We start from the raw sequence: 519,833 nt of genomic DNA on the forward strand, positions 1-519,833 counted from the left end.
ACGCGGTACTGCATTGCTACACAGCAGCAGTTTATTTCCTTTTGGCAGCAGACAGTGCAGTATGACTGGTAGCCGTCATCGACGTAGTCCTGGGTGCTCTTTTAACCGACCTCGATGAGGTCAGGGGCGCCTGGGCAAACATGGGAGTGATTCAGCCAAGTCATTTCCCTTTTAAGTTTCGTTTCATGGCAATTCAGTCCTACCAGCAGTGCACTGTCTTTTAATCTGCAGCCAGCAGAAGACGATGGCCAGCGGTCATACTGCACCGTCTTCTGCCAAGCACCCAGGAGATGCCGATGGCTAGCGGTCGTACTGCACAGTCTGCTGCCAGCAAGATGTATAAAGACAGATGAAGTGGATCAAAACAAGAAATAGACCAGATTTGTTTTGTATTCATTTTCTCCTCCCTCCCTCTGTGAAATCAGCGGCCTGCTAAACCCAGTTTTCAGTTCTATCCTTGAGGTTTTGAGTTCTGTCCTTGAGGGGGCCATTCTGTTTCTCGCAAAGCCACCCCCTTTGTTGATTTTAATTCCCTGTAAGCCATGTCGTCAGTTACCCCTCCCTCTGTCAGAGCAACAGCAGACAGTCGTTCCACGCCTTTTTTCTGTGCAGACGCCATACCACGGCAAGCATGGAGCCCGCTCAGATCACTTTGGCAAGTAGGAGCACATTAAACACCACACGCATTATCCAGCAGTATATGCAGCACCAGAACCTGGCAAGGCGAAACCGGTGAGTAGGCGACGTCAGCGCGGTGACGAGAGTGATGAGGACATGGACACAGACTTCTCTCAAAGCACGGGCCCTGGCAAAGTGGGCATCATGGTGCTAATGGGGCAGGTTCATGCGGTGGAATGCCGATTCTGGGCTTCGGAAACAAGCACAGACTGGTGGGACTGCATAGTGTTGCAGGTCTGGGACGATTCCCAGTGGCTGTGAAACTTTCGCATGCGTAAGGGCACTTTCATGGAACTTTGTGACTTGCTTTCCCCTGCCCTGAGGCGCAAGAATACCAAGATGAGAGCAGCCCTCACAGTTGAGAAGCGAGTGGCAATAGCCCTGTGGAAGATTGCAACGCCAGACAGCTACCAGTCTGTCGGGAATCACTTTGGAGTAGGCAAATCTACTGTGGGGGCTGCTGTGATGCAAGTAGCCAGCGCAGTCAAAGATCTGCTGATATCAAGGGTAGTGACTCTGGGAAATGTGCAGGTCACAGTAGATGGCTTTGCTGCAATGGGATTCCCTAACTGTGGTGGGGCCACAGATGGAACCCATATCCCTATCTTGGCACCAGAGCACCAAGCTGGCGAGTACATAAACCGCAATGGGTACTTTTCAATAGTGCTGCAAGCACTGGTGGATCACAAGGAACGTTTCACCAACATCAATGAGGGATGGCCAGGAAAGATACATGACACTCGCATCTTCAGGAACTCTGGTCTGTTCCAAAAGCTGCAGGAAGGGACTTTATTCCCAGACCAGAAAATAACCGTTGGGGATGATGAAATGCCCATAGTTATCCTTGGGGACCCAGCCTATCCCTTAATTCCATGGCTCATGAAGCCATACACAGGCAGCCTGGACAGTAGTCAGGAGCTGTTCAACTACAGGCTGAGCAAGTGCGGAATGGTGGTAGAATGTGCATTTGGATGTTTAAAAGCATGCTGGCGCAGTTTACTGACTCGGTTAGACCTCAGCGAAACCAATATTCCCACTGTTATAACTGCTTGCTGTGTGCTCCACAATATCTGTGAGAGTAAGGGGGAGACGTTTATGGCGGGGTGGGAGGTTGAGGCAAATCGCCGGGCCACTGGTTACACACAGCCAGACACCAGGGTGGTTAGAAGAGCACAGGAGGGTGCGGTGCACATCAGAGAAGCTTTGAAAACCAGTTTCATGACTGGCCAGGCTACGGTGTGAAAGTTCTGTTTGTTTCTCCTTGATGAAACCCCCCGCGCCTTGGTTCACTCTACTTCCCTGTAAGCTAACCACCCTCCCCACCTCCCTTCGATCACAGCTTGCAGAGGCAATAAAGTCATTGTTGCTTCACATTCATGCATTCTTTATTAATTCATCACACAAATAGGGGGATAACTACCAAGGTAGACCAGGAGGGGTGCTGGAGGTGAGAAGCACCAGGAGGGGTGGTGGAGGAGGGAAGGACAAGACCACACAGCACTTTAAAAATTTAAAACTTTAAAACTTATTGAATGCCAGCCTTCTGTTTTTTGGGCAATCCTCTGAGGTGGAGTGGCTGGATGGCCGGAGGCCCCCCACTGCATTCGTGGGTGTCTGGGTGAGGAGGCTATGGAACTTGGGGAGGAGGGTGGTTGGTTACACAGGGGCTGTAGCAGCGGTCTGTGCTCCAGCTGCCTTTCCTGCAGCTCAACCATATGCTGGAGCATATTAGTTTGATCCTCCAGCAGCCTCAGCATTGAATCCTGCCTCCTCTCATCACGCTGCCGCCACCTTTCAGCTTCAGCCCTCTCTTCAGCCTGCCACCTCTCCTCCCGGTCATTTTGTGCTTTCCTGCACTCTGACATTGTCTGCCTCCATGCATTCGTCTGTGCTCTGTCAGTGTGGGAGGACAGCATGAGCTCAGAGAACATTTCATCGTGAGTGCGTTTTTTTTGCCTTCTAATCTTCGCTAGGATTCTGGGAAGGAGAAGATCCTGTGATCCTTGAATGCAGCTGGTGGAGAAAAAAGGGACAGTGGTATTTATAAAGACACATTTTGTAGAACAACGGGTACATTCTTTCACAGTAAACCGTGCTGTTAACATTACATACATAGCACATATGCTTTTGTTCCAAGGTCGCATTTTGCCTCCTCCCACTGCGTGGCTAGCCCCTCATCCCTCCCACCTCCCCGTGACTAACATCGGGGAACATTTCTGTTCAGTTAGAGGCAAACAGCCCAGCAGGAATGGGCACCTCTGAATGTCCCCTTAAGAAAACCAACCTATTACAACCAGGTGATCATGAATGATATCACTCTCCTGAGGATAACACAGAGAGATAAAGATCGGATGTTGTTTTAACACCAGCAAATGTACACTGCAATGCTTTGTTGTACAATGATTCCCGAGTACGTGTTACTGGCCTGGAGTGGTAAAGTGTCCTACTATGGTGGACGGAATAAGGCTGCCCTCCCCAGAAACCTTTTGCAAAGGCTTTGGGAGTACATCCAGGAGAGCCGTGAATGCCAGGGCAAATTAATGATTAAACATGCTTGCTTTTAAACCATGTATACTATTTTAAAAGGTACACTCACCAGAAGTCCCTTCTCCGCCTGGCAGGTCTGGGAGGCAGCCTTGGGTGGGTTCGGGGGGTACTGGCTCCAGGTCCAGGGTGAGAAACAGTTCCTGGCTGTCGGGAAAACCGGTTTCTCTGCTTGCTTGCTGTGAGCTATCTACAACCTCATCATCATCATCTTCCTCCTCCCCAAAACCTGCTTCTGTGGTGCCTCCATCTCCATTGAAGGAGTCAAACAACACGGCTGGGGTAGTGGTGGCTGAACCCCCTAAAATGGCATGCAGCTCATCATAGAAGTGGCATGTTTGGGGCTCTGAGCCGGAGCGGCTGTTTGCCTCTCTGTTTTTCTGGTAGGCTTGCCTCAGCTCCTTAAGTTTCACGTGGCACTGCTTCGGGTCCCTGTTATGGCCTCTGTCCTTCATGCTCTGGGAGATTTTGACAAATGTTTTGGCATTTCGAAAACTGGAATGGAGTTCTGATAGCACAGATTCCTCTCCCCATACAGCGATCAGATCCCATACCTCCCGTTCGGTCCATGCTGGAGCTCTTTTGTGATTCTGGGACTCCATCATGGTCACCTCTGCTGATGAGCTCTGCACTCACCTGCAGCGTGCCATGCTGGCCAAACAGGAAATTGAAATTCAAAACTTCGCGGGCCTTTTCCTGTCTATCTGGCCAGTGCATCTGAGTTGAGAGTGCTGTCCAGAGTGGTCACAATGGAGCACTCTGGGATAGCTCCCGGAGGCCAATACCATCTAATTGTGTCCAAATTCAACCTGGTAAGGCCGATTTCAGCACTAATCCCCTTGTCGGGGGTGGAGTAAGGAAATCGATTTTAAGAGCCCTTTAAGTAGGAAAAAAGGGCTTCGTCATGTGGACGGGTGCAGGGTTAAATCGATTTAATGCTGCTAAATTCGACCTCAACTCCTAGTGTAGACCAAGGCTAAGGTGCCACAAGAGCTCCTCATTGTTTTTGCTTTATAAAAATGTAACTGATTTCTGCCATAATGCTCCACAAATACTACAGATTGAAAGCCAGAGATTTCTGAGTGCTTTGAACTGTTACTGTAAAACACAATAGTATTATTTTAGAAGAGTAATAAAAAAGACTCCAGCATCAAGACGTGGTTTCTTAAGCAAGAGCTTAACAATTGCTAATGTTAGGAGACACAGAACCTTGCCTTCTTCAAGAGGGAGGTATTGACAATCTCAGCAAACATTGAGCCCATTAGATTTAATTAGGCTTCACCTTGCAGGCCACCTGGTGAATATCCATTGTCTATTCATTCCATGCCATCTTGGCTGAAGCTGCCAGCGAACACAGCAGTTAGAGCCAGTTAGGTTGGTGGTTTTGTGATGTGAATGCTTGACCACATGCTACTACATGAAGTTCTACCAAACAGCTCATTTCACATATGGCACTGACTAACCATCTTAGATGGTAACTCTAAGTTATGGCAATTTCTTGCAATATCTTTGGGAGATATTATTGAATTAAGTTTAAGTATCTTGGGAGTCCATAGTACTAAATGCAAAGGCTATGTATTATTATGGGCCTAGAAGATCAATGGACTATATTGAACAATGTGACAGACAAGGATGAACTTTTGAGGCAATGTGCGTGATGTGAATTTCCTGGGAAATATCGAGGGGCAGGTGAATGCAAGTTCCCTACCCCTACCTCTTTGAAGCTATGCTCTGACAAGAGGGTGACTGTCAGCTGATTACCTCTTCTCAGGGTCCCAAGATTAAACGTCCAACTGTTTATATGAGTGACTCACAGATTCCTCGGGGTGCTTGTTCTAACAGTTGTTATGAATTTGATACCACAGAAAAACACCTTGGTGGGGACTGAAGGACTGATCACCTGCCAGTGCCCATGTCGGAGTCGGGGTGATCTCTGGTAAACTTATTAGCATGTGTGTAGGTTCTTTTAAGAACATAGGAATGGCCATACTGGGTCAGACCAATGGCTCATCCAGCTGACTGGCAGAGGGTCCATCAGGGGAAATCTTCTGAAGAACATAGCAAGAGGCCAGAATATTTTGATTTTGTGAAGTCCTTTGCATCGCTAAACCAAATTACTAAAGAAATTCTCCTGCATTACCAATGATGAAGCCAAATCAATGACAGAAAGAAATCTTGCCATTTTAGGGTCATGCAAAATACAGAGAACTTTAGATTTTTTGCAGCAAGTTTTACACACAGTGACATGTAAACTTGCACGAAAGCTCTGTTTTTTACTTCCAACAAACATCCCAGCTTTCATAAGGGTGCTCATGTACAAATCATTCCAGGTGAGAGTCCATGCCTCTAGAAGGCACAGCACAGAATTCGGAGCCCAGGCAGAGGAGGGGCTCAGGTGGCTTTAAGCCTTTTTTTTGGCCATTGCAACCATGGGCTGCTTCAGGGGTTGGATTGGCCCCTGGTGTAATTGAGAGAGTCTTGAGGGGCCTAAAGCACAGCAGCCTCACCAGGCTTCCCTATGGATGCCGTGGTCCTGCCCCCAATACACCCCTCCTGCCCCAGCTCAACCCTGGCACATCCTCAACAGTAGGGCTTGCGTGGAGTCATTGGAAAGCAGCCTTATGACTGTCTTCCATAGTTCATGCACTAGGGGAATCCTCACCCAGATGGACATGGGGCTTTTGGGGGCCATTTTACCCAACATAAAGGGGCTGCAATGGGCATGAGGATCTCAGCCTGCATCTCTTCCTCACTCCCTTTAAGTCTCCATGAAAACAGAAAAATTCTCTTCTTAAACGTTGTGATGGTTTCATGTGATGTTGTCGTTCCATGTAAAATGAAGACTGCCCTGGGTCTGAGTGAGTTATCTAACGTGGTTCCCCAGTATATCCTGTATTTTGGATGTGCAAATCTAATCCCTCTGAGGCATTTGCGATATACTGTAGAATTGAGAGACCCAATGTGATATTAACAACTGCAATGAAATTGCTCCTAAAGGTGTAAAGCTGTGGAATGTGCTGTTTACATTCTTGTTTCTATTAACGTTAACAAGGGCATTAAAAGATTAAACTGTTTACAAACGTGTATTATGCACACTACTGTAGCACCTGGAAGCCCCGGTCAAGGATCAGGCCCCATTATGCTAGATGCCCTAAACATAATAAATTAACTGCTCCAAAAAGCTAAAAATACACAGTGCTTACAAATAAACTAGACTCGTCTCACATTCAAGCAGTGTAGTGTCCACTAAGCTGTTCATTAAGAAAGTCCTTCATGATGCCATATGGCAGGTTCAAGAGATCCAGCAAACAGACAAAAAGAAAAGGAGTACTTGTGGCACCTTAGAGACTAACCAATTTATTGAGCATAAGCTTTCGTGAGCTACAGCTGTAGCTCACGAAAGCTTATGCTCAAATAAATTGGTTAGTCTCTAAGGTGCCACAAGTACTCCTTTTCTTTTTGCGAATACAGACTAACACGTCTGAAGCAAACAGACAGTTAATAAACTCCCCAGTCACTTCTCCTCTAGCCCACATGCACCAAAGTGAGAAGGATCAGGGTAATGAGGCAGGGCTTCTGGCAGAGCACTCAAGAGCTAAGGATTTGTATTGCTGAGCCTTAAAAAAGGGGGATCGCTGGGAAACGGAAGGGAGAAGAAGTGAGGTTACAAGGGAATGCACCACCCTGGGCTTTTAAGGCTACACAGCTGCCTCTATGCAAGGCTAGGAGGGATTCTGTTCTCTTCCTTGCCAAAGCAGAACCATTTTGTTTGCCATTGATTAAAAGCCCTAAGGTGGTTTGGTTTGAGTTTTGTTTTTTTAGAACCTCTTTAACAAACTCCTGGTCCCAGGAGTTGGCTGACTCTCAGCTTTCAGACCCTCCACATTTCAAGGATGTCTCTTAGGGCCACTCTCTAGTGATCTGTTCCTGTGACTCTTCCTGTGACGGGGAGCCCTACCCATAGGAACTCTAACCCTAGCTCCAAGTACCCTAACAATTGCAACTCTAGCCCTAGGGCAGGGAGCAGTGTTCCTTCTCATTTTTTATGTCCATGTGCGGAATGAATTTTGTTATGTGCACCAATATGGAGGTGATGTGTGACACAGGTCCATGCTGGGGCCAGCAGGGAGGGGCGCCTATCCCCGCCGTGGCAGGTCTGTGCTGGGGAGAGGCATCTCTCCCCGCTGTGGGGCTTAATAGGCAGCCATGCAGCTTAGAGGGAACTTAGGCAGGGAGCCCTACACATAGGAACCCTAGCCCTAGATCCAAGGAGCCTACTCATGGGAACCCTAACCACAGCTCCAGGTACCCTATCCATAGAAACCCTAACTCTAGTTCCAAGTTGTGACCCAAGGTGCCTAGGGTAGGCATACTGAAAATGCCAAGATCAGGGCAGACTGGAAAAAGGAGAGCAGATTCCCCCAAAACTGGTGGTTAACACTGAAGTTAGATTCACCAACCAGTCACAAACTGTGCTCCTGATCCCCTACACTGGTTTTCAAGAGGCCAAAAAAAGAAAGAAATCACACAGCCCCCTTTATTGCATTCCAGTTCTCTGGCTCCCAATCAACCCCTAGGTCCAGTACAGTGAGAAGTTATTTCAAAAACTCTACTCACTATACAAAATGTTCTTCTGAACCCAAAGGGCCAGCCACATTGGCTTCTCTCAATGGGTTCATTGTACAGCCAATTGCCCTTGCTGGGCCATCCAACTGGCTAGATAGTGCTGGTGCCAATCTGTCTGGGGGTGTCACCCAGAAACACAGCACAAGTTTGAGATATCAATATACCATACATATTTATAACTCAAGATACAAAGATGATAAATACATATAAACAAGATCATCATACTTAGCAAATCATATCTTTTCCACTGATACCTTAACATGGCGTATCTCGTAAGATTCACTGCAATTTTGTAATATTGGTACCAATAATATAAATGGTCACCCATATTCCATACAGCGTCACACAAGTACCCTGCCCATGGGAGCCCTAACCACAAGAACCTAACCCTAGCTCCAAGTATTGTAACCAAAAGGAATCCTAATCCTGGGGCTTACCTCACCTGTGGGCTATTTGAGCTCTGCCTGCTATTCTAAAAGCCTCTTTCTTGGGAATCAGACCTGAAGAGAGAGAGAGTTAAGCAGGGACAGACTCTTTCCTTGTTGAAAACGTTAAAATCCACTTAATTACCCAGCTAGGCATCCGAGTCTCAGGGTTAGGAGTGCAGCTGAAATGCATTCTTTTGGAACTTTACTTCCCCACATTATACATCCTAAATAAATCTTTGCAGAGATGGTCACTCAGTGCTCCTCTCCCCCAGGTCCTCCTGTCCCTTTTCACTCTTTGATCTCTACCCATAGGAACAATAATCGTAACTCCAAGTAACCTACCCATAGGAACCCTATCCCTCGCTCGAAGTACAATTATAAGTCTCAAGTGAGTAGCAGGACCTGGAAGCAGCTGCTTTGTTAGTCTAGTACAGGGGTTTTCAAACTTCATTGCATCACAACCCCCTTCTGACAACAAAAATTACTACATGACCCCAGGAGTGGGGACTGAAGCCTGAGCCTGCTTGAGCCTCGCTGCCCCTGGCGGGAGAGCCAAAGCTCAAGACCTACTGCCCTGGGTGGGGGACCTGTAACCTGAATCCTGCCGCCCAGGGCTGAAGCCCTCAGGCTTCAGCTTCAGCCCTGGGTAGTGGGGCTCAGGCTTGGGCTTCAGCCTTGGGCCCCAGCAAGTCTAACGCCAGCCCTGGCAACCCCATTAAAACAGGGTTGTGACCCACTTTGGGGTTCCGACCCACAGTCTGAGAACATTATACCAGAGAGACAAGGTGGGTGAGGAAATATCTTTTATTGAACCAGCTTCTATTGGAGAGTGTTAACGTATAAGCCCTTTGCCTGAATCATATTAACAGAGTAAAATTGGCTTCTCTTTTTCAATATGTATGAAGAAAGCCTGAAAGATTGCTTTGGCACATCTCAGTTATCAAGCAGCTATTCAGTATTTATTTGGACAGATATAATTGAAACCTGGGGATCTCTAGGAATAGCTGAATAAAAACCATGGAGTTCACTGATTGCATTTTACTGGTTGTTTACAAGTGCAACTAGACTGTTGTGTTTATAGACCACATAACTCTCTGATTTTCATGCACTAGGAGAAATAGTAAGATATCTGCATTCTGAATGATACAGGAGAATGTTTAAATTTTGATGTGGACAGATTTCTTTGCTGGAAATAAAATCCAGAGGTTTTAAAAAAAGTATTTATTTATTTTAGTCTAAATTTTTGGCCAAATTTTGCCTCTTTAAATAAATCACAATTACTTTCATATGCAAATACACTGACTATTTTTAAATATCTAAGTAGGCACCAGTACTAGTTATACTGAATATGCACTTGCATGCTTAGAGGCCCACACCTTGCGGCCAGCCTGCTTATTTTTATTCTCCAAAGCCGATGTGCTTAGTTGACTTTAGTAGAGCTGAAGTTGGTGAATTTTTTTCCAAATAGGTTTTCCCCCCCAAAATGTTCAATATTTCATGTTGTTTTGTGCCCTGAAATATCTTTATTCCAAATTTTGGAGTCTTTTCACTTTGAAACCTGGAAAGCACACACACACAACTACTGAGCACTGGAAAAGTCACATCCACCAAACCAAGTCTGGAAGTGCTAGAGTGGCATTTTTCTTTGGTCCATTGTAGATGAGGCAAAAAAAAACCCCCCAAAAACTTGAGTCATTAATCCCTTCTCCCTGTCCCAGCTTTCCTCCTCCATAGGTGACCCTAGGGGATAAGAGAGTGTATCCACATGCACAGAGCCGTCTGATCAACGATCCACTTCTCTATCATAAGGTGAAGTGTCTTCTTCACAGGGCCCTAGCACCTCTCCCACACAAAAATGGTACACACAAAAAGCGCAATAAACAGAGGCAAGAGGAACAGCAGGGACAGACAGATTTTTTCAGCCTGGTTTCCAACCAGGATCCCTTTCATTGCTGAGTTTACGCACAATGTATTTAATCTTACCTGCTGCCTTAGTGACATACCGACCAGAAAGCATGGTCTGAGCAACAGTGCTGGGGCAGAACAGCCCCCAGTAAGCCAGAGGGAGTGAGAAGGAGCTGAAGCCAGTTGTAGAAGGGATCCCATTAGACCTAGTTTGGGTGAAGAGTACGACGATGGCTTAGCTCACCTGTGGGCTATTTGGGCTCTGCCTGCTATTCTAAAAGCCTCTTTTTTGGGAATCAGACCTGAAGAGAGAGAGTTAAGCAGGGACAGACTCTCCGCTCCCCGGGGCCTTCTGTCCCTTTTCATTCTGCACCTACCATTGTGTAATAATTGCAGTAGCGAGCTTCTTACTGAGGTGTCACAAGCGTAGGAACAAACCAGTCTAATTCTGCGTTTTTTCTGAGTTTAATTAGTGCTCCTTTCTCTACTGGTCCTTCCAGATTGGTTTATGTTGTCCCTCGTACAAAAAGGCTGGAGACTCCTGTGTAAGGATATAGACATGTAGCATAACTAGTGTGTACATATACCACAATAGGTGATTTCATTCTGAAAAGGATCTGCCACCTATGTACAATCCCTTCTGATGCCCCATAGCCCAACCTGCCATCCCGCTCACTGTTCTGACGTCCCTCTCGAGCATGGCTTGTTTAGCGGATGGCTTGCATGCTGTGGTTTATGACGGGTCCAAAATAGGAACTAGCAGGGAGCAACTCTCCTTTTCATTTCTGGTGCCAAACACCGTCCTATTGTGCTCCAAACATTTGGCAATGAGTTCTCCAGAAGGGATTTCTACAAATTCCCCCTCACATGTCTCCCAGTGAGAAACAAAACCAAAACCCCACTGATCTGCAGAGAACAGCAGCAAAGTCACCACCACTCATTTGTTTTTTAGGGCCTGCTCTTGAGGGATGCTGCATATCTCCCACTCCTAGCCATGTAAGGTGACCAGACAGCAAATATGAAAAATCAGGACAGGAAGTGGAGGGTATTAGGCACCTATATAAGAAAAAGACCTAAAAATCGGGACTGTCCCCATAAAAATCGGGACATCGGGTCACCCTACAGCCACTGCAGGGTGAGCTCTGGCACTTCTCAGGATCAAGCTATAAATTACCTCGTTAGGGGGTTCCTTGTGTTCCCAGGCCCCCACCACAGGGCCAGCTGCTCTGCCTGTAGTGTGCGAAGAGCAGAGTGCTTATCAAAGGAGAATCCCTAGTGACATCAAACCCAGTGCTGCAGGCAGGATCTCGACAGCATAAGGTAGCCTTGAACGGTCAATTTCTTGGGGAACGGGAAATATGAAAGAAGAGCAGGAGCCAGAGAGAGAGAGCATGAAAGAATAGAGAATTGGCGGCTGTGATTGCAGAGCCCTTGGCCATTATCTTTGAAAACTCGTGGCGAACGGGGGAAGTCCCGGATGACTGGAAAAAGGCTAATGTAGTGCCCATCTTTAAAAAAGGGAAGAAGGAGGATCCTGGGAACTACAGGCCAGTCAGCCTCACCTCAGTCCCTGGAAAAATCATGGAGCAGGTCCTCAAAGAATCAATCCTGAAGCACTTAGAGGAGAGGAAAGTGATCAGGAACAGTCAGCATGGATTCACCAAGGGAAGGTCATGCCTGACTAATCTAATCGCCTTTTATGATGAGATTACTGGTTCTGTGGATGAAGGGAAAGCAGTGGATGTATTGTTTCTCGACTTTAGCAAAGCTTTTGACACGGTCTCCCACAGCATTCTTGTCAGCAAGTTAAGGAAGTATGGGCTGGATGAATGCACTATAAGGTGGGTAGAAAGCTGGCTAGATTGTCGGGCTCAACGGGTAGTGATCAATGGCTCCATGTCTAGTTGGCAGCCGGTGTCAAGTGGAGTGCCCCAGGGGTCGGTCCTGAGGCCGGTTTTGTTCAATATCTTCGTAAATGATCTGGAGGATGGTGTGGATTGCACTCTCAGCAAATTTGCGGATGATACTAAACTGGGAGGAGTGGTAGATACGCTGGAGGGGAGGGATAGGATACAGAAGGACCTAGACAAATTGGAGGATTGGGCCAAAAGAAATCTGATGAGGTTCAATAAGGATAAGTGCAGGGTCCTGCACTTAGGATGGAAGAATCCAATGCACCGCTACAGACTAGGGACCGAATGGCTAGGCAGCAGTTCTGCGGAAAAGGACCTAGGGGTGACAGTAGACGAGAAGCTGGATATGAGTCAGCAGTGTGCCCTTGTTGCCAAGAAGGCCAATGGCATTTTGGGATGTATAAGTAGGGGCATAGCGAGCAGATCGAGGGACGTGATCGTTCCCCTCTATTCGACACTGGTGAGGCCTCATCTGGAGTACTGTGTCCAGTTTTGGGCCCCACACTACAAGAAGGATGTGGATAAATTGGAAAGAGTCCAGCGAAGGGCAACAAAAATGATTAGGGGTCTAGAGCACATGACTTATGAGGAGAGGCTGAGGGAGCTGGGATTGTTTAGTCTGCAGAAGAGAAGAACGAGGGGGGATTTGATAGCTGCTTTCAACTACCTGAAAGGGGGTTCCAAAGAGGATGGCTCTAGACTGTTCTCAATGGTAGCAGATGACAGAACGAGGAGTAATGGTCTCAAGTTGCAATGGGGGAGGTTTAGATTGGATATTAGGAAAAACTTTTTCACTAAGAGGGTGGTGAAACACTGGAATGCGTTACCTAGGGAGGTGGTAGAATCTCCTTCCTTACAGGTTTTTAAGGTCAGGCTTGACAAAGCCCTGGCTGGGATGATTTAACTGGGACTTGGTCCTGCTTTGAGCAGGGGGTTGGACTAGATGACCTTCTGGGGTCCCTTCCAACCCTGATATTCTATTCTATCTAGGTGGAGAAGTTTCTCATATTCTCTTAATCCTCACATGTGCCTCACCCCCATCAGATTGGGGCCTGCATCATTCCCCCCGACCAGCATTTCAAATGCCTCCTAGGCACTGAATTTACCTTTTCATGGCTATCCTATTTTTATCCTTTTCTTCTTCTGCTTTGTCCAGGTTGGAAAGCAGCACAGCCAGTTGCTTTGGGGCCTGTAAACCAGAAACACGAGAGAGAGAGAGACGCTGGTCAGTTTAGAAGCAGATCTACAGAAAGAACTTCACATTACCGACAGTCTAGTTTGGCTGCAGCCAGTACAATGTGTGCTTTCTCATAGGTTCATGCTTTTCAGTTCCATTGCATTGCTTCTGACGAGTTCAAAATGCAGCAGATATTTATTAATGCATGCTTCACATCATCTGGGGGAGGTAAAGAAGTATTATTCCCATTTTACTAGGATTCTCAACCCCAAAAGTTCAAAAATTGTAAGTTACACCCCCAAAATCACAAGATCGACCAAAAAATCATGAGAATTTTTAAACAAGATTAAATCATGCTTTTTTGGTCTGTCCTCTGAAGTTTGAACTCCCCTGACCAGCCCCAATAGGTGTGTGATAGTTACAGTGTTGCTAACACTGTATGGCAGCATGACAAAGTGGATGCTACTTGGCTTTGTTTTATTAGAGACCTGGGTTCTATTCCCAGCTCTGCCTGAAGTGATCCTGTGCAAGCTCTCAGGCTGGATCTTCATGGTGGAGTTAACACAAGTCATCTCCATTCAAGACACTCCTCCCAAATTAGCCTCACTCAAGTGAGAGCGGCCACGCTGCAAAGCAACGCTCGAGTTGCTGTAACCACACGGGTACTGCACTCGCTCACTCCGGTGTGGCATTCAGGCTTCTGGGGGCCTATCCCATGGTTCTCAGCACCGGAGCAAGCTGAGCTGCTTTTTCAATTCTTTCCCAGTGAATTGTGGGAAAACTTGCTTGTCCTTTCTGGGAACAAAGGGGAAATTGTGGGAAGGCATTGTAGTACTAGCAGCACGCAAAGGGAGCTAGCCTGCATCCAGTCCGCAGAGGGACCATGTTAGCCGCTTCTCGGGTCAGCCAGCTCCCGTTAAAAGCGCCAGCACACTCATGGAAAGGGATTTTGTATGTGGACAGGACAAGGACAAGCCCGCAGTTATCTATCAATGGCTGAATTATAGTTATCTCCCCTAAGGTAGCAGTGTGAGGCCCTGGTTAATAATAAAGTTTGAGAAAGCCACAAAAGATTCATAATTTCAGTGGAACATACGGGACTAGAATTTATTTCTTCAGACTACAGGGCATTGTGTGGGGAGTCCCACTCTATCTTTTCCAAAATCACATGAAGACAGGAGCTTGTCCTATTTTCATGAGTGCTTTGCAAGGAAGGCCCAAATCACGATACTTGAAATAAATTTGCGAGAGCTCGGAACACCATTTTACAGACTCCAGCCCCCTGGCAAAAGGGAGCACAGAACCAATGTTTAGAACAATACACAGTCTGAGGTGCAGCTCAAACTTCTGAAATATTTGCCTCACACTGTAATCGGTGCATACATTTAAATACTTACTAGGCCCTGCAAAGTGAACAGTAGATTTTAGGTCACTTGTATTTTCATAGCACAAGTGATGCTACTTGAAAATTAACATTCTCCAGATTTCATTCAATTTAACATTCTCTAAACAACAAGAGGTTTGTCTTGCTACCGTTAGAAATGAGGTAGTGCCCATGAGTTGTATCACACAGCCCTGCATATACAAGTATTGCAGAGAAGGACCTGCAAGTGCTCAGAGAACAAGGCCAGCACATACTAAGAGCACCACCTAGTGCCCAAATCGAGTATAAAGGGAAGGAGGTACAAAGGAAAGCAGGACTTGTAGGAAAATGACAGCTGCAGAATGACAGACTGATGAAGTGAGCTGTAGCTTACGAAAGCTTATGCTCAAATAAATTGGCCACAAGTCCTCCTTTTCTTTTTGCGGATACAAACTAACACGGCTGCTACTCTGAAGACTGAATAAAGTGACTCTCAGTGCAGCAGAGCTGAAGAGCATCTCTATATAAGCTCAAAAGCTTGTCTCTCACAACAGAAGTTAGTCCAATAAAAGATATTACCTCCCCCACCTTGTCCCTCTAATATCCTGGGACCACCACAGCTACAACACTGCATACTTTAAGCAAGTTATTTTCCAACCGTTCAGTTCTTAACCGTGTAACTCTAATTCCAATGTAGATTTTTTTAATGACATTTCTGAGGATTTTTTTTAAATAATGGGAAAAGATGGAGACAAAAACATAGAAAAGGGAAGCCTCACTCTCCAGGGTATTGAAGCTCTGTTGATTTGCAACGAATTAGCAATAGAGCATGTAAATATGGAACTCTTTGGCTTGACATCACCAGTATACCTTGGCCATCCCACTTTAACTGGGGTGTGGGGGGGGGGGAGGGGTGTCTCTTGCAGACCAAGTAATGTTGTGAGCTTCATTGCTCCTAAGGTGCATCAGAGGGGGACTTCTCCTGCAAACTTTACAAAGTCTGTAGCCCTCCCTCTACACCTTCAGTACACGGGTCAATACACAGCTAAATCAGCAACAGCTGTACGTGCTGCACATGAAAGCGACCTATAGGTCACATCAAAAACAGTTTCCACCAGTGTTTCAATGAAGGCTAAGGCCACATAAAATGCTAAATTTCTGTTCACAGTTAGTTTGTTTAAAGACAGAGGTGACGTGGGAGGAGGGCACACGAGGTCACATGACCCCCTCAGAGTTGCTGCTTGGCTTGTACTGAGCATGCTCACACAGACTGAGCATGCTCAGTAACATCTTCTGAAGCCACTGTCCTCACTCTGCGCCACCTCCCCTCCCCCATCCCATTGACAGGTATGGGTCATCTCTGGCTAAAGAACAATTCAAAAACTGATCACAACACTTCATGGTGGGGAAGGGTACTCCCCTGACCCCCATACTCAAAAATAACTGACTCATGCTTGTTCAAACTCCCTCTTACCTCCCCCACAACCACACATAAATTCAGCTTCAGGTAAAGACCAACCCTGAAAAATTTCACCCTCGAAGGTGAAAGTATCCAGAAGTTATGTGAGACTGAAAACAAGGCTAGAATGGGAACTCCTTGTCTTATGCAACTTTCGTGTGTGCTGTTGCTCCCACTAGAATACGCTTATTTATTAGTCTTAAAAGTCGGTTAAATAAGTACAGGGAAAATAAAATAGTTAAAGAATGAACCCAATCTTTCAAAATTCAAAAATATGCCAAAGAAATAACACCCCAGCAATGGCTAACTACATGCAAAGTAAAAACAACTCTTGTCAGACTTGCAGGCTGAGACTTCTACTGGGTTAGGATGACTGGATCTTCCACCCTTAGATCCCTCTATTCAGCCCATAGCCTATGAGCCAGGGCAATTCACCTCTACCGCAGCCAGATTCTAGCCTAGCCCCAGTCTTGCTCTCCTAGTCGACAATCCCAACCAAAAGATGCATTCTGTGCCTGAATCCCTGGCTCCCAGGAAGAGGCTGAGCAAGGAGCCAGACATTTCATTGCATCTTCCAGAGTAAACACTGCAGGTTTCTACCTCATTCGAGGTTGGGAGAGTTGCAGGGAAATGATAACATATGGAGGAGTTGCAAGCCAGGTTTAAGATCAGTAAGGGCTGGTCTGGCAACCAAGGTTCCAGAACTGTGCTCCTGTGTGAAAACATAGCTATAGTTATTGGCACTAAAAGAGGAAGGCAGAGGTGGGGGAGGGATTATTTGGGGAATAAAAAATGCCTGTGATACTGTGATACGGTCTTCATGACTTATGTCCCTTTGCAACTCCACCAGCTTGTGATTTGTCCTATATTCATGATAAAACAAGCCCAACAAGAACACACCTCATCATCATTTTACATTAGCCTTTCTAATGTTTTGCATGAAGGTTAAAATGTTTTCCATACTCGAGTTCAGCTGGTTCTTCCTCTTCTTCCGGTTGTTTCTCCTCTGTCAAGAAGTGTTCAGTTATCTGAACCACAAAAAATGTTTACAGACAGGAATTTCTTGACTAAATACTTCCATCTAACAACAACATACAGCAAATCTTAAAAGTGCAGCTCTACTCCACAAAGTACTATGAAAATGGTATCTTTCAGTTAACAAGTCTGCTCCCTGTGTTACTTTTACTTCCTTTCCTGACGAGGCTCCAGTCCAGAAAAGCACTTAAGCATGCGTAACTTTAAGCCGTGAATAATTCCCATTGAACGCCCTCTAGTTCTGAATATCCTTTTGGGATGGGGTGACCCATAGTGCACGCAGTGTTCCAGGTGAGGCTGTACCATTGATTTAGGGAAAGGCATTATAAAGGCATTTTTTATGGTTTTTATTCTCCATTGCATTCTTTATGCATCCTAACACCTTGTAAGTTTTCTTTGACCACAGCTGCGCACTGAGCAGAGGTTTTCATTGGGATATCTACAATGATCCCCAGGTTCCTTTCCTGAAGTGATCATTTAGACCTCCATAAGGCGCACAAGTAGCTTAAATTTTTCCTTCCAACATGCATTACTTTGGATGTAATGACACTGAATTTCATTTGCCGGAGTGTTGCCCATTCACCTAGCATATTTAGAGCTCTCTGAACTTCCTCACAGTTCTCTCTGGTCATGACTAACCTAGATAACTTTGCGTCATCTGCAAATTTTGCTGTGTCACTACTCATCCTACTTTCCAATCAGTAATAAATATATTGAACACCACAGGATCTAGTAGAGAACATTGAAGCACCCTGCTGCTAATCTGTTGCAAGGAGGAAAATTGCCCTTTAATCTTACTCTTTGTTTTCTGCCTCTTAGCCAGTCATTGATCCATGACAGTACTTTGCCTCTTTCCCCATGACTACTTAGCTTCATTAGGAGCCTCTTGTGCGGGACCTTGTTGAAGGTCTTTTTGAAATGTAAATAAATTGTCAACTGGTTCTCCTTTTGTGACCCTAATAACACCTCAGTGCCAGAGGGCAAGGGATTCCCCATCATGGAGCAATGAGCCTCAGCTGACCTGATCAGCTTAGTATACCCCAACTCACTGTTGGCATGATATGTATCTAAAGAGTGTCATGTAAGAATCTCAGTAGAATCAGTAGAATCTCAGAGTTACGAACTGACCAGTCAACCTCACACCTCATTTGGAACCTGAAGTGCACAATCAGGCAGCAGCAGAGACAAGAAATAAAATTAAAAAAGCAAATACAGTACAGCACTGTGTTAAACATAAATTAGTAAAAAAACAAAGGTTAAGTTTAAAAAAGATTTGACAAGGTAAGGAAAGATAAGGTAGCATTTTTCTTTTGCATAGTAAAGTTTCAAAGGTGTAGTAAATCAATGTTCAGTTGTAAACTTTTAAAAGAACACCCATAACGTTTTGTTCAGAGTTACACACATTTCAGAGTTATGAACAAATTTCATTCCTGAGGTGTCTGTAACTCTGAGGTTCTACTGTGTCATATGTTAAGTGGTAACACACTGGTCATCAATATTATAAGGTGGTCATGGGTGGCCAGTGATCCAGCCGCCCGGGGAGGCTAACTCCCAGCTCCTCCCCTTCTGCCCCCCCCCCTTCTACTTCCCCTTTCCCCGCAGGAGCCCAAAGCACCCTCACCATGGCCCTCCAGCCCCAGCGCTCGACGGCCAAGTGGCGAGGCCCCAGCCCTGGTGCGCTGCAGCCTCAGTGCCCACTTTCCCTGGGCCACACGACCACAGCACCCCCAGCCCTGGTGCTGCAGGTGGCTGGGCAGTGCAGTTGCCATGCCCCCAGCCCCGGGCGGCCCCTAGTCCCGGTGCTTGGGTGTCTGGGCAGCACGATAGCCGCGTCCCCAGCCCCAGTGCTTCAGGCGGCCCCCAGTCCTGGTGCTCGGGTGGCCAGCCCCAGAGCGCCAGGCAGGCAGCACAGTGCAGCACCAGCTGCCCCGAGACCCTGCAGGAGGCATGTCGGCCTAGGGGCAGGGCCACAGTAGGCTGTTGGGGGAGGCACAGCGTCCCCTTGCCTACGATACCCGCCACCCATGTATGTGGTGTACGTATGGGTGTTATATAAAAAGTTATAAAGGTGTGCTGGAAATATATTCTTAAAAGGTCTTTGGCAGGCAAGGCTGAGGTCACCTCTTCCTAGACAAAGGAATGTGGTTCTGCCTGCTTGAATCCGTCTCCAATGTAAATTGAGCAAGGAGGGACAATGAAATTACATTTACATGAAAGGTAGAACAAAACCATCAGGAAAACCAGAGTGGAGGAATTTTTTAGTATCTAGCAAAGTTCCCAAACTTATCTTTTCAAAGTGTTGTGCAGGTTTCCTTTGGGGATGAGGACTGTTAGGTCAGATACAGAGTGATCATATTGTGAAAAGACAAGCCTTGGAGCTTAAATTCATAACTTTGCTAGATGCTAAAAATCATGGTCTGAATAAAGATGCTGTATTTATGGTTTATTACAACAATCTGCAACCCACTAACCCGCCTTGTTTTCCTGTGACTACTGGAGTATTAAGGGGCCCCTTCACCTTGAATGGTCCGTTGGAATATGTGCTAGCTACTTATGCTAAACTATCTGTTCCATCTTGTATTTAGCTGTGGCACTCTGAGTACTTTTCCCAGACCTGAAGAAGAGCTCTAAAAGCGTGTCTCTCTCACCAACAGATGTTAGTCCAATAAAAGATACTACCTCACCCACCTTGTCTCTCTAATATCCTGGGACTGACACGGCAACACCACCACTTGCTCTTGTTTTGTTACACAACCGTCTCAGTTCAGCATTGCAAATGGAAGAGTGAAATCATCAGCCAAACTAACAGGCTGGTGGTGTGTACTGTCTCTTTAAAGGAGCAACAAACTTGAAAGGGTTTTGTGAGTGTTCCAGGGAGAGGGACTGGACACTGCAGGGCAGACGGTTTGGGGGAGACTCGGGTCTGGAAGGGCTGTTGGGGTCACCCTGCAAGGAGTAACCAGGCTGGTGGAAGCTGGGGTGAAGCCACTATGCTGTGAGCCGACTATTGGTGGCAGGGCTCTGAGCTAAGGCTACACAGCACAGAAGCACCCAAGGTTACAGGGCAGGTGGTGACACTGACCCGGGCTGGCCTCCAAAGCATCACACCTTTATCCACTACTTTACTGATGTATTCAAAGAATTCTAAGAGATTAGTGAGACGTGATTTTCCTTTGCTGCATTTGTGCTGGTTAGACCTATCAGATCACAATCTTCCAAATATTTTGTTATTCTCTTTTAATTATCGATTCAACCAATTTGCCAGGTACAGCTGTAAGATTTACAGGTCTATCATTCTCTGGATCACCTTATTGTATTTCTATAATAAAAGAAGGAACTGCACATGGCCTCTTTGGATAATACACATGCTTTATCTTGTTAATAACAGTAAACACCTTATATTTTTATAAGGCCTTCCATTCAAAGGATTTCAGTGCACTTTAAAATCCTCAGTATTAAACCATACAACACCTGTCTGAGGTAAGGATGTATTAAGGCCATCGCACTTATGAGGAAATTGAAACACAGAGAGGTAGCAGGCAGCTTATAGCTGATCTGGAAACAGAAGGAGAACTGTATATTCCATACTGCTTTTCACTCTCAGACTCCCCCTTCTGGGGAAATGATGCTTTAAATAAGATAAAATCCTGTGCGTTCAGGGCTGGTGGTTTTATTTTCTTACCTCCTCAGCTTCGTCTCTTAGGTCAATTTCCACAAAAGCAGACAGGTCTTTCTATGAGAGAGAAGTGAGAAGACAATGAAGCATTAAGTGAATTGAAAATCTTTAAAAAAATGAAAATGAGGAAAAAAAGAAAGAAAACAAGAATTAACATATGGTAAAACCTAGTAAGTGACTACCAAGGCACCGGCCAAAATTGGGAGTCTAGCAGAGGTTTCCTGGTTTTTTATACCACACTCATTACTGTGGTATCTGAACATCTAAATTAAGATTCAACACTATTGTATTCACAAAAAGAAAAGGAGTACTAGTGGCACCTTAGAGACTAACCAATTTATTTGAGCATAAGCTTTCGTGAGCTACAGCTCACTTCATTGGATGCATTCAGTGGAAAATACAGTGAGGAGATTTATATACACACAGAACATGAAAAAATGGGTGTTATCATACACACTGTAAGGAGAGTGATCACTTAAGATGAGCTATTACCAGCAGGAGAGCGGGGGGAGGGGGAAGCGGGGGGGAGGAAGAAAACATTTTGCAGTGATAATCAAGGTGGGCCATTTTCAGAAGTTAACAGGAACATCTGAGGAGCAGTGGGGGGTGGGGGAAATAAACATGGGGAAATAGTTTTACTTTGTGTAATGACACATCCACTCCCAGTCTCTATTCAAGCCTAAGTGAATTGTATCCGGTTTGCAAATTAATTCCAATTCAGCAGTCTCTCGTTGGAGTCTGTTTTTGAAGTCTTTTTGTTGTAATCTTGTGATCTTTAGGTCTGTAATCGAGTGACCAGAGAGATTGAAGTGTTCTCCGACTGGTTTATGAATAATTCTTGACATCTGATTTGTGTCCATTTATTCTTTTACGTAGAGATTGTCCAGTTTGACCAATGCACATGGCAGAGGGGCATTGCCAGCACATGATGGCATATATCACATTGGTAGATGTGCAGGTGAATGAGCCTCTGATAGTGTGGCTGATGTTATTAGACCCTATGATGGTGTCCCATACATATGTGGCCACAGTTGGCAATGGGCTTTGTTGCAAGGATAGGTTCCTGGGTTAGTGGTTCTGTTGTGTGGTGTGTGGTTGCTGGTGAGTATTTGCTTCAGGTTGGGGGGCTGTCTGTAGGCAAGGACTGGCCTGTCTTCCAAGATTTGTGAGAGTGATGGGTCATCCTTCAGGGTAGGTTGTAGATCCTTGATGATGCGTTGGAGAGGTTTTAGTTGGGGGCTGAAGGTGATGGCTAGTGGCATTCTGTTATTATCTTTGTTGGGCCTGTCCTGTAGTAGGTGACTTTTTGTACTCTTCTGTCTCTGTCAGTTTGTTTCTTCACTTCAGCAGGTGGGTATTGTAGTTGTAAGAATGCTTGATAGAGATCTTGTAGGTGTTTGTCTCTGTCTGAGGGGTTGGAGCAAATTCAGGGGACATCATCATAGGGCCTAATCACATCAGCCACACTATCAGAGGCTCGTTCACCTGCACATCTACCAATGTGATATATGCCATCATGTGCCAGCAATGCCCCTCTGCCATGTACATTGGCCACACTGGACAGTCTCTACGTAAAAAAATAAATGGACACAAATCAGATGTCAAGAACTATAACATTCAAAAACCAGTTGGAGAACACTTCAATCTCTTTGGTCACTCGATTACAGAGCTAAAAGTGGCAATTCTTCAACAAAAAAACTTCAAAAACAGACTCCAACGAGAGACTGCTGAATTGGAATTAATTTGCAAACCGGATACAATTCACTTAGGCTTGAATAGAGACTGGGAGTGGATGTGTCATTACACAAAGTAAAACTATTTCCCCATGTTTATTTCCCCCACACCGCCCCCGCCACTGCTCCTCAGACGTTCCTGTTAACTGCTGGAAATGGCCCACCTTGATTATCACTGAAAAAGGTTTTCTTCCTCCCCCAGCCCCGCTCTCCTGCTGATAATAGCTCATCTTAAGTGATCACTCTTCTTACAGTGTGTATGATAACACCCATTTTTTCATGTTCTGTGTGTATATAAATCTCCTCACTGTATTTTCAAGTGAATGCATCCGATGAAGTGAGCTGTAGCTCACGAAAGCTTATGCTCAAATAAATTGGTTAGTCTCTAAGGTGCCACTAGTACTCCTTTTCTTTTTGCGAATACAGACTAACACGGCTGCTACTCTGAAACCTGTCAGTATTGTATTGGGAGCCTTCTGAATACTTTAACATGGTTTCTACAGCCAGGGCCCACCTACTGGAGGTGATTCTCAGTGAAGATTTCATTGTAAATATATTTTAAATTACATTTAATTTCTTCTTTACATACTTGCCTAGACTTGAGTTCAGAGATCGCTGCTTCCCTGTTGGGGTTGGTGACATTACTAATACCTAATAAGCCACACAGGGAGCATTCAGAAAGGACAACTCCTTATCCCATTGTACATAACTGTTGTTATGTCTTCAGCTATTTCTTTTGCAGTAGAGAACCTTGAACTCAGGTCTTATCAGGGAGAGAGTCTTTCACAGGTCACTCAACATGTTCTCAAGTCACCTGAATTGGGCCATCCTGAGGATATACCAACTCTCTACAGCCATGTGGGAAAACAGATTTTAGAAAATAGCAAAAGATGCTCCTGTCGAGTCTGCTGTTGCTTTAAGGCCATCATGAAGAAAGAAGAGGGCATGAAGAGGTGCCACAGCCCTTCAAATAGGCTCCATTTATAGACTACAGTAGGACTGAGTCCTATGTCTGGCCTTCAGGGTAGATGAGCAGCTGAGCTCTCCTTTGAGCAGAGCAATGGGAAAGGGTCTGGCACTAATCCAAAGCTCTGCACTAAAGTTTAATGAAAACAACAGGTAATGATCATCAGACTGAAACTGAATGCTCCATAGAATGGGTCACACATATTCCTCTGAAAGTAACTTCATTCCATTCTAGCTTCCTCCCACCCTCTTCTCCCTGGAGTCTTACATCTTACAGTCACCTCCACATTTGCTTGGTTTTCTGATGAATGACGAGCAGTTAGTTGCATTAGAGTTACTTGCCTGTACCTCCAGGAGAACTTCTTCCACTTTTAAATCTTCTGTCTCTGCTTCCTATAGGTTTAAAAGGAGATGGGACAGTTTGCAAGTGAAAGTAGAACAATTAGAAAGACTGTTTTGTGCTTATTAAATTCATGTTTCCTGACCAGTTGCTCAGCCGTGTCTATTCTAGTGCCATATTCTTCTTGACTGTAGTCTCCATCCTTATCTTCCTCTTTGTCATCATCCCCTTTCTTATTCAGCTCCACCTGGCTGCACAGAAAGACATGTGTGCACATGAACAACCCACTGGAGTTGGACTAAACTATTCAACTCACCAACATTTCGTGTAGTTTTGCTATCTAGCACAATGGCCTGATTTCCAGAAATGGTGAGCACATGCAGCTCCCATTGATTTCAATGGCTTTACACGTTTTTAAATGAACTGTACACTGGGACTTTCAAGTAATTTCTCACGGGCTGTAAGCTGGCCAGGCAGGTGCCCCATAGCCTGACTCCAGCTTGGGGACAGAGTTCCATCCGCCACACTGGCCCCTGTACAATGTCTGTGTGGTCTTGCTTTACCTGGGCTATGAGATTTTTCATCCTTAGAGCAGAGCAGGCTGTCCATGGTTTTAAAGCCAAGTGCCTGTTTCCAATTCATACCTACAAAGCCTGGGTTCTACTAGCACCCAGGAGTGGCAAACCTACTTCCATCTTATTTTGATGTTTAGTGGTTGCTTACCAGTCCTCTACTTCACGTTTTGTCCTCTCTTCTGAATTCCCAGCTTCTAAAAAGGAAAGAGCCCTTTAGCAGTTTCCTTAGACATCAAATAACATCTTAACCATGTCTAACTTCCCTCTACCAAAGGACATTTTTGATTTCCCACCTTTTGCTAGTCTTGTAAGAATTGCTGCATGCTTCCCCCGCTCCCCACCTTTAACTACACTAAGCGCCCTCCTATTTTCTCACTTGCTGCCCTATTCCATGAATTTTCAGGATGGCAGCAGCCTCTGCTGTTATTCATGGATTGTGCTGCTCTAGCTTGGGGCGGGGTTTGGATACCTGAGCACAAGTTTTCCCTGGTGTCACAGCATTTCAGCTCTGCTCAGTCCTTGGATGGAGCTGGTAAGGATAGCGATGCCAGACCAGCCCTTTTGACTCACACAATACTGCCCCTTGTTCTAAGCCTTTTGGGCCAACCTCTGCACTCCTGCTGGCTTGCACCTAGCATCAGAGATGGGGAGGTCCCAAAGTGCAACCTGTAGAAGGCTGGTGCCAGGTGAACTTGTTTCATTTCAGGCCTTCCCTGTGAAGTAATCAGCAGGATGACAATGACACTGGGGAAAACCTGTGGTCAGGTATCCACTACCTAAGCTAAAGCAGCAGTGTGAAGACATCACCTGAAAACATGAACAGCAGCAGAGGCTGCCATCCTGAAAAGTCCTGGAATGGAGCAGCAAGTAAGCAAATAGAAAGTGGGTGGAGGTATTTAAAAGACAGGAAGAAAGAAAATATTATGGAGAGAAAGAAAAGTAAAACCAGAGCAAAGCCACAGTACATAATGTTAAGGTTAGCAAATTCCTTCCTCTGTTCCTACGGCACTTCTCTGGCAGAAAAAATAAGTGTTAAAGAAGGGTAAGGTCCCAATTATAGTTCTTCTGGAAAGAATAGAGAGCAATGTCTCCTCTGACACTGCATTGCATTTTATCCATTTCATTTGGACCAGTTAACCAGGAGGGCGGGAGTGCATGGATTTAAGGTCAGGCAGTTCTCATTACTTCTGCAGAAGACTGTCAGGAACTCCTCTTGACATGAAAAAAATAAAGACAACAAAGCTCTTCAGATATTGAATTCCAGAATGGCTGCACCCTGGGCAAAGCCACACTCCTAGCTTCTCTCTGTCCCTGCAGGTTTCTGGTAGTTTTTTCTTCCTTTCTCTTTTGTTTTTTCAAGGACACATTTTGTGCTCTTGCAAATAATTGCAGACACAGAAGGGCGCCTGCAATTTTTTTGAGGGCAAGCTGTGCTCCCAGGTGAGAAGCCAGGTTTATGAAGTTGTAGGACTTTGCTATATTCCATCTCCCTGATGAAGAACTTGGAGGGAGCTATTTGCGGGAGTTACTAATTTTTTGTTTTAAAGGTATGAGCGCTCTGAGAAGAAGTACAGTGGCTGAGAGGCCATACAGCAGCTAGGCTGCATGAATAATGCCACGTTCCCGAACAGACAAAAATATTGCACAACAGTGTCATTAAGGCTGGTCTCTTCTGAGAGGTTTACATGCATCTGTTTAAAATTAGCAGGGTTCATCTGAAGTTGCTCACCAGTGGCTTCATGGCACGGTTGTCTCAACAGGCCCCCTTGCAAGCACAATATTTGATAGGAACAGACAGAGATTTTCCAGTAAATGTCAACTTTAGAAGGCCTGGCTGGTACAAAAGCTGGGTTATTCATTAAGAGGAGGCTATGCTTTGTTGGGAATATCCCCAATTTCCCTAGTGCTTGGCTAGTGAGAACATCCAGATCTCAAGGCTAATTTCTCTTTACTTTGGGCGATTTCACGTGACAGGAGAATTGCAGATGCTTTTGTCAGCTAGACGAGCTGTGCTGAATGTGGCAAGTATATGGAAATTGGGTAAGAATGATGAAACCATAGTGATGAGCCCACCAAAGTGACTAGTATATTGCTCGATATAGATAAATAATTAGTGGATACTGTCGCTGTAGAGGTTGAACTTTATTTGTAAAATGATGGTTTTCAATAAGGTCACCCTACAGAGCAATGTGTGTATAAGAGGGTCTTTGCCCTGAGAAGGGCAGCTGCTGACACTAGCAGCATTTAACTAGCATGAGATTAGATGCTGCTGGCATCACGTGAGTCTCAGTGCTTGGTCAGGGCAAAATGAACCATATTCAGACCCGCTGTAAGCAAGGAACAACTCAGCTGAAGTCGATGGAGTTGCATTTGCTTACAGCAGGGATAATTCCAGTCCATTGTGTTTAAAGGGCTTGTTTCTCATATCCTCTCTCGTCTAATCAGGGAAATCGCAAGTCATTTCCTGATGTCATGGCTACAGGAATATGACTTTTGGGTAGGTTTGAAAGGAGTAATAGTCGCTGGGTTGCAACAAAGAAAACAAAACACACTCAATCCCTTCAATTTGCAAGGAGGCTTTGTCATTTTGGGATTTGCCTTGATAATGATGATGAAGACCAACACAGAAAACGTTGTTAAAAGGAAGTACAAATTCTTTTATTGTGTTTCTTTTGTGCACAATTCTCATTTTTAAACCAATGTAACTGTCACATTTCCTTCCACCATCATTCATAAAATTCTTTTCCTCCTTTACTCTCTTCAGCAAAATTCTCTGCAAGTATAAAATCATCACATTTTTAGCATTGTGGAAATCCTTCCACCTGCAGAGGAATGCTCTATATACTTCAAAATCAGTGCACCAGTAAGAGAGAGACAAGGTGGGTGAGGTAATATCTTTTATTGGACCAGCTACTGGTGGGGAAAGAGAGAAGCTTTCAAGCTCCACAGAGCTTTTCTTCAGGTCAGTATCCTGGGACCAACACAGTTACATCAATACTGCCTTGTTAACAGAAATTCAAATGCCTAAGATCAATTTATGCTTGTTTGTAACACTGTGCATCTAAGACTCTAGTGTGACCAGTGCAAAGAGTTACATTTTTATTATAACGAGCGATGGGGGCCAAATATGCAAATTTCCAGGCCAACGTCACCAGGGTTTCCCAAAGGCTTACTGCTAATTGGGTAAGTTGAGTTGTGAAAAAGCTTTTTGCTAAACACAGGAATAATCCAAAAATATTTTATCACACTTATCATAGTTCTTTAAAACTTAGGTGTGCTCATAACCTCAGGTAAATTAATGCAAAATCTATTTTCTATCATCTGCCTGAGGTCAGGAGAAGAGCGAAGTGAATGATTGAGCTTTCCGTAGCCAAAATGAAAAATTGATAAAATTTTATTTTGGGTTTGATGAAGTTTCTCAACCCTCCTCCCCCGTTTTTTCATTGCTTAATTCTCAGGTGTGGGGGTTTGGTTTTGTTCATTTACACCCTTTTTTGTTTTGCAAAACAAAATATTTTGACTTTTTTTTTTGTATTCACTGAATTCACAAATAGTTTCAGTAAACCCAAACCTACATTTTTCAGCAAATAAACTATTTGAAAAATGTCACCCCACTCTACTCAAGAGAGTGTAAAACAGTGGCAATGGTGACTGAATTTTAAGATGCTGAGCGTCGTCAGAAAGGTGAGGAGACTGCCTCCATCCAGGGTCCAGATCTCTGGGATGCTGCATCGGTGCTGGAACTAGGAGTCCTGGGAGAGCAGCAGCACCCCTGGCTTGAAGTGGTTTCCCTCAGATCCAGGGTTTACAGTTTGGTTCAATGGCTCTCAGCACCCCCACTATACAAACTGTTCCAGCCCCCCTGGAATGCTGTTGCCCATAACATTCACCAGATGTGTGTGGTACCCATCCTTCTAAATGAGACTCATAACTGCTTGAAGTTGTTGTGAGGTTATTTCTTTATAGTTCATATATTTGTTACATTTAGCCTAGGCTGTTGGTGGATCTTTACATTTTGTCTCATATTTATTTGGTTAACTGACCTATTTATGTTAACTCTGTTGGTAATTCTGTTAAGGGCAGACAACTTTGGGCATAATAATCAATACATAATGATAATATTTAACACTGCAAATCTTTGGAGCTCTGTACAAATATTTGATAAATCCTATAAGATGGGTAAGTATTATCCTCATTTAATGAATAGAGAGAGAAGCTGACAATTCAGTTCTCGCACTCACCAGCGTAAATCAGGAGTAACTCCATTGACTTCATTGGAGTTACTCCTAATTTACACTGGTAAGTGCATGAACTCACTAAAACTGGTGTGAAAGGTGAATATGCAATTTGCCTAGATACACATCAACTGTATGTCAGAGCTGAGAAGAGAATACATGAGTGCTTGGCTTTCTGTCCTGTGATTATGCTACTAGACCATGATGCATCTATGCCATTGATAAAGAGTGTATAATTATTATTCATTCAGCCACTGGTAATTACAGCAAAGGAATGTAGGCATCAGGTAGAGATGCCTTGCACGCAGCCCTCTCTTCCCCAAATAAGTCTCTAAGCGAAGAGCTCTGTTTTTCAGATGGACACAATTTCTTACCAACTTCTTGCAGGGTCTTCTCAATCAGGTTGGTGAGCTCAGACTTCAATGGGAGGCCACTGACACTTTTACTTCTGTAAAGATCAGATGTGTCTGTGAGGACTCTATGGACGCCAGGTGCTATTTTTGATAGTAGGACCCCCTGCATATATCTCTTGTGTGATGGGCTTACATCCTTTTCCATTTTGGGATTTTATGTGGCGGAGAGTCACAAGACCTTAAAAGTTACCAGGCAAGACCCATGGTTTCCTGACTCTCACTTGATGTATTTACTGAGTGAAAAATCTTGTTGTGTGTGTGGCATTTAGTACTCCTGATGTTGGATATCTTTGTGACATCATAAACACCACCAGTATGTCATAGCAGTGACATTTAAAGGCCCCAACACGGTTTATTTAATCACTGAAGCAGCTGTGCCCCACACATACTCCACAAATGCAGTGTATACATTTTCAAAAGAAGTGCCAGGATTTTAAACATCAGCTAAAACCTGGAAAGTCCTATAAGAAGGCCTGTTTCTCTGGTGTGAAGTTTTACAGACAAATGTGCCAGATAAATCCATTTCAAACTCTCCTTTTTGGAATGTGCAGCGATGTGTTCCCTCCTGCAGGTTTGGCGTGGAAGGGATCCAGAAGGGGGCCTTTTAAATTCCTCTACCAAAACAGATTTTTCTAGTGCACTGAACATTGCCACTAGAAATGAGTTGCAATGTTCTTGACTCCAATAATCCAATGAGTTAACAGCCTGGATTGTGAATATTACTTTGTTTTCTACTTAAAATTATTTGCATCTTTGAGCTGGCATATTGGACCCAGGAGAGGAAAGAGGACAAGATCATCCACATCCATAGACTGTTCTAGAGTTTATTTTTAATCCCAGGCAATTAGGAATGAAAGGAACCCACAGACTTTTCCCATTCATGATGCATTTCTGTCTGAGAATCAGGTTAGTCAAGTGAGTATCTGGGGCCTATACTAAAATCACTACAAGGAGTAGCCAAAAGCTAATTGCTAGTGTTACCAAATTTCTGTGAAGGTTTTGGAAGCTTGGTTTTAATGTGCACCTCTCATCATAATTGGTGCTCTTGCGTAGTTGTTTTGCCGGGAAAATGCAGGTTTGAAGGTTAATATTAGTTCAACACTTAAGCGGTAGTGAGAATCTAGAATAACTTGAGTTCTTTGTTTCCAGGTGTGTCCAACAAGTATACAGTAAGATATGGAGGGCATTATTTGAGGCGAGGGGACCAGAGGAGAAATGCATTTAAAGGACTAGAAAGAACCAAAGTCAAAATCACTGGCTGACATTGTCTCATTTGCATTTGGTTAGAACGCATCCATTGTTTGGCCTAACAGAGTGTTCTAAAATTCAAGGACTCTAGACACTGTCCAGTCTAAGAATTTGTGAGTTGGAAAGGGATGTGAGAAAATTCAAACTTGGAAACTGGAACAAAGGTTTAAATTGCATCCTAAGTTAGCTCTAGGAAAGCAAGAGCTGATCCTTAACTAAAATGTAGATTAGAGCTGGATCTCTGTGGGTCAGGATCAAGGCCTCCTGGAGAGTGTGTTCTACCTGTACAAAACCTGGTGTCTTTCAAGGTGAGGAGATTTTAGAATACCTTAAATATGGAGCTGTATCAGCAACTCTTCAATCTTATTTCAAACTGTTTTACAGCTACTGGCTCTCAGGACACGGGTAGCCCTTGATGGTTTTAATGTTTCAGGACTGGCTGTTTTCCTGGAGCATGAGGTCATTGTGGAGGGAAAGAGAAGGACTCAGAGGAGGGTCTGGGTTAGCTTTGGCCGGCAGAACGAGTTGCATCCTGCCCTTCTGCTCCCTGACCAACCCTTCTACTCTGCATCTTTGTACTAGCAATGTCAGAATGGGCCAGAGGCAGTGCAGGGAGCGCACAGTGGCAGGGACAGCTAGGTGTAGGCATCCTGGCATGGAATAAAGCAACTGAAGCAGGCCAGGAAAGCCAACAGAGAACAGGAAACTATTGGGGACAGGAAGGCCATCTCAGAACAGCATCAAGGGCTACCAGTGTCCGGAGAGGGGGTTTCAGTAGAAGAAAGGCATAGCAAGCTGGGAGTTAACTCTGCACTTGTTCCTCAGTGTACAACCATAAACCAATTCTAAGGGTTATAGTTCGGGGTTAGAGTTCTGCATGCTTGCTGTAAATGTTTGGCTTGTTAATTAAAGAGGATCTGTGAAACAACAGCAATTCCACACTGAAATCAGCTTTGGTTATTGTGGTAAAAATCGCTAGCCAACTTCTCCCTCCACCACAATGGTCCTCTTTCCTGCTTCAGCAACACGGATTGCGGTCTACCTGTTAAACCACAACTCCACCACTCAGCTAGGGAGCGGTTGTTTAAAACTGCTCTTCTTCCAGAAACGGGTTGGGTCCCCATGACAGCCGCTCAGATCTGTTGCAGTGAGGAGTGGTTTCTTGATTATTAGCTGGACTATTGTATGCTTCCAGGCATTATGGCAGATTGTCTTCTACAAAAGCGATGGTTACCAGCTCCTAGTATTCCTACAAAGGCCCACTAGTAGAACTGTGGCGAATGGAGCTCAGCACAGAAAATCGTGCAGTTTATGCTGAATTCATAGAAGCCCTTGAGCGGGTGAACTAACTGCCACTTGGAGAAACTGAACATTCGAAAAAACAATTACTTAACAGACTGAGTAGTTACATTTTTTTTTTTAACATTCACACAGTAATTGGCACAGAATATGTATTATTCACTAAATGCGCTGCTCAGCCCTGTACGCAGATGCTATACTAGCTGACGTGATAGTTACAACCATTATCTCGTCTTTTCATTACATTTGGACTATATTTAGATTAGAAGGACACACTTTTCAGAAATAAAACACTTTTTTTAATTGGCAAGTAGAACACACATTACAGATCATTAGTATTTTATAAACAGAATATTAAGTTATAAATACGGTTAAAATTGCAATTAAATGGCAGCTAACAGCTTGGAGTCCAAAATTCATGTTTTGCAACACTTTTCTATTTCCCCTCCCCCACTCTTCCTGGTGACAATGAGTAATATGACGATCATTTATTGGGATTCTGGTCTACAGCATGTTCACACAGAACAAAGAAATCCCATTCCTAACAACATCACGAATAAACAGAGACTTTCAAACTAGGTCAGCCATGCTCCAAATGCAATGAGGAAACTGTTGAAGATTTATTTGGTAACACTTTAGGAAAAGATACAAATATCTTCACATTAAAAAGCTGAAAGTTTAATATTTTCTGATCCAATTCAACTGAAAAACAATACCCAGTTCTGCTGCACAGAAGCTTATGACCCACAACTTCCATGACATTGCATGGACGTCTGAGCAATCTCAGCCAGATGCTTATTGAAGGAGAGTTATGGCATACAACTAACCAGCACACACACACACGCACACTTTATAGTTAGCAGATTTTTAATTCCCCTCCACATTTGTTGATATTAGTGAGATACATAGTTCATTCTACTTCCTCTACACTCACAACACATTAATACACGTAACAAACTAATGTACTGAAGCTTAAATTACTTTTAGCAAACTTTTATTTACATATTTTTAAAAAGATTTACAAAACTTTCCTGGAAAAGTATAAATCTATATTCCAAAAAACCAAGTGGTGCCAGGATCGCATAGATCTCAGTTTTTAAGCAATATTCAGTAGCAAACCATCTCCAAAGACTATTTGGGACTTGGTATATTTCAGCTGTCAGGCACAGGGCTCTAAGCACTCTCCCGGCTGCAGTGGAAAAGCAGTGCCATTTTTCAAAATCAGAACAAGTTGTTTAACCTCCCCTTAAATTATCAAGTGTTGTTGTAGCCATGTTGGTCCCAGGATATTAGAGAGACAAGGTGGGTGAGGTAATGTCTTTTATTGGACCAACTTCTGTTGGTGAGAGAGCCGACCTTACACAAAGCATTTTTTCAGGTGTGGGAAATGTAAGCTTGAAAAGCTTCTCTCTCTCACCAACAGAATTTGGTCCAATAAAATATATCACCTTCCCCACCTTGTCTCTCTAATCTCCTTAAAATGGCACTTCCAAAATAGCCATTCAAATCCTACGGTGACTAGACTGTACAGCAAACTAATGTCAAGGCTAGACATTTCCTTTCACCTACTCTAATTCATGTTAGTTAATTTCATTACAGAACCAAGATTTCATATTGAAAACAGAAGTCCACTGAAGGTTTTGTAGAAACAACTTTGTATCTCAAAAATATCAAGAGTACCACTCAGATCTGGAGTTCAATTAAAACCTATGCATCTTTTAACAGAAATTATGCTACTATAAAAACAAAAGGCCTGCTCCTCGACCAGCTCTCGATAATACGGGCTACAACGTGGGAGACGACGCTGAAAAAAGAAGGGCTTTTTTACCACTTCCTTTTTTAATGTCGGCATTAACAGCAAAGTGTCGCTAAGCTTTTCCTAAGATAGCATGCGGATGTGTGACATAACATACAGTAACCAGGAACAACCCCCCCCGCAAAAAAAAACAACAGTACAAACAATTCTAGAAAATGCTGCCTTTCAACGGCTCGCTCGGTTTCAGCAATGTAAGGAATTGCCAGAGTGTCAAGATGAAGTCCACACACCTTGATCATTGAACTGATCACTAGATTCCAAGAAACCAAAGCAAATATAAAAACATAAACACACACACACACACAACAGCAGCTGCCTAGAAGGCAGAGTTCAATCATCTGTTGAAAACCAGATGAATAAAGTGCATAGCAACTATCGTAACAGTTCTTGGAGAAAGAACAACACGCTTAGCAAGTCCCAAAGCCTGGAAGCTTGACACTTGTTATCTACATTTTGCTACATGTGGCTTCCCTTGTATTTTAGATTTTAAGCTTGTCGCTTCATTGATTTGACCTGTCAGCACCATCCTGTGATCTCCTTCACACTTTAAATGGAATGTGCTGAGATTTCAGATTGCTGCCGGATGTAACTCTGGAAACTCTTGTCCCCAATAGGATGTTCCCTAAAGAAGGAGGGAAAAAGATGGGAGAACTGTTATATTTATATTGTGTTGCTTGTTGGAATAAAATGTTCTGACACTAGTTATACTGCAACAAAAAAACATAAAAGCAAATATTTACTAGAAGTGAGGTCAGTTAATTTCAGTTATATTCATGTTATAGCTGTGTATTTGAGTTGAACTGGGGGAATTCCTGGGTCTGTTTCAGTGTTTGTTTTTTAATGTCAAGTATACCCAGAGCTTCGAATGGGCACTTTTTTTTTTTGACACTCAGTATAAATCTAAATAAATGGATGTAGCAGACTGACCTAATATTTTCAACTAGCTCTGTACAATATTCAGGGCTAAATAGAGGCATCTTCTGATATTTAGCTGACATTTTATGGGCATGTATTCCTTTTTTTTTTTTTCATAATAATCTTGCTACAGTTTCCACTTTTCATACATTTTTGTCTTCAAATACTTTTTACCACTGTCTCTATCTTGTCAAAAGAAAGCATTTTACAAATTATTTATAAACCGTTCAAAGTACAGTCAAACTAAGCCTACGTTAACATCTTACACCAGCTGCATTTGTAGGGTTTTTCCTACTCTATTGTTTTGAAAACCAGAACGTAACCCGATCAAATTCTGTTTTACGGAGCTATTGAACAAACGATACTTACTGGCTTCCATATTTTGTCTTCTTGAATTTGTCCCTCTTATACTGAGCATGTTCCTGTTCTAAAGTTCCAACACCTTCTATGATCTGCTTTAGTGTTTTATAAGTCTCCTTTGGGTCATCAATGATAAATGTTGAGTACTCTTCTTGTTCTGGCCCATCATATACAGATTTGCTGCCACAGGCCTCTATGAAAGCAAATTAAAAAAAAGTAGGACAGGCACACTGTAAAAAATAGTTTAATTGGGGTCACACACACCACCCAGCGTCACTTTGCTGATAATCAGAAACTAAAGCTGGTCTTGCATTAGAAGTAAGTACTATTGATTAAGAAGCAAGATGCATTCATCTAGGTTCCCAAGAGGCAATTAGAAGTCTGAGTGTGAACGTTCAAGAGAAGCTTAACTATAACAATTACAAATCGTATCGCCATCAATGACATTCTACAGAAGTGCTGCCAAAAGGATCAAGCTGAAGTAAAGCAGAGCCTCAATAACATCTGCCCAAAATGAGAACGTTGTACAAATGTGAGCTGTTACAACACTCACTACACTTTCTGTGCTACAAGTAGTTGTTTTGGCCAAGTGACTACGACACTGGAAAATATCTGTTTCTTGCTTATATTAACGTATCAAATGCCTCATAGCATGGTCTACTTTCGTGTTACAATGGGGCATACCAGAGGTGGGGGAGAGGGAATATTTTAATCTCTTTCTGTATTTCACTGGTTTTCTAGGTTTTCTTCTGTTTCCATCTCAGTTTCCCAGTTACCGCTCCTTGCTGAGCTGCCTAGGCCAGAAGCAGGGTCTTCTCTCAAATGCTGAAACAAGATGCTGCTTCTGGAAGTGATGATTCAAAAATGGAGGGGAGATAGGCAGAGATCGGCAGCTCAGAAGTGGTAGGAAATCTTAAGGTTATAAGTGCATGGTGGCCAGAAATGGATTAAAGTACTTTGCAAGTTGCATGTCTGACACCTCTGGCTTACATCATGTTATAAAATAAAGTACTATTTAAAGTTGAGCACTGTAGTTAAGGCTTCTCTGCTACTCCATCTACTGAATTATGATCGAAAGTTTGGCACATTGTAATGCAGAATATTTTTCTGGCTTGCCCAGCAGCACTAGCTCTTTAGGCTTTTCCTTTCATTACTTTTATCCCTCACTGTACATCCCCTCCTAGACACTTGAAAAGCAAAACTGGGCTGGAAAATACTCATTACTTATATATACATGGAGTCAGATATATCCAAAACAGCCAGTGTGGTAAACTGTTTGGATTCAGCATGCTCCGGGGAATCGAGTCAGAGAAATATGCACATGGCTTCTGGTAACACAAAATCATATTCCACTGAAAACTCAACTTGGCTGCTTCTTCCTTACAAGATCAATAAAATTCTAGTTAGTGCACACTCTAATTTGCCAATTCAGAGCATGCAAACTATGCTCTATGCCTAAACTATATTAGGGTTCTGGGGCTAAGACTATATTTCAAACAACTGTTTCACATGCAAAGAATTTTTTGTGTATCTTCCACTGTGTACCAAAAATAAGTCACAAAACCTTTCAATGCAGCAGTAAAAAGTTAAATGATGATCACAGTGTTGTGCAAATGTGTATCTGCACAGTTGGTCTCGAGCAGGGGTTCTCAAAACTGGGGATTGGGGCCCCTCAGGGGGTCGCGAGGTTATTACATGGAAGGTCGCGAGCTGTCAGCCTCCACCCTAAACCCTGCTTTGCATCCAGCATTTATAATGGTTTTAAATATAAAAAAAGCGTTTTTAATTTATAAGGGGGGGTCGCACTCAGAGGCTTGCTATGTGAAAGGGGTCGCCAGGACAAATGTGTGAGAACCACTGTGCTAGAGGTATCGGGAGCATAAAATTAAGTTATTTTCTCATTTCTAGAAGTGGTGAAAAGACACTTCTTCATACACACCTTGCATTTTCTCCAATTTAGGCATATACAAGTTGAAAAGGGAGTAGATGCGTTCAGTTTCTCTATCTCCATCTATGTCTAGTTGTATATTTGCAGGGAGGCCTCTGTAAAACATAAAAAAGGGAAGCAGTGATAGTACCATGCTATATCAGACTGGTTTAAAAAAAAATCTCTTTTACAGCACGAGAGCAACACTGCAGACCTAATATCATGAATATGGGAGTGTGAATCGTTTTCATATTTATATGCAGGCATTAAAAGCAAGGTGTTGCTAAGCTTTTCTTAATCCTGCAGGTGTGTGGCATACTGCACAGTAACACTACAAACCTAACATACTGGGGGCAGAAGTTTGTATCGTTTTCTTCTTTAAAAGTGAGTATTCAAGAAAGGGTGCTAGACTGAATGTCCTGGATCCTGAAGCTGTCTGTTTTTCCACAGATCAGGTCAGGGTGATGACAGTTCAAACTACCCCCCACACTGACTATCCAACATGTCTAAACTTTAACTCAGAAAAGAAGATTCTTTACAAATACTTAGACACTTTGGGGATTAATGAATGTGGTCTAGGCAGACAGATACAGTGAGAAGATAGCTAAGTCTCTGGCTATTCAATTCTTGACCTCGGAAGGTATGTCTACACTGCACACTAAGTTTGGGCTCCGGCTCACATGTGAATCCAAGCCCCCATTCCGTCCACACAGGGTACATCTACACTCTAACAAAAGACCTGTGGCAAGGCTGGCCCAAGTCAGCTGATTCAGGCATGCAAGGCTAAAAATGGCAGTTTAGACGTTCAGGCTGGAGCCCCGGCTCTGAAATGCTGCGAAGGGGATGGGGCTCAGAGTCTGGGCCCCAGCCCGAGTCCGAACGTTTATGCTGCAATTTTTAGCCCCACAGCCTGAACCATGTGAGCCAAAGTCAATTGACCAAGGCTCTGAGACCTGGTGCTGATGGTTTTTATTGTAGTGTAGACGTACCCACAGAAACAGTCTGAGTCAGGTCACCAAGCACTCAGGACCCAGGCCCGAGGTCTCTGCTAGCTGCCTGGATTCAAGCCCTGTCATTTTGCTGTGTGGAGACAGCTCGAGCCACAGACCCGACTCAGAAAGTCTGCATAATGCAGCGTGGACACAATAGCATGGTTGAGACACCTGGGTCCAGCAGTTATAAGCCCAGGTTTACAATGCAGTTTGAACACTCAAGCAGGGGCTTCAAAATACTGAGTCCCCCGGCCCAGGTCCCACAGATCTGGATTTACAATGCAGGTTTACAATGCAGGTTACCAACAACCTGGCTATTGGTTTTTGTGAGGACAACAGCTGTTCTCCAGGGACTGGAGTGAGACCAACAACTCATTTCACGCAGGGTGCTAAAGACCCTACAAATAATACGCCACTGTTTTTTGTTAGTCTAGATGTAGAAAGCTGTTGTCTACAGTTTAACATACAAGCAAGGAACGGAAAGCCGTCCTTGTGAGCTGTAGGCAGTTTTAGGAGCTTAAGATTTTGCTCTCACGTACTATGGTTTTGAATTTTATCCTGTACTAGACTTACTAATGTAGGGGTGGGCAAACTACGGCCCACGGGCTGGATCTGGCCCCTCAGGGCTTTGGATCTGGCGGGTGGGATTGCCCCCCGTGGTGCTGCAGGCCCTACGCCGCTCTCAGAAGTGGCTGGCACCACGTCCCTGTGGGCGTGGGGTGGGGGGGGAGGGCTCCATGCATTGCCCTTGGCTCTAGGCACCGCTCCCTGCAGCTTCCAATGGCTGGGAATGGGGAACTGCGGCCACTGGGAGCTTAGGAGGAGGTACCTGGAGGTGTGGCAAGGGCAGCGCGTGGAGTCCTGTGTCCCTCCTCCCCCAGGGGCCACGCAGAGACATGGTTCCGGCCACTTCCCAGAGTGGTGCAGTGTGGGGCCAGGGCAGGCAGGCAGAGAGCCTGCCCTGGCCCCGGTGCGCTCCGCTGCCACCCTGGAGCCGCTTTAGGTAAGCAGCGCCAGGCTGGAGCCCAAACCCTTCCTGCACCCCGTAGCGTGGCGAGACTCACTCCTGCATGGCGCCTCCTGCTGGCTGTCCTGGGAATTAGCTTGCCGAGCCCGGAACATCCTCTGCAGGCCAATGACTCGCCTTCCGCTGGCCCCTGTGTCCCTCCCGGACCCCAGTGCCCCTCTACGCCAGGGTTCTGCCCTCCATAGTAACCCCGCGGTTCTGGGTCTCCCCACCCTGGGGAACCCTCAACCCTCTATCCCCACCTCGCCTCAGTCTATGGCTACTGCCAGTCACCATCTAACCCCCGCTCACTGGGGCAGACTGCAGTGTACAAGGCGGGGGATTTAAACTGGCTGTCTTTGCCTACCCTTGGGCTGCCCCTTTGCAACCCTAGTACCTGCTTGGCCTTTAGCAAGGCCGCAGCCTGGGGCTTTTCCAGGCGGGCACTTCCCAGCTCCCTTGCCCTACTCCCCAGCACTGCTCCACTCAGGAACCTTGCTCAGTACCCAGGCAGCCAGGCCCTTCCCCATCTATAGCTAGAGAGAGGCTCTCTCCTAGCTTCTGCCTAGCAGTCCCTTTACAGGGCCAGCTGTGGCCTGACTGGGGCATGGCCCCAGCTGAGGCTGTTTCCCCAATCAGCCTAGCAATTGGCTCCCCCGGGGCAGCCTTTTTCCTAGGCTGCTTTAAGCCCTTTCAGGGCTGGAGTGGGTAACCACCCTGCTACAACCCCGCCCCCAACTCCCTGCCCGCACCTCGCACCCCTCCTGCAGCCCAACTCCCTGCCCTGAGCCCCCTGCTGCACCCTGCACCCCTCCTAAACCCCAACCCCCTGCCCTGAGCTCCCTCCTGCAGTCCACACCCCTCCTGCACCCCTGCCCTGAGCCCCTTCCTGTACTCCACACCCCTCCTCTACCCCAACCCCCTTCCCTGAGCCCCCTCATACACCCCGGATGCCTCCTCTGCCCCAACCCCTTGCCCTGAGCCCGTTCCTGCACACCGCACCCCCTCCCACACCCCACACTCCAATCCCCTGCCCCGGTCCTGCGTACAATTTCCCCACCCAGATGTGGCCCTTGGCCCAAAAAATTTGCAAACCCCTGTACTAGTGTCTCATGTACTAAGAAGAGAGAGCAGTTTAACCAGGGTCTGAAGATGCCAGTTGCGCTAGGTATGAGAAGAAGATTGGGATGACAACACGACGGACCTAAGATGACAGTTTGTTGTCTAGAACCAGAGGTGCCCAGGCAGCTTGCACCTCTTCACAAATACTACCTATTGGGAGGCCACACTGCACATACTTAACATGCCCCTGGCAGAATTTAAAACAAGCAGTGTCCTACCGACCCTTACCCAGTGCAGGGCGTACAGCCAGGAGTATTATCTGCGGTGGCCTTGCAGCACAGCCAGTGTCCATTAAGGTATGCGGAAGGGTGGTAGACTGTGAGGCGTTTCTTGTTGCACTGGCTAACTTTAGTAAGTATGTCAATCCAGTCCTTGGCCTCGACACAGTTATTTGCCTGGATATACAGGACTCTCTCAGGCTGAATCACTTGGAACATCTGAAAACAAGGAAATAATCCACAGACTGAACCACCAATTTAATTAACACTGGAGTCAATTGAAAAGAATACAAAGTAAAGGAGGGAGTCTTAATAGCATAAACCTCTACATTAGAAGGTACAGTCTGATCAGTGGATTATTAAAGGAAACAGGACAATGTGTCAGACCAAAAGATGCATCTAAAAGCAGCAAGAAATCCTATTAAACACAAACGGATCTGTAAACTGAAACAATCACTATTTCTTTAAAAATAAAACCTAACGCTTTGTGCAACATGTTAATCCTGCTCCTACAGAATACAATTTATAAACAACTGAGATTAATATGCTTACTGAGGAACACACCCTTACAGGGATCACTCAGCGTCAGAGATACAATTTTAGTAATGTTGCAGCTTCAAGTTTTGGAAGCTGACAGAGAAAGCAAATGCTGGGCTGAAAGGAAACGCTATCTGTAGGGGGAAGGGGAAGAATCGAGTTTGCAATCAGCCGCCATGCCTATTTTGCTTTAACTGACACACAATTAACCTCTTAGCACTTATTTTGTTTTGATTTTCTTTCCCTTTTATAACCACCTGCACACACTAAATATAACCACTTATACCACTAATAAAGTAACAGAAGCGCAGGCTTCCTTGTGAATATACAGGGGTGTGTTAGTGGCTCAAATTATTAAAATGTTTGTGTCATGTTAATGCTTAGGCACTCCAAATCACGATTGGGATTCCATTTTGTAGATGCTGTCTGAACATTTATGAACACACAGTCCCTACCCCAAATAGCTTGCAATCAAAGAAATCACAACCACTATCAATCGTTTTCCATGCTCTTCCTTCCTCTTGAAAAGGTAACATTTCAAACATAATTCCTTTGCCAGATAAACTGATATCTGAAAATCTGTTGGGGATTACTGAGGTTAAAGTTAATGAGATAACAGCAAATACTGGAAAAGCAAAATCAAGTACTTGAAGTTCATATAACTTTTCTAAATATTTAGCATTCACTGGTTTTCTTTCCCCTTTCATGTTTAAATAAGTCCCCCCAAAATTAAAATCTGCACATTACTGTTTGTATATGGCTTTGGATATGGCTAAATATTATTTCCCATAAGACTGTGTCCTCAGGGTTCTCAATTTTTTTGGTATAAACTCACCTTTCTGAATTACAAACACAGAGATCATTGTCCCAGATTGTATACTGACTGGAGAAGGGATAGGAAACAGTATTTTAAAGATTTCAGAGTAGCAGCCGTGTTAGTCTGTATTCGCAAAAAGTAAAGGAGTACTTGTGGCACTTTAGAGACTAACAAATTTATTTGAGCATAAGCTTTCGTGAGCTACAGCTCACTTCATCGGATGCATGCAGTGGAAAATACAGTGAGGAGATTTATATACATAGAGAACATGAAACAATGGGTGTTACCATACACACTGTAACGAGAGGAAGCTCACTTCAATACATGGTATCAGTTCAGTCTCTGCTCCCTTTACTATACTTTAAGGTTTGTATTCTTGGAAACGGGGAATATCCCCTTCTATTTCACAAGCGAACTTCTTGATTTAAATGGAATTTTCACCGAAAGAAAAAGGGAAAGGAAGGCTGCAGTTGGCATTTTTTCTTGTGTTCAGTATTTTTTTTTATTGATACCAGACACCAAATAAGAAGGTCTGAACTTCACCACAATACTGCTGTAGCAATTATTAGTGTGATCAGCTGGGCAAGGGCAAGTGTGGACAAAATACAGTATCCTGTTTAAAAACTTCCCAGGAGAAAAAGGGCTAATTTGAGGTGAGATGGGAATTGCAAAGTCTAGAGCATACAGTTCAGCCCCTGTTTAACACAGAGCTGTAGGAAAGTGCATTTTAACACGCTGCTTAGTGTAGTGGAGCTCCGTATGTTACAACAAAGGAACAGATTTATAAGGGATATGTGGTTGTGTAATGGGATACCATTATAAGTGACCTAATGTATGGAAACTGTTACTGAGAAGCCAACAGTTAAGCCAAGAATTTCAAGTAGTTGCAAGACCTGTTCAGGCTCAAAAAACACCAGACAACAGCATTTGTTCTTAAAGCAATGTTCTGCAAAAGACCAGAACGTTACTTGTAAAACAACTCTCTGCCTAAGGATCCGGAGGACTTCTTGAAAGAAGAGACAGACAGACTGGCTGGGCGTACTGTGCCCCTACGTGGTGCTGGCATCTACCACACATTATGACACTCATTAGGAATGATGAAAATGGGATTTGGTGCAAGATGACAAGATGATGAACACAGATGCCAAGAAAATATTTATAATAGACGTCTTTAAATATACTTTGCATGAGTATGGAGAATTCACATCAGCTGCATCGGCAGCAAGGTTTTAGAATTCTGCCCATATCATTGTATTCTATTTCTAATTCTAAGAGGAACAGAAATTCTCTGATATTGAAAATAATCCAGCAGAAAGCCTTATTGGCTGGTGAGGTGGGCAGTAGCATATTCTACCATTTCCGAAGAGACCTGGGGAAATTTTATCTTGAAATATGTTCAGAGATCTGCATTTCCCATGCAAAAAGGAATGCTTGACTTCAAAGCACGGTTCTATTCTGTAAACTACGTAAATGTTGCATCTTTTGTTTTTTATTCAACAAATACTTAAGTTAACTATGCAGTGAGGAGGTATCCTAAGAAACAGCGAGCTACAGCCTACTGCATCTTGTTACAGACAAACAGAGCAGTGCCACAGTTATCACATTACAGACAAACAGAGAAATGCCACTGAGTTGAGCATAGGGTCTCACTTTGCTCAGCCAATCAGTAAAAACACTATCACAAGTCTGGTATCTAGTCTAAGCCTGAACATTACCCACCCTGGTCCTCAGAGCCCATGTAATTTAGGAAGTGGAAGGATCACATGATATAGAAGCTGGAAGTCACAACAATTTATGAATAAATACCTATTTTAGATAATGTTTAGAGACAGAGAAAAACACACAATTCATTTTATAAGACCTCTCAGATCTGTACAGTTGGAATCGTACCACCTATGGTAGCTGATTTTAGATTTAAATTCATACATTTCTAAAAACAGTTTCTGTATAATAGATAGTATATACCAAATACATAAAAACATGCTCTGGTACTCCACTCTTGAGAAATGCAGCCATCCTGCACACATGCCCACAGAACTATTATACCACACTATCAAGCTCATATGGTATAAAGGTTATATTGGCAAATATCTGGGACCACATCTCTCATTCCCATATATTCTATACTAGATATATACAAGCTATGTCATTATTCTATGAAGATATGCTAGCTGATAGAGTATTGCAAGAGAATGTGCTCCGTTGTAAATGTAAGGAGTTAATTCATTCCCGAGGGTCAGACCTAGAGCTGATGGGAAGGGCAGAGACTCGGTTGTCTTACCTGTGTCCAGCTATCTAGGTCCCAGACAGCTGATCAGCAGTGAGCGGGCAGTACTAAGTGTGTGCTGCAGGTAACTAAATCCGGATACCGCTGACAAGGCCACATGAAAAATCTCAATGGACTTCACTTTCGGACACCCATGCTACTAGATACAGAACAAGCAGCTGTGGCTGTAAGTCTTCCAGTGGAAATCCAACACGAGTTACAAAAAGGAAAGAGGAGATTTGGTGGGGGTGGGGACCAAGACACATCCAACTAACAGTTGAAGATGACCTACTTACATTTTTCATTTTAAAGGACTCCTCCTCCAATTTCTCCACTGCCAGAATGTTTTCTATCGGAATGCTACACAGTGGGTGATCACCTGCAATAAACAATTGCAAGCTAAAGCTGCATAACTGTTCAAGTGTCACTTCGCCCTCTGCTCTTATTAAAAGCCATGCTCTGATTTCTGTGAAGGAAGAGTTCAATGTGACTGCAAGAACGCTTGTGTTACTGACATGCTGTCAAAGTCTCAATATTACCTTAATTTCATTTCTGCCTTGAGCTGCAAAATGTGCCACCACCAAACCGCTTCAAAAATCACCTATTCAGGCAGTGACTGGAAAATTGCAGACAGAATATTTTCCCTCAAGAGGCAGGTGAAAAAAAAAAAGGGGGGAATCCTTCCTGTCGGCGCAGGCGATTAAGGATGGTGGGCATGATTTAGTGGAATCTCCTTCCTTAGAAGATTTTAAGGTTAGGCTTGACAAAGCCCTGGCTGGGATGATTTAGTTGGGGATTGGTCCTGCTTTGAGCAGGGGATTGGACTAGATGACCTCCTGAGGTCCCTTCCAACCCTGATAGTCTATGACTCTATGATGCAGACTTCATGGTTGAGAGAGTTAAGTGATCTAATAGTGAATGGAATCTGCAAGCGCTCCCTCAGCAAAAGCACACAACAGAAGGAATAGTTGTTATTCTCTACTGAATAAAAAAATCCAATCTAGTTGGAAACTCCTGAAATAATCTTTATAATCTTAATCTAATATTAAGGATTTTACTTATGAACAAATGTTTGAAAGTTCAAAGCATGTACTCAAACCCCAGTGTGCTTCTGTTAATAGTGCAAATGCTACAAAATTAATGAAAACCACTAGAGAGAGAGTCTATTTCTGGAATCCAATTGATAAGTGATAACAAATGCAAGAATAAGAAAATTAATTAATTCAATAAAAGATGGGCATGTATGTGCCTGAGAATAATGAGACAATTAATAAAAATCAGCAATACTTCAGCAGTTCCATGTAAGTGGTAATTTTGATATTAATTACTTTAAAACAGTTAATTTTACCCACCTGATGTAACCACACAGTGAAATATCAAGCACTGAAAAGTGAGGCAATTCCAGAAGTTGCAGACGGATTTCCTCTACAAGACTAACTCGGCACGATGCCCACAGGAAGTATTTTCTCTGTTTTTCATTTGAAATGTGGGCGCTAATGTGTTATTTATTGTTGTTAATGTGTACCATAAAATGGGCAGTTACAACTTCATCTCCCTGGAACTGCCTCACTTTTGAGTGCTTAATACAGTATTCCAAACCTTAACAATAAATTAACGCTAGGATATCAATTTGTGGGATTTGGCATTGTCCCATTCAAACCCAAACTCCAGCTTAAGGTTATTACAGCCGTGTTCTGCCTTCTCAGCCCGTATGATAAACAAGTGTGAATGCACACACAGTGTATGTTAATTACTGATAGGGTACTGTAGAGATTTAGTCCATAAACACACTCCAATAAGCATGTGGTTTAATTCATATCAAAGCATTCCAATTCCACCCAAACGCTCTGAAATGATTAGTACAAAGAATACACAGAAAGAAAAAGAAAAAAATCCATGTGCTTTTAAAAAACATCCCTCTCTCCTCTCAGATACTTTTTCTATGTATTGTATTTTCTGCAGTTATAGATTTACAGAAATTAGGTTTTTATTGTAAAGTACATTACCAAGGAGCTCCCTCTGTTCTCTTACACAGTTCTGTATGCTTAACCCATTGTTTTATTAGTGAAAAGTTAGAAAACAGAAAGGCAAACCTTTGTTACCTTTGCTTTTCTGATAGGTAAATTCATGGTTAGTCAGGCGAAACCATCTCTTCTTGAAGTTTTTCATACCAAATCGTTTTCTTCCTTGTGCTCTTTTGATCATAAACCTATTGTAAACGGGAAAGCATTGTTACATTAATGCACTCAATAACAATCGCGAATTGTCAAACTCCAAACGAACACACTGAATACTTTATAATCCTAGGTTCCTGCCTAGACTACAACTTAACCAGTTGAAAGTCTAGCGAGAGATGTTACCCTGCAACTATACTAGGAAAACAGAGGAACTTAGCTAGTATGTATTTGCTACGCTTAACCTAACTCTACCACTTTTCCCAATCAAGACAGAGTCTAAGAGGCTTAGATGATTTTCAACACCTAAAAGAGATGTACAAAACCTCTTTAGTACAAGAACTGTCTTATGTGATTTAATCACTCATACACTATAAATAATATAAAATGTTGAATGTTGTGGAACTCCATTTTCAACTAACAAAGTAATGCTGCAGTTAGAAAATACAGATTTTTATCCCAACATAAACTAGCCTGTTAAAAGCTAGTAATTTTGAGTTTTTCATTTACTGATTTGTTGTTTGTATGCTCAGGTAGCAATCAATTTACTAAGAACTATATTATATCTACTATATGTCTAAGCACTAAATTAACCCACAATTTCAAGGTAACATAGGAAAATATGATACTGATTTCATTATGCTCTGTACAACCTTTAATGAAGAAATTATATATATATATATATAGAGAGAGAGAGAGAGAGAGAGAAAGTATGCATGCCAGAGATGGAAAGCTATTTTACACAGTGTACGAGTGGATTCATATGTACAGTATACTGTACTGGATAATATAACAAAATCATTAAAAACTACTTGCTATCAAAGCTATATTTATCAGACACAAAGGTAGTATACAGCACAATGAACACACACAACATAGAGAAGTAACAGGGAGTGGCTTAATGCAAGGAAGGACTTCACTACATGTGTTTTCACTAGCAGGGGAGCCAGAATACTTTGAATAACAAACACCATAGTTCCAATTTCTGATAGAACATCCTTAGTCACAAACAATTAGAATGTGTTAGACAGACTAGGAACCTAATAAAAGCCTCCTTCTCCAAAGCATTCCAACCTGAATGCACTCATGCCACTCTGTTTAGTATTGTGCTGTATTGTTCCCGCAGTGCATTTAGACTGTAAATGTCTTGGAGCAGAGGCTTGTTTTATGCTTGGCACACCCCATTCACTGTACTGTAGGCACTTACAGAATTATATAACTATTATGGTGGTTAAAATCTGTCCATTCCCAGAAGGTTTGGATAGTAACAGTCACTTCTCAGTCTTTGTTCCTAGAGCATTTGAGAAAGACAATGGAGCTGTCTGTCTGACAGTGGGTCAAGCCCTCCTAATGTCAACCAAGCTGATGGATCCCTTCAGGTTTTGAAGTTAGGCAAATCTCAGAACGAGAGTGGCTGCCTAAGAAAACAGGGCTCGGCAGTCTGAGGAACACACTCTCCATTAAGTCCTTCTTTTTGCCAGGCAGACATCCTTAAAGGTGACCTGCACATACCCAGGGTGTTTTGAAAATAAACTCCCTTTTAGATGTGTGCACTCAGTACCCCGGAGTTAAAAGCACATTTCTGATTACATTCCCTCCTGTTATTTAAAAACTACGCATTGAATCAGACACTGTCTCTCTCTCTTTTTATGGAAGATCCTGCCTTTGATATTAGAATAGGAGAAGTGTGGAAGCCCGTAAGCTACCTACAGTAATTTAAAACAAAAACAGTATGTCATGCTTTCATTACCTGGGTAGGCAGGCAGAAAGTATTTCAAGGCCAGTTTAAAGTATTTCCTTGTTTCTAAAATCCATGTAACATTTGAGGAATTGGCTGAACAAATGCTCAAGACACATGAAGGAAAAACATTATCAAAGTTAATTGGCTGACGAGACTTTTTATTCCTCCTCTTTGTGGTTTAAATGAGGATCTATTTCAGTTTTGCTTGGCCACGTCAGTGTGAATGCCCTTCGAGCACGAGTATGCAAGGAGAAATTACTTTCAGTTCTCTTCCTTTTGGAAAGAGCCCAACAGCTATTGGTTGAGCAGCGATGGCATGCTTGGTGCCGGCAAAGCACAGGCCAGCAGCTAACCCACTCATCTCGGGAACTAGATGGTCAATCAAAAGTGCACACTCTGCAGGGTGAGTTACAGATGCTCTTTATACAGAAAGAAAAAAGATTAAAATTAAATTAAATTAAAAAAGCAGAGCAAAGGCGTATAGAAAACCCACTCAACAGCCAGACAATTGCTCTGGAAAAATAATCAGATTGATGGTTGTGAGATAATTTGCCTTTTTTAATGATAAGGCATGACAATTACGAGATAAGGCGGGGGACCTAGCCATCTGCAGCCCACTCTTTAACCTTGAAAACAATTTATTTGTATGTTGCTGAAACAGTGCATAGAAGATGTATGCTGACATCTTAATCACTCGCAATGAGGTTTATTTAAACATTAAATAAACTTCAGCAGGCTTGAAGCCTCTGCCTACAGATAAAAAGTACTTTACCATTTTCAGCATCTTTTTAAAAAAAAATAGGCACCGTTGAGATGTATGTGACAAATTCTCTCTGTTGGTTTTACATTGGCATTTCAGCGTTATTAAACAGAGAAAACATCCTTCCCAAATTTAAGTCAGAAATGTCTGTTGCTATGAAGGAAGGACACACTGTCAGCAGGTAGCTTCGGCAAAGCACCAGCTGTCCCTACCATCTTACCTGCACGAACTATTACCATCAACTTTCTTTACTGTTAGTTTAAGAGTCCTTATAACAGCAGCCAGCAGGCCGAGCAAGAAAAGACAGAAAAAAATCAGACAAGAGCAAAAGAAAGACAGAGGCAGAAAAGTCATGTTTAAGAGTCAGAGAGGAAAAGTTACAAATTATACATTTATTTTCAAAAAGCAAAAGAATGATAATGCACAGAATTAAAACAGACATGCCTACTTCTGGGGACTCTATCACAGAAGTTAGGTGAACTGTACCAGCTAAATAGAGGGGATGTTCATACTTTCACAGGTAAAAGTTGTCAGCATTTTCAATGTAAACCTAATATTATTTAGTGATTTATAAAATCTGTTGTGAAAATTTACTCTAGGCTGCAACTTAGCATACTAAGCTCAGGAGAAATTCTCAAAAAGGTTTTATTTTCAGAAGAAACTCTCTAGCTGCCTATACACTGTACTTAGGTGCTTTTACAGAATCATTTTTAAAGTGAAAAATGCCAGCAATTAGTCCATATGACAACTAGTGTGTGGAAAGTGTCTTAAGAAGCAGAGATACTGAGATTTGAAGTTGTTCCACTGTACATGCATATTAAACATTTTTCTACAAAAATTAGTTAAGATTATCAGCACCTGGATTTTACAGCACAACAGCAATGGCAAAACCCATCAGAAGGCTTTGCCCACTCCCCAGTGTCATGATTAAAGTATTGAGTGTCTGTCTACGGAATAGAATTTTGCAGCTGTTGTTAGTTTGAGTCACAACCTTAACCTTCTTTTAACAAAGGGGCAGTTTAACTTAACTTTGCATTAATTGTGGTAATTAAATTCTATAGGCTTTTTTTTTAAACAAAAATTCGAGAACACATGTGAAATTAAAGCGTTTAGATCAAATGAAAGGATGTTAAAATAAGCTAGCAGCCACAGTGGATAAAGACAGCAATGCAACATTTTTCTACCTTTATATTTTTCCTCGTAACATATGAATATAGTGGGGAGGAAGGATAGCTGCCTTACAATGGTACTAAAACACACAGAGATACAAGAAATTCTACTATGAACACATTCTTACCCTTCTTTAAGCAGTATGGGTTGCTCTATACTCTTGTGATCTCTCCTTCCAGAGGATGAAATCAAATCTAAGAACTTAAGAGGGACAAAGCATACGGATAAAATATGGGTACAACAGAAGCCAAATTAAAATGTTTATATTTACATATTACTGTAGTACAAGACAATGCTCTAACAATATTTGAAAAAAGAATACAGCAAACAATTAGGGAATTTGGGAAGGTTTTCTGGATGGTACATTAAGAACAGCTCAAATGTAACAGTGCCCCTAAGTACAAAAGGTAGACATCCCCACTTTTCATCTCCTCTTCATGCTCCTTTTCCTTTATTACTCAACCTCCTTCATTTAGTCTTGGACCAGACTGTTCTCAGTGAAGGCTTGCAGGATAACATGGAATGTGTATATGCATTAAAATCTGACCCAATGTTCCGTAAGTGTTATTTAAGAAGTGTGGTTTCCAACAAATGCTATGGAATTTTATGTGCACTGTATTCACTGCATATTTCTTGAGTACTACTGATACTGAATCTGTTTTTTCTTGAGAGTGTTTGGTGTTGTGTAAATATTACACAACTTATATGACTCTAAACATCAGCTTCAATAAGTATAATATGTATTTGATGCATTGCCTTGTTACTTACATTTTTTACTGCATCTGCATATTTCTGCTCATTAAAATAGTCATAAAAAGTGGCCATGTAAGATTCCTTGAAGTTGGCCTGAAATGCAAACAACCAACCAATATTTGTGTGTCTTCCAATACAACTTATACATAAAATCTTAACATCAACAGACTCAGAAAATAAGTTTCCCTGCTCAAACCACCACTACTTTCCCTATTTGCAAAAAAGAGAAAGAAATCAAAGCTACTTTCAGGTTGTTTGGCTGTAATACGGAATATATCAAGAAAGCTCTCAGACTAAAATAATTTCTAAAATAAATGTGGGTTAGCAGAATGCATTCCAAATCTTCAATTCAATAGAATTACTATAACATTCTGTAAAAGTTTCAAGCTATTTTTTAAAAGTCATGCTCCCAAAACAATCTGACAAAAATAATAAGAGACAAGGAACTGAATGGGCTCAAGAGATTTGTAAATGGGATACAGGCTCACTCACAGGTTGCTGGTGTGAATCCAGACCAGGTCAGCAGTGGCCTCATGTTATCATCTGATAACTGTTTGGTGGCCTACTGGCTCAAATTATTCTCATTTCAAATTTCTAGCAGACATCAAAAAGCCACAATCAGCTATCATCACTAATTGGCTGAAAGCTCAAATGGCATGAGAAGCGTACTATCCCTCACCATTAGAGGTGGTTCCTCCAGATCTAGATCAGGCTTTAAATACTTTGCTGAGGCAGCATAGAAAATACCACAAGGCTGCTACCATGTGTATAAGGTCAGTACTTCCTTCTCCAGGTGCTGGCACCTTTCAATGTGGCATTTTTTCAAAAAGACTTCACTAAAAGCCCCAGAGCCCCAAGACCATGTCACACTTTACTAAAAATGTAGTTCAAATAAGAAAACATTTGCCATCAATTAGCAAGCAGGTTATAAATTCAGTTACTCTAGCATTGCTTACCACTGACTGATTTGCATATGGTACTACATAGCCATGCCAAACATTTAATCACAATAATAAAGCGACAATCGGCTTTTAAAAAGGAAATAAAGAGCAACATTTTGCCAACATAACCCACAAAATAAGACATAAAACAAAACACTTACAGATTTAGATTTTGATAAGCTGCCCAATGTTTGTATGGTCTTAGAGATAAGTGTCAAAGTTCTAGAGGTCTGAGGATCCTATGAAGGGGGAGAACAATGGTGTTACATATTCCTGATGTTTAAATCACAGGACAGAGCACTACACACATTTGCTGTCTCTATTTCACTCAGACCAACAATCAATGTAAAATTTTAAAAACTCACAAACTTTATAGAAAGAAAGCTACTGCCTTAAGAAGCATGACAGACTTTGTAATGAGTACCTTCCTGCCTTTGCTTCTAAAGAGCAAACAAGAAAGAATCCTTGCTTCATTTTTTAAGTGAATGCTTGAAGACTATTTTCTATACTAATATTTAAAGGTTTAGGTTTTGGGCAACACATTTACTATTCAAAGGATCTCAAAGGGTTTTGAAGTAATGAATCCAATTAAAATGGAGCAGCTACCACAGTTGCTAGAATAGTTTGCAGTTCCTTTGACTTACTGTAGAACCTGTTTACTTAAGAGAGGAAATTTGACCAAGAGGCCACAGTAATATTCAACCCATTAAAAAATTATGCTGTACCCTTTTTAGTGGAATCTTTAACAACTTATTCCTCAAAGTCACCTCTGACCACCAGAAGGCACTTTTTATCCCAGGGAAGAGTATCTGGACCATTTTTTAAAATTCACTTATTTAGAAATGGGAGAACATTTTAACATGTAAACAAAATCTGTTTAATTTTTAAGGCAATTAATATGTTTTTAACAAAGTTATTGCAGCTGAAATCCCTGTTACTGCATATAACTTTGTACAAGAAAAGAATGAGGCGATACAATTCCGGTTTATGTAACACTTCACAGCATGCTGGGCCCCATATGTAGAGTTCTTACAGTAGGTAATTCCACAACCAATCTTCTCTTTGATAGCACTGAGCACTAGCAAAGAACACAAGCTTGTATGAAACTGTTGACCAGTAGGGGGGAGGCTCATGAGTGTTTGAGACAGAACTTTCATAGGAGCTGGACCTAGATTACAGAACTCCCTCCCTGAGAGAGAGGAATGAGAATTACCACTGGGCTCAATTTCAAAACTAAATGTAAAATTCACTTCAGCTTATCGAGGGGGGAAGTCTAAGTTCTTCACAAACACAGCCACCTAACACATCTGCTTGCTAACACAAAAAGCAGACAAGAACTATCAAGCTATTTCTCCTCTGTGTTGAGAAAATAGATTTAAAAAAAAACACTTGGTAGGCACTCATACTATGGTGATGGGGCCACATATGAACCTAGATAGATCAATACTGTACTTACTGGGTGGTGTGGTGTAAGTTGAAAGAGATTTGGAGAAAGAATTGCAGGAGCAAAGAATCTCAGGAAAATGAAACTGCTTACAGCTGTATACCGTACATCTGGGTCACCTGTAACAAGAGAAACCATTCTACTCATTATCCCAACAAACAATACTTTAAAGAGCATCTTCAGTACTAGTAAAACTGTCAGAATACCTTCTGATAGTTAATTCAGCCCTGTGCTGGAGGTTCACATATTCCCGAGTTATGGGCAAATGAGATAATGGAGGTCATTTGGAGCCAAATATTAGCTATTGATAAAGTAATGAAAATATCCAGGTGAGAGCTAGCCCCATTAAAACAGAACACAACTGTGTAGAGAGCTCCACAAAGTCTCATTGTGCAGGAAATGCTTAGTTTGTATATCAGATTTTGGTACTCAACTGGAACATATGACTCATTTACACGGATTATAAAAAGGAGACTGATTCTCACCATTTATCTCGAGCATCTAGCACAAAGGGGCCCTGATTTGTTAGGGCCCCCAGGCGCTATTGTAAAAGAAGTAACGAATAGTAATTATAACAATAATTATTATAAATTGAATGGATAAGGAACACAATATGGCGATCAATGGCATTTCATTTTGAGATTTTCTGTTCTCAAAGTGACTATAAAATGGCACCCTCTTACTCAACTGATCTGCTCCTTGTGTGTATGAAGAGTCAGATCTGCTTACTTTAGTGACAAAAAATTGATTTTTGATTGGTTGGGGCTTTTTTAAATTGCTTTTTACTCTGGCAGAGGCAACGCAGCTAAGAAGTGAGACAGATTCTACGTACTCTTGTGTATCTGCAACAAATTTTACTAAGTTCTACTCAGTGGTAGCTACGCAAAGCCACTGAAGGCAATGGCCTTGCATAGGTGTCAATAATTTATAATTTGGTTTTTATTACAGGCTAATGCCTGGGTTGAAAAAACCTGAGATTTGATAATGAGTTTGCAGGCCAGCTGTGTTAAAAAAAAAATCTCTATACTTGTAAACTGAGCATATTTGATCTGAAATCATCGATACATAAATTTGAACCCCCTCAATGCCATTTCTATCATGTCACTTTCAGAGTAGAGTAGAACAAATTTTAAGGAAGAGCTGAGGTAAACACAGTATAGATAAACACTTCACAGATAGCTTCGAATCTGAAATATACTTTTAACCTCTACACCTGTAACTCTGATAATGTAAACTGGTAGATAATAAAACTTATATACTTCAAAATGATTTAACATACAAGAAGTTACATACAGCAACTCACCTTGAAAACGTTTGGCAGCTGACTCTCTCAGTGAAAAGAAAATATCGCACATCACTGTGGGACAGCTCACCCCAGATTTCGTTATGACAGTAAAAATGCGGTCAACAAACTGCCTCAGATTTTCCTGAAACATTTAGCAATATGTTAAAATTTATTTTTGTTTTGTTTTAAATGCACCATTTCTCTTCGATGGAAAACAGGGCTACTACACTTTCTACAATGTACATCTACAGTAGATTATATTTGCAATAAATTGTAAGATATAAAAAAGCCACAGTTCCAGATTCAATGGATACCCTACTCTGCGGTGAGGTGTATTTCTAAGCACAAAGCTGAAAGCACAGTGTCTTTTTCCACTCTCACACACACACAAAATTGGACCTCATTCCGAAAAGCACATTATTTCTTCTACAAAACCATTTTCTACGCCCTCTTTGGAAAAATTGGCTAAGGAGTCCTCATTTCTATTATACTGGATATTTACGCAGTCGATTGAAAACAAGTCCTATTCTTCCTTGCCTATTTTACATTTAATAGACAACATCACATTTCAGTACTATGCTATATAACTAAACATGAAGCTGATGTAAAAAAAAAAAAAAAATCACACACATTTCTACGAGGTTAAGGCTTCCAGTGGCTACTAACATATGAAAGCTTAATTTACACCACCAAATGAGGTTCAGGAACCTCAGTAAGGGAAACAAAATACTCAATATAATTAGAGATTTTGTTTTCAGTTGCAAATCTGATTGCATACCCTGTTATTTTCCAGGTTTTCACCATCTTTTAACTTCACAGGATCAATTTCACAAGGTTTATGGAGCTGGCAGATCTAGAAAGAACATGTTGAAGAATTAGTACACTGGCATATCTTCAGGTGGAAGAAGTCTTAAAATAAAGGATTTAGGCTGCTAGCTTTCTTGGGTAACGTATTTTGTCTTCTGGCAAGACATCACGCATCAGCTCGTCAAGATTTTGAATTTTGCCAAAATGTTACATTCTATTTTTCGGCAATATCCTGCATCTACAAGGATGAAGTTTTCACCAGGTTCTCCCAAACAAGATCATCATTTCAGAAAACTTTTCTTGTTCCAAAGAGATAGTATTGTAAAACTATTCTTAGGGAAAATAGTATTTCCTGATGAGACATCATAGTAATTGTTTTGGTACAATAGTGCTGAATCACTTAAAGGAAATCTGTGGTCTGAAATTGTTGCTCAATTATAGTTCTGGAAGGGGGAAAAAAAAAAAGAAGAGCCATACTGGACTGGAGAGATAATAAAGCATCATCACATTGCTCGCTGTCACATATGCAGTTATTTAGGAATAATCATATTCATTTAAAGCGACAGGATGAAATGTGTAATTTATGGCCAATGTTTTCTGCTGTACACAGTTTTTATTTTCTTAGGCTTTTATTTTGTTTTTTAACCATTTTCCAGAACCTAAATGACTTATTTTAAAAGACAAGAGGATTATTTTAGACACAGTTCACATGGACACTTTTTATTTTTCTTTAATGAAAGTCCACTGTTCATGAATTGGTGACTCAATGGGTAATGAGTACCACATGGCTTTTCTTGTAAAAACAAGCTCTTGACATTAGTCCTGCAAAGCAATCTTAAGGGGCAAGACATCAGCAATATCTGCTCCTAGAAGGCTCGTTAGGTTGAACTTTTACCAAAACAAGTGCTCTGAATCTGCTCTTACCTCATCTATAATTGGCTTTAGTGTAACCTGAAGATAATGCATCCCTGCCAGTTTCATGGTCTCATCAATGCACTTGGAAGTTAATGAATTTCCTCTGAAAATGGTGTTGGGGTCTCTGGAAGGGAACAATTTTCTATAATTTAGTCTTTTGTAATAAATCACTAACATGTGGAAATGAAAGCAGCAAGTGAAAGCGATGAAAAGCTGTTTTTGAATGCACACACGAATATTCCCCTTGATCCCTGCCTAAGGGCTGCCATGAAATGCATTGTATAAGGTTTGGTGCATTTCCAGCTTATCACAGAAAAAATAGTCATCAACATAAGGTTGTTAGAAGGTCTGAGAATTTTCAGGGGTTCTTCATAATTTTTATTACAGTAGTGCACAGGAGTTCCACTACACTGAGCACTGCACAAACACATGCTGAGACATAGACCCTGCCGCAAGGAGCTTACAACCTAATGGAAAAACTGTGAAAAATGTCTGTGCTTTCATGCACTACTGCCCAGCATGAACTTGGGAGGCAGCCATTTCAGTCTCATGACTATATTGGGCACTGGATTCCATCTGCTAACTACTCTTACAAAAGGCATATTTGGGGTGATTAATAAGATTGTATGACCCAAGTGACCTTTTGTGGCTGAACTACAGTACCATGCCTGATGGAATACTGTATGTTATGCAATACACAGGTCCCAATCCTGCAAACAGAACCGTGCGAGTGGACCCTTGAGCCTACACAGCCCCACATTTGCTTCAGTGGGGAGCCGCCTGCACAATTCTCTTTGCAGGACTGGGGACATAAAAAGCTGCAGATGAGTAGCTGTAGCATTTATTAACCTTATATTTGCATGATTACAGCCTGTAGGTTTGTGAATGACCTCCAGAAATGTGCATTTTTACATATTTTCAAATCAATCTTACTCAGAAACATGCCACATTATTATGGCACACTTCCTAGGTGTGGCATAGCATTGCTCTCTTAAGACAATATTAATGAAGATAAAAATAACTATCTTTAGAATGTCATTCTCACTCCTTCTCCTGTGTGGCTTTCTCACATGTCTCCTGCTTTTGCATCATCCACTGATATGCTGTTTTTAATGATGATATACAGCTTGGCCAGCAAGAGTTAAATCATGTATGAAGGAAACCCACAAAGGCCACTCCCAAACCGGAGTACAACTTGCAGGGCCCTTTTGCTCAACTGTTTTTTCAATGTTGGTATGCTGGCCCTATAAAAGGAAGCATGCACACAGAAACTGAAATAGTCTTTTTAAAAAAAAAAAAAATAGACCAGTTAACAAGTGTATGCACACATACTGGTTCTTAATTTTGCAAACAGCCATTAACTTCTACATCAGATTTGCAATCTGTTGTTCACTGGGCTCCTTTTTTGCACCCACAAGTTAAAGTATACAAATAATTTCAGGTTCATTTTGCATCCACAATTATTTGCAGGGACAATTTAAGCCATTTACAAATCTGACTGTCCCTTCTACATGCACATTACCTAAGCTGCACCTGCACAACTGGGCCTTCAGTTATTTGCTCTCGCACACAATGAAGCATCTATTCAATAGTTTATATTTTTTTACGATTGCATCCGTTTACAAGAGAGGGAGTTTACGGTGAGTTCTTCTGCTGAGTTCATTGTTCTGTTTTTAAAAAGTAAACCTACTGCCTGTGAAAGGTGCTGGTCCGAAAGCCCTGAAGACTAATGCCCCGTATGTCTCATGAACAGGTACATGGCAGGCTGGGGGAAGAACACATTTCCTCACATTATCCTAACCAAAGTGCCTCAACCTGCACAGAGGGACTATCCCTACAGGTGGGAGAGTACTTCAGTCCTTGCTCTGTCTGAAAAGACTCCCCACAAAGGGTTCTGTCTGTGGCAATTGATACCTTAATGGCAGTAACTGTCCTCCAGGCAATGGGCTGAGACCCTGAGGTCTATAGACATAAGTCATTAACCCCATAAATGGCAACAAATTTCAGACACTATCTACTTGGTGTGGATACTAGACGCTATATTGATGGGAACTACACAAAATCCTCTGACAGTTCTTTATGCCAGGAATTTGTGACTGGTAAGGAAGAGCCTATTTGCTGTCTCACCACGGCCACGTCCTACCCCACTGTTTGTGGTAAAGCCTTCCATATGGTAAAATTAGATGCTCAGACAAGACTTGCCCTAAGCATCATTTTTCATATGATTCCATGGAGAAACTTGCCTTTTCCTTATATAAATAAGATTAATCAAATTATTTTATGATGAAATAGATGATTTATCAATACATGCTGTGAAGCTGAAATGATCTGTTGTGAACTGCTAAAACTATTGCAGGATTTGATTAGTATAATTATTATTTTTTACTTGTATTTATCATAGCACCTAGGAACTCCACTCATGGACCAGGAACTGACTGAGGTAGGCACTGTGTACACAGAACAAAAAGATGGCCCCAAAGGGCTTACAATCCAAGCATGAAACAAGAGATGACAGATGGATACAGACAGGCAGGGGAGAAGAAGGAAACAACAAGACTATTGGTCAGTATGAGGGGCTGTGGTCTGAGCATACCAGTGGCCTAACTGGTGTCAGTTTTTTTGTAGGCATCATAAAAAAGGAAAGTTCTAAGGAGAGTTTTGAAGGGGGATAATGAGGTAGCTGTGTGACGTTTATGGGGGGCTTCTCTGAAGCCTTAACTCACCTATTTCCCATGGCAGGGATAGTCTTTTGTTATGTGTTTGTGCAGTGCCCTGATTCCTGACTGGAGCCCCTGGGTGCTATCACAGTACAAGTACTAAATAATAATAATGATTACTTTTAAAAAAAGCCATTGTGATTGTATAAATTGAGCATGACATTATAACAACATCTGAAATTTTATTTAAAAAATGAGTGGTTTCTTGGTACTTACTGAGTTCTCTTCACTTCAGCATTTGCAATTGCACTGATGAAAGGCACAATTTTGCCATAGTGTAAAAAAAGCCTAACCAGAGGAATGGCTGCTTCCTGTTTTTCTCTGCAAACTTCACCCAACACATGTGCAGCAGATGCCGAAACAGGCTGAACGATAGAGAGAAGCAAAAACTTTGAGACGTGTATCTACAGTAATCACCACTTATTAACACTAGTTTCTTTTTCTTCACATTGACTCCTCACACAGTACCACACATACTATCTGCAATGCCCCGTCACACAGACCTGTGAGATGGCTGGGTCTCAATTTCCACTTTGTCTGCTGGTTGTAAGTTTTGATCACAAGAGGGCAGCAATTTAAAAACAATGACAATGCAGTGTCTGTTTTCCTATTGTTAATATCTGGTTTCAATGAATATCGCAGCTGCTTGCGAAATACTGGACATAAAAACCTGAACTTTTTGCTGTATTTTTTAAGCTACAATCAAAGAAGTTAAATACAGTTCTCTTTAGGGAAACAAATGGTCTAGTACAACAGTGAATTTTTTTTGGATGATTTGATCTCAAACTTAGCCCATCCCATTTCACATTTTAGGATTAGTACGCACAAAAAAACAAAAAACATTTTTTCTACATAATTGCAGGTAAATCATTTCTTTTCTAGTAAAAGAAAGCCAACTGATCAAACCCAACCAGTTTATTTTGCATACAAATGTAGGATTAGACAGTTGAGGAGTACATGTGGGTTCTCATAACCACTGTTGTAGCTGGGTGTGTCTGCACTTACCATCAGTGCGTGCAGATACAGATCTTTTCTGCACGGACCAAAAACAAGCACAAGGGATATACTGCTTCATAAAAGTCTCAAGTGCAAAAAAAAAAAAAAAAAGGATTAGCTGAGATCTCTGGCAACTTCAGTTATATAACCTCACTTGTAAAATGACAAATATTTATGGGGGCTTTGAGGATAATCAGCAGGTACACAACAAGCAGCAGCAAATAAATTACCTCAACATCTGCAGATTTTAACAGGAGGTCTCTAAGTGGGCTGTAATAGTCTGAGGAAAAAACATGGTCCTCAGTGTAAACCACATTTAACCTTAAGGAACCAAGGTCATCTGGCTTCAATGACTTGTTGCCATTATCTCTGGGCTGCAGGAAATACCTGGCAGGCAAAAAAATAGTTGGTCTTGAAACAGAAAAAAAGCTCTTAAGCCATACATGAACATATATAATATGTAGGTACACACATAACATTTGTAAACCTATTGACTTTTTGATGTTCTGAATTAGGTTTCCAAAGATGCACACCAGTTCCTTTTGCATCAACTTTACTAGGGAAAGTTCTGATCATAAAAGTATTGTGTACTTAAGACAATATAAAATCCCATATAGTAATAAAACTATGGCATTACTGCAGAATTGCAGTGCATAACATCAAAGATAAATGTATTAGAATTCCCACCTAATTTGCACGCACATTAAAAAAAAAGCCAAATTTTCAACAACTATGCCATCAAAACAATGCTTCACATATTTCAATATCCTTGTTTTGATAGTTTGGTAATTGAAGATTTTGGCTTAGGTTTTTCGTGTGGGAAACTAGATGGAAGTTAAATACGTTTACACTTTGTTACACAACAGTAGTTACTGTTATGGTTTTGTAGTAAAAATATAATATGTGCAGTACTGAAAACAGTACCTTTTCTTTTATGACAAAGAAAAACAAATAGCAAGTACCATGCTTCATAAGAGCTGGATTGTCGGAGAAATTTTAATGGAAGTCTTAGTTCTCCTAGAAACTCATCTCCAAACTTCAAGTTGCTGGCATTCCAAAGGTCTACTCTGTAATAAAACAAAACCAAAAATCAAAAGAAATTCATATTGAAAATATAAGAAAAAAACAAAACAGTAATTTTTCTCTTTTTTTTAAATTTCATTTTTCATCCATTATGTATGAGCCAGAAAAGTATGTTCCAAAAATACTATATTGGTTTCCAAGGAGTTAAAGAGGATCTTACAATGTTGGAATCTGCTAATTCATAACTGCACAAGTCAGTGGACAGAAACCTAGGATACCCTTTCCTCATCCGTTTTGTTCACAAGCATTTACAGTTTCAAAAGCAGCAGAAATGTTTCCAATTCACAGGTGCAAGTCCACTGCTGGGATGTCAAAACTCACAGTTCTGGGAATAAAGTACTATAATTAAAACCGCTTACTTCTCTGTTCCCAAGCCACACTATTTCCAATTTTGTTTTTTCTAACTCAGATATTGTAACCCCTTTATTTTTGGCCTGTTACTCACATAGGACGTGCCAAGGAGTCTGGGCCTAAACAAAAAAGGATCAATTCAAAACACCAATGAGAATGCTCCCCCCGCATCTGGATATAGTCATTCTCCTGCTAAACACAGGGGCTTAGCATTACATAGTGTTCATCCCAGATACCCAAACACCTCACTATAAATCACTAGCTAACTATCTGTCAGTAATTACCATGCATTTGTTGTTTTAGAATTTAAGTTATTGGTTCCCTGTCATGGTTTTCAAGTTTAAACCTTCTGCTGGTAGTTTCAAGACAGATATTTATTCTCTATGACATTGGCTCTCAACCTTTCCAAACTACTGTACCCCTTTCAAGAGTCTGATTTGTCTTGTGTACCCCCAAGTTTCACTTCGCTTAAAAACTTACAAAATAAGACATAAAAATACAAAGTGTCACAGCACACGATTACTTACAAATTGCTGACTGTCTCATTTTTACCATATAACTATAAAATAAATCAATTGGAATATAATCTACGTACATTTCAGTGTATAGTATACAGGAGCAGTATAAACAAATGATTGCCTATCAAATTTTAGTTTGTACGGACTTCGCTAGTGCTTTTTACATACCCTATTGTAAAACTAGACAAATATCTTGATGAGTTGATGTACCCCCGGGAAGACCTCTGAGTACCCCCAGGGGTACACATACACATGGTTGAGAACCACTGCTCTGTATTTACCTCTTCAGTGACAATACACTGCTATTTCGACAAAATGAGAAGATGATCATCCTATATATGTGAGCGTACAGTAATCTTGGTGCTGTTGGAAAGCATCCCCATCATTGATATGAGTGTTTACTAGCAGTAATCAACTATTGGCCTGTGGGGTGATGTTCTAGTCAAAGAGGGAGAGACTGTATATTGCAGCGATTCCCAAACTTGAAGCCAAGCCTTCCTTCAGGAAAATGAAACCTATCATACTTCCTGCTGTCCCACTCTGTAAAGTCAAAGGCTTATACATCTTCCATGTACACTTCCCTCATTTTTGGGAAATTCCGGTATAAATCCCTGTCTTATACTTTCTCTCTCTTCATACATGCTTTCATATACTGTGAAAGGGTTAACGATATTGAAATTTAGAGTATAACTTCTGGCATTTGAGCTAGGAGCAAGTGAGATGAATGAGACAGTATTGCTCCAGGCTCTCTACAAACGCAGGCAGCTGTCTCTGCACAAGTTCCTTTACACTTTGAAGGTTTTCTTTGCAACAGAGACTTACTTTTTATTTTTAAAATGGAAGGTGATATGCTGAAGAAAAACAGAGTTTTGCTGGGGGTGGGGGAGAGGAGAGAGAGTGTCTCTTGCTTTGGGAAACACTGGTATAAGGTAGAGCCCTACTTGGGACTGGAATCCTGCAGGCCCCACTGACATTATAGTGGGAGCGGGATTAAAAATAGTCCCACGCAGGACTCTAGTGTAAGGGAAGAACAGTAAGACTTGTAATATAAATATATGGAAAAAACAGGTTTTAAAATAAATAAGGAACCAGAGAGTTTTAAATGTCCATTGCATGTTCCACAGACAGAGAAATTATCATACTGGATATACAATACAACATCTAGCCTGGTATTCTATCTTCAACAGGAACCAGTACCACATGATAAAGCAGGTGGTGTAAAGTCACCCATTGTGGACAATTTTGCAATGACGTGCCCTTGTGGAAAGTTTCTTCCTAGTTCCACACATTAGGTGGTTGGCATGCTTTGAAGCCTGGGGTTTGATATTCCTTATAAAAGTTTATTCTAACTAGTGTAACAGAAGATGATATCATAAATCTCTAATGCATTTTTAACCCTCTCAATTTTATCCCTCAATAATATTTTGTGGCACTAAGTTGCATGCATTATTTGTAGCAATTTGTTCCATCTCATCTCAATTTAGATTCAAATTTTTTGGGCAGGCACTGGCTTGTACAGTGAGTCGGCCCAAGGTAGTTGACATTTTTTGAAAAATTTTTGGTGGGGGGGAAAAGGAAAAAAGTTTTCAACTCCGGTTGTTGTTTTTTTTTGCCCTCTCTCACCCGGTTCTGTTCCTGGCACAATGGAACTCTGATCTGGCAGGAGCCTGAGCACTGCTGCTGCACTAACACTAATAGGGCAATACAGATTGCCAAAACCAAGTTAAGGAAGGGATGGATTTTCAGGAGGACGAATCACTATTTACACATGGCCAAACCTTGATTTAACAAACCATGTACTGGAAATGACGTGTCCTCTGGTTCCTGATATAATTGGATTCTGAGAAGATGCCCACCATAAATGCAACATCCTGATATGACACATACACAAACACAAAGTTTTAAGAGAGGAAAACTGGCACCAAATACATTTGTTATGGATTGTAATTCATTGCAGTTTTGCTTCAGACTTCAGGGAAAGGAAGGGAGGAGGTGGCTAGAAGCACAATTCAGGTTCCATTTGCTACATTCTAGACAAGGCCTTGTGTTTATTGCATGCGAAGTTTTTAAATTCTGAAAATTTGTGTACCTAGAGTATGAAAGATGTCATAAGGATGTGAATTAGTAAATATACACCACCACCCCCAGTTTCCAAAGCTTAGTTGTGCTGTTTAAAAAAGCAAAATACGGAAGGTGCATTTTTAGAAGTGGTCAATCTGTTATCCAGTATGACTACAATAACCAATCTGAGGGCCCCACAGCTAAGAAAATGTTCCTCTATTCACAGGGAAAAAAGAAGAAAAAAACCCCTGCATGTAAAAGGAACATCTGGTACTAATGTAATGATATACCCTGGCCACTTCCTACAACCACTGAAAATGAGAACTTTTTTTGTTGTTAGAAAAATATGTACAGGGGACTTAATCTCATGTATAGTCCATGGAAGGAAAATGTTCAGAGAAGAAATGGCTGTAGGTTAATGTAAGATACATGATCGGGGGGGGGGAGAGGGGGGGAGGAGGAGGAGATGGAAATAAATACTCTCAGTCCTATACGGGAGCGGGGGAACTCTCAATGAACAGTTTGCCCAACCAGAACTAACCCTTTATCTGCTCTCTTTTATTTATTAAAGTACTTAATCTTTTACAAACTCTTTCATAGACTTCGCCAACAAAGTATTTCTTCCCCCTCACCAGGACTTAAGAACTGTCTTACATTGGTCTTAGGAACAACAAAGTCTTTTCAGACAGCCATACACACATTATTAAAGCAGCCACACATTAGTAAAGGGCTAAACTTAATTACAATCACACACTGATAGATCTAGAGCAGTAGTCCCTGAAGTTTTGAGGGTCACAGCCCCCTTACCCCTGTCTGGGCCCCCCGCCCCCATGAGCTGGCATCTGGAGCGGGGCTGCGGCTTGAGGGGGGGCAATGCGGAGGGGTAAGGGGGCCGCAGCTGGGGGTCGATCTGGGGCTGGGAGAAGGACCAAGGCTGGGGGCGGAGTCGCAGTTGGGCTGCGGTGGGGGCCAGCAGCTGGGCCCGGGTCCAGGTGCGGCTCCGCTCCTGGCGTTGCCCCCACCCTCAGTCCCAGGCCGGGAATGGAGTTGCGGCCAGTGACTGAGGGCTGCTGCAGGGCCGGGAGTGGAGCTGCGCTGGGGATGGGGCCAGGTGTGGGGCCAGGAGACAGGGATGCAGCTGGGGGTGAGACTGAAGCAGAGCTGGTGGCAGGGAGGGACTGGATGGTGCTCCCTCCCCATCCCCATCTGGGCTGGCCCAGACCCCACCACACCCCCTCAGATGATCCTCCACACCCCCTTAGCGGGGGCGCGTCTCACACTTTGATGACCTCTGATCTAAAGTCTTAATTGAGGGGTACTGGGGAAAAGGGTACTAGGCCGAAACTGAATTTAATGCAAAATTGTACAATGGAAGAAAAACAAGTTTATGTTACTATGGAATTTTTTATATTACCTAATCTCCATTTTGTCCACCTCATCAGCATCTTCAATATCAAAATGGGATTTTTTGTTGTAGCTGCAAGGTCTGGTTACCTGGTGTGAAAAAGAAATAAATAAAAAAGATAAAAATAGTTAAAATGGAGATCTCACTATGCTTTCACCACATACTGATAGTCTGCTTTCCTCTGACTATAAATTGTAGTTTAGACTTCGATTCTGCCAATGTTTATGCACGGGAATAATCCTGTTGACCTCAGTGGGACTACTCATTAGGCAGAAGTGCCTGCAGGATAACCAAGACACTATACTCCAAACTCTCTTTAGTATAGAGTAGATAAGAATATATCGCGGGTTTTCACATCAGTGTTTAAAGGTTAAACAGACATAGAAAATCATGCAAGAGGTATTGTCAACATCTAAAGTCTAGCTGAAAAAAACCAAACATAACAATTAACCAATCTGGTTTTAAATATAGATTCCTTACAATGATTTCCTGCTGCACTTTGAAAAGAAAGGCAACTGAAGTAATCCAACACTTAATATTGACACACACAAACCCTTTTAATACAGGAGCACTTAAAAGTAGCAAAGGAAAGTGCTGTCTATTCAGACATCTTTGAAAGTCAGCTAAATGTGCCCACTCAAGCATGCAAAACAGCTAATTTTTCAAGAGATGTGGAGCAGGGGTCTTGTGTAGCATAATATAGGGATAAGCACAGAAATTTCTTAGCACCACAGTGCAGCTTCTCTTCCTTCCACCCGTATTTGCAACATCAGAAAGCAAAAAGCAAAGCCTAGGCAATAAACAGACTACAAAGGTACCGCATGTGCGACGCACAGGAGGAAACAAAGTTTTTAAACGGGATATCTAAAAATCTGTTTTTGTTAACACAACAGAAGAAATAAGGCTTTGAGGTTTACATTTTTGACCAATGTAGGACAGAAACTCACCCCACCCAGAAGCAAAAGGTACCCCACCCAGGAGTAACCACAGCACAAACTGATCAAAGGAAAAAAAAGTATACTGAATGTGCAACCAGGAGCTGGCTCAGCAACTCATCTTCATGGTAGCTTTAAAATGTTCCTGTCGAGTAATACTTGCCAGCCACAAAAAGTAGCTTTTATTATAAGCTTAACTTCTTATTTTTCTTTTGTATGTCAGTAGGTACATACAGGGTAAGTAAAGATATAACTGAACAAAGAGAGAACCAGAAAATACTCTTCAGCACATGAAGTCAAACAAATACTGTAGTATTTCTTTTTGCCATTTTAAAGGTAATTCATGAAAGCTAAAGGTACCTAGAAGCACTGGAGACCACAGCCCTCATTACATAATTGACTCAAATGCACCTGGGAGCCTGTAATTTAATACCCCACATCATTTCAGCAGCTCAGCACGAATTTCTCCACGCACCCCACACTGCAAACCTCCTCAACAGTGACTTTAAGGGCTTGTCTACACTTGAAATGCTACAACGGCACAGCTGCGCTGCTGAAGCACTTCAGTGTAGACACTACCTACACCGCCTACGGGAGGGATTCTCCCATCGACGTAGGTAATCCACCTTCCTGGGAGGCGGTAGCTAGGTCAACCTAGCGCGGTCTACACAGGGATGCATAGGTCATCTTAACTACGTTGCCAGGGGTGTGGATATTTCACACCCTCCTCAGCAATGCAGTTAAGCTGACTTAATTTTCTAGAGTGGACCAGCCCTAAGAAGTGATCGTGTCCCCAGGCCCATGACCAAAAACGACATTTTTACAAAATGTTTTCTGCTACCACTGTTTATAGGTAGCACATGTGTTGGGATAGTCTGCCATCGTGGGCAGTAGTGTCTAGTGGTCAGCCCAAACCACCACCAGGTATGGACTTTTAAGGCTTCGGAAGGGTCCCATAGATAGACGTAGAGATCTAAGGGTCCTGGGAATGAATGGTGCTTGGGGAAGGAATCTTTAAGGACCTGAAACCTTGCAGAGAAGGCGGGACAAGGCTCCCCCCTCACCCAACCCCCTGGGACTGAGTTGGGAGAAGGGGAGCAGAATAAAGGCTGCCTCCTCCTACCTAGCAGACAGGCACTGGGAGGAGAAGGCTGGCCTGGTGAGCCCCTTAGAGGGGAAAGCTAACTGGGAAGGGAGTTCAGCTCAAGGGAACTAATGAAAGCCTTGCAGCTGACTTAAGTCTAGGGCCCTACCAAATTCACAGTTACAACACTGTGAAATTCAGATTTAAATATCTGAAATCATGAAATTTATTATTTTTAAAATCCTACGACCGTGAAATTGACCAACATGGACTGTGAATTTGGTAGGGCCCTACTTAAGTCACAACCCCTGCTCCAGGAAAAGGGATGGGGAAGGAACTCCTGCCTGAGGGCGGGAAAGACGGACTAGTCTAGGCAAGAGAGGAGTTTACTCATAACGGCCCAGCTGCTGTGAGTAACTGGGAGCAGCGTTGAGGGGATACCGCTGGGGCTGCAAAAGAAGAAGCAATGAGGAACTACAGATTCCCAGATGGGACAGCAGAATCCAGAGACCAGAGAAAAGATGCTGACAAGCTGGGAAAAAGGTAGGAGCAGCCCAGGGAAAATTGCAGACAGACTGATGGACCAGATCTTGGCCTCCTAAACAGGGTTCCTGGGTTGGAACGTAGAGAAGAGTGTGGGCCTGGGTTTCCCTACCACTCCCCAGACCAAGAGGGCAGGCACAGCATCAGAAGGAGAAGAGTACAAGCATTGTGGGCGGAGACAGACGTTGAAGACCAGGCTCAAAAGCCATTAGACTTTGGGATTTCCTATAATGGGACATGTCTGTTAACCCTCGAAGGGGCATGAACTGAGCAGGGACTTGGCCAGAGGGCTAGGCCATGTAAAAGGACAGACTGTTGTGGCACCAGAATGACTAAAGGGGTCGTTAAACTGAAAAAAGCCCTGCAACTCCTGGACCTGGGGAGGTGCTCTGGAGGTGACAGGCATGGCAAGAGGGCACAGCTATGCTAACATGATTTTCAATAACTGTGACACTTGGCTGATCATGAGACTTTTTCCACCAAAAATTATAGGTTAGTTCTATTCTAAGCCTATGGCACAACGTCGCTAGTGCACACTTACTGAAATCATTGGCTGAAGCTGTGTGAACAGGTCTAAGGGTTCAGCTGTATGACTGCTTACTGTTCAGTTTCATTCAAACACACACAGAGCTGTATACTTAAAGGGCAGTTGTGTGGGATGCATTAATTCAGAGGATGGAATTAGGAGTCTGGGATTCCCAGTCCAGAGGGAGGACGGGGCTAAACTGGCTTTTAACTACCATTGTTCCCTCCTTATTCTCAACTGCTCTGATATCAGAGGCTATCTAAATAATGGCAGCCAGCTTCCCAGAAATCTCCACAGCACACAGTCCACCCTCTCCGCTTCCCAATATGACCCTCCCTGCCTCTGGTACACTACTTTATGCCAGGGTTTGCGAAGGGGTTCTTAGAAGACAGCCTGAAGTTGTCTTCCTCAGTTTCTGCACCGGGGAATTCTCGCCTAGTCATATCTGGGCCTTTTAGAGCCCCTTTATGCTGCTCTGGCCCCTTTACTCAGCATGTAGCCTCTACAAACCAACTAAAGGGCTATTTACAATGAGTTTCCACTCATACAAATCATTACACAAGAGTATTGAATTTTTTCACATTGATGACTGACTGCACAACACTTAAGCTTAACTTGTGCAATGGATATCTTAAAAAATTATTGTGGGGAGAAAAGTATTCATTCCTTGACATTTACATATTTTCCTCCTTCTTGAGCCAGTGGGGATCAACGCATTGTTGGGTGACAGCAGCAATTCCAGGGAAGCCAGCCTGGTGTGCCAAACTATGGGACAGACTGTCTGCTGCTTTAAACTGCTGCCTTGCCACTGAATTCAATGTACTATGCCAATTTACACCAGCTGTGGATCTGACCCTACGATGTCACCACTTGAGTGCAATTTCCAAGTCATGGAATTGGCTCCTATACTGGAAAGTGGAAGCCAGTGTAAAACAGCCTTCCTGTTAAGAACGGGCAGCACTATGGACAAGACATCATAAACAGTGTAGTATGGACTCAGCTATTCTGCTTGGATCCTAGCTGTCCACATGAGCATTTGGAGGAACTTGAGATTCCATCACTAAAAGCACCTGTATTAGCCAACGCTGAACACTTGCCTCTGTCTGCAGTTAGGGGTTCTCACAACAAAAGTTTCGGTGGCCTTAGAGTACGGCCACCAACTCTTGCTGGTGGCCACTCTGACAATTTTTTCTAAAATACTTAATTAACTTTAGGAAAAACAAACAAATATGCACATATACATGTCCAAATCATTGTAATTTATTTACGTAGAGGGTTTTTTTCGCAGACTCAATAATAAAAATAAGGTACAGTTGTTTCTTTTCTTTACTGGACCTAAACAGAATGGAAACAGAAATAAGATGCTTTGCAAATTCTTGTCTTTTGTTGTGGTTGTTTCTTTTGCTTTTCGGTTGCTATTCTTTTTTAAGACTTGCTAGCTAGTAAGTCTGCTGCTGCAAAACATAATATTTGTATGTTTGTTAATATCACTTTTCACAGCAAACTTACTCAGCTCTGGCAAGCCAGGGGACAAATTAAACACTAGATGGGGAGGTGGGTAGGGAGATAGTGGGGGCCAGAGATGATGTGGGGATGGATGGGAAGCTATGGAGGCAGCGGGAGCCAGAGGCGATGTGGGGTGGTGGTGGTCCAAGGGTTGGCACCAATGGCCAGGGTCCAGGGCCAGAGTCCGAAACCCCACGACCTGTGCCTGCCACTCGCCACCCCAGGACTGAAGCTCAAAGCCCAAGCCTCAGCACCCACGGGAAGGTGGGACACTCACTGGCTGCCTGCTCCTCTGGTGTTTGTGGCTCTGAAGGGGGGCAGAGTGCAACCCCTGCTGGTGGCCCTGGGGGAGGGGCCACTGCTTGACTCCCCACCCCAGTCACTGCCCAGGAGGCTGTGGCCACAAGAAAAGCCCCGGCATCTGCATGTGGCCATGGTGGCCACATTTGAGAAACGCTGCAAATAAGCCCCTTTTAATAAAGCAACAGCTAGGTTCAGAGATACTAACATATAGTGGTTTAGCTCCCTTTAAGCTTTCACTAGATTTTTAAAATGACCCCCCACACGTTCCGGGATGAGAAGTTCCTATTTATTGACACTACTGCTCACATTGACCCCTTAGAAGTGAGCCTTAGGGCAAGCCTCTAAGGCCAGGCCTACACACAGAATTCGCACTGGTTTAACACACCTGTGTGGATACATACTGATTTACAACTGGCGTATACTCGTTTCACTTGCATCACTAAATGTGAGCAGATTCTAATTAAATTGGTGCAACTCTTGCCGGTAGATAAGGCCTCCCTAGTTTTGTTGCTAGGGGCACAGACACCACAGTGAGGAGGGCGCTCGAGAGAGACAACTGAGAATTCATAGCTACTTTGGCTCTCAGCAGCTGCGGACGGTATTAGTCCCTCTCAATTAGCTGGTGTGTGCTAATAATGCTTGAGGTTAAAGGGATTTACTCAGGCCTTGTTGAGACTAGGAAAGGTTTGCTGGTATAGCTGTCCCCTCCTACACAGACACACTTGATACTTGCTTTTGCCGGGATAACTGCGTCTGCACTAGGGCTTTTAACAGTATAAAAACGTCAAAAATCACATCCGTAACTCCTATTACTATACCGGCAAAGGTTTCTAGTAGACCAGGCCTCTGAACAAAATAAGCTATACCAGCAAAAGGACTTTGTTTGGCCAACATAACTCCTAACTGACATAGCTAAACTGGCAAAAATTTTAAGTGTAGACCAGGACCAAGTTATCCATGATAAACTCTCCCATAAAATAAAGATACAAGCCTTTTAAGTGTACAAGACATAGAATGAAAAACATCTGAAGATCTGTTCCGGGGTAGGGATGAGAATCTATATAATCTATATATATACCTATTACTCCTGCTAAGTAAAAGAAAAAAACCAGCAGGGTTACATTTTGCCTTATCTAGAGACTCATTTAAAAATGTTACGTTACATAGGATCTAAGGATTTTATGCAGTTGAACTGACGGTGTTACAGAACACTAGCCTGCATCTGAAACATTCAGTCTTGAATGGATTTCCTCCATTGCTTTTAAATTTCTTTATCTTCCCTGCGAGACAACCCTCCCACCACTGACCAGGGAAGACAGGGTGGAGCAGCTTTAAAACCACAGTCTGGAAAACACTCACTTAGCAGAACTAATTCAAAAATTGTCTGTGCTGGGAGGGACAGAAAACCCTGTTGAGGAGGAGAGACTACCTAGAGAACTTGACTCCAGTCACCTGGAAAACTGACACACTGCTGTCTCAGCAGACATCTAGTCTGATTCTGGATACTGCTGGCTCTGCCCTGTGCTTTGAAACAGTTTTCAAAGAAGACAGCTGGCACAACATGGAGCAGGATGCTGTGCCAACTATCTACAGTGTAGTATTTCAGCTTATCGCTCATTCCTTTGAAATACCAACCTCAAAATAAAACACTTCATCAAACTGTGGATTGTTCGTCTTCTTTTTAACTTTAGTCTTTTTGGCTTCAGATCTGCATGGATGTAAAGAAAAAAGTGAACATTAGCAGAAGTGTCTGATCCTAATGAGCAATTACAGAATGCAGAAGTAGCCTATCTGCTTTGATTTGTTTTATAAACTCCACACAGCATGCAACAAGGCACACCTCTTTATCGCATGCACACGAATTTCACAAATCAATTAAGTATTCACAGTTGTTATCCACCCACTGAAATGTGAGCTCTTGGGCCCCAATCCTGTAAGTTGCTCCATCCAACGATAATTATTGGGCAATTACTAGACAATGGAAAGGACTAAGCTGCATGCTTCTGAAGACAGGAAGCTAAAGAAAACTGATGGGTGATAGACAGCGTTGTTTGCCTTCAGTTCCCTCACAAGTGGAATCATAACAATTCAGTTATACAGTTCAACGTGATTTTTTTTCGGAGGGGCGGGGAAAGAGGCATATTTAAGACAGTCAAGACTGATGAGCCAGCCAAAAACTCATTCCAACTGTAATTTCAGTAATACTCACCTGGTGTCATTTAAAAAGATTTCACCTATCAAATACAGTAGTTAAAAACAACTACTGAATAATATAACCCAAATACAGTACCACCTGTGATGGGCACAATAAGATACTGGGTCAGAGAGTAAGATGGACCAATCAACCTTCAAAGACTGCTCTGCATCTGAGGCAATGATTTGTCAAAAATGTCTCTCATTCATAGCACTTCCCCACCCCCTTCAAGTTCCATTGTAAAATACTATGAAGTATCTGTGTCACGAGTTTCTGAGGTCACAGAACAGCTCAACTTTGCTTCTTCCAGAATAAGGACTCATGAGATGACTCCCCTGATAAGCAGGAGCACAAATTGCCACTGACATGTCCAATAATATAAAAAATCGAATGGTGGGAATGTGCAAATTTAACCTAAAATTTAACATGACTATGTTTACAGTTAGGCTGAACAAGACTGTTGCAGAATAAATAATTCAACAGATGATATTATGCAAGACCCATTCTGCAGTTTTATCCGTTCTGGCGGATCGTTACAACCACACAGATTAAATTACAGGATCGAGCTGTGTACAGCACTTTCCACAGGTAGTAAGGAGCTGAACTACATAACTGAGAAGACCTCAAATGTTCAAAGTCATATTGGAATAGAGCACAAGTAAAAAGCTGTTATATATTAATTTTCCCTCTCTTCCCCTCCCCACTGCTGCAAAATGGACAAGCAAGCAATATGGCTGAACATTGACCTCCAACTGCCAAGTGAGAAGCTACTCAAGTTAAGCTTGACCACAAATTACATACTTTGTAATGTTCAAAGTTTTAAAAGAAGCAAAACTGCAATAAGCCTCAAGCTACTTGTAGTTAATTATATTATATTATATAAATAAAGCAGCAATGGCCAAATAAATCCTCTATCGATTTTAGAATGTGGATTTCTAAAAAATAAAACCCAAACCATCTGTTATGAAGCCTTACAAAATGGAAGCTCTTCAGTTTTCAATACTTGCCTGTATGGTCCTGCTAAGGTAACTGTGGCATAGGGATCGCATTGCCCATTCACTATTGGGAGGCCTTTGCATTCTAGAACTCTGAAAGGAGAACAAAAAAGAACCAGACAAAATAAGAGGAGCTTGAAGGAACAACAAAAGTTAGTGTCTTCTCATTTTCAGAATGCTCCTTATTAAGGGATACAAATGGTGCTAGCATGATCCTGTATACTTTTTTTTGTCTTCGACGAAAAAATTGTTTCCCAGTTTAAAGTAATACCATCATTAAGGTCAGAAACCAACATTAAACTACAGAGGAGTCTTAATTTGAAGGTCTCTTACAACACCCAAAATATCAGTAACAATCAGCGGTTCATGAAAGAAGCTACTATAGGTATGGAGGACACAGCGACATTCATATTAGAGTTCATATCAATCAATGTTTACTTGTAGATGGAAAAAAAACTGTTGAAGATGAGAAAAGACTGCAGAAAGATCCTGGTATCAGACAAATAGTTTCACAGTGTTACATGCACAAAGGCCTATGTGCTGTAACAAAATTTAAAATGCCGGAATACATAGCAAATCATGACAGACACATCTTTTCCCAAACCAGTAAAACATCCGAACAATGAAACTCAGAAAGAATGAACAAACATGTTTTTCAGTTCTGCTTTCAAGAAGTTAGTGATGTGATACCAGAGGGACAGAATGCAACTAGAATGGTTGAGTCACCCTGCTGTGACTTCCTCCAAGCAAGGAATCTTCAAAGTTGAAATATCTACAGCTCTAGCTTCCATGTTCCCACCCCTCCCAAAGAGTGAACTAATATAAGTTAGTGTAGTTTCAGGTTTCACAATTTAAAAAGCTCTCAAGGAATGTAGCACTTATTGGTAAAAAAGGCAGAACAGCCTCTAGGATTCTCCCTTCTGAAACAAGTTCCTTTTTGAATAGGTGAGTTTGTTGATTATGGGGGAGGAAGACTGCTAGGAATGAATCTTCTAAAAAGTGAAGTGATGAGAGATGGGTGTGCTGAGGCAGCTCATGTTTGAAATGCATACAGAAGAGAGAGGCAAAAAGCAGGAGTTTGATCCATTTAAAAGTACTCCCTTCCCTTTGTAACTGTGTCAAATTACACCGTACCATGTGTCAATGCATAATCCTGGGTTTACTACAGTTTTGGAATTCAAATTTATCTAGGTGTTTTTGTTTACAGTGTGACTGTTGTTTATATTTATGTATAACTTTTGTTTATATTTATACATAACAGTTATGTATAACTGTTGTTTATATTTATGTATAACTTTTGTTTGTAACATGAGTTTATAGATTATATTCTCTAGTCATCTGTGCAACGGAGAATCTTGTGTATGAGCGCATGTGCATACACACGTGACTCTCCATCGCACAGATGATTATAGCAGCATAATCTACAGTAGTTGGTGAAGTGGAGAGGGAAGATGGTAGGTCAAATAGATGTCATTTCCAGTTGAGGGAAGATGCAATTTTTATAAATGAAAATGTGTTTTCACACTGCAACTTGGCAAACATTGTATCAGTTCTAATGAAACTGTGTAGTACACCGACGCTGCTTTAATCAATGAAAATCTCTAGGGACTGGTCTACACGGGAAAGTTATATGGTATAAGATAAGATATCAATGTAAACTTGTATGGTTATACTGATAAAATCCCCATGTTGACACACACTTATTCCGGAATAACAGTGTAAGAACATAAGAACGGTCATACTGGGTCAGGCCAAAAGGTCTTGAAGAAATTTCCTAAAGAAATACTTCCTTTTGTTTGTTTTTAACCTGCTACCTATTAATTTCAATTGGTGACCCCTAGTTCTTGTGTTTTGAGAAGGAGTAAATAACACTTCCTTATTCACTTTCTCCACACCAGTCATGATTTTATAGACCTCTATCATATCCCTCCTTAGTCGTCTCTTTTCCAAACTGAAAAGTCCCAGTCTTATTAATCTCTCCTCATATGGAAGCCGTTCCATACCCTTAATAATTTTTGTTGCCCTTTTCTGAACCTTTTCCTATTCCAGTATATCTTTTTTGAGATGGGGTAACCACATCTGCATGCAATATTCAAGATGTGGGCATACCATGGAATTATATAGAGGCAATATGATATTTTCTGTCTTATCCATCTCTTTCTTAATGATTCCCAACATTCTGTTTGCTTTTTGGACTTCCTCTGCACATTGAGTGGATGTTTTCAGAGAACTATCTATAATGACTCCAAGATCTCTTTCTTGAGTGGTAACAACTAATTCAGACTCCATCATTTTATATGTATAGTTGGGATTACGTTTTCCAATGTGCATTACTTTGCATTTATCAACATTGAATTTCATCTGCCATTTTGTTGCCCAGTCACCCAATTTTGAGAGATCCCTTTGTAACTCTTTGCAGTGTGTTTTGGACTTAACTATCTTGAGTAGTTTTGTATCATCTGCAAATTTTGCCACCTTACTATTTACCCTTTTTTTGAGATAATTTATGAATATGTTGCATTTAAACTAAACACAGAAAGGGCCATTTACTGCAAAATAAAAATGTCCACACATGGAGTTATACCAGTATAACAGAAAACTTTCCCATGTAGACAAACCCTAAATACAGGCCCGGCTTCTAATTTTCCCCGGGGATGCTCAACCCCCTGCTCACCTCCAGGCCTCGCCCCCACTTTAACCCTCCCCGTAAACCCCCACCGCCACCCTGCCTCTTTCCGCCCTCTCCCCTCTCCTTCACAGTGCCTCCAGCATGCCACGGAACAGCTGTTCTGCAGCTTTCAGGAGGCGCTGGGAGGGTGTGGGGAGGAGTTGATCAGTGGGGCTGCCGGAGGGCGGAAGTGGGGGGTGGGAGGAGGTTGGCTGCTGGTGGATGCTAAGCACCCACTAATTTTGGAGCACCCACGGAGTTGCGCCTATGACTGGGCAGGACTGTCTTTTTATTTGCATTTTAAGTAACCTAACATACTTTATTCTTAGTATTTTTCCAACATCTCAATGTACAGTTTACTATTGTACAAAAATAATGCTAAGTTTGTGACAATTAAAGAAAATTCAAAGTTACAGCTAATGTTCTTTAACTTTATCCACAGGCATAGGAATTTGGAACATATGGTATGTAATGTCACATGCTGTTTTACTGCAGAATTCCTGCAAAAGTGTAATATAAAGATATAGCGAGAGAGTTGGCCTTAATTTAAACAACCCAGCAAAAGTGAGGAAATTTTTCAAATCTTAATGTTATTAAATAACAATTCCCATGGAATGACAAATTTCATATTTTGAACCAAAGCCAGACACAGTACAGTTTTTAAAAAACCAAGCCAAACCTTAAAATATTTACTCCTAGGCAAAATCTTTATATGGTTCTGAACTCTGGCGAAATCAAAGTTCAAGATCAACAGAAACAGACACCTTGTCTAGAAGGAGACATATTGGATATTCACCTGCTGGTTTTATTTCTGCTCTGTGCTATGACCCTTTTATGTATGCACCTTCTGTATAGACAAGAGGCTTAAGAAGTCCTCTCCAGGTCTGGCTTAGCAGCCTGCTGACACTGCAGAGTGCTGCCATATAGGAGCTGAATTTGAGCAACAAATTCTGCCCTGAGCAAGTTGGAACTGGAAGACTCTTCTTACCCCCACAAATCAGAGAGCATGCAGAGTGGTTCCCTCAGTCCAGAGGAAGTAGAAATAGGGGCACATGTTTGGTTTTAGCGTGCTTAAAATAATTCCAATCACCTACAGCAAGTTCTACTTTTTAAATTCACGTAGCACAGATATTACTAAAAGTGTGACCAAACCACATTCCTAACTGAACTGAATAATTATTAAGGGGAGAAAAGCCTACACCCACTCAAAACTATGTACCAATGTCAAACACATGCCCGCTCTGCTTTTCCTTAAGGATGGTCAAGAAAATGAAACGCCATCTTAAGAGGTTTATCTCACGGAGCAGATTTTCCACTGTTCATGAATGGATCATTTCCAATCCAGCTCTCCTGCAATACAGGATGAAATATCAGAAGTCTAAGATGAAAGCACACCTGTGGGCGTATAGAATATTCTGCCCCTTTTAGTAAGAGTACTTCTTCTAAAAACCATGAAGGCAGAGCACTGAGAGGTACTTGAACAGTCAAGATGAGTTTGAGTTCAAGTGTAAATGTTCTGTTTCTTTTGTGTGTGCAGAGGGAATGAGAAAAGAAAAAACAACCTTGAAAGAAACAATATGTAGAAAAACAGGAAACAGATGCTGACATAAGCTGCTCCAATGCCTCTCAGGTAATTTAAAAGCAGTTAACATCTAAGGACAGAGAAAGTATGCAACAGACTTGAGTTTCTGATTTGAGGGAAGGGAAAGGAAGCTTGAAGCGAGGCTAATTGTTACTCCCACATTTTGTTGAGCACCAGTGAGAGATGCAATAAAATTCAGCAATGCACAAGAGGGTTTAATTCACAGCTTTAGTGCACGCTCACCAGCTGTGAAAAAATGTTGTAACTGCAGAACTGCTTTGAATTATGGGCCTCTTTTTTTTGTCACAGGGAAGCTGTCAGGTAAACGAACAATCCCACCTCTTGTAATCCACAAGCAGCAAAGGTGTTAGAATGAATAGCTGCAACTTTGTTCTAACAATCACATTAAGATCAGATTCTGCTGGATAAAACATACCTTTCTAAAAACTACACAGAACACCCCTTCGCTTCTTCTATAAGGGAATGGTGGTGGCTAGGCACCAACTTAAAAAAAAATCAGTTAAAAATGACTTGCGGTTATTTGCAAAATTAACTTTAACATTACTTAGGAGTGCTAGATTAATGAATGGAAGTGACAAGTTAAGCAAGCTTTGTACCTAACCCAAGTTGTGTGACTAGAGAGCCCCAAACACAAAACGTCTGGCTGCCGCTGCTAGAACCTTTCCAGTCCAGCTGATAGTTACTGATCATTGTTAGAGTCTATAGCTCAGCTGACAATGACTAAGCTACCGCCTTGCAACTACAGAAGTTGGGCTGGAGTGGAGTTACTGGTGGGCCATGTGAGAAAACTCCCAATGCAGCTGCCTCACTATTTTTTGCTTGTGGTTTACAAAATTAGCAGGTTTCAAAGAACAAGAACAAAATGACTTCAGCTTTCAATGTGGTTCACAACCTAAATCTTTGCAAGGGCAAATTCCCTAAAGAAAAACGTACACACACTTTAGAAATATTCCCTGTTCTTTACCCTGATTGACACTAAAATGCATGGGGACGGGAAGGTAAAGGAAGGATAAACATTTCTGAACAGAAGACAAAATAGTTCACATTTGACAACGTTAATATTTCTGCTGCGTGTGGGCTTCCAACCATGAGCTGTAATCATTGTACCAATTGACTACATAATAGCAATAGTGAATGGTGCTGCCTATGTAGAGTTTCCCTATGCAGTGAATCATTCAGCAGAGCTACAGAAGGCAGGGTTATCCAAGCATGTAGACTCCCCATCCCTTCCTTAAAGGAGAATCAATTATTTGAAAATGACATGAGCGCAAGAGGGGAGGACTCCTGCCTCATACTGAGAAAACGGGACGATCAGTGAGTTATCTCAAGTGCCTATACACAAATGCAAGAAGCCTGGGAAACAAGCAGGGAGAACTGGAAGTCCTGGCACAGTCAAGGAATTATGATGTGACTGGAATAACAGAGACTTGGTGGGGTAACTCATATGACTGGAGTACTGTCATGGATGGATATAAACTGTTCAGGAAGGACAGGCAGGGCAGAAAAGGTAGGGGAGTTGCATTGTATGTAAGAGAGCAGTATGACTGCTCAGAGCTCCGGTATGAAACTGCAGAAAAACCTGAGAGTCTCTGGATTAAGTTTAGAAGTGTGAGCAACAAGGGTGATATCGTGGTGGGAGTCTACTATAGACCACCAGACCAGGGGGATGAGGTGGACGAGGCTTTCTTCAGGCAACTAACAGAAGTTACTAGATCACAGGCCCTGGTTCTCATGGGGGACTTCAATCACCTCAATATCTGCTGGGAGAGCAATACAGCAGTGCACGGACAATCCAGGAAGTTTTTGGAAAGTGTAGGGGACAATTTCCTGGTGCGAGTGCTGGAAGAACCAACTAGGGGCAGAGCTCTTCTTGACCTGCTACTCACAAACAGGGAAGAATTAGTAGGGGAAGCAAAAGTGGATGGGAACCTGGAAGGCAGTGACCATGAGATGGTCGAGTTCAGGATCCTGATACAAGGAAGAAAGGAGACCAGCAGAATACGTTTGCAGGAACCATCCCGATGTGTAGAAAGAATAGTAAATATGGCAGGTGACCAGCTTGGCTTAACAGTGAAATCCATGCTGATCTTAAACACAAAAAAGAAGCTTACAAGAAGTGGAAGATTGGACAAATGACCAGGGAGGAGTATAAAAATATTGCTCAGGCATGCAGGAGTGAAATCAGGAAGGCCAAATCACACCTGGAGTTGCAGCTAGCAAGGGATGTTAAGCGTAACAAGAAGGGTTTCTTCAGATATGTTAGCAACAAGGTGGTAGTCAAGGAAAGTGTGGGCCCCTTACTGAATGGGGGAGGCAACCTAGTGACAGAGGATGTGGAAAAAGCTAATGTACTCAGTGCTTTTTTTGCCTCTGTCTTCATGAACAAGGTCAGCTCTCAGACTACTGCACAGGGCAGCACAGCATGGGGAGAAGGTGACCAACTCTCTGTGGAGAAAGAAGTGGTTCAGGACTATTTAGAAAAGCTGGACGAGCACAAGTTCATGGGGCCAGATGCACTGCATCCAAGGGTGCTAAAGGAGTTGGCTGATGTGATTGCAGAGCCATTGTCCATTATCTCTGAAAACTCATGGTGATTGGGGGAGGTCCCAGATGAATGGAAAAAGGCTAATGTAGCGCCCATCTTTAAAAAAAGGAAGGAGGAGGATCTGGAGAACTACAGGCCAGTCAGCCTCACCTCAGTCCCTGGAAAAAACATGGAGCAGGTCTCAAGAAATCAATTTTGAAACACTTAGAGGAGAGGAAAGTGATCAGGAACAGTCAGCATGGATTCACCAAGGGCAAGTCATGCCTGACTAATCTAATTGCTTTCTGTGATGAGATAACTGGCTCTGTGGATGAGGGGAAAGCAGTGGACGTGTTATTCCTTGTCTTTAGCAAAGCTTTTGATACAGTCTCGTACAGTATTCTTGCCAGCAAGTTAAAGAAGTATGGGCTGGATGAATAGATATAAGGTGGACAGAAAGCTGGCTAGATCATCGGGCTCAGCGGGTAGTGATCAATGGCTCCATGTCTAGTTGGCAGCCAGTATCAAGCGGAGTGCCCCAAGGGTCGGTCCTGAGTCTGGTTTTGTTCAATATCTTCATTAATGATCTGGAGGATGGTGTGGATTGCACCCTCAGCAAGTTTGCAGATGACACTAAACTGGGAGGAGTGGTAGATACGCTGGAGGATAGGGATAGGTTACAGAGGGACCTAGACAAATGAGAGGATTGGACCAAAAGATATCTGATGTGGTTCAACAAGGACAAGTGCAGAGTCCTGCACTTAGGAGGGAAGAATCCGATGCACTGCTACAGACTAGGGACCGAGTGGCTAGGCAGCAGTTCTGCAGAAAAGGACCTAGGGGTTACAGTGGACGAGAAGCTGGATATGAGTCAACAGTGTGCCCTTGTTGCCAAAAAGGCTAACGGCATTTTGGGCTGTATACGTAGGAGCATTGCCAGCAGATCGAGGGACATGATCATTCCCCTCTATTCGGCATTGATGAGGCCTCATCTGGAGTACTGTGTCCAGTTTTGGGCCCCACACTACAAGAAGGATGTGGAAAAATTGGAAAGAGTCCAGCAGAGGGCAACAAAAATGATTAGGGGGCTGGAACACATGACTTATGAGGAGAGACTGAGGGAACTGGGATTATTTAGTCTGCAGAAGAGAAGAATGAGGGGGAATTTGATAGCTGCTTTCAACTACCTGAAAGGGGGTTCCAAAGAGGATGGATCTAGACTGTTCTCAGTGGTAGCAGATGACAGAACAAGGAGTAATGGTCTCAAGTTGCAGTGGGGGAGGTTTAGGTTGGATATTAGGAAAAACTTTTTCACTAGGAGGGTGGTGAAGCACTGGTATGCGTTACCTAGGGAGGTGGTGGAATCTCCTTCCTTAGAGGTTTTTAAGGCCCGGCTTGACAAAGCCCTGGCTGGCTGGAATGATTTAGTTGGGGATTGGTCCTGCTTTGAGCAGGGGGTTGGACTAGATGACCTCCTGAGGTCCCTTCCAACCCTGATATTCTATGATTCTATGACATACCTTTCGTATTATTCAAGGGTGCATGTTGTGTGGGTACATGTGTGTTGAAGGAAAAGAAACAGCAATATTCACAAAGTAGTTCCAGTTTGAGACATTGGGTGAAATCCTTGCTCCATTCAAATCAATAGCAAAACTTCCCTTGACTTGAGTGGGGACAAAATTTCACCCACTATTTTAAATATCAGAGAAGGGGCTGCACAGTATTCCTTGTTTCCTTCACAAAGTTTTCCATATGAACCTCTGGGAGCCTCAGGACACAGAGATTTTTACACACAGAATGCAAAATATTTTCAATGGCATGGCATGTCAACCTGGTTTCAACTTTTGGCTTACTTGTGGCATTTAGCCAGATGATCTAGGCAAATACTAAAGGCAATTATTCTGATTTTTCTCCTAAAAAACCTAAAAATTCCATATAAAAAAACCAGGAGGGAAATCGGGAAATGCCAATGCTAACATTACAAGCCAGCTTTAACTTTGCCCTTCTTGTTTGTGTGCATTATGACCTCAATTCAGCAAAGTCCTTTACCATGTGCCTAACTTTAAGTGAAATTTTACAGTGCTACAGGGACAATATAATCATTGGAAATCATTAAGAAAGGGATAGATAATAAGACAGAAAATATCATATTGCCTCTATATAAATCCATGGTATGCCCACATCTTGAATATTGCTTGCGGATGTGGTCGCCCCATCTCAAAAAAGATGTATTGGAATAGGAAAAGGTTCAGAAAAGGGCAATGAAAATGATTAGGGGTATGGAACGGCTTCCATATGAGGAGAGATTAATAAGACTGGGACTTTCCAGCTTGGAAAAGAGACGATTAAGGGGGGATATGACAGAGGTCTATAAAATCATGACTGGTGTGGACAAAGTAAATAAGGAAGTGTTATTTACTCCTTCTCATAACACAAGAACTAGGGGCCAAAAAATGAAATTAATAGGCAGCAGGTTTAAAACAAATGAAAGGAAGTATTTTTTCACACAGTCAGTCTGTGGAACTCTTTGCCAGAGGATGTTGTGAAGGTCAAGACTATAACAGGGTTCAAAAGAGAACTAAATAAGTTCATGGAGGATCGGTCCATCAATGGCTATTAGCCAGGATGGGCAGGGATGGTGTCCCTAGCCTCTGTTTGCCAGAAGCTAGGAATGGCGACGGGATGGATCACTTGATGATTCCCTGTTCTGTTCATTTCCTCTGGGGCACCTGGCATTGGCCACTGTCGGAAGACAGGATACTGGGCTAGATGGACCTTTGTTGTGACCCACTATGGCCATTCTTATGTTTTCTTAATATACAAAGACAATGCATAAAGTATAATGACTAAATAAAGGGCTAATGTAAGAGAAAAATGAGTTAAGACAAAGTTATTAGGAAAGAAGGATCAATATTACATTAAAACCACAATAACAAAATCTGAAGAGAAGTTTAATTAAATTAAATGCAAAAGCAAAATAACACCAACACTTGTATAAGTCTAACCTGACCCTATTCCACTAAAGAGGACTTTTTCCAGAGTTTCATTTTGTAAAATAAGAGTCTCAGAATTTTTGTACAGTATAACTCACATGGATTTTTTTTTTCATTTTTCTGCTGCTAATAATATGAAAACCAATTAGAGAGGTCTCCACATTGTGGCTCAAAATACCAAGGCTGGCTCCTAATAACAGCTTTAGGAAGATATTTAAAAAACCGCACATATACACAAGACCCATCTGGCACGCTACAGAAAGGAAGCAGAATAAAAACTGTGTGTCAACCATACTGTTCTCGCAGGACAGGAAGTTAATTCATTAGCAGTTTAATCATTTTATGAATAACTTATAAAAGAGCTGCAAGCTCCCTTAAAGACAAATAAGAATAAAAAGATGTTCTGTAGTGTTAATATTAAAAAAATCGAGTTAAATTCTCTTAGCTGAAGACACCTCAAGGCCCTTAATGAGGACACATGCAGTAACACACAGATGCTCAGTGGAATTTTAAAAATGTGCACTTAATGACCATTACATCTGCCTTGGCATCAGTACTGCATTTTATTACATGGAATAACAGTTCAGGCATGAGAGAACAAAGAGAAATTACTGGTAAGGAGAAGGAAAGATTTTTAGAAGAAGCAGCTTTTCAGAGGAGACAGAGACCCAAATGCAGGTAGCAGCGTCACAGAAAGTGCAAAGCAGAGTGTGTGAAAAGAAACAAAGGGAGTAGTAAGGCAAGAGGAACAGAAGCAGCATACTGAATGAGTAGGGGAGTAGTAAGGAACAGATCCGAGATGTGAGGAGAGATGAAGTTATGTAGGGCCTTGTACGTGAAGTGAAGTATTTCCAGTTGGATGCAGGAAGAAAGGAAACCAGGTATTCAAGGACTGGGTGACCTGAAAAGAGCCACTGTAGTGGCATTTGGGATAAAATGGTGTGGTTAGTGGGGAATGTGAGAAGAGAGGAGGACAGAATGGAGGTGGTTATGACAAACAAGGTGAGAGACGATCAGCGCCCAGACAAAGGTTTGAGCTGTGGGGATAATGGATTTGGGCAATATTAAATTGAAGGAATGAGGGACTCTATATATGGGAACAGAATGAAAGGAAGAATCAAAATTAAATAGAGGTTGAGAGTCTGGGAGATGGAAAAGACTGTCATGACAAGTGTCACCAGCTGGCACTGCTACACAGACGTCTTCTATAATCTTTTTCTTAGCTTGAGAAGAAATGACCAGTCTTTGGAAGATATGCTGTGTGGTATTAGTTTGGATATAATAAAAGGTTCAAGGTAGAAGGAGCTGTGAGAGCCGCATGAGAGTTTGTGGTCTGGCTTGGTCTCCAGCTGGAGTCAGTGCTTGAAGCAGAGTTGTTCCCTGGTATTGGGTTGTTATTCCTGAAGAAAATGATTGCCTGCCGGATGTCTGACCCTGTCATGTCAGGACTGGTGCATGTGCACACATAAAATAAGTTACACTTAGAATATACCCAGATTCCAGGTAACTGGTTTCTCTTTCCACTGGGAAGCTGATCTGGAAGGTCCTGGACATCCTCTACAGTTCAACAGATGGGTAACCATATCAGTATTAAAAGATGGAAGGTGAAGAGGGGTCAGGAGAAAAAAATATAAGAAGCCAGTTCTGGAAAGACTGAAATTCAGTGGTGTGGGGACATCAAAGAGGAGATGCAAGGAGCAGGAGAATTTCAGGAACATGGACAGATTTGGGAATCACTCACAGAGGTGGCAGGTGAAGCCATGGGAATGGATCAGGTTGCCAAGAGAGTAGTGAGAAAAGAAGAAGAGATGAATCTTTGAGATAGATGGAGAGGAGAGAATAAAGGAGCCACTTAAGATGACAAGAAGCAAGGCAGAACAACAAAGAACACAACGGAGGTAAGCAAAAATGAGAAAAGTGTTCTAAAGAGACAAGAGGGTTCAACTGCGAGAAAAGAACAGTAAGACAAAAGAAGCACCTTCTAGCCTTAGCTAAGAGTTCTCAAATTCTGACACGATGGGCCAAATAGGGGGCAGAATTACTCCATTCTGGTCACAGACTGGGTGTTTTAAATAAAGATCTTGACAAGTAAATAAATAATGTGTATCTACAGACATTCCTAACTCTGGCTACAACTGTCACAGGAAAGAGTACAGAAGATAAAGTCATCTCATCTCAGAACACATTTCTTCCAAAAGGCCGACAAACCTCCAAACTCCCTGCAAATAAATGTTAGTCAGTTGGCTGAAAGTTTAAAATACAAACTTCAGCTTTAAAACAAAATGAACAAAAGTTGCAGAACTACCAGGATGGAAGCTCAGCTAATTTATTTTTTCATCTCTACCTACTCCCCAAAAATCTGCACTTTCTGTGCCTATACAAGTATAAAAACAAAGTTCTTTTTAACTCCTTCTTAGGTGTATAGATATCTTACATATTTTGTAAATCTTTCTTGATTTTTTCATGTAGATTCCCACTTCACATAATTTGCAAACGTAATTAGAGATACTGCAGCAAATACATCTATTTTAATAAATAAAAGTAAATAATTCACATTTAAGAATATAAATAAATCAATGATTATTTACATACACAAAAAACAAGCAACGGTGCTTCTGAAGTGCTACATAAAGTCCTCAGTCTTCTGGAGACCACATCTGGTATGTCCTGGCTCAAGTGAAGCACATGTAACTGCTAACAGTACAGAAGTGAAATACTGTGTCTTCAAAAACATAAACTGAAATACATAAAACTCAAACAACTTTGGCTGCATGCATATGAGTAATCAGTAGGGCTGTCAAGCAATTAAAAAAATTCATTGTGATTAAAAAAATTAATCGTGATTAATCGCACTGTTAAAAAATAATAGAATACCATTTATTTAAATATTTGTGGAGTTTTCTACATTTTCAAATATATAGATTTCAATTACAACACAGAATACAAAGTGTACAATGCTCACTTTATATTTATTTTTGATTACAAGTATTTGCACTGTAAAAAAAATAGTATTTTTCAACTCACCTAATACAAGTACTGTAGTGCAATCTCTTTATCATGAAAGTTGAATTTACAAATGTAGAATTATGTACAAAAAACCTTGAATTCCAAAATAAAACAATGTAAAATTTTAGAGCCTGCAAGTCCACTCAGTCATACTTCTTGTTCAGCCAATCACTGAGACAAACAAGTTTGTTTACATTTGCAGAAGATAATGCTGCCTGCCTCTTGTTTACAATGTCACCTGAAAGTGAGAACAGGCGCTCGCATGGCACTGTTGTAGCCAGCATCGCAAGATATTTATGTGCCAAATGCACTAAAGATTCATATGTCCCTTCATGCTTCAACCATGCTCACTTTCATTATCTGAGCCAGATGCCACCAGCAGAAGGTTGATTTTCTTTTTTGGTGGTTTGGGTTCTGTAGTTTCTGCATTGGAGTGTTGCTCTTTTAAGACTTCTGAAAGCTTGCTCCACACCTCATCCCTCTCAGATTTTGGAAGGTACTTCAGATTCTTAAACCTTGGGTTGGGTGCTGTAGCTATCTTTAGAAATCTGATATTGGTACCATCTTTGCGTTTTGTGAAATCTGCAGTGAAAGTGTTCTTAAAATGAACAACATATGCTGGGTCATCATCCAAGATGGCTATAACATGAAATGTATGGCAGAATGTGGGGAAAAGGGAGCAGGGGAAATACAATTCTCTGCCAAGGAGTTCAGTCACAAATTTAATTAACACATTTTTTAAACGAGTGTCATCAGCATGGAAGCATGTCCTCTGGAATGGTGGCAGAAGCATGAAGGGGCATATGAATGTTTAGCATATCTGGCATGTAAATACCTTGCAATGCCAGCTACAAAATGCCATGCAAATGCCTGTTCTCACTTTCAGGAGACATTGTAAAGAAGAAGAGGGCAACATTATCTCCTGTAAATGCGAACAAACTTGTTCCTCTTAGCAATTGGCTGAACAAGAAGTAGGACAGAGTGGACTTGTAGGCGCTGAAGTTTGACATTGTTTTGTTTTTGAGTGCAGTTATGTAACAAAAAAAATCTACATTTGTAAATTGCACTTTCACAACAAAGACTGCACTACAGTACTTGTATGAGGTGAACTGAAAAATGCTATTTCTTTTGTTCACCATTTTTACAGTGCAAATATCTGTAATAAAAATATACAATTTGATTTCAATTACAACACAGAACACAATATATGTGAAAATGCAGAAAAAACATCCAAAATATTTAATAAGTTTCAATTGGTATTCTATTGTTTAACGGTGCAATTAAAACTGCGATGAATCCTGATTGATTTTTTTAAATCGCGATTAATTTTTTTTGAGTTAACTGTGATTAATTGACAGCCCTACTAACTAGAGAGATACTGATTTTGATTAACAACTTTGTATTATTAAAGGGCAGTGATCTCTAGTTAGATGCAATACTTTCATTAATTAATGCAAACTGAACTGATTCACCAGCAATACTTAAATACTTAAATAAAGCAATACTTATTATGTTTTATGACTTCTCAGAGTAATGCAGGCAAACTATATAACACTTTCCGATTCTCTTCTCAAAACTAATACGTGTGTCAAAGGTGACACCAAAAAAGGGATTTTATGCCTTATTAATCAGAGAGTAACCAAAACCCCCCCAGAAACACACCTCCTTGTTATAAAATAATATGCTGCAACTCCGCAAGTAATTAGTGAGAGAATTTCAGGATGACTCAACCCTACATTATAGACTGGGATTGTTAGAAACTTTAAAAAAAAAAACAAAAAAAACCCACCACCATCCAAAATGCAGCGAATCAGGAAAATACCATTGTAATTGACATTCAACAGTATAATCCCAGGTACTCATTCTCTTGAAAGTAGATAGCAGATCTGTAATAACATTAGGAAAGTAAACCAAAAATAAAATAAATGTAACCCATCATTTAGTGGGACTGAGTTAATGCACAAAAACCAGAAAGTGAAATTGTGCCATCTTCTTTCACTGCTCTGACAGTTCAAAGTGAATCAGGTTTGTAAAGTTCTGTTTAATTCACAGTATTCACAGGACCACAAGAAAGATGTTCCTTCCAAACAAGAACACCACACAGACAAAACCTGCACAGTTTTAATACATTTTCCCATGAAATTAACTCTAAAAAAATATGCTTGGCTTTACAGAAATACAGGCTAATCAGGATTCATGAACCATTAAATTTAGGAAATTTTCACCAGTCACAGAATGCTGAATTACATATTTTGTTCCCCTCTCCCAGCACTTTCCACAGCTCCTATTAGCCCACTTTCTAGATCAGGTAAATGACAGTGAGCTGCATGTTTCTGAACATTCTCAGTTGCACTGCTGGTCTAGAATACAGAGCTAAGCTCCACACTTATAGTTCTGTCCATTTATAAGGGCACTTGAGAAGAGCCAGGTCTCCTGGAGATTATTTTATACCTTCTACTGCTCTATGACTGGAAGATTCACATTGTACATACGTACAAGACGGCACTACTAGCTGACATCAGAAAAGGACATATCAAGTCATGTCACACCGTGGAAAAGCTAAAAGGAATGGCTCAAAACACAAAAAACTTCCACTAGAAGTAAAGCTTTCCTATTCTTGCATCTTCCTGCATTACAACTGGACAAACACGTATTTAAATATTAAAAATAAAATAATTGTTAAGGTACTGCAAAAATGTACACATGGGCTGACCTTGCCTGATGTCCCTTATTTTTCAAATGCTCTCAACCTGGGTGCTGCAGGGAATAGTGTTCATGATTTGCTAAGTGGCTCTTCTCACCTCTAAGCGGCTACTGAAGCACTGCCCTAGCACAGTGCCACGGTGCAGTCTGCAGTTGGATATTCAGTCTTTCAAATCAGACATTAAATGTCTTGACCAGTTGGGGTTGTTAGACATTCCATGGCATTTCCCCCACCACAAAGGTAAGGGTATTAGCCCTGGTGTCCTGGCTAACCTGAAGTGTTAACATTCTATTTAACAAGTTTCCAGTTGGATACAATATTCTATTTTGCTTCTACCCTAAAAGGGCATTGACTTCTTCTGAGCCCACTTAAAAGCTATCATGTTCCAACCCAGAGGAGGATGTACTTCATTTGTGAATGAAGTGATTTTTGCATATTCCCTGTTCTGTGCAGCTTTGTAAAGCACTTTGGGATCTTTTGGAGTGAAAGACAATGTAAATAAAAGACTTTTTTGGATTATTTATGTTCTTTGGTTATTTAAATCTTTTAAGAAAACATTTCAAAACCACCATTCAAATTAGGGCATGGTCAAGTAGCTATTCTGGTATAACCAGCCCTAATTAATATCCTATATTTGCTGCATAATTTCAGTTATTATACAAGCAGCTCAGATCCATGTTCATATTAATGCAATTTTTAAAGCTTCAGATACATTATGCACTTTATAACTAACTTACTAGTTTTCTCCATAGATTTTAAGGCCAGAAGGGACTATGTTTTCATCTAGTCTGACCTCCTACATTACATGAGCCAAAACCCTCACCCGATAATTTCTGCATCAAACTCATAACTTCTGTTTGAGATAGAGCATATCTTTTAAAAAGATATCCAAGCTTTTCTCTCTGATCTCTTTTATTTATAGTAATTTTAGGTGTTACTTCTAACAAGAGTAGATAAGAACATAAGAATGGCCATACTGGGTCGGACCAATGGTCCATCTAGCCCAGTATCCGGTCTTCTAACAATGGCCAGTGCCGAATGCTTCGGCGGGAATGAACAGAACAGCAAAATTATTGAGTGATCCATTTGCTGTCGTCCAGTCCCAGCATCTGGCAGTCAGAGGCCTAGGGACACCCAGAGCAAGGGATTGCTTCTCTGACCATCGTGGATAATAGCCATTCAGTGACCTATCCTCCAAAAATTTATCTAATTCTTATTTGAACCCAGTTATACTTTTGGCTTTTACACCATCCTCTGGCAATGAGTTGGACACGCTGACTGTGCACTCTGTGAAGAAGTACTTCTTTATGTTAGTTTTAAATTTGCTGCCCATTAATTTCATTGGGTGACTCCTGGTCCTGTGAAGTAGTAAATAACACTTTCTTATTCACTTTCTCCATACCATTCATGGTTTTATAGAACTGCCTTAGTCGTCTCTTTTCTAAACTGAACAGTTCCAGTCTTTTTAATCTCTCCTCATACGGACACTGTTCCGTACCCCTAATCATTTCTCTTGCCCTTCTCTGAACTTTTTCCAATTTGAATACATCTTTTTCGATATAGGGTGACCAGAACTGCCCAAGGTATGGGCATACCATAGATTTATATAGTAGCATAACGATAATTGTTATCTTATCCCTTTTCCTACTGGTTCCTAGCATTCTGTTAAGCATTTTTGACGGCCACTGAACATTGAGTAGATGTTTTCAAAGAACTATCCACGACTCCAAGATCCTTTTATTGAGTGGTAGGACCTCATCATTTTGTATGTACAGTTGGGATTATGTTTTCTAATGTGCATTACTCTGCACTCATCAACACTGAATTTCATCTGCTGTTTTGTTATCCAGTCACCCAGTTTTCTGAGATCCCTTTGTAACTCTTCACAGTCAGCTTTGGTCTTACCTATCTAGAGTAGTTTCGTATCATCTGCAAACTTTGCCACCATACTGTTTACCCCCTTTTTCAGATCATTTATGAACAGCACTGGTCCCAGTACAGACTTTGGGGGACTCTACTATTTACCTCTCTGCACTGTGAAAACCGACCATTTATTCCTACCCTTTGTTTTCCTAACTTTTAACAAGTTACCGATCCATGACCTTCCTTCTTATCCTTTGCTTGCTTAAGAACCTTTAGTGTGGGACCTTGTAAAAAGCCCAATTACACTAGATCAACTGTATCACTGTTGTCCAAATGCTTGTTGACTCCCGCAAAGAATTTGAATAGATTGGTGAGGCATGATTTCCCTTTACAGAAGCCATGTTGATTCTTCCCGAACAAATTATGCTCATCTAAGTGTCTGATAATTCTGTTATTTTACTATAGCTTCAGCCAGTTTGCCTTGTACTGAAATTAGGCTTAGACTGTAATTGCCAAGACTGCTTCTGGGAACCTTTTTACAGAAAAAAAAAAAAAACCTGCGTTACATTAGCTATCATCTGGTACAGAGGCTGATTTAAGCAGCAGGTTACATATCATAGTTAGTAGTTCTGCAATTTCATATTTCAGCTCCTTCAGAACTCTTGGGTGAATACCATCTGGTCCCGATGACTTACAACTGTTTAATTTATCAATTTGTTCCAAAACCACCTCTACTGACACCTCAGTCTGGGACAGTTCATCAGGTCTGTCACCTAAAAAGGATGGCTCAGATTTGGGAATTTCCCTCACATCCTCCACAGCAAAGAGTGATGCAAAGAATTCATTTACCTTCTCCGCAACAGCCTTATCTTCCTCGAGTGTTCCTGTAGTCCCTTGATTATCCAGTGGCATCACTAACAGGCAGGCTTCCTGCTTCTGATGGCCTTTAAAAAATTGTCTGTGTCTTTAGATAGTTGCTCTTGAAATTCTTTTTTGGCCTGCCTAATTATACTTTTACACTTGACTTCACTAAAGATAAAAGATTTTCAGGGAAAAGTTTGTTTTTTAAGTTGGATCATATCCCATAACATTGCTCCTTTGAGAGTTCCATTAAAACAATAAATATGGTCCATGCTGGTGAAGCTGTGAAAATAGCCACATCACAATTTTTCCAGGATTAAATTGCCTAGTTGCATTATGTTACATACTGCACTCGTTAAAGAACTGTTTGATGCAGGTCTGCTCTTTAAATGGGTTCACAACACATTTCTACCTACCTACACTCAAAAGGAATTCAAAAGCTCCCTTTGCTTGCCATTAGTTATGACACAGAAGCGGCAGGTAAAGGATACAGCAACTCAGTATACTGTCAATAATGAGTGGCAAAAGAAAACTGCACACGACTCCATTTGTAAAGTAGCGGTCTTTTCACTTACACACTGTAAAACACAGAAACACCGAATGACACTAAAAAACTGATTTTCAGTGATGGCATCCTAATTTCCCCTTGGTTTCTATTGAAGTTTTCTATAGGATTTTTAGAAGTGGCCACATTCTAGACCACAGTGTGCTTAGTATTGCATAAGTGTACAATGGGTAGGGTGCAAGTAGCTTAACTTGCAGTCTGTGAATAAGGGCCAAGCAGGCCTGACATGCAGGAGGGAGTCTGCTCTTCACAGCAAGGGCTCTGGCTAGCATTCTGCCTCTCAGTGCTTCTCAAAGCATGGTGTTGCTCTACACTGCTCTCAACACAGAGCTATCTTAAAGGCATCACAGAGCTCTCTGGCATAGGTAGAATATTCAGACTTCCTTTCCCATGACACACACAGCATCTTGAGAATGGTATTGCTGAAAACCAATTGGTCTATCTCCAACTTTCATGGGGAGGTGGAGGGTTGGAAGAAGGAGGGGAAAACATGGCTGAAATCCCCCACCCTCAAATAAGTTAACATGTAAAATTTAATGGCAAAACAACACAACTCTTTTGTACAAACATTAACATTAACAGGATTTCTGATTCTACACAGTTAATTGTACTTTTCTGCTTTTACATACCGAACTGCGCATTAATACACAAAAATGCAATATTCTGCGCTTACATAATATTTTGATTTTGTCTGATTTGCATCATTTCTGTTGATAAGCTGCAAACTGGAAATGTGAAATAAAGTGATTTCTTTTGCATAACTTTCCCTTTCCTACAGTGGAATTGTCTGAGAGTGAAAGGATGCTGTACAATTATTGACCCATAACTGCACATGTACTTATGCAGTTCCCTCCATTCTGACTGGCACTGAGAGTCATGTATGACTACTTCTCAGTAACTGTATGTATGGAAACTCCTTAATTCTAGACAGCCAAAGAAGTGTGTAATCCTAATAGAGCTATTTCTCAGCAAAACCTATAAAGATTATGCAAGCTACTGCAAGCCACTGTCCTCAGAACTCTCCGGTCCATGTATCTATAGCAAACATTGCTGCCTTAGCATCTGAACTATTAACCCTCCTACACTCCCAATAAACTTTTCCTATCACCCTGAATAACTTCAGAGATTACATTTAATTTATTCTTAAAAGGATTTATGCATGAGTTATTCAACTTTCACTTATTAACTCTGAATATGTTTACTACTGCATAAAACAGGAAGCACCCTCAAGTTATTTAAATAACATTGGCACTTAGTGTTGAAATAGACTGACTTAGAATAGACCAGTTCCTGTCTCGCACTTCAAATGCAGCCTTACACATAATGCACAGGCTGTTCAGATGATGGCTTGATCTCACCATGGTGCAGGCTTTAAAATAGTCTCTGCTTGGGGTGGATTATTGCTGAAAGGCCTCACAGAAGCAGTGTAGTTTTAATTACGGTTATGAAGAAAAGGATGTTTGCCTGGAATGTTAGGAAAAGGAACGAGTTTCAAGCATAAGGGAGTGGCACTGAAGGAAGATTTTATACAAAACTGGGGAAAAGGAAGATTGACACTAGGTTTGGGAAGAGCACAGCATCAGGAGGAAATGAGAGATGAGATAAAAGTAGGGGTGGGGAGCCTGGAGGGAGAGGATGAGGATCTTGAACTTAATTCAACCTGCAGAATGAGCAAGATGGTGGAGATTTCAGGGATGATAGAGAAGGGAAGGAGAGGGCTTGGCTGGGTGGCAGGGAAGAAAACTCTTATCTTACTATGGATGTGCATTTCTCCTCCAGCCCATATTCTATCCTGCATACCTTGGACTGGGAAGGACTTCTTTCACAGTACTTCAATTCTGCACTGTCAGATACCAGATGCTATCTGGTTTAATCTCAGATCAAATGTTTTTTCAATTGGTTATGAAACACACAAGATTAAAAACAAGCCCAAGATGCAGTTCTGCAGCAAAATGAAAGGAAAAGGCATATTTTGATGTAGGGCAGTAGTTTTCAACCTTTTTTCATTTGCAGACCCCTACAAAATTTTGAACGGAGGTGTGGATCTCTTTGGAAAGTCAAACTGTGGTCTGCGGACCCCCACCATAGAAGTCTTAAACTGAAAGCTGACTGAACAGAATTCAACTATAATGTTACACATGCTTGGCATAGCATTTGACGCAATGTGAGAAAGAGCAATAAACTGTGGGCTTCTATGGTAATGACAACACTTTTGGGTTTTGACTTGTAGGTGGGGTATGGACATACTTTTGATTAATCAGAAATTCTAACGGAATGCCTGTTCTGGGATCTGAAACTTTACTTTCCATAGTCATCTTTCACAGACCCCTTAGACATAGTCTGTGGGCCCCCAGAGGTCAATGGACCACTGATGTAGGGCATGCTCTCGAGAAAGGGAAGGTTGTGACACATTTTAATGGATGCTTACATTTATTGAAAGTGAAACCCTGAGATTGCATTATGTTAGTAGTAGTTTTTAGTGGATGCAGACAAAAGACAAAATCCTTGCAAATGCGGCTAGGAGCGCTGAGTCATGCACACATTAAACTGGCTAAGTCCCATTCAGCATCACCATTATTTTTGTACTGATTCAGCTCAAATCTTATGCAGGAAAATATACTTATTTGACCCTGAGAAAGTGAGCTCAGAATGGATTTGCTGTGCACTGTACGCCTGCATGACTCATAGTGGCAATTTACTTGAGAGGAAAAAAAGCGTATGTATCGATATACCCTAAAGTACTAACCATCTACTTCCCACATTCCCAAGTAACTGCAGTCTGGCATTGTTTTTAAACTAATGTTCATGTTCTAGCAATGACACTTAAAAACAACTTTATCAAATGGAAAACTAGAAAGATAATATTGTTATTTCCTGTGCTAGAGAATCATATATAAAGCATATAAAGTTTTGTTATACCAAATTTTGAGTAGCTGTTCTCCCTGAAGGCTGGGCTCCCTGTTTTTACACCTGTCAATGTGCAAATAAAGCCTCTAGAGGAAACAGTCACATTTGGGCCTGCAGTGTCATCGATACACAGATGACATTCAGCTCCAAGTCTTCTTTTTAATCAAACCCAGATATTACAGTCACATTATTTGTCCTGACAAATAATATTTGTCCTGACACATTATTTGTATCTGACAAAGTTATGTACTTGTATGAAAGCAAATTAGTCATGCCACAAACCATAAAAGGAGGAAGTAATGCTTGTGAGTAAAAGGAAGCATTTGGATGAATGGGAGGTGTTTTAATTTTACTTGAAAGCACTAAAATATCATGTGTCACAGTTACCGAGCTAGCTGAACTGCAGTCCCCTCTCTGGGTCTCATCCCCACAAGTGAGGAGTCTCAAGCTGTCACATCTCTCATGGTAGAATCATGCAATTCTGCCAGTCAGACCAGGACTTGTGTGCTAACTGTGATTGCCTCCGCTGGTCTGTCTTAGCTTCTGTACCCGCAGTTTTGGCCTTGGGAGCTGTGACCAGTGGTACAGCGACCATACAACTTTTTCAGAATAAAGCATCATTCCTTCTTAACAGTAGGAACACTAAAGAGCACAAGAGCACAAGAATTTTAAACCAGAACAGTCTATGTGCAGAGATATCTATCTGCAGCTTACCTTCCCCCCGCTCCATGATCGCCAGGTAGCCCAACTTCTTTAGACTCCCTCCTGAAGCCTCTCTGTGTCTCAGCCTGTTTCCCCAAACTGTGCCTGATAACTGATCCCACCTCGATGTTGCTCTCTAGAGAGGGACTTTATGACTGGTTAGTATCCTTTTGATCATAGACTCCCCAGCCCTGGCAAAATAAGCCTTTTAACTTTGGTTAATTGGCCCTTCCCAATTAATAGCCCAGCCATAAGTCTCTCAATGACCTTTGAAGTGTTTGCCCCAGAGGGGTCTTATCTCTAGTCACTGTCTCATTTCCTGCTTGTTTTTCCTAACAGACTTTTTTAGGGTACGTCTACACTACAGCAGCACAGCTACAGTGCTGCAGTGGTGGAGACGCTTCCTACCTTGGCGGAAGGGGTTAATCCACCTGTCCAACAGGTGGGAGCTAAGTAGATGGAAGAATTTTTCTATCGACCTAGCCGTCTCTACACGGTGGGTTAGGTTGACCTAACTTCATACTTCAGGGTGCAAAATTTTTCACAACCTAGGCAACGTAGCTAGGTTGATCTAATTTTTAAGTGTAAACCAGGCCTTAGCTCCATATAGTCAGACAGAATCCATCCCCTAAAGCGCTCGGACAACCACAGAGCACATATAGCATTCATAAATTAATGCAGAGCAGCCCCTACATCCTCCACACCATGGTTATAAATGCTTAATTTACCAACCAAACTTGAGCATTACTAATGCATTTGCAGATCTGTGAGTCAGTCATTGGAAGACTATGTTATTGCTATATACAAAAAGCAGCCGTGGCTGCTAATGCCACACAAGTTAAGTCTGTTAGCATTGTCATTTATAAACACGCTTCATGAGCTACAACTCAGCTGTACAAATTTGTTGTTGGAAAAGAACAAAAGAAGCAGAAGAAAAAGCTTTCCAAGAACAGATGTTTTCAAGCTTTTTTAACTTAAGAGACAAGGCATGATGAATGTTAACACTGGAAGGAGCAACCTGGGGACACTGAATAAATACAGACATTTAAATAAATAATTACAGACATGGACTGGGATTTTCAAAGGAGCCAAAGGGAGCTGGGAGACTAGCTCCCATGCAGCTTTAATGAGACTTAAATGCCTTCTTCCCATAGGAACCTTTGAAGTCAGAAGTATTACTTTTGAATGTCTCTACTGGTGTGGCCAAAGTGAGGCTCATGGATTTCTACAATGGAACCTACTGCCCCCCTACACTATTAAGATGCAGATGGACATAACTCCAGGTCCCAGCATGTGACATTGAACTGTTTGATCAAGAAGAAGGCCACTTGGACCATACTGGAGTATCACTTACTGAGTCCTAAAGCCTCTGTATTTCCTGGAGCAAACAGGAGGTGTTGACATATGGGATTTTCAAAGAGGCTCTGCATGCAGCCAGCCACCTGTGCACACTAAGTGGTGGTGAAGAGGCATAGCCTCAGGGTCAGGTGTACACCATCTTTTTCCAGAACTGAATGGGACGTGCTTATGGGACTTGGTTGCCCACATGCGCCTCAAAGTTCTGGACCAGCAGACAAAAAGAAGTTCTCCAATCCTCCTTTTGATGGCCAATGGGTCAGCCACGGCCAACAGGGGACAAAAAGGCAACTAAATGTGTGCTGAGGAACAGGGTGTGTGTGTGTGTGTGTGTGTGTGTGTGTGTGTGTGTGTGTGTGTGTGTGTGTGTGTGTGTGTGTGTGTGTGTGTGTGTGTGTGTGTGTGTGTGTAGGGGGTGGGGGGGGGGAAAGATTTTTGAAGGGGAGGGGAAGGGAGTGAGGAATGCCAGGATCTACTGCGCGCGCACACACTTTTTGCCAGGCATACAGTGCTGTGCAATAGGTGCACAACAGTAGTTAGTCTATATTAATGTGATATGTAGGGAGCCAGCCACACAGCCTTATGCATATTTTCTTTTTCATTGTGGGAGTGAGTCTGCACTATGCATTCAGGCCAGAGTCATCACTGAATGGGCTGCAGCCTCACACTCTCTTTATAGGATGAGCCTATAGCTTAAGTCCTCCCCTGTGTTTCAATCTAGAGACTCACAAGACTGACATTCTGAGGGTTGGGGCTAGGAGAGAGCAAGATGCCGGTTGAAAACTCCCTCAAACAAAGCCAGTTCCTTCAGGGCCCACTGCAAGTCCTCAGTGGGGTGATGAACAGCATAAGATAGAGTTCGTTTTCATTGATAGGGGGAGCGCCTGGGGACACTGCCAGCCTAGCACAGTGCCTGAATCTCTTCTTTTCTAATCCACTAATGCTTCTCCTTCTAATCTCGGTGACAGAGCTCCAGCCTGGGAGACTGTGTGGTGGCAGTTGCCAGAGCCACTACAGAACGCTGAGAAACCACAACAGCTTAGTGGGTTAGGGCTAAATGACAGCATTGACTGCTTCCAGGGGAGAAGTTACACGTTTTCTTTTTCCCTTTGCAGCAGCTAAGAAAGCCTAAAGTGCTTTATGGGTTTTATTTTCTTTCCCGTCTGTTTAAGTGTTCAGTGCACAGCACTTCTAATGATCCATTTCACTGATGTTTTATTTAGATAAAATGCACCTGTCCAGCTTGATGCTCATGGTGTGTTCCAGCAGACCAAGGAGCCAGCTGCTTTCAGGCCCGGCGAAACTAGAGGAGGTGGTGGCGGCGGCAGTGTGCACAAAGGTAGAAGGCAAGTGTAACAAGGGTCTGACAGGAGGTGTGTTGACAAGAGACTGATCTTTATTTACTCGTGCCAGTGGGTATGTCTCAATGGGTAAAAAGGGTGCATTGGGTCTCTGGCCAAGCCTAATTTTCAGTCTGCTGGCACAAACATGTATTTGTCTTTTGACAACCGGCACTGTTGGGGGCACAAAAAGTTTGCTCACATCACAAGTTTTTTTGAAAATTTGGCCCACTGGATGCAGCCTTCGATCTCCTGGGAAACTGCAAATCTGCATTGTTCTGGTCTATGTAGTATATAAGAGTATTTATAGAATAGCTCCAAACCAGTTATCTCAGGACAGTTTCTATTTTCTAAATACTATTGTTAAAAATAATAAACTACAAACAATCCTGTTGAACAACATTGACATTTAAATTAAATCCACAAAAGCCAGGAAATGAAGAGTTAAATGAGAAAGCCTGGAGTGTCAACCTGATCTCACAGAGTCTGGCTATTGCAGAATACTGTATGGCATGTGTAGGGATAATACAAAATGATTAGCACTGCAGAAAAAGCTGAAATAAAAGAAATAAAAAGCATGAGAAAAGCCTTAAAATGTGATTTGCTGAAAAATGCCAGATGTAATCATTTTAGGTTCTCTTTCACATATGAGAGCTTTATCTTATTTGCTCACTAAAAGTACAATCTCAACCTTGCTTTAAGCACTTCCATGTCCTATTCACAACAAAGCCAAGAGCCTTGACATATCTATAATGGTTGTTCCATCCCTCTATTTCATTGAGTCTCTACTTTTCATTCATAAACTATTTCATAAAAGGAAGGTTCCACCCTCCCTTCCCTCTCCATCGTCCTTCCTCTGGCATTTTCCATCTACACAGATCATGGGAGGAGATTTCTTTGTTAAGCAATTACTGTGTTCTCTCCTTATATGGCTAGAATCAAATCATGCCTGAGTGAGCGAGGAGTCAGCTGGTGGAAAAGTCACATAGCAGGAATCTGCAAGGGCTTTATATATCCAGCTAAAACAATAATTTAAAAAGATACTGCATGAAAAATTCCAGACTATTTTGCAGTGTTGTTTCCGATCTAATCACCTCTCCTTTCCTTCTGCACTTGCTTTCTTTCCCTCCTCTAATGATATGTACGGCCATCATAAACTGTACCAAAGGATTTTAAGTGTTTTATCCACATGCTCTATAAATGCTTATCTTCTCTGCCTCCCCTTCTAAACTCCAAACCTTCCTGCCCACTCACAGTAGTGAACAACATACAGGGGCACTTCCAAGGCCAGGCACAGCAGGAACGGTGTGCTCAGATCAGTTACAGAGCAAATAGCAGGAGAGTGGGAAGGACCGTCAGTAGGATAAAAGTTTTCTTAGATTCCTATTTACAGGTTTTGTTTTGAGGGCCAGTGGGTTTTAAAATTGTAACATGGGTCATGGGAGCTGTGATCTGTTACCAAGGGCTCAGAGGTTAGAAACTAAGGATTTCTGAATATTGAGCTAATACACACTATTTATTGAACAATACCTTGTGAGTCAAGGTTACAGTATGCATCCGATGAAGTGAGCTGTAGCTCACGAAAGCTCATGCTCAAATAAATTGGTTAGTCTCTAAGGTGCCACAAGTCCTCCTTTTCTTTTTGAGGTTACAGAATGCTTCACAAACCAATTTAAAATATTTTCAGTGTCCAATAAAAGCAATAGTCTTAAATCCAAGGTCACATAAACAAAGATTCGAATAGGGATTTAAAACTTGTCCACTCGGATGAATATTAGAAAGCGTTAGAAAGGAAATTCCATACCACTCTTGGTATGTAAGATGCTGCTGTTTCCACATCACATATATGCAGCTTCTTGGTAGTACAAGACCTGAACAATAAGTAGAAAGACAATGACCAATTTCCCATTGTTATCATCATCTAGCACTTCAGGAATTTAATTAAAAAAAAACATTGTTACATGTTACAGGTCCGATTTCACTGATGATGTAAAGCACCTAGCTGTGTCAGTCAGTTTACACATTGCTGCCTCATCATGTTTGTACCCATGTATTGGGGGGGAAGGGGGATCTGGGCAGCTATCCCATAGTCCCTCAGCAGATATCTGATTGCCAGAAGACATGCACTCAAAGGCAATAGCAGCACGTGGGGCAGCGTACTCTGGGATGTCCTATTACCGACAGCGCTGGGAAGGACAAGGATCAACCAATCTGGTCACTCAGGCATGAGTAACAGGTCCTGTCTATGTTGCAAAGAACAGTGTTACAGCATGTTTACGGGATGATAGTCATGTGCTAGCCCTAGGCTCCTGGCAAGGGCAAAACACACAGCTGCCATGATTACTAACATTTCGAGCCAGCCATATCACTACTCGGTAATAAGTTTGGTTGACAGCTAAAGTGTAAATGGGGCCTTTTAAATCAAATCATTAGGTTAATTAATATTGAATCTATGATTATAGCTCCAAGTGAAAAAAGTAAAGAATGGGTGAATGAGGAAACAAGACAAGGGTGCCTGGAAGAGAACAAGTGGATGAAAGCAGGCTGCATGTTGGACTGAAAAGTGAGAAAAGGAGGGAGCAAATGAAGAAAAAAACATTGAACCAGGATAAAAATATTCTGCTAAATACACATTCAAGCCAGCTAATTTTGTTAAGAGCTTTTCCTCCTTGGGAAAAAGACTTGTTATGGAGCCAGCCCTTTAAAAATCCATCCTCCCACACTTCACTACCGCCTCAGGAAAAGCAAGCTTTGAAACGCATTTGAGAGGTTTAAAGAGGAGTGAGGAGACTCTCCTTTCTCATGTCAATAAAATGAATCATTTACTTGGGCCATTAACCCAACAAGATTGGCTTCAGCAAAGTTATTAAAAAAAGATATCCAGGCTTAAGTGGAAGCAGGGAGTTGGCGTTTCTTTCGTCGTCTGTGTTTGTCCTAACATAACGACAGTTAAGACCTCTGAAGCTATCACTAAAAAGTTCTCACAGCACCAACAGCATAAATGGTTTGGGCCCCGACTATTTGAAAGATTGCTTCTCTCTGAGTGATACTGCAGCAGTTGCAGTCAGGAGAGGCTTTCAAGCCAGAAGTCCCCTGGTTTAAAACATAGGGAATTACTCACAAGGGCTCTCTGTGGATGTTCTAGGGAGCTGGAGGTATAATTTCCACCCTCAATCAGAGCTAGTGCACTAAACACAGAAATGTAGCCAAAGTGGCCTGAGCGACAGGACGTGCTAGCTGCCCAAGTTCATAGCTAGGGTTTCAGATGGGATCATACATGGGGCAGCTAGCCCCACCCACTGTAGCTACACTTTTATTTTAGTGCACTAGCTTTGATTGAGCTATTGAAGGTATATCTACCAAAGTTGGAAACTACACCTTCAGGTCCAGTGTAAACATAATCTAAGAGGGATTTTGGAACTCACTCCACTTGCTTGCTTTGGGGTCTGACAGAACTCAAACTTATTAGCCTCAGAGTATTTATTGAGAATCTCATTTCTTCTGCATTTTTCAGTGAGGAGTTGGTGAGATAACTGGGGTAGCTGATTGTGAGTTTGCTGTTATAATTGCTGGTGGACTTTTGATCATTATACATGCTATGTAACGTTCTGTCACTATGCAGGTTACGTTGTGAAGGCACTTGGCTGATATAATCCTATTAAAAGTACAAGGACATTTATGATATCCCTTGCTGTGTTTCTAATATTTATACTGCACCTAGAGGTGGGATAAGATATTGTTTAAATTTTAAAGTAATAGAGACAACCACCTAGCATATATTTGTTTTTTTTCATGAAAAAAAATAATGTAACCTATAAATTGATGAGCAGATCTCAAATAAAAAAGTAGGTGATTTAAAGTTTAGAGCTCAAAAATATTCAATTGTAATAAGTGATTTGGTTCATTAAAGTAATTTTTAAAAATGCTGTATTATAAACTGGTTTCAGAGTAGCAGCCGTGTTAGTCTGTATTCGCAAAAAGAAAAGGAGTACTTGTGGCACCTTAGAGACTAACCAATTTATTTGAGCATAAGCTTTCATGAGCTACAGCTTATGCTCAGATAAATTGGTTAGTCTCTAAGGTGCCACAAGTACTCCTTTTCTTTTTGTGTATTATAAACTGTTTGCATTTGACATATTCCTTCATAACACAGTATTTTCACTAATTTTTAAAAAGGGCAAATCATTGTCAAGTTACCATTATCGTTCTATAGTTACATTTCAGATCTTACCGCGTTGCAAGCTTATGGCACACGACACCAGTGTCTGTTATGACTTCACTCAGTCTCAGCTCTAGGTGTACCTTTCCCTGAAATACAGAATGACATAATGCCACATGAAAATTACAGCATTATATAGCCAACCACAACATTCCACTTAAAAACAAAGCAAGTCTGTCACCATCTGCAATTTCAAAAATAGTTTAATTATTAGTTAACTAAATAGCTATACAGTCTCCGCAGTTTTTTTTACTAGTCAAATGAAATCAGCGGGCTAACCTCCTAATTCAACTTCAGTCCATAAAAATCTGTCCCTTACCTTACCTCTGTATATTACAGTAATTGAGCAATACAGGTTTGAGTGACTAACCTGAGACTAAAAATATTTTATTTCAGTTTTATCTAATTTTAATGTTTTAAAGTTTAAGCACAGATTCTGCACCTCACCAGTCAAGAATAATATCACATTTGTGTATGATAACTGGATACGTCTAAACCCTATGTTTTCAAAATTATGAACCTGCATGCGCTAAAATTTATAATCTATTATAAATTGCAAAAGAAGAAGAGGTACTAGGCAGGGCAACTAAACAAAAATACAAAGGCCAAGTACATTAGTAGTTTTTAAATCATCTATCACCACAAAGTTTTCCAGTCATTACAGTTACAATGTTAGTTATACAGCACCCTAACGCAGGTCAAAAATGTACTTTCCCATAATATATAATCATATAAGCAAGCACTCATCTCAGTAACCTTTACTATGTCTTTAAACATGAGCCTATGGTTTTATTGAAGAAAATTCAGCGGCTGTCTTTACTGTGTGTACAATAAAGTGGAAAATGTTGGATGATTTGGCCTGTCTTGCTGACATCACGTAACTGGCCAGTCATTAATTTGAATTCAACCCGGCCAAAGCTGAGCACTTGATCTTTCACCTCCAAAGACCTTCCTTTCACTCCATTCTTCGTTATCATGGAGACTACCACCATCCTTCCTCTTAGTACCTCAGGCCTGTAAACTGGGAGTCATCTTTGACTCAGACCTCTCTCTTGATTCACACATCCAGGCTGTATCGAAATCTTGTTGCTTCGTCCTTCATGAGACCTCCAAGATTTGACCTTTTTTCTCTGTCCACACCACTAAAAATTGTGCTCAGGACCTCACCTGCCATTATGACTACTGTAACCTTCCACTCTTTGACCCTGATGCCTACAAACATGCCCCTCCCTCAAGAAGCTTCTGCGGCTGCTAAAATCTTCATGGATTGTCATTCTGACACTCATCCCCCTTCTTGCTTCCTCACCCACTGGCTCCTCTTACTCCACAAATAGAAGCTTCTTGTCTTTGTCTTTAAGGCCCTTCACACGTTAGCCCCATTTTACCTACTTGATCTATTGTTTTATTGTGACTGTGGATCCCGCCTTCACTCTGTCAAGTACCCAACCTTCAACATCAACATCCTCCAATCAGTTTCTCCATCAGAAAGTACAGAAGAGTCTCCGAACCCCAAGCCAACCCTTATTAGCAGGAAAAAATTCCTGCAAAAATCTGCAAAGTCATTACTTTAACCTCCTTTAAAATCCTTCCTTAAGACTCAATTGTGCCACAGTGCCCATAAAACACATAGATGACAATGGCTATACAAGTAATGAGCTTCTTGTATGACAGTTTTCTTGCTTTACTGTTACCTTGTTCTCCATTCCCCATTTGTTTCATTTATATGTTGTGGTTTGTCACAATTTAGATTGTGAGCTCTCTGCCTCTTTACCAGGTGCTTGTACAGTGAGTAGCACAGTCAGGCCACAATCCTTTGTTGGTGCTTTATGTGCTACCTCAGTACAAAATTAATAGCAACAATAAACAGCAATAAGTTATCTTTAAAGGAATTAAGAGTACGAGAGAACATGACCCTTCCACAGAAAATCTCAATATGTTTAATTTATGTTTTTACAGAAATATTTCTTGTTTCAGAGTAGCAGCCGTGTTAGTCGGTATCCGCAAAAAGAAAAGGAGTACTTGTGGCATCTTAGAGACTAACAAATTCATTTGAGCATAAGCTTTCGTGAGCTACAGCTCACATTCATCAGATACATGTAGTGGAAAATACAGTGGGGAGATTTTATATACACTGAGAACATGAAACAATGGGTGTTACCATACACACTGTAACGAGAGTGATCAGGTAAGGTGAGCTATTACCAGCAGGAGAGCGGCGGGGGGTGGGAATTCTCCAACACATCATCAAGGATCTACAACCTACCCTGAAGGACGACCCATCACTCTCACAGATCTTGGGAGACAGGCCAGTCCTTGCTTAAAGACAGCCCCCCAACCTGAAGCAAATACTCACCAGCAACCACACACCACACAACAAAAACACTAACCCAGGAACCTATCCTTGCAACAAAGCCCGTTGCCAGCTGTGTCCACATATCTATTCAGGGGACATCATCATAGGGCCTAATCACATCAGCCACACTATCAGAGGCTCGTTCACCTGCACATCTACCAATGTGATATATGCCATCATGTGCCAACAATGCCCCTCTGCCATGTACATTGGTGAAACTGGACAGTCTCTACGTAAAAGAATAAATGGACACAAATCAGAGGTCAAGAATTATAACATTCAAAAACCAGTCGGAGAACACTTCAATCCCTTTGGTCACTCGATTACAGACCTAAAAGTGGCAATTCTTCAACAAAAAAACTTCAAAAACAGACTCCAACGAGAGACTGCTGAATTGGAATTAATTTGCAAACTGGATACAATTCACTTAGGCTTGAATAAAGACTGGGAGTGGATGTGTCATTACACAAAGTAAAACTATTTCCCCATGTTTATTCCCCCCTCCCATCCCCCACTGTTCCTCACATGTTCTTGTCAACTGCTGGAAATGGCCCACCTTGATTATCACTACAAAAGCTACCCCCCCACCCCCCGCTCTCCTGCTGGTAATAGTTCACCTTACCTGATCACTCTCGTTACAGTGTGTATGGTAACACCCATTGTTTCATGTTCTCTGTGTATATAAAATCTCCCCATTGTATTTTCCACTACATGCAGCAGATGAAGTGAGCTGTAGCTCATGAGAGCTTATGCTCAAATAAATTTGTTAGTTTCTAAGGTGCCACAAGTACTCCTTTTCTTTTTGAGAAATATTTCTGGTAACCTCAGGCACTGCTGAGACTGGTCTCTGAACAGAAAGAACAGAATTCTTCAAAATGTGCAAGTGAACATGAACGGGATGAGAGGTTTATTTACTGTGGTGTTTCAAAACGTCAAAAAGTCTGAATTCCACAAGTAAGATGGCAGCTTTCTATTTTAGAAATTTTTAACTTTTAATAGTTGACTCAAAGTTAATAGCAATTTACATATTTCCCCCACTTCTATGAAATTTTAATAAACTAAACTACAGTCTCTTTAAGAAGAAAAGACCCCAAAAGTTGTATTAGCTCTTCCTTGTTTTTCTTTTCTAAAGAATTAGAAAAAATCAGACATTTGAAGAGTGACAAGCCTTTGGAAAGCAGCTCAAAGGTCATGGCATCACTGAAGCTGGCAGCCCTGTGATTATTGCCAGAATACCTCATTACTTCCAGTTACCAAGCTCAGGTGTGGGTGTGTACCTTAATGTGAAGCTGTGCTAATATGCTTGGCTGTTTAATTCATAGAAATACAGCTCCTGTGTAAACAGCATGCTTTCCCCCATGTCAATTATGCCCTTAAGCAAAACACAAGGACCCATCTGAATTAATTGACTCATGAGCACTGCCATTTAGCCGGCCTGCAGAGTATTGGATAATGCATTTCTCTTAAAGAGAAGACACAATTTTTGCTGCAAATTCATGTTATAATCCAGCCATATTATAATCCATAATAGTTAAAAAGGGGTGTAAATCACCAGTTAAAAAATATATTTAAGCCACTGAAGAATCAGAAAATTGCCATCTTGCTTGTCTCCTGACAATTTATAGACAAAGGAAGTGCTATTATTAGGATGGTAGTATCGAGAGGCCCAGTTGTACTAGGTGGACAAACAAACAAAGACAGCCCTTACAGTCAATATAGACCAGGCAGAAAGCATGGAAGAAAAGAGGCATTTATTCTCCTTTTACAGAGTAGGAATTAAGGCTCCGAGAAATTAACTGTCTTGCTCAAGTTGACACAGAATATTTAAGGCAGAGCCAGGAACCAAATTCAGATATTCCACATCCCTGTCCAGTGACGTCACCACAAGTCTACCCTTCCTCTCAAGTTCTATTCAGTGAACAATTATACATGGAAATTTAGAGGCTTGGACAGTTCTGAAGTTGATTATATTAGTCACTGAATACATTTGTACAGAAAATATTCCAGGCCACTCTGTTCCTGGAAACCAGTACATTTACTAATATACCCTTTACCAGCCCTTAGAAATACTGTTTTGCTGAACAGGTGGAAATGGAACACATGTTCATTTAGCTGCTGATCAGCACTTCATTTTTCACAAACAATGGAATGGTCTGGAATGCCATAATGAGACCAACTGGGTCTCATGTCTCAATTCTTCATTCAAAAAAACTGTCAGCAGATTGAGCTTCTTGTAGGGAAGCAGCAGCAGCGATGACAGGACTCAAATAGAAATCAGTAATATTCAGAGTTGTGGAAGTAAAAAATAGTGGTATCGCTAAAAGAGCACAAAATATTACATTGTATAACCACTCTTTGTAAAGATCCATTACATTATTTAAAGATCAAATTCTGCTCTTGTTTACATGTGCACAGCTCTCGCTGGATAACACAACAGGAGTTGTGTGTACTTATTCAAAGGCAGAATTTTACTTTACGTTATTAGAACTAATCACTTCAGTTTTTCCTCTATGGGACAGCCTAAATTCCATAAACTTGTAAAGCAAAAAATAGAACAAGGTACTGTTTTTAAATGACTCTGGTAAAACCTTTCATTGACCATTTTAATTCAGCTGGAAATGTAACTGTTAGTTACTACAGACTGAGAAATATCAAAAGACAGATGTAAAGCAACCAAAATTATATACTTATGCATCTTATGTTTCCAGCAGTTGTAAATTTGTGGTTTAATTTTAAATACAGTATGTAAAAAGGAAAAAAAAAACACATAAACCACAGTTTATCCTATAAATAATCTTCTACTGCAAAGCTGAGCCCTACTAGCTTGGGCTTCTTCTACCAGCTGAAATGAAATGGTGAGACCCCATAATAAACATCCCCAGAACCATCATTCATTTTTCAGAGCTAAATATCATAGGGACAATTACCAGTGGATTTTCCTAGGTTAGATTATGTGCTATCAGAATTTGGCTCCTAACATACAATGGTCAAGCACAGACTATAAAACGTCTAAGCTAACTCAAACATGGAACTGCGTTTTGCTTTTACTTACTGTGATTGTTAAGGCAAGAGTTAAAAATCATTGATGAACAAGAAAAACCTCTGGGCCACACCTGGACTCTTGTGAACAAAGGACTCGGACATATGCCTAATTGAAAAATGGGAGCCAACCTACTGAAGCCTGAAAAGCACCAGTCTAAAGAAAGTCATTGTCTAGTGCTTCACCAATAGTGTTTGTGTTGCTGTGGCCTACTTTAAAAGTATATTTTGGAAAAAAAAATTAGACCGAAAGAATGAATGTTCAGATGATCACTGTTAATTTTAAACAAAAATATTGGATAACATTTTCAAACATGGGTGCCCAAAGTTAAATATGGATTTAAACGCCTAACACTGAACACTCATGTTTGAAAATTTTCTCATTATCTATCCATATATAGAAGGCGAAGAGGAGCAGCTAAGGGGAGTTTTGTGAGAGAGTTCTCCAGGTCAAGGAGGAGCGACTATGTGGCCCTTCGTATGAGTTTGTCACATGCTTGCTGCTTGACTGAAGTATATAATGTGGTCTGTTTGTTTGGGGGCTGTGTGCTAAGCCTAGCAGCCTGCTAAGCAAGGCTGAGAATTTCTTAACAAGGCTTTGATCCCCTTAACCAGGGAGCGGGAGCTACACAGGGAGAAGAGGAGTTTAAAAAGCCAGCTCCTAAGTGACCAGAGGAGTTTTGCGAGGGAGTTTAGAGAGGGAGTGGGAGAGAGCTAGATACACTTGATTAACATTCTCTAAACTTAGAGCAATAAATTACACCCCCCCCCCCCGCTCAAAAGTAATACAGAGGGAAAAAACCCAACAAACAAACCTGCAGGAGTAAAAAGACTGCAGGCAGAAGTCCAGCAGCAGAGTGGGGCTATCTAGTTTATTGCACTGAATGCAACATGCATGATTTCCAGCCTTGTGAGCAGGTGGTATATGTGTGCATTTGGTGCAAGGAGCTCATGGCCCTCATAGACTGAGTGTGGGCTCTGGAGACCTGAATGGCTGCACTGGAGGAGCTCTGGGAGACTGATCAATGTACATAGAGGAGACTTTCCAGGATACAGTAGAGTGGTCTCACCCTGAGTCTGGGAGCCTCTGTGCTGTTGAGGAGGATAGAAGTCTCAGGGAAGAAGAACATCAAAGTGGAGTGGAGGGAAATGATTCCATAGTTGGATCCCTCCCTACAGATGATATCATGGTATCCTCTCACACTTAGGATACTTCTCCATGGGAGGGAACCCCAGTTATTAGGAAGAGACAAGTAATAGTAATGGGGGATTCGATCATTAGAAATATAGATAGCTGGGTTTGTGATGACCGGAAGAACTGCATGGTGAATTGCCTACTGGCAGCGAAGGTTGTGGATCTCTTCAGACACCTAGATAGGCTTATGGGTAGTGCTGGGGAAGAGCCAGTGCCCGTGGTACATATACCAGTGACACAGGGAAAGGTAGGACAGAGATCCTAGAGGCCAAATTTAGGCTGCTAGGTAAGAGATTGAAGTCCAGGACCTCCATGGTAACATTCTCTGAAATGTTTCCAGTTCCAAGTGCCGGGGCAGTTAGACAGACAGAACCGCAGGGTCTCAATGTATGGATGAGATGATGGTGGAGGGAGAAGGGGTTTAGATTTATTAGGAACTAGGGAACCTTTTGGGAAAGGAGGAGCCTATACAGAAATAATGGGCTCCACCTAAACCAAAATGGAACCAGATTGCTGGCATGTAAAATTACAAAGGTTGTAGAGCAGTTTTTAAACTAAGGGCTGGGGGAAAGCCGACAGGTGCAGGTGAGCAAACGGTTTAGACAGAGAGATCCCGTAGGGAAGGCTCTATTAACGGAGATTCTCTATATCCTTTCCTGCTTACTAGGATGGAAGTTGACAAAGTACAGGTAGGAACTGAAAAGAGAACAGTCGAATGAAAAAGTCCCATGTGATTACCTCACATAATGGCAGACAGCTAAAAAGTGACAAATTTTATAAGTGCTTATATACAAATGCAAGAAGTCTAAATACTAAAATGGGTGAACTTGAGTGCCTGGTATTAAATGAGGCTATTGGTATAACAGGCACCACAGAAACTTGATGGAACTATGATAATCAGTGGAACACAGCAGTACTGAACCAGGGTACAAAATATATAGGAATGACAGAATAGGCTGTGCTCGTGGGGGAATGGCACTACACATGAAAGAAAGCATAGCATCAAATAAGGTAAATATCTTAAATGAATCAAACCGTACCACAGAATCTCTATGGATAGAAATTACATGCTTGAATAATAAGAATATAGTAGTAGGGATATATTACTTATAATCTGACCAGGATGTCTGTTAGTCTATAAGGTGCCACAGGACTCTTTGCCGCTTTTACAGATCCAGACTAACAGGACTACCCCTCTGATACCTGACCAGGATGGTGGTGGTGTTTGTGAAATACTGCAGGAGATTAAAGTCGCTATACAAATAGAAAACTTAATAATAATGGGGCTTTTCAACTATCCAAACACAAGGAGAGAGAGAGACTCAGAACAAGTTATTCCACACTTGACTTTCCAAATGTGGATTTTAGGATCTGCTATGTGCTATTGTTTGGATCCTACTACTTTGAAACCTGGTGTGCATCTTTCTGGGATGTGCCTGTCTCCAGAAACTGCTGGAATTAAAGAACAAATGGCTAAGGACTCATGTAAGTAGCAGTTTTGAAAAAGTTTCTAAATCTCTCTCTCTCTTTATGTACTTATATGACTTCCATTATCACGGTAACCGCACTGCACAATCTTTAATAGATTTAATCCTCCAACACCTCTGTGTGGTAGGGGAGTACTATTATCCCGATTTGTAAAACTGAGGTGCAGGGAGACTAAGCAATTTGTCTAAAGTCACACAAGAAATCTGCGCTGGAGTGGGGAACTGAACTTCGGTCTCCCGATTCCCTGGCTAGCACACTAAATACTGAACTCATCCTGCCTCCCTAAATAGATAATATAAAGGCATGCACAGTCTAACCTCTTGGAATATAAAATATTGACAGGTTTTCAGAATCTTGCAATATACCTTTAAACCACCACTTAATACCCCTATTATGGGCCAGACCACTGGTAGAGAGAAATTTCTGGTACTTTTGATATCCCAGAGTACCAAATTCTGTGCTGTCACAGCAATTACAACCTAAAGAATTTTTAGAAAAGCACATTTAGAATTTATCAATTGAATGCCTCATTACAGATGCTATTTGGGAGATTGAGCTGTAACTGTACAATTTAATTAATTTTCCAAAAGCCTTCATACTTCATTTTTAGGCAAGGGAGATATTTGGGGCTAGACTGCACTGACAAGTTGCCCCTTTAATTTCTTGTGTTCTTACTTCTCTATATGCAGAAATTTCCACTTCATAAAATATAATGGAAGGCACTTTATAAATATCATTGGCCACAGAAACTTGGCTCACTATAGGGATCTAAACTATTTTTGTCTGCATGTCTTCTTTCCCAAACTTCGGTGCCTGGCAGTGGAAACAAACTAGTTAAGCAGAGAGTTGCTCAGGGGTCAACCACATGCAGTTCCCTCTTCTGAGAAAAAAAAGTTAAATCAGTTCAGCTGTGCGAGTGAGAGAAAACAAGGGAAGAGCCAAAGGGGACAAACTCCTCCCTGACTTTCAGAATATCAGAAGAGAGCCACTGATACAGTGTTTTGTCCAGAACTCAGCCGAGAGCTCCACAAAGAAACAAAAAGAGTATCTCTGGTATGGACAGAAGAATGACCGAATATCAAACATTCCATTTTGTTTTCAGAATTCCCATAATTAGCACGGCCACTGCCACCAGAGGCTTTGAAACTGGACTCCAGTTTACCACAACCAGGCGTGCAACCATAGCCAAACATTTTCTCCTGTTGGAGCTCACCAGCCTGAGCTAATAGTCTGTCTTGGGCGGGTCATTTGATTAGATGAGGACTCCACTTCCAGTCCCTAGCTATTTCATAACTGAACTTATGGTTGAACTGCACCCACAAAATAAAATATTGGGACATAATTTGGGATGCAAAGGAGATCTTACTATATGGCCTACATCATATACAGCAGGTCTGTAACAAAACAAATCCAGCCTGTTGAGGGTGCAGGCACACACGCTGTAGCACACTTCATTATGGAATTAGAGATGCTGGGCATCTTGCGGAGATCTGGTTGGTCTCCAAATGTACAATTTAATAGATAAGAATAAGATATTTCCCAATTGCAAAGAAACTGCAAAACATCTTCAAATAGCACAATGTTAGCTTTCCTGTTTCCTGTTTTTCTTAAGGAAGAGGAATAGCATCTCAATACATTCAGATCCTGCCAATAGATGTGTTTTCCTTTTAGTTAAATATTTGTACATGGTACCGTGATGAACTGGGCATATGTCTATAGAATTTATGGAATCTGCGCAAGATTATGAACCTTTGCGCCTGTCAGGCTGCAAACTCCATTTGGAACGTGCAGCCTTTTGCCTTCTCTCTCTCGCTGGTCTGTATGGTATCCATGGCTGGTGGCAAAAGAACAATAATAGAGGGCAGATGACTCTTGAACACCCAATCGTTGGAAATCTACTCACTGTAGACAAAAGATTGGTCCTTGCCCAGAAAAACAGGGTATGCAGGGGAAAGTCGTCTTGGCAACAAACTCAACTGACAGAGTTTCTGCTCATATGGAGAAAATGGCAAGGGTGCCACCTGACACATGGGGGCTAAAGGTTTTAAAAGGGCAGAGGCTAGTCTGCTTTGGGGTCCATTTTCTCATGAGGGAGAGACCACGTGACAGCCTGCCTGAGGCAGGAGACACCCTGCCTCCCTACATTTCTGGGCTCAAGATGGTTCGTCAAGAGTTCACAAGGAAAGAGTGAGATAGAAAATGAGGGATGTTGCAGTTTCAGATAGTTATTGTTTTGTATGATCTGTACTTAAGAGCATAAAGATGTTAAGACTGGGCAAAGTGTGCGTTTTGACTACATCACAACTTCTGTGTGCCCCAGAGAGACTTAAACTGTAACCAGAAGCTTCACATCGGGTGGCGCTCTGGGAGAGGGGCATGTTTAAGTACCAGGAAATCTGAAGGATCAAGTGCTGCGTCCAGACAGGCTAGCGTCTGGACAGGAGGTTCTGACACTTGGAGGGAGTGCCAGATAGGTCTGCACTATGCAAGTGTGCCTAGAGACCCCAAGATTAGGGCAGTGGCTGGACTCCAGGAGCTTGAAACGCCCCTCACAGCAGCACTGGTAGGAAGTTAGGAAGGGGCTCTCCCTAGGATAATGGACAGGTACGTAATGAGGACTTTAGCGCCTGGTTTTCATTTCCAAGACAGACCATTCTTCAGACATAAAATTCAAGTATTCTATTTTGAAACAATGGAAATTTCTTATCAAGAACAGGTGCTTCTCATTACACACCATGCTTCAGTCTATCTTGTAAAAAGTAAAAAACAGACCAGAAAAATAAAATTGCTGTTCAGTGCTTAGAAGTTTGAGTGCAAATCTGGACAGACAGAAGTCTTGTCACAATGAAGGATCTAGTCACTAACTGGTTCCATTTCCCTGGTTCTCTTACACAATCTAGTTCTGTGAAATTTACTCTTGGTGAGCATATAACTCAGAGTCATCCTGCAACTGCATCAAAACATATTTCTTATCTCTTCAAAACAACTAAAAGAGAGAAACCTGAAAGCCACTTCTGAGAGATGAAAGGGTCACACCCATTTATTTCCGGTGCGGTGGAAAGAAAGTTAATATAAAACTGGAAACAGCTTCTTCTTTTTCTAATTTTTGAATAGCCTGTGGTTATAATATATTGCACATGCAGGCATTTTGAAACTTGCCCATGATTAACTTTGCTGAACTTATTTACATGCACCTAGCAAAGAGGGGAGTTGAGCATAATGAATGCAGATGCTGCACAATGGGCTCGTTATTTTTTAAACTAGTAATGTCTAACACAGCAGATAATTCTATATATCTTCTGAACAACACTATCATACACAATCTTTTTTAAATCAGTTTACTAGCCTTTGCTATCCTCAACTTCCACCCCAGAAGCCTAAAGAACCTTATCTCATAAATCAGAGCCATAAAACCTTAATCCAAGCAATCTAATTTGCACATGTAAGAGAAGGTTACTTACTGTAACTGGAGGTTCTTCGATATGTGTAGTCCCTATCTGGATTTCAAATGTGGGTACACAAGTTCACCATGCGTCGGAGCCGGAACTGTTCATAGTAATGTCCATTGACCTGCATGTGTGTTGTGTGTTGACCATGTGGTGCGTCTGAGGCTCTAAGAGTCTGTGCAGATCTACGCCGCGCCAGTTTCCTCTTATCAGGAAGCAGAGGAGCCTGGAGCAGAGGGGATAGAGGGCGAGATTGGAATCCAGATAGGGACCACACATCTCGAAGAACCTCCAATTATGGAAAGTAACCTTCTCTTCTTTGAGTGACGGTCACTATGTGGATTCCAAACGTGGGAGAGTAGCGAGCAGCGGTCAGGATGGAGGCGGGCGTGAAGTCTCACCAGAAGACACAGTCTGAAGGACGGCCTGACTGACAGCAGCATCTGACGCTGAGGCAGGGGTGATGGCGTATTCGGTGGAAAAGGTGTGAACAGAAGCCCAAGGGGCTGCCTTACAAATATTACTCCAGGGAACATCTGCCAGGAAGGCGAATATTGCAGCATATGCCTGGGTAGAGTGGGCCGTGACTCTGGGAGAGAAGGTGACTCAGGAGACAGTATAGCAGTCCATGATGCAATGGGTGATCCACTTGGAGAGTCACTGTAAAGAGAGGGCATGACCCTGGCAGCACTCCGCGATGGCGATGAAGAGGAGATGTTTGGAAGGTGCAGGTGCGTTGGAGATAAAAAGCCAAAGCCGGCAAACACAGAGAGCATGGAACGCATGCTCACCGGGAGAGGTGTACAGTTTAGTGTAAAAGATCAGGAGGTGCATGCACTGGTTGAGGTGAAACAGGGAGGCCACCTTGGGGAGGAACGTGGGATAGAGGTGGAGGGAGACCTTGTCTTTGTGGAAGATGGTGAATCCACCATCGTGGCTGCGAGTTCTCTAACTCACTGTGCTGAGGTACTTGCCACAAGAAAGATCAATTTCATGGAGAGGTGGGCAAGGGAGCAGATTGCCAGGTGTTCAAAGGGTGGCTTAGTGAGGGGAGAGAGAACAAGGTTGTGGTCCCAGGAGGGGATAGGTTTATGCACGATGGGGAAAGTGTTGAGAAAGCCACGAAGGATGTGGGAGGTGGTTCGGTGCGTGAAGACACAGAAGCCATCCACAGGGGAAAGAAAGACACTCATAGTCATCAGGTGCACATGGACGGAGGAGTGGGAGAGGCCTGACTGGTGGAGGTGGAAGAGGAAGTCTAGGAGAACAGGAATAGAAGTGGAGTTGATGGAGTGATGTTGATGGCACGCCCACATAGTGAAACAATGCCACTTGGCCTGAAAACAGGCCTGAGAGGATGGGCGTCTGCTACACATAAGGATGTCACGGACTGGGGCAGAGCAGGAGTCATCTATGCGTGAACTCCATCCAAATAGTAAGCCATGAGATAGAGAGGGCCTGGGCTGGGGTGACGCAGGCAGCTGTGTGCTTACATGAGGAGATCTGGGAGGACCGGAAGAAGGACTGGCGGGTGAGCAAAGAGGTGAAGGAGATCTGTGTACCAATACTAGAGAGGCCAGGAGAGGACAATTAGAATGAGCACTGGCTGGTCACAGCAGACCTTATGCAGAACTTGGGGAAGCAAAGGGACAGATGGAAAGGCATAACAGAGGTCAGTGATCCATGGGAAGAAAAGGGCCTCGCTGAGAGCACCCCTGGAGCAAAAGAGAGGAAGTTTGTAGTTATCCAGGGTCGAAAAGAGGTCCCAGTGTGGTGTTCCCCAGAAGAGATAGCAGAGAGTGGGGTCATGGAGTTCCCACTCTTGGGTGACACGGAAGGAACAGCCGAGCATGTCCACCAGGGAGTTGCTGGTGCCTGGGAGGTGAACGGCATGCAATGTGATCCTATCCCAGAGGCACCAAGTCTCCTTGCATAGAGAGGAGAATCTGGCTCCACCCTGCTTGTTGATATAGAAAACCACAGTCATGTTGTCAGACAGTAACTGAACATGCTGCGAGTGGGGGCAGAGTAGGAGGTCTTGGCAGGGAAGACAGACAGCGCAGAGTTCTAGGATGCTGATGTGCATCCGTGCCTCCCTAAGCGACCAGAGGCCCTGAGCCATGTGACCGTCCAGATGAGCACCAATGAGTGAAGTGGTGATATGGGATAGCGGTGTATGTGAAAGGGACACTGGCTAAGACCGCTGACTGGTTGCACAACCAGGTGAGAGGTGATGGCAGAGGAAGGGATCAAGATTGGTTTGCCGAGGCTGTCTGACTGAGGATCGTAGACAGAGTGGAGCCACAGTTGAAGGCAACGCATATAGAGGCAGGCATATGGCATGATGGAAGTGCAGGCCACCATATGGCTAAGGAAGAGGAGGCACTGAAGGACTTAGGTGCAAGGACGACGATGAAGCCACGCAACGAGAGTGGTGAGAGCAGCAAAAGGGTCTGAGGGAAGAAAGGCTTGGGCTGCGACAGAGTCCAGGTGAGCCTCTATGAAAGCAAGCATGCGGGTAGGGGTGAGGACTGATTTTTCTTCCTGGATACAGATCCCCAAGGTGTCAAGGAGGGTGCGCAGGGTCCACATGGTGGTGAGGAGGTGAGCTCAGGAAGGTGACACAAGGAGCCAGTTGTCCAGGTAGGGAAACACAGAGCGACCCAGGTGATGCATGTGGGCTGCCACAACAGTGAAAACCTTCGTAAAGACACAGGGGACAGTGGTAATCCCAAAAGAGAGGACCCAGAATTGGTAGTGGGATGAGCCCATCATGAAGCTGAGGAAATTTCCTTGAGCAGGGTGGATGTCCACATGGAAATAAGGATATGAAGGATATCCTTCATATCAAGAGCCGCGAACCAGGCCCCAGGGGGAAGTGACTGGGTGCTGATGGGGAGTGTGACCATCCGGAAGCAGAATCTGTGGATGTATTAGTTCAGCAACTGAAGATCCAAAATGGGACGGACACCACCTCCCTTCTTCGGTACAAGGAAGTAAGGGGAGTAGAAACCATGGCCGTGGTAGTGCAGTGGAACAGATTCTATGGCACCCTTGTGGAGGAGGGCACATGCTTCCTCTTGAAGAAGATGGTATTGGGAGGAATCTCCTGAAAGCTCCACAGGAGGATGACAGGGCGAGAAGGAGAGGAATTCTGTGAGGTAGCCCTGATGAACAATGTCCAGCACCCAGTGATCTGAGGTAATCAGATGTGCGAAAAGGGCGAGAGGACATCTGAAAACAATCGGGTTGGGAGGAGGGTTCATGAGTCTCGGGGAAGCAGTCAAAAGGACTGTTTAGAGGATGGTTGTGGGATGGCAGAAGCGGCAGAGGCAGCAGGCTGGTGATACTGAGAAGGTTCTGGGGGACGCTGAGGATATGGCTGATAGGTGGCACAAGGGCAGGATCTGAAGGATGACCTCTGTTGCCTGCAGGTTGGGGCTGGGGCTATATACCCAATGATCGGAGGATGGCATGAGAGTAAATAAGGGAACATGGGGACTCATCAGTCTTGTCTCTACACAGTTTGTTGTTATGGAAGAGGAAGTTCTCAAGCGTAGTCTGAACCGCCTTCAGAAATCTGCTAGATTGTAGCCAGGAATCACAGCAGAGGACAACTCCTGATGCCAGAGAGCAGGACACAGTATCAGCAGCATCAACCACCACCTGGAGAGTCACCTGGGCAACCAACTTGCCTTCATCCAGAAACTGGTGGAAGTCCTGCTGCTTCTCCAGAAGGAGGAAGGCTTTGAAGTCTGCGAACCTCGAGTACAAGAGAAAGTCACACGTGGCAAGGATAGCCTGGTAGTTTGCAATTCGGAATTGGAGGCCCGGAGAAGAGTAGGCCTTGTGGTCCAGCAGGTCTAACTTCTTGGTGGCACAATTCGGGGGGAAGTAGATTTAAAATGCTGCTGTCTGGTGTGTTCAATTGTCATGTGGCCTACAAGAGAGTTAGGCGGCGGTGAGTAAAAAGAAAGTGAGTCGCTTTGGAGGGGATGAAATAATGATGTTCTGCCCACTTGGGAGTAGGAGCACAAGAAGCCAGGGGTGCCAGACTGTCTGGGCTGGCTGTAAAATGGCCTCACGAATAGGCAGGGTGCTGCAGAAAGGTCAGGGGGGCAGCAATTTGTCCAGGAACTGGTTCTGGGGGTCCTGTATGTCCTCCACAGTCAGGTTGAGGGCCGTAGCCACACGGCGAAGGAGATGGTTGATTGACAGGGTATAGATATGGATGGCGCCATAGTTCAGGACTATACGACCATGTGTGCAAGAAGGTAGAATCTAGTTTGGAGGACCACTCAAAAGCAGAAAAGGGGTCCCGGAGGGCAGAGCTGTTGGGACAGCCGGAGCTGGCGGTGTGGGGTAAACTGAAGGTAGACAGTCCAGGAGCAAGAGAGGTTCCTCCATGGAAGGGCCCGGCGAAGAGAGGCAGAGCGGAAGAGGAGGCTGAAGGAGAAGCGGTTCATCCGTGGGAGATGGCAGTCTGGGAGCAAGCGGAGGCCCGGAGCGTGGAGGGGAGCCATCATACGGTAACAATAGTTCAGCTGTCGGCGTGAGAGGGGACTGGTGTCCCAGTGTATGCAGGACCGGATGTGCAAGTTCAATCAGTCCCAGAGGAGTGGACGGAGCCAGAGTGGACGGTGGTGGACCAGTCACTGCAGCTGATGGCAGGACTGATGGAGCACGGCGTTTCGACTTATGGTCTGAGTGGGATTTCTTCGATGCCGGAGCATGCAGATCAACGTGCGACTTCTAATGAGACCAAGCACAGCTCAGGGAGGCAATGCTGCCTTTAGAGGCAGTCTTAGTTGGGGAGCCACCTTTATGCCCATGGTTGTGCGTCTTATGAGCACAATGGGTCTTGGTCAGTTGTGGTGGTGCTGTCAGTGCCGGCTGGGAAGGACCAAGATAGGTGCGCACCACTGGTGCGGAGCATCGGGCCGTTGGATCCACGGGCTCCGGATCCCGTTGTGCATGTGGGCACATTGCCTCCTCCATAAGGAACTTGCGGAGGCAAAGTTCCCTGGCTTCACTAGTTCAAGCTGGAAAGGAGCGGCAGATGGAGCAGCGGGAGGCAATATGGGCTTTACCCAAGCAGTAGAGACAACACTGGTGCTCATCACTCACAGAGAAGGAGCATGGGCATAAGGGATAGTATTTGAAGCCAGCTTGCCTGGGCATAGTCCTCGGGCTGGGGAAGGAATCCCTGCAAGGGGAGAAGTCCGACAAAGATAACCTATCTAACTAAGAACTAACGGACAACTATAAACAACTAGAGAAAAAACTATGTACAGACAATGAGTGAAGAACAGTTCTCTCAGCAAGCTAAGAGCACCGAGGAACCAAGGTTCCAACTCTGGCCACATGGTGGCAAGAAGGAACTGGAGTGGTGTTGACCCACACAGCCTCTTAAAGCCTTGGACACACCACACGGTTGATGCATAATGCACATGTGGGTCAACAGACATTACTATGAACAGTTCTGGCTCCGGTGCATGGCACGCTTGCGTACCCGCTTTTGGAATCCACACAGGGACCATCATGCAAAGCAGAAATTATTTGCACATGCAAATTTCAAAAACATTGTTTTACACAGAATAGCAGCTTCCTTGAGAGACGGTCATTGGACAGGCTGTCACATGTGCAATATTGTGAAGACACGGACAAAAAATAATACAGAATAGCACAATGCCAGCTCCAATTTGGGATGTGCTTCTGTTCAATGATAAAACACAGCTGAGGTAATTGGAGCTATTTCAGAAACAGTGGAAGAAAATCGGCTCACTGGATTAGCACTACTAGCAGTGCATCGCAGTCAGCCTCTCTCAGTAGAGAATGTGATCGACATCCTTGCACTCGCGCCCTGACACCTAGATTTTGTACTTTAATATTCTGTGTAACATGTACTAATATAGACTTTTAACCCCATACACCTTTTGTAGAGACCTCTGATATCTGGTAGGTAACATGGGCCCCTCCTTAGGAAAATTCTGGTTGCGCCTGCTGTGATTTTTGGAAGGAAGCAATTCCACTGTGAAAGACATGCTAAATGTCTGGCTCATGCATGCTACACCCTATGCATTGCCAGCTCCACAATCCCCAGCTATTGTAACAGGTTGCGAAGAAACAGTTTTTCAGAGAATGATGGCCCAGCTTTTTCATCCAGAAGACAGAACCAGTGCATGAAGCAGAGCAGCAGTGATATGCTAATCGGACAGTGGTTGTTTATTAGATGGACTGCTGTATTTTGCATCAGCTATTGCTTCTTGGTGGACATAACTTTCAATCCCAAACTCAGTGAATTGCAAAAGCCTCTGGAGACAATGAATGCATGGAGCACCATCACAAAATACAGATTCAACAGGAAGCAGCATGGCCTCCCTGCCACAGTCATTATCTGGATATTCAGGCACAACAAAGAGCCCAGCAGAACCCCACAACTGCGTGTCACCATGACAAATGGAATTCAGCAACCCTCAATTGAGGGCATTGGTATAGCTTTGGAAAATTCTTCAGAATGTTTCCTTCTTACTAACTTTAATACAGTCTTGCCTATGTTCACATAACTTTTCTTCATCCTGTTGCTCCTCTCAGGCACGGAGATATGGGGATTATCACATTGTCTACACTAGATGTGAAGCTAGATATTTCCCACACTGGAGTTCATAATGTCCCACATATTCCCCCTAAAGGTAAGGATTAGGAATAGATGTTTAATAGAAAAAGAGAAGATTGGGTCCTGAAGGACTCCGTAATTGAGCTTTCTCAAGGAAGAGCAACTGCCTACCATCATGGGTCTGAGAGAAGTGAGCTAAGTTATCTCAGTGCAATTCTGCTCACCCCGCCAGATCACTCAACAGGTCCTCATAATCATCTGGATTAGAAGATGCAGTACTAGCATGATTAGATGTCCATTGCCAGGGACAAAGACAACTCTGGAGTTTATTTCCATTGGTTCACTTTAGTACTCTGAACTTACAGAGAACCACTTTAGAAACAGAAGTTAGGACCCAGCTCCACCATGAATTTATTAGGTAATTATTTCCACAAGTTTTAAACCTAATCTATTAGGTAACAGGGCTCCCTAGGCAAGTCATGTAGACCAAACTCTTAAGAAGCATCCACTAACTTTGCTATATAAAACTGGAAAGACATGTTAAGGCCACTGACTGACAGAGGTGGGACTAGGACTCAGGAGTTCTTGATACCCAGCCCTGTGCTTAATCCACTAGATATTATGGCTCTGGGGACCATCGCCAGAATATTTAAGTGCTAGTTCACACACTAAAGGGACTTCTTGTTTGCACACTACAGGGGCTTTTTTGCATGCTTCAGTGTGAATAATTGTCCGCTGATTTCTACAACAGTTTTGAGGAGAGAGAGAAACAAAGGAAAATGAATTGCTTAAACATTTTACACATATTTTTCACCAGTTTTGTTAAACATATTCCGTACTTCATCTTCTCCCCTAACAAACGGATAAAATTAATTTTCCAAAAAGAGATACAGCTGAGACACCTACCACAAGTACAAATCAGCCTTTATTTTACTCCTTTTGTTGGACTACCTTCTCCTTACATAGTACTCACAGAGTATTTCCAAATCTGCCCACCATTGTAGTGGGGAACATAAAAATCTCTTGTAATATATTCTAACAAACCTTACATGAGACGTTTAAGCAACAGGGTAAAATTGTCCAAATGCTCATCATATTTCTGCTAGTTGTAATAACTGCTTATCACAGAAGCCAGAAACAGCTTTTAACACTTTTTTTTATAAGATACAAACAGAGGAAGTGATAAGCAGTACAAAAAAAATCACAAACAGTACATGCTTTCCAGCTAATATTATGCTCTCACTATCCTCAAACTAGAATATTTCACAACCCTTTGCTTTATTAGCTCACAACTTCAGTAACAAATTATCAGTGTTCTCCTAGAGAGTCTCCTTGGTCTAATATAGCTCCCACAGGCAAACTGCTGTCAATATTAGAGCAAAATCAACATGGCTGAGTACTATGCAAATATTGGCTCACTTCATCTGATAAATGATAAAGGAAAGTTTTCATATCCTGCAGGAAATAAACACTAATACAATCTATTGTTTTAAAACTACTGCAACAAGAGCCTTCTAGGTGAGAAGAAGAAGAAAGAAGCAAGAGTAAACAAAAGATTTCAATGCCCTTAAAAGCCTTTCTGTGATGTAGACACACAAAGGATCAATATTTTACCAGAGAATGTTACAGACTGAACTGGAACAGCAATTACGACAATGCCTTCACATCATGCTCATAACTGTAGGTTACCCAACTTTGTTTTTTTGGAATAAGCAAAACTACATATATTTTAAAGTATAGTATAAGTATGCTTCACTGCAAAGTACATACACTTAAAACACATGGCTACACAGTATACACATTCATTTTCCTGTACACAGTGTGCACACATACACGCACATGGAGATCAAAAAGCCAATATATGCCAAAAGCTATACCACACTGTGGTGTCTGAGTAGCATTTCCCCATTCCATGCATAGGAAAACACTGCAGTGTACTCAGACCGCAGTGTCTGTGGGCTCCTATGCTCATATTCATTGTTCAAAGGTAACCTACAATATTAAATTCTTATTTAAGGACAATATCTGTTATTTTAAAAATGGAATCTGGTTCAAAAGAGGTCTAGTAGACACAAAAAGGAGCCATTAGAAAGGTGTGCCTGAAATCTACAGCTGCCTGGATATCAAAGAAGTTAGAGGGATAACTTGATTTTTGCTTCTTTTTTAAAATTTTCTAAGATTCCAGCTTCTGATAGAGCACTCTCTAAATAGCATGCTTCCCCCCTCCCCACACAAACTTCTCAATACATTTTATAATGCATTTTCTGCTCCTTGTTGACCTTAACAGTTTTCCCAGGCAACAGAGAGTATGCCTAAATAGGAAATCAGTGTAACTGACAACATGTGGAAAGCTGTCAAATGCACAAAGTAAGCTGAAAATAGACAATTTTTTTTTCTTGATAACTTTCCATTTATTAAAATGGACAGCACCACCTATTATTAAGGTTGCCACCTTTCTAAGACCCAGCACAGGCAGTCTTAATTCTGGTACTTCCTAACTTTTGAGAGTTTGAATTTGCAAGCTTAATAATGTTCTTTTCACACAGTTTTTTTGTGTAATAATAATAATACTAATAATTTTAGGTGGCACTTGTAACCCTGATTTTCAAGTTGACAATGTCCCTTTAAGACTGAACAGTTATCTGTAAAACCTTCAGGATCTTTAGTATTTTGTAGCTAGCCATCCTATTTTACACTATCCCTATAGTTTATGTAGCTTTAATCATATGGTAAATTACAAAAGTCAGGGTTGAAATCAATTAAATCAATACAAAACTATATGGGTGAAATTGACTTCAATGGACCAAAATTTCACCTTATATCACCAGTTCAAAAAAAAAAAAATCCACACACACATACTTTAATTACAAATACCAATGTAACCTCAACTGAAGTCATTAATGACACTTCCATATCTGTGCCAGCTTATTTTCTGTAATTAGATGGCTCTAGAAGTTGCAATGGTGGCATTATAAAATACCTTGACAAGGGAGAAATCTCACCTGTACTTCTGAATCAGCATCAACATGCTGTAGCTGAAACCAGGTGTCTCTGTTATGGTATTTCTGGAGATCTTCCTTCTGTATAGCTACTTTTCCTGGAAACGGAATAAATCAAGAAGCATTGTTTAAAGGTATTATTTTTACACACAGATTTATTTCAATAGGACTTCAATGTAAACAGTTTTTTCAAACCAGTGATCTAATGACTATTCCCCACAATCAGAGCTATAGGGCTATGAAAGACTAGCAAGACAATGCATTACCTTTCTTTATGGCAAGAAACTTTTTCTACTTTGCATCATGAAAAACTTTGAAATTCCTTACAGCATACTCATTTAACAAGTTGAAGTATTGTACAGCATCAATCTGTTTATGACTGGGTTTACAGTAAAATACCATGATGCTACAATAAACATCTGTCAGAACCTTGAAAACCTACTGGCATTGTCCTGCCATTTTAATTTTAAAGGCAGAACTCCCCAATAATCCCAATGGAAAGTTCCAGGCATTGTAGTAGGTTTGGACTCACAACTAGATGAGTGGACATGGCATTTTACTTTATTTTTTAACAGAAAGCACTGTTGAAGCAGGGGACACCAAGTTATGACCCCTGGATTTTAATTCCAATTCTGCACTAGCTGGCTGTGTGACTCTGAACTTTACACATAGACTCTGCCATTTTACAACCTAAAAATTGGTTAAGATACAACTACCTTACTCACAAGAAGTTTGGAGGCTTAAAGTTTGCAGAGACCTAGCATTCTACTAATAGTGCGCCATCCACTTGAGGACAAGAATCATTATTCGCATGTACAGGTACACACTACTTCTAAATTTAAATCAAGGAAAATACACGCTAGCGCTACCCTTACATTTTAACTCCCACTAAAGCATATGTGACCTAACTAAAATAACAGGCTCTAATTCCATGTGTGTTATGAATTGACGTATGAGCACTAAGGTCCAGATTTTTAAAGGTTTTTGGGATTGCTGCACATGCTTAAATCTTGTTAGGCACTGAAACACTGAGTGCAGCAATGCCAAAACACCTTTAAAAATCTGGGTTTACGGCTGAAACTTTCACTTCATCCAGATGGTCATAAAGGGAGTTGTGTCAAGTACTCTCTGATAGGCAGTAAAACCTTTTTGGAGGAGGTTTATTTTGTTGTGTTTACAGAGCAGTTGTACAAAAGGAGGATTGATGGTCAGTCCCAGAAGACCATGTGATTCTCAGAGAGCAGCTTCAGGCTAGATGGTTTCCCAAGGACTGACTGATGAAGGCACAGTGAAGTGTTTTAAGTTGAGAGAAACAGATGCAAGACAGCTGCCTCTTGGTAAAAGGGCAGTGGTGTTGTACCTGAAGTTTCTGCAAAAGGGAGTTGCCTGTGTGCAGTTCATTCAAGGAATCAGGACTTGTGTACAGTTTGTAAATAAAAAAAATACACTTAGAAAAATGCCCTAATTAACTCTTTATTTTTATTTATAATTAAATCACTAATTTACCTTCCAATGGGAAACCTACCTGCAAGGCCTCTAAATCTACCATGCGTGGCAAAGGGTCAGTGATATTCCTATTGCATACAAACTAAAGCCCAAGTATCTACAGATAATATTTCCAAAGCAGGGAATAAACAAACTAATAAACTCAAGTCACTTACCTTGTTGGCACACTCTAGCTTGATTTCTTACAAGAAAACTTGAATGAGCATTTAAGTAAGTTTTATAATTCATGTTTTGAAGTATCCCCTGACCAGCATTCAGCCCTTTTCTCAGTTGCATTCAGACCCTTCCACACAGTGTTCCCTTGTTTTCTAGCTGCTCCCAAGTAGCTATGAGTTACAGCTACCACTGGCCCTCTTGTCACCAACAAGCTGCTTCCCGTGCCAGCTCCCACCCTTTTAGCCCCAATGCCTAAAGTGCCTTGCATAGGTGGCGGGTATAAGAGGCCAGGGGAGGCGACGCCGCCCCAGACAGCCAGCATGCTGCCCTTGGAGCATGCCACCACTGAAAGGGAGGGTGTCCCAGCTGGGGTCCTGCCTGCGATTCACTGCCAGGCCCCGTTACCGCTCTTCTCCTGAGGCTCTGCCTCTTCCTGTCCCAACTCCTCCTACATGGGGCCTCATGGGAGGGGGTGAAGAGGCACACATGAGTGGTGAGCAGCCTGCCAGCTGGTGGGCAGGGGAGGGGGTGAAGAGGTGCGAACAGCAGGGACGGGGGTGGAGCGTGGGCAGGGCTTCAGGGGAGGAGGCTGAGTGGGGGCGGGCCCATGGTCTGGGTGCCATCCATCTCCCCAAACAGAGGAGTCATGTGCTGCCCATGGTGCCTTGCCCTCTCTCCACAGCCAGGCTCCCCCAGATTCCTGCCTCTGGCTTTCTGCTCCTAACTAATTCTGTGCAGCCTCTGACTCATTCGTGAACTCCTCTGACCTCAGCTCAACACTTCCCCTTCCTGTCCTTAGATCAGTGTTTATCAAACTTTTGTATTGGTGACCTCTTTCACACAGCAAACCTATGAGTGCAACCCCCCTTCTAAATTAAAAACACTTTTTTTTGTATTTAACACTATTCTAAAATGCTGGAGGCAAAGCAGGGTTTGGGGGTGGAGGCTGACAGCTCGCAACCTCCCATGTAATAATCTTGTGATCCCCTGAGGGGTCCCAACCCCCCAGTCTGAGAACCCCTGTCTTAGACCCCTCTACTGGCTGGATGTTATATTGGGGATTAACACAGTGCCAAATAATGAGCCACCAAGTTCATTACAGTATTTTTATTGGATGTGCAGTGTTAATGACTCTCACTTCTCAGGACGCCAATCATGAAATTACACAAACCTACAGTGTAAGATAGCAGATATTTGAATTATTTATGGGGAATACATAGCTGGTGAAGTTACGTTATTGAGAGTGTATTTGTACAGGAATTATGGATATGTATTTTCTAGGCTTCAATTGTTATGGTCAAACAGGCAGCACCTTGGCAAACTGGCTTCTCTAATGACCATGTGAATACAGTAAATCCACAGGTGACCTCCCAAAAATGTCTTTGGCTTTTCATTTGAAATTGTTTGTTCACTTTCGCTTATGATACTCTTCTAATCCAGTGCACAAATTCTCTAGCCAGACTCTGCATGTAACAATTACCTCACAAGTAATGTCCTTGGCACGCTTTCATCAGCCAATTCCACTCATAGTCACCTTCATGTCATGGAACTTTCCCATAGAAAGCTCTCAGGCAATTTAGTTTATATCAGAATATTAACAGCACATATGCTGACACATTATACAGGCCCTAATTCTCCAACTGGATCTGTGCAGAGTTTGGACAACTTCTTTTGAGCTCCAGAAGGGCAAGCCTGCACAGATCCGATTGCAGGATCAAGGCTATAGTATGTAACTACAGTATAAATATTTTTGGACCATGGATTCATTCATCCAGCACCAAGTGGATTAATATGGAGGTACAACTGTTTTGATCAGTAAACTGAACAGTGCTACTTTGCAGCGCGCACAAATGCAATTCAAACACTGTGCTTATGTTTTTCCAGAAGTGAGGTTGAAAGGGACAGTTAGCAACAAACACAGAAGCTACATTTTCTGTCTTCTTTATTCTTTTCTCTCCCCTCTTGTGTGTATTTGTCTTGTTTGGTCTTTTAGGAAACAGGAACAGACTTCAGCAACAGCTCCAGCCCATCCTAACTAACTTTTTCTCTCCCCCACCCTCAAAAGTACATTTATTACCATCTTTAATACCATCTAAGAGCCAGTCAAGCAGGGTTCTTTCCTTCTAAACGTTCTCTACAGCTAAAGGGATACTGTTAACATGAAAGTTTTACTTCATACTTTACAGTTCAAACGCTTTAATTGTTTTCCTTTCTTTTTCTGTATCTTTAATAAAAGCTTAAAAGGATTTGTAATGGTGTTTGCCATCTCCTAAGCAAGCTGAGGTCTCTGTACGTGGAACCCTGTGCCTTGTTTAAAACAGGAAAGGTTGTTAATGTTAACATCTTTGATTCCTTTGGGCCCATTTATTCCATTTAAAGTAATACAACACACCTCAGACCACACACCACAATCTTATCTTTTCCCTCACTAGGGGTTCCAGACTTTCAGCACTTCCTTTGCCAAATACAAGAAACGAACAACTATTAGTGTTGGGTACTTTGGTAAAAAGGCATGCGAAATATGAGAAGTTGAAGGGACAGCGTTAAGGCTGTGGGAATGGGTAAGTTGTGGGCCTGAGAGTGGAGAAGTAGAGCGTAGGTATTGTTAGGTAGCATAAATTTTCATTTCCTTGTTCTTGTGGTTGTGTCAGTTATGTAAACTCTGTTTCACAAAAATTTTTGTGTATTAATAGATTTTGTATATAATTCAAACTATACCTGTTTTCCTTCTCGTAAGTATAAATTTCTAAGTGTATATGTAATTGAATAGACTGTACAGCAATTTATATCTCAGGCTAATTCTAATTTGTGAGCTGATTTCTTAAAGACTGTTTTTGTGTAACTGAGTTATTGATTTTCTTTATTTGTATGGTTTTTATTTTTATTTATATTTGTTCACTATTTTATTACTCCCTTATGGGTCTAGTGGATGACAGTCACAGCTTCCTACTTCCCATAAGCTACTTCTGTCCAGGGCATGATAAAAGGCAGAATTAGTTCTCTCCTCCTATAATCTTGATTTCTCCTAGTAGGGATTTATTGCTCTAGATAAAACTTCCCACTGCTTACCTAATAATATGTTTGGTTTAGTATAGGATTCTTTTTTTGTCTTCTTTCAAGTCAAGAGCAAACGTCACAATGAGGACTTCGAAAGGAGGGCTTTGTGTGTTTCCTCAGTACCAAACTGTAACAATTCTAAAGATTTGCATCTCCTCAGCTTTGAAAGTATTCATCTGAGAAAAGCACAGCTGTTCAGTAAACATGTCAGCATAGATAAAGGCGAAAGAAACTCCGCCTCCATTCCACTGGATTGGACAGAACTCTTCAGGAGTTATGGGGCCTGCCCAAAGCAGAGGATTCATATTAGGATACACCAAAATTAGAGTTAAAAAAACAAATTTGCCTTTAATTGGCTTCACTTTGCCACAGCTCCTCCACCAGACTAAGCAGTGGGGAGTGGGGTGGAGGGAAGGACGCAACCTGCCAGAATTCTCTGAGTCACAAATGGTATGTTTCACACCCACCGAAGGCAGCTTTACAGAGGCCACGAAGGCCCAAAGTAGCAGCAATCAATGTCAGGGCTGCACAGCAGAGAGGAAGGATCCTCACAGAACCACGTTAGGTCTATCTGCACGAGTTCCTTGCCCCTCCAGGTAACAGCTTAGTGGGCCTGAACACAACATCTAAGCACCACCTCCTTGCCCCCTACCACACCAGCCTAACCCACAAGTCAATCAGATAGCACAGAGACGTTCTATTTGGGAGTAAGAGCTCCTTTCTCATGGAGGAGAGGGCCAGGATTTGGCCCATAGTGAAGTCATCTCCCCACCTCAAAAAGCACTTCATTACACACAAGATTTTATTATTTCTAGGTTACAGCATGTATATGTGCAAACACTTAGCAAAAAACAAAAACAAACTTGCTTCAAATAAGAGTCCTCATGTTAGACTTAGGGGTATAAGTTTTCAGAATAAATAGAATCTTGTCATCATTTTCCCTACACTTTTGATTGAAGTAGAGGATAAATAATTGTGTATCGGTCACACGAAGGGTATACAGGATTAACTATTCTCTTAGTGTTGTGCTAAATGATCTGATGAGGTGGCATGTTTCCTGTTTTTAACTGATCTGTACACTCAAGGTCACGGGTCTGCATCCTGAGCTACTCATTACACGCCCATGAGAATACCAGCTGGGGGCTTAAAGTGGAGCTGTTTTTCTTCAGTCATTCTTTTCAGGATTTGGCTAGGTTAAGGAAGAAGCTTTCTGCTACAATGTACTGCCATTAACTGCCTTTTTTGCATTCGTTATTTTCTCTCATTTAATATTTCCACCAAAGTGAAAGGGAATACCCAACATACTCAAAACTAACTGTGAATTAAATGAAGGTTACTTATCTGTAACTGAGTTTCTTTGAGATGGACTTTGCATATTCACACTCATGGGATGCTCTGATTGGTACAGCCTAAATGGGAGAATTCTAGCCGCTGGAGTGCTCACACGCCTCTCTCGCCTGTCCCTTCAGTGAACATTGAGTGTCCCAGAGCGAGGATTTTCAGTTCCTTCCCCTACAACCCCAAGCCCTTTTAGTGAGTAGGAGTCTGAAGTAGCAGGGAGAGGTAGGCGTGAAGTGTGAATTTGTGGAGTCTGTCTCTAAGAGCCTCAGTTACAGGTAATGACAGGTTTCAGAGTAGCAGCCGTGTTAGTCTGTATTCGCAAAAAGAAAAGGAGTACTTGTAGCACCTTAGAGACTAACCAATTTATTTGAGCATAAGCTTTCGTGAGCTACAGCTCACTTCAACCGATGCTGTAGCTCACGAAAGCTTATGCTCAAATAAATTGGTTAGTCTCTAAGGTGCCACAAGCACTCCTTTTCTAGTTACAGGTAAGTAACCTTCCGTTCTCTTTCAAGTGTCCTCTGTGTATTCCCACTCAGGAGATAGATTAGTAAAGCAGTATCTGACCCAGGATGGTGGGACCACAAAGTCCTAATTAAATAGAGACTGCAGGACTGCTTTGCCAAATCTTGCATCAGAGCTAGATTCTAAGCAGTAGAATTTAGTGGAAGTGTGAACAGAACAGCTCTAAATATTTTTATTAGAGGAAAAGTGTCTAGAAAAAGCCATAGAGGCTGCCTTCGATCTAGTAGAAAGTGTTCTAACTCCCTGAGGAAGGGACAACCCTTTCAATTCATAAGATACTTTAACACATAATCTAACCTATCTTGAAATCATTTATACAGAAATAGCTTTTCCCTCATTCTCTCTTTCATAAGCAATAAATTTTGGTGCTGTCTAAATTGTTTAGTCCTATCTAAATAAAGGGCTAGATCATCTAGAGTATGTAACATAGCCTCTCCATCATATGTATATGGTTTGGGGGGAAAAACAGTAAAATTATAAACTGCTTTATATGAAAAATCGGACACCACTTTTGGTAAAAACTTTGGGCATGTATGAAAACCAATAAAGGGCAGATCAGTGAATATTGCATGTAGTTCACTTATAAGACTTATAAGCATTGCAGAGGTGAAGGGTATTAAAAACACTGCCTTAACAGACAAATAAAATAAATTATAGCTTCCTAAATGCTCAAAGAGAGGTCTCATCAAATGTGAAAGCACTAAGTTTAAATCCCAAAATGGCATAGAGCGCCTTATTGGAGGGTATAAATTATTTAGGCCCTTTAAGAACCTTTTAACTACATCATTAGTAAAAATTTGTTTCCTCCCCACAGGTACGTGATACGCTAATATGGCTGGGAGATTAACCTTTACTGAAGATAGTGAAAGACCTGCTTTTTTTAAGGTATAATAAACATTGTAAAACATAACTAACTGGTGCTGTATATGGATATATATCATACATGGAAATCCATAATAAAAATCTACAACTATAACACTTCTGTGTGGGCTATTTCCTGGAATGCAACAATACATTTTGCACTTGTAATAAACAACTGTTTTCTGACATTCCCAGAGTCCTACTCCCTACTCTTTAAGAGGAAGAGACTGAAGATCAGGGTGATAAACCATTCTGTGGTGTTGTGACAACTCCAGTGCCAGAGGCTCCATTAGCCCTCCTGACTAGTGAATTAAGTCTAGATACCATTGTCATCTGGGGCACACTAGCATTATTAAAATTACCTTATCCTTGCCCATCTGACCTTGTTTATCACTTTCTGCATGAGGGAAAATAAGGGGGAAGCATACATTAAGCCTTGACCCCAACGTATTAGAAAGACATCCAGTATTGATTCCCTGTCTCCACCTGCGCTTGAGCAAAATTTCTGACACTTCCTGTTGCTGCTGGATGCAAAGAGGTCTATTGTGGGAATCCCCCCCCAAAACTGAAAGGATGTTTTACTATTTAGTCCTTCAAAGACTACTCGTGAATCTGACATGTTGACCTGCTTAGATAATCTGCGAGCGTGTTTTGCTTCCCTGCTTCATGGATTGCTATTGGATGATGATACTCTATATACCAGTTCCAAAGTTTCTTTGACTCCATGCATAACAGTAGGGAATAAGTCTCCCCACCCCTTCTTGCTTGTTCAGATAATATAATGCCATCATATTGTCCGTTACCACCTGAACTACCTTGTGTTTGACCTGAGGTAGAAATGACTTTAAATCAATCTTGTTGCTCTCAGATCTAACCCACTGATGTGAAGATACTTTTCATTTGGTGACCAATGAGGCTCTGATTAACAGCCTGTTGTTCAAATGTGCCCCCCAGCCCAGTGTGGATGCATCAGAGACAAGTATTTCCAGTGGAGGACGGGAACTGAAAGGCATATCTTCATTACACTTTGAACATTTGCTAACCATGTTAGTGGTGCTAAAAGCTGGGGTGGAGTTACTAGTTTGCATTACATGTCCCTAGTCTGTAATTTACTGGTCATCACTTCTGAAGCTCCCTCATCTGAAGATGAACAGATAGCATCATTGGCACGGTTGACACCAATAGACCCAGCAACCACTGAAAAAAAGGTAGTGGTTGTTGTGGGGATTGATAAAGGAGATTTATAGACATTTTTACTTTTATAAATTTCTCCTCTGGAAGGAAAGCTTTTGCCATAGTTGAATCTAGTATTCCCCCAATAAAGAGTTTCCTTCAGGATGGGATTAAAATGGATTTTTCCCAATTTATTTATAATCCCAGACTGGCAAAGAGGAAAACATTTGTTTTACATGCAGTAGGGTGTCTTCCTTGGATGACACTTTTATTAACCAATCGTCCAGGTACAGATACACAAACATCCCCCGCCTGCTTAGGAACGCTTCTACTACACATAGGCATTTTGTAAATACTCTGGGCGCTGCAGACAACCCAAAAAGGAGGACCTTGTTCTGAAAATGGTCCTCTCCAGCTATAAAAAAAACAGGTATTTCTGATTATAAGGTCTTACGGTCGTATGGAAATATAGGTCTTTTAAATCCATAGCTGCAAACCAATCCTGAAGGGAAACAGAAAGGATTATAGAAGGTAGAGATAACATGTTGAAACAAAATTTCTTTATATAGGTGTTTAATTTTCTTAACTCCAAAATAGGGCAAAGGCCCCCCACCTTTTTTGAAATTAGGAAAACATAAGTAAACAATCTCTTCCTCTCTGATCTGGTAATACCACTTCTACTGCACCTAACTCCACTAGAGATTAGACCTCTGCTCTTACCAAATCAAGGTGAGCATGATCCTTGACCAAGGATGACAGAAGTCAGTTGTTGGAGGGGTAGAGAACTGACACACTCCATACCTCGGGGGAGGGCCCTGTAGCCCCCATATTCCTCATCTATATATAACTGTGATATTTCATATAAAGCATACCATGTGAGGTATCACGGGAAAGATTATGATCTGTTGGAACACACTGTTCCATCTAAATATGTATATCATTAATGCATATGAAGTTATGAGAATGTGTTGTATGGTTGTCACTAAAATATGCTGTGAGTTGGGGAATCACCCAGATATTCGATCCCCTGAGACAAGGGCAAAGGAAATAACCAACGCCCGGGCGGGTGTCAAACAACCATCAACAGCCACTGTCCTGCAAAGGAATTACAATTCAATGACTCACGTGTGCAAGGCCACACTAGAGGAATTGCTCAACCTTCCCTGGTGACTCAGCAAGGCCCATCAGACATGCTTGGACTTGTATTCTCCAAGCATATAAACTAAGGGTTTGGCTACACTTGCGAGTTAGAGGCCTAGCTCACTACCCATCCACAATGGCAAGGCACGTAGAGCTCTCTGACTCCACGCCTACAGAGCTCCTGGTAGTTCACCTCGGCGAGAAGATTAACACTTGTTGTGCCTTGGCTGAAACGCCTCGGTGTCAGTGTGACGAGGTGTTGCATTACTGCGCTCTGATCAGCCTCCAGAAACGTCCCATAATCCCCTTAAGTCAAGCGGCCACTCTTCTCATTGTTCTGAACTCGCTGCAGGAATGCGGAAATGCCCTTTGAAAGCTCCGTTTCTGACAGCTGGCTGCTTATTTGCTCCGGGACAAAGCAACCATTACTGTGGAATGGGGTGGGGGTGGGGGGGTGCGTGTGTGTGTGTAAGAGAGAGGCGGGGGAGGGGGGTCTGCTGCTGTCTGAATTTACAAGACAGCATGCAGACATGCTCTCAGCCCCCCAAAAACCCACTCTCCCCCCACATACACAACACACTCCCTGTCACTCCACCCCACCCCCATTTGAAAAGCACGTTGCACTCACTTGCATGCTGGGATAGCTGCCCATAATGCACCCCTCCCAATGCCGCTGCAGGTGCCGCAAATGTGGCCACGCCAGTGGGCTTGAAGCTGTCAGTGTGGACAGACTGCAGCGCGTTCCCTATGGCGCTCTCCGAAGGCTGGTTTAACTCAAAGCGCTCTACATCTGCAAGTGTAGCCATGCCCTCAGAGTATAAAACAGAACAGAGTGGCCCCATGCTTTTCCTTTTCTCCTTCCTCCCACCCCCACCCAGACTGCAAGCAACAGGAATGCTCAGAAGACTGAAGACTCCAACAGAGGAAACTGGCCCAGGTTTATGAGACAAACCTGTATATTAAGGACTGTAAGATCCAGTGGGGGTGAAAACATTGCTTGATCTAAATACTGTCCAGTGTGATAATGGTTAAGGTTTAGACTGTGTGTTTATATTTTCTTTTCTTTTGGTAACCACTCTGACATTTTGCTTATCACTTATAATCACTTAAAAAACTCTCTTTTGTAATCAATAAACTTGCTTTAGTGTTTATCTTTACCAGTAAATTTTCCTGAACTGTTTGGCAAATCTGCTCAGGTTTACAAAGGCTTGTGTATATCCACTTTCCATTGATGAAGCGGTGAACCAATTAATAAACTTGCATTGCTCAAAAAAGGTCTTGAGCAGTGCAAGACAGTATATTCTTGAGGTACAGTGCTGTGAGCTGGGGGGATTCGGCTGGTGTCTTTCTCTGTGTGATTCATGAGTAGCTCTGGAAGCATTCGTGCAGTCTAGCTGGGTGTGGGGCTCCACATGCTGTTGTGCTAAGTGATAACAGCACCTGAGGGGTTTGCTGCTTGTCACTAGCAGAGCATTGTGAGAGACAGCCTAGGCTGGAGATATAAGGGGGCACAGTGGTCTCACAGGCCCAGGCTGCACCCCCAGGGATGCCGTCACAGGAACATCTTGAACTGAATAGTATACCTGCATGCAATAACTTCCAGGATCCACCTAGCTGATGTTATTAATTCCCATTTGTGGTAAAATTCGCACAAGTGATTCCCAAACTGAGGGTAAACAATGTCCAACTGGGCTGGTTTGTAACTCTAAAGCCTTATGTTACATCTGAGGCCTTGTAGGAATCACAGATGATGAAGTTGTGGCATTCTTCCCCTTATTATGAGGCTTACAAGACTTCTTCCTCTGCTGTTGATGTTGAGAAGCATGAGACTGAGGCTGAGGATAATAATTCCTCCTCCATTATCCGTGAGGAATCAACATAGAAGACATATATGGTCTTTGATATCTAAAATTAGAAGCTAGAGATGATCTCTTATTCATTGTAAAGAAGCCCACAGATCTAGTTGTAGATATCACATTTTTCATCTTTTCTAGCATTTCATCTATCTGTACACTAAATAGGACCTTTCAAAAGGAAGGTCTTCAATCCTCATTTTCATCTCATGAGGCAGGCCTACTGATTTGAGCCATGCATGCCTTCTTAAAATGATAGCTGAAGCTACTGCTCTAGTCAAAGCATCTGAAGAGTCAAATACTGCTCTCCATTTGTATTTAGCAACATTCTAGCCTTCCGTGAGTAGAGCATTTGCTAATTTCTTAAACTCCTCATGTAAAGTATAATGAACAACATTTTCCCCCACAGAGGGTACTGGTACCTTGCCATGACAGACTCATAATTTGAAATATGCATGGCTACAGTGGTAGAAGAACTTTTCCTGACAATGACATCTAGTCTTTTCCCTTCATCAGATGGAGTGGATTGTAGTTGAGCACTGTTAGATCTCCGCAAAGCCACTTCTACACCCAATGAATTGGAAGTGTGGAACATGGCCAAACTGTCCTAAGGTAATTGGGACAACCTGTCAGCCTTCTTTGATAAAGGTGGAAGATGGAGGATTGTTTCAGATGGTCTTTGCTGGTGGGCACAGCCCTTCCAATAAGGAAAGTGTAACTTTGGTCTAGTACAGATGTCCCCTAACTGGGGTGAGCCCCCCTATACAGGTGCAGAGGAACATTCAAGGGGGGCCTGGCGGGGCCCAGGCCAGTCCCGACAGGGGGCGGAGAGGGAGCACCGGCCAGCCCCACTCCACACCCAACTCTGCTCTGGCCCTGCCCCCAGCCTCAGCCCCTGACCATGGCACTGTGCCCAGCCCCATCCCCAGCCTCTGCTCCCTCACCATGGCCTGGCTATGGCTCCAAACCCAGGCCTGGCCCCACACCCGGCCTCAGCTCCTGGATGTGGCTCTGGTTTCCAGCCCCAGCCTTGGCCCCCTTACCCAGTCTGCATCCCCCAATGCCCCAGCAGTTGCAGCTCCAGTTCCAGGGGGGTGGGGGTGGGCATGGGCACAGACAGAGGTAAGGGGGTGTGTGACCCTGAAAATTTTGGGGACCACTGGTCTAGTAGCTGCTCCCAGTATATCAAAAATGGGATGGCGTGATTCCTCAATTGAAAATTAGGGAATATCCAATGTGTTCGCCATAGACTCCACTAACTCATGGAATGGCATCACATCTTCTCAAGACGACAAGGCTAACTTGTCCCCTACATTCTGGGGATGTCATTCCTCCAGAGTCTGGATCTGACTCCCTGAACTCCATTAATTCTTCCTCTTCTGATAAAAATTCCCCCCCTGCTGTAGGAGATTTAGCAGGACTTCTAGGTTCTTTTGTATCCAGTAATTGTACATCCTGTCTGAACTGAATCAGAGAAAACCTATTCCCATACATAGGGAATAAGAAGGTAAGGTGCCGGAAAAAAAAACAGCGTAGCCATCAAACCCAAGGTGTTATTTGCCAGTCAGGCCAGAAACCCATATTTGGATCTGATTTATTTTTATATATATATATATATATATATATATATATATAAAAATCTATATATAAATCTTTTATATATATATATATATATATATATATATATATATATATATATATATATATATATATATATATATATATATATATATATATATATATATAAATCCTTTTCCCAAACAGATCTGAGGTATAAGGGTATCTTTGTTCATAATACCTCTAATCAGAGGAAGAATATGGATCGCAAAACGGTTCTGCAAAAGGTAATTCTTGGTTCAGACAGAACTGGAGACAGTAATACCCTTTGCTGAACAAAGGAAATTGGAGAAAAATTCCTCCCCAGAGAATTCAAAGACGTTTTACGTGGTGGTAGGAGAGGAGAAATTCTGAATTCCTCTACATGCTCTTTCCTTGCTGGAGAAAAACATACCTGAGTCTGCTGTCATACAAGCTCTTCTTGTTCCATCAATATAGCTGACTTGATCTCTGCCTGAACAGAGGATGGAGCCAATCTGGTGTGGTGCCACACTATTACCAGCCTTTGGTGCCTCAGTACTCCCTCATTTCACCAGTTTCTCAAGCCTAAATTTTGGAATCGGCTCAAATGGATCTGAGTGTGTCATGTCTAAGAAAGAATGTCTCCTCACCTTTCTATGAAGGTAGATATCACTTCTCAGCTCCTTAAACATATATTGTTTAGAAGGGCTTTCTCCTGCAGATTGGCTCTTCTAAAAGAGGCGAACACCACTGAGGACTGAAAACTCATACGTGTCTTGCCAGTCAAGTCTTTATTAAAAGGACTGGCGCTAAACATAGAAGGCTGACACCTTCAAATGGTTTCTTTTTCTGATCTTTAACTCTGGGTTTTTCAGCATTAGTGGTTGAGTGGCAGACTCATCCAGTGCCGGTGCAGATCTGTGGGCTCTTCTGGAACCATATCCTTTCCTGGTTCCAGATGGTTTTGACGACAGTGGTCCTTGTAACAGAATTGCTTGAAGCCTATTCTGTCCGTCTTTGCTCTTGTTGTAAAAGTAGAGCTTATTGAACACTTGGAGGGCAAGGGTCCTTCCCCTAAACGTGCCAGGCATCTAGCATGCGTATCCAACGCAGGGAATGCACTGGACAAGAAACGTCTTTTGGAAAAGGGTTTCTTCTTTAGTTCCATCCAAGTAACTAACTATATTACCAATCACTAAAATATTAACTAACAACATTTAAATACTTACCATCTAAGATCTAAATCTAATCACGCACCCAGAAGCTTCACACAAACTGTTCACCTGGTTCCAGTTAGAAGGAACTGAGGCAGCTGGAGCACCATGCCCCTTTTATATCCTCACCTTGGAACTCTTCACTTTCATTGCAGGGAGGGGTGAGGGAGGAGCATGAGTGCTCCAACAGCTACTGCTAGCTAGAATTCTACCTTTCAGGCTGCACCAGTTGGAGCATCCCATGAGTGGGAATATGCAGAGGACACTCAAAGGAGAATGGGTATTTACAATTTCCTTACACAGGTATTAAGACAGTGATACTGCTCTCTTTCTGCCACTGTGCCCAGACATATCTGGTTTGCTTATTACTGCTGAGATGCACTGGTCTCAATGGTTTTTCCAATTGTAACCCCCCCAAATCCTTTCCCTATTTGAAGAGTTGGATGACAATTGTTTCATATATTACATACACCCTGATTTGTCGTCTTTGCTTTACCACTCTCACCCAAATTCCTTGAGGAGTGTATGTGTGACTGAAGTAGGAGAGAAAAAAGCTTATTTTATTTTAAAGGGAAGAAAAGCTATTCTGGTTTCTCTTACACAAAAAATAAACCCTAATGAGAACAGAATCAGTTTCATTTGCAGTAGTATCTTTCCTACTCAAAGTATCTCAACATGCTTTAAAAACAATAGGTTATACCAGGGTAACATCCCTCAAGCCAAAGCAGGGATACAGTGTCCAAGGACAGTTCGACATAACCAGCTTAAACTGTTTGCATTTACACACACATTACATATATGTAAAAATAGAAACATTTCATGTTTCAGACCAATCAAGCCTTGCATTTCTGTCTTTATTACATGTTGCATTCCACCTGGCATCCAAGATACATCCAAGGCACAGCTGTTCACAGCTTTATCATCAATTTAGCTAAGAAGATCCTGAATGACTTAGCAAGTTAGCGTCAGGAAAATGCAGACGTAATAATGAAACATGAAAACCCACAAATGTGTTTATCATTATGACCCTTTCATCCGCCAGTGCCAAAAATGTACTGCATTGTTGCTCTAAAATTTATCTACTGCATAAGTGTTTACCTTCTGGGTTTGTTTTTGTTCACAGATGTCTTATAAATAGGAAGAAAACATCTGACTTGTTTTGTTTTTGCTGGCTCAAGACTTCATCTCTGCTACACAATGTGTAAGTTACACTTCTACCTTTGATGCTGGAGAATTCACTGTCACAACAGGCCAAGGTAGAAATATAAATATTTCAAATTTGAATTAAAAAAAAAAAAGACACCTAGTCAAAGCTCTAGAACCTTGACAACCTAGGCATTTATACCCTGTGTGATTAGGTGCCTCCTGGGCAGGGTTGTTCTACATAGAGACTTCTCTCTGGACCACGCCGAGGTCCCAAATACAGCCTTTTGGTCTCCCTTCTCTTGCTCATGGCTCGACAGCCTCAGCTTCTTCTCACTGCTGTCAGTGCACACACACTCTCACCACTATTCCAGCCTTTACCTCTCCTTTTAGTCCGTGCTTTCTCATGCCTCAGTGTTACCACTCCCGCCCATCTGGCTCCACAAGCTTCCCTTTGCTCAGTATCTGGTCCCAACTTCTTCCAGGCCTTTGCTCATGCCACCAATGACACTCAATCCTCTGTCCTTCCCATGTCGGGGTCTCCACATGTGCAGGTCTCACTTCATCTGGACTCTTAGTCCCTACTGCCCCATTCACTTATTGAGAGAGAAATAAGGGGTGTCCTCTTCCACTCAGTGAAACCGATGGGTATATTTCAGGCCAACAATGAAAATCACATTTTTGTTAGGAAACTTTGGACACTAAAATATAGTTCAAATATTGCTTACAGAGGTTGTGAACTTGACTGTCTGTTTCCTGTCTGATAGGATAGATTTGACATCTTTTTGATTTGGGATTTTGGAGAGGGCTAAGTGCGTGCATCCCAGAATGCTGAGAGGGTAGGGGTTTTTAGGTAGTATGCTGTCAGAGTTCCTTCTGAATAATTAATATTTGATGGGGCTTTTATTTACTGTAATATTAATTGTCAAGGTTCTAGAGCTTTGACTAGGTGTCTTTTTTTTTTTAATTCAAATTTGAAATATTTATATTTCTACCTTGGCCTGTTGTGACAGTGAATTCTCCGGCATCAAAGGTAGAAGTGTAACTTACACATTGTGTAGCAGAGATGAAGTCTTGAGCCAGCAAAAACAAAACAAGTCAGATATTTTCTTCCTATTTATAAGACATCTCTGAACAAAAACAAACCCAGAAGGATAAATACTTATGCAGTAGATAAATTTTAGAGCAACAATGCAGTACATTTTTGGCACTGGCAGATGAAAGGGTCACCCCCTCCTGCACCCCAACCCCAATTCCTTGAGCATTCATGGCCCGCCATACAATTTCCATACCCAGATGTGGCCCTCGGGCCAAAAAGTTTGCCCACCCCTGCTTTAAATTGACTTCAATAGACTTTGGATCAAGCCCATAAAGTAACAGCTGCATTTCTGTGAACAAATCCTATTCCCAAGAAAATTACTGCCTATTTATTTAGTGACTCCAGCTCCTCCCTCTTCTACTCTCCAGCCCTTGTCATAGCTTTGCCAGTTAGTCTGACCAGGATAACTCTCCTTTCCATGACCCTCAAGATTGTAGTCCTTATTAGGAAGAATTCCTTTCTTCAGATGAAGAATCAGCAAGATCAGATTAGAAAGGGAAGGAGCACCTCCTTACTACCACACAAGAGAGTCTCTCCATCAGAGGAGCATGGGTTTTCCTCCAATTTCTAAAAGAAGGCTCCAAAGCTTAAAGAAGTTTCAAAAATTTTAAATTTCAGTTTCATAATTTCTTTTTTATTCAAATCAAGAGATTTCCCTACTTTCTGTCCTAAATCCTGACATTTGAGAAGTGGCAGAGTGTACAGCAATTAAGATTTTACACTAATGAGTCTTTTAAGTTGAAATGCCTTCTATTAGAGGTTCCATAAATGGAGTTGTATATGTCCAAAACCACCTTGATGGATTAAAAAATTAGTTCAGGGAGCTTTGAGAATATTATTTGTATTGCAGTAAGTGCCTGGAGACTCCAGCCAACAGCATGGTCCCACTATGGTAGGTGCTGTACACAAAAATAGGAAGAGCTAGTTCTTGCTCCAAAGAGCTTAAAATCTGAGATGATGAGAAAAAGAGTTGGAGAAATGATGTATTATCCCCATTTTATAGATTGGAAACTGAGGTAGAGAGAGATTGAATGACTTGCCCAAGGTCACATAAGTCTGTCAGAGTTGGGTACTGAAATCAGATCTCCTGAGTTCTACCTCAGTGCCTTAACCAACAAATTTATCCTTCCTCCTTTACAAGATTTCCAATATCCCAGTGCAAATATGTACTCCTCTTGAGAAACAGCCATCTCGCCGGAAGAGAAAGCTGAAGTTGCCACCAGAGAGCTCTGCAGGACAGTAGTGTGGTCTTCCTTACACTCTTTCATGAAGCACTGTAGATTGATTCTTTGTTCTACTCATGTTGCTTTAGGTATCAGAGTGCTGAGGCAATTGTAGCAGTTTCAGTCATACAGTTCATTGTGTCTCCCATCCATTCGATATGTTATTTATCTAACCTTCTGTGACTGCTGTTCAGATTTTATCCATTTTGAGCAGGAGTACAAGGGTGCAGAAACATGAACTTTACCTGATTGGATGTCTGCACGCTTTCACTCCAGTTTGGAAGGAAACACACAAAGATAATGCTGCCCTTCGCCTTAAAAAAAGAGATAGCAGGAGAAACCCTAAAGTGAAGAATAGTAGGCATCCTGATTTGTCTACAGCTCTCAACCTATTTACCATTGTGGGCCACATATGCAGCTCTCTCTGTGTTATGTGGACCCATTCACACAATATATATGCTACCTGTTTGGCCCTAAGGATGTCACATGGGCCGCAGCTGTGTGCTGATTGGGCCACAAGCGGCCTCTGGGACCACTGGTCTAGAGAGGAAAGCTCTCTAATCTTTACTAGCTAAATGTTAGAGTTCAGTTTACTAACTGAAAAGTTTCTTAACTCTGAACATATATTAAAAGTTTTTAAAAGTATATCGGAACAAGTAGCACAGTAAAGCTTTGGAAATCTGACAGAAGTTCAAGGAAGGACAGAAGACTCCAAACAATCCTTCAAATGGTTTGACTTCTAATGCCAACAATCAGTGGCTCAGGGGAACATATGCCCCTCTGTTTTAGATTGTAGTATCTGTACAAAGATTTACCCTTACCAGATAAAAAATCCCTATTTTAAGCAAACCTGCCTTTGTATCTCAATGCAGTGGAGTCACTAAATAAATAGGCAGTAATTTTCTTGGGAATAGGATTTGTTCATAGAAATGCAGCTATTACTTTATGGGCTTGATCCAAAGTCTACTGAAGTCAATTTAAGGAAGGGGTGGGCAAACTTTTTGGCCCGAGGGCCACATCTGGGTATAGAAATTGTATGGCGGGCCATGAATGCTCAAGGAATTGGGGTTGGGGTACAGGAGGGGGTGAGGCTCTGGCTGGAGGTGTGGGCTCTGGGGTGGGGCAGGGGATGGGGATGTGGGATTTGGGGTGTAGGAAGGTGCTCCAGGCTGGGACTGAGGGGTTCGGAGGGTGGGAGGGGGATCAGGGTTGGGTGCTGCGGGCTCTGTGGGGAGCCAGAAATGAGGAGTTCAGGGTGCAGGTGGGGGCTTCGGACTGGGGCAGGATGGGTGAGGGCTTCGGATGGGAGTGCAGGTGGGTGCTCCGGCCTGGGACTGAGGTGTTCGGAGGGTGGGAGGGGGATCAGGGCGCAGTCTCTGGGTGGTGCTTACCTTAAGCAGCTCCCGGAAGCAGCCCCCCTCCGGCTCCTACATGGCAGTGTGGCCAGGTGGCTCCGCACGCTGCCTTGTCCACAGGTGTCGCAGTTCCCTGCCAATGGGAGCTGCGGGGGCAGTGCCTGTGGACGGGGAAGTGCGTGGAGCCCCGTGGCTGCCCCTAAACGTAGGAGTTGGAGGTGGGACACGCTGCTGCTTCTGGAAGCTGCGGCACGCGTGAGCAGAGCGGACCCAACCCCGCTCCCTGCCAGGAGCACGGGAGCAGGGCAAGCCCCAGACCCCGCTCCCCAGCGAGAGCTCGAGGGCCGGATTAAATCAGCTGATGGGCCGGATGTGGCCCGCGGGCCAGAGTTTGCCCACCTCTGATTTAAAGACTTCACCTGGTTTCAGCAGACTCTGGATCAGGCCCTAGAAGAATTAACATAGTATAAAGTACCCAAGAGGAAACTAAATACAGGTTTAGTCAAAATTTCACACCCACAGAACAGACTTCCAAGTTATGGTTCCCACATCCTTCACCCAAGTATGTTCTTTCATAGTTAGTACTTTCTATTAATATGTGGTTAAAAAAAAAAAAAAAAAAAAAAGCTGCATGCTGCACCTACAATACAGCTTTGAGCTATAAAGGGAACCATAACTCAGATCCCTGGCTTGTTTGTATGTAAAAATCAGTGGATAAAAGTGATTTTTTCAAAAATTTAAAATAAATAAATTTTTCTTTTTAAAAATAAACCTATTTAAAATTTAATTTAAATTATAACTATGTTAAGGCATAAATAAATATTTCATAGATTATATTAAGTTTAATTTCAACAATTTAAGTGGTACACGTTTTCTGCTAAAGTTTTCAAAGAAGTCAAACCACTGAATGGTGGACGTCACTAACTAAGCACCTAGACCAGAGTTTGTTGAAGTGCTAAACCAGCTTTTGACATCAGTAGCCTCTTCTGCAGGTGTAGTGACAACATTTTCTTCATTTCAGTTTACTCAACTAATTCTGTTCAATGACTAATTCATTCAAAGTTAAGAAACTGATTGGCAGTTGAAAAAGCAGGGAAGCTTGAATATAAACTAGCTGTGAAAGATAATCCCTACAGCTCTAAAATCTTGAGGGACATGGTGACCAGAAACAATCAGTTCGGTTCATATTAATTCAACTATCTAAAAAACTTCAGTTAGCTTATGAAAATATGTTTTTCATTTAAAACTATTTCTCTTAAGTAGCCAGCCTATTTAAGCTAGTTTTATGTAATTAATAAAAAAAATCTGTTGTGTATTTTTATTGCATTTCCATCCAAACAGAGCTTGACACCAAGTCATGAGTAAATAAGAAATGCATCATTTACCATTTATTAACAAATAAAAAATGTAAAGATTAAGAATCTGAATAAATGTATGTTAAGCTATGTAAGCACTTAAATAAATACATATATAGTGTGTCCTATTAGCAAAAAATACCAAATTTAGTGTAAAGGCTATATTTAGTTACAAGTCAACATATTTTAATAGTTACTAATCAATGAGAATCAACCTTTTCTTTATGAAAGTACAACTGCAAAACAAGGTTCAAATCAATTATTTAAATCCATGTTTCCTGCTTGCTGATTTAAATCATGATTAAACGCAGTGATTTAATTTGCTTTGATTTAAAAATCAATGCACCTTGTGTAAAATATCAAACAACAACTGCATAGTTTTGAGGTCTTTTTCCCTTTTTTTTTAATATAAGAATTCAGTGACTGTATGCTGAAATAATTATACTGAGAAGAAGTGTGTTGATCGCTAGACAGATTCACTCTATATGCACTAAACATGACTGCATACTGCATTTGTACAGCATATATTCACTTTTTTTTGTAACTATTTCTCCACACTCCCCTTCAGCCCCCACAAACTTAGCAAAGCACGTATTCCTCATTGTGAACTACAGATTTACTAAGCTGGAACATTGTTGTTTACAATAAAGATAATGTATGATTTTGTCAAACTGTTGAAAAAAGAATCCATCTAAAACTTTAAAATAAAAAATAACATTGCAAGGATAATGAAAAATGTCTGTGCTCCTAAAAGAGTGGTTTTCAACCAGAGGCCCACAGACTGTCGAAGGGATCTGTGAAAGGTTGTCGTTACAGTGGTTTTCAGCCTGTGGTCTGCAGACCCCTGGGAGTCCAAAGCCTATGTTTAAGATTTCCAAAGGGGTCTGCACTTCCATTTGAAATTTTTAGGCATCCACAAATAAAAAAGTTTGGAAAAAAAACCCTGTCCTAAAACAAATACATTTTGACATTTATATGACTGATTAAAAGGGTTTTAAATCTCCTCCCCGCTCCTCAACATCATCATGAAGGCTTGAGGAATCTCCTTATCCTTCTAACTGATTGTCTAGATGGTCAGTTAGCACTCAGCCAGCCAGGCTGTAAACCTACAGCACACTAACCTCCAGGGTTGCCAACTGTCTAATCACACAAACCTAAACACACTTGCTGCCCTGCCCCTTCCCTAAGGCCCAGCCCCGCTCACTCCATTCCCCCCTCCCTCCATCACTCACTCTCCCCCACCCTCACTCACTTTCACGGGGCTGGGGCAGGTGGTTGTGTTGTGTGTGTGGGGGCGGGGGGGGAGAGGTGCAGGCTCTGGGCTGGGGTTGAGGGGCTCGGAGTATGGGAGGGGGCTCCGTGCTGAGCCTGGGGCAGAGGGTTTGGGTGCAGGAGGGGGCTCTGGGCTGGGGTAGAGGTTGGGGTGCTGGAGGGGGCGCAGGCTCTGGGAAGGAGTTTGAGTGCAGAAAGGGGCTCAGGGCTTGGGCAGGGGGTTGGGGCAAGGGAGGGGGGTAAGGGGTTTGGGCTCCAGCTGGGCAGTGTTTACCGCAGGCAGCTCCCGGTCGGTGGTGCAGCGGGGCTAAGGCAGGCTCCCTGCCTGCCCTGGCCCCACTCCACTCCCAGAAGTGGCCGGCATGTCCCTGCGGGCCAGGGGTGGTGGAGCTCCGTGTACGGCCCCTGTCTGCAGGCACTGCTACCGCAGCTCCCATTGGCTGCAGTTCCCGGCCAATAGGAGCTGTGGAGTCAGTGTTTGGAGTGTTGGCAGAGTGCAGAGTCCCTTGCCCCCCAGGGACGTGCCAGGCACTTCTGGGAGCAGCACAGAACCAGGGCAGGTAGGGAGCCTGCCTTAGCCCCACTGCACTGCCAGACTTTTAGCTGCCTAAAATCTCCCGGTTTGGCTTCAGTAGCCTCCATGAAATAGAGCCCGATTCCAGGAGACTCCGGAACCCTACTAACCTCCGAAGCACTCATTTGTCATGTGGATCCTGCTGCCGCACAGTAACACAGTGCACTTTGACCTATACTTGTTTGAAACAGGAGAAAATCAAAGAACTCTATGGAACTGTTAGTGAATGGCAGCAGGGTCCATGCAGCCACTTAGTGCATGGCAGACTAAATCAGGTGCAGAACGTCCCAGTTTGCTTTGCACTAAGTGACCATATAGACAAGCCCTGAAGCAGATAAATTAAGTGCTACGGAGTTTACTGCATGTCGGGCTTTCAAACAGGATCCTACAAGCAGAGGTCTTGTCTACTTTGCATGGACACTGAAAAATCTCATGGGACTTTGCACAAGTAAGGGTTTGCCCTGATATTCTGGGTGAAATTTCTCCTTCCCCTACCACTCTTATACTAGATGACCCATTAGCTATTGCCCCCTACTCCAAAGGTGATAGTATTTTAGTGATGCTACATGCAGATAGTTTTTAAAGTATTTGGGGATCTTTTTGAGATTACAGGCCTGTGATGGCAGCACTCACCTTGAGTGCCTCCTTGAGGCTGGGTGTGGTACTGTAATCTTTTCCCTCCTCCTGCCCCCCACATAATGCATCCGATGAAGTGAGCTGTAGCTCACGAAAGCTTATGCTCAAATAAATTTGTTAGTCTCTAAGGTGCCACAAGTACTCCTTTTCTTTTCATGAATACAGACTAACACGGCTGCTACTCTGAAACTTGACCTCACTAGGTGGGTCTTCAGTGGCTCAGTCGTCTGGCCAAGAGGCACAGTCAAAATGGATGAACCCCTTCCAGGGCAGGGAAAGTCAAACAAACTGTCCATCTTCACCAGGGTCTTCAGCCCCATCGCTAGCCCTTTAAATCCCACCCTTCATTCTGGCTTCTAAAGAATCCTGTCCCCTTCTTGGAACTTAGACCACTTTGCTAGTGGCCAGTGGCGGAACCCAGAGTCACCCGTTCCAACTTCCTTGCATACAGCAGCCATGTACTGCTTCCTTTAATTAGTTACTGCTGCATTCCCTGGGCCTCTTCCCTCCTGCTCCCTTTACCTTCACCTGTTACCTTAGGGTTAAACTTGTCATGTCCTCTCACTCCCAGGTCTAGTAAATGCAGCCAGTTGAGCTCCTTTGGCCAGAGAAGAGCACCCTTTCTTGACCCTCTGGTCCCAGCCAGGAACTGACCAGCTAAAGCCCTGCAGCTGCTTTTATCTGAGCCTGCTGGGCTCTGATTGGCTGCTTCTACAAGGCCTCTCTAGGCAGGCTGCGAGGACTCATCTCTGCTGCTCCTTCCTGTGGTGGGGTGTAGCAAGAACCAGCCCCTCCAGCAGGGATCCACAAAAGGCCACGTACATCCCATCACAAAGTCCTACATAAAATCAAGTGATTATAAATTATGTTGCTAACATTAATATAATGCTGTAATACTTACTGTATATTTTGATTAAACTAATAATCTGCATTCCCCATCAACTTATTTGTATTTCCTAGCATATAACATATAGGAGACAACTTTTTTCTTTTGTGGTGTGTTTTTTTTAAATCACAATCACTATCATTAATGCCCATTCTAAGACCTGAATTCATATAGCTGCTTATAGTTTGATGAACATGGAAAATCCTGAAAGATTACAACTACAATGAAAATAGGCATTTTATAAACACATACCTATGATGGAATCCCTTCGGAAAACATCTCTATCAAAAATGTAAAATGACAGGTGACGAAAACTCCGAGGAATTTCACAGTAAAAGTCTTCTCCATAGAAGGGGCTGGGGAAATAAGAAGAGTTAATATTGGTATCTCAAAGTAGCAAGTTTGTTTTTACTTCATACCCTGAATGTTGACTACACTTGCCTTTGTTAGGCTGCAACTGTGTGTATGCACTAAGCTACATCTCCAGGCACTATCTCACTTTGATTTATTCCATTATATATTAAATGCCCATGAAACAAAATTTTCCAGTGCATGACAAGGAACAGATATTTATTATTTGTACTGCAATAGCACCTAATGGCTGTAATCAAGGACCAGTGCCCCATTGCAGTAGGTACACAATGACAAGATGGTCCCTGCCACAAAGAGTTCGCAATCTAAGTACAGTAAAAGCTGTTTTATCTGGCATGTTGGAGGAATGGGGGGTGCCGATAATTGAAAAATGCCAGTTAACTAAGTGGGAGAGAGTTTGGGTGTGGGAGGGGGCTTGGGGCGCAGGAGGGGGTGCAGGTTCCGGGGGGTGCTCACCTTGGGCGGCGCCCCACAAGCCGTGACCTGTCCCAGCTGCTCCTAGGTGAAGGCGTGGCAGGTGGCTCTGCACGCTGCCTCCACAAATTCCATTGGCCAGGAAAAATAGCCAATGGAAGCTGCAGGGGTGGCACCTGTGGGCAGAGGCAGTGCGTAGAGCCGCCTGCCATGCTTCGGCCTAGAAGTGGCCAGGACAGGTTGCCGCTTGTGGGGAGCCGCCAGAGATGAGCAGCCCCCAGATCCAGCACCCCGCACCCTTTCCTGTGCCCTAAGCCCCCTCCTGCACCCAAACTCCCTCCCTAAGCCAGCACTCCACACCCCTCCCACGCCCCAACCCCCTGCCAGCCCCACACCAAACAGACTATAAACCGGACTTCTTTCAATGAAGATCAGAAATGCTGGTTTATAGAGCTTTCTGGTTGGTGAAGTGCCAGATAAAACAGCTTTTACTGTATAAAACAAGAGGCAGACAGAAAAGTGAGCAAAAGTAACTGTGAGGAAGTTATAGACTATGTATTCTCCAATGCACATTAAATCAACTCTTTGAACTAATTAATTAATTTAAAATGAAAACCTCACATCCAACTCCTCCATTTTCTCCAAACAAAAATCTCAAATCCAAAACTGATTAAGACAATTGGTAGTAACTAAGCCTTTGAGGTGGATTTGTGATGTTTATTATCTGTTAATACTGAATATCCATTTCCACCTGATTATGATATACAGAAGAATGAACTAGCTAGATCAACAGAAAAACAAATGATCTTTCCTACAGTTAGGTCAAATTCAACAATGGATAAAAATATCATTTTTAACATACAAATCTGTTTAGGGATGTAAATAGCTTCCCTTGAATCCTACTAGTTTAAACAGAGAAACACCTCAGACTTAATAGCAAACCTTTCGGTTTTTTTCTATCCAATTATATGGTTAAGGAATTGTGTATAAGAACTACAAGCATCTATCAACATTATTTGTGCCGTGACAGGTCTATCGTACTAACACAGATTTTTCACTCCGAGTCACTTAAACTCCATCCGCCCATTCAAATCTATCGAAGCATGAGTCATACTGACAGATGCAGCAAGCACTGCAGATGTAGACTTAAAAATAAATCACTAATTCTAATTAATAGGCTGAAAGCCAGTAGTTTTTCTGTTTAAACAGACCTCCCTTTTGTCCTGGCTGGGCACAAGACTGGGAGACGGATTCATTAAAGCTACAATATAAAAAAAACCCTTCAACGGTATTCTGTTAAAAGATTTAATACTCATCTGAGTTATTAATAGTTCCTTACATTAACTTTCCATTTTTCCTGCATTTTATCAGCATATGTCATTCCCTTGGCTCTGTCAGGACACACATACATTGCTCCTACTATACACAGCAAAAGCATTTTATGTCACTGCACACCTCTTTTGTTCACACTGCTGCCTAGAATGAAATAAATTTTTAATGGATTTCTATACTCTTTTAATAGACTTTTGGAGCTAGCCAGCAAGCCTCATTCATTATACAGCAAAACATGGTACTAAATGTCATTTTTAGTGAGAACATGACACAATGTATTAATTGTTAAAGTTATGCATTATTATTCAGAAAAAACAATTGTTAAAAATCTATTTATAATAATATATGCTACAATGTTGAGAAATATGTCCAAGATTAACGAATGAAGCCCATAGTACAGACTCGTAGAGCACTACTATCGTTAAACATGGATCCCAAAGGCAGATTTCAGAAAACAAAAAATTACAGTACATCATTTGGTCCCTCTCCTGTCCAGTCTCCTCTGGACGTCAGCATCTGCTCCCATTTATTGTGTCTCAGCCCCTGAGTATTTAAGAATTGTACTTGCATACACAGCTTCTAACTGCAAAAGGTGTTGCACACAATTCTTGGTGGCTCTACTCTTGAGTTGGACAATATTTACTTGGTAATGCCTTAGTTTAAGCAACTTTATAGATGTTATATATTTACTTTACTCACAGATCTGGTACCTTCCAACAAAGTTTACAACATGTACTTGCTGCATTGGCACTTTTCCGTGTTAACTATGACAGCATGCCTCGTCACCTTTGCCTGTTTTCCCTCTATGAAGAAACCTTATTTGATCTTCAGGAGTGTGATATTGTTTTTACAGATACAAAGCTTGAAATTTTGCACTAGCACAAACTTTTCTACCAAACTGAGCATTATGAACAGCTCTCCTAGCAGAATGGTTCCTAAGGGGGACCATAAGGCCCTATACCTGTAAACACTTATGCAGTTGACTTCAGCAGGACTACTCATGTGCACAAAGTTAATTATGTATGACAGAGTTCAATGCCTAAGCATTAAAGTATCTAAGTTTCTCTGTAGAAATTCTGCTTGCTTTTTCTAGATGTGCTAGTGAATCTATCCATAAAGTCTGTCCTTTCCTTCCCATAAAATACTGATACACATAATGGGCTGCGCCACAAAAAAAAAAAAGACACTGAAGAGATGATGCTTATTAACCTGTTGATTATATATCCATTTCGCCATTATAATTCCTAGATTACTGTGCCACCTGAAAGCCTGAAAGGTACAAATATGTCTTTTCCCATATTTATTGCACAGTCCTTAAACTCAGATTAGCATTTGATACTTATAAAAATGTATTCAGGGACAGTAATTAGCCGCCCCGCCCCGCCCCCCACCAAACAGACCTCCAATTGGACCAGCCAAACCACCATCATTTGAAGCAGTCAAGAATAGAAAAGACAACAGAGGAAACAACATATGGATGTGCACTGAACATTTCTGGAGAGTGGCCTTGAGAAAAAAGTCTTTAAAAACCTGTTTACAATACATGATGTTGGAAAAGAGCATAATGAAAGGGAGAAATGTGAAGGAAATGCAGTTAGCTATATTATAACTGAATCCTGAATCCACTACTGGACACGAGACTTACTTGCAGGAGTAGTCCCATTGAACTCATTTGTGTGCCTCACAGTAAGCATTATTCTCATTAGTGTTTGCAGAATAGGGCTCTTATTTTATATTTTAGAAAACTCTGTTCAGTGCTTTCCTGGTTGTGGATTTTGAAGACAGTGTTTTACAATATCCTACTCCAACTCATTCAGATAGTGTATTTTTCCTATATTGTGCTTACTTTTAGAAATTAAAAGTGCATTTCTTAAACACTGCACGTATTTCCCAACTGATAATTAAGCAGCAAAACTTTAACTGCAAGAAAATGCACATTAAATCTAATCTGATTTTCCCCCTTCCCCTTGAGTGGTAGGGTGGCTTTGCAAAAACAATATCTTCTTTCTGAAGGAATGAAAAGGAACTATACAACTGCTGTGTGCTTCCACTTAAATTGCAAGCTTATCCTTAACGTATCTCTTCAAACAGTGCCCACTTTGTCTCAAGCCTGGACCTGAGGAGCAAGAGGTCACAGCAGTCAAACCCCATGATTTATTTCTCAAGCCAAACTGTCTTGAGCATCAGCCTCAGGGCTCGAGAAACCTCGTTCCAAAAAAACAAATTGCCTCCCCAAAACAAAAAAAGGCAATCCACCCTGTTTGCTGCACTAAATGCTTTTATTTGACAGAGAAATTAATAAAAGTCAGCAGCATCAAGTTACATAGCCCACCAAGAGACTGACAAAGACTTCAAGAACAAATACCAGAATTATCCCAGCTAAAGATTCAGAGATCTGTCAGAATTTAATGAGTTCAACTTGAACTTCCAATTTTAAAAAAAAATTCCCTGGTAGACTAGACCTACTCTCTCATTAGAAGATTTAATTTGGTGAAGAAAAGGGGGGGAAGGGTGTAGTTTTTGAACATCGGAATAAGCATCAATATTTGCAAAAGGAAGTGTTTAAAGTATCAAAATAGCTTCTGATTCTTTTAAGTTTTGCAATGACAGCCAAGGAGATGGGGCTATTGTAAACAGATTTGCGGCGACAGAAGCCATTGCATGCCCTCCTTTTTACCTGGCAGTCAGCATGAAATTAGCCTTCCTTAAAGTAGGTTTGAAAATGTTTACATTTCAGAAATCCTTTGGCACAGGATATTGATTTTAAAGTCCTTTAAATTGTTATTAATTTAACCTGCCTTGGGTTTTATTGTAAGGTGTCCCAGATACTTTGATAGACTGGTGTTCTATACATAGAAGAATAGAGCTTTTGAGTCCCTAGCCTCACAACTGCCACATCCAGCTGTTGACAGTAATTACTCCATAACTAAGGGTGAAGCGAATATCTCATAAGCAGATTCATTTTGAATACACCTCAGTTGTCGTCCCCCCACCCCCATCTGATCTTCCTGATGTTTCATATGCCAATCTCAACTGTTGGAGAAATGTGGTGGAGCAGGAATCTTCACTGCATGATCTGGGCATGGAATGGGAGTCTGTGGGGAGGAGGAAGGGTAATTTTGAGGCAGGCAGGAGACTGGGGCAGGGGATGAAAGGGGGGAAATGACAGGAGACTGGAGGGCATGGAGAAAGACAAGGAAAGGCAGAGGCTGTAAACACTTAACTTTAAAAATGGGTAACATATTGTAGCTTTTAAATCCCAAGGTTTTTAATCATGAGAAAAGCTTCCCCTGTCCGCCATCTTTTACTCCATATTCCACCCAGGTTTCATCATCTTCCCTTTCCCTCCCTCTCATAGACTTGCTAAAGCCCATGGGAGCGAAGCCCTTTGCTAGGCCTCATCAAGGCACAGCAGCACTCCTTTTCTGAAGCCGTTTTATGGCAACCTGATTCAGCAAGGTACTTACGCACGTGCTTGGGCACTTTCCTCAGTTGGAGACTTAAACCTCTTTCCTCCAATGAGCAACAGCAAAGTCAAATAAAAACTTAAAAAAAAAAAGTGCAGCGTGATTTTCCTTAAAAATTAACAGTTAACAATGGAGAAATATTATTTTCCTCAAAAAACATCTGTTTTAGTGCCCAAATGTGAATTAGTCTGGAAATAGTAAAAGAATCCTTCCTGTCCTCTTCCAAATACTACTTCACTCACCCACATCCAACTCAATTTACAGAAAGGTTTCCTATTCAAGATCCTATTTCTGATTATTGCCTACTCATTTTTTATTTTGGCCTATCAGAGTAGCCAAGTGCCCAGTTTTTGACCGGAATGCCTGCTCGAGAAACGGCTGGCTCTGCACAGCTCCTGGAAGCGGCCGGCATGTCCCTTTGGCTCCTAGGCGCAGGGGTGGCCAGGGGGGCTTCGTGCGCTGCCCCTGCCCATGGTGCCAGCTCCACAGCTCCCATTGGCCTGGAACCATGGCCAATGGGAGCTGCGGGGGCAGCGCCTGCGGACAGGGCAGTGTGTAGAGCCTTCTGGCTGTCCCTGCACTTAGGAGCCAGAGGGACATGTCACCACTTCCTGGGAGCTGCCTAAGGTAAGTGCTGCTTAGAGTCTGCACCCCCCCCCGTACCCCAACTGTGTCTCAGCCCTGAGCCCCCTCCTGCACCCAGACTCCCTCCCAGAGCCCGCACCCTTTCTGCACCTCCACCCCCTGGGCCTCAGGCCAGAGCCCCCTTCCGCACCCTCCAACCAGAGCCCTCAACCCCCCTGCACCCCAACCCCAGCCCCAGCCCGGAGCTTCTTCCTACACTCCAGCCCCTTGGCTCCACCCTCCAGCCCAGAGCCCCGTCCTGCACCCCAAACCCCTCATCCCCAGCCCCATCCCAGAGCCCGCACCCCCAGCCAGAGCCCTCCCCCTCCCACACCCCAATCCCCTACCCCAGCAAGTGAGTGAGGGTGGGGGAGAACGAGTGACAGAGGGAGAGGAGAGGGAGTGAGCAGCGGGCGGGGCAAGGGTATTAGGATTTCTACAATCAGAAAGTTGGCAACCCTACCTAGCACATGTTTTTGCAAATTCCAGGGGAAAGATGTTAAGGAGCTGGACTGGGGTGGGGGCAAGGGGCAGTCAGGTGGAGTGAGTTTAAGCAATGAAAAATTATATAGGAGTAGATCCCATAACAATTTTCAAACATTCTGGTGATTTGGGTTTTTTAAAAGATGCAGGATTTTGTAATTACTTTTCAGTGTTAGCTAGACAGAACCATGTTCAACTTTAACTGTAAAAAAAAGTTTTGTTTGAAAAATACCTATTAAAAATCATCACAATCAATGTAAATTGAAGGAACAAGAGTATACAGACTGAATCACATAGACTAGAACCACTTCTTCAGTTTCAGATAATGTTGCAAAACCCAGCATTTATTTCTCAACACTTGGGTTTGCAAAAGCAGTCTTGTTCTCATTTTGGCACTGATAGTTCAGTGGATGAAGAGAGAGGGTTGCAACATGAATAATAATGTAACTGCCCAAACCAAACCTCTTTGTATATAGGTTTTTCTTCTCCTTTTAAACCTGCCTTTGTACTTGAAGTAAGGACCATTAACATGCTACAAAGAACTCTGCATCCTCTGACTATTCCAACTTGTTTAGAAAGACTGGATTCATCCTGCTGCATGAACTGAAGACCAGAGTTCACATCACAGTGTGAGTTGGAAGAAAAATAAATAGACTGAAGGAGTCTACGAAAGGGTACTTGCCTGTTTCTGAACAATTCAGCATTTGGCTTATAAAATGTGCACACATACTCTGCAACATTTCGTTAAGAGAGTGACGAGAGGAAAAAAGGATTCTTCAGAATACTTACATAAGACAATCAACAAGGGAATTGAAAGAACTCAAATTCTGATAAAGTTTGTGGTTGCTGCTACTGTAGAACTATAAGATGAGGATAGATAAGATGAGATTCTGTAGGAGTAGCCAAAAGAGGCAGACAAAGGGTGCAGGGAATCTAAAACATTTGCTAAATACACCCATACTAGATCTGAAACTCAGAGTTCTGGCAGAATATATACAACTGGAAGCATATGGTTACATAAGAAATACAACTAAAACAAACCCACACAACTTAAGCCATTGTGAAAGTACAGATCCTCTTCTAATATCCATCCACTGTACATAAGCCACTTTTCCTCATAAGTAATTGGGCTGAAGGACCTGATAGGGAGTGCTGTGTCATGAGTTCAAGCACATATATCCATCAACAGAATCAGAACATTATGACTGTGTTAACTACATTAGATCCAGGGTGGAGGGTGGGGAGATTTTAGCTACAGATATAGTCTCATTTGGTGTAAACTATTTTCTACCACCCCCCTCATTTTTTTCCTAAACCTTCCTCTGCCTGTTCTTTTACTGCTTTTATTGTGTGCGTATATCTGGTGCCGTTACAGTCTCACCCTGCCAGCTCTGAACCCTATCCACTGACTGACATGCCTACCAAACACCAAAAATTCTCCCTTACCCATTTCTAGGGACCTTGTGACTCTTTCATCCATCAAATTTCCTCCCCTCCCACAAATAGAAATACCCTTGTCTCGTGGCATTTTCAGCCTTTATCTGTACCCCCCTGACAAAGTGGAACTCAAGTTATAGATGTGTTTACTTCGTAGGAATTTCTCAGGTTCTTAAAATAGTTACTCACATGGATAGCTTTCAATACTGATACGTATTCTCATTCATAAACCCCTCAGAGCCCTAATGTCCACCAGGCCTCCTCCCACTTCTGGCACTCTGTCCAGCTGTGTTACACGTCTTCCCCACAAAGTCTTGTGCACTCCCTGCCCCAATAATCTCTCATGAGCAGCCTGATTTTTCCCAAGCTCCACTCCCTGCAAGCTCCCTTACCACATTAAGCCTTTAAATGTTGATACACATCAATGATTAGATCCATCAATGTTGATACATATCAGTGTTTAAAAGCAAAATGTGGTAACTGAGTACAGGGCACGGTGGGGCCAGGCAGTGTGTCTAGAGGAGAGTACATTGAGGAGTGAGGCTGTTATGGGAATTGCAGTGGAGCAAACAGATAGGAGAGAAGCCGCTCTTAATGTGCTGCTTATGCCATTCAGTTCAAAGCCTCCTTCCCCGTGGCCTTTATGCTGGGCAGAGCTCCGTGTTTCACAAAGGCAGGTGGACAGCACTGGAACATCTAAGGTGCTGATGTATCCAAGTAATTCCATCAGCTAATCTTGGCATATCCCCAAAGTAAGTGGAACAACTATGTATTTAAAATTTGAGAAGTGGCTTGTGTCCAACACATCCGAATGCGAGAGAGAAGTATGGAGTTTGTGGTTGCTTAGTTAGAGGAACACAAATAAATGTGAGGAAAACAAAGCAAAGTAAGTATTTTAAGACGATATCAGCAAACATTAAATATTTTATTAAAAATTAGGGCATCTATATAGTTGGTTAGCGCACAGCATGCCAGAGTCTAAACCTACCATGCATTAGCCTGTCACATGTTATCTGGCTGTGTGGATACTGCTACCGTATACTACAAGTTCCATACTGTGCTTTGACATACTGCTGCTCCAAACAGTGTGGACAAGCTTTCATACAGAACAATAACTCTTTGCAAGACTGAATTTATCAAATTTAGTAACTAAGTTCAGTTGGCAAAGTGTGAAACAATGGAACTTTATTCTTGCGTTAAATTCAAGTACCCTTAAACTATGGAGTTGCTACAGACTTCTCCTTAATATTGTGGTCTTGCTACTGTGAGGCTGTATCAGTATTTTCTGTTTTACAGGGTCAGTACCTCGGTGTATCTCAGATTTTTCCAGAAGGGAGTTAAATTAAGATTGCAAGGGCAATGTCCACTCCAGTATTTTTGAACTTGAGTGTGCTTGACTTTGTAGCCTTTTAATCCTTTATGTATTTTCCTAATTTTGATTTTTTTTAATAGTTTAGTTTATTGATGACAGCAACCTTAATTAACATTAAACAAAGTCTATTGTTTGTGAATATGTATTATACATTCACACAAATGCAAGTATTATGTGGTTGGCACTTTCCCTCCTCGCCAAAGTTTAGAGACAGTAGATTCAAGGCCCAGGTGGTTTATTTTCCCTTACATTCAGTTTTTGATCACTCTGTCCAAGGTGTGAAAAATTCCTGTCAAGTAGTAAAGAGCACTAAAGGATCATGGAGCCAAGATACCTGATCCATCTTACTGAAGCACACCAACCATTTAACTCTTCTTCACACTGCTCTACTTTTACTGGTACCATTGAAACACACTTAGAAATGTCACATTCCCTTTACCTAAGATTTGAGAAGCTGTCTTGATTTTTCTGTTGCAGCTGATACTGTCCTTTAAGCGAATGGAAACATCTGATGCAAGCAAAGGCAACATCAATCTTAAGGACAACAAAATTAAAAGTGCAGTCTCTATCCTGGCTCGGTGTGGAGGGGAGACCTAAGGGGGAGGGCGATGTTAGAGAGAGAGCCCAGCCTGCACTGGCTGCTACCCTGGAGCTTGACTCTCAGAAGTGGGGTCTCTGCCTTTGATGTTGCCCTGCTCCACTTGTTTAGAATTCACTTCCAAAATGCACCATTTCTGCATTCTCTACGGACAGAATCCCTCCTCCCAGCACCTGCAGGGAACCAGCTACTGGGCAGGGTTGCAACCTGCTACCTTGTGAAAAAGAGGGCAGCTAGATGCAGGAAGAAAATGAGACAGGGGTGAAGGCAATGGGGTCTGAGGCCCCCAACCCCAGCTTGCTGCCTTTAGGTGACCCCCACCCACGAGCTTAATGCTCCTTTGGGGCTAGATCTAGCTCCTGCCACTGATGTGAGGGCCCTCGGCTGCCACGCTGGGAGCAGCTCTGTGTGCTGAGGGTCTGGTGGTATTGGACAATTCCGGAGCAGGTGCCCGCAGCCTGAAGGCCTTGTGCATAGGGAGCTCTAGGAGGACAGGGCCCACCAGCTAGGTTTGGACCAGTCCTCTCCCCAGAGTTTCCCTGGGAAGCTTGAATCCCCCCAGACCCTTACCCCCACCTTCTTGTTTAGTGACAAGGGGCGCATGCTAGGAAGGGGAGACCCAGTGGGAGCTGCAACTTGCATGATGCAGAGACTCTCCTTGAGCCCCCTATCCTGCTCTGTTGATACGCAGCACCATCCCAAGCCCTCCGATCAGTCCCTTTTGGGGCTGGGCTGGGCCTCCAGCTCTGTGATCCCGCCTGGGAGCTGGATCAGGGCTGGCCATGATTGCATGGGAGCATTACAACAGCAGCCTTGGCCAGCCTGCACCCTCAAGCCCCCGGGCCAGTGGGGAGTGTAGGCAGACCCCCACACTGTGTACCCTAACACCTCCACTCTGGCCTGAGGTCCTTCCCCAGTTGGTTGGCTCCAGGGAACTGGTCTAACAGAGCAGGTGTGCTGTTGCTGAAAGATCCAGCACACTTGTTCAGGTCAATGTGAAGATTGTGGACAGCCCCATAACCTCAGGGCACCAGACCTCCTCAGCCCCAGATGTGGCAGGGGGTCTGATCTGGGGAAGAGGTGCATCCTTGACTCAGTGCCTGCGTGGCTCTGACTGCCAAGGGGGCATAGGTGGGGGGTGCCTGCAGGAAGGAGGCAGGCAGGGAGTGACAGCTCTGGTGCATGGGGCTGGTCCTGGCTGGCTCCCCACTCTGGCCCACTGGCTATCATGGCATTCCACCAGTGTCACATGACATGACTATGTGTAGGCAGGGTCATCCTGCCATGACATCCTGCCCCACCCCCTTCCTGGCCCTGTCAGATGTAGGGCTTCACCAGTCAAGCTGGGCTGAGAGCTTTGGGGGTTGGGGGGGGAGAAAGAGGGGCTGAGCCTCCTCTAGCCCTAGCCACCCTCTACCTAGGAGGTATCTCCACTCCTTCTGCTTCTTCCAGTCAGGCACTGGAAAGCTGTCCTAGTAGGAACTTTAAATCTTTGATTCACTATAATACACCAGCACAACAGTCCTGTTTTGATGCCAAGAGAGGTTGGCTGGTGGAAAAGATGTAAAATTCTTGACAATGATTTACTGGTCCCACCTGACTTACAGAAATAAGTGTTAGATATCCCCAGTGCCCACTAACCTGGCTGCTCAAGTTTTTGAGGGGAATTTAGTGCTATTGAAAGGTGTAGTAAATATTGTTACTGGCCTTGTGATTAAGGCACTGGCCTGGGAAGCAAGAGGTCTAGATTGTGTGTGACACTGGGTAAATCACAACCTCTGTGCCTCAACTCCCCATCTGGGAAATGGGGATAACAAGGTTTCCTTTCCCGACCCCGTTAGCTGTTCAGACTGTACGCTCTTCAAGGCAGGGACTCTCTTGCTATGTACAATGGGGTTTATTGGTTGGGGCTTCTAAGTGCTACTGTACTACATGTAATAAACCAGTGTCTCTCCAACTTTCCAAACTATTGTAGCCCTTTCAGGAGTCTGATTTGTCTTGCGTACCCCAATTTTCACCTCATTTAAAAATTACTTGCTTACAAAATCAGACACAGAAATACAAGTGTCACAGCACACTTTTACTGACAAATTGCTTACTTTCTCATATTTACCATATACACCTCTACCCCGATAGAACGCGGTCCTCGGGAGCCAAAAAAATCTTACCACGTTATAGGTGAAACCACAGTATATCAAACTTGCTTTGGCCTCGAGCATTTCCGTTATTAATAGTCACTTCCTGCCCCCGACTTACCCCTCAGAACCCCCAACCCATCCAACCCCCCCCCCCGCTCCTTGTCCTGACTACCCCCTCCAGAGACCCTCTGCACCTAATCACCCCTCCCAAGACCCCACCCCCTATTTAAGCCCCCCTGCTCCTTGTCTCCTGACCGCCCCCTCCAGAGACCGCCCCTAATCACCCCCAGGACACCACCCCCTACCCAACCCCCCTGCTCCCTGTCCCCTGACTGCCCTGACCCCTATCCACACCACCGCCCCCTAACAGGCCCCCGGGACTCCCACACCCTATCCAATGCCCCTGCTCCTCGTCCCCTGACCGCTCCGTCCCCAGAACCTCCGAACCATCCAACCCCTCCCCCCCCGCTCCCTGTCCCCTGACCACCCCCCGAGACCCTCTGCCCCTTATCCAACCCCTTGGCCCCGGCCCGGCACCCTTAACATGCTGCTCAGAGCAGCATGTCGGAGCCAGACACGCTGATTCGCCGGAGTGCACAGACCCACCCCCCAGAGCACTGCTTTACCGTGTTATATGCGAATTCATGTTATGTTGGGTCACGTTATATCGGGGTAGAGGTGTAATTATAAAATAAATCAACTGGAATGTAAATATTGTACTTACATTTCAATGTATAGTATATAGAGCAGTATATATAATTGTATGAAATTCTAGTTTGTACTGACTTTGCTAGAGCTTTTTATGTAGTTTGTTGTAAAACTAGGCAAATATCTAGATAAACTGATGTACGCCCTGGAAAACCTCTGCGTACCCCTAGGGGTACATGTACCCCTGGTTGAGAACCACTGTGATAAACCACCTCCACATCAGTGAAGTTACCATTCAAGTAATTAGCTAAAAAAAGACACATGCAAAGTTCCTCACTATACAAAATGAAATGTTTCATCCATGTTTCAATTTTAAACCCTTTCATGTATATACAGAGTATATGAAAACACAGCTGGAAAAAATACAGGTTCCCTCAGTGCAAGGAAACCTGAATTAGAAGACATTGGTGTAGATATGGCATTTTCCTGTGATATCCTTGGCAGACTTTATTGAATTAAGATTTAGTATTTTACGGATCCATTGTATTAAATGAATGGTTTATGTATTATTGTGGGCTGGGATTGTATATAACCTTTCAAAGGGAGAAATGTGACAGATGTGGAACCTGGGGGTTCAAAAGATTATACTGAACAATGTACCAGACAAGAATGCACTGAATGCATCCGATGAAGTGAGCTGTAGCTCACGAAAGCTTATACTCAAATAAATTGGTTGGTCTCTAAGGTGCCACAAGTACTCCTTTTCTTTTTGCGAATACAGACTAACACGGCTGCTACTCTGAAACCAGGCAAGAATGGTGTTTTGGAACAAAAAGTGTTAAGTCATTTTCCTGGAGAATATCTAGGGGGAAGCGAATGCAAATTCTCCACCTCCAATTATGCAAAACCCCAGCCTTTTGAAGCTTCGCCCTGAGGAGTGGCCCATTGTCTGCTGATCACCTGTTACCTGACGCCAAGGTCAAAGGCCCAACCTGAAAAAAGGAAAGACTGAACTATTCATAGCTGGTCTGGTTCTGAATCTGAGACAGCCATGAAATTGTAACTGTGTGTGTGTTGAGGGGAGAACAGTTATGGGTTTTGAAAGTCTGACACCTACCAGAGTCCAAAGCTGGAGTTCAGGGTGAGGTCTGGTAAGCTTTTTAACATACGTGTAAACAAAATGTTTAATATCTTTTTTCTGTAACGCGTTCAACTTAAGAATAAACATGCTTACTTATGAAGAGCTGTATGGTAACTTATAATTGCAGGCAATTACACTGATCATAACTTCTGCAGAGAAAACAAAGAGCAGGTGCTGGCCCTTTAGGTGTTTTGGCTTGCTAGGCATATCACAGTGTAGGCAGAGAACTGTGCAGCCTGGAAAACCCCTGGTCTCAAGGGAGAGACACTTGGACTTTGCCCAAAGGAGGTGACGGCTAAGGAGCTGGGAGCCTAGAGAGGACGCCTTCAAAGGAGCAATACAGGTGCAATTGCTCTGAACTGTGACAATTGTTTCAGGGTGACAGGTGTATTCAACTTTATGCATACGCACCCCTCCTCCAACTGTTCTAATATTTCACAGATAATTGTAAAAAAAACCATAGGTCACAAACAGGAAACAGTTTGTCATTTAACAGTCACAGTTCAATAAAAATTTTAAAACAGAGGTTTTCACTTCTTTGCTAAATTGAAAAAACTGCATTCAAAGGTTTAAATTGTCAATAAAAGGTGAGGAGAGATGTAATTTTTGTGATTTGCTTTCATGGGTTGCAACACCCAAGACCCTGTTACTCAGAGACTGTCCAAGTTTTGACAAGGAGCCCAACCAAAACATTAGAAATTGAGAATGGGAGCCAGAGTTGAAGCACTGATTTAATATTTAAATGTTAAGCCTCATCATAGGCTTACAGGAAATAGTTTGCAACAAATCTAGTGGAGAGGTAAGCATATGCATCTTATTTATTCGGAACTGAACACAACCACCCATATCATTAGTGGTTGCCTTAGCCACACATTAACATCTAATTTATATGCGTTGGATCCCATAGCTCCCTCAAAACTTTGACAAGATGCCATTAACCTTCAAACTGCATGAAGGGCTATGACAGATGAAAACAACCTGCTGCACACAAGGCTGACAATGGTTCCAATAGGTGTAAGTAAGCAGTGCACACTTCCTAGAAGATGATCTGCCCACCTCCAGAAAAAGAACTAGACCTTCAACTCCTGCTGACTTTGACACACCCTTTTGTGGCAGCCATTAATCCATTCCTGTCCAGTGCTGCTGGCCCAGTGCCAATCTTGGATGAACAACAGCGTATCAAGACCAACAGCTATGTCCTTGCAGAGCGGCAGCAACTCTGGGATAGAGAGACAGGCATGCTGATGAATTTCAGAAGCCCTAATTTACATCCACCTGTTTGTAACCTGGAAAGCAAATCCTAACTAGGCTTAACAGGCTACTCACTGGACCGGTCAGAGTGACTGCCACAATGCAGAAATTTGGCTTAGCTCCATCTTACCCAGGGTGATTACGGGGCAGCAATGCACACGAGCAAACATGTGGTGGAGGAATGCATAGTTAAAAGACTGGAGGGTGGACTGCAACCCCTCCCCCAGTGATGCAGCAGTTAGATAGCTGAACAATCTAGATACTGACTTGTGACATATATGAAAGAAGCAGCAATTTGTACAAACAGAGGCACTGTAAAGACATTGTTAAAAACAGTTTCTTTCTTGAATTTATTTTATTTATTCACTTATTGGGAGAATGTTCAAGGATGAAGGACAAATCCAACTGGCAGCAGAGCTTAGAGGTAGGTGGGTGTTGCGATAGTCAGGAGGGATGCTCTTACGAAACAGACAAACAAAAGCAGTAACATGCCTCTACCCACCCTCAAAAAGAGATGGAGCTAAAGGTAGATGCTAGCTGACATGGTCAAGGGGGAAGAAAGGCTATTCCGGGACACAGGAGGAAAGCAAGAAAAGCCAAGAGCTGACTTGGAAGTAGATGTTCCTTGGTCAACACTTCAGGATGAAAGGATTGTAGTTTCCCATGAGCACACTAACCTGCTGATTTCAGACTGGCTTCAGCCTACCACTTTAATTTAAATATGTCTAAAGACAGATGGAAAGTTGTTATTGCTATAACATAAAGGCTTATTTTCTCAATGGAAAATAATTATTGGATTAATCCAGTGAAATGACGTCAACTAAAACAGTAAGCCCTCCTGTGAAGTGGTTTAATGATCATCCAAGAGAAAAAAAAACCCACCACCACCTGTGTAATTCCTAGTTCTGAGTAACAAGGTTACACTTGCTTGAATCAGGACAGAAATTAAGTGACAACTGCAAAATTACTTTCGTAAAACTATTTCAAGCTTTAGACGTGGCAAATTCTTAATTACAGCAAGAACTTTAGACAGCAACTTTATGTCATTCATTACTAACCAAATCCATTAAACTGGAAGGTGCTAACAGCTTCATGATAAAACACGACTGTCCTAACTATATGTGGCCATCAATCTACAATCTGTGAGGGTCAAAATCTACACTATACATTTTGCATCTCTCTTGCCCCAATGCAGAACACAAAGATCCAAAATAAAGGTCACAAGAAAAATATTAAGTGCAGAAATCTTAAAATTATGTGGGCTAGTATTAAGTAATTTGAGAGGACAAATTCTAGGAAAATCAATAGGCCTTGTGCTCCTAAATCAGTTAGGCACTTTTGAAAGTCACACCTATTATCTATAATCTCAAGAGCTAAACGACTGAATATTTCCAATGTAAATGTTTCACATTTAAAATCAAGACTGAATGTTTTTCTAAAAGCTATACTGCAGGAATTTTGAAGTTTGATGGCATATGTTATACAAGGGGTCAGACTAGACGATCATAATGATCCCTTCTGGCCTTAGAATCTATGAATATAATAACAGGACAAGTTTACTTTAGAATTCACTACCTAACTCTGATTCCATCACTGACTTACACGTTAAATATACTTATGCAGCCCCCTCCACCCAGTTTTCTTTTTTTTAACTATAAGGTGACCAGAAATTTATTTTGCGGGGAAGGAAATCCCTTTTTCCCCAGAGTAAACACATGCCTCAGTTTGAGTGATCATGGGTTAATTTGGTGTAAACTAAATGGAAGGATAAGCAAAAATATGTCTGCCACAAAGGTCCTTGATTTCAAAAAGAAACTTTAAAAAAAATTCATGGAATTAGTTAGGGAGTTGAACTGGACTGAAGAATTCAAGGATCTGAATGGAGAGGAGGCTTGGAATTACTTTAATTCAAAAGTTTTAAAAACTGTCTGAAGCCTGCATCTCAAGGAAAAGGAAAAAAATTGTAGAGAAGGGTTGTAGACTAATCTGGATGAACAAGAGTCTCAAATGTTATTAAAAGAAAGCAGAAGGCCTATAAGGAATGGAAGAAGGGCTGGACGAGCAAGGAAAGAGGTCAGAAAACATAGGGAAAAAAAGCCAAAAAGCCATTAAAACCATTAGTAAAAGGTTTTTTAGACAAATAAAAAGGAAACATGGAAAGAAGAAGTGAGACTGCTAAATGCTGAGCATGGGGTAGAAATTAAAGATAATCTAGGTATGATCCAACACCTAAACAAATACTTTACCTCAGTTTTTAATATGGATAATGAGGAGGCTTGGAGAGAGTAGCAGGATGGCTAATGTGAACAAAGATATGAAAGAAGAAATTACCACATCCAGGGTGGAAGCTAAACTCAATTATCTTACTGGTACCTAAATTGGGAGGACTGGATAATGTCTGCCCTAAAATATTAAAGGAACTAGCACATGAAATTGCAAGCCCAATAGCAAGGATTTTTAATGAATCTGTAAACTTGAGGGTCATACTTATGACTGGAGAACTGCAAATACAGTATCTATATTTAAGAAGATTAAAAAGTGATCCAGGAAACTACAGGCCCATTAGTTGACCTCAGTTGTATGCAAGGTCTTAAAAAATATTTTGAAAGAGAGAGTAAAGGACATAGAAGTAAATGGTAATTGTGATTAAAACAAAACAAAACAAAACATGGTTTTACAAAAGGTAGATCATGCAAGACCAATATGATCTCTTTCTTTGAGAAGATAACATTTTCTAGGAAATGCAGTAGATCTAATCTACCTAGATTTCAGTAAAGCATTTGATACAGTTCCAGATGGGAAATTATTTGCTGAATTGGAGAAGATGAGAATTCATACAAGAATCAAAAAGTAGGTAAAGAACTGGTTACAGGGGAGACTATAACAGGTCATACTGAAAGGTGAACTGTCAGACCGGAGGGAGGTTACTAGTGGAGTTCCTCAAGGACTGGTCTTGGGACCAATCTTATTTAACATTTTCTTTAATGACCTTGTCACAAAAAGTAGGATTGTGTTAATAAAATTTGAAGATGACAAAGTTGGGAGGTATTGGGGAGGACTGGAATATCATACTAGAAGATGTGGAGGACTTTGAAAACTGGCATAATAGGAACATGATGAAATTTAAGAGGGTAAAGGTCAAGATCATGCACTGAGGGACTAACAACAAGAATTTTTGCTACAAGCAAAAGCGACAGAAACGACAGAAGAGGAGAAAGACCTAGGTGTATTGGTTGATCACAGGATGACTGCGAGCCACCAATGTGATGCAGCTATGAAAAAGGCTAATGCAGTCCTAATGTGCATAAGCAAGGTATTTCCAGTAGAGATAGGAAGTGTTATTACCAAATACAAGGCACTGGTGAGACCTCATCTGGAATACTGTGTGCAATTCTGGTCTGTCATGTTCTAGAAAAATCAATTCAAACAGAAACAGGTGCAGAGAAGGGCTATGACTATGATCAGAGGAATGGAAAACCTACTTACATGAACAGACTTAAGGAGCTTGGCTTGTTTAACCTATCAAAATGAAGGCTCAAGGCATATATAATTGGTCTCTGTGAATATATCAGAAGGATAAACACCATGGAGGAGAGGAGTTATTTAAGTTAGGGGCCAATGTTGGCACAAGAACAAGTGGATATAAACTGGCCATCCATAAGTTTAGGCTTGAAATTAGACCAAGGTTTCTAATGATCAGAGGAGTGAAGTTCTGGAACAGCCTTCCAAGGGGAAGGGCTAAAAACCTAACTTGCTTCAAGACTGAGCTTCATAAATTTATGGAGGACCAGGTATGATAAGATTGCCTACAATGGCATATGGCCCATCCATGAATGTGATCAGCAAATATCTCCAATAGGTGGATAAGGGATAACAGATAGGGAATGCTCTGAGTTATTACAGAGAATTCTTTCTTAAGTTTTTGGCTGGTGGGTTTCGCCCACATGCTCAGGGTCTAACTCATTGCCATATGTGGGGTCAGAAGGACTTTTCCCCCAGGTCAGAATGGCAGAGACCCTGGAGGGGGCGGGAGGGGTCTCCTTCCTCTGCAGTATGAGGCACAGGTTACTTGTTGGTTTGAACTAGAGTAAATTGTGGATTCTACATAATTTTAAGTTTTTAAATCATTATTTGAGGACTTGAGTAACTCAGCCAGAGGTTATGGGCCTATTACTGGAATGGGTGGGTATAGCCTATGATGTGCAGGAGGTCAAACTAGATGATCGTGATGGTCCCTTCTGGCCTTAAAGGCTGAGAGTCTGTGCCCTTAACTTGTTCTCTCTATATTTTAGACATTTTTGGGCCCCAACAGAAGTTCCACTCCTTGCTGTGAATCTGTACCTATTTCATTTCAATCTACTATTTTACTCCTGCCTAATTTAGTCATATACTACACCAGTGGTTCTCAAACTTTTGTACTAGTGACCCCTTCCACATAGCAAGCCTCTGAATGCAACCTTCCTTAAAAATTAAAATCATTTTTTTATATATTTAACACCATCATAAATTCTGGAGGCAAAGCAGGGTTTGGGTTGGAGGCTGACAGCTCACGACCCCCATGTAATAAACTCGTGGCCCCCTAAGGGGTCCTGACTCCCAGTTTGAGAACCCCTGTACTACACCTATCACACGGTACAGGAGCACCTTAGAAGCCATTTCTCCCAGCTTCCAAGCCTGTGTTTTAGGCATTGCCTATGTTGGGGATTTGTCCCAAAGTTAGCCATCACTGTAGCTGCACTGATGCAAATTCCTAGTGTTGACAGCCTATTGGCACTGGTCTCTCAAACTGGTGGTGAATTAAACCATGGCAAACTGCCCCAGTGCAAATAGCTGTTTTGTCTGTCTACACTACAGGCAAGCACCAGTGCAGCTATAATCTGATAGCTACAGTTGATTCAGATGTTGAAGGTAGACAAGACGTTAGCCACAAGATCATAGGTCATTAACAGTGGGCATAATAAGGAGCACTATCACCAAGGAGGCCAGTAAAGCGCCTGGAGAAAGAGGACAACTAGATTCTAATAAGGGGTCAGCATCCTAGGATGTGCCACTGGGGGAAAGATTCCACACCTTCCCCCCAGGAGAAAGCGAACAAGCAAGTAGGGAAGGCAGAGAAAAAAGCTGACTTCTGAAACCCCTTTTCGCTCATGCTTTGCCTGAATACCCAAGAGATCTGGTAGTTTCAGAGTGGCTTGAGGAGAAGGAAACGCTCCCATTCACCACCAACTGCCTCTCAAAAGAGCAAAGCTGGCCAGCTGCAGGAGAGAGGGATCTCGGAAAACTTAGCACAGTACCTGCCATCTCAGGATTTCACTGAAACTGCTTTTCCCTTTCTTGTAATCTAGTTTCCCTCTCCCTCACTTTTGCACCTCCAAGAATGTGCAGAACAAAACCCCACTGTGGTTTTCAGCTCTGATATAGCAGCAGTTATGATAACAGTATAAAAGGAAAAATCCCTGACAGTTGGATTAAATGGCACAGTTAAACTGACAGCTAAAAAGCATAAAGGAAGTTCAAAAGCAAGTATCCCAGGGAGCTGCATTAACTGTAACCTCCTTGGAAATGAATTATGTACTTTCTCTCAGGACAAGAGCCTCTTCACACATAAATGATAAAAACATATAGTTAGATGCCAATCCACGATGTCCATAATAATGCTATTATTATAGTCCTACAATTTTAAAAAAATCAGCTATGTTCTTCTCCATCCCACCAAAGAATCTATTTGGAATACTATGGAAATATAATATAAATAGAAATGTTCTAGGGTGCTAAAAGAACTGACTGAATATATCTGCACACAAGAAATATTTGTTACCATAGTGATTTCTCCACTATTTTGGTCCTGAAAACCTCCTCCTGGTCCAGGTTTACAGTACAGTAGCAATCTCTCATCTTGTTTGGCCCCGGATACGTAGGAAGATTTTTGGCTTCTCCTAAAGAAAAAAAAATTCAAAAGCAAACTTTAAATATGAGCAGATATTGATGGTATATCAACAGTTATATTAAAAATTATACACAACTTTTTTATTTGGCTGTACAATGCTTCCTACCAGGTCTTTATTTAGAAGACTATTTTCAGTCCTCTGACAGGAGCAATGCTCATGTAGAATGGCAGGCAGTGTGCTGCAATATGGCAATAGTAAGGGAAAAAAATTCAAAAGAACCTGTCACTTATGAAAATACAACTTTGCACCTTAAATCCCATTGACTTTCAATGAAGCTTAGACACCTAAGTCATTTTTGATAAAATAGAGTTTGGGATAAAATTTTCAAACCGCAAGAGACTGCAAATAAGGATTTTATCTACAGCTCTGCTACTCTCCAAGGTGTTAGCATGAAAAGTCACTTAAATGAGGCACCGGAACATGGAGTGTAATAACACTTATCTCATAAGGTGCTTTGAAGTTTAATTAATGCTTGTAAACCCCCTAAGATCTTTGGACAGAGGCACTGTTTAAGTGCCAGGCATTAAAATTAATTTGTTAGACAATATGCATTTGCTTATTTCAAAACTGCAACAAGAAACAATTACATATCATGCATCTAAAAGAATAGGGCTGGAGAATGGAGGATAGACAAAGACAAAGCAGTATAAAATTCAGATTATTTTTTTTTTAAACCCCAGGAAATGAGACTGGAATAGCAGTCTCTCCCTCCACTGGTCCATCAACAAGCAAAATTGCAAACTAAGATTGCTTGGCACAGTGACAGTCCAAACAAAAGCCTAGGAAAAGAAATCAGATAACTCTCCCCACAGCTTCATTGAAACACCTTAGCACCACTTGGCAAGTGTTTTGACTTCAAGGCCAAGCCCTAACTCCTCTGAGAATTTAAGGAAGCCTTCACTCTGCATGTGCTCTTGTTTGCACTTCACTTCTATGGTACCTACAGATTGTTATCAGATGTCACATTCACTAACTAGAGCTTGCTCTACTGATAAGATATAAGGGAAAAAGCAAGATCAGAGAGCAAAGCTTATTTTTGAACATAGATAGAAGAGAGGAGTGAAATTAAGCGACAGGAACAAGTGTAGCCTGTTTATCAGACATCTGCAGTTCAGTGTAAGCCAGTTTCAGTCCCCAATTCCTGCATAGCTTCACTAACAGGACCAATTTCATTTCATCCCAATCTCATCTTGAGTGTCACAATCTCTACAGGCTTTGGGCCACATTCAGAGGTGACCTAAATGGTCGTGTAAATGAATCAGCAAATGGATGCAACTTCCATGCTGATGTTGGAATAGATGAGTTGTAGCAGTAAAAGCAATTCACGGGAAAAGAAGATTAAGGAGGCTCCCATCTTCTACTTTAACAGGAAGGCAAAAGGTGGTTCAGGATGTAACATCTTTCTTGACCACAGCACAACCTGTGTCCCCCCCTTGGGATGTAATTTACGCTCATTTACCATTTAACTTGAATCACAGCATCTCTGCATTTGACCATTAGAGTAAAAAAGCCACACAAAATTATATGCATTTGATCACCAAGAACAACACCTGAAGACTAAAATTTGTGCTGTTAAATAATTTTCTACACTTAAAAGCTAGAATGTACAAAGTATGGAGTTTGACAGACTTTTAACCCGTTATTTTTATAGCTGAAAGATGATAAACACAATTTGAAGTGTTACAATGTGGCCAATAAAGCTATATTTCAAGTTTGTTTTATTTTATTTTTCTTTTTTTAAATTAAAAAAACGTTAACTTCTCTAAGACCGAGCTGATGCCGCAAGGTAATGCCTCAGTGCGCTCTTCCACTTAGAGAAAAAAGTCAGGAGACAAGTTGCATTGGGTCTGTACAATTTACTACATCACAGACTATGTTCAAGGAAACTTTTTTTCTCTCTGCCTTAGCCTCGCCTCCTCCGAGTCCCAGAGAGGACTTTCCTTTCTAGTTTCACCTTTAATCGTACGCTGGGCCAACGCCTGTCTGGCTGAAGCTCCCTCCAGAGGGCGTCAACAGGAAGCATCGTAGCAGGGTAATGAGGAAACCTCCCTTGTGGGGGCTGAGCATATTATGAGGAAACTTTTCAAATTTCAAGTTAGAAACATTTTTTTAAAAGGAAAAAAATGTAGACTAAGTTTGTGAATTTTCTGCTCCCCTAAAATGACCTCTTTTCAGAAACTCTTGATTTTTGAATAGTTTTCTGAGACAGAAATGTCCTCTCTAGTACTGTAACCCACTGAAATTCTAAAATAGCTAACTTTAATTTGAAGCCCATTTTGTTGCTTTTTAATACAAGAATTACAGTATAAAGATAAGGAGAATGCAGAAGTAGTGATGTATTTGGATTCTAATAAAAACAGGGGTTACTGGGTCTCTGAAAGTTTTACTTGAGAAGGAAGACTCATCGGGACTGAAAAGTGCCGTTTATCATTGCCCTTCAGGGAAAGCATCCGAGTTAGAGGCACAGAGGAAGAAAAGAGGGAACTTGTGATTTTTCTTCTTCCACTTCGAAGACCTTGACAAACCATGGAGGCTATAAACAAGGGACTAACTGATCATTCCCACTTACCAATTATGTTACTGACTTAACTAAAGAGAGTCAACACAGAAATAGTGTGGTGTAGGGTTTAACTGAGACATATACCAATGACTATTTAGGGTCTTATATAAGAACAATAGTCTGAATTGTTTAGTGAGCAGTCAGAAAAATCAAGCATCCAAGGAACACCTAAGGACTCTTAGCCCTCAAGCCAGACATTCAATGTCAACAAAACAAGCCCCCATAGAATTTCAGCTGGTGTATAGTGTCATTTAAACAAAATGTTCCTTCTTTGGGGTTATTTCACTATTGTCACAGGAGCTGACCAATTCTGTTTGCATTTGTTGGTCTGAAACAAAAGCACTGATTAACTCACTATGTTAGAGAAACAAAGTGGGGGAGATGACATCTTTTATTGGACCAACTTCTGTTGATGAGAGAGAAGTTTCTGAGCTACACAGAGCTCTTCCTCAGGTCTGGGAAAGTGACACTCAATACTTTCCCCAGTTTCTTCTATTCCAGCTGCTGTAGACCCATTGCATTATGTATAGGTCTGGTCTAAAGGCCACTGAAGTCAATGAGAGTCAGTACTAGCAAAGCAAACTAATTATTCACATCCAAAATTAAGACATTTTGGACTGGCTCTGACACAGAGCAGACTGCAGTATTTGTGATGCTGACTTCCCCTGCTGGTATGGAGTGTAATTACAGCTTAAGCAAGAACTGCCCTCTCCAGGCAGCATAGAGAAAGTGGTGGTGTACGAAGAGATATCAGAACAGAGAAACACAATAACCTAGAATGAAGAGGGAGGAATGTGTCTTCCCAACTCTCACTCAGCTTCCCTCCTCACTCCAAAATTCATGAGTCCCTTCCTTGCTTAGGAAGAGGGATGAAGCAAGGCGAGGGATAAGGGCTCCATGGCAGATGGTGCATGAGGTGAAAGAGAATACTGCTTAGGTGCCTAGGGAGATGCAGCTGCTAAAACAGAACGAGAAGCAAAATAAGATTTTAATTTTTCTTTTTGTAGGTGTGGGAAGAGACTCCTAAACAAACATCCAAAAAGATGGTCCCAAAAGAAAAAAAAAGCTTAAAAATAATTTTCGATGTTTTGAGTTATCTAACATTTATCTGTTGAACAAAAACATATTTTGCACTATTTCCTTCCCTCCCTCCCCCCTTTGCAATATTACCTATGTTGTCAGAGACCAATGCATTCACATTTTAACCTTCAAGATTACACACACATACACACCACATTGCACGGGTCTGGAATTCACATGGAGGGAAGGGAGGGAGATTGTGAAAATAATACAGCTACCAACCTGCCCAGTGCCTCCCGGGAGGCTCTGGGGAGCAACTATCGCTCCCCAAGAGGCCGTGATACTGCTGCTGAAATGGAGTAATGCTAACAAGGATCCTGGAGAGCTGGAGGGATCTGGTCCTATGTGGCTCTGCCAGGTTTGGGTGTAGATATTATGGACACTTCCATTGGGATGGGGGGGGGGGGGGGAGGCGCGTTACATGTAAACCAGGCCTCTGAAATCTGGCATATTTCATTCCACAAGGCCAGAAAAGTACAATCTTTGCACAACTAAATAGCATATGAGTGTGTAATGGGTATCTTATATTAAGGGCAATAGCACTTATAACACTACACTCATTAAGGTAAATTTAGTTATGTATCCCACCAGATTTATGTTGTGAGATCATCCAGCACTAAGAAATAACTTATATTGGATACATTTGATTTATTGAGTGGGTGAAGGGGAAATCAGTCCCCTTAGAGAAACAAAATCAGTGAAAAAACAACAGCTGAGCTTTCTACACCCTGGCATTCAATTTCATGCAGTGGGCAGAGAAACTCAAGGACAGAAACAAAAACTCTGAAAAGGGCAATATATACAAGCTATCATCAACAATGATTCACTTCGCTTCTATTGTACTCAGTACATATCCTCTGAACAATCTCACTTGCAAGCATGTCAAGAATTAAACAAAATGATGGTGTAAGCTAAACCCCCTCAAACATACAGTTCTATCATTACCATAAATTCTAACTTCTACTTTGAAGTTTCGAACAAAACACCTTTCAAGCTTTTATTTTCACTCCCCATAAAATGTGCATAAATCAGCAACGAGTCCAAAATGTAATGGCAGATTGATATATTTTCATCATCATTTATGCTGAAAGTATTCTTCATGTTTAGAACCCCTTGCCTGAGTAACTCAGGATGAGATGATCAGACGCTAACAAATCTGCAAATAGGACACAACGTAAGGCTAAACACCACGAAGATGTAAACCATTTTTTCCTTATTTTAGTATTCCATGTAGCCAGGCCTGCAATAATGTAGAAAAATGCTCAGGTGTGCAATGATATTTCTGAAATGTGCTGACTTAGGAATATATGAATATTGATCACCGGAGGCTGATGGTGCACATCATCCCTTTATTGTACATGGCAACTTCTTTTGCTATTTTAGGCATTGGAAAAGATTAGTAAATCAATATGCATTGATGAAATATATACTTCTCTGGACTATTAAAACGGACAATCAACTCACATCTGTCTGAATTTTAACCATCTTTAGTTACAAAGCAATATCCAAAACTAATGTAACAAATTTTGGAAAAAAAAGTCTGTTTTTAAAATTTATTTACTTTGTGCATTTAACAGCGCTTTGTCCAACTGACTTTGTATAAGGCATATGGTGTAGCTGACCATGCACGGATGCATTGTGTAGGTCTTTCACAAAGATGAAATGAAGAGAGAAACATTTTAAAATAGGAAATTGATTAAAACCACAAAATGGGTAGGCGTACTCAAGGACAATTATACTATTGCACCTCATTTATAATATCCTAAATGCAAGGTATTATTGTTTTTCCTACCTTCTTCCTTTATGTAACAATGCCTTTAGGGTCACTGCAATTTTCTTTTATGTTGAAGGTAAATCACAAATCCAATGTTATCTAATCAAGCAATATGTAAAAATGAAATCTATTTAAAAAGCCAGTTGTGATTATAAATATTCAATTTCCTTGAATAGGTTTATCTTTGTTGCTTTAATGCTTTAGCTGGATATTAAAGAGAGCAAAAATCCATAGCATGCACGCACGCACCCACACACACATGCTCACCGGTTCAACAACAAAAAAGGCAGACTATTAGATTTCTAAATCAGGTCACAAATAGCCATCTGTGAAGTGATTCCACAGTCTGGAGAACCAGATTTTTAGCTGATCTGCTCTTAATGTATGTCATTGCCTGCCAGCATGTTATATGATAGAATAAATTATTTGTTTCATTATGAGGATCAGGTTAAAAATATAATTTGTCACATCAAAACAAATTTGTTTCAACCACCACATTTATGTGCGCAATTCCCCAAACTCCCCATACTTCTCCCATTCTGTCTTGTCAGCTCCAACGGTGTCTCAGACAAACATCTCCTCTTGAATATTCCTTTGCCTTCACAAACTCCATCTCTTCAAAACTGGAATGCTTCTTCAATTATTTGTCTGTATTGGTCACCATGTGCCTTGTGCACACAAGATCAGAATCTCTGAACTGCTGCGCCCATCTGGCTGCGGCTACATTCTGTATGTCCTTCTGGCCCCAACCCAGAGGGCATAAAAGGTAGACCTGTCATAACCGTCCCTCAGTTCCCTCCTACCGCATATGGCAGGAGAATGGAACCATACATAGCCTTAGCTTAGGTAAGTCAGGGCTTGATTTCTACTAACAATTCTCTCCTTTCCCTTTTGTTTTTATTTCCACAAACCCCCAAAGACTTTATGAATTCCATTTGGTGCCTCATGACACTACCATCCATAATGGCAGATCCAAAACCATCATGCTTTAAGCCCTGCCTATATTCTAACAGTTTAATTCTCCTCGACAGCTGCTGTCTATTTTACCCTGTTGAGAGCCATGTGCCTAATCATTGCTCGATCTGCCAATCGTTTTCCACAAAGACAAGAAAATACAGGGACACCAGTCTGAAACAGTATCTTCCGGAGCAATCCATGAAGAGCACATTAGATCCTTGGGACTGAAGACTGTGCTACAAGATGGGATTTTTCCACAAAGAAAATCAGTCTATCAGCACTCTAACCAGCAGGCAGATCAGTGGTGAGCTGCAGCCAGTTCTCACCGGTTCGCTAGAACCGGCTGTTAAATTTAGAAGCCCTTTTAGAACTGATTGTTCCGCGCGGGGCCCAGGGAGGCGGAGGTGAGCTGGGGGCGGGGGGGCGAGGAGGGCCACCCGCGCCACAGCAGGTAAGCCGGGGGGGGGGGGGAGAGAACGTGCAGGGGAACCGCTCCCCACCCCAGCTCACCTCCGCCACCCTCGGCCTGCTTCTCAGCCCTACAGCTGAACCACGGGAAGCCAGGGGAGGGGGCGGAGAAGCAGAGCAGGGCGGCGCGTTCAGGGGAGGAGGCGGAGCAGAGGTGAGCTGGGGCCAGGGGCGGGGCAGGGAGCTGCCAAATTCTCCCTGTGGGTGCTCCAGCCCTGGAGCACCCAGGGAGTCAGCACCTAAGGCGCCACTTTTGATGTGATCAGTGGGGGAGCGGCTGCTCCCCCCCAGCTATGCTCCCCCATCCCTAGGAGCCAGAGGGACCTGCCAGATGCTTCCTGGGAGCTGCCCCAGGTAAGCACCTCCGGGACTCCCCACCTCGCCCCCCGGCAGGTGCCTCTGGCTCTTAAGGGTTGGGTAGGCACCCATTACGGTGGCCCACAAGACCCTCCTTTCCGGTTCTGGGGGCAGACAGGGGAGGGGGTGGATGGGGCTGGGGGGGGGGGGGGGGGGGCGGCAACGACCCCCTCATGGGGTGAGGAAGGAACCTGTTAAGATTTTGGCAGCTCATCACTGAGGCAGATGATGCCCAAGCCAGTAAGAGTATGGCCCTGGCCCTGACAAAGCCAGGGCCAAAGCAATCAAAGACCAATTTGGTACCAAGAGCTCCTCTGGGACCAAAGGCTGGTACCACAACAGCAACTCAGATCAGTGCATTGCACTCAACATAACTCTTAACATCAATATTCTCCCAAGACAAGAGAAGTAGAAAACTGAAAAAACACACTTGCTTTCCCTCTCCCCCCAGGGGCATAACACAATGCACGCTCACAGTATATGGGCAAATGTCACATGTCAACCTCTGGTTTGGCACCAAAGGATTGAGACAACTGTGGTATCTACATCCAGCACAGACATCTCAATGCCAAAACCACCAGAGCTAGCACCAGAAGTGGAAGCGCTAATGGTCCCGGTTGATCTACTGCTGATGGAAGGAACCATACCTGCAGTACTGAAATAATCCTTTTGGCACCATCCACTACATCACAGCTCATGTTACCAATGTCTCCCCAAATATCAGCAACACCAATGGAGGAGATATTTCCTTCTCCACCTTTTCTGACCACAAATACCTCTGCACCTCCCAGCCAGGAACACTTCCCATGATCGGGAGAGTGTCCACCCTCTGAGGCATATACACTAATCGCAAGATATCAGCCACTTAGCCAAGTCAATATATTACTCAGATCTTACTCAATGATCACATTGATGCCAATCCTTTAGTTACTAAAAACTAAAGTTTTAATAATAAAAGGAAAGAAGAGGAGTTAATAATGGTTAATAGGTTATATATATATATATATATATATATATATACATACACATACACACACACATATATACACACACACACACAAATAATTGCAAAGTCTTTATATCATGTTTGTAGCAGTGATGGAATAGACTGCTGGCTTGTGAAGTCTCTCTGGAAGATCCTCAGTCCATAGTTTTAAATTGTAAATCCACAGTCAAGAGAACCAGGGCAGGAAAGAGGCAAAACGAAGATCTTAGGAGTCTTTCTTTCCTCTGCCATGTGCCTGGAAATTTACTGTCTCTCTATGGAAAAGTTACTGACCTAAGTAGGAGTCCACTGTCACATGAGCATATTCTTAATGCCCTGATGACTCACAGGGGCAGCCATATCCTTGCTGTGCTGTCCACAGGAAGAGCAATTTGGGTGAAATGAGTTTCTTCTATGGCCCATTGTGAGAGCTAAGTATTCTTGATGGGCCATCAATATACAGTTGTCTGGCTTTAATGTAAATTTCACCTTGCGGATATGACCCAGGAATAGAACATATGTATGTGACCCAACATATGTATGTTGCTAGTATATAGCCAATATTCCTAACTTCAGATACAAAATCATACATGCATATAAACAGAATAATCATACTTAGCAAATCATAACGTTTCCATTAACACCTTACATGACATACTTCATAAAAGATTTGTTGCAATTGTATAACAGTGGCAATATCAAGGATATAAATGGCCATTCAATCATACAGCATTACAACAACTCCAGAGGCCAAAAAAATCACTGAATATGGAGACAGATGCTACTAAACTCTGGATTTTTGTACAACAGATGTTCTAGCACTCTCTGTGAGACTCTACCCAAGATTACTGTAAGACTGTTTTTGTGCTAGCTGCTGGGTAACAGAATCACTGTCTACCCCTCAGAGATGAGTTCCTATCATTTGGACCATTAAAAGCCATTGCACTGCCAGGCTTCTACACTCTTTCAGGCTGTGACAACTGGAAAGTTGGTTGGAAAGACCAAATTATCTTACTGGAAGGCATTTGATTCAACCTGTGAAGACTCTCTCCTTGTTCTGAAAGTGCTCGGAATGGCTGAGAGAGAGAGAGAGAGACAGACAGACACACACACAGATAAGGTCATAAATGCACTGGAGATGCTCATACACAGAGTATACCATTTGAAGACCAACATTATGACACTTGCAGAGCTACGTTGGTGAATGTTTCCCAAGAAGCAGAAAAACATAGGAGAAATTGCCATCAACAAGGGATGCATTAATACCTGGTATCAAGAGGGCAAATTATGAAGCAATGGAATGCCTCTGGGATGATCGAATGCATCCAAAACTACCCTCCTCTATTGGGCCTGGATAGGTCTTGAAGGATGGCTAATCATACCAGTTATGCACTCTCAAATCAATCCTTCAGCTAATCAAATGCTCATGTGCAAAGATCAGATGCTCACCACCCTTCAAATGTTTGGCTAATAGTCTGCCTTGTATGGAGATGTGCAAGTGTGACAGAGACAAGGATTAGTGTGACAATGTGTCTAGTGATGCCCTAGAGACAGACTACATTGGTGATGACTGATGAATAAATGTTTTCAGTCCTACATGTCAAGGCTAACTTCCCTAGGATTACCAAAGATCAATGTCTTTTTTATGTAAACAATGCATCCCTGTGTTAAAGTATAATGAAAAAAATGTTGATTTTTAAACATTTTCTTGCATATAACTACATAACTGTTCTAGGTTTGTTGTGTTTGCTACCACTGCATTCCTAGGAGAAAGGGCCTTCAAGTGATACTGAATTATCAAAATTTCCATTAATGGATCACCTAGTGATGGGAGGTGGGGGAGGGAGGAGGTCATCGAGTGCCCCCTGCCTGCCACACAACAGAGGGTGAGGCCATTGGAATTATGATTCTGTAGATTTTGTGGACTCAGATGACACCTCCCTTACCATTCCATCACTAACTTGCCCTCAGAATGAGATTTTACTTTATTCTTCTCCCAGACCATATGGTACGTTACATTCTTGCAATGATTCAAAATGATCATCAGCTGGACACACTTCAGTCACATCAAGTAATTTCCTCTCAAGAGCCAGGCTAAAACATATAAGGACTCTTTTCCCTGAGACATTCTAGCCAACCATAAGAAAAACAACAGGGGTTGGGAAGTAATTTTACCTTGTACAGTTTGTTTTGATACATACACTAACATATGAACATTATGTTCATGAGATGTCTTCTATGCGCTCTACTGTAATCTGTATAGTGGCAGACATTCTCTTCTTTTTCCACACAAATTTAAATGCATTTGACTATTCATGTTGATCTCAATATGCACAGTATCTTCCAGACTGTGATATCATTTGCTATTACAATTAGATGTTCTTGTTAAAAGTCTCTGGAACACATTTCTGGCAACACTATTTAAGTAGAATGTGTTAATCAATTGTATTGCGTGATGTCTTGGTACATTCATTTCTATCTTAGGGTTTTATAGAATGTGCATCACCATGATAAACACTTCACAGGTAAATTAAATCTGCATAGTCCACAGTGTACTTAATAGAATTTTCTGTTCTTCTCCCTTCTTTCTTGGGCAGCGTGGGTATGTGTGTTAGGGGACTTCCTTGTTTGAAGGTGTGACAACCAAAGCCTTACATCCATTGTCAGTTTGTCTTGGGTACTTATAGGGCTCCTATCACCATAATATCTGAGCACCTCGCAGTCTTTAATAAATTTATCCTCGCAACCCCTCTGTGAGGTAGGGAAGTGCTATTCCCCCAGTATGACAGATGGAGAACTGTAGCACAGAGAAACTAAGAGACTTGACAAGGTTACACAGGACATCTACATCAGAGCTGGAAAATGAACCCTGGTCTCCTAAGTCTCAGGTTAGTGCCCTCCTCCTTTGTATTGAAATTCTGGAGTGATGTACTCATGGCAGCCCATCCCGTTGAAGTGGACATTCAATTCCAGGTGCAGTGAATTACAGTACTTCCATCCGGAAGTGGCAACATATGGACAACCATGGCCAGAGCCTCATCTGAAAGGAAGGATTACAGATTCCTAGCAAGATATGGGAGGAACAAGGCTGTCTACCAATGATACCTAATTATCTAGGGTTAGTGATGGGTCAGACAGGACCCCCAAACTTTGCACCAGTCTGATGAACGAATGAGTACAGAGGGTAGGCAGAGGCCTTTGATGGAAGAGAATGTAAACCTTTCTAGTTCTTCAAAGAATTTCCCTTCCAACTAGCATCAACTTAGTTTGAACGAGTTTTTAAATAGTCTATTTCTTCCTCTGTTTGCTTTACAACAATTGTGTGGTCTGAAGAAAATAATTTACATTAACAAGTCTATGTAACATCTGAAGTCACTGGATTTGACTACTGAGTGAAATTGAATTTCAAAACCACTTGGGGGGAGGAGGGGTTAAAAAAAGTGGCTTTCTAATAAAAGTGAAGCCATTTTGTATGCAAAGGCACTTTGCAGTGATCTTTTAAAACCAGAGACTGCCTAGTAAGGGTGATGTCTTAAGCAGGTTTCACTACAGTTAGCCAGTTTCCCAGTTGCATTCTGAGACAGTAAGCTTTCTGGGTTCCTTTGATCTGATTTTTATTTCTGATTAGTGGAAGACTTCTTAACAAGTAATAGCACAGTTTGGCTAACTAGTTAGCTTTTAAATTACTTTTCAGCTGGACTTGTATTTGAAGAATGTTTTTTTGAATTGAGATGTCTCTCGTGACTTTCAAGCTGCATGCGCAAGAGATCTTGAGACTTTTTTTCCCTAATGTTTTTAGCAGTGCAGACTGGCTGTAGGTTTTTTTGCACTCCTTAAAACTGATAAATTGTGACCTTGTTTAAAGCATTTGGTTTGTGCAGTTCCTTTCCTTTTTAAATATTTTTGTAAGTGAATTAAGGCCACTTAGAGTCTGAAAGAAAGTGTCGACACAGGATTTAATGTAGTTTAACTAATCCACTTTAAATTCACACATTTACTTAGTTCAGATTAGCTTTCCTGAGTATCCCCATATAAACATGCTCTCAGAAAATATTTTCTCCCAACACAAACTGAAAGTTTTGAAATCACTAAACATCTGTAGAGGGAGGGAGAGTATTAAAGCTGAAGGATGAGTAAAGCGGCCAAGAGGAAGTAACTTTAAGATGTTTTTCCATGTGCTGGGCAAACAGTTAATGATTTAACCTATTTTTGAGGAATCATATAAAACAGAAAATACAAGTAATTAATTTTAAGTGTCCATAAATGTGACCAAAATCCTATATTGAGTCAGCTGCTGTCTTTTAAGTGTTTCTGAATACCATCATATTTCAAACAGCTCCTCACATGACTGTGGTGTTCGGAAATCTGGTCAGCATCCATGGCCAACATGTGTAATGTCCTTGTACATATCTGTAGCATGACCAGGAATAGTTGTCTGAACAGGAAGCAATCTCTGTAAATATTCTATATAAATGAAATTAAATTTACAAATCACAAAGTATTCACCAAGCAGCCTGATACTCATTTAGTTAATTTGTTTCCAGACTATTTCATTGTGTTCAAGGTGCCACAACTGTGTGGAAACAAGACAAAAAGGGTAAAGGAATAATGCTATTGTCACTTTCCTGTTTTAGGGCATTAATCATCCAAATCACCATAAAAAACACTGAGACCACTTACTTTAATAGGAAAAGTTAGAATCTCAAAACATTTGTAAGGTTTCATTTGCAGAATAAAACCAAATGTGTGATTACAAATGTCATAATTGCCTAGGAGTTGAAGCATTGCCAGCGGAAGAAGAAACTAACTATAACTAGTCTTCAATAATTCAGTTGCCCAGAAATATCAATGTTAACCAAAAGCTAACCACTCCATTAGTCAAGTTTTAGTCCAAGTTCAGACAGAACCAAGTTTTCAATTGCCTGGCCTTACTCAAAAAGGCAGCCTAAACACTTAAACAGGACCAATGGTGTTATTCATATTCAAGGTAACCTTCAAAGCCAAGCTAACTGATGAACATTTCTCCTTCCAAAAACAAGACCTCCCACAACAGCTTCACTATTCTGTTCTCAGGTTTAAGACTCATGAGGGCTGGAAGTTTTTCTTGGCACCTCTTTCCTGTCCCTATGCAAGACTCATCTCTTTGCCTTAGGTTACCCTGAACAATGCAAAGTTTTTTGAAAGCCAAAATCTAACACACATTCCGCTCTATCTTGGGGGTTGGAAGAGGTAAAAGTAGGGAGACATCAAGCTACCCAGCAGTGAAGCTATGGTACTCTTGTGCGAGGCAATCTAGACTGCTGATCATCTTACATACTAGTGTTCTATTGGTATATTTATTCCTTAGGGGTTTAGCTGGTAAACATTTGCCTGTTAAAGGAAATGAAGGAATGTTAAAACCTAGACTTGGGCCTGTCTGAAATGAAGTCCTTTCTTAAGGAGAGATCCTTGCTCATGAATTATGCTTTCTTCATTATATCGATTGTTTACCACAGGAGATTTCTCTTCAAGGAACTCAGCATGGAACAAGGAACCAGAATGTCATTTCCCTGACAATGATTGGCTTGAATTTAAGTTATTCAGCAAAACACAGGCTACACAGAGATTTACCCTTCAGAGTTCAGATAGCTCTCAAGCCTTACAGAAGACCAGTAAGGAACCCTGCTCATAAACTGCTTTGTATGTAATAGCTCAATCAGCTTCCTCTACCTTCTGGGAGCACTTACCAATGTATACATTTTAGCTGGATCAAAAACTAGATGTATGCTTGACATCTCCCTCCCTATTTACTCTGCTTTTGTCTTGCTAAGTGAACAAGATCCTTACATCCATGAGCTCTGATGTGGATGTGCATGGGTAGGCGTGGGAGCCTTTTGCATCACTGACTAGAATGCCAATTTTCCATGGGACACTTTCAGGCCGAGCTCAAACTACTATCGAAACCCTTACCTTGAGCTTCAGGACAATACAAAAATGAGTCAAGAAATCTGGGTTTGTTTGTTTTAAAAGTCTCCCGTATAGCTTTCTCTGAGCAGGGCATTTATAAAACTTGAATTTATAAAACTTTGCTTTTGAAATGAAAAGGCAAATACAGACTTAAAGCCAGGGCTGTATATACACACACACACGTTTTCTGAGGGCTTTTCAATTATTTGCATTATCATAGTGCCTAGGATCCCCAGTCGTGGACCAGGGCCTCATTAATTTCATTCTGTTTGAAAAAAGAAAAGGAGGACTTGTGGCACCTTAGAGACTAACCAATTTATTTGAGCATGAGCTTTACGTGAGCTACAGCTCACTTCATCGGATGCATACTGTGGCTCACAGTATGCATCCGATGAAGTGAGCTGTAGCTCACGAAAGCTCATGCTCAAATAAATTGGTTAGTCTCTAAGGTGCCACAAGTCCTCCTTTTCTTTTTGCGAATACAGACTAACACGGCTGTTACTCTGAATTCTGTTTGAACAGAGCCAAAGTACCTGAGAGCGCCTAAAATCCAAGCATAAGAAAAGACTCAACTGATCGATACAGACAGACCAATATGGAGTACAAGGAAACTAAGAGACAATATTGGTCAGCATGATCAGTGCTTTGAGCATACCAGCAGCCTAACCATTGTCAACATTTTTGTACGCATTCTGGCAGAGAAGCCTTTAAAGAGGGATTTGAAGGAGAATAATAAGTTAGTTTTACAGATATTTATGGGGAGGTCCTCCCAAGTCTCAGGGGCAGCATGGCAGAAAGCACAAAAGTGCCCATTAGAAGTTTTAACATGTGAGTGGATGGAAGATGACATCAAGGGCTGATCAGAGGCAGGAGTCAACCTTTCAATACAGAATGAGGGATGATAGCGGATGGGGATAGTCTGTGAAGTGAAGTGAAGGCAAACAGCTTATGTTTGATATGACAGAAAAGGGGGAGCCAGTGGAGGGATGAAAAGAAGGGTGACATGGTCAAAACAATGGGCAATGAAAATGATCTTTGGCAGGAAAACCTTTCATCCAACAGTACCGCCTACTGGGGAAAACAGACTGTTAGATTTATTTCACTTAAAATAAAAATCCAATGACTGTAGATTCATTTATTTTTTTACACTATACATGTAATTTCCTGTCATATGTTCCAACAAACTATTTGTATCCCCCCCCCCCCATTATATTAAACACACACTATGCATCCTACTTGAGCATTCTCATGGTTGTCACACGATACATTGTATAAGAGACTTTACAAGTGACTTTACTCCAACTTGGAGTGTTTTTAAATGTTGTTGTAAATTCAATAAAAGATTCACTTCATTGTTTAGCAGATTATACTGTGCAAACACATGTACGTTAAAAGCATACAGAAAGACGACTTGTTATTACTAATTAATGCTTGCTAGCCTGCAGTGCCATAAAACCACACAGACAGTAGTAGTTTCTCCACTTTGCAGCAAAGATATTTCAAGATCTAACAAGTTCTATAGTGAGGTCTAATTACTATAGCATGAAGTATTTAAAATGCACTTGCTTTTTAAAAAGTTTGCTCATTTGCCATATTCTGTGATTTATGTATCTTGTAGTCACAAGCATAAATTACTGCGGCTCTACTGCAAATCATTTGTCTGCAGACCAATCAACTGTTCGGTGAAGAAAAAACAGTATGATGTACCTCTAGAGTAGGGGTTCCTAAACTGTCGGCCTCTGGCGCAACCACGGGCAGAGTTTGGGGAGTAGATCTGACAACCCTCCAGGATTGTCCTGGAGTCTCCAGGAATTTCAAGATTAATCTTTAATTAAAGATTGTCATGTGATAAAACCTCCATGAATACATCCAGCCAAAATTGGCAACCCTACTAGGGAGTGGGCAACTTGGTGGTGATGCCCCCCAAATTGTATACATTGAAAGGGGGGGGGGGCGCAGTTTAAAGGTTCAGCCACTCCCCGAACAGCTTGAGTCACGCCCCCCCAGGCCCGCCCCCCAGCAAGGCCCCCTCCCACCGGCAGGGCACCCAGTGACAAGGAATCCTGTGCCAGAAGCTGGTTGCCAGGGCCCCACCCCAGCTAGCAGAGTGGCAGCCAGCGATGGCCCCTGTCCAGGCCTGAGGGAGCCCAGCACCCACAGCAGAGGGCAAAGCGGAGCTGCCAGGCGGTGAGTGAGGAGAAGGGGCAGGCCCCACGAGGCAGCAGTTGCCAGGACTGCTGGAGGAGGTTGGAGGGTTCATGGCTGTTCTCACTCCAAGCCATCCACGGCTGTTGAGCCCCCTGGTGTATCGGCCCTGCAACCCCCCAGGACCAGAGCTCAGTGGTGCCTCTCTGTTTCCACCTGGACAACGCAGTGATTGGAACGGTCATAGGTAACGGCCAGGAGACCCTGAGCCCTTTCTTCATGCCCAGGCTGGGGGTGCCTGTGAGGTGCATCATGCTGCTGGGTGTGCAACTGGGGCAGGGATGCCAGGTGACGAGCTCAAGGCACTCAGAAGGCTGCTGGGGTGGAGGGTGTTGGCAGGGGCTGGCGGTGGCACCTGCCTGGCCCTTCACCTTCTTGCTGGCCCTGGTCCCTGCTCAGGCAAGGGGCTGCATACGCCTCATGGTGCCCCTCAACCTAAATATAATTCTAATTTAGAAAATTAACAACAATTTGGAGACAGACCCAAAAATGCCGGGGGGAGGGGGGAGAAAGAGGGTTCGGCCTCCACTTATATATCCACAACCTATCAGGACCAGATACTACATGGAGATCCACTAGCACAGACTTGTAGAGTTCCACTGAATTTGACAGGACTCAGCAGGGGTCTCTGGATAGTGAATCCTGATGCAGGATTGTTGGCACAGGTTAAAAAAAATGCACCAGAACAAGAGCTCATCTAATGGCCAATGGAACATAATTTACTCCTTGAATCTGCAATGGCCCCACATAACCATACCTAGCAGTTTTGAGTTTGCTTTGTCTTATTTACAGAAAAATACAGGATGTTACAAAAGCCAGATAAAGTATAATCTACACTGATTTTAAACAACTGACATACTTCCGTGCTGATTTAATTTTTTATCTTCCTTTTCCTCATAAAATGAAATATAGCTCCATATCTAGGGAAACTCTGCCATCCAACCAAAAAACAAAGAATACAACATACACAACTAAACTTAACATTTTTAAGGTTTATTTTCTAATTCCAATTCAGCACTTTAAGGGGGCTTTATTCAAAGTGTAACTGGAAATATTTTATTCCCAACATTATCTACAGATAACAGAAAATCATTATTTTTAACCTCTTATCAGCTTAAATATTCATCATCTTAATGCTAATCCTCAGTACCAATGGGTGAGGGACAGCTGTGATGTTAAAGAAAAGAAAAAAATACAGAATACTCAGTGTTCACACATAACACATATTAAACAAACCATTAATGGTAACAACTGAATAAAAAGAATGAATATTAAGTTATTCATATTTAGCTCTTAGATATCTGAGATCTTTAAGAATCAATCATCATCATCTTCTCCTTTCCATACATGGGAGAAAAGTACAAAGTGGAATTCCAGTGGTTAGGGTGTTAGTCTGGGACACGGGCATAAATGCTGGAATGCACCCCCTGGCTTGAAGTGGTTTCCATCATATACAAGGTTTACAGTTTGATTCAATGGCTCTCAGCACCGCCACTATACAAATTGTTCCAGCACCTCTTGATATGTGAGACCTAGGGTCAATTCCCCAGTCAGTCACTGATTTTAAATGACTGGCCAGACAGGGTGTGTCTGCCTCCATTCCCCATCTGCAAAATGGGGATAGCACTTCCCTACTTCAGAGGTGTTGTGAGGACAAATACATTAAGACTGTAAGAAGCTCAGAAACTACAGTAACAGGGGCCCTGTAACTAAGTTAGACTGGTGAAGTGATTTGCCCAAGCTCACACAACAGGGCAGTGGCTCAGACAAGAACAGAAGCCAGATTTCCTGACTTCCAGTTCAGTGGCCTATCCATTGGACCAGCAGTTCTCAATGGGGGCTGCAGGAAGGGCGGCAAGCACATCTCTCAGCCCGCGCCACTTCCCGCAGCCCCCATTGGCCTGGAGCGGCGAACCGTGGCCAACGGGAGCCGCGATCAGCCAAAGCCACGCACGCAGCAGGTAAACAAACCAGCCCGGCCCCCATGGGCTTTCCCTGAACAAGCGGCAGCCTTAGTTTGAGAACCACTGCAATGGACTACACTGAATGTCTTGTGAAGAAAAGATATGCTCTGTGCACTGAAGTTGTTTTTACCTCTCAATGTTTTATTTTTCATACAAACATTTTGTCTTTTAAGTAGTTTGCACAAAAGTTACAAGAATTCATCTTTCAATGAAGCCCAAACAATAAATTTGTTTGCTAAGAGACTTATACTTTCACACAAGTTCAGTAACTCTTCACAGTATCAGTTTCATAAAAAAATCCCTCCTCCCTTCATGTGTATCAGTAGTCATTATAATCATTAGGCACTTGGATTAAGGGACTACCATCCAAATATAAAAACAGACTTTTTCAAACTACAGAATCAAATCCAAGTTATGATCCTGGATACTAAGGGTATGAGATGTTTTAAATAAATAGTATATGTTCATGATATTACCTTTCTAAAGTAGACAAAATTTGGGCCCTAAAAATATTGAATGTCTCTTTAAACAACATCCAGGGTACACACATCCAAAAAAGAAACCAACTAGTTTTCAGTACAAATGATGGGCTGTCTTACCAGAATTACAAATATGCACATGAGTCCTGTTTGGGGACTGTGGAAACTCTGATACTGCTTGTGGCAAAAATGCAGATCGCATAAGCAAAAGAGGATCCCCATATTTGCCATGCTAATCAGCATGTTGGCCAAAATTCTTTCAGATCACAGTTATTTCACACCTGGGCTAAGTAATTTGAAGTTTTCAACTTGGGGGCCTACAAGGGATTGGTAGTATAATTTTAAAAAAAATAAAAATCTTATTCAAATACAGTACCAAAGAGGCAATATATTAGTTGCTAAATGACCCAATTGTTTCCAGCTCAGCGGCAGTCTGAGCCTGTTGATTCAAACTTGTGAGCAGTCTTATGATTGCAACAGAGCACAGCAATTTCAAAATCATGATTAAGAGGAATAGAATTGTTCTGCCTTACACAGCCATAGGGCTCAGTTTTGGAATTTTCTTCCCAAAATACATAACTGAACATCAAGCAAGTGATAGAATTAAAAAGCAAATGAGCCTTTCCCTAGGCTTATAGATCAGCCACAAAAAAAGTCTATTTTGTCTTGTACGTGGTACCCATCTATCTTGAAGTGTGTTAATGAGATTTCCTCTTCAAAGTTTCCAGTTTTGCCACTGGCATAATAGTTTGACTGATATGAGAAACCAAAGCCAATGTAATATCTCTGATCATGAACTCCTGATTTGGTGAATGACACTTGGCAAGAATTTGATTTAAGAGAAATGTTTCTGATGCACAGCAGGGAAAACACCACCAGGAGAACAGTCATCATTAAATAAGATATTGTAGTATTGTGATAGTCTCCTATTATATGGTCTCATATTCTACCAAGAACCCTGCCTTATGGGATGGGTTGTGCTCAAGGTATCCAGGCCCAGGATGTAGCCAATGTCTCCACTTCCTCTCCAAACTTCCAGTGCTGTTTTTCCCCCCGTATCAGTTAGTATCAAGAGGTCACCAATCCTGCAGTCATCTCCTTCCATATTAAAGAAAATGATTTACAGAGCTCATCATGACATCATTCTCAATCGACATCAAAAGCCCTCCCACCTAACCCTGTCTGCCTTCATCTGGCCCTCGCTCCAAAGATCACATCACTTCAAGCGAGTAGCCTCTTGGCTGGGATACTTTATTGGCTATGGCTACATTACAGCATATGTGAATTAGCCACCCCCGAGTGACAGAATTTATGCCACTTTAAGCACCAGTATGGACAGTGCTACGTTGGCGGGAAAGCTTCTCCCACTGACATAGCTACCACAATTTGCGGGGGGTGGAGTAATTAAGCCAATGGGAGAGCTCTCTCCTGTCGGTTTAGAGTAGCTACACTAGAGAGTTAGCAGCACAGCTGCGCCGCTGCAAGCTCTCTAGTGTAATCATATAGCGTATGCAACAAGACTATCGCAATTCCTTCCTCTCCTCTTCGTATCTGGCTCAAGTATCATCAAAAGAAAGGGAGATACACGCTACTACTACGGATTCTACCACTAGTAGCATTTACCTGTCCCTTTTTGTAACAAAGCACTGCCCAAAAATGATCACTATTTTCTCTTCCTTGGTACAGGGGACACCTGTTTAAAAATAATCACATTCAGAGTTACCATGTGTTAATTGTTACACTGACACATTGCTTCACTTTAAAAAAACACTCACAAAATAAAAATACTAATCATCACTACAATGATTGTTTTCAGACTGTGTTACTTTTAAATATTTTGATAATAAACTCAATGTTAAAGCTAGTAATGGAACCACAGGGTTTGGTACCAGACAAGACATCTAATTTAAACTATAAAAATTGGGTAAAATGTCTTGACAGTACAAAAAAAACCCAAAAAACCCAATTTTGTCCACCCTTCATTTTAACGGGACTACATGCATGGGTAATAATTAGCAGGATTAGGTTCCAATTTTTTTTTTCATAAATGGATGCTATGGAACTGAAACAGTTGGCAGAAGAGAGAATCAAAATAAATGGTAAGTAAAGCATCAGTAACCTGCGGTGTGATTTCTTTCTTAAATAAGGTTTCAAACAGTGACTAATTTGATCTCCCTGAGAGAGAGAACATCACATGAATCCTGGCCTAAGGAACAAGCTTAACCAAGGAAGAATGACTCATCTTATTGTGCATGCAACGTGACAAGAGCCAAATGTTACACTATCCTACTTCACAACCGTTCTACCAATTATCTAAAAGAAAAAAAATGTTTACTCTCCCCTCCTCAACCTCTAATGTAGATTACATAAACCAGGGCACATCAGTCTAGAAAGAACCAAAAAGATAGAGTCCTCTGATCGCAAGCATTTCATATAAATGCAAATATTAAGGTTTCAATTAGTGCAAATAGCACAGGATTGGTAATTGGTTAATCTGGAATAATGTGTTTAAGTATTTTTTTTAAAGTATCACTGATATAACAGTAAGGCTAAGATTTCAGTAAGACTGTGTGATTTTAGTCCAAAATTTAAGTTTTTAATTACTTCTAGAAACACATCCTTGTCTCTTTCCATGAGAAAAAATATTCAGACATTTCCTTGTCGTGTTTGCAATCCACCTGTCGCAGCACTGTTTTTTGTGCACAAAAACCTAAAGTGTAAAAAAGCATAAACAAACGTGAATCTGCCCAATTTGGAATAAGAAAAGATTTAAGTGTTTATGTAGAAAAGCTATGTAAATGTTAAAGTTATTAAAACTAAAATTTTTAAAAAATCTAACTTTTTTCATTTTATTAGTAACATGTATGGAACATTATTTAATTAATGGTTATACAGCTCTTTGGAGATGTAAAACTGTACATATGCTTATATTACCAGTGACATGTCAGGGAATTCAAAGATATTCATGAGAGGAGCAATTTGCAATTGCTGTGAAAGCCATATTTAGCGTTTTCAAATTAATGCATTTATTTTGTATGTACATATATACCTCAGTAGAGAACTTGATACAATAGGGGTCTTTGGTTTATATTGCAATAGCAGCAGGCCTACTGCATAAGAAGAATCCCTGCATAGAAAAGGTTATGCCTGCACAAAAGTCCATATGCATGCAGCTGACTGCAGGATTAGGGCCTAAAAGGCAAGGCAAATGATGGGTGTTTGATGGGAACAAACATACAAGCACAGAGGTCAGAATGATGATGGGGGGATTAAAATGACAAGCCTTTTTAAAAGAAGTGAACTTTAATTTTAGTGAGTTTTAATGTTAGACCTTTACTATTGAAATATATTTTAGCATGCCTATTTCCATTAACAAACATTTTCCTTTTAGTACTGTTTGTTTATATTTAACCCAGTCCTTCCTCCCCTTACTGATTCAAGACAGTCTACAATCCACAACTCTTATAGCTGTAGCGTGTCAAGTGTGCAAGTTAAAAGTGATGCAAGTAGCCCAGACACAATGTGAAAGGTTGTTTAACTATGAAAAGACTGATTTTTTTTTAAACAAAGGACAACATGAGTCATGTTTTTCCTCTCAGATTTCCATATCAAGTGTGCTCAGGTTTACAACAATTTTATTAATATTATTTTACAATAGTCAACCCTGCAAATTGACTCTGGGATTAGAAAGACAAGCTGGATGCTGCCACCGCATGCACCTCAGTAGCAAAAGTTATTTAGGCTAAAAGAGGCCCTTAATTACACTTGTGCATCCCCCAATTGCCTTCAAATTATTTCCTGAGACACTGGTGTGAATTCACTGTTTGCAGAGGATTTGCACAGATGTAGCAGACTGGGAAACAATTCTGTCAAATCACACAAGTTGCAACAGAATCACACAGCTCATAGACTCTTAGCTGTTCTTCCTCTGATGTATCAGAGTAAGAAGCAGTAAAACCTGACACCAGTAAATGGGACTTTGAATATACACGGAGAAAAAATTTGAGTAAGAAGGTGCCGTTTTTACAGTAGATTCCATTAAGTTTTAAACACCAGATTCAAATAAATCTGCATGTTTTAGTTAGTTAAAAAGTACCTGTGGGAAAAACAGCTGTGGGACTGGCAGAAAAGGCTATATAATGTCTTTGTTGGAAGATAATCAGGATGGCTGGCCATTCAGCCTCATCATCAATTAGCTCCTAGCTACTCCATTCTACGCACTATGGAGTTTTTAAAAAAAGGTCATCAAAAAGGATTTTTTTTTTATTAAACTATGTACTTAAGCTCTAGGGTGACCAGACAGCAAATGTGAAAAATCGGGACGGGGGTGGACACCAATAGGAGCCTATATAAGAAAAAGACCCAAAAATCGGGACTGTTCCTATAAAATCGGGACACCAAGTCACCCTATTAAGCTCTTACATTTAAAAGAACTGCTTTGGCTTCTTGTCTCCTTATGCCAGATGGCGGCTCTTTTAGTTAAAAGTCTAGGTTCCATTCCCAGCTCTGGCACCGATTTCAGCTGTCATTGCACATAAGACACTTAATTTCTGTGCCTCAGTTTCCCAAAGGAATGCTGTGAGAATGTTTGGAAAGTGTTTTCAATTCTTTCAATGACAAGCATGATTGACGTATTGTCATTATGTGCTCGAGTTTCTAATACCACTGCTCCATCAGGTGCAGCAGGCTTGATGGGGCAAAGCTTGCAACTGAAGTGTAGCTGCAGGGAGTCTCCCATAGGTGCAGTCATTCTGACCCATACTGTGTGACTGGATCCACTGCCATGAAGACCATGCAGATCAGCACTCCCTTTGCTTGGTCTTGGGGTTGGGGATGGAACAGTAATCAGAGCAACACCTAACTGCACTGGAGGCTAGAGGAAGAAAGAACTGAAGAAAATAAGCCATCCAGGATCCATACAGACACCATGGAATAAAAGAAGATGGGAAATCCCCAACACTTGTAACAAAGAGGGGTAGGGAAGAGGGCCCATTCTCCTCAGCAAGTAGGAGGGAGGGGCTCAAAGCTAAGTATAAATAGTGCCATAAACATATACCGCTATTACTTAACATATTTTAGAAAAAAGCCAGGATTGCTACCCCCAAAGCACATCACTTCACTGACTGTCACTGCACTTTCTTGTGCCCAAAGAAGTCAGCATAAGGTGGCTTCATGAAGGGTGTTCATTTTAAGGACGAAAGTAAGGGCATTGTGAATGGGAAGTAGGAGGCTGCCTCAAGCACATGGCAGCAAGCTACATGGAGAGAGGACAAGCCAAGGAGAAAACTGAGCGAACAGCTGGGGGGAAAATATGGAGGCACCTAGGACTGGAGGTGCAGGATGAAATGAGAGCAGAGAAGCTGATGGCATTTTCCTGCTCCATCTGGTGCTCTCATCAGCAGAAGCGGGGGATTTAAAACATGAAACAGCTGATCCCACTTCTATCAGCCACGGTGGGGCTACTTTCTTTGGCAGATTAATATTTAATAGATTACATTTTAGAAGTTTTAGAATTTGGGAGAGTTCAATAAGCTACAGATTTAAGATGCTGTCCAGCACGTGTGTGTCAGCCAGCCAGCATACCATAAGCTCACCTCTGATGTGCCAAGGCACTGCTTGCTACACTCCATGCCTCACTGTACACTGTCTGCACATACCGGTCAATAAGAATTCTACGGCAAAGTGTATTTTATTAGATCAGAATTCAGACATTAGATCCAAAACAACGAGCTATTTGGGATTCAAATATTAAATGTTCAGCTAGGGAAACTTCTTCCCTTCTGACTTCTTTTTATATGTACAGTATCTCATTACTAAACTTTTATTGGTTTAAGCAAAAAAGGGCTTTGTTTCTTCTTAGTCCCTTCTTTTTAAATTCCAGGGCTACTCAATCCTGTAGCGAATATACTTCTGTCTTGAATTTAGAAGTGGAACATAGGATATTTGATTTAATGTGGGGAAACAGAACTCAGAGGCCTCTGTTTAGCTGAAGGGATCTTCTAGAAGGCAGGCAAAAATAGCTTTCAGAAAAAGGGACATCAACTTACAAGCCAAATGTGTTTTTGTTTTTTTTCAACCCACTATTATAGTTATCTCAGGAGTTTCTTCTCTCTACATTTAGCAGTAATTTGTGCATAGTCTAACTCTCTTAACACATGGAACAATTTGCAAAATTGGGTTCTTGGTGGGTGTGGGCTTTTGCTGACACAAAGAAGAAATATTCTTTTAAATAGGAAAATGTGATTGTGAAATCACAAACATTGGCAGGGGTCTCAGGGCAGGTACTGGACAAGAAACTAGTTTGTTTTTTAAAAAATTGACTAGATTTCAAGTTGATGTCTTAAAATAATTCAAAAATGTAACACCCACCCCATTCCAGACTACATAAATCAGAAAGGGAGGGTTTTTAGTAAGCAACAGTGAACTCCTTGCTATTTTCTAGTAAGATGTATAATTCAAACTGTAAATTAGTAACAAATTTATGACATGCACACCCAAAGAGATTGCAATTTAGCTTCTTTAAAGAGGCTCACTAAATATGGGTTCAGACAGCAAAGTCTCTGATCTATATATGTTACACAGAAATGAAAAGCCACTTTAGTCACCACAAATTTCACCCTGGTAGCATCTGATCATATGAAATATCCTGGAAAACGAAGTCCACAATCAACCCTTTGTCATTCCAGAGCACTAAAAATGGAAAATGAATTCCAAATATGTCTTCATAGATGTGGCAATGCATGCTAAACATGAAATTACCAACATAGTGTCTGTGATGTGATGCCATTGTTGAATTTATTCTACGGGCATGAATATACTGTAGTTTCTATACATTCACTAGAAACATAGGCATCTCTCAAGGGAGGATTCACTCACTAACACATATGTGAGCTCAAGATACACTAACCTGTTCGGCTTTATTAAAATACTAGATTGGGATTATTTACAACAGCTGTCGACAGTCTTCAGACTAGAAGGAAACAGATGGTAGCGTAATAAGAGATAGCCAAATTTAAAAAACCTGAAACCCAGAATACAAAGCTAGCACCACCAGACTTATACAATGTCTTTCTTGTCATGCATCTCAAAATGGGGTACTATATAGCGTTTTTACAACATACTTTGCCAGAAGAGTATGCAACAATTCAATATGATAACTCCTAAAGAGAGAAAGCACCACCTGTAGAAAAAAAAGCATGCATATCAAAGTTGCATTGTATACGTAAAGAATCCTCAACTATAGCAATCTGTGCAGAACCCTAAATAAAAAAAAAAAAAAAAAAAATCACAGTGAAGGTGTTACAATAGAGGCAATCCTGGATGTACTTAGAACATAGATCATCACCTCTGTGTCATACAGGTAATAGGAGTGAAATCTGGGAGTGTTTTCAGAAGTGGCAGGAAGATCATTTAGCCACAGATGTTAAGAACTTTGGTGCAATTTTGACTCATCAGCATCTTCAAAAGATACAAACTGTGTACTCTTTGCTACTTCAGTAATCAAGATTACAGACATATGACACAGCAGCAGGAAACCAATTTTTAATTATACCCCAAAATAGTGACTCCTAAATTATGGATTCATTCCCCTTGCCATAGCTATGGTGTTACATACCAACAACAAAATCCTTTTAATTAGGGAAATGTTTTATGCACATTCTATTCTTAAAAACAAACTTTATAAAGAAAAATATTTAAGTTCACTAATTGTCTCCTTTAAATATTATTAAAAACAAACACTGCCTGTTGAAATTCTTAAATTAAACAACACACAATGTTACACAAACTTCTCGGCAAGATGACAATATGCCTATAGAAGAAACAGCCTAAATTAGAGTAAGCAGAAATTTTAGAACAAGAATGCAAGCCATGTGTACAACCACACACTTCAAAGATAGAAAGGAAACCACTGATTTGTCCTAAATTTCAGTCTGCCATTTGCACATAGTGCTTATAGGAGTATGCCACACACTGACCCTCTGCTAATCCAGAGTTCAGGTCTCACCAATGCATCTCATAGTACTGTATCAAGTTTAGACTGGAAAGGAAATTGAGTTTTTGCCATTTTCCCAGACTCTTTATGTATAGTCAGTGTACATTACAATGTAACTGTCCCAAATCCTAGTGAGTTCGCTGTGCTGGCCACTCACCAGGGCTGCTATGAGGGGAATCCAAGCCTCTGTGCTCTGGATCCACAGTGCATTTCAAGCTCCTGAAGCCTGAACAGAGCCCAGCTACCACCCCAATCTCTGGATTCCTAGAAAGTCTATGCCCTGTGAGTACACCTATCTGGCACCCTCGTCCAAACGTTGGAACCTGCTGTCCAGCCACCTTGCCTCTCTGGGCACAGCATTGACCCTTCAGACTCCCTCTTCCAGAACTGCACCCCAGAGATGGGAAGCTTCTGGTTACAGTTTACCTCTCTCAGGGGTACACAGCAGTTGTGAAGCAGTCAACTCACAAATACTTTGTACAATCTAACACCTTTATGCTCTTTTATAGTTAATAACATCGAGTACAGGAGAGTACAGATCACACACAACAATTCCCAAACATAACTCCCTCACTAGCTCACCTTCCTTTGTGAGTCCTTATGGGATCATATGTTCTGGCAGGCAGACAGGCAGGCAAGGTCCTCTGTCCCCTGGCCTACTCTGCCCCTGCAGTAGCCCCCCTCTTCTTAATCTGATGCAAAGCGGCTCTCTCCCCAGTTCCCCACCATGTGTCCCTTTATAGACTCCTGGCCTAGTCGCCTTCTCCTTTTCTTCTCCTCCTAGTAACTTTCTGTACTCTCAAACCTCACTCCTTTCAGATGGGAGGAGTAAGTCTTCTCCCTGCTAGAGCAAACCCATTGCCCTCAGATGATCCTTGAGTGCTGATCACTCACCATTGTTTCTGGCCTGCATGACACAACACTGCTAACTCACTCATGGTGGATCCACATACATACAGGCTCTCTCTGACAGTAATTTCATGATACAATTTCATAATTATCCACAATTCAGAAATGGTACAGAGGGAACACCCAATTTGTCATAGTACCTACTGACTTTTCAAGTGAATTCTTGTAAGCATGAGGACAGAAAGGGGCACAAATAAAGAGTTAACATCTTTTGAAATTGCATGCTACCTCAGTTTTTACATTGGCCGTTGTACCATTTAAAAAAAAAAAATCTAAATTGTATAATCAGAAAGGCTAGAGGCCAGTTTTATTTATCAGGCACAGAAAAAAAACGCAAAACCAAAAGAAAGAACTATGCATTTGTGCCAATTCATTCTTTATACTCCCCAACACACACACCAGCCATGCCAAATGATCGTACTCCGTCACATTTAGAGATATACCAGAGGCAACCTCCTGAAATCATTTTCTTGATGGTACCTAGATATGTAGTTTTGAGGGCTCTATCACTTAAGTAATTTAAAGTGAAAGCTAAAATTATTATTTCCTGCTATTTCCCTAGAGGCAAAAATATATGTTTGTGCTGTGGGGAGAGGGAGGATGCAGAGGTGAAAGTGTTCACTCCAGAACTTTTCCTGCTTGAAATCCATTTATGATCTTGCTCCCCACAACCAAAACAAAAAACTTTCATAAATGTGAGAGCAGGAGGATCTCGGTCTTTTAATTGATCACAGCAGTGTGCAGCCATTCAAATAATATACACTGAAACACACATCATTCTCTTGCAGCTGTAACTAATTAAAAATTGTAAAGGGGGCCACAACTGAGGATGGACCATTTACACACACAGTCTCTCTCTTCCCCCTCCCCCACAAAAAAGGAAATTAAATCATTTAACTTAAGAAAAACAAAGTCATACAACAAAAACACAACTGAAAATTACATTCATCAGGTTTGTAAAAGCCAAAAACCACTCACAGCTCCATGTCATCTCTTATGACATCTAATGCTTCATCCACTATAATTACATATTCTCCTCCTGAGAGTAGAGTAACAGTGTATTAATCTAAATACATGCTTAGTAGATCACAAAAAAGCTGTTTTATCAGTTGCCCAATACTGAAATGTTCGTTCCCCAATTAATAAGCAAAACTGCATATCTCTACAGTACGTTGAAAAAACATCCAGGTTTTTCTCTATACAAAAATACTAATTGTTAAATAATTGTCTCCTCTATTATGCAACTCAATATATAAATTATAAATGTCTGCCACCAAACAATGTATATGTCCTGCCATATTAAGCACTTGGCCCAATCCAATCCATGGATTAATAGCTGTACTGAACTCAGAGTAGTTAAAATTCCCATCTGGAATTTTCTGTCAGTACAGTTACCTTTAAATAGCATGCTCTCAGCTTATTTTAAAATTCCTCTAAAAAGCCTTTATAAAGAGAGATTCCCTGCTGCCCAGTTAATGTTTAAAAGGACACCAGAGAAAAATTATAATAGGTACCAAATTTTCAGACACGTGATTTCCAATTTGACAGGGCACCCAAAGGGATAGTATCTCTCTGCTGTTTATATTGCTGGTTATCTTTAGAATTCAGGTGCAGATAAAAAGATTGTTATCCTTTTCAATAGTGCACTCAACAAATTTGTTTCAGTGCTAATCCTTCAAAGTATAATACAAAAATAAAGTAAAATTTAAAGAGTCTGGAATAGCATCCATGTTTTATTCATAGTAAATTATCTGCTTCACAACAGTTTAAATTTTGATCTTTGAATAGTTTGTTCAACAATTACTAACCCATTTCTAGGATTAATAAATGGTGAAAAAATGTACAGATAGTGAAGAAAAAAAATACCACAGAACCAAAATATTCTCCCCCAGCCGGCCCTATCATATCATTCAGATCTCCATTCCAGTAGCAGAGTGCTATTGGATTGTGTGACCTAGCAGTCACTTTGTGCAATGCACTCACAACCTCAAGCAAGCCAACAGAGTGTCAGAGATACTCATGCCTTTCTGGCTGTGCGTCAAGGAGGACTACATGAATCACCACTTCCTCTGTTTATGGCAAGTGAACATTAAAGTAACTCAAGTATTCCAATACATCATCCACAGGCTTCACTCCCAAATACAAGAAATATCTTCTGCTCTTGCCACACGTCTGCCATTGTGGCCAAGTTGCCTAACTCTTGCTGTGGTGATAACTATAGTGCAGACATGAGGGCACATGACAGAAAAATATACCATGAAGATAACCACAGCTATCTTGCTAACCACAGTAAAACCAAGTAGACAATTGTGCTTTTCTGCTGATCAAAAATGTTTTAAGCCAATTCTTCAAAGAAGAGCTCTGTACAAGTGTGACAGCTTGTCTCTTTCACCAACAGAAGTTGATCCAATCAGAGATATTACCTCACCCACCTGGTCTCTCCTAGGGCACCTCTCACATTAGTACTAGTTCAGAGGTTCTCAAACTTCATTGAACCGCAAGCCCCTTCTGACAACAAAAATTACTACACAACCCCAAGACAGGGGACCAAAGCCTGAGCCCACCCCCCTGAGCTCTACCGCCTCAGTTGCGGCGCGGGCAGGTGGGGGTGGGGGGCACAAAGCTCAAGGGCTTCAGCCTGTAACCTGAGTCCTGTCACCCAGGGCTGAAGCCCTCAGGCTTGGTCCCGGACCCCAACAAGTCTAACGCCAGTCTTGGCAACTCCATTAAAACAGGATCACAACCCACTTTGGGGTCCTGACCCACAGTTTGAGAACTGCTGCACTAGTTTAACAGTGCCTTTCGTTTTAGTTTATACAGTCAATAGGAGTACTAATTTATATATTGAGAAAAGGGATAAACCTGTCTCCTTTTCATTTAGTGAGTTTACTTTCCCCGATGCCCAGAGGAAATCACATTAATAGCTGTCAGGTTTAAATTAACCATCTACAGAAAATGACCCTTACAAAATAATTAGCTAAAAAATAATCTGATTCTTGTATTCATTGACAGATGTGTGTGCGTTATTTTTACGCAAACAGATGTTTGCGGAAAGGATAAGGATGGGTAGGAAGTAGTAGAATGCAAAAGTCGCCTCTTCCCCAACTCCCATACACCTCTTGTCAAATAATTCCATTCTTTTGTAAAGCTTTTTTCTTGACCACAATGATATATCTAATGTATCTAAAATGAAGCTGTTTGTTAGCACCAGAAGGCATAAACTATAAGCAGCACACATAAAAGATTTATATTGAATAAATATTACAACATAACAAAATAGGAGATATTGGGAAGGAAAGAGCCACTTTGCCAGATAAACGTGTCCTTTAAGCTCTCTCCACTTCCTCCTTGTTGCAGTATCTTTCAGTCCAAACAAAGGTTTTTAATCTAATTCATTTATGCTGCAGTGCTGTGTCTCTAGCAGTATCTGAAGTGGTTAGTAGAAGAAACCTTTCCGAACAACAGAAATGTTTTCTGGGATTGATATTCAGAATCTTAGTTTGCACCTCTAAGTAGCCCAGTTTCATGTCAGGTTCTCTGCCACCTTCTTGAAGTGTTTTAGGGTAATTGCTTTTATTCCTTATGTCCCTACTTAATCTCACTGCTTATTAGCCTGTGATCTCAGAGAAGCAAGCACATTCACATCACCAATATCCTGCAACACTTGCTGCTGTGCAATAGGGATCTACAGCACACATGCTACAGATTTTTTTCTTTTAAATGCACATAATCGATTGTGGTAGAAGCTTTCATCAGAATGTAGCCATTATTCAGAACAAACTACAGATCCTTCAGTATTTCCCATTTTTCTGGGGCTGGATCTTCCAAGTTACTCAATTCAGACCAGAATTTTTAAAACAGTTTGTACTATTAAGTTACATGTCACCCTACCCAAACCACAAATATTATATTGTTAACAACTGTTTCCTCTAGCTTTTTCCCTAATGAGGATTTAAGGATATAACATTATGATGAGTAAATTCTAGCTGTGTTCCCTCAAATTAAATCCCATTTGCCATGCTTCATTAACTTTTTAGGCTTAAACATCTGTTTTGTCTATTCAGATCTCTCTACAATTCTTTCATTTTAAAATGACATATTACCAGTCATTTTTATAAATTTCATGCATGCACTATTGTACATATGGAGAGAAGGAGAGGGAGTGCTTTCAAATTTGGGAGTGGTAGATTATTTTGGAGCATTTTCTTCTTCAAATTCTGAACTACCATTAATTACATTAATAGCTTGGAGGCAGTATGGTCCATGTAAAAGGATACAAGTCAGGAGCTCTGGTTCCCAGCTCTGTCCAAGATTGTGTACCTGCTACAGGTCACTTCTCCATGCCTCCACTCTCCCATCTGAACAAAGATCATTATACCTACCTTCCTCTGGGGAAGAAGTAATGGTGCTCAGAACTGTTATGTGAGCGTGTCCTTGCTTTTCAAAGAGGCAAGAAACCCAAAAATGATCAGGTTTCTTTCACCCCTCTTCTGGGTCTTAAGACCCACTGGTTGCACACGGGGGTTAATCTCTAGCATAAGATCATGGACATTCTATGCATCCTCCCCTCCTGTGCTGCTCCCATAGAGACAACAGAGAGAAACTTGTGCAATCTTACCAGTTTCACTCTGCTGAGAAAGAGAGAGAGAGACCTTGCATTACTCTAACAACTTCCTCTTCCCGGCCAGAGCAGCAGTACTGGCATACTGGGGAGAGAGGACAGCTGAGAGGGGAAGAAGAATATGGGCATCATATACACCAAAAAACGAAGATTTGCAAATCACAAAAAGGAGGTAATAAAATAATTCATTAAAATATGTTGCTGCATGAAAACTAGACACTAGAAGAACTAAGTGGAGGGGGTGAAAGAAAACCACACAGAATGCAAGAAGAAGAAAAAAAGAGATGGAGAAAAACAAAACAGCAGAAAGGGTTAAATGCTTATATTTAAGGGAGAGTTTTCTTCTAATTCTCTCAACAGCCCAGTTAACCATCACTATAAAATTAGGTAACTGAAAGCAAATCACAAGTGCTATCTATTGCCCCACTCCCTCCCGCTCCACAATAAAAAAAAAAATTCTGAAATTGCGCATCCTCTCAACTAAGAGTAACTACAGAAGATGAAATAAATCACTCCCCACAAAAAAGTGAAATTTAGCTGCTGTAACATACCACAGGATGTCTTTTATTGCCACAGTTACTGTGTTACACAACACTGTAGCAATATTCCCCACGACTGTAACTACACTTCCCTTTTCCATAGAATCATAGAAATGTAGGGCTGGGAGGGACCTAGGGAGGCCATCAAGTACAGCCCCCTGCACTGAGGAAGGACAAAGTAAACTTAGACCATTCCTGACAGGGGAGCTGGAACAATTTTTATAATGGGGGTGCTCAGAGCTATTTTTGGTCAAAAATCCCCTGGGTCCCCTTTTTAAAGATCGATACTATGATTGCCCTTCTCCAGTCCTCCTGGACCTTACCCATCCTCCCTGAAGTCTTGAAGATAATTGCTAACCGTTCTGAGATTGAGGAACTACCTGAAGCAAGTACGCTAGGATGAATTTCATCAGGCCCTGAAGATTTGAATACATACAACTTACTGAAATATTCTTTAACCTGTTCTTTCCCTATTTTGGCTTGTATTCCTCCCAACTTCTTGCTAATATTAATTGTGTTGAGTATCTAGTCACCACTAACCTTTTCAGTGAAGACCAAAGCAAAATAGGCATTAAACCCCTCAACCTTATTGATGTCATCAGTTATGATCTCTCCTTCTCTGCTAAGTAGAGGACCTACACTTTCCTTCATCTTTCCCTTGCTCCTAATGTATTTAAAGAACCTCTTCTTATTGCCTTTCATATCCCTTGCTAAACATAATTCATTTTGTACCTTATCCTTTCTGATTTTGTCCCTACACTCTAGTGCTGTTCTTTTATATGCCTCCTTAGTGATTCATCCACGTTTGCATTTTTTGTAGGATTCTTTTTACATGTTCAGTTCATTAAAGAGCTCCTGGACAGAAAGAATAGTAAGAGGCCCATATGGTGTGCGCTCTCCTTCACAGGAGGATAATTTGCAGTTATGCCTTTAGACTGTCTCCTTGCGAAACTGCCTGCTCTGCCAAACTCCTTTTCTCCCTTAGATTTTCTTCCCACAGGACTGTACTATCAGTTCTGAGTTTTTATAGTCTCCTTTTTTGAAGTCCATTCTCCTGATTCTGCTTCTCTCACTCCTTCCTTAGAATCATAACATTTATCATTCATGATCACATTCATCCAAATTGCCTCCCACTTTCAGATTTGCTACCTATTCCTCCCTGTTGGTCAGAATCAAGTCTAAAATGGCCATCCTCTGGTTACTTCCTCTATCTTCGGAAAGATTTCTACCATTGCTGCCAGCAGCGGAGATGCGTCAGCACAAAGTTTTAGGAGAGAAAAGCTACTGTAAACAAGAGGTTAATGAAGAGACAGTGAGAAGCATGCTCTTGGAGCTCCAGCTATATTCAATTCCTAGCTCCATCATAGGCTTCTCACAAGACCTGGAGAAGATGACATTTAATCTCTGTGCCTCAGTTCCACTATAAAACTAGGATAATACCTCCTTAAACAACATTACTGTGGGGAGGTACTCAAATACTATTTGGTCCTTGTGATCATAATTATCTAGATCTAGTGGAGCAAAGGATCAGGTCCAAGAGGTGAATATAGCTGGACCACTTGGTAATAGTGACCATAATATAATTAAATTTAACATCACTGTGGTGGGGAAAACACCACAGTGGTCCAACACAGTAGCATTCAATTTCAGAAAGGGGAACTACACAAACATGAGGAGGTTAGTTAAAACAGAAATTAAAAGGTACAGTGCAAAAAGTAAAATCCCTGCAAACTGCATGGAAACTTTTTAAAGACACCATAATAGAGGCTCAACTTAAATATATACCTCAAATTTTAAAACATGGTAAGAGAACCATAAAAGAGCCACCACGGGGCTCTGATAAATGAAGGGGGGTGGGGTAGCTCTCTTATGGACAGCCAGCTAGCTATAAAGTTCCTCTTGCTAGTTGTTCTCTACTTGCTTTACCTGTAAAGGGTTAAAAAGTCTCCCTGCATAGGTAAAAGGAATGGAGTGGGCACCTGACCAAAAGAGACAATGGGAAGGCTAGAACTTTTAAAAATTTGGAAAAAAAACTTCCCCTTTTTCTGTCTGTCAGTTGTTCTCCTGGAGAGCAGAGACAGGGCTGGAACTATGCTGTAAGAGCTTGGACCAGGTATGAAAAATCATCAGATCATACCTAGAAACTATTCATTTGGAACCCCAGATATGTAAGTAGATCAGGAAATGTCTAGGAAGACACGATTGGGTTTACGTCTTATTTCTTTATGGCTTGTGGACTCCTCTGTGCTAACTCCAGGTGCTTTTGTTTTGCTTGTAACCTTTAAACTGGACCTCAAGGAAGCTATTTTTGCTTCTTAACTTTTGTATTTGCTCTTTTTAAATCTAGCAATAGCCTGAGGTTTGTGCCCATGTTGTTTAATTAGCTGGTGGCAACAGCTGATTTCCTTGGTTTTCTTTCTCAACTCTTCCCTGGGGTATGGGGGGTGAAAGGGCTTGAGGGTATCCCAGAGGAAGGGATTCTCAAGTGAACCTTCCTGGGTTCTCAGAGGGGTTTTTTGCATTTGGGTGGTGGCAGCATGTACCCATCCAAGGTCAGAGAAAAGCTGTAACCTTGGAAGTTTAATACAAGCCTGGAGTGGCCAGTATTAATTTTTAGAATCCTTGCGGGCCCCTACCTTCTACACTTGAAGTGCCAGAGTGGGGAATCAGCCCTGACAGTGGCTAACCAAACAAAGTAAAAGAAGCAGTGAGAGGCAAAAAGGCATCCTTTAAAAATCAGAAGTTAAATCCTAATGACCGAAATAGAAAGGAGCATAAACTCTAGCAAACGAATTGTAAAAATATAATTGGGAAGGCCAAAAAAGAATTTGAAGAATAGCTAGCCAAAGACTCAAAAAGTAATACCAAAAAATGTTTTAAGTACATCAGAAGCAGGAAGCCTGGTAAACAACCAGTGGGGCCACTGGATGATTGAGATGATAAAAGAGCACTCCAGGATGATAAAGCCATCGCGGAGATACTAAATGAATTATTTGCATTGGTCTTCACGGCTGAGTATGTGAGGGAGATTTCCAAACCTGAGCCATTCTTTTTAGGTGACAAATCTGAGGAACTGTCCCAGATTCAGGTGTCATTAGAGAAGGTTTTGGAACAAATAGATAAACTAAACAGTAATAAGTCACCAGGACCAGATGGTATTCACTCAAGAGTTCTGAAGGAACTCAAATATAAAATTGCAGGACTACTAACTGTCATCTGTAACCTATCATTTAAATCAGCTTCTGTACCAAATGACTGGAGAATAGCTAATGTGATGCCAACTTTTACAAAGAGCTCCAGAGGAGACCCTGGCAATTACAGGCTGGTAAGCCTGACTTCAGTACTGGGCCAACTGCTTGAAACTATAGCAAAGACCAAAATTGTCAGACCCAGATGTACATAATTTGTTGGGGAAATAGTCAACATGTTTTTTGTAAAGGGAAATCATGCCTCACCAATCTACTAGAATTCTTTGAGGGGGTCAAAAATCATGTGGACAAGGGGGAAACCAGTGGATAAAGTGCACTTAGATTTTCAGAAAGCTTCTGACAAGGTCCCTCACCAACGACTCTTAAGCAAAGTAAGCAGTCATGGGATAAGAAGGAAGGTTCTCTCATGGATCAGTAACTGGTTAAAAGATAGGAAACAAAGGGTAGGAATACAGGGCCAGTTTTCAGAATGGAGAGAGGTAAATAGTGGTGTCCCCCAGGGGTCTGTATTGGGCCAAGTCCTATTCAACAAATGATCTGGAAAAAGGGGTAAACAGTGAGGTGGCAAAATTTGCAGATGATACAAAACTACTCAAGATAGTTAAGTCCCAGGCAGACTGCGAAGAGCTACAAAAGGATCTCTCGAAACTGGGTGACTGGGCAACAAAATGGCAAATGAAATTCAATGTTGATAAATGTAAAGTAATACACATTGGAAAACATAATCCCAACTATATATATAAAATGAGGGGATCTAAATTAGCTGTTACCACTCAAGAAAGAGATCTTGGGGAGTCATTGTGGATAGTTTTCTGAAAACATCCACTGCAAGTGCAGTGGCGGTCAAAAAAGTGAACAGAATGTTGGGTATTATTAAGAACGGGTTAGACAATAAGACAGAAAATATATTGCCTCTATATAAATCCATGGTACACCCACATCTTGAATACTGCGTGTGGATGTGGTCGCCCCATCTCAAAAAAGATATATTGGAATTGGAAAAGGTTCAGAAAAGGACAACAAAAATGATTAGGGGTATGGAACGTCTGCTGTATGAGGAGAGATTAAAAAGACTGGGACTTTTCAGCTTGGAAAAGAGACGACTGGGGGTAGGGGAGAAGAATATGATAGAGGTCTATCAAATCATGACTGGCGTGGAGAAAGTAAATAAAGAAGTGTTATTTACTCCTTCTCATAACACAAGAACTAGGAGCCACCAAATGAAATTAATAGGTAGCAGGTTTAAAACAAACAAAAGGAAGTATTTTTTCACACAATGCACAGTCAACCTGTGGAACTCCTTGACAGAGGCTGTTGTGAAGGCCAAGACTACAACAGGATTCAAAAAAGAACTAGATAAATTCATGGAGGATAGGTCCATCAATGGCTATTAGACAGGATGGCAGGGATGGTGTGTCTAGCCTCTGTTTGCTAGAAGCTTGGAATGGGCAACAGGGGATGGATCACTTGATGACTCCTGTTCTGTTCATTCCCTCTGGGGAAACTGGCATTGGCCACTGTCGGAAGACAGGCTACTGGGCTAGATGGATCTTTGGTCTGACCCGCTATGGCCATTCTTATGTAGACAGACACGGAGAAAATATTTCAAAAGAGTTGCATGTACCAAGGCTAAGCAAAAGCTTACATTTCAAATATAATGACCCAGAACTCTTTGGTAAGGTGACTGGCTGAGCCTGTAATGTTATTACATTTATGAAACCTAGAATGCTGCTTCACTACATTGGTAGATTGGAAAGTGAGACAGGACTGTCCTTATTATGTGTGCTTACTTCACCAAGCACAATAAACCTGATCTCTAACTGGGGTCTGTAGGTGTTACTGCAATACTAAAAGGACCAAATATTGTCAGTTTGAAGAAGTGAGGGAATGGATGTTGCAACGTGCAGCGATGCGAGAACACTCCATAAAAAAGTAAGTCAGAGCAGAGAACTGAAATTTGGTAGAGTGGCCTTTTTGTTGAAGATCTGTCTTTCAGCATCCTCATGAAAATATGCCCAAATCTGGCCAAGTTATAAGCCTTTGGGGGGACAAAAATTAGTTTGTACATACTCAGCAGACACTTGTTAGAGCTTTGCATCTTAATTTCCCAAAGAGCTTGTCCATGGTTCTCCAGCCTGGGAGTAAGCAGGACTTTCCTTGCAATTGCAGTTCCTGGTTGCTCTGAGTCAGGAGCATTGGATGAAGATGCTGCCTGAACCGAATGGAGGACAAGAAGCCAGGAAAGTGGGGGAGAGAAGAGAGAGAGAGAGAGAGAGAGACTGGTCCAGGAAACATCATCAAATGCTATTTTATTCCCTTCATCACTCAGGGCACCGAATGGATGCGCTTTGGGGATTAATCAGGGTTGTGTACTACAGGAGACTTGTCTGTAGGACCTCTGCCTAATTTGTTGTGAAGGTGTGTAGTGAATGAGGCAGGGGGATGGTAGGAAGAGAAAACTGTCTCCTGGTTAAAGCAGTTGAATGCTATCCTGGAGAACTGGATTTTATCCTTTCCCCTGGTACAGAGTTCTGTGTGACACTGGGCAAGTCACTTAACTTTTTACAGGTAGTCACTAATGGGGTGTTCCTCATTTTCTAAATTCCTGACTTGAGACCCTGGAACCTGATTTGCAGAAGAACTAACCAATCGCAGGTATAGCTGAAGTCAATGGGAGCTGTGCTTTGAACATATGAAGTGCTATGTACTCTGACAAATCAGGTCCTAGATACATCAAGTTGGGGACACAAAATTAGTGGATTTTTTTTTAAAATCAATCCCTGTGGCTCATCCTTGTTTTATAATGGGGAACTAACACTCCCTCATCTCACAGGGATATTCTGAAAATAAAGTAATGTTTATGAACACTTAGATAGCATAGAGATAAACACCATGGAAAATCCCCAGAAAAAGTTATAATTCTGTGTCCAGAACAGGGTTTGGACAGTGTACAGTAAATAAGGCCTGGGGCTACACACTGAACACTGAGGAGAAAACAAAATATTGAATAGGTTCTCATTAAATGAGCACTGCCCATGCTGTGCACTGATTGAGGTAGAGGTCCTGTTGGGGGCGGGAATAAGTACATTTAATTACACAATCCCATACTATCATAATGCATAAAAAGAAAGGGACCAAATTAAGGCTGCACAGGCAACCTTAATTTTGGCATTCCTGGCTTTTGAGTGCTTGACTTTGCAATCTTAATGATGGTCTTTTAACAGGTTTTTTGTTTGTTTGTTTGTTTTAAGAGGGTGTGTGTATACACATTTATAATTTCTAAATATCCGTTCTAGGTTTGCCAGTAAACTTAGGAATGTAGGCTGAAAATGATCATGAATATAAATAAGATACATTAGAGGAAAGATTTAATACAAATATTCAAGGGGTCATTAGGCAGACTAATGCCATAATGTCCAGTCATATTTCTCAATCTGGAAAAACTCATTTAGCACTGAAATTAGATAATTAATGAATTGAGAAAAGCGACACCTGAAAAGCATGACCTGGCCCACTTAGTTCATTTTACAAACTATTATTATTTAATACCTTGCAATGGTACGAGACTGCACCATCCCATCTGGATTATCTAAAGAGTACAGACTGAGAGCAATAAGATTAAGCTGTCTATGGCTAAGTCTATAAACCCCCGATCAGTTCCTGGAGCCCACAATAAAGCTGAGTAAAAGGTTGTTTTGGCACCTAGATCAATGTGGAAGACCTAGAGTAGCCCCCAAAGTATCAGCATCTTCCTTTCCAGAAAGCAGTTTACACCTCCAGCAATAGTCCTTTAACTAAATACCTTCTTCCTGCACAAAAAGAACTATAGCACAGAGCCCACCCCAGGGACTTGAACTGGGGTCTCCAACATCCAAGGTGAGTGCTCTGGGCTATTATTTATTCTGGGGTGAAGGACTGTGGCTTCCTCTTCCCCTTGGTTGGTCTGAAACCTCAATCTTTTGCAATATTTTTTATGCAATGTTCCACTATTAGACACTGGACAGTTGAGAGACAATATTATCCACTAGAAAGCAGTGCACATATACATGTACAATAGAGCCATGTATCCATCCTTATCATATTGGCATGGCAGTCAGCTTCTTCTCACAGTCTCCCCACAGGATCAGCTGCATCACATCAGCTGATAGTCAAGCAGCATTAATATATTTTCAGCTTTGAGCTGTTTGTGATTATAGGCAATTACCGAAGCAAGTGCCATCTCCACACCATACCCAGTTCACATGATCATTGTCCCTATGTCATTTTGATCAGGGCTTTTATTGTTGTTTAAGTGAAAGAATAGTGTACCAACAGTAACCTTTACCCATACACCCCCACCACCACCCAATAACCGAAGAATGTCACTTACCTACTTAAGATTCTGATATTGCATAGCTAAATAACTTCTTTTGCATACGTTGCAAAAGAAAATACTTTCTATACCTCAAAGGATTGCATACTGTAGCAGGGTAGTCACCCTGCTCCAGCCCTGAAAGGGTTAAAGCTCGCCCTAGGAGAGGGCTGAGGCTGCAAGAAAAGGTTAGGCTGATTGGGAAGTCAGCCACAGCTGGCCCTATAAGAGGCCAGCGAGCCAGGAGCCGGCAGAGTTTCTCTCTAGCTATAGGGAGAGAAGGACCTGGCTGCCTGGGAGCTGAGCAGGACACCTAGAGTGGAGCAGGGCTGGGGGAAGGCCAGAGGAGCTGGGGAGCTCCAGCCTGGAAAACCCCCCAGGCTGCAGGCCTTGCTAAAGGCCAGGAAGGGTACTGGGGCTACAGAGGGGTAGCCTGGGAATAGGCAGAGGCAGCTGGACCAACCCCTCTTGCCGATGAGTGGTTTACAGGCTGTAGTTTGCCCCAGTGAGCGGGGGCTAGATGGTGACTGGCTGTAGCCACTGTGGCAAGGTGGGGATAGAGGGTTGGGGGTTCCCTGGGGAGGGGGAGACCCAGAGTGTGGGGGCACTGCCAGGGGGCAACACCCCAAGGTAAAGTGGCACCGGGAGGGACACAAGGGCCAGTGGCAGGCCAGACACCAGCCTGCAGAGGGCGCGCCGGGCTGGAAGAGCTAATTCCCAGGATGACCAGCAAGAGGTGCCGCACCGGTGAATCACCACATTGCTAAAATACATTAACACTAAGTATAATGTGACTGGTGTATTTGCCTTTTAATGTAACCAATCAGTGACATACGATTGCTGTTAAAATACATTAAAATTCATAGAGAGAGATATAAAGTTAAAAAGTCAGCTGGAGTCAGCAGTTCTCCAAATGTGGTTTGTGGAGAGCTGGCAGTACTGGCTCCCATCCTCATTTCTATTTGCTAAATTGCATTAAAAGGGACTTCTAAAAATAAAAGAAATACTTCCCTAATATTGAGTTCTCTGTGCAAGCACTGGATGTAGTTCTCACAGAGATATTACACAATTTGAAACGGAAGAGAAGGAGCTCTACTCTGTGCAGAAATGAATAGGCAGGGAACTGTTCACAAGGCACCTGCTATTAAGATGTAGACCACACTGTGAAACAGTGTGTGACCCTGTTACCAATCAATATTCAGAGTCAGAATCTGAGAATGTAAGTATTCATAAGGGAAGCATATTGTTCTTTATTAGATGTTTTGCCAGCAAAACCTAAAAGTATTACTAAAAATAAAGACTACATTCTGTCAATCAAAACAATTGCAGTCCCAAGGCTCTTTTGTGGGTGTTAGTTCTGTAACAATATAATTTACACCTTTGCATTCACTTTTCTAAACTGAACATTGTTTTTGGATCACTCAGACTCACACAACTTAAGCCTTCAGTCATGCTCTCAAAAGAACAGTTAATTTTTAAACACACTCAAGGCTGTACTCATGTTATTCTATGGCAGTTACAGTCTTTCCAAATTAGAACCCAAAAAAGCAACAGTAATAAGTAACACTCCATACTTCCTACACAATAGGTTGAATTTTATCACACACACACACACAGGTGATTGTTCTATGGTTAGAGAGACATTTAGAAAGGCAGCGTTCATGACATGTAGCAGATTCTGTTCTTTCCCTTTTCTGCCTCCCTCCTCCAACACTCTGTAGTAGGCTGAACTAGTGCCAGAGACTCAGGGAGGCCAACTTTGACTGGAATTCTCAAACAGCACATTTTAGAAGTTTAGCAGTACAGTCAATCTATACTGTAAAATACACAAAAAACTTGACCATCACTAAAAAGTCAGTAAATGCTAGAAGAGTACACCTTATAAGCCTAGAGAAATAGATTTTCAGAACCCCACACTACAGCACTGAATGAAGCAGGAAATGATGAACAAAGAAAGGAATTTCATAGATTCCAGATGTACTTCAACACCAGCTGGGAAATACAAGCAAGAAATCTAACTAAAGCCTTGTGAAGGCCACCACTCTGTTTTCTTCTGGGAGTTTTTGATTAAAAGTAAAATAAGCTATAAGTCACTTGTAAATATAAATGTTTTCAGAAATACTGTTATGTAGTAGTATATCAGTCTTCCCATCCTATGCCAAAGAGTTACTTTAACACCCATAAGTCAGAGTCATTGCACCAGGGGCGGAATTAAGGTTGCAAAAGAAACCATGACTTTGGCATTTCCTAATTTTCTACTGTTTGACATTGCAACCAAAGCAGCATTTTTAATATTCGTTTTTGTATGTAAATGTTATATAAAATTGTCATAGCAAGATGCACATTTGAGAACATAGTATTGCAAACTGCCAACTTTTCTAAATTTGGAAAATTAAAACTAAAATTACTTCCTACTAATGCAAATTACAAACATATGAGTACAAAAATATACTGAAGATGATGGTTACCATTATTTTCTTTAAAGACTAATGGAGAAAAATTGAGTTTAATGAGAGCTTGAGAAGTAACAACTTGCTAATATACACAAAACCAGTCCCTCATGAACTGTCACTGACAGAATAACCCACTTGTGTGTAGTACTCAAAAGGAGGTTAGGAAGAGAACTCTTTCATGAGTTCCTGAAGCTCTGCCTGCTATTTATATAACCTAATGCCTTGACTTTTGCAAGTTCACTTTTTGAAACAGGAACACACAAATATGCTATCAGCCCTTCGAAGGCAGACTGTCCTTCCAGACGGATTTTGAAATCTTCTTGAGTAGCAGTACAGTGACAGAAGCCCAAGTATAGCCTTGACTTCAGGAGGAAATAAATCCATGCTAAAACATGACAGAAGAAGCTTATGTTCCATAAGAGGTGGTGTTGATACAAGAAGATTTAGAAATTGGTCTATTCTGCCTTTAAAAAAAATAAAATAAAAAACATAGGATATTTTTGGAATACGAAGTTATTTTCTCCCCAGTTGTTTAGCTCAAGTGAACATCAAAAGTTAAGAAAAAAAAAATCAAGAAATTTTGCCAAACTTCAGGTTTCAGAGTAACAGCCGTGTTAGTCTGTATTCGCAAAAAGAAAAGGAGTACTTGTGGCACCTTAGAGACTAACCAATTTATTTGAGCATGAGCTTTCGTGAGCTACAGGCTCACTTCATCAGATGCATGAAGTGAGCCTGTAGCTCACGAAAGCTCATGCTCAAATAAATTGGTTAGTCTCTAAGGTGCCACAAGTACTCCTTTTCTTTTTGCCAAACTTCAGATATTTAAAAAAATGCTATAATGAACTTTCTAGTATGTATGAAAGGAGTTACATATAAATTCTACATATTTTAAGCAAAGTAGGATTTCACTACACCATGACTGCTTAAATCCATCAGTAACACCCCCACCCTGCCCAGGAATATATTCTTAACAACAGCTTCCTCCCAGTCCACTCATTCGCCTCCATCCACCAAAAGACTCCTCCGTCTTGCTACAATCCTTGGCTGCTCTTCTCCTCCTCCTCTCCTGCTGCTTAGCTCTCCTCCTCTCAGCAAATGGGTTTCAAGGAACTGCTGCTTCTGGTCCTATGCAGAGACCTTCCCCTTCTCTTCCCTCTGTCCACATCTGATTTGGGAAGATGAGAAAAGGGAGAAAGCTGGCAGACGAGGTCTCAAATTCAGCCTAATTAGCCTGATATGAAAACAAGAGACACTTAAGGTTTGAAAACTGGAACCTCCACCCAACAGTTGGAGGTTAGATAAGTCTAGTATAGAATATCTTTTTAACATCCCCACTCCCTAAAGCAGCACAGGAACAAATATACACTGACACACCCCTAGAGCTCCGACCACGGGTATTCTATCTGCTACCCAAAATCCATAAACCTGGGAATCCTGGGTGCCCCATCATCTCAAGCATTAACACCCTGACAGCATGATTATCTGGCTATGTAGACTCTCTCCTCAGGCCTTACGCTACAAGCGCTCCCAGCTATCTTCGAGACACCAGTGACTTCCTGAGGAAGCTACAATCCTTTGGTGATCTTCCAGAAAACATCATCCTAGCCGCTATGGATGTAAAAGCTCTCTACTCGAACATTCCACACAAAGATGGACTACAAGCCGTCAGGAATAGCATCCCCGATACCATCACAGCAAACCTGGTGGCTGAACTTTGTGACTTTGTCCTCACCCACAACTATTTCAGATTTGGAGACAATTTATACTTTCAAGTCCACGGGTCCACTATGGGTACCCACATGGCCCCACAGCATGCCAACATTTTTATGGCTGACTTAGGACAACGCTTCCTCAGCTCTCGTCCCCTTACAGCCCTACTCTACTTCAACTACATTGATGACAATCATCTGGACCCACAGGAAGGAGGCCCTTGAGGAATTCCACCAAGATTTCAATAAATTTCCCCACCATCAACCTCAGCCTGGACCAGTCCACACAAGAAGTCCACTTCCAAGACACTATAGTGCTAATAAGCAATGGTCACATAACCACCACCCTATACTGGAAACCTAATGACCGCTATACTTACCTACATGCTTCCAGCTTTCATCCAGACCACATCAACACAATCCATTGTCTACAGCCAAGCTCTAAGATACAACCGCATTTGCTCCAATCCCTCAGACAGAGGCAAATACCTACAGGATCTCTATCAACCGTTCTTAAAACTACAGTACCTACCTGGTGAAGTGAAGAAACAGATTGACAGAGCCAGAAGGGTACCCAGAAGTCACCTACTACAAGACAGGCTGAACAAAGAAAGTAACAGAACACCACTAGCAGTCATCTACAGCCCCCAACTAAAACCTCTCCAGTACATTATCAAGGATCTAAACGTATCGCGAAGGACTATCCCTCACTCTCACAGACCTTGGGGGACAAGCCAATCCTCGCTTACAGACAGCCCCCCAGTCTGAAGCAAATACTCACCAGCAACTACACACCACACAACAAAAACACCAACCCAGGAACCAAACCCTGCAACAAACCCCATTGCCAACTCTGTCCACATATTTATCTATTCAAGGGACACAATCATAGGACCTAACCACATTAGCCACACCATCAGGGGCTCGTTCACCTGCACATCTACCAATGTGATATATGCCATCATGTGCCAGCAATGCCCCTCTGCCATGTACAGAGGCCAAACCGGACAGTGTCTATGAAAAAGAATAAATGGACACAAATCTGACATCAGGAATCATAACATTCAAAAACCAGTAGGAGAACACTTCAATCTCCCTTGTCACTCAATAACAGACCTAAAAGTGGCAATTCTTCAACAAAAAAACTTCAGAAACCGACTCCAACGTCAAACTGCAGAACTGGAATTAATTTGGAAACTGGACACCATCAGATAAGGCCTGAATAAAGACTGGGAGTGGTTGGGTCATTATAAAACCTAATTTCCCCCGACTGTTACTCTCACCTTCTTGTCAACGGTCTGAAATGGGCCACTCTCATTACCACTTCAAAAGTTATTTTTCCTCCCTTGGTATCCTGCTGTCAATTGAATTGTCTCATTAGACTAACCTCACACTTATTAATGCAATGCACATCTTTTCATGTATTTATACCTGCTCCTGTATCTTCCACTCCATGCATCTGATGTAGTGGGTTCTAGCCCATGAAAGCTTATGCCCAAATAAGTGTGTTAGTCTCTAAGGTGCCACAAGGACTCCTCGTTGTTTTTATTAACCACGCTATCTTCTTCCAAAAACTGCATAAATACTAAACGACATTTTTCTTTGAAGAAAAAACACTTTAGGGACCTCAAGTTCCTAGGCCAAGCCATTTTGAAGATCAGATGAACCACAAACAAATATCCAAGACTGAACGACAGCAATTACCAGACCACCATAACTTTAGAAGTCTTAGGCTCTTCCAAAATTCCCCAAAAAACTTGGCGTTGGAAGATGTGGCATATAAAATTTCAGGGATATTATTTGGGGGGGAGGGGGGGGGGCGGTGGGAAGGGGAATTAGGTGTGGGCTGAAAATAAATCACGCTTATAACTGGAGCCTAAAATCAATCCCCACTCCATAATGTTAAATTAAAGGCATTATTAAAGAACTGATGACGAAGTTGTTTTTTAAAATGCACTAAGGTCACGTAAATTGCTAGTATTGTACAAAGCAGAAAAAGTTAAGAAAACTATTCAGAATGTACAAGTTTCTCATCAACTTCAGTCACACAAAATACAGCCTACTGTCATAATGAAAGCACATATTAAGCCAGTGATTCTCAAACTGTGGGTCAGGACCCCAAAGTCGGTTGCAACTCCATTTTAATGGGATCACCAGGGCTGGTGTTAGACTTGCTGGGGTGTGGGGCCGAAGCCCCACTGCCTTGGGCTTCAGCCCTGGGTGGTGGGGCTCAGGTTACAGGCCCCTCACCAGAGGCTGAAGCCCTCGGGCTTCAGCTTTGGCCCACCTGCACAAGATGATGGGACTTGGGCTTTGTGTCCTGGGCAGGACAAAAGTTTTGGTCCACCCTCCTGGGATCGTGTAGTAATTTTTGTTGTCAGAAGGGGATCGTGGTGCAATGAAGTTTGAAAACCACTGTAAGCTTCTCCTTGATTACCAGCACAAAATGGATGAAAGCAGATTTAAAATATAGCATTAAGACATAATACCACATGGTATAGTGATTTGTTAACATATGTCTGGAATGTCTTACCTCCCTGAGACATTAAACAGATCACTAATACATACCCTATCATGTCTTAATACCGTAATATTGCCATTTGAGTTTTAGGAGTCCGAAGTCATTATCATAGAATCATAGGGCTGGAAGGGACCTTGAGAGGTCATCTAGTCCGATCCCCTGCACTCATGGCAGGGTTAAATATTATTTAGGTCAGTAGTTGTCAAACATTTTTTTCTTCTCCCCTCAGACCACTTGAAAATTGCTGAGGGTCTTGGCAGATCACTTAATGATCTTTCTAAATGTTGTTTGTACTGTTAGCGAACTATTGTAAAGCGCTTTGGATTTGCGCATCCCAAATTCCCACCACCCCCTCCCACCTATCCCCTATTCCCCCCCTCCCCCCCAAGGCAAGCACCTCACCTTACATGTGGGTCTTCTCCAGGGTGCAGGCACCTAATTAGCAGAGCCACGCCTGCGCGGCTCGGCTAATTAGGTGGGTGCCCCTTCATTCTCTCGTGTGCGGCTGCCGTGGCACACTCCTTAGAGGGAACTATCCGCAGATCACCTGAATGGAGCTCGTGGACCACTGGTGGTCCATGGACTACAGTTTGAGAACCTCTGATCTTGGTCATCCCTGACAGGTGTTTGTCTAACCTGCTCTTAAAAATCTCCAATGATGGAAATTCCACAAGCTCCCCTAGGCAATTTATTCAAGTGCTTAACCACTCTGACAGGAAGTTTTTCCTAATGTCCAACATAAATCTCCCTTGCTGCAATTTAAGCCCATTGCTTCTTAACCTCTGAGGATAGGACAAGAAGAACAATTCTTCTCCCTCCTCTCTGTAACAACCTTTTATGTACTTGAAAACTGTTGTGTGTGTGTCCCCCCAATCTTCTCTTTTCCAGACTAAACAAACCCAATTTTTTTTTTTTCAATCTTCCCTCATAGGTCATGTTTTTTAGACTTTTAATCATTTTCTTTGTTCTTCTCTGGACTTTCTCCAATTTGTCCACATCTTTCCTGAAACGTGGCGCCCAGAACTGGACACAATACTCCAGCTGAAGCCTAATCAGCACGGAGTGGAGCGGAAGAATTACTTCACATGTCTTGCTTAAAACACTCCTGCTAATATATCCCAGAATGATGTTTGCCTTTTTTGCAACAGTGTTACACTGTTGACTCATATTTAGCTTGTGATCCACTATGATCCCCAGATCCCTTTGAACAATGTAAGTGTTTGATATCTGGATTTCCCCTCCCTTCCCCAAGAGCTCTCCTAGAATTTGAGCACGGGTAACATGCCTCTCCCTTCATTCCAGGACTTCTACTTCCACCACCTCTGCTACTTCCCCTCATGTTGGGAAATATCACCTTCTTGCAGCTAGAGTGTCATACAGCATGTGGGAAGCTTTCCACGAGGGAATGGAAGATAGAGTAAGGGTGTCATATTAAGCACCAATCTTCTTCCTTCCTTTTAAGACAGTGATGCTCAAACCTCAGTGGTTCAGCAGACAAATTAGCGATCAACATTATCCAGGAGAGCCACAAAAGTGTGAATTCATTATTTTATTTACTGTAGTACTATATTTTCATATTTCAACAATATGATGGGGAAATATTTATTTAGTCACACACACCCCAAAATGACTGACCAAGTATTATTTTATCAACTACAATTGGTTAACATAATAAAAGCTGCCTGATTGGTTGATACTTAAATCACACCGTGTTTAATATCATGTGCTGCAAAGAGCTGTAGGAGATGTATTAAAGAGCCTCAGTCTGAATATCACTGGTTTGAGAGAGCAAATGCTGTAATCATCAATTCACCAAAGACCATTCAGATTTCACACCAGTGTTAACTATTGACTTGTACTGGTTTATTCCCAACTTACAATAGTAAATGAGATCAGAGTGAGACCTCCAATCCTTCATTTACCTGAGAATTAGAGGGGAGGGAGAAGTCTTAAGGCCCCTTCAGGATTCTATAATGCCATTTTGTTTTCATTTGTAACATCTAGGACAGGGGTAGGCAACCTATGGCATGCGAGCTGATTTTCAGTGGCACTCATACTGCCTGGGTTCTGGCCATCAGTCCAGGGGGCTCTGCATTTTAATTTAATTTTAAATGAAGCTTTTTAAACATTTTTAAAACCTTATTTACTTTACATACAACAATAGTTTAGTTATATATTATAGACTTATAGAAAGAGACCTTCTAAAAATGTTAAAATGTATTACTGGCACGCGAAACCTTAAATCAGAGTGAATAAATGAAGACTCGGCACACCACTTCTGAAAGGCTGCTGACCCCTGGTCTAGGAGATTTGCCTGTTTATGCTGCTGTTAGCAATATAGCACATCAATAGGTATTTTTAGGGTTGTTTTTTTTTTTAATTGTATTTCTATTTTTGCTGTAGGGTCAGGACTAAGTCAAAAGATGACAGTTTTTAGTAATATTTTTTAAAAGTTTTGGCTCTCTCTCCATTCCTTGTTATTGTGATAAGTACTTTGCTGTTGCTTGTAAAATGCCAACCATATCTGAAAACCCCTTAAAAATGTTTATTTCCCTGTTTCAGACTTCTGCCCAGATCTCTCTCTCAGGCATTTAAATGGGATGGGGAGGAGTGTACATCAACAAATTGCTGTATCCACCATCATCATCATGAAATATCTAATTAGGAGAAGGCAGTTAACAGAGAAACATCGTTTATATAGCCTAGTGGGCAATGCTGGGCCAGAGTGAGGAAGAAAAAAGCCCCATGACCCCACCATTGAATAATAAAAGTTAATTTAATGTACCTACCTCACACCATACAATCATTTATTTTCGCCAAAGGAATTTATCTTCTAATGTGGCATAGTTGCAGCCTTAACTATGAAGTTGCTTTTACATGAGAAACATCACTTAACATGTGAAGTCTGAGAATGCAAATTCTTTTATTAGCGTGACAAAGTTATAACCAAAGTTATACCATTTACTTCTGGGGTTTTTTGCACTTGGTAATAGTAATCAACCAACCATTTGGGAACAGTAATCCAACAGACAGTTGTCATAGGTCCTATATCTCAGCATGATATATAAGGAATTATCTAATACAAATATGGCCCTAGAGACTATGTCCTGCCTGCGCTGTTTGCAGGATTTTTAATCCTCTTGTGTAGCCTCAGAATAATGTTAATACGTATGTTACACAGCAGCTGATTTCAAGTCCTTATTTGTCCATCCTTAGCTGTCACACAGGAAATGTAAACTTCCAAGAGGATGTGGCCAGGATGGATAGTCTATTAATCTGGGTGCAGCAGCTAGGAGAGAAGCCCCCATGTTAGCACATGAAACTTGAGGGAGATTTGCATTACTATGTCCGATACTAAAACAGACCATTGTAGGTACACAGTAAGTAGTAACAGGAGCTAATATTGTGGCTGAATATAACCCCAGCTATCCTAAAAAGTTATTTCAGTACAGTGATAAAATTGACAAATGCATTTTCTGGAATATGATCACGGATTAGGATATCAAGTACCATATCATGGAGCTCTTGCCATCAGAGGTGCTCTGACCTCCAGATGAAGTCACCTAGCTATATTTCTGAAGACTCAAGGAGAATCACTATTAGTTAACCATGACCATGGGATCAAAGGATAGCATGTCTGCTAATTCCAGAAGAAAAAAAACTGGCAAGTTATGTTCAGACTCCCTACTGTCCTGAATTAATCTGTTTTCTTGACCTAGTAGCCTTGGCTATTAGGAATTCACCCTCCAGAAACCGAACCATATTTGGTTTTGTTCCCATGTGCAGGATCTGTATAATTTTACAAAATGTGATTAAGTTAATTTAGAAATCATGAAAGGTACAAGACGGACAGCCTCGAAGACTATCATCCTCTGTTATTCTTATAGCAAGGACAAAAACCCACAGGAGTAAAGTCTTTACCATGCTGCCTGAATAATTTACTTCGATCCTCAGGTGCTGAGGCCATCCTTAAGGGTCAGATGGTAGTTTGTTCTCCATATCCATTCAACCCTTGTACCATCTTATGGATCTGTCAGAACAGCCTATTGTATGTAGTGCTGTCTTCACATGGGAGAGGGCTGACCACCATTCCTTTCACACAGCACGCTGAATAACAAGTTAGCAACCAAATGTGGTGGCTACCAAGCTGAACAAGGTTTGAATCAGTGAGTTAGAGATGGAAAAAGTCTGTCTACTATGAATCCCCTTAAATTATCCAGTCTCATCTTAAATAAACTACTAACATACCAAACAACAAGCAATGCTGTTTAAATTACCACTCCACCCCCCCCTTCCCAACACACCATCAGTAGTACTTAACATTTTAGTGTGGTTCTGATCTTGTGAATTCTTAATATCTGGGGACAGGCAATTAACTTCACCTAGTTTCATCATTTGCTGCTCTACTGATTTTGAAACAGCTTATCAATAAATCATTCTTCTCCCCCACCCCATGACATATTTTACAGTATGTATTTCTCACAGTAATCATTTTTAAAGCATAGATTAAGGAAAAAAGTGACTCGCTGATAAAATGTTTAATCCAATGTTTCTGCACTCATTGTATCACTGCTCTGTTTACAGATTTAGTTGATTTCCACAATTACCCATTTCATACATAAAGTACTACATAATGCATAATTTCTAAAATGCTACTTCCCTTCTCCATTTCTACAGTATGAGTGCATTACAGTATTCCTGACAATTGCTAATATAAAGTCAGGCATGGTATGAGCACTATGACATTCTTTGGTTTCAGTTCTAACTCCCTACCGAGCTGGATATATCATCTATACCAAGTTACACAATGAAATCACCCACGTGAGTTATGTTCTGAAACCAGTCTTATTTCACTCATGACTTCCAAATGACTCCCAATCCATCCGCCCTCTCACAAGAGATTGATATCTGTGGGGCTGTTTCTAGAAGTACTGCAGAACTAATCTCAACATCTGAACCTACAGATAAAAGGGTAGTCAACTAAGAACTCCATTTTATTACGCATGATTTTTGAACACTCACTCAAAAGCACTAAGTTTTATGCTATCAAGAGAATAGCATACATTTTACATTCCTGGATACAACAGTGCAAGATTTAAGGTATTTTACTAGATCCAAAGTTAATAGATTTTAAGGCCAAAAGGGTCCACTATGATTGTGTAATCTAACTTCCATCATAACACAGCTCTGTAATTCCTGCAGTGTAGGATTTGTTCTTTCCCATTACCCAGGTTATAGCTTTCCATTGTAGAAATGCTGAATATGCTAAATATGTACTTTGCTTTTATTTCTGTAATTGAAAGTTTAAACTCGTTAAGTAGTAAAATGACACGAGTCAAAGGAGAGAAAAGGGTAGCAATTAAGTAGAGCATAAGTATTATTAACAGTAACCATGTTGCCAAGCAGAAGCACTCTCTTTGTAGTTTTTCCAGCCAATCGTCTGCCACAAGTCTTATGTTGTTTCCTTTCAGGTTCTGAAACCCTGACTCATGGAAATATCAGAGCAGCACACTTCCTCAAAGTAGCAATCTTACAGGAAGCATTTGTTTAGTCTTACAAGACACATTGTTTTGTTTATGTATGAGAGATTCCTGTAAAAAAAAAATAATTTTCAATGAAGAAAGATGGACAATGTGAAAATACAGTTTCTGTAAAAAGTAGCCAAATAACTCCAAACACAATCTGACCTTGAAGGGAAATATTTAGCAAAGGCGATGAATGCCCTTTTATTTCTGTCCATACGCTGCTTTCTTGTAAAAATGATTTTATTCTAATCATGGGGGAACCATGAGCAAAAGCAGACAGGCACTGAGTTCTTCCAATGGAGAGGACCACAAAAAGGAGAGTTAGTGCAGTGATAGCTTCTCTTTCCCAAAAGCTCTCACCCACAGTTTCACAAAGGAATCCACCTCATTGTATCTCCTCTTCAATATCTACAGGATATCATCTGTAGAATCAGCTGCACTGCTCATGATATGCCAGCCATGGAAACAGAAGAAAATCATTCTCAACAGATGCAAACAATGCAATCACAAGAATGTCACAAAGTCCACACAAGATTAAGTCCTAAAGAGAGAGGAACTGGCTCAAGCTGAATCAAGACAAGACCAGCATGATCCTCTTCAGAATAGGAAAACATTGTAAAGAACTACGACATCACACCCCACTCGGCTTGAAGTGGTCCTGTTCATTAAACTCAATCATTGATCCTGGACAATCAGCTGACATTTTGTGCCACTAATGCTTTCTTCCATCTGCAGCTTCCTAGGGAACGCGACTTCTTCCTCCCGGACAAGATCTGCCCATGGTGATTCACAAGCACCCAACCTCGAGTCCATCTCACAATCCACTTCCATTGCTACTTCAAGGCATTCAGTGTCCTCAGCAGGTCAGGACCCTGCTGTATGTGACCATTTCTCCATCCATGACATGACAGGACAGAAGTGCTCCTCTGGGACAATACAACTCACCAAACCAAGTACCAAGTGATTTGGTCAAAGAAATTTGGCTTAGGAATGAATTTCCAAAGAAGATTAAAAGTGATCAGACTCTGGATCGGTTCTAGAGCATGACGACAGAGCTTTTCTCACCATGAATTATTTTTTTATATATATCCAAAAAAATGTAAACAAATCCAACCAGGGAAAGGCAAACAGAAGTCCACTTGGATACTAGTGATGAGCACAAAAACCTCATGATGGATAGATATGAAGAGATTTCACTCCTAAAAGCTGACAGAAGTGGATTGTGGCTACTTGCCTCTCATTTCCTCTTTCATGTCTACCTCTAGCTTGTAGATATCTGAAAAAAATTCCAAGCCTTCATGAAGACTGAGTGCAATGCAGGTACTACTTATTGTTTCTTCTGGGTGCACTTAAGGACTATTTGTTCCACGTTTGAGATGGAAAGTAGGAACTCTGAAGCATCTAGGCAAAATTATGCAGGTCACAACCACTTCACAAGACCTACTGAACAGAACTGAGACAACATCAACATGCCAATTTTTTTTAGTCAGTTCAGAAACTGCAATTATCCTGCCACCTCTGTTTTGCTGACATGACTTTCACCTCTGTGAGAACATACTTAAGTCCCAGAAGTGTTTAACATTTAAACAAAACCTGTTATACAAGCATTTCTTTAGAAACTCTTGCCATGAAAGTTGATTAATATGATTTCAAATACATTACTACTACTACTAAATGACAGAAGGAACAAATTGGCTCCTGCATACATTTACCATTGCCCTCTACTGGATTAAAAAGTCAAATCTCATGTGCATACCAATCCGCTCTGCTACCTGAACTATTGGAGTTACTCTTACCACATCAGATAAAAGAACTTTATTTTAGGAACAAAAGGTTAGGCATTCTAGTGTCAATGACACAGATACAGTTTTCTCACTGTAGTATGACTGTACATAAGTGGCCACAAATCACTACTCTAGTATTGAGTATCAATCAAAAATTACTCTAATAAGGGTTTGGATATTAAATTCTGAAAGGGGATTAATTTTAGCAGATGTTTTGGTCAGATTAATCTCAAACCTTTTTCTGTTGTTGCTAAATTATATCTTCTCTGTCACTCAGACATATTTCAATTATGTCAGTCAATTACTTATGACACCATCACATTACTCCCTTCAGTGAATGCCAGTCAATGCTATACTACTTGCAATGGTTTTTATTACATGCAAAATGGTAGATAGAAATTCTTCTGTTACTACTACTACTTTAGTTACAACAAATTGCTATTCCATGAATTCCTCCTTTAATACACCTACCACAACATGACATTAAACAGCTGATTTTTTCTCTCTCTCCTTCAAGGGAACTTGAAAGCCAGTCTGACCCTGCCATACTATATAGACCCATTGATAAGCTTTTCTGGATGGAGTCACATACATAATGTAAATAACTTCTAATTCATGTTACCGTAACATTTTATTTCAGTGGTGCCAATTTTTTTTATTTTCTAAGCTACTGCGTAAATGGATTAATGAGGGAAGGATCCTAACAGCACATTAACATGTTGCCATCTCCTTGAAATACCACTGTGTTACCTGAGTAATGAGATTTACTCTCTAACTTGTTTTACTTTATCCTGCATTACAGTTGGTAGGCACGAAGTTGCTTTTAGGAGTATCAACATGTCAGTGATTTTCAAAAGCACAAAAAGGAGCTAAGCATCCAACTCTCTTAGCCCTCAGTGGGAGTTAGGCACCTTAGCTTCCTTTCAAACTCCCAACTGCCCCAAATAGCAGGGGGGAAAAGCAAAACAAAGTGTTCCCCTTCAAAATGAAGTGGGTTTATTCTGTTAAGGAAACAAGGGATTTCCCAACAGCCATGCACACTCAAAACACTACCAGAGAGAGTTTTAATCTACAACACAGTGACATCTGTCGCTTACTTTCTAATAATGTGGTCTGGAAATCACTCAGCAGCTAAAATAGTAATGCATCTCTAAAACAAAGTGAGCTACCTTCTGCAACAACCATATAGCAATAGCTTAGTTTCCAGTACATGAGACTGTAGCAATATTAGATGCATGAAAATCTTATTAAAATTAAACCTACTGCTAATAATTTTATGCCCTTCTATTTTTCCACATCGGTTTTAGCAAACGATGCACAAAACTGATGAGTGGCTTTGTTAGTCTTCAAATCTCTTCAGTGTAATTTAGCAAAAATCAAGTCCTGGGGCTCACGCAAATAATGACCCAGGTTGTTCTTCCATCCTATTACATAATCTGTCACCAATACTAATGGGACTATGAATCTAAAAGAAACAGAGATTTGCATCCTCCATGCCCAATGCGTTCACACGCGAGGGGTGGGGAAGAGCGCATTTGAAAGACAAGTCCAAGGATAGGCTATTTAGTTTCTAACTGTAACTGGCAAAGATGCTACTGCAGCTGGTCAGTTTCTAGTCGGGATGTTTTTGCATGATCTTAAGGAACAACCCAACCCATTTCAGGCAGGACAGACCCCTAGCGTCCTCCTCAGCATCCATCGCCCCTCTGAGGCAGAGACTTTGCGAAGAAACTTCAGGAGGGACAAGCAGCAGTCAGGGCAGCTGGTGGGCAGGCTGAGCAGCGCTCTACGTGCAGAGCTGTCCCGGCTAGGAGGGATGAGGCAGCGCAGCTGCTGTAAAAGGCAACGGGACCCCACAGTGCCTAGCTAGGCGGCTGCTGCCTCCTCAGCAGTCGCTTTAGAGGGAGAGAGGGAGGGAGGCGGGCGGCCGGGCAACGGGGCTGGGGTGAGGGCAGACGAGCCCCACTGCACTGTCGCTCCCAGGGCAAGGAGGTACCTGCACTTCGGCTGCAGACGCGCCGGGCTGCAGCCCCGCGGCCCCAGAGCCCACGCCAAGGCTGCAGGGAGCCCCCCTCGCGCCCTTTGTTGGCGGCCGGGGACGCTCCCGTCTCCTGCTCTTACCTATTTTAATCCTGACGCTCTGGAACACCCGGAGCCCCTCTTCCTCCACGGCCATGGTGCCGCCGAGCCTGGCTCCTAGCAGCGCTCAAGCTCCTCCACCGCGGAGAAGGCACAGACGGGAGGAGGGCGGGCAGCGCCTGCCGCGGTGGGTCGGAGGCTGGCTGTGCGGCTCCGGCGGGCGAGCACACTGCGCAGCCCCCGCCCGCGGCCGCTGCTGCTGCTGCTGGCTCGGCTCGCGGACACCAGCACCGCCCCCGCAGCCGCCGCCCCATTGGTTAGCGGAGCGCCCGGCCGCGCCGCTCATTGGGCCTCCTCGGGCGGGCCGCTCCCTATTGGGCGAGAACGAGAGACAGCGAGAGTGTTACAGCCCCGAACAGCTGGCGAGCGGGGCCGGGCCGGGGCCGCCTGGGCTAGGAGAAGGGCGCCGCTACCAGCCGGGAGACCCTACCCCAGCCCCCCGGGGCACTGCCGCCACGATCTCGGCCCTAAGCAAGGTGAGCGTAGTACCCCAGTTGTGAAAAGGAGCCACCGATGTGAGGGGGGACTGGACAGCTCGGGAGGGCACCCGAAGTTTGTTACTCTTCCCAAATGCACGCCAGGTAGGAATCTCCCCACTGGGTCTGACCAGCGGTCCATCTAACACAGGATCCTCCCTCCCATAGTGCCCAGTACTACATAATACAGAGCAGTTGTTCTCAATCTTCATCCCCCGCTACAATAGAAAAAAAAGCATTCAGGATCTCTCGCCCATCTAGCCATAAAGAAAGGCAGGGTGACCTGACTGTGAAACCCCTCCACGGCCTGTTCACAGATCCCAGGTTAAAACCCAGCCTTCAAACAAAGGCGGAGGAACCCCCATCCTATCTCATTAACCAGATCACAGTCACGCCCACCTGCAAGCTACCACACATTGTTTCTTTGCTCAGTTTGGTCCTCAGCAAATCCCACTCTGCCTGACCGCATGGGTACAGCAGGAAGCTCAAGCTTCAATGCTCGCATGATCATGTGTGAAACGAGACCAAGAAACACAACCCACATCAGTGCTTGAAGCTAAGCGTTGGGCTTCATAAAGCCAACAGCTGCAGCATCTCTCCCGGATTTAGAGATAGAACTATAAAAGATTTAATAGAAAAGTTTCTAGTCCTTTTCAGTGCAAATGTTGCCTTTCAAAGTATAATCTAATTGCCAGAGCTGAAGGGAACAACTCAACCAGCTGGGTAGCCGCCTGGAGCAACCTAAAGATTACACACACACACACTTTTAAATGTAAAATGAATGAGTTCAATTTATTGCAATTGTATTGCAAAAAAAATCCTCACTAACCTTCCAAGAGCCTTAGGCAGAGTGGTGTGATCTTGGTGGATAGGAGTCAGCTACATTTGCGAAGGGCAGCAAAATGCTGTTGTGTAGGCCTTCCCCCAAAATGCCAAAGCTGGCTCTGTTGATGCTAAGCTCCTCATTCTAGCCATACGCTTCAGAAGTGAGGGAAAAAAAAGAGAGGTAGGGAACAAAAAACTGGTGAAGGAGGAGAGCCTGAGCACACATAAAGAAGCTAGTGGATAGGTGGGAGACTACAGAAGGATAGCAGGAAGAAAGCAAGAGAAAAATCCCAAAGGCAGTCACTCTCACTTGAGGCAAGAAGCTTGTGGAGGAGGAACAACAATAGTTCAAACAGGCTGTGAAGAACATGGTGAGTCAGTCCCATCAAGTACTTGAGGTCTTATTGGAAAAATATATTCATTTTCTTGTTTTTTAAAAATATGTATTAGAGGTCAGTATTTTTAAACGGCAAGTAGAAACAGTCAGGAGCTGTAATAGGAGTAGAGGGGCAGGTAAGAGGAAAAATCTCTCAGACTTTTCAATTTTGCACTTTAAGCAGGTATGATGCAGATTCCAAGAGGAAACTGACAAGTTCAGAGACTGAAAAAAAGAGGTAAAAATTATTTTAGGGAATTGTTGGCTGACTGATTCAGCTCTTGTTGTCTGTGCAGCCAAGTGACACCTGTCACTTAGTGATATAATCATTTACATTTATCTAGCACCTTTTGTCCTTAAGAATCCCAACGGTGCTTTACAAAATCCTCCCTTTAGAACTTAAAAAGTCTTAAACTGGCAATGCATTAATCATTTTAGTCCCATGGACTCAAAGGGGAACACACAGTTTGGAGCAGCTGTTTGCCTAACTCCCTTCTCTCTCTACTTCAAGCATATTATAGCACAAAATACTTTTAGCAACACTGAAATGCAGCCACTTCTCCAATCAATAATGGCAACCAATTGGTACACAGCATTCTGTGAAAGAGAGACATATAGAAATTTTGACCACAAGCAAATAGACAAACTTCTCCTCTTATCCAAAGTGCTATGAGATTTTTAACATTCACACCAAGCAGAAAGGACCTTGGGTTTTTACATCTCATACAAAAGACACTCTTGTTACCTTTGCATGGTTATTTATTAGCAATAGGGGAAATTCCCTCTATATCCCAGTAAAAGGTACTATAGAAAACACCAAGTTAAAGAACCCTGTTTCCTTGCTGTATCCATTAAATAATATTCCAGCCTCAAAGAATGTATTATACCTCTCCCTCTCTCTTTCGTTCTGTGGTTGGCATACTACTACTTGAAAATAGTGTCATCATATATTTAGCCTCACTTCATCGTTTTGATACATCTCCCACATCTAGGAATTTCACAAAATAAATAATCGCCTTTGCAGGCCTAGGCCTTAAGTCTGGTTTAGAATGCTAATTCTTGTGATGGAAAAATGAGTTGTTTTGGATTCACTCCTCTAGTATTTCCTGTGTTTCTCTGTTGTGCCAGAAAGGGCCAGAGGTGTCAGTAGTGCCACTACAGTTCAGTTCATATATGCTTTGTTTTGCTTAGCATTACTCTGTTCTTACATAGAGTTATGGGGCCAAATTCTGCTGTCATTTTCATCCATGCAACCCCATTGAAGTGAAATGAGTTACACAGGATAACTGAGGGAATGACTTGGCCCCGAGCTTTTGTGCCACAACAAGTTTGTACCCACCTGTGGTCTTCTGTGAAATACAGAGAAAAGAAAAGCTACTGGCAGTTATTAGTAGTTAAAATACTCAACACCATCATCTATTTGCCAGTTTATACTAGCTCCCACTAGAGCTGGAATGCTTAAAATAAAGCTCTACTGCACAGTCAGCAAACTATTAAAAACTGGAGGGAGCAAACAGGCCTCCTTTATCCTCTGCCACACCACAGGAGTTTTGGGGCTGCTTGAGCCTTACATGGAACAGTCTGCTTGGTATATTGCAAAGACATTTTCCCTTCCAAAGTGCTATCAATGCTTGATGTTCTGTAGTCAGAACATAAACATTACAAACATGCATGCAGAAAACGCACTTTTTGCCATAAAAATATTTTAAAACATTAATATTCTGAATGCTAACTATACTACTCCACCCCTATTTAAGATTATGATCTAACTGTGATGAGTGTCTATACTTCTGCTAGGGCCTTCTCTATCCCAAAGAATCCATGAGTTTCCAAACCACACAGCCAGCTAAAGGCCATGGACGTTGGCTCTACAGCAGGCAGAGCTGTTCATGAAAATAATCAGCCTGTTGCAGAGAATGCAATATAATCAACTAACCCCTGTATAATCAGCCATATCCCCCAGCCTTCTCAAACATTAAGAGTCCAAAGCCACCCTCTTCCTGGATTTGATTTTGTTACCATATACATTAACAATAAGATAACTAAGTTCAGCTCAAATCTTCTCAAACATTGGCTATCCCTAGGGTCCCACTCCCCAGACAGCTCACCCTGTAGCTACCTTTTATTATTTTTGTAGACAGTCACTACTACTCCTACCTCCTTCATTTCCAGGTGGAGTAAGAAGCTACCTGCCAACAACGGCTGTGACTTTTCTGTAAAAGCATACCTTTTTTACATCAGCCCCACTAGGAGTGTAGGGTGACCTCCGCTAACTGCACTGAGTCTGGTTTCCACTAGGATTTTACATCAGAAGAGCCATCTCAAGCTATCTGAGACTTCACAGCAAAAAAAACCCCAAAACACAAAAAAACCCTGTTTTGTTTTGTTTTTTTTTTACACTGAGATAGTGAGTCATCAGAACTCACTTAACATTTCCAAGAGGATCAGTGTAACTGCTAACAGGGTGGGTGTTTTGGGCAAATACTGCCAGCCTGTTACACCGTGCCAAAAATTAATCCCTAGCCACAACAACGGAACAAAAAATAATGCTCAGGAGATGAAGTTACTGCTTAGAGGGAGGGACAACACATGCAGTCCCTCTACAGCAAATTTATCCTCAGTGCTCTTGTGAGGTAGGGAAGTATTTGTCCCCGTGTTTATAACGTTAAAAGGAGATTATTCAGACACCTTAAGGCCAATATCCACAGAGGGGCTTTTGCGTGGCAACACTGTCACAATGCCTAACTTTAGAAAAATCACAAAACAACACTGCGATCCACAAAGTCTGAGTTAGGTGCCTTGGCTTCCTGTGGGGGGGAAGATAGGCACCTGGGAATGGGATTGACAAGAGCCAGGACACCAGGTAGCTGCCCACCTAAACTAGTCAATGGGAGATGCCAACAAGAGGGGTGTGTCCTAAACCTCACTGCCTCAGGGAGTTGGGCTTCTAAGTCTGGTCTGCAGGCAAGTACCTATCTCAGCCAGTGATCCCCAAACAGGAACCAGTCTCGTGGAGTCACATGGCCTATGTTGTTTCTCATGAGAATGAGTTAGACACCTGCCTGACTGTACACAAAATGAGAGAAGGTGGTGCTGGTGCCACCTTAGAATTTTTTAGCTAGGCTTGGCGGGATTTGCTTTTCATCAGTAACTGCTGATATGTGTTGATTTTGGTGTGTCTGCTGAAACTGATGGGGAAAAAAGGGATCAGTTGCTAACAGTCAGCTTGGACTGGGATCAGGGATCAGGTATCACTAGCTCTGAGGCAGCATAGGGAGACCTCTGCAGACCACTTTCATGGGAGTGAGGCAGCAGGTCCGTGACAGCGAAGCTGCAGAAGGCTCTCTGCACTGCCTCAGGGCTGGTGCCACCTCATCCCTGCAGGCACAAGATGCAGGGAAAGCTGTGGTCCTGGCCCAGCAGAGCAGAAACCCCTGTTCAGGCTGCAAAGAGGAGGGGAAGTAGTGCAGCAGCGGCAGGAGCCATTCAGCTTCAAGGTGGCCTCCCCTTCAGTCAGGCTTCTCCTCCTCCTAGCCCTGGCCAGGAGTCTGTGCTCTGCTGGGCCAGGACCACAGCCTTCCCCACACCTTGTGCCCGCAGGGATCAGGAGTCATTGACCCTGCAGTTGTGCAGGGAGCCCTCTGCAGCTCACTGTAACAACCCTGCTTGCTCACTCACCAGCCAGGAGCATGGGCGCTGTCCCCAGGCAGAAACTGTTAAGGCAGCAAGGTCCCGTTCTTTGTGATGAATATCCATGTCACACAAAATAACTCAACAACTGGAACAAACAGCCTCCCTTCTTGATGGTCTCAGCTGATTGTCCAGGGTCTGGATGGATACAGGGACTGAACTTTGCACAAAATACACCTGATTGTGACAGACCTCAATTGTTTTTTCTTCTAAGAATCAAGGAGAATTGGGGGATAGTGCGTCCATCTAGTACTGAGCAGTACTTTCAGCAGCTGGTCACGGAGAGGGATGTTAGTGAAGGCTATAAATAAATATCATACATGGACATTCTGGGAATGGGATAGAGATAAGATGGAGAGGAAAGTCCTCTGGTCCCACCTGATCTCGCTGATTTTCTTCTATATTGTTGTCTTCATTCAGATTATAACAGCTTCCCAAACTAGGAAGGTGGGTGAGAATTTAAGTAAAGATTTCTAAAGCCTTCCTTTCCTCCTCTCAGTGCCCAAACTCAAATATAATTTAAATAGGTTATAAATACATTGTAAAAAAAAACACCCAAAGTACGTAAGATGCTCTTTTAAGGTCACTGGGAGAAGAAGACCAAAGCCCTGACCAAAGCCCTGAGGTAAGTGGGATACCGGGAGGAAGCACGAGCAGGAGAGCGCAAGAGGGGAGGACTCCTGCCTCATACTGAGAAAGTGGGACGATCAGCGAGTTATCTTAAGTGCCTATACACAAATGCGAGAAGCCTGGGAAACGAGGGAGAACTGGAAGTCCTGGCACAGTCAAGGAATTATGATGTGATTGGAATAACAGAGACTTGGTGGGATAACTCACATGACTGGAGTACTGTCATGGATAGATATAAACTGTTCAGGAAGGACAGGGAGGCCAGAAAAGGTGGGGGAGTTGCACTGTATGTAAGAGAGCAGTATGACTGCTCTGAGCTCCAGTATGAAACTGCAGAAAAATCTGAGAGTCTCTGGATTAAGTTTAGAAGTGTGAGCAACAAGGGTGATGTCGTGGTGGGAGTCTGCTATAGACCACCGGACCAGGGGGATGAGGTGGACGAGGCTTTCTTTAACTCACGGAAGTTACTAGATCGCAGGCCATGGTTCTCATGGGAGACTTCAATCACCCTGATATTGAAGGCTGGGAGAGCAATACAGCGGTGCACAGAGAATCCAGGAAGTTTTTGGAAAGTGTAGGGGACAATTTCCTGGTGCAAGTCTTGGAGAAACCAACTGGGGCAGAGCTCTTCTTGACCTGCTGCTCACAAATAGGGAAGAATTAGTAGGGGAAGCAAAAGTGGATGGAAACCTGGGAGGCAGTGACCATGAGATGGTCGAGTTCAGGATCCTGACACAAGGAAGAAAGGAGAGCAGCAGAATACGGTCCCTGGACTTCAGAAAAGCAGACTTTGACTCCCTCAGGGAGCTGATGGGCAGGATCCCCTGGGAGAACAACATGAGAGGGAAAGGAGTCCAGGAGAGCTGGCTGTATTTTAAAGAATCCTTATTGAGGTTACAGGAACAAACCATCCCAATGTGTAGAAAGAATAGTAAATATGGCAGGCGACCAGCTTGGCTTAACGATGAAATCCTTGCTGATCTTAAACACAAAAAAGAAGCTTACAAGAAATGGAAGATTGGACAAACGACCGGGGAGTATAAAAATATTGCTCAGGCATGCAGGAGTGAAATCAGGAAGGCCAAATCACACCTGGAGTTGCAGCTAGCAAGAGATGTTAAGAGTAATAAGAAGGGTTTCTTCAGGTATGTTAGCAACAAGAAGAAAGTCAAGGGAAGTGTGGGCCCCTTACTGAATGAGGGAGGCAACCTAGTGACAGAGGACGTGGAAAAAGCTGAAGTGCTCAATGCTTTTTTTGCCTCAGTCTTCAAGAACAAGGTCAGCCCCCAGACTACTTCACTGGGCAGCACAGCATGGGAAGAAGGCGACCAGCCCTCTGTGGAGAAAGAAGTGGTTTGGGACTATTTAGAAAAACTGGACGAGCACAAGTCAATGGGGCTGAATGTGCTACATCCAAGAGTGCCAAAGGAGTTGGCGAATGTGATTGCAGAGCCATTGGCCATTATCTTTGAAAACTCATGGCGATTGGGGGAGGTCCTGGATGACTGGAAAAAAGGCTAATGAAGTGCCCATCTTTAAAAAAGGAAAGAAGGAGGATCCGGGGAACAACCGGCCAGTCAGCCTCACCTCAGTCCCTGGAAAAATCATGGAGCAGGTCTTCAAAGAATCAATTCTGAAGCACTAAAAGGAGAGGAAAGTGATCAGGAACAGTCAGCATGGATTCACCAAGGGCAAGTCATGCCTGACTCATCTAATTGCCTTCTATGACGAGATAACTGGCTCTGTAGATGAGGGGAAAGCAGTGGATGTGTTATTCCTTGACTTTAGCAAAGCTTTTGATATGGTGTCCCACAGTATTCTTGCCAGCAAGTTAAAGTACTATGGGCTGGATGAATGGACTATAAGGTGGATAGAAAGCTGGCTAGATCATTGGGCTCAATGGGTAGTGATCAATGGCTCCATGTCTAGTCGGCAGCCAGTATCAAGTGGAGTGCCCAAGGGTCGGTCCTGGGGCCAGTTTTGTTCAATATCTTCATTAATGATCTGGAGGATGGCGTGGACTGCACCCTCAGCAAGTTTGCAGATGACACTAAACTGGGAGGAGTGGTAGATACACTGGAGGGTAGGGATAGGATTCAGAGGGCCCTAGACAAATTGGAGGATTGGGCCAAAAGAAATCTGATGAGGTTCAACAAGGACAAGTGCAGAGTCCTGCACTTAGGACGGAAGAATCCCATGCACCGCTACAGACTAGGGACCGAATGGCTAGGCAGCAGTTCTGCAGAAAAGGACTTAGGGGTTACAGTGGACGAGAAGCTGGATATGAGTCCACAGTGTGTCCTTGTTGCCAAGAAGGCTAACGGCATTTTGGGCTGTATAAGTAGGGGCATTGCCAGCAGATCGAGGGACATGATCATTCCTCTCTATTCGACATTGGTGAGGCCTCATCTGGAGTACTGTGTCCAGTTTTGGGCCCCACACTACAAGAAGGATGTGAAAAAATTCGAGAGAGTCCAGCGGAGGGCAACAAAAATGATTAGGGGACTGGAACACATGACTTATGAGGAGAGGTTGAGGGAACTGGAATTATTTAATCTGCAGAAGAGAAGAATGAGGGGGGATTTGATAGCTGCTTTCAACTACCTGACACGGGGTTCCAAAGAGGATGGATCTAGACTGTTCTCAGTGGTAGCAGATGACAGAACAAGGAGTAATGGTCTGAAGTTGCAGTGGGAGAGGTTTAGGTTGGATATTAGGAAAAACTTTTTCACTAGGAGGGTGGTGAAGCACTGGAATGCGTTACCTAGGGAGGTGGTGGAATCTCCTTCCTTTGAGGTTTTTAAGGTCAGGCTTGACAAAGCCCTGGCTGGCTGGAATGATTTAGTTGGGGAGGGGAGTTGGACTAGATGACCTCCTGAGGTCCTGTCCATCCCTGATATTCTATGATTCTATGTCTCCATTGTGGAACTGTAAAAGTGAACTGCGGTGGTCTATTACATATATACAGATAGCAGATATCAGCAGTCTGAGCAAAAAATCCATGCAAAGTGGAATGCTACTTTTTGGCTGTGGATATCTCTGTTAATGACAATATATTTCAATGCTTCTCTTCATTGAAAACATATGGGTTTGTATATCAGCTCTGCAGAGGATTCTTGGGACTAAATTAGACTACGCAGAAGGTCATTTTCTGTGACTCATTTGTGCCAGGCAAGGAAATCACTTTCTTTCAATGATCTAGATGATAGCTTTCGCTTGGGAGGAAACAGAATTATGAAATGTTCTAATCTACTTTAACATATTCTAAGAAGCTAACAAAACAAGTAGCTACTAGGTGCTGTGTACCAAAAAATTGCTATTATATATTTACTCATCCTGAATATTTTTGTAGATCCTTCTCATCACCATCACCAGTAAAAGAGAAGTTCCTACCAAGTCACTTCATTTTACACAAAAAAAAAAAAAAAAAAAAAAGAATTAAATACAAATAGTACATCACTTGGATAAGTGTATGAATTGACAGTGGCAACCAATATGTCTTCTGCAGTTGAAGTTATGTCTTTCTACATGTTACATTGTTCTTTGGAAAAGTTAATAAAGAAGTAAAATGACTGCTAGTAATAATATACTAGGATGTTTCAAAAAAGCTGTTGATTAGATAAGTCCCTCACAGCAATAAGAAAATATTAAGGGAAATCATTATTATAGTGTGGTATCTTGAGAGAGGCATGGTCAAGCGTCTTAAAAATATAACTGGGAATAGAAACGTCTGAGTTTTACTCCCATGTTTCACAAACTTGTTCTGAGGCCTTGAACAATTTGTTTAACTTCTCTGCCTCTCTCCTCATCTGTAAAATGGAAGTAATATGTATCTACCTTAGAGGTAGTTTGTGAAGGCTAAGTAGATGTCTGTAAAGTGCTTTGAACATGGAAAGTGCTTACAGTATAAAGGCCAAGGCCTAAAGATAGATTTAGGAACTTATCATTAGGCACCTAGGTTTGAAAAGTTTTGCTTAAATATTATTATTGATGCTGCATTGCAATGTTTGCCTTGTAACATTGCATCAACATACAACTGAATTGGGTTATAGCAACAAAATATGGTAGAGGACCTGGGATTTCCATACATAACCAGCATCAGAGGCTGGATATCACAGGGGACTCTTTAAGGAGTGCACCGACTCAGGGAGGGGGTAAACTGCTTGTTAACCTGCCAGGCAAAAACAGGACTGGCATAGCCTGGAGGAGAGTGGCTGGTGGTATTAGGAAGCTAACACCCAGTTACCACAGGCAAGACTCCTCCTCACCGGAGGCAGGCAGTAACAAGGTGGCTCACAGTCCTGAGTGCCCTGAGAACCATCACAGCAATATAATGACAGATGTTGGAAGAGTGTAAAGTAATGCACTTGACTGATGGGATCTGAACTTGCAGGATCTTCTGAAGAAGAGACTTAGGCCTGGTCTACACTGGGGGGCAGGGGGGCATCCATCTAAAAGTTACACAACTTCAGCTACGTCAATAACGTAGCTTAAGTTGACGTACTTAGATCTACTCACCGCGGTGTCTTCAATGCGGTGAGTCGACTGCTGACACTCCCCCTTGACTCTGCCTGCGCCTCTCATTCCGGTGGAGTACTGGAGTCGACAGGAGAGCGCTCGGGGGTAGATCACTGCCTGCCGCTCTGGCGGGTAGTATAGACATACCCTTAGACCCCAGTTCTGCAAGCACTTATGCATATGCTTAACTTTAATTTGCCCCCAGGACTTCACTGGAACTATTCACAGTAAAATTAAGCACATGCATAAATGCTTTGCAGAATCAGAGCCTTTGGAATATATTATTCAGGGTGGTAAAAACTGACAATTCATTAAAGAATAGGTGTCTACAATTAAGGAAAAACACAAACAAACAGTGCTTTGTTTACATTAAAATACACATAAAACAATGCCCCCAAATCATGCAATATCAAATGACAGATAATCCACCAGTTTCTTTTGTAATGTGTTCTGTTACAGTTGTCTGCCCTTAAAAAAGACAGAGCAGAAATTGAAAAGTTGTTGTGCAGGGAAATGAAGATAGAGAATTGTATGTGGGATATACACATGATGAGAGATTGTAAAAGCTTGCTTGGAAAGAAGTCCTAGAGAGAACCTGACTGAGGTAGATGACATGATGAAGCATGTAGTGAATATTGCTCAGTGCCTCCTTTGTATCCTGTCTCGTGATGTGAGAACAAAGGGGACACTCGATATTAAGGGGGCAATAGATTTGGAACAAATATAAGGAAATAATACTTTAATTGAGAATCAGTGCCTGGATTGATAATTGAGTCAAATGTGGCTGGATTTTAAAATGAGCTGGATAATTTTATGAGCACTAATAACATTTGTAGCTCTAATTTGCCAGCTAAGATAATAGGAGTAGTCAAATCTTATGCTTCAGGCCATAAACTCATCAGCTGTAGGGGTCAGGAAAGAGTCCAATTCCCACACCTAATCTCCATGTGCAATTTCACACAATTGGCTACACACATTGTGAACTGAAGTCATTCATTCATTCAGAATGCATAAAGGTGCCCATCCTGAGTGCTGAGTGTTTTTACATAGTTAGTGTTCACATTAATATAAAAATGGACTGTTCATCCTACCATCAAATCAATATACAGCAAACAAACCCAGAAAATGAGATCCCTACATTGCAGACAGTAATTAAGCACCTCCAAACTTCAGCCCACCTCCTCTCTAAATGGCTGGGAAAACAGATGGATTTTGCAGCATGCCTAAAAAGGTCATTTATTTGGGCTATTTTAGACCAAAAAGGGGGGAGTGACTTTAAAAGCTGGCAACCCTCATGAAGAACTCTTTGACAGCAGCTCCCTTATGTATTTCCTGGAGGGACTCCAACTTGTGTGATTCCAATGCCCACAACTGAAGCAGTATGGTATGGTGAGAGATGTGTTTCCCTCTGGTAAATAGGCCCCAAACCATTCTGTACTGGGGGTTGCTTTCCTTAGAAAAGCATCAGTTGCTTACCACCACCAGAGGCAGGATAACAGACTGCATGGATGAATCATGTTATCCAGGGTTTATCACTATCCATTGAGAATCATTTATATGGTATTTTTAATTTGCCTGGTACTTCATAAACAGTAAAACATATTTCTTACATCAAAGAATATTACTGTCTGAAGGTTTGTCTTCACGGCCCCACAATGTAGACTATGGCAGTGTGAAGTGCAGTGTGTGTTAGCGTTAGTAGTGCTGTAACTCCCTCGCGGTTGCGAACGAAAAGGTACCTAGTTCATGTTAACTTAGTCCTGTTTAAAGAAGACTGTGTTAATGAGATTTGTCTTGAAAGACAAGACAAATGCAACACAAGACAACAGTTAATGGAAGAGAGAACAAGGAGAGGTTCTTGGTGATGGGAGAGAACTGACGTATTCCTGGCAGGATGTAGGTTTTATGGAGGGATTTGAAGGATGAGAAAGAAACGATTGGGGGTACAGGTTTAGGGGACAGTATGGCAAAAAGGTGCAAAGCCAAAACAAAGGGAGCAGTAAGGAGAAGCATTGGGAGCCAGTCTGTGTGGTGCAGGGTGGAAGAAATTAAAGATGGGGATAGGGATGAGATTATGTACGATGGTGAAGGTTAGGAGCTTGAATGTGATTTTATAAGAGATGAGTTAAGGGATTCAGAGAGAGAGATTGTACAGTTAGAACATTTTGAACACACTGCCGTTGAGAAGAGGCAAGGTCAGAAAGAAGAGTTAACGTAATCAAGGTGAGAGGTGACCAAGGCATGGACAAGGGATTTACTAACAATGACAGTGAGGAAAGGGCAGCTTTTGGCAATAATAAAGAAGAAATGACAAGATTTAATGGGAGAAGACTAGATACCATTGTGATGAGCATGACAGAAATGCACATATAGGCCAGATCAGATAGATGGATTGGAAGAGAGTAAAGAACAGTTGAAGACTGCACTGCAGTTGGAAGCCTGGGAGACAGGAAGGGTATTAGATGGTTCTTGGCACAGGAAGAATAGGCTTCCTCAGCTAACTTCTAAATATAATTTCCAAGTTAAAATCTAATACTTAAGTAAGCTATGGTAACTGGTCTTAACCACTTTGCTGGGCGTTACAGGATTTAGTTCTAGGTGAAGTACACCTTCACTAAACATTTACTCGTTAAACTGGTAAAGTATTGTCCTCTGGCTCATATCTGCACTAATGTCAATAACCTTTGCTCTCCCATTAAGGAACAAACTTCTCTGTCTTTCCAAAGAAAGATTATACTTACTATAATTATACTATGACCTTACTGGAGAGAATAGCAGCAATAACCATGTACAATATGAAAAACAGTTAATTTTATTACAGCATAAGTATATACTGCTATATCCATCCCAGTCTCTCCCTCATTAGTCTTTTGAGTAATGGGTATAATTCGGCATAAACAACAGGAAAAAATTGGAGAAAGCTGAAATTCCTAGTGCCATTCATATTGTTTTTTTTTAAATAGGTGGTCATGAAAACCATCATAAAATTGCTTGTATTTCACAAATGATTTATATAAGCAACCATTATCTAAATGGTCTTCATATCCTACGGCTTGCATGTCACTAATTCAGCTGCAGTCTGCCTATTCTTTCTGAGCTGGTGACTACTTTGACATCACAGGCCTTCACCCTCACTCCTCCTCTCATGTAGCTGGAGTACCACTTCTGGAGATAGTAGGGAGCACATGCGGGGTAATTTCTTCCACACAACAGCAACAGGGAAAGGGAGGAACCCTAAATACAGTGGAAACTCACTGAGCGGAGTGCAGGGGAAGGCTGCACAAACCAGAGAGCACAATCTCAAAGGCTCCCCCCAAACACCCATAAGATAAAACCCCACTGTCTCAAAAATCACTTCCTAACTTCATGGCATAAACAAAATTAAGTGACAGATGGTATAAAGTTTATATTGACTTAATTGGGAAGGCCTGCATTACTCATCCATAAACTCCACCACTATAACACAGCCATCCCACACATGTGGCAATAAATAGTTTATGGAACCTTTCATGCAATCATGCATTTTCTATGGGTCAGATCCTGCAGACTTTTACTTGACCCAAAACCCCATTGAAATCAATGTCTGAGGGTTAGGTTGTGAACTCATTACTCTCCTTGGTGAGTATTTGCCACTGAACTCACAATGGTTATTCATGTGAGTAACTGCTCACTAATGAGGGTAAAGAGATCACAACCTGGCTCTCAGAAAGGGCTGCTTATCTGGGCTTCATAGGCAAGATTCTGTCATTCTTACTCTTGTTGAGAAATATCTGACAGTAGTACCACTGAAGTCAGTGGGAAAACTCATGGAGTAAGGTACTACTCCACAAAAGTAAGTGTGACAGAATCTGGACCCATATTTTTAACATTTAATTATTTAAGTCAGAGCCCATATTGCTTATTTTCCAGACACTGCTGTGCAATGAAATGATCTTCAAATCATAGCACATGTGCAAAGACACCATTATACTAGGAAGCACAATTAGCCAGATGGTTATTTGGAGATTTTCGGAATATCAGCAGTTTCTTTGATCCATGAGATTGTTTTTTCCATTTAGCTTTGGCTTTTAAATTTCATCCTATACTTGATTCCTAAGTATTTAATTACATATTAGCACTGGTAACTACTAATCTGTGCCAATTATGTAATCTTATTTTATCACTAATGATTACACAGTTTATAATGTAATATATAATGTGTACATTTAAATACGTTTCTAAGTAAACAATCTGGAAAACACACCATTTGTACCCAGATTTCATTATAAGCACGATCATCTGCCACCTGCTGGAAATAGTTGGGATATTTCAACTTAGTTCTAAAGACAGAAGTTTGGTCTCTGGTCAAATAAGCACAAATGTCATGGAGCAAAACATGCTGTCGTTTATCTCACACCCACTTAATAAACGTTATTTGCATGTGAGGGGACTTGCACATTCTTATTAAACACATCGTATAAAATGTTTAACAACCAGACATTGACATACAGAATGTAGTGCAGAATCATTCTATGGTATTGCAGCCAATCAGAAAGGAAGATACCTTTTAAAAACCCAATTTATCACAGCCCATACTATCTCAGCACTTGAATATTTTTGGTGATAGACACTTGAGAAATAACAGAAATAATAGGTAGGCAGCTCTCCCCACAACTGTGTCAGTTACAACTACGTGTTCTGCTACATTGTCAAAAAAAACAAAATAAAAACAAAATAAAAAAAATCAATGGGAAAATCTTAGTTACCACTCAGTCAAGGAAAGACAGAATCTAAAGATTTTGTGACAAATGTTCAAACTTGGGTGCCTAACTCACTCAGGCAGAATTCAGCAGCCCACTTGCTATGCAGTGTTTCTTTTCACATTAAACCCTTGCTCTGCAATCTGCACTGGCTGCCTGTTGCCTTCCAGATTGATTTTTAAAGGTTGGTTTTCATTTATAAAAAACCCAAATGGTCTGGGACCTACCTATCCCGCTCACTCTGACATCCTGCCACAATTGCAGTCAGTGAATTAAACTGAGGCCTACTTGGTATGAGAAAAAGGGGGTGGCTGACAGTGGGCCCAGAACTTTGGAACTGACTTCTTCTGTAGGTCCTGAACAGCCTGAGTTTGTAAGTCTTCAGGAAGCACTTCAGGAAGTATTGCAAAACCCACCTTTTCTCTCTTGCCCATGAGGAAGTGGGTGTTGGGTACAGCTGGGTAGTGATGAACTGAGACTCTGGAGGGGACAGTCAATAGGGGTTCTTGCTGGATTTATGCTGTTGCTGGATTATTGGATTTGATCCAGAGTAACAGATAGGTCTGTTTGTTTACTGGAGTTTTTTTTAAAAAATGATCCAGGGTGCCTAGAGAACTGGATGGACACTTATTGTAGAGTGCACAAATACAAATAAATAACATTGCTTTAGAGATGCTTCTGTTTGCTAATCTCATATCCATGTTGAACACACTCATGCAGCTGATCTCAGTGTGCCCAATAAGTTCATATTCTGATATTCGTATTCAGGGAAATGCAGCGTCTCTTTGACATTCATTTTTTTTTTTTTTTTAACGAGAGAGACACTGAGAGTTGGAAGGTGATGCCAGACCACAGATTGCTGCTGAAAGGTCATCCAGTTTCATGGGATGGAGTGGAAAGGAATTATGAAGGAGACTGATGGGTCTAGGAAGCTAATAAAATTAGATAAAAGTAACAAAGTAAAATCCTCATTTTCTCCTCTACAATTTTTCAACATCTTTCTAAACCATTACATATTTTTGTATTAGATGGTGTTGTGTAATAAGCCCCACAAACTGTTTTTAACATATGAAGCCATATTAAATTAACAGTAAACAATATTAGGCTATACATTCCCATGCTTTCTGAGTGGTAGAAAATACAATGCCTGGGGCGTGTATCGACAGGCAAGGAATGCACATCCTATTGCATTATATTGCTTCATTATTGCAAAGTGCTTCAAATGCAGCATTAGAGTTCTTAAAATGAATATTAACCTCAGCCCACTTCTGTGCACACATGTATCTATCATTGTATAAACACCTATACAAGCCTGTCTGGGTTTTGTTTTTAGCTATAAGCCTTTGTAGGGTTCCAGCATACTTTTCTGTTCTTGCATGAAATCAGATCGGGCTACACTTCAGGCCTTTGGAAGTTTTCTGCCCTGTGCTGCTCTTTGGGAGCTATCCTGTCCCTTCCTGCAACTTACGCCTTGCCTACATTGACAATCTGTCCCTGTTCTGGCCATCAGTGTAGCTGTATCAGTGCAACCAACACATATAGACAAGTAAGCTGAAGTTTGCACTGGTAAAGCTTAACGTGATTTCAGCTCTACCAATGAAAATCTCAGCTTTTTTTGTCTTACATTTTGTACTTCTGCTGACATGTTAGTGGCTGGAATGGGAGAAAATTCCGGGTAGACAAGGCCTTACTGATAAACTGTAGCACACCACCGCCAAATATTTTTCAACTCTGCCTTTTTACTGCGGGTTGGTGGGAGCTTTGATTTTGCAGAAGGTTCTTTAAAAGCTTTTCTTTAAATACAAAAACAAAGTGTATCCCATATACTTTTCATAGTGCTTTTCTTTCACCCTCAATTACTTAAACAATGGGTGGGAAACAAACTACTTTTTCTAACTAAAAGTTAGTTCTGATGATTTCTTTTAATGGGGCCATGGATTAAAGAAGCATCCAGCAATAGTGCTTACAATCAGATCCTATACTTAACAATTGCCAGCTATTGACCTGCACAGAGAGAACTGGTCCTAATCGCTCACTCCAGCCGCTCTTCAACCTGCTTTTTTAATCCCACTGACAATGGATGGATTCTTCAATTACTAGGGAGGGTGTTTTGCTTATGAGTTACTTGATAAGGGTGTGAATACGAAGGGTCTGGGTCAGATCTCTGGATCATATCAAACAACAGTTTGAACTGACAAAAAGTGGTTTATTTCAATCTCTCCTAGCGACCATCCAAGAAAATGCAATATAGAAGCATAGAATATCAGGGTTGGAAGGGACCTCAGGAGGTCATCTAGTCCAACCCCCTGCTCAAAGCAGGACCAATCCCCAACTAAATCATCCCAGCCAGGACTTTGGCAAGCCTGACCTTAAATACCTCGAAGGAAGGAGATTCCACCACCTCTCTTCCAGTGCTTCACCACCCTCCTAGTGGAAAAGTTTTTCCTAATATCCAACCTAAACCTTCCCTACTACAACTTGAGACCATTACTCCTTGTTTTGTCATCTGGTACCACTGAGAACAGTCTAGATCCATCCTCTTTGGAACCCCCTTTCAGGTAGTTGAAAGCAGCTATCAAATGCCCCCTCATTCTTCTCTTCTGCAGACTAAATAATCCCAGTTCCCGCAGCCTTTCCCTCATAAGTCATGTGCTCCAGCCCCTAATCATTTTTGTTGCCCTCTGCTGGACTCTTTCCAATTTTTCCACATCATCCTTGTAAGTGCAGGTCCCAAAACCGGACACAGTACTCCAGATGAGGCCTCACCAATGCCGAGTAGAGGAGAACGATCACGTCCCTTGATCTGTTGGCATGCTCCTACTTATACGGCCCAAAATGCTGTTAGCCTTCTTGGCAACAAGGGCACACTGTGGACTCATATCCAGCTTCTCGTCCACTGTAACCCCTAGGTCCTTTTCTGCAGAACTGCTGCCAAGCCACTCGGTCCCTAGTCTGTAGCGGTGCATGGAAATCTTCCATTCTAAGTGCAAGACTCTGTACTTGTCCTTGTTGAACCTCATCAGATTTCTTTGGGCCTAATCCTCTAATTTGTCTAGGTCCCTCTGTATCCTATCTCTACCCTTCAGTGTATCTACCACTCCGCCCAGTTTAGTGTCATCTGCAAACTTGCTGAGAGTGCAATCCACACCATCCTTCAGATCATTAATGAAGATATTGAACAAAACCGGCCCCAGGACCCACCCCTGGGGCACTCTGCTTGATACCAGCTGCCAACTAGACATGGAGCCATTGATCACTACCCATTGAGCCCGATGATCTAGCCAGCTTTCTATCCACCTTATAGTCCATTCATCCAGCCCATACTTCTTTAACTTGCTAGCAAGAATATACTCAGGGACCAAGGGCCTGATCCTGCAAAAACACACACACGAGTTACTTTAGTCATGGGACTCAACGTGTTTAAAGCGAGGCACATGCTTAAATACTTTGCAGAATCAGGGCCTGAAGTATAATCAATTTGAGATGATCTGTTCTAGTTTTCTATTCTACATAGGTTTTTCTATCGCGGTCATCACCACAGTATTTAGCAAAAAGTCATCGAAAACTGAGACTTAATTTGTTTTTAATGTAGTTTTCTATAGAATTGGTTAGAGGAAGCTTTTAAAGTTTTAAAATAAGCATTTTTAATCTCTCACTTTTTTCAAAGTGTGTGCACAAATTACAAACCAAAAGCAAATAGGAAATAAGGCACTTCTCGTGGTGAACATTATCGCCACAAGACACATGATCTACACCTTCCAAAAAAGCATCTTTCTTAACTTAAAGAAACATTCCATAGCTGAGCCCAGCACAAGCAACACAAGCAGCTGCTGGAACTGGCAGCTTGTGAGCCAAACTGATCTCTCCTTCTGGCATGGAGACCGCGGGAGGATGGGGTAGCAACTCACTGGCCTGCAACACGACCAGATGGGAGGTAACTCAAGACCCATTTACCATCACCAGCACCACTCTGTGGCAGCTCAAGCTATGCAGGGCTCCAAGCTCTTTGAGTCTATCACTAAAAGGACAGCCCTGCTCAGAAATCAGGTCCAAACTGAAAATAAGACAAAAACTGTAAATCAATAACAGTTAGGAGTGTTCAGCCCCTCAGAATAAGCACTCAGCACATATCAAGATTGAGCCTTTAACAGATGCTCTATTCATGGAGCAATGTAGAACTAAAATATAGGTAGGTTCACCTTCATCATCTTACTTTTATACCGAAGAAAACAAGCATATAGAAAATTCTATTTGAGTTGCACGGAAGTTTGTATGCGCCTGAAGCATGCTATAAACTAGGGAATAAACTTTTTGCAAATCTTCATGTTATATTTAATTTTGTTTTTAATTATTTTTCCTCAGCATGTATCTCTTGCAATTAAGAAATGACAGATAAGTCCTTATATGCATAATGTTGCATGTGGAAGTTCCCATAGCTGCTAGACAAACATTGTGTAACCTACTGGCTTAATGTACTGTAAATGTCTGTGTTACATTGCAGAGATAGTAGGCCAGATATTCTGGTCTATTAAAGATACTTTCTGCCCTCCACAATCGCAGAAACCAACCTTAAAGCCAACTTAACTGACCAGGATTGATTCATAGATTCCAAGGCCATAAGGGGCCATTGTGATCATACAGGAGGCCAGACTAGAAGGAGTTCTCAGGACAAATTTTTTGGTGGCCCTTGAATGCAGCTTCCAGCTCTTGCCGGTGGCTGCTCTGACAATTTTCCCTCAAATACTTACTTAATTTGGGGGGGGGGGGGGAATATGCACATATACATGTCCAAATCAGTGTAATTTATTTATTGCCAGATAATATCACTTTCCACAAGAGACTTACTAACAAATATACAGGTATCACCTTCCACAGCAGCCTTACTTAGCCCTGGCAATCCTGGGGAGAAACTAAGCCCTGGATGGGGGAGGCAGTGGGGACCAGGAGCAAGTCAGTGGGGGATTGGTGAAGGGCAGGGGAGGCAATGGGGATGGCTGGAGCCTGAAGCCCCATGGCCAGAGCCTGCCATCCCATTAACCCAGGGCTGAAGCCCAAAGCCTGAGCCCTGCCACCTGCTCCTCCAGCATTGTGCCCCAGCAGTCTTCAGAGGGAAACAGGGCCGAACCCCTGTTGGTGGCCCCAACAATCAACACCAAGGTGGTGCATCCTGGAGCAACAGGGAGAGGAGGGGCCACTATTTTGCCCCCAACCCTCCGATCACTGCCCAGGAGGCTGTGGCCACAAGAAAAGCCTTTGGTGGCCACATTTGAGAAACGTTGGACTAGATAACACAGGCCGTAGAACTGCCCCAAAATAATTCCTAGAGCATATCTTTTAGAAAGAAATCTAATCTTGATTTAAAAATGTTAACTGATGGAGAATCCACCATGAACCTTGGTAAATTGTGCCAATGGTTAATTACCCTTACTGTTAAAAATTTACACCTTATTTCCAGTCTGAATTTTTCTTGCTTCAGCTTCCAGCCATTGGATCATGTTGTACCTTTCCCTGCTAGATTGAAGAGCCCATTAGTAAATATATTTGTTCCCCATGTAGTACTTATAGACTATAATCAAGTCGGCCCTTAACCTTCTCTTTGTTAAGCTAAACAGTTTGAGCTCTTGAGTCTATCACTATAAGGCAGGTTTTCTAATCCTTTAATCACTCTTATGGCTCTTCTCAGAACCAAGGTCATTAACATCCTTCTTGAATTGTGGGCACCAGAATGGGACACAATATTCCAAGAGTGATTGCAGAAGTGTCCAATATAAAGTAAAATAACCTGTCTATTCCTATTTGAGATTCCCCTTTTTATGCATTCCAGGATTGCATTAGCTCTTTTGGTCAGAGTGTCACATTAGGTGCTCATGTTCAGGTGATTATCCATCCCCCTTCCCCCAGTCTTTTTCAGAGTCACTGCTTCCAAGGATAGAGTCTCCCATCCTATAAGTATGGCCTACATTCTTTCTTCCTAGGTTTATATATTTACATTTAGCTGTATTAAAATGCTTGTACCCAGTTTACCAAGCAATCCAGACTGCTCTGTATCAGTGACCTGTCCTCTTTATTACTAACTGCTTCCCCAATTTTTGGGTTATCTGAAAACTTCAATTGTGGTGATTTTATGTTTTCCTCCAAGTCACTGATAAAAGTGTTAAATAGCGTAGGGCCAAAAAACCTACTGGAAACATACTGCTTCATGACAATTCTGTATTTACAATTACTTTTTGAGACCTATCACTCAGTTTTTAATCCATTTAATGTGTGCCATGTTAATTTTATATCATTCTAGTTACTTAATGAAAATGTCATGCGTTAACAAGTGGAAGATACTCCCAGCAGAGGGAATCATGTGGGAGTATATGGCCACCGGTAGTGTTGCCTAAACTACACTCCTCCTAGCCCTCAGCACAGAAGGTATGCCTGGGGAAGGGGGTGCAGCTGCTGGAACAGCTCCTTGGGCCCAGAGGTAGCTAGGCATTAAAGGTGAGCAGCCTTGAACCTTCTCTACTTTTTTTTTTTTTTTAAATACACACAAGATTGGATCAGCATCCTGGATGGCCCCAGCAATGTAGGACACAGCCACAGAGATGACTTATAGTCACTTCTCCTCTTTCTCCCTTACTTCCCAAAACATAAATTCAGGTGGAGCAGAAAATCTGGGCCAATTCTGGATCTGCCATGTTTCCACCATCCATTTTCCCTCATTTCCCCAGAGCCTGATCCAAAGTTCACTGAACTCAGTGGAAAGCTTCCCATTGATTTTAATGGGCTTTGGATCAGGCCATAATAGATTATTACATTCACAGCACTTAAGATGACTTATTATGCAAAACACATTAAGGCCTCAATTCCACAAAGCAAATCAGGGCCTCACTAAAAATATTTGAGCAATGCTGATTGTTCAAGAAAAAAAAAAAAAAGCACAATATTGTAATGTTGTCTGATTTTCATGAATTAGTGCATACATGTAGACCTTAGCATGAACTAAGTGAAAGGCTTTATTTGAACTTTACAGCTTTTGTATTCTTTATTAATCTTACAGACAGACATTCTCCAGATATTTGTTATATTAATGAAAAATGATTGGAGCTCTCCAGTGGCCAAAATCATACTTCTCAATTCCCTTAACTGTTTGTGAGAGAGTGGAAAATGTTTACTTCACAGACCAAAATTAGTATGTACAAAGGTTCTATTTTTACTACTGTCATAAATATCAAGGGAAGGGTAACCACCTTTCTGTATACAGTGCTATAAAATCCCTCCTGGCCAGAGGCAACATCCTGTTACCTGTAAAGGGTTAAGAAGCTCAGTTAACCTGGCTTGCACTTGACCCAAAGGACCAATAAGGGGACAAGATACTTTCAAATCTTGGGGGCAGTGGGAAAGGCTTTTGTTGTGTCTTTGTTTACGTGGTTGTTCTCTCTTGGGACTGAGAGAGGCCAGATAGAAATCCATCTTCTCCAACCCATCCTAATCCAAGTCTCCAATATTGCAACCAGTATAGGTAAGCCAGGCAAGGCAGATTAGTTTATCTTTTGTTTTATGTGAATTTTCCCTGTGTTAAGAGGGAGGTTTATTCCTGTTTTCTGTAACTAAGGTTTTGCCCAGAGGGGGATTCTCTGTGTTTTGAATCTGACTACCCTGTGAAGTATTTTCCATCCTGATTTTACAGAGATGATTTTTACCTCTCTTTTTAAAAAAAAAAAAAAATCCTTCTTTTAAGAACCTGACTGATTTTTCCAAGATCCAGGGGTTTGGGTCTTTGATGATTTTGTAACCAATTGGTTAGGATATTATTTTCAAGCCTCCCCAGGAAAGCAGGGGTGTAGGGCTTGGGGGGAAGACATCTCCAAGTGGTCTCTTTCCCTGTTCTTCGTTTAAAACACTTGGTGGTGGCAGCATACTGTTCAAGGACAAGGCAAAGTTTGTATCTTGGGGAAGTTTTTAACCTAAGCTGGTAGGAATAAGCTTAGGGGGTCTTTCATGCGGGTCCCCACATCTGTACCCTAGAGTTCAGAGTGGGGAAGGAACCCTGACATGGTGGCAAAGCGGTGGGATCATTTTCAACCAGAGATCATTTTGAACCAAAAGCACAGACCTGAAGAGGTTTGTTTTTTAAGCTGAGAGCAGCTAGAGGGTTTTCTGTCTGTCTATTTGCCTGGAGACAGAGGTGTTAGTTTTTTTACAAAGGGATTTTTCTTTTTTGAGCTGGAGTTTTCTCTACCTAAAGGCAGGGTAGTTAACCTCCTGCAGGGAAATTCACAAGTTTTTTTTTTTTCCCTAACTCTCGGGTATAGCTAGAGTTACGCACAAGAAAGCAGGAAAATGACTAACAGTGAAGCAGCTAATAAACTAGAGCTGGCCAGATTCGAAGCTGAAGGGAAACAAAAAGAGCATGATAGATAGATGGCCTTAAGGCGCTTGGAGATGGAGGCAGAAAAAGCCAGGGTGGAGGCAGAGGAAGCTGCCCACAAGAGAGCTGTGGAGGCAGAGGAAGCTGCCCACAAGAGAGCTGTGGAGGAGAAAGAAAAAGAGAGGAAGCATGCACTGGAGGTGGAGAGGGCAAGGGCTCAGCAGAATATACCAACCAATCCAAGCAATCCTTCTCCAGGTACCGCTTCCCATCCCAGAAAGTTCCCCACCTACAAGGCAGGCGATGATACCGAGGCCTTCTTAGAAAACTTCGAAAGGGCCTGCCTTGGGTACAGCATCTCTACAGACCAGTACATGGTAGAGCTGAGGCCGCAGCTCAGTGGACCCTTAGCAGAGGTGGTGGCTGAAATGCCTAAGGAACACATGAACAGTTATGAACTTTTTAAAACCCAGGCGAGAGTCAGAATGGGGCTAACACCCAAGCATTCCCCTCAGCGGTTCAGAGCCCTAAGGTGGAAACCAGACGTGTCATTTACCCGACATGCCTACCACATTGTGAAACATTGGGATGCCTGGATATCGGGCGCAAGTGTTAAATCTCCAGAAGAGTTGCCCTTCCTAATGCAAATGGAGCAGTTCTTAGAGGGTGTTCCTGAGGAAATAGAAAGATACATCCTAGATGGGAAGCCCAAAACTGTAATTGAGGTGGGGCAGATTGGAGCCAAATGGGTGGAGGTGGCAGAAAAGAAAAAAAACTGGTAGCAGTGGGGGGGGGAGTATATGAGAGGGGGAAACCCAAAACAAAACCCTATCACTGGGGGCAACCCAAGGCCCCACCTACATCCCAAGGAAAACCCCAGACACCTTATCATCCCACCACACCATTCTCCAGCAACCCACCCTGCCCCAGTGACAAGTCAGCTGGGCGATGTTTTAGATGTAACGAACTGGGGCATGTGAAGGCCAACTGCCCCAAGAACCCCAACAGATTACAGTGCATTGCACTGGGGTCACACCAAAGGTCCTCAGGCCCAGATGCCTCCCAGATACCCTTAGAGCGAAGGGGAACAGAGTGTCGGCGGAAAGAAGGTTACAGTGTGGAGAGACACTGGAGCGCAGGTGTCAGCTATCCATCAATCCTTAGTGGACCCAAGCTTAATCAACCCAGAGGCCCAAGTGATGATTCAGCCCTTCAAGTCCAACTCTTTCGATTTACCTACAGCCAAGTTGCCTGTCCAGTACAAGGACTGGTCAGGAATGTGGACTTTTGCAGTCTATGATGATTATCCCATTCCCATGCTGCTGGGGGAAGACTTAGCCAACCAGGTAAAGCTGGCCAAGAGGGTGGGAATGGTCACCCGCAACCAGACTAAACAAACTTCCACACCTATTCCTGTTTCTCAGCCTTCCACCAGGGCCCTGTCTCTGTTACCAGAGACCCAGATAGAGGTGGTGGAACTGGATCCCCTGCCAACGACTGCAACGCCATAGTGGATCCAGTCCCAGAGACCCAGCCAAAGCCAGTCCCCAAACCAAAACTGGCAAAGCAACCAGCACCAGAATCATTGCCAGCACTGAGTCCAGGGCTTGCAACTCCGTCTACAGCTCCAACACCAGAGGGCACCACTGAGCCTGCACTGGCAGCAGCAGCAGATGACCCTACACAAGAGGCTCAGCCAGAGCCTGAAATACCCCATAGTGCATCAGCGGAGAGCTGTTCACCATCAACAGAAACAGCCCCCATCACCTGCATCACTTCCAGAGGGACAAAGCCCAGGTCCACAATCCAGTGAGGAACTGATGTCTCCAGCATCAAGGGAACAGTTCCAGGCCGAACAGGAAGTAGATGAAAGCCTCCAGAGAGCTTGGACAGAGGCACGGAGCAACCCACCACCTCTCAACTCTTCTAATCGATCCTGGTTTGTTGTAGAAAGAGGACTTTTATACAAGGAAATACTTTATGGGGGACCGGGAAAACTGGCATCCTCAGAGACAGTTGGTAGTTCCAACTAAGTACTGGGAAAAGCTCTTGAGCTTAGCCCACGATCATCCTAGTGGCCCTGGTGGGGTGAATAGAACCAAAGACGGTTTGGGGAGGTCATTCCACTGGGAGGAAATGGGCAAGGATGTTTCTGCCTATGTCCAATCTTGTGAGGTACGCCAAAGAGTGGGAAAACCCCAAGACCAGGTCAAAACCCCTCTCCACCCACTCCCCATCATTGAAGTTCCATTTCAATGAATAGCTATGGACATTCTGGGTCCTTTTCCAAAAAAGACACCCAGAGGAAAGCAGTACATATTGACTTTCATGGATTTTGCCACCCAATGGCTGGAAGCAGTAGCTCTAAGCAACACCAGGGCTGAAAGCGTGTGCCAGGCACTAGCAGACATTTTTGCCAGGGTAGGTTGGCCCTCTGACATCCTCACAGATGCAGGAATTAATTTCCTGGCAGGAACTATGGAAAGCCTTTGGGAAGCTCAGGGGGTGAATCACTTGGTTGCCACCCCTTACCATCATCAAATAAATGGCCTGGTGGAGAAATGTAATGGGACTTCGGGGGCCATGATTCGTAAATGAGCACTCCAATGATTCGGACCTAGTGTTGCAGCAGTTGCTCTTTGCCTACAGAGCTGTACCACATCCCTGTTTAGGGTTTTCACCATTTGAACTTGTATATGGCCACGAGGTTAAGGGGCCTGTCATAAATATAAAGGGAAGAGTAAACACCTTTAAATCCCTCCTGGCCAGAGGAAAAACCCTTTCCCCTGTAAAGGGTTAAGAAGCTAGGATAACCTCACTGGCACCTGACCAAAATGACCAATGAGGAGACAAGATACTTTCAAAGCTGGAGTGGGGGAGAAACAAAGGTTCTCTCTGTGTGTTGCTTTTGCCGGGACCAGATCAGGAATGCAGGTCAGAACTCCTGTAAAGGGCTAATATGCAATCTAGTTAGATATGCGTTAGATTCTGTTTTGTTTAAATAGCTGATAAAATAAGTTGTGCTGAATGGAACGTATATTCCGGTTTTTGTGTCTTTTCGTAACTTAACGTTTTGCCTAGAGGGATTCTCTATGTTTTGAATCTGATTACCCTGTAAGGTATTCACCGATTTTACAGAGGTGATTCTTTCACTTTTTCTTCAATTAAAATTCTTCTTTTAAGAACCTGATTGCTTTTTCCTTGTTCTTAAGATCTAAGGGTTTGGGTCTGTGTTCACCTATGCAAATTGGTGAGGATTTTTATCAAGCCTTTCCCAGGAAAGGGGGTGCAGGGTTTGGGAGGATTCTGGGCGGGAAAGACGTTTCCAAGCGGGCTCTTTCCCTATTATATATTTGTTAAACGCTTGGTGGTGGCAGCAATAAAATCCAGGGGCAAAAGGTAAAATAGTTTGTACCTTGGGGAAGTTTTAACCTAAGCTGGTAAAAATAAGCTCAGGGGGTTTTCCATCTGTACCCTAGAGTTCAGAGTGGGGAAGGAACCTTGACAGGGACATTACAGTTGGTGAAGCAGCAATGGGAGAGGTTTACACCTTCTCCAGGAACTAACATTCTGGACTTTGTAACCAACCTACAAACCACCCTCTGAACCTCTTTAGCCCTTGCAAAAGAAAACCTAAAAGATACTCAAAAAGAGCAAAAAGCCTGGTATGATAAACATGCCAGAGAGCGGTCCTTCAAAGTAGGGAACCAGGTCATGGTCTTAAAGGCACTCCAGGCCCATAAAATGGAAGCGTCGTGGGAAGGGCCATTCAAGGTCCAAGAGTGCCTGGGAGCTGTTAATTATCTCATAGCATTCCCCACCTCAAACTGAAAGCCTAAGGTGTATCATATTAATTGTCTAAAGCCCTTTTATTCCAGAGAATTAAAGGTTTGTCAGTTTACAGCCCAGGGAGGCGATGATGCTGAGTAGCCTGAAGGTGTTTACTATGAAGGGAAAAGTGATGGTGGCATGGAAGAGGAGAACCTCTCCATGACCCTTTGACATATGCAGCGACAGCAGATCAAGGAGCTGTGCACTAGCTACGCGCCGACGTTCTCAGCCACCCCAGGACTGACTGAACTGGCATACCACGCCATTCACACAAGTAATGCTCACCCAATTAGAGCCCAACCTTACCGAGTGTCTCCTCAAGCTAAAACTGCTATAGAACGGGAGATCCAGGATATGCTACAGATGGGTGTAATCCACCCCTCCCGCAAGGCATGGGCATCTCCAACGGTTCTAGTTCCCAAACCAGATGCGGAGATACGTTTTTGTGTGGACTATCGTAAGCTAAATGCTGTAACTCGCCCAGACAACTATCTAATGCCACGCACAGATTAACTATTGGAGAAACTGGGACGGACCCAGTTCATCTCTACCTTGGACTTAACCAAGGGGTACTGGCAGGTACCGCTAGATGAATCCGCCAAGGAAAGGTCAGCCTTCATCACACATCAGGCGGTATGAATTTAATGTGCTCCCTTTCGGGCTGCGGAATGCACCCATCACCTTCCAAAAACTTGTAGATGGTCTCCTAGCGGGATTGGGAGAATATGCAGTCGCCTACCTTGACGATGTGGCCATATTTTCGAATTCCTGGGGAGAACACCTGGAACATCTACAAAAAGTCTTCGAGCGCATAAGGGAGGCAGGACTAACTGTTAAGGCTAAAAAGTGTCAAATAGGCCTCAGCGTAATTTACCTTGGACACCAGGTGAGTCAAGGAACAATCAACCCCCTACAGGCCAAAGTGGATGCTATCCGAAAGTGGCCTGTCCCAAAGTCAAAGAAACAGGTCCAATCCTTCTTAGGCTTGGCCGGATATTACAGGCAATTTGTACTGCAATACAGCCAAATTGCCGCCCCACTGACAGACCTCACCAAAAAGAAACAGCCAAATGCCGTTCAGTGGACTGAAGAGTGTCAGAAGGCCTTTAACCAGCTTAAAGCGACACTCATGTCTGACCCTGTGCTAAGGGCCCCAGACTTTGACAAACCGTTCCTAGTAACCACAGATGCATCCGAGCGTGGTGTGGGAGCAGTCTTAATGCAGGAAGGACCAAATCAAAAGTTCCATCCTGTTGTGTTTCTCAGCAAAAAGCTGTCTGAGAGTGAAAGCCACTGGTCAATCAGTAAAAAGGAATGTTACGCCATTGTCTATGCTCTGGAAAAGCTACGCCCATATGTTTGGGGACAGTGTTTCCACCTGCAAACCGACCATGCTGCGCTACAGTGGCTTCATGCCGCCACGGGAAATAACAAAAAACTTATTTGGTGGCGTTTAGCTCTCCAAGATTTTAATTTCGACATACAACACATTTCAGAAGCTTCTAACAAAGTGGCTGATGCACTCTCCCTTGAAAGTTTCCCAGAATCAACGGGTCCAAATAGTCCTTAAGATGTGGGAAATATTGTTAGTCTTTATACAGTTAGTAGTATATTTAGAGATGCATGTGTCTTATTAACTCTGTTTTCTCCTAGAGCTCCAGGAAGAAATCATAGCCAGTGTTTCACCCTATCTGTGATTTGCAGGGGGGGGTGTTATAAATATCAAGGGAAAAGGGTAACCACCTTTCTGTATACAGTGCTATAAAATCCCTCCTGGCCAGAGGCAACATCCTGTTACCTGTAAAGGGTTAAGAAGCTCAGTTAACCTGGCTGGCACCTGACCCAAAGGACCAATAAAGGGACAAGATACTTTCAAATCTTGGGGGCAGGAGGAAAGGCTTTTGTTGTGCTCTTCATTTACGTGGTTGTTCTCTCTTGGGACTGAGAGAGGCCAGATAGAAATCCATCTTCTCCAACCCATCCTAATCCAAGTCTCCAATATTGCAACCAGATAGGTAAGCCAGGCAAGGCGGATTAGTTTATTTTTTATGTGAATTTTCCCTGTGTTAAGAGGGAGGTTTATTCCTGTTTTCTGTAACTAAGGTTTTGCCCAGAGGGGGATTCTCTGTGTTTTATATCTGACTACCCTGTGAAGTATTTTCCATCCTGATTTTACAGAGGTGATTTTTACCTTTCTTTTAAAAAAAAAAGAAATCCTTCTTTTAAGAACCTGACTGATTTTTCCATTTTTCCAAGATCCAGGGGTTTGGGTCTTTGAGGATTTTGTAACCAATTGGTTAGGATATTATTCTCAAGCCTCCCCAGGAAAGCAGGGGTGTAGGGCTTGGGGGGATATTTTTTGGGGGGGGAAGACATCTCCAAGTGGTCTCTTTCCCTGTTCTTTGTTTAAAACGCTTGGTGGTGGCAGCATACGGTTCAAGGACAAGGCAAAGTTTGTACCTTGGGGAAGTTTTTAACCTAAGCTGGTAAGAATAAGCTTAGGGGGTCTTTCATGCGGGTCCCCACATCTGTACCCTAGAGTTCAGAGTGGGGAAGGAACCCTGACAGCTACTGTTTCTGTTTGTTGGGGCATCATTTCATACAGCTTTTTCTAAAGGAGAAAAAAACCCCTTCTGATCTAAAATAAAATTAATCGAAATATGAAAGTCAAGTTAGATGGTAAATGGTCAAGTTAAACAAGACACAGATCTGTTAACAACTGGTTTGTGCAAACTCCTGCAAGCTTCCTCTAGTTCACCAGTGATCAGATGGTATTACGACAAACCAAGGTTACTGGGCTATTATCAAATCAAAGCGTGTTGGTATTAATGTATATTTAATGTGGCTTTAAAAAAAAAAGGTAGATACTTAGCAGCGAAGAAATATTTTAACACGCTAAGGCAGTTCTAAAGACTGCATCCCACACTATGGGTTTACTTTGTATTGTGGTGATGCATACCTTTAAACTGTAAGCTTGACAAATGTTAACTGTTATACAGACTCTTCTACATCTGTGGTGCTACATAAAGTATTAATAATAGCATACTGAGACACTGTCTTTCCTTAATCACTGCAGAGCTAAGCATGACCAGTGAAGTATAATTGCTAAGCTGTTTAATATATTGAGATAATATCCTTTGGAATCTTTTGCTAAGATGTTCAGGTCTTATTTACTATGCTCTAAAGACATATGGTTTAAAATGCTACCACTGACTATTCAATATTTTCTTAGCAGTGATACCATGACAACCACCACATGACCTGCAACAAACATACCCAGTCTCCAGGGCTTTGCTTAAGAAGGCTCAGAGTGATATCACTCATTCTTTAGAACAGCATCAGTTATAGAGACACTTTATGTTATTTAAGATGCATAGAGCCTACCAGCCAAGTTTACCTTGTGGCAACAAATATCTTCAGCAAAAATGGGACAAAACAAACTATGAAGAGCACAAGAAAAGGGTAGGTACAACTCTGTAGTACAGTGAGTAAATTTATTTCAGTGAGTAAATAGGCAAGTCAGATTTGTTAGTGCAAATGCTTATGTATTCTTTAACATTAGTCTGAAAGTATTCCTTAGAGATCAGGGTTGACCTACCATATAAAAAGATGTTTTTTTTTTAATAATAGCGTGCATTGTATGCAGGTTGCTAATGGGTTGCCACCAGTTTAAAGTACGATAATGATGTTCATGAATTTAAAGACAGAAAAGATCTGGTCAATCATGCAGTCCCTCTCAGTGGCAATGTGGGATTGTTCCCTTCAGGCCTTTCCTCAGTGCTTTGTATAGTCCAAGTGTTAGATCATATTAAAGAAGTTCTGTATTAAAATCACAAATGAGTTTGATTCCCCATAGTTTAAATTCCAGGGTATTACTAATTAAGAGGTCTCTTGGTTTTTGGTACTGTTTCTCTCCCTCTATGTGTGAAACTTGCAAGCTGCTAATTGCGTTAGTACATTCTAAGACAGAGTCTGTTCTCAAAGCAATTCACAGAGAGAGAGACTCAAAGCAATACTCTGTAACAGAAACAGCACCCAGAGACTCCCCGCCCTTTTGTTGTATTAACAATTGTAATTAAAATAGAGATAGAGGATGTATGTGGATGAATGCTTGGTGTGGATAATAACTGAATGATCAGGGAGGTGCCAGCCTAAGAATCCAGTGTCCATTGGCTGAAGAAGGCGTCAAGTGGAAATAACCAGAGGACCCCCAGAGGGCAGACTGGAATCCACCCAACAGCCTCAAGAATGGGAGAACCAAAGAACAAGATAACATCTAGCAGCACGGAGCCATCAGGAATGTGCTATCTGCTGATTGATTCCGCAACAGCATGATGAAGCAATTCCCATAGACTGGCATAGGAAGAAATTCCTATAAAAACAGACTCTAGAAAGTGAGAACTTTGGGGTCTGATTCTGCAAACCAACTTCCAGGAGCATCAGACAAGGCCCTGCTCCCTCCTCATGTCCAGGCCACCTGGCCAGTGGCTTGGCATGAGCAACTCTAAGGCTGGTAACTATGATAACAACCTTGCAGAACCTGTGTGTGTGTGTGTGTGAGAATAAATATGAGATTGAATGGAATGTTATAGCTATAACTAACTGCTTACTATGATTATTTCTGTATTCACAATAAATGTGGTATTTTGCCTTTTTCCTTTTAATAAGATCCTGCTGGTTTTTATTTTATTGGTATAACACAAGTCTGAATAACTCCTGTGAGAAGGATTAAACTGCATTGCTTTCTTAAGAAGATATCACAGTGTAATTGACCTTACTGTAAGGAAATATTTCTTCATTATGTACAGATAGGGTGACCAGATGTCCTGATTTTATAGGGACAGTCCCGATTTTGGGGTCTTTTTCTTATAGAGGCTCTTATTATCCCCCACCCCATGTCCCGATTTTTCACATTTGCTGTCTAGTCACCCTATTTTCAGATATGGTCAGTTTCATATGCTGTTACCATATAAAATACACCCTTCTTTCCATGTTCTGTACCACTGGTTTGACTAATGGGTGGGGAGAATTTAAAAATGAAATATAAAATCAAGCATTTTGTCTCTAACCAAAATGGCAAGATCAAAAGTTTTTAAAATTTTTTTTTTTTTTAAATTAAGCTCCGACATGCCATGCCATTGTATATGACTAGGGCTATTTACAAGTGGTCTGATGCTGGAGGGCTGACATAGTGTACATCCATTGTGGACATACAGCTACCCCTTAGAAAGTAGGACACTTCATATTCATCCCAAGGAATTCAAACCTTAAAACTAGAGCTCGTCGGGAAATGGATTTTCTGTCCCGTGAAAAATTTTGGGATGTTAAAAAAAAAAAAAAAGGCCCAAATCATGAATGAAAGCCAAAATTTCTAAAATTTTTTGCTAAGTGAAAACTTAAAAATGGTCATTTTGGATCAATCAAAACATTTTATTTTGATAAACTGAAAATGTTTCGTTTCCATTTTGACCATTTTTCAATTTATTTTTTTTTATGTAAAATAAAATATAAATGTTGAAACAAAAAGTCATTTCAAAATGAAAAATCAAAACTTTCTATTCCAAAACCCATCAAAACAGGATGATATTAAAATGATATTTCACACACAAAAAATGGTTTAGTTGAAATGGCATTTTTGATGGAAAATTGTTTTGACAAAAAATTTTAGCCCTGCTATCCAATAATAAACCGCCTTTTAATTGAGATCCAATCCTGTTATGCTAAGCACTCTCCACTCCCATGGAAATCAATGACAGTTGAGGGCACCCAGCATCTTGCAGGATCGGGCCTTCTACTAGAATCTGCAACAAAAGGAAGCCAAACATATTACCAGCACTTAGGCAGCTTGAGTAAATAGATATTGTGTAATTTCAGCTCAAGTATTGCAGCTCCAAACATCACTGCAATGAATCTAATGAATGACTATTGCCTTTTTATATAGTCTTGAGATTGACCTGATAGTTTATCGAAGTTTTCATCAATTCTGAAGTCATCAGGGAGTCAGGCTTTTGTCCCTGACTCATGAAGCTCTGTGCTGTGCCGTGCTACATTTGGAGCTTTGGAAGGCTACATGTGGACTCCAGGCAACGCTTTATGGAATGTACTTTTCTGTGCTGTTACCATATAAATTGCACTTATTTGAAAACCCCTTTTGCTTAGTGTGTAAATGTTCTACACTTATTTACACGTCACATGGGTAAGCAACTCTTGAAAGGCAGAGTCAATCAAAGAGGGCATAGTTCAAATAATTATTCATATTATATACACACATACTCTACTGTTATATTTATATATAATGTATTAATGAGCTGAGCAGTGTTTATCCCATACTATTAACTAAAGCAACAAAATCATGCATCCCATTAATGTATTCTCACCTCCACAGGGTTCCTCTGAGTCTCACAGAGTGGTCTCTTCCACTTTCTCTCTCTCTCTTTCTTCCCCTCCTCCTCAGTTTTCACCTCCAGAGACTCCTTGACCCAAGACTATTCATATGACCTACCATTTGCGGTGATCTTCCTGTCAGACCTGACCTGAATATTCATGTGATGTGTTGGGGGAAGGAGATTTTAACTGTGCCACTGAATCTAGTGCAATACAAACTCTATTAGGTGATTATATCAGTAGTTTTGCATTGGAGGATACATATTAAGGCATTGCTATAACAGTGAGGTCATGGAAATTCCCTGAACACAAGAAGCCCTCTGCAGGAGTTGCATGGCTCCCACACCCAGATCCATACCTCCTCAGGAGGCCCTAAGTCAGGGACATTTCCAGGGTACACTGGGGTCAGGGGAGGGAGTAGCTAAGTCATTCTTACATTCCAGCGATTCTGCATCCCAGCAACAGTCCAAAGCATCTATTGCTCCAGGGACATATGTTAGGAAGCCTGTGCCTGGGGCCAGACTAGACCTCAGAACTCCTGGGTAAAGGAGGCATAAGCAGTCCTGGCACCAGTATGTATTTTTTCTTTTCTCTGGGAGGAAAGGTTTGAGTTTTATTGGTGATGGAAAACAATTGTCCCTTGTATCTTCATTTCCCACTACCTCCCTGGGGAGGCTTGGCATTGCTGACATTATGAATGTGTCAGCTATGATATTACTGCTAACAATACAGTGGACAAACAATTTAAACATTTCCCATAACAGTTTATGAGGATTTGATTTTCAAGAAAATTGGATAATGATTATTTTTGTTCTGCTGCAGATCCAGACAGCCAAACCTGTAGTGGACACCACTACTCCTTTAACATATGGCCATCTTCACTTGAAGTTAAAGAAGCTAAAGGTATCTTTTTGGTTATGTCACTTAAGTAGGTTAGCATTGAATAGGAATGCATATGCCAGTGCCCACCATAGTGTTCCCCGCACTTCACCTCCAACAAAGTAAGACAGGCAGATCAACAGGGGTATAAGAAGATTAAATGGTCAAAGTTTTAGTTTCACTTCCAGACCATGCTTTGCCTAACTGGGCCAGTGGATATTGCCCTCCCAGTCCCACATCAAATAAACTGACTTGATGCATCAAATTCCCTCTAATTGCCAGGTCCAGATCCTGCCTAAAATCTGTTCCTGCCCATCAAAAAGAAAAAAAAAATCTACAGTAACTGAAACAATAATAACCAGAATGTTATCACAGGGCAATCTTATGACATGTTGGCATACAAAAAACATGAGAAATGTAACAAGGGATAGTTTTTATTTGTAATTTTCATTCAAAATCTTTATCCCTCTGTGATTAAATTGTTTATAAAAAGAAAATGACAATGGAAAAATGAACTCTATTCTCCTAGAATAATGGTCTCTGTCCACTTTAAAAAAAACCTATATACAGTCTCCCTCAGGCAAAGGGAGTGTTGCCTGAATAAGGACTTCAGGATTTGGCCTCTTTAAAATGTTTATCATCTCATCCTACTTTATAGCAACCCCCAGAGAGCTTGAAACTATTTTGCTATCAAAACAATTAATTTCTCCCCTAAGAATACACATTTATATACTATTGTAGGATTTGGCATCTGTGCTGGTTGTTGCTGCTTCCTCCCCACCCCCTTTCTTTACTGTAAAAGAGCAATGAAGAATTTCCTTTGGGAAAAATCATATATATGTATGGAGTTTGCCGATGCATATTTAAAAAGAAAGTCAAATCTGAAGCTGCCAATCTTGGGTATGTCCCTTTATGCTACTGGAACCCTGACACTTTTGGGTGGCATTAAGTCCCCCATCCAGCTGTAACATGATTCTTTTAGAGGTGCTATGTAAATACAGAGAGACTCTCTCTAATGTTGCCAGTAAGTTCATCTTCCTGTAACCACATTCTTTTCTCCTTTGTAGTCACTATCCCTCTGGGTTTTTAAGAGCCTGATGGGATTACTTAACAGCACCATTTTTAGGTACATCCATAATACAGTTTGAGCTACATCTGACCTGTTTTGGTTATAAAGCCAAGCAAACAAAAAAGATGAATTAAGAGCCCCGCCAGTAGTTCACTACAGTAACATTAGCTATTGAGGGTTATCAAAGCAGCATGTGCCAATATTTCATATTTATCTTATTTAGGCCATGCAAGCCTTAAGAGTGCTAGAAACAACATCAAAAGAGGCAGGGGAAGGGGGAGAATCAGTAGGCACAAAATATGTTTTTCAATGACACTCGGGGAGGAGAGGCACTTGGAAGCAAGTTGTTTTAAGTTTTAGTTCTGAAGGTAATGGTGGAATTATTACTCTGCCTATTATAGAGTCCCTGCTTCTCTGGTTCCTTTCAAACCACCCCTGCTAGACATGGCATCCTTGGGCCACAGAAACATACTTCTGAAGAGCACTTCTTAGGGGGAGCAGGGGGGGAGGGGCTTTTAGAATGGATTAGATTTCACCAAAGGGCAGCTGTTCACAAACATTTCTCACAGGTCTGGCTAGCTCCAGGCTCACTACAAGGTCTTCCCATCCCATCTCGTTCTTCTATTTAGATTCTTACATTGCTCCCATCACCATGGTATCTTTTCACATTACACAAATGAATCTCTATGTTGTACTGGGTTTACTGATATCATTAATATACTCCATGTTTAGATCTTAAAACTAATTTTAAAAAATGACTTAAAACTAGCTAAATGTGCACATAACTAGTCTATGCAGCTACATGTTTCTATCACCGTTACCCTCATCCTCCTGCTGCAGCTCCTTCCATTTGCCTATTAAACCCACTTGTTGCTTCCCACCTTAAATCAGATTGTAACCCCACCAGGGACAGGGATGGCCTGTTCCTGGACCTGATCCAAAGCCCACTGAAGTCAGGGGAAAGTGGTGCTTACTGCTGTGGGTCCCCCAAAAGCACTGTTTGCTACTTAAACCCTAACTTATGTGGATCTGATGCAGGACCTCTGCCCTGGGGGTGAATTTTTACCCTACCAGTTTTTGTCTCAGTCTGTGTGTGGAACCAGAGTTGGAGCCTCTTGTTAAGTATCCACAGCACTCTGCTGCTGTTTTGATTGGACCATAACAAATATTTCTCTGCCTCTTTTGTGCATGAAGCTTGAGAAGCAACGGCTTTCAGTCATCGAAAGAGACAATCATTTGCTGCTGGAGAAGATATCCTGTATCATGAGGACGAAAGGGCGAATTGATAACAAAAATTACTGTCAGGCCAAAAGGTAACATCAGCAATAGAACTTGTATAGGGTTATCAAGTTACTGTGACAGTGATAAACATAGCAATGGATAATCTGCTCAGCAAGGACATGTATTTAAAGGAGGCCTCAGGAGTGCTAATATTTTAGATATTCATTGTTCTGCCCTGTTATGGGGATTCCAACTCCTTCGAGGTTCATCCTTCTAGTCTCTGTAGAAAAACAGATACCAGCTTCTGGATTAATTTCTTCAGTTTAATAACTGAGGGATAGGGACAGTGATTGTTGACCTAGTTTAGAGGAAATAAATGAAACAAACATATTATCATGTCCCAACTAATCTGTTGTTGCTGACTGAGTTACTGCCACTTGCTTTGCCAGTCATTCCCACAGACATCACTGGAAAGACGTAGGTAAATGAAATGAAATAAGCATGGAAATGAAATAAGAACAACAAAGTGAACAGTGTACAGTAACCATATTGAGTAAGTAAATCAGGACTTTAGTCATTGCTCAAGGGAGAATGAGTAAGCACTCTCAGACAATTCTCACAGGAGAGTAGCTGTTTGTACCATTTTAACGCCAAGAGAATGTCATACTCAGAGTACAGCAGAACAATGCATGATCACAAGTAAGAAGAGAATTAAGAAGTGAAGCGAGGACACCAGAATCTGCCATGGGAATGTTTGGTGCAAGTCAAGTGTCATTTGTTAACCTTCATGATTCATTTACAGACAGACTGGTTGATGAGGGAATGATAGCTCATCAGGCCCCAACGTGTCTCTAGACAGAAGGGTGCAGTTCAGTAGTTCAGGTAATCCAGGTGGAGTCCAGAACAGCAATTGCTGTGTAACAGGGAATTTCCAACTTCAGCATGGTCCCATTAGATATTAAAAATATATGATGAATAATTTGAAACACCATTGAAACTGAGCTAATGGATGTACATATCCTCATGAGCATTATATTATATTACACACACACACACGCATAAGCATTTACCGAAGATTAACCTTTACTGCTGCTGTGTAGCATACATATCATTGTAGCTCCCTTGACATCATAGAATCATAGAACTGGAAGGGACTTTGAGAGGTCATCTAGTCCAGTCCCCTGCACTCGTGGCAGGACTAATTATCTAGACCAGTGGTTCTCAAAGCCAGTCCACCTCTTGTTCAGGGAAAGCCCCTGGAGTGCCAGACCGGTTTGTTTACCTGCCGCGTCCGGAGGTTCGGCCGATCGCGGCTCCCACTGGCTGCGGTTCGCCACTCCAGGCCAATGCGGGCTGCGGGAAGGGCGGCCAGCACGTCCCTTGGCCCACACCGCTTCCTGCACTGGCCTGGAGCAGCGAACCACGGCCAGTGGGAGCCGCGATCGGCCAAACCTGCAGACGCGGCAGGTAAACAAACCAGCCCGGCCCACAGGGGCTTTCCCTGAACAAGCGACGGACCGGCTTTGAGAACCACTGATCTAGACCATTCCTGACTGGTTTGTCTAATCTGCTCTTAAAGATCTCCAATGATGGAGATTCCAAAACCTCCCTAGGCAATTTATTCCAGTACTTAACAACCCTGACAGTTAGGAAGTTTTTCCTAATGTCCAACCTAAACCTCCCTTGGTGCAATTTAAGACCATTTCTTCTTGTCCTATCCTCAGAGGTTAAGAAAAGCAATTTTTCTTCCTCCTCCTTGTAACAACCTTTTATAGATTAGAAAATTGTTATGTCCCCTCTCAGTCTTCTCTTTTCCAGACTAAACAAACCCAATTTTTTCAATCTTCCCTCACAGGTCATGTTTTCTAGACCTTTAATCATTTTTGTTGCTCTTCTCCGGACTCTCTCCATTTTGTCCACATCCTTCCTGAAATGTGGAGCCCAGAATCGGACACAGTACTCCAGTTGAGGCCTAATCAGAGCGGAGTACAGTGGAAGAATTACTTCTCATGTCTTGCTTACAACACTCCTGCTAATACATCCCTGAATGAGGTTCGCTTTTTTTGCGACAGTGTTACGCTGTTGACTCATATTTAGCTTGGAGTCCACTATGACCTCCAGATCCCTTTCCGCACTACTCCTTCCTAGGCAGTGATTTACCATTCTGTATGTGTGCAACTGATTGTTCCTTCCTAAATGTAATACTTTGCATTTGTCCTTATTAAATTTCATCCTATTAACGTCAGACCATTTCTCCAGTTTGTCCAGATCATTTTGAATTTTAATGTTATTCTCCAAAGCACTTGCAACCTCTCCCAGCTTGGTATTGTCCACAAACTTTACAAGTGCACTCTCTATGCCACTATCTAAATCATTGATAAAGATATTGAACAGAACCGAATGTCATTTAACTCTGGCACTAACCAGTCATGAAATATTTGTGAAGAACTTTTGACTAGACACTTCTCTGCACCTTCTCTCAAAACCAGTTGATCTGGTTAATATCTGAAATTTGGGCAAGACATTTTCCTTCAACAATTGGAAAACAGAGGACTAACGCCAGATGCCTAAAATGATTGTTTATTAACACCTCAGCAGCCAGGCATGCCATCTCCCTCAACATAGCAACAAAAATAATTCAGGGCTGGAGGATTGGTTTTAGGACAAGATTAGGGCTGGGATCTTATAAAAAGTGCCAAGGAATCTTTAGTATTTACAGAGAACAGACAGAATCTCAATTTTGAAGGTCTAATCTGAGAGGCAGAGTGTAAAACTTCTTCAAACAAAACATATTTCCTTCAGAAGGTCAAAGGGCTGAGTTGCGAAGGCTTATTAATAAGGAGAAGAAACTCCTCTTAGGAGAAGTATAATAGCTTCAGAGAATTTCTCTCTCAGGTTCCAGCTTTGACCCACATATTCTTCAAGCACATTCGTAACTGGGCAGAAGCTTGATTTTCCTTTATATGTGTTTCCCTCTCTAGTTTAAACAGGGAAAAGCGAGAGAAGGAACTACTGAGAGTGAGCCAAGAGAACCGAGCCATTCTGGATAGGATTACAAAGTGTGAGCCTCAGTATCAAGTTCAGAGGTGGCATGAAGACTGGCAAAGGGCGGAAAAATACATGGACAGCATTGCAAGATATCCTCGTGGGTGGTGTAAATTGCAGAATCGAAAGGTAACCTGGATTTCTGGGGGGGTGGTTTCTTACTATTACAGATTTGACTTGTCCATTTTGTGTTTTGCTGCATATTTATTCTAGAGAGCACATCATTACAACTGGCAGGCAGCTACAGAATAAGTGATCTTACATTTATACAGCACTATTCATCAAAATGGATCCCAAGGACTCTTCAAACTTCATTAAATGACTGTAGAAATTACAGCATTTAGGAATTACTTTGTCCACCACTGAAATGCAACACGCTCTGAGGTGGAAAAAGGTACCAATTTAATAGTACCACTACAGAGATACCCAAATGCTACAACAAAATTTTTAAAAGGACTAAATATTGAAAGATTTTGAGGTTACAGAAATATATCATGGTTGACTTCCACAGAATATTTGCTGTTTAAAGTAGCCAGCATCTTATTTTCTTTGATAAAATGCACAGCTGTAAATCAGCAGCAAGAAGTATTAGACAGTTAGGTCTCTGCATTCAACATCATTGAGGCTTGGCTTATAGCTACTGAGCATGTATAAAAGGAGATTTTTAGGGGTTAATAACTCAGCCAAATCTGGGTGGATTTTCCTGGAACAGCAAAAGGCATATTTCTGGCCCCAGGACCATCCTTCTGCCAAGTTTCAAGTCTCTGCTGCACACCTATGGAATACTAGAACTCTTAAAAGAAAGAGGAGGAAAAATTGGTTGTCGGGGGGGGGGGGGGGGGGGGGGGGCTCTTTTTCTCCAAGCCCTATTCTTGTAAACAGCTGTACCATTTTTGCTGAAATTTTCAAGAAATATTCAGCCTGAGGCAGAAAGCAAGCATGAAAAGTTTCAGCCCAAGAACTTAAGTCTGTCAGAGTAATAATCAATTAAAAGAAGGGCTTGCAAAGGAAAGAGGTAAGCAACCTGAACTACTGTAAATATATATTACACACAAAATACTATGTTAAAAGCACATTATTAAGGTTGCTAACGTAGTCAAACACTCAAAAGTTAGGAAATGCCAGAATTAAGGTTGCCTCTACAACCTTAATTCACCCCTTTTGTGCATGTGTATTATGGTAGTCTTAATTATATGATCAAACTTTTTTCCCCCACAGGACCACTCCCTCATTCAGTGCACAGAATGGATGGTGCTTACTAAATGAGCAACAATTCTGTACTGAGTTTTATCTTCATTGTTCAACATGTGGCCCCAAGCCTTATTAACTGCACACTATTCAAACCCTGATTTAAAGCCAGTGTTATTAATTTTCACTTGGGATTTTCTGTGGCACTCATCACTACAGTAGTGACATTGAGTGTTTCACAAATGTTAATTTATCTTACTAACATTCTCATTAAGTGACTGAGTATTATTATCCCCAATTTACAGAGGAGGAATGAAGGTACAGAGATTAAGATATAAAGTATCCCCTAATTTTGGGTATCCAATTTGAAATACCTATAACCTGATTTTTCAAAGTAAAGCTCCTTTTTTATGACAAGTTACACTTGTTTTGGTCAGCCTTTCCTCTCTCCTTCCCCCTCTTTGACTGCTCACCTCTTTCTGGTGGAGCATACCAATGCCACCAAGAGGAGACAGAATTTTCCTCCCCTTCTATATCAGGGTCATCTTTACTGATTCCAGCAAATTCCCTCATTGCTGAGCTCTCTCAATCAACCTAGCCATTGGCGTACCTTAATGGAACTTGCTCCATTCCTGACAGCCAAAACAATTCTAAAGAGCAAAAGGATAAGTTCCCTTCCCTTGGTCCAGAGAAATATTTCAGCCATCACGCACAAATTTCCTGTGAGCAGTGCATGGCTGAGGGATCACTTTTAGAATAACCGCAAAACTCAAGATATTGAAATGTTCTTTATTTTCGATGTTTTTGTAATGATTTTTCACTTCTCTTTCAGGAACAAAAATTAAACAAGAAAGCATCAAAACAAGAGAGAGAGAAAAGAGATAAGCAACAGAATGATGAAGATGTGAAAAGCAAGACAGAGGAGGGAGAAAAAGGGGACATCCAAAGTGGAGAGGAAAAAGATCACCAAGAGAGAGAGACTGTTTTAGAAATGGTGTAATTCCAACCAGTCCCCTATCAATACAGTTCAAGCAATTTACAGAACTAAACATGAGATGGGGTATGTGGGAGAGGCAGCTGCAAGAGTTTATATAGATATTATCATTTTAAAGAAGTTACTGTAAGTGTAGGTATTAGGCACATGTCTTTATTAACATATATAAATTTCTTTATAGTTGCCAGCAAACTATAACTCTGCATAATGTTTCATGAACGCAAATGAAGTGAGAGCAAAGCTGGGAAAATGAATTGACTTTATCACAGGTAATTAATCCAGCTGATTAAAACCAGCTTGTTAAAAATAATTATATTTTAATTCTCACATTAGCATCCATTGGAGATTCCCCAGTGAAGGCTGACTTAGATGACAGCAAATAGTTTAGAGCAGTGTTTTTTTTAAAATGTGTTCATAGGCTGGATCCCCTCTTAATAGAGAGATGGCTGGGTGAACCACCTCCCTTCCTGTTCATGATCTCATGTCAGCTTTGTGTCAGCTACAGCAATTGCATACATGGAGAAGTAATATCAATAGTACATTAAGTATTTTCCTAGTTTCTTTTCCTGGAATTTAGAAGCTGGAAACAGAGAGGAGAAACAACATTCTGTGATCAGCCAACCAATGCTTAATTTGTGCCGGGGCTTGACAGCGTTGAGCCCAGCACCTCTAAGCTTGGCAGTTCATAGCCCCAGCACCTCTGGGCTTGCGGCATCAGTTATGAAAGTAAAAAATTTGCTTGAGCCCCAGCACTTCTTTCATTACAAATTAAGCCCTGGAGCCAGCTCTCTGTGTACCACCAGCAAGTGTTCTCCAGGCCACCACTAGTCCACAGCCTATAAGATGAGAACTCCTGGTCTAGAGGATGCATCCCCCTGCCTTTTTATTTTTAAATGTGATACTTCATGGAAAACACCTACTGAACCCACAAAATAGTCTAAGCATACAAAGCCAGTCAAGTGAAACTTCACTCCTCTTGGAGAATATAAAATCTGAAGCCAAATAACAGGGTGTATTAAGAAGTATTGGCTTTTGTTTTGTTGGAAATAAAAAAGTTACAAACATGACTTAATGACTCATATGAATTGTCAGTCATGGAGGCTGGCTACTTTTTTTCCAGAGACATTCTCCTAGTAATATTTTACAGGTCACAGAGACATTTTCCTTTCTCATTTGGAATGTTTCGAGCATTGATGAGATGAGAACTTCAGTTTCTTAATTGTATAAATCCTCAGATATTTATCCTTATTGTAACAAAACTGTGGTACAAATGTAACCCTTCTACCAGATGCAGCCAGCAGCAACCAGGGCCAGGTTTAATATCTAGGGGTTCCTTTCCATCGATACAACACAGAACTAGCTCGATCCCCCCCACCCCATAACTTGGGAAAATTACACACCACCCCTGGAGGCCTCTGATAATAAAAGGAGGGAAGTAATTCAGAGTTAATTTGGGAAAACACCGCAAACAAGGTTCATAAACATAAACCATGAGTAAAAGACCCCCCCCCCCACCCTCAAGTAGGTTGGGCCATGCCCTTTTCCCCTCAGGTTCTTAAGTCCAGCAACCCAAAAGTCACTTTCACATGCCCGACCCTTTTCTGCACCCCACTCACAGTTGCTGTCCTTGGTCAGTGCAGACCCAGAGTTCAGAGGTACATCTGCAGAGTTCACCTCCCACCCTGGTGCAGGGTAAAGAGGCACCTTACTTGCTCTGCTGGCCGCTCACTGGCCACTTGCTCACTGCTCATCACACCTCTCCGGTGCCGTCTGCTGGCCGCTCATTGCGCCTCTCTCCACTGCCACCCTGCTGGTCACTCATTCGCCAGCTGACTGTCAGTCACCTTCTGCCTCTCTACTGTGACTTCTGCACATCAGTCTCTCAGTGATTTTCAACTCTTTTGCAGACTGGGCAGAAACACTGCCCTATCTCATGTGATTTCAGCTCTCAGCAGACAGGGCAGAAACAGTCCTACCGCAACTGGTTTTAGCTCTGATTAAGCAATTAAAACAACAAGCTTATTTAGCTCTATTCTTTGATTAGTGGAAAAGAACAGGTTAAGCCAGTCTAGAGAGAACTCAGGAGGGCAAAGCCTCTAACTAGAACTCCTGTCCCTACCCCTCTGACTTTCACAGGGCTTTGGCAGTCGAGCCCCTGGCTCACCAAGGTCCTCTCTGCTAAGGGTGACCCGCCCCCATTTGGAAAAGGTTAAACAGAGTCCTGCTTCCCTGTGTTCCCACAATAATCACAACATTGATAACAGCATTTCGCTACCCCTGCATTCAGTACTAATGTGATATGTGACCCAACACCAGCCAAGTGGATTACAATGAGCAAAACATCTGCTGCATATCTAAGCAAATCTAAACAAAACAGGAGCAAACAGCAGGAGCAAACTGTATTTACATAACCACACCCACAGTCTCTCCCCCTCCCAGCTAGCTGTCAGGAAAGCATTCATTCAGACCCTGCTTAGACAAATAATAGACACCATGGTCACCAGCTAAACTGTACCCAGGTGGCAGTCATATAACTTGGAAGCTGGGACCATTGCTTCCAGGAAACCCACAAACCCCTAATAGGGTCTGGTCCAAAGCCTACTGAAATCAAAAGAAAAACTACCATTGGTTTCAATGGACTTTGGATCCTTGCCCAAAAGCCAGAAGACCCTGGTTAGATAGTAGCAGTATTAGGACTTGCTGTATCTTGTATGAGACAGCCACTTAAGGGCAATATAATCACAAACACTTGAACAGGTCTGCTCCAGCTCCAATAGCAAACAACATTACTCACACATGCCAGGACATTGCAATACTCCCAACAGTTAGGCAATGCTTATTCTCAAACATCCTGCATTCACAGGAGTTCATATCCAACAGCTGAGTGCCAATCCATAATGGATCCATTGTTTGTTGTTACATATTTGTTACAGTAAGTATGTGAGATAAGTTCAAGATTGCAAAGTTTGGTTCAGAATTATTTCATTCCTACTTAGACGGTTGATGATATGATTTGAAGAAACATCTAAAAGCTATAATCTAATTAATCCCAAATTCCCTTGATACCAGACAAAAACTCTGGGGACAAAATTAAAATTAGAAACACAGGAGTTTCTGCACTGGTTGTATTACTCGGTTCAGGGAAAAAACTTACATTGTTAAAGTGTAAATGAAACTGCCATAGAGGTTGCAGTTTGCTGAATCACAGTGCTACACAATCCAGGAATTACATGTGTTAAAGCGTATTGAGTCAAGTTCTCTGCTGGCATAATTCCACTGATCTCAGTTTATTTATGCCAGTAGAGAATCTGGCTCATTTTCAGGAAACAGACAATCACTTCCTGACCACCCTATTTGTTTGTTCTTCTTTCTCTGTTTGTTCTGTCTTTTATAGACTTTGAGCTCTTAGTGGCAGGGGCCTGCTGTCTTGTGGATTCATACTGCACCTAGCACATTGTAGATACTCCCAGAAACTTATACTAAATAGCAATAGAGAATTTGCAAGATACCATTTTATTAACAGTTTTATTTGCCCTCCCCACCTTCACTGCACTTCAATGTAACAGAAGCACACAAAGCATTACTGAAATGACAGCTTCATTAGAGAGCCTAAATGGCACAGCTTCTTTCCAGTCTGGGCTAGGCTCCTCCTTAAGCTTTAATTTGAACAGTTTACCATGTGTTAAAATATACACTGTCTTGTCTGTGCTAACTTTTAGAAGGTGTTAGTTAGCAGGTGTTCTCTAACACATTCTAACACCATGTCTTCAAATCCTAGTTCAGCAAAGTCTTACTGATGGAATTAATCATAAATAACATGCTAAAAGACAAGGTGGCAGAGCCAGACAGACACAGATGATAAAATAATGAGCTAGATTGTATCCTAGTGTAATTATACTGACGTCAACGGAGTTACATCAAGAGTGAGGTGACCACTATTTGTTTTTTTCTGATTTTCTGTTTGGATCGGGAAAACTAAACTAAGTTTACCCAATCCCCATTCCAAAAAAATCAAGTAAAATGGCTTTTGCAATCCCTTGAGGACATGTGGTTGGGCCATCTATGTAAAAGGAATATAGCACCCAAAATTCAACAGTGATAAACTATTTGGAATAACTGCAAATCTACAGATACACCTCAAAAGGTCCATACCCATCTTTGATGGAAAGTTCAGACCCAAACCAAAATTCCAGCAAACCAACACCAGCACATAAAGCCTGTCTGAACTTGAACCAAGACTGATTTCAACTGTTAGAGGTTTGAGTTGAATGTTCTGCTGAACTGTGTGTGTTTCAGGCTTTGATTTTGTGATTTGGACAGGAGAGTCTATTTTCTTTATGCTGAGTGCAACTAATAACAGGTGTAAAGTGGTGCTGGCTGCCTGTCAGGGCATAATACTTTTATCCTCTGACCATTCTAGGAGAAGAAGCAAGCTTAGAGTATACACAAACTTTCACATTTTTTCCACAGTATAGGATATTATAGTGATGCAATTAATATTACACAAGCATAATTTTAGTTTTGATCATCTTTTCTGAGAACGATGAACAGTTTCCATGGTCACTAATTACTAGACAAGTACATTTTAAATTCATATTTAGTCTTATATGACTTGTAGTGAGCTCTCACTATCAAATTTTATGTTTAATTTAGGATGATCAGATAGCAAGCATGAAAAATAGGGACGGGGTGGGAGTGTGGGGTAATAGGAGCCTATAGAAGACAAAGCCCCAAATATTGGGACTGTCACTATAAAATCAGGACACTTGGTCCCCCTAGTTGAATTCTACAATATCTCTGGCCTGAGTTTGTTATACTTGATCTCCAAATTTCATTAAGTTAACTTGCGTTATCATTCTCTCTGCAACATACAGGGCCATATTATAACCCCACATGAGAGTTTGGGAACAGAAGTCAACCTTTTAAACTTGGAACTAAAGTTAGGCCGTAAATAAAATATCTGATTTTCAGAATGTAGTTGTTTGAAAATCAAGCACATTTAATGTAGATGCCTAAATACAGATCTATAAGTGCCTAACTTTAGAGAGTCAAGTTGGAAATTTTGGCCTCAGTTTCCATACATGGCCTTTGTCCCATTGGAGGGGGAGTTTCATTCACACACACGGAGATGGCGGAAGGTACAACCCACTAAATCCAAGAAAATCCTAGTGCCACAAAGACCTTGGAATACAGGGGGCCTAATCCTCTAAGACCTTGCATACAAAACTCCCACTGACTTCAGGATTGAGTGCTTAGAGGGGTAGGGACTTTTGCATGGAGACCCAAGACTGCCACTGTTCCAATGGCTTCCCTCTTCCCCATGCTAAAGGAGCTATGTTCCCATGTAGCACCTGCTGGCAGCAGTTGCCCAAAATAAACCCAAGCAAATGTATGGGGCAGGGGATGTATTTGCAGTCATACAATGTTCTAGTCATATAGAGTATAGTCCTTGTTGGTGTGACCAACTGTAACTTGTGGGAAATCCGCTTGCACCTAAAGGGAGAATGCTGTGTCCCACTAATGCTCCCATGGACCTACCCTTTAAACTGTAGAATTCCACCCCTCACCCTGCGGGGCCTGTATGTGAGAACATGCACACATCACCTGGGCCTCCTGTGAAGATTCTCTCCATCTGCACAAACCCTAGCCCAGCCACAATCACATTGGCCTCACAAGTTCTCCAAAAGGATGTAGAAAGGAACATTTGTTCACACCATTCCATAAATATGCCTATACCCCCTGGAAATAAGTGGAAGTGGAGACTACATCAGGTGGAAAAGCGATTTCATTCGTTATCTGGAATAACTAATATGTTGGCTATATCATAGACACTGGGCAAATAGAATGCATGTTACAAATGGATCTGCAAACGTAAAGGTCACAAAACATATGATAGTAAACAAAAACATAAAGCTAGCTCAGGACGCTAAAAAAAGAACAGGTTTATCAAGATCCCCAGAACAATCAGGTTGGCAGTTAATGAAAGATGTAATTCTCAGATTTCATGTCAGGCCATCTGAAATGCCACCCACATCCCTAATACTAGCATTCAGAAATAACAAAATAATCATATTTCATCATAAGGAAAAATGTTTAAAACACTTGTTATTGTCCCTGACAAAACACAGGCCTCAGCGGGTATGTCTACACAGCAAAAACAAAAATCTGGGGCAGCAAGTCTTAGAGTCCCAGTCAGCTGACTTGGGCTTACAGGACTCAAGCCATGGGGCTAAAAATAGCAGTGTAGACATTTGGGCTTGGGCTGGAGACTAGGCTTCAAGATCCTTACCCATTGCAGTTTTACAGAGTCTGAGCTCCAGCCTAAGGGTCTACACAGCTATTTTTAGTCCCACAGCTTGAACTCTGTGAGCCTGAGGCCTGGTCTACACTACAGAATTAGATCAACGTAACACAGCTTAATTACATCAACCTAACTCTGTAAGCATCTACACTAAACTGTGGCTCCCACAGATGTAACTCATCCACTACACCAACTTAATAACTCCACCTCCATGAGAGGCGCAGTGCTTAGGTCAACAAAGTTAGGTTGACGCAGCGTCAGTATAGACACTGCATTGCTTACGCTGACTGTTGCTGCCTTTCAGAAGCCATCCCACAATGCCCCACACTGACAGTTAAATCAGTGCAAGAGTTCCTGGTGAGGACATGCAATGCCGACACAAGGAGTGTAATGTGGACACCCAAAAGCGATTTAATTACTGCAGTGGCTGTATGTCTAAGTAACTTAGGTCGATTTAATTTTGTAGAGCAGACTTACCTTTTAGTCAGTTGACCCAGGCTCTGGGACTCACTGCTACAGGGTTTGGGGTTTTTGTTTTGTCTGGGTAGAGGCTCCAAATAGGGAAAATGGTCTTTTAGCTGTTGAACACCATCTCTGAAGGAACATTATTTAAATCCAGATTTCACCCATAATGTTTGATTCCTGATGTATTTTTGGCAAATGAGGCACATGGCAGGGAAAGGAGAGGAATACACCAAATTATTTCTGATTCTCTCATATAATTTAGTTAAGGTGTAGCATGCTATAGCCTGATAGCATATCACAAACACACAGGGAGGTGAGCTTTATTGCATGTTTAACATACCACAAAATGTGGCAGGAATCAAACATTATGGGTGAAATCTGGAGTATTGGGGGACAGCACCAGCACAAGGTCTGTGAATTACAGAAGCCCTATTTGAGGAGATATGTGGGGCTTAAATTGTGGCTAGGCCTTGTGCTGGCCATTGGCAGAGGTGAGAATTTCACCTTTAATACAAATCATTTGATTTTGGGTGTGAGCCACACAACATACTGGGTTTCCTCACCCAACCTGTTTGCCAGGCCACCAGCTCCTCTTCATTCAAAACTCTTCTAAAGCTCACTTCTGCTGTGTCTCCTACAAGCAATGAGTTAATTAACCACATTCAAAAAATTATTTGCTGTAAGGTGTAGTATATTTTGTTGCTTCTTTTAGACTGAGCTTACACCAGGGGTTCTTTGCATCCTTCCACTCTCCTGCACAAGGTCCTGGTGTACCACCACCTTCCCATCCCCTTCTATTTCAGGGACTTACCAATACCCCTTTTCCCCAACAACCACCTCCTTCATGCCAGGGGTTCTGTGTGTATCCCATTCGCCTCTTACCACAAGCTCTGATTGCTCCTCCTATACCAGGGATTCTGTGTGCGTCTCCATTCCTCCCCTTTCCCTGCAATGGTCTCATTCCCCTCATCTCCCCGTGCCAGCGACTGTGTGTCCCCTCCCCCAAGCTCACACTGCTTTTATAGCACAGGTTAGCATCAGTTATAATGCCTGAACTAGAGGTGTTATGAATTCACATTTTGGGGATTTGATGGGTAACAAATGCTAGCTGGTTGTTTCCACAGAGAACTGATAGGGACACCATTAGAGACATTTTAGAGTATGCAGCCTGGCTAACAGGAAAGAGAGAAAGGGGTCCATGCCAGCAGACAGGAGCAGATGTGCAGAGGGGCATCTAAGATCAGGAATAGGACAAAGAGGAGAATAGGATCAAAGAATAGGAATAGGATCAAAGAGGAGAATCTGTGGGAACTAGTAAGGTTGATTGCTCCCAATTTATACATTGTGACCCACATTTCTGAAGTTCTTGAGCAGTTTTTATTTAGACAGTTTTTATGTTGACTTCACTGATATCAGAACTTTGATTCAAGTACTTTACGAACATTAGTTAATTAAGCCTTATAACAGCTCCATTCACTTAACCACGAAACTCCAGCACACTCTGGGTTGAAATATGCTAATTGTTCAACAGTACACAGCAGGACTATGCAATGGTTTAGATCAGGAAGCCTGAAGTGCTTCCTCCTTGTTATCTCCCTACTTTGTCTGTTCCAAGAGGTATCCTAAATACACACACTCCATGTGATTCTTCATCATCATAATCCTGATACCATTAGAAAACAAAACAAAAACAATAAACAAAACAGCCAGCTTTATGAGGAAACACATTTACAGAGGAAAAATAAAACCAAAAGAAGACAGCATAAAATCTATTTGAGACCATTTTCTACAAGAGACATTAGACAGTAGATCCCAACAATCACGATATTTCTTTCACAAAATCCACTTAAGTGTTTTGTTTATTTGCATATACTCAAACTAGTGTTATTAAGAGTAAAATGCTGGTTTTGCAGGAGCCTCTTTGTCAGGCACTTACCTCAACATAAAAGCCTGCAGCGATAAAAAAAAAATACAAACAAGTGGCTAATTCAGGGTCTGAACCTGCAAGGTGCTGAGCACCTCAGTTCTTATACAGAAACAAGCTGAGACCCTATTCCACTGATATCAGTGGGAGCTGAGGTTGCTCAGCACATGGCAGGAGATGCTCAGCACTGTACAGACTTGGCTTTTGAGGCATACGTCCCCTACTGCAGCTTCCTTTCCCCTCATTATTTCAGCAAGCCACCCACTCTCAGACTTTCAGCTCCCCAGTTGCTAGGTTATTTATCCAAAAATCCTTTCTTTGTCTGTTGATCCCTAGAGAATCCAGTTTGAACTAGTTAGTGTGTAGCTCTCTGGGAGGTGCAGGGGCTTCGAAGTGCTGATAACCAAAGGAATTATATTAGCATCCCCCTCCTCTCCGGGAAGTTACATTAGGGTTGTCACTCACGGATTCCCAAAATACCAGACATTCTGGTACTTGCAGGAATGGTGTGTCCCACCCCCACTGGTGCGACCTCACACATAACGTGCGTACAAGCTCACACTGGACGGAGGACGCTATTTGGAAGATCACATTGCTCTGCCTCCATAGGCATGAACTCACACACACAGTGCATGTGAGGTCACACTGGCAGGAGCAGCGGGAGCGGCATGCTTTTCAAAATGGCATCCCCTGTCTGATACTAGACAAAACCACATATGGTTTTGTCTCAGTACTAGGTGGGGGACAAAGCACCGAAGAAAAGGACTGTCCGGTTTAAAATTGAATGAATGGCCTGCCTAAGTTACATACAATTTCACAATAACACATGCACAATTGCATTCTTAATACAATGGACCCTCAAAGCTTTAAACCTAATTCAGTAAGGTTTAACTTAATTCAGTAAAGTTCATATTGCAGGAAATGGTCAGTCTGCCACAGCTTTTACCCTTGATGCTACACCTCGGCAATAAGTAATAACTATTTTATCCTGTGTTGTGCGTTCTCTCTTCAGCAGGTCACATATGACATGAAAAAATTACATTTTGGAGAAACAGTGTGTAGATGCTGGTTTTCTTTTACTTGTTTTTATGCAGATGACAGAATAAAGGAACAGGATGTAAAGAGGTTTCTGTCTCACTTCCTGTAGCATAGCCTTTCTGTCTCCTTTGTTGTAATAGGATTACATTCTAAGCAATACAAGTTTTGCATATATGCATCTTACGTTTTCTTTAACATCATTCTCATAGATCTGCTAAAAGAGGAGTATGAAAATTATAATTAAAAAAGTAAAAGATGGCAAATAGAAATATGCATGGAGCAATTGTGAGCTGGGATCCAATATAATCTATGGAAGATTGATTTGCATTGCCTTAATGCCATACTGCTTATTAACTGGTAACTCTTCTTTCGAGATTTTGTTCCAGATTTTGTCTGCATGTTTGAAATGTAAGTTCTTTATAATACATAGGTCACATATGCATACTTGAAATAAATTATGGAAATGATTAGCTATAATTGGATACCACAGACATGCTCCTGGAATGCAAAAAGGTACAATTAATTTAGACCAAAATGTTAGTAATTAAATAATATACCTTATAATTGGAACCTTCTGTTGCTATATTTCATCTTTCAGAAATCAAAGAAATCCTAAAGCATTAGCAGAATGGCTTTCTCCTAGTCTAATAATGTTAAAAGGATTATTCTACAATAATGGAAGGACATGGAAAATTTATCTACAATAACCTGACAGACCTTGCAACAACAGTCTCATACAAAAATATATTGTATTTGGAATAAAAGTTAAACTGAATTACTTTAATGCAATATAGAATCCATTTCTAAATTTCATAGGGAAAAATCTACAGATATGGAGAAGTACAGATAGTTGTTTTATAGTGCTATGTGTGAAATGTATACATGAACATACAGATCAATACAATGTAACATGCATGGGCCTGTTTGCTGGGTTGGAGTATTTTTATTTATTTCTACATTTGCATAGTTGTACTTTCTTGTTACATGTTGTACTGTGGGCCAAAGATTATTTTCCTTATGCGATTATTCATATAAACTAGACAAGCAGGACTGGTCCTGTATGCACCTTTAAGGATTGAGTACATGTTTTATATTTCGTGCATTCTTTTTTGAGAAGAGATTAGTTTTTATGTTCTTCGTTGTTTGATTATAACATGTCCCTTCTGTAAAATTAATAAACATTTTATAAATGAAGCCATTTATCAAAAATAGAAGGTAAAACTACTCCTGAATAACGAATAAAAACAATGTCCAAGTCAAGAAAAAATCCCAGTGAAAAAGATAGCACCCTCACTGTTGGGACATTTGGGGTGAAATCCTACTTCAATAGGGCTGGGATTTCACCATGGGTTCCTGCACTCTCAGAAACTATTAAATTATATCTTCTTATGTAAAAGGGCTTCTTGCAGCAGCCTGTGTCAAATGGAATCCTTTCTGCCTACATTTGGGAGAATAACAGAGATTAAGATTATAAATGTCCGTGGTTCTTGCAGGAAGTTTCAGTATTCACTCCTAAAGTCTTGTTCAGAAGAGTTCTCCATGGATTATAAATTTCAATCAAGAGTCTAAGTTTATCGCTGATATAACTATTCACCATAATGGGGACACATTAGGAATGAACTTGGCCCAACATGCCTTCTCACTCTGCATTCTCAGACTTGATGACTGCAATGGTTTAGACTTCAGATTATGAAGCTTTGCAAAATTGTATCTATATGATTTTCAGCTATTTTTAGAAACACTTTATTATACATGATCACATAGCCAAGGTGTATTTGGTAAACTGGGGAATGGCTCAGGGGCTTGATAATGAAATATGAAGCTTTTCACCTGTAGGTCTCAGATTCAAATTTGGAGTAGGTCATTAGTGCCTGATAGTCATTGTTATCCGACTACTGTTTGATGGTCTATCTGAAAAGCATTAGAGGTATCCATATCTGGGGGAGCATGGTCTACGTCAGTGGTCTCCAACCTCTTTACGCACAAGATCACTTTTTGAATTTAAGATCAACCCAGGATCTACCCTATCCCTTCCCCAAGGCCCCGCCCCGCTCATTCCCCCCTCCCTCCGTTGCTCGCTCTCTCCCACCCTCATTCACCTTCATTGGGCTGGGGCAGGGGGTTGGGATGTAGGAGGGGGTGCAGGCTCTGGGCTGGGGCCGAGGGGTTCAGAGTGTGGGAGGGGGCTCCGGGCTGAGCCTGGGGCAGGGGCGCAGGAGTGAGGTGTGCAAGCTCTGGGAGGGAGTTTGGGTGTAGGGGTCATATGGTCACACAGCACCTAATCTCATAGAATCCACTGAACATTTTGTGAGTTTTACTTTTTATTAGTGTCATTTGTGGTTTATAGATCCAAAATTCTGCAGGGATTGTCACAAATTAGTGTAACATTCTCAACTGTGGGGTGTGCATTGGCTGAGCCTGGGGCAGAGGGTTGGGGTGCAGGAGTGAGGGGTGCAAGCTTTGGGAGGCAGTTTGGGTGCAGGAGTGGGCTCCGGACTGGGGCAGGGGATTGGGGTGCAGGAGGGGGTGCAAGCTTTGGGAGGCAGTTTGGGTGTAGGAGGGGGCCCCGGACTGAGGCAGGGGATTGGTGTGCAGGAGGCGCTGCGAGGTGCAGGCTGTGGCCGGGAGGCGCTTACTCCAGGCAGCTCCCAGTCAGTGGCGCAGCAGGGCTCAGGCAAGCTGCCTGCCTGCCCTGGCCCCACACCGCTCTGGAAGCATCTACCTGCTGGCACGTCTCTGGGGCTCCTGGAGGTGAGGGGGGCAGTGGGTCTCCGTGCGCTGCCCTTGCCTGCGAGCACCGCCCCTGTAGGGACAGTGCTGGGGGTCTGGGTAGCACACAGAGCTGCCTCTGCCCCTCCCCCCCAGGGGCCACAGAGACATGCCAGCAGCTTCCGGAGCAGTGTGGGGCCAGGCAGGCAGCCTGCCTGAGCCCTGCTGCGCCACCGGATTTTAGCGGCCAGAGATCATGATCGACTGACAGAGGATCCAGGATCGACCAGTTGATCGTGATCGACCTGTTGGTGACCACTGGTCTACATAATAACTAACCACCCACACAAAATAGCACCATCAGCAAAAACACCAAGGAGCAAGTAGACATAAGAAGAGCCACTACCAGGTCAGATCAATGAATCCCTGTTTTAAATACGAGTTTTGGGTACAGAATACCTCAATCCCTCCTTTTAGTCATTTAGATGTACTTAAAATACATGTATCCTCTTGCACCTTTTATATCAGTCTGGTGTCTATGCTGCATATCATTGCTAGCATTTTTATTGACTCAGATTGTGAGACATATGGAAATTCATAATACAAATACACCAATTAGAACCACAGGCTTCCAAAAAAGAAAAAAGAGAGACAAATTAAAACACATATCAGTCAGTGGTGAGTTGTATCTCTCTTTTCCACCTCCAGCTTGTCAATAGTGAATGACCAGATCACAATTAATCCTCCGGTGTAATTTTCCGCTACAGACTAATACTTTGTCTAAGTTTCTAATAATCACTAGTGCCCAGAGAGCCAGCAGGATAAGAAAAACGTGATGTTAATTAATCAACTGATGCAAGACTGGAAAGTGTTCTGAAAACCAGGCAAAACACTGCACAGCAGCTGACAAGCTCTTGAACACTAGAGGGCAGGAGATCATCTTTTAAAATCTCAAATCTGATTCAACAAAAGCTCTTTAATTGGATCAACAGTTCTACAGAGTAGGAAAAATGCCTGTTCAGTCTTGGTAAATGTCAGGATTTTAAGTCCCCAACTTTGGCCTAGATCATTTCTCCAGCCCTAGATCATGTCTATTTAATTAACAAAATATCCTTTTACTAATACTCTCCAATTTTGAACTATATCCTCTCTTCTACTATAAAAAGAACAGGAGTACTTGTGGCACCTTAGAGACTTACAAATTTATTAGAGCATAAGCTTTCGTGGGCTACAGCCCACTTCATCGGATGCATAGAATGGAACATATAGTAAGAAGATTATATATGTGTGTGTGTTGCATCCGATGAAGTGAGCTGTAGCTCACGAAAGCTTATGCTCAAATAAATTTGCTAGTCTCTAAGGTGCCACAAGTACTCCTTTTCTTTTCGTGAATACAGACTAACACGGCTGCTACTCTGAAACCAGTAATAATATTATGTTGTTAGAGAGGCTAGCTATGTGCAGAACTCGATAGATTTTGTCGAGCCCTTCCTCACACTGATAAGCACTTACTCGGGTACTTCCATTGGCATAAATCACCATCTGGCCTTTAATGACTGATCTGTTATCATTGTTTTTCCTGTTATGTTATAGGACAAATTAAATTTCTACTGCAGAATAGTATAAAATAGGTTTCTTAACAATATTGTTATAACAATATTAGTATGGTTTAGTCATCAGAAAATTATTATATCATTAGATGCTTTGAAAATAACCCGGTGTTTATTTTCTCTTAGTTTTTACAATTTAATTTATTCATAACTATTTACTATTTGCTTTTGTGAATGTTATTTACATTTTTAAACTAGCCCCCATAAATGCACTTGCCAGTTGACACTTTGACACTCAGGATAGATTGATCACCTTCACTTTCTGACTCTCATGCATAGTACAGCATGCTTATTCCTTGGGTTCAAAGAACTGTAGGAGGATGTTCAAATTTTAACAAACCTGCTTTCAGATTTTTTTTTTTTAAATAATGCAAACATTTCTGTTCAATTTAAGTTTTGTAAACAGTCGTTACTCTTTGAACAAATCTAAATTTGGCTCTCCAGCAAGTAAACGGACTGTCCCCAGGAACCTCTCTTTTTCTGTATCCTTTAATTTTAAACAGGAGTCTTCAAACATCATTCAAAACGTAATTCAGTATATTTTTCCTTTTTTAAAAAAAATCTTTTTTTTGTTTTACTGATGTGCTTTATTGAAGAATCTTTTGATGTTCTATAAGCTGATAGATTCGCCAGCTGCAGTTCAGTTGTTGAAACTGGCCCCTGGAGTGCCTTATCTCAGGATTTTATTACCCAAAACATCTGAAAATCAACCAAATGTTTCCCAGAAAACACTCAAAACCAAGATGCCCAGTCAGGTTAGATAAGAACAGTGTTACACATGATCTCTTTTATAAAAGTTTCACATTAATCTCCCAAAAGAGAGAACAAGTCAAGGAAGACAAACAGTCCTACAGAGCTCACTTTCCTATCACCCGGGTCACGGGTGCTATACTGGGAACTGAATCCCCAAAATAAAAACAAACAATATTTACATTAATTCCAACATAAATGTATAATCACAGAGGCCAGATTCCCTTCTCCAGATGATGCTGAAGAGTCAGAGCCTAGTCACAGCCAAGAATTTCCTCAGCAGATGGGAGGATTGAGAATGGCTTCGAGCTCAGCCTGAACCAGTACAGTAGTTCCAGCATCCACCACCCTTCCCTTTGGAGAGGGGGTGTCTCAGAATGAGGACAGCAGCCGTCTGCTGGTTCTGAAGTGGCAAATTATATGGTTTCTACAGAGACATACTCAGGTGGTGTAAAATAACCATTGGGCTGCTGTAACTCATGCCATAGCTGCCACAGAATCAAACAGGTATACCAGCTTCCTGGCACCCTCTTCCTACCCCCACCTGAACAGAGCAGATGTAAGTATAGAGAAGAATCTACCCATGTGCATATTAATACATATTTAAACACTGAAATGCTTTATATGCATTGTTTAATTCTTTAATAATGAAACTGAGAAAGTAAATAAAGTGGTATGTAATTAAATAATTTTGAAGAAATTATAGAAAGTAACCCAATCAATGATACCTCATTATCGCATGCGATTATGTGAAAGTTAACAATACTTTGATTTACTGATAAAAATTTGTCTGTTGTTCAAGGACAAATTTTATAAAGTAACTGCAAGAAGAAACGCCTATAAAGACAAAAGCCAACTACATATTTATCCTTTTTAAAGATAAGAAGAGTTAGTTTTCCCATTTAAAAGTTTTAAAATATATGCAGAGAGACTTTGCCCTCTCTAACTGGTACAGCTATGGGTTTGTTTTGAAAACTATGGTTATGTTTAAAATGTTACAGTGAGTGGCTTCCCCCACCCCCTTTTATAAGTGATAATAAAAAAAAATGAGAATTTACTTTTCAGTTTGTTCTTTCATATTTTTAGATGCATTTTGTATGCTTTTACTTTTCTATGGTTTGATATTAACATTTGGATAGAATAAGAATTCATTTAATGTATTCTGAAACATTTTAGTAATTTTTAAGATTTGTTTTTTGAAAGGGTTAGAACGTGAAAGATTTATATCATGTTTAGTTTTAAATATTGACTCAAATTAATTAGGCTTATTAATAACGTATGATTTAATTATTTATTATGAAGTATAGAAGAAATTACTTAAACTTTGATCTTAAAATTGGGGAATAAATGGATTTTGTGCAAACCTGGATGTCCCAAACATAGACATTTTTAAAATGTACTTTAATTATTCAGGAATTTAAGAATATGAACTATTGACATGTATCTAGCTCTAATGTATTTAAAGTTTCAGGACAGCAGATCCCTGAATTGACAGTATCATTTGAGAACAAATGCCACCTGCCACCAAACTTAATATAGACACACCTTTTTCAGGCAGTTACTCAAAGTCTTATCAACTTTATTTGTATATGCATATTTGTATATGTATATTAATTATATTATATATTATTATGTATATTATATTATTTATTTGTATATGTATATTCAAAAAATGTGCAGCCAAAACTGTAAGAAATTCCTCAGGCAACTGAACCCAGAAGAGGGCTGATCTATAATGTCATATAAATCGTTGAAAGACAGACATAACAAAGGCCTGATCTCTGCAAAACTTATTGTATACCTGTCCCAAATTAAAACAGCATGAGTTATGACTTCAGGGCTATATGATCCCTCAGAAACCTGTAGAATACCAAAGATATACAACAAATGTGAACAGTCACTTAAATTTATCATGCACAAATGTTGCATTAAAAATAATTAATTTAGAACTTGAGTTATCTAACTTTACTTGCTGAAACATGTTCTGCTCGCATCTAACTCTGAGAATATTTGTGCTTGCAAGAGTTTAGTTGCTCCCTTTTCAACAGATTTCACTGGATGTTTCTGTTATGGTGTATGCGGTTCAATGCCTTGGTCTTCCTCTTATAACACTTGAATTAACTCCTTCTCTAGGTTTTTCTATACTTTTAATAACCCCCAGATTTTCAATATTATCAATTTATTTTATTTTATTTGTTAGACCAAATGTTTGGGGAAGGGTTTGGAGGATGGATGGACAGAGTTACCGATTGTTCTATCTTAAAATAGTATCCTCCTTCCAGATAACCCAAGCATTGAAAGACATCTGAGAACTTTACTAGTATGCAGTCTGTGCTCTCTATTTGCATTTCGGTGGCTAGCATATAGATCAAATATTTAATTCATTGCATGATTAAGTAGATTTTTAGATGCAGCACAAGTAGTACATCTGCATTTACTATGTATTAAATCATACTGTTTTTAAAAACACATTGTTGGTCACTTACACTACTATTTTATTTAGAATATGAAACAAGCTTTGCTTTGTATTTCTGCACCTTTTCCTTAGCTACTGTACTATATATTACCAAAAAACCAACCCCCCCAAAAAACAAACCAACCAACATGGAATTGTACTCCAACATCCAATCTGAAGACTATAATTCTGCCATTAGGGTTTACCAATATTTACACATCTACAACATTTTACTCTGCAGTCACTACAAGGAAATTTGCATCATGGTCTTACTGTTTTCCAGTCTTGGCCTTAATACTATGACATTCTTTTAAAAAATTATTTTCCCCCATCACGTTTATGGCACACTTGACCTAATGCCAAGAAAATATTTTACTTCATATTCCTAACCATAGCTAGCCACTTGCTACCTGGACTAACTGCTCTTTCAGTGTTGGGTCCCTTGTGAGCCCAAATCTGCCTTTCCAATTTCACTGCCTCTGGACATCCATAATTAGTATTTCAGGTTAAATAATAACAGCACAGGTGGAGCTAGTCTACTCATTAGTACCTAATGCACAGCAGGTAGTAGTGCAAGTGTGCTATTGCTGGGGAAGGATTTCAGCCCTCATTCAGCAGTCCCTGGACCTTTTAAACTGGGTGGTACTTGGCTCAGTGTGGCAGCCCAGGCCTGCTCACACCTGGGGGTAACAGAGAGGGAAGAGAGATCCTCTGCTAATAGGTTTCAGAGTAACAGCCGTGTTAGTCTGTATTCGTAAAAAGAAAAGGAGTACTTGTGGCACCTTAGAGACTAACCAGTTTATTTGAGCATGAGCTTTCGTGAGCTACAGCTCACTTCATCGGATGCATAGCATATCGTGGAAACTGCAGAAGACATTATATACTGCTAATAATATCTTGTAAGGTGCTGAGTCGTGCCAACCCCCCGTCAGGCCTTTAAAGAAACAGGATTAAATACATAATAATACTACTTTGGGAGCTTTCTATTTCTCCTCATTTGCCTAAGCCCTTAGGATGCCGCGGATCACGGGTTCCCTAGGGCTCTGGGGACATTCCTTGTAATGAACGGGGAAGCTCTGGCCAAATAACAGGACTCCAGGAGCTGGAGGCTTCACAGAAACGGCGGAAACATCACAAACTCTGGCAGCGCTGGGTCACAGTCCCCCTTCATCCCGCGGGCTCTGCCCCAGGAAAAGCTAGGCAGCGTAGAGCAGCCCCAGTCGCCCGCCCCGCCCCGCTCTAGCGCCACAGCTCGGCTCTGCGCGCGCTCTAGGAACCATCCGCGCGGGGCGGTGTTTCTGTGGGGAGTGACTTCGGGCGTGACACCGGAAGTGGGGACGTTACCGCGCGGCACGCCGAGAGAAGGCGGCCGGCGGAGAGTGCGGGATTCCCGGGCTGCGCGCTTGACGCGTGACAGCGAGACCGTTACCTGAGCGAGCGGCGCGTGCGGAGCATCCTGAGGTCACCCGGCTCGCGCGCGTAGGGAGATGAACCTGGAGCGGCTGAGGAAGCGGGTCCGGCAGTACATAGATCAGGTGAGGGGACAGCAGCCCGCGCAGCCTCTTTCTCCGCTCAGGTCCTAACCCTAACCCGGCCCTGACGCCCCCTCGCCCTCTGAGTGGCTGCGGGGCCCGCCGCGGGGAGGTGCGCTCCGTCGGGCGGGGCCTGAGGTGCGTCTCCGCCCCTGTTTCGTCGGGGCCCCGACAGCGGAGCGTGGCCCAGCAGGCGGGTGCGAGAGCCGGGAGCGTAACGGTCTGCTCCGGAGGGAGCCCCGGGCCTCACGCGTGTGTTCGTGGGAAGGTCCCGCGTGCGTCGCGTTAAGTAACGTCACGCACCGAGCAGCGCCGGGCCGTTACTGCCGTGTCGGGGGCGAGGAGAGGCCTAGTGCACGGCACGGGGCGGCCCCGCTCCCCCCGGGCTGGGCAGTGACTGCAGCGTGGTGTGGCGGGACGCTGCCTCGCCTGCCGCAGCCCTGGAAGGGGTGCGGACAACGAGCAGAGAGGGTGGCAGGATGGTCTCATGGCGAAGGCCAGTAAATGTTGCCCTGGGGAACTGGATCCTATGGCTGCCTCCGCCACAGCGTTTGTGAGCAAGTGACTTACACCAGCCTTTTCACAGGTGGCCGTTAACAGCCTGTCCCGCTTTCTCTGGGTGCTTGAGACACCTGGGGTCTGATGTGCAGCAGCGCTGCCCACTCACAGCTGCAGCTGAAGTCAGTGGGACGGAGTAGTGCTTGGAACAGATAAAGTGCCATATAATCCGAAGGCCTTTGAAAAATCAGGTCTGATCTGTTTCAAATTGGACAGCAGAATGAGTGGACAACTAATCTTAGACACTTTGTGCTTCAGTTCGCTGTCTGTAAAATGGGGTCATACGACTCACTTGCTTCACAGGAGTGTTATAAAGATCAGTTAAATCATAGAAACGTGGGACTGGAAGGAATCTCGACAGGTCATCTAGTTCAGTCCGCTGGCTCTGAGGCAGGACTAAATATTACCTAGTAGTCCATTCCTGACAGGTGTTATCTAACCTGCTATTAAAAATCTCCAGTGATGGAGAGTTATAAATTCTCTAGAAGAAAAGGAGTACTTGTGGCGCCTTAGAGACTAACATATTTATATGCTCAAATAAATTTGTTAGTCTCTAAGGTGCCACAAGTACTCCTTTTCTTTTTGTGAATACAGACTAACATGGCTGCTACTCTGAAACCTATAAATTCTCTAGGTAATTTGTTCTAGTACTTAACTCCTTTCCATTTAGGAAATCTTTCTTAATGTCTAACCTAAATCTCCCTAGCTGCAATTTAATCCCATTACTTCTGATCCTGTTCTCAGTGGTTAAGGAGAGCAATTTATTACCATCCTCTTTACAACAACCTTTTATGCCCTTGAAGACAGTTATCACTTCCCCCTCAGTCTTCTTTTTGCCGGACTAAAGAACCCCACTTTTTAAATTTTCCTTGTTGGTCAAGTTTTCTAGACCTTTAATCATTTTTGTAACTCTCTGGATTTTCTTCAAGTTGTCCACATCTTCCCCGAAGTGTGGTACCCAAAAATGGACACTGTACTCCAGTTGAGGTCTTATCAGTGCTAGTAGAGTGGAAGAATTACTTCTTGTGTCTTGGTTACAACACTGCTGCTAATACATCCCAGAGTGATTTTTTTAATTATTATTTTGCAGTAGTTTTATTTTGTTGATGCATTCTTAATTTGTGATCCGCTATCATCCCCAGATCCTTTTTTGGAGTACTTCTTCATAGACGGTCAGTTCTCATTTTGTATTTGTGCGTTGATTATTCCTTCCTAAGTGTAGTACTTTACGTTTACCCTTATTGAATTTCATCCTATTTATTTCAGAGCATTCCCCCAGTTTGTCAAGATCATTTTGAATTCTAACCCTGTCCTCCAAAGTACTTGCAACACCTCTCAGTTTGGTATCATATGAGTGTATTCTGTATGGCATTATCCAAATAATTTATAAAGATATTGAATAAAATCAGGACAGATCCCTGTGGACCCACTCAATATGCCCTTCGAATTTTACTGTGATCCATTGATAACTATTCTCTGAATATGGTTTTCCAACCACTTGTTGCACCCACCTTATAGTCGGTTTGTTCAGACTATATTTCCCTAGTTTGCTTATGAGAAGGTCATGTGAGATACTATCAAGAGCCTTACTAAAGTTGAAATATATCAGCTTTACTGCTTCCCCCCCATCCACATGTTGACTGTTAAGTATCACCTTATCTTCTAGTTTCTTACAAATTGATTATTTGCTCCATTATCTTTCTGAGTACCAAAGTTAAGCTGACTGGTTTACACATTCCCTGGCTTGTCCTTATTCCCCTTTTTATAGATAGATACTATATTTCCCCTCTTCCAGTCCTCTAGGATCTCTCCTGTCCTTCATAAGTTCTCAAAGATAATCACTAATGGCACAATGATCTCTTCAGCCAATTCCTTAAGTATTCTAGGATGTATTTCCTCAGGCCCTGCTGACTTGAAGACTTCTAACTCATCGAGATAATTCGTAACCTGTTCTTTTCCTATTTTAGTCTCAGATCCTACTGTATTTACACTGATGTTCACTATGTTAGTCATCCAATTACTGCTAACCTTTTAGGTGAAAACTGAAATGAAAAAGGCATTTAAAACTTCAGCCAGTCCCGTATTTTCTGTTATTGCCTTTCCCTTCTGATTGAGTAATGGGCCAACCCTGTCCTTGGTCTTCCTCTTGCATCTAATGTATTTGTAAAATGTTTTCTTGTTACCCTTTCTGTCCCTACCTAGTTTAATCTCATTTTGTGCTTGATCTTTCTAATTTGTCCCTACACATTTATGTTGCTTTTAATGTTTGAAGCACTGTAATTCTATGATAGAGGCCATAGAAAAGCCAATGAGGAAATTAGTGATTTTCTTCAGAGAAGGGTTTGAATAGCGTACAGTAAATAAGGCTTAGCGCCACGCATTGAACAAGGAGGTGAAAACAGAATATTGCTGCTCATCATGAGCACTGGAAAAAAGCTCACTAGAGTATTTTTTTAATTGCAAATTAAAAAATGTTTTTAATAACCTTGTTTTTAGAGACCGCTTTAAGAAATAGGCTGAAGCAGATAACCCATATGGAAAATCTTGGCCCAAATGGTTAAAGTTTGATGAAGTTGTAAGCAATTGAAATCAGGGCCTTATAGTGGGATGTGTTGGACAACCTTAATAATAGGCTCTGCTATTAGCCCTGCCTATATCTGACATTTATATAGCATCTTTTTTCTTGAAGCTTCTTAAAGCACTTTATACACTTTAGCCTTAGAGATTTCATGCAGTCCCTTCCAAGATGGAGGGCCACAACAAATGGTATAGGACGTGCAGTCTGAAAAAATTCCCATACATTGTGAATATTGCTTCATTCAGATCCCAAATTCTTGTTTAGTTACTGACAACACAGTTAATACAGAGTTAAGATTACCTGGTTGTATCTTGTGCTCTTCCAAAACATCAAATTCAGAAAAACTCAAACTTCTGAAAACCAGGAAATAAAGAGTTAAGGTACATGCCCACTCAACCTTAACTCTGACCCCTGGACCAGCAGTAGCCACTGAGAATTATCTGTGTGCAGTGCAGCTGCATTTACTGTGTTAAGTGCAGCTGTATTAAATATTGGATGGATTAATTGGAGCAGTTTGTCAAAGCTGTGATACGGTGACTTCTTGGGGAGTTGTGCCCTCCCCCCAGAGGATTAGCTCCTCTCCCTGACCCCTGGTATGTATGATCAAAGGCAAGATGTGCAGGTGTATCTTGGGAGATCCAATATGCCTTATTTCAGCACTAGGTTTTGTCAGTTGTGGGGCATATGGGTCTAGCCTTGGGAATTGTCAGCAGTTAGGTGAGAGATGAGTGTGGATTACTTTTCCCTCTAAGCTGTGTACGTGTGTCCACGCACACAGATCCTAAACCCCAGGCACACGGTGAAACGCTGCACGCACAAAAAATGAAATACTACATCGGAGCCAGGCCGAAATATCATTTACGGGCGACTTTTGACATTGTTCACCCGCCATCTATCAAAACAGCCAGATTCTACTAGCTGGCAAGGTGGGGAAAGGGAAAGGAGGTTAAATTTCCTTTTTCTAAGTATTTAAAAATGACGTTTATAGAATAACATAATGTAAAACTATTATCACAAATTGCAAATTAAAAGTTTTTAAATGTATAAGCATTTTACTCGCTTGGGCGCATTTGCCTCATGGAGCACAAATTTGAACTCTGCTTCAAAAATTTGCACAGAAGAAATTTTTTGCGCACACGGCCTGTCAAAAATTAGAGGGAACATTGGTGTGGACTGTGAGTTTAATGATAGGTAAGTGAAAATATAGTGTTTGGCATTATGTGCGTAAGGGTAAAGTGACTGTAAAAAGGGTTTTAAGTTTTAGCAGACGTGATGTTTCCTGTGGAGTAGAATAAGTGTCAGAGGAGAATCTGGGGCTGAGAGACACCCTCTGTTTCCAGGATCTTCTGTTTCCACTTCTTGTGTTTCCAGGATCACTCCAGAAGGAGAAATGGCAGTTACTGAGACGTCATTTCTCCTTCTGGAGTGGGGAAACCGTGTCAGAAGTATCAGAATGCTGTTCCTACTCCCCCAACAAATGCCAAAACAGTATTCAAGCATGGCTCAAACCCTCATTCCTCCTCCTTTCCTAGCAAGCATTGGACTGTATCATTTTTTTAAAAATAGTTTGAATGTGTTCTGAATTTTCAGCAGTACTCTGATTAAGTTCTCCTCTCCCCCAAACAATACCCTCTGACAGAGCATGTCTAAATTTCATTTTCAGACTTCTGCTAGAGTTGGGTTTGAATTTATAGTGACTGGGTGTTGTTCATGTTCAGTGGCCATAGCATGTCTTCTTGAGTTACACGGGTCCTGAGTGTCATGTCTGGTTTACAGTCTCTCAGGCACTCTGCACATGCATGGGCAAATCCATTTGGTGCATGAGCATTAGGCTTGCACCTGACTGTAGAACCAGACTCTTTGTTGAATAGTGTTTCCTATTGCTTCCCCAAAGTGCCCTACACTAACTGCGTCAATGTTAAGTGATTGAGACCCATGGTTTGACCGAGATGTGCACAAAAAGCACTGGTAGAATCTGTCAACCCTAAGAAAAGCTTTGTTGTTTGGGGAACTATATCTCAAACTGCGTGGTAAAAGACCCCAAATTTGGATCATTAACCCAACCCTCTGCCCCATAAGACACCAAATTTGAAGGCAATATGAATAACCATGCAGATTTTTGGGCATGTTGAAGAGTTTCCCTTTAAATAGAAAGCAACTGTTAATCTTATCTGTAGCAGAGCTGGCTCTCCATTATAATCAAATGCTATTCTTCCATCTCTCCTATTCCCAGGATTCACAGTAAAGCCCCCTGCCTCAATTTAGGACAAATCATAAATGTTTGGGGAGTGCCCTAAGAAGTTTTTACAAACATGTTAACTACTTTGACTTATTTGGCAATCAGTTAACTCAAGGTTTTTGTTTTTGTTTTTTTTTAAGGTAGCTTAGGTAGTCACCAATGAAGACTCTGGAATTATGCTCCACCTTTAGTAATAGCAAGACTTATCAAGCTAAACAATATATTTAAATAAACAAACCCTAACATTTCTAACATTCTTTTCCAGCAACAGTATCAAAGTGCCTTGTTTTGGGCAGACAAAGTTGCTTCACTGTCTCATGGTAAGTAATCGTTACGTTTTATTTCACTTAATTTAAAATATTAGTTTCATGAAAACTTTTACCTGCGATAATTTATTCAGCTTCTTGTATATTGTTGAGGTTCCATTTTATATTTAATATTGTTGTGAGTCTCTCTGCAATACCATCTAACCAAGTAGAGCATTAGATTTTTGATCTGCTAGAATAGATAATGTGCAATTCAGCATTCATGCATGTTTGACACCTGTGCTTGAAAAATGTACTCTAACTACTAGTGCAGGAACAAAGCCTCTTACCCAGGCTGAAAAACATTCTGTCCTTCAGGGCTTGGAAATGCATGGAGCGTCAACTCCTTCCACTTGGAGAAATCTCTATTACTTGCAAGAATCTTTTTGCAGATTCATAAACACTGAAATTAAAAATAATTAATTTTTATAATTTAGTCCAGTCCACTGCCAATGCAAGATTGTTTCCACAGTACCTTTTCTAGTGCTTAGTCTATTTCAGTGGTGGCCAAACTTACTGACCCTCCGAGCCACATATGACAGTCTTCAGAAGGCTGAAGCCCCAAGCCCCAGCAGGCACACCCCAGGGAGAGACCCCCATCTACACTGGGCAGACGCAAGAGGAGATGTGTGGGGAGGGTACATGGGGTCACATGCCCCCCAGATTTTTGCCAGGGTTTGCTGGTCCCGCTCTGTCACATGGGGCCACTGGGCCCCCTTCTTGCATGGCAGCTGCTGGAGTCTGCAAGCTGGGAGCTGCAACTGTGGGGAGAGGCAGCGGCAAACAGCTGGGAGAAGCAGGGAGAGCTACTGCTTTTGCTGCTGCCTCTCCCCGTGGAGCTAAAGTAGCGACCCCTCCCTGCAGCTCCCACCTGTTTGCCACTGCCTCTCCATGCAAAGCTAACACCTGGGAGCTGCAGGAAGGAGCCACTGAGGGTAAGAGGGCGGTATGACTCAAGCTGTTGTGGGGGGTGGGCTTTAAATTTTGTCCCCTCCCCCACTCTCAGCAGGCACCAGTCATCTCTGGCAGAGGCCCCTAGCCCATCATGCGGCTGCAGGGCAGAAGCCCTGAGCTCCTCCCCAGCCTGGTAGGCGGAGAATGGGGGGTGCAGTGGGGGGCTTCGGGAGCCACACACTGTAAAAGAGCCACAAGTGGCTCATGAGCCACAGTTTGGCCACACCTGGTCTATTGGATTTATGGGGTGGTAATGGATAGGGTAACTTTTCTTTCCTTTTAAATCATTTTTGCTTTTCTTCAATATTGAAGACTCTCTCAGTGCATCATGACTCTCTTTAAATATAGTTTTCGGTAAGTGCATGTCACCTGGACCAAATTATTTGTCCATGTTTAGATTTTGGAGTATTTCCTTACCTGCTCTTTATATCTTTTTTGCAATGGCCTTATTACTTACTAAGTACCTGATCCTTCAAATGGGATTACTCACAGTGTGTAAAGTTAAGCACATGCATAAGTTTTGGGATCAGGACCTAATTGTCACACTTCTAGGACTTGAAAATAATATTTTGCTTTTGCAAGCACTAATTTCTACACAAACTTTGAAAGATAAAAAGGTTAAAAGTGTGTTTTCTGCTGTTAGCGCATTCAAAGTCTGGAGTCACCTATAGCATACAGATGTTATTTTTCTCTTTTCCACATCAATTTTATTTCCCTCTGTTACTTATGGTATGCAGACTGGTGGTAAAATTTTTTTTTTACATCCTTGTTTGCTGCTGATAGTGCATACAGTCTTAGTGTTAGGGTTTGATTTAATTCTTAAAATTTCTTATTTCTGAGATGTCCAAAGAGATGCATTTTATTTTTAGAGTAATTTCTTGAGATGACTAGTTTTGACGAAGAGCAGTATACGGAGATCTTTTTAATGACCTGAAAATGTCTATGCCATACAAAATTATGATAAAAACATGTGTTTTAGGATTGTACTTAATGGGATTATATATATATATATAAAAATATATATTTTTAGAGGAACCTCAGGACATCTATTGGCTGGCCCAATGTCTCTACCTGACAGCTCAGTATCATAGGGCAGCACATGCCCTTCGATCACGCAAGCTAGATAAGGTAAGTAATTGCAAACAAGAAATAATAATTTTTTATTTATTTAGAACCATAGTGCTATAATAGCAGGTGAACTGTGCTAAATACACTATAGGTTCTTTACCTTCAGAGCTAACAATCCAGATTTAAAGGAAGAGTGGTTACGTAAACTGCATAATGTAAGGTCATGGTGAGAGAATGATATATAGAGAAGAGAAAAGGACCAAGGGCTGACATGTGAGGGGACCAATAGATTTAGGGAAGGGACTGTGTGCTGTTCTAGTTCTCCTCCCACTTGAACTAGAATTGTGGAAATCAAAAGAAGAGGAAGTGCCACCAGAGTTGGAGAGGTTGAAATTAATATAGTATAGAAGAAATTTGCAAACTGGGATAGGTCACTAGTGATTTTGGTCAGGGAAGTTTTGCTGAGGTGGAAAGGATGAACCACACTGGAGGAGATAAAGGGGAGAGAGCCGAGGGAATCTAGCAGTTTGGGTAGATTACATGCCCTATGACTAAAGTCAAAAGATAGGAAGGAAATAGGGTGGTGTATAAGAGTGGTGCTTGTAGGGGCAGGGTCATAGGGAAAGAGTATGTCAACATAAGGGAAATGGAGGGGATAAGATAGGGTTAAGGAGACAGGATGGTGGGTTGAGGTTTCCCCATTTACTGTCTTCCTCAAGAGTTAGAGACTTGAGAGAATGATTTGGGGTAGTAAGAAAGAAATCTTTAGTCAGAAGAAAAACAGACATTGATGTAGGAATAATAGCTTTTTGCTATTAATACTAGGGAGTTTTGTTTGTAGCTTCCTTGATATGTATATTTCAAACCTCTTTATTTCTCTTAGTTGTATGAAGCATGTCGATACCTTGCTGCTAGATGTCATGTAAGTATATATTTTAGTTTATATTGGATAAAATCAAACTAAACAAAGCATGCTACGTAAATACGCAAACCACATATGGCACACTTTACGCTAGAAGGGGAATATTTAGAGGTCTAAATTTGGGGGTTGAAACGCTTATACTCACTGGAACTACAGGTTCAAATCCTGTGAGAGAAGACTTATTCCCTCATCCTTGTAAGATAGGTAAACTGAGTTCCATGCAACATGCTGTGTGTTACTCCTTGGGGAATTCTGCACCACTGTGCAATGCAGAATTTTGCAGAAATTAATATTGTGTATGCAGAATTTCCTTTCTGCCACAGAAATGGGCTGCAGAGCTGCTGGCCGCCACTAGGGGACCTGGCAGAGACCAGCTCGCACATAGAGGAGGTTGTTGGGGGGATAGGGAGGGAGCTAGAGGGTTCCCGGCAGCTGCAGTTCCCCGCATGCCCTGAGGGAAGGAGATGGTGGCGCTCAGGAAACTCCACACAAGGCTGGGACCCAGCATCAGGCTGTTTCATCCTCTGGATCCCTGGGCTCTGAGGGGTATGGGGGCAGGTGTCTGGGCTGGGGGGGGGCCACAGCTGGGCTCTAGGGGGGGTGCGGGTGTCTGGACTAGGGGGGCCCCATGGCTGGCCATTGCGGGGCAGGGGTTGTGGGTGTCTGACCTGCTGGCTGGGCTCAGGGTGTGGGGGCAGAGAAACAGAAACTGGGTTGTTTCTTTTACTGTCTACTCCTGGGGGGAAATTTTTTGTGTCTGTATTGTTACAAACATACTTGCTGACAGGTATTTTGAAATAAATTAACAAAATAATTGAAACTGGTGTGATTATATAGAGTTATTTTGACAAATAAAATTTGAAGAATTTTAAAATATTGTGCACAGAATTTTAATTTTTTTGGCGTAGAATTCCCCCACTAGTAGCGTGTAGTAGGTCTCTTGAATGAGACCAAAGAACAACAAATTTCTGGCTGCTCAGCAAGGGTGCTATAGATCCCAGGACATGTTGTCCATGCTCCAGAATTTTCCTCCTCCCTAATAATGTATAGTGTGGTTTATTCTGGTTGGTTGCTGAATTCTGCCCCACAGGTAGCTTTGTTTTATTGGTGCTATAAGTATGTAGTCACAGTATGCTTTCGGTCCCTTCTGGATGGAAAGTGCTATCTAAACAAAGTGGAACCAAAGAAATAAAATTGTCTGGAGGATGAGAAAAATAAATGGAACAGCATGTATTTTGATTGATTGTAACTCGGGCTGTCGATTAATCGCAGTTAACTGGAAAAAATTAATCGTGATTTTTAAAAAATTGCTTTTAATTGCAGTGTTAAACAATAGCATACAAATTGAAATTTATTAACTTTTTCTGATGTTTTTCTACATTTTTCAAATATATTGATTTCAATTACAACACAGTATATGAAGTAGACAGTGCTCACTTTATATTGTTTTTTATTACAAATATTCACACTGTAAAAATGGCAAACAAAAGAAATAGTATTTCTCAGTTCACCTCATACAAGTACTGTAGTGCAATCTTTTTATGGTGAAAGTGCAACTTACAAATGTAGATTGTTTTGTTTTTGAGCGCAGTTATTGTAACAAAAAAATTGTAAAACTGTAGAGCTTAAAAGTCCACTCAGTCCTACTTCTTGTTCAGCCAATCACTAAGACAAACAAGTTTGTTTACATTTGCAGGAGATAATGCTGCCCGCTTCTTGTTTACGATATCACCTAAAAGTGAGAACAGCTGTTCGCATGGCACTTTTGTAGCTAGCATTGCAAGGTATTTACGTGCCAGATATGCTAAACATTTGTATGTCCCTTCATGCTTCGGCCACCATTACAGAGGACATGCTTCCATGCTGCTGATGCTCATTAAAAAAATAATGCATTAATTAAATTTGTGACTGAACTCCTTGGAGGAGAATTGTATGTCTCCTACTCTGTTTTACCTGTATTCTGCCATATATTTCATATTATAGCAATCTCTGATGATGACCCAGCACATGTTTGTTTTAAGAACACTTTCACTGTAGATTTGACAAAACACAAAGAAGGTACCAATGTGAGATTTCTAAAGATAGCTACAGCACTAGACCCAAGGTTTAAGAATCTGAAATGCCTTCCAAAATCTCAGAGGGACGAGGTGTAGAGAGCATGCTTTCAGAAGTCTTAAAAGAGCAACACTCCGATGCGGAAACTACAGAACCCAAACCACCAAAAAAGAAAATCAGCGTTCTGCTGGTGGCATCTGACTAAGATGATGAAAATGAACATGCATCAGTCCGCACTGCTTTGGATGGTTTTGGAGCAGAACCTGCCATCAGCATGGACGCATGTCCCTAGAAATGGTGGTTGAAGCATGACGGGACATATGAATCTTTAGTGCATTTGTACATAATTCTACATTTGTAATTGCAACTTTCATGATAAAGAGATTACGCTTCAGTACTTGTATTAGGTGAATTGAAAAATACTATTACTTTTGTTTTTTACAGTGCAAATACTTATAATAAAAAATAAATATAAAGTGAGCACTGTACACTTTGTATTCTGTGTTGTAACTGAAATCAATATATTTGAAAATGTAGAAGATATCCATAACTATTTACATAAATGGTACTCTATTATTGTTTAACAGAACGATTAATCTTTTTAATCGCACAACATTCCTAATTGTAACAAATGACAGAAAATCCTATCTTAATGCATTTTAAGGTAGGTTTGTATACTTCTGTGATCACATAATACTAGGCTGTATGATCATTCTGCAGGTATTTATTTTCCAAATGTTTGGTTGAGCAATACTGAAATACTGTGAATTGTTAGTGTAATTGTAGTTGCATCCGATGAAGTGAGCTGTAGCTCACGAAAGCTTATGTTCAAATAAATTGGTTAGTCTCTAAGGAGCCACAAGTACTCCTTTTCTTTTTGCGAATACAGACTAACACGGCTGTTACTCTGAAACCTGTTAGTGTAAGGTGGTCTGTCAGGGAGGGAGACCACGCCCCCTCACTACAGTGCCTCGGGGGTGACTCAGTTCACGGGGGAATTAGCTGACAGTTAGTGGGCCCAAGCCTTTAGGCCAGCCAGCAATTGAGTCTGAGACTCAGCCAGGGCCTGCAGCCAAAAATTAAGCAGTCTAGGGGGATCAGCTCTCTGGCGGGGCAGACAGAAAACCCGTCTGGCGTCCTAGCTCGGGTGAACGTCAGACCTATGCAGGCCTCTTGGCCCAAAGGTGAGGAGGCTGCCACCTCCAACGTTGGGTGGCAGGGAGGGTAGGGGGACGCAGGTCCACCTGACTCCACTGCATCCCAGCTCAGGGCCTTAACAGTGGCAGAGTGGTCCGTCAGTGGGGAATCTGTCCGTAACACGCTTGCAGTCAGTTATGCAGCCAAACCCTATTTGGTTTCCCTGGGCTCCTTCCTACACTCCCATTCAGGGAGTACCTGGGTTCTGGGGTCATTCGTCTCACTGAGGTAAAAGACTAGTGGCAGCCCCAACAGTTCCTCGGTGTCCCTGGTGCCTGGCAGCTCCGGCAGTCCCTCCATGTCTCTGGCGCTGTAGCAGCCTCTGTCGGCTCTGAGCTCCAGCAATGGGTGTGTGGGGGAGATGTCCTGCTTCTCCGGCAGCTCTCCTCCAACTGTGTCGGAATTCCTGCCTTTTATATTTCTGCTGCCTGTCCTGCCCCTCTGCTTCTGGCAGTGTGGTCTCAGGTTTCCCGGCTCTGCCCACCAAGGGGTGGTTGCAGCTCTCTCCCCGTCAGGGAGGGAGACCAGGCCCTCCCACTACAGTTAGGTTATGATGGTAAACTGATATACATCTAAATAAAGATATGCCGAAATGTGGAGTGGCTTGGCCTACCAACTCTATAATTTCTACTTGCCATAGTCTAATTATTGGTGTTTTAATTTTAAATGCTTAACATCTTACCCTTGTTTTTCTCTGTAGTATGCTGCAAAAGAGCATCAGCAGGCTCTTGATATTCTTGACATGGAAGAGCCAATCAACAAAAGACTATTTGAAAAATACTTGAAGGATGAAAGTGGGTTGAAAGACTCTACCAGTGACTGGGAGATGTCACAGTCTTCTGTAGGTAGCATTTTCAAAACATGATGTTTTCATGGTTGAAGAAGAATGTTAATATTATACAGGGATTTATCAGAAAGCAATGTCATTGGCATCTGGGCTTGAAATTGAATGTGTGTTTGACTTTTATTATAGGATAATGAATATTTATTCCAGAAGTATTATGTTTTTTCTCCATTTAGTCAGCAATCTATATTACTAGCTGCCTTTATTATTGTCTACATTAAATGATAATCCTGGTTTGTCACTATTACTAGTGTTGTGCAACTGCTTGCTCAGAATTAATAATTGAGAATTTCTAGGGAGTTCTATGTAATCTATTTCAGTTTTAAAATAAATAAATTCTAGGTCTTCCAGATATGATTCGAGCCTTGACAATGTAAACTGTCATCTCTTTCAGTTGGACTGCAGATTCTTGGAGATAAATAACAATAAGGGAATGAATTTCCTCTGCCTTTTAAGTATTGTAATGAGGCGTTAACACTGTGTAATGGATTTGCACTCACCTCTCGCGAGCACCCGCTGGCCGAGTGCATGTGCCTGCACACACGCTACCTATTTGTGGTGGGTCTTCACTGATTGAGCCATCTGGCCAAGTCATACACTGTCTGTCTGTGAGATAAAAGCAAAGCAAACCCCTTTCAGGGTATAAGTCCAACAGGGGCCTCTCTCAGTGCCCTCTGTAATGTCTTTCTGTTTGTCCGTGCTCCAGAATAGAGCAGTGCCCCAGGGGTCCTTTCCTGGAGGCAATGTCTTTGCTCTCTCAAGGCCTTTCTGGCCCTAGCTCTTCAGTTGGGCCACTACAGTTCAGTTCCCCCTCTGGGGTGCCTCAATGTTCAGGCCACTTCCCCTAGTGACTAATAGGGGGTTCGGGGGCCTCGGGCCCACTCACAATTCCAGGTCCCAACCCAGGGACCTGTAGATAGCAGCTGTCACTGTGTCCCTTTATCTAAATCACACTGCTGCTGTAATTTCCTGAGCTACTTCCCCACTGTCCTGTGCTGTCTTCACCCTTGTCTCAGAGCCTTTTCCAGATGGAATCCCTGCAACCAGCTCAGGGCTCCTTCTCGCTCTTCCCGGCTTCTGGCAGCACTACCTCAGTTGAGGTCCTGCAGCTCCCTCAGCCAGCCACACACCATCCACGCTCCTTCAGCTCTAGCAAGGAACTGAACTCACTCTGGCCCTGCAGCTCTTCTTATACTAGCCTGCTGGGCCCTGATTGGCTACTTCCCACACAGCTGCTCTAGGTAGCTTGAAGGACCTCTCTACTGCCCTTTTTTGGGGAGGGGTGTAGCAGGGCCACAAGGTCTCCAGCAGGGGGCCTCAGAGCCTAGTCCACCCTGTCACACACTGGCTGTGTCTTCACTAGGAAGACAGCGGCACAGCTGCAACTGAACTGCTGTAGCACTTCATTGTAGGCACTCACTACAGCAATGGGAGGGTTTCTACCATCACTGTAGTTAATTCACTTCCTTGAGAGGCAATAGCTAGGTATGGGCATAGTTGGGGTGGGGGGGCAGGCGGTGTGTTGCCCTCCTCCCCACCCCCCCCCAAACTGCAAGCCTCAGGCAGGTGCGGAATTTGCCCGCCCATGCATGGCCCCATTGGCCTGACTGGAGCTGTCCCCCCAACTATAGAAGTCAAACTATGCTTGTGTAGTTAGGTCAGTGGAGAATTCTTCCATCAACCTAGCACTGTCTACACCAGGGGTTAGATTGACATAACTACATCATGCAAGGGTGGATTTTTCATTACCCCGTGCAACACAGTTATGTTGACCTAACTTTTTAGTGTAGACCTGGCCTTCATTGCTTCTGTCAATGGGGTGTTGCTTGACTACACTTGAGTATTAATTTGGATTAAGTTAGCGTGTGCATTTAAAGTGTAAAACTCCAAGTGTAGACAGACCTTAAATACCAGCATTTAATATCACTTACCTGCTTGCAGTAGCAATTAGGAAGTTGCCCTTGGGGATCTGGAGCACCATCATGGGCTGAACCATCAACTTCTCTAGAATTTAAGATTTAATTTTAATTGTGGTTTCAGTGATAATCTTTCAGATTGAACATAGAGCGTGCCATCCTCTTGAGTGGCAGACATAGCTCCACTGCTTCTGGTATTACTAATAGGTTTCTCAAGAAACACCAGAGCGAAACTGAAAAGTTAAGACAATTTGGGCTGTAATAAAAGAGGTTATGTTCCGGTTGTGAAACAGTATAGTAAAATTAGTGCTCTCTTTAATAACCCTCAAGGGCTTTTGTTTGAATTATTGCATATTAGTCTGCTTATTTTTGTCATGTATTTAACCAATTCTTGTTTGGCTGTAGACAGCTTAATGTAGTATTCGTTTTGGTTTTAGATTATTAGTAGCAATGTTATATATCAAGGCAGTATTTAAAAACCAGATTCCATCATATATGAAATGCTTTTTACTTTTCAGGTAGTCCATTTCATTTGTGCTCAAAACCAAATTATATACATTGATTCAGTGTCTGACCTCCAGCCCTGCTTTTCCATCACTAGATCAAGAGTTCTATTTGCCTTTTGCGAGGAAAGATCTATGATGCTCTGGATAATAGAACCCTGGCAACGTACAGCTACAAAGAAGCCTTGAAGCTTGATGTTTACTGCTTTGAAGCATTTGACTTTTTAACATCACACCATATGCTAACAGCACAAGAAGGTTTGGATTAGCGGTGTTTGTTTCTCAAATATAAATGAAATCATCTCCAGTTTCACCATACATTTTGTCCAGTAGATGAAAGTTAGAATAATCAGTTTAAAATTATTTTGAGAGAATATTCCATGCCCAAATATTAGCAACTCTTTGCTTATGTTAAATGGGCAAAAACTGTTAATCATTTAAGCTGTAGGTTTCAGGAAAAAATAACCACCAGTGTTTCTCAACCTGTTGGGCACAACCAATGGGTGGGTCATGAGGGTATGACCACTGGGTCTCATAAACTGATAATCAATAAAATCTTCCAGGCGCTAGGAGCAAGATAGCAAGCAGCCCTTCCACCTCCTAACTAGTACCTCCTGCAGCCCCAGTGCTCCCTACTCAGAGTTAGCAGCCTTTTTTTAGGTGATCTCTTTTGAAGCAAAAAAGGATTGTGGGATTTGGGTGGCTTATGGCAAGAAACCACAATTGGATTTGGCATCATGGATGCCAAAATGTTGTGAATCCTTGCTTTAGACAACATTTTGCATTTCCGTGAACAACCTTAGCTTACAGCATAAGTATAAAACGGTAGGCTGTGAAACTCCATCTTTATGTTAACTTTAATTTAGAATTGTAGAAAAAGAGGGACTGAAAACAAAGAAGATTCAGTCATTTACTTCCATATCTCTCAATATTATCATAGCAGAGTGCAGTCAGTCACGTTTGGTGTATTTATGATGTGCTGTTTTCTTTGTGGTATTGGGGTGGACATCACAAAACTTTTCACAGCCCTTGCGTTCAATGAAAATCAGTTCTTTACAACTTGTTGAATTTTATTTTTTTGTTTACTTCAGACATAGTTTACCCCAGGTTCACATTTTTTAATTTACACAGAAAAAGAGCTTCTTGAATCTCTACCTCTTGGTAAACAGTGTACAGAAGAAGAACAAGAATTGCTTCATTTTCTGTTTGAGAACAAACTGAAAAAGGTAAAAATCTGATTAATCCTATGGAAATCTTGACTTCATATATAAGTATCATACAAAACTGTTTTTGTCCTTAGCTTCAAAAATATAATTTAAAAATTCCTTTTTTTTATGGTGTTATGACCTAATTGCCATTATAGCTCTCCATTAATAGAAGTGTGTAACAATTTCATATACATTTCCTTTAATGTATATTATAGCCTTACTTAATGGAAACCTCTAATTCTGGCTAACTTTAAATGCATTGCTTCCAAAATGCTTTTTTCTGGAGATAACATTGTAGCATAGGCCAGCATGGAACAGTTAGTGCTATAAGAAAAGGAGTACTTGTGGCACCTTAGAGACTAACCAGTTTATTTGAGCATAAGCTGTAGCTCACGAAAGCTTACTCCTTTTCTTTTTGCGAATACAGACTAACACGGCTGCTACTCTGAAACCAGTTAGTGCTATGACACTAACAGCATTGCCTCCTTTTCAGAGACACTCCTTCAAATTCTGACAGTCAAATATCTTTCATTTTTGGAAGTTGCTTATGCCAAATGTGTCATAAAGAAATGCATTACCTAAAAGTTACAGTTTTATACTCAATATTGGCTTTTTATATGGAGTCAAAATTTGAGGTTCAGAGGTCCTTAAATTATCATTTTCAGAACTAAAAACAAATATTGATAGAACGATGCTTGGGTTTTCCCATTTTATATCATATTTATGTTACAATTATGTTTTTCAGTATAATAAGCCAAGTGAAACAATAATTCCTGAATCTGTAGATGGTCTTCAGGACAATCTGGATGTAGTAGTGTCCTTAGCTGAAAGGCATTATTATAACTGTGACTTCAAAATGTGCTACAAGCTTACTTCTGTGTAAGTACATGAAAAAACTTTGATATTTATTTGAATTTTCATTTTGCTACTTTTCAGATGGCATGCAGAAATAAACTCTGTATAACCACAAGTTCACCCAAATATATTATTGACTCAGTTGTCTAATGTATATTTTCCAAGCTAATATCTCATCTACAGTAAGCATGCAGTTGACTCTAGCATTTGGTGTTGTAAAAGTACATTTGTTTTGCTGTGTGGCACAAAGCAAAATACTTGAGCTTTATATAATGCTGCCTTATGTTAACCCCTACATTTTCTCCAGGTGAGCCCTCTTAAAATAGTGGTCTTATGAAATGAAGGTTTGAAAGTTTTAACTTTTATTTCAAAATATAGTAAATCTTTTGGTTGACCAAACCAAGCCAAGACATTGCCATATAGTATACAACCTTGAGTCCAGTACTGGCATGGTTTGGGAATACTGCAGAGGCATAATACTAAGCCCTGTTGGGAAGTGCAGCACCTGGAGTGAAATCATGGCCGCACTGAGGCAAATAGCAAAGCTCCTACTGACTTCAGTGGAGCCAGGATTTCACCCCTTGTGTTCATTTTCTAGCACCCTCTTCCCACCCGTCACACTGCTCAACATGAGGGTGCGTTATGAACTCCACAGGGATATGTCCAGCTGCCTTTTGTCAGAAGGAGAGTTGTGACAGACTTTTGAGCCTTTGCGGTGGGAGTCACCTCAGAAGTCTGAATCCTTGCAAAATTTTGGGCTTCCTATAGTGAAGGACTCTGGGACATTTTAGGGCATTAAATGCTCCTCTGGGCAATTCCCATGCTCTCAGATATTTGAAAAAAGGAAACTAAACTGTTGCAGCTTGAAACATGGTTATGGGGTTTCCCTTTTCAGTGCTTGGAATCTAAAAATAGTGCCTTTGATGTAAGGGGTTCTGTAGAAAGGTGCTGTGCATTCCTGTTCACAAGAGAGATGGTTATCATGTTGCAAGGCCATTTGAGGAGGGCAGAGAGTAAAAGGGAATATATTAAGGTTTCTTATGTTCCAGCCAGAGCTTGTGGGTCCTACAGGATGGATGGACAGAAAAATACATACTCTGCATTCATTTGGTAGCTAAATGTGAAACAAATATAGTGCAAATTGTATTCAGTTTTCCTAATGTCTGTTTCATCTGTCAGAATTTCTCGTTAATTTATCTGTTTAGCTAAATTAGTTCTAATTGTTCTGTTGTGTGGTTAGGCTTTATTATGCTATCAGGGAATGACCACTTGTGAAGAGATCATGATTATTGTAGATTGATTTAAAGTGCTAATTGCTCACTATATAATATAACAGTAATTTGTCTCCAACTCAATTAAATGATTTTAACATTTTATTTTATAATAATCCTTGCTGTTTTTGTATTTTTAGAGTAATGGAAAAAGATCCTTTCCATGCCAATTGTTTACCTGTGCACATAGGGACACTCGTGGAGCTGAATAAAGCAAATGGTGAGAAATATTATTGACTAAATTTTTAATATGATCAGAGTCAAATATAGGTTTTTATTTTTAAAGGACACTTAGGTTATTTTCCTGCTGTCTTTAGGGTAGCCTCTAAAAATAAAACCAAGTTTTCTCAACAACTCTTAGACTTGAACCAGCAGAAAAGATCTGACCCTCTGCATGCAGGTTCCACAGGATGGCCATAAAGAGGGAGGGAAAAGGGAAAAAACCCTCACAACAGGGATTTGGCGAGCTGCACAGGGAAGAGAACTCATGGAAATGGTATTCCTGTACCCTTTATCAGTCTTCTCTGTGTCTTATCCCTTGGGCTGTGCAGCCAGTGGGTCAGTACTGTGAGCCAACCTGTTATTGCTTAAGTTCTGACGTGTTCAACAGCCTAACTTTTTTATTTTAAACAAATATAGGGGGACATTTTCAAAAGTGGCTACTTGGAACCACAAAATATGTGAGCATATCTATTGTGTATGCCATAAGTTTTCAAACTTTCATAGTGTGAACTTCATCTTAATAGAGAATGTTTCACAAGCTGGCTCCTGTCCCATTTGCAATCACATATCTCTTTTCCATAAGATGCTGTTCACAAGTACTCAACATCCCTGTGGCAACTACAGTAGTGTAGCTTAGACATCTGCTTCTTGTTTCCAGCTGTTTGTACAGTTATCCATGCTCTTTCCAAAGAAGAGCTTGGAGGTCTTTGGAAACAGCTGGAAATGAGACTTTAAAGAATGGAATATTTGAGTTTATGTACTAATTTTCAATTTGTAATATGAGATGATTTAGTGCTACTTTAGAAAAGTGTATTGGCCAAAATATGTGTTAGTGTTTGACATGCTTTAATTTTCTTTTTTTTTTACCCATACAGAGCTATTCTATCTTTCTCATAAATTGGTGGATTTGTACCCAAATAATCCTGTAAGTTGTTATAGGTCACTATAGTGTGTGTTCCTCCAGCTTTGCATAAGTAAAAGCAACAGAATTTGTAATTTAATAATCACTTTGAACAACTAGAATTCAGACTCAGGAAGTGATAGTGTGGAAATAGTTAATTGCTTTCTTTTTTTGTCCTGTACCAAAATTTGATTAAATTTACAATCCATTTAGAATAAAAATACTTCTTTATATAAAATATATTCAGTTTGTAGAATTTACCACTGATGGAGGTCATGAAAACAGATACTCCAGCTAGATTTTAAAAAAGATAGATCATTTTACAATTACTAACACTACTATTTTAACTTGAGTAACTTAAAAGATAATGTCGTGCTTCAGAGTATAAAATGATTATCTGCAGCAGGCAGGGGAGAATTTTCCTCCCATATTCAGAAGTACTACATAACTGACATTCCTTCATCATTTTATATTGGTGAGGGTCTTCTGATGCTCCAAAAGATGGTGTTGCTAAGCAGTTTAAAACCCTTTGTGTAAAAAATAAATGATTTAAATCTCTTAAAACTCTATTCCCCCCATTACTGGGGAGATATGTGCAGGAAAAACATTTTCCCCACTTCACAGAACTGTTCCCAATGCTTTTTGCATAGATAACTCAAAAGGCATTGTCTTTTAAACGATCAGACTTGGTATCAGTGATTTTTAGGCGTTTGAATAAGTTTGTTTTATAAACGTTCTGGTAGTTTGAAAATTAATGTACTATGCACACAATTCACTGCTTACTACCAACTTTAACAATGCATGGAGGTACAATGTTCCACCTATGTGATGGAATCTACCGATACATGATTGAGCATGTATCTAGGGTACTGTACGTTGAAATAAATACAGCTTCAGGTATTCAGCGAATACTCTTTCAACTAAACACATAACCTGTGCAAATATAAAAACTATATAAACGCAATGTTTGGAGAATGTCCCATCATCACTGGTATCAGTGAATTTAAAATACATTTATTTTATATGTTTCTATGAATCTGAGTTGCATTTGTTTGATTTGTAGGCAGACATTATTTGTTATTGGGTCAAAGTCTGATGGTGAAAGAGACAAGCTTTTAAGCTTTCGTAGGGCTCTTCTTCAGCTCTGAGTCAGCTCGAAATCTTGTCTTTCACCAACAGACGTTGGTCCAATAACAGATATTACCTCACCAACCGTGTGTCTCTAATATCCGGGGACCAACACAGCAAACAACTTTCTTTGATTGTGTGATTGATCATAGTTTTCTCTTTTTTAGAAAACAAATCTTTAATGTTAAAAAAAACCCACTAATCTAAACTTTAGATTATCTGCTCAGAATTCAAAGTCCTCCTTTAGAGTGACAGCTGCATAATTCTACATGTGGGATTCAAACTTCCACCCAATGCTATCGAGCTCCAGGAACCTTCTGGCCTTCTGGATGGTGCAGATGCCCCCCTTGTGGTACTTAATATTTGAGGCTGAATGTAGAATTTCCTGACTGGCTTTTGTGTGGCTAGTTGCAGATGTGTAAGTGTAAGATGTGCACACTTACACTTCAATCTATGCCTGGAAAATTTTTCTTAGGTTTTAATTGGGGGGGGGGGGGGTCATTTTAGATGGTTGGTCTTTAGGTAACTTCAGCCATTGGAATGCTACTCCCAGAAATAGAAACAGCTTTCTCTGTGGATGGCAGATAACAACCTGTCTCCATATTTTGTCCCTATTTCATCTATTATTATGTCGGAAGTTCTTTAGCATCCTCTTGTTGTCAGTGTAAGTGAAGCTGTCTGCCATCTGGGCAGAGTACTCTCCTATTGACAAATCAAAAGTCTTCAGCCATCCCACTCTCACGAATTTCCTCAAAGGGCTGGATAATGCTTTTTCACTAGCTATACCTTTCAAAAAAATCTGTCCAAATATGGGATTTCAACTGAATGCTGACATAGTTAATGGATGCACATTTTGAACCTTTGAGAGACTGTTTTACTATGACTGTCACTGTACATAACACTTTTAATCACAACTACTTCTGAGAGAAGAGTAAATGAGCTGAAGGCTTTGTTGGCTGATCCTTCATTTACTATGTCTCCTGGGACAATATTGCATTTTGTGCTCCTTCATAATTCTTGTCTAAAATAATGTCTGATTTCCAGGTAAATCAGACTATTAATCTTTTGTCTTTATTTCAAAAACATTCTCATCCATGGGGAAATTAGTTCGGATGTTCTTGATGTCAGCTTTGAATTTCTGTTTGTCTAGAATCAGCGTATGGAGGAAGCCATCTGAACTTTTTGTAGCTTTGTAAATGGAATGGCATTTCTGCTCAAAATCTGTTGAAAGGGGTTAGATTATGCAATGAGTAAGGCTAAGATTATGTCACAGCGGTCATGGAAGCCACAGATTCTGTGACTTCCAGACATCTCCATGACATTTTCCGCTTCTGTCCCGGGGCAGCGTGGCTGAAGCTGTCAGCTGGTAGGGCCCTGCAGCTCCCAGCCACATCAGGGGCCCCCCTGCAGCTCCCAGCCGCCATGGGCAGCAGAGGGCCCCCAGAGCACAGCAGCAGTACGTGCTGGACCCCCCACCTTCCCATTTTGTCCCAGTTGTTTTTAGTAAAAGTCGGGCAGGCCATGGGCTTCCCTGAAGTTTTGTTTATGGCCTGTGACCTGCCTGTGACTTACTAAAAATAACCGTGATAAAATCTTAACCTTCGCAATGAGACATGTTATGGTGGGGTGACAGTACTTAAAAGTCTTAGGGCTCACTCTCCTGGGGCTAAGCTAGATGACCTGATTCCATAACAGAAAACTGAAGTGCTGCTATTTGCAATTATGTTCATATCTATGCAGCACTACTCTCTTTGACTTGGAGCATAGATCTGATGCTTGCTTTGGAAGGACTACTTTGCAGTCCTTGTTTAATCATTATTTCTCAACCAACATTAATGGGGAAATAGTATTGCTAGCTAGATTTCCTCCAATGAGAGTATGCAAAGGAAACTTTGGGGACGGAAGAAAGGGTACTTACTTGTAATTAGTTCTTCAAAAATGTTGATTCTGCATATTCATACTACTTGCTCACCTATCTCCTCTTCCTTGGAATTCTGCTTTCTTAATAATTTGGGGCTTTAGCGGAAGGAACTGAGACAGTAATTGGGACTTCTCTGACTTCTTATAACCTCTGCTTTGAATGTTCAAGGATGCATTCCCAGCAACCATTGCTTTTCTAGAAGATTCCTGAGCCTTGGTGCCAGGGTATATCCCATAACTGAAAACATGAGATGGCACACTTACACTAGTGGTCTTTATGAACATGTTAAATTATAACCTTGAGTTATTACCAAGCCTGGTTCTTGCAGTGACTGTAACTGCCACCACATTTCACGCATCCAAAAAGGTGCTCTTTCTATTATGTTCAGTTACAATGTTGATAGAATTGTTACAATTTGCACATTGCATAACACAATTCTGTTGTTGCAACTGAATTGAGGGTTCATTGAACCTGTTAAAATATCAATGGATATGTTATGGTTTCATTGTTATATACTGCTAACCTCTTAGGTAAGACAGTTAGGATATATACTTGATGTGCAGATGCAAAGGCCATTTTTCCAAGTAACTCAGCTGAGATGTTCAAGCGTTTAAAAAAAAAAAAATTAAATTAAAATAAAATGAATTCATGTAATACACTAAGAACATACAAAATTCCTCCTCTTTCTCCCTTCTTTTTTCAAACACTGAGGGATGGTCTACATTGAAAAGTTACATTGACATAGCTACGTTTCTCAAGGGTGTGACGAATCCACACCCTGGAGAGTCGTAGTTAAACCAACCTAATCCCTGGTGTAGACAGTGCTAGGCTGACAGAAGAATTCTTCTGTTGGCCTACCTACCGCCTCTGGGGGAGGTAGATTATATACAGCAATGGGAGAACCCCTCCCATCACTATTTAGTGGCAATGTCTACACTACAAACTTTGGTTGATGCAAGTTACACCAGCATAAAGCTGCTGCGTTAAGTGTATCATGTGTGCTTGTGCATACTTGGCTCCTTGTATCAGCACTGAATGAACTCACCAGGAGTGCTGATGTCAATGCACAGCACAGTGCACCATGGGTAGGTATCCCAGTATGCAACCACCCTCCAGCGCACTGTATTTTGGGAAGTTTTGGCGGCGCACGATGTGCAGAAATGAGTTGCACAGGGTGACTGGGAGCAAGGAGTCAACTTACCAGTGTGTAACTGTCTCCATCCCATAATATCATCCATATCTCATAATTTTTCCATCTTTTTTAAAAAATCCCATGAACCCTTGTGGCCTTTCTCCTGTCAGAGGATGGCAGACAGAAAACATGGAACCTGCACAGCTCTCTGCATTATTGTTATAAGCATTCCAAGCACAGGACACATGATCCTCCAGTATTTCCAGAGCCATAAAAGCAACAGAATCCGCAGGGAACATGACAATTTCTTGGCGGACAAATAACTGTGGGACATAGTGAGAACCAATTCAAGGTTGTTGATGGCATTCCCAGAGCAGCTGCTGGTGCTGGAACACTGCTTCTGGCCCAAGAAATAAGCACTGACTGGTGGGATCAAATTATTATGCAGGCTTGGGATGATGAGCAGTGGCTGCATAACTTTCGAATGCACAAAGCCACATTCCTGAATACTGAGTTCACCCCAGCCCTTCAGCACTGGGATGCAGGATGAGAGCTGCACTGACAGTGGAGAAGCGAGTGGTGATTGCACTGTGGAAATTACAATGCTGGATTGCTACCGGTCAGTGAAAAAACATTTTGGAGTTGGAAAATCCACTGCCTGGCCTGTTGTCATGCACGTGTGCAGGCCCATTAATCATTTCCTACTACACAGGATTTGTGGCTGTCAGCAATGTGCAGGACATAGTGGATGGATTTGCATCAGTGCAGTTCCTAAACTGCAGTGGCTCAATAGATGGCACACACAATCCTGTTTTGGCGCCAGACCATCTTGCCACAGTGTATATCAACAAAAAGAGCTACTTTTCTATGGTTATGCAAGCATTGTTTCACTGTTTCACATGCTTCACTGACATCAGTCTTGTCTGCTCAGGGAAGGTGCATATTGCTCACATCTTTTAAGAACACAAGACTGTTCAGAAACTTACAAGCAGGGACTTTCTTTCCCGACCAGCAGATTACCTTTGGTGATATTGAACTGTCAGTAGCGATCCTGGGGGAAACTAGCACACCCTTTGCTCCCTTGGCTCATGAAGCTATACACTGTCCACCTTGACAGCATCAAGGAAAGATTCAGCTACCAGCTCAGCAAGAGAAGAATAACAGTTGAATGTGCTTTTGGTAGATTGAAGGGACACTGTTGCTGTTTACTCACAAGATGGGATCTCAGTGGGGAAAAAAAAAAACTTCCAATGGTTATAGCTGCCTGCTCTGCCATGCATAGTATCTGTGAAACAGAGGGGGAGAAGTTGCTGCTGGGTTAGAGGATGGAGTTAGAGCTGCTATCTGCTGAGATTGAACAGCCAAGCACAAGGGCTATTAGAAGAGCTCAGCACAGAGCTTTATGGCTGAGGGAGGCTTTTAAAGAGCGCTTCAACATTGAGCCACAGTAATATGTTGTGGTGTACTATGCTCTACCTGGCCTTGCTATTTTGAGGCCTGTTAGGACTTGTGTGGTGCTTGCTGTATATCTATTAATATAGCGCTGTCAATGCACCTATTAATTTTGCGGTGCTTGTTGTACATTTATTATTATTATTAGACTGTTTGTCATTGATCCTAATGGTTGTCACACTGTACTGTAACAGGCGACTAGGTGCTTTCAGAATTGCTAAGCACTCTGCAGCATATGTTGTGAATTAATAAAGATAAATTATTTTCCAAATAATAGACTTTTATTCAGTAAGAAAACCAGTGCAAAATAAAGTTGATGCAATTTAAAATCCAATTAATTAAAAATGCAATAAATTAATGAACAAAACTTAACAAGGGATTGCTTATGTGTGTGAAGCTGTGGTTGTCCTTAATGTCCCCCTGGGGAGAGTGGTAGGAGGAGGGATGCAGCCTCTGATACCATGTGGAATGTTGAGGGGGTGTGAAGGGTGGTGCTGTAATGGAGTTCTCCATGGATTGCTAAGTGAGGCAAGAGTCTGCAGCATCTGTGTTTGGTGCCAGAGAAATCCCATTATGTCCTGGTGTATCTCCCTCTCCTTTTCCTTCTGGGATCCTAGGCCTTCTCCTGTCCACTCTCCCCTTCTCCAGGCTGTCTGCAATATTCACCTTCCAGGCCCTTTTGCTAATAGTCTGATAAAGCACTGGCTTGCAGTACCTCATTGAACATGGTATCCAGAGTCCTCTTTGTTCTCCTCCTTATCTGGCTCAGGTGTTCTGTGGATGTGCAGGAGGAATTCTTCAAGGCCGCAGTGGCAGCAGCTCTAGATAAAACACACGGATATAGTCACAACAGAAAATGAAAGTTATGATTCAGAACTCCTTTCCCCTGCTCCCCTAAAGTTTTAAATAAGACATGCTTATTGACACTTCTGCTTTGGAGTGCTTGTGCATGGTGCCACTCACAGCATCAGCCCTGGTGAGTATAGCCTGCCAGGGGTGAGGGAAATAAGGAGGGAATTGCTCTGTTGCATTCAACTGAGTATAGGGCAATGGTACTGAATACTGGTACCATTTTCCACAGGCAGTGGTGATTTTAGCTTACTCTTGAGGGAAACAAAGGCACAGGGAACACAGCTACTGCTGGTGTCCTGAAGCTGCCCAGGCACGTATGCTGCTAGCCTGCATGCTGCAGTGGTGCTATTGAATGGTGCTTTCCCACGCCACTGACTGGTGGCTTATTAATAAGGAGAAGAAACTCCTCTTAGGAGAAGTATAATAGCTTCAGAGAATTTCTCTCTCAGGTTCCACCTTTGACCCACAAATTCTTCAAGCACATTCGTAACTGGGCAGAAGCTTGATTCTGGCTCACAGAATAGATGGACCCCCGTGGTTGCATGTCCCCAGTTCTCCTCACTGTTCACGTCAGGGGCCTCTGGCTTGGCCTCCTCGGAAGTATCCACAGTGGCGATTGATCTCTGCCAAATATGGCATGCAGCATTTTGTAAAAGCGGCAGGTCTGCGGCACAGCACTGGAGTGACTGTTGGCCCCCCTGGCTTTCTGATATGCCTGACTCAGATCCTTTTGCGTTCACACACCACTGCTGCTGGTCCCTGTTGTACCGCTTCTCCTGCATCCCCATGCAATCTGCTCATAAATATCCATGTTTCTATGGCTGGTCTATAGGTGTGCTAGCACAATCTCTTCTTCCCACAGACCCAGAAGATCTAATATCTCCTGTCTGCTCCAAGCCGGAATGCGTCTGGAGCATGAAGCCAGCATGGTTAGCTTGGCAGTTGCACACAACAGCGAGGAGCTGTCAAATGTACTTGCCAAGCTGGACAATCAGGAAAAGACATTACAAAAAATTGCAGGGCTTTAAAGGGGAGGCGGGCCTTCTAGTCTTTGTGACCCCTGGGCAGTGGAATTCACAATTGAGACCAGAGTGGTCAGTATCTGGCATTGTGGGACAGCTGCTGGAAGACTGTTAGGGTCAACATAAATATTGCAGTATCTGCACTCCCACTGCATCGACCTGAGTACGTGGCTCAGTGCTGCTTGGGGAGGTGGTGTTACTGTGTTGCTGTAACAGGGCATTTGTGTAGGTAGGAGGCAAATTTAAGCATAGATACATGCACAACTGGCTCAGCGCAAGGTGGCTTGCCTAAGAGGGTATTCAAAGACATCAGTGGCAAATGACTGTTGGTGTTAGTTAAGTGCTTAATACTCATTGAAAGTAATTTGCAGTTGGTTCCTTTGAGTACCACCCTTTAAATCTTTGACCAAGTTATAATACTTGGGAGAAAAATAGAATACATTCAGGATATTTTTCCCTCCTTTCCATTTTTTCTAAGGGCTAGTCTGCACATGAAGTTTTCCTTTTAACTCCATGTGTGGGCCCTCTTATTCTGTGTATAAACATAATGTCTTAACTAATTTTGAGCCCTATTTTAGGTGAGGCTTTAAATGGATGAGTTACAAATCACTCAAAACTGTTTATAGGGGAAACAGGTCTAGCTGTGCTAGTAGATGCTGCTATAATAATTTGAAACTCTGAGAGTGATGACTTCAAGCAAAATATTGTAACTTCTCTAAATGCTACCTGTTTCCTGTCCTGTATCGTTATTTGTAGATGTATCATTTTCATCATCTGCTGTACTCTTAGTATTGTTCTTTTGACATTGATGTTTAGGTCTCATGGTTTGCGGTAGGATGCTATTATCTCATGGTCGGTCACAAAAATGAACATGCCAGAAGATATCTCAGGTAAAAGCTTAACTTCATATCCAGTAATATTAGATTTATTATTGTGTTGTTTATGACTTGTTAGGTCAGTATTATTCAGGATTTAATTTTCAAATAAAGAATAGTTAACTATAAAAGTATTACACAAGAGCTGTTCATTATAAATAAATGTAATTACAGAAACCCAGTAATCCTGGCTGCTGTACGTCCCCTGTGTTTACCCTTTCTTTGCTATGGCAATCCTTTGATACTGCAATCAATCAAAAATGTTTTGTTACAAACTGGTCTCATATGGGGGATATAGTCACCCTGCCATTTGAAGTGAACCCAGTCGCTGGGTCCCATGTGGGCGTTCTGGGCTTCTAATTAACCCCTTCGGAAACACAGTGGCAAGAAAACAAGGAACACAGACTTAGCAAAAGTTAGCACTCTTAACCACAGTGAATTTATTCTTAAAGCGCTTGAGTGTTACAGATTTTTTTAAATAACAAAAGTCCTGAGATGCACCTTCCCCATCTCTGATGTCATCTCTTCTGTGAGTCTGAAATTTGTCAGTGTTTCAGGCTGGACAGAGTCCCTCCAGCCCCCTCTCTCCTTCATGTCTGTCTTGTGGTGATGGTTGGCTCCCTTCACAGAGTCTCTGCTCTTAAATAGGGCCTCAGTTTCTGGAGCTTCTCAATTTCAGCACATGGCACAGACACTCCAGTCATGCTTGCCCCCTTCTTGTGGGCTCTTGTGTATGGACACTATTGTTCCTTGGCTCTAGGTCAGTATTTGGCAGATGATCAAAGTTGTTGACCCTAAATTGCAGTTTTGGTGGCTTTTTGGTGTCAGTCCTTCAAAGAGGTGTCAAACACTTTCTTTCCCAGGCAGGGCAGCTGTCTGGAATGGAGAACAATAGGCTTGCCTTCGGCAAGCCCAGACTTTTGCAGTCACATAAGCAATATTTCCACCCACAGACTATATCTACACTTGCAAGCTTACAGAGGCACAGCTCTCCCGTCGACATAATAAAACCAGCTTAATGAGTGGCGGTTGCTGTGTCTGTGGGAGAGTGTCTCCCGCCAACATAGTGCTGGCGCACGTGAGCGCTTATACCAGCAAAACTTATGTTACTCAAGGGTGGTTTCAAATGCCTGAGCGACAAAAGTTTTGCCAACATAAGTGCTAGTGTAGACATGGCCTAAGTACAACATAGAAACTTCATAATTTGACATTACCATTTTCCACTTTCACCTGTTTAACATTGTTTACACTGCATGAATAGAGATGGATTTTCTAATGTAATTGTTTTTCTGTTTGCTTTTTGTTGGTGTCTCTAAGATTTATGTGTAGATATAAAAACCATATACCTCTTCTGCATGCATTCATTCTGTTAAATTTAGTTTACCTTTGGTGTTTCACTATGCACGCTTAACACTATCTAAATAATATAGTTTAGAAATTTGCTAAAATCAGTTTAGAAAATGAGAATAATACATTCTATTAAAGTGTCAAATAATGTGTGTCAAAAGGTAAGCTTTCACCAGTATGATAATTGTTTAGAGACAAACTTCTTTATTAAACACTCATTAGTTTACTGCAAATTTATTAAATATATACGTGAGTACACAGACTATTTATACTTGAGCAGGCTTACTATTTAAGTGTTCCAATAAAATGAATATAATGAATTTCAGATGTAATTATAATGTGTTGGTCTGATTTCTTGTGTGTGTGTGTGTGTGTGTGTGTGTGTTAGCAAAGCCACTACACTTGAGAGAACCTACGGACCAGCTTGGATAGCATATGGACATTCGTTTGCAGTTGAGAGTGAGCATGACCAGGCAATGGCTGCTTACTTCACAGCAGCACAGCTGATGAAAGGGTATGTCAAAAGTAGACAATGCCATTTTATATAGAATGAAATTCTGAAAGGCTTAAAAAACTATCGACTTATGAATATTCATTTATTAACCTACATTACTTTTTTCATTAATAAAAATATACTTAAGGCAATAACTCAAATGGAAACTTCAGTACCAGGCAAACTAGTTGAAACTATAGTAAAGAACAGAATTATCAGACACATAGATGAATATGATTTGTTGGGGAAGAGCTGACATGGTTTTTGTAAAGGGAAATCGTGCCTCATCAATCTACTATAATTCTTTGAGGGAGTCAATAAGCATGTGGACACGGGTGATCCAGTAGATACAGTGTACTTAGATTTTCAGAAAGCCTTTGACAATGTTCCTCATCAAAGGCGCTTAAGCAAAGTAAGCTGTCATAGGATAAGATGGAAGGTCCTATCATGGATCAGTAACTGGTCAAAAGCTAGGTAACAAAGAGTGTGAATAAATGGTCCGTTTTCAGAATGGAGAGAGGTAAATAGTGGTGTCCCCCAGGTGTTTGTACTGGGACTAGTACTGTTCAACATATTCATAAATGATCTGGAAAAAGTGGTAAACAGTGAGGTGACAAAATTTGAGGATGATACAAAACTACTCAAGATAGTTATGTCCAAAGCAGACTGTGAAGAGTTACAAAGGGATCTTGCAAAACTGGGTGACTGGGCAACAAAATGGCAGATGAAATTCAGTGCTAATAAATGCAAAGTAATGCACATTGGAAAACATAATCCCAACTATAAATATAAAATGGTGGGGTCTAAATTAACTGTTACTACTCAAGAAAGAGATTTTGGAATCATTGTGGATAATTCTCTGAAAACATCCACTCAATGTGCAGCAGCAGTGAAAACAGCTAACAGAATGTTGGGAATCATTAAGAAAGGGATTGATAATAAGACAGAAAATATAATATTGCCTCTCTGTAAATCCATGGTACATCCACATCTTGAATACTGCGTGCAGATGTGGTCTCCCCATCTCAAAAAAGATATTGAAATTGGAAAAGGTTCAGAAAGGGGCAACAAAAATTATTAGGGGTATGGAACAGCTTCCGTATGAGGAGAGATTAATAAGACTGGGACTTTTCAGTTTAGAAAAGAGATGACTAAGGGGGTGGGATATGATAAAGGTCTATAAAATCATGACTGGTGTGGAGAAAGTAAATAAGGAAGCATAACGCAAGAATTAGGGGTCACCAAATGAAATTAATAGGCAGCAGGATTAAAACAAAAGGAAGTATTTTCATACAATGCACAGTCAACCTGTGGAACTTCTTGCCATAGGATGTGGTGAAGGCCAAGGCTATATAACAGGGATCAAAAAAGAGGTAGATAAATTCATAGAGGATAGGGTCCATCAATGGCTATTAGCCAGGATGGGCAGGGATGGTGTCCTAAAACTCTGTTTGTCAGAAGCTGGGAATGGACTGCAGGGGATCACTTGATGATTACCTGTTCTGTTCATTCCCTCTGGGGCACTTGGCATTGGCCACTGGTGTAAAAGACAGGATCCTGGGCTAGATGGACATTTGGTTTGACCCAGTATGGCCGTTCTTATGTTGAAAACAAGGGAGGAAAAAGATTATAAGTAGTGTTCCATAATCCTTCTGCTTGTTGAATACATCATTAGTATTAGATTATTGCTTACAGTTTAAAAGTTTAGATAGCGTTACTACCTAGTGTGTCATTAAAGTCCAGTTATCTTCGTTTTCAATTTATAGGTGACGAAGCAAACCTGGATTAAACTCAGAATTAACTTGGGGATAGGAAAGGGAAATACATATTTCTAGGCTAAAATACTAGTAAACATTAGAATTAACTTCTTACACTAAATATTTTCCCTCAAGGTACTCTTCAGATTAGTACTTCATTTGGAATCTATTTAATGTAGTGTTACATAATACATATTCTTCCTTGAGTTACTGCACATGTGGATCCCATTTAGTGTCCATGTATCCCAGCATAGGCGTTTGGAACATTTTCACTAGCAGTGTCCAGTAGGGGTGGTCCATGCATCCTGTATGCCTCCCCCCTGCACCCTCACAGGGCATAAACGGCACAGGAACCCCAATCGCCTTAGGCAGTGAGTTGTAACAACATATGTGTCCCTTTGTAGTAATCTTGTTCCTTAGCATTTAGTCTGATAGTTGGTAGTTAGTTTATTTATAGGTAGTAGGTTAGTGCACTTGTTACTGTTTCAGTTAGCTTGTTTGCAGTGGGTATGGGGAAAAAAGCAATTTATGGCAGAGCCCAAATCTCTGGGCTTCAAGTCAGGTCCCTCTGTAGGGGGGTTGTTCCTGTGACTGACACCTACAACAGGTGCCTTTACTGTCTGGTTGAGCAACATATTGTTGCTAAGCGTGTGATTTGCAAGTCCTTCAAGAAGCACACACAAAAGGAGAGGCACTTCAGCTTTTTCTTATGGAAAGGTCCATGAGAGCTATGTCTGACTCAGAGCATGAACTTGGTACAAAGGCTTCTGTTTTCAAAACTTACCTCGCCAATGCTCCTGTCACCAGAAATATGACAGCTAAATCAGAAGCATTTAAAAATATGAAATTCAGAAAGGTCAATTAGAGGAGGCAGAGACCCCAATTGTTAGAGGACTGAATGACTCTAAAGGACTGGTCTACACCTAAAATGTAAGTCGATCTAGCTATGGTTGCCTAGTGCTGTGAAAAATTTCATGCTCTGAACACCATAGTTATGTTGTCCTAACTCCTGGTATAGACATGGCTAGGTCAATGGAAGGATTCCTCGGTCAACCTAACTACAGCCTCTCGGAGAGGGGGATTACCCACATGGATGGGAAAACGTCTTCCATCAGTGTAGGAGGTGTTTACAGGAAAGTAGCTGCAGTGCTGCTGTAGCAGCGATAGGGTAGACATACCCTTTGCTCTCCGGTGGCAGGAGCAAAGAAGAGCTCTTCAAAGGAGCCACTACAGCTGGTGCCGAGAGAGAAGAGGAACTGTTGAAGAGAGCCATTACTGTCGGTGCAGGAAAGAGTGGGACTGAGACCTGCCATTTTGCACCACATAACAGAGCTGGTACAGAAACCTGCTTCTTCATCTAAAAGATCTCAAGAGAAGAAGAATTCAAAGTCATCTGCCTTCTTCCTTTTTGGCACCAGCTTCACCAGCACCGTTATTCTCAGCATCAGTTAGGACAGTCTTCTACAGTGCTTCTGTTGTCGGCATTTGCATCTTTTAGTTACAGCCAGCAGTTTCAAATGCAAAGGAGGGCTCAAAGCAGAGAGGCATCTACAGCTCCTCACTATAGGGACTCTTACAACTAAATTTGCAGCTCCAAAAGCTTATTTTGTGTTTTTTGCCAGACCTCAGGGTCATTCCAGAACCTGAGTCACCAGTCCCGGAGGTTTTCCTGATCTTGATACCAGACAGATCCCCTCTTCAAAAAAGAAGCAAGCGTATCTCTAATGAAAATTTATTTGAACCAGCATGGCATTACAATTAAGGATTTGAGTCCCACTCAAATCCTTCAGTCTGCTGTCAAGACTTCTGCATTAGAAGTTTCTTCATCCAAAGACTGACTCCTCTGCAGACTCTGACAGGAGTCCACCACCAAGAAGGAAATCACATGGATGGAAAGAAAATAATTCTAGGGGCTCATATGGAAAAGCACCTCCTAATAGACCTGAGAATGCTAATTCTCACTGTGCTCTTCGGTTGCTTCTGAACTGGCCAAATATCCCTTTCCCATCTGGCCCACATCCATGGCCATATTGGTTCTCATGGCATTCATATCCACAATTTCAGGGACAGGTTCTCCCACAATATACGGAGTCTGTTTGTGAGTCACCTGCTACAAACTCTTATAATTCTGATCACTCTTCTTATCAAGTTCAAATTGCAGAGGAGCAACAAATTTTAAGTGTTGCTGAAATGTCAGCCCATCAGAACAGTCTGGTCCTATACTTGTTTCTTCTTCCTTACTTGATTAAACCATTTCACAGGCTTACATCACTGTAAGCTGATGATTTAAAAACCTTTCAGGACTTACTGAAGCATCTGGCAAAAACACTAGAAGTTACTTTGAAGACAGTTCAGGAGAAGGGATATAAACTTTTTGATATTCTACAGTCAGCATCCCAAAACACGGTTGCACTACCTATTAATGAAGGAATACTGGATCCAACAACAGATCTTTGGTTGAGCCCTGCTTCCATTTTATCTACTGTAAAATGTGCTGATTGTAGATATCAGATGCCGTCTGAAGGATTTGAGTATTTTTATACACATCTGGCTCCATCATCACCTAAGTTCCCTCTAAGCTGCGTGGCTGCCCAGCAGCCTATTAAGTGCTGCACAGTTCACGTGCCCGTCCCCCCACTGCTGTGCAGCTCCTGCCCTCTGCCTTGGGAGTCCCTGGCCAGCTGCTCCCAGGAGCCTCCTGCTTGCTGTACAGACCGGGGGGCAGGCGCACTGATATCAGGGTGTCCCCTCCCACCCCTCTACCGCATCTCCACAGAGTGGCGGGGGCAACATGACAGGGCTCAGGAGTGGGATGTGGGACAGAGCTTGCTGACAGCTGCTGCTAAGTCTGAACAAGCAGGCTTCAGATTGGTGAGTGCCGATCTACTTAAAGGGGCAGCATGTCCGTCTCTCTCTCTCTCTCACACACACATATACTGTGTCTGTGTGTGTGTCTCTCTCTCTCACACACACACATATACTGTGTCTCTCACACTCACTCACCTCCCAACACATACTTGTATTGTTGTTGTTACTTCTTGATACTTCCTGCAATGCACATATATTCTCTGTAATTTTATTCTTTTAAAGTGCGACTGGTCTATGCATTTCATAATTTTTATTTCTCTCAACGCTTAAATTTAATTATTTGAGTAGTGAGTTCTAAAATGCTATCCTGGCTGGAGTAATTATCCCTATGGTAACTTTTAAAAATATGTGTTATAGCTATTTTAAATTTTAAAAATATGTGTTATTTGTTTCTACTGGTGGTGCACATTCACACGTTACCTCGATATTGGTGCTAATAACCAAATTTATTCTGCACATGGATGGAAAAAATTCAAGGGAACATTGATTCATCACTAAATCTGTCTCTAAGGAGAAAGAACCCAAGAGACTTGATCTTTTCAGAAAGAAAATGTACTCTTCAACATCTTTACAGATCAGGAGAGCAAATTATCAATCATATTTAGATAGCATGGCTTATCTGCAATGGTGTAGAGTGTCAGAGTTTAAGGACAATTACCCTCAAAGTGTAGAGTAGCTTAAAGCTACTTGTGAAGAAGGGCAGCTTATTGCCCTTCAAAACCTATTTCAAGCAGTATTAGATGCTGCTGATTCAAGTGCTTGTTCAGTGGTTACAGATGTCATAATGTGATGCTCATCATGGTTGTCTGCATCAGATTTACAAAAGGAAGTGCAAGCAACTATTGAAGATTTGCCATTCGAAGATCAGAATCTGTTTAGTACCAAGACTGATGAATGTCTGCATTCATTAACAGACTCAAGATCCACACTCAGATCATTGGGTTTGTATGCTCATCCTTTCAAAACAAGACAATTTCGTTCTCAAACTTAATTCTCCGGATATAGGAACACTCAATATCTATTTTGTTCATATTCCCAACACTAGAGGCCTTTTCTGAACAATCTAGAAAGAGATCTAGATATCAGAAGATGGCAGCTCCGCTACCCCCTTCTATAACTACTCAGTTGGTCAGACAGAAAGACATTAAATTTGATGCAACAATCAAGGATCTTGGACTAAATCACAAAGAGGTATAACATTTTACTACACCCTTTGGTTCCCATCTGTTTTATTTCCTGGAGGTGTGGATAGCAATCACCACATTGCAATGGGTCCTTCAAGTAATAAGGGCTGGTTATGCCATTCAGTTTCAGTCCCTGCCTGCTTTCCACCCCTCTTCTTAGTCCCTTTTCAGGGACCATTTTCATGAGTGTGCCGTGAGTCAGGCGATAGATGAACTGATCAAACTAAGAGCAATAGAGTTAGTAACTGAGGAGTTCATTGGAAAAGGTTTCAGTTCTCATTTCCTCATACCAAAAAAGAAAGGCAGCTTACTTGCAATTCTAGATTTTGGGACCTCAACAAGTTCATTCAATGTGCCACATTTAGCATGGTAGCTCTCACTTCTGATATCCCTGCTCTGTATCCCATGGATTGGTTCGTTGCCCTCTACAGGATGCTTATTTTCATGTGTCAATACACCCCATGCACAGAAAGTGTCTACGTTTTATGGCTCTGGGGGGTCATTACCATCTTTTGAAATTTCATTAGCACCGTGGATGTGCCTACAAAGTTCCTACAAGTAATTGTGGCCCATCTATGCAGACAAGGGTTGCATATTTACTAGGCCTGTTGATTAATCGCAGCTAACTCACGCGATCAACTCAAAAAAATTAATCGCAATTATAAAATTAATTGCGATTAATCAGAGTTTTAATCTCACTGTTAAGCAATAGAATACCAATTGAAATGTATTAAATATTTTTGGATGTTTTTCTACATTTTCAAATATATTGATTTTAATTATAACACAGAATACAAAGTGTACAGTGCTCACTTTATATTATTTTTATTACAAATATTTGCACTGTAAAAAAGATAAAAGAAATAGTATTTTTCAATTCACCTCATACAAGTACTGTAGTGCAATCTCTTTATTGTGAAAGTGCAACTTACAAATGTAGATTTTTTTTGTTACATAACTGCACTCAAAAACAAAACATTGTAAAACTTAAGAGCCTACAAGTCCATTCAATCCTATTTCTTTTTCAGCCAATCGCTAAGAAAAACAAATTTATTTACATTTCCAGGAGATACTGCTGCTTACTTCTTATTTACAGTGTCACCACAAAGTGAGAACAGGCGTTCACATGGGACTTTTGTAGCTAGCATTGGAAGGTATTTGTATGCCAGATATGCTAAACATTCGTATGTCCGTTCATGCTTCAACCACCATTCCAGAGAACATGCTTCCATGCTGATGATGCTCGTTAAAAAAAATGTGTTAAATAAATTTGTGATTGAACTCGTTGTAGGGGAGAATTGTATGTCTCCGGCTCTATTTACCAGCATTCTGCCATATATTTCATGTTATAGTAGTCTCGGATGATGACTCAGCCCATATTGTTCCTTTTAAGAACACTTTCACTGCAGATTTGATAAAACGCAAAGAAGGTACCAGTGTGAGATTTCTAAAGATAGCTACAGCACTCGACCCAAGGTTTAAGAATCTGAAGTACCTTCCAAAATCTGAGAGGGATGAGGTGTGAGCATGCTTTCAGAAGTCTTAAAAGAGCAACACTCCATTGCAGAAACTACGGAACCCGAACCACCAGAAAAGAAAATCAACCTTCTGCTGGTGGCATCTGACTCAGATAATGAAAATGAATATGTGTCAGTCCATACTACTTTGGATTGTAATCGAGCAGAACCTGTCATCAGTATGGACGCATGTACTCTGGAATGGTGGTTGAAGCTTGAGGGGACATGTGAATCTTTAGCACATCTGGCACGTAAATATCTTGCAGTGCCGGCTACAACTTGTTTACAATGTTACCTGAAAATGAGAACAGGAAGCGGACAGCATTATCTCTTGCAAATGTAAACAAACTTATTTGTCTGAGTGACTGACTGAACTAGAAGTAGGACTGAGTGGACTTGCAGGCTCTAAAATTTTACATTGTTTTATTTTTGAATGCAGGTTTTTTTTTACATAATTCTACATTTGTAAGTTCAACTTTCATGATAAACAGATTGCTCTACAGTACTTGTATTTAGGTGTATTGAAAAATACTATTTCTTTTCTTTTTTTACAGTGCAAATACTTGTAATGGAAAAAATATAAAGTGATTATGGTACACTTTGTATTCTGTGTTGTAATTGAAATCAATATATTTGAAGATGTAGAAAACATCCAAAAATATTTAAATAAATGGTATTCTATTATTGTTTAACAGTGCGATTAATTGTGATTAGTTTTTTTTAATCGCCTGACAGCCCTAATATTTACCCTTACCTAGACAACTTGCTTCTGTCGGAGAAGTCACAAATGTAGGTTATAGTAGCAGCAAAGAAAGTTATTTATTTATTTTCATCCCTGCATTTGAGGATCAACTTTTAAAAGTTGAGTCTGATTCCGTCACAATCCACAGAGTTCATTGGAGCTCTCCTAGACTCAGTAGCAGCAAGAGCGTTCCTCCACCTGAACAGATTTCAAATAATAAAAAAACTGATTCTCCATTTCCATACCTATCCTCTAATGACAACAAGGATGTGCCTTAAACTTCTGGGCCATATTCACCAGGTTAAGTCTCAGACCATTTCAAGCATGGATAAAGTCTGTTTACCGACACAGAATCCATGATATATCTGTCATACTGTCCTGCAGTGGCTGAAGAGCATGCGTACTAACCTTAGGGCAGATTGTTAAGAAACAGGGCACAAACCCCAGATTGGTTGTGAGTTCTGTACTTTGACTTCACCAACCATTTATCAAGTGTAAACTCCTCAGGCACTATAACAGGCACTATAACCATCTTTAATCATTTTTGTTGCTATAACCATCTTTCTTTAATCATTTTTGTTGCTCTCATCTGGACTTTCTCCAATTCATTCACATCTTTCATGAAATGAGGCACACAGAACTGGACACAATACTCTAGCTGAGGCCTTATCAGCATGGAGGAGAGTGGTAGAATTACTACTTATAACACTCCTGCTAACACATTCCAGAATGATGTTTAGGTTTTTTGCAACAGTGTTCCACTAGCTTGTGATCCACTATAACCCCCAGATCCCTTTCTGAAGTACTCCTTCATAGGTAGTCATTTCCCATTTTGTATGTGTGCAAACTTCCTAAATGGAGTACTTTGCATTTGTCCTTATTGAATTTTATTTTACTTACTTCAGACCATTTCTCCAGTTTGTCCAGATCGTTTTGAATTTTAATCCTATCCTCCAAAGGGCTTGCAACCCCTCGCAGCTTGGTATTGCCCGCAAACTTTATACCTATACTCTCTATGCCATTATCTAAATTGTTTATGAAGATATTCAAAAGAACTGTGGGACCCCAGTTGATAGCCCTTCCAGCTTCAATGTGAACTGCTAGTAACTCCTCTCTAGGAACAGTTTTCTAACCAGTTATGCACCCAGCTTATAGTAGTTCCATCTAGGCTATATTTCCCTAGTTTGTTTATGAGAAGGTCATGCAAAACACAATTAAAAGCCTTATTATAGTCCGGGTATGCCAAATCTACTGCTTTCCCCCATATCTACAATGCTGGTTACCCTGTCAAAGAAAGCTATTAGAATGGTTTGACGTGATTTGTTCTTGACAAATCCATGTTGACTGTTTTATCACCTTGTTACCTACTAGGTGTTTGCAAATTGATTGCTTGATTATTTGCTCCGCTATCTTTCCGGGTAAGAAGTTAAGATGACTAGTCTATAATTTCATGTCTGTAATTCCATGTCAGTGTTCTATTCCAATAATATTAGATTAACTCTTATCCTTAAAGCACTTGTCACTATCGCTTCAATCAAAGTTCATTTGGCAGCATTCCATTCCATATCTGTATTTCATCCTCCAGTAGAGGGAGGTACAATTTTCTCTCTTCGGTCAGTGAATAGATTTATGGAAGGGCTTGTCCGCGTTTTTCTTCCTGTTAGAAAAATCACTCAAATATGGGACTTAAATTCAGTGGGTTTTTTTGCTTATGGACACTCCTCCCCACCCTTTTGAACCTCTATCAAATTATCCAGTTCCTCTGCTATCACTGAAGGTAGCATTTCAGGTGGCAATTACATCAGTTTGTAGAATAAGCGAATTACAAGCCCTAATGATGAATCCTCCATTTACAGTTTTTCACCTGACTAGAGTAATCATGAGACTGCATCCATCTTTTATGCCTAAGGTACTATCAGATTTTCATATCCATTAATTCACCATTTTTCCCCCAAAACCTCATTCTTCACTTGTTGAATCTAAATTACATACTTCAGAATTGAGAAGACTGCTGTTATATTACCTAGATAGAACTAGATCTTTTTGTAAAACTTCAGGACTTTTTGTTGTGTGTGGTAATAAATCAAAAGGGATGACTGTTTCATCATAAAGACTTCCAAAATGGGTATCCAATTGTATTAGAACTGCTTACGATATTAGTAAGAAGAGTCCTCCATCAGAGTGCAAGCTACATCAATAGCATGCTTAAGTCAGGTTCCAATATTGGAAATATGTAGAATGGCTACGTGGTCTTCAGGTCATATGTTTACAAAATGTTATTTGTTAGTCACCACTTCAAGATCTGATGCACGTTTTCAAAGAACCTTTGCAATCTCTCTTCAGATAACTGTTAGCCCCCCCCTTTAAAAAATGACTGCTAGCTTATCATCATTAGTGGGATCCACATGTCCAGTAGTTCAAAGAAGAAAGAAAGGTAACTTAGCTGATAGTAACTGTTGTTCTTCAAGATGTTCTGTGCACGTGCATCCCACAACCCATCTCTGTAGCTCTGTCTTATGAATGAGGATTTTGGTGAGCAAAGGAACTGAGTGGTGGTTGTTGTCGCAGCCCCCTTTATGCCCTGGAGTCTAAAGGGCATATGCGTGACCCCTACTGGACACTGCTAGTGAAAATGTTTTGAACTCTTGTGCTGGGGCACATGGACACCATAAGTGGGATCCATGTGAGAACATCTCAAAGAACCACAGTTACTATCAGGTAAGTAACTGTTCTTTTAAAGTTTTTTTTTTTTTTATGTAAAGGTTTTTTTTATTTAAAGTATACTTATAAAGTATCACACAATTAAATGCTTTTAAGATTTGTGCAAATTATTAAATATTTACATACAAGCAAATAAATATATGAAGCTTCCTTTTTTTCCTTGTTTTTTACAGCTGTCATTTGCCGATGCTCTATATTGGACTAGAATATGGTTTGACCAACAATTCAAAATTAGCTGAAAGATTTTTCAGCCAAGCCCTAAGCATTGCACCTGAGGATCCTTTTGTTATGCATGAAGTTGGAGTGGTTGCATTTCAAAATGGAGAGTAAGTTTGCAAAGGGAGATAAAGAAAGACAGTACTACTAGTCTATATTCTTTTCCTAAAAGTAATGTAGTAGCATATATTTTGTTTTTATAAAAGGGCTTATTTTGAGCTACAGAACAAGAAATTGCTTATGATTCTAACTAGTTAGTATTCACCGTAAACTCTTACTTGTCAAATTAGTTTTTTTTCTAATAGGGTATTTTATCTGGTTTGATGCTTTAAGCATTGAGTCAGGAAAGAATTGATACTTGGGAATTAGGCACAGATAGAACAGCCAGGCATCATATGAGGTATTCATATGTGCAGGAGATTCCATGTGTTGAAATGATTTTGTTTTTGGCAAACCAGGAAGTACGAAGATGATTCCAGAGAGGGGAAACATTTTTAAAAGGTGTATAAGGTTAAGATTTTGATTGTTATCCATAGCCTGGTTATTGGGAGCATTTAACATGTTTCTGGGCTGTACTCCATTTTAATTTTTACTCTGTAGTTTGGCTTTAAGATCATGCACCTTTGTGTGCAAGATATTTGTCACAACTGCGTGTATTTCACCATTTAATTAATGTGAATGAAATTATCTGTGAATAAATAGTGTGAAAGATAACTTTTCTCTCTTTCTAACACAGTTTATTCAGCTTTGTCATTAGGAAGGGACTTTTGAATGGCAACTGTGTGATAGATACTTTGTTGGTAATTCCAGTAATGTTTTTTTCTTATTTTAGTTGGAAAACTGCAGAAAAGTGGTTCCTTGATGCTTTAGAGAAAATTAAAGCTATTGGAAATGAGGTAATTTTTAATTAATGCGTACTTAATTTTATGTCAGTGAACTATTTATTAAAACTGCAGGTTCTCATATTATATTGCCTTATGTAATTGGATTGTTAGAATAAATGCAGTAAATTCTGAGACATTGTCCTCCCCAATGATATAGACTGTGACTTAAAACCTTAGCCTAATATCATTAAGTTCTGCCATCCAGTGTTTTCATATTTTTACATCATGCTTATCAGACATACCTTTTTACCTTTTCCCATAATATACCTTTTCCAAAACAACAAGCCTTCAGCTGAAATTAAAAAGTAACAGATTTAAAATGTATTCTTTTATGCCTGTGGCATAGCTGTTAGCAGAATCCAGATCTGACTCCCAGTTGTGTGCCTTAACTGTTAGACAGTGCTCCGTCCCATATGAATTCTCGAATCACATATGGAACTCAGTGCAGCAAGGTATTAATGCAGATATCTTAGTTTTTAAAAAAACGCTTAAACATGCATAGGAATAAGAATAGAGTTTGTACTTACGGTGTCTGTGGTAAAGTTACAGCACTTCTTCTGATGCTTCAGAGCATAAGCTAAACACCATGACCGGAAAGGAATTTAAGGATTTTCGCAGCTTAGATATTGGCATTGTGTGGCCAGTAAATGGACTAATTATTTCAGAGCAGATAAATTTAGACCATGGAAGAAAAGGGATAAAGCCAAATGGGATATTTAGTATTTGCAATCATTCTGTGAAGATCTAGTTTTACTGAGGGTCACTTCTGCACTGCTTGTTGATGAACCCAACTGTGCTAATAAATAATAAAGGGTTAAGTTTGAAAGTGCAAAGCTGGCATTGAATTTGTAAGGTGAAGATATCATTATTTTTGTGTTTGCCATCTTGTCCAAATAAATGTTATCACTGCAGTTTTTAAGGCTATTTAACTGGGATGGGGGCTGGAAGAACCTGGAAAAGATAACTAAAATGGGGAGGAAGATTCACTTTAATAAGTAAATGGTTTCATTGGACAACGTTTGCTTATTTTACCTAACTGTTTAATGTAAAAGGAATTTTAAATACCTGTCTTCAGGTTTTCATTCTCCATGAATGAACTGCCTTGTTCATTTACATGCTGATTTATCTGTAGTAATTGAACACACAGAATTTAATTAAAAGCTGTTAGGTTGATATCATTAGGTTGGATGTATTATTTTGCAGGTAACAGTTGATAAATGGGAGCCTTTATTGAACAACTTAGGACATGTGTGCAGAAAGCTCAAGTAAGTGGAAAATGTGAAATGTTTTAAAGCTGCATTTACCTGGTATGTTACAAAAAAGTTTGTTCTTCTTGGACCCAGTGCTTATTTACAATAAGACTTTACTCTGTCAAAGCAGTGTAAGGCGGTCTTCTTGGAAATCAGAATGAGGCCACCTAAATCTGTTTGTGCACATTCACTTGCAGTGTGTTTACACATGGACATGGTTTACAGAGAGAGGATGCCTCATGTATATGCAATAATTTATATAAAATCTTAAGTCTTAAAATTATTTTATTAGTTGATAAAATTTTAATCATAAGTGCTCAGATCTACATTTTAACTAACTTCTGCATCAATATTGAAGTCCTTGATTATGCCCAGATTCTGCAGAACAATCTGCATCAGTGTAAGAGTCTTCCTGTACAGACTGTTTTCCTGGATCAGAATGTGACTTATTACTCAAGCAAAATTCTCACTGGCTTCTGTAGGAGTTTTGTCATAAAGACTGTAGAATTACTGTTGAGAAGGACAAGTTCAAGGTTTGCAGCCATCTTTCCACCCATCTCCAGAAGCTTTACTACAGATTTGCTGTGAAATAAAATACAAATACTTTTCTGACTGAGTTACAAAATAATGCTTGAAATAGATGTAAAATCCAAGGACAGTTGTAAAACAAAATCTGAGCATATTTTTCTCAACAATACATCAGTAACGGCCATCTTTTTAAGATATTTATTTTTAAAAAATGTTCTTTGATGCTAGGACTATTCCATATTTTATTCAGGTTATGACCCTGACAAAATAATGTTACAGTACAAATTACATATGGGAATTATACCTTTGTAGCAGACTAAATAATTATATCAGACTAATATTTTTAATAAAAATTCATTTAATAAAAATGTTTGCAGTTCAGAAATGTATTCATATCTATAAGTTTAAAATCTGATTGTAATAGTTAAATATAATTTTATTTTGTTACATATGAACAGTGCTATAATTCCTTAGTTGGCGATATGGTTTATAGCTATTGTGTTTCAGAATCATTCATGTGAAAGCAATTAGAGTGGAGAGTTACTCTGAAGCTCTACTGTTGCTTTTGGCTTCAGTGGTAATTACACCTTTTACAAGAGCTGCCAACTAGTCTTAATTTTCCTTAGGAAATAAGGACTTCTGTGTAATAGCTGCCCACTTTGCCAAAGCAAACAAAAGGCCATGCTGCTGGGAAACTATTCATTATATTCCTGGTGGAATTCTGCACCAAATAATTAAAAATTCTAGAACAAAAAAATAAAAATTCTGTGCACAATATTTTAAAATTCTGCAAAATTCTGAATATTTTATTTGTCAAAATAACACAATATAATCACACCAGTTTCAATTATTTTTGGTCATTTATTTCAAAATACCTGTCAGCAAGTATGTCTGTAACAGTACAGACAACAAAAAAGATTCAGGAAATGTTTTTTGACAAATAGATTCCTTATTAGGCATATTAATACAGAACTCAGAGTAATAATTCATTTAAACTACAATACAGAACTGTATTTCCTGCCCTTCTCGGAAGCAGTGCAAAGGCTTGGGGGAGTCAGGGGTAATGGAGGAGCTGAAACGAGGAGTCGGTGACACCTTAAAGGCTAACAGATTTATTTGAGCATAAGCTTTCGTGGGTAAAAAACCCACTTCTTCAGAGGAGCTGAGGGAGAGGGAAGTAAATTGCTGGGAAGGAGCCTGGCTGTGAAGCCTGGGAAGGAGCCTGGGTTGTTGGGTATGGGTGGGAAAAGTATGGAACAGTTTTGTTTTGTTTTTTTGGGGGGGGGGCGCGAGACAGGAAGGGATTGTTAGGGAGTGTCCCCATGCAGATCCTGGCTGACCCCTAGCCTCTCCCATTCAGTCAGGCACATCTGCCCCTGTCCCAATGTGTCTTTGTGTGCCCTCTCCCAACTACTCCCCTGTCCCTATGTAGCTCTGCGTGCCCCTCATCACCATGTGGCTCTGCACCTCCCTCCCCCCGTGGCCCTGTGCCTTCACTCCCATTCAGCCGCTGCCCCAGTGTGTCCTCCCCCACTAGACCTTATGAGCCCCTGTCTGAGCCCCCCTCCCCGTCCAGCACCTCACAGCCCTTGTCTCCTGACTTGGCCTGATAAGTGCTGCCAAGGCAGTTTTCTCTCTTCCCTGCTGTGGGGTGCTGCAACTTTGTTCGAGGACAACAGCGTCCTCTGGTGGGCAAAACGCAGAACTGCAGCAACATTTTGTCAGAAGCTTTTTTTCTGTGCAAAAAATTAGAAATCTGCAGGGCTCATTAAATATGTGCATGTGCGGTAGCACAGAATTCCCCCAGGAGTATCACTGGTATAATTATAGAGGGTTTTTTCCAAAATCCTTGTTTCAGTTAATAACACTTTTGTCTTCTAAAATTTCCTAGAATAAAAAAATTAAAAATAGTTACATCACATTTAGAGCAGCCAATACTGTATTCTTTGTTCATGTGTCCATGTGTTTAAGACATTTTTCTAAATAGTAAAACATTTTTAATGCAAAAAAATCATTTTAATTTAAAATTAAGTTGACAGACTACCGTAAAATGCTATGTGCTAGAATAGATATGAATGTTGTGTAGTGTGGAAGGCTTGGTTTCACAGCAAACAAATTTTATATTTAATTGTTTTCTAGCATTTCTGACAGCGTTACATGTTGCTATTTGATAGTTTTATATAATAGAAATCTGAGTTAGCTATGAAAACAGATGTAAGAGAAAATGCTATCTAAGAGTCCTATGAGATTTGTGATATCTATATTTTAATTATAGTAGCTTGAGATTCTTGTAGTAAGGACATCAAGCTATAAGCATGTGTGCTTTTGTATGTTTCTTGGGTTCTGGATGAATGATTGCCATACCTAATTTGATTCATGGATGATTTTAATTTCAGGAAAGGCTGTCTGGTATTTGAAGGGAATTATGGGATATACCTAAAATGTTCAGAAGCAAAGTAAAGAATTGCTTATATTTTGTTTCATTTGAAGGTTTTAAAGTATCTTGAAAATCCTCATATGCCCCATAACATCAAAATATGTAATTTGATAAATGCTATGTTCTTGCCTGCCTCTAGAAGGCAGAATTAGAAGCAAAGTGGAGGTAGCAGTAATACTATTTTCTGTGCAGCACCTGAAGCTTTTCATAAAATTTCTGCCACAACACCAACAATGTCAAACAATCTACAGAGAGTGCTTATTTTCCTGAGGCTTACCAGTTCCTCTCCACCCCAAGCAACAGTGGCAGCATGATTGGCTCAGCTCTGCTGCCATTCACATCTCTAATGTAGCTGTATCCAAGTGGGGAGGCAGATAATGCTGCCTCAAGTAGCATTAAATCTCTACGGTAGTTTGCCACATAAGATAGGATCCTCTTCAATGGGAGGTGACTGCAGGGAGCTACTGCATCTTATATCCACCCCCACGCCTTTGTGGCTGGCTACAAATATGCATATGTGGCAACTTTAAATTAAGCTTATCTTTAATAAGTAGCAATATGTTCTTTCCACACGCAGGATTTAAATCTAAACATAGAGTACCATTTTCTTGAAGATTTTTCATACACTTCAATTTTTTTAAATCTTAAATGTGAAGGGATATGCTGGATAAGGGAAAATTTGGTGGTTCTTCGAGGAGCGTCCCTGTGGGTGCTCCACTTTAGGTGTCTTGGCGCCCTGCTCTTGTAAACGGAGATTTGTAGTAGCCATCTCATGCCGCTCCAAGTGGTTACATAGCGGAGTGCAGCCAACCATGCCCCAGGTGCTTCTCTACTGCCTTTGGCTTGAGTTGGAGCGACAGCAGCACCCTTTCTTACCTTTGAGAGCTTTAATAGTTTGCCATTGTTCCCGATAGTGTTAGCTTAGTCGTAGTTAGCTACCCTAGCCCTTTGCCCTTTATATCTTATATTTTAGTTTATATTTTTAAAAAAAAAAATTATATATTTTTCTCCCTTTACCCCGGCCTCTCTGGCAGGTACTCGGCTATTGATTAAAGAAAAAAAAGAAAGAACAGTAATAACCCCGTTTTTCTTTCTCCAGAGGAATTTCTCTCTCAGGCGTGCCCAGCTCACCTGGCTTTAAACGCTGCCTGACTTGCAGACTTTCCATACTGGTCTCTGATGGCCACGCACAGTGTTTCAGCTGCCTCGGAGAGGCACACATTACCCAAAAGTGTCCACACTGCAGAAAATTGACTGGGACAGGACAAGGAAGGCTAGGGATCTCCAATTGAAGCTCCTGATGATGGAGAAATCCCTCAGACCAGCGTCCGACCCCAAGTCCAGGACACCTCCTGGTCGCCAGTGGCAGCGTCTGACAGGGGATCTACTTCAACAACGGCTGCTACGGAGCCTGCTCCTAGAAAAGCTACCAAAAAGTGGTCACACTCATCCCCACAGTGTGAATCACCTAAAAGAAAGTGATCTCCAAATGAAAAATCTGTCCTGGTACCACTGGCACCAAGAGCGCCAGACCATGAGGCACCGGGAACATCCGTACTGAAACATCCTGAGGAGCTAAAGATCCTATGTGGGAAAGCTCTAATGGAGGTGCACACAGTAAAGCCAAACCTCCCAGCTCAGCACCTACGGAGCTGAAGAAAACCTCGGCACCAAGCAGTACAATGTCGCCATCTGTCGTGTTCCTATTCAGCACAGCTCCAAGTCATTGGCACTGACAGCTTTTACCCTAATTCCCGATCAGTGCATGGTGCCGTCCCTGGCACCAAGCCTTATGGTTCCGCAGCAGTTCATGAGGCATGCAGACCTGATAGTGGCCTCAACACCTGGAATTCCCCTACTCAGTACCGACGGTACCTCAGCAAGACCAGAACCAAGCCTGGTAACCACTCCCTGTGAATCAGACCCTCCCTTCTCCAGTGTTGAGGAAGAAGAGGATGAGACAGTAATATACACTCCGTATCACTCCTCCCCTAAACCTGGACCCTCTCAGCACCAAACATCTACATACATGTGAGGCTGATATGGTCAACCATGGGCACCGCCACATATACCCTTCCCACCCAACTGGCCATATTGGGATCCATGGGCAATGTATAGGGCAGAGAACCTTAGGCCCCCTAACCCACTGAGGTCCAAAACAACTCTGTCCCCTTCACCAACTGTCCCAACACCCTCAGAGACACAAGAGGAAGAGATAGAGGAGCCTGATGACACACCTGAAGGTGACACCCTGCTGCCCACCCACATATCGTCTTTGTCGCCAGACAAAACGATAATGCCACTCCCCCCACACGCTAGGGGGGATGATTTCAAATCTTTTCAAGACCTCTTCAAAAGTGTAGCTGAATCTCTGGACATTTCATTAGCTGAGCTACAAGAGACCCAACACAAGCTCACAGACGTATTCCAGACATCCCGAGCAGCAAAGATAGCACTGCCAATTAATGATGCCATTATGGACCCTGCAAAAATAATCTGGCACACACCCGCCACAGCCGCTCCCTCCTGTAAGAGGTCTCAAAATAAATATTATGTGCCAGCAAAAGGGGCTGAGTTTCTATTTACCCACCCTGTACCAAACTCGCGGGTGGTGGATGCGGTAAATCAAAGGAGGAAAACAACACCAGTCCAGAACGACCCCATATAATAAGGACTGGAAAAGGCTAGACCTCTTCGGACAGAAAGCCCACTCCTGTGCCACACTCTACTTCCATGTAGCCAATTATTCAGCCCTACTGGCAAAATACAACCATCCACCTCCAGACAATCATTTTGAAGGTGTGGTCGAGGGTACAAGACATCCACACTCTCTGATTCCAAAACCAGATCCGGTCCCCAGCCCATACGGAGACCATCGGGTAATATGGTGACAGTCTGGAACTGTCAGACAACAGACAAATGGCTTCTGGAGATTATTCAGAAGGGCTACTCCATCCCCTTTATTTCTATCCCACCTACTCACTGCTCTCCCCCATTCATCTTCAGGGAACTCTCTCATGAGCACCTGTTACAACAGGAAATAAACCACCTCATACAATTAGGTGCCGTGGAACCTGTACCATCTCAACATGGGGAGAGGTTTTTATTCCCATTATTTTCTTACTCAGAAAAAGAATGGCCGGCAGAGACCCATCCTGGATTTATGAAAAGTCAACAAATTTTTGAGAATGCAATGTTTCAAAACAGTGACTATATCCACAATAATTCTGGCAGTAGAGAAAGGAGATTGGCTCTCAGCCCTCAACTTCCAGGATGCTTATTTTCATATTACCATATGCAGCACACAGAAGATTCCTGAGATTCACCCTAGGGAATCAGTATTTACAATACAGAGTGCTACCCTTTGGCCTGTCAACTGCCTTAAGAGGTTTTTTCCCAAGGTTCTCACGGTCATTGCAACTCACCTCCGCATGCATTTTTCCATGCTTAGATGACTACTTCGTAAGGACACCAATGCAGCAAGGAGTGATAAACGCCACACATACCACGATAACCCTTTACATGGACGTTGGGTTACAGATAAATGTACAGAAGTCCACCTTGGTCCCTGTCCAACAGTTGGAATTTATAGGACCCTACCTCTACTGCCTCACAGCAACAGCAATGTTACTCCAACAACGCTTCCCCACTCTAGTCAACCTAATTTCAACAGATGGACAGCCCACAAACATCTGCCAGAATGTGTTTACAACTGTTGGGGCACATGTCGGCAACAACGTTTGTCTTAAAATATGCCAGGCTCCACATGAGTTTCTTACAGGCCTGGCTTCGAACAGTGTATATACCACACAGACATTCTCTCAACTGATGCCTCATGATGCCCCTCATGGTAAAAGAAACGCTAACATGGTGGACACAACCACAGAACATCTGCTAGGTGTTCCTTTCCAACAAAAAGTTCCAACCATGACAATCACGACGGATGCCTCTCTAGTTGGTTGGGGGGCACATTTATGCGACAATACGGTCTAGGGCTGCTGGTCTCCAGCAGAGTCTAACTTGCACATAAACTTACTGGAGCTAAGGGCAGTCCGAAACGCATGCAAGCACTTTCTCCCTTTAATCAGGAACAATGCCATCAAGATCCTTATGGACAATATTGCATGCATGTTCTATATAAATCGCCAAGGGGGAGCATGATCATACCCCCTATGTGCAGAGGCAGTACATCTCTGGAATTGGTGCATCACCAACAACATAGAGATTTCGGCATCCTGTTTGCCGGGATGTCAGAACACAACAGTGGACCACCTAAGCAGTGACTTCTCACAAACACACAAGTGGGAGATGGATCCTGGAATTCTCAAAGCCATATTCAAACTATGGGGATTCCCCACTATAGACCTATTTGCAACAGCTCAGGACTTCAAGTGCGCACAATATTGATCCCGGGCCGGATTGGGACACCACTCCCTGGGCAATACTCTCCTCGTAAAATGGGAAGCCCCACTGTTGTATGCATTTCTTGCGATCCCAGTCCGATCCGAGTCATTCACAAGATCACGCAGGACAAATCCAGGGTCATTTTCATTGCACCCACATGGCCCAGACAAACATGGTTCCCATTCCTGTGACAGATGCCAGTTAAATCACCTCAAACCCTTCCCTTAGTTCCTCACCTTCTGTCACAGGACATGGGGCGTGTCCATCACCCCAACCTCACAGTACTCCACCTCAAGGCCTGATTATTCCATGGCTGATGGGGGGTAAAGAAGGACTGTTCTGAAGAAGTGAAAGATATACTGCTGAACAGTCGCAGACTAAGCACAAGAAGGATAGATAGACAGATAGATACACATAAGTGGAAATGATTCTGCACTCGTTGCCAGGACAAACAGATCTTTCCACAATCAGCCCCACAACTTAGAATCCTCGACTATATACTGGGCCTTAAAAAATCTGGGCTATCCACCTGCTCCGTCAGAGTACATCTGGCTGCCATCACCTCCTTCCACGACAAGGTGGATGGAGTCACTATCTTTGCTCACCTGATGACTAAACGCTTCCTTAAGGGCATAGAAAACACTTACCCCACACTAAGAAACCCTACTCCCATGTGGGACCTCAACCTTGTTCTACACGGTCTCATGGGAAAACTGTTTGAACCCCTTGCAACTTTCTCTGTGTTATACTTATCAATGAAGGTTGCTTTCCTCATTGCCATCACGTCAGCAAGAAAGGTGGGAGAATTAGTTGCCCTAATGGCAGACTCACCTTATACGACATTCTTTAAGGATAAAGTAATCCTATGACCGCACCCCAAGTTCATCCCCAAGGTTGCCTCCCCTTTTCATTTAAATCATGCCATATACTTACCTGTATTTTTCCCGAAGCTCCATACCGACAGCAGGGAGGCCTCACTCCACATGCTAGACATCCACAGAGCACTAGCTTTCTACATAGAAAGAACAAAAGCATTCAGAAAATCATCTCAACTGTCAGTTTCCATAAGAGAACATTCGAAGGGCCAAACCATCTCAAAACAAAGACTATCCAAATGGATATCTGGGTGTATCCATTTGTGCTATCAAAACAGCAACCTGCAACCTCCACCGAGAGTTCGCACACACCCCATCAGAGCATTATCAACATCTATGGCCTTTCTCAATAATGTACATATGATGGGTTCCCCCTGGGGTACCACTGAGCCCCCCGACCCACCAGCCTGGGCTCCCTCTCACACTGTGGTGCAGTGATAAGTTGCCAAGACGTCTAAGCTTGCTCTTTCACCAGCACACCAAGCTGCAGAATTTACAGGTTACTATGATTAGCTCTGCATGGGGAGGCTACAGCTAAGGAACTGTTCAGCTGCTCAAGAACACACACACCCTTGGCACGTAAACCCAAAATTATACTGGCTTGCGCTGCACAAAGATTGTGCAGTTTAAGCTTATGAAATTCACCTTCTACATTTGTAATAGATACATAGACAATATTCCTAACTTCAGATTCCAAAACGATACATGCGTACAAATAGGATAATCATATTCTGTAAATCATAACCTTTACAATGATCTCTCACATGACCTATCTTGCATTAAAATACATCATAGTTATGCCATAATCATACCATAATATATCTATGAAGAATATGGGATGCAGTGTCACAGTATCTATTACTGACATTTGCAAAGCAGCTACCTGTGCATCTGCCCATACTTTCACTAAACACTATGCTCTAGAACAACAATCAGCAACAGATGCTCAGTTTGGACTCACGGTGTTATCCAGTGGCAATGAATCAACTTCAAAGCCCCTCCTCTGCACTGAGGGGCATTGCTCAACAGTCACCTAAAGTGGAGTACCCACAGGGACACTCCTCGAAGAAGAGAAGGTTACTCGCCTTATGTGGTAACTGAGGTTCGAGATGGTTGTCCCTTTGGGTGCTCCACTACCCCCCTTCCTCCCCTCTACTTCGGAGTTTCACACCGATCCTCTGGAGTAGAGAAGGAACTGAGGGACGGTTGGCTGCGCACTGCTAGGTAACAGCTCGGAGCGGCGCAAGACAGCTGCGGCGCGTGGCAGCCAACTGGGCACTGCTACTACAAATCTTCAATTATAAGTGCAGGGTGCCAAGACACTTAAAGTGGAACACACACAGGGACAACCATCTCAGAAACCTCTATTACTGCACAAGCCAAGTAATCTTCTCTTTCTGAATTACTGTATAATAAGATTGTGATTATGTCATGAAGGTTTAGTCCATTCTTTCATCTTGCAAGTATGAAGTAATAACTTATTATTTAACGTTTATTTTGCAGAGCCACCTAAAGGCCTTAGTAAGGGTAGGTCTCGTGCTAGTCACATTACAAACACAGTACAATGACAGTACTTGCACGGTAGAACTTACTAATATGCACTCTTTATTTAAACTTAACAGGAAATATGAAGAAGCATTAGAATACCATCGTCAGGCCCTAGTATTGATTCCTCAGAATGCTTCCACATATTCTGCCATTGGATACATACACAGTCTAATGGGCAATTTTGAAAGTGCAATTGACTATTTTCATACGGTATGTATATGGTTTAAATGAGAGAGATGCTGGTCACAGCTCCATAAGTAGGGTTAAATTTCATTTGTGTACTTAAAACAAATTCATTGCCTTATGTTTGAAAAGTACAATGTAGCCTTCTCAAACTTACAGCACTTACTCTTTGAATATAGAATAAATGTTCTGAGCATTTACAAGGATCCTTTAAGAAATGTTGTATGTGTCAGTCCTTTCTGTGTCCCAGATTATCCTAATAAGTGAACCACATAGACTCTTCAGATTTACCAGATAGTTAGAATTCACTGAAATATGGTATAATTTACATTTCAAGAAATTAGGTTCTAAATTATCTACCTCTTCCCTGTAGTGACACTGAGGGGGGCGGGAAATATGAAAAACCTGTGTATTTAAAAATCAGTCTAATCTAGTCTGTGACCACAAACACTAAAGTACCGTAAACATAATTATATGATTATTATATAATATCACTCCTGGGCAGAATGAAGGTTGTTTGCATGTAACGGTTCCACACCTTAACATGTCTGGATTTCTTCTAAGTATAACCTTAACACTAAATTTTCTGAGTTTTTGTAATGCTTGGTTTGGGGATAACATTCCTGCAATGCTTTCACCCCTAAATTAAACTCAACTTCAACTCATATTAATATAATTTTTAGTTTGAGTCTGTATATTCCAATTTAGCTGTACAAACACAAACAATAAACTTGCTCAAAGATTCAAAGTGTAGAAGCTGTAAGTATTATATTTTATTAATTCATCATTAATTATATTCCACGAATTCATCTTCCTTCATGGAAGAGGAAAGGTTGCACTGCTGTTTTTGGACAAATTTTAGTACTGGAACAAAGGTGGGTATAGTGTATCTAGTTTTGGTTTTGTTAATCATAGAAGATTAGAGTTGGAAGAGATTTCAGGAGGTCATCCAGTCCAACCCCCCCTGCTCAAAGTCAGGACCTCCCAGCTAAATCATCCCAGCCAGGACTTTGTCAAGCCGGGCCTTAAAAACCTCTAAGGATGGAGTTTCCACCACCTCCCTAGGTAACCCATTCCAGTGCTTCACCCTCCTAGTGAAAAAGTTTTTCCTAATATCCAACCTAGACCTCCCGCACTGCAACATGAGACCATTGCTCCTTGTTCTGTCATCTGCCACCACTGAGAACAGCCGAGCTCCATCCTCTTTGGAATCCCCCTTCAGGTCGTTGAAGGCTGCTATCAAGTTCCCCCTCACTATTCTCTTCTGCAGACTAAATAACCCCAGTTCCCTCAGCCTCTCCTGATAAGTCATGTGCCCCAGCCCCTAATCATTTTTGTTGCCCTCTGCTGGACTCGCTCCAATTTGTCCACATGCTTTCTGTACTGGGGTGCCCAAAACTGGACGCAGTACTCCAGATGTGGCCTCACCAGTGCCGAATAGCGGGGAATAATCACTTCCCTTGATCTGCTGGCAGTGCTCCTTCTAATGCAGCCCAATATGCTGTTAGCCTTCTTGGCAACAAGGGCACACTGTTGACTCATATCCAGCTTCTCGTTTACTGTAATCCCCAGGTCCTTTTCTGCATAACTGCCGCTTAGCCAGTCGGTCCCCAGCCTGTAGCAGTGCGTAGGATTCTTCTGTCCTAAGTGCAGGGCTTTGCACTTGTCCTTGTTGAACCTCATCAGATTTCTTTTGGCCCAATCCTCCAATCTGTCTAGGTCACTCTGGACCCTATCCCTACCCTCCAGCATGTCTGTCTCTCCCCCCAGCTTATTGTCATCTGTGAACTTGCTGAGGGTGCAATCCATCCCATCATCCAGATCATTAATGAAGGTGTTGAACAAAACGGGCCCCAGGACCGACCCTTGGGGCATTCCGCTTGATACAAACTGCCAACTAGACATTGAGCTGTTGATCACTACCCGTTGATCCCGACGATCTAGCCAGCTTTCTCTCCACCTTATAGTCCATTCATCCAATCCATACTTTAACTTGCTGGCAAGACTGCTGTGGGAGACTGTATCAAAAGCTTTGCTAAAGTCAAGGTATATCCCATCCACCGTTTATCCACAGAGCCAGTTATCTCATCATAGAAGGCAATCAGGTTTGTCAGGCATGACTTAGAATCATAGAATATCAGGGTTGGAAGGGACCTCAGGGGGTCATCTAGTCAAACCCCCTGCTCAAAGCAGGACCAATCCCCAACTAAATCATCCCAGCCAGGGCTTTGTCAAGCCTGACCTTAAAAACTTCAAAGGAAGGAGATTCCGCCACCTCCCTAGGTAACGCATTCCAGTGTTTCACCACCCTCCTAGTGAAAATGTTTTTCCTGATATCCAACCTAAACCTCCCTCACTGCAACTTGAAACCATTACTCCTCGTTCTGTCATCTGCTACCACTGAGAGCAGTCTTGATCTATCCTCTTTGGAACTCCCTTTCAGGTAGTTGAAAGCAGCTATCATTCTTCTCTTCCGCATTCTTCTCTTCCCCTCATTCTTCTCTTCCGCAGACTAAACAATCCCAGTTCCCTCAACCTCTCCATATAAGTCATGTGTTCCAGTCCCCTAATCATTTTTGTTGCCCTCCGCTGGACATTTTCCAATTTTTGCACATCCTTCTTGTAATATGGGGCCCAAAACTGGACACAGTACTCCAGATGAGCCCTCACCAATGTCGAATAGAGGGGAACGATCACGTCCATCGATCTGCTGGCAATGCCCCTACTTATACAGCCCAAAATGCCATTGGCCTTCTTGGCAACAAGGGCACGCTGTTGACTCAAATCCAGTTTCTCGTCCACTGTAACCCCTAGGTCCTTTTCTGCAGAACTGCTGCCTAGCCATTCGGTCCCTAGTCTGTAGTGGTGCGTGGGATTCTTCCGTCCTAAATGCAGGACTCTGCACTTGTCCTTGTTGAATCTCATCAGATTTCTTTTGGCACAATCCTCCAATTTGTCTAGGTCCCTCTGTATCCTATCCCTACCCTCCAGCATATCTACCTCTCCTCCCAGTTTAGTGTCATCTGCAAACTTGCTGAGGGTGCAGTCCACGCCATCCTCCAGATCATTAGTGAAGATTTTGAATAAAACCGGCCTGAGGACCGACCCTTGGGGTACTCCACTTGATACCGGCTGCCAACTAGACATGGAGCCATTGATCACTACCCGTTGAGCCCGACAATCTAGCCAGCTTTCTATCCACCTTGTAGTCTCTTCATCCAGCCCATACTTCTTTAATTTGCTGGCAAGAATACTGTGGGAGACGGTATCAAAAGCTTTGCTAAAGACAAGGAATAACACATCGCTTTCCCCTCATCCACAGAGCCAGTTATCTCATCATAGAAGGCAGTTAGATGAGTCAGGCATGACTTGCCCTTGGTGAATCCATGCTGACTGTTCCTGATCACTTTCCTCTCCTCTAAGTGTTTCAGAATTGATTGCTTGAGGACCTGCTCCATGATTTTTCCAGGGACTGAGATGAGGCTGACTGGCCGTAGTTCCCAGGATTCTCCTCCTTCCCTTTTTTAAAGATGGGCACTACATTAGCCTTTTTCCATTCATCCAGGACCTCCCCCAATCGCCATGAGTTTTCAAAGATAATGGCCAATGGCTCTCTAATCACATCCACCAACTCCTTTAGCACTCTCAGATGCAGCGCATCCGGCCCCACGGACTTGTGCTCGTCCAGCTTTTCTAAATAGTCCCGAACCACTTTTCTCCACAGAGGGCTGGTCACCTCCTCTCCATGCTGTGCTGCCCAGTGCAGTAGTCTGGGAGCTGACCTTGTTCGTGAAAACGGAGGCAAAAAAAGCATTGAGTACTTCAGCTTTTTCCACATCCTCTGTCACTAGGTTGCTTCCCTCATTCAGTAAGGGGCCCACACCTTCCTTGACTTTCTTCTTGTTACTAACATACCTGAAGAAACCCTTCTTGTTACTCTTAACATCTCTTGCTAGCTGCAACTCCAGGTGTGATTTGGCCTTCCTGATTTCACTCCTGCATGCCTGAGCAATATTTTTATACTCCCCGGTCGTTTGTCCAATCTTCCACTTCTTGTAAGCTTCTTTTTTGTGTTTAAGATCAGCAAGGATTTCATCGTTAAGCCAAGCTGGTCGCCTGCCATATTTACTATTCTTTCTACACATCGGGATGGTTTCTTCCTGTAACCTCAATAAGGATTCTTTAAAATACAGCCAGCTCTCCTGGACTCCTTTCCCCCTCATGTTGTTCTCCCAGGGGATCTTGCCCATCGGTTCCCTGAGGGAATCAAAGTCTGCTTTTCTGAAGTCCAGGGTCCGTATTCTGCTGCTCGCCTTTCTTCTTTGTATTAGGATCCTGAACTTGACCATCTCATGGTCATTGCCTCCCAGGTTCCCATCCACTTTTGCTTCCCCTACTAATTCTTCCCTGTTTGTGAGCAGCAGGTCAAGAAGAGCTCTGGCCCTAGTTGGTTCCTCCAGCACTCGCACCAGGAAATTGTCCCCTACACTTTCCAAAAACTTCCTGGATTCTCTGTGCACCGCTGTATTGCTCTCCCAGCAGATATCAGGGTGATTGAAGTCTCCCACGAGAGCCAGGGCCTGTGATCTAGTAACTTCCATTAGTTGCCGGAAGAAAGCCTCGCCCACCTCATCCCACTGGTCCGGTGGTCTATAGCAGACTCCCACCACAACATCACCCTTGTTGCTCACACTTCTAAACTTAATCCAGAGACTCTCAGGTTTTTCTGCAGTTTCATACCGGAGCTCTGAGCAGTCATACTGCTCTCTTACATACAATGCAGCTCCCCCACCTTTTCTGCCCTGCCTGTCCTTCCTGAACAGTTTATATCCATCCATGACAGTACTCCAGTCATGTGAGTTATCCCATCAAGTCTCTGTTATTCCAATCACATCATAATTCCTTGACTGTGCCAAGTCTTCCAGTTCTCCCTCCTTGTTTCCCAGGCTTCTTGCATTTGTATATAGGCACTTGAAATAACTTGATGTTTGTCCTGCTTTCTTAGTATGAGGCAGGAGCCCTCCCCTCTCGCGCTCTCCTGCTCGTGCTTCCTCCCGGTATCCCACGTCCCCACTTACCTCAGGGCTTTGGTCTCCTTCCCCCAGTGAACCTAGTTTAAAGCCCTCCTCACTAGGTTAGCCAGCCTGCTTGCGAAGATGCTCTTCCCTCTCTTCGTTAGGTGGAGCCCGTCTCTGCCTAGCACTCCTCCTTCCTGGAAACACCATCTCATGGTCAAAGAATCCAAAGCCTTCTCTCCGACACCACCTGCGTAGCCATTCGTTGACTTCCACGATTCAACGGTCTCTACCCAGGCCTTTTCTTTCCACGGGGAGGATGGACGAGAACACCACTTGCACCTCAGACTCCTTTATCCTTCTTCCCAGAGCCACGTAGTCTGCAGTGATCCGCTCAAGGTCATTCTTGGCAGTGTCATTGGTGCCCACGTGGAAAAGCAGGAAGGGGTAGCGATCCGAGGGCTTGATGAGTCTCGGCAGTCTCTCCGTCACATGCCCTTGGTGTTGACTGTTTCTGATCACCTTCCTCTCCTCCAAGTGCTTCAAAATGGATTCCTTGAGGACCTGTTCCATGATTTTTCCAGAGACTGGGTTGAGGATGACCAGTCTGTAGTTCCCCGGATTTTCCTTCTTCCCTTTTTTAAAGATGGACATTATACTGCCTTTTTCCAATTGTCCAGGACCTCCCCCGATCACCACGAGTTTTGAAAGATAATGGCTCTGAAATCTTAACTTTTTGTCAGTTAAAGAAGCAGCAGTATTTTTTGTTCGTTTGTTGGAAGGGGAGCCTCATTTTATAGTGAAGACTGTTATGATTGAAGAACACAATCTGCAGCAGCAACTAAAGTAAACATAAAAATGAAGAGAAAAAACTGTGCGAAGTTATGATGCTATGATATTGCAAATATCTGTTTCTCCTATTGAATATTCTATACTCTCTTTTTTACAGGCCCTTGGTCTTAGGAGGGATGACACTTTTTCAGTCACCATGCTTGGACACTGCATAGAAATGTATATTGGTGATTCTGAAGCTTACATTGGTAAGTATATCATTTGTCGCTATATGTAGTAAAATTATGAATAGTAAAAAAAAAAAAAATTGTTAATGTGTATCCCATAAAAGATCCTCTAATGTTACATGAAGAAAAAGTATACTTGTGGCACCTTAGAGACTAACCAATTTATTTGAGCATAATGCATCCGATGAAGTGACCTGTAGCTCACGAAAGCTTATGCTCAAATAAATTTGTTAGTCTCTAAGGTGCCACAAGTACTCCTTTTCTTTTTGCGAATACAGACTAACATGGCTGCTACTCTGAAATCTAATGTTACATGTACAATAAAAAAACCATCAGAAAAAAAAATTGGTAGCAAGCTACTGAATCAAGAGAGAGTTCATTAAATTCAGTGGGAAGAGTCTTATGTTAAGATCAGAAAGGAAAAAATATAAATCTGGGACAAGAGTTTTTTTTACATGGAGGACATTAAAGACTATTCCATTGTGGAGGAGATGTATATTCCAATATTAACTGATTGAATCTTGGCACTGTCTGGAGAAACTAGTTATTGATACCATAAATAATGGCTTCTAGGACAGTTTATTTTAGCATCTATTTTTAATAATCATTCATAGCAATATACATGTCACCATGCAAAATGCTTGAAGACAAAGACAAAACACAGGATGATTCAGGTAAAGAGACAAGTATGGACACAGTAGAAAGGAAGGAAATCTAATGTAAAAAAGAGTTCTGGAGAGCTGGCAGTTTTTTAAAAAAACATTATTAAGGGCACAAGAGCAAACTATCCTAATGCGTAAAAAAAGATAGGAAATATGATAAAGGACCATCTTGGCTTAACCAGAAGTGCTTCTTCGAGTGCTTGTTCATGTCCATTCCAATCAGGTGTGTGCACGTGCATGGTAGCCGGAAGATTTTTCCCATAGCAGCCTCCATTGAGTTGGCATGGGCGCTCCCTGGAGTCGTGCCTTCATGGCGCTCAGTATAGAGCCCTGCCAACCCGCACCCCCTCAGTTCCTTCTTACCGCCAGTGATGGTTAGCTGGAACGTCCCATAGCCCTTGCCTAGCAAGTGCCTTTATCTCCGTTTTTTGTGTATAGTTCTCTCTAGTTAGTTGTATAGTAGCTAGTTGGGGGTTCCCCCCCCCCTTCCGACTCCCCGGAACCAGGATATGCCGCAGTCCCTGGGTTTCAAAACTTGTGAGGTCTGCGCTAAGCGCATGCCAAAGAGTGACCCCCACACTTCTTGTATAAGGTGCCTAGGGGAAGGTCACCAAAAGGACCGGTGTAAGATCTGCCGCGAGTTCTGTTCCAGAACTATTAAGTCCCACTGAACTATTAAGTCCCATTGACTGCCATTCCCCATTCCCAGCCAATGGGAGCTTTGGGGGAGATACCTGGAGGAGCGGCCGGGGCAACACACAGATCCCTGTGCCCCCCACCCAGGTCCTAGCCACTTCCCGGAGCGGCGTGGGGGCAGGGCAGGGCAGGCAGGCAGGGAGCCTGCCCTGCCCCCAGTGCGAACTGGGCCAGACCCACCCCCTGAGCCCCTCCAGCAGCCAAACCCCCTGCCCTGAGCCCCCTGCTGCACCCCACACCCCTCCTGCACCCCGATCCCCTGCTCTGAGCCCCCTGCTGCACCCCGACCCCCTGCCCTGAGCCCCCTGCCGCACCCTGCACCCCTCCTGCACCCCCTGGGGACAGGGAGGGGGCAGAGTTGGGGTGGGGATTTCAGGGAAAGAGGTGGGGCAGGGGCAGGGCCTGTTGGCATGGGGCAGGGAAGAGGTGGGGCAGGGGTAGGGCCTCAGAGAAGGGGTGGAGTGGGGGCGGGGCCGGGGCAGCGGGGGGGTGTTGGTCTGTGGTGCGGCCCTCGGGCCAAAGTACTAGTCCTCATGTGGCCCTCGTGGTCATTTGAGTTTGAGACCCTTGGTTTAGAGAATACTTTGTTCTGCCTCCGTGCAGAGGACTGGACTATGACCAATATAGGTCTCTTCAAGTCCTACATTTCTGTGATTCTGATTCCTGGAAGAAATGTGTTTAAAGGTAGAATATGGAGAAGATACAGACTGCTTTAAACTTTAGAGGTCTTTGTGATTGGAGATACAGAGGGGGATAAGGAAAGAAGACTGGAAAATGTGTTCAGACTGCTTGCTGCTTGACTGGGAAGGGACCATCTCTAAAGGATGAACAGTTAGTTCAGTATCCCTGCTCATTTAATCCTTGGACACTTCAGGCTTTCAGTAGGAGTGTCAATAATAATGGGTTTTTTTAATGTCCCGTCCACTAAGAACAGGGCTGAGGCTATCGACTTATTTCACCAAGCAGCTTTTAGGTGGTAATTTTTTCCTCATTACTGACCTGGAATCCATTTGAACTGATGATAACAGCACACCAGCTTTATAGCCACTGTCAAGTTTTTTTTGTAAATATCAAGACAGAGGAGAGTTCTTGGTTGAAAATTACTATAGTGTAATTGTGTGAAGACAGCAAAGAGCAAAGAATAAAAAAAAGGAAAAATACATGTCTTTTTATTAGCAAAACAGTGACTGTTTCTTTAAATAAAAATTGCTTGTCACAGCTTAAAGATTAAGGCGGTGGGGAATGATCAATATTTAAGAGCAATATTATCTGTAGGAGTTGCTCACAAATGATACATAAGATAAGTTTATGTAGGGAATCTCTGGCTAACATGTCTTTGTGGTAGTGAATGAATATCACACTTGTCCCCTGTAGAAGCAGGAGGGATACATAAACCTGCGCCCTCCAAAATCAATACTTTAAAAAACAGGAAGGTGATCCCACATGAGGTAATGAAGCCCCCCCATTATGCCAAAGTTTGAGATGTTTATGCAGTACGGAAGTAGTTTTTCACACACAGCTTTCTAATTACACACACTTTTCTGTTTCACTGAACTTGTTCATTTCTCCATGGTGAATAATAGAGTTAGTATACCGTGAAGCATGTTAATGAGGCTGAAGCCAATTAGGAAGTAACGTCTGTGTTGTCACTCCAACAAATTGGTTTGGCAGTGTGAAAAGCAGTTGGAAATGCATTTCCTCTAAATGTTAGGGCTTATTGCACATATAGTCAGTTGATACATTCTGATGTACTAGACAGTTATTTGACTAAAGGATACAAGTTTGTAATAATTGAGCTATATATGGGTAAAACTGACTTAAACTAATTTCTGTCCAGTCACTTAACAGAAAGAGGTCTTCTAGGAAAAGTGAAGCTGAATTGTACTCAATATATTGGGATACCTTGGGTCTTTTTAAGACAGGAGATTGTCTACTATTGGTGGCTTCTTGCACTGGTTCTAGTGCACAAAGCATAAAGTTTATGGACTTTCTCATCAGTGGTCTGTGGATGTATAAGTGGCATGATTATTTGCTGGTAAACTAAATATTTTATGAGATGTGAAATCTTGGGAATGTTCACTTGGACAGTAATTAATAACTTTGTTTATTTCTAGGAACAGAAATTAAGGACAAATTAAGATGTTATGACTTTGATGTACACACTATGAAGACATTAAAGAACATTATTTCACCTCCCTGGGATTTCAGGGAATTTGATATAGAAAGACAAACGCTGGATGAAAGTGGTATTGTGACACTGGAAACATCAAATCAAAGGAAAACTACAGATACTACTCGTCCATTAGAAGAAACCTTTGAAATTGAAATGAATGAAAGTGATATGATGTTAGAAACGTCCATGTCAGACCATAGTTCATGACTAACACTGGTATAGATCTCATTTTGTAAAAGTGTAAAACATTTGGATTTAGCTTTTTTGTTCCTTTGTCATGCATTCAGGAATTTGCTATTTTTATACAAATCCCAACTACTTCTCTACACTTAACACCAGAGAAGTAATCTTAAGACTGTTAAAAAATATTCATTTCCAACAGACTATTTCCAATTTTATTGTTTCTACAAAATAATCTTACATAATGGAATAAAAGGTGAAATTCATATATTATGTTTTTAAAACTGGTTACTGTACCCTGTGACTGCTCTTAAGACTGTGAAACTTTAAAAATATGTCCTGAAAATGAAAGTGTACAATATTCATCAAATTGAGTAGCCAACGGCTACTATATAATTATTGTGGCTTCTAAGTTTTCAACCTGTCTGTGGGGAACACTCTGTCATAAGCCAAAAATAACTAGGGTTTTGTTGCTAATATAATATTTTATACTTTTAAGACCGGAATAGTTTCAAAAATATCCATTATTTTGTTCAGCCTGTACATGCATTTGTGGAGAGCAATTTTTTTATCAGCTTGAATCTAATTTGCTATATATTAAATTGATGTCAAAGCTTTTTAAGCATGGGTAGTGGATATTATGGGTTCTGTTTTGTCCTATTTTTGATAATCGTTTCATCTTGTCATCTGTACTGAACTACTGGAAGATAGATGTAAGCAGAACTGCTTTGGGAAAGCTGATCAGGCAACAAATGTGAATGGCACAAATATTCAGAGTATCATAAATATTTTAATAGATACATCTGATACAGTTTTCTGAAATCAGTGACATGCTTGAGCTATTATTTTCAGAAGTTAGCTTGATTATAAGCAAGGCAGAATGTGCTGATTATAAGGCTGTAGAAATTCTCTTTACATTTCACTTGGTTATTTTGTCAAGATAAAGATATAACTGAATAGTGTGTGTACAGTACTTAAAAAATCTCTGTGGTATTTTATTTTTGAATCTGCTCTGTGCATCACTATTTACAATTAACAACCTTGTGTTTTATGAACAGAAATAATTTCTCCATCCAATAAACTAAGTAGGGCCGTTCTGTGCTCCTGCTTAAAATGAATACTAACCATGTTTTGTATAAACTTCTCCCCTCTCTTCTTCCTCATCCTTACTTGCCTTAAAATTTGTGAATATTGGGGAGGGGGAGGTTTAAGTTTAAGTAGTTTAATTCAGGATACTTTAATTTTAACTTATCTGTGTTTTGTTAATTAAGTTCAGCAACCTTGGCTCACTTTTAACAGTTTTTTTGTGTTTGATAATGTATAGAACTGAAAATCCTCATGAAGAAGAAAAATAGTGTAGCAGTCCAGTTGTTTTGAGTACTTCAAAGCTCAGGAACCAGCAAATATATGTTACATGTTGTTTTTCCTGAGATAGAAAGGTGATTAATTCACTTTTTAGACATCAGAATCAAGTAATAGGCCTAAAATTTAATCTATCAATTATAAATCTGGTTAACAAGCCACCTTAAATATTATGTTGGAATAAAGTCAATCATTTCTGACAGTGCTTTTAGGGAAAAAAAACAATAAAACTACCCGACATATCATTTGTTTCATAGTTATCAAAGAAAGATGTGCAGAAAGCCCCCAAAAGGAACAAACACTGGAAGACTATAGAATTAGTGCTATTAGTTAAATGCTATATATTGGGACATATATTACTTGATCTTTCCACAGCACTTTGAAAAGTTGAGGATATTGATAGATACCTCCTTGGTAAAGATCTCTGAGATCTATAGGTGAAAAACACTCATCACATATGCTAGATATTTTCACATCCCTGTGCAATAGATAGGCATTTTCTTTTGGTTTTTGGACCTTTTCTCTGTGGGGAGCTTTAGGTTTTTCTCTTCTTTCCATTGTGCTGTTGCTTCTGAAGAGAACATAATTCTTTTATCTCTTTAAAAACTAAACTTTGAGAGATGCAATTTTCCCTCATGCTGTTTTCTTAGGGTGTGTCCTCACTGCAAAATGAAAGTGTGATTGTAGCATGATAGGCATACCCATGCTAGCTTTTTTAGCTAGCGCTGGTAACAATAAACTGGTGAAGATGTGGTGGCACAAGCTTGTATTTGGGCTGTCCAACAGAGTATAGCCAATAATTGTAATTGGGGCAAACTCCCACTCTCAGCAAGGACTGAATCTGGTCAGTCCAGTTGGACAAGGGATGTGGGACGGGAATCCTCTGCATCTGATACCCTCTGAAACTCCTTCCAGAGCATCTTCCTCTCAGAGGGGGGTGCTCATATCCTTAGTGCTCCTCTACTGCAGTTTAAGGGAGGTACAGATTGTTCTTTGGATTGCATAGGCAGGTTCTATGAATCCTGGCTGTCATGAGGGGAGAATTCCAGAAGTTTGCATGAAATTGGGCTAGGAAATTGGCCTAAAAATGCGTTGAAGTGGGGTACCCAGTGTTAAAAAAAACAAAAAAAAAACACTTCTTAGAGCCCCTGCTCAGTGGGAATTGGACATGGAAACCACACAGCTGGGGCACCGTATAGAAAAAATAAAGGTCAGACACCAGGAGAGCCTGTTGTAGGAAAGGTTACTAGCTCCTATTTCTTTGGTACCTAGGAACTGTGTAACACCTGATCAGTTCAGACAGACAGGAAGCTCCTGTTGGTTGGGCATTCTCAAGAAGAGGTCCCTAAGGTCTGGATCTTGCTTTCCCGCAACAAACACATTGGCTCAAACTAGTCAGAATCTTTTCATCTTCAAGATGTGCTTCAAGGCCTATCTATTCTACTAGACTCTTGAGAAGGAGGGTTTTTTTGGGGGGAGGGGAGGGGAGTGGTTGGGAGGGGTGAGGAAAGAAAGGGGGATTTTGTGTGTAGTTAATTTTATTCTGCTGAATGGGTGAGGAGGTTGAAAAGTCTTGTGAAGGTTTTTAATGTACATGTGCCTAGGGCAATGGATAGGCACATTATATATAGATTTTTTTTTAAAATCGATTTTTGAGCTTTTTCTTAGGCGGAGTTCTTAAGTCAGAAATGGAGAGTTCATAGTCTCATGTTCACATACATACTTTTAAAAGTGTTTTGTAAAGGAGGCTGCAGTTGAATGTTCAGTTCCTCTCCTATTTTAACTTAACTGTCAGCTGAGTTACGGCTGTTCTACAGCTGCAGGCTGACGTTTCTTCCCAACCGTTTTTTTTTCCTCTCCAAAATAGCAAGAGCATTTTATATCCAAGCAGAAGAGGCTGTCTTCTCAACGAGAATCTGGGGGACCTGGCTCTGCCAGAAGAGCTGTTGCGGCTGTCATCATCTGTCAATTTGTCTGTGCAGAAACAGAGGTTGGAAATACTTGGTTAAAAGTATTTTACCATTTTCCCTAGGAATCTTATTTTTGTGCAATAAATTAGTCATTTTAGAATATGTTATCATAGGTGACTTCTCTATCCCATGTATTGCACTTTGGATACTATATATCTTGGTGTGTTTGTTAACCGAGTTGGTAATAGTTGCTGAAGTACAGATTATGCAAAGTAAAGCCACATTCCAAAAATAGTTAAAATGAATAAATCATTTGTAAGGATTTTTTTAAAAATTTGAAATACAGCTGCTATAAAGATTCAGAACTGACTCCTACTAAGTTTTTTTGTTTGTTTGTTTCTTTTGGTTTGTTTTTTTAAGGAAAAAACAAACATCACCATCTATACACACCATCAATATTCACAACCCCCATTAACCTCGCCCCCCCCCCACCCCTCTCCAGTATTGTACACACTCACCTCTCATGATTAGACACATTCTCTTCCTTATTCAGACACATACGCAGCCACTGTCCCCTAATCGTCTCCCCTGCAACCTAACATGCATAAGCAATCTGTGTTTTGTTTTTCTGGGTAAAGAAGACATAAGTGATAAATGTACAGGGATATTATTTTTCTGTTGCTTGCAAGAAACTGAAAAGCAACATTCAAAGGTAAGTTTGATATTTTGGGATGGTTACAGGGTAGTCCTGGAAGAAGATATATTTGTATTTTGGTTAGGGTTTTTTTGTTTTGTGTGTAAACTTTCCTGTTAACAGCTTATTCTCATAAACAGTTTGCGACAAAAAGTGTATAGACTGCATTCTGCTGTCAGCCCACCAATCATATGCCTGGTACTGCTTTCTTCATAATCCTCCACTTTGGTGCCAGCTCCACCTTTTTCATGGTACCAGCAGCTAGGAAGCTGACCATGCTTCCTCTGCTGCTGCATTCCCAGCATAGATCCTGGTCATGATCTCCAAGAGCCCCCCCATGCCCACCCTCAGTACTTCACTGCCTTGGTTTTCAGACTATTCCATTTCATCAGAATCTGAGGTGGGTCCTTGAGTCTCACTATCGAGAGTCCAGGGCTTCCTCCAGGTCCCATTCTCCTACTTACAGATGGAGATTTGAGAAGCGTAGAGCCAGGGACTGGGACATTCGGGCCAGGCACAACTGGGGCCTGGTGTCATTCCAGCTTTGTTGTTGACCATACTGGATGGCCTGGCGGATGCTCCAGCATCCAGATCAAAATTGCCACACTCTCACAGGAGCCGATTCCATAGGAGAGAGCTTTTGGCTGTTGGTACTGAGGCCTGTGACAGTTGGTACCAATCAACCTATGGACTCTGTATTACTGGACTTCTCCCTATGTCAGAGCAACAGTCTATCCCAGTACTGCAGGACTAACCTTGGGAGGTTTCTCCCTTGTTTTCCCTTAATGCATCATCCTAACGACCAGATAAGACTTTAGTACCAGAGGCATCCTTTCTGGTATCAGATGATTTTAGGGTATACCAAGAGCTACTCAGAAAATTGGCTGCTTTTGTTCATATACAAGTAGAGCTAGTGGAGGAGAATACCCATAAAGTGATGTTTTGTACTTGGCTACAGCAGGAAATAACTCGTCCCATAAATGAGGCCCCTCACGCAGCCTACCTGTGGCAAGCCCCTTCCTCCATTCCCCCTGTGGCCAAATGAACAGAATGTGATCACCAGATTCTGCCTCAGGGGTTTGAGCAGTATTTATTTACTTGCTATGCTGGGCTCACTAGTAGTGGCCATGGAGAAAGAGAAGAGTAGTCAAGACTGGGCAACAGCGACCCCCAAGGAAAAAGATCCAAAAAAGCTTGATCTCTTTGGGAGAAAGATTAATTCTGTGGTGTGTTTACAGCTCTGCATTGCCTAAATGTGATTATAATAACTGGAAGGCAATCTCTCAGTTTGCAAATAAATTGCTGGAAAGGATTAGGGAGCAGTTTCAGTCCTTTGTTGTGGAAGGTTGTCTGATCATCAATCAGCTCTGCAGTCTTCCTTGGATGTGGCGAATTATGCTGCTGCGGCTATGGCTACAGAAGTGGCTATGTACCATTCATCCTGCAAAATGCCCAATTGTAACACCATAGAAAATTCTGCAATGACTGCAAGTTACCATGGTGACTTACTGATGTCAATGTTAACAAAGATAAGGGGAACTAAGAAAATAGCCTATGAAAAGCAGGGTACCCCAACAGTTATAGGATATGGAAATCCAGATAAGGGAAATGGGAAGTTTGCAGTATAGCCTGGGATATTTTGTGTCATATTTTCACAATCATCATCAATTAACACCGCTTTGATGATAATCTTGCAGTTTTACTAGTTACCCTGGACCAACCAGTCATGTCAGCTTCTTTCAGCCTTCTTCTAAAGCCTGATATGGCTAAGATGAAATTTGACAGGCCTCAGGCCTCTAGGCCTTACCTTTATAGCCTTATCTTACTTATCTACCTAACACACACTTACCAATAATATATGCTTATCAAGCCGATACCCCATCCTATCTATTCCCACACTTGTACCTACAATTTAAATCTGTTAATCCCCCCATTGATTACTTATGAATTAACCACAATATAGAACAATTAAATTATTAAATAAGGTGATTAGGTTGTAACCTTTATGCACATGGGTTATAGGTGTGAGTGTAACATAGAATAAAATGTGTTCCCCAGCATAAATAGGGAGGGAGAATCCATCAGGAAATCCTCCACAGATGACCACCTGTTGAGAGATCCACCAACTCTATGGTGCCCTTCGGGGTGTGAGTATGAAAACATTGATGCTGTGGCTTCTCTGATTGGCTCAGACTTGCTATTGAAGTCAGAAGGAGGCATAGGAAGTTGTCCAAGCAACTAGGTGAATGCCTGGCTGGCTGCTACACTGGATTCTGCCTTCTTGCCCGTTTCCTGAGCACTACCTTGTCCCCGGTACCTGTTTCTTCTTTGAGTGTTTGTTCATTTCAGTTCCAATCAGGTATGTGTGTGTGCGTGCATGCGCATGGCAGCCGGAAGATTTTTCCCCTAGAAGTATCCTTTGGGTCAGTCCAGGCACCCTATAGAGTGGCGCGTCCACGGCGCTCAATATAGGGCCCTATAGATCCACCACCCCTTCAGTTCCTTCTTACCACCAGTGACGGTTAGCTGGAACTTCCCCTTGATCTTGTCATGACCCGCACATTTGGCAGTCTGTATTTAGTTATTCATTATGTTTTGTAGTTAGTGTTAAGTACTTAAGAACTACCTTTAAGTACCTACTGTGTCCTTTGTGGGGCTTTCCCCTCCAGCGCTATCCCGGCGCTGGGGCATGCAGCTGTCTCCAGGCTTCAAAACCTGTGAAGTCTGCAGCAAGTGAATACCCAGAAGCAATCCTCACACTTCATGTTTCAAGAGTTTGCAGGAGAGTCATCCAGAGGATTGCTGTAGGATCTGCAGGGGGTTTCGCCCCAGGATGTTAAAAAATAGGAATCAGTGCCTGAAGATCCCACTAACGGAAGCTGCACTCTGCCCCCAATCTGACCCCGGGTCGGCAGACCCTGCACTGAGTACCTCCTCCTCGGTACAAAGTGCCCCAGCACCGTTGGCATGGGGATTGGTGCCAAGTAGATAAGAACTCGGCACCGTCCCAGCTCCACTTGTGGCTTACATGCTGCAGGTGGGCGCTGGTCTCAATCGGCAGTGCCACAGAAGAGGAGGCCAGAGAGGGTTTGTTCTCCCCCGGATAGGCCCAAGGAGCTCGCCATTTTGAGACCCAAGTTGGACTATGGTAATTTGGCCCCACTGCCAGTGACAGTCGCATTGACTCCTGCCGTCGTGGAACAGTGGTCGAGTTCAGACCCTTCTCGATCGTCAAGCGGAGAGCTACACCTCCTGTTGACCCCAGAGGCGTTCAAGGCAGCCCAGGACCTGCTCCATCTCACAGCACCATTCTCCCTGCCTAGACGGGATAGGTCGCCGGCACCAGTTGCTCCCCTGGCACGGTCAAGGGGAAAGCCCACAATGATGTCCCAGTGGTCTCCATCCTCGGTGCACTACTCCCTGGCACCAGAACAGAGTCAGCAGCCTCATCAGTCCCCAAGACCTCAGCGCAGACTGTTGGCGCCGCGAAGTAACGCTTTTCCGTGGTCCTCCTTTTCGGAGACCTCGGAGTCGGACTCCTATTGATCTCATAGGAGCAGAAGTAGATGGTCTAGGTCATCATGAGCCTGGCACCCTTACCTGGCACTGTTGCCCATGCAGTGGCAGCCCATGGCACAGTGGCCCCTTTTCACCAAGGCCAAGGGCAGAGCGAAGGACCGCATTCCAGGGTGGTGACCAAGGCCATTTTCATACCTCCCCCGGCACTGTAGGCATCAGCAGGATTGGGGGTAGCTCCATCACTCCCTTATGTCACCATCCCAATCCCTGCGACACTGGCGCCGTCTACACCGGCCCCAGCAGTATTAGCACTGATGACCTCGGCACTGACAGCCGTTGCACCAACAGCCTCAGCACCAGTATATAGTCCTGGCACTAAGGGGCATGGCCCCGTCCACATCGGCATCAGCCCAGGAACCCCTAGCACCGTGGGACCCCTTGGGCGCAGAGGGAATAGAGCAGCCACTCCTTACAGGGGGTCTCTGCCTCTCCATATGAGGCCCTGGCAGGCACCTCGGTAGCCCTAGCCCTGGAGCACAAAAGGGTTCTGCAGCAATTGCTGAGGAGGGTTGCCTAGGGCCTGGGCATTCAGGCGGAGGAGGTAGTGGAGGACGCAGATCCAATGGTGAATATCCTTGTGCCCTCTGGACCAGCATGTATTGCCCTATCCCTCATAAAGACCATTGTTGACACCACAAAAACCTCGTGGTAGACCCCAGCTTTGTTGCCCCCTACGGCTAAGCTATTTTGTGCCATCTAGGGGCTACGAGCACCTATATACCCATCGTCCACCGGATTCCCTGCCCATGGACGTTGCTAACCAACGCGAATGCCAGGGCTACCAACAGGTTTCAGAGTAGCAGCCGTGTCAGTCTGTAGTCGCAAAAAGAAAAGGAGTACTTGTGGTACCTTAGAGACTAACCAATTTATTTGAGCATAAGCTTTCGTGAGCTACAGCTCACTTCATGGGATGCTTATGCTCAAATAAATTGGTTAGTCTCTCAGGTGCCACAGGGCTACCAACGTCCCTCCCCAAAGAATCAGGAGGCGAAACGACTCGACCTTCCCAGGAGAAAGGTTTATTCCAGAGGCAGCTCGCAGCTCCCCATTTCCCAGCAGCAGGCCATGGGCAGCAGGTACTGCTCTAATAGGTGCGGGGCAATTGTCAAAGTGGCAGCGTGCAGCAGCGCTTCGCTTCGCGCCACGCCCGGTGCACACGGGAGAAGCACGCGGCCCTGCTCCAGCGGGCGGCGGCCCCTCGCTCTGGTTGCGCCCCCCTCTCCCCCCTCCCACCGCCGCCCGGCTGAAATCTCGCGAGATTCTACTCTGCACCTGGTGGGCGCGGGGGTGAGGTCTCGCGAGGTGTCGCTGCGCCGGGCGGCGGCGGCGGTTGCATGAGGTCGGAGCGCGAGGCCGGGCCGGGGCTGGCGCGCGGGGGCGGCCGGGAGAAGCGGCCCATGGAGACCCCGCTCCGGCGGGAGTCCCCGCGCCGGGAGCCCGAGACCCCCCCGCCGCCCCCGGGGCCGCCCCCGCCGCCTCACCCGGCGCTGGGCAGGCAGCGGGAGGAGAAGAGAGCGGCGCTGAGCAAGGTGAGCGGCCGGCGCGTCAGCACCAGGGACAGCGCGCGGCGGGGCGGGGCGGGAGATTTGGAGGGGAGGGGTAGACGTGAATGGCGGGGGGGTGGGGTGGGGGTTGGGGAGGGAGGATTTGCCTGGGGGAGGGGGGATGCGGAGGGGTGGGGGGTTGCCTCGGGGGCGGGGGCATTTCCCTATGGGGAGCGGGGACTTGCCCGGGTGGGGAGGAATGAGGGGGGTTTGCGTGGGGTAGGAGAGGCGGGAAGGGGCGGGGTCAGGGATGACAGGGATTTGGGGCGGTGCAGTGGGACCACTGTGGTAGTGCACTTTATTGAATGGTTAATCGGCAGAGGTTCTCGGACGTCTTGTGAGACTCTACCCGCAATGGGGGGTGGGGGGGGGAGTAGGTTTTATATCCCAAAGGTTTAGCATAGTGTTTAGCAGGCAGGATGGTTTGTGGTTGGAGCAGGCTCGGTGCCTCAGTTTGCCCATCTGCAAAACAAGAATCATAGACTCATAGAATATCAAGGTTGGAAGGGACCTCAGGAGATCATCTAGTCAAATCCCCTGCTCAAAGCAGAACCAATCCCCAATTTTTGCCCCAGATCCCTAAATGGCCCCCTCAAGGACTGAACTCACAACCATGGATTTAGCAGGCCAATGCTTAAACCGCTGAGAATAAGAATGTTGATCCACTTTTGTAAAATGATTTTGAGTTACAAGAAATATCACTGCAAATCTGCTTGCCTAGTCACAGTTTGTGAGTTAAAAATCAAGGATGACAAATGCTGTGGCAGAGGAGTGGGGAATTTCCCAGGGGAAGGAGTCCCTGCAAAGCACCACAACATCAACTTTGCTATTTTTTTTTTTTATAAAACATCTTTCATCTAAGCACTTTACAAGCAATTCTCACAAAATTCCTTACAAATTGGGAAACTGCTGCACGGAAAGGCTGTGTGACTTGCTTAAAGTGAGACAGTGAGTGAGAGCTGGGAACAGAACACACGAATCCTGACCTCTCATTTCCCTGCTTTACACATTTGACAGCACTCCATCCATATGTTTTTCATGCAAATTGTGACCCTAACTGTTTTATGGAATTAAATGGCACAAGACAGTAGGTCACATATAGTATGTATTATTCTTGCAACAAAAGTGTTTTGACAAAGTTACTTCATGTTAAATCATTTTATACAGAGAGAATGTAGTATTTTGTATATTTAGTAATTAATTTGATTTTGCATAATTTGTTAATATCTTTTATACTCAGCTCAACTATAGTTGCTTCTAAACTCTCTGTTAAAATATTTCAGTTGTCCTACAATTATATTACATGTGTTAGCTATCATTCCCTCATCTGTATGTGACAGAAACTGCATCCCAGTGCAGGAGTATACGGTAAGACTGGATCCTATTGAAATTCGAAGTTCTAGGGAGAGTTTTCAGAAAGATGCAATGTAGTTTGTTTACTATTTTGACAATATTTAAATATTTAGATTAGTACTAAATGAGTCTTCACTTTTAACTATGTTACTTTACAGATAGTTATTCGCCGGCTTCCTCCTAGTCTAACCAAGGAGCAACTGGAAGAGCAGCTACATCCGCTACCTGCCCATGATTATTTTGAATTTTGCACTGCTGATCCCAGGTGAGGAGGAGCTGTTTATCAACATTAAGAAGGAAAGAGGTACTTTCAATGGGTTTGTAAGCAACCTATCTCACTAAAGGCTTGTCTACACTTACCAGGGGATAGATAGATGTGCGGCGATAGATGCATTGGCGGTTGATTTAGCGGGTCTAGTGAAGACCCACTAAATCAATCACAGATCGTTCTCCCATCGACTCCTGTACTGCACCGGATCGAGAAGAGTAAGGGGAGTCTATGGGAGAGTGTCTCCCATCGACATTGCATAGTATGGATCCCGCGGTAGGTAGATCTAAGCTACGTTAACTTGAGTTACGCTATTCCCGTAACTCAAATTGCATAGCTTAGATTGACTTTTCCCTGTAGTGTAGACAAGAACTCAGGTACCCTGGGCATAGTTACATAACAAATTTATATTCTGCGTCTATGAAGCCTTTATTTTTTTGTTTTAGTTAGGTAGGTAGGTAGTGTTTATATATATATAGAGAGAGAGAGGTAAAATAACTGCTTTGCTCCTCCTTGAGATTCCCCTGCTTATGCCTCCCAGGACTGCATTCGCTCTTTTGGCCAGTGTCACACTGGGAGCTCATGTTCAGTTGATTAACCACCATGACCCAAAATCTTTTTCAGAGTCATTGCTTCCCAAGATAGAGTCCCCCATCCTGTATGGTCTACATCAGGGGTCTGAAAGTCCCGGCCCGGGGGCCATCTGTGGCCCGAGAACCTCCCCACTGCGGCCCGTGGAAACTTTTTAAAAAGTTCTTTCATCCGGCCCTCATCGCTGTTGGCTGGGGTGGAGCGGGGCGGAAGGGGAGCAGGCAGGACAGAGTCACATGCCCCTCCCCCTAATGTTGCTCCATCCTGCTGCTCCTGGGACCCTCCCAGGTGTTGTACTCGGCAACGTCTCGTTCACCTCAGGCAGCTCCGCTCCCTACAAGCAGTTCCCTGTCCTTGTTGTCGGCGGAGCCACAGAGGGTCATCTGCTACAGGTGCTGCCCCCCGCAACTCCCATTGGCTGGGGGAGAGGGACAGAGATACCATCACTAGTTGCTGGGCAGAGTCAGCCATGGAGGCAGCACTGTTAGTTGCCGGACAGAGTCAGCCAGGGCGGCATGAGGCCAAGTGGGAGCGAGGGAAAAGGGTGGGAAATGGGCTGGGAGGTGGTGTGAATACCATCTTCATTGACATTGGCCCGCTGGGAGGATTTGAGGACTGGCACTGGCCCTAAGGTAAATTGAGTTTGAGACCCTGCTCTACATTCTTTGTTCCTAGATGTATACATTTACATTTAGACACGATTAAAACACATATTGTTTGTTTGCGCCCGGTTTACCAAATGATCCAGAGCTCTCTGAATCAGTGACCTGTCCTCTTCATTGTTTACCACTCCCCTAATTTTTGTGTCATCTGCAAACTTTATCAGTGATGATTTTATGTTTTCTTCCAGGTCATTGATAAAGTTGTTAAATAGCATAGGGCCAAGAACTGATCCCTGTGGGACCCCACTGGAAACACACCCTCTCAATGATGATTCCCCATTTACAGTTGCATTTTGAGAGTTATCAGTTAGCTAGTTTTTAATTCATTTAATGTGTGCCATGTTAATTTTATATTGTTCTATTTATTTAATCAAAATGTTGTGTGATACCAAGTCAAATGTCTTACATAAGTTTAAAGGACATTATATCAACCCTGTTATCTTTATTAACCAAACTTGTAATCTCAACAAAAATGTATCAAGTTAGTTTGGCAGGATCTATTTTTCATAAACCCATGTTGATTTGCATTAATAACGTTATTCTCGATTAGTCCTTTATTAATCAAATCCACTATCACCCACTTCATTATCTTACCCAGGATTGATGTCAGGCTGATAGGCCTATAATTACCTGCGTCATCCCATTTACCCTTTTTAAAAATTGGCACATTTGTGTTCTTCCAGTTTTCTGGAACCTCCCCAGTGCTCCAAGACTTATTGAAAATTAACATTAACATCCAATATATTACTAATTATTTCATTAGCAATTTCAAAAACAATTAAACAAAAGAAGAAAGTTAACTAACAAAGAATATAAATTGAGGTTGCTAATACTTTTATTTAATATGCATGGTGCCATAAATGTTAAGACAACATTCACTGCCTAACAAAACAAATTTCAGAAAGAGAGGAAATGTACAGTTAATGCAACCCAAATACCCTTAACATTGTCGTGAAGCAATGGTACATGGATATATATCCTAAATTAATAGAGTGTGCAGTGTATAGCTCTGCATATCTGACATTTTCTTCTTAGAGAATTGTCTCTAGTAGATCCAAACTAATGGCATGTCTCCACCTCTGGTTGTAACCCTGGAACTGTTTATTGGCAATGACTGTTGGAGCGCTGAGCCCCTCAGACATTGAACCACCAGCTGAGGCTACAAAGAGGGGAAATAGTTCCCAACTGCCAGATTTCCTTTCCATAATCTTACTTGTGTGGTTGCGCCAGACTTGTAATTTTTATTTGTAGCAGTTTAAGACAGTTTTAATTAGTTAAGTGATAGATTTACTGTAAGTTAATGTAGAGTAGTTTTGTTATTTAGTCTGTCAGTCTAGGCTACTCGTAATCCAACCTGAAGTTTGGCAGTCTGAAAAAAACAAGGATTCAAGGACGCTCTATCTGTAATGGATCAGCACTCTTAAGTGCCTCCATGTGTAGAAGTGGGACACTCTGTGGGCTCCTGTTCAGCCTGTGCTGCTCTTTCCAGTAGATAATGGAAAAATAACAAAGGCAGATTGAAACTTCGTCTCCTAAAGGAGTCTCTCTGTTTTCAATGCATTTCTTTGGCTATATGCCAGGAAATGTTTCAAGTTGTTTGATGGGCCAAAGCACTTAAGTCTGGGGCACAAGTCTATAGGGAGCCATCATTCCTAGAAAGATTAGGCAACTCAAAGCAGGTCATAGATTTAAAGTTTATTTTTCTCTCCTCGCATTCGTGAAAATAAATATTTTGCGTGCAGAAAGACTTAATTGTGAAGGCTACTGTCTGATCTTTGTCTGGCTTATTTAACTGCCTGTGTGCCAGGACTCTGGTGAAGGTTTTTGCAAACTCTGTCATATGCTGTGTCAATCATTGTCCTCTCCAATGTAGAAAATAACCTATAGAACATATATAACAGAAACACTGCCATATGGTTTATGTGACCAACACAGCTTTAATTTTGAGTATTGAGCACCAAACTGTCAAAATTGTCAAGTAAGTGTGAACAGCATTTAAATAGGAAAAAGTTCCATTTTGTTCATGGACATTGCATATGTAGAAAAAGAGACTAAATCGATTGAGTAAATTATTTAGTGTGAACTTTTTTCTCAGCTGTAGGGATACCCTCATGACTTGCTGATACTGCTGTCCCCATTCATGTATCTTTGAAGAGGCAAATCATTCTGTATTGGTGGAAGAAAAATGAGGGCACACTTAAAACACTTTTTAAACATTCATCTGCTTTAAAAATTACTCTTGACAATTAAGTAAAGCAAAAAGGACAAAGAAAATAAAGCTGCATTTTCAAATGTTATTTGGTTACTACATTTTTAGGTGTTGAAAGCTGTGAATACATATTTTTTAGAAAATAGAGAAAAGGAATACTGAAGACTGATATCTGTTACATAGGATGTCAGATTTTTTTTCTAATGCTTCCTTGACCCCTCTAGTAAACTAATGGTCTGTAGGGTTGGAGTGGGAGGCACTTTTTCCCTCTGTGATTTGTATTCAGATTCTGTGCTCTGTCATCAGTCTGATGTCTCCACAGAGACTTAGACCTCATCTACATGGAAATTGTTTTTGGTATATCTGAGTTTTTCGACATGAGCTGCCTTTTGTCCACACATAAGCAATCTTTTCTTGCTTTATTTTGCTTTTTATCCTCCTATGGTTAATCTGCTTTGGTAACAACATAACACAATTTCTGAATGAGTTACGCTGCTATAAAGTTCATGCGGATACATCCCCATTTGAACTGTACTACTTCAGGTAATCATCCCACTGATATTCCACACTGCACTGCTTCACATTGGACTGGTCTGTCTGGTTACCTGTGCATTCTCCAATGCACTGGGGTCATCTTGATTAGCTATCCACCCATGGTTTCATTGCTGACACACCCCAAGCCCATCTGAAAGGAGCAAATTCAATTTAATCTTTCCAGCTGTCACTGAAATGCAAAGATTTATAAGTGGCTAGCAGATCAAAAACAGGAAAAGGAGCACTCTCAGGACACATACCAGTGCTACACCAAAGCACTGCAGCAGAATTACAAAAACACCAAAGACAAAATCAAAATCCCAGTGCACACGTGTACTATGAAGAGCTGAATCCGATTTTTGCCACAGAGGCCACCACTAAACCCCAGTATACGTTGGATAGTTTGGTCACAATCTGCAGCGAGCCAGGCATGCCTTCAGAAACCCCACAGGAAGCCTTGTCCCCCCAAGCAGGAGAAAATTCCTTTAGACAACCAAGATTTCTTCAGCACTCCTTCCAGCCAGCCAGAGACTCAGTCAGAGACGCCTCCCCAGTGCCAATACTGCAGAGGGGACCTTATCCAGTAAGTATTAAGTACTATATTACAATTGTCTGTCCCATTAATGCCTGTTTAGGGGGATTTGGAAAACTTTCTTCTGGATACTGGCTGTGCCCTGGCATGTCTGGCAGATATTGTCATAGAATCATAGAATATCAGGGTTGGAAGGGACCTCAGAAGGTCATCTAGTCCAGCCCCCTGCTCGAAGCAGGACCAATCCCCAATTTTTGCCCCAGATCCCTAAATGGCTCCATCAAGTATTGAACTCACAACTCTGGGTTTAGCAGGCCAAAGCTCAAACCACTGAGCTATCCCTCCCCCCACAGCAGAGGGATGGACATGTCTGCCCCTATTCAGCACCCTCTGGCCTCCACTTGCTTGGCTTTTCTCCAGCTCCCGCAGCATGCTCAAAATGGCACCTAAGACAGAAAATTCAACTGTTAAAAGTGGATTTTTTAATCCCAAAGATATTTAATCACATGCTCATAGACCAAAACATGTATCCTCCCTAGTTTCCCATGCTGCTTGATGTTCCCTGCTCCTCAACCACCTCTGCCTCCTCTCCCTGCTTTTCATTCTTGTAGTTCAGTAAAAGATAGTGACCCTGCAGCTATGAAAAAAAAATTAAAAAGACAAATGCATTGCATCTGAGTCAGTTTTATTGTAGCAAAACAAAAAGCAAGAAATACACCAGTAGAAAATGCATTTAAACCCACAGTTTTGTCATTGCCCTGAGCTTTTTTAGATTTTAAGATTTTCATACATGTACAGTTAAACATGTTAAATTGGCCACTTGAGATTACAGAGGCTGTTTTAAGTCTTTTATGTTGCATAGACTCTATAAAGTACACTGGACCCTCGCTAGAACGCGGGATTTGGGATCCATGCGCGGTACTGCATTAACGCGGGGACGTTAAAATTAATTGCAATTAAAGTGATTAAATTTGGGATCCATGGCCGCGACCCCGTTATATGTGAATTTGCGCTATATAGATGTGCGTTCTAGCAAGTGTCCGGTGTATTTGTGATTTGCAGGTATTACAAAAGGCATTTTTTCATCAAGCACTCATTTGTTGAAGTATATTACATTGCTAAACCCATTGCATTGTTAACAGGACATGCCTCACAGCTGCAAAATTCTGTATTTTTTTTATATCACACTTTGCTCTCATCCCTTGGTATGATAAATGAGAATTCTAGGCAACGATAGCAATCTAGTTTGGCAAGCATTTGACAAGGCGCTGCTTGCTTCTTAGGGCCACCCACCTAGGTAGTGTTTCCCTTCCATTAAGCAACAGTTTGAGGGGGTACCATCCTAGCATGTAGCATGTTGCATATTTTCTCAGTTGTTCTCCGTTTACCTTTCTGCACAGGACCCATCTCTGCCTCTTAAGAATACACCTCAGGATAATATTCCCCATTTAAGGACAGCTCCCAAGGGTGTACATGCAATTACTAGCCTATTCCTTGGGGAACCCCACTCTCCATTCTTCTCACCCACAAAAATTGTATAAGGGGCTGTTTAAAGGGTATCTCTACACCATGGTGTAGGGACCTGATCTGAGGCAAAATATCTTAAATTGTCTTACCATCTTCTAGCACACCAGGCCAGACAATGGAATTCCAAAATTGATAATTTGATGGTAAATAATAGAAGTAACATTCTGTCATTGGTGGCATGATGGCTAATATTGGTACAGTAACTGCTTTATTGTTTCTCTGTTCTCACAGCAACTGGCATAGTATGGCCCACATAGAGAGGAGCGTTATCAGTATCTCAATGCCTGGCCAACCTCCAAGGGAAGAGAAAGAGGATGAGGGAAGAGATGTTTGCTGACCTCATGAATGGGTCCCAGCAGAAATCAAAACACTCAAAGGATTGGAGGCGAGTGTACACTTCCATGACAGCAACTCCAAGAGTTGATTTACCAACACCAAAGTGGTTAGTTACTGACCAGTAGCAATTGGATAAGGCAGTTTTCCAAATGGCAATGGCCACATACTTCTCCACGCTGAGAGGAACTGTCATATTAGTGATTTGGCACTGGAGATCTGGGGTAAGTTCTGTGTAGATTCCAGGGAACTGGCCTTCCACTTCCACTGCTGGTTATACCAGGACTGCAGTCAGTGCTGGCTGGCTAGGCCCAGAGACAGTGCTCCACAGAGTGAAGCCAGTCCAGTAAAATGTCATGCAGAAGTAACTGCTTGGTTTCATTCTCCTCCTCCTCCTCTAGCAGTATCCATGTGAAGTCTTAGTGGTTATAGTGATGGCATTCTTCCTTCTCCTCAAAAGCCACCTGCCTGCATGATTAACAGTACCTCTCGTATTCTGTTTGTATTAATCAGTGCCTACTTCATGGTGTTCCATGCTGCCTGATAGCAGTTTGAAAATTTGTTTGCAACTGAAACAGTTGAAAATGACTAGCTAGTGAAAACAAGACCGATTTTGGGATACTGTGGAAGGAATCATGGGAATTTGACACTAAGTCCCAGAAGCTCAGTAGATATCCCACAATCCAACATGATAAGCAAGCCATACTGCATTGAGTATAGAACAGTGCATCCTGGGATACCTGCCCAGAATGGTGTTCACTTTTTTCAAAAAAGCGTGATACTGTGTGGATGCTACAATTCACAAAGGAAGTAGCTTAAACCACTTCACACAAAGCAGTGTTGATGCACTCTTTTAGTTTAGTTATAACTATAATTATAGTGAAGAAAACTATGTTGAAAAAGTGTTCCCTGTAGACAGGGCCTAAGGGCCCAATCCTGTGGGTTTTTGAGTGCCTCTTGAAAAGCACCTAAGACCCTTAGAGTAGAACACATTTTGCAGAGCTTCCAAAGGACAATGGCTATTTTGGGGTTGATAGGGTTAGTATACTTTCGATCATCCAGAAGTTCATAATATCCCTGATTCTCCATTGCCTTGTACCTTATGTGGTCATTTATATGCATGCAAAGTGAAGGTCTTATAGATATATAATACTATCAATTCAGAATTACCAATTCTAAATTTATATCTCCTTTTCACTCATACACTTTACATATTATAAATGACCACACGAAGTGCAAGGCAGCAGATAATCTGGTCCAGTGTATTTTATCTTGACATCACAGTGTATGTGCAAAATTGTCAAATTTTGTTCCTCAGCTATATTTTAGTATGTGCATGGATGGGGAAATTTATTTCAGACTCCAAAATGTGTGTGGGAGGAGTGGGGAAAGAGGGGTTCCCAAAAGCAGAAATGCGAGAAAATTGACAGTTAATGTTCCTGTCACATCAGGGCACAAGGAGGAATCCCTTCATTTTCTGACTAATATCTATGGTAAAATTGTAGAAATCTTGGCTGTGAGTTTTCTCACTTTTGTGGTCTTGTGTTATTTCACTGTAGGTTGTGGGTTTTTTGGGTAAAATACACAAACCAAATGTTTCTATTCCCCCCTAGCTCTTCTGAACCCCAGTCTGTGACTCACACAGCAGTCCCATGTGCCCCATGGTGTCCGTCCCCCCATATTCCGTGCCTCCTGACCTGGCCCCACATGGAGGGTGCTGTGAGGAACACAACCTCTTCTCTTCCCTATTTGCAGCTGGGGCTGCCCCCCACCCCCCGGAACAGCTGCTCTTTGTTCTGGTGCCACAGTGGCCCCTGATGGGCAAAAGGCATAATTGCAGCACCTTTCTGCAGGGAAAAAATTTTTGCATAGCACATAAATTCTGTGTGGGTGCAGTATTCTCCCAGAAGTAACTATTAGGCACCTAACAAGGGGAGTATAAAATGAAACCTTGATAGCTTTCACACTTCTTACATTTCCCAGAGTACAACAGTGATCCCAAACTGGCTGGCCCTACCTCTCTGATTCATCTCCGAGAAATAATATATTTTGGGATTGTGGAAATGGCTTCATTTGAGGAATGAACTCACAATTGCTAAGTACTCTCATAGCCATACCTATTTATTGTAATAAACCAATTATAGCTAGGGGAGAATCCCACTTTGATAGTGCAACTTTGCACACACGTTTTTGCACTTTTGTGTGCTGTGAGTGGTGATTTTGGTCCATAATATTTAAACGTTTTTGTTACCATAAATCTTGTGGCTACACTGGATCCCTTCAAAACATGTAAGATAATTTTTGAAGTCTGTACTTTCCAGAACACAGAATCCTATCTACTCTTTCTGGTAGTCATATATTTAATCTCTGCTAACAGCAATAATAAATGCTTAATGTAAAATAAAATTCACTGTTTTAAATGTTTGACTCAATTGTGAAGTGTATTCAATCTAGCAAATATAAGTGTAAAAGGACAGAAAAATATTGCTGTTGCATGTGTCGGGGGAAAATAGATTGTGGTGCCAAAGCAGGTGGAAAACATCTGCTACTGAAATATTAGGTGTTTAGAAATGTTTCTGAGAGAGTAAATATTTTTGATTTTCTATTCTCTTTTACAGTGGTTACTGTTCCGTGTCAAGGTTTCTGATATTTTATAGGTAATAAGTGCCTGACCTTATAAAGTGCTGAGCACCGTCAACTCGCATGTAAAGTAAGTGGAAATTGAGGATGCTCTGCAACTTTGCAGGATCAGGACCTAAAAATGGCAAAAAATATTTTTATTTTCTGCAAACAGTGGAGTAGTAGTCCTAAATTCATACACAAAACCTGCATTAATAGGAGTTGTAACCATCATCTGCTTCCAGAGATATTTGGCAGTTGGTCCAAATGCATGTAAATCAGAGGCACAGCAGTTTCCTTAAGGGACAGAGAAAGATCTATAATGCTCCCTTCAGTTACACTTCTAATTTTTTTTTTTGACAGTATGAAATTGCAAGAATTTAAGGGATAAGGAAATAAGCATGAAATTGCTCTAATTTTCTCCACATCTGGTGTATTCAAAGAAGCCTATTTCTGCTTCATATGTTCTAGTGTATTTCTTTAATAGTTGAAATGTTTATAAAAATACATTAAACATGTTTTTCCGTTTTCCAGGCAGTAATTTTTCTTGGATGCACAATACGTTTTTGGCATGTGTACCAAACAACTTCATTTACTTAGTTAAGAATTTTATTAACAGATTCATTTTTCTTACACTAACATTGTCTTTAATTCCAGCATTTCTGCTTTGGCAGCAAAGAGCCACAAGCAAAAGTACTTGATATGAGCAGTTTAACTATGCAATCAAGTTAATCTTTAATACATACTAAAATAATTTAGGCCTTAGTTCAGTCAAGCACCTAAGCATGTGCATAACATGAAACACATGAGTACTCCTACTGAGACGACCAAGCACAGAGGAGGGAGCCCTCTGCTTCCTGGGAGGTGACAGTTATCCAAAAGTCTTGAGGGTTGCTCCAGCCACTAGCACAGTGGTTCTCAACTGTGGTCCACTGCTTGTTCAGGGAAAGCCCCTGGCGGCCCGGGCCAGTTTGTTTACCTGCCGCGTCCGCAGGTTCGGCCGATCGCGGCTCCCACTGGCCGCGGTTCGCCGCTCCAGGCCAATGGGGGCTGCAGGAAGCGGTGCAGGCCGAGGGATGTGCAGTTGAGAACCACTGCACTAGCAGCGCACACACGGTGCCTGTGTGATCTCAACTTAAATGTTCTTCAAATGTCAAATCACAAATCCTTTCTACTTATAAAGTAAACAAACCCAAGTTAATTTAATTATATTGTTTATTACTATATTCTGCATGCATATTGAAATTTATCTAAAAAGGCACTGACTGTTTCTCATTGAAATCAATAGGAGGGAAACTCATTCTGTCACAGTACAGCCTATTCACATGGTCATGGCTACCTCCGTATAGTACACTCAGTGCCATCCACTTGCATAGAAATGTTGAAACTTTCATCAATATAATTCAATTCATATTTATTTTTATAGATAAAATACATTTTTCAGATATAAATCTATGTCATTAACACTGTTTCCTTTAGACTGATGTCTTTCATTGAGTTATAAATAAACATTTTTATTTTTTAATTCATATATAAATTGAAAAATGTCTCAATTTAGGATCCCATTGGAATTAGTGCTCTTTAGAAATGCTAGATAATGAACATTTCATTTACAGTAAATGGGTATCCATCCCAACAGCTCTGTCTAATTCAGAAGGATCAGAAAAATTCTCCTTCAGATTTGTGTCCTCATGGATCCCACTCTAGCTGCACGTGTGCCCCATGTGCATAAGATTGGAATCTTTAAAAAGCAGTGTCTGTTAGACCACACCTGCACTGTGCACATCCTTGTGCCCCACATCAAGACATAAAGGGCAGAGCAACTGCACCTGTCCCTCCTTTCCCCCTTACTGTGTGGGGCAGTGAAATGGAACAAGTGGTGTCCTGCTACCATTACTGGAATCTGCTTCAGTCATGAATTAGCTGGCTTGTTAGGGTTAGCGCTCAACTTTAAATTTTCCACATTATTATTTTAGTTCCGTCATAACAAAAAAAATATGTAGAAACCCCTAAATTTAATTTTTCCCTCTATGCAATACAAAATGCTGGCATCAAAGCCCTCGAGCTTCAAACCATGTCCCTCCTGTGATAGTCTAATTCCACTCACAGATAGCCACAGCCCTTCTCTATTTTGTCTCACTGAGAGCCATATGTCAGACTGGTGCCCAATGTGTTGTTCATTCTCAACAAGAACAAAGTTCAGGGTCACGTGTCTGAATAATCCACGAGAGGAAATTCAGATCCTGAAGAGCAAGGATCAACTTCCAGGATGAATCTAACCTTTTCTAAGTCTCTGTCAGCCAATGTCTCTGCCAGCTAGTGTGCAGCACCTAAGGTTGGAACTGGCATACATCCTTGGCACCATCAGGCAAGGAACTGGCATCAAATACCACCTTAGTACTGATTACCACCTCAGCATCAAAGACTGGTACTGCCTCTTCAACAAGGCAAGAAAGGCCCAAACACCGGGATAAGGATGGTTCTCAGCACTTATCTCTTTCTTTCCATACGAAGAAGCACAAACGGTTGGAATATCTTACAGGAAGATCTGGATGACCTTGAAGCCTGGAGTAACAGAAAAGGGATGAAATTTAATAGTACAAAGTGCAAGGGTCTATAAGAATTTCTGGTACAAGCTGGGCGCTTATCACTTGGAAGTGACAGAGGAGGAGAAAGACCTGGGTGTATGGGTCAATGACAGGATAACTATGAGCCACCAATGTGATGCAGCTTTGTGAAAAAGGCAAATGTGGTCCTAGGATGTATCAGGCAAGGCATTTCCAGTAGAGTTAGAGAAGTGTTAATTCCATTGTACAGGGCACTGTTAAGACCTCATCTGGAATACTGTATACAATTCTGGTCACCCTTGTTCAAGAAAGATGAATTCAGACTGGAACAGGTGCAGAGAACTACTAGGACCATCGGAGAAATGGAAGGCCTGTCTTATGGGAGGAGACTGAAAGAGCTTGGTTTGTTTAGCCTAGCAAGAAGAAGGCTGAGTGGGGGTATGGTCGCTCTATGTAAATACATTGGCTGGGGGAGAGGGGTAAACATCAGGGAGGGTGAAGAGTTGTTTAAGCTAAAGGTCAGTGTTGACACAAGAACATTGGGTATAAACTTCAGAGCTCCAGCTGGTTACCTGCAGGGCTCAGAAAAGGATTTTCCCCCCAAGTTAACTGTGTCTCATTTAGTTTATTTATTTTATTGTCTCCTTCCTCTGATGCATGCAAGATGACCACATGGCTGTTCCATCCAATTTCAGTCCTTACCCTCCACCCCTCATTCCCCCTCTGTCTTCAGGGACCCTTCTCATGAAAATCAGCTAAAGGAAAAAGTGACTTCTCTGCTTTTGTAGTACCCCTAGAGGAGTTTCTGCTGGAGTGGAGGAGAGAAGCTTCTACTCCCAATATATCTTTATCCCTCCCGCTCCAAAAAGGGATCCTAACATAGACCTGAGAAGATTGATCAAATATATGAACGGTTTCAGATTTAGGATGGTAGTGCTTGCCTGCATTGTCCCTTCCCATCGGGTTCAACGCTGGTTCATGGCTCAGCTTACAAGACACATGCTTAAATATTGCCATCCACCCAGCCCACAGGAAGTACTTGCAATTCACAGTAGGGCCCCATCACTGTCAAGACAAAGTTCTACCATTAGGTCTCTCCACATTACCAAGAGTCTTTACAAAATGCCTAGCTGCACTGGCAGCAAATCTGAAGAGACAGGGTATTCACATGTACCCATATGTAGACGATTGGCTGATCCAAGGTAGGGGCCATGAGGAAGTTGCCACAGCTCAGCTCTGAATTATGTCCTTCTTTTATTCAGACAGCTAGGCCTCTTGGTCAGTTTTGAAAAATCATCTCTCAACCAACCAGAAACAATAAATAGAAGCCTTAATTGACTCCAAATCAGCTAAAGCATGTTTCAGAAGACTGATTTATTTATCTTCAGATGATAATTACCAGTATGAAATTGACTCCATCAACTACAGTAAGAAACTTCCTCAGACTTTTGGGCCATGTGTCAGCTTGCACAGATGATGCCGCTAGCCAGACTTCACCTGCATCTATGACAAGGATGGTTGTGGTTGATGTATCACCTTGCAAGATATCAAATGAACATGTGGGTTGTTGTCCCTATACACATTTTATCGGCACTGAACTGGTGATCCCAAGAGTGGGGTGCACTTCTCTGCCTCTCCTACACAGACATTGATCACAGATGCATCAGGTACAGGTTGAGGTACACACCTGGATCACCTCCAAATACAAGGGACTTGGTTTCAAAAGGACATGACTCTTCACATAAATGTTCTAAAATTATGAACAATCAGAATAACTTGCATGGCATTCCTGCCTGTTCTACATAATTCCACAGTACAGTTCCTCACGCTCAACACATCTGCAATGCACTATATAAACAAGCAAGAAGGTGCCTTTTAATCACCTCTATGTCAGGAGGCAATCAAGTTATAAATATGGTGTCAACAACATGGTATTACCCCCGTTGCTTTTTATCTGCCAGGAGTCTGGAATAACTCAGTAGACTTCCTAAGCAGACAGTTTATCACCACCCACAAGTGATGTCTGAAGAGCTCCATCATCAAGCCAATATTTCTCTGGTGGGGAAATCTCATTGTAGAATTGATTGGCACCAAAGATAATACAAAATGCCCAGCCTTTTCTTCTAAGGAGGCATGAACCTGGGATCAGTGCAAAACACTTTCCTCAGACCGTGGTGTCAAGGCCTCATGTAGGTACACATTTTCACTGATTTGCTTGAGTCCAATCAGGCAAGATGCAGTTGCACTGATCCTGATTGCTCCATATTGGCGAAGACAAGTCTGTCTAATTGTAATGGTCAGGGTGTAGGCCGCTGGGCCAGTAGTGTCCACTGGGCTGGGGTTGAAGGCAGGAGACAAGACTAGTTACCAAGCCAAGTCAAGAGACAAATACCAGGATCAAACTTGGGGTGGTACTTCCTGTGGTACCTAAACCTCCAGTAATTGTTGGTTGCAGCTTTACTCTCCAGTGATGATAAGGATATTACAGCCCGCCCTTCATCTCCGCTTTTTCATATTCCTCCTTATTTGGAATTCTGAATTGGTGGCAGAACTGTGGGATGGTTGCAGCAGTTCTGCTCATTATGCCCATGGCAGAGGGCCGGAGAGGCACGAGCACATGTAGGGCACAGGCATAGCCCCAGCACACGCTGCTTTTTAAACCATGCTGTCACATGGATGGGGACCATGTGGGTTCCCCAGAGATGACAATATCGCGAAGAACACAGTTATTATCAGGTCAGTAACCATTCATTCTTCTAGTGGAAATGTTTGGGTGTTGGCAATAACTGTAAATTACCTGCTGGATTTGTATACAAGTCTGTCAAAAATGAATCATTTGTTTTTATTTTTATATGTCCCAGGATATATTCTTGCTGTTTATCAAAAGGTTTCATCTTTTTTTAAAGATGGATGTCTGTAAAGACAAAGTGACAGTTTGGCAACTGCCAGTCAATCTAATCTCCCCCTCCCCAATATCAGCAGCAAAAGACTTCCTGAGCATGCTAAAGAAATACCCAGTGGCATTGCCAATATCCGTAGTTCTTATGTCACTGTCATGGGAAAGTGGGCCTACTGGCTATAAGGGGGCACAGAATGGAAACACATACTCCAAGATTTGAAAAAGGGACTTTTGTCTCCTAATTCAGAATTAAACTCCACAGTTGCCAGGGTGTGGAATATCCTGGAAATCAATTCCGTTTTGCTTGGCTCCTGTGATTTTGTAAGTGTGTGTGTAAAAGTTGCATTCTGTGATATGCAAGTTTAATGCAATCCTTTCATAAGATAAATGAGAATTATGACAGGATTTTTCTAATTTTGCTTCTTTCTTCATTTCTGAACATGACAATAAATAACAGAAAATAAAATTGTTTCTTGTTGCAGTCTGTATCCTCATCTCTACTCAAGAGCATACATTAATTTTAGAAATCCTGATGACATCCTTCTTTTTAGGGATCGCTTTGATGGCTATGTCTTCATTGATAATAAAGGTTAGACTATTTACATTTTTTTGAAAATCTCAGTGCAACCTGTTTATTACATATTTGATTTTTTTCTGGAATTAACACATATAAACCTGTATTCTTTGTAGCACTACAGGACAGTAAGTATTTTGGAAATCATTACTCAATATAAGTAGTTAATTACATACTAAAACATATAGTTAAAAGAGCATCAAGATTGCAAAGTCAAGCACTCAAAAGTTAAGAAATGCCAGCTTTAAAATTTGACTGGCAATCTTAATTTGGCTCCTTTGTGCATATGACATTGTCTTTATTTACATGGTCACATACTGTTTTTTCCGTAGGACTCCTGCCCCATTTGGTGCTTAAGATGGTGGTGCTCACCGAGTGGGTAGCTATTCAGTATTTTTGTTTTTTATCCTCATCATTCAGCATGTGGTGACATGCCTTATTTATCACACCATCCAAACCCTATTAATTTCTTCTTGGGCTTGTCGACCATGAGATGGTCGAGTTCAGGATCCTGACACAAGGAGGAAAGGAAAGTAGCAGAATACGGACCCTGGACTTCAGAAAAGCAGACTTTGACTCCCTCAGGGAACCGATGGGCAAGATCCCCTGGGAGAATAACATGAGGGGGAAAGGAGTCCAGGAGAGCTGGCTGTATTTTAAAGAATCCTTATTGACGTTACAGGGGCAATCCATCCCGATGTGTAGAAAGAATAGTAAATATGGCAGGCGGCCAGCTTGGCTTAACAGTGAAATCCTTGCTGATCTTAAACACAAAAAAGAAGCTTACAAGAAGTGGAAGACTGGACAAATGACCAGGGATGAGTATAAAAATATTGCTCGGGCATGCAGGAATGAAATCAGGAAGGCCAAATCACACCTGGAGTTGCAGCTAGCAAGAGATGTTAAGTGTAACAAGAAGGGTTTCTTCAGGTATGTTGGCAACAAGAAGAAAGTCAAGGAAAGTGTGGGCCCCTTACTGAATGAGGGAGGCAACCTAGTGACAGAGGATGTGGAAAAAGCTAATGTACTCAATGCTTTTTTTGCCTCTGTCTTCACGAACAAGGTCAGCTCCCAAACTACTGCACTGGGCAGCACAGATGGGGAGGAGGTGACCAGCCCTCTGTGGAGAAAGAAGTGGTTCGGGACTATTTAGAAAAGCTGGATGTGCACAAGTCCATGGGGCCGGAAGTGTTGCATCCGAGAGTGCTAAAGGAGTTGATGGATGTGATTGCAGAGCCATTGGCCATTATCTTTGAAAACTCATGGCGATCCGGGGAAGTCCCAGACAACTGGAAAAAGGCTAATGTAGTGCCCATCTTTAAAAAAGGGAAGAAGGAGGATCCTGGGAACTACAGACCAGTCAGCCTCACCTCAGTCCCCGGAAAAATCATGGAGCAGGTCCTCAAGGAATCAATTCTGAAGCACTTAGATGAGAGGAAAGTGATCAGGAACAGTCAGCATGGATTCACCAAGGGCAAGTCATGCCTGACTCATCTAATTGCCTTCTATGACGAGATAACTGGTTCTGTGGATGAAGGGAAAGCAGTGGACGTGGTGTTCCTTGACTTTAGCAAAGCTTTTGACACTGTCTCACACAGTATTCTTGTCAGCAAGTTAAAGAAGTATGGGCTGGATGAATGCACTATAAGGTGGGTAGAAAATTGGCTAGATTGTCGGGCTCAACGGGTAGTGATCAATGGCTCCATGTCTAGTTGGCAGCCAGTATCAAGCGGAGTGCCCCAAGGGTCGGTCCTCGGGCCGGTTTTGTTCAATATCTTCATTAATGATCTGGAGGATGGTGTGGATTGCATCCTCAGCAAGTTTGCAGACAACACTAAACTGGGAGGAGTGGTAGATACGCTGGAGGGTAGGGATAGGAGACAGAGGGACCTAGACAAATTGGAGAATTGGGCCAAAAGAAATCTGATGAGGTTCAACAAGGATAAGTGCAGAGTCCTGCACTTAGGACGGAAGAATCCAATGCACCGCTACAGACTAGGGAGCGAATGGCTAGGCAGCAGTTCTGCAGAAAAGGACCTAAGGGTTACAGTGGACAAGAAGCTGGATATGAGTCAACAGTGTGCCCTTGTTGCCAAGAAGGCCAATGGCATTTTGGGATGTATAAGTAGGGGCATTGCCAGCAGATCGAGGGACGTGATCGTTCCCCTCTATTCGACATTGGTGAGGGCTCATCTGGAGTGCTGTGTCCAGTTTTGGGCCCCATACTACAAGAAGGATGTGAAAAAATTGGAAAATGTCCAGCGGAGGGCAACAAAAATGATTAGGGGACTGGAACACATGACTTACGAGGGGAGGCTGAGGGAACTAGGATTCTTTAGTCTACAGAAGAGAAGAATGAGGGGGGATTTGATAGCTGCTTTCAACTACCTGAAAGGTGGTTCCAAAGAGAAAGGATCTAGACTATTCTCAGTGGTAGCGGATGACAGGACAAGGAGTAATGGTCTCAAGTTGCAGTGGGGGAGATTTAGGTTGGATATTATGAAAAACTTTTTCACTAGAAGGGTGGTGAAACACTGGAATGCGTTACCTAGGGAGGTGGTGGCATGTCCTTCCTTAGAAGTTTTTAAGGTCAGGCTTGACAAAGCCCTGGCTGGGATGATTTAATTGGGGATCGGTCCTGCTTTGAGCAGGGGGTTGGATTAGATGACCTCCTGAGGTCCCTTCCAACCCTGATATTCTATGATTCTATGAAGCTCATCACCATCGTATCTGAGTGCTTCACAAACATTAATGAATTGATCTTTATGATATGGCTGGGAGATAAGGTGGTATTATTTATCCCATTTTATGCATGGGGAATGGAGGCCAAAATGGTCATGTCTCTACTACTTTTGGATGCCCAATTGGAGCGGCTTATGGCCTTATTTTTCAGAGTACTTAGATTTTATTGCACTTTATATGTTCAGAGCACAGTTCCTATTGGCTTTAGTTGCAGTTGTGACTGCTCAGCACTTTTGCAAATCAGACCTCAGGTATCTCAAGGTGGGTACCAAGAAAATGAGGGGCACACAATTAGTGGACACCTGTGCAAAGCTTGGTTAGGTGACTTGCCCAACATCACATAGGAACTTTGTGGTACAGGCAGGGATAGAATTTAGTTCTACAACTGCCTTAACTATCAAACCATCCTTTCTCTTCCTAGATTCATAGATATTTAGGTCAGAAGGGACCATTATGATCATCTAGTCTGACCTCCTGCACAACGCAGGCCACAGAATTTCACCCACCACTCCTACAAAAAAAACCTCACATGTATATCTGTGCTATTGAAGTCCTCAAATCGTAGTTTAAAGACTTCAAGGAGCAGAGAATCCTCCAGCAAGTGACCCGTGCCCCATGCTACAGAAAAAGGCGAAAAACCTCTAGGGCCTCTTCCAATCTGCCCTAGAGGAAAATTCCTTCCCGACCGCAAATATGGCGATCAGCTAAACCCTGAGCATATGGGCAAGATTCATCAGCCAGATACTACAGAAAATTCTTTCCTGAGTAACTCAGATCTCACCCCATCTAATAGCCCATCACAGGCCATTGGGCCTATTTATGAATATTTAATTACCAAAACCATGTTATCCCCTGCCTCTTTCAGTACACTCCTTCCAAATTCGGCAACAAATAAAATGGGTCCTACAGACAACAACCTCAGTCACTGCACATCCCTCATTCCTTCCTTCCTTCCTTCCATCCTGCATACTGAATGAGGCTGGGGGCCTGTGTATACAATAGCGTGTGATCCTGTTATTGAGGATTGCTATAAGGGGGTCAAATTAAGGTTGTACAGATAACATTGATTCTGGCATTTCCTAACTTTTGAGTGCTTGACTGCAACCTTAATGATCTTATAATTTAAAGTACATCTACGCTGCAGCTGGGAGTCTGTGTCCCAGCTTGGGTAGGCAGGCATGTGCTAGCTGTGCTTGAGCTAGTGCGCTAAAAATAGCAGTGTATCCAGGGGAAGCATGAGTGGCAGCTTGGGTAGCTGTCCAAGTACAGTACTGTCCAGGTGGCTTTGTATTCAGGCAGCTAGCCCCAGCTGCTGCCCATGCTACCGCTGGCTACACTACTATTTTTAGTGCACTAGCTCAAGCAGAGCTAGCGCATCTGTCTTCTCGAGCTGGGAAGCACACTCCTCGCTGTAGTGTAGACATACACTTTGTTTTTTAATGTAGTTTTCTAGGTTTTTAAAAACCAAACAGAAAAAAACAAAAATCCATTATGTGGAAATCATATTAACCTCCACATGGGTCATCAGCAGGGATGGGACCTTTAGATCCACAGCACAGACCTCTACCACTTGAGCCAACTGAGTAACTGGTAGCAATAGGGGACTGTCATCCTGTGTATGGATCAGCCAGTAGAGAGGGATGAAACACTTAATTTGCCATTGGTTTTCATGCTATTTGCTAGACAGCAAAGGAATGTTGAGATACAGAAATCCTGGGTTCAATTTCAGGGTCTGGAGAGGAGTGTCTTCTAGTGGTTAAAGACCCTTCATATATCTTTGCCCTCAGAGCATCCCTGTCTCCTGGTGCTCCGAACCTACTGCCCTGTCTCCGCTCTCTGCTCTTATTCCCTTCTTGAGCTCCTGACCTTGTTTTCCTGTGCTTCTGTTCACTCTCCTTCCTTTTTCCTATCTGCCCTGCTTCCCCTAGTTCCTGCCCCATCCCTCCCTCTGCTACTAATCTTCTCTTTTTCCACCTTATCTTTGGCTCTTGTCCCTGTCCTCACCTGTGTTCCTCTCTACCCAAATGTTATCCCACCATTCTCCAATTCCTGTCCCTGTTCCACCCCATAGTCCTGTCCCACGTCTCCAGCTATTGTCACCGTCCCCCCTGCTTCCATTCTCCCCCATATACCCTCTGCTCCTATCTGCTCCTCCCCAGCTCCTGCCCTTGCCCCATCCTGGTTCCTCTTCTCTACCCACCCTGCTGCATTAGAGGGAAGTTGTTTTCTCCTCATCCTGGCTGCCTGCAATCCATCAGGCGGAGCACTGAGAACACTGGAGAGACCATCTTTCTGCTCTCAGGTCTGGTGCTGGTTACACAGTGGCCCTGGGAGAGCAATTGCAGGGAGAGTCCTGCTCAACCCCTTCAGCCGTGGGATAGAGCATGCTCACTTACTTGGTGCGGTGGCACATGTGCAGTCAGGGAGGAGCTGTCAGGGATAGAATCATAGAATATCAGGATTGGAAGGGACCTCAGAAGATCATCTAGTCCAACACCCTGCTCAAAGCAGGACCAATCCCCAGTTTTTGCCCTAGATCCCTAAATGGCCCCCTCAAGGATTGAACTCACAACCCTGGGTTTAGCAGGCCAATGCTCAAACTACTGAGCTATCCCTCCCCCCTCCATGCTCAGTGGAGAGAGAATCTTTGGAGAATTTATCTGCTAAACTCTGACAGTTCTCTACTGAGCACGTACCAACTGAGATATGATAGAGATGTTATTTTGCCAAATTTGGGGGAATTTTCACAGGGATGGCAAAAAGCACATCTCTGGCACAAAGTTAAACCCCTGCGAAATTTCAAGTTTCAAGCTCCAAAGTTGGGAGGTGTTAGGGCTTCTCATCAAAACAGTTGTAAGAATATTTTAAACATGACAAAAATTGTATTTTTCCCTCAAGCCAGGTTTCCAGTGAAGTTGGGCAACTTTTATGTGAACCTGGGCTGATTTATGGTTTTGAGTGCAAAACAGGCAAAACTCAAAAGTTTCACATAGTTTTGACTCGAAATAATTCCATCTGTTTCATCTCAATTTTTCTTTAAGGTTTTTGGGTTTATTCTAACCCCAGAGTTAGAGCAGACTTTATGGACTGAGAACCTATGCAAGTGAAAACAAGAAGGCGGCTTGCACAAACTCATGTGAACTAAAATGACTGAGTTTAACACAGCTTTACATGTTGCTAGATTTAAATGGAGATGTCATCCCCTTTGTCATCCCCTCCTAGCAACAAAATATAGAAATATCTCAATTGTTTTATGCAGTGTTGTAGCTATATTGGTCTCAGGATATTAGGTATTGTCTTTTATTGGACCAATTTCTGTTATTGAAAGAGATGATCTCTGGGCTTAGCTCTCATATGTCAGTTTGTTAACTCAGTGAAAATCTTTATAGATTTATAGTCAAGCTATGAATGATAAAAGAATGGGTTGATAGTGCAACTGCTGATCTGTTTTAATTATGACATCCTGGAAGGGGTATCAAAATTAATGAAGGGCTGATTTTTGTTCTGATACTTGTGACAACAGTATCTGAAATCAAAGTGTGTAATTCAAATACATATTTATTTATTTTACTCTGTAGATATTTCATGGTACTACATGTTACTTATCTCTATCACGTGTCATTTAATTAGCAATTTAGCATGGGTTTTTCAAAAGCGCATATCACTAACTTCAATGGAAACAGAGTTAGGCCGGTGCTGTATGCTGTTGAAAATCTCACTGTTAAATTACAGATATTTCCCTTTCTAAAAATTGAGCATTTGGTCTCTCTCTTAAGGTTTGGAATATCCTGCTGTGGTAGAATTTGCTCCATTCCAAAAGATTTCAAAAAAGAAGCTAAAGAAAAAAGATGCAAAAGCTGGGAGCATAGAGGATGGTAAACACATTTTCTTGATCTCACGGTGGAAAAACTACTCTGTTTATTGTTAATAAGATACATACGATAAATAGTTTATTAATGTTTTTTTTTTCAAAAAATGTTTTCACAGATCCAGAATATAGGAAGTTTTTAGAAAGTTACTGTGCCGATGAAGAGAAAATCTGTGCTAATCCTGAGACTCTGTTGGGAGAGATTGAGGCAAAAACAAGGGAACTTATTGGTCTGTTTTGTTGACTTTTTTCCTCATTATTGATCATTTAAAAATATGCTTTTTCATATTTTTGGGATACTACCAGCAGGATCTCCCCCATTCAGTCTGGCAGTGGTTGAGAGTATATTTATATTCTCATTCTCCATTGGAGTAATGCCTACAGCCACCTCATGTGGCACGCTTCTGCATGTATGGAACTCACATGTTCTGTATATACAGTGGCTTCAGAAACTGGTCCTTAGTATTTATAAAGGAATAGTCTATGAGTTTATTGTTGAAAGATGGTAGAAGGGCAAAAAATAATAACCCAAAATGAAAGAATGGATAAGAGCCTCAACACTGTACTCAAGCTCTTTCATGATCCTGGGTGCCTGCCAGGTGAAAGGTGAAATACCCTATCAAGATCATCTGGGGGCAGCCTGAAAAATAAACCTTGAACTAAACCTTGTTTATATAGGCAGAATGACTTTCACATTCTCCAGCAGGATCTGTACCCATCAGGATCAAGCTTGAGCTCTTCAGGATTAAAGTATATTGGGTTTCATTCTTCAGGTTTCAACCATGTGAACATTATTAATAATACATATATTTACATAGTTCATGGGGTACGGCAAAGCAAAAAAACAATTTATGTATTTATGCCGTTTCCTGCTCCATTACTATATAAAAACAGTTTAATTTTTTCCCTTTTGCAATTCAGCTTTAAAAAAAACAAAAACACAAAACAAAACACTGTTGGATTAACTTTAGAGATTAGCCTTTTGATTAGTACTTTTCACTGCTATGCTGAAAACCCAGATTTAATTCTCACCCTTAGTTTCTGGTCCTAGGAAGGGGTAGTTGTTAAGTAATGCGAGGTATTCCTAATCCTTAGCACCACAGGAAAAACCGAGAGTGGGGATCAAATCTGGATCTCCTGCATGGCACTAACCATTTAGCTAGTCGCTAGAGTCAGGCCAGCAGGTTTTTTGGGGACATGGGGGAGGGTTGTTTTTTTGATAGGTGAACTGCCAAAGGAAAAATGAATCTGCTTTTACAGAGTATAGAGGAGCAGGAAAGGGTATAAGCACAAATTGTAAGTAAAAGTGTTGCAGGCATTGCCCTCTAGTGATTAAGGAGTATTGTTGACAGACGCAAAGGGAACCAGTCCTCTTTAATCCTCAGCTGAAAGGAGAGTGACTGATGACAGCCCTTGCTTTGACTGAGGCTCAATAAAAATGGGAAGCCACACCCCCCAGGACACTGACACAGACAGAGAGAGGACCTAGGGCAGGAAAGGACCATTTTTATTTAAAACTTGCAATTCTGATTAAAAATAAGCTTTATTTTTTTCACAAACCCTCTAGTAATATTGTTATTTTATACTGCATACTATAACTATTTCAAAATATATTTTAATCTTGACAATACTGGCATTTTTCAGATGGCCAGCCAAATAAAGTCTTTGCAGGATAACATGATATATGTGTCCACATCTCCAAAGGATTGCATACAGAACATATGGTTGTCCACTGGCTGTTATGATCAATTAGGAGAAATTTAGCTGTACACCGTTCCCTTATTTGGATATATAAAACTAACCAATCTATTTTGATCACTACTGTTTCTTAAATTGCCCATACTTTCCCCCCTCCTTATACGTCCCCCCTGGCGCACTCACTGCAGCAGTGGCATTGACGCTTGTGTAGTAGGTGTGTGAGTTAACAATTGTCAAAGGGATATTTGGAGCTCAGCAAAGGGTAAGGATAAATTAGAGAAGAGGTGGGAAGAATATTACTAAGGACACTAAATAAATCTGTCATCAACAAAGCTTGAAAGTGTGTGACTGTTATAGATGTGGAGTTCCTCAAGAATATGTATCCTTACTTGGCCAGAAGCTTTCCCTAGATATTTCACAGCAATGTGAAAATGAGCTTCCCAATATCTTAATAAAGATTTTCTAACTTCAAATTATTCCAGCTATTAATGAAAAAGGGATAGCCTTAGAGTTGCAAGTGCAGTGTTGACAGTATCTCAGCTGGGGGAGGTTCTACAGAATGGCTTTTTAATGTTTTGTTTCTATGAAATCAATTCACAATAGATCAAATTAAATTGTCCTATGTTTATTTTGTTTTATTTTTTTCAAATACTGTATTGTTGTTTGATAAAACATGGTTGCAATTTCAATGTCAAAACCAAGAAAAAACTTATTTCGTGAATATCACAGCTGTAGTTGAATTGTACTAGGGCCCAGCTATGCCTTCAGAAACAAGGGTGTAACTCTCATTGAAGTCATTGAAAGATATGGCCATGTATCAGAGAGCAGAACTGGGCCTCAAATTCTCAAAGGGCTTTTGTGTGCCTCCAGGTCATGTTAGATCAAATGAGCATATTTGATGTCTCAGCTCAGATACTCTAGCTCATCAGTTTCAGGGTGACAGAGTAATGTAATACAGAATTCAAAAGCAGAATTTCTTTAACAAAATTAAGGTAGGTTCATCCTTCTGTCCATGTTTTTAGGGAAGAAAGAAAAAATTAAAAGCTGTTGCTTGCATAGAGATCCCTTTTTTTTCATTTTTCAGCTGATTTCTTTTTAAGAGTTCGTTCATGTTTTTAAAAAAGTGTCTAAATTGCACTCACAATTTTGTAAATAAATAATATAGTAACAGTTACGCCGTAATTAGTAATGTCTACATTCACATATTTTCGGGACATAAATTTAGGCAAGGTTTAGGCCATGTTGTTTTAAATTTTAAAGGTTAGATAAATGAAACCATAGCGTCAAGGAAATATCCTTTTCCAACTCTGTTTTATTGTGGCTTCAAAATTATATCATGCACACTAATGGCCATTCCATCTCTCCCTCCCTCCTTTCCCTTTTGTGTTTGCTTTTCTTCCTTTGGATTTAGTGAGAGCCCTGTACATGCATCCAAGAGCAGTCCTTAGCCCTAAATATTGTCCATTATTATAATTCTGTTCCTGCACATCTAAAACTGACAGAGGATCTCAAACATTTTTGTAACTACTTACACCTATAAATACACTGTTTCAAGTTTCAACCCACAATTAATTTTATGACTGGGTGAAAATTCAGAGTTGTAATTGGAGGTTGCATGCAAGCTGCAAAGTTTGGATCTAGCTAAACATTTTTGTAAAGTTTGGGAATGTTCCGATGTAGGGTTTTAGTTTGGGTTTATCTCTAGTAAAAATGGAAAAAGTGTCAGATCCATATAATAAGAAAGACAGTTTGACGTAGTACATATTGGGACTCAGGAGAGCTGAGTTCTTTTCCTGGTTCTGCTATTGCCTGCTGTGTTACCTTAGACTAGTCATTTCACCTCTATGTGCCTCATTTTCCCCATCAGGAAAATGAGGATGTTGATACTACCTTTGTAAATGCTTTGAGGTCTGTGGATGAAAAGTACTATATATGACCATGGTGATGGTAGTATAAGAATAGCTGGACAGCCAGGTGCTGGTGTACCAGTGTTAAAATTTAGGAATAAATTTTGAACATATTTGTTTCCTTTTCATAAATAATATTTTGGTGAACAGCAGGAAAAATGTCTTTCCTGAAAATTAAAGTATATGGTTATAATTCAAACATTAAATAATCACAGAAAATATCTCTGGCTCTCTTACTTCTAGGGTCCTTAATGATGAAGAGCCAGGGATCCTTTCTGAATGGAGAGATGGGGGCACTTTCCAACATATATACACCACTTGAAACAAAGTGTTATATATCACCTAGCTCCCTTACAGTTAAAGCTTAAAATAAAGGGCAAGTAGTTATAGTAAAGAAACAAGTACATATTTTAGGAGTTGAACACTACATCACAATTTTTTTGTATTTTAGCTAGAAGAACAACACCTCTTTTGGAATATATTAAAAATAGAAAATTAGAAAAGCAGGTAGGTCCAGACTTTTGACTGAAGCTCAACTTTTATGTTTCAAGTATGTTTTGCATTTGAAAAATTTGATATAAAAAATGTTGCAATTCTTCAGAGGATACGCGAAGAAAAAAGGGAAGAACGAAGGAGGAGAGAGTTAGAAAAGAAACGTCTGCGAGAGGAAGAGAAAAGAAAGCGCAGAGAAGAAGAAAGACGTAAAAGAAAAGAAGCAGAGAAGCAAAAGAAAATTGCTGAAAAAGAAATAAGGATCAAGGTACTTTTAAGGAAAATATAAAATTATTCTTCATTTGAAACTATACAGAATTTATTTTCCTGTCTCCCACTAACTTCCAAAGTACTCATATCAGTTGGGAAGAATAAAGGAAGATCTAACTCAGTTCCCATGATTAGAAGTTTGTCAAGGCAGGGACAATTGGGATTATAGGATTTTTTAATATCCCTTTTTTTGAACTACTATTTTTCCGATTTTGTTCTTCTAACTTTGCTTTTTGCTCATATTGTAGCCGTGTTGAGGAATCCCAGCATGAAGGTTGAAAGACTTCTGGATTACTGTAGAGCTTTGACATTTTCCACTACAGAGTGCTTGTGCTTGCAATATGCCACACGTTTTTTTCTGTTATCCATGACCTCAGAGTTCTTTACCACCTCTTGTTGACCAGGGGCCAGATTAATCTGTGGTGTAACTCCATTGGCGTCAGTGGAGTTACACCTTGGATGAGTTTGGCCAGAACTCCCACTAATCTAAAATCTGAGTTTCCCGCTTAACAGCGGAATGATCTGTTTATGGATCCATTAGCTTTGCCCTCTGAAACACTCATTAGACCAGTGGTTCCCAAACTTGTTCCGCCGCTTGTGCAGGGAAAGCCCCTGGCGGGCCAGGCCAGTTTGTTTACCTGCCGCGTCCGCAGGTTCGGCCGATAGCGGCTCCCAGTGGCCACGGTTCGCTGCTCCAGGCCAATGGGAGCTGCTGGAAGCGGTGGCCAGTACGCCCCTCGGCCCGCGCCAAGAACAGGCATTCGCATATCACTGTTGTGTCTGGCGTTGCAAGATATATACGTGCCAGATGCATTAAGGATTCATGTGTCCCTTCATGCTTCAAACACCATTCCAGGGGACATGAGTCCATGCTGATGACGGGTTCTGCTCGATAACAGTCCAAAGCAGTGTGGAACAACGCATGTTCATTTTCATTATCTGAGTCAGATGCCACCAGCAGAAGGTTGATTTTTTTTTATGGTGGTTCAGGTTCGTAGTTTCCACATTGGAGTGTTGCTCTTTTAAGACTTTTGAAAGGATGCTTCATACCTCATCCCTCTCAGATTTTGGACGGCACTTCAGATTCTTAAACCGTGGGTCAGGTGCTATAGCTATCTTTAGAAATCTCACATTGATACCTTCTTCACATTTTGTGAAATCTGCAGTGAAAGTGTTCTTAAAATAAACAACGTGTGCTGGGTTATCATCTGAGACTGCTATAACATGAAATATATGGCAGAATGCGGGTAAAACAGAACAGGGGACATACAGTTCTCCCCCAAGGAGTTCAGTCACAAATTTAATTAATGCATTATTTTTTTTACAAGCGTCATCAGCATGGAAGCATGTCCTCTGGAATAGTGGCCGAAGCATGAAGGGACATATGAATGTTTAGCATATATAGCATGTAAATACCTTGCAGTGCTGGCTACAGAAATGCCACGCAAATGCCTGTTCTCACTTTCTGGTGACATTGTAAATAAGAAGAGGGCAGCATTATCTCCTGTAAATGTAAACAAACTTGTTTGTCTTAGCGATTGGCTGAACAAGAAGTAGGACTGAGTGGTCTTGTAGACTCTGAAGTTTTACATTGTTTTGTTTTTGAGTGCAGTTATGTAACCAAAAAAAAAAAATCTACATTTGTAAGTTGCATTTTCACAACAAAGAGATTGCACTACAGTAGTTGAATGAGGTGAATTGAAAAATACTATTTCTTTTATCATTTTTACAGTGCAAATATTTGTAATAAAAATAATATACACTTCGATTTCAGTTACAACACAGAATACAATATATATGAAAATGTAGAAAAACATTCAAAATATTTAATAAATTTCAATTGGTTTAACAGTGTGATTAAAACTGCAATTAATCGTGATTAATTTTTTTTAATTGTGATTAATTTTTTGAGTTAATCGCATGAGTTAACTGCGATTAATCAACAGCCCTATTTATTTCCTATATAAAATCGATATTATGGTTATTATTATATTTTATTATATTGGGTCTCTTTCTAAAAAAATTATTTTAATATAAGTTTATTTTTGCATAACTCTCGACATGAGTTATGGTCTCGTTAACTACATGGTTTTCAGCAAAAAGAATGAATGAAATATTGCACCCAATATGACTAACACAACTGATATTAGATTCCAATTGTAAGCGGAGGAATTAGGGACGTATAATAGACTTTACATGTACTGAAAAGATATTTTTAAATTTAATTGTATGAACTTACATATGCTGACTTACAGCTCTCCATAGTAGTACAATATTCTGATTTAACATAAGTATACAAGTAACTTACGATTGTACAGTATTTTGTATTTTTCTTTACGATAAAAATAAAAAAAATAGTTAAGAAACATACATTACAACAATTAGGGCCTAAAACTGTAACACCAAAGGTGTGGTTACCAAATTGCACTGTTCTTTCCAATATATGTCTAAGATTAATAGATAATGGCTACATCCATATTTTATGCTATTAATCAGTCCAGTCATGAAAAGCCTTATTTCTAAGAATTAAAGGTAATGGAAAGAACTAGTCACATGACTAAGGTTTGCAGGATTGGGACCAAAGTTTATAGGGTGCTTTGAAGACATAACTTGGTATATAATTAATAATATGCATGTTTGGGCAACAAGACAAGAAACACAGTCTTCATCTTCACATGCCAAGAAAAGGAAAATCACTATCCACTCCAAAATGTGTTGTGCAAAAGTAATTCAATATTACTCATATATCTATGACAATAGAGTTTTGAAAGGTAGTTTCACCACCAAAGGACCAGGAAAATATTCTCTATTTTACAAGTAACTTGGGCTGTCATAAGAGGAATGTCACTATGTTGGATATTAGACGGACAAGGTGGGTGAGGTAATATCTTTTATTGTACCAACTTCTGTAGGGGAAAGAGACCCGCTTTCAAGTTTACACACAGCTCTTTTCATGTCTGGGAAACATCCTCAGAGTGTCACAGTTAAATATAAGGTGGAACAGATTGTATAGCATAAGTAGTTAATGCGTATTTCAGGAGGACCATTCAAGGTGAAGTGCCCTGTTACCTCCCCTGCAGTTATATGGGGGAAAGGGTGGGATGTGTGGGAGGTTGTTAGCGGGTTATAGATTGTTGTAATAAGCCATAAATCCAGTGTCTTTATTCAGGCCATGATTTTTAATGTCTACCAAAGTTATGAATTTAAGCTCCAAGGCTCGTCTTCTGAAAGTGTTGTGTGAGTTTCCTTTGAGGATGGCAGCTGGTAGGCCAGATATAGAGTGATTGCTTTGTGAAAAGTGTTCACTCACAGATGATACGGTGTTTTTGTCTTTTATCATTTTCCTGTGCGAGTTCATTCGAGAGCATAGTGACTGGTTTCACCACATAGTTGTTACTGGGGGCAATATATACTAACTAGTATGTCTCAAGCTGCTCATGTGTTGCCAGATTTTGTAAATTACCTAGAGAAGTGAAGGGTGAGCCTGCTTTCTTTGAAGTATTATGGAAGTTTTGCCATTGATTTCAATGATAGTAAGATCGGGTCCTCTCACGGTATGATTTAGACACATACAGTCTTTTGCCTGTCTCTGAGCTGTGCTGTAATTATTTATAGCTAATACCTAGGAGAAGAAAGTGGGTAAGCATGCATTCTCCAGGTTTTTTTTATGAAGTCATATTTTAAAGGTTGCAGCTGCATGATTTGTATTGTACTCTAGTTATCCATTAATATAAGTAAACTTTTAAATGTTTATTTTAATGTTGTGCTTTGCAAAAAAGTGAAATCACTAAAATAAAATCTGAATGAAATAGGTTTTACAAATTAGCACCAGCTGGTATACATTAGTATATTACAATAAGAAGTTGTTGAAATGTCTAAGGGTGCATAAACACTTTTATCTTAATATAAACATTATTTCATAGCTTCTTAAAAAGCCTGAAAAGGGAGATGACCTGGCCAGTGAAATGAATAAGGAAAAAGGAGAAGAAGCTGATATTGAAGAAAGCAAATGGGAAAAATCACCTGGATCCGGGAGTATAAAATCCAAGCCATTGGAGGGCTCACCAAAGGAACTTAAGGAAAAGTAAGTACTGTTTATCTGGTAAGGTTGCAACTTGGATCCTTGGATTTTGAGGTCTTAGGTGGTACTTAAGTGATGCATTGTCCTTGTGCTGGTTCTTATCACAGGGATGGATTTTGCTCTGTGAATGTGGCCATCTACATCTTTTTCTCTCAGTTTTCCTATTTGTAAAATGGATGTAGTAACAACTTACCTCCCTGAAAGGGATATTGCAAGGCATAAGTAATTAATGTCTGTACAGTGCTTTTGAGATCCCTGGTTAGAAGGTGCTATGTAAGTATGAAACATCATTGATAGTCCATTGCTATTTCACTAAAGTGTTCAAGTGCTTGTCAGTATTGCTGGAAAGTCCTAAAAGGCAGGCTCAGCTCCATCTTCACACAGCAGAATATTTTTAGTTCCACTGAAATGGATAGACAGAAAGGTTTGCTTGTTATATAATAGCAATAGTATTCATGACACACTAATATTCTCCACTTCATTTTGTTGCATAATCAAATACAAAAGCCTTCATTTCTTCCTATAATTTTAGTGCTATGAAACAATCATATATTTAACCTTAATGAGAGTTATGTGCATTCATTCAAAGGAGAATGTACTTCAAAACATCTTAGCAATGCACTGACAAATTTGCAGTTTTGACTTCTTCATAGTTCTTAAATGAATGAGGGCATTCCACAGAGTAAACTGCAAATGGTCTTTCATACCAGCTGTTAGGTATTTTAATATTATAAAGATCTGCTTTTGAGCCTTCTGAAATATTTACATAGAAACTTAAGCTGAAATTAATGATAGAGTGCAAATTCCTCTGATCCAATTTGAATCAAAGGAAAATGTAATGCTTGGCAGGACAAGCTAACCTCATGTCATTGTAACAATTTGACAGATATATTTATTATTTTTTTATCTGACAATAGGCATTTTCATGAGTATTTAATAGCTTTAGAAATACATTTCTTCATGCACCATTCAACAGAAAGAATTAATATTTTGTGATTCCTCTTTACTGATTATTAACTTCCAACTTCTGCAAAAACCACAGAGGTCCTCCATGGCCAGTTCTGCAAATTCAGAGCTGCAGGGGCTTGAACCCCAGCTACAGCCCCTCTTGAGAGTGGTCAGTCAGTGGATCTGTGACATTTCTGTGACCTCTCTCACCCCAATCTCTGCAGCAGCCCAGAAGGAGCAGCTGTGCAGCTGGGCTTCACAGCATGTAGTGGGATGAGCACCTTCCAGTGTTGCCAACTCTTGAGTTTTTTTCATGAATGATGGGATTTCAGATAGGGGTGGAGCATGTCTTATGATGAAGCAAAAAGCTCCAGTCCCCTCACAAAATGCAGCTCTGCAGAAGCTCTCCTTTCTGTTTGCTGTTTTTGCAGGAGGGGAGAGGAGAGGAGGCAGCAAAAAGCTCAGCAGCCCATTGCAGCTTGACCACCTCCTCTCCCTTCCCCTACTGTGAGCAATGGGGATCTCATCCCCATTCCCCCTGCAACACCTAGCCTAGAAAGGGGCAGAGAACTTAAGAGGAGCAGAGGTGAGGCTGGTGATGGGAGGGAACTGAACTGGGAGAGGCTGAACTGATGGTGGAGGCTGGGGAGGTGTGCTCGGGGGCTAGTTCTGAACTGACTGTGGAGGCTGGGGGGCTGAACTGAGGAGGTGAAGACTGATGGGGGCTGACCTGGCTGGGGAAGGGCTGATGCAGGAGCTGAACTGTTGGGGGTGAGGGCTGGGTGGGGACAGAACTGATGGGAAGATTCGGAGACAGAATTAATTGCTGGGCAGGGAACTGGAAGCTGTAGGTGTCAAAATCATCTTACCCAAAAATCTGGGAGAGTGAGCAACACTGAATGTCACATACATATACCAGGAATGGGTAGGGAGAGCTCAACCATCAAAAGACAGACCAAAAAACCACAGTATAATCTGTTTAAAGAAAACTCAGGATTTTTGGCGGGGTCTGACTCATAATGTTTTGATTTCTTGCTGTTGGCAATGCTGCACCTCTTACAAATATTTCCAGCATTTTGTGCTTCATTGCAAGCAGGTTACAGAGCAGGATTGACCCCTAAGACAGACATATCGTTAAGGTTTATATGCTAGGAGAGATCATTGAAATTTTACACTTCTGCAGTGCTTTTCAACAAAGGGTCTCAGAGTGCTTTGCAAGCATGAAAAAACGTGTCTCGGAACATTCATATGGAGGTAAGCCACTATTAAATCTATTTTACAGATGGACAAACTGGAACAGAGAGAGCTTAAGGTGTCACAGTGAGTCAGAAGAGTGAAAATTAAATTCTAGAAGTCTTGACTCCCACTTCCCTGCTCTAGTCTAATAACATATGTATTACTCTGTCCCACATGGTAGTCTTCTAAAGTTTCCTATCGAGCAGTATGCAGGGAAGTGCAAATGTAACTTTACCACTTGTATTTTTAGGGATGTACCTCTTGGAGATGCAGAGCAAGAAATGTTCTTGTAACGGCAAATAGAAAAGTAAAGAGAATTTGTTCAATGACTAGAAAATACAAATGTTGAACTAACTAGCTTAAGAAATGGTACAGCATTAACATCCTACATATTTTAATAATGCCTAGCTCTGATGTAGCACTTTTCATCCATTGATCTCAAAGCTCTTCACGAAGTAGGTGAATGTCATTATCCTTGTTTTATAGATGGGGAAACAGAGGCTCAGAGAGATGAAAATTATTTTCCCCATGTTACTCAGCAGAAATAGAACTCTGTCGCCTGAGTCCCAGTCTAGTGCTCTATTAAGGCCCTTCATTTTTTATTTTTACCAGTTTTTACTGAAAAATCCCCTGGTTTCACTAAAGTTATTATTCATTTTTTTACCAATTTTCACCTGGTTTTTGGACCACTCAAGTACATAAAAATACTAACTGTTAAGAAAATCCAATACTTTACATTAGGTAGATATGTTTATGTTAATAATAAATTAATCTAAATGCGAGGGTGTCTGTTAAAGTAAGGCAGTGTAGTGGACTATACACACTCATGTATGTGCACGCATATATCTGTACTCTAGTCCTAAAAAAGGAAGTGCTGGAACTCCCTAGATGTGGCTCCCTGCTTCAGAACAAGAGCTGGTGGCTCAGTAACCTGGGAAGCCATCTCTCTTTCTGAAGTAGGAGCCAGATCAGAAATACTTTTACTTTTCTCTTTTTGTTGTTGTTTTTTTCTGTCCTCCCATCCCCGAATATTAATCCTGATATTTACCCAGAAAACTGTGCTCAGATTTTTTGCACCAGTTTTCACCTGTTTTGTAATTTTTGCAATAAACACTGATAAATTCCTGGGAAATTTTAAACAAAGTAAAATCCAAAAATGAAGGGCCTTGTGTATCAAGAAGGCCGCACTGCCTCCTTATTATTATCTTTGGTAAACGTTTCAGATATCTGGTTCAATCCTCTAAGGTGCTGAGCATCTCTTGAGAGATAATAAAAATCTTACCTCCTGCTGCTTACTAGGAATTGAGGGCTCTCAGCAGATACTCAGCATCTTGCAGGATTAAATCTATTATTTGAGAATAAGGCTTGTATGCAGGGCTGGAGCTACAGGCACCAACTCTCCAATGTGCTGGGGGAGGAGGTGCTCACTGCTCAACCCCTGACTCTGCCACAGGCCCTACCCCTACTTCACCCTTTCCCCCAAGGCCCTCTCCTTCCTGCCCCGTTCCCTGAGTCTGCCACACCTTCAGTCCTCCCCCTCCCCCCAGAGCCTCTTGCATGCTGCAGGAGGCATGGGGAAGGAGGGGGAGGCGCTGATCAGCAGGGCTGCTGGAAGGCGGGGGGAGCTGATGGCGGGCTGCGGATGTATTACTGTGGCTCTTTGGCAATGTACATAGGTAAATTCTGGCTCCTTCTCAGGTGCAGGTTGGCCACCCCTGGCTTGTATGTCTTAATCCTTTGGCAGAGCCACATAACATTTACAATAGACCCTTTATGTGTGCATTAATTTAGTGTTTCAGGTGTAACGCAGCATTCTTCAGGCTGTACAGGTATAGTACATTTTACCTTTTTCTTTCTGAGTGCTTTTTAAATTGTGATGAATGGTGCCATTTACCAAGTAATTGGCTATGATCTACTTCAGTTGATTCAGAGTGGTAGCTGTGTTAGTCTGTATCAGCAAAAACAATGAGGAGTCCTTGTGGCACCTTAGAGACTAACAAATTTATTTGGGCATAAGCTTTCGTGGGCTAAAACCGACTTTATGAGATGCCTGGAGTGGAAAATACAGTAGAGAGGTATAAATATGCAGCATATGAAGAGAGAGGAGTTGCCGCACCAAGTGGGGGGGTCAGTGCGAACGAGCCAATTCAATTAAGATGGAAGTGGGCTATTCTCAACAGTTGACAAGAAGGGAGGAAAAATCACTTTTGTAGTGCTAATGAGTTCAATGTAATAAAGTATCAGAGGGGTATCCGTGTTAGTCTGGATCTGTAAAGGTGGCAAAGAGTCCTGTGGCTACTGGATCATCCGACGAAGTGGGTATTCACCCACGAAAGCTTATGCTCCAATACGTCTGTTAGTCTATAAGGTGCCACAGGACTCTTTGCCACTTTTAATGTAATCAAGGTGGCCCATTTCAAGCAGTTGACAAGAAGGTGTGAGTATCAGTAGGGGGGAAATTAGTTTTTCTAGTGACCCATCAACTCCCAGTCTTTATTCAGGCCTAATTTGATGGTGTCCAGTTTGCAAATTAATTTCAGTTCTGAAGATTCTCATTGGAGTCTGTTTTTGTTCACTCTACACCTGATGTGCTGGGACTACCTCTGAGCCCATTTTCCCTGGCAGCTTGGGACTTCAGTAGCCTGTCTTGTTGAGCCAGACACTCTAACCTGCTGCAAACACAGACCAAGATCTGAACCACGTCCCACAAAAGCCGCAGACTTAACTGAAAACAGCTTAAGAAGTGCTCCTGTCTCTAGGACCCAGATACCCAGTTCCCAATGGGATCCAAACCCCAAATAAATCCGTTTTACTCTGTATAAAGCTTATACAGGGTAAACTCATACATTGTCCACCCTCTATAACACCGATTGAGAGATATGCACAGCTGTTTGCTCCCCCAGGAATTAATTACTTACTTTGGGTTAATTTATAAGCAAAAGTGATGTTATTAAATATAAAAAGTAGGATTTAAGTGGTTCCAAGTAATAACAGACAGAACAAAGTAAGTCACCAAGTAAAATAAAGCAAAACACACAAGTCTAAGCCTAATACATTTAAGAAACTGGTTACAGATGAAATCTCACCCTTAAAGATGTTTCAGTAAGCTTCTTTCACAGACTGGACTCCTTCCTAGTCTGGACCCAATCCTTTCCTCTGGTACAGTTCATTAGTTCCAACAGGCATCTTAGGTGAAAAGCAGGGGATTTCACATGACTGCAGCCTCCTTTGTTCTGGTCCACCCCCTTTTATAGCTTTGGCACAAGGCAGGAATGTTTTGTCTCTCTGGGTCCCCACCCCTCCTTCTAAATGGAAAAGCACCAGGTTTAAGATGGATTCCAGTACCAGGTGACATGATCACATGTCCTGTGAGACCTCAAGCCTTCATTCTTCCTGGCCTGCCTCACAGGAAGGCTTGCAAGTAAACAGAGCCATCTACAGTCAATTTTCCTGGTTAATGGGAGCCATCAAGGTTCCAGACCACCATTAATGGCCCACACTTTGCATAATTACAATAGGACTTCAGAGTTATATTTTATATTTCTAGTTTAAGATACAATAATGATACATTTATACAAATAGGATGAACACACTCAATAGATTATAAGCTTTGTAATGATACCTTACAAGAGACCTTTTGCATGAAGCATATTCCAGATACAGTATATTCACACTCATTAGCATATTTTCAAAAAAATCATATCGAGTGCAACATCACAACCTGCTCCTTACAATGGATTCTTTACAAAGCTACACCAGCCACTACTGAGCTTGAATTTGCTCTCCCCATCTGCTGCCATCCTATGAGCCATCTTTAGGCAAATCCACCCTGCCAACTTCATTCCTGCAGCACTTCTAATTGAGGCTTTCTCTGTGCTTGGTAATGGGCAGAGTAGGAAGCAGGGTGCCAAGTAGATTCTGCAGGAGCTAACCTAAAAGTGTTCTTCCAGCTTATGGTAAGGGTCATGCAGATTGAGTGTTCTCCCAAACTTTGTTGGGAGTTCAGGCTCTTCATGGAGTCAGTGCGTACAGTTACACATTTTCACTTAAAAGCTGAAAAGGTAGAGGAAAACTAAATAGGCATGATTAGTTAGATCCTGGAGAGCTAAAGTAATATTTACTGGTAATATACATATTTAGAAGTATATGCCACTGTTTTAATATTTCTGTAATTGGGAAAGGTTCTGGTATGACCCAGTGAGAGCTGCCATTTTCCTTCCACTCAGGAAGTGTAATATGCTGACACAGGGCTCAGTCCTGCGAACTGCTGAGCAACCTCAATTAACATTGACTTTCTATTGCTGGTACTCAGCAATTTGCAGGTGTGGGTCCCCCCCTTTTTTAAATAAAGGAAGTGCCAATCAGCAGATAATTACATGGCAGAGGCTGAAGACTTTCACTGTTTCATGACTTACAAGGAAAAAATGATGTGGAAGACAGAAGAATTGTCATATTCAACGAAGTTAATGAACAAACAGGTGCTAATAAACAATAATAAAAAAGTGACAAATCTCCAGACTCATCCATTTTGTCTGCTGATTAGCATTTCCTTTGTCACAAGCTAAAATGTCAGTGGCTGGCAAAATTGTATATTCCTGTTTAAATTTGAATTACTTACTTTTTATTTCATATAATAAAAGTTTGAAATAACTACTATGTATTTATTCTTTTTTATAATTAGATGAAATTATTCTGCAATCTTTTCCATACTGTTTTATGAGGGAGCTATCTGATTATTGAACAAGAGCAATGAGATGAATAAAAGTGCAGAGAACTGTATCATCTTAACAGCAAAATGTTGCAAACAGTTTATTTAGAATATAAATTACTTAGTACATAATATAAATTAAGTACCATGTTGTGAAAAGATCATGTTTTTTCACCTAAATAAAAATGCAGTGGTGGGGCTACATCATCTAGGCACACAAATGTAAGTGAAGGTTGGAGCAGCAGCATTCACTCTGACTGGTTTAATGCCTTCCATCTGTTGCAGGGGCTGTGAATAATTTCTGTTAAATGGAGCCAAAAAATTAAGGCCTTGAGCCTACAAGTTACTTTATGCCATTAGTGCTCCCACTGAAGTCTGTGAGATAACTCACATGCTCAAGTCTTTGCAGGGTCAGTCTCCTAGGGCCTGATCCTGTAACCCTTACTTATGTGTACCATTAACATCAAGAGCATTATTTATGTGATGTTTTCAAATATTAGTAAGGGTTGCAGGATGATCTTCAAAGCAGTTCTGAAGTCAATCTGATTTTCTTTTCAAGCCAGTGGAAAAATTTTCTGCTTCCAATTGAACTGAATGCACAATGGGGAGCTGAATTTATGATGTACAAAGCCTGTATCAAAATTGCAATGCACCTCTTCTTTTAATTGAAAATATAGCCTGACTGGGGGCCTGATCTAAAGCTTGTTGAAGTCAGTGAGAGTCTTTCTGTTGCTTTCAGTGGCCTTTGAATCAAGTCCTGTGAGCAAAGATTTTTCTAAGTTAATTGTTTGTTTTTTTCTTGTTTAAACTCACATAGGTCACAGAATGATAGTGATAAAGAGCAAATGGATTTGGAGAGAAGATTTCGAGAAAAAGACCTTGAAAGACCAAGATATCGGTTGGATGATGGCAGAAAGCATAGAGCTCACTATGAATTTGACAAGTTTGTGAGAAGGAATGAAGAAGAGCTGAAATGGGGGAAAGCATACAGCCAAGACAGAGGGAAGAAAGGGAACCACAACTACAGCTTCACTGTGGAGGCCGTAGACAAACTGGGTAAAGAGGACAAGTGTGATGACATGGCATCCAAAAAGGAGCGCATAAGAAATAAGGTTCTTTTATTCATTTAGGATAATCTTTCATTAGTAAAATATACCTCAAGGCTACAGGTTTTACTTTTGCAATCTCAGCATAAAGATGCTTTTTTCAAGAAAAGCAATTCTTTATTTGATTTTCAGTAAAACCCAGATTTCTATTTTTTTTACATAGTTAAAATGATTTAAGGCGATAGGATTTGTCTGCTCTGGTCATATATACATACAATATTTGGAATCTTCCTTAGAACATTAGTCTTGGAAGCTCAGCATTTTTTGAGTGTTTTAAAAGTTATATCATGTGTGCTCTATAATAGATAGGGCCCTACCAAATTCACAGCCATGAAAAACGCGTCCTGGACCGTGAAATCTGGTCTCCCCCCTTCAGTCTGGTCTTTTGTGTGCTTTTACCCTATACTATACAGATTTCATGGGGGAGACAAACATTTCTCAAATTGGGGGTCCTGACCCAAAAAGGAGTTTCAGGGGGGTCGCAAGGTTATTTTAGAGGGGTTATGGTATTTCCACCCTTACTTCTGTGCTGCCTTCAGAGCTGGGCTACCAGAGAACAGCGGCTATTGGCCAGGCACCCAGCTGTGAAGGCAGTGCCCAGCCAGCAGCAGCGCAGAAGTAAGGGTGGCAATACTGTACCATGCCACCCTTACTTCTGCACTACTGCCTCCAGAGGGCCCAGCTCTGCAGGCAGCAATGCAGAAGTAATGGTGGCAATACCATACCATGCCATCCTTACTTCTGTGCTGTTGCTGGCAGCAGCTCTGCTTTCAGAGCTGGGCTCCCAGCCAGCAGCTGCCACTCTCCAGCTGCCCAGCTTTGAAGGCAGTGCTGCCGCCAGCAACAGCGCAGAAGTAAGGGTAGCAGTACCGCAACACCCCCTACAATAACCTTGTGACCCACCCCCCAACTCCTTTTTGTGTCAGGACCCCTACAATTACAACACCTGACATTTCAGATTTAAATAGCTGAAATTATGAAATTTACTATTTTTAAATCCCTATGACCATGAAATTGACCAAAATGGACCATGAATTAGGTAGGGCCCTAATAACAGAGTTTGAAAACTTTGGCCCATTGTCCTTTTAAAAGTGAATTTATTCTAAGCAGAATATTTACTAGTCAGGCAGATTTACTGGCTGATTTACAGTTATTCAGTTTTTAAAGTAAAAGTAAATAACTAAAGAGTTTATCCAGAAACAAGCATATTTAGAAATTTTCCAGTACAGAAGATTGGAAAGTAGATCTTGCAGTCTTCATCCATTCTGCCCTCAGGTAAAGGTTCTCCCTGGTTGAGGGCAAATCACCCCATTGAGAAGTGCCAAATCCAGGGAAATAACCTGTTAAAAAACCAGCCACAATTGGGCAGCTTCTTGAATGGGAACCACATGCAGAAAACCATTTTCCTGTCTTCACCTGTGGAGCCCCTTTCTGAGGGCTTGGGGCTTTGTGATTTCAGAGGGCATGTCATAGCATTTCCAAGAGATGGCTGCTATTGGTGGCCGTATCCTCTCCCCATTCTAATCATGTAAAGTTTTCCATACGAGATGGTTGATACTGTCTTGTACGGAATCCCCCCTGTAATGTGCACCTCTTCTGAAGGGGGTTTTCAAACCAGGCACAGGCAAGGTCCCCATGACAGTGTGTCTCCCGAGGGAGCTGTGCTTTTGCTAGAGATAGGATAGGCAAGGAGTAGCCATGCTCTTTTTTTCTCTGCCCCCTCTAGCAGCTGTCTGAATCTCTGTCTAAAAATATTTAAAAATATTAAATTGATTTAAACCATTTTATAAAAAATGAAACATCCAGTTGAGCTAACACTGTTTATGCCAAGTTTCAGTCTGATGAACATAGAAACTGTGATGGATAAAGAGGGTCTGTGGTATATAAAAGCTGACTGACCCTTTATTGCAATGGTTCTAGTGGGCTCTATGTTCACTGTTCATCACAGGGTTTAGGACTGCATGACTGGTGTTGATTGGCTGGATGTGATGAAGAGAGATAAGTACCATGCTTATGTGGCTGTTCATAGCACCACAAAACACTTCCTATAACAACCTGTTCTTAAACATCCTAAATAAAAAGTCTGGTATCTAATCTAAAGAAATGGAAAATAAAGGGAAAGCAGGGTTAAACAAGGCTGAAGTTCAAGCAAAGAAGGGGGAAGAGAAGAGCTGATAATGAAGGATGTATCAGTTAAGGGGAAAAAATAATGAAGGAAAAAACAAGACCAAAGGGACTGAAAATTGTGAGGGGCAGGTGAAAGGAAATCAGGATTGAGATGGAACAGAATTCAGTGCTCTGCAGTTTTCTTAAAATGGCCTATTCCATGCCATTTTCTAGACTAAACCCTACATTTTAAAACAGATGTCAAATATGATCTCTCCATAGCATCGAAGTCTAATGTTTGTGATAGTTAAAATAAATAGCCTCATTAGGCAGAGGCTTTTAAACAGTAACCATTCACAATATCTTATTGTTCTAGAAAGTCTTTAGCATATATATGTATATATCTGTATATTCTGACAATTCTTGGTGCACTTGGCCTTAATTTCATTTAACAGAAATTATTCACAGCCCTTGCAGATCAGCAAGTTTTTGATGGTTTCACTCACTATTCCTGTACAGTTAGCCATTCTTCCTTTTTACTCATTTTGTTTCCTGATTCACATTGGGTGGTATCCACTCTACTCTATATGAATATTGTGACAAAAGTTCCTCCTCTGCCTTGGTGGGTCCTGCGTTTATTGGCGGATTTGCTCGCCTCAGAGGTTCACGGCAGCCCTCAGTTTGGCCACTTCTGTGGCTCAAATCTTCCGTTCACTCAGTTAGCCGCATCACTGGCCAGCATGGGGAAAGGAAGAAGAACAATCCCCACAGTCTCTGCTGATCCACGTAGTGGATCAGGGAACAGGCCAGAGACCTTCACCTCCGGTGGAACTCACAGTCCAGGTCAGCTCCTCCGGTATCAAGTAGGGAGTTGTGGGAATGGAGGGATGGGGGGAACCCAGGCCCATCCTCTACTCCGGGTTCCAGCCCAGGGCCCTGTGGATTGCAGCTGTCTACAGTGGCTCCTGTAACAGCTGCGTGACAGCTACAACTCCCTGGGCTACTTCCCCATGGCCTCCTCCCAACACCTTCTTTATTCTCACCACAGGACCTTCCTCCTGATGTCTGATAATGCTTGTACTTTTCAGTCTTCCAGTAGTACACCTTCTCACTCTCAGCTTCTTGCACCTCTTGCTCCCAGCTCCTCACACACACACCACAAACTGAAGTGAGCTCCTTTTTAAACCCAGGAGCCCTGATTAGCCTGCCTGTCTTAATTGATTCTGGCAGCTTCTTGATTGGCTGCAGGTGTTCTAATTAGCCTGTCTGCCTTAATTGTTTCCAGAAAGTTTCTGATTGTTTTGGAAACTTCCCTGTTACCTTACCCAGGGAAAAGGGACCTACTTAATCTGGGGCTAATATATCTGCCTTCTATCACTCTCCTGTACCGGTGGGCCAGCCTATACCCTGGTCCCGAGGCCCGCCAGGAATATCAGTTGGCAGCTCCTTCACGGCGCCGTGAGCACGGGCGTTTACTTGGCGCAGTTCACTCCCATCCCAGACACCTGCCCCTTTTGCGGCGTGAGGGAGACCCTGGCGCACGCTTACCTGGAGTGCGCCAGGTTGCAGCCCCTATTCCGGCTCCTCACGAATATTTTGTTACGTTTTTGGTTGCACTTTTCCCCTCACCTCCTTATCTATGCACTCCCTATCTGTGGCCCCACAAAGTCACGGGACTTCCCTGTCAACCTCCTACCCTAGCTAAAGTGGCCACCTATAAAACCAGGGCTGGGGGGGGATCCTTTAGCAGTGGGTAGGCTTCGCCCACCCACTTCCTGGATCCCAATAGGATCACTCTCCTGTAGCCATCTGGCCTGACCCCGTCACAATATGGAATACCAAACTTCATTTGCAGTTCATTATTCTAATTTTATCAAGCCCTGGTTCTGGTTTCTCACTGATTAGTATTATTTTATTATATTTGTATTTATTATCTGACATTCTTGTATAGAGCCATAAGTGTGCTTGGCACCAGTTATTGTCCTCCCCAGCTTATACTATAGATTGTATCAAAATTTACCACAGAATTCTCTTGGCCTTTGTTATAACATTCTGTTAGATTAGATTAGATTACATTTAATTTAAACTGTGAGAAAAAATATTATCATCCTGTTTTTACAGCTGTTTTATTTTACTCAATATTCTTGGCTCCCAAGAATAGTGTTATAAAAGAGTTGGATAATAAATGCTAAATCTGTTTTCATTACACTCCAGCTTTTTCCTAGTTCTTATTAAATACAAAATGATTTAACACAAAATCCACTCTCTACATAAACTCAAGTTACTCACTTTAAGGCCTTGTCTACACTACAGAGATTTGTTGACAAAAGTCATGTCGACACTCAAAAAGCGCTATAATAAAAATCAGTATTGCACATTCACACTCGCTCCCTCTGTCAGCAGAGGGTGTCCAGAGTTGGGGCACTATCATCGAAGTGTGAGCAATGTACCTATCCCACAGTCCAGCTTGACCACTTCTGCCGGTAGGTCTTGTGGGAAGGTGGAGCAGATCACGGTGCATCTTGGGACCACGCTCAATGTTCCATGATGTATTGTTTTCTGTCCCAGCATACCATGGGCTTCCAGTTTTCTTTCACAGCATTTTTCAATGGCCCTTGTTTGCTATGCACCCCGGCATCTTTGTGAGAAGGGATGGATCCTGCACTGCTCTCCTGCACTCTGATAACTATCATTAAGACCTTGCGGATGGCAGTGCAATTAATCACAAAGTTCCTAACTGAAGAAGATTCCCAGTTGCCTGACATGCTGTGTGATATGGATAGAAGCAACTTTAGATTGCTTTTGGCATTCACGAAACAGCTGCAGACAGTGGACCATCGCTTTTGGGCTTGGGAAACAAGCACTGAACGACGAGCAGTAGCTACAGAATTTTCAGATGTGGAAATCCACCTTCCTGGAACTGTGTGCGGAGCTCGCCCCAGCACTACGGCGCAAGGACGCCAGAATGAGAGCTGCCCTATCCGTAGAGAAGTGCGTGGCAATCACTCTGTAGAAGCTGGTGACTCCAGACTGCTACTGGTCAGTCACGAATCAATTTGGAGTTGGGAAGGTGACTGTTGGGGCTGCATTAATACAAGTGTGCAGGGCAATTAATCGCATCCTGCTATGAAGGACTGTGATTCTGGGAAATGTGTGTGAAATAGTGGATGGCTTTGCAGAAATGGGTTTCCCTAACAGTGGAGTGGCGATAGATGGCACACACGTTCAATTTTGGCAACCTTGCGACAGAGTACATCAATAGGAAGGGGTACTTCTCCATGGGGTTGCAGGTGTTTGTGGATCACCCTGGGCATTTCACTGACATCAATGCAGGATGGTTCGGGAAGGTGCATGATGCACGCATCTTCAGGAACACCGGCCTGTATAGAAAGCTACAAGTGGTGACTTTCTTTCCAGACCAGAAGATTATAGTGGGGGATATTGAAATGCCCATAGTGATCCTGGGAGATCCATCATAGCCCTTACAGCCATGGCTCATGAAACCTTACATGGGAAACCTGGACAGCAGTAAGGAGTGGTTCAACAACAGTCTGGGTAGATGCCGGATGACAGCGGAATGTGCCTTTGGCAGATTAAAGGTGTGCTGGTGATGCCTTTATGGTAGGTTAGACCTCAATGAGGATAATATTCCTGTGGTCATAGCCTCGTGTTGTACGTTGCATAATCTTTGTGAAGGTAAGGGTGAAAGACAGGTAGACTGCTTGGCTGCTGATTTTGAGCAGCCAGATACCTGGGCTATCAGAGGGGCCAGGAGGGGAGCAATTCGAATCAGGGAGGCTTTGAGGCAAAACTTTGAAAATGAGAACCAGTAATATATATCTCTGTGATTGGTGCTGCAATGTTACATTACATGTAGTTTTCCTAGGAAGCAATGGCGAAATTTCGGGCCTTACATTCCAGTAAGCAAATGATTAAACTGCCTGTGTATGCATTGGTAGAGCCTGCTATTTCAATTTGTAGGAAACAAATAAAGATGAGTTACCGGTCAAAAATTTTGCTTTTATTGCACAAGAAACAACACACACACAAAGAAACTTGGTGGGAAAGGAGGTACCAGGGAAGGGCAGACTTTCAGAGCTGTGTGTAGGTCCAGCTATCATTTTGAAAGTTTTCTGAGGGGGTGGAGTGAAGGGGAAACTGAGAAGTCCCAGAAAGCGGAAAGGACTGTGCGGGCAGAGTTGCGGGGAGGCATAGAAAAGAGTTCTGAATGTACTGCAGGGGAGGGCGGGCATGCATGTGCTCAGTCTGCAGCATTATTAAGGACTTCAGCATCTGTGTTTGCTCCTCCATTACTTTAATCATCCATTCAGTAGAATCCTTAACAAACTCCTGATTTTCTTTTCTGTTCTGCCTTTTGGCTTCCCTCCACTCCTTGCGCTCCCTTTTCTCTGCATTGGAGAAGTGCAGTACCTCCCGGAATATGTCTTCTTTGCTCCGTCTTGGGTGATTTCTTATCTATCAGAGATGCTGGGCCGGTGTTTGTGGGGTATTCCTCAAGGCCACATCTGCTGAAGCACAAGGAACAATGCACAGAAGCATGATTGTTAAGTTCACGCACAGTATAGAAACATTTCAGTAAAATACACCTCTGGTAACATAATCACTTTCTCACTGACCCTTGGCAAGCACACATCTCAGCGAACACCCAAAGCATGGTGAGTGTTGGCTGGGGGGAGCGGCGCTCTACATGGGAAAAAGAACACTCTGCAAGGGTTGCGGTGCAGCCAACTAGGGGAAAAATTCTAAAATTCTCCCACACTTTCCCACAGGCCAGGGTCATTGTAGTATATATCTCACTGTTGAGGGTAAGCAGAGAAGCGAGTGTACATCTGCTACATGCTTGTGGCTTCCGCCATGGTCTCTGTGCTGCTTGCCTGTGTGCCGCTTTGGTCCCTGAACAAGTGATTGCCAAATGGTGTGGGAAAGTTCCCTACAGTGGGGGAAGGAACAAAGGAGCTCTGCCAAGGAACCTGCGGCAGAGGATTGACAAGTACCTCCAGGAAACTTTCCTAGAAATGTCTCTGGAGGATTCCCATGGGATCTCAGCATACATCAACACCCTGTTCCACCGTACTGATTAGCTGCACAGGGAAGTGTCCAGCACACAGAAATACAGTAATCCTTGTACATTTCTATACCCTGAACCCACCTCTGCATTACGCAAACCACAGCCACTTACCAGGCATTTCCTCTCCTGCTTCTTGCTCACCAGAGAGCAACTGCTGAGACTGGCTAGACACCTCTGGAGTGGTGAACAGTTCCTGGCTGCTTCCCCCACTGGGAGATCCAGCCGGGAGCTCCACATCGTTGTCTAACTCCACCTCTTCATCATTGACTTTGTCCTCTGGGTTAGGTCCTCTTTCCGCCACCTCCAGGCCCACCAAACTATCCATGGAGCTCCTGGCGATGGAGGTGGTGTCACAACCGAGGTAGTGTCCAGCTCCTTATAGAACAGGCAGGTCTTAGGTGCAGCACCAGAGCGACAGTTTCCCCCCCTCGCCTTATGGTACACCTGCCTCAGCTCCTTTATCTTCGCTCTGCACTGCAGCACGTCCCGATCACAGCCCTTTCCGCACAAGCCTTGAGAAATCTGCCCATAGGTATCAAAATTCCTATGGCTCAAGTGCAGCTGGGACTCCATAGCCTCCTCTCCCCATATACTAGGCAGGTCCAGCAGCTCCGCAGTGGTCCAAGTGGGAAAGCATTTGCTGCAATAAGCCGCCATGGTCACCTGGGAAGATGCAATGAGACCTCTCGACACCGAGTAAACAGGAAATGGAATTTCAAAAATTCCCAGGGCATCTAACGGGGAGGGTCGGATGGTTGTTTACTTGACTGCAGCGCAGTGGAGTTCAAACTGCTGATTAGATGTTGTTGGGATGGTTGTTGTGGGACACCTTCTGGAGGCCAATTAAAGTGATAAAATCAAGTGTGGTGTCTACACTGGCACTTCGTTGACAAAAATTTTGCAGAAAAAGACGTATGTCTCTCGTCAGAGTGGTTTTATTTCGTTACCAAAATGGCATTTTTGCCTCCAAAAGTTGCATCGCAGTGTGCACCCATTCACTGTTTTGTCGGCAAAAGCTGCCTTTTGTTGACATAACTCTGTAGTATAGACAAGGCCTAAATCTCACATATGTGAATAAATGATAGTTTTCTCCAAAAGTTAACCTTATGCACTTCTTTCTAGGATCGTCCAGCCATGCAGTTATACCAGCCAGGAGCTCGCATTCGAACACATACGGGATCTACAAGTAAGATCTATGACTGCAGTGGGAAGTCCTCTGAAGATGCCTGCGATAGAAAGTATGAGGTAGATAATTCAACTGGAGGTGGTTCTGAGAAGAGTGAGGAGGCAGAATGAAACATCAGGGGTAGAAAACTTGTGAAAAAAATGAATTTAAGATTTAATTTCTGCACAAAATATATGAGGCCTCTTCAGAATTCCACAGATTGGACCAACAAAACTATAATACATCTGCCTCTTTCTTTCTTTCTTTAAAATGAAAATGGTGATTGGAGGCAGATAAAATATCACATAAAGGAAATTCAGTTGCTTTTTTACAAAAAACAGAAGCAAGCACTGTTTGACTAGTTTAGTAGTGGTTCAGTATTTTCGTAAATTTACCTTTAGCTAGAAAACCTCTATTAGTTTTAAGCTAGTATTTATATAAAACTTGTCCGAAAATATTTCACTTAGTCTAGCCTGTTAAATTGATAGAAATAAAGAAATGTATATTTGCATCAGTTTGATATCTCAGGCACTTTAAATGTGTTCTGTGAATGGCATTAACTACGTAGGACCCAATCCTGCAAATACCATTAGGCATAATGCTTACTACAGAGAGTAGTACTATTGAAGTCAAAGGGACTACACCCAGCAGAAGCACTGTTGCCAGTAGTGTTTACAGGATCAGGCCCATGGTTTGCAAACGTTTATTGATATACATACCTCATTGTGTTTATATTGTTTTTCAGTTAACTATAGTGTCAGGTAAGTGTGAGTAAAAGCTACTGTATGTTGTCATAAAATTGGTCATTCTCTTAACCACTTTTGCCTTTTATGTTCTAATATATTCCTGTGTTTAAAACAGAAAAAGCTAATGCAAACCTCAGCACTTAAATACTGTATCTGGTTTAACTAAAATTGCGGGTTTTGTTTGTTTGTTTGTTTGTTTGTTTGTTTGTTTGTTTTGGTACTGACTTTTAAAAAAGTGATTGTACAGTGATGACTTTTTATATGTTAAATGTTTCACATAAGTTGCATTTGCAGGATTTGGAACATGTATGATATATATGTTATAAAATACAATTTGTTTGAAAAAAACACACACACAGCAGCTCCAACATTTCATTTTGGAGACCTAGGCCAAATTCCACCCTCTGATGCATGCGTATGGCTCCCAATGTCTTCAGAGACAGCTACATGTCCATGTAAGGGCAAAATAAGGCTCTTTGATAGTTGTCTTTTACGACTGATGCACTTTTCAGTTATCTGAAACTAAGATCTGCTTTGTCAGTGAAGTTAAATATTAAGATGTTTGTTTATTTTTGACATTCTACTTTGAACAGTTTGTTATTAAGTGTAACATCTGATTGTTCTAAACTCAAAAAAAAAAAATTTGTTGTATTTTCCCAGACATTAAACATTAAATATAATAAAAAGTAAAAACATTTTGACTATGAACTGAGAAATGATCTTCCACAATTCTTTTGCCTAGTACACCAAAGGTATTAAGAAAGATAGTATACCACTTATTAGTATTAAAAGGCAGATTAAAAATATAATTGAAGAGTTTTAATATTAAGTTTACATATAAGATGTTTTATATGCAAGAGGATTAACCATTTTTTACCTACTTAAACTACTTTGAAGTAGGACACTCTTAATCTTAAATAAGACTGTAATCACAGGATGGGCTGAGTTGGGCTCTATCCCACCTATGCGGGCTTGGGCTGGTGTTTGGGTCAGGTGACCAGGATCACGTGACAGTATCCCAAGAATGGAGCTTCCTATTATGGGAGCCTATGTAGCGTGAAGGGAGAGAATTGCAGGGAGCAGGAATACTGGCTACAGTAGAGCCAGATCAGTGTCAGAAAATGCTAGGCAGTTCTCCACAGTTTTGCTGGACTCTTTGTTAACTCTGAAAAGGATGTACTGGAATGACTTAGCCAGAGGGCATATCACCTCAGTGACCCAATAGCTCTGGGTTGCTGGACCATATGAGGGAGACAGTGAGTTGATCAGGGTAGGGAAACTGAGGCAAACAGGTGCCTAGAATCCAAGGGAGGTGAAGTGATCTTGTCATAACTGTACACACACAAATTTACACCAAAATAAGGAGAGGTGTCAATTCAAACCAAGTTAGTCATTTAGGTGCATCTGTATATGTAGGTAAACCACAAGTCTTTGTAGGATCAGGGCCCAGATGAGACCAAATATTTTCAGCCTCTTTGAATTATAGGAGGTGGTGACCAGAGCCCATAAGACTAAAGGCCAACCCCCTTGGATGTGGGACGGGCCACAAGATCCAGAATGCAGGTGGTTCTTCTTCAAGATATGTTGTCCATATACTATCCAGACTTGATGCCATGTGTCCCGTGCAGTTGTGTTCAGAATCTTTTGGCCAGCAGCACCTGTTGGGGCCACACATGCACCCTGAATGTGCTTGTGTTCCCCTTCCTGAGATCATATAGCTTAGCGTGGTGCTGAGCTAACCTCAGTTCCTTTTCACTGCCTCTGACTGCGAGGCAAAACCGAGAGCAGTGTACTTGTCTGTTGTTCACTTGCGATTACAAAACTGATATCACCATAGATAGTTAGCTGTTCAGTATAGATGTAGTATAGTTTAGAAACAGTTTTTTATTAGGTTTCCATTCCAGATAGTTTTTTCTCTGTCTTTTAGTTAGGCTGAAGTCCTTATGGCTGAGCAAAAATCACCAGGGTTCAAATATTGCCTTTTGGGAGAGGTGGCTTACCCCCCCTCAACAACATGCATACTAGATTCTGTTTGCATGGGAGCATATTACTGACAAACACTCCATTTATCTGTCTTTTTCTAAAAGAACCCGAAAAGCGAGGGAGGCTCATTTAAAGCTTTACTCGTAGACAAATATATAAGGCCAACCTCAGACCAGGGTAAACAAGATCTGCCTGGGTCTGAACACTCTGCTCCTAGAAGTGCTCTGGTGATGGTGAATGCCACAAGCTCCTCCACAGCCCCAGCTCCTGAGAAGCACACCTCTGCTGCCACTTCTAAGTCTTCTCAGCCATGACGGGCAGAACACAGCACCACTCTTTTAAAGAGTAGGACTGGCGCCGTCTGAGGATCCTGTAAAAAGGAAGAGACATAGTCTGTGTCTACACTTTCACTTTTGTTGGTGTCACTCAGGGGTGTGACTCCCCCGAGCGACATAAGTTACACTGACAGAAGCACCAGTGTGGACAGCGTTGTTGGCAGGAGACATAGCTACCGCTGCTTGTTAGTGACGGTTTAATTAGGTCAACAGGAGAGCTCTCTCCCATCTGCATAGAGCGGCTACATGGGAGATCTTGCAGTGGCATAACTGCATCAGTACAGCTGTGCCAGTGAAAGGTCCCTAGTGTAGACATGGCCATAGATCTCATGCCTCCTCTCACAAGGGTAGAACGAGGTCTGACTTAAGTCCCTCTGGCACTCATAAACATTATGGTTTCTGTACACCAGTACCAGCCAGGGAGCACCTTCATGCAGTCTCCACTACTGTTTCTGCAGTGCTGTCTCCAGGGCACTCAGTACTGATGCTGAGGCTTCCTGCTTTGGTACCAATAACCTTGGTACCAACCTTGTTGGCATAGTCTATTCTGGTACTGACTACCTCAAAAAACATCTGCTTAGGGTACCAACAGTCTCAATGCTGAGATTCACAGCATGAGGAGATCGAGTGGTAACCACTTTCCCTGAGTCAGTGCTCTTATCTTTAGGGCTCTGTGTCTGTCACAGAGGTCATGGATTTTGTGACTTTCCGTGACCGCTGTGACTTCTGCAGCTGCCCCCAAGCAGCTGGCCCTGGGAACAGCTACTGGCTGCTGCTGGAGCAGCTCCGCAGTCAGCTGCATCAGCTGGTGCGGCTGCTTCTGGGGACCCCCCGGTCAGTGGTCCTGGGTGGCTGGAGCAGCCATTGCTGAGTGGCTGCCAGCAGCAGTCCCGGGGCAGCTGGAGCAGCGGCGGGTGGGCAGCTCCAGGGGCAGCCGGAGCAGCCGCTACTCTGCAGCCTGCGCAGCTGGTGCTGCTGGCGCCGGGCCCCCCCGCAAGCAGCGGCTTCCGGGGCTCACCTCCCGAGCAGCAGCAGTGGCCCTCCTGGGCTCCCCACACAGCAGTGCCTCCCCCCAGCTAAGATTTAGTTGGGGGTATAAGTCACGGCCAGGCCATGAATTTTTGTTTATTGCCCGTGACCTGTCCATGACTTTTACTAAAAAGACTCATGACTAAATCGTAGCCTTAGTTATCATCATCAGTAAACATCCCCACAGCAGTACCAGCTGTGGATATTTCTTCAGCACCAAATGTATCTGTGGTACTGATAAAGGATTTCCCAGATCAAGTCAGGACTCCAACTAAATTGGCACTTCCACTGGAGGAGCAGTAGAACTCTCTGGGAGAGATTCACCTTCTGTCTCCCTGAGGCCCCCCACCCCCTATGATCCGTATATACCCAACAGAGAATCCAGGGTTCATGGTCACTATAGCAAATATAGGGTAGATAGAGAGAGACATCCTTCTGGTACCCTCCCCTTGTCCCCCAACTCATTTTGCTTACAGCCCTCATTCATGGCCATACTGGGCACTATGGGGCTTTCATCAGGGGTCCTCTAGTCCTAAATCCCCTATCCCAGTAGTGTCTATGAGAGACCAATAGCAGCAGCCATCCCAGGGAGCAACTGGGGATCCTCAACAGTTGCAAGTTGCTAAGGAACTCCACCAGCCAACTGATATTGCTCCTGCTGCCATTTTGTCATCTTCATCTGACAAAGCTGTGGTCCTACCTGCTCCATAACACTCAGACAACTACAAGACTTTTTAAGACCTCTATCGAATGGCAGCGACATAAGTGATTCCAACTGAGGTTGTGCAGGAGAAGTCTCACACAAATTGTTAAGACATCTTGCACACAACCAGTAAATAAGGGACTCTTAGAACCTCTTCAGCTCCTCTAGCAGACACATCTAGTCATCCAGTATCTAAAAAGGCAGACAGAAGGAACCAGGTGCCATCTGCATGATGTGAGTATGTGTATACTCATCCCACATCTGGATTCCTTGTTTTAACCACAGCTCAGGAGAGAACAAAACAGCAAAGCTCTAGGACAACACCTAAAGAAAAAGAGCCCAATATTTGGATCTTTTGTGAAGAAAGAGATACTCCTCTGTCCAGTTTAGGATTGCTAATTAACAAGCACTCCTTGCCAAATATGACTACATAAATTGGCATAAGGTGTCGGAGTTCACAAACAAATTACCCCATGTTGGGCCTCCTTGCAAGCAGCGATTGAAGTATCAGATACTGCAGCAAGGTCAGTGGCAACAGCAGTTACCATGAGCCAGGCATCGTGGTTGCAATCCTTGGGGATCCAGAAGGAAGTACAAACTGCTACAGAGGATCTCCCTTTTGAGAGTTGGGATCTCTTCAGCAGTAAGACAGATGATGCATGAAATTTTTTATAGGACTCACAAGCTACCCTAAGGTACCTGGGTCTTAATATGCCACCACCCAGAAGAAAGCAGCTTAAACAACACTATCCAATGCAGCCTTCTTCAGCCTTTTTCTATTCTCCAGACCACAGGCCATGGGAACCACTCAGGAAGAAACAAAGATTGTACAGGAGATAATCTTCCACTTTCTCTTCCTCTGCAACAGTGAGATCAATACCTACATCCAGACAGATGGTTTAATGCTTTAGTCAAGAACTCCTTGAAACCATATCCAGGTTATCTTCACTCATTCCCCACTCCATTTGGGGATCATTTAATTTCAAGCTGTGTGGACCAATCTCACTGTATACTTTGGAGAAGCACCCTAAAACCCCCATATTCCTCATTTATATATCATTGTGATCTTGTATATATAGTATGCCATATAAGGTATCGGGGGAAAGGTTATGATCTGCTGAAAATCACTGTTCTGTCTAAATATGTATATCATTAGTGCATATGAAGTTATGAGATTGTGTTGTATGGCTGTCACTAAAACATGCTATAAGTTGGGGAATCGGCCAGATATTAGCTCCCCAGAGACAACAGGAAGGAAAGTAACCAATGCCTGGGCGGGTTTTGAACAACCATCAACAGCCATTGTCCAGCAAGAGAGGTACGATACAATGACTCACTTGCACAAGGCCACACCAGGGGAATTGCTCAACCTTGCCTGGGGACTCAGCAATGCCCACCAGACATGCCTGGACTTGTGTTCTCCAGGTACATGGGACTAAAGGTATAAAACAGAACACAGTGGCCCCATGCTTGGCCTTTTCTCCTCTCCCTACATTCGCTGCAAGCAACAAGGACACTCACTCAGAAGACTGAAGATTCCAACAGAGGAGACTGGACCAGGTTTCAAGGATGAAACCTGTATACTATGAACTACAATATCCAGTGGGATGAGAAAAACTGCTTATTCTAGATGTTGCCCTATCTAATAGGGTTGAGAATTTAGACTGCATGCCTATATTTTATTTTATTTTGGTAAACACTCTGACTTTTTGCCTATCACTTATGATCACTTAAAATCTATCTTTTGTAATCAATAAACATGTTTTACTCTTTATCTTTACCAGTGAGTTTGCCTGAAGTGTTTGGTAAATCTGCTCAGGTTTACAAAGGTTGGTGTGTATCCACTTTCCACTGATGAAGTGGTGAACCAATTAATAAACTTGCACTGCTCATCTTGAGCAGTACAAAATTGTATATTCCTGAGGTACAAGGCTGGGAGATGGGGCGATTTGGCTGGTACCTTTCTCTGTGTGATTCATGAGTGGCTGTGGCAGCATTCATGCAAACTAACTGGCTGTGGAGATCCACATGCTGTTGTGCTGAGTGATCACAGCACCTGGAGGGATTTGCTGCTTGTCACTAGCAAAGCATTGTGAGAGACAGTCCAGGCTGGAGAAATAAGGGGGCACAGTAGTCCCACGGTCCCAGGTTGCACCCCAGGAATCCCGTCACAATCACCCATCACTGCTGGGTCCTAGAAATAATCCAAGTGGGATACTGAATTCAGTTGAAAGCCCTCCATCCCCATTCATCCTCCCTGTTCATTTTCAGGGACTCCTCTCATGAGAGACTATTACAACAGGATGTTGAGACCCTTCCTACCCTAAGACCAACAGAAGAAGTGCCTCTTTAATGCAAGGGAAAAGGTATTTATTCCTGTTACTTTTTAATTCACAAGAAAAAAAGGAGAATGGCATCTTATTCTAGATTTAAGGGAACTCAGCACCTTTATTCATCAGATCTAGCTCAGAATGGTGAGCTTTGCCTCAATTATCCCATCTCTAGATCGTTAGAGATGGGATGCAAGGCTGGATGAAGTCCATATACCTTCCCAGCAGTTATCATAACAATATTCCTTATTCCTCCACATGTCCTAAAATTGCTAGATTGGTGGAAAATCCCTGATCAGGTATGCAAAAGTGTCCCATTTTTTCTCCTCCACTTCCCTGAAAGACAGTAGTGACAGATTCCTTCAACCTTGGCTGGGGAACATACCTAGAACATCAATGTCAGGGTCTGCGATCTTGAGAGGATACCACATAAATGTGTTAGAACTCAGAGTGATTTGTTGTTTCTACTTTTGATTCAAGGCAGGACAGTGCAACACCACAACAGTACAACAGATAAAGACAGATAAAGAGCAGGATCATTTTCTCTGTATGAAGAAGAGCCTGCCTGTGGAATTGAGGCATCTGTTACCACATCAGCGTGACAGCTGTGTACCTATCAGGACTAAAGAACACTCTAGCAGATTGCCTGAGCAGGTAGTTTTCAGATTACCATGACTGGACGATAAAGGACACTATCATTCTGAAACTTTTTTTGAAAGTGGGACCAGACCTCCGTGGACTTGTTTGCTACAGAAACAAAGAAAAAATGACACACCCTTTTACTCCAGGGGAGTCCCAAGACCGGGATCCCTCTCAGATCCCTCAACTTCCAAAACATTACCAGTAAGTCCAGACATAGTCTCCCTGAGCATCTTGCATCTGAACCTGACTTCTCTACAGCTCACAGTGTGACTGTAGGCTGGCAGACTCCCATGGAGAGATCTTGTTCTAAGGATGTCAAATACATTCTCAGACAAAGTAGAAAGGAATCTAAAAAAATCACCTATGCAGCAAAGCGGAAAAAGTTCTACCTTTGGGCACAGCAACACAGTATTTCTCCAGCAGAATTAGATGTTCCTAATATTCTGGACTACGTAACGTAATTAAAAAGATCAGGACTTTCTATCAGGGTGTACCTGGCAGTTATATCAGTGTACCTTCCTCTGATACAGGACCACACAGTTTTCACATCATACAGTGGCTAGATTTCTTAAAGGCCTCAGACATGGGTTCCCACCTTTTATCCTCCTGGGATCTCAGTATGGTTCTAGCTGTGTTGGGTCTTCCCTCTGAGCACCTGACGTCAAGTTGCTTACAACATTTCTCCAGAAGACAGCCTGCTTAGTAGCAATCACGTCAGCCTGTAGAATTGGGGAATTACAACCACTCACAGCGGGCCCTCCATATACTGTTGTTAAGGTTACCCTTCTACCCCATCTGAAAGTCATTCCACCTAAATCAGATAGTTCATTGTGATGCAGTGTATAAACCCCACACTGGCAGTGACAGTTAAGGGGAGCCAGAGAGCCCAATTAGCCTGTACTGTGCCACATGAAAGGGAGACAGGTAATTAAGGATTAGACCCAGCTAGTGAGAGCTAGACTGGATGGCTCTTATAAAGAAAGGAATTCCGGGTCAATAGGGGGAAACTGAGAGAGGAGAGGTTTCAGAGTAGCAGCCGTGTTAGTGTGTATTCGCAAAAAGAAAAGGAGTACTTGTGGCACCTTAGAGACTAACAAATTTATCTGAGCATAAGCTTTCGTGAGCTACAGCTCACTTCATCGGATGCATTCAGTGGAAAACACAGTGGGGAGATTTATATACATAGAGAACATGAAACAATGGGTGTTACCATACACACTGTAACAAGAGAGTGATCACTTAAGGTGAGCTGTTACCAGCAGGAGGGGGGGGGGGGATCCTTTGGTAGTGATAATCAAGGTGGGCCATTTCCAGCAGTTGACAAGAATGTCTGAGGAACAGTGGAGGGTGGAGGGGGGGAATAAACATGGGGAAATAGTTTTACTTTGTGTAATGAAACATCCACTCCCAGTCTCTATTCAAGCCTAAATTAATTGTATCCAGTTTGCAAATTAATTCCAATTCAGCAGTCTCTCACTGGAGTCTGTTATTGAAGTTTTTTTGTTGAAGAATTGCAACTTTTAGGTCTGTAATCGAGTGACCAAAGAGATTGAAGTGTTCTCCAACTGGTTTTTGAATGTTATAATTCTTGACGTCTGATTTGTGTCCATTTATTCTTTTACGTAGAGACTGTCCAGTTTGACCAATGTACATGGCAGAGGCGCGTTGCTGGCACATGATGGCATATATCACATTGGTAGATGTGCAGGTGAACGAGCCTCTGATAGTGTGGCTGATGTGATTAGGCCCTATGATGGTGTCCCCTGAATAGATATGTGGACACAGATGGCAACGGGCTTTGTTGCAAGGATAGGTTCCTGGGTTAGTGGTTCTGTTGTGTGGTATGTGGTTGCTGGTGAGTATTTGCTTCAGGTTGGGGGGCTGTCTGTAAGCAAGGACTGGCCTGTCTCCCAAGATCTGTGAGAGTGATGGGTCGTCCTTCAGGATATGTTGTAGTTCCTTGAAGATGCATTGGAGAGGTTTTAGTTGGGGGCTGAAGGTGATGTTTGTAGTGATAATCAAGGTGGGCCATTTCCAGCAGTAGACAAGAACATCTGAAGAACAGTGCGGGGTAGAGGCAGGGAATAAACATGGGGAAATAGTTTTACTTCAGCCCCCAACTAAAACCTCTCCAATGCATCATCAAGGACCTACAACCTATCCTGAAGGACGACCCATCACTCTCACAGATATTGGGAGACAGGCCAGTCCTTGCTTACAGACAGCCCCCCAACCTGAAGCAAATACTCACCAGCAATCACACACCACACAAGAGAACCACTAACCCAGGAACCTATCCTTGCAACAAAGCCCGTTGCCAACTGTGTTTTGGACATTTGTTGTCTATATGTATTCCGCGACCTGCCCTCCATCCCTCCTACTACTGCATCCTAAAACACCTGGATGCTGAATGGGCAAAGGAACTGAGTGGGGCTAGTCCCCACTCTGCCCTTTGGTGGGGGGGGGGCTGAGAGCACTGAGGGCACAGGTACATCCCTCTTGGACAGTACTGGCCAAAAAACTGATCTCAAGTGCATGGAACACACGCACCAAGTGTGGAATACATATGGACAACACATCCCAAAGAATGAGTTACTGTAAGGTAAGTAACCATTCTTTACTTGGGACAAAAACTTATAAAGCTGGAATAGGAGGGCATGTCAAAGGTTTAAAACCAGGGTGGGGACACCAAGGAGGGGGCCCTGGACACACCTACTGGTCAGCAAAGGAGCCCAAGGAGTTAGTGGACGAAGCCTAGAGGAACTCTGCCTGGATGTGTCCAGTGACAAGGAGACAGAAAAAGTTCTCATGCATAGAGGACCTCCCTGTCAGGCTTCCTGCTCCTGGACTTATCAATGACTAGTGCCAGGAGGAGGTTGACCAGAAAGATCCGTGCTTTGTGGGACCACAAATGGGGTGTGTATACAGGAATATATGTGGAGAGAACTTCATCCAGAATCTCAGCAGAAGGTTCTGAAGGAACCAGAAGAGGGACTGCAACCTGGCACACTGGAGATAGGGTATCCCTCTCACCACAAAAGGGGCAGGCATTGAGGGGTGTCCATGATAGGTGCTAGCCTGTGCTCATGGGTCCATTCAGGAACCACCATCTTATATTTGCAGTAGGATGTGGGACTAGAGTTGAATAAAGGCTAGCCCACCAGGATCCGTGTCCTCTTTAGTTGCATGGATATCCCTCCACTTGGTGTCAGGTTGAGACTGAGGGCAAAGAAGTACACAGGGTGGAGCAGGAGCACAATGAGATGTTCACTGGGCATGGCTTGGAAGTGGACCAGCTGGATGGCAGGGTCCTGGTGTCAAGCTCTAGAGGATCAAGGGATAGGTGCAGGTAGGAGCACCTGCCTGCAGGACATGTTTGAAGTATGCAATAAAGATAGAGGACTGGATGGTCTTCCACCTCCTAGAACATATGACAGAGGACATGAAGAGAGGCAACGTCAAGCATGGGCAAGCACCCCAGGGTCTATCCAGTCCCACTGTCCATTTTCCAAGAGGTCTCAGATTCTGGCAACACCAGCTAGGACCAACCTCTGGCAAACTGAGGGGGGCCTGGTAAAGGCCAGCAGCTGTGAGAGGTCACAGGGAAGACCTATAACAATTATTTCCAGGCTGACAAGAGAGCAGTTTCCTGCTTGACTTAAAGAAAGCCTGGGCGGGGAGTGAGCTGAGCTTTCAGTGATGGGCTGAAGGGATGAGTTATCTGCTTCTGATAGAGTCTGTCCCATGTATCGATACTGCGATCCCAGAGATAACTTCAGTATTGCCAGCCCCAAGTATTCACAGTCAGGAGTTGCCTCCCTCCCCCCCAAATCATGAGATAACTTTTAGGCCAATGATTTTTTTTTTTAATATTACAAACTTGGAGTTCTTTTTATTTGACTCCTGGGTTCTGAGCGTCTAAGGTATACACTGGGCATGCTTTCAAACTTTTCTCTGCAGCCAACAGGGGTCAAAAACTGTTGTTTTGTTTTAAATAAAAGTTGAGATGCTCAAGTAATCCCTTTACTCCATGAGCTGAGGCTTAAAAAGACACCAAATAGCACAAGCCTCAATAATAAAATTGCAAGTGTTGGCAGTGCTGTAACTAGCCCTGCAACTCAGATAAATACTTTAAGAACATGTCTCACATGCTCTGTTGTACCAAGCTTCTTGAGTCTCAAGGTGGCTCTGCAGTCATGCCCCCCACAGTGTAGGCCGGGAGCTGCTCTAACTTCTACAAGATGGGCACAGTCCCTAAGTGGCCATAGGACAACTGAGCATATCAGCCACAACCCTTCCCTACCCATGACACATGTCAAGTGCTAGGGCTAAATGGAGAAGGTGGTTTGGGGGCTGGCCACACCAGTTCTGTGCCAGCTGAGAGCTCTGTCACACCAGGGGAACTATCAGCTGTCCAGATCTGCCTGCTTTGTGGCGCCAGGGTTTTTGCATTGGAATGAAACAGATTGCACCAAAATCACAGATATTTTCAAAAGATGTTCACGAGGAAGGACAGCCCAAGGTTTTCTGAAAAGGTTTCATCCCCTGTCCCACCTCCACCTTTGTTCAAAGGACACAAGAGGAGCACGCTCGTACAGTGTCAATATGCTCTGTTTATTTTTTAATCTACATATCTACAGTAAATGGACTTAATTTTTTTCTGAGAAATTTAGCCTCCCCACTTGGTTATATTTGTGAGCAACTGCTTTTCTTTAGATGGCAGAATAAATGAAATAAGTTTCCCAGTCCTTGATCAACTCCTCTCTTAAGCATAAGCTCCCCAAGGTTTATTATTACTATTTTTTCCCCTGGTAGGCCCTTGTTAAAATCTTCAGGAGCATTCCCATTGCTATGCAAAGACTCTGCTGGCTGAACTTGCCTCTGCCCCTACTCACACTGGCCAGAAAGAACAGCTGCTTGCCTGTTGCCAAGCAACAGCAGTGAGCTCATACAACACCAGCTGACTTAGGCTGAAAATGAGTGTTCGTCTGCCTAGCAACCTGCTGCACTTCCCCGAATGAGGCAATCTGGTAGCACACAAATAAATGCAGATGTGCAGCCAGCCTTCATGCAGAGTACAAATGGTGTGAAAATTTTGATTTCTACCATATTAACTCGCTTTGCACAACAACCCAGACTCAATCTTGCAATTTCATTGACGACAATGGTATTGCATCCACTGACCCCACAGCTGAATTTAGTTCAATATTCAGTTAGGCTGCAAGAGGTTATACTCTGTGTTTAATAAGAACTTTCAGCATTTTAATGACCAACAGCCGTCTCTGTCTGTTGCACCCTTTCTGCACTGAAGACATTACTTGTGGGTCAAGTCATCAATATTTTATAGTGGGTAAGTCCTTCTGTATGTAGTGAACCGCAATAAGAATATGTGCATCTTAGGAGCTACTTTTTGTAAGGCAGAATGAAGTGGACTGCAAAGGATCATTAAGTAAAATCTGTTCATGGCCTGAAGCATTTTTAAATGCACACTGACTAAATTTCAAAAACTTCACACTGGCAACTTCAACAACTCAGTTTTCTGATACAGCCCCCTTTAAATAGCACACCCTAAGTTTTCTGCATAATAAAATAAATTGCTGTAAGTCATTCCGTCATGTCTTTATTTTTTTCAAAGACTCCTTTAGGCAGGTGTCTGAGCTACACCAGGGTTCGCTTTCAGATTTGGCTAAGTAGTGTCCCAATAGAGCTGTGAATCATCAACAAAACAGTGAAATTGACTATACACAAAAATGATGTTACGTGCACAAAGAAAACACACACAAAAAGAGAAAGGTATAAAAATCACTAATCTTTTTCTGATGAAGTATTTGTAATAAAGATTTAAAAAAAAATTTAGATAGGAATGGGGTTTTCAAATTAATGGTACCCTTTCAGTTTTAACTTATGAAAGGAAAGCTCTGTGATCTCTTACACGTCTAGAGAAAATTCATATTTAGTTATTATAATTCTCTTTATCTCCACAATAGGGTTTTAAACACAATAGCAACATAATATTAAAAAAGATGCGTGGTCTGACAGTCTAGTCTGATAATTGCCAATCACATTTAAAAGAATGTGGTCTGTCTTCTCTGCATCTGCTTCTCATAACTGGGCTTTTGATTGAAGTATGTTAGCTTCTTGTAAACTGGGAACCTCATAATCTTCAGCTCATTAGTGTGTTTATCTTGTAGCCATCTAACTCTTTCCCATAGTTCTTCACGGCTACATAACTAAAATGAATATTTGCAGTGGTTATTACACAGTATACACTTCATTAGGCCATAGTCTGATCTCATTTTAGAACATACTGGTGTAAATCTCAAGTCACAGGAGTTACTCCAGATTTAAAGTAGTGTAATGACCTCAGAATCTGACGCCTCACAGCTAGTTGGGTTTTTGGGGGGAGGAGGGCGTGGGGGATAGTGGGTGGTTAGTTGTTTTTGTTTGTTTGTTTACTTACGCCAGTGGGGGGGGAGGGACTTTGGTTAAAAGTGGCACAAGTATAGAAGAGATTTGACTGCTAATATCAATACAAATTCTTCTACCTTTTTCAACATGTCAAGCTAAATAATACCCTTGTTTGGCAAAATATTTCACAACAAGACCGGGGACTAATTTCAGTGGTGATTTAAATGATGGTATAAGTTGGTGAGAAAATGAACATAAGCAACGAAGTAATGTAATTTGGTTCAGTGTCCCAGGTCAACCCCCTCCCAAAGATAAATCTGTAGGAGGGAGGCCCAGGAAGGAAACCTCCATGAGGATCCCCTTGCAGTGATCCCCTCTTCTCTGCTACATCATCCTATGGGGGAGGGAAGACAGGAGCTTGGCCCCACCATGGGAAAGGCATTTGGGCCCACTTCTAACCCTGGGGGATAAGTAGGAGGAGGTCAGGCCATTCGTGCAGAGGCCTATGCTGCTGCACCGGCTCCAGACCCTGGCAGCACAGTCCAATGGCTGGCTGCTTTGGGCAACCACTGGGAGAAGGCTCTGCAGAAAATACAGCCTGTATTGTCTTCTCCAGGGAATTTGCCTTTGGCTCTAAGGGGGCTGATGTGTGTTCTCCCCGCAGCCTATCCCGTTTCCATTCCCCATGCAGGTTCCAGACCCCAGGCAGAGGCCTCCACAGGGACCAGAGGAGGCAACTGACCCTCCTTCCACCCGTGTTCTGTGTGCGGCTCTAAAGGGGACAATGTGGGACACTGGGTGTGCAGAACAAATGAATTTGCACTGATTTGGTATTCTGTGCATACCAAACCCTGGCATAAGTGACTGCAACACCTATTGAAGCCAGTGGGCCTGGTTCTGATCTCCCATCCTGATGAAACAAGAGTAACTCCACTGAAGTAAATGGAATTCCTCAGTCAAACAGGGTGAGAGCAAAATCATGCTATCAGTAGAAGATGAACTTGCTTATCCTAGAGCTGAATTTGTCCTGTGGGAGTGACGTGGTGGACGTAAGTTTAAACTTGTCGTGAGAAGCCGTTTTATCTTGCATCCCCTGTTAGTTCCTGTTCCTACAGTTCCCTATACCTTCATCTCCTTGGTGTGTATGTTTCTGGTTTGCAGATCTGCTGAATGCCAAAAGGTGCAATTGCCACTTATGCCAGTTTTATTACATTTAATTATTTACATCTGTGAAGGGACATGCCCTTGCTCTAGGGGAGAGGAGACTAACGAGCTCTTCTGGGCCTCTTCAGCCCTAATGAGGCACACCTGCAAGACTTATTCTGCCTGAAGGGGAGAAGCTTAAAAGGGAAAACCTGCCACAGGGAGAAGGCTGCTTAGCTTTGGAGACTGCTGATAACAAGGACAGTCACAGGCTGCACTGCTCCCGAAGCTGCACAGGCCAGCTATAAAGCAGTATGTCCCAAGAGGAGGGGCTGAAGATAGCCCCACTAACGGGCAATAGATCCTGATAGACCAAGCACATAGAGCTGAGTCCAGAAAGACCACCTGAGAGACAGGCCACCTCTGCCTTGCTGGTGTCACCCAGCGTGCCCTCTCTCCTAAGGGAAAGGGAGAGGAGAGGATCTTACTTTTGCTTATTTGTATGACTCAGATACCTCTCATGTGTTATTAACTGGGGGTGGGAGACAGTATAAATGATGGACAGTGGGATCTGGAGGGGGCTGAGGGAGCCCTTGCTCCCCACAACATCTTATTCTACAAAATGTACTCAAAGGAAGGGGAAATGCCCCTGGGCCAGGGCCAGCGTGGGGACTGAGAAGATGTAGCTTATGCCTTCCCTATTTGGGAGCTGGTTGGTGCTGTCTTGGCCCCGGCACAGACTAGGGCAGGCCTGAGGATTATTCATATTTGTACCTCCCATTTCCATAGTCCTTATGGGCCTTGTGGTAGCAGAAAAATCAGCAGGCCACAGGGATGTCTGGTCATGCCTCCTCCCACCCACAATGCCCCAACTCCCCCCCTTTGCTGGGGGTCCCTATGTGGGTGTGCACAGAGCTGACATTCAGCTTGAAGCCTTGTAAAAAAAAGCACCAGCACAGAGGGCCATTCACTGATGTGGGGGAGGGTCTCATGCCTGCCAGATGGCCCCCATGCACCCAGTTCTAACAAACAGGCTGATTACATCTTAAATGGACACTTGAAAATCTGGGTCACCTAGGTCTGATTCTCCTCTCTCCCTGTCGTAATCCAGAGTAATTCAGACTGAAGTCAATGAAATAACATTTCTGCAAAACGCTTGTAACTGAGAGCACAAGCAGGCCCACTGCCTTCTCCTTTGAACATGTTCTGTTTGAATGACTTGATCTCTCAGTAATTAAAATCACTAATGTGAGACATGATGATTATTAGGACTAAATGATGCACATTAAACAAAGGCACTGTGTTCACTGGGCTTGCTCCGGGTACTGTAAAATATTCATTGCAAAAACGAAAACATTACTGGTAATTTGATTCCTGAATATGTCTGGATGCTGCCACAAAGATGAAGTGCAAGCTGTAGTATTAGAAGAAGGTTTCGTGCTTCATATTTGAGAGCTATAGCTTACTTTATTCTTCTGCTACCCAGTGTCAAAGCCAGAGCTGCACCGGAATAGTAAATGTTGTTTGTGTGTTGTAACTTCTCTCATACATTGGTTAATGCAGTTGATAATTTTAGATGAAAGAGCCAATGACTAAAGAGAGAAGTAAACTGACAGGGATTGAGAAGAAGTAACACGCAGCCTGCCATCTGCTTAACAACACAGATTGCTGCCAACACGCGACCTTGGTGTTCTACTCTCTGCACTGGCTCCCCATTGACTATAGAGTGCAACTAAAGGTCTTAGGACTGGCCCTAGATACCTCTCCCTCCCATACCACTATCTTTCAGGACAGCGAGGCTGATTAGTGGAGGAGACAGAGCTTCACAGACACAGGACCTAGGCTATGGAACTCGCCATCAGCAGAGGTAGGAATGATCATGAATCGTACTAGATTTACTATATTCACAACTAACTGCAGAATGTGTCTCTTCTGCTTAGTTTTCTCTCCATAAATTCTTTATGCATACACATACACAACTAAACTAATCAGCTATTTCTCCTACAAGCTGGGAAGAAAGAGATTGTATTTTAGCAGGTATTGTGGCATGCTGCTTAGCTATGGTGGCTTGTCTGGGTGAGGAGGATCTAGATAAAGGAAAGGGATATTACATTATTTGGCCTACGTATGCCCTGTCAACAGCCCTTGATTTGTTTGAGAAAGTAGGATGTCCTGCTAACTTCTACACAAAGGTACAGTGTATATAACTAGTAAATCCCAGGCCAAGTGTTAGATGTCCAAAGTGCAGGTCCGTTGAGATACTATAGGAAAAGAACTGAAACATCTTGACCCTTTGACCAGCTAGCAAGCATTCAGTTCTGGCAGTGTGTTGGAACTGCCTCTGGATAATTGACTTCCAAAGATTTCTGTAGCATGAAATAGATTTCTACTACACATAGAGATCCTGTCCCATGCTTCCCATAGCAGAACTTCAAAAGAAACCATAACTTCTCCTATCAGTCCAATTGCTGCTCTCCAGCTTGGCTAGGCAGCTTTCATGATAAAGTTTAAGTTAATAACCTGAGTGGCGAACTCGTTTAAGGCTCCCCATTTATTTGCTAAAGAGCTTATGAGAGGTGGAAAAAACAAAGACAGACAGGAGAAAGGGTTGGTAGGAAAGGTACAGGGAGAGAATGCAGCTACGTTTTAAAAGTGAAACTCTTAGCCCATTGTTGTATCAAGCTAGGTGCCAACAGCTACCACAGTTTGTGTTTGTAAGTTTGTTCCCAGGTGGTTCTAGTAGCTTTGAGTTCAGGTACTACGATTCCCAGGATGCACCAGGGGAGAGAGAGAGGGAGAGGTGAAAATGCAGAGGGAAAGGGAAATGAAGAATGGGTTCTGTGAAACAGTGAGGGGAATAAACCTTACCTTTGCTGTTGTCAAGCTTCCTCAAAGGGGTTCAGGTATAAATCACATTATATTAGATGAGGGTAGAAAAGAAATAGAAAGAGCTAGCAGTTTTCACCTTTTCCTTCCCCCACCCCCAAGTCCGTATGTTTAAAATCACAATTGTAGGAATTTTCTTTTTGATGATTAGGATTCAAGTCGTCAGCTCTTGTGTTCGGAGGCATGGCTGTGACATCGTAAAGGTTCAATTGGCCAAGCAGAATACGGTTTTAGACTATTTGTGTCCATAGCAAGATTCTAATTCCCACTAGAGAGGGGAGATCCTGATCCCCCTAAAGTGTTCAAAATCCAGATCTGCATTCTCCTACTTAGTTCCATCTCTAGTTACCACAGAAATCAGTGGTGATGGATCCACGGATCACAGTGCCCCTGTGTCATAAAATGATAATGTAAAGCTGCAGCCTTCATAACCTTAAGACCCTGTTTGTTTCAAATTCATGGCAACATCAGTAGTAATACGTGAGTAGTTATACAATTACCTGCTGAAGCTTCTTGCAAGTTTTTGACAGCTGTCTGATGTCATCTGTGTTAAGAAATGACAGGATGTGCAGAATCAGGTTATCAGGCATGCGAGCTAGGAAATCATAACATCCCTGACACAAATTCAGCGTGTATTCCAGCATCTTGTTACCAAAGATATTCTGCACTTGCTCTGTGTAAAAAGAAGAAAAGAAAAGAATAGATACTAAATAAACTGCAGGTAAACAGCTCTCTGGAAATGAGTAATTTTAAGGCATGTTCATAAATGCAAGGTCCCCAGTGAGACACTGTAATTAGACGTAGGATCCAGCACTAGGAGCATGTGTACACCCTCGTGTTAGGAGGAAAGAGACTGTGATCTAGCAGAAAAAGGGTTACAATTAACAGTAGGGGATGAAAGAGAGGGGGCAGTTTTTAGAGATGTTATGGAGGGAGGAAGCAATATGATTTGCTGATAGTCTGCATGGGGCAAGGGGGGAGATAACTCACGCTCACCTTCTTCAACTCATGGATGTGTGGTGGGGAGGGCAGCTGTAACAAAAGGGAGAATAAAAGAGGCTGTCTGTACCACAGAAGTCTCTGCACAGTCGCACACAGACTGGGATGGCAAGTTATTACAGGGACTAGCCTGGGAAGGGGGCCACAGGATCCCTATTTATATTGATCCAGTAGCCTCAACCCCACATGCAAATGGGAAAGAAGAGCTGCAGCCACCGCTCTAGCCCACGGACTGGAGAAGTGACCATAGGGAGCTGCACTGCAGCTCAATGTTCTGGTCTGTTTTGGGGTCTGTGGATCTTCTCCCCAACCCACCTGAATTTCTCCCCCATAAACTTGTTTAACTCCCTTAGATCTAAAATAGGCCTGAAACCCCCCTTTTGCTTTTGGGATCAAGAAATTTTAGGAGTAAAACCCCTTCCCCCTGAACAATGAAGGGACCTCTATAGCTCCTACAAGGGGAAGTGACTGTATTTCTTGCAGCAACACAGTCTCATGAGACAGGTCACTGAAGAGGGACAGGGAAATGGGATGGGAGGGTGGGGTTAGAAATAAATTGGAGTGTATATCCCACTTCCACCATGCTTAGAACCTACTGATCTCTTGTGATGTGGGCCCAAGCACTATGGAAGTGGGACAGGTGGTTTGCAAAAATCAGGGAAGAAAAAGATGGCATTCTAAGAACTGGCAGTCTGTTCCTGGCCAGCTCATCAAAATGAGGTATTGGAGGAGGATGCCTTGATGAACCAGAAGCTGCAGGGGCAGAGGATGCTGGTGGGTGTCTTTTGTAACCTCTGCTCTTCTTCCTTGGCAGCTGCTGAGCTTGAGGGGCAAACCCCTGAAATCCCTGGGACTGGTGAAGACAGAAGGCCTTCTGCTTTACTGCTGGGATGTAAATGCCCAGGGACTCTAGGGTTGCTCTAGAGTCCTGGAGACTATGCAGTGTTGTCATAAATATAAAGGGAAGGGTAACCACCTTTCTGTATACAGTGCTATAAAATCCCTTCTGGCCAGAGGCAAGACCCTTACACCTGTAAAGGGTTAAGAAGCTAAAGTAACCTTGCTGGCACCTGACCCAAAATGACCAATGAGGGGACAAGATACTTTCAAATCTGGAGGGGGGGAGGGACAAAGTGTTCTCTCTGTCTGTGTGATGATTTTGCTGGGAACAAATCAGAAACACAAGCCTTCCAACTCCTGTTAAGTTAGTAAGTAATCTAGCTAGAAAATGTGTTAGATTTTCTTTTGTTTAATGGCTGGTAAAATAAGCTGTGCTGGAGGGAATGTATATTCCCGTTTTTGTGTCTTTTTGTAACTTAAGGTTTTGCCTAGAAGGATTCTCTATGTTTTGAATCTGATTACCCTGTAAGGTATTTACCATCCTGATTTTACAGAGATGATTCTTTTACATTTTTTTTTAATTAAAATTCTTCTTTTAAGAACCTGATTAATTTTTTGTTCCCAGCAAAAGCATCACACAGATAGACTGAACCCTTTGTTCCCGCCCACTCTCCAGATTTGAAAGTATCTTGTCCCCTCATTGGTCATTTTGGGTCAGGTGCCAGCGGGGTTACCTTAGCTTCTTAACCCTTTACAGGTGAAAGGGTCTTGCCTCTGGCCAGGAGGGATTTTATAGCACTGTATACAGAAAGGTGGTTACCCTTTCCTTTATATTTATGACATGCCCCCCAAATCACAGATAGGGTGAAACACTGGCTGTGATTTCTTTCTGGAGCTCTAGGAGAAAACAGAGTTAATAAGACACATGCTCCCACACCACGCTCGGACACATCTGTGGTTACTAGGAACGGTTTGTCAAAGTCTGGGGCCCTTAGCACAGGGTCAGACATAAGAGTTGCTTTAAGCTGGTTAAAGGCCTTCTGACACTCTTCAGTCCACTGAACAGCATTTGGCTGTTTCTTTTTGGTTAGGTCTGTCAGTGGGGCGGCGATTTGGCTGTATTGCGGTACAAATCGCCTGTAATATCCAGCCAAGCCTAAGAAGGATTGGACCTGTTTCTTTGACTTTGGGACAGGCCACTTTTGGATAGCATCCACTTTGGCCTGTAGGGGGTTGATCGTTCCTTGACTCACTTGGTGTCCAAGGTAGGTCACTCTGTTTAGGCCTATTTGACACTTTTTAGCCTTAACAGTTAGTCCTGCCTCCCTTATGCGCTCGAAGACTTTTTGTAGTTGTTCCAGGTGTTCTGCCCAGGAATTCGAAAATATGGCCACATCGTCAAGGTAGGCGACTGCATATTCTCCCAATCCCGCTAGGAGACCATCTACAAGTTTTTGAAAGGTGGCGGGTGCATTCCGCAGCCCGAAAGGGAGCACATTAAATTCATACAGCCCGACATGTGATGAAGGCTGACCTTTCCTTGGCAGATTCATCTAGCGGTACCTGCCAGTACCCCTTGGTTAAGTCCAGGTAGAGATGAACTGGGCCCATCCCAGTTTCTTCAATAGTTCATCTGTGCGTGGCATTGGATAGTTGTCTGGGTGAGTTACAGCATTTAGCTTACGGTAGTCCATGCAAAAACGTATCTCCCCATCTGGTTTGGGAACTAGAACCACTGGAGATGCCCATGCCTTGCGGGAGGGGCGGATTACACCCATCTGTAGCATATCCTGGATCTCCCGTTCTATAGCAGTTTTATCTTGAGGAGACACCCGGTAAGGTTGGGCTCTATTTGGGTGAGCATTACCTATGTCAATGGAGTGGTATGCCCGTTCAGTCAGTCCTGGTGTGGCTGAGAACGTCGGCACATAGCTAGTGCACAGCTCCTTGATCAGCTGTCGCTGCATACGCCCAAGGGTCATGGAGAGGTTCACCTCTTCCATGCCACCATCATTTTTCCTTCGTAGTAGACACCTTCAGGCCACTTAGCATCATCTTCTCCCTGGGCTGTAAACTGACAAACAGTTCTCTGAAATAAATTAATTCTCTGGAATAAAAGGGCTTTAGAGAATTAATATAGTACACCTTAGGCTTTTGGTTGGAGGTGGGGAAGGCTATGAGATAATTAACAGCTCCCAAGCACTCTTGGACCATGAATGGCCTTTCCGACGACGCTTCCATTTTATGGGCCTGGAGTGCCTTTAAGACCATGACCTGGTCCCCTACTTTGAAGGAATGCTCTCTGGCATGTTTATCATACCAGGCTTTTTGCTCCTTTTGAGCATCCTTTAGGTTTTCTTTAGCAAGGGCTAAAGGGGTTTGGAGGGTGGTTTGTAGATTGGTTACAAAGTCCAGAATGTTAGTTCCTGGAGAAGGTGTAAACCCCTCCTATTGCTGCTTCACCAACTGTAATGGTCCCTTAACCTCGCGGCCATATACAAGTTCAAATGGTGAAAACCCTAAACTGGGATGTGTACAGCTCTGTAGGCAAAGAGCAACTGCTGCAACACTAGGTCCCAATCACTGGAGTGCTCATTTACGAATTTATGTATCATGGCCCCCAAAGTTCCATTAAACTTCTCCACCAGGCCATTTGTTTGATGATGGTAAGGGGTGGCAAAATCCATGAAAGTCAGTATGTACTGCTTTTCTCTGGGTGTCTTTTTCGGAAAAGGACTCAGAATATCCACAGCTACTTGCTGAAATGGAACCTCAATGATGGGGAGCGGCTGGAGAGGGGCTTTGACCCGGTCTTGGGGTTTTCCAACTCTTTGGCACACCTCACAAGTCCAGACATAGGTAGAAACATTCTTGCCCATTTCCTCCCAGTGGAACGACTTTCCCAAATGTTTTTTGGTTCTGTTCACCTCAGCATGGCCACTAGGATGATCAGGGGCTAAGCTTAATAGCTTTACCCGGTACTTAGCTGGATCTACCAACTGTCTCTGAGGATGCCAGTGTTCCTGGTGTCCACCAGAAAGCGTTTCCTTGTATAAAAGTTCTCTTTTTACAACAAACCTGGATTGATTAGAAGAGCTGAGAGGCGGTGGGTTGCTCTGTGCCACCGTCTAAGCTCTCTGGAGGCTTTCATTTGCTTCCTGTTCGGTCTGGAACTGTTCCCTTGATGCTGGAGACATCAGTTCCTCATTGGATTGTGGACCTGGGCTTGGTCCCTCTGGAAGCGATGCAGGTGATGGGGCTGTTTCCATTGACTGTGAACCACTTTTTGCTGGTGCACTATGTTGGGGTTCAGACCTCAGCTGAGCCTCTTGTGTAAGGTTGTCTGCTGCTGCCGGTGCAGGTTCGGTACGGCCCTCTGGTGTTGGGGTTGCAAGTATTGGATTCAGTGTTGGAAATGGTTCTGGTGCTGGTTGTTCCACCGGTTCCAGTTCTGGGACTGGCTCTGTCTGGGTTTTTGTGACTGGATCCACTATTGCTGTTGCAGACATTAGCATGGGGTCCAGTTTTATCTCCTCCGACCGGGTCCTGGTAGAAGTTTCCAGAACAGAGCTAGGTGTGACAGCTTGCTTAGCTTGGCTGTGGGTGACCATTCCCACTCTCTTGGCTAGCTTCACATGATTGGCCAAGTCTTCCCCCAACAGCATGGGGATGGGATAATCATCATAGACTGCAAAAGTCCACGTTCCTGACCAGCCCTTGTAGTGGACTGGCAACTTGGCTGTAGGCAAGACAAAAGAGTTTGACTTGAAGGGTTAAATCATCACTTGGACCTCTGGGTCAATTAAATTGGGGTCCACTAAGGAAGCATGGATAGCCGACACTTGTGCTCCGGTGTCCCTCCATGCTGTGACCTTATTCCCACTCACACTCACAGTTTCCCTCCGCTCTGAGGGTATCTGGGAGGCATCTGGGCCTAAGGACCTTTGGTGTGACCCCGGTGCAATTAACTGTAATCTGTTGGGGTTCTTGGGGCAGTTGGCCTTTACATGCCCCGGCTCATTACATTTAAAACATCGTCCAGCTGATGGGTCACTGGGGCGAGGTGGGTTGCTGGAGAACGTTGTGGTGGGACAATAAGGAGTCTGGAGTGTTCCTTGGGGTCTAGTTGAGGCCTTGGGCTGCCTCCGGTAGTAGGGTGTGGTCTGAGGTTGTTCCTTTTGGTATCCACTCCAACTGAGACCAGGGTTGTTTCTCTCTCCTCCCTCCACCCATTTTGTTCTGGTTTGTCCCACCTTTTTGGCGGTTTGGGACTGTTACCCTTCTAATGGGAGGTCCTGGACTGTTTGCTGAACCTCTGGAGGGAGGTCAGAAGATTGTAACCATGACGAATGTCTCAGAGTGATGGCAGAGGCCATGCCATGAGCTGCAGAATCTGCTGCATCCAGACCAGCCTGCAGAGCTGCTCTGGCAACCAACTTACCCTCCTCGATAAATGTGTGGAAATCCTGTTTTGCATCATCTGGGAGCTTGTCCTTGAACTTTAAAATTGTATCCCACATGAAAAATTGTATCACCACAACAAAACTTTCCCACTTGTAATACCAAGTTGTAACCTACCTGTGGAATAAAGCTTCCTTGCAAGTAAGTCCAACTTCTTGGCCTCTTGGTTCTTCAGGGTTGATTACTGGTGTCCCTGTCTCTCACTTTCATTGGCTGCCAAAACTACCAGGGAGCCCCGCGGGGGATGTAATATAGATGTTGAAACCCCTGAGAGGGGATATATTACTTCCTCTCCACCCTTTTTCAGTAGGCAGCAGGGGAACTGGGGTCTGCCAAAGAACCTAGTTGGGCTCTAAAATAGTCTCATTAATAGGCAGAGCTACACTAGCCAGGGCCACCAATGTCAAGATGTCCACAAGCCTCCTCTGGGTGGACGTCCAGGGCCAAAGTCATCATCTTCAACTCCTGATGTGTCCTGAAATCATCAGGAGTCAGAGAAATAGGGTCTGCCAAAATTGCCTCAGCAGGGAATAAGGAAGAGGATGCCATTGGTTCTGGGGCTGGTCTCGTTCCCATTCTTCTCAGGCTTGCCTGTGAGAAGAGCCCTGAACCTAATCAGTGCTGGGCTTGGTACTGACGCAAGGTGTTTGCAGCTTCAGTGCTCCTGACAGCCCGTAGGCAGAGCCAGCCAGGGCTGAAAGTAAAATGCAGAACTTACCGGTATGGGGTAGGGACCCAGCAGGGCTGCTGATCGGGGGTGCAAACGGGGCAGCAACATTAAAGCAGCGCTTTAAAGTCAGCAGTCTGGGCCGGTACTGGCAGCTACCTTTTACCGGTACGCCTTACCAGCCCGTACCACCTTACTTTCACCCTGGAGCCAGCTGAAGGTGATGTGAGGACACTCTTGATTGAGGGGGAAACCTCCACAGGTTCTAAAAGGGCTGATGATCTCAATCCCCAACTATGTGTGGCCCAAGGATCCCTTCGGTATGCCCCCGTTGATATTGTGCTGAAACCAAGGTGGACAAGTAGTATGCTCCTGATGGTGAGAATGGCTAGACTGGGACACATGGGAACCCACTTCAAAATCTGACAAAGAAGAATCCTCTTCTTGTGAGCATTATGGTTCTGTACCCATCGATACTGGTGAGGCAGGTTCAGACTCTGAAGAAAGGGGAACAGGAGAGCTCATCTGCAGCTTTTTACTAGACAGTACCATCTTCATTGCTACAGTAACAGCCAAATCTGCTGGACGTGCATGGTGTGGAGGTGAAGCCGCCAATTTTGGTTCCTTGGGCGCTGGTGCTGGGCAAGACTCCTAAACTGCCAGTGATGGCGCTACTGAGAGGTTCAATAACTCTCTTGCAGCCTCAGTTGCCTCAGGATCAGATGGTATCAGGAAAGTGCTCTGCTGTACCGGGGTATGAGGCGATCCCGATGATGGTGCTTCAGAAGTTGGTCTCAACAGGCCCATACTAGACTTTGGAATCAACAAACTCCCCTGCTTGGCGATATGCTCTGGAGAGTGCCTCCTCTTTGAGCTCACTCCCGAGTCCTTAGATGAACTCAATGTCTTTGCCTCCCTTGATGACCCTGGTACCAGTCCATTTTATGATGCCAGCAACACCAATCTGCCTCTCAGTACCAGTAATGCTGGAGGTGCACTACTAACTAACACATATGGTTCGGATGGAGGTTGGAGTGCCGGTTAATTTAAGTCTGGCTGCCCTGTTTTTCTTGGAGCAGGACTTAAAGCCCTTACAGATGCTACATCTGTCACTTATGTTAGCCTCCCCAAGCACTTAGGGCAGGTGGGGTGAGGGTCACTTTTAAGCATTGCCTTACCACAAAAATGGCAGGGCTTGAAACCCAAAGAGTGCAGCATATCTCCAGAATCAGGGCAGGTACACAGACTGGGCACTGGAGCCACAAAAACATTTTTTTAAATGACACTAAACTGAACTAACTATATAGATTCTAAAACCGGCACTATTTATACACTAGACAAAAAGATTTGCAGAGGCAAGGATGGAAGCTTCGACAACCACCACAAGCAGTAGGAAGGAACTGAAGGGGGTCAGGGTGGGTGGCTCCACCCTTTATGCCTGGTGTGCAGTGCGCAAGGCAGCAGAAGGTGCTCATGCCGCCCGCACCAGGTACCGCTAAGGGAAAACCTCTCTTGACAACTGTGCACTGAAGCGCACACATGCACCTACAGCGAAATGGACATGGGCAATCACTGGAACTATGATTTTTCTACTAAATAAACATTTTGCTTATTTTTACCCCAAACAGGTGTCTGATGAGCAAACTGAGCCCCACAGAGGACTGATAACTGGGCTTCCAATGTGTTCCAAAGAGAACTGATGACTGGGGGCAGGTTTCACGCCTTTGGGAGCGACAAGCCAGAGCAGAAAAGCCCAAGTGTCTGATAGTGAAGAACTTGGGGAGATGGATTTGGGGAACTCTGAACTGGAGCAGGTTGTTGAGGTCACCATGCACGAAGTAATTAGGCTGCTAGAAGCCAGGGCTGAGACACTTTATTCATGTAGGCTGGCTACTGGTGTCAGAACTCAGAGCCATAGCATTAAGGCACCCAAAGTTACAAGTCAGGTGGTGACAGAACCCCTGCCCGGGTGTTCCCCAAAATGTCACACACGTGTAATGAACTTGTAAAATACATATGTAAAGCTAGTGATACTGAAGACAAATCAACTCTCACTGGTCAAAACCAAATGGAAGTCACCCCACTGCTGATGAAGAAGGGATTATCTGCTGCCACTAAAAAGGCCTAGAAGAGAACTCATGTGATACAAAATGGGGAGGTATCGGCAAGGACTGATTACTGCATTGTAGCTACAACTTGGGCAAGGTGTAAAGAAATCGCAGTTGCTAATAAGAGATGCTAAACTCCCTTTATTGACAGTAATATAATTTATTTCAGAACTGACTGTTCTACCCCCAGCAAAATTTCAATTAAAGATAATTCACTAAAATAATATTAACTACCAACCCAGGAAAGATAATTTAGCACTAGGGCGAGCTTCTATAATACTTAAAAGTGGAATAATAAAGGCCCAGGCATGTCAAATGGAAGATGTAGAGTTTTCTTCAGCAGAATGAACACAGGCCATTTCCTTGTCTTAGAACACCATGCTGCAATAGAAATGCTGTAGACCATTGCATACTGAAAGCTTGTCAGTTCCTTATATAAACACCAGCTACCTCAGAAGAAAACATTTTGAAATGTAAGTATCACATTTGTCACAAAAGGCATAAGGGTTTTCAATGTGTATTTAAGACGCTTACAAGGATTAATAGATTTCTCCATAGCTACTGTACCTTATGGGGTTACATGTTTATTGCCCTGTTCATTACAACCATCACCATGTAACAAAAACAAACAGAAAATTCTAAAATAACTGACTGATCCCAAAAGGGATTGAAATAAATGAAAATAGTCCTATGCAGTGACTATATTGCACACCACTACTTTATCTTTGTTACTGTCAAGTGTCTCACTATGAGAAAAACCTAATTTGTTGATATAGATAATTGTATTGCTTCTACATGGGCACGAAGGATAAATCCTGGTCTGCAAATTATGTCCAAGGATCTTCTATATAATGGACATTGTTGAGGGGGAGAAGAGACAAACACATGATAGATATTCCATAGATTGGAATCTATGAAATAGTATAAAATTATTTCAGGAATGAGTTGTGGATTTGAGGATAAAGTTTTTAACCAGCTAAAAAGAAGGGTATATGTGACAGGGTGTGCATACCCCGCACTATACAAGAAAGGGTTAACCCCACATTATGGGCAGCGGAAGTCCCGCCCCTCAGACCCTTCTGGGTATTCTCCAGTTGATGGCTCAGTATAAAAGGGAGCAGCCCAGCTCATTCTAGGCTGACTGCCAAGGAGGGAGGACACTTGGTGGCGGCGGCGGCTCCAGCCCAGGAATCACTTCAGCACCTGACTGCAGGAACCAGTGATCTCGAGGACCAGACTGGAGACTTGTGGCCTACGGCCGGCCAACCAGAGTTGGAATCCTGGGGAGCTACCTGCACCAAGGAGCTCGGAGACCCTGATGGAGTACAGACCCCGGCCCCAGGAGACACAGTAGGAAGTTGCCCAGAGAGGAGGTGTGACTGGTATTTCCCACCCAAGGAAGGTCAGAGTGTTGCGGTAGGAGCCCCACTGACTGGGTGGTGACCATACTTGCCATTGACAGGGCCCTGGACTGGGAGCTGGTGGAGCCGGGAGGGCCCAGGTCCCCCTACCCCAACTTTCACCCCCCTGTGTGGTGGCCCCTGACTGCAGCCATTAAGCCCTGCAGCCCTGATCCCAAGGGCAGCCATATTGACTGTGGCCATTAGGCCATACTGCATTGTCCCTGAGGGCAGCCATATTGATTGTGGCCATTAGGCCATACTGCCTTGTGCCTGAGGGCAGCCATATTGTTTCTGGCCATTAGGCCACACAGCACCGAACTCAAGAGCTGCCATATTGATTTTAACCTGTAAACCATGCTCTCTTAAACATGAGGATAATCTGGTAGACTGTAACCACAGTGCCCCCATGACCCACCCCAAAATGGGGATGGAGAGTGCATACACTATGACAGCATATAACCCAAAACCAGCAGTGATATTAGGACATATATATATCACAGAGGAGAGAGACAACATTAGTCATACTGTTTGTTCTGTGTTTGCTAACTCAATACTTGCTGTGTAACTGTTCATTCAGCAAAATATCGCTGTGGGGTTTTCTCACTTCCTTTGGGAAAATCTTTTCTTGATTAGGCTGAAAGGAAATCCTCCATGACCTCCAGATCACCTACAACAGCCAGCACCAAGAAGAATGAGTGTGGATACAGGGACTAAATTCAATTAAATTTAGCCAAAAATAAATTCAAACAAAAAACAGCTATGCAGAGGCTGAGGACTTTGATCTCACACTGTACAACCCATTCGTAATGTTTTAAGAAAAGATACAAATTTAGGACTAGAATCACAAAGAAGCTTTTTATCAGTGCTTACAAAAACAATTGTACAGCATATCACTCTTCCAATACTGCTTTTGGGGGTCACAAAACTGTAGATGTATGCATCAATTAAACACACTCATTTGTAAGTTGGTGTAAAACAAAACCACACAGCCTCTCTGAAATTATCTACAGGATTTTGTTTCTCTGTTATAAATTCGCTAGCCTAAAAAACTTGAGTCAACATCACATACAGTCTTGCACTTGTTTGTCTCTTTATTAACATTATTTTTCTCAATTATGACAGATTTGTTAAGCACAACTCTTATACCATACATGAAAACAAAGGGAAAGGAACCTAGGACACCCATGGGGAAAAAATGGTGGGTGCTAAGCACCCACCAGCAACCCCATATCAGTGCCTACCTATCTCCTCAGCGCCTCCCACCAGCTGAATTCAGCTGTTCCGCGGCGTGCAGGAGGTGCCGGGGGGGAGGAGCGAGGGCCTGGCACACTCAGGGGAGGGAGCGGGAAGAGGCGGGGCAGAGGCAGAACTGAGGCAGGAAGAGGCAGAGTGGGGGTGGGGCCCTGGGGGAAGGGATGGAGATCAGTTAGGACCTGGGGCGGAGCCAGGGGGAGCACCTCCCGGCACATGAGAAACTCGGCGCGTATGCCTGGCATCCCAGAATGGAAAAGGATGAGAACCATTGGATTAGACATTTTCAAAATATAGGGTAAAATTTTCAAATGTGCCTAAGTTACACTTTGAAAAATGACTTAGGCATTTAGAAGATGAAGTCCTATTGACTTTGTATAAGAGTTCAGCTGTGCTGCATAAGTCACTTTTGAGACTAGGACTTAGACTCCTAAGTAATAGATGCTTTTGAAAAAATTATCCATATACTACAAGGCATAAAACATGTGAAAACCAGCCAAGTTTTCACTGCTGCTGGAACCTAGCTTTTTCATTTCTTGGATAAGTGATTTTAACTCTGCAAGCTTACTGTCATATTAAGACAGTTTTTTGCATGTATTGCTATGATGATGGAATATTAGTTTGCTATTGAACTATCAAAACTAACAAAGCAGGGAGTGAAAGTATCACTACCAACAGCACAGTGAATGTCAGATAATTTACTGCAAGTTTGAAAAAGAAATTCAAATTCGCTTTGTTTTAAGCATCTTCTTTAGCAAAGCATTAAAGATCAGTCAATACAAATTATAGGACTAAACTTATTCTACAAACAACATCTTCTGACATTACTGTGAAGCAAAAAAAGGTTGGAAACATTGTGTGACGCTATATATGCTTTGAATACAAAGTGTAACATTTTGAGAAACACAATTATGAGCTGCTGATTTTTTTTACAATGCTAATTGAAAGTCAATGAACACTTTTTACCTCTGGTTTGGTGATGGTAAAGTGATGGAAGTCTTTGCTGGGAGAAGGAGCCTGACTATGGATCTCCTGAAGTTTATCCTGCAAGAGGAAAGTCATGCTGGCTTTCTCTCCTTGCCTGGACTGCAAGACAGATCACAGCCTCACTGGATTGTTTCTATGGACTCTGTGCAATGAGTGGTTGAACTCAACTCTTTCTAAATTGTTTATAATAACAAGCATAATCAGCATCCACATTCCTGAGGCCAGCCTACTTGAGGGGAGGGCTAAGTGCTGGGGAAATCTCTCTTCAGGAGTACTATGTTCACAGCATTGACTATTACTCATGAGCTGTCAAAAAGTCATTAGAGTGCTCTGTTAGAAATGAAAGTTAAATAATTGCACAGTCAATGTCCACCCTTCGCAGCATAGGTTAGTTTGTATCCATGGCAAGCTTTTTCAGCTGTTGAGGACCAGAACTAATCCCACAGAACATTCACATATATGAGAGAAAGAAAATAAGTCTTTGAAGTTAGTAAAAGGAAAATAATTGGGAGAGGAAGCTGGTTCTAAGCCTGATATCAGTATCACATGATCAGGTTTGTATCCAGAGAACGAAGTCCCTGATCCTGCAACTGGATCTATGTGAGTATTGAGATCTGCCCACCCAGATCCACTTGCAGGATCACAGCCTTAATCACCTACTGCTGATACAGGTGGAACTTTCTGCCTATGGAAAGCGGTTTGGAGCAGGAACCATCATTCACTTCATTTTTAACCTGCTAATAGAAAGGTAGGTGTAGTAGAATCTACTACTTGAAGCTTAATGATGTGAGCTGAGAGTGGCAGCCAGAAGGTGCCAGTTGTGGCTCCCTGATTCAGGGCTGTCCAGCCTGTCATAAATTCTCTTTATGCCAGCATAGGACTGGGCATGAAAGACCTCAGCTCCGCTATGCTTTTTCTCCCCTTTCCCCTCCTCCCCCAACAGGTCACCATTCTGATCTGGCATACTCTGAGGAGATTCCCCCTACATAGAGTGAATTCTCTGCTGGGAGTGTACAAGGTGACCATGTTGAATCAAAGAATCTGGCCCCAAAAGTCTACATGGGATCAGATACTTATATGTAAAGCTTTAAATATAAGTTTTCAAATTCCTAGGGTTTTTCTTCTAATATATTTTGTGTAGTTCAATGCCTTTTTAATTTTGCAATAATGCATTTTATAGAGTCATCCAACATGCATTAATACAAAATTAAAAGTTACTCTTGTTACATTATGACTCCAGCAACACATTTTGAGCCAGATGCTTGGGAATGTGGCTGTAAGGCATGGTATCTCCTAAGCCATGGTAAGAGCCTTTGTGTGCTCAATGCGGGAGCACATCCTTAAACTTTTATCATAAAAAGCTTATTCATAATTTGGTCTACCTGAATTTTTTTCTCTAGATTATAATTTTAGCAGGATAAAGTTACTTGGTGTTCAACAATTTAACTCATTTGTGACATGTTCCTTTTTACACCCATACGTTTCACCCTGGGGAGTCCCATTTTCACTTGTGAAGTTCAAAATAGCAGTAGAGGAATGGCCAACCACCTTCCTGCTGTCTAAGAGCAAGTCCCTCATAAAGGCCTGTTTTAATGAATTACCATTTATACAAAGTTGCTGGGTGTGTGCAAACCACTTTTAATTGCTCACTTACTGCCATAATTTCTAGGAGGCCAATATAAATCTAACTGGGTTCCAGAGAATCCATCTCCATGGCCTACTCTGGGATGCACACACCTCTATAATTCTATGCATGGCCCTGTTAAAACTCTTCTATGACACTTTTCTATGCTTCTGCATGCTTGGCTTCAATGCCTTTTTCCATAGCTTTTGTATAGTTCGCCAGACATTGCATTTCCTCAGGAAATGTCTGCCTTGCAGTCAGAGCAGAATGACTTAGTTATTTGAAAACAACAGTTACAGTGCTTCTCTTTTAAATACTCATTTTGCCTCAGAGTTTTATGCTGAAGGATGGACTCTCAGCTAGAGAGTAAATCAGTGCACCTCCACTGAAGTCTAGTTTAGCACTATTCTGGCAGAAGGTGGCTGCTTGTAAACACTGACTGACTAAACAGGGCATACATCTAGCAGGACTGATGCAACTAATAATAATCAGGTGACATCTGAGATTCATTACAAGAAGCACTGTTACAGCTACATAGCCCAGAAGAGGCTGGATTCATGTACATATCAGTGGTAATTCAGGAGGGATGGGTGGGTACGATACTCCCCAGCTTCTGAACATTAGTGGATGAAAAATGAAATAACTTGGAATTTACCATCACTTGTGGGGGGCCTAGGATCACTTCTCTTCCAATTTGAGCATTAGTATAAAATGAATCCCGGTAAGGTATATGCAATATCCCTACGCTCGATTTACAATTTATCTGCTCTGTCTATTCTCTGCCTGGGTCTTGGAGCTTTTCCAGCAGTTCTCATTTCTATGAACTAGAATGCCATTACTTTTAAGACTGTACATTTTTGATGAGGCAAGACGAGCATTATTGGCTAGCATCAACACGTAAACAATACGCAAGCCAACAGCTGTACAGTTTCTCATGTTCGGTGCACAAAACTTTCTCTCTCCCAAGGCAATCTGGATAACAGACAAATCTAACACTCCTGTTCACAGCTTATTTATAGAGCTAATTCCTAATACCCTCTTCAAAAGGAAAAAAAAACAAAAAGGAGTAACATATCTCCATCAGACAAGCTTTAATACTCCACTCCATTTAGAAGATAGAATAGGGCCAGGCAAACCCTGCACTCAAGGATTAGTGCTAGATCAACCCCTTCTGTTTTATTTGGAGGTTTGGGTTCTACAGATGTGGCACTGAGGATAAAATTCAGGACCTGGAGGAAAAAATGGCTACTTACCTACAGTAACTGTTGTTCTTCAAGATGTGTTGTGCACATACACATCCATGGCAGGTGTATGTGCTCCCAATGCACCTGAGTTGGAGACTTTCGCCAGTGTAGTAGTTGGGAATGGCTGCTTATGGGGTGTGGCTCCTTTAAGAAACCAGGAAGTGGAGCCTGGAGGATGAGGAGCCCCAGGTGGTCCTGAAGAAACATAGAGAGGGGCTGCCCATAAGACTCCTGGAAGAAAAGTTAGTTCTTGTTTGCATTTAAACCTGAGCAGTCTTCACTGTGGTATTCCAATAACTTGGCAACAAGATGTGGGACCCAGGGGTGGCCCCGGCTACTGGGCAATTCCCAGTCTCTGTGACCACACCTACCCCATTCCTGGTGCTACCAGGAGACCCATGCTTGCCATGGACCAGGTGAACTGCAGCATTAGATGTATGCTTGAAGGCAGATGGTCTGGAAGTGGCGCCTGAAGCTCACCAGCATGCACTTCTACTCCAGGTGCTGAAGGCTTTTGGATTTTCTCCACTCTGGAGACCAACATATTGTATCAGGAGGCAGTGAGAGGGCACTAGCAGCCCACTTTCACCTATAACCAATGCAATGGTCGAACGCATTAAGTTTCAGCAGCAAGGTAACTCCCTGGGGAGTCAGTCCGGCAATTTGCAGCCAGCCTCCTGGAACTGGCAGATCTGTGCAAATTTGCACCCCTAACTGATCAGATGATTCAGGATCAATTTATGGAGAAGATTCCATCCCCACATTTGCAGGAGTGCCTCCTAATGGACCAGATTCCCTGACACTACAGGGTGGTGGAGATTGGCTGTCAATTTGTATTTGCAACTCAAGATGCTTAGACCCTTTCTCAGACCCAGACCTCTCCAGGTTCTTCTTCAGGATCCTCATTCACACCATACATCACTGAAGCCACCCTGGTACAGCATATTGACAGAGGGTCAGGTAACCGTGTGGGTGAATGAGGGGAATCGCTCTAATCATTGGCGGACGCAGGAGCAGAGTGCTGACACGGCTCCTTGCTGCAGCAAATGTTGCCGAGCCCGGCACTGTCAGGGGCTCCGGGAGTGTCCAGCTGAGGGACAAATGTGCTGCCGATGTGGAAAACGTAACCATTTTGCCAGATGGTGTCGCTCTGCCCCAGCCGTCACCTATATGGATGACCAAGAGATGGAGGAAGATACCATCCCTGAGGGGATCAACTTGGTTACACAGGCCTGAGAGAGTTTTAAAATTTGCCCTTGCCATGTAGCAGGTGTGGAGATACTGCTGCTGGTGGACACTGGAGCATGAGTGTCACTAGTAAACTACACACACGTACTATAGATATTTCGCCTGTTTCACCTTGTGGCCAGCACAGTCCACGCTATCCAGGATATGGCAATGTGAAAATCACTTTGTTGAGGATGGTGGATTTCCCCGTGACGTATCATCAATGAGAAAAAGGAATGTTCCCACTTTATGTGGCCTGTTCTGGAGCCAACATTCTCAGGCTGGATCTGTTCCAGGCACTGGACTTTAAAGTATTAAACACACAGTAAACAGAAATCCACCTTGTGGGGAATGATTGGAGAGACGTACTTCATAAGGTCTCCTCTGGTCTCTCTGTTGCCATACCTCTGACTTCGTCCATGGGTGACTCCCCTGTTCATCCCAATTATACAACATTCTGCAGAACTCACTGTAGCCACAGAGGTTTCTCTATTGCTCAAGGAGGACATTATAGAAGCAATTGACTCTTCTCTGTGGGTGTCAAATCTTGTTGTTGTAAAAAAGAGAGAAGTTCTGTAGGGGTCAGGACCCCTACAGTTACAACACTGTGAAATTTCAGATTTTAATATCTGAAATCATGAAATTTACAATTTTTAAAATTCTATGGCCATGAAATTGACCAAAATGGATGGCGAATTTGGTAAGGCCCTAGTTATGTGTGATACTTGGTGGTAAATCCTACAAGCGAACCAGTGTACCCCGGATCACTGTCTGGGCCACTGCATTCCACACAGCTAGACATATGTGGAGAAATAACTCCTGCCCCATAGCATCAATGGTTTCTGTTAGTAACTTATGATCTTTTTTCCAAATGGCAAGAGGTAGCCAATAGCAGCCTAATAACAGCACAAGTAGTCTGCAATCAGCTGGAGGAGTGGTTCTCTAGGTGGGATTATCCCTGCACAATAATTACTAACAATGGATGGCAGTTTGTTACTGCTTGCTTCATCCAATTCCTGGCAGATAAAAGCATGGTTTTACTCCCAGATACCACCCTCAGGCTAACAGAGCTGTAGAGAGATTTAAACTTACATTGAAGACCGCACCTCAGGCCCCTCTGTCCCAGGGTTTGCCCATACTGCAAACTCTCTGCTCAGTATTACAGTATTAATGGACTGTTCCCTAGAGAGCCTGCTGAGGTGAGAGTAATACTTATCGTTAGACTTATTACACCCCTTTCTTAAGGATCCGAAGAATATAGGTCCACAGGAGGTTCATAGGCATGTACAGAAGGTACAAAGGTTGTACCGATGACAAGCAGATGGCTAGGGTGAAGACCATGGCAGTGGGGTAATGGGTACCTGTATGCAGGCCACGCAGGGGGGTCAAGTTGGGGAGACAGCTTTTAATTTCAATGTAGGTTACACGGCGTCTGGGAGTGGTAACATATGAATTGCACAATGGATCCCATTGGCATATCAGTAATTTAGTTCAGGATGGGAGCCCATCACAGGTGAGACAGGTCTGGAAACACCCGTTGCTCCATCAGCAGCTGAAGTGGTACTGCCTTCCCCAACAGAAGTTTTGCCCGTTCTGGAAGAGGCTCCAATTTTGCTTCCATTGCCACCTCTGCTAGCTGTGGGTGTCCCAAGGGTGATGCATAGACCTTTATGGTCCTGTGGGCCACCAAGTTGGCTGAAGGACTTTGTGGTGTAACATACAGAGGAATTACTGGAATTTTGAGGTTTATATTGTATAATGTGTTATTGTATGGTTGTATGAAAACAAAAGGGTTTGGAGGCAGGAGATGTACTATTTGGGAATGTCTGCTTATGAGGCATGGCTCTTTTAAGAAATCAGGAATTGGAGCCGAGAAGGGGAGGAGGAGGAGGAGGAGCCCCGAGAGGATAATGGAGACACCTAGAGAGCCCATCAGATCCCTGGAATAAAAGTTTGTTCTTGTTTGTATTTAAATCTGAGTGGTTTTCACGTTACTGGAATACCACAGCCAGCGGTGCCATTAGGAGGCAGATGGGCCGCAGCTCTCCTCATGCATTGAGCTGAGGCCCTAAAAGGGGTGTGTCCGGTGTCTGTCACGTCCCTCTTTTTTGCTTCTCGCCACTAGTAAAATTACTGCCCCAATTGCCAGGGAAGGCGGGAAGGTCATGGAACGTATGTGTGTACAATACATCTTGAAAAACAACAGCTACTGTAGGTAAGTAACTATTTTTTCTCCTTCATGTGATTGTGCACATATATATTGCACGGCAGGTGACTTTATATCAGTTCTCTTACAGCTGGCCAGAAGTTGTCTCCAAGCAGTGTCCATTGACCCACATGTGTGGTATGTCTCCTCATTCTCCCGATCAAGGGTGCAAGAGGAAGTGTGAGTCAACGACACTCCAGTTCCCCCTTACCGCCACATGGCCTGAGTTGGAACCCCTATTCCTCCTTCGCTCTTACCTAGATAAGAGAGTTGCCTTACACTATTGTAAATAGTTTTATACTTTGTTTATAGTTTACTTAGGATAGTTAATGCAGTTGTAGTATAGCCCCTCCCCAGTTGGGTGACTCAACCCCTCATCACCTGGGAACTGTGCCCAGGACCCCAGGCTTCAAAAACTGCACCTCCTGCCCTCATTCCTTTTCCGTCAGTAATGAGCATCAATGGTGCCTATACTGTCTGGGAGAAGAACACATCTCAGTGAAGTGTAAGTCCTTTTCCCCCTAGAACCAGAGAGGCCCATGAGCTCCATCTCCGCAAGTTCTTGATGGAAGAGGAAATGACACCCCAGACACACTCTGATCCTGGCCAAGGAGTCAGCCCTGTACAGTGGCCTCCACAGACAGGCAGTGCCCCTCTGAGCATGAGCCACAGAAGCCTAAGGACAAGCCTCACCTCGAGAGTAAGACACACTCACATGGGCACAAGAGCAGATTCCTGCAGAGGGCTGCTCATAAGAGACACGATCCCTCCCTAAGCCACACCAGGTCAGGTAAGATGTCACAAACAGATCCCACGGAACTGATACCGAAGGTCCCCCAAAAGCTGGGGGGTAAGGCTAAGAAGCAGCAGGATCCGTCGGTACTGCCGGAGATCTTAGTAACAGGGCACTTAGAGTGCCTGTCTATGAGTTCTGCTCTAGATACTATCTTGAAAAAGCTTTTTAGAAAACACTGGATAACTGAAGCAAACAGTTATGGACAGTTCTGGCTTTTGTCATAGGAAGCCAGAAGGAACTGAGAAGGAGGCACCAGACACGCCCCTTTCATGGCCTCGTCTCAATGCATGAGGAGAGTAGGGGTGCATGTGCTGCCGAGCAATTCTGCTGGCAAAAGTCTGTTATGAGTTCATTGGGAGCACTACAGTATACGCATATACGCCTACAGTATATGTGCAGAATCACGCGAAGGAGAAAACAAAGACACTCCACTACTTAGCTGTAGTAGTATTAATGTGTATTAAGGCTCACCAATAAACCCTCTATAGAAAAATATGAGACTTTCTGAATAAAGACAATTTTTCTTTTAATATTACAGACAAGTAACTACTAACATTTTTTAAACTATTGTCTTCACTCATCATGATCAGATAGACTTCATGTTTTGGCTGCTGCTTTTGAGTGACCAGCCACTAGAGGGAGACTATCACAGTTTTGAACAGTTCTGACTTTCCATGTTGCAGAATGGGTGGCATAAACATGCACACTAGCTAGCGCATTCTACGTTCCTTTTGATATCCACATTATGTTAACAGAGAAAGCAGGACTAGGTTTCACTATCCTCACAATATCATACTTGTACCTAAAAGAGAGTCACAGCTTTTTTTGTGCTGAACACAGTGATCTTTTCAAGTAGTCCCCAAAATGACTACTGGGGTTTAATGGCAACAATCAAACAAATACGGACGGTCCAGGAAGAGAAAGGGACTCCTAAAGATGTTGGACTAGAGAGGGAGGATTTTCAGGCTATGACAAGAACCTGTTGCAATTAAATGAAACCATTTAAAACATTTTTTTGCCTCAGTCTTCACAGACAAGGTCAGCTCCCAGACTGCTACACTAGACAGCTCAGTATGGGAAGGAGGTGAGCAGCCGTCAGTGGTGAAAGAACACGTTAAGGGCTATTTAGAAAAGCTGGACATACACAAGTCCAAGGGACTGGATCTAATGCATCCAAGGGTGCTGAGAGAGTTGGATGATGTGATTGCAGAGCCATTAGCCATTATCTCTGAAAACTGTGGCGATCGGGGGAGGTCCCGAACGAATGAAAAAAGGCAAATATAGTGCCCATCTTTAAAAAAGGGAAGAAGGAGAATCCAGGAAACTACAGACTGGTCAGCCTCATCTCAGTCCCTGGATATAACATAGAGCAGGTCCTCAAGGAATCCATTTTGAAGCACTTGGAGAAGAGGAAGGTGATCAGGAACCGTCAACACGGATTCACCCAGGGCAAGTTATGCCTGACCAACCTGATTGCCTTCTATGATGAGATAACTGGCTCTGTGGATATGGGGAAAGCGGTGGACATGATATATCTTAATGTTAGCAAAGCTTTTGATATGGTCTCCCACAATATTCTTGTCAGCAAGTTAAAAAAGTATGGATTGGATGAAAGTACTATAAGATAGATAGAAAGCTGGCTAGATTGTCGGGCTCAACGGGTAGTGATCAATGGCTCGGTATCAAGTGGAGTGCCCCAGGGGTTGGTCCTGGGTCTGGTTCTGTTCAACATCTTCATGAATTATCTGGATGACGGGGTGGATTGCACCATCAGCAAATTCGTGGATGACACTAAGCTGGGGGGAGAGGTAGATATGCTGGAGGCTAGGGATAGGGTCCAGAGTGACCTTGACAAATTGAAGGATTGGGCCAAAAGAAATCTGATGAGGTTCAGCAAGGACAAGTGCAGAGTCATTCACTTAGGACGGAAGAATCCCATGCACTGCTACGGGTTGGGGACCGACTGGCTAAGCAGCAGTTCTGCAGAAAGGACCTGGGGATTACAGTGAAGGAGAAGCTGGATATGAGTCAACAGTGTGCCCTTGTTGCCAAGAAGGCTAACAGCATATTGGGCTGCATTAGTAGGAGTACTGCCAGCAGATCAGGGGAAGTGATTATTCTCCTCTATTCAGCACTGGTGAGGCCACATCTGGAGTACTGTGTCCAGTTGTGGGCCCCCCACTACAGAAAGGATGTGGACAAATTGGAGAGAGTCCAGTGGAGGACAATGAACATGGTTAGGGGGCTGGGGCACATGACTTACGAGGAGAGGCTGAGGGAACTGGGGTTATTTAGTCTGTAGAAGAGAAGAGTGAGGCGGAATTTGATAGCAGCCTTCAACTACCTGAAGTGGGATTCCAGAGGATGGAGCTTGGCTGTTCCCATTGGTGGCAGATGACAGAACAAGGAGCAATGGTCTCAAGTTGCAATGCGGGAGGTCTAGGTTGGATATTAGGAAAAACTATTTCACTAGAAGGGTAGTGAAGCACTGGGATGGGTTACCTAGGGATGTGGTGGAATCTCCATCCTTAGAGGTTTTTAAGGCTCAGCTTGACAAAGCCCTAGCTGGGATGATTTAGTTGGTGTTGGTTCTGCTTTGAGCAGGGGGTTGGACTAGATGACCTCCTGAGGTCTTTTCCAACCCTGATATTCTATGATTCTATATGTCAAGCAAGTGTTTGTTAGAAAAAGCATTTTCTGTTGTAAGATGGAAATTCGTTTTGCTGATCTTGTACCTAGACCATATGTTGAAGTTCAGATAAAAGGCTGGGAAATCTGAGAAAAATTGGCCTCCATTATTTTCTCTTTTTTCCTTTGATTTATAAATTGATTCCCACTCTCTGCGACTATCTTTGTTTTTCACTTCTTTATGAACCCTGTTAATATTTTAAATGATATAAACAAAGGATTTAACCAGGTTTTGTAACTTGCAGTTTTCCTGCATGTTTCAGCTAATAAAGATAGACGGCTAAACATCATGTGTTAAGCAGAAGCCATGAGAAAGGACCCTAAAAAATTCAGCAGTTGTAATGGGCAGGAGGTCAGATTTGGGGGTGAAGAAGAGATGGTAGTACTCTTCCAAGATCCACCATAGAATAGGATCCACCTACATGAGATGTCATGCAAAGTAGTTTGAAAATATGACCATACATGGTCTCTGGTCTTCTTGGGCTTGGCTTCACCTAAGGGAGGTTCGTATACTCCACTGGGCTTCTGTCTTTTTTTGCGGAGAGGGGGTGTGTAGTCAGACACCCAGTGAGACATACTCCACTGATATCCTGCTGGGCTCTGCTAGGGTCTTTCGATTTGGCTCTGTCTTGATTGGGGGGTGGGAAAAAGTGGTCGTATTCTCCTAAGCCCACTCTCTTGAGGTGACGAAATGAGTTCCTGGCACTCACAATAGAGTGTGCAGATCTTCATATTATAATCCTTTATCTCCATCCTTAGCTGTTTTGATGACCAGTGAAATAGTTAATACTGTAACATCATGAGTACACAAAGGAATTAACTGAGACCACCTTATCTAAAAATCCAACAAACTTGAATACTGTCAAAGCCCTAACACAGCAGTGTTTACTACCCCTAGAACTACTGACCAGCAGAACCACCCACAAGAGCACTTTGTTCCAATTTCCCAGTCCCACAGCTACTCTCTCAAACCACACCCACCTGCAACCCAGCCAGTGGGGAAAAGGAAGCCTCTTACAATATTTTAAATGCCAACATTGTCATCAACTGGTATCAGAGTTAGTGCCTATTAAGATGTAGAGGGCAGATTACATCCTTCTGAATTATTGGTAAAGGCTCTGAAAAAGCATGCAGATATCGAATCAGTTAGATTTGAGAACATGAATCAAGTGTATCTCAGCAACCATAACAGGTAGAGATTTACTTTTTTTTTTTAATGACAGCTTAAATTCTGGAGAATAAAAAGGCAGCCCCAAACAGACTGGTATGCTGAACCAGCCTGTAACAGCTAAATCCCAGCCTGGACCATGGGTGACTAAATAACATCTATCCCATGGGTCTCAAACTTTTGTACTGGTGACCCCTTTCACACAGCAAGCACCTGAGTGTGACCCCCCCTTATAAATTAAAAACACTTTTTTTTTATATTTAACTGTTATAGATGCAGGAGGTGAAGCAGGGTTTGGGGGTGGAGGCTGACAGCTCATGACCCCCCACGTAATAACTTTGCAACCCCCTGAGGGGTCATGATCCCCAGTTTGAGAACCCCCGATCTACTCCTTGCTGAAGGAAGAAGGGAAGCTGGTAAACCTTGAGAGGTGTGAGCATTCTGCTGAAAAAGATGCCCAAGAAGCAAAGGGGAGGGATGGAGATTGAAGATCAAACAATAATCAGAGATGGAATTTGTATTGTTAGTGTTCTGTTTCTTTCCCCCAGCCCTTTTATGCTTATATGCTCATATACTTGTTTCCAATATTGCAGTCCCTAGCAAAAAGCAAAGAATTAACACAAATAGAATTTCTGTTTAAACTAAAAGCCACTGTACAAGCCAAGCTTTTTGCCTGTCATACCATCATGACAGCCCACCAGAAGACAAAGGTGTGTGAGGGACAAAACTTGTTGGGATCTAGAGAGGTAAGGAAAGAGAGAAAGCAGATGAGCAACAGCAATACTCTTTTCTGACTGTTTTCTGACCTCTCTTCATGAACATTTGTGTTCTTAATCACAATGATATTCCAATGCCACGGGAACCATTTTGTTGTGACAGACATCCCTGGCAGACTAGTTCATTATGGAGTAATGTAGTGAAGATTCCAGCTAGAGCTGAAAACCAGCCTTTCATTCTATAAAGCTGCCTGCAGTGACTCATAAGCGTGAGTGTCAATTTCGGGGCAGACTGTTAAGACCCAGGAAACAAAGCCCAAATTGGTTTTGAGATCTATATTTAGATTTCACCCACCAATTATCAAGTGTAAACTCCGTGGGCACTATAACAGCCTAAACATGGAGTCACAGGCAGTACCCTTAGTTACTCTGATCTGTCTCACCACCCAGATGATAGTTGGTCCCTTACACCAAGAATCACAGCAATATTCAGGTTACTCCCAATCCCAAAGGACAACTACCTTACCCTAGGTCAATTGCACCTTAGATCTGACACCAAAGACACATGTGTTGCCAATCCTATAATAAACTATTTTATTAAATAGGAAAAGGAAATGAGAGTTATTTACAGCGTTAAAGCACATAAACATATATGTACAAATGAATTACAATCTTAAGTTTCAAAAAGTAATAGAAGCTTCTTTAATAAGCAAGCTCTAGATGACCTTTAGGGCTAACCCAGGCTCCCATTTATGCCTAGTAACCCTGCCCTGCAAAGTCCAAGTACAGATACAAGTTCCGTCTTGTAGGTGTTTTTATTCTTCTCATCCCTTGTGCTCTGAACTGCAGGCTCAGCTAATGGGAGGAATCCACTTGGGTGATTGGAGGGGTGGGAGAGCAAAACAACAAATTTCTTTTGTCCTCTTTATTGTCCCACATTAATCCGTCTGGTGTCGATGGACCTTTCCTGTTGGACAGGACATAACACATGCTGTTGGGAGACTAGCACTGCACACTAGCTAATGTCTCTCTCCTGTCTGATGATTTACACTGTCACAGAAGCTCCCAATATAGCCACTCAAATATCTTACAATATGGGAAACAGATAATTGAGATTAATCATAGAATCATAGAACTGGAAGGGACCTCGAGAGGTCATCTAGTCCAGTCCCCTACACTCAAGGCAGGACTAAGTATTATGCCCATTCCTGACAGGTGTTTATCTAACCTGCTCTTAAAAATCGCCAATGATGGAGATTCCACAACCTCCCTAAACAATTTATTCCACTGCTTAACGACCCTGACAGTCCTAAACCTCCCTTGCTGCAGTTTAAGCCCACTGGTTTTTGTCATATCCTCAGAGGTTATTTTTTGTTCCTCCTCCTTGTAACAACCTTTTACATCCTTGAAAACTGTTATCATGTCCCATCTCAGTCTTCTTTTTTCCAAACTAAACAAACCCAATTTTTTCTATCTTCCCTCATAGGTCATGTTTTCTAGACCTTTAATAATTTTTGTTGCTCTTCTCTGGATTCTCTCCAATTTATCCACATCCTTCCTGAAATGTGCCCAGAACTCGACACAATACTTCAGTTGAGGCCTAATCAGTGTGGAGTAGAGTGGAAGAATTACTTCTTGTGTCTTGCTTACAACACTCCTGCTAATACATCCCAGAAGAATGTTCGCTTTTTTTGCAGCAGTGTTACACTGTTGATTCATACTGAGCTTGTGGTCCACTATGACCCCCCCCCCGATCCCTTTCCGCAGTACTCCTTCCTAGGCAGTGATTTCCCATTTTGTATGTGTGCAACTGATTATTCCTTCCTAAATGGAGTACTTTGCATTTGGAAAGTATTGAATTTCCTTATTGAATTTCATCCTATTTACTTCAGACCATTTATCCAGTTTGTTCAGATCGTTTTGAATTTTAATCCTATCCTTCAAAGCACTTGCAACCCCTCCCAGCTTGGTATCATCTGCAAACTTTATAAGTGTACTCTCCATGCCATTAGCTAAATCATTGATGAAGATATTGAACAGAACCAGACCCAGAACTGATCCCTGCAGGACTCCACTCGTTATGCCCTTCCAGCATGACTGTGAACCACTGATAACTACTCTCTGGGAACAGTTTCCCTAGTTTGTTTATGAGAAGGTCATGCGAGACAGTATCAAAAGCTTTACTAAAGTCAAGATATACCACGTCTACTGCTTCCCCCCTATTCACAAGGCTTGTTACCCTGTCAAAGAAAGCTATCAGGTTGGTTTGACACGATTTGTTATGACAAATCCATGCTGTTACTTATCACCTTATTATCTTCGAGATGTTTGCAAATTGATTGCTTAATTATTTGCTCCATTATCTTTCCGGATACAGAAGTTAAGCTGACTGTTCTGTAATTCCCCTTGTTGTCTTTATTTCCCTTTTTATAGATTGAACTATATTTGCCCTTTTCCAGTCTTCTGGAATCTCTCCCATCTTCCATGACTTTTCAAAGATAATCGCCAATGGCTCAGATATCTCCTCAGTCAGCTCCGTGAGTATTCTAGGATGCATTTCATCAGGCCCTGGTGACTTGAAGACATCTAATTTGTCCAAGTAATTTTCAACTTGTTCTTTCCCTATTTTAGTCTCTTCTGATCCTACCTCATTTTTACTGGCATTCACTATTCACTATGGTCCAATCACCACCAACTTTCTTGGTAAAAAACAAAAGTCCTTATGCACTTCTGCCATTTCCACATTTTCTGTTATTATTCTCCCCCCCCACCCCCACTTATTGAGTAACGGACCTACCCTGTCCCTGGTCTTCCTCTTGCTTCTAATATATTTGTAGAATGTTTTCTTGTTACCCTTTATGTCTCTAGCTAGTTTTATCTCGTTTTGTGCCTTGGCCTTTCTAATTTTGTCCTTACATACTTGTATTATTTGTTTATATTCATCCTTTGTAATTTCACCTAGTTTCCACTCTTTGTAGAATTCTTTTTTGATTTTTAGATCATTGAAGATCTCCTGGTTAAGCCAGGGTGGTCTCTTGCCATACTTCCCATCTTTCCTATGAAGTGGGATAGTTTGAGCTTGTGCCCTTAATGTCTCTCGCAGCTAGTCACATGCACTCAATAAAGACTAAACACATTCTTATGAACAACTATTTTAGGCGTTACTAACACAAACGGGAGCTGGACTGATGCCAGGTATTTTGTCAGTGTTCAGTTGAGACCTGGGGACCCTGGCACGAGCTGGCAACTGGTCGGCCAGCACTACACATTCTAAGTTCCGTTTTCAGCCCCTCTGTCAAAAACGAAAAGGAGTACTTGTGGCACCTTAGAGACTAACCAATTTATCTGAGCATAAGCTTTCGTGAGCTACAGCTCACTTCATCGGATGCATACTGGTTTCCACAGTATGCATCCGATGAAGTGAGCTGTAGCTCACGAAAGCTCATGCTCAAATAAATTGGTTAGTCTCTAAGGTGCCACAAGTACTCCTTTTCTTTTTGCGAATACAGACTAACACGGCTGTTACTCTGAAATCTGTCAAAAACAAAAGCCAAACCCACATCAGCCAGTTAAGTCTCATGCTGGGTCTCCAGGCTTATCTGCTTTGGGCATTTGCACCAATTCTAGACATTGGCATATCAGAACATGCAAACACCACATGTAGGCGAGCAAAGCCTGGAGTCGCAACCGTGGTGTGCAGCCCAGTTCGAAACCAGGGGAAATTCCCAATGTAGCCAGTGCCTCAGGGAGCCTTTGGGGAGGGAGCAAGAAGAAACCCCGGGATGTGAAGGATGGCTGCGGGGAGAGGGGAAGCAGTGACCGGGAGGCACTGGCACAGCCTGAGAGTGTGTAACAGATGCTCTTCCCCCCCCCCCCCGCCCCGCGAGGGGCCACCTCCCCCGCAATCACATCACCAAGGCCCCTCACTAGGCACCAGCAGGTTCCCACCCCAGCCAGCGGCCTTTGGCCCCCACAGGGGCTAGAACGGGCAGATCGGGCCCTGCCCGGCTGCTGCACGTGCGGCGCCTGCCCGAGCCTTGCAAACGCGCGCGCCGCGCCCCCAACGGGGGCCTCCCAGCGGCCTCCCCTCCTGCAACGGCCCCCGCGCGCTCTCTCCCCACCCGAACTGCCCCCGCTACACGCTCCAGCCGCAGCGGTCTCATCGGCCCGCCCCCCGCGCGCACGCGCACACCGCCAGAAGGCCGCGGCGCGTTCCCTGGGGACGCCTGCGGTCTCGCGCGGCGGAGGGCGGGGCAGAGGCAGCTGCGGCGTTTCCGGTTGGGCAGCTGGAAGGGCCGGAGACCCAATAAAGCCGCCGCTGGGCGGCCGCGCGCGCCTCCCCTATTCTTCCCCCCCGCCCCCTCCCCATCGCCGCCCGCGGCGCCCTCAGCCCGGCCTGCAGAAGCAACAGCCGCCGCCATTGGAGGGGCCGCGCCCAGCCCGGGGTCTGCCCGCGCGCGCGGAGCCCCCGCCTGACCGGAGCGGCGGGAACAACGACCTCGAGAGAGCCCCCCCCCCGCCCTTTGCGGCGCCGCCGCGGTGAGTCCGGCCGGGAAAGGGCTTGCGGCGGCGGGGGGGGGGGGGAAACCATCTCCGGGCAAGCGCGGGACCGAGGCCTCCGTCCCCCCCCCCCGTGCCGGGGCCGTTCCTGCTGGAGACCCGCCCCCGGTAGCGCGCTCAGGGCCGGTCAGACTCGCGCTCAGGCCCCTCCCCCGCTCTGCGGGATCCCCTCCCCCCACACGCCCCCGGGCTGCGGCTCGCAAGGCCCCGAGCCGGGCTTGCGAGGAGGCTGCCCCCGTGCGGGGGCATGAATCCCCCCCCCGGCCCACCCCCGCGCGGTTGGTCCTAGCCTTTAAATGTGTGAACCCTCCCCACAGCCCGCCCCCAGGGTTATAATGAGGTTAACGGCAATAGAAAACGCGGAATCAAAATACTAAAGAAAAAAAAATGGTGAAAGCTGTACTTGGTGTAAACAGCAGCCTTTGAAACCGGCGCCGTGCGGCGCCGAGACCTGAGCGTGCAGCCGATTTCCTTGCCCCAGTGGCGAGAAAAACAAACAAAAAACAGCTGCCAGAAATAGAGACAGGTTAGCTGAATTGCAAACTTTCCTTCATTTTTAATAATCTAGGATCATGTTTTTTTCAAGTAAAGGAGTTTCTCTACAGCGTGCATTTTTTAAGGGACTGTCCCTGTCACTTGTTGTTAGAATCAACTTGATGGGCTATATCATCCCATCAGTTCCATAGGGATCGGTGCAAATTATGTCGGGGAGGCCAAATTTACTGACCCTCCGAGCTGAGCCGCATACAATAATCTTCAGACGTTCGAGAGCCGCAAGAAATGCACAACCTGCCCTGCGGGGCAGAGCCTGCTGGGGCGCAGCACTTCTGCCCCAACATCCCCTCCCAGAGCTAAAGCCCTTAGTTCCCCCCTCTGCAAAGAGGGGAACTAAATCCCTAATCCCACTACCCCGCTGCAGGGCAGGTGCCCTGAGCTCTCTTCTCTCCACACCCCACATCTCCCAATCTGGTAGGCGAAGGAGTGAGAGTGGCCTGGGCTCTGAGAGACTCACTTTAACTGTAAAAAAGTCACATGTGGCTCATGAGCCACGGTTTGGCCACGCCAGGATTATGTATTCAGGTATATGAGGAAGGCTGGAGCAAGTCTGTTGAGTGGTGTTTTAGAAGTGGATCCTGAAATAGTTTGTGTGAGATTTGTGCACACTTTTTGGTATGTCTATGAAGGTGGGCAGCAGTAGCATATAGTAGTTGGTGCAGGTGCCTGAGTAGCAGTTTCTTTGGGAGATCTTAAGTAAAGGAGTTAGAACAGTCAGTAAGGAAAGAAATTAAGATGCAATAAAGTAAGAGAGATAAGAGTTAAGGAGAATATGTTCAGATGTGATTATATGTGGATTTTGCCAATTTAATTTTTCTTTCCTGTTTAACTATCTTTAAAGCTAAATTAATCTAATTTTTTGCTAAACTTAGATTCTAAGCCTTATATTACCAGGAAAATGTTGTTGTTTGTTATATTATAAATGTTTCTGAAAACTAATTGTCTGGCATGGGATGAATTTTCAGCCAATTCAGTATCCTCATGCAATGTACTTGAAAAAGAGCATCACAAGGACTGGTTTTTTTATTTAAATCATATTTTTATTTGTTAAATACATTTTTCTCTTTAAAATAAATCTATTTAAAATTCAGTCTATGCTAACCCTAAATTTACTATAATGTATTATAATTTAAATTTAAAAAAAGTCACAGTACATGGGACAGCAAACCGCGGCTGGTGGGAGCCGCGATTGGCCGAACCTGCTGACGCGGCAGGTAAACAAACCGGCCCGGCCCGACCCGCCAGGGGCTTACCCTGGCGGGCTGCTTGCCAAAGCTTGCCCATTCCTGTCTTAGAGACTATGGCTATACTAGCACTTTTGTTAGTAAAACTTTTGTCAGTCAGGGGTGTGAAAAAACCACACCCCTGATATAAGTTTCACTGACAAAAGCGCTGGTGTGGACAGCACTGTCTCCACTGCTGCTTGTTTGGGATGGTTTAATTATGCTGATGGGAAAGCTCTCTGCCATCAGTGTGTAGAGTGTCTACATTCAGTGGTACAGTTGTGCCACTCTAATGGCTGTAATGTAGACATAGACTTAGGGCTAGTCTATGCTGGCAATGCTAAAGTGCTGCTGCGGCAGCACTTTAACGGGCCTTGTGTGGTCGCAGCACAGCCCTGGGAGCGAGCTCTCCCAGCGCTCTAAAAAAAACCACCTCTACGAGAGGCGTAGCTACCAGCGCTGGTGCCCTGTCTATACTAGCGCTTAACAGTGCTGAAACTTGCAGCGCTCAGGGGTGTGTTTTTTCACTCCCCTGAGCGAGAAAGTTGCAGCGCTGTAAATTGCCAGTGTAGACAAGCCCTTGGTCGACATTGCACTTGTTAAACATATAGCATGATGTGGTGGTTACAATAAAAAATTGAGCACAAATTTGATGCCGTCTGATCCCACTCTGTAACAGACTCACCTTATTTTTATCCTTTCATCTGGGAGACAATGAAAGCCAAAGGGTAGTGTCAAACCACAGAAATTCCTATAAATATAAAAATGTATTGAAGTATAAAATAATTCAACCTCCCAAGAAGGGTTAGTAATATGCCATGTGTCAAGAAATTCTGAAAATGATTGGACATGAAGGGAGGAAGAGAGAGGGCTCAGAGACAGACGACAAAAATATTTAGGGGTATGGAAGAGCTTCCATATAAAAAGATGTTGAAGAGATTTGGGATGGTTTAGTATAGAGAGGGATATAATAAAGGTATGTATAATAAGTGGTATGGAAAAGGTAAATGGACCCATCTTATCCACCCTTTCTCGCAATAAAAGGATATGGTGTTCAATAAAATTAAAAAGCAACATATTTAAAACAGCTCAAAGGAAGTAGTTTGCACATAATGTACATTTAGTCTGTGGAACTTGTTGCCACAAGATATATTGAAACCAGCAGTTTAGCAGGGTTCATAAAAGTATTGAACATTTAGTATGGGTAGTAGGCGATCCAGAGTTATAGTAAGGATTAAAATAAATAATAAAATCTCAAAGATTTTTTTTAACCCACGTTTCCAGTTCAGATTCTGTGATTTCAAAATGTGTGTATATCAAAGCCATGTCTTCCAGAAAAAAAAAAAGCTTGCATCTTTTAGGTAGATGAATTATTTTTTGATACAGAAATGTACAATTGGGCAACCATTTTTCTGTACATATGTGAAGGATTTTTTTTCTCAGCCCTAGAGCAGTGACTCAACCTTACTTCCAGACTAGGTCTTCTAGACACAACCTCAATACAAATAAATAATATTAATATTAACATTATTATTATTAATTTACTACCACACACATACTCCTCTCCCAGTACAAGGGCACCGATGAAAATAGGTGAAAATGGTTGATGGGATATGGTTAGATTGGGTCTTCTATTTACAGCAATAATTTATCTGGACATCTTGTTATTACACTATCACTTTTCACCGTTGGAGACACTATCAGGTGAAATCTAGTCAGTTTTTTTTAATGAGTTACATAAGAACGGCCATACTGGGTCAGACCAAAGGTCCATCTAGCCCAGTATTCTGTTGTCTGACAGTGGCCAATGCCAGGTGCCCCAGAGGGAATGAACTGGTTACGTAATCATAGAGTGATCCATCTCCTGTTGCCCGCTCTGCTGCACCTGTCTTAATCTCTGTGATTTTGTTTTGGTTTTACAGTCAGTTTTTTATTTTATAAATATATTTATTCCCCTCCGCTGTGTGAAAGACCCATACATACTGGAGAAACCACCTATACAGAGGGCTGTGAAATGCACAAAAACTGAAAAAGAAATTTTTTTCTCTGCTTTTTCAATGTCGGTAATCCTAAATGTAACAACAGCAGGTAAACTTCAGACAACAGCATGGTTTTTTAATTGACAGTCATTCTGTGTGTCACAAATGTGGTTTTTCATGAAAAATAATTACTGTATGGAAATGAAGGTTTAGTGAATAGAGCAGTTGACTGAGAGTCAGGACCTCATGGTTCTGTTCCAGCTTTATGAAATGCTTATGTGGCCTTGTCTCAGATGGTTAATTTCTCCTTCTAGTTTATTAATCTGTAAAATGAAGATAACAGTCCTAGAGTGGTTTTGCAAAGATTAACTTTTTGAAAGTGGTTCTACTTTTCAGATGAAATGTAGTATAAGTATTCTCATATCAAGCAAAGAAATGTTTGTCAGATGAACATGGTGCCATGAGCTAAATATTTGTTACGTAGGTCCCGTGCATGTGGTTTATTTGCAAAGTCCGTCCACTGATAAATATATACCAACCAGACCCACCTGGTAAACAGAAATAGAATTTAAATTACTTGCACAAACTCTACTATGTGCAGTGACTTGCAGGCCAAGGGGAAATCTGTATTTGTATGTTTTCATGCAGGAGGTTATAGCCATGCAAAAGTTATTTTTCCCCCCAGAGCAAAATAATGTATTAAATTGATATATCAATTTGCTATGTAAGAGAAGTAGGTGGATTTTGTGTAAAAGAAAGATTCAGCTGCTGATGACACTTTTCGTAACTATCTTGAGGGTTTGTAAATGTCTGGATTGGCTTGATCTTGCTGGGATTAATTTTTATTCTAGAAATGGAGAAGTGCATCAAGCTAATTCAAAATGAACAAAAAATAAAGAAGTAAATTTTGTATTATCTGAGCTAAATATGCAATGTTTTACCTCTATTGCAGGAATACAGAAGCTTGCTGTTTTCGACTTGTAGTGCTGTGCAAGCTGCAACGGACCATAGAAAAATGGACATGTTCCAGATACTACGTAAAACATCTGAGCATTTAGAATGTGATCACTGCAGTTTCAGAGGGACAGATTATGAAAACATACAAATTCATATGGGTACCATCCACCCAGAATATTGTGATGAAATGGATGCTGCTGGTTTAGGTAAACTTATATTTTATCAGAAAAGTGCAAAACTGTTCCACTGTCACAAATGTTTCTTTACCAGCAAGATGTATTGCAACGTTTATTATCACATTACATCACAACATGCAGTACCTGAAAAGTGGAATGAAGACCAGAAAGATCAGGTAGAAGCTGAGACTGAATCCCTGAAAACATCACTCATTCGGGAGCCACAGAAACCTGCCCTTTCCCCTGAACCACAAAAACCTGCCCTTTCCCTGGAACCACAGAAACCTGACCCAATTATTTCCCCCAAACTTCAGAAATCGGCAGTGTCCCCTGAGCCTGAGAAGCCTGCCCCAGCGGTGTCCCCTGAGCCTGAGAAGCCTGCCCCAGCAGTGTCCCCTGAGCCCCAGAAGCCTGCCGCAGCAGTGTCTCCTGATTCCCTCAGGCATTCCCCAGCCATGTCCCCTGAGCCCCAGAAGCCTGCCCCGGCAGTGTCCCCTGAGCCCCAGAAGCCTGCCCCAGCGGTGTCCCCTGAGCCCCGAAGGCGTTCACCAGTGGTGTCTCCAGAGCCCCAGAAGCCTGCTCCAGCGGTGTCCCCTGAGCCCCGCAGGCGTTCCCCAGCGGTGTCCCCTGAGCCCCGCAGGCGTTCCCCGGCGGTATCTCCGGAGCCCCGCAGGCATATGACTCAGATGCGCAGGCCTGCTCCTGCTTTGTCTCCTGAGCCCCGCAGACCTGCTTCTGCAATTTCCCCAGAATCATGGAGGCCTGCTCCCTCCGTTTCTCCTGAGCCCTGGAGGCCTGCCGCTGCTATTTCTCATGAGCTACAGAAATCTCCCACTGCTGTCTCTCCCTGGCCCCAAAAACCTGCCCCGGTGGTGTCCCCCGAGCCGCGGAGGCCTGCCCCGGTGGTGTCCCCCGAGCCGCGGAGGCCTGCTCCTGACCCTTGGAAACCTGCATCCTTCTCTGAGCCCCAGAAATCTACTCTTGTTTCATCTGAGCCATGGAAACCCATTTCCTCTGTGTACCCTGAAGGCTGGAAACCTGTTCTTTCTCCTGATACTTGGATGTCTGCTCCCCCTCTTTCACCTGAACTCCGAAAACCTAGTCACACTGTTTCCTCTGAAGTTTGGAAATCTTCTCTGTTTTCTGATCTTCGTAAACCTGCTCCCTCAATGTCTCCTGAGTCTTGGAAACTTACTTCCGAGTCCCGGAAGTCAACCTTCTTCTCTGAGACTCAGAAGTCTGCCCCCACCATTTCCCCTGAGGGACAGAAACGGGCCTTCTTCCCTGAATCCCGGAAAAGAGCCCTCTTCTCTGAGCCTCGAAAATCTGCTCCTGCTGGTTCATCTGAGGTCCAGAAACGTGCTTTCTTCCCTGAGCCTCAGGTGTCTGCTACTACTGTTTCCCCTGAAGTCCAGAAACATACCCTTTTTACTGAGTCCCAGAAACCTGCTCCTTTCTCTCCTGAAGTCCAGAAACATGCCTTCTTCCCAGAGCCCCAGAAACTTGCAGCTGTTTCCCCTGAAGTCCAGGAGCATACTGGCTTCCCAGAGCCTCAGAAAGCTTCTCCTGCTGCCTCCCCTGAGACCCAGAAACATGTCCCCTTCACTGAGTCCCAGAAACCTGCTCCTGCTGTTTCTCCTGAGGTGCAGAAACTTGCCCTCTTCACTGAGTCCCAGAAGCCTGCTTCTGCTGTTTCCCCTGAGACACAAAAACAAGCCGCCTTTACTGAGCCTCAGAAATGTGGTGTTTCCTCTGATGTCCAGAAGCATGCTCCGTTTTCTGAGATCCAGAAATCTGCTCCTGCTGTTTCCTCTGAGGTCCAGAAACATGCTCTTTCTACTGATCCCCACAAACCTGCTCCTTCTGTTTCCTCTGAGGTCCAGAAAAATGTTCTTTTTCCTGAGCCTCTCAAACCTGCTTCAGCTGTTTCCGCTGAGCCCCAGATGCCTATTGAGTCCGATGAGAGTGATTTCCTAGCTCAGAGTTTAGAAGACCAAAAAACACTGGATGATCTATTGTCTCAGGAAGAGCAGTCAATCTTAGTGAAGGAGCCTTCAGAAGATATGTTGTATTCATGCCCCAAAAAGAAGCCTAAGAAGGAAAACCAGGAGACCTCTGATAACGAACTAAATAACAGTGAATGTGGAAAAACAGAGATGGATTCTGTCGAGGTAAAGGAACAAGAATCAAATAGTGATCAAGAACAGTTTGATACGGAATCACCTGATTACAACAAAGAGAGCAAAATAGATGCAACTACTCCCATTCAGCCACAGTGTATACTGCAGTTTACAGAAGAGAAAGAGGCTTTCATCTCAGAAGAAGAGATCGCAAAATACATGAAGCGTGGAAAGGGAAAGTATTATTGCAAAATTTGTTGCTGTCGTGCAATGAAAAAAGGTGCTGTTTTGCATCATTTAGTTAACAAGCACAATGTTCAAAGCCCCTACAAATGTAAAATATGTGGAAAGGCTTTTCTTTTGGAGTCCCTTCTTAAAAACCACGTTGCTGCTCATGGTCAAAGTTTGCTTAAATGTCCACGCTGTAATTTTGAATCAAATTTTCCCAGAGGCTTTAAGAAACATTTAACCCATTGCCAAAGCCGTCATAGTGAAGATACAAATAAAAAGCAATTGGACAGCCTTGAACCTCTTGAACAAATGTGATTGTTTTTGTTTCCTTATACTCAATGAGTTTAATTTACTAAAATGTGTAAGTATTGCTGTATGTTAGCTAAGTAAGTAGTTTAGCTGATCTGACAAGTCAAAAGATGCGTGGTTTATTATACTGTGTTTAACTTGTCTTATAGCTTGTATTACTGAAAGGATGTATTATTCAACAGTTGTTCTAAATACATGTTCATGTCGCTGTATTATTATTCAGTAAATTCATACTTTATTCATCAGAGATGCTATATTTCTGAAACCAAAACAGGGGTGAAAACTAGTTTTGTAAAGATTGTTGTAAAACATGCAGGCAATAAAGTGGAGGTGTGGCAAACAACCCATATCATATTACTGTGAAGACTGAACTTAGTTTTTCACATCTCTCAAATGTCTTATTTTTTAAAATGTGAAGCAAAGCCTCAAAATTAGTAGCCCAGTGAAACTGAATGTGATTAATCAGGCATGAAAGAGTGATGTTGGTTTTCTGGAATAATTATGCCCTGAGCTTGTGATTGAGTGTGTAGCATTTGTTGGAAATTCACTGCTCTCACCTCTTTGAATGATTTATCTCAGACTTTTAAAATGTCAAGGTACTTATTTTGTGACATTGTATTTTGACCATGTTTTAAGCATGTGCTAATATACATTAAATTGATGGAGTGATATCAGATTTAGTATATATATATATACAACAACCAGAATTTTCTCTTGTTGACTCCAATGTTTTGTATGCCAGAGAGAACTGAATTTCTTGTATCTGGTAAAATGTTATGCTTCAGTCTTTTAATAAAAAGCTAACGTGAACACGACATTGTTTTTGTCTACTCTTTCAAAGAAAAGCCTGTGATAGTCCGCTATGTTGTAGTCTCAAATACTTTTGAATAGCAGCATTCAGTGCAGAATAAATCTGAAGTTTTTCTGTAGGTATTATAGCTTTCTGTTAATGGAAGTAAAATTAGTTTAAACTCCCATGTCTGTACTTTAGAAAGGAGCCTTAAATATAAGAGGAGGAAAATACCTGTAATATACCATTGTAGGGAAGGCATACACTATTTAGTGTTTTGTCCCATTTCCAATCCTTTTGTTTTAATTATTTTTGGATGTTACTTACCTGACATTGCTATTTTCCAACAGATACAGTAAGTTATCCTTATCTGCTTTGGCCACATACTAATGCACTTACACTGGAATAAATATTAGTAACAGACTGTATTTTCATTTCAATTTAATGGTAGGAAGTCAACCTGTTACTTCCAATGAAAGCAATACACTCTAGGCTGTACTGTAGACAATAGTCCTGCATTGTAAAGAGGGCAAGTACCTAATCTACCAGGCCATTTGTTTCTAGGTTTCCCATAATCCCATGTGGATTTTAAGGTCACTTTTGTGGGCTCATAACACAAGCATTAGGGGTCACCAAATGAAATTAATAAGCAGCAGGTTTAAAACAAACAAAAGGAAGTCTTTTTTTCACACAACACAGTATCAACCTTTGGAATTCCTTACCAGAGGATGTTGTGAAGGCCAAGACTATAACAGAGTTCAAAAAAGAACTAGATACATTCATGAAGGATAGGTCCATCAATTGCTGTTAGCCGGGATGGGCAGGGATGGTGTCTCTAACCCAGGGGTTCTCACAACAATTTTTTTCATGGCCTCAGAGTGCAGCCACCAACTCTTGCTGGTGGCCACCCTGATAGTTTTTCCTAAAATAACTTTAGGAAAAACAAATATTCACACATACATGTCCAAATCATTGTAATTTATTTATGTAGAGTTTTTTTTGCAGACTCAGTAATAAATATATTCTTTACTGAGCTTAAACAGAATAGAAACACAAATAAGTTGGTTTGCACATTCCTGTCTTTTTGTTGTTTCTTTTGCTTTTTGGTTGCTTTTTTCAAAAAGACTTGCTAGCTAGAAAGTCTGTTGCTGCAAAAGATAATATTTGTATGTTTGTTAATATCACTTTTCACAGCAGACTTACTAGCTAGCTGGGAGGCTGTGAAAAGTGATATTAAGAAACATACAAATACCAATTTTCACAGCTGACTTAACCCTGGCAAGCCAGGTGACAAATTAAGTCCTGGATGGGGAAGTGGGTGGGGGCCAGAGGCGATGCCGGGGAGCGGCGTGTGAGTCGAGGGCTGGCACCCACTGCTGTGCAGCTGGAGTCCAGGGCTGGAGCCCCAAGGCCCATGACTGGTGCCTGCTGCCCACCACCCAGGGCTGAAGCCCAAAACCTGAGCTTCACCGCCCCTGGGAAGGTGGGGAACTCATGGTCTGCTTCCCCTCTGGTGGTTGTGACTCCAGAGGGCAGGGCCCAACACCTGCTAGTGGTCCTGGGGACAGTCCACTGCCGCCCCCCATCACTGCCCAAGAGGCTGTGGCCAGGCCACAGGAAAAGCCCTTGGTGGCTGCATTTGAGAAACACTGCTCTAGCTGCTGTTTGCCAGAAGCTGGGAATGGGCGACGGGCTGGATCACTTGATGATCACCTGTTCTGTTTGTTCCCTGTGGGTCACCTGGCATTGGCAACTGTCAGAAGACAGGATAATGGGCTAGATGAACCTTTGGTCTGACCCTGTATGGCTCTTCTTATGCTATACAAGTATTCTTTATTAGCACAGATGATGTTCTTTTGTAGTATAACATGACTTTATTCAGAAAATGAGTGCTATAGTAATATTTTTATTTAACTTTGAAAGATCATAGACAAAATGCTTATAAAACTGGGTTCATATTAACAAATATCAAGTTAAAGAGCTGATATCAGCCATGTAGCCAATTAGTTCATTTTATTATCCATCTATTGTTGTGCTGTACAATATGATTAACTCATATGCTATGTTAATGTAACTGTTGTATGCTAAATAGATTTAAGATGTAGGATCATAGAAGTATAAGATTGGAACGTATTTAGGAGTGATAAGTATTTATTAGGTATCTAAGTAAAGGAGGGCTGAAACACACGGCCTACAGGCTGAGGCCAGTAAGATTTCAACTTGGCCATATGCTTAAGAATGCTTCACATTAGTAAGTGACTGAAGAATCATAGAATATCAGGGTTGGAAGGAGGTCATCTAGTCCAACCCCCTGCTCAAAGCAGGACCGATCCCCAGTTAAATCATCCCAGCCAGGACTTTGTCAAGCCTGACCGTAAAAACTTCTAAGGAAGGAGATTCACTACCTCCCTAGGTAACGCATTCCAGTGCTTCGCCACCCTCCTAGTGAAAAAGTTTTTCCTAATATCCAACCTAAATCTCCCCCACTGCAACTTGAGACCATTACTCCTTGTTCTGTCATCTGCTACCACTGAGAACAGTCTAGATCCATCCTCTTTGGAACCCCCTTTCAGGTAGTTGAAAGCAGCTATCAAATCCCCCCTCATTCTTCTCTTCCGTAGACTAAACATCCCCAGTTCCCTCAGCCTCTCCTCATAACTCATGTGTTCCAGTCCCCTAATCATTTTTGTTGCCCTCCGCTGGACTCTTTCCAATAACCCTGTGCCAGTAAAGATCACAAGAGTACTGTAAATATGTGCCAATAGACGTGGTGATGTGGAAAATTGAGCTCAATGTATTGCTCAAGATCATGACTCCTTATTGTAACATCTTTTAAAACATCTCTCCTGACTGCAAGGTACATGTTGTGTGTAAATGCTAATAAGAATAAGAGGAACTACAAACCTATGAAAAATGGGGCACCCAATATTCATGGGGTGTGGAAGTACAGATGGTGGGGGGAAGGATTGACACCTTTATGCATGTGCATAAGAGTGTTAGGTGTAGTCAGAATTACAATATAAAAGAGGGTTTCCTGTTTGGGTAAAAGTGGGAATACCCACAGGAAAAAATACAACAGGAACTATCCCTCTACTGATGATCAATTGGTGAGAGGTCCATTGGACCCTAGAATATCTTTGAGGATGTGAGTATGACTACAGTTATAATTATTGCATAGGTTTTTGGTAGGATTTCTGTATGCATGGGTAATTGTAACTTATTGCTTTAATAAAACTTGTAGTACAGATAAGACTTTGTACTTGTGAGTGAATCAGTAGTTATTATCCTTGGACTTCATGTGTTCCTAGAGCCTCCAAATCTGAGAAAAGCACTAGAGGCAATTTCACTCTGTTGAGCTTGAAACTATAGCTGAACTCATGGTGGTGTAATATAACATCACTAAATTAACTTTAAATAAAATTAATGGCTTCAGCCACCTCTGAAATGGGGCAGCTGGCCAATGACATCACTATAGGAGGAGAATTCCTTGCTGCACATCCTTACAGCCTTAAGCATTGGTCTCCAAACCAATTGTAATAGTACAGTTGAGAGTCACACACCCATTTGCACCAAATCTCCAGTCCTTCCTCCCTAGTCTGTCCTCTTTCTACAGTTCCTAGTGCATGTTTACTTCCAATTGCTGGTACTGGACACCGTCCATGATGGATACTCCATCTATTTCCAAACAGTCCACCTCACCATCCTCCCCTTTTTCCTTACCTCATGGATCAATCTCATAAAAAAATCTTGTTGGAAGAAGTTGATTCTCTCTTGAAAAAGCGAGCTGTAGAGGAAGCTCCACAAGAATACAGAGGGAAAGGATTTTATTCCCACAATTTCCTGATTTCCCAAGAGCAGTGATGGTCTGACACCCATAGTAGACCTCAGAAACCTCAACAGGTACAGAAGAACACACATTTCTGGATGCTGTCTCTGAGAGACATTATCCCTTCCTTATCTCAAGGAGATTGGTATGTGACTTTTGACTTATAAGGACACCTATTTTGATGTGGCAATAAAACCATCACGTATCTGAGGTTGTGTGTGAAGACAAGATACTAGTAGTTAGAGTTTCCTTTTGGCTTGAGTATAACCCCATTACTCTTCAAATGCCTTGTGATGGGGCGTGACTCACCACTCTGGCACCTCCTGCTGGTTGTCTTGGGAATTAGCTCTGCATGGTAGTGTGCCCTCTTTGGGTGCTGCCTCGCCGCCATCACTTCTGCTCCAGGATCCACGTCTCTCCAAGGACTGTGGCATCTGCTTCAGTGACACAGCCCTTTGGCTGTATCACACAGTGTGCTCCCCCTTTCCGCGGGACCTGCAGTCCGCTGTTCAGCCACTTCCCTTAGTAGCTTCTGCAATGAGTTGTCTGGCCACATCCTTGTGGCCCCAGCGTCCTCTTTGCCCTTGTCTTGGGGCCTCAGTGTGCAAACCTCAGCAGCCAGCCAGGAGCTGTCTCTCGCTCCACTGGTCCTGCTAGCAGCATTGCTCTGTCCAGGGCGCTGGCAGTTCTCTCAGTCCTCCAGGGACACAGTCCTTCCTCCGTGGGCTCCAGCAGAGAACTGCCTTCCTCTGCCCTGCTGCTCCCTTTTTATATGGTCCGGCTTGGCCCCGACTGGCTGCTCCCTTCAGCTCTTCTGTCTGCCTGCCTCCTGTACAACCTCCCTAGGGCTGCTTTTAATCCCTTTTCTGCCAGTAAGGGGCAGCTGCCCCATCACATGCCTCGAGGTAGCTCCTGGCCACCTCAGGTGCCAAGGAATATTTGTCTACCCATACCTGGACAAATGATTCCTAAGGGCCAACTTTCAACAGGATCTCTCCTCAGCAATCCAGTACATGTGCATTTTCCGGTCAATTGGGACTGTAATCAAGTGAGAGAAATCCATACTTCAACCTACACAAAGGATCACCTTCCTCAGAGAAGACCTAGACTTTGCTTAGGCCAGAGCCTTTCTCTCAGAAGAGAGATGTTTCAAAATTCATGACTCCCTGATAGGTTTCAGAGTAGCAGCCCTGTTAGTCTGTATCTGCAAAAAAAAAAACAGGAGTACTTGTGGCACCTTAGAGACTAACAAATTTGTTAGAGCATAAGCTTTTGTGGGCTACAGCCCACTTCATTGGATGCATTGAATGGAACATATAGTAAGAAGATATATATATACATACAGAGAAGGTGGAATTTGCCATACAAACTGTAAGAGGCTAATTAATTAAGATGAGCTATTATCAGCAGGAGAAAAAACTTTTGTAGTGATAATCAAGATGGCCCATTTAGACAGTTGACAAGAAGGTGTGAGGATACTTAACATGTGGAAATAGATTCAATATGTGTAATGACCCAGCCACTCCCAGTCTCTATTCAAACCCAAGTTAATGGTATCTAGTTTGCATATTAATTCAAGCTCAGCAATTTCTCAACGAGCTTCAGTGTAGAACAACACCACATCATGATTGGACCCCATATCTTCACACAGTTTTTCAAACAGATATGCATGAAGAGGTTGAACCTTAATGTAGTTCACAGTAGATGAGACCTGCTGCAAAATTTCACCGACCTCTAGACTTAGAGCTTTAGCTGCCAGTTCTCTTTGAATCATGCAGAGAGTCCACATAGCAGACAGAGCAACTTTCTTTACCTGCTTTGTTGCCTTCCATAGATGGAGCTCAATCTGTGCAAAAGCCCACGGTGCGATTACACCAGATATTGTAATCTTACATGTAGCACACTGAATATTTCTTGTGCTGTCTTGTGTCCAGGTAGAGGGAGACAGAACAGAAACTCTTCAAGAATTGCACCCTCCCATGTGTATTTCACAAAAGCCAAGAAATGTGCATCACAGCTCTCAGTGCTCACATCAACTTGAAGAGTAAAAGCATCTGTGTTTTTCAGATGCTCAACCAGTGTGCATTTCTGATCTGCTGCTATCACCTCAATCCCTCGCTTCACTGTGTTGTTGGAGAGTTGTATGGCTTTGAATTTGTTTGCCTTCGTTTCCCCACCCATTATCTTCCCCGTACTTGCAGTTGGCAAAATCAAAGCCTCTCCAATTATGTGAGGCTTCTTGGCCTTCGAAAAAGAACTAGATAAATTCATGGAGGGTAGGTCCATCAATGTGTATTTGCCAGGATGGGCAGGAATGGTGTCCCTAGTCTCTGTTTGCCAGAAGCTGGGAATGAGTGACGGAATGGATCACTTGATGATTACCGGTTCTTTCGTTCCCTCTGGGACACCCTCTACTGGCCGCTGTCGGAAGATAGGATACTGTGTTAGATGGACCTTTGGTCTGACCCAGTAGGGCCATTCTTATGTTCTTATAGGCTCATACCAACTCAAGCAGAGAGGATGCTCTGTTGATAAGGCTGCTGCCCATAAATAAGGATCTTCTGGATTGAAGTCTCTCAGGTGGATGCTTGCTCAGTTGTGTGGTGCAAATGGGAAAACAATGTCTGCATAGCCCCCTCTGCACAGCCAAAATGTCTGGACCTGCTCCACAAGTGCTGATCCAGGAAGGCAGCCTCCGCACAATGTGACTTTGCAAGCACCATATGTGCAAGGTCACACCTGGTGCAGGCCATCATTTTGTAGATCAAAATGGCAGCCTTCTGGCATAGCATTTGTGGAGCAGGTCCAGACACATTAGGGATGGACCACATCATCTCATGTGCCAAATCTGTTGGGGTCGCAACACACAGTTTGAGAACTGCTGATGTAGACCCCTGTTCAAATCCTTTCTCTTCCTCTGCCAGAGAGGGGTAAATTGAACCTGGGACTCCCACATCCCAGGCTAGTGCTCTAATCACTGGGATAAAAGTTATAAGGAGGTTAGCAGTTGCTCCTCCTCTCCCGCTCCTGATTTGGAAAGAGACCTACACCGGGTAGGTGGCCTATGAGTATGCCTACAGGATCAGGCCGCATGTGCAAGATAGGTGAACAAACACCTGTCCTCCCCCCAGTTCGTAGATTGCTGTGGGGCTTACATGGGAGATAAGCATCTGATCATGTAGAGGGAGGTAGCAGTGCAAATGCCTAGAGGCAGAAACATAGGTGTCTAGGGAATTTTTACCCTGAAAATTTAGGCACTGAGTGAGTTTAGGCACTGGATTAAGCAGGGTTGCAGTGGAGCCTAAAACTGGGATTTAGGCACCTAAGTGTGGGGTTTGAGCACTTAAGTACTTTTGTGGTTGCTATCCTAGGTGCTTACATCAGTACTGATTCTTCACACTTCTAAATCCCTGGAGCCAAATCTCAGAAAAGCTCCAGTGTGATTGGGAATGTCAGTGAAACTCCAGTAATAGTATCCAATAGAGAGGCTGTACTCAGTTCCATCACCACTGGAGGGAGAGAGTTCTCTTAGGCATTTCTCTTTCCTTCCTTTCCTGTGTAAAGGGAGTGGAAATCAATGCTTGCTGGTCATGGGAGGGAGTGGATACTCAGCTGTTACCTCCATTCTCCGTTCCTCCCCCATGCATGGCGGTGTTATCTGAAACATACTGAAGTAAAATGTTCCATAGTAAGTCACTTCCGAATTTAAATTAAATGCTCTGCCTTCAACTTTAAAAAGAAAACAAAATCCCTGTAAAATATTATTGGAAATAAACATTCAGGTACTGAGCTGAAAATATACTTTTTAGAGTGAATTTCTTCCCAAGTAATCCGAGCTTTCATAAAGCTAATACTTCATTAGCAAGAGCATGCACATTATGCATGGCTAGTTGGTAACAGGCCATGTTCACAGTCACAGAAGTGCTCTCCTAACAAGTGAAAAAAATGCTAAGAAATAAGCAAATGTCACTTCATGTCTTCTGTATAACGCCAGATAATCATGACCTCAATTGGTGGGGCTGGCAGGCTCCCTACCCAGCTCTGCGCCTCCCCAGAAGTGGCGGCATCCCTCAGCTCCTAGGTGGAGGCACAGCCAAGCAGCTCTGCGCGCTGCCTCCTCCCTGAGCGCTGGCTCTGCAACTCTCATTGCCTGGGAACCATGGCCAATGGGAGCTGCAGGGGCAATGCCTGCAGGTGGAGGCCGTGCGCAGAGCCCCCTGGCTGCGCCTCCCCCTAGGAGCCGAGGGATGTTGCTGCTTCCAGGGAATCCCCCTGATGTAAGCGCTGCCCAGAGCTCTCACTCTCTCCCATGCCCAAACCCCCACCCCTTCCCGCACCCAAACTCCTGTTGCTGCTGAGGAAGCAATGGCCTGAGGCTGCCCCAGCAACAGCCAGTACAGCTAGCTACTCTGGAAGTCATGGAAAGTCATGGAATCTGTGACTTCCGTGACAAACTCGCAGCCTTAACTATAATCTATTAAAATTATTTACATTAAAAAAATTCAAACATTATGTGTTTGCCAGCAAAGTTTTAAAGTCAAGCCACTGAACTGGTGTGACAAAGCACCTGGAACCAGAGTCTGTTGAAATGCTAAACCAGCTTTTCACAGCAGCAGCTTTTTCTGTAGGTACAGAGAGAATATTTTCTTCATTTCAGTTTATTCTGTTAGTTCAGTTCAATAACTAGTTCAAAAAAAGAGAAGAAACTGATTGGGAGTTTAAAAAGCAGGAAAGCTTGTTTTCCTCTTCCAGTCTAAATAAAAACTAGGTGTGAGAGGTTGAGATCTACCAGTTCTAAAATCTTGAAGGACATGTTGATCAGAAACAGAGAGTTCAATTCACTAACTATAGGTAATCATTATTTACTTGTATTACCACAGCCCAGCTTTCTTCTTCCATTGCCTCTGGCTCCTTGGCAATGAGTACTGAGTACTCCAGCCATGGAACGGATGCATGTTAGTCTCTTCTTCCTCCACTTTTAAAACAGTATCTTGGTTTTGAAAGCAGCTTTAGCACTAAATTACATGACAAAACATTACATTCTTCCCCCCAAAAGTTTCATTGTGTTCAATCCCAGGTCTCGGGATTAATATCAAAACTTCTTTAATATAATATATATTACTTGCTCCTAACATATAAATACAGGAAATAGGAGAAGTGTAAATTGATAAAAATAAATCGCTATGTTTGCAGGATTAAAATAAATCTTGGCATTCCTTGTAATCATTTATTCACAGCTGAGGAACTGTCACTCTACAGCTTTCTCATACCTTTTCAATTTCCATAAACTCATATGAGCTAGAAATAATTTTCAAAACTGTCAGTCAGACAGACCACACTGCATCATTATTGTGCAAAGCTCTGTGGAGCTGGCTGCAATTGTAGAGATGTAGGGGGTTAGAAAATATTAGTGCGGAAGTCTCTATGATTCCATTTATAGCCTACCATTTCACTTTGTTACATGAAGATTTATAGGTCCTTTTAGAATTGCACTGGAAGGAAGTTAAAATTATTTTACATTCCAGTTCAGTGTGGATGCAGTTTTCATTTTAAATGTTTATAAGTCCTGACCCGCTGTCTGAGGTGACTAACATTTTTACTATTTTAATACCCTACCTTTGTTACCTGCTCTGGGCTCAGTTATACATTTCTTAAGTAGCCAATACTCTCATTGTAGATTATAGGAGTTCAGTTAAAGGTGAAATTCATCACCTAGCTTGCGTGAAGGTCAAGTAAATGAGTTTGAATGGGGGAGTGTGCCAGGGAATGGGAAGGAGCCTCACTGCAGCTAGTGCTACCATAGGGATCATAAACCATTCTCATGCCCTATAGAGGGCTTTGTGGACCCTCCCTGGATCCACATAATTGTGGCCCTAATGGCTACAATCTGGCCTCCTTCATCTTGCTTCAAAGCCTGCTGATGGCAATGTGTCCTATGTAAAACCTATGTGGAATTTAGCTCCACTTTCCCCATGAGATGTTGCATCCCTCTTTGTACCCACTCTGAAGCTGCCCACCACCTGCACAGCAGAACCATGGTGGTTCCATTGCACTGGAGGCCTTCTGCAACCTGGGCAAATTTCACCCTAAGTGTGAACTGCAGGATCAGACCCATTTCTCTGAGCTTAAATAACCTTTTTATTTTATTTTATTTTAACAGCTTTAAGGAGTGTAATAACATTTGCAGAGATAAAGGCAGAGAACGATTGTCAGATACTGAGTGAAGATTGTATTGTGTATCGCATAATACAGAGAATATTCTGTTAAATGTGCCGTCTTCATTTTGTGCATTAAATTAAACAAATGATGAACAATTAACATTTAAAACCCATTTATAATGTATATTTATAATGAAAACATGCATTAAAATAGAAAAGTCATAATTTTTATTTACTTGAATGTTGTGAGTTTAAAATCTTAAATTTAGCTCTGGATCAAGGAAAAAATACATGTGTATATTTTAAAAGAATTTTATATATAAGCAAATGTTTATCAGATATAATCATTGAAATTATTGCAATACACAGCTCCAGATATACTCATGTATACACCTTTGCATGTTAACGTGGAGTGGAAAATGGGGTCCTGAGCCTGTACAATTTCTTAAAAAGTATCTTCATTATTTCTAAACCAAATGTATGTATTAATTAATATTTCTATTGTTTACAGCTCTCCCACCCCCTGTAATGCTTTTGTCCACTAGAGAGAGCTGGAGAGCAATTTGTTGCCAGGTAGAGTATGGTAAAGGTATTTCAAATGAGGACATTGTTTTTAAACCATGCAGTTGTGATAATTGTGCATCCAAGTTACATACAAATGCATTCTGTGCTTGTTCAAAAGTTAGACCCTTAATTATGGGGAGTTAGGTGTGGGCAGGGAGTGCAGTAGGACTCTGAACACCTTACCACCTACTCCATAGTACTCAGTGTTACAGAGCTTCTGGCTTAATTTTATTTGGGGATGCTCCCTTTCTGGGACTATCATCTCCTTTAAATAACAAGTTTATTAATTACAATAGCATTCGAAATAGCATTTGAAATAATTTCCACATGCTCATGTTCCCTATATTTCTCTCTCCCCTGCATAATAATAATAAATTAATAAAATGCTGAACAATTAGGGACAAATCCTGCTCTTTGCTCTGCTTGTATGGAGTGGACGGGGAAGGCAAGCTGTAATCAAACCAAACTAGTGCAGATCTGTGGCATGGACACGGTGGGATTTGGGATACTCATCAGAAATGTTGGTGTGGATCAGAGCAGGAAACAATGTGAGGTTAGTGCACTCACTACTGTGCGGCTCCATCACCATTCAAAACTCTTCAACCCATGCAGTGGAAGGGGCAAATGCCAGAGAAGATACTCCATTCCAGATTTTCTGTCATGGCTGTTGAGTGGCTCTGGTCTGAGGGAGAGGGCTAGGATCAGGATTTAACTTAAGTGTATATTTCATAATGAGACAGTACTGAACTGCTTGTTTGTATTTCCAGTGCTGTTTAGGGAGGGATCCCTAACCACACAGAAGTTTATTTGGGGAAGATAATGATATTTTAGAGGTGAGCCTAAAGGGAAAAGTTCAGGTCCATATCCAAACTTCCTCAAAGTTCGGTGGGAGGGGGACAGAACTGTGTTCATTATTAGATGATGATATAGAGGTGAGACCAGACACAAGGTACAGATCCTTTGTACTTATATAATACATATATAATTTGCACAAATATAAATAACTACACAAGATGCAAGGCAATGGAGAAACAGGCCCTTAACTAATATCTGGGGTGTGGCAAGGTTCTGATTTGGTCCTATTGCTACTACTTAACAGTTTTCCTTGGTTACGGGCAAACTGCACTTCAGTGACTGTGTGGTTATTAGTGCAATGAAATTATGGAAGTCCAAGTATTATATAAGTATAAGGCCTAGTCCTTATTCTGGCAAATTTCCCTTTAAAATCAGTGGGAGTTTTGTCTGAATAAGGATTTCAAAATTTGGCATATTGAAAGGAAAGTTTATGTGCAGATATACAGTAGTAATGAACTCTGCAAGCTTTTCCCTTGTATTCTTTTACATACTTTAGCTGTGGTTTGGGATTGCTCCATTATTTTCTCATTGTGCTCATTCAAGAGAAAAATGAATTTTGGAGAGTTATATGACCTGTTTGGCCTTCACATGTCATGGGGCTAGAGCTGAAATTGTAAAACATGAGCACACTGATTTGGTTTGGTGAACATGGAACTTTACTGCTCTGTTTAGAGTAAAAAAATAAAAAGGTAAATATTTCACAGAACCTTTGTATCCTTTGTGAAAAATAGTACAATTAAAATATTAGGTGACCGCACAAGGAAATGAAGAATTAATCTCTCATCTTCTAGTAGCTGCTCGGCTATTGGTAGCCTCTACTTGGAAAAAGAAAATTATCCCAACCATTGAGGACTGGTTCAAAAAATATGGCAGGTTGTGGTTATGGATAAATTAACACACCAATTATGTACTCAGCAAAACAGACAGAGGAAAGATAGATACTTAGATATTTGGTTACCTTTTATTCAGTACTCAAAGGACATTCACCTTCAAAAAAACCGCAGCATACCTCTCCAATGTTTTTGAATATGAACATTTGATAGACATTCCTGATCTGTTAAATATGTTTATATAGAGATTTCTCTCAATAAAAGCACTAGAAGTGACATAGGTGTTGTAATGATGCTCATCCTGTAATATGGTAACACCACATTAAATAGAAAGGTCTCATGACTATATACCTGTACAATGTCTCTAAAAAAAAAAAAAAGCTAGCTGATGTCATGTTTGTTTAGTCTCTGATATTTTCATGGCAAGGATTTGTAAACATGTTAAAACTTCCTAAATAAATATTAAAAATATATATTAGGGGTGGAGAAAAGATCTTTGTTTGACATTCTAAACTTGTCTTTGACAAATCCTTTGAAATGCAGCATTCGATTAACAAAACCCATGGGAATTTGAGTGCATACTTTAATCATATGAAAGAAGATAAAATACAAGTAAAATTACATCAGTTGGAAGAAAACATTATCTCAGGATAATAATCTCCTGCTGCTAGATAAAGTGGCAAAATATTTATGAAAAATAAATTTTGGAGGGAGTGTAGAGACATTCACCAATACATTTCCTAAGCAGCATGCAGAGATTCATTTCAGAACTGGAATAATTTAGTTTTGTACTAATAAATGTATCTGTATTATCCCAAATAATTGATATAAGGACTCCTATTTTTGCTAACAAATGGTACAGAAAATTAACAATTGCTCTCTTTGGCCCAGGTCATCAGCACTGTTAAGAAAACCTTGCACTGCTGGTAACATAAAGCATCCTTAAACCTGGTGTAACCAAGAGACTAAATGCTCAATTTGTACAGAGACCAGGGTAGTGGCTCCTACACTACTCCATGACCCATCTGGAGCATGCCTGGGAAAAAGAGGGTGTAGCCCGTGCCCTTTTGCTCTAGGACTGCCAAAATGATCCCAGAGTTATGTTGGTGTGACTTAGGCAGCCCAGAAGCTGCTCTAAATTGCGCCTTAGGACAAACTTGGGGCTCAGTGGCCCAAGGATTAAGGACACTAGAAAAGTGTTGTGCAGCCACCTTTTGACCTCTCTCAAGACTATATTTACTTCTCCTGGAGAAGGGGCGGGGCACATCAAGAGATAGCAACAGGGCAATTTTCCTCCACTAACCTGCTAATGTGCCACAACTTTAACCAACAGAGAGAACCATTGGGGTGCGAGGGGAGTTGAGCCTCTATGCTGATTAAACCATTGGCCTCCCTTATTAGACTGCCAACAAGGGAGCTGACTGTGTTAGTGTCTTTTATGATGCGGACACTTGTCTGTTACGAAATGCATTGAGACTAGCAGCTGACTGGTAAACAACCAACAGCTACTATAGATTTTGGTCTGTGTGGACCTGAGTTGTATTCTCTTTAAAAATTTTAAAAGTAGTTATTTTACTGTTTGTATATAAGCTGATTACTGATTGGCTGTAGGCCGTTTGGTTTTTTTGGTTAACGTTCTGTATCCAAGGAGGATCAGTTGCCAGCTAATTAGGTTGGTGGACACCCATTTCATCTGGTGTAACGTTGAAAATGTGCAGGGTATAACATATGTGAAATAAAATTCGAAAATTAATTACAGATACCATCTGTCTCATCAAACTGGTCATTTTCCCTTTAAATACCTCCATTGTCTGCCTTAATTTAATCTCTCTGGAATTTTTTCCAGCAATGAGGTACTTTAAAATCAAATGGTTCTGTGCCTTTGTCCCTAGTAACTAATGGCAGACAACAATGTGGTGTTGTCTACAATAACCTTATGCCATTATTTCTTTCAAAGTGAACACTGCCATGGCTTTGGTGACAATAAGTTTAGCTGTGTGTAGAAAACTTGGATCGTTTTGTAAGGATTTAGTCAAAGAGGTTTTTTTTGTGGAGGAAGAAAATTACTGATATAAATGGCATTCCTTTTCATAACGTCTCCTCCCCCATCTCTCCCCACAAAAAAACCAACCCAGGATTTAGGTCCTGCCATACTAATTTGTAAAAAAAAAAAAAAAAAAAAGTACTGCTCTGAAGAGTGTGCCAAGAACTATGGGATGGATGCTTTGGGAGTCCCATAATGCACTTGTCCCCAAAAGCTTGGAGGGAGTTGTGTGCATAGACTTGGCTAGACCTTTTTTTTGAGCTTTTTATATTTGCGGTGTGGGGTGCATTGCTCTGACACTGACTATCTCTGTGTTCTTGGCTAAGTATGTAACCATCCTGCATGAGTTGGGGGATAATAATACTTGCTTAAGTTGAAAAGATGTTGGGAGAATTAATTAATAAATGTTAAGTATTTAGAAAGGTTGAGACGGAGACTTGCTCTAGGATGGCAGCAGCAAGATTGATGTGGACTTGCTGGGCACAGGTAAGAAAAAAACCTTAATGATCCCCTTTGAGACTGCGTATACATTATGCACATATCCTCTTAAGCATTGATTTGGCTGGCAGTCCAGAAATGCCATTAATCTAATGGTTGTGGCATGCCAGGCTCAGGAATATAGTAGATGTAGTACATAACTTAGGGGGGAAATCAAGAGAAATGTTTGGTTTTATTTTTTGTTTTTTTAAATCCTTCTCTGCATAGATCAAGTTTGAACAATAAGATACTCTCTTATCCTTAACAAAGAGGATAGCATTGCCCAAACTCGGTGAAATCACAGCTCCTGGTATATCTTGCTGCTTTTGTAGCTTAGATAAATACTGGCCTAACGATTGTGATAGAGAATTAAGCAATGGGATTTAAAAAATAGATTATTCCTGAACTGGTCCATTAGGATTAGCCAGGCTTTACTCCATGGCAACTTAGCTAAGAATAATCATTATTGTAAATAGTGCTGCTCCAATTTCTCGGGAGTAACCCAGAATGACCTCTGTGGGCTCCAAACAAAATCATTAATATATTCAGCCTTCTCAAATGTCACTATCACTGCCTTTTAGCAATTCAGTTAGCGCTGTTGTGTTTGTGGCCACTCTGGCCCTTTTCTAATGAGTAAAGGCTGGTTTGCATCATATATTATACACAGTGATGTACAGTTCCTCAGGGGAAAGAGATGTACGCTGATTTTGTTTATCATCAGGACTTTCATTAACCCCTTCCTATATTTCTGGATCCAGCTGTACCCATTGGGCCTGAGTTCCCTTTCACACTGCCACAAATCAGAAGTAATTCTACTAACATCACTGACGTGGCATTGGTATAAAATGGGGGTGTAAATGAGAAGAGAAAGAGCCCATTATGCTAGGTATAATATTGGGCCAAATTAATCCATGAATTTTGGTGGAAGGCATGCAAAAGTTAAAGTTCTTACTGCAAAGTTAACATAGCAGCATTGCACATCTAGATTATTTTGTGGTCCATATTTAAGATCATTGGGACAGATCTTCAGCCCCCATGTCCAGCTGCTTTTCTGAAAGTAGCCCTAAGAGGGCAGCTGGGGAAATCCTCTTCTACAGGGAATCCCCTGGGTAGCATAAAGCTGGTGTAGCAGCTCTGTGAAGTGATGCAAATTCTTGCAATTTTATAAGTCTTGTGTTATTTGATGTTTTTCCTAAATCCCCGTCTCCTGGAGTCACGTTATTATGTGAGAATCTCAGATTTATTTTTAGGGAAGTTTCTAGCTCTCACCATTGTGTAGAAAAGCTTGAAAATGTGACCCGTACAGTCTCAAAATCTAGAAGGCAAATAAAAGACACAAAATTCATGATTTTTAAGACCATCTCATGATTTTGAGGGTCTGTTTCATGATTTCTGAACAGTTGGAGTTGACAATACCAACTATAGCACCTGTTCTCAGCTGGCTAGGCATAAGGGACATGTTAGGACAGTAGGTAGTGTGGCCAGAGCATCTGGCACACTGGTGATCCGCAGCTGCTAGAGCAGTTTATAGGAATTTGCTGTGAAAAGGTGATTTAAAGCCACCTTGCCTCTATGCCACCAACTCTCACATACACAGATCCTTTAATGAGCACAGCTCAGCTAGACCTAAGGTTCTGGCCCAAACACAGCAAGGCGTTAAATTATATATTTAATAACAGAGAAGAATATAACATATGTGCAATGTGATCAAGTTAATATCGCGGTAGGTATCCTAACTCTTGCATTTCTTCTGTCTTATTTTTATTTTAACTGTACATCCCTAACATTGCATTAACATAGATTTTGTTTTTAATTCATATACATATCTAATCCATGTTTGGAATCTACTGAACGTTCCCAGTACAGTAGACTCAGTTAGCATGTAAGCTTTTTATGCATTTAATCCTATTGTAATGGCCATTAAAAGAATGAACATAAGCATTAATTTCATAACTTCACTGCAGACAAAATCAAAGTATTCAGTGTATATGTACACAAAACAGCAGAAAAAATGTTAGGATGGCAAGAATCTAGGTCACTGGTTTATGATTTAACAAAAGCTTCCTTTGCTTTTTCCCAGCACAGAGTTATAATAAGACACCACTGTTTGCTTTTAAATTTCTTAGCTCAGGAAGCATCAATTTGAGAATAACTACAATGGGGTATGTTATGGTTACAGGGCGAGCTGGGCTGGAGACGCTTTTTAGGCTACATCTACACCACAAGCTATGGGTGTGATTCCCCTGCTCATGTATATATACAGTACTCCCGGTAGCTCTCTTTGAGCTAGTATGAGTATAAATAGCAGTGTAGCCATGTTAGCACAGGAACAGCTGAGTACATACCCACTGGTTTCATTCCCTCTCGAGTGCACCCCTTTGGGGACAGATTTTGCCCCTCTCTGGGTGGAACCATATGGTCCTTTCACTCTTAAACTGGCTCTCTGGACTGCAGCCCTCTTTTTATCATCCACATTAACCTGACAGGCTCTGTTCCCTCTAAGCTCTGTGCCTGTGAGCATGCACACAGATCCTAAACCCCACGCACACGGCGAAACACCGCACGCACAAAAATTTGCACAGAAGCACAACAATTTGCACAGAAGAAATTTTTTGGGCACATGGCCTATCAAAAATTAGAGGGAACATTGCAGGCCCAATTGTGTTTGGCACCTCTGAACCCTTTTCCTCCAGGAGCCTGTGACAATGGCTGATTAAAGTCACTTAAAACCAGCTTCTCCAAAATAAAGCATCATTTAATCACTCAAAGGTACATAGCTCGCCGAGAAAAGGGTAAAACCACTAGAGGTCTATACACATACTTTCTCTGTGCTAAATGTTTGTTTTTCTTGAAAGCTTTGGGAAGTTCCATTCAACTCAGTTACCTCCATCTCTGGGGTAGGAGAAACACCGTGGTGGCTTCAGTTTGTGTGTGTCTCAGTCAGAGATTCTTCTCCAGCCACTTTTGACAGACCGCTCCACCCCTCCTTTTTCCTGAGGCAAGCATCTTTATGGTATTAGGTTTGGCTCTGGGAAGAATAAATCTTGCCAGCCTGGTTGAAGCCAGGCCAGGGACATTCCCCAATTAATAGCTTCCCCATTGTTTCCTCAAATACCTTGGTACAGTGTTTTCCCCAGGAATTGAAATGGGGGTGGCGGGGTGTTGGAATATTCAGGGGAAGATGAGGGCTGACGAGGGTTGAGACCATGAGGGCAAAGGTGGGCTGTATAGCACCGTAGTAAAAACTGAAAAATGTTTCATGACCATTTTATTAGATTTAACTCATGTTTTAAAATCATCACAAAAATTAAAGTTGGTTACTCAAGCCTACTATGAAGCACATCATCTACATCCTTCTTGGTTTCTTGTTGTAATTTTGCACTCTTTGGTGTCGTCTTATGTGTCCGTTACTTCCAGTCCTTCATGATATGCTTATGATCAGGCAGAAGGCGATTTCACAACTCTGTTAATCGACTTCTTGAATGCAGTGTGTTCATCTTTGGTGGCTTCTCGTGTGTCCGGTACTTCCATTCCTTCAGTTGATATGCTCGTTAGTTCATTCACGTGATCAGGCAGAAGGCGACTTCTTTCAGAACACAAAATTCTATTCAATGATGAAAAAGAATGCTCAACTGTAGCTGTTGTGACTGGGAGTAGCAAGAGATGAATTCCTACTTCTTTCATCCCAGGAAACAGCACAAAGATCAGGTAGAGCCACTAGTGATGATAAAAAAGAAGTTGAAGTCAAATCTCCATTCATTCGTCGTATGATATTCCACTCTGTTCAAATTCTGTATTCTGTCCTGAGCACATGGCAGCCCCATTGCTGGTAGTACCTCACTCCACTCAACTGTCAGTGTTTTATAGGACAGGGATCTGTAAAAGCTATGCAGAGGTTAAGTAGAATCTAGAAGTCGCTGTTGTAGATTTTTAAGAATCAAGTCTGTGTGCTTTTTCAGTTGCCTTAACAAACACTTCTTGTCCTTTTCATTTAAGGAGTCAGTATAAGTACCTTCATTAGTCAACTTCTGGACTGAAGTCTTTGCTTCTTCCAGTACATTTTCAGTGGATATCTCTCTGATTGATACAAGGGTAGCTTCTATTGCTGGACAGAGATCTACTACTGTTGTAGCAGATGCCTGGATGACATTGTTTAATGACCCAAGTAGTTTCAACAGTAGACTTACAAGAAAGAGAATGGCGATAGTCTTCTCTGAACTTAGTAACAAAAGTAGTCCGTCAGCCTCACTACTTAGATCTGTCCTATCTTGGTGGATACTTTCCAAAGTCAGTAATAATGGTTGTAGTAATTTGAAGACAACAGCCAAGAATCACTCATGAGAAAGCCAGCAGGTTTTCCCAGGTTAGACTAATTTGAAATTCAATTCCAATGTATCTTCTATTTGTTTCCAAGACATTCAGTCCTTTTGGACTCGTGCTGGAAAAAAAGAAGATAAAAAAGCCATTACATTTATGGCTTTTTAATGTCTTTTGAAGATTCTGCAGCTTGTACTAGCACTAGCTAGAGTAGATGGCCTCTGCAGTGTGTATGGGAGAGATTAGGCTTACACTTTTCTCTGAGCAAAGCTTGTACTCCACTATGTTTTCCAGAGAAATTTGTAGCTCCATCAAATACACAAGCAGCCATCTGTTTGGGCTTCAGTTTACAAGCATTTAACTCTTCTAAGATGTCACAGATGCAGCTGATGTGTCTTCTATAACCTGAACATCTAGAATGCATCTACTGGCTTACCCCGGACATCAAGATAACATACGCAATGACTTAATACTTGATGCCTATTTGCATTGGTGCATTCATCAGCCATGTATGCACATATTTTGAATATGGTGAGAGAGTTCTTCACTTTTTCAACTGCTGAGTCTTTAACTCTTGCACCCCATGCTTGTAGAGAGTCAGCTGAGTTTTTTCAGAAAGATGGCGAGCATTTGCCAGTCTTGTTCTAAACCAGTGTCCAACTTCAGGATTAACAAATGACAATGCACTTAACATTGGCCTCCAGTTTGTAGTGTGTGGTATCTCTTGCTTAAATAGAAAGTATGATGCTACTTCTTGGCTCTCATAAACTGCGTTGTGTCTCCAGCATTCTTAACAGCATCATTAAGTTCTTCTGAAATTGGCGTTGACAGTGACTGGCTTATAAGGCTTTCTGCATGTTGATGCAGTCCAAAGGCATGGTGTTTTGCAGCCTTTTCATATAAGTTGTCAGTATTGGTTTAGATGATCAGTCTGGCAAACCAAGCTCCTCCACTTTTACTATATAAATCCATGATATGCCCACACCTTGAATACTGCGTGCAGGTCTGGTCACCCCATCTCAAAAAAGATATATTGGAATTGGAAAAGGTACAGAGAAGGGCAACACAAATTATTAGGGGTATGGAACAGATTCCATATGAGGAGAGATTAAAAAGACTGGGACTTTTCAGCTTGGAAGAGAGAAGACTAAAATCTTGACTGGTGTGGAGAAAATGAATAAGGAACTCTTATTTACCTCTTCACTCAACACAAGAACCAGGGGTCACCCAATGAAATTAATAGGCAGCAAGTTTAAAACAAACAAAATGAAGTATTTCTTTACACAATTCACAGTCGCCCATGGAACTTTTTGCCAGGGATGTTCTGAAGGCCAAAATTATAACAGGGTTAAAAAAAGAACTAGATAAATTCATGGAGGTTAGGTCCATCAATGGCTATTAGCCAGGATGGGCAGGGATGCAACACCATGCTCTGAGTGTCCCTAGCCTCTGTTGGTCAGAAGTTGGGAGTGGATGACAGGGGATGATCACTCGATGATTCCCTATTCTGTTCATTCCCTCTGAAGCACCTGGAATAGTCGCTGTCATAAGACAGGATACTGGGATAGATGGACCATTGGTCTGACCCAATATGGCCATGCTTACATAAAAAATAATTATAATAATAAAAAAGTTTAGTACAGAAACTCTCCAAGATAATGACCTCTTGAGATAGCGATGATGTGAGATAATGACTTGGCGAATAATGCATTTTAAAAATCTTGGCGTACTAGGAAATGTATATTTATATAAATTTCCCAGTCACAAATGTAGCATTCTGGAGCAAAGTCACTAAAACATAGTCCAATGCTCTGGCCATTGTTGTTTGTCGAGCCATTGTTCACTCTACCACTCCATCTCCAATGGCCCTGCACTGTCACCTTGTGCTGTCACCAGCCACTGTGACCTCTGCGAGTCAGTCTCTCACGGTTCCAGCCGGCTGTCAGTGATTTCAGCTCTCAGTGGGGGAACCTCGTTGCTAGTGCAGGCTGGGCTGTCTCTTCCACAGAAACACTGTCCCACAGCAGGTCTAAGCACTTAGACCTGATTATCAGTGATTTCAGCTCTAGCGGTCACTTAAACCAAAAGACTCTCTATGGAACCTAATCAGCTCTCTCTCTAAACAGGAGAGAGGGGCAGGTCAAATAGTGCCTGTGACTCTTAGGCAGAGCCCACACCACCAAGCAAAATACCTGTGCCCCACCCTCTCTCTCTTCACTTGGATTTGGCATCCAAGCCTCCTACTTAGAAAGTGCCATTGAGTTGATTGTGACCAGGGCTTAATTTGTAATGAAAGAGGTGCTGGGGCTCAAGCAAGTTTGTTCCTTTCATAACTGATGTGACAAGCCCCGAGGTCCCAGGGCTAGGAACTGCCCAGCCTAGAGGTGCCGGGGCTCAGCCCTGGCAAGCCCTGGCAGAAATTACCCACTGAGGGAGACCCCCTCATTCAGACAGGCTACGTACAGTTCTGCTGCTCTTTCCTCCTACAATACGGATAACAACATTTCATGACCCCCACATTTAATACTTAAGTGATTTGCAACCCAACACCAGCCAAAATTGATCACTTGGGCAGCACAGCTCCGTCTGCTGGATACCTAGGCAGAGTAGGTGTGTTCATGTAAATATAGTCTGGTCCTGAGGCCTTTCCACCCACCACTGCCTCATCACTAGCTGTCATTCAGACCTTGCTTATAAATAATAATTTGAAATGATTAGGCAGGCCAATATAGCCAAAACAAATGTGCTGACATTGTCATAAATAACAGCTGTATGAGGAAGCTAGTCTTTGTTCATACTTTTCAAACCCATTATGCTTTCTCAGGTACAAGTATTGTCTCATATACTGTATATGCTTTTAAAATGTGTATTAATGTTTCAATTTCAATTCAAATTTCCAACCAATGACTAAATTGGCAACACTGCATGTAACTGGGGGGGGAGGGGTTGGAGAAATTTGGGGGGGGGTCTAGGGAAATCCCTGGCTCTGAGCAGGGCAGTGGTGAGGAGTAAATACTTAACTTTCCTTCTGTACATTGTCCAAAAATACATTGTTCTGCCACCCCAGAGCTGAACTGGTACTAATACCTACTGGTGGCTCGTACCAACAAAATACACACTTTGTATGCTCAGCCCAATATTATTGTCCCTAACTGCTACCAAAGATAGTGCCAATCGTGGCTGAAATGTTATTCTTCAAAATACTGCTTTGGGGTTAATTCATCTGGGAATAAGAAGGGAAAATGTGCAGCATCTCTAATGACCTTTAGCTGCAAGCCAAAATGAACCTGACTTGTGAAGGAGAAACTTACATTCATGTGTTCTGCAAGCCGGTCCCTAGAGCGTGAGGCAGATCCATCAGCGCCTGACCAGGTTAGAGTCCATCCAGTAGAGGATGCATGGACGCTCGCTCTCTCTCAGCATCAGGGTAGCCAGCAGCATGAGGAACACAATACCCACCCTGCCCATTGACCTCTGAAATACCCAGGTTAGGAGGGAATTAGAATTTTTGGGTTTACTCCCAAATACTTACCACTATTTTTTCATATCCAAGTTTCTTTTGCTGAATATTTTTATAACAATAAAATGGGTTCTGCTCACACACAAAAACAGCTTATTAGACCCCTCTTGTTCCTTGGCCAAGCACAAGTATAAAACGCTGAAGGACATTTTAATTTTTTTAAACACTTTGCAAAAGGTCACTGATAATTTTCTGGGATTATTTGAAGTTGTATTAACTGAAGTATAACATACTGCAGATGTTTTCCCAAATTCTACAAAAACTACTTGGGAGAACACAGTGGCAAATAAACCAGAATTCCTCTGGGAATAAAACATTCATCTCAAAGAATGTGTCCTAGGTCAAATCAAGTTACTACATTTCTGCCTTATTTTGAACACACCCATCATCTTTACTTTTATTTATAGATAAAGGGCTTCTGTCAGCATCTTATCCTTTTATTTATATGCTGGTATGGAAACTAATTACTGCAAATCCTGCCATAATGAAATTTCTAGCATGACAACTTTCATCTGCTAAACAAGCATAGCCTTGCCTCTCCTAGATCTGGCCTTGAGTCAAAAGCAAGAGGCAGACATCTGGGAGTCTAAGGGCTTGTCTATACACAGTATTTGTACTGATTTAAAAATACCAGTTTAAGTTAAATTAGTTCAACACCTACTGTGGATGCAATTAAACTTAAATAAAAGTGCTGACATTGCTATAGCTTATTTTGGTAAATTTAACACAATAAGAACTTTTATATTGGTATAGCTGCATCCACACTAAGCGGATATACCAATTTAAGTATATCGGTACAAAATCTGTGTGTAAATCAGTCCTAAATAATAGATGAGGCAGACTCTGAAAACTAAAAAAGTGAAAATCAAGTACAAGATGCAATTCTTTGCCCTGCCTTCTCTAAGCACAGAGCAGCGTGTGCATTTAAAACAAAACACTATCCTACACACAAATTTTCCCTTGGGGGAGATGATGTGGGAGAGAACACACCACACATGACAGATGTTTGTTGCATCACTTCATGCACTAATGGAAGACGCTGCTGTGATGAGTAGTATAAGAACCTACTTAGAACAGAATCGGGAGGTTATAGTTAGGATCTGATGCACAATAGCATTAAAAGTTAGATTCTTAAAAAGGCGCATTCTTTCTTCTGCACTTGATGTATGTCAAGTAGGATTTTAACACCAAAAAGTAGTGTTACCATTAAAGCTTCAGTCTGGGCGACAGAAGAAATGAAACTAATCGGAATCTCTTTAACATCACTGATTTCTTTAGAACAAAATCCTTATTCAAAACTTTTTTCTCTTCTGTGTTTGGTAGAGGATGCTGTAATAAAAGAAACAATAAATAATAATTTATATCTGAAACTTACCTAGCACCTTTTATCCTAATGTCTCAAAGCATTTTGAAGATGGAAACATAACTATCTCCATATTACAGACCGGGAAATTGAGGCCTGATCCGGCTCAGGGCAAAACTCCAATTGTCATTAATGGTGCTGGATCAGGCCCTAAGAGCCTAATGACTTGCCCCGGGTCAGATATTGAGTCAGCAGAGCTGGGAACAGAACTTTAGCCTCCTGAATACTTGTCCCCTTCTTCAGATGCATGGAGTGAAAAATACAGTAAGCAGGTATAAATATACAGCACATGAAAAGATGGGAGTTGCCTTACCAAATGGGGGGTCGGTGCTAATGAGGCCAATTCAATCATGGTGGATGTGGCCCATTCCCAACAGTTGATGAGAAGGTGTGAGTATCAGAGGGGAAATTATTTTTTGTAGTGACCCAGTCACTCCCAGTCTTTATTCAGGTCTAATTTGATGGTGTCAAGTTTGCAAATTAATTCCAGTTCTGCGGTTTCTCGTTGAAGTCTGTTTTTGAAGTTTTTTTCTTGAAGAATGGTGACTTTTAAGTCTGTTATTGAGTGTTCAGGGAGATTAAAGTGCTCTCCTACTGGTTTTTGAATGTTACAATTCTTGATGTCTGATTTGTGTCCATTTATTCTTTTGCATAGAGATTGTCCCGTTTGGCCAATGTACATGGCAGAGGGGCATTGCTGGCACAGGATGGCATATATCACATTGGTAGATGTGCAGGTGAACGAGCCCCTGATAGTGTGGCTGATGTGGTTAGGTCCTATGATGGTGTCCCTTGAATAGATATGCGGACAGAGTTGGCAGTGGGGTTTGTTGCAAGGATTGGTTCCTGGGTTATTGTTTCTGTTGTGTGATATGTAGTTGCTGGAGAGTATTTGCTTCAGGTTGGGAGGCTGCTGTAAGTGAGGACTGGCCTGTCTCCCATGGTCTGTGAGAGTGAGGGATCGTCCTTCAGGATAGGTTGTAGATCCTTGATGATGCGCTGGAGGGGTTTTTAGTTGGGGACTGTAGGTGACGGCTAGTGGCGTTCTGTTACTTTCTTTGTTGGGCCTGTCCTGTAGTAGGTGACTTCTGGGTACCCTTCTGGCTCTGTCAATCTTTTTCTTCACTTCCCCAGGTGGGTAATGTAATTTTAAGAACGCTCAATAGAGATCCTGTAGGTGTTTGTCTCTGTCTGATGGCTTGGAGCAAATGCATTTGTATCTTAGGGCTTGGCTGTAGACAATGGATCGTGTGATGTGGTCTGGATGAAAGCTGGAGGCATGTAGGTAAGTATAGCAGTCATTAGGTTTCTGGTATAGGGTGGTGTTTATGTGACCAGCGCTTATTTGCACTGTAGTGTCCAGGAAGTGGATCTCTTGTGTGGACTGGTCCAGGCTGAGGTTGATGGTGGGCTGGAAATTGTTGAAATCCTGGTGGAATTCTTCAAGGGCCTCCTTCCCCTGGGTCCAGATGATGAAGATGTCATCAATGTAGCGCAAGTAGAGTAGGGGCGCGAGGGGACGAGAGCTGAGGAAGCGTTGTTCTAAGTCAGCCATAAAAATGTTGGCATACTGTGGGGCCATGCGGGTACCCATAGCAGTGCCGCTGATTTGAAGGTATAAATCGTCCTCAAATCTGAAATAGTTGTGGGTGAGGACAAAGTCACAAAGCTCAGCCACCAGGTTTGCCGTGACATTATCGGGGATACTGTTCCTGATGGCTTGTAGTCCATCTTTGTGTGGAATGTTGGTGTTGAGGGCTTCTACATCCATAGTGGCCAGGATAGTGTTTTCTGGAAGACCACCAATGGATTGTGGTTTCCTCAGGAAGTCAGTGGTGTCTCAAAGATAGCTGGGAGTGCTGGTAGCATAGGGCCTTAGGAGAGAGTCCACATAGCCAGACAATCCTGCTGTCAGGGTGCCAATGCCTAAGATGATGGGGCGTCCAGGATTCCCAGGTTTATGGATCTTGGGTAGCAGATAAAATACCCCTGGTCAGGGCTTCATGTTAAAGAAAAGTCCACTTTCATCCCATCACAGAAAGTGGAATTCATTGGAACCCTAGTAACTTTCACAGCTTTCAAATCTTCCCCCTCACCCCAAATACCATTTCTATCCCATCCAGGAGACCACATCCTTTGTGAGAGTTCAGCCTTGGAGATGTGTGTGGTTTTGTTATTAGGCCTTATGTGTCTTCTATGTGTCCAAGTGCTACAATTCACAAGTTTACAACTGAGGTCTTTGCAGAAACAATTACAGAAGGTGTATAATCTAGACACCATGTATACGTGGGCCACAATGTTTCAGGGCATTCAAGGTGCTCTGCTGTGAGGGACTGGAGGAGAAACATGCCCATCAGGGAGTTCCCTTCTCACCATTCTTGCCATCTGCAGTAATAGTTGTGCTGTAGTGCTCACTTCAGGTCAGTTCAGAAGAGCGGTCTGGCAGTAATTTCGGATGAATATTCCTCAGACCCACCTCCTGAAGGGATTCAATGCATGAAGAATGGGGAATTACTGGGTAATTCTCAAAGGAGATACATGGTACTTACCATAGTAAGCATGGTTCTCTGAGATGCTCGCCGATATGAATCCATGCTCTCTGCCCATCTTCCACATTTCTTCTAAGTCTCTTATATTTTAGAGTGAACGAAAAAAACCTGATGATCAGCCTAGCTGTGTCCTTAGAACCCAGAGTGAGGGGGGGAGGGATTATGCTAGGAATGAGTGGCCCCAATGGATGCTGCCGAGGGTGCTTATGTCAAAAGTGTTGCTCCACAAGGGCAGTCTCTCTCAGAACTACAGTTACAGTAATCACTTTTATTTTCACAGTTTGCAGCACTTGACCCGAGGGTTGAAGGTGACCTCTGATACAGAGAGAAATCCATTCTAGTTAGGTGTCCAGGAATTTCTAAAGCACGCTTCACCTTGGTATTTGAGCTTTGACTTTATGTATACACTCAAACACTTGTACACAAACTTCACTTCTGAAGAGAATGAGAATGATCTTGACTGTAGATGTAAAGAAAAACGTGAAGAGAGCTTCCAGATAGGCTAATACTGTTGACTGTAAACACTGTTTCTGCGGGCAGTGTGAACATAAGAGTATTTACTTATATCAGGGTTATTACATCTGCAGAAAAGATAAATACAGCTCAACAGTTAGGATAATCAGCAAATATTTTGGGCTTGATGAAATCTCTCCATTTTCAGGTATCCCTTGTTCATAAATTCTTTCTCAGTTTATGTAACAGCACAGTACCCCACATGTGATGGTGATATAAATGTAGCAAATTGCATTTGTCATGCAGCTTTGATTGCATTCCCATCCCCCACCAAACTACATTGGTCAGAAAAGCAGGTTTAATATCTGATACATTACGACCCTGCAGAGCCAGAGACTGGAACTTTATACCACTTGGAAGGGGTACACTTATATAATTTCCAAGCTGTCCAGTGGGACTCATAACTTGGTTCAGCCCCTGAAGGACCCAAGATATAGGACTTTAAAGCTATGATGGGTTTAATCCCATTGACTTTAAACTGCTGAAAATTTTAATCAACATATTTATGTACAGAGAGCCATTGAAGTTCACTTTTAGGGGTGTTCTATTGTGAAACTGAGACCTCTTGGGAAAGTCCCCTGTTCTTTGTAAACAGCTTTCCCCTCAGACCTGACAAACTCATTACAGCAACACATATTTTGCAGGGTATTTATCCATAAAAGATATCATGCAAAGTGTCTACAAAAAGCTCATAACTTGTCAAGACTCATAATCATTGTGAGATGTATGTATGGGTAATATTTAAGGAACACTGTATTTATATTGAAAGTATGCTTTTTGGACCTGGGGTAGAAATGAATTACCAAGAGGTAATGGGCCCCAGGGATGGCCCATCCAAGCATGAAGGAATTGTCACCCCCTCCCGAATCAGCCAGTGAGGTGCTACAAGGTTCAATTGACCAACCTTGTTCCCTCCCAAAACTATCAATGGCAAACTATCAGAGCCACCATCAAACAATCAAGCCTCTTGGAGGTAAAAAAGGAGCTTTACAACAGGCAAAGCTTCGCCCTGGCTGTGAACAGAAACAAAAGACTTTTTGCAATATAACAGAGAGTAGGAAAAGACACAAATGTTTTCCTGAACATTTTGGGTACTGGTTATTGAGGAACCACCCAACTCTGCAATTGACTCAACTTGGGCAGAAAATATGCTTTATTAGATTGTCCTGTCCTCAAAGGTTAAAGAGAACAATTTTTCTTCCTCCTCCTTGTAACAACCTCTATGTACTTAAAAACTATGTACTCTCAAAGGTGATGAAATATTCAGCAATGTCCCCACTCTAGCTGTATGCAGGACACAACCGCTCCCATTTGTGGATTTTTGGAGAGGTGGGGGTCCTCTGGTGTGGGGTTCTGGTTCCGCCTCTCACTCAAGGCCAGTTCATGTTGTGTCTCTTTTTCTCTCTCCTCCATTTCTTTGGCTTGCAGTTCCAGGGCAGCTTTTTGCCTGGCTGCTGCTGCTTTGGCTTGCAGTTCCATGGCTTGCTTCTGGGCTTCCATGGCCCTCTCATGGGCTACTTTTTGTCTGGCTTCTTCCTCTTCCTGTTCTTTTATCTGCAGTGGTCTTAATTCCACCTGTTTCTTGTGCATCTTTTCATTTTCTTCTGCCTGCAATCTATAGAGCTCCAGCTTTTTGGTAGCTTCACTTTCATTCATTTTCCTGCTTTTCTGTCCCTACTTCCCTTGCCTAAAATAAGCAAACAGAAAATAAGAAACTGGTAACCACTTTGTCTGTTCTCTAGCCAACACACTTAAAACTCACTTAAAATCACCACCAGTGTCTCAGAGCAATAAGCTGTGCACGTTACCCTGCTCGCTGTGCCACTGTGACAGATTGTCCCCCACTCTGGGGTGCCACCTAATTACTGGAGTCCCACTGAGCCTACCCGTTCCACCAGCCTGGGCTCCTTCCCCCTGTCCTGCTGTGCCAGGCCCTCAAGCCTCCTCTAACACACACAGGTAGGGACATGCCCAGCTGTAGAAAGAGACAGACACTGAAATCAGCTCTGCATGTGAAGAATCAGCTAGGGGATTGCCCAGCACTCAAGTGCACACCCCATCTGGGGTGCAAACCCAAAATTGTATTGTCTTATGCAGCACAGAGAACTCTACAGTGTAAGTTAATTGAAATTCACCCCCTCCCTCAATGTGGAGGAAGATATGCAGAGCTTTTTGTCCCCCAGTTATGAATTGTACAAACTGGTTTAGAGAAAATAAAAACAAGTTTAACAACTACAAAGGATAAATTTTAAGGGATTATAAGGGATAGCAAACAGATCAAAGTGGATTACTGAGCAAATAATGCAAACACGCAAACTAAGTGTACACCAAAGAAACTGGCTACAAGTAGTAATTTCTCACCCTAAACGTTGTTTTAAGCAGGTTGCAGAGTTTCCTGAAGACAAACTGCTCTTGCTTGCAGCTTAGAACTCCAGGTATTCCTTTCACAGACCAGACACCTAGCTTGGGTCAAGTCCTTCCTTCCCCAGATCCGTGCTAGGTGTTTTCAGCAGTCATCTTGGGTGGGGATTCAGTGAAGAACCAACCCTGTTTAACTCACTTCCCTGTCTTAAATAGGATTTACATATGGCGAGAATCCTTTGTTTCTCAGTTTGATCCCCACCCCTTAATAGTGGAAAAATACTGGTAGGCCAAGATGGGGTCCAGTAGCAGGTGACATGATCACGTGACCCTGCAGCGTCAAAGCAGCATCCCAGGAAGCTTCTACGGAAGGTGGGAGATTAGTATCTTCAGAGTCCTATTGTTCTCCCTATTGGCCCCTTAACTAACCAGCCAGAATGATTGCATTTTGTCTGGTGGGTGTTCCCCAGGTGCAAACACTTTTGTAATTGATACGTAGTCCATATTCCCAACTTTAGATACAAAAATGATACATGCATACAAATAGGATAATCATATTCACTAAATCACAACCTTTGCAATGATACCGCACATGGCCTATCTTACATGGAACGCATCTTAATTATGCCACATTCATATAATCGGGGTGAAAGTAGAAATAGGGACTTTCTGGTATGGGGCTGGGTTGAGGCCGGGGATGAGGGGGATCAGAGCCAGCCCCGGCCCGTCCTGTACTGGTAAGTGCCCCCCCCCTCCCCTGCAGGGGTAGCAGCAGCAGCCGGGGGCTCTGGCAGTAGTTTAAAGGGCCCAGGGCTCGGCCGCCGCTACTGCCCTGGGCCCTTTAAACCACTGCCGGAGCCCCGGGCTGCCGCTGCCACCCCGGGGCTCCAGCAGCAGGGCTTGGGGGCTATTTAAAGGGAGCCCTAGGCCCTTTAAATTGCCTCCTGGGGAAGCTGGGCCGCCCCGGTATGCTGTACCGGCTTACTTTCACCTCTGCATATAATAACAATATCTCTGTGAAGAATATGGGGTGTAGGGTCACAACATGTACAACTGGAACAGAGTAACTGTCATGAGTGTGACATATGCGAGTGCTGATAAGAGAAAATGATCATGATTTCATTGCACTAGTGCCCGATGTGGGTCAGGATTATGACAGGTCATATTCCAGTCACATGCAGGGGCCAGTAACCACTGATTCTAGTGCATTACACTGCACTTACAAGTGAAGAGATACAAACAATTGTCCCAATTAAAAAGAAAAGAAAAAAATTAAAGCAACCATCCTTTCCTAAACTAGCTATTCAGCAACAAATGTAGAATATACACAATGCATGATGTGTGCAGTGTGGTATGAAATTTTATTTCTTTAAAATATACCAGGTTGTGGCATTTTGTTTAGATGTATAATATGGTTCATTACCCAAAAATGTTATCCATGTGAAATATAACTAAAATAAGAATAGATAGATGAAAATAATGACATTGCTTTCTTTGTAATCATAATTATTGCCCCATTACTGTTTCTGATGGCATGTGATACATTTGTGTTATTGTGTAATTATCTGTTTTTAAATATGAAAACATAAAACAGCTTTCTTTTTTGTTAGTAATAATCTTGTACTTCATGAAGATCATTGCATTGGATAAGGGATATTATACAGGATGACAGTATCTATACAAGTAGATCTGTATGTCATTCAGATTTCCACTGGAGCATGTCTCTCGTCCCCCTCCAGGAAACTTGAGATTTTATCATATTAGAGTTTCAAACCATTTTCTCCACAGAGTTCAACCTGCATGAGTGGGTGCAAATACAGCTTGACTAATGGGAGCCTGGAGCCTTCTCAGGAATAGATGCCTGATCTAAAGCACATTAAAATCAACATGGATTTCAACTTTTTGTTTTTATCAGTCCCTATATTTATACCAGTTCCAGCTCAGAAATCAAAACAAAGAAGAACAGAAAGGCCCCATTCATCTCAAAGTACTGTAGCTTGCAAACATGTTTTAGGTTTCTGTAATACTTTGTGGTGTTGAGGTTGTGTTTGTATTTTCATTTGTATAGAATTAGAGTTCTGTTTTTATTTTGATCTGTCTGTGCTTTTGTAATCGTCAGATGTTTCTTGTTGTAATGACTGAAATGGATCAAGAGTCTCTCAGGGAAAGCAAATGCTTAGGCCCATGACTGCAGTGAGATGGGAAAGAGCCAACTTGTCAGCTAAAGGCCAAGCTAACTTTTGCTTCTTTTCCAGTCATTAGGGATGTTGTGCAATTGTTAGAGGCAGCCAGACATGTGATATATTACTGAGGTGTATTATTTTATAGACTGTAGCCAAAACTTGCAAAAATAAGTTTATGCAAACACGACTGCTCTGCTGGTCCAGGTGCAACACATGTATAGTGCTGCTGATTGTACCAGGTGCAGTCTATCCTGTTCATTCTAGTTATTTATAACAATAATTAATGACAGAGTGCACTGTGCTTCTTTAAAACACACAAGAAGAGTTTCCTATCTTTGAGAGAACAATCTAGTTAGATCATAACCGATGAAGGCTGGGGGAAAAGAGATATAATGTACTGCGAGAGAAGGTTAGACACACATTTTGCTGGTTTCAGATATTTAAAATGGAATTATTAATGGATGGGAGCAGCACAACAAATGGAGTGGAACTCCATTGGCAAATGAGTTAGGGGATGAAATATGAAATAGAATTTACAATTGGAGGCAACATCCATCAATACCTGTGTAAAACTTACACTTCATTATGTTTGGGTAAGAAGGACCAAAGACTCTGTTCCACAGGAGGTTTCCACTAGTTTTGATACCATGGCACCAAGGGACGAAATCTTCATTTTCAGATGTTCCAGGCAGGCAGGTTTATGTCAGGCTAAGATCAAGTTTTACTCCCAACTATGTGTCTGTAAGGAACGGGTGAGCTAGAACCCGAGTCTTCCAGGCTGTAGATGACTGACACTTCCAGCCACTGCCTGGCAGCCCTGCCAGAGCCATGATCAATGCTCTGTAAACGCTGGGAGACTACCCACAGAAGAACCAATTGGCGGCATCCCTGTGAACTCTGAATGGGCCAGGTGCACTATTTAAGCCTGGAGGGAGTTCCAGGCATCTCTGCAGGTTAAAACAGACCCTGCCTAGTCCCTGTTACCTCGACTTGTGGTCCCCATCCTAGCCTTGCTCCTTCCTTGGACCCAGCTCAGTTCCGGCCTTCTCTGACTCCAGGTACATCAGTTCTGACTCTTGGCCCTGATTCATGGCTCTGACTCTGGTTTGATCCTTGGCTCAGGCATTCAGCCTTTGACTCTGGTTCTGACCCTCAGTTCTGGTTCCTGACTCCTGACAGATTGCACAAACCACCTCTGACAGCTCCCTGGATGATGCCCAAATAGTAGGATGGAGGGGTGGCCCTCCAGAGGGTGCCTGGTCCATAGGAGCTGGTTGTCCATCTCCAGACTGAGGTCCACGCTCATCAGGCTCGGGTGATGCAACTCTTGGCAGAAAACTAAGCTCTCCAGAAACAAATGGCCTGCTCACAAGAGGAGAACGCCGCCCTGTGGTGCCCCTGTCTCTCTCTCCTCACCACTGGCCTCCAGTCACCTCCATGCAGAAGGTGTACATGTATTTTTATCCCTAACCCATAGCTCTGTGGTATTAGTTTCTTTGGCTTCAGTTGAAAGTCAGAGGAATTAGCTGTATGGAACCTTCAAAGCCTCACAAGGGAAGAACAATGGCATTTTCCCATTTCTTTTTTTAAGTTGTGGTTTATTGACTCTGTTCTATTGTTGCATAACAGGTGTGATATGCAGAAGCTCACATGCATGAATATGCTTTTGTGGTTAGCAAACACCTCAGCTTCACAAACCTCAAAAACCATTTCTGTCTGATATGCTCTGCCTTAGCCCTGAATTAACTATGTCCTGTATTATTACTGTGTAATACAAGGAAATCCATCACATCTGCCTGCTGTATTAAAACTGTGCAGTGATTCATTCTGTGTCAAGGAATCTTAGGAGACAAGAAAATAGCCATTGTCAATGGCCCACTAATATGACACAGAGAACTGACTATACATTACAGTGATGCTGTTGAGCAAAACAAGGGATGGTGTGAACTCCACAGATCAGCAACAGACCGACCCCCTGTCCTGTGGAAAAACCTACAAGATGGGACCTGGAGCTGGGGGTGGAGAGGCTGTCTCTATAAGGATCTCTTTGTGATGATTCCGCCCCCCCAGCCATCTATTTCAGAGCTTATGCCTCCATGTCAGCTCCGTACCCCTTCCCGTCCCACCCACTGTGCAACATTCTCATTGGGGCACAAACAGTTAACTGCACATGCCAGATATGAATATGTTTGGAAGGTACAACTTATGAGAATGTGATCCTGGGTCCAGTCAGGGCATCAAACATTACAATTTTGACCTTGTTGTGCAAGATGGCTCTGAGGGGATGATATTTTTGGTGGTATTTTCCATACCCTTTTATTCCCTCCCCACTGTGCAGCTGCAATGCTCCCAACAGTGGAAATCTGCCTATTATTGATTAGAATACTTTGTGTTCAAAAGTGCACCCTGAAATATGTGACTCTGCTTTTCCCAAAAAGTTTGTGATTGGAAATAATTCATTACTGGGAAGAAGAGATCTGGGTTAACACAGATCTGTGAAACATAACTGCATTTTTCTCATTGGGTGGAGGATTGGCAGCCTTTTCAGCAGCATGGTTAGAAGTAGCTCATTCAGGAACTCCAGAATTCCTTTTTCCTTTGAAAATCTAAAACTGGAATAATCATTTTAAGTATCTCTGCACTGTTTGTTTTTCCTCAGAATGTTGGGGATCCATCCCCACTCTCACACATGCATATCCATTCTCCTGGAAACATGCAAACACACTTGTTTATTTATACACATTTACACACAACTTTAGGGCCCAATCCTGCAACCTTATATGATCTAATGTGATGCTTTCTGCAAGCATGCTGTACTTATTGTAGTGCTTGCTACTGTGAGTTATTCTACTGACTTCAGTAGGACTGCTCATGACAGTAAGTACTACATTTGTAGTAAATGTTTGCAGGATTGGATCATAACCAGGGCTTAAATTCTCATAGAGTATTTCCCGGAGCCCACCATGCCCCTCCCCACATTCTCCACTGGAGGTGCGGGGGCTCGGGGTTTCAGCCCTATGGGGAAGGGGTTGCCGCGGCATGGGGCTTTAGCCCCGTGGGGCTAAAATGTTTACCAGAGCTCTGCTCTGGACAGCTCCAGCTAAATTTAAGCCCTGGCTATTGCACTACTCTCCTCTTGGGAGGTGCTAAGGCCTTCCAGAACAGATTCCACATGTGGAAAGGTGATATGAGTTCCCATAAGGAGCATGTTATCTAAGGGAACAAAGCCCATTTCTTCTTGCAGTAAGTGTTGGTGTCCATTCCAGCATACAGTATTTAGGGCTTAGCCTTAGAACGAGAGCCCTGCAAATCTGCAGGTATCCACTTTGCATCCATGGATCATTTTTGTGGATAGCAGATCGGACGTATTTTGTATCTGCGCAGGGCTCTGCTTACAACCAATGCCCCAATCAACCACATATTAAAATACGGTTCAACTGTTCTTGGTCAGTGTTTAAGGGCCAGATGACAAGAGTTTATGTTGGCCACACTCAGTGGCAAGACTAGAGTTTGATCTCAGTAGTAGCTAGCAGTTCTCTTGCACAACCTTCTCCCTCCCAACCTCTTTAGCCACCCACAGAGCAGGCGGCTTAGCTTTGTGTATGAATTCTTACCCCTCTGTTGTCCCCCTTTAGTCACATTGCTGAAAGGATTCCTTTCCCTCTCAGTGGTTTGAGGGTCAAAAGCACATGCCCAGCATCTTAGGTGGGATTGTACTGGAGCAGCTAGCCCCTCCCACCACTTGCACCACAGCTGCTAGACTATTTCTAGTGGATTAGCTGGATGACAGCTAGCATGGGTATGTTTCCTCAACTGGGAATTACATACCCAGCTTGAAGTGCAGACATTTCCTCTGACATTTCCTTGTGGATATCCAGCTGTCCGCTCAAATTCAACATGGTTAAAAGAGAGCTCTTAATCTAGCCCCCCAAGCTCTCTTCCTCACACCTCCTTTCTCAATCTCTGTGGACAACACCACTGTCCTGCCTGTCACTCACGCCCAACACTTGGGCATCATCTTAGACTCAGTCCCCATCTAGGTCTTCACATCCAGACTCTGTCTAATTCTATGCTGATTCTTTCTGCCTAACATCTCTAAAGTATGGCCTTTCCACTCCAACCACACAGCTAAGACTCTCATCATCTTGTATCTTGATTACCCCACCATCCTTTTCTCTGGTCTGGACAAATGCAATGTTCCCCTGCTCATATCCATTCAGAATGCTGCAGAGATCATTTCCCTAGCCCTGTGCTTTGACCATGTCACCCTTTTCTTTGCATCTGTCCACTGGCTCCCCTTCTCTATAACATCAGGTATAAGTGTGACAGGGTGTATTAGGCCCAGAGGCCCCCTGCTGGAGGCCTCCTGGTCCTACCACACCCCATCCTAAAAAGGAGCAGTAGAGAAGTCCTCCAGGCTGCCTAGAGTGGTTGTAGGGAAGCAGCCAATGAGAGAGGCTGCAGGGAACATCCAATCAGGGCTCAGCAAGCCCATATAAAAGTAACTGCAAGCGCTGAGGACAGTCAGCTGCTGCATGGAGCTGGAGGAGTAAGGTTTGTGTTCCTGGCTGGCTCAAGGAACAGCAGGACCATGGACAGATCAGTTACTGGCAGGGACCAGGGGAGAATGAGAGAGCTCTTGGCTAGCTGCTGGGACTGAGTACAAGATTTCAGCTGTATGGTATGGGTGAAGCACTTGTGAAGGTACCAGGGCCCCAAGGAAATGGACCAGGGAACTGTAATAGCACAGAAGGGGATGTAGTGGCACCTGGCTGCTATTCATAGGGTCACTGGGCTGGGACCTGGAGTAGTGGGTAGGCCCGGGTCTCTTTCTCCCCCACCCCTCCCAGCCACTAGGGAAGTGACTTATGCCTGAGGAAGGGAGTTGAGATGGGGCTGAATATTGAACTTGAAACATCTCCAGAAGGGGATTGGATGGTTTAGTGGCCCAGCTGGAGAGCTGGGACCAGAGAGGGCAAAGACAGGGTCTCCAGGGAGGAAGTCCTGGGGGTACAGACCCATACAAGGGCACGGACTACTTAAAGACTAAGCCCAGGGAGGGCTACAGAAATACCAACAGAGGGGTAGTGGGTTAGGCCCCTATTGGACTATATACCCCAGAAGAGGTCTACTTTGTTTCACATACAGACTGTGTATGTTACTTGGCCAGAGGGCTAAGTTGTTGAAAATCCATCTGAGAAATCACTGGCAGAGGTCATGCAGATTGAGAGAGGTGCAAATGCACACCCAGTCAGGGGGTGCTCATGAGAAGCGGGAGCCAACCTGTTACAATAAACTAATGGTCTTCACTTTCAAGGCCTATCAAGCTAATGGCCTATCACTACCATACCTATCCTCTCTCATTCATTATCAAATTGTCAACTCATGCCAATGATGTTATCAGTTGGCGGGCATATATGTAGAATCATTGAATTGTATGACTGGAAGGGACCTCAAAAGGTCATCTAGTCCAGTCCCCTGCTCTAAAGGCAGGACCAAGCATTATCTAAACCAGTGGTTCTCAAAGCCAGTCCGCCGCTTGTTCAGGGAAAGCCCCTGGCGGGCGGGCCAGTTTGTTTATCTGTCGCAGCCGCAGGTTCGCAGCTCCCACTGGCCGCGGTTCGCTGCTCCAGGCCAATGGGGACTGTGGGAAGGGCGGCCAGCACATCCCTTGGCCTGCACTGCTTCCCGCAGCCCCCATTGGCCTGGAGCAGCGAACTGCGGCTAGTGGGAGCTGTCATTGGTCGAACCTGCAGACGCGGCAGGTAAACAAACTGGCCCGGCCCGCCAGGGGCTTTCCCTGAACAAGTGGCAGACCAGCTTTGAGAACCACTGATCTAGACCATCCCTGATAGATGATTGTCTAACCTGCTCTTAAAAATCTGGAATGATGGAGATGCCACAACCTCCGTAGGCAATTTATTCCACTGCTTAACCACCCTGATAGGAAGCTTTTCTTAATGTCCAACCTAAACTGTCCTTGCTACAATTTAAGTCCATTGCTTCTTGTCCGGGTTAAACAGAACAAATTTTCTCCCTTCTCCTTCTAAGAACCTTTTATGTACTTGAAAAAACTGTTATCAGTTTTCTCCTCTCCAGACTAAACAAACCCAATTTTTTTGATCTTCCCTCATAGGTCATGTTGTCTAGACCTTTTATTTTTCTTCTCTGGATATTCTCCAATTTGACCACATCTTTCCTGAAATGTGGCAACCAGAACTGGACACAATACTCCAGTTGAGGCCTAATCAGTGCGGAGTAGGGCAGAAGAATTATTTTGTGTCATGTTTATAACACTCCAGCTAACATATCCCAGAATGATGTTTGCTATTTTTACAACGGTGTTATACTGTTGACTCATATCTAGCTTGTGACCCACTATGACCCCCAGATCCCTTTCTGCAGTACTCCTTCCAACGCAGTCATTTCCCATATTGTATATGTGCAATTGATTGTTCCTTCCTAAGTGGAGTACTTTGCATTTGTCCTTATTGAATTTCATCCTATTTACTTCAGGCCATTTCTCCAGTTTGTTCACATTATTTTGAATTTTAATCCTATCCTCCAAAACACTTGCAACCCCTGCCAGCTTGGTATTATCCACAAACTTTATAAGTGTACTCTGTATGCCATTATCTAAATCATTGATAAAGATATTGAACAGAACCGGACCCAGAACTGATCCCTGCAGGACCCTACTTCTCTCCACGTGCCATCTCAGCTCTGCACAGGTAGTTGGCTCAGCAGATCTCACTAGTACTACCCAGAAAGACCACAGAGTCAGTTCAGTGGCGAAGAGACTCTGACAGGTTTATTGTCAATGAAGCATGGTCCTAGCACCCCATGGATTCTCCAAGTACACTAACATATGTACGCCTGTTAAAATGGATTTCGCTCAGTCAGCAGCAGGACTTTCCATTGCCCTGGAGGCTGGACAAAGGTGCCTCTCCTATGATTTCTCTTTTACACATCAATACAAACAAGTTACATATTACAAGCCTGACATGGTTAGTTACCAGCCGTACACCTTGTACCTGCTGGTTCGAATGAAACATCCCCACTCATTATTCTGTCCTCCCATCCTTGTCTTACTTGGGGTCAGTGTGTTCCTGTACCATCTCCCAGGAATCTGTTTACATGAAAATCCAGTACCTAGTACTTAGGAGTGCCTCTGTTTTAGCAACACCAGACATGTTTTTGCCAAATTCAGGCACCAGACAGTGAAATTGTACACAGCTGTTTGCTTTAGGATAGGTGTGCTGACTTTTGCTCAGGCTTTTGTTGACTTTGGTTCAGTCCTTGTACCAGGCCCTGTGCTCCAGGTGTGCTCTCTCTCTATTACAGATGTTAGCCTCCATCACCCACTCTACTAAATTTTCAAACAAGTGTCTTTGTACTTTCTCCTATGCTGGGAGGAGCTCCCTGAAATATTCACAAAGCCACCTGATCACCCTCCTTCAAATTCCTCCATAAAATTCTTCTTTGCCATGATGCCTTGAAAAAACATGACAATTGTTAGGCTGTTGGTGTGCTGAGACCACAGCCCATTGTTTCCTTGTACTTCCCCATCAGTTTGTCTGTATCCATCTGTCTCTTGTCTGAGACTTAGATTGCTCACTCTCTGGGGCAGCATCCATCTTTTTGTTCTGTGTTTGTGCATCGCCTAGCACAATGGGGTTTAGGGTCACTATGGTAATACAAATAAATAATAATAATAGTAATTAATAATACAGAAACTAATAAAGCATGACAGATGCTTATTAAAGTAGGCAAATTATATTTATTTTTTAAAAAGCAAGTGACAATTAACTGTTGGGAAAAATCCCTATAGAAATAATAATTATACTACTTTGCACTTCTATCACTCCTTTCATCTGAATCTCACAGCACATTAATTAAGGTCTTAGAGCACTTTCAGATGTGAAGAATCCCCATTTTGGAAATTTACCTAGTTAGGGTTAATGCCAGCAAATATCCTACTCTAACATTATCACCAGAGCCTTTGGCTTCAGCTGTCTGTGTTTCGATCTGTATTCAGCAGTTCTACCTTGGTATGATGCAGCTGTACTAAATAGCTTTCCAATATAAATGCTGACACACAGGACAACAGGTCACCATTTGAATTTTCACTGAATGTTTGGTATGGGCCCGTATCAGCAAATTAACAGCTTTTGAAAATGAGCCAAACATTGGCCAGTCCCGAGAGATTTAATTTGTATGCTCTTCCAGTTGATTTCAGCAATGCAGCTAGAATACAGCTTCAGATCTGTAGTTATTAATCTATTTTTACAATTCATTATCTGGGGGAAATAACTATTCCCTCCAACTCCTTATTGAGGGTTGCAATATTTCACTTTCCCCTCTTGTGTGATGGCAACCAGCTTTCCCCCAGGTTAGCAAACAAGCAGTGTAAGTGCTGTCCACTTCTTTCCCTGCAAGAGACATAGCCCCTGTCCCAAAAGACATTATTTCTAACATAAAGCTGTCATCTTCAATTCCCTGGGCAGGTTATTTTCTACAAACACCTACTGCCAAATAAATCACTTTGCAGTAGAGAATGGTACCATCAGGGTGAAACAAAGGGGATCAGACATGGAAATAGTTTTCTGATCCTACTCATTTGACAAAGTCCATGTGTTTTCCCTCCGTTATTTAAGATTGGTTCTCAACCTTTTTCTTTTTGAGGCCTCACCAACATGCGATAAAAATTCCAGGGCCCAGAATGTGGGGGAGGGAAGGGGGTTTGGGGCTCCGGACTTCAGCCAACAGGTGGGGGCTAGTGGCTCAGGGCGTCTGCCCTGTGGGGGGTGCCGGGGCTCTGGTTGAGAATGGCTAATTTAAGAGACTGATCACCATTTTCCATGACGTCTCCCTGTGACCCAGCTGCATGCCCACTGCAGGCTGATTCCTGTGCTTTCCTCAGTTCACCTGTGCCTCAGGTCCAGGAGAACACCCTTGGCCCCTCATGGAGAAGTCAACCAGCTGGATGGGCAGAAAATGCCAGAGGTATGGCTGTGCCCAAATTTCTTCAGCAGCAGGTTCACGATGATGCTACAGTTGTGATTTTCCCATGAGACTCTGGCTCTGAGTCTTCCTCCCTTCTCAGAGCAGGCAGAATGGCCTCTTATAGCAAAGTTAATGGCAATGTCAGCAGACAAGGGGACTCCAGCTCCTTTTCGCTTCAGGTGTCGAGTTCACCTTCCACTGAGCTCCTCACATGGGCAGCCACTGTTAGGAGCTGAGTTTTCTCCTCCTTCCCCAGCACATGGCTGGGCCACAAAGGCACCATTGAGCTGAGGTGAGAGTCAGGATTGTAGAGTGGTTCCCAAGTGATCATTTGGATGTGTCTGTAGAAAGGCTGAGTCATTTAAAAAATACTCATTTCAGACTTCCATTTATGGATCTGTCTGTTTTTAAAAAATGGCTGCATGAAGGAGTGCAATGGCTCCAATCAGCGTTTTTCATCTGATTAATGGGAGGCTGTAAAGGGCTGACACAAGGAGTTGAGTGAGAATATTTATGTACATGAAGTTCAGGCTAATTTGTACTAGAGACAGACTTGGCTGCTTGGTGCTGCCCCATCAATTCACTGTAAACCTTTAGCTGCAGGGGAATGCTTAATGGGATGAGAGACTTTTCCAGTCTCTCATCCCATTAAACATTCATTGTGTGATCCTGTCCGGTTAAGAAAGTCCTGTAAATCCATTGGTTGTAGCAGTCTCCTTTGTAACAAACTCATTGTCCGAAAGGTGGCAATAAAGCTAATCTTTAGCCCTTCTATAGCACCTTCTCTGCAAGGATCTCAACGCACTTTGCAAACATTAAGGAAGGAAGCCTCCCAACATCCCAGGCAGGCAGGTGAATGTTAGTTTTCCATTTTAGAGATAGGGAAACTGAAGCACTGAGTGGTTAAGGGCCTGATCCTGCTCCCTTTGGCTTCAGTGAGAGCTCTAAGTGCTCAGCACCTCAGGCCATGACATCACTGGGAGTTAGACACCTAAATACCAGTGAGGCTCTGGGCCTAAGTGACCTACCCAAGGGCATACTCGAGTTCTGTAGTGGAGCTGGGAGTAGACCTCAAGTCTCCTGATTCCCAGGTCCTGTGCTTTGGCCATCCTTTCCCCACTAATGAGACTAGATTGAGAAAGACTGAACATTATTAACATACCATGAGAATAAGATGATGTAGAGTTATCAAATCTACCTATAGCATTTCAGAGACACCTATCACCTTGATATCTACAACTGATCCTGCAGCCCTTGGTAAGGACCATGATCCTGCATTCATTACTCCAGCAAAACCACTAGTTAAATTAATGAGATTATTGCCACAGACGAAAAGGCCCCAGTTCTGCAATGAGATCTACATAGGTATGGAGATCTGCCCACACGGATCTCATTGCAAGAGTGAAGCCTGCGAAAGCTACATGGGATCGTAGCCCAAGCTCCTCTTGAACTTAAGCTTATCATTAGTTATGTCAACAGTAGATAGAGGGCAATATGTTTCTCCTTAATGTGTTTGGTCTTCATCCTGATGACTATTGTAAATATTTCCCATCATTCCAAGCCATTTTTAGCTGTGTGTTCTAAGCGCTTCTCTGTAACCACAACCACGTGTGCAGTACTTTGGAGGAAAAAAAATACTTTAAGTAAATCAAACCATGTGGTCTATTCCAAGTAGGAAACAACTGCATATGACCCTTTTGGGCTCTGTTTTGATGGCTTTAAAAATAAAAAAAAATTCAAAACAAAAATAAGCTGGCTAGGTTTCCCCCGGTCTTTTGGCCATCACATAACAGAATGACCCATGCCAGAAGTGGGCAGAATGTGCCAGAAGTTACACCAAGCAAGTAATTGGTCTATTAGGGGTAGCTATTTGCAGGGATAGTTAGGATAAATAGATAAACTGCGTCCTGCAGCTTTCCGCATTTATGTGGAAGTTGCTATCTTCTGAAGCTTGGACTAATGCAGAAGTGGAAAAATAGCATGTATGTTTAAAAAGCAATCTTTAGGATTAAAACTATTTACAAGGTATTTCAGGATTATCTGGGGTACTATACTGCACGCAGGTGGCACTATTTATTAAGAGAGATTGGTACCCCATTTAGTCTATTCTTTGGGCTGGAACTCCTCCCCCTGGGTAGGCAGCTCAAAAGCTAGTCTGGTTGCTCAGGTCACAGCCTCTTCTTGAAGGAGTAACGTCCTACCCTGGAGAAGCCTCTATAACAGCTGTAATCAGCTCCAGCTGGGGCACTTTCTGTTACCTCATGCCTGCATTAATCCCTTCTTTATTTCTTAGTTGCATGATTATGTGAACCTGATCTGGCACTTTAACTTAACAAGGTGCATGTCCTGAAATAACCAGTCCAAAAACTGAAGAGGAATCTGTCTCTGTCACACCAGACAATTCTGCAAGAAAGAGCTTAAAAACTGTCAGAAGCCTAAGGCAGAAGGGAGAGTAGAACTACTGATTCACTCTAAAGGAAAAAATGAGGGAAATAATTACCTAAATAGACAATTTTCAGTGAAGATGAGGCAGCCAATGGTGAAGAAGTGAAATTATGCTTCTAAACTGGTCTCTTTTCAGAGAGAAAAAGGGGAAATCATGTGTCTTTTGTGTGTGAGGAACCTATTTCCATTCAAAGAATCCTTCACAAAACATTATACATAATCAAAAGTCATACCTCATACCATCCATTGTACCATTGTGCAGTGTAAGATTTCAGTGCACAAGCTCCACTGTTTGAACGACCAAGAGGGCTAAAGAATCAGAACCCAACTGAATACTTGCAGCTCTGTGATAACTCTCCACATGCAGCTCTGTGACCACTGGGCTGGCTGTTAGAATAGTCTGCCACAAATGGCTTGTCTGCATCAGAGTTTTGCCACTTCATCTATAGCAATATAATTGAAGTGGCAAACCCCCAGGTGTGAACACAATTATACTGTTATAAAAATGCTTATAGTTGTATAATTTATTCTAGTATGAGAACTGATATACCAATATAAGGCACCTTTATACCAGTATAACTGCATCTACTCTAATGCTTTTACCAGTAAACTACATTGGTAAAAAATGACTTCCATAAGCAATATAATTATATCAGTATTTCTTTTAAGTATGGACCAGCCCAAGGAGTTGAAAAGTTTTTTGTTTTGTTTTTGTTTTTACTGTGGCCGTAGTAAAGACTTCCACAGGACCTGTATACATAACTTAAAACCCACAGTTCACATAACTTTACATACCAGAAGCCATGCATAAGGAAATAATTCATTTTCTGATATTAGCATTTGTGTGCAGGCCAGCCACACCCTTCAAATATGCTTTGTCTTGAGGACTTGTTCTTGATTTGGCATAAACCATTTCCTTCCCTGTCAGATATTTCATTCAGCACAACAATTGTACAAGATGGCTTCTAGAATGATGGCAATTGTATCAAAACACTGATGGAAAATTTGTCACTGCAGGAAGGTGCAGAAACTAGAAAATATTTAGGGATTTGGTATGGAAAGGATAATAAAGTTGCACATGAGGGACAAGGTGGATGAGATAATAGTTTTTATTGGACCAACTTGTGTTGGTGAGAGAGACAAGCTATCTAGCTCCATAGAGTTCTTCTTCAGGTCTGGGAAAGGTATTCAGAATGTCAGAGCAAAATACAAATTGGAACAGATTACACAACACTTATTGTTTGTTAATACAGTGCTGTATGTATGGATGCTCCTCCACAGACAAAAAGCTCACAGGCCCCTGTCCAAAAGATCTTATCTAAATAAGACTTAACACAGCAAATGATGATAAACCGGGAGAGGGGAGAGAACATAGAAAAACAAAGGTCAGAGTCGTTAAAGGTAACGAAATAGGCTTACCATTAGGTACACCTCTTGTTGGTTACTCTTTGGATTTTTTAAGTGGGAATAATGTGTGGCATGAAGGCTTGGGGTGGAGTGAGTGATGGGAGGCTATACAGAGAGAATCACTGTTTAATTATTGTTATACAGAGAGAATCACTCTCTTTATTGGAAATAACAGAGAACAGAGGTTCCCAAACTATGGGACACTCTTCTCCCTCATAAGGGAGGCATGAGGGATGATGTGGGGCTAGGACTGCCAACTCTGACTGAAGCTATTCTGGGAGATTCCCCCCCCCCCAACATGACATAATGTCATTTTTTAAAAAATATCCTATTAAAATCTCCTGGATTGCTTTCAATAGTCATCGGGAGATCGATGCTGATTCCAGGAGACTCCAGGCCAATCCTGGAGGGTTGGCAACCTTATGGGGGGCTGCAGCTGGCTGGGTGTCAGGGCCAGGCCAGGGCAGCAGCTGTGAGAGCACACAGGGAGTCCCCAGTCACAGAGGAGGGAGGGCAAGGAGTCTCAGTCTACCCTGTACTGCACTGCCCTGCCACATGTTCCTCCAGAGATGAAGGTAGCTGGGTCCTGCTGCCCACTCCCCTCAATGAGGCACTTTCTGCCCTGGACAGGTGAGAGTTGGGGCAGGCTGTTATGTGATTCCCATGGAGAAGGGGGGCACAGCAAAGAAAAAAAAAAAGAAAAAAAAAAGTCCGGGAACTTCATACGTAGAAAATAAAGGCTGTTAGACTTTATGGAGCAGTTATTGTAACACCTCTGCCCCCAGAATAACATTTCCACGCAAGTGAAAATGGTTTTGATACCAACAACAAGAAGTAGCAACAGCTCTTCTCAAAGGGACTGGGAAGTTCACCTGATGTGAAAACACAACCTATCTAGGCTTGTTCTGTCATGCCAGCTGTTTACTCACACAGCAACAGTGACTGTGGTTGGGTGGAGTGAGGAAATGGTTACTACAGCAAAACACAAAAGTATAAAGCCTTTCCAGTCTGACTCAGGATTTGTGAGCGAGTTTGAAAGCAGTTTTTCTCTCATTGTACAACCCCAACCTGCCCGTAGCTGCCAGACTCTTCAGTTTGTTCATGGATTGCGGTGGATTTGAAAGCCAAAAGCCACAAATTATTTTGGAAGAAGGCAATCTCCCAGCAGTAATATGGGCTGACTGTGCTCCCAGACCCCAAAGGAGTGTAAATCTTGAGTGTGTATTCTTGTATGGCTGTGGAAATTAAAAAATTGGCCACAGTTTAAACTTCATTGAGAATAGAAGAGCTAGCTAGCTAAATGGGGCGAGGGGAGAAAGAGAGCAAAAACTTCCTCTTTGAATTTACAGTGAAACATACAACTTCTGAAAAGTGTTTGTTTTCTGGAGTACTTGTCAAAGGAAGAATAACCTGTCTATAATCTGTCACCTGAGCTGTGAGAACAGCTCTCCATAGAAATACTGGTTAAATATTAAAATGTTTTGTTTGTTTGAAACATTAGCATAGTCTTCCCCTGGAGAGACACGAGCATGGATGAATGATCCCAGGTTTGTGTCTCTCGCAGCTTTCACAGATTCCATGTTCAAGCCTGGCTGTTTTTGGGATTGTTTGTATTTAGTGAGTTCCTATTTCCCTGCTCCACATAGGGATTTTAGCCACTGGGGTAGGTGCACTGTGCAAATCCCCAGGCATAGGTACGATTACACCAAGGTTCACTGGTAGGCAAGACCTTAGAGCCCAAGTAATAGATGAAGGCATCTGATTTCAGGAGCACTCCCTAATAATAAAGCAGAAGAAATGGATCAAAAGGGTGGGAGGTGCCATATTGAGGGGGTGGGTGTGCACATGCCTGCTTATCATAGAATCATAGCATCATAGAATATCAGGGTTGGAAGGGACCTCAGGAGGCCATCTAGTCAAACCCCCTGCTCAAAGCAGGACCAATCCCCAATTAAATGTTAGGAATTCCCAATTGCAGAAGTGGGTGGGAAGATCAGAGAGAAGAGGAGGGGGAAATAGATGAGAAAAATAAATCTTCAAAGGGGGACAGAGAAAGTAGATGTTCCCTTTTTTCCGCAAGTCCCCAGTGACAAAAGCTACACCCGGCTGTTGAGCCCAGTCATTTCTCCACCCAGAGTTTCACTCCTGGACAGCAAAATATAACCCCTTCCCCCCCCCCCCTTTTTTTTTTTTACTTTAAATGAAAAAATAGTTTGTGAGAAAAGGCCCCATTTTACATGCAAAGAGAAGGCAGTGTCATTGAATAAAGACCAAGGTAGATGTTGTGTCCAATCCTGCAAGGTGTTGAGAGATCAGCAGGGGCACTCAGCATCTCACCAGATATGCTCTGCACTCTCTTGGATTGAGCCTGTTTGTTGATGAGTACAAATTGTGGTCTTTCATGTAGAGCAGCTGAACTCTCCAATTGTGAGCGCTTATCAGCAGGTGATTAGCAGCTCATCAATGGCCTGTCCGCCTTTCTCAACAGCATTTCAGTTAGATTCGATGTGACAATCTTTTTCTCCTATTCTGAATGCATCTAATTAAGTGGCTTTGACCATCTGTCTACTTTGTTTAGCTTTTTAAAAATTCTGTAGTGTATCTGTTGGCTTTCAAAATCACTTCCAGATGTAAAATCCTTTCAAATCACAATCATTTTTTCTTCTTGTTTCACTTGAGATATTCAAGGGCGATGGGTACTGGCAAAGTTTGTGCTTTTATTTTTCACTTCTTTCTCCTAAATCTCACACATACCTATTTTAACAAGCACTTCTTTAGAATATCCTAGCTAGGGCAGTTAGGCTACGTCTACATTACAGCTTATGTCGGCATAATTTACCTCGGTCAGGGGAGAGAATAAACCACCCTCCTGAATGACATAAATTGCACTGTCCACACTGGAATTTATGTCAGTGTTATGTTGGTGGGAGAGCTTCTCCTGTCGACATAGCTACCGCCGCTTGTGGAGGTGGTTTTATTTTGCCAACATCTAGCCCAGTATCCTGTCTCTGACAATGTCCAATACCAGGTACCCCAGAGAGAATGAACAGAACAGGGCAATTATTGAGTGGGCCATCCCCTGCTGTCGAGTCCCAGCTTCTGGCAGTTGGCGATTTAGGGACACTAGGAGCATGGGGTTGGGTCCCACTTGCTATTAGCCATTGATGGACCTATGATCCATCAACTTACCTGATTCTTTTTTGAACCCAGTTATACTTTTAGCCTTTGCAACAAGTTCCACAGGTTGTCTCTGTGTTGTGTGAAGAAGTACTTCCTTTTGTTTGTTTTCAACCTGCTGCCTCTTAATTTTATTTGGTATTCCCTAGTTTTTGTGTTATGTGAAGGGGTAAATAACAGTTCCTATTCACTTTTTCCACACCAGTCATGATTTTATAGGTCTCTATCACATCCCTCTATATTCTCTTTTCTAAGATGAACAGTTCCAGTCTTTTAAATCTCTCCTGATATGGAAGCTGTTCCATACCCTTGGTCATTTTTGGCTTCCTTCTCTTCACCTTTTCCAGTTCTAATACCTCTTTTTTGAGATGGGGCAACTAGAACCACACACATCATTCATGGTGTGGGCATACCACAGATGTGTATAGAAGCATTATGATATTTTCTGTTTTATTATCTATCCCTTTCTTAATGGTTTCCTAATGTTCTGGTCACTTTTTTGACTGCTGGTGCACACTGAGCAGGTGTTTTCAGAGAACCATCTGCAAACACTCCATGATCTTTCTAGAGTGGTAACAGCTAATTTAGATCCCATCATTGTTGGGATTATTTCCAATGTACATTACTTTGCATTTATCAACATTGAATTTCATCCCTTTGTAACTCTTCACAGTCAACTTTGGACTTAGCTATCTTGAGTAATTTTGTATCATCTGCACATTTTGCCACCTCACTATTCATCCCTTTTTCCAGATCAATTATGAATATGTTGAACAGCACAGGTCCCAGTTCAGATCCTCGGGGGACCCTGATATTTACCTCTCTCCATTGCAACAACTGACCTTTTATTCCTACCCTTTGTTTCCTATCTTTTAGCCAGAGGACCTTCCTTCCTTATCCCATGACCATTTACTTTGCTTAAGAACCTTTGGTGAGAGACCTTGTCAAAGGCTTTGTGAAAGTCCAAGTTTGCTATATGCACTGGATCAACCTTGTCCACATGCTTATTGACACACTCAAATAATTCTAATAGATTGGTGAGGCATGATTTCAATTACAAAAACCGTGTTGACTTTTCTCCAACGTATTGTATGTATCTGATCATTTTATTATTTACTATAGTTTCAACCAATTTGCCTGGTACTGAAGTTAGGTTTACCAGCCTGTAATTACCAGGATTGCCTCTGGAGCTTTTTAAAAATAATTGGTATTATATTAGCTATCCTCCAGTCATCTGGTACAGAGGTCAATTTAAGCAATAGGTTACATATCACAGTTAGGAGTTCTGCACTTTCATATCTGAGTTCCTTCAGAACTGTTGGGTGGATACCACCTGGTCCTGGTGATTTATTATCATAAGCGATGACTCCATCAGTGCTCCAGAGTACCCATGGGGAACAAAATCGTGGGTGCTCAGCCACAAGCAGCCCCTGCCAATCAGCTGTTCGGTGGTGGGTTGGAGTGCTGGGGGCAGGAGGTGGAGCAGGGGCGGGAAGAGGCAGAATAAGGGTGGGGGGTGGAGTGGGGGTGGGGCCTTGAGGAGGAGGGTGGGTGGAGCACCCACCCAGAAAAATGAAAGTGGGCACCTGTGTCTATTACTGTTTAATGTATCAGTTTGTTCCAAAACCTCCTCTATTGACACCTCAATCTGGGACAGTTCCTCAGATTTATCACCTGAAAAGAATGGCTCAAGTATGAGAATCTCTTCCATATCTTCTGCAGTGAAGACGGATACAAAGAATAGATTTAGCAGAGCACCCCTTGACTCTTGCTACTGGGGGACTGCAGCTGCTAGGCAGAGTGGCCCTTCTCTCTCACTGTGGACGCTGCCGTGAATTGTAGCCTCTAGGCAAAGTGGCCCTGGATACTTGCCACTAGGCAGTACGGCCGGCCTGGTGCACACAAGCCTCTCCCCAAACACCTGCCCAGAAGGGGTATCCTCAGTGCATCTGGACAGACTATGGGATTCGGAGTAGCAGCCCTGTTAGTCTGTATCCGCAAAAAGAACAGGAGTACTTGTGGCACCTTAGAGACTAACAAATTTATTAGAGCATAAGCTTTTGTGGGCTAAAGCCCACTTCATCGAATGCATAGAATGGAGCATATAGTAAGAAGATATATATATACATACAGAGAAGTTGGAAGTTACCATACAAACTGTGAGAGGCTAATTAGTAAAGATGAGCTATTATCAGCGGGAGAAAAAAACTTTTGTAGTGATAATCAAGATGGCCCATTTAGACAGTTGACAAGAAGGTGTGAGGATACTTAACTTAGGGAAATAGATTCAATGTGTGTAATGACCAGCCACTCTCAGTCTCTATTCAAACCCAAGTTAATGGTATCTAGTTTGCATATTAATTCAAGCTCAGCAGTTTCTCGTTGGAGTCTGTTTTTGAAGCTTTTCTGTTGCAAAATTGCCACCCTTAAATCTTTTACTGAGTGGCCAGAGAGGTTGAGGTGTTCTCCTATCGGTTTTTGAATGTTATGATTCCTGATGTCAGATTTGTGTCCATTTATTCTTTTGCATAGAGACTGTCCGGTTTGGCCAATGTACATGGCAGAGGGGCATTACTGGCACATGATGGCATATATCACATTGGCAGATGTGCAGGTGAACGAGCCCCTGATGGTGTGGCTAATGTGATTAGGTCCTATGATGGTGTCACTTGAATAAATATATGGACTGAGTTGGCATTGGGCTTTGTTGCAAGGATAGGTTCCTGGGTTAGTGGTTCTGTTGTGTGGTGTGTGGTTGCTGGAGAGTATTTGCTTCAGGTTGGGGGGCTGTCTGTAAGCGAGGGCTGGTCTGTGTCCCAAGAGCTGTGAGAGTGAGGGATCATTTTTCAGGGTAGGTTGTAAATCTTTGATGATGCGCTGGAGAGGTTTTAGTTGGGGGCTGAAGGTGACAGCTAGTGGCGTTCTGTTATTTTTTTTGTTCGGCCTGTCCTGAAGTAGGTGACTTCTGGGTACTCTTCTGGCTCTGTCAATCTGTTTTTTCACTTCAGCACGTGGGTATTGTGGTTTTAAGAATGCTTGACACAGATCTTGTAGGTGTTTGTCTCTGTCTGAGGGATTGGAGCAAATGCGGTTGTATCTTAGAGATTGGCTATAGACAATGGATTGTGTCATGTGGTCTGGATGAAAGCTGGAGGCATGTAGGTAAGTATAGCGGTCAGTAGGTTTCTGGTATAGGGTGGTATTTATGTGACCATCACTTATTAGCACAGTAGTGTCCAGGAAATGGATCGCTTGTGTGGATTGGTCTAGGCTGAGGTTGATGGTGGGATGGAAATTGTTGAAATCATGGCGGAATTCCTCAAGGGCTTCTTTTCCATGGGTCCAGATGATGAAGATGTCATCAATGTAGCGCAAGTAGAGTAAGGGCGTTAGGGGACGAGAGCTGAGGAAGCGTTGTTCTAAGTCAGCCATAAAAATGTTGGCATACTGTGGGGCCATGCGGGTACCCATAGCAGTGCCGCTGACTTGAAGGTATAAATTGTCCTCAAATCTGAAATAGTTGTGGGTGAGGACAAAGTCACAAAGCTCAGCCACCAGGTTTGCCGTGACATTATCGGGGATAGCGTTCCTGACGGCTTGTAGTCCATCTTTGTGTGGAATGTTGGTGTAGAGGGCTTCTACATCCATAGTGGCCAGGATAGTGTTTTCTGGAAGATCACTGATGGACTGTAGTTTCCTCAGGAAGTCAGTGGTGTCTCCAAGATAGCTGGGAGTGCTGGTATTTCCCTTCGTTCCAGCTTGATATTCTCCTTCCCTGAGATCTTCATCCTCCTTAACATCACACAGGTTGTCAGACTAGGGGTGGGACCTTTCTATTGTGTCCCTGAAAGTATTGTCTATGTATATACCTCTCTCTCCCTTAGCTCCTCCATTCACCTATTCTGGCCTCACAAGCCTGTACTCGGTCTCTGAGGGCCATGAGTTGCTTCAACACGGCAGGTAATCGTGCATGCTGCATTCAGTGCAATAAACTGGATAGCCCCCATTCTGCTGCTGGACTTCTGCCTGCGTTATTTTTACTCTTGCAGAGTTTTTTGTTTGTTTGTTTGTTTTGGGGTTGTTGGGGTTTTTTTAGTGGGGGTGTTATTGGCCTAAGTTTGGAGTACATTTGTTAGGTGTATCTGCCTCTCGCACACCCTAGAAAACCTTCCATTTGCTGCTCCTGTTCACTCAAGTAAAGGGACCTGATTAGCTATTGCTATGCAACTTGTGCAGTCACCTATGCTAAGTGGGTGTAAAGTGCTACTAAATCAGAATGAAACAAGGAGTACTTGTGGCACTTTAGAGACTAACAAATTTATTTGGGCACAAGCTTTCATGGGCTAAAACCCACTTTTCTAAGGTGCCACAAGAACTCCTCATTTTTTTACTGTTACAGACTAACATGGCTACCACTCGTAAATCAGAGTGGTGGCATTTTACATCCATTTAGCATAGGTGTCAATTACGACACAAGATGAAAATTTGTAGATAACCAAATCCCAGATTCTGAAATGTAGGACTCAGGCTATGGCTACACTACAGCTTAAATCAACATAAATTATGTCTCTCAGGGGTGTGAATTAACCCCCCCTCTGAGTGACATAACTTAGTGCTGTCCACACCGGTGCTTCTATTGGCAGGAGAACTTCTCCCACTGACATAGCTATCGCCACGTGTGGGCAGTGGTGCGGGAACAGTTTTTATAGGGGGGTACTGGAGGTGGAAACCATGTATTTTGGTTATTACTTCAAGCCAGGGGGTGCAGCAGCACCCCTAGTTCCAGCACCTATGCTCGCGGGGGGCTGGAGTAATTAATCTCTCCCATTGGCTTGAAGCGGCTACACAGAGAGTTAACATCAGTGCAGCTGCATTGGTGCAGCTGCACCGGTACTAGCTCTCTAGTGTAGCCATAGCCCTAGTACCCTTTGCTGCTGGAATGGCCTGGTAATACGCCTTTTATATTGCACCTTTCGCCCCAGGAGTCACTTCACTCCGACTGCAGCTACCTCGGGAGTGAATTGCAATGGCTGCTTAATATGCAACGGAACCAGTGCAAACCAAGCCTGAGGACTGAAAACTTGTCACTAATATTTCCTGAAGATCTAAAGCTACTTGTTGCAGTCACCCCAGGCTGGCCTTTGGGATCCAGGAGAAAAAAAAGACAGCTCAGAGCTGCTGGGGGCAGAGCAGCTCAGGTTAGCTGATGGCAATAGGGTGGCGGCAAGATCCCTATCAGTCATCTATCTGTGGGTGAGCCACCGCCTCTGCTGAGCAGCCAGATGAACCCATGGACCCCACCATTATTGGTTGTCTAACTTCTTGCAGACATTACAGTAGAAATGAGTCTTCAGGATTTGAAGGAGGTTAGTGACTTTGTGGATCTATTCAAAGAGAGTGCTCCTCCCCTGACGGGGGTTGTGAAATGGAAGAATGCAAGCAGCTGACAGTTGGAGAAGTGGAGAAATGGGGTGGGAGCAAGGCAGGCATCACTGGCAAAGCAAAGGGGCCAGGGAAGAGATGACAAACAAGAACAGGAAGGGGCAGATTTGTGAAGGGCTAGCAGCTCACATGTGTACAAGTTGCTAGCCCCAAACTTTTTAGGAATGCTATAACCAGGGTAGTTATACTGCAGATGTGCTGGGAGCAAAGAAATAGCTGAGAAAATATTTTTCAAATCAAATTTTTATAAAAATCACCTTTGAAAGAAAACAAGCTTTAAAAGGGAGAGTGACGGGATATAGCCTTTCACCACAGGTTCAAGTCCAGCAGCATACTGTAGGGGCCAAATGTTGTTGGAATCTGATGGGCTACATGAAGTGAACTGGTGCTCCCAGGTCACTTTCCGGTATCCACAGCACGCCAACTGCCCCTGTCATAACATTAATTGAGACTGCCAACTGGGTAGCATTCTGGGCAAAGGCTTGTAGAAGGCATAGTTGTAGATTGGGAGCGATTGTTTGGGGAAGCTTGCTCTGTTTGTCTGTGTGTCACTTGTTCTGTGAATAAGCAGAGTGTTTGCCCAGAGCTGGGTGTTCAACATCTCTCAAAATCAGCCCATCAGTGCCTCAAGGGACAGGCTAGATTTATTCTTTCCTTGGCCTACGAGCAAGCATGGCTGAAACAAGTAATCTCTGCTCCCCATTCCGTTCATCTCTATTAAAACTGCTAAGGGCCTGTTCTGCCACCCACGTGTTGTCAGATTTTTGGAAGGTAGCTGTGATAAGGAATGGTGTCTCCCCACTGCCAAGTGACTCACTGCCACACCCACTGTCTAGTCCCAGTTTTATTCCCAAACTCAAAAAACCCAACCAACAACAGCAGCTTTTCTGTTTCCCCATTGCTCTCAGGCTTTCACTGCCTCTCCTCCCATGCTGCTCTGGCATTCCTACTTCCTGTCCCTCTCTGCCTCACTCTCCCCTAGCCAATTCCTTCTCACATCTAGCTCTGTTCTCCCTGAACTACCCTCTGACTCTTTAAAGCCCAGGCAGAGCCCCTCTCCCTTCACTGGCCTAAATGAAAGTCCCTGCTCTGGCACAGAGGAGCTGGACCTATTTCAGTTACAGGGGCCAGCCATCCTCTGACAGTGTCCCTTTTCCTCCCTGACCTAAACTTCAGGGAATGTTTAGAATTCGCTTTGGTCTAGCTACTCTTTTCCTTTGGGCAATCTCCAATGTACAAACATCTTGAGTGCTCACCTGGTCTCTCACTTCTTTTTATTTTGACTCCTGGACACAAACGTATCTCTCCTTCATCTACAGCTGATCTGTTGAAACCACCTGAATCTGGAATGTCCGATTTAAGCCTTGAGCAATTTATCATGGGTCATCAGAATAATTCTGAAGCTATCACTATTACTAATCTAGGTTTTCCAATGTGTACTAAATAAATGATAGTAATACTTACCACTTTTATAGTGCCTTCCAGCCCAGGATCTCAGTGTCCTTTTCAAGAATAAATGAATAGCCTTTTGGCATCGCTGTGAAGTAGGTATTATAATCCTCATTTTGCAGATGAGCAAATTATGACAGAGACCCATCATAATCTGATATCTCAGGTGCTCCAAATCAGGGTTCAGCTCATGTGATGGGGGCCCGGGGGTTGCTCTAGAACAATACTGAGACCACATGATGGGGCAGAAAGTTAAAAGGTAGCTTTATGCCCCCAATCCTGGAGGTAGCTGGGACCTGTGAAATTAAAGGTGCCAGTCATTTTTTACAAAATCCAGATGGCCTGATTTTTCAGAAGTGTTTTGAGCACCTACCGCATCCATGGACTTCATTAGAAGCTGTGGGTACTTAGTATCGCTGAAAGTCAGGTCATAAATGATCTAGACTCATGCCTAAAAGACTATAGACCATATTTTGATCAGTTATAGTGGTATAAATCAGGAGCAAGTCTGTTTCATGTACTGCATGCTGGGTAATCTCATGAAAGGACCCCATTCTTGTACTAAATTGTCTCTTTATTAAGAGAACTATTTACAGAGATGCTGTGACTGCAGCTAGCCTTCTAGCTATGTGCACACAGACTGACTTGACTTCCTGGTGCCCCTTCCAAATTATTCCCTCCTAGAACATGTGCTCCTTTTTTCAACTTCCATGAAGGGTGCTACAGTCCATTGTAGTCAAATTCTTCCCTTGAGTTGAGATCTCTTGTCCCAGGAGGAAGGATGTATAATTTTCCTGTATCTTAGATGCTTCACCCAAGAGAATGACTGGTGAGTTTCTATACCATGTCTGCTTGTGTTTATCTGAGGACCCCAGAGCAGTCCTGGCAGAGCCCAGAAAGGAGATATTTTGCTGCTAAATAGAACCAGTTTTAAAGGTTTGCTTAAGAAAGAAACTTTGACTCTGATTCTTGTCCAAATGCAGCTTTGTCAGACTTTCTTTTATTTCTGCCTTTCTGCAATCCTATGAGAAGGGATCATGCTGCTTTTTCATCCTCTGGCTAAACTAATTTAAAAAGTTCTTACCAACTTATACTCTGTTAGGAGGCCTACTCTTTGGTACTTAAATTTGGTGTTAACTAACTCACTCATGGAGGAGCCCTCTGGGGCCATAGGGTCTTGCTATTACCACCTCTCTTCCAGAGAGTCTTGAAGTTATGAGCCGTGATGACCAACTTACTTTTTAACCATCTTCCACAAATACAAGGTGGTACTGAGACCTCATCCCCAATTTCTGTGCAAAGTTGTATCAGATTTTCATCTAAAATTAATCTGTGTCACTGCCTCTTGTTTTTCCCAAAGCCACATTTTCACCCTGGAGAGGCAAAGTTACAAATTCTGGAGGTCAAAAGACCTGTTAGCTGCTCCCTACATAGGATAGGACTAAACCATTTAGAAAGACAGACTGTTTTTGATCTCTGGAGAAAAATCTAGAGGGCAGACCATCTCAGCTCAAAAGCTGTCTAAGGCCTTGTCTACATACAAAAGTTGTATTGTTTTATACACTGGTATAGTTTATTCCTGTATGGGAAGGGGAATAAGCTATAGTGGCATATGAAAGACCTTTATGCTGGTATAACTGCATCTACAATAGAGGTTTTAATGATATATCTATATCTATAAAATCTCACTGTAAAAAAAAATCATAATCATCATAGTTATTCCAGATAAAAACTGCGTAAACCAGGTCTAAGGGAATAAGACTATACATTCAGTCTTGTTCTGAAATGGCTAATGTCCCTGTGCTTGAACATCTCAAGGCTCATTCAGCTTGGGGATTAGCACCTTTCTTTATATGGAAACACAATCTGCCCTTATGTGGAGACTGCTGGGTTACTAGGCAGAGTTCAGTTCACACTGTCATGAATCACTGTTCTCTGGACACTGCATCAAAGCACATGCTAGTTACTAGATGGCAGTGTTTCAGTCACACCAGGAAGTAGAAAAGGAGCTACGTACAGGCAGTTAGAGCTTATCTACATGTGGAAGTTATACTGGTATAAACTAAGGTGTGAATTTAAAGTGCTATCATTATACCAACCTACTCCCTGTGTAGATCCACCCATTCTGGTATAAGAGAGCTTTATTTTGGTTTAACTTATGTTGTTTTGGGAGGGGGTTAAGCTAAACAACCCCCAAAAGCAACTTATTGTGGAATAAAAGTGTCAACAGGGGGAGTTATATTGGTGTAACTATAGTGGTGTAATTATACCAATATAGCTGGTAAAAACATAACCATGTTGAAAGCCCTAACTTTTGTTCTCAGAATGTGTTGCAGTGCCTATTCCATTTTGGGGCCCAGGTCCAAATAAGCAGGGCCACCCAGAGGTGCGTGGGAGGAGGAAGGGGTAATTTGCCACAGGCTTTGCCATTTGAAAGAGACCTCAAAATGATAGAGAGATGGATGGGCCAAATTTGATGTGTGACATTGCAACCTGGTGCACAGGGTTGTACACCATTGAGGTTTGGTGCCTACCATTGATAGTGCGGGGAGCGACTCACTGCCCTAGCCAGGCATAGATCCCACTGTTGCTGCCACAGATATAATCTTGCCAAGCCAGGGTGAGAGCCTGTAGGTAGGATTGGGGTTGGGGTTATTGCTTCCTTCCCTCCCCCCCCATCGCAATACCCACTCAGGGATATGACCCCACAGACCTAGACCTTCTCTGACCCTTCATACCCTCCCCAGGTTCCCCTCCTTGCTGGGAGGGCAGCAACCCCACTCACCTGGGCCCTTTCTGAGCCTGCCCCGATCCCCTCTCCTCTTCTTAAACTCTTCATTCTCATGGTAATCTTTTTGGGAGGGTTGGGGACTCAGTTTCAGATTTTCCCTGGCCCCCAAAACCTCTGTGTGGCCCTGCAAATAAGACTCCTGGAGACCGAAAGGAATTGAGTGATGGCTTCAAGGTACAGGATATTTATACCCTCAGTTTATAGAATGGAGGGCTTGAGGGAATCACTCATGCCCCTTAATTGCCAAGGATGGCTTAAAAGGTTCATGGCCACATAGCATGACTGTTTAGAGGTGAGTCATTTGGAGACAGTTACTGTTAGTGTGTTCCTCCTTTTTTTCCCATAGCTCATCTGAGTTTATGGCCTGTCCTACTATTGTTTCCATGTCAACAGACTGTAGTGTCCTAAACACAGGATTATTGCTTCAGTGCGGGTTCCAGAAGATAGAGAAGCAGTACTGAGAAGGCTGAACGCTTTATTCAAACACAAATGTTTCCTAACACAGAGGTGAATAAGGGACACCGCTAGTACAGTGCATTATGTTCTGCATAAATATTCCTCTTTTCAAATTTGGCCCAGTACAAAAGTCCTTCTTTAAACACAGCAATAAGTGCATCAGCTCAGACAGGCTGGTTGTGACCACTCACTCAGGTTGAGTTGTAACATAATTTAAACAACACAATATTAAAATGGGGAGGGTCTTTTCTGCACTTAATCCAGGCTTGTCAAGGGGATGGTCCAAAACGGCAACCTAATTTTAAAATAGGAAAGGTATAGATCCTGTAAAAGATTAGGACTGGGATTCAAAATATGCATGGGATTTAGCCACATATCTTCCATTGAAGTTAATCGCTAAATCCCCCATACAACTTTGAAAACTGCACCCTAAACTATTTAGCTATAGATTACTGAATTATTCCCAGGGCAGCACTGGCTCAATAAAACTCCCTGATCCTTTTTAATACACATTTAATTAAACAAAGAATGAAGAAAGAAAAATACAGAAAATCTGACAAACATACAAAATTCTATTAAAGAGAATATTTCCCAACATTTCTCTTTAAAAATAGAAATCAAAACCACTGGTTTTTCTAAAAAACCAGAACCACACCACTACCCAGCAGAGGAGGTACAGCAACATAAATGTCAACATTATCTGTTTTTTGGTGAACCAGACCCCCATTCAGCTCGGCACTGTACAAACTTGGATGGTTCCAAATCATTTGTGAGGTGGCTTTTCTACATTTTTTATCCACTTCTTTTTTTTT

The 519,833-nt window shown here is 42.4% G+C and overlaps 6 protein-coding genes and 4 long non-coding RNA genes across 21 annotated transcripts; 6 read left to right on the forward strand and 4 right to left on the reverse strand.

Annotated features, from left to right (window-relative positions):
- Positions 1-13,157: 13,157 nt before the first annotated feature.
- LOC114020379 lies at positions 13,158-29,343 on the reverse strand. Its single transcript, XR_005223850.2, has 6 exons — positions 29,028-29,343; positions 24,567-24,612; positions 23,989-24,094; positions 23,846-23,896; positions 20,811-20,861; positions 13,158-13,283 (listed from the first exon to the last, which is right to left on the reverse strand). It is a non-coding gene; the product is annotated as an uncharacterized LOC114020379 (long non-coding RNA).
- Positions 29,344-31,889: 2,546 nt separating this feature from the next.
- On the reverse strand, positions 31,890-285,960 carry RASA3 (RAS p21 protein activator 3). 3 transcript variants are annotated; one of them, XM_037897369.1, is made up of 24 exons: positions 285,846-285,960; positions 168,286-168,403; positions 147,443-147,546; positions 123,247-123,341; positions 102,120-102,196; positions 72,809-72,889; positions 71,243-71,315; positions 64,720-64,799; positions 60,255-60,359; positions 59,523-59,679; positions 58,513-58,661; positions 55,589-55,703; positions 54,636-54,710; positions 53,876-53,999; positions 52,585-52,691; positions 51,290-51,367; positions 50,203-50,280; positions 49,562-49,635; positions 45,692-45,798; positions 43,886-43,968; positions 39,980-40,188; positions 36,644-36,747; positions 34,714-34,897; positions 31,890-34,051 (listed from the first exon to the last, which is right to left on the reverse strand). In XM_037897369.1, the coding sequence occupies exons 2-24, from the start codon at positions 168,360-168,362 to the stop codon at positions 33,976-33,978; spliced, it is 2,412 nt and encodes an 803-aa protein (XP_037753297.1). In that variant the 5' UTR covers positions 168,363-168,403; positions 285,846-285,960; the 3' UTR covers positions 31,890-33,975. The 3 variants fall into 3 exon arrangements, with proteins under 3 accessions (XP_037753297.1, XP_037753292.1, XP_037753300.1); XM_037897364.2 differs by lacking the exon at positions 285,846-285,960 and adding an exon at positions 224,926-225,166; XM_037897372.2 differs by lacking the exons at positions 59,523-59,679; positions 60,255-60,359; positions 64,720-64,799; ... (5 more) ...; positions 168,286-168,403; positions 285,846-285,960 and adding an exon at positions 59,302-59,437.
- LOC122463846 lies at positions 220,019-224,918 on the reverse strand. The gene is made up of 2 exons (XR_006287497.1): positions 221,183-224,918; positions 220,019-221,086 (listed from the first exon to the last, which is right to left on the reverse strand). It is a non-coding gene; the product is annotated as an uncharacterized LOC122463846 (long non-coding RNA).
- CFAP97D2 (CFAP97 domain containing 2) lies at positions 255,564-268,230 on the forward strand. 2 transcript variants are annotated; one of them, XM_007063837.4, is made up of 5 exons: positions 255,581-255,846; positions 259,591-259,671; positions 261,911-262,029; positions 264,919-265,111; positions 267,003-268,230. In XM_007063837.4, the coding sequence occupies exons 1-5, from the start codon at positions 255,742-255,744 to the stop codon at positions 267,168-267,170; spliced, it is 666 nt and encodes a 221-aa protein (XP_007063899.2). In that variant the 5' UTR covers positions 255,581-255,741; the 3' UTR covers positions 267,171-268,230. The 2 variants fall into 2 exon arrangements, with proteins under 2 accessions (XP_037753365.1, XP_007063899.2); XM_037897437.2 differs by lacking the exon at positions 259,591-259,671 and having other exon boundaries at positions 255,564-255,846; positions 267,003-268,221.
- Positions 285,814-349,749, forward strand: CDC16 (cell division cycle 16). Of its 6 annotated transcripts, XM_037897402.2 has the most exons (19): positions 285,816-285,951; positions 286,535-286,697; positions 291,589-291,643; positions 293,613-293,710; positions 294,534-294,572; positions 298,525-298,665; positions 301,186-301,345; positions 302,219-302,313; positions 303,041-303,174; positions 304,562-304,641; positions 305,519-305,568; positions 313,868-313,941; positions 315,662-315,787; positions 326,729-326,881; positions 327,604-327,667; positions 328,859-328,920; positions 338,772-338,907; positions 344,845-344,935; positions 348,387-349,749. In XM_037897402.2, the coding sequence occupies exons 6-19, from the start codon at positions 298,567-298,569 to the stop codon at positions 348,650-348,652; spliced, it is 1,590 nt and encodes a 529-aa protein (XP_037753330.1). In that variant the 5' UTR covers positions 285,816-285,951; positions 286,535-286,697; positions 291,589-291,643; positions 293,613-293,710; positions 294,534-294,572; positions 298,525-298,566; the 3' UTR covers positions 348,653-349,749. The 6 variants fall into 6 exon arrangements, 5 of the variants coding, with proteins under 5 accessions (XP_037753310.1, XP_037753324.1, XP_037753330.1 ...); XM_037897382.2 differs by lacking the exon at positions 286,535-286,697 and having other exon boundaries at positions 285,814-285,951; XM_037897390.2 differs by lacking the exons at positions 285,816-285,951; positions 286,535-286,697 and adding an exon at positions 286,085-286,448.
- A 7,743-nt stretch (positions 349,750-357,492) lies between these two features.
- On the forward strand, positions 357,493-407,248 carry UPF3A (UPF3A regulator of nonsense mediated mRNA decay). 2 transcript variants are annotated; one of them, XM_043536150.1, is made up of 10 exons: positions 357,493-357,699; positions 359,226-359,332; positions 374,291-374,397; positions 380,901-380,999; positions 381,112-381,222; positions 385,049-385,104; positions 385,199-385,357; positions 389,283-389,443; positions 397,150-397,388; positions 405,756-407,248. In XM_043536150.1, the coding sequence occupies exons 1-10, from the start codon at positions 357,505-357,507 to the stop codon at positions 405,821-405,823; spliced, it is 1,302 nt and encodes a 433-aa protein (XP_043392085.1). In that variant the 5' UTR covers positions 357,493-357,504; the 3' UTR covers positions 405,824-407,248. The 2 variants fall into 2 exon arrangements, with proteins under 2 accessions (XP_043392085.1, XP_037737199.1); XM_037881271.2 differs by having other exon boundaries at positions 397,150-397,444; positions 405,756-407,245.
- On the forward strand, positions 363,187-368,150 carry LOC122463848. The gene is made up of 2 exons (XR_006287498.1): positions 363,187-363,914; positions 365,622-368,150. It is a non-coding gene; the product is annotated as an uncharacterized LOC122463848 (long non-coding RNA).
- Positions 407,249-419,631: 12,383 nt separating the features above from the next.
- LOC102943870 (F-box only protein 36-like) lies at positions 419,632-436,794 on the reverse strand. The gene is made up of 5 exons (XM_043546197.1): positions 436,699-436,794; positions 435,086-435,148; positions 430,284-430,341; positions 424,504-424,736; positions 419,632-419,796 (listed from the first exon to the last, which is right to left on the reverse strand). The coding sequence occupies exons 1-5, from the start codon at positions 436,792-436,794 to the stop codon at positions 419,632-419,634; spliced, it is 615 nt and encodes a 204-aa protein (XP_043402132.1).
- A 15,656-nt stretch (positions 436,795-452,450) lies between these two features.
- CHAMP1 (chromosome alignment maintaining phosphoprotein 1) lies at positions 452,451-461,313 on the forward strand. 3 transcript variants are annotated; one of them, XM_043536156.1, is made up of 3 exons: positions 452,678-452,927; positions 453,277-453,474; positions 457,658-461,313. In XM_043536156.1, the coding sequence occupies exon 3, from the start codon at positions 457,721-457,723 to the stop codon at positions 460,502-460,504; it is 2,784 nt and encodes a 927-aa protein (XP_043392091.1). In that variant the 5' UTR covers positions 452,678-452,927; positions 453,277-453,474; positions 457,658-457,720; the 3' UTR covers positions 460,505-461,313. The 3 variants fall into 3 exon arrangements, with proteins under 3 accessions (XP_037753372.1, XP_043392091.1, XP_043392095.1); XM_043536160.1 differs by lacking the exon at positions 453,277-453,474 and having other exon boundaries at positions 452,679-452,927; positions 457,658-458,380; positions 458,699-461,313; XM_037897444.2 differs by lacking the exon at positions 453,277-453,474 and having other exon boundaries at positions 452,451-452,927.
- A 1,593-nt stretch (positions 461,314-462,906) lies between these two features.
- Positions 462,907-478,663, forward strand: LOC122463853. Its single transcript, XR_006287503.1, has 3 exons — positions 462,907-462,917; positions 477,663-477,673; positions 478,529-478,663. It is a non-coding gene; the product is annotated as an uncharacterized LOC122463853 (long non-coding RNA).
- Positions 478,664-519,833: the final 41,170 nt, after the last annotated feature.

This window comes from Chelonia mydas, chromosome 1, assembly GCF_015237465.2.
Source record: "Chelonia mydas isolate rCheMyd1 chromosome 1, rCheMyd1.pri.v2, whole genome shotgun sequence".
Taxonomy (NCBI): domain Eukaryota; kingdom Metazoa; phylum Chordata; order Testudines; family Cheloniidae; genus Chelonia; species Chelonia mydas.

Coding starts and splice junctions, on each gene's coding strand:
- CDC16 (XM_037897382.2), top strand. CDS start 285,904: ATGAACCTGGAGCGGCTGAGGAAGCGGGTCCGGCAGTACATAGATCAG. Junction 293,711..294,533: donor GATCACGCAAGCTAGATAAG/GTAAGTAATTGC, acceptor TATTTCTCTTAG/TTGTATGAAGCATGTCGATA. Junction 305,569..313,867: donor ATTTGTACCCAAATAATCCT/GTAAGTTGTTAT, acceptor ATTGATGTTTAG/GTCTCATGGTTTGCGGTAGG.
- RASA3 (XM_037897364.2), bottom strand. CDS start 224,980: ATGGCCGTGGAGGAAGAGGGGCTCCGGGTGTTCCAGAGCGTCAGGATT. Junction 49,636..50,202: donor ATGCAGATGCAGTAAAAAAT/GTAAGTAACAAG, acceptor GTCCCTCTTAAG/TTCTTAGATTTGATTTCATC. Junction 36,748..39,979: donor GGCTGTACGCCCTGCACTGG/GTAAGGGTCGGT, acceptor TATGTTTTACAG/AGGCCTCCCTGCAAATATAC.
- CHAMP1 (XM_037897444.2), top strand. CDS start 457,721: ATGGACATGTTCCAGATACTACGTAAAACATCTGAGCATTTAGAATGT.
- CFAP97D2 (XM_007063837.4), top strand. CDS start 255,742: ATGTTATTTAAGATGCATAGAGCCTACCAGCCAAGTTTACCTTGTGGC. Junction 259,672..261,910: donor TGAAGTTAAAGAAGCTAAAG/GTATCTTTTTGG, acceptor TTGTGCATGAAG/CTTGAGAAGCAACGGCTTTC. Junction 262,030..264,918: donor AATTACTGTCAGGCCAAAAG/GTAACATCAGCA, acceptor TTCCCTCTCTAG/TTTAAACAGGGAAAAGCGAG.
- UPF3A (XM_037881271.2), top strand. CDS start 357,505: ATGAGGTCGGAGCGCGAGGCCGGGCCGGGGCTGGCGCGCGGGGGCGGC. Junction 359,333..374,290: donor TTTTGCACTGCTGATCCCAG/GTGAGGAGGAGC, acceptor TTCTTGTTGCAG/TCTGTATCCTCATCTCTACT. Junction 385,105..385,198: donor ATAGAAAATTAGAAAAGCAG/GTAGGTCCAGAC, acceptor GCAATTCTTCAG/AGGATACGCGAAGAAAAAAG.
- LOC102943870 (XM_043546197.1), bottom strand. CDS start 436,794: ATGACTTTCCTCTTGCAGGATAAACTTCAGGAGATCCATAGTCAGGCT. Junction 424,737..430,283: donor CCACACATTTATCGAGGAGG/GTAAGTTGGTTG, acceptor ACTCATTTCCAG/AGAGCTGTTTACCTGCAGTT. Junction 419,797..424,503: donor CTTGCAAGAAGCTTCAGCAG/GTAATTGTATAA, acceptor TATTCATTTTAG/TTATGTAGCCGTGAAGAACT.